We start from the raw sequence: 576,716 nt of genomic DNA on the forward strand, positions 1-576,716 counted from the left end.
GACTTTGCCAAGAAAAATTCTAAGTTACTAGAATCTTGTCTCAATTTTCCCCACGCTTTACTAGCATTACACAGAGAGATGTACCATGTAGTTAACACTGGCATGGCTTCCACAGACGTGAACTGGTCCAAACCAAAGAACAGAAGGACAGCATTTGTTTGCCATCACATGCAATACACCTCTGAAGGCAAAAAGATCTGGGTAAAGCTTAATCTGATTATCACACACAACTTGCTACTCTCTTCACAACAGATTAATATACCTTTTTTCTTTTTATCTAGTTGAGAGTTTTAACTGGAGCTAGAGGTAAACTTACATAATTCACCAGTAAACTGTCCTTGACTGTTTGATCCCACATAGCCTATATCGAGAAGGTCACTGGCATTGCGTTGGTGACCTCCTCGCAAGACTTCACCTTTTCTAGGTCCAGTCGATCCTTTAGAAGAAGATGTTCCTGAAGAGCTGTGGCCACCAGGGGATGGGAAGTTGGGTTTACTATATGGTACGAGTGCCTCTTCTAGAAAAGCAAAACAAAGCAAAATAAATACCAATAAAGTCCTCGAAATAGGAATAAACAAGCTATTAATTTATGCACATCATACTCATTTGTATCTGTCTTTTGTCTTGCTTTATAGCATGACAATTTTACCTAAGAAAAAACTAAGAGTTGTATCCCAAGGACAGAGAAGCCAGTATGAATTTAAATCTTGCTTCCTTGTAAACTCCTAAGTCAGTTTGTATTAATTATAAAAAGTCTAGATTCATTATGAATAAGAGATCATGAATCATAGATACTTTAATAAAAATAGGTGAACACACAATTTCCAAAACAATGAAGCTATGATTAGATTTTTGCTTCAAGCCTACATAAATGTGCTTTTTCCTTTTCTTTAGATTAAATCATGGCAACATTACCTCAATCAGTTCAGATGAAGAACTACAATATCAGCTAATTTAATTAGCTTCCAGCAATTCAGTAATTTCTAACGATGCAAAGTACACTGAAAATTTTTTTTTAACTGGTGTTGAATTACATTGGAAAATATTATATTATACATTGCAGTTGTAATATTTGGGGTGGATAAATAGTCCTGCATCTTTTTCATGTTCCATTATGAACAAAAGGCTTACTTTTGCTCGCTTGGATTATTTTTCTGTGAAGACCTGTAATAATGAACTGCTTGCAAGAGCAGGATTAATAGCAATAAGGCATAAGACTGTATGTCTTCATACAGCATGAAGTAAAACAAGACATCACTTCTGATTAGAGTTTCCTGGAGATATTGTTGTAATAATCCAAATCTAAGAAGCATAACAGCAGCACTGATTTAACACTGAAATAGAAGAACTATTCTATTTCTTTGCTGTGTGTGATCCACTTTTGCCATCTCAGAAGCTGAAGAAAGAGATCTTGCTAAATATAGTTTGATTCAAGAAAGAGTATGAGTATATACGCCTAAACTCAAACAGAGCAACTGCCCCTTCTGAAATCAGTGGGATTTCTACTGCTTATTCTTGCCTTTTTTCAAAGTGAATCTAGGCCAAAAGGGTTTTCTTTAATTTGCTTTTCCAATTGTCTTCACTCTTAAACAACCTTATGAGGAGAAATGGACTTTCTTTGATGGAGGGCAAGGAACACAGAAGAAAAAGTAGGTGGGGATGTTTGGAAAGAAAGAGGAGATAAAAAATGCTTTTATTCACAAGCTTGAAGCCTTTGCAAAGACTGCAGCCGAGGCATAATTAACTTAGAGAAGTGCTAAACGAGAACAAATTTGTGGAAAAAACTTTTCAGGATTTTTCTTTTCAGGATTTCATTCTTTGTGCCTCTTGCCACAAGTGAGTAGGATGCAGGGATTCCCCATGTGAGCTGCTGTTGAACAGCCTGTTTGTAAGGTAAAACTGCTGCAGAAGAGGGCAGGCAGCTGACTTCTTTCCCTGCCAAAGTATCTCCCTCTGGTCGTGCCCAAGGGACCAGAATATTTGTGCTGCAGGACGGAAGGGCATTCCAGTGTTTTGTGCTGTGACCATGTGCTGTCCTTGAGGAAATAAAAAGAAATGCTTGAAAGACACAGTAAAAAGGCATTTAACAGCCACAGTCTCTCCTAAATTATGTTACTTGTTTTTTATATATCAAGACCTAACAATAGAGTTAGATGCAAACCTGGTTTACAAAGGCTGGCTAAAATATGGAACAGTTTGCATTAAGGCAGCAATAAAGCAAGTGGCATAAATCAGTTTAGCAGAAAGCTGGATACATTTTTAAAGGATGAAAACAAAACTCACTAGCATTGCAAAAGAGTGGGAAAATGACATATATAGTCAATTGATTTGTTTTTCTAGCTTGTGGACTCAGGATAAGGCCTCCTTCGGGTTCAATGAAATATTGAGGAAAAACGGCCATGAATAAATATAAAGTGCATTATCATTATAGAGCATATGGTATGTTGAATTATCTGTTGTGCCCTCAAAAATAAACATAATCCATAAAATAAGTAATTGTGACATAAAATAAAGGCTAGATTTTACACAACATTCTAGCACACGAAAAGTAGTTGTCTCCAGTCCTGAGAATGGGCTCACATTTATTAAACACTCCAAACAGTGCCCCATGGCCAGGCCTGCAAAGAATATGGGGAAGCTTTGTTGGTGCCTTTCTCTTTGAAATACTGAGCCTTTAATTTGAAGATATAATTCTAGCCCCTGTGAAACCAGGATATGTGTGTGCAACAATGCTTCTATACCCCAGAAAATAACCAAAAGGCTTTTCCTATTATCAAAACTATTGTAACCTGATCTAGCACCACTTTCTTCAGAGGGGGAGCTGAGAATGTCATATTTGATGTGCTTTAACTGCAGTTCTACAATGAAGCCACTGCTAGGAACTCAGTGATCTTGTTTATACTGAAAGCCACCAGTGGAAACACAGATCTCAGACTTAGGTATTTTTATTCTATTCAACTTCAAACTAAAGGTCTTGCTTTCAAAATTTCACTCACAGCTTGGCAACGTCTGAATGAAACCCCCTAAGTTGCAAATTAGCTATTTTCTGGAAGCTGATAGCTAATAATAACTCTTTTTGGAAATGTATTGAAAACTGGGACAGAATAGATTTCCAAAGAACTATGCCAGTAATAAAGGAAAAGGGAAGCACAATTAATATTATTAAAACACTCAAATTTAATGGTATAAACCAGCATTAGGCACAAGAGCAGCCTTTTTTAAATCTACCAGAGACAAGAATGCAGAGCAAGAAAGCTGCAGTGCAAGAGGCTGGAATGAGAATGCAGACAGACAGATATGAAGCTCTGGCCCATCTTGTGCACAAACTTTATGAACTCCTCACGCCAGGGTAAACTCATAACATCTCCTAGAGGTGTCCTTTTTTATACATAAAAAAGGATACGCGCTTGCTCTCAGCATCCTGAATTTGACAAGAAGAGGATACCTATAACCACTTCAATCCTAAATTAAATGCTTGTGTAGGGCACTGGAAGTGTCATGATCAAGTTCTCTTTATTTATGGACAGATAAATGCATGCCCTGCAGGATGGGAATTTTACTACTGTGTAAGCTCTGCATCACAGAATAAATGACAACTTCTATTTGTACACTTGTGAGACAAAGGAAAAAGAAGGGACTTCATTCTGAGCAGGTCAAAGAAGCATTCTTAATAATAATAATTTCCAGGGAAATGAGAAGTGCAGAGTATATTTGGGCTATTTTCTATATGTTTGTACATCTTGTACATTGCAATTAAAATTGCCATTTCACCAAGCAGCATGAATTTCACACACTATTTTTAAACTGTGACTTCACATCATGATTTCAGAACATGAACAGCCACTCACTTGTTTATGCAGCCAACATATTAGGGGGTTTTTAACTGTGCCATTATTGCTACATTTTAAAATATGGATTGTATTTAAAATATTTACAACTTAAATACAGGTAGCATTATTTTCCCTAGGAGGACTTTATTCAGTAAATCCTGTCCCCACGGCAGATTTGTCAGCACACTATTTTTTTGTTATTATGTCAATGGTATTAATGTGTTAGATTAACAAGGAGCATTAAGAGTTGAATAAAATCAAGAAAAAGATGGATGATAAGAGTACCTCTAGTGTGACTGTGGGAGCTACTTACTTAAGTGAAGAAACAGTGTAACCCTACAGAAAACTTTACATGCAGTATAATTTTTTGTTTAAATCCTCTTAATTGTCCTCTTGTATCACTCTAATCAGCACTGCACTGGAATTAGGTGATTATTGGGTTAAAGAAAATGCCCTAGGATGGAACAGCAGCTTTTACTTGAGGTCAGGCTGACAGAAGGAAGCTGTGAATGTTGTAGAAATACAACTCCAGAGCCCAGCATCACCTCCTGTGCACATTTGTGCAGACTTGAAATCCGTTTAGGTGCTAAAGTCAGCTTGGGGCAAGGTGCAGGTCCTGTATGAAGGTGAAAACCTGCGCTGTCATCTTTCTGGGCTTAAGAGATGAATGCTACTTGGTCATATCCTTTAATAAAGAGAAGAGAGGGTTTTTAATACAGCTGAAAGGAATGTCAGTAGCTCAGAAGGATCAGTCTTCTTGCAGACATGGAAAAGCAACAGCTGCCAACTTGGAAGCAGGTTGAAAGAATTGGAAAATATGGCCCTATATGTATAAATAAGTACATCTAACAAAAGATACTCGAAAAACTCTCCTTCCTTGCTGGCCTGAAACTGTTCCTATTGTCTCCATCGCTATGCTTGAGAACATTATTAATTTCCACAACACTGTAAAGAGTGCACCAAATCAGGTGCTAATGAGATTTCACTGCTGCAGGAGGGAAGATAGCTGGATCACAAGCTCTCGTTTCACTTGGCCTTTTCTTATTTTCCAGCTTGACCCTCGCCAGTGCTCTCCCAGAGAGAGAGCTGTGAAGTGATCCTAGAGTCCTGCCAGGCACAGAACCCCTCAGCAGAGGGTGGGGTGTCGAGCTGCTGGTGCAGCACACACACACCTGATCCGAAGGCTTGTTTGTGTTGGGCTTTCCTGAAATCCTCTTGGCGGTCTGTAGAGCTTATCCACTCCTGGGCTTGCCGCTGCCACTCTAGTGATGTCCTAGCGGGCCGGTCCAGGGAGCTCTTTGTGTCATCTACGTTGGCTGCGTGCTGCCTCTCCAGAGAGCTCCCCTTCCTCTCGGCAGAGCCTCCGCGCTGGCCGGGCACTATGGGCTGCCTTAAACCCTGACCGGGGGGCGGGTCGGGTGGTGGTGGAAGATCTAAAAAATGTGAATAAGATTCAGGTGAACTGATTTTTTTAATTGAAACAGAAGGTCTGTTTTCGATGCTGAAAAGAAAAGTGCCTTGCAAACAGTACGAGTCACTCAATCGGTTGATTTTAAAAGGGGGAAATTTCACATTAATCAGAAAAGCGGTTTTGACCTCTGCTAGCTCTTTATTCTGCTTGCTGTGTTGCTAGCTCTTTCTAACTTCCACAAAAATCCATAGACTCTGAGCCCTGACTTACACTTCCATGCATGGGATTTATTTTCTGCAGGGTGTACTCCAGCTGTTTTGTTCAGTAACAGCAAGAAATTAAGAAAGGCTGGGGAAAACTGACCGGTGTCAGTTGGCAATTTCCCCCCACAATACTGGGCTTGCTACATCCTATCTTTGGGCTACACTTCCAGCTTGAGCTGTAAACTCAAAACCTAATATAGAACTTCATCAAAATGAATAAAAAGCCACAAAAATTGGGAAAAATTAATCGCGAAACCTACTGCCATTGAAAAAGCATCAGTACATGTCTGACAAACGTGTTTAAATGGAACCACCAAACAGTGGGAGAGCACTTTAGTCAAGTAAATGAAGAGCTAGAATCTTCAGAGACTAGAGGATGGCCACTCTCCAGTTTAGCAGTCTTGCAAATATAGCCTATTAAAACACAATTTCAGCTAACAGAAAGACACTTGCCTGGTCTCTGACAACTTCTGTCCTTTTCAAGTTTGGGACTTGGACTACTAAGATGCTTGTAGAATTGAAGGTCAACCTTCTAATCACATTTGTGGGGGCAAAGGTGCACATTTTTATTAGTCCAAGATCCAAGGTAATTACAGGGTAATTTTATATAATTTTATATCAGGGTAATTTTAATTCTAAATGCAACTTTTTCATGTAAATGATATGATAGACTTACAATAGTCCAGATTATTTAAAAGAAAAAAAAAAAAACAAACCAGAAAATGGAAGCACCTTTAGTAGCATAATGAAAATTCTTCCATATGATATACTCATTTTATACAAGGAACACTTTTTGATAATTCTATTTTGGGGCAATGAATAGCCCAAATAAATCTCTGCAGCCACACCAACTTCACAAAAACCTTCGTTAGCTTACAGGAGATTTGGGTCTGACCTGTTTTCTAGTCCTTTGTATCTTACAGTGTTGTGAAGGTTTATCAAGGAACTGAACTTGGCTCAGTAACAGGCATGGAAAAGTAAACCTCTGTTTTGCCTGCAGGGAAGTCTGGTGTTTATAACTCTAGTGAAACTGAAATTCATTTTTTAAATTTGTCAGGAGGCCTTTGGAAGGAGTTTATTTCAAAGTCTATAATCCAGCTTCATATAATGCTTTATATAATGCTACACAGATTTTTTTTTCATGTCCTTGCTGTTAGAGGTGATACTTACACCTCACACATGGAGCAGAAATGCTTCCCAAGTTGCTGCAATGTCATTCCAGACAACACTGTCTCTTACAGGAAGGTGAGGATGTGCAGGTTATTTGTGTTTGCAAGAGAAAGAAGTTGTGTCCAGTGACGCTCCTGCCCCTCTGCTCACAGCTAAAGGGCTGTGCCCCAGATTAAGATAATGCTGGCTCTCTGGCAAGAGCAGCCTTTTAATAATCTGTCAGTGAGCTTGGTGCATGTTTTATGTTCAGCACTAATTTATTTGAGAAATTTTTCGTTATGAATATAGATGTGACCTTTCATGACAATGACTATACTTGAGTTACTGTAGGTGGAAGCAGGAGGGTATGGGAGCTTGCCAATGTTAAAATTGCTTTATAGTGCTGGCTTCCAAAATGGAATTTCTTATAATTGATTTTATTGCGATCATAACCAGTTAATGTACAGAACCACAACACTGGCATCTGCTTATGCAATCTGAAATAGAGATTACTGAAGTTGTGATTTATAAGCACTTTGTGGAGATGCATTGAATCCAATAAACACAGCCATAACATGACATTGGACTATGCAATTTTCCCAGATAAAATATTTACTGTTCAATATAAACAAAATTTTCAAGTTGTAGCATAGAAAAAAAAATGCATTGAAATTACTGCAGTACTAAACTTTAAATAGACTACCCTACTTCAGAAATTGCTGTCTAATAGTTGTTATTAATTAGATACTTAAAAGGAAAGAAGGCTTGTATTTAAACTATACTGCATGTTCTAGAGCTGGCTGCGACTCCTGGAATTACTGTAGAGTTATGGTGTTGATCTACTGTTAACCTGATTATTGCTTTTATCCATCCACAAAATAAGCATAGAGACTGACTTATGCATAGAAGTGAAATGAAACAGCATATCTCTAAATTTCCTTGGGTGCTTTAAACCTGTGGATGAGTTGAAGAGAAAAACAAAATGTATCTTGTAATTAAGCTTCACAGAATTCTAGAAGAACTACAGGTACTTTGGAATTAACATAAACTGGCTCTGGCCTGAGTACAGACTGACTGACCTGTGACAAACGTGTCTGAGAAGATCTGTAAGAACAGTTACTAATTGTAGCCAAACATCACCTGATTAAACTGTTTGCTTCTTCACTTCCTTACTCAGGTTGACAGTCACAGTAACACCTACCTGTCCTTTTTAATAAAAGAAGCTGGAAGAAAGCTTCATTTGAAAATGTGGCTTTTTATTTGCTCTGCAACTTACATCCTGTATTGCAAATCTTGTGCCATAGTAAAGAATTAAATATTTTCTGCTATCTTGCCTCGGTATACAGAAAGATCCCATGTATCTGGAGTCATTAATTTCTTACTCCAACACACTGAGAATAGTCTTGCCTTGCCTTCCCTACCCCTACTAAATGTGCAACAGATGTCAGCTGAGTTAGAAGTCTCACATCCTCAGAGGAAGACTTATTACCACATAGAAGCAATCCAACTCGTTCCATCATGACAATCACTTCAGAGAAGTTCTGAATTTAGAAATTTAGGGACTTCAGCGGGATTTTCAGTGAGCATACCCAGAGTGGTAACACTGATTCACCCTACTTCCATCTAAATCCCATTTATCGTTCAGATGCTAGGGAAAATATCTGAAAGCCTGCCCTGAGCCAGTAACTTTCCAGGTCAGTAGGATGTCACCCAGACTTTCATTTTGAAGCCTCTAATGGCAGGATTATCAAACCTGCAAGGCAATTCATAAGTGCATTGGTGGGCAGGTGATGGTCTTATTGATTTAGTAATGGAGGGATTGTGATTGAGGAGCTGTAGGACATCAGAGTGCCTGATAAGGGGAAAATGGATATTCAGTTTGGGATTACTCCAGCCCTTCCTTAGAAGGCAGAGCATTGGCTAAATGATTCAGGCACCAGTCAAGGTTTGGCACAGCCTCTCATTATTAACTGGAAAAAGCATCAAGTTAAAGAACCTACAACTGTAAGGACACACTTTTCTACCTGTGTCAGTGATTTCTTTTCCTATGGGTGATAATTACTGTGACATTTAATAAGCCTCTGAAACATCTTCTAGCATCAGGAAGAAGTATTTTCTCTACAGTGATCTACCTTAGAAAAAATTATTTTTAATACACAGTAGGAAGTTAGTGGCAAGGCATGGTAACATAAGTCTTATATTCCAGTTCTCCTTTTCAAACCCTAAGCACATTTCCCTTCTGCCTCCCCTTTTTTTTTTTTTGCATATCATGCTCAGCTAAGGAAGGGCTTTTAACTTCAGTCACACAATTACCATGCTGCAAACTATATGACAGATTCCACTGTTTTGCAATTCATGACTACATTGTTTCAAGGAAAACAAATTATTCCTTGAGCACTAACACTAAAAACCTCCTTTTTTTTTTTTTTTTTTATGGTGGACTGTGAGCTCAGAATGAAAGTTTTGATCATCTGAGGGATTTATAACAGATTCTTCCTCTGTGGATTTGCTGTTGTCTCCACAGTCTTTCAGGATGGGGAAGTGAGAGAACAAGTTGTACAGCAAGACAAATAAGAAGACTCCATCTAGAGTCAGTCTCTAGAGGCTTCTGACCTGCAGCTGAAGGAAATGAAGAAGCAGGGTTTTAGGGGATTTGTGTGGATTGCTGTCAAAACTAAGCATGAAGTTGAACCCTCAAATGCTTACACGGTCTGAGATGTGTGTGCTATGTGTTAAATATTACAGTTTCTTAGGCCTTTTGCACTGTCCCACATGGTTACAGTTAACAAGGAGGAAACACTCAGGATGTGTATGGGAATGGCAGAGAAAGCTGGAGCTTTCTTAGTCAATGAAAATTTAAAATGACAGACATCCAGTATGTGATGAGACTTAAACACAGGATACCAGGAGTCATCCAACCTGGGAATTCGAAAACAACTGGCAAACCAAGTATATTCTCACATGACAAATCCAAGAGGAAGTAGTTATAAGGGAATGGATTTGAAAAACCAGAGAAAATGTACAGTGATGCTTTTCACAGAAATCAGGATGACCCCAGGCTGAATGGACTGGCCTGGATTAGGGCTTGGAATTGCTGACCATATATGAAGTTCTCCTACTTGCTTTTTCTAGCTATAGCTTAAGCAGAGTGGTATTGTCTGTCTTTGTAAAGTTCATTGCAGTATTTCACAGAAAGCACCCAGTTACCATTTTTAATTTCTGTAAACCAGAGATTCCTAAATTCAATTGTTTACATACATGCAGGTGGCAGCAGCAACCTTTAGCTTCCTTAATTGACAAATGATCTTTTGCAAATTTAACTATGACTCAGACTTGACATTACACTTTAATGACTCATATTCAGTAGGAGTTGAAGCGGAAAACGGTACCATTTGTGTTTGTTTGTTTGTTCCTGTGTTAATACAGGATGGGAACAGTTCCCCTATTGCTCCAGGACATTATACATTTTTGCAACATATAGCAAGGACTTTAGCTAGGTTTATAAAAGACAAATACTAATCTAATGCATCCGAAAGCTGTTATGGTTAATGCCTGTGTCTGAGAGGTTGAAGGAAACAGTATATCATTGTTACTCTGATTTAAATATATGAAAGAAACTTCATTAAGATTAGCATTTTATAAATAAAATACAGTACGAGTTTCCTCTTTTAAAATAGATCTTAAAATCTTATCTCTTTCACTAATGTAAAACAATTCCAAATTTTATGATGGAGTCACTCTCTGAGGAGCCCCACTTCCATCTGTCTCATAACCTGAATGGATTCCCATTAATTTTCTGGTACCCACACTACCGTAAAACATTTCTGTAGCAACAGTATTCAGAAGCAGAAAGATTAGTGTCCACCATATTGAGTGCACTATAAGCTCACATGTACACAGAAACTGTGGCCCAAGATGCTCACAGTTCAGGGCAACAGGATACCCACTCAGAAGGGTTAACAAAACATGCACAGAAAGAGTATGGCCAGCACCACAAGCGACTTCCATGATTTCCAGTTACTGTTCTCATAGACACATCTATTCAACAGATCTGTGTAACAGACAGGCCACTGGAATATATCCACAAGGGGAGGGAATTAATGTTTAAAGAAACTCGGATCCATATGAGCAGAATCTAAGCTACTTTAAGTTGTTTCCACAAATAATATGGCAGTGAGAATGAGCCACGGAGCAGGAGATGTAACAATAACCTCTTTGGTGAATACTCTGACCATTTCAACACCTACAGATGCAAGGCCAGGGATCAGAAGAAATGAGGGGGAGGTAGCCAGCTGGCCACCTTCCTATCCAGTCTTCCTCAAAAACTAACAGGCAGTAATTGTGTCTTTTGCCAGACTCAACAAGGGTAGACAGAGAAAATGGAAGACAGAGCTTATCTTAATTATTAGAAGAGCAGAACAGACATGCCAGAAATTTCCAGATGTGAAGTAGTCATAAGTGAGAAGTGGAGATGTAAAAGAGGAAGACACAGTCACTGAGGTCAGTGGATGTCAGGACTGAAGCAGCATGGACAAGATGTGAGGCAGAATCATGGGAAAAGAATGGCACGTGTTGCTGTAGCTCTTGGGCGTCTGTCAAAACCAGCACAGACCAAACAGAGTCCTGTGGGAGCAGCTCTCTGCTTCTCCTTAGGAATTCATGACATACAGCTACTGCTAGTGGTGGCTACTTTCATAAAATGTAAAATTACAGGCCATTTTTCAATGTCAGCTCATGTGCAATGAAGTCATTTTGGGGTAAGATTTATACTGAGATCAGAGAAACCCTAAGAGATGATGACATGTTCAGAGCAGAAATGAAGAAAAGCTCCTCAAACACTCGCCCAAGCCCCACGCTGCTAGAGCTGCGATATTGCTCATGTGGCAACCTGGGGACCCCACTCCACCAAAGCATTAATTGACTGTAACCACTACTCCTGAGAAGGTGGCTCTGCCTTCTCCTGCTGTGCACACCTGGCTGTTGCAGGTTTTCCTCCCCAACACTCACCGTCCGTGATTCCCTCCCGGCGATGAGGCAAAGGGGGCTGCTCCAAACGTCCGCCCTTGTGTTTTTTCGTGGGCCTCGGCCTCTGACCCTGATTGACAGCTGCACTGGTGCTGCTGTCAGTAGAAAAAGGACTGCCTGGCCGAGGTCTCTGAGAGGAAGTATATGCTTTGCCTAAAGAAGAAAAAAAAAAAAAAAAAAAAAAAGAGAAACCAGATGAAAAAATGTTACTGCCTTGAAATGGGCTGTTCTGCTAATGTCTGCTCTGAAACATTAAATCAGGTCTAATTCTCAGAGGCAGGCAAGTGTCCCCTCAAGGTACCCACTGATAGCAGCTGCTTTAAGACACACCACAAAAAGTAGAGAAACTTGGCATTCTTTTGTCTTTAACTTTTATAATTAAAATTATTCCATCTGTTGTGATAGAACTACTGTATGCCATGTAACTCCTACCTGCTCTGTGTGCTGAACAGATGTGTCATAACAACTCCTCAGCCTTGAACAGGGAAGGAAAACAGTTCTGCAATCATATCAAATTTATCTCCTCCTGCCTTCCACTTTCATGTTTGCTGAGCCAGATTCTCATTTTAGGGGCTCCCATATGCACTGTATATCTGGAGTAACTCCAGCGAGATAAACATAACTGATTTTGCAAGCTATGTAGCAGTGTAGGTCTGTATACTTAAGGGCTCTCTCTTCTCAAGAAATAAAAATGGGGGTATATTTGAATGCTAAAATTTTCCAGTTAATTTTCAGAACCTTTATTGGTTAAAAATATATATTCTGACCTCAGATTTATATATGTTGTGTGTGTGTGTGTATATATATATATATATATATATACACTATTCAAGCTACATGATTTCTCCTAAAGAAGTATCTGTGATGCTGTTGTATGGAGCAGATGATTAAAAGCCTCAGAATGTAAAGAGCACAGTTCATTTACTACATTTGCTTCCTCTTGTTCTGATATTTTTACTCTGTTAACTTAACTAGACTTAATGTTTAATGATAACTGATGAAAACTAAAAATCACCATCTTTTACTTTCTTTTGTTCATGTGTATGTCATTCTTGCCAAATTTTGGAGATATTAACTTCTTAACTCATTTAGAATTGGTAACTAAAATTCTTACATGTTTTAATACTATCTGAAAGGGAAAATGCATAAGCCAGTCAGAACTTCAGCTCTTTCAGTGCTGCTCCAGGCCCAAATGGAGTAACAGTTGATAGAAAGTGGCAAAATGGGTGTTTGCTATTGTTTTGGTCAACTGGGCCCATGATAGTAAGGAGGTTTTTTTATCCTCTGGTTAACTTAGATCATGGTCGACCCTGCAGTGAGTTATGTTTTCTAGTAAAACCTTCCAACAGATGTGCTTACTTCCAACATTCTGTCACATATTACCTGAACTAGAAAAGCTTAATTGGGAGTAATATGCAGCTCAGCATCCCATTTGAAATATTCTCAGTGCCAAGAGGGCAAAGTGAAAAAGTAGCTGTAATCTCTCTAACATGTTTCACATTAGCACATACATGTTAGGATAATATTTCACTATTTGACTTCAGAGATTTCGTGACTGTCTCAGGTTTGATCTTCTACCTTCTGACTGCTGTGCCCTGCTCTCAGGCAGGCTTGTCCCCAGCTGCACATCTCTGCCAGCTATCAGAGGTTACCACGTTTGAACACCTCATTTGGACATTCCCTAACCCTCCTCTACAAAAAAAACCCAAAAACCAAAACAAAGCCCAACTGAACATATATATAGTCTGAAAACAATGCCTTTGCCAACCTAGCTCATTATAACTGAAATTGGGTTACAGCACACCCGCCTAAGCAGCTAATTCTGGAGCTGGGAGAAAGCAGGAATAAGCTTTTGGGAACATTAACCTCTATAGCTGGCACAGCTGCAGCCAGACAAAGACAAGTGATCAAGCCCTTGTTTCATGGATAAGGATAACACAACAGATGAACATAGACAAAATATTAAAATTTCATTTAAAAATAAAAATTAAAAAAAGACTACTAATGCAGAGAAATTCAGATGTGAGCCTGAAATTCCATCCCAGCTCTTAGCACGTTGCACAGATGTTTTGCAAAAATAAATTCACAACATGCAAGTGCAACTAGTGAGTGCAGGACGCAGATTCTTCACTTATTCTTTTGACTAAAGCAATGTGATTATTCATTCAGAATGCTGGTTTTAAGAAGAAAAAGGCACCAAACATTCTCTTTTATCCCTTCATGAAAATGAGGCAAAAGAAATAGCACTGACCTAAATCTCACATGGGGCAAACACAAATGATGTGCAGACTCCCATAACACATTTTTCAATGCACTTAATAACTGATTACAGCATCTTGTATTTGTATGCAGCCTTTCCAGTAAGAACTGCTGAGCAGTGTCAGACTTTCTGTAGCAGATTTAGTGTGTTTAAGTGGAGACAAGGATGAATCCACTAATTCTTGATTTAATTTCCCAAGGGTGTTAAAAAGGAAAGCTGTTTGAACTTCATGGCAAATCACATGACGGCTTCTGGAAACTGGAATCAAAGTGTCTGGCAGGAGAGACACATTGCATCTGGATTCACCAGTGCCTCTTATGCTTGGCAATCAAACATTCCCATGTGAGGCTATCAAACTGGACATCTCCTTTAGTATCTACCGCTGAGAATACTTCACAGCTGCTCTAAATGGGTGAAAATAACTGTCCAGACTGCAGAGGAATAAAGAGTCAGGACCTTCAGGCTCCCTTCAGAGCAATGGACAGGATAACACTGCTGCTTCTGCACTGCCAGACACCGTGTTGCACTCTGGGGGGCTGCTGTGGGGCAGCGGGGCTGTAACAGGGATGTCGGACCGAGCCACCCTGCCCTGCAAGGTGACACATCCTAATGAAACTGCAGTGAGCAGGGGCAGTGCTTCCATTTGCTGAGGTTTCTGTGAGGAAAAGAAGGGAGGGCTGTTTGTTTGCATGTGGGTTTTTATTTTATTTCCATTTTGCCTGCTGGATCATTAAGAGAATAAGAGGGTAATAATCATAAAGTCTCTACCACAACTGCTGGATCCTTTTTTGTACCCTGTACTCTAATGGTCTGTCTGAGGAATTACACACATACTCACTTTACGTGCATTTGTAACCTAATTAAGCTAGGAAAATACAACTGACTAGGGGGCTCTCATCCTTCCCTTGTATTTTCCATTCACATAGGTATAAAAAAAATCATATTTATTCTAAGTGTCTGTGTTTTTGTGTCCATTTACTTCTGTTATGAGTAGGTGGCAGAAACTGCACTTCTCAAACGTTTGATACAAGTGACAGTAACTTTGGGTGAATATTTGCATTAGCTTTTACTGGAGCAAATACCACCAAAGAAAAGGATGGAAAGGATTTGCTCCTTTCATTCAGAAGCAGTGAGACTATTCAAGGAAAACAGTATCTTTTAAGTCATAGTTTGGCCAAATGTTTCTGTAGTAGATAAGTCAAGGTCTACATGAGTTTTCTTCTTTTGTTTTGCTTTCCTTCTTTAATTTTTTTTTTAAGTGATAAGACAGATTTACTCGATTCTCCATTAGTATAAGGAAACAATTGAGGTCTTCAGCTATGCCAAAATAACAATCTTTTAAGGATTGATGACTATGACTATGTCTGACCAAAGGCAGTGGCAAAAGTCCCAGTGATTTGAGGAAAGCTGGATCTTAGGATTTTGCCATCAACTCTTTCCTTTATTCCTAACGTTCCTAAAAGGCAGTGCTTGCCATGAAGTTATTGCATGCAGAAAGCCTACAGTACTCAGCCCCCAACACGTGAGATATTTCTCCTAAGTGCACATGAAGGAGAGACTTCATACCAGACTAGTAGTCTAAAAAATTTAAATGTGAGGAGTATTATGGGACCTATCACTAGGAATCAGCTGAGGAAGCATAACAAAAAATGACCCAAGTTCATACTTTGCTAATAGATTTGTGGATTTAAATAATTAGTTGTTGTTGCCATTTTGACAAGACTAAGAAAATGTAAATTTATTCTTTTTTTTAACAGAATATTTAAAGACAATTTTTCTTTTTATTTTTAATAGAAATAAAACATATGGAGCTTTAAAAATAAGAGCTAAAATATATTTAGTTTTCCTTAATTAATTTCAGAAGATTGGCTGTTTTCAAATGCACTATCCACTTTACCTTTGTTAGATTTTACTTGGCAGATTCAATTGGCATAACCAAAATTAAATGTTAACAAAATATATTAACTTATTGAATTAATTATTTTTAAATCAGCTATCAACACAGCTTTAAACAGTTTGTATTGTTAACAATAAAAGCACACCAAGTCACCCCATGCTTAGGAAAACTTTGGAGAAAAACACACTTTTGCAAGAAATGCAACAGAAGAGCAGGGATGGAGATAATAGTTTAAAGATGATGTTCATCACTGGAAATGTGAATGATTGTGAGGAGATTATTCAGAAAATGAAATCATCAAAGGCTGCAAGGCAGAATTAGCAATCTCTTCAGCGAAATATTAAATGAGCATATGTCAGTAAATCTACAGCAGAGTCAGCACTGAGGGGAACCGCAGCAGACCGAAGTGCAGATTAAAAGCTTGTGCTATTCACTACTTCAAATCTCTAAAAATGAAACATAATGCAAGGTTTCATTTAAAATACACCAGTAAGAGTATCTCCATCCACCTTACTCCATGCATGTTAGACAAGTGTGAGACGCACGTTCACTGAGAGAAGGATAGGCAGAGACACCCTTCATGCAGAAAGCATCAACTTTGAGTCTACAAACCTGTTCTTGTCAGGCTGGTTCCATCCAGCCTAAACCCAGCTTTATCTGCTGCTGCAACCAGTGCTTGTGCAAAAGTGCCGCTGGTAAAGATCGAGTCATCTGAGGAGCTACCTACACTAGATCTATGACTAGAAAAGTTACGGTCCTCATCAGACGCAGAACCCCATCCATTTACCATTGAACCTAAAAACAAATGTAGGGGGCTAGTGAGTGGTGCACATTGATATTCTTTGTTCATCTAAAGCTTAAAGACCCACTTAATATGTCCTTTCTTAACAGGAAACCCCAAATTCATTTGACAGAGCTTGGTATGAAACAGCAATATTCATCTAAAGCTTAAAGACCCAGTTATTGTGTCCTTTAACAACACAAACCCCAAAGTTTATCTGACAGAGTTTGGTACAACAGAGTACTATCAGAGCTAGGTGGGATCTCATTCCTAGTTTGCTCCATGTAGCCTGGAAACAAAATAATGGTCCTGTAAACAAAATAATACATGTTCTTTACACATGCAAAGGCTCCACAGTAAAATTTTTTAAAAATTAATGGCTTTTTCCTGTGATTGAATTCAGTGTGACTGTTTTTACTATTTTTGTTTTACTTGGCTTGTTACAAATCAGTATCTAGTTTACTATTTGCCAAACCGAGTCTTAATTTTGGACTGCACACGTGTAAGTCTCAGTAGATACAGCTGAAGTCAGACCTGGGCTTCAAGAGCTATTCTGAACAAGACTGGAACCATGTAATTTTGTCAATCAAAACCTTAAAGTAAATGAGCAGTTTTAATGGCCTGAAAATAGCTGATCCAAAGTAGTTCATTCCAGTGGATTAAAATAACTTTTTTTTAAAAGGTTTGAAATAATTAGGATTCAAGAGCAGACCAAATATATGCTCAAATTTAATACTGAGTCAGTCACTAGACCAGTGTTGGTCCCATGGTACCTTCTAACAATGGATTACCACCACTGCAGGAGAGGAAAGTGATAACATCATAAAAATGCAGTCAGAAAACCAGATACCAGAAAAAACACATGAAAGGAATATAGAAATCTTGACATAACTGAAATATAGAGCAATAGAGAAGGAAGGATTCATCTTATTTGCTTTTCTTTTTTTTATTATTTTTTCTGATGCATGAATCAAGCATCAGTTACCCAGCATGGCAGTTTCAAAAGCTATCACTCAATTAATTTTTTTTTTCCCAAATACTGTAATTCTGTTTCTTTCAGGGTTTCAGATGGAGATGGTGGCGTTCTGTACTTCTAAAATGTCCCAGGGTCATTCTGCACTGTGCAGTGGAGTGGGAGGCAAAAGGAAGAGCCAGCAGCAAGTACTTTTCTCCAGGAACAGGGCAGCCCTGCTAATGAGCTACCAAGTCCAGGTGAGGTGCAGAGCAACCAGACTGCTTTGGGACCTGAGCTGCTGCATGGCATTGCATGGTGCTGTGTAGACACAGCGTGCTGTTCTGAGATAGTACAGGCACCACCCCCACACTGAAATACCTGAAATGTGCTTTTTAACAGCATTTATATGCTGGGAAAAAAAAAAAAAAAAGCCCAGTGAACCTGTGTGAATGAGCACAGAACTGGTTTTCAAAGACATGAAGACAGGAGAGGAGGGATGCATCACGGCCCTGACTTTTACTCAGTCAGCAGAGCTGAATTTCTGTAAATGTACATAAAATGCGTAGCAGTACAGTAGCCTTTTCCTAATCCATGTCCAAGAAAGCATTGCTGTGTTTAAAATTGTTAAGTAGTAAATCAATAATGACCTGCTTACTGGTTAATTGATAGGCTAATTAACTAATGGTGGTGTCAAATATTAAAAATGTCCTGCAAAAATAGCTCATGAATACAATAAATGAATCCTGGAATTCAGTAGCACACTGCACCACAAAGCCCAAGAACAATAGATTATTTTGTGATGCTGCAGTGACCAAACCTTTTAATGTCAGAGAAGTGGCAGGCTATAATAACAAAAACCTGTGAACTCCTCAGACACAGGAAAAGAAACCAAAGAGGTCTGTGGAGGTCTGACAGGCAGAAAGTGAGTTAAGTGCAACAGAGAGTGACAAGAGTTTGATTCTGCTTGCCAAAAGCACACATAAAATTGTTATTTTCCAAACAGACTCGACCTGATGCAGACAGATGTAAGGGAGCCCAGATAACAGCAAGGGAAAGCTAAAACTGAATTTCCTCTGAGAGGATAGCTTCTGAACGAACAATCAAAGTGTGATAGGACATCATAGCGAATGGAGAGCAAAGACACTTAGCAACAGTTATTGATGATGTATGAAAAGAGATACTACAGATAAAACACTTCATAAAGATGTAAGAAATGAAATGCTGTGACTGAGGACATTTTCAAACATCACTTATACACACATTCCACAAAATATGTGAGCACAAGCTGAAACACAAAAATATAACTAGAGCTACAGATATCAAAGGATGATACTTAGATGCTAAAATTTAACACATGTGCCAATAATTTCAGGGCCCAAGGGTTTTCTGTTCATAGACATATATTCTATTGTCTGTGTAGAGACATATAAAACCATATACTGTACAGAGCACTTTCTGTTTTCAGTATCATAGTCCATGAGACTATGGATGTTTTAGAAGAACTTTTAATTTCCACTTGCTCACAGTGCTCTGTCCATTTGCTAACCACAGCTGTTACACAACATACAGTGCACATGGTAATTTGGGTGGGACATTTTCAGGGTATGTGTAGTAGCTGTTTTTCATTTGCTCTGTTAGTCAGTAAAAAAAAAAAACAAACCTCATTTTAGGTATGAAATATACTGAAAATCTGCAAAAGCACATAGTGTGTGAATACAGCTATTGTTCTACACTCTCACAGACATGCCAGTTTTTCTAAAACTACCTACATTTTTATTATCAGACTGCCAGTTTTCTAGGCTAGTACTATAAAAATCTCTGTTCTTATGCTCCTCCACATTCCCACAGGCAGGAAGTGTTAGCAAGTCTAGGAACAGTGTGCTCTGGCTATGGATCATTCCTTCTTCCCCTCTCCTCCAGCAGCTGTTCTAGGAGAGACCTGTCAGGCTGGAAGCATAGCTCTGTTCTCGCAGGGACATGAGTTTTACTGGGATGTCATGACTCCACCTGGAGTTCTGCATCCAGTTCTGAGGTCTGGGGCACAAGGCAGACATGGACCTGTCCAAGTGTATCCAGAGAGGAGCCACAACAATGATTAGAGTGCTGGGACCCCTCTTCTGTGAAGACAGGCTGGGACAACTGGGGTTGTTCATCCTGGAGAAGAGAGGGCTCTGGGGAGATCTTCCTGCAGCATTTCAATATACAATGGAGGGTTATAACAAAGACAGAAAGAGGCTTTCTGATAAGGCCTGTAGTGACAGGACAAGAAGAAATATTTTCAAACTGAGAGAAGGTTTAGCTTATGTATAAGGAAGAAATTCTCTCCTGTGAAGGTGGTGAGGCACTGGAACAGGCTGCCCAGAGAAGCTGTGGATGTCCCAAACCTGGGAGTGTTCAAGGCCAGGCTGGATGGGGCTCTGAGCAACCTGGTCAAGTAGAAAGTGTCCCTGTCCATGGCAGGGGGGTTGGAACCAGATGACCTTTAAAAGTCCCTTCTAGTCCAAACCATTCTATGTTATTTCTGGTTGCTGGCAGCAACTTTTTATATAGAAACTTTTTGTAACTGCTGAAGTCAGCAAGATACCCTGAGACACATTCAGCACCCACAGCTGTGTGTGACCAGGGAGCTAAAGGCAAAATCTCTACATTATTTCTACTGATTCCTGAGCTATTCAGTTTCACTGCATAAACAATTTCTTTTCCCCACCAAAACCTGCAGCAGTAAATCCCATTTTGCTCTGACCTGCAGAGGTGTAGACATTGCCCAGAAGGCATGGGAGTGCTGGAGCCCAGCCCGGGCACCTCAGGCCACCACACAGCTGTGTTAACATAGCACACGTGGTGACTGCTTGTTTAAAGGCATCCACTGGCCTCTTGCTTTCCAAATCAGATGCACATTTGTTTTGCTCTGAATAAAGGCAGAATAAGAGATGCTGACGTTCCTTTCAGATCAACTGTGCATTTTGAAATGGGATGAAACAGGCTTTTAGTGTCTCCTTTACATGCAGCTCACTATGTTTTATCCAAGAGCACATTTGAGTTTTTACGCTTTCTGGGAACTGTAAATTTTACTCTTGCTGACAGCAGCAGTAAATGCTTTATGCAGAACAAAATCAGCTCTGTGAAAAGTTGAACTCTGTTTCCTTGCTCCATAAAATATCTCTTGGTGCTAATGCAAACAGAAAGCTTGTCTGCTCTCAGGGAAAGGTGAGGGGAACAGAGGTGCCAGCTCCCAGCAAACTGCATGCTACTGCTTTTAGTGGCATTTTGCTGGCAATAAAAATGCTCTTTTTCTTTGTAAAGTGTACTGTTGCTTTACTTAAAAATAATAATAAAAAAAGTCTAATGCACCTATGAAATAAATGCTGCTCACAACAAACCTGACACTTCTTAGAATTCCATTAGATACCTTCCTGCATCTAACAACCTCTATGTGCTTACCTCATGTGTTTTCCTTTACAAGACCATCCAACACGTATTAATATAAAGCCCCTGCTCCTCTGCAGTTTTTTAATGGAACAGGGATACTATCTTCTCTTGGGTATGTCTGACCACTGTCATGATTACACAGCAAGAATGCCCACTGATTTTGGTGGAAGTGATGGAATAGAAGGGGCAATAGTCATTGTACCATCAAAATAAGAAAGAATAACAGAAGTGTTTGAATGCGGAATATAAATATGATCACATTTCCAAAAACTAGACTTTGTTTTGTACTTTCCTCCACCATAAATATCCATACATTTAAATGTATACACCTGGAATAAACCCTTAAGTTTTAAATATTTTATTTCTGGGCAGAAAACACTAAAAAAAAAGGAGGTAAAAACCATACGTAGATATTTGGCACTTCACAGGTCCAATGATAATTAATGACCTTCATAAACATCTAATGAAAAATGAATTTATGTCACTTAGCTCAATTTATTTCTGTTTGCATTCCATCTTTCTAGATTTTTTTGGTTTCCATATTGCTGAAAGGCACAAAAAAATCTCAAATTTATTCAAGCTGTTAGAAAAGAAATGCACACAGAACATTAAGTAGTTGCTCAAATGTTGCTGAGCAGTAAAATACTATGATAAAGTGGCATCTTGCTGTGTCTCTATTACTTCTTCAGCACTAAAATTAATTTATGATCAGTCATCAATTCATTTACATGTCATTTTATGCTAAATCTATCGTTGCTGATGAATGCATATCCCTAGATCCATTAAGCTAGAGTAAAGTCTGTGCTTTATAATATGACCCTGCTAATTGTTGCATTACCATTTTTATGAGATACAAAAAGTAGCAGTTTCCTATTTTCTGAGCACATATTTAATCCATGAAACACATTCTTCCTATTAAATGCAATCTGTCTAACTGCTTATAAAATAGAATCTTTTGCAATAGGTATCCCTAAGCAAATCAATATAAATATTGAGCTCTGCCGTGGTAAAAAATGGCTCATGAAAATGATATTGTGCAGTTTTCAAGAATTATTCCATTTGTGCTCAGACACAGTGAATGAACAACTTTTTCCATACAGACAGTGATCAGTGAGTCTTTTAATCAAGACCAAAACATGTCAGATAAGGGATATTCTTCCTTGCTGAGCTACACAATCTACAGAGATTTTTATAATTTAGATCTATATAATTCTATTGAAAAAAAAAAAATTGCAATCCATTTGCTGTGGCACTGATTGCAAGAATATCTCTCTGTTTATATCCATTTGTATCAGTTAGGTGGAAGAGGCCTTGTTCTAATTTCTGTGCTAGTTAATGAGTCAAATTCTTCCCTCAGTCAAAATGCACCAGGACTGAAGATACACAGCTCTCACTACCAGCTGCACTGGTGCTGCAGGAGGAGGAGATAAGGACAGGGCAAAGAAAACCCCCAAACCATAATACTTTGACCTGAAAAACCTTAGGCTTTTTCTTACTGATTTCAGTGAGAAGCAAATTAATTTCTTCTACAGTCATCATATGCAGTTAATTAAGTCTGTTAAAGTAGAATAACATAACAGACTCTTTGTGGCCATCCATGCCACAACTCTGCACAGCAATTCATTATAAAAGCAAACATTAAACATAAGAGAAAGAAAAAAAAATATTTCAATGTGTCTCTGAGAGCAAAAAATAACCCTAAATAATTATGAATTAAAAGTCAAGTGAGCAAAAGTTTTACCAGTGTATTTTGGTTCTTTCTTTCTATTATTTTTTAAAGCAGATTCAGTGACTCAGTATCCTAACAAACCATACTGGGAATGAAAGCAAATCCAAGCAAAACCTTGGATTTAATTTCATATTACAACCCACAAGCTCTCAAATCCAAATCTCCCTCTCTAAGTTCTCTTTGTGATATCTGGAGAATGTTAAGATACAGTTCCTGTGCGCTCCTCCTTTTGTTCACTTTATTATACACATCAACATTATGTCTCTGCCACCTGCAAAGAGAAAAGCTTAATAGTGCAGATTAAATCCTTGTCTGAATCTTCAGTTAGCTGTGACTAAAACTCAAGGGCCTGGAAGACAACTTGACTTTTAAACAGTTTAAAGGAGCAGCACTGTGGTGTCAGAGGGATTCAGCAATTTGTGCTTTGGCTCATGCAGTGCCAGTGCTTCCCCTCAGAGAATCCCACATTTGGCACTGCAGGAAATCCTTGTTCTCAGCTCAGCCATAAAGAACAAAGCCCCATTTCAGTCCAAGAGTGGGTATCTTTGAGGCACTGCTGAGGCATGCTAACACTACAGGGTGAGGAACCTCACCCTGCTCCCTCCACAGCAACTCTGTTTGGAGGAAGTCTGGACCAAGGGATGTCAATTTACATTTCTCACAAACACTGAACTCCCAGGGCACTTCAGAATGAACAGAAATATTGCTTCATCTGGGTCAGCTGTTCTCATTTGCCTCCATTTTCAAATACATTTAGAGAAGTGAAAATGTGATCTATAAATTCCTAGCAAAATGCTGGTTGAAGTCACCAAAGGCTCTGTGAAAAGAAGCAGCTTATATATTCTCAGCACAAGAAAGAACGATTTAGTTGTTCTACAGTACTTTAAAAGCAATCAAATTGAAGAATGAGAAACAGCTTGGGAACAACTGAAGCAATTTGCTATACACCCCTTAAAACCAACAAGCACAGCCCAGAAGAGTTAACAGAAACAGATAAAAAAAAATTAAAATTCTCTTTTGAAAAAAAAATCGCCCAAGTATAATAGGCAATTTCTTTCCACCCTTAGAAAAAAACAAGCCCAAAACAAGCCCAAAACAAGATCTCCTAAAATCAAGGTTTTACCCATACAGCAACTGAGGAAAACAGAATAGTTTTGTTATTTGGAGATTTTGCCATCTTACAGACCCTTTAGACTAACACTCTGGGTGCACTTCTGTAAGGCTGTTGTTCCTTTATTAAGTCAGTCTAAATGTTGTCTATATGCTATAGGGGCAATCTATAATTTTGCTTCCTTTCCAGCTGCACATTCCCTTCCTGCAGTGCCAGCACACACCTTGTCACGTGAACCAGAGCTAGTAATTAAACAAGCAAAAGAAAAAGCAAATGAAAAACTTTAATTTTCAGCTTGATGAGGCCACATGAAGTTAGTGGTGGTGATGAGTGGGAGTATATTTAGATCAACTTAAGTACACTCTCAGCCTACGCTATCAAGTTCTGACCAATTTCTTCCAAAATATTGGGAAGCTTTTAACACTCCAGTAATTAGATATTTAACACTCCAAAAATGAAAGAAGATTTATAAATATTGTAAGAAGCTTGAAGGTTATTCATAAAAGTATGAAATGTAGTAAGCACTAAAGTTTCTAGCTGAAGCAGGAATACAACTATTCCTTATTTGTTCTAGGGAGGGTGGTCCAAACTATTAGGTGAAGATGCAAATGTGGAAACATTAATTTTCTGATTTACTGATATGTAAGCATTGGCATATTAATATATACCAAATGAAAAATTTATACCAGGCTGTTTTTTAAAAAATTTATTTATTTATTGCTGTTTTACCAGTGCAAAACTTGTAGTGAATTGCTAACAGAAAGGCTGCTGAGCCATTAGTGAGATATGCAAAAATATGCAGAATTATTGCCTGAAGGAGATTACACTAGAAATTCAAGCAAAGTGAGTTAACATACTTATGCACTAATAAGTTAACCTTCTCAATTCAGGGATTTAAACTTTAACTCTACGGCCTTCAGTTGCATCTGGATTTCAAATGGCAGCAGCAGAGATGCAATTCTTAAATCTTAATTAGATTGGCAAGCAGTCTGGCTCTAGGGTGAAGGAAAACCTGGAAAGTGGGATTAAGCTACACACTATTTCATTCAGCAAAGGAAAAGGAAGAAAATTATAGGTGTTGATGCTCCACCACTGTCATATTCTCACAGTGTTTTCAGAATAGCAACCTTTCAGTGTGGGTGCAAAAGCCTTGGAATTTCAGAGGTCCGGACAAAGATGGAATTCAGCGGTGCCATGGTAGGAGGTTGTTCTGATCAAGTCTCCCTTAAGGTACAACCAACAATCAGGGTTCATCTGCTGAGATCAAAACCTGAAGCAGCACCCACTACCACTGTGACATTGGGGATATTTGGGTCTCCAGCACACCTGCACATTATGGACACAGTACATTCTACAGAGGCCCAGGTTCAACCTAAAAAGAAGGACACTGATGCTTACCAAAAGTACATTACTTCCATACAAAATCTGTGTTTTTAAAAAACAGCATCTTTCACTGCCTACATTTCACCACCAGCAATTTAATTCATTCAGATTCTGTGCATTAGTTTATAGCAGGCCTTTCTAGGTCCCCTTTGATGATGCTGTAGCTTTCCAAGGCATGCAAAGGACAAGAAGAAGTGAGGGAAGGAGGGTCAGAATTATTAAACAGATTTTCTAAAAGGGAACAATTACTAAATTCAGCAATATAAAGTACGTTCAAAATACATATTTTCCTACATAAATGTTGTATTTACTCTAGAAATAAACATTGTGCTGATCTAACTACACTCACTCTGAAGTCTTTTAACTTCCTTGTGTTCATCTGGGAAAGCATTTACCCAGCAAAATATCTAAAAGTGCTTTAAGATAGCATTTTTATGCTGCTCCTGATTTATGAAATATATATTGCTAAGCTGAGGTCTTCCCCCTCCTTTTTATGTAACTGCCTTGCTTTTCTAGTAGAATGAACCTTTCATGAAAGCTAGGATATAACTGAATTTTCTTTCAAGTCTTTAAAGCTTTTTAAAATTCATGAATTCTCTTATCATTTTGCAGCAAAGCAAAGTATTTCCAAATCCTTCTTTAACTTTAGTGTTTAGTATTAACACATTTTAAATGTTACAGAAATCGAGTGGAATAAATTTTCACTTAGAAAGTGTCTAAATGGTGATGTATTTTACTGGTAGGAACAAGTTGGTGTCACTGTGTTTGGTTACCTGTCACAGAGCTGTCTAGATTGTCCATACTGGAGCCTGGAGTATGCTCTAGACCTCTTAGTGGCCTACTGATTTCTACAGTTTCTTCTTCCATATCATCCTCATCATCCTCATCATCTGGAACATCTGTTTCCAAATCTGAAATAAGGTTTCCAGATACGTATCCTAGGGGAGGAACTGGAGCCTGAGGAGGTTGTGTATTGCTTTGGATGTGCCTACACAAACAAACAGGAAAAGTTATCAGAATGGATGAGGCTTTGCAGCCCATGGTCAATAAAACACAAGCCTTTCAACAAGTCCTGAAGTTTTGATTTACAAAACGTGCTTGGTTAGGTCAAACTCGAGAAAAGTCAGTTCAGTTATTCACCTCAGCTTCTAATACCAGAGCGCCTGAACACTTTCCAGTCTTAAATAAAAATAATGAAGATAAAATCCTCTAGGATGGGGAAGGTCAGGATTATCTTCTCATAGATGAAGAGCAATGGGCACAGAAGCTACATAAATCAGGTAGGAAACCCATGGAAAAGCACAATTCTGAATCCCAGCCTAGCACGTAAGTGTCTCTCCCAATATTCCCCCTTGCAAATCACACATTGAACCAAAGTTAAATCTCACTCCTTCCACTTAAACAGATGCAGTGCCTGAAGCAAAAGTCACCCTAAAGAAGAGGAAATGGCCAGTAGGACAGAAGAAATTTTCAAGTCCAATGAATGCATAATCAGTGAGGCCTTTTCATTTTGCTTTATTCCAAGAAGTTTAATTGATTTAATTGCAGCAGTATTAGGGCATGCATGTGTGAAATTACTGCATGCAGCAATCACATTCAAAAAAAAAAAAGGAAAAAAGAAGACAAAAAAGCACCCACAGGATAGCTAAATGGCCAAAGGCAAGCATGGCATTTGGAGTTTGATGTTCCTGGTCTCCGAGAGAAAAGAACACCATCAGCTTTCAAAGCAGCATTCCCCACAGCACAACGGGTACACAGAAAGCTGTGCCAGGGGAGCCAGGCAGGACTGGCCTTGGTACAAGAGCATGTACCATGCTTGAAATTGCTAACACAGGCACGTGGGAATCCTTGGGTGGCTGTACATGAGGTGCCATGACCTGATTTGAATCGGCAGCACTCTGGATGGAACTCAGGATTCTGCCGGTCTTTTGCTTGGACATAAGTAAAACTGAAAGAATTACAATTGTCATCTGTTTGGCTCCCAGCTCTAATACATTTTCAGTGAAAACCTGTGCTGTATTATTGCCTACATGAATGAATTCTCTTAATTCAACGAGCCTTTCTTTTTTTTATTTTCATAATGTAAATCTATCAGATATGAGAATGTCATGGTAAATGTTACGTACCACTGGTAACTTTCTCCACCTCAGTGTTAGCTTTAACTTACTGCTTATTCTGAATCTAATTTCCAGAACAAGTGCTTCCTTTCTGACATACAACCTCCTTCTGATTAACAGTTATTGAATACTTTTCTGCCTGGACACCAGGTTTTTGGTGTTCTACGCAGTGTTCAAAACACTGGGGCACTAAAGGGCACTACCAGCTAACTAACCCTCAACAAACAGTGTGATTAGATCCCAATCAAGCAAAATGCTTAAGTATATGTTTAATATTAAGCTTGTGATAGAACAATTGAAATCAATTTCTCATGTACTCATACTTAAGCATACACTTAAGTGATTTGCTGGATGAAGGCCATAATGATTATGTACTTTTCCAGTAATCTCTAATGGGCTCTTTCTTAAATTCCTAGTTGGCTATCTCTGTATTTCTCTGTTGCCAATCCCACAGTAACCTATCTGACAGGTCTCATTCTGCTGTTTAGTTTTCCCCTGTCTCTACATTGGACAGGTTAACTTTGTGAAAAGAAAACTAAGACATCTTCCTTTCCAGTAAAAACAATGGAGGGACTTTCTACTGATTTTGACTAGCATGATACGTGTCCAGCCAAACAACACAAAAATACTAAAAAATTCCACGTCATAAAAATCACTTCTACTTGCAACCCTCAGCATGTAGCCCAATACCCAAAAGTTATGAAAAAAAGGTTATGTCCTTGTTATTTATTTTTAACATTTCAGGCTCAATTACTGTGACTTTACACAAGAGCAACATTAAAATCTGTATAATCCTAAGCCCATTATGAAACTTCCGAATCAATTTTCATCTCTCCAAAAAGGGAGCAAGACCTTTCCTGCCAGCTGCACGAAGCTTTGGTGCAGTGTCCTGCTCCATTATCTGTGCCTGGACTGGTTTGGAGGTTTGGAGGGCGTAGGAAGGGTAACAGCTGCAAAATGCAGCAGCGACTGCCTGTGCTGGCAGGGTGTGCATCTGTGTGCTGGCTCAGAAGCCAGTACCTTCAATAGGCCAGGTCTAGCTGCTGCCTGGGATTTGGGTCTGTCCCACAGGCAGGCTGGGGTCGGTGCTTGGCAGCGCGGCGCTGCAGCGGGACCGAGGTACCCTGTTGATTGAGTGCAGATTGCAGACAAGCCCCGAGGCCTCCACGGTGTCCAGGGAAAACAGCTGGCTTTGGTTTGGCACCGCCTGCCTACCTGCCTGATGTATTTATGGGAGCTCAAGCTGAAGAACTCCGTGGCTTTATTTACCAGAGAAGAAAGGCTGCTCCTCTGCTGGCAGAGTGCCATTCAGTAACTAGCTCTGCTCTGCTCCGCCGAGAGTCGCGGGCTTTGTCTGGGTAGGAGAGCTGTGAAAGGACAACTGCTGCTCAGGGAACATCCAGGAAGCAACTGACCTTCACCGTATCCCCAGCCTGGTGCAGTTGACAAGTTCTTTTTCAGTCCCTGAAGAGATTGCTTCTGTTTGTTTTGCAGAGGAAATGTTACTGTGGTATTTGCTTGCTCTTCCTTTAAATAGGCATAAAGCACTCTAAAACACTAGATCCATTCTGTAAATACTAGTAACTTTCTGTTGTTCCTGGGTCTTTCCTATGAATCAAAAATTCTCATGGTATTTCAAAGTACAGAGATGCAAATGCTTCATTCTCATGTGACATGGTGTAAAAGCTGCCACGTTGCTATTTCAAGAGACTATCATTATTTTTAATCAGGAATTTAGAATCCTATTATTTTCGAAAATCCTAAAGAATTCCCATCTTTTGCTAGCCTGAAAAGAGAGTACTCTCAACTGTAAAAAGGTATCAGGAGGTGGGTGTTAACTACTTAGCTGAACACGTGCAAAATTTCAGAGGAATATTGTTTTAACATGTTTTTAGACAAGATTTAACATATCACCAAGTATTATGATTTAAAAAGCACATACTAGTGTCTAAGGTCTTCACAATGTAGATAGAGTTTTGCTATTTCTTCTTCCATTTTACTTTGGAAACATAATTGAAACGCTGTTGAACACAGTATTTATGTCATAAAGAAATATATTGTTGCTATTATTATTATTATTTCATTTCCCTGATCACAGGTGACCCCTTCAAACATTTACCATGTCTGCTTTGCTATATCAAACTGGTAAGCCCTTGTTAACTCATCCAGGTGAGCTTGAAGCATTGGCTGCATCTCCTCTCGTGGGGAAGGCGTGAGGGTTGCAGTCGACTGTTGCCCAAAGGAGATGGCAGGAGATGAAGCTACTCCCCGGACAGGAGGTGTGGGGACACGATCATCATCTTCTTCAAGCTCATCCTCCATGCCCTGATGCAGGTAGGTTTGAACTGGCAAAGGTGGACACCAACCATCACTGTCATATCTAAAATAAAAACCAAATAAACTTAGTGTATATCAGATCTCATCTCTGTCACACAGTAGAGGGTGTAGAGGGTATACAGGATTCCTGCTACAGTTGGAAACCTTGCACACAGTGTGAGTTCTAAAATTTAATGAAAATAGGGCCATAATTGCTTAAATTGTCCTTACTGAGTCAGTTTAATTTTTCCCACAACAGCTAAGCAACTTGAACAAGATATGCAACAAAAAAATTACTGACCCGTTATCACATTCATTAATGGTGATTAGATAATGTTACACCACAATCAACAACAAAAATGGACTAACTCACTTCTAGGATCATTAATGTAGGACAATCAATATTGACCTAGACATGAAAATAGCAGCATTCTTAAAAGCTTTATGTAGTAGCACTTATCCACAGAGCAAGCTGAGTTGAAAGGAACCCACAAGGATCACCAAGTCCAACTCCTGGCCCTGCACAGCACCATCCCCAAGAGTCACACCAGGAGCCCAAGACATTATCCACTTATTTCCATCCTCCCCTTTATCCATCTATAAATTTACCATTTGTTTCTGGTTTGTAGCTTAAATAAAAAGCTGCACTTCCCTCATAAATTCTGGCCTTCCCACTCCGCACACAGGTATCTCCTCTGGTGTGTAATACATTCATGTCACAGCAGCACTGACCCTAAGCATATGCTGTGTCACAGCACCAGCTGATAAGGTACATTAGCACACATGTTGACAGCCCTGCCAGCACCCCACCTCCTAACCAATCTGTCCTGGGACTTACCTAGACAGTGCTACATTTCTGAACACTTTCAACACACCTGCCCAAAGTAAATGGAAGGATTAACCACTAGCAGTGTTCTTGAATACCAAATTCTTCTCTCTTCATACATAAGGGGTGTCCTGGTAGGAGTTTGTGGTTCATTTGTTGCCTTATACCAAAGATGTAAGGGGTGATGCTGTTATCTGATCAAGGCTAGGAACAGAAGCTTTATATTTTATTACCACTTCTTATGCAAGCTTTGCCAGCAAGTCAATTCTTTTAGGTCTCTGTACTCATCACAGGACCTTTCAATTCAGTGTTGTATTACACTATCATCCTGGGATGCTGTCCCTTAGAGATTCTGGCATCATTCCAGGTGGACAGTCCTTAGTGACTGTGGTCATTCCCTATGCATTACCTCCCCAGAGTAATTCCCTAATCTGAACACAACTTCAGTTGTACACAGCTTTGCTGACAATCACACCACTCAAATCTCAACTGTCTACTCTTCCCATCTTCAAAACATTCAGTCAGGCATCAGTCCCTGGAGCATCAGTACACATTTCTTCTTAACTCCTGGTGTATTCCAAAATAACTCAGGATACACAGCATTTTTTTTTTTTTTCAAAAGGCAACCAGACAACCACAAGCTCTCACAGCTCCTTCACTGTCAAACCATCACACACTCTAAAGGACATTTCCCAAGCATCATATAAGACACTTTATCTTCTTTCCACCTTCAAGGACTGCTGACAAGGTCCTTTTTTCTGCAGTGCAGGCAGGCAATGCATTGTGCTAAACAGTTAACTTCTCAAACCAGCTTAAAAATACACCTTTAAAGCTTCTGATTTGGAAGGAAGGATTTACCAGTTTCCCAGAGAAAAATGAATTACTGTCAATTTTCTCAGGTGTGAAGCCAGGTTACAAAAAGGCTGGGAACACTGAGATGGAGAAGTTGCAAAACCTGTATTATGAACAGAACACTTAGTTTCAGCAAAACCCAAAGATTTCTTAAATTAACTAAACTACTTTTTCATTATTCAGAAGTCTGTAGTCTGTATTTAAACGCACAGATTCAGAATAGTTAAACCAACCTGACTTAATCACCCGAAAGTCCGTGGAAGACATGTCTGGTAATTCACGCTGGTATAAATTTAGATCTCTGTATATGTAGATATGATCATATATAGCTATACAAACATACATATGTGCACAGAAGTGAAAATAAAGGCTGCTTCTCAACACCTGGCCTCTAGGAGAGGTTGAGTGATTGATCGTTACCATTTTCATAACACAGAGATTTAAGAAAATGTTACATGATACATATTCACCCTTAGCAGACAATTAAGATATGAACAGCTGTAATTTGTTTTTCCAAACAATATTCACTCATGACATTTGCACCCAAGGCTGAAGGGACCATCCTAACCCACGCTGCTGCAAATGTACAGTGCAACAGTTCTCTCGCTTCCTTTTGCTCTCTCAACCTCACGCTTTGCTATAATGGCTTCTTCTTTAAAAGGGACAGGGCAAAAAGACACTCCCTGGTGACTTTGCAGTGATGAATAAACGAGCTTTGGATGTGCTCGCCTTCTGACCCTACTCGCTTCAAATCCCCAAATGTTCAGCTTGATAGTAAAAGAGATTTCTCAGTGAAAAGATTCTGCACAAGCACCGTATCTTTACCCAGATTTTGTTCGGAATGGAAAGCAACCTAAACCTGAAGTTCAGGACATTGAGATTCAAGATTTCAGGTACAAGAACCTTTGTGTTCTTCATGCAAGGCGTCCTAAAAGCCACAAGTTCTAACCTGCATCAAAAAAACAACAAAGAAAAAAAAAAAAAAAAAAGAAAAAACCAAACCTAACAGACTACATAGTAACTATATGTCACATAAATGCTACAGTTATAGAAACAACTGGTACCAAAATATTGTTACTGATCACATCCTTGTTCTCTTTTGTTTTCTGAGTAAATCCAATGTGGTGAAAATGCAACTTTTTCAAGTACACTTATTAAAATCTAAGTGCTTTAACTTCATTAGGGACCTCAGATTGTAATTTCTTTATAATTAAGACCCTAATAAGTGCTGGTTAACAAACAAGAGTCTCTATTTTTCTAATAAGTTTTATTGTATTGTCAGCACTTTTATTCTACCGTGATCTTTTACTATTCAAGAGCCTGATTCATTACATTGATAGATTTGTTCCTTCAAAATATAAAATAAAGGTGATAGATAAAGGGCACATTTCTAATGAAACTGTGTTTCATTACACACATAGTTGCAACAAATGAAGCTTCCCTCCCTGGAACTCACCAGAAAGGACTGTTTGAAGTAAAAAGTACTACTCCCTTAACTTTCCCTAAGGACAGAAAACAAGTATTGAATACACTGACACTCAGCAGCTAATATTCCAGTTTAGGGTGTAGCAAGAACTAGAAATAACCAAATAACAGTATGCAGCCTGCCTTTACTGGGGTTGGCTCAAGATCATGCATATTACTGGTGAAAAATGGAAGTAAATGATAATGAGTAAGAAATGAGCATTTCCTTACTGTCACGTTTAGATAAAATCAAGCAAAATCATCTGCTCTGAAAATGGTGGGAAAGGGAACATGTCAATTTGGGAGATACTATAGGAAAAGAGAAACTTAATTGACACAAACAGGCTCTTTGCTGAGGTTAAACAGGAATTTAAGAGATCCCCAAAGCCACCACATCATATAACAGGGCTCGTTGGAGTAAAATGTTCACTTTTCCTTCTGCAGTTTATGGAAAAATGGAGGCAAATGCAAATCCTAGTGCGTCTGGGAGGAAGATGGTCGAGAAAACTGAGTATTTTTTCTGTGACAGGTTAAGTTACGTGGCGCTTTTTTTATATCATTTGCTATGGTGGATTATCTTTTGCAACTCAGAAGTCCACTAGTGCTCATAAGGCCACTAGTCTTAATCTCCAGTAAGCAAAACTAGGTGTCAAATTTTTGGCGTTTTTTGGTGATAATCATGCCAATGAAACTTACGCTTGAATTCAAGCGTTATAGGAGGACATACAGAAAAACAAGTTTCTGTTTAGATGTCACCTTCCTTGTTTTATTGGTCTAAACATTCACTTTTTGTATCACATTGTGAGAACTTTATTAGTGTTCGGTTTTTCTGACTGGAAGTTCATTTTTCAATTGTAACTACCAATATAATTACATCTGCATGCAACTAATTCTAAAATTAAAACACTTTGAACTTGTCACAGATAGAGTACATCAAAACCAACCAAAAAGAACAAAACTGTTTAAAAAAATGTGGCTTTTTTTTTTTTCTAACCCAATACGTCCATATTAAAGGCAACATAAGGAACGCAGCCTATGATTCTTTCCCTTTCAGCATGTTGAAAATCACAGAAACGAGATCAACCCCCAGATACAGAAGGACCATTAGTATTGGAAGTATCCTGGGGAAGTATGGGCATTGCAGATTCAGTCTTCATCAAAGGTGGTTGCAAATTACTGTAGGTCCAGACTGAGACTCTAAGTCCAACCTTCAGATTTTTTCTGTGTTTGGTAAAATGCGTATTACAAGGTCTTGCTATCACCACTGCTAATGGGACATTACAAAAAACAGAGAAGAGTAATTCAAAACATAATCACAGGAAAACTAAGTCTGAATTGTTGTGAACCTGGAAGTTGGTAATTACCTTCTCCTTAAATAACCAATGTTGTCTTGGTGACCAACATCATTCCTTCCAGCTAAATTACAGATGCATTATGCAACTGAGGAGTCAAGCCCTGTGTCACAAGGGATTTCTCTATAAGGTATTTCCATTTGCCTCTTATGCTATTTCATTGTTCTGAAGCAAATATAAGTGGTTTGCCTTCTATTGTATAATTGTTTTAGTGAAATGGCTGCACATGCATCTTAAGGATATAAACTGATAAAGACAAAATTATTATATGGTGAAACAATTTGAAATTTATTTTAGCCTCTTATAACAGAATACAGAACAAAATGATTATATGAACTTTTTGCCTTGAGATTTAAACAACACTCACAATCATTAAGGTTATTTGTTTTCCATTACTTTGAAATTCTAATTCTAATACAGCCTGAATGAGCCTTTATTTTAAAAAGAACTTCACTGACTAACACATTTATTGCTCATTTTAAGAGTCAAAGGACTTGGTATAAACTGAAATAATGTGGAATTTTTCTAGCTTTAATTATAAAAGTAGTAATGATCAATTCATGCTTACAATTGAGATAACACTTGAAATACTTTTATTCAGTAAAGCTATTACAATGAATTCTCAAAAATGTTTCATCCTTAGGAAATATTGATTAATCCATGTATTGAAACAGACAGAAATTTGTCCCTAACAGAACAATTATTCTCAAAGGCTCAAACAGAGCTAACCACAGTAAACTATGTTTTCATATACTCTTATTTTCCTCCAGAGTTTGATAACCTGGTATTTCACATAATTACACTTTATAAAAAGCATTTTGTAATTGTTGTCTGTGTAGAAAATGTCTCTTTCCTCTCATTTAGCACTTCTTGTGTGATTTTGTGTCCTTGAGAACAAGTTTGAGCTATGCAAAAATATGTGGAAGGTTCCAGAAACTTGAAAGTTGTTTGATTAATAACAAAAAAAGCTTATAATTAGCATGCCTTCCTCAACTGTGAAATTTCTTCTAAAAGCCGATGAGAAGATTATTATCCATTGGTTGATCTTCAAAAAATTAATCCAATTTGGTGGGGGTTTTTTGTTTTGTTCTGTTGGCTCTAATATTTTTAAACATCAAAGCAGTGCAAAAATACAAAGAACCAGATTATGTCATCCTTACTCACTCTGAGTCCCATCAGCTGCACGCAGTCCCAACAGAATTCAATTATGCTACCTGTGAAGTGAGATACTTCTCAGCATGAGAAAGCACTGAAGCCCTACGTGATGATGAAGCAAGGTCACTTCTGTTTCCACCTTCAGTCACTATCCAGGAGCTATTCAAACATTCCTCCTCCACAGCCTTGAATAAGTCTACAGGATAAGGCGCTCTCTCTTTATTTTTTTTTTTTTTTTAAACAAAACAGAATAATATTGTCACTTAGCAAAATTAAAAAAAAAAAATAAAAAAAGGACCCATTTCTGCAAATCACAGATTTTTTTCTTCAAAAGAAAAAGAAAAAAAAAAATTTACCCTGCTTCTTGCTGATCCACCCCATAGTGCTCCAGCTCTGTGCCTGGAAGTGGCTGCACAGGAGGGGGTGGGAGGGGAACACTGGCCCAGTTTGAACCATTATTTTTCTGGGGCTTGGCAGTATTTTTGTTTTTCTTCTTTTTCCCTCCTTTGCCACCTGCAAATCCAAAAAGAAAAATAAAATGTTAGAGATATAATGTGGGGAAAAAAAGCCAGCTATTTACATTTCTTTGAAAGAATTCTGATTCCAGATGGCATGCCCCAAAAAAGAAGACGTATTTATATCTCAGCAGAATCAGCATCAACGTGCTAATGCTGTCACACGGTTATAAGTAATAATAGAATGGAATGGGAAAATATTCTGAATATTTGCTGAAAATCACTTCTTTTTAAACCTCTGTACATTTGCACCACAAATTTTGCTCCAAAAGTGCAGAAACAAGGAAAGACAGGTTTTCCTGACTCAGAAATATATTCCCTGATTTATTCATGTGTACTTTGTGACTTCTTGAATTCATTCTTAGATAAAATTATAATAAAACATAGTGAATTATTTTAAATGTTAGAATCCGGTGTGATTATAACACAGTTTTGCATAATCACTTTCTGTGGAAAATACAGATTTAAGGACACCATCTAAAAAAACTGTCATTTAGACTCAGTATCTTTTAGCCAGAATAGCATGAGTAACTTGTCAAAACAAAAGAAGCAGGGTTGTGTTGAACTTAGGAATTTCCCAAGTTCTTTTTCTTTAAAAGATCAGGAGGTCATGTGCAATGTTTTAGGACTGTCTGTTTCACAGGATTCAAATATCTTGTGCCACTGTGGAGAAGAGGTTCTATTTCTGATACACAGCTCCAATGGATGAGGTAGAAATGAAGTGAGAATGCATTTTGGTTAAACCCTCTGCTCTTCTCTGACTGTCCTTGTATCCATTTCTCCAGCTGAGACATTTCCATTTGTGGGAGAGTGATCCTACAGAGAAAGCTCTCATCCCACTTGCTCTGCTTCTTTTATTTTGCCATGACTTCTTTTTCTTGTCAGGAATTCATTAAGAAGAAGAATGGGTCAACATTTCAAATCCTTTGACTGCTTAGGGACCCATCTATTTTTTTGAGTTTTGTTGTGCCTTCAAACTCTTTGGCTTGTTGGGTGGAGGATTGGTTTGTCAGATGCCTTTTCAGTGGGGTAGCCAGCTGCTGTCACTCATCCCTGGCCTGCTGCAGAAAGCAGTCTAATCCCTCTCACCCACTGACATCTCTTGCTGATTCATAAGGATCAGCCAAAAAAAAACCCCTCAGGTAAAAATGAATCAATGAATCAAGAAAACCACAACTGACTTAGGGGGGGTGGCTCGCTGTGCACTGGCAGGCACCACCCTCTTTGCCATGGCTCTAACTTTAGGCATGGAGAAACACAGAAGGAGGTACAATCCTAGCAATAGAGACAAGCCCATGTCATGGGACTTTTTGTCTGTGAGGCAGTAGCTTTCTTCTGCTACCTCCAAATGTTAGCTGGATGAAAACAGGAACAAATAGAGAGGGAAGAAAAAGGTGATTCTGTGGCTCAGAAGTAGCCAAGACTTCTCTTTTCACCTCCTGTTGTGGTTGCTAGAGACAGGCAACAAGCCCAGCAACGCTTCTAATCGACCTGGCTGGCAGCACATTGCAAGCGAGACTTTGCTTTTCACTACTCAATTCCAGACCAGAGCTCTTCCTCCCTTGTTTTGGAGTATTTATAGTAAGTCCAGCCAAGATCCTCTCATTCACTATGAACTGAGCTGATACTACTTCTATTAGGATGGAAACAGGCTCTTCCTTCCGTTTGTAGTCTGGCAGAGACGACAGCTTTCTTGAAAAGGGAAAGAACATTTCAACCACTGAAAAGAAACCCCAGTGATAGTGGAGATAGAGGAACAAATACTCAAACCTTCTGGAGGGAAAATGAAGCTTTCAAAGCACAGGTAAGGTAAAAGAAGTGGAGTTAGAAATAGGGTCAGTGAACAGTCCAAAGGAAGTGGGTTAATTTTAATTTGTGGGATGTGGGGAAATTTCTGAAAAGTCAGCAGGAGTAGGAGCCAACAACAACTAAGGCAGGAGGGGCTGCTTTAGGAGAAAAGCACATGCATGTGTCTGTGTGTTGCAGGAGGATTTACACTAGGAATACACAGAGAAGGAAAATGCAGAGGACAATTTCAGTTTAGAGATTAGTTGAGGTGGAGAGGAAGATTTTGAACGTGTAGCATCTTGATAATCTTAGGAGACTGGTAAAATGTAGGCTGGATTTGTGGAGTGCTAGTATGGGCATCACTTGGATTTTGGGGGTTTCAAAAAGAGAAATTAGAGATAATGGAGATATTAGAAGGAGTAAAGCAGAGAGACAAAGGACTTGTTTAGATGAGGAAATGACAGAAAAGGACTCCAAGGTCAGTGCTGGTAGGAAAGCAGCCTACATTGTACAGTCAGGCAGGAGATTTCTGTCCCCATGGGCAGTTACCCCACTGTCAGACTGGTGGGACAGACACCTAAAACAAAAAGCCTGATTTGTGTTTGAAAACTGATGCACAGAAGCCTTGTTTCCCCATAGCAACAATGCTTGATGCTTCAATGTCTCCTCACACTGAAATTCAATTATATTGTTTAAATCTCTAGGCAAATCAGATCCTTGAGAAAGAATTTGCCGGTTGGGCTGCTGATCCTAGTACAGACATAATCTGTGCAAAGTGAAGCTACAAAATTTCCCTGCCTCAAAAAAGCAAGTTGAAGTTTTAGCTATTTTCGATTCCACAGTAGGAAAGGAATTCTCCTGGTATTCATGTAAGAGAGAAGAAACTTAGTCAGAATAATGAGTAGTACTTAAAGTACTAACCAAGGAAGTGAGAGGAACAAATCCCTGCTCACCCTGATGGGGACTACGTAATCAAAGCTGGTCTCTGACTCCAGTGATGCTCTAATTATCAGACAATTTGAAGGTCTCCCCCCCAGTTTCTTGTGTATTACAGACATAATTATTCTGTATCAAAGGCATAATTAGTGGGCAAGGGAGAGCAAAATACTGACTCTGCAGTCCAATAATCTGACACTCATCTGAGCATTGGGTCATCCAGTTGTGAGCTGCCTTGGTCACAACAAGAGTGCCCTGGCCATAGAAAGACTGACAAACCCAAAGTTTCCTCATGTCATCAGAAAATTTACTTCAGACTGAGAAACACTACACAAAATATGTTGCACTTGAAATATTTGATTGAAGTCCAGCGTTTGATCAATGCGCATTTTCCAGTGACACCTGCTATTTTCTGAGAAAATTCTTAGGCAGTTGTAGCCGTCAACGTCCCTAAAGCGTGATACTGCTCTCTGATATCTGACACATATGTACCTCAGCACGTCAATTTATGCATTTTAATGAAGCCTGGGGAGCAAGCTGATTTCCTAAGCTACTTGTGAAAATATCTCACATGCAAGGAACATGAACCTTTTTTGAAGTATTGCATGAACTCAGCTCCCAGACACCTCTCCGACAATGCCATAAGCCTGTTTTTTGGTCTCACTCAAATCAGCTAATGCTCCCCCTTGAGAACACAAGACTTGCAAACACATTTGGCTATTTGAATCATGGGCCAATGATTAGAGGCTTCTTATCTCAAGATTCAATTTGAATAGTCATTTAAATTGACATAAAGAAGACATTGCTAGGTTTGGTCCGTTACTGTGATGACTGCTCCAGCTTAAAGCGGAAATTCAAAAGGCTGTGGATATAGTTTGAATATCAAAATTAAGTCCCTTCAGCTCTTTCATATTTCAGCTAGGTGAAATCACAGATTTTCATTTTAATTGCTGCCTTTTCAGTTTTTTTCTTAACAAAAAAAAAAAAAAAAAAAGACAGCTATACATAACATAAGCAACAAGTAAGCAAAATTAAAGAAATCAAGAGAAAAGGTGTGTTCAAATATAATACACAACCACATGTACTATGATCATTTTCATCTGATGAAAATGCATCATGTTTCCAATAGAACATGCAGCACACACATAAATACATCCTGCTTGTATGCAGACTTGGAACAATTTGTTGAAACCCCAGTGAACTTTCAGGGCCCTACAATTATTTCCAAGCTGCTTCACTGAAGAACAGCATTTAGAAACAGCTCGTGAGAGTGGGAGATCTGTTAACGACTCAATAAAAATATTAATCTCCTCATGAAGTTCAGTGTGGGGAGACCTATAAACTGAGGATGGATGAAGAAATACGTTTGCTCCATAGACTGTGTCAGGGAAAGGATGTGACAGGGAGAGGCTGGCAGTTGTGCTGACAAGCACCACATGGAAGGACTCTCCAGTTATCCCCAAGTAGGTTCTGCAAAAGGTTTTCGGCTTCAGTAGAGTCCCATGTGACATTGTTTGCTGATGGGCAGGAAGTCTCATGATTATCCTCAACTGGTGCCTGGGAGGTCTTCTGCCTCCCTGGCGAGCCGCTCACCAACACCCCTCCGTCCCTCACTCCCCTACGCACGGCGATGGAACCAACCTGAGAGGCTGCCACTCCTTTCGGAGCTGTTGTGGGAGCTGGTGGTGCTGAAATCCTGTGACTGGTTGTGTGGCAATCTATTAGCCAGTCCCTCAGCCACCCGGTAGTCAGGGATGTAAAGCAAGGCTAAGGGTTAAACGGCAGAGGTCACAGTGGCATCGTGGGATTAGTCGACAGCACAAGCACATGTGACACATGCAGTTAGCAAGTCAAGGGCAGATGGGGTGGGGTGGCAGGTTTTAACTTGGTTATTTTTAAAGGTACACCTACCCTAGCCTAATGGAAGGCAGATGGCTTGGTGACTAGCACAGGACAAAGAGCATTAAAAGCACAGTGCAATGTATTTTGTGATCAGGTGAGGTTCAGCACGCATGCAAGGTGTGCAAGCACTAGTTCAGGTCAATATGAACAGCGTCTCACAGAGCTAAAAAGAATTTTCTAATTCATGCATAGATGATACAGTACATAAAACCAAGGGCTCTGGAAAATAAAAGCTGCAATTACCATTGTTGCCTTTGCCTTGGTCTGGGAGAGAGTAACCAAATCCCATGAGGTCATTTTTTTGCTGAATTGAGCTTTTCCACTGCGGATCTGGTAAATCGACAGCCAGCTCGTGGATGCTGTTGGAATGCAGGATCTGGGTGGTGGCATACGGCGTAGCCTGAGTTATTTGACTGGAGCTGTTGTAACTGGTTTTGGTGGTGAAGTCGATGCTGCTGTAAATGGCTCCATCGGAAAGCATGGTAGCAGTTTTGTCCCCTTGCCCTGGCACTGGTGGCAGCACATCTGTGGTGAACACAGGGGAATGAAACAAATTGTTGATGCACAGGAAGCCTGAAAGTAGCAAGGTTTAAGCTGAGAAATAAACGTGTCATTTTGCACGTTTGCATTTCAGCCCAGACAGGTCCATGAGCCAACGAAGGGGAGATGATGTACAACCATCGCCAAGCTATCAGCAGCTGTGACAGGCCTACCACTTGTCCTTCACGTCTCACTGCCTAAAACCATCTTTTTTTTTTCCCCCCATACCTTCAGCTGTGAAAGTGAAGTTTGGAATATTTCTCTACTGAAGAATGTTTTCAATTGTTCACTCTATGTCAGAACCAATGAAACTGTCTGGGCTTCAGGGAAATGATGAAAGGAGAGAATTTACAAATCACAGAGGGAACTTGCCCAGCAAATACGTAGAAGAACTCCCAAAGCAATTTTTTAAGGGCATCACCTTGATTTCCTTGAAGTTTTTTGCATTAGTTTATCTAATTTTCCCTTTGACACTAGCCAGTACATTTCTTCTTTTCCACAAAAGAAAAACCTGACAAAAACAAGTTGTTCCTGATATGTGAAAGAAATTCTGTTATTCTGAATGGATTTAGGTGATCAGTCCCTCAAAATGGCAAAGCAATGTTGATAATGAAGAACAACTTGTTCAAAAACTCCAGTACATCTACCTGAAAAACCATTACAGCATATTAACTAAATATCTGCTGAATTTTCACCATATTTTGAATCCTATCCCACACTGCAATTTTTATCTTTCATCAGTTAGATTGGCAGTCTCTCTCCTTACTAAAGTGACCTTTTATAGTGGAATACTAGATCTAGAAACTGAGACTAGTGAAGTGTGAAGAACCTAATGATGACTGGCATGATGTCCCAAGGAGAACCACAGCTCAGCAGATAACCCTCCTTCCTGCTCTCTCAGAGGGCAATATATCAAATGGTACTATCTTCACAATTTATTTAGACTCTGAAAAGTTGAATCAACTCCAGAATGTGCTTCTTAAAAAATCGCTTCATTTACATGCCATTTTCTTTCTACAGCCAGATGGCAGATACGGGTTCCAACTGTTAGATCATACTTGAGATCATGCGTACTCCTACAGTGAGGATGTTCAGATCCCATTCTAGGGATCACAGACATTTTTATGTACCTTAAGCCCCAGAAAGAAAAGATGATTCTTGCACCTAGTCAAGGGTTTAAGCTCAGCTCCAGACTCAGATGTGGGTTTTGTGCAACCTCAGTGAATACAGTTGTTCTCTCACTGTCTCAAAGCCTTATCCAGCAATGAGATGTGACACCATGGATTCCTCACACTATCTGATTTTTTGTTTGTTTTTCTTGGTTTGTTTGGGGTTTAGGTTTTTTTTGGTTCCTGGGATGAACATTTAGATCACAGAATTATTTTCTTTTGCATTCAGGTGTGTAACTGAACATTTCAACATGGACCCTAATAATATCTTCAGTCTCAGGGCAGCAACATAATATTAACAATAAATATGGCATTAGCAAATGCTCAGCAGAGACACTGCAGAAAGAGAGATTAAATTTGGGTCTATTGGCATGATCTGGTTTTGCACAAAGCAGGGAAATGGGCACAATCAAGCATTTGAAAGATCTTAATTGTATTAACTTATATCTGCAGATAAATTGGAAGTGCAAAAAACCTACAATTAATGCAAACTACAGCCCGTATTTCAAAATCAGGTTGTTACTATCTATCTGCACACATGCAGTGTGCTTTCCAGGGGCAGTACACAAACAAAAATGCATCTATGTGCAAAAGAGATGTGAGAGACAAGTGCAGTCCTATCTTTCTTGCATTTCATCCACAATATCAACATTTCTCCTTTCCACAATCGGTTTCGTCAGAGTATAATGGCTCGAAGTTTAGTAAATAAATTCTGTTGTTGATGTATAAAGTGAAGTAAATCCAGCTCAACCTGTCTGTGTTGGATTTGAAGACTCAAGGAAGTAAAAACTAGCAAAATGCTCATCTCTGAATTACTCAGACATACATCTGTCTTTTAGAGCATATTTCTGGCAACTGAAGAGGTATCATCTCTACACAGCCATTTTAAAATGGAGAACTATTCATGTGCACACACTTGAAAGGGAAGTTGCATAGCTTCCCACAAGCCAAGGACTTTCAGTCATTCTTACTGATAAGCTGAGGTTCTCCAGACATTCTGGGAATTTTCAGTACAAGCACAGATTACTTTTTTGACCCCAGTGAGATGTACACATTAAGCACTCAAAGAGCCATTAAGTAGAGATTTTACAAAGTGCCACAGTCAAACAGTAGAAGTCAAGTGTGATTTTCCCAGCAAGTTGTCATAGCAAAAACACCACACTGTACATTTCAGACCGAAGATGAAGACACACTTCCCAATGGAGACTTTCCCTCAAACCCTCCAAAATCCAACTTTTGTTTGTAACTCTTGAGATAAATTAAATATCTCAAATTTTTGTGCAGGGAAGCTCCTTCTTGCTGCCTTGGAGATGCAATACCATTTTGTGGCCTTACATGACTCCAAACCTAACCTGTGCTTCCCACTTACAGCCTTGCTCTCAAATGCCTATCTAGGACAGTGGATCTCACTCTTAAGGGAAATGTTAGGACTGCCTGCCTCAGTTTCTGAGTTTCCAGGGTGACTGATTGTCACCCTACTCTTTTTAAAATTCTTACAGAATGTTTATATTATCACAGACCTTTTAACCAGTAAAAGAGGCCCAAATTCTATCTATATAGTTAATATTCCATCTCTACATGTTAAAATATTTCTAATTCATCTTTAATGTGGAAACATCTAATCTCAGCTGCTGAAACTGATAGGGATAAGTGATCCCAAGCCAGCCAGGATAAAAGTTTTAGCTCAACTGTAAAGATCATGGGTGGAATTAAGCTGCTGAATTTCAAAACGTAACTGTTGTTATCTCTTGCATGAATTTGGACCTATGCCTCATCCACACTTAGGCCAAAAATTTTAAAAAATGCTTCCAATTCCAGTCATATAGAGCCAAATGCCAGAAGAAAATGGTAATTTTTCTGTATTATGTGAGCTTAAGAAAAGATGGAAAAGTACTGAAGGGTTTTATTTTCAAGATATTCACAACAAAGAAGCTGGCAGAAATTCAGTTGCCTTGTAAATATTATCAAAATTTTTGCTTACTTTTGAATATTTTTGACAAGAACTTTATAACATTTTAATACAGAATATAAATCTAGTGTATTTTGTTGTAATTTTAAGTCACAGTAGTCAAACCACAGGCAAGAGTTTTTTCCTGGGAATGAATAACCAATATGAGGGACGGTCGTAAAAGCAGATTCTGGTCCAAAGCTGAATTCTTTTCACATTTATCAGTTTGATGGTTTTATAGATTTTTTCTTGAATTTTAATGCGATTTTGATGTAGAGTGTTGTCTTGATTTTTGTTTATCTATTTATGTCTTAAAAATATTTATATACTCATTTACATTAGGAAGTCTTCTCCTGGACACCAGTATGCAGAATTAGCTGTGTTTTCACAGAAACCAAGGAAGTAACAGAGAGATGTGAATTTTACTATGACTTTTAAAAATCCCAATTCTACATCTTAAAATTCCCATTTGAGTTAAATGTTTGAAAGGAAATAACGCCTCTAAAGATTCATCATTGTAACAATACACCTTTACCTCATTCCCCCAAAGGTGCTTTCTCAAGTCAAAATGGCAACAAACCCCTAAAAGATCTAAATAGCTCCCTTTTATGTATCCTTTCTTCCAATGAAAAAGAAATTTGCTTAAGACCTTTGAGGTTTTCTTCACAGGTTATGGTTGAGACCAAGAGCAGGCCCTCAGCAGGAAGAGGACAGGGAAGGTGACAGCAACAAAGTTCTCATGTCCTTCTGTTGAAGCAACATCCTTCCTGCATCCCCTGTGTTCTCCTCTGCTCTTAGGGACATACTCCATCCCTGGCTATACTGCCCTGCACAGCACATTGCTCACCTCCACACGAAAGGGAATGAGGTTGAGACACAAATACATTTCTCTTGACATCGTAAGCAGACCCTGCCTCACCACTGCAGGGCAAATTACAAACTAGACCTACATTTTAAAGTAAGAAGAGATAAAGCAAAAGGAACATTTTAAAGTCAATTTTCAATCAAATCTAGAAAGAAACACATAGAAAGAACTATAATGATAAAAACATTATACAGTATTCATCATAGATGTTAATTAATGGAAGCCTATTTTATAATATTGGGTGACTTAATTAAAGGAAACCTACCTCCACGACCAAAATTCCCAAGGTCATTGGGTCCACTAGTGCTGTTATTTACTGGCAGACTTGTGGCAGGCCAAGAGTCTGCAAGCCAAGGATAACTGGGGTCACTGGCATTCAACAGACCTGGTCGACTGAAGCAGAATAAGGAAAAGAGATATACACACAAATATATATACACATGTATATATCTAAAATTGCAATATCTGTGAGACAAGTAGTGAAGGAAGAGGGTATATTACTGTTCTTCTAACACCACAGGTAACTAACAGTTTAGGAGACTTTAATTTATTTCAAATTACAATTGTATAGCCTTTGATGATTTAAAGACCTTGAGCAGTTAATTAAGGTTATATACAAATCAACTTTGTCAGTAGAAGTGGGACTAGGCATCCATCGTGACTCTGCCAGAATCCAAATGAACTCCGTTGTCTGTGTGAAACAGGAGTTAGGCAGCACCATTATGGGATCCTATGCCAGGGCTGAATGATAAATTACCACCTCAAGGGAGCCATCACTCAAACTGATTGCTCCATATCAGCCATTTCCAGGACTTTGGGCCACTATTTCTTCCTTCCCTTGCATCCCAAATGCATGCCTGTCATCTACAGGCTGGTAACTCTTTCTTTGAGCACTCTTGGATGGTTTAGAGGCAAACAGGTTTGAGAAGGATTAATGGGAAGTCCACAGCTATCTCTATGTGCCACTACTGCATGGCTTTTATATCCCTGTATTTCCCAGCTTTCAGAGCAGCCTTAAACAGGGAGCATGGTGAAAGAGAAGGCACACTCAGGCCATAAGGCACTGTGTCTCTCCCACCCCAGGAAAAACAGAAATTTAGCAAGGCAGGTGGATTTGTTTGTATTTGTATTTAGCACGGAAAACAAATCATTTGCTGCAGACCCCCTCTTCTCCCAAATGAAAACAAAAAGGCGTCCACAGTTCTGCAGTTTTCCTAGGTTATTAAAGCACTCCTGAAGTTGGAGCAACATCTCCGATCATTGAACATTATAGACCCCTGCCTGGAACAATCCCTAAGAGAAACATCGGTTTCTATGGAAACCGCAATAAGACGACCCAGCCGCATTCTCGCCACATCTACTTGCTCTCATTAGGCCTAATCTCTTTTTTGCTAAAATATTGATTAAACAGGAGATTGGAAGTTATTACCAGGGCCTAATTACAATCTCCATATTGGCAAAGGGAAAATAGATGAGGATATATGGGCCCGTTATCAGCTTTTATCAATTTCAATTGAGTAGCCAAAGTTGTGGAATCCAGTCCTATCAATCTACAGCCTATTCATCATCCATGAATCATTTATTTCGTGATCGATTAAGTGTAATTGTTCACTCACAGCAATTTAGGGGGAGCCAATAAGGAGTCTTAAACAACAGCAACTTCATTTGCTAATGTCTAATTAATGCAATAAACATCCCAGTAACAAATGAACACATTCTTTGTGATATTTACTACTCATTTCTTCCAGGACATCTGGGAGATATGAAACATCTGGGCTTGCTTCTTCCAAAGTGCACAACAGATAGGTCATTAAACCTTGCGGTAAGGTAGTTAACTCCTCCTAGCACTATCAGTCTTCCCAATGATGGGATATGACCCAAGTGCATCACCTATAGCATTTTTCAGATCCCTTATTTTAAAAATAAACACAGGGGAAAGACCTTTACACAAAGAAACATACCTTCCATTGCTCATTAGTCCTCCATCTCCTCTTTGGAAAGTGACTGTGTTTTGGTTGGAAAAAAAAAAACAAACGAACATACACACACACACGCACACACATATAAGACAGGGAAAAATCAGTTAGTAATAATTAAAAGTAACAATTCAAACTGCTCAGTGTCCGAGGTTAGGGGTCTCTTGGCATCATCCCATAACTAAGTACAGAAATGATAAGAAGAGGCTCAAGCACATCAGGGCTACAGTTCACTTAGGATTTCACTGCACATTACTGATTGACACCACCTTGCTCTGTACCTTGCAAGGCAAAGCAGCCACCTGGGCAAAAGGCCTGAATTCACCACAGGCCCCTTCATATGACTTTGTGTTGCAAGTCTGAGCCATGTGATGAAATTGTTTTCTTGGCATGCTTCTGCTTCAGTACATAATGACATTGCAGCAGTGAGTTAATAACATCATGTCGTAATGCAGTAATATAATGTCACCACACAAATATGCCATTTCCCAGGACAAACACAAAGAGGTGGCAGCTCTATTACAGCTGAAGAGATGGAAAAAAGCATCCAGCCGCACCTTTTCCATTAGAAGTACAGTTTAAGAACTAGCACCCACACATAAATGCATACATGCCAGTGTGTCTGGGATGAAAAAGTGTTTCCAGCCTTCCATCCATGGGGGATGCCAAAGACATAATCAGAGGGAGACAGTTGGTTTTATGTCTCCATTCACAGGTGTTTGACAAAACCAGCCTCTCCCTTATCTACCTTATTAACAGGATTACATTTCAGGGCAATATGGGTAAACCCATGTTACTGGTGAGATGCTAATTGACAACATTTGATGGTCCTTTTTGAAACACTGAAAAAATATTTTGAATCAAGGCCAACAGACTACTCTGGTTCTCAGTGACAATATCCCATTATTTATTGTCAGGCATAGATAAGGCAGATTATTAAATTATACCAATGTCCTGGACACCTGCCTCCTTACAGGCCCCTGACTGGATGAGGGCTTGAATTTCAGTGAGGAATGGAAGAGTTTGTTAATTTAAGATAGCTTAATTTAAGATAGACCTTCATTTGGAAATACTATTTACCTTTGTAAGACAGGTGTTCCCATCATTAAAATATAACTCCCACAGTATTTGCAAGAGTTTCCAAGTGTTAGTCCAAATTACACTAACTCAGGATTAGGCTTCCTATTATACACTATTCTAATCAGTTACTGCACGCAATAGGAATTCTGTGTTCATTTAAAAAAATAAGCAATGACATAAAGCCACTGGGAAAACCCTTCTGATACCTTATAGAATCCTGGTTACTTTATTAACTCCTAGGATAATTTCACAGTGTACACTCAGCAAAGGGGACAAAACTGGCCCCTCTGGAAGCTCTGCTGGAAGAATAGCAGGGTGATTAATTATCCTTCACTGCACAGCAGACTAATACCAATATCAGAAAATCACTGCAGTCATATGTCACATCAAAATGGTTAATAGCTGAATTTTGAAAGGGTGTAATCAAACCAATTAATGAAAAGATAATCAAAATGCAAGTATGGAAAGTACTAAATAAAGGTCTGCTTTGAAAAACAAGACGTGGTAAAACATTGTGGGTAATTAATTTTAGAGGCAATGCTACTTTCATTCACGTGGTACCTAACAGGCTGTCAAATGACTGTACCACTCATTGCTTAAAAGTGAACAATCTGAAGTGCTGTGCATATCATATGTGGATATGCGAAGATGCAGGTATTGCCTGGCTTTGTTTCCAAGTATCTTGGTCAAAAGTACATTAGATCCTGTTTCCTTTCTCCTCCTCTCCTCCAAATTTAATACTTGATTTCTCCAACTTTCTGCATTTGTCAAAGTGACAAGAAATAAGGAAAATGAGAAAAAAAGGCTTGTTCAGTAGCAACCTTTATAAATAAAGTTTACAGATCTAAGGGAACTGCAGCAAAACATATTTTCTGAAAACTGCTTGGATTAATGCTCTTGTTTAGACTGTCATCCACAAGAAATTATTTTGAAGTAATTTGTTGCCACTCGTATAGCACATACAGGTGTGTGAGTTCTAAAAGTGCACGTCCTACGGAGGAAAAAAACCCCAACAATATTTGCGGTCTACAAAATATTTCTATCCCTGTGTACCTTTATAAAACAAAGCTAATACAGAGGAGCTGGCTGGATTTCAGCAGTATTTGCCTGACACATTTTATTTTCTGTGTAGGCAGGTATGGAAAAACTCCCAGGCATGCTGTGAGAAATGTATCAAGAAGACATGACATAGAGACCTCTTTGCTAGAGCCATAATTGCTGCAGGTTTGCTGTGGCATAGGAGATTGCTGAGGAAAAACAAGAATCACAGAATTTGCTCCTTTTTCTTCCTTGTGTCCTGATGGTATGAACTGTTGCCTTTTTTGTTTTTTTTATTAATTTCCTGTGTTAAAAAATCTTACACCCTCCCAATATAAGCATCATCTTTAGAAGAAAGGTTGAGCTTGCAGTGACATTGTTTTTCCTAGGGAAGACTGAGTCTGGTTTATGTGATGTGCATGGAGCTAGGAAGGAAAACAGGTTTTTTCATTTACCCTTCACCCTGTACACCAGTGTACACATGGTTATAATCTCAATGAGAAAATAAACAAGAAAGCATTTTACTTATTTATTTCTTGGTGTAAAAGGCTTTGGAATATCAACTAAAATTGACAAAATTCCTCTAGAAGTGTGGCCATGTCACCGGGATGCTACAAAACCCCCCCATATTCCTGATGCCACCCATAAATGGGCTACCTGAGGTTGGATAGAGAAGGTGCCTTTCTTTTAGTATCAATGTTGTGAAAGGCAAGACAGCTAACAACGGAAGATATGGTCAGGCTGCCAACACAAGCACTATGTTTATCATTCCTGCCATACATTTTGTCAGCATTTTTGCCTGCAGTTTGATTTCTGCAATTACAAAACAAGTCTAAACGCCTGAATAGGAGCATACTTAATGCAATGCAGGCTTGTAGATGTCACTGTAAAAATAAAACACACAGACAGCTGGCTTTATTCATCCTGTCTCCACTTCAGAAAGCAGCAGAGCAATTTCAAGGGGCAATGTAAGAGGAGGAAGGGAAGGATGCCCCTATCGCTGACCCACCCATCTCCCTTGCTTTTTATCACCAAGGAAGCAAAAAAGCTCTTTCAGCAGTCTTTGCATCTGATACATGTTCTTAGAAAGGCTGAAGACCTGCAGGGATGAGATTGGTTTTCAAAAGAAGATGAAAAAGTAACCTCTGCATAGAGAGGTTTTGAAGGAATCCCCACTAGCTTATACTTCAAGGACTGCAAAAATGCAGAAATATAATTCAAAGTGCATTTTAACTGCATAAATATTTCAGGAAATTATATTGTATATATATGTATGAAAAACAGCATATGTTAAGGAGCTTTTCACATGCTTTTTATTAAATATATAAGGAGGTACCAAAACCATTTACTAATATTATCTGACAAGGTTAAACTTAATCTTCATGCCTGCTAGAACTGGAAAAATATGAATGTATAGTAAGTCGACATTCTGAGGCAAGGAAGCTTTAGAAAGCTTTAGAAAGCTTTCTGTACGCCTATCTCTAGTAGGCCACATTTTCCTAGTGCAAATGAAAACTTTAATGTTGCCAGCCAAGTCTCATTCCTTTTACTGATAAGCTGTTCCTCAAATATGAATGTAGATTAATCCTCTTTAAATAAGCATTAACTCAGAGCAGATAATCAGCACATAAAAATTCCATCAAATCTTCTGTCTACCTTTGGATGATTCTGTCATATAGTTTATCCTCATTTAACAGTTTCGGGAGTTGCACATAAAATGTGTAGTGTTCCATGATTCTCTATCTATTTTTAATTTGTTTTCTATTTACTGAGTTTCATAAAATCTTTAATCCCAAGGAGCACTAGTCACTAAATAAGCTTACCTACTCATAAGTTAAAATACGTATTTACTTTTTTTGCATGACTGATGGCCTAGACACTTGAAAACACCTGAATATTCTGGTGAGTGGGTACTGGCACAACAAGCTTGAGGGCAGAGGAAAGATAAGCAGATAAATTAAATTTCTTTTTTTTTCCCTACAAATGGATTCCATCCCTTTTCACAGAAACTTGAAAAAAGAATTGCAACCTCCAATATAAAATACACAAATTATGTTCTGTTGCTGTAATACAATATTGAAATAATCCATGTGTTATACAAGAAGTGGTCAGATATGTCTTTTGTGCCAGGTATCTTTGTATCACATAGAAGCCCACCTTGCATGTTTATTTCCAGGCAAATGGAGTAAAGGGTAACCATAAAAATACAACAAACAAAAAAATCCCAGTGCAGCAGTTCACACAAACTCACAAAAGTAAGACCAACCCATCCTTTATATTACAGGAGAGATGGCTGAAAAGGGGCAACAGTTGTGTTTAGTGTCTCTGTGCCAAATTTGGTTTTGCTGAGAGTATGTCACAGTCACAAAAATGCGTAGTCCTTGTACAGCTGCAGATGATGACACTACTGCTTACCAACAGAACCTAACAAACGTATTAGCTGAATTTTATGTTTTGCAGCACTGGTATTACTGAGAACCAAGGCCTGGCGAGTCATGGTGGAAAGGGAAGTGGAAGAACAGTGATGTACAGAATCGTGGCTCAATAACTACTGGAGTCAGTTCAACTGAAAATAACAAGAGATTTGGCTATGATTATCAATGTCACTTTATTTGTGACCCCCTCAGCCATTGATCAGTGCTTATGAAAATGTTCACAAAGACAGAAAGCTAAAAGTATTTAACTCAATCAGTTATTCTTCCCTGACACAAATCGTTATGAACTGCCTGACATTTGCTGTTTGCTCTTCTCTCACATGTTAACAGTGGTTTAGTCACAAAGCAGAAATTGTACATCTTAGGAGCCTATTAACGGAATACAAACAACAAATGGTCCTAGTGAATGACCCATAATCTGAAAATGACCTGAAAGAACATTTTTAGCAAGTAATTATAAAACTGCAAGATTTGGACTTTTAAATGACTATTTTTAGTGTTCTAAATTCTACACATAGGCAAATACAGATGAAGAAAAATAAAACAAAAAATATTCACATCAGAAATAACGGGATTTTTTTCTGTGTGTGAAATAAAGTAAGTATATGACTGTTCCACTAGTAGATTTGATTCTCTACCACACAGTTAAATCTGTACATTCTGCAACAGTCTGGAGGAAGAATTTAAAGCATATGTCTGAACAAAAAGTGTGTGTCTTCTAAAATCTGAGTCTATTAGGATAAATTCATCTCTAGTAAAAATTCATTGACAGCTGTCTCTGAGGAGATTCTGAAAGCTACATACCACTGTCTAAATAACTGCATCTAAACCCAAAGTGTTTCTGAATCATAACTTTGAGGGAACAACATACAGTTGTGAGTGTCAAACCTCCACAAGCATAGGTATGTCTTTCTAAACGATATTATCAAGTGAAAATTCAAATATTAGAGAATTAACAAAGTTTCCTATGGAACTCTGGGTCTAAAGATAAGAAACACGCACTCTGTTCTGTCATAAGGAAAACCTTTTTTTAAATTAAAAAATGTTTTTTGGACCTGACTACTGGAGGACTTAGGTTCTCAATTCCTCCAAAGGTTATTATAAGCCAGGAAACAGAATAGTTCTACAAAGTCTGCAAGATGTCAAAACTGCTTCTAAAAAAGAATGTTTTTGGCAGTACCTCCAATATATCCCAGTTGCCCAGCACATGTGGATCAACAGCACTAAATCATGCTCAGAACCTGTGGCTCCAGCCCAACCCCGTGTCATGCCAGTGCGTGCTACAAACACAACGGTGAAAATGCACCACAGCTCAAGACAGCTGACAGTCATAGGCACCAAATGCAAAGATGTATCGTTGAATTTTGGAAAAAATCCTATGTTGTGTCTCAAAGAAAAGGCAGTTGAGTGTTTAGGGTGGGATGTGTTGTGCCATAGCTTACAGTAACCTGACCAAATCTGCCTGGAAGGTAGGGGAGCAATCCTGAGCCCCCAGAGCTTTTCCACAAGGATATTTCTCCCTCAGAATGTCATGGGCTTCTGGGGCACACACCACCACCTTTGGTCATCTGCTCTTTCCTGCTAAGCTGAAGACCTGCTGTGGCTGAAGACAAGCAAGAGTCAGGGAGCAGCTACTGAGCATGAGGAGACAGCTCTGGTAAAGGCAACTGGGGCGCCAAACGATACCCCAAAAACTTGACAGGCTTCTGCTGGAAAATGCCAAGATTTATCAGCCTTTTACACTGTAACACTGAGGTACAATTAGTTTTGAGTTTCTAAATCTCGAGCTTAAGTATGAGAGCAGAAGCTAACTGTTTGTATTAATTATTACTATTAGTTGTATACTCTATTTTTCCTGGCTATCCATATATTGAATAAGCTGTTTGCAACCCGCTGTTTCAGCCACATTTCATTTATGCTTCACATCTCTTTAATTATGCTTATGATAAAAGTCTACCATACGCTATCTTTGTTAGAGATAAGAAAAATAGGGTACCAGCTCTGAGCTGGGTAGTAAGAAAAAACCCCAAATGTTTCAATTTCAAAAACCCTGTAAAGGCAATGAATGCATCAGTTAGTGACTAGATTGCTTGAAGGTCTGAACACCTCACAGTAAGGCAAACATCTACTAAACTAAGAGCTAAAGTAGAAGAAAGTTCCATTTCTCCTTTTGGATCTGCTAAACTGAGCAGTTTTAAAATCAAAATTCAGTTATATATGAATAATGCTTGTTTATGCTAAGTTGGTTCAAGCATCTGGTCCTGCAAATTACTTTCAAAACTGTATTTCAGAGAGTTAGATAAGTACGTATGCAGAATTATAGTGACAGAGACATTAACGGTGATAGATTTTACTTTTCCCTGGAATCAGAAGGAGAATTTATGCTACATTTTGATCACAGATAAGCAGCCAGAGTATTTCTCTTTGTACTTGGGTTTGGTTCTGCATATCTCACATGTTCATAAACACTTCGGTAGCTAATGCTTGCAATGATGTGTTGGTAAGAGACAGACTAATGGACAGTACCTGCAGGGGTGAAGGTGAAGGACTGAACTGCAAAACAAGAAAGCAAACACATTGTGAGTTACACACCCTGACAAAAAGCGCTAATTGCAGGGCACAGGTTTCCTCTGGAAATCACTCAGTGGGGGTCGAATATCATAAGCAGGACATAACAGCTGAGCTTAAAGCACTGACCAGCCAGCAGCCAATGAGAAATGATGATTGGAAAGATGAGCAGTGAATTTTGACAGTCACATTTGAAGGCTCTCTGTGTGGACATGCTGTTCTCCAAGTTGTAAACATTAGGATGAACTTTGAAGCATGATCTGTTATCTACTTTCCTTGCTGAAAGCATACACAATTTCATGATGCAATCAATGTTCACATCACACTTAGATGCAGCAAATGCCATGAGAAGGAATGAGTTGCACGAGACACGCTGTTTATAATTACTTACAGGTATGCTCTTCAAGTAATAGAAGACTGCTCTCAATTCTCCCTCACCTTAAAATGCCAACTCACACACAGGATTAATAATTCTCCTTTTTAAGAAAAATCTAATCTCAGCTTGTGTCCAAAGCTTTAGATAGGACTATTTCCTAAGATGAATAACAGAGCAGCTGTCTCTAGGATAAGAAATCTTGGGATCTAGAATGATATTTCATATAAGCACATGTGTAAGTGTGTGAGATACACATTAATTTCTCAACACTACTTCCACCTCTCGGAGAGTAGAAGTCACTGCTATTAAAGGAAAGAAAAAAAATCACCTTGGGACAAAGCACAGCCCATGAATGACAGAGGTCATGTGGTGACACAAAGTGAGGTTCCACAAAAGCCAAGAAGATCCAAAAGCCACTGGTCTCTCCATCCTCTCTTTCCACTGCTCATCTGACATCTTCTTGTCCCTTTACTAAGCCAGTAGAAAACAAATCCAGCAGGAAGGATTGAAAACCAACATGGAATAGTTTCCTGCTGGTTTAGTGAGCCCAGTCAGGACCCTGAGGACTCTGACAATGGCTAAGCTGAACTAAGGACATTTTGGCTGTGACTGATTGTGGGTTTTCAGCAAGTTGTTGCTCAGCCATTTAGGGAACCTGAGTCCTTGGTCTCGCATTTGATAACTTGTAAATAGAAGAGCACTTGTGTAACTTTAGCATAATATAATGTCAACACTAAATATGTTGTGTCCTCAACTGAGCAAATGTTTTCTCTTTTTAAGTGTTAATAAGAACTACAAGAGAACCTACTGCAATATTTGAAGAATTGGGGTATTTTTTGTGTTAAATTAGGCTTCAGAGTAGACCATTTTATGACAGTTGACCTGACTTCCCAAAAATTCGTAAGAATCCTGAAAACAGAATAATCCACAAAACAAACAGGTTGGGGATAGATGAAAATATTTTCATCTGGCAAGTGTATTTAATTTTCCAAACGTAGTTTTCAAAACCTAATTTATAACTGGAGCAAGCATTTAATGAAAGAGAACATTCCAAGACGTTCTACCTCCAAGACAAAGCTATTTAGGGCTTCTGCCTTAGGTAACTTTTGATCACACTTCTCTGTTTAATACATCATTCTTCTCTTCCAGCTACAGGTATGAAGTCACTGATTAAGTACCTTCATTTATTTGCCATGCACATGGCTCCAGAGACATGGAAATGCACAGGAATGAAGGAGAAGACAAATACTCTTTAACTTTCAATGATGCTGCACTGCAAACAGAGTGCCTCCTCAGCAAGGGGAAAGAGGAACAGTTAATCCCCTTTTTTACTCTTTTAATGCTAGATGTGCTGGAGATGTAAAAATACTGCCTTATGATAATGATGAAATGTGGTACCGAGCAATGCATTTAAAGCTTCTCATACACCAGCAATTTCACAGCATACATTTAAAACAAGCATACAGAAGTCACCCAGGACACTTTTGCCGTAAGTTCAATGTGGGTTTTAGGTAAGTTTAGTAGCCCCTGTTCCTTTCATGATAGCACCTGGTGAGATGGTAATAAAGTCACTGCTCTTACCAGCATAATTGCTGAGCCCCTTCCTCTTCTTTCTTCGCCAGTACAGCCAGATGCTGAAACCCATGAGAATGACCCAACATGCACCACCAATGCCAGCTATAAAGGCAGGCTGCTTGACCACATCAGTGATTTGCTCAGTTATGCTGTTGTTATTTTCGGTGATGACAACTTCATTACGACCTCCTGCATGAGAGAAATTGAACAGAATACGGTAATTCCGGATTCTGTAACACACAGATGAACCAGTACTACAAATTAAAATTTAAAAAAAACCAGTAATGGGTCTCAAAAGAATTACCGACAGTAGAAGAACTTTAAGAAGTAGAAATGCACACCAGTGTTTCTAGACAGTAAATCTATAGCCATTTTGCAGATATATATTTGCAAAGATAGACCTATAGCACACTCCCAAGTAATCTAACAGATGCCAATCCAGAGCTTTTTTTTAACAATATACATATTTGGTAGTTTGTTTTTCCATAATTATACAAAGAATACAATAATGAGAAAATGAATCACAGGAAACTAAAAAAAAAATAAATCAAGTAATCAATAAATAGCTTTTTCCAAATGAGTAATCCAAAACCAAAATATGCTACAACATCAGAAGGCCAAAAATTCTTACTTAACCCATTTGTTTTCCTTGAATACTGGTTTCCAAATTCAAAATAAACAAAAAAATAAATGCACTTTCCGCTGGGGCAAAGATGCATTTTCCAGCAATTATTTCAAGGGGAAAATGGTTCATACAACTTCTAAGTGTACCATCTTTGACACAAAGCATAAAATTGCAGTTAACTGTAAGCACTGAACAATCACAGCAACAGATGATATTTTTTTTCACCTAGAATATGCATGACAAATTCTTAACATCAACCTGCAAGAAATAATTATTACTTGGAATACCAATTAAAGTGACATGCATCAAAGAATCACTATATAGGGCCTTAGATTGTATATTACAGTAGAAAACTGTAAATTCCAGTAGATGCTCTCATTGGTTTTCTGCCCCTCTTTCTGTAAAAGGGAACTCTTCTAAAAGAAAAAGCTTGGTGTTTGGCTTGAAAACCAATACTCAGAAAAATTTGAATGGAAATCCAGGAAATGCTAAGGATATAGTTCTATATCCTATATAGGGCCAGCATTTTCAAATTGTCAAAAATAGTTTAGTTTTTAAATTAGGAAATGCAGGACATATTTTTCTAAAAAAACCCCAAAATTTGATTCTATGTATACTTTATATAAACTGCCCAAATCTGCAGTTTTGAAATTTGTGAAAGATTACCCATCATTTCCAGTAAAAGCATTTATATAGCTCAATCCTTGAAATGTTTAGGCAATATTACCAGATGCCTGTATGCACGCTGAAGAGCTGCAAGAGTAGCTACTCTACTGAGACAAAGAAGATGCAAACACTATGATTCTCAATTATGAGAGTCTATCACACACATAAAAGTAGTTGAACATTGCAATAAAACACTGAAATGGTTGCCTAGAGGAAATTATTAAAAGTACTGTATCATTATGCTGTGCTGTGAAAATGGACTTATTCCTTTTCTATAATTCAGCAATGGTTAGATTTACTCCTTCCAAAAGAGCAGCTCGCTGGCTTCAGCCTAAAGCCAGCACTCAGGGTCTCTGGCTAAAGCAGAGCCAAAAGCCGGACACTTCCAGTGCTGTTTCCACGGACACCTTTTTGCAGGTGACCCCGAGTTCACACCAGACATGTTTTGTAGAAAGGGATCCTGTGCAGAATGTCCCTTTGGGACTGGCTCTGCCCAGCACCACCCCTGCCAGGGTGCAGCTTGAGGCCCTCAGCGGTGTTCAGATCCAGGCTGGGTTAATCGGGAAGAAATGCAGTGCCATTGCTATCACGCTGCTGATGACCCCAGTGAGTTTGTTAGGCTTCCTCTCTTTCAGCACCACGTCAATATTTAGTACTGCTGACTGTCTGCTCTTGCAATCAGACTGTGGAAGCTGTGCTAGAGCTTGGCTTGCTTTCAGTCGTTCTGGGCAAGAAACAAAAACCAGGCTTCCAACAAGCAGAACATGTTCCACAGAAAGATGCTGCCAGACTATGCCTGCTAATGTACAAAAAGGCACTACACCAGTACTGGTGTCAGTCGATACTGGCCATGCTGGGAAGCTTCACTAGCATCAGGTTTGGGGAGCTGCAGCTGTCCTTTCCCATACTTGCATCTTTTGTCTTGTCACTGTCGAAGGCCCAATGGTTTCCAGGCCTGATGCAGTATGTGAGAATGAAACTGAGTGAGCAGCTGTGGCAAGGAAAGAAAGGAGGCAGCAGTGGCTGCTTTATCTGATTTTCTATGGTTTTTTCTGCCCATGGAACCAATCCATAGGTGCACCCCAGTGCTGAAAGAAGAAGTGCTGACAGTAAAACTAATAGAAAGGGGCTCTCTATGGCATGCTCTTCCAGACACAAAATCGATTTTCTAGTAGAAATCAGCATGGGAGTTGGAGTTGCTCTAATTACCATTAACTTGCAGTTAATTTCTGTGCCCTTTGGAGGAGAGGCCAAAGCAGTGGGACAGTGAGGAAACAGGTAGTGTTGGCACTGCTTCAGACACAGCCGTGCTACCAAAGAGAAGAGCAGGCAGGGAAGTACTCTGGAGACACCAGCTTTGGGAGTGGATGCTCCTCGATTCAAGAATGAGTTCTTCTCACAGAAGCCTCCAAAAACATCTGGTGATCCTGTCTTCTCTTAAGAGCAGAAAACAGTCTTTTGAAAACAGAGGATGTGGGAACAAACTGCAAAGAACCTGGGGAGAGGTTTCAGTGGGCTGTATGCTCTGCCTCTCTCCTAGGGGAAGATACATTCTGTCTCCAAAGTAACTTCTAAAGTTTGCAGTCTGGCTGTTTGCGCTTACCCTTCTGTGCCTAGCAATTACAACTGCCAAAGTAATAATTCATTTAAATGTCAAAATAACATATGCTTTGTGGATTTGATGATGGAAAAATAAATGGAGACAGATGAATGTTATCCACTGACTTTTGATAAAATTAATATAATTGTTGGGGGTTGGGGAAACAAACAGCATTAGTCTTGTACTTCTTAATATAATATTTAAGCAGAAGTAATAAATATGTCATCCAAGGTAGCAGTGTACTATTTCATATACTGCAGGTGGTTCTGTAACAATGCTGTCAGTTCAACTAATTAGAACATAGACAAGGGAAGTGTGTGACCTGTAACGCTCCATTGTTCCTGAAGACAAAAACATAATGAAATATAATGTCTTCCTCTCATTGGAGAGTAATGAAGAACAAAACTAATTTGTCGGACCAAAAATTAATTAGACACATCAGATTCGATTGTACCTATTACTGTGAAAGTTTGCAGCTGTTCCTCATATTATTATGCCAATGATGGAATGTAAGAGGGAGCAGGCCAACTGATGAAGAGAAATAATAGCTATAGCATTAACCAGCATTTCCCTTATCTCCAATTTTATTTCTAGTTTTCCAAGGGAATGTGTTTTAGCGTGTCATTAGTGATCATAAAAGTTTTATTCTTGATTCTCTTTGAGTCTTCCATAAAAATTTTCAACATCCTGCACAAGATTCCTGTAACAGTGAGACAATTTCTAAATAAAGGAATAATATACTTTGTACTGCTCCCTATTTTCCTGTTTTTACTTTGTGGATTGTCACAGGTCTGTTATCTAAAATTATTCTGGGAGGCCAGTAGCTGATTATCCACCATGAAAACTAGTTATTTTCAGAAAAAAAACCCAAACCAGCTTTTTAGAAGAATGAATCCTGTATTTAAAAATAACATCTTTCTTTTTATACACTGTACTCTGTATTTCGTGACTATTAAGGTTTTACCGCTTAGAAATACAGCTTAGCTCTTCTGCACCACTGACCTGTTCTCTCCGTAATTCAGCATTTCTGGAGTTTGCAAGTTGTTAAATTGTATAGCTAAGCACCAGACCATATAGAACTCTATTATAATATAGTAACTCAATAATGTTTTCCCATTCATTATGATGTTTTGAGGTTTATTCATTAGCTCATTTTAAATCCATGCAAGTAGTTTCTTTTTAAATTTACTTAAAACAATAATTTTCATATTTTGTGATTTTGATTCCTATTCAAACATTGAATGGTACCAACTCAAGTTTTCCAGAAATGCTATCACTTAAAACACTGTTGCATTTATCAAGCAAATTTATAGTCTGAGAAGTAACTGCCAGCAATTCATAATCAATAGCAAAATAGGACCTAAACAAAAGGGAGATACAGATTACATATATGTAATTAACACATCCAGCTTCAGGCTCCAAAAAAGGAAACAGAAATGAGAACAGAAACATAACCCAAACAGAAACTACTCTCCTTTACTTTTCATGCAAAGGACTCTCAAATGTGCAAAGATGTCAGCAGATGAACTTGTTGAAGCAGACATTTTGGGATCATTTAAGGAACAACTAAGTACCACTAAGAACTCTGGGAACCATCCAGCAAAGACCTTTGGTGCAAGTATAACTCACAACACATTAAGTGACACAAGGCTACCCATGTACTTAAAATGCAACACACTTATTTTGCTTTGCTGGACTAAGTGCAGTGTATTTCGTGCCTACTTAGATGGACCCCTTAGTGAAATAAGGAAAAGAGGCCCAGGGTTTCTTGCATTTTTGGAAATCAATTTCTTGCTTTTACTTCTAGAATTTTTTTTCACCTCTTTTCTATGTCTGTTTCGTGGCTGCCTTTTCCAAAACAAGTGCTACCCTCACTTCCACTCTTGTATTTCTGTCTCCAGTGAGACTTCAAAGCTGAAGTATCCTAGCTTCTGTTTTGATGAATGGGGGTACCTGAGTATCATTAAACATTTAAGCAATGCTTATGGGATGGCCTTTTCTAAGGGTCTACATGTAATAGACTAGCCCATGTTTGGGACAGTGTATTGACAACATTTTCTAGAAAGAAAATATTTAATAACAACAGAAGTCCCACAAACAAACAAACAAAAAGTCCATTTAAGTAATAACTAAATTAGATCACATGGATAAAGGCAACAAAATCCCTGTATTCTGCACTCAGAAGAGGCACTGCTTTGCACAGCTCGTTTCAGGTTTGCTAAACGCAGTTACTTCTAGTCTTCCCTATTTTTCCTGCCTTTATATTTTATACTCAGGAAAAATTTTGGAAGAAACAAAACCTGTGTTACCCTCAGGTCTGGAAATTAATTCTGTGTGGAAACCACTGTTAACAAACAATTATGTCAAAGGCTGGGATGATAATGCTACCTTTGCTCTCTGGTCTAGAGACGACTTTTTCTTTGACAGAGGAGGCTTGCCAGCTTGGGATACCTGAGAAACACTGACTTTGGACATTCAGCAAACAATGGTAAATAGTGCCTTAGACACCAATGGAATGAGTAAGGCAATTATACAGTCATCTTAACAGAAGGAAAAGGGAGCCCGGGCTGTTTGTTCCACAAATCTGCCAACCTGCAGAAGTGGTAAATTAATTTAAAAAAACCCCAAAACATTAAATCATTTTCACTACACAATCTGCATTTTCTCAAATGTCTTGGCAACATACTTCCCTTCGTTGTCTGCAAGAACTCTGCAGGAAGAGAAGACAAAACATCATCAGGCAGTGGGACATAAAAGCTAACTAACCAGCTCTAGTCAAATCTCGTCTTTTGCTCCACGGATTTTTATGCTTCCAGAAGTGATGTATGAAAACATTTCTGAGAGGAAATAAAAGAAACAGGCAAAACAAAACAACAGAACAGACAATCACTTACCAATTATTATGGGTTGTGGGTCACTTTTTACTCCTACACCTGCACTGGTGCTTGCAGCAACTTCCACGCGGTACTGGATACCTGGATATAGGCCACCTATTACTACAGACCGAATGGCTGCATCTACTGTTTTGTTGATATGAAATCGAGTCTCATTACCTAGGCACCAGATCTGGGACAAAAGTTTATGTGTTAAAAAAGATGAAATTCTTCACACTCACACAATTGCGCACAGATATGACATATCAAGGTATTTTATGGCAATCACTTATCTGGGAGCTCTTGACAATTTTAATGTCCAGGAATAGATGAAACTGGGATGATTTAGCACAGCAAGCTATCCCAGATTAGCCAGCTGCAAAGTCTGCTTGCAAATACCTCTCTGGACTCCGGCTTTCCATGGAGTGCAAACTCTGTGCTTACACTTCTTAGAAGCACAGACCAGATTATCCAAGTGGAAAAGAGGTGTTACACATTAATCAAAATCTTGTTCATCAAACCTTTTATTAAAAAAAACCCACATTTTTTCTTTCTAAACTTCCTGCTGAATAGCAAAAGGATACCAAATAATAAGCACAGGTTGAAACACTTCTTAAAGCACTAAAGAACAAACAATTTTCAAAATTCTTTTCAACTTCCTTACTCAGCACAAGAGGGGTATTAGAAATTTCTGAAATGGAGTAAGCACAGACTCACATTTACCACTGCCTTTGTGATTATTTACATTGTTTAGGAATCCAGATATCAGTTTGTCACTCAATTATTATCTGATTAAACAGGAAATCCACCCTATAATGACAACTGGCATTTTGTGATGGGAACAGTCCATGAGTTCAGAATGTTATGTCTCTCTCTTGCACTTTTTTATAGTCTTCTCCAAAGCGGTTTCAAAACTAACTTCTAGGCATGTTTCTTCAGTTAATGTTATCTGCAAATACAGCTTCTGTATTACTACAGAAAGCATTTACTACCACTCAAGAAAATCAATGCATAAATATATCACACGTACACTTACATAAAAATAACAGCAGAAGAAAGCACTATTGGTGGAACCACTATCAGTGACCAACTAATGCCCCTAAGCAACAGCAATAATATCTTTACACTTACTTTTGACCCTGCTCAGTGTTTCATTACCCCTTATCTTTTTTTTCTGTGCAATGCGCGGAAAGACTTGAGCAAGAAAAAAAAATCTCTTGTTTTCCTAAACCCGAGGAAACCTTATTTTCCAGCCAGAATGCATTAGGGTGAGAAGCTATTGCATTCATTCCTTCACTCCTTGTCTGTCCTGGTCTTAGGTTACAGCAGCTACGAGATGCCCCTAATTAAAAGCAGTTAATTCATGAATGAATTTACAGGCGTTCTGATGCTTGAAGTGGAATTAACAGATCTACTCTCAATTTGTTAGAAAATGCACTGTGGAACTTCAGCAATTATTTTATACTCAAGGAAATATTAGACTCTCTGCAGCATTAACTGTAGCCAGCTCACTACTCAGGCAGCCACCTAACCTAACCTAACACAAGGAGGGCTGTAATAGGCAGTGACTCCAGCTGGTTTTATACACAGCCCAGGGGCCTGAGCACTCACCTGGAACATGGCTTTTATTAGCCATCAGCCAACTTTGTTTCATAGCTACATGTTTTGTGGTTTAGGAGGGTGCTTTACTCATTTGACTATAAGCCCTGGATGGTTTATATTGACTTATACTGGAGTCAGGATCAAGATTAATTAAGCCAAAGGATAATTATTAATTGATATGAAAATTAGATCAATAAAATACTGGGATTAATTAATCTTGATATTGACTAAAAGCAAAACAAAAGAAGTGCTATGCTAAACATAAATATTGCGAGCATTTACTGCATCCCTCTGACCAAGAGAAAAGCTGGAAGAGGTTGAACCATTAGGTGATTTAGAAACCAAGCACTGTCTCTCTTCTTCATGCTGTGTTCCCTCAAGATACAGCAGGGGGAAAAAAGGTATCATTTTGTGTGAAGTAAGTTGCAGCCACCACTTCCACCCTTTGTGGGACTGTGAAGAATGCTGCCCTGCTCCATTTCAATTGAACATTTCACACCTGGTGTATAAGGCCAGCCACAGCAAGGTTAATTTGCCAAACTGTGCTCCATCCTCTAACAATGCTGAACCTTGCCCAATCATCTTCTCCACCCGAATAACACAATGCATTTTTTTTTCATGTTGTGAAAATAAACTTGTGGAAAAGTCATCTTAGTATGGAATTACAGACTACAACAACATTTAACATATGAGGAGTGGATACTTTGAGCCACCATAGCAACAAAGAGGAGGAAAATACAATCAATGCAAGCAACTCTCACGTTAACAAATTTTGTATATACCAGTTGTGTTCAACCTGCTTTTCAGAGCAAACAACCTGGCACTTTAAGTTGTGAAGCTTGACAGAGATAGTACTTGGAAAAAGCCTTGTATTCTCTCAGAGCCACGGTACTTGACTTTGACCTTGAACTGTTAGGATTAGCATTTTTGCAGAGGAAATAAGAAGCAACTTTCCTGCCAGCTTTGCTGCCAGACTGAAGATACTCCAAGGGACTTCTCTGCCTGTCTTTAGAGTGCAGAAGCCCCTTAAAAAAACTACAACAACCCTCTTCTTCTTGTTCCACAGCAGGTAAAAGCTAGAAAGAGAAGAACTGTAAACTGGCTAGAAATTACAGCTCTCTTCCATATCATGCTCATGGTATTTTTGCTTTTTAATATAGCAGTAGTATTGCTTAAAATAATAATAATAATAATAATAATAATAATAATAATAATAATAATTAAAAAAACCATAAGCAGCCAGTCCTCTTTCTCCATATAATTATATGGCAGCTGTAAATGCTGTCAGAATCAAAATCCCTAAATAGTGCTATTGTTCTGTAATTCAAGCAGGCTGTTTCCCATAACACACAACCCTCCCATCAGACATTGTGTGTACCTTGTACTCCTGGATGACTCCATTTTGGTGATCTGGAGGGGGAGGATCCCAGGAGATGCTGATGCTCGTGCTGTTGTGGTTTCCAACTGTCAGGACAGTGACAGACTGAGGAGGGGCACTTGGAGCTACACCGAGGAGAGGGAGCAAACAGGAGCAAGGCATTAATCCACTCGCTAGAGCACGGATTTTGCTGAAGCAGTGCAAGAGCAAGCAGACAGTATAGAAAACTCACACTCCCTGCAGGCCTAGGGATGCACTTTTTGTCAGGCACTGACATTGAAAAATGCCCTTCTGAAGAGAAGCATAGGGCAGAATGACAATGTGGAGAATTTGTGGCAATGAAGAATCAATACAAATCACTCCTCATTTATTTATATTCGGCATTTTTTACGTTTGCACTGGAATTGTTCTCACGCTTGCCTTTGTTTTCCATAATATGCATGGATAACTATAGATATATCAATTAAGCCACATGTGGGGCTGCTTCACCAGGCCTGAAAACTGTTTTGGTTTTTCTATTTCTACATGATCTAATAATGATGTGAGCAGCAAACATTTAATGATCTGTTTTCTATTTGCTCTCCAGGAAGACAATACCAGGTTTAAACACAGAACTTGCAACTCCAAACTGGAAAAGGGTTGAAATATTTATGGTTTTACGTCAAATACCGGTGAATAGGGCAGGTGCTAAGTTAGGTCAAATATATACTTATGTCCTGTTTTTCCCCTAGGCAAATTGTTTTCTCTTCAGAGTCCTGTTCAGTTCAACCATTCACAGCTGTTTGGCGGGCCACTGCACATCAAGGCCAATTCTACAATACAACTGCCTGCCAGCCCTGCTAGTTGTCTAGAAACATTTTTTTTGTGGGAAAAAACCAAACAAAAATCCAGCATAGTTATTAGTGACCAGAGCTATGCTGGCAAAGCCCCTCTTGCAGCTACACCAGCAGCAGGGTGCTTCTCTTGGCTCAGGACACACTGCTTGGGAAGTGGTGCAGGAGCTCTGCTATGGAAAAGTCCCCTCTATGTGCATCTGCTATATCCATATAGGGCTCTCCCACCACGGCTGGGGCTGCCATGGCAGAGGACTGTCACCATGGCCCTGCTCAGTCACCTAAAACTTCTTGCAGCTCCCCCTCATCCTTCTCTTGCTCCCAGACAAGTGTTGAAACTCCACCACAGTGGCAAGCTAGGCCACCAAGGTAGACTGTGTTATATTAAGGTATAGTCCCTGGGGGGAAAAGCTGATTGATAGCAGCTGCTTGGAACTGGTCCTAGAATTTATTTATTCCATCTCTCCCAGTCCATCTACCCAGTCTTCAACAAAACTAATAGAAAGAGGCCGGGAAAATGTGAACTAATAAAGCAAGCATAGACTGATACCTCTCCAGGACAATTTCTCAGTTCACAGAAGCCTGTTGCTCAGACACCTTCTGTTCTAGGGAGGTGTCTTTATGTTTAATAAATACTTATGGAATTTGTCTTCCCCGTATCTTTCATTGCTTTTAATCTGATCTTAAAGCATTTCATATGAAATATGAAAGCTGATTTTGAAAGCATATGGTAGACATCATACCAGAACCTAAAATCACTCTCCTGCCCCAAATCTAGATAATAACCTGGGTTTGGGCATCTCACATCATGTGTCAAGGCTCCCTTACTCCAGCCCCTTGGTCAGAGTGACTCCTTCACTGCTAAACTTTATGGAAACAGTACTCTAGTCTTATCTTTCACATATTTCCCTGAGTCCATGCCCATCCTTGGACCATGCTTCTGAGAAGTCGAGAGCCCCTGGCATCTTTGTATTCAAGCCTGGCAGGTTTAACACAAATAAGCACAGCTACAGATATCAGAAGTGCTTGTCTCCTGAGTCAATTCAGATATTCCTATTGTTCTCCACGGCCTCTTTGAGACTGGCTGTGTTCCCACATCGGAAGCTCCTCAGCACTTGACCTGGCAGAGGCTCATGGAGCCGAGCTCAAATCTTTACCCTGATAGCCCTGAAAAACTGGAGTGCTCTGCTGCAAGAACCACACAACTTCAAACTAGGGTATCAGAGGTGAGGAGAAGGAACCATACAAGATTACAGCAGAAAAAAAATATTTTAGATGAAAAATGAAACACATATTACAGTCCTGGGAGGCTGCACATTTTGACAACTACATTTTCAGATGCTGGTTCAGCTGCAAAGCTAATAGTGCTTGGTAGAGTCCTTGTGACCTTGCCTGATCCAGAGAAACAGTGAACTGGAGGGAAGAAATGGAGCTGTATTGTGGACAGCTTGACTCTTAGCCAGCTCGAGTGAAGCATGGGAAGATGGCCTTGGGCTACTCCTTGCAATCGTGCAAAGCATAAAATTGGTGAAGGAAAGAGTTGCATTGTGTATTTTATAGCAAGTGAAATAATTTGCCACACAGTAAAAAAAAAATAGCATTTTGAAAGTCTTCAAGTTTTCAATAACAACAAAACTGTGAATAAACGTATGTATGTGATATCAATTAGAATATTTTATGTGAAAATAATAATCATAAAAATGGCAAAGCTTAACACTGTATAACTCATTTTTGGTTTTAAGTACAATGGAACAACTTGCTCAAACATATTTACTTTCATTACTGAAACAAAAAGGGCATTCAGAAATATAATGTCTTATATACACATACCTGGGGGAACAGGGGAGTGTGAATGCAAAAGAAATTTAAAATGAATGCCATACTCTAAAATTTAAAAAAAACCCACACTGTATTCATTTGTCTTTACATTTAAACTGCATGAACATTCTAGTTAATATTCTACCAGCATGTATTGGTTTTGTGGGGGTTTTTGAGGACATATGAGAACTTTGAAGCAAAATTAAAATTGCAGCTGATGAATGCAGCTGTGAAAATATCATTTTAAGAGCTGCACTAAGGTGAGGAGAAACTGACAGAGAGCAGCTGATAAAAGTTAAGGAGACTTCCATTCCCGACTGTCATATTTTTCTGGTGACAAACAAGATGCAGGACAAGTACAACTCCACAATGTTATTCCAAAGGAGATTTAAAACAGTGGATGCAATTGAAAAAAAAAAAAAAAAAAATCATCTGTCTCTAGAGAAAGTATGAAAGAAATAGTGAAAAATATAAAATAAAGTCTTTAATTCAGCTCCCATTGCAGGTGTGCACACATGTACGTATGTAACAGTTCGGCTCCTTCTCTCTGATAGTATCACTCTGTGAGCTGGCACCGTGTTATAAATTAAGCCACTCGTCTGACACTGCTGCAGTTATTAAATGGATCACACTGAAAAATAACATTTTTAAAACCATTTTCTCATTTCCCTTGCTGCTAGCTTGTGGGGAACACCTTGCCTGCTTCTTGACAGGTCAATTATTCCAGTGCTCAGCTTCTTCTTACAGATATGAAAGAACCCAAATCGCTGCTCATCTTTTCCAGAGGCAGCCAAACAGAATTCCATTTGTTACCTTCACAAGGCCAAAGAGGCTGGAGATGGATGGATGCTGAACTGTGACAAATGTCTGATCTAGAGGAAAAGTCTAACTGCAGCAAAATTGATTTTTAGAGGTAAGACTCAGAAGTAACATTGCATGTAAAATCCAATCCAGCAGAAAGCTGCCACTACCTTTTCATTGTACTTTGCCTTTACCAGGGATATTTGCTTTGATGTCGCAAAAAACTTCCAACGCTGGTATCACTCTTCCAAATTATTTTCTAAAAATAGTATAGCTGACATTTTTTAAAAGTCAAGTCTAAAAAAAGCTCATTTTCGAAATGGAATCACAGGCAGCACAGCACCTTTAAATAGACTGCCATCTTTCTTCAGTGGAAGAGAAGCAAACCACTGTCATTAAACATTTAGTTGATGCTATTTTTGAAATACATGAACACCAATATAATTACAAAGATAATATGAAGAATTAAAGGAAATATCTGTAGGACTGCGTCTACTGAATGTCTTAATTTTCTCATGGAAGTACCTAATTTTATCACCCAAGGAAGAGGAATAATTTTTTACAGGAGCTTACATTTATCTGGTGATAATACTACGGGTCCTACGCTGACTTTTTTTGAGAGATGACACTTGTAAACTGACTCCTTGGAGGTTATATTAATCTACCAAGCAGATTCTAGGCTATGAGTTAGACATTTCTGTAGGTACAAACATTTTTTTTTAAATCTTCACTATGTGAAAAGCTATTCCACATGAACAAAGTGTCCTTTAAGGTAGGAAATTACCTGACAGGCTCTGCTGGGAGCTAAGGTTTATAAAAGAGAATGTCATTCCTCAAGTATCTTATAGAAATAGACAGGAAGTATAAGACCTTCTCTCTCTCTCTGAGTATTTCTTATTTACCTTGAGCAAGAGACAGTTAGATGAACTAAACAAACACCAAAATCAATTTAAAGTGGACAAGAACAAAATCTGCTAGTGAGAGGACAAAATCCTACATTTTAACTCCAGAAAAGGAATTTCACCTGTAGAAAGACTTTTTAAAATTTCCTTTTTTATAAATAAGAAAGCTTTGTTCAGACTGCTGCAAACATATTCTTCACTAACTGATTTAGGCTTACTGGTTTAAACAAAGAACTGGGAACCATAAAATCCCAAATTCCAAATCAGACTTGAACACTGTCTTCCTGCACACTCTTCTCCATGTTGCAGGACACTGAATTTCCTCATCTATAAGGTGCAAAGTGCAACCAAGTTATCTCCAGTTTTACTTACATGTTGGGTAATAATCACAACAAATCAAAGAGAAAAGTGAGTCATAAGCAAGTCTGTTCTAGAATTAAAGAGTACTTGGCAATCAGCACTAAATTAAACCTCAGGAGACTACTGTAAATGATTAAGATGCACTTTCAATAGGAAGGAAAGAGTGCCCTCAAAACCCATTGAAACCATACTAACATTTTAAAACTTCACCAGTATTGCTTTCTCCTTCAAAAAAAAAATTTAAAAATCAGTGACACAGAGAGAAGATGAACCCTCACTGTTAGGACCATCCTACTTTTACGGGAGAGATTCTCCAGGCAAAGACTGCATTACATAGGTAGAAAGGTAGGTTTCTAACAGCAAATGATTAAAATTACTTACATCTCATCTCACTGCCTTTACTTTTCAACAAAATCCAGCAGTCCTGAAGTGCATATTCTTCAGCACAACTACATACAAGGCTACATGCTTTAGATATAAAAGCTTAACTTCTTCAGTAGTGCAAACTGAATCCTGTTTCAGAGAGGCTTGAAAGGTGCTCAGGGAAATCCTCTGCAGGAATGAACAGGGCAGTTTCATGAACACTGTGCTAACAGAAACTGTGAAGTGGTGTGCCCTTGAGACTGGGGTTTCTCCAGACTGGTTAAATACGTGTCCTTCACTACTCCTCATTTCCCAACCAACTGTTCATCTACATTATTACCCATTCAGAAAGATGTGCTGAGTATCAAACACTCCTCTGCGAGAGCTTGCATTTATTTTATTTTCAAAGTGCAGATCGAAGTCTTTTATTGCAGCAGCAGTGGTTACAAAAGAAGGGCTGCAGTGCACACTTTTTGGAAGACCAAAAGCCACCTGTACCTTAGAAGGATGTATCAGCTACAAGAATGTAAGACCAGTACACTGCTTTCTCAGGGGATATTTACAGAACAAAGCTCAACATTAAATTTTAACGTCACCTAGGTATGTAACAAACAGAAATCATGTGGAAGAAATCGAGACGAACACATGCACACACAGAATAACCAAAATGGCCACTCTTAGTTTCACTTCCAGTGCCAGGTATGAAAGCCCATTGCTTTTCTGCCCCTTTTACTAACCTTCCTCTGTGGTACGAGCAGTCTTTGATTCACTGTCCATTCCTTGGAATTCATTGAAATAAGGGCGAACCTTAATTTCGTAAGTGACGCCCTTTTTCAAGCTGACGAGGACGGCGCTGCGCTCAGTCGGGACTTTGACCTCCAGGTTCTGCCACACAGCTGGAGCAGGCAGCCCAGATGTTTGGCGATACAGGACTCGGTAGCCCTGGATAAACTGGGACTGGCGGTCAACCTAGAAATGACATTAAATAATGCATCAATAAACATATTAAAGTAAACCAAAAAAAAAGCTGTGTAAAAAAGAAAGCGAAACATTTGCCTAGAATAATTTTGCCCTCATCAGAAAGAGAAAATTAACAGTTAAGATGTTGAATTTAATAATCAAACTGCCTTCTTGTAAGTCACTGTTGATTAATTGTCTATAAAGAACATTTGTCTCATGTTACTTGTTATAGAATATTTCTTTCTGTTTTGCTTTCTCCAGCTCTATATATCATGAAAAATACCACCTTAAGTCATAAAGCAAGGCCCCACCCCTGAAATAAATCATGAAAAGAAAACTTTGGCATAAGGCTTGCAGCATGTAAACTTACTAAGCACATCTTGGCTACTGATGTGCTGAAATAGGAGAAGAAAAGAAAAACAAAGTCTTTTCAGAAAAGGACAAATCTTTGAAGATACCCTATATGCTTACAATTAGTCCATTACTTGGCTCACAGCTCATGAGATGCACAGCAAAGTAAAATAAACATAAGACAGATGCAGAGAAAACAACTTCCAAAGACATGTGCTGTTTCTCGTATTCACAGCCTGAGCAGTCCCTTTGCATCCTGGGGTTGTGATGCTCTCAGGCCATCAGATGGAGATGGAATGTTGGTTTTGGTTTATATTTTATTTGTTGCTAGGCAAGCAGAATTCAAGACTGGACCACAGAAGTTTAACAATTTTATCCTATAAATATGACATTTATTTGAAGAAAAACTTTAGATGTGTTTCATCTTGGAGAGGTTGCATGCATTTATTTATCTTCCAAAAAAAAACCCAAAAAACCAACGCATTATGATTCTTGCACAAATTTTTGCTGGAAAAAACCACCAGAAAACCAAAACCAATTTGATTGCTAAAAGTAAACCAAACCCAGCTGCTTCTGTAGCCACCAAATAAGGAGGAAAGAAAGTGCAGCACGCTTAATGAGACTATACAGCTGGCTGTTTGGTAAATCTGTGTTACAACTAAGATTCAACAAGTAGGATATTTCTTACGTTCTTGTCAATTTGCCTGCTCAAAGATATTCCAGAATTAGGGAAACATTTGTTTGACTTCTCTTAAGAACACATTAATTTAAGGCTGAAAACACAAACCACGTTCTATTACACTTCTCCTAAAATCTTGTTACAGTTTGTTGATGCATTCAGAGGGGACACAGATTCTTAGACATTAAAAAGCAAGGCAAGCAAGAAGAAAGGTTTATTTATGAAAGCAAGGCAGAAATGTCTTTCATCAAAACTGTCACTGTTAAAAACCTTGCAACATATGTTACAACAACATTAAGCTTGCATTTTATAAACTTCGCTGCATTCACTTTAAGTGAATTTATGCACTGAAAGAGGGATATAACTCACAATAATAGCTTGTTAATACTGAAAGAATCAAGCTGTGTTTTTAAGAAGAACATTAAGCAGCTGTTTCCAGATGAAGGGAGTCTGTAAATCAGAGCAAATTGTTTTTATCCATGTTTGACTTTGATTAACTAAATGTTTTATGGACATAAAGACTTTATGAACCTCATGTTTACTACAAAATTCAGCAAAAATAATGCTTTCATCCACGTTTTAATACAGATTTCTAACCTAAATTACAATATAAGGTTATGGTTTAATAATCAAACACTGAGTTTGATTCTTGCCTTACTTCTGAGTTAGAAGCTACATTGAAAGACAGCATAACTTTGTTAGAACTTTCCATTTTGTCTTTGCTCTGTGGTTAAGCTCTACTGACTGCTGCCTAGTGGAGAAAACTGAAAATTCAGAATTGACTCAACTGAACAGGAGCATTGTGCTGCTACAACACAGTATGGAAAGTGTTTTGTACAGCATGGCACAAACACAAATGCACCCCCCAAACCCACGGAGAAGAGCTGGACCCCTACAGAATACCCATAGAATACCAATTTCCAGTCCATCATACTTTTGTATCTACTTCCACAGAGGTAATATACAAATGGTCCATACACATCTTTTCCTGCTAGACTTCTAAGTCACTAAGCTGAAAGATTAAACAACAGAAGGAATACGAAAGCAGAATGAAGTAGTACCACAAGGCTGTCACATTTATCAGTGCTATAAACTAGCTGGATTTGGGGCTCGCTTGAGTTTCACAGCGCTTTCAATGTGTAGCTTCATTACAGCAGGGCAGAGTGATCTACCCAAATATCACATTATTGACAGTGATTCCATCATTCAGGGCCTGGGAGGGTACTGACAAAAGAAAATATTATGCATTTTTAATGTTTTCTATTAACATCTAGTCACATTCAGCATCAAGGAGAGGATACAAGGCTATCTCTCATGCCCAATTAAAGCTAGTCTGAATCAACAGGGCCTTCTGTAAGGTCAAAATGTTGGGAAACTGCTCAGTGGGCACTTTACTTACTGAGAATGGTGGATTTTTTTGTTTTATTCAGAGTTCTCAAATTAATAAAAAATTACTCTTGGATAATTACATGGGTTAACCAGAAATATTTGTGAGGGGTAGGACAGGTATATTTCACATATAGATACACACACACGTGCATACATATGTGTGTATGTCTATATGCACTTGTACACATGGCTATATATAATACAAAGTGACTGTGACTTTTCAATTTTCTCCACTTCTGTGGTAATTATGTGTCTTGCCAAGAGGAGACTGCTAAAAATACCCTTATATGCTTAGCATTAAAGAAATTAATTCACCTATGCAGCTCTTAGGTTTGGCACACATTCACACATAGGCAAGAGTTGCAGAAACATGCACTGTGACTTGATGAAAGAATAAAGAACGTAAATGGTTGCCACTTCCTCACACAAATTACTCGGTTTTTTACTCATTATTTCAGCAATTGCAGGAACTCTCCGTGCTGAATACTGGGATCAGAGAATATTTCCAGTCGGTGATATCAACTCAAAAGATCTGCAACAGTTGTTGATCTAAAGACACACTTTCTCCCTCAAAGGACAGATGGCAGAAAATGCAGATGCTCCTTTAAAAGGCAGGAGAAAGCAGTTCCTGGGTAGGTGCTGTTCAGCACTGACCTAACGTGACCTACAAGCAGAATTGGTTCTGGGTGCTCCTTCTCACCCCCTTTTATGATGAGTCCATAGTGCAGGAGGCATCTGCAAAACCATTTCTGCAGAACAGGAAACTAATTTTCCCTGCACGTTCAAACCTGCACATGCCACAGCTGAGCACGAGACAGGTTCAATGGCTATTAGGTTGTCAAAATGATGGCAAGAAACTCATAATGCAGCTTAGGCTGCAGATATAAGCTCCTTTCAGGCAAACCTGCTAATCTGCACCCTAAAGACATTTTGCAATATGCTCTGTAGCATGTAAATGTCAATCCCAAAATATCCTAAGAAATCCTCTGCTCCCACAGCAATACCCACAGCAATTCTCCAGCTGGGCAGAATAGCTCAGAGGCTGTGAACTCCCTGGCATGGACTCACAGGAGTCTCTGGAAACTGGAACTGCACTAGCATTTATGGATCCTACAGGAACAAGGCAAATGGGGACAATACTCTGGAAGACTGTCTAAAGGACTTGGCTCTTGAAGCTTCCAGTGAACTACATTCACTTAAAATCTACATCAAGTTAAAGAAAAGAGGTAAATAAATTATCCTTCTGCCTGGTAACCTCCTAGAAGGCAGTCAGGACTTCAAAGGAGCAATTCTTTCGCCATGTTGAAGAACTGATTTTTATTCCTCTTTGTGCCACAGGGCGCCTTTATAATGCTGGGGACATCTCATATTTGGTCACTAATGAAACTTTCAGTTTAATGCCCACTGAGGCTAGAAGTTCTGACCCATAGCTGAGGTCAGAAATAAAAGCTCTTGGAGTAAAGAATATGCTCTTGCAATGTGAAATGTTTTAATAAAAGTAAAAATAAATCATGTCCCAGGCTTAAAATTAGCCATTTGATAACAGTGGGTATATCTGACTCCACAAGTCTCATCAGCAATAACTATATCCGCACCTCACCTCTCTATGTGTAAAGTTAGGATAATGACATTTTTATCATTGTGATGTTAAATTCAGTATTATTTGTGAAGCACACAAATGTTACATGGTTGAGAGCATGACAGATAAGCAAGCATGTGAGACAAAATAATAATTTTTTATTCAATGCAAGGTTTCAATGGTATGAATTTAATAAGACCTGGCACCACACAGAGAATAAAGACGATAAAAAGAAATGTTTAATAGCTCCATGAAGAAGAGATCCTCTATGTGACCAGATAATTACAGCTATATTTTAATATCTATACACAAAGAGGAATGAATTTAAGCAGCAATGAAAACCTAATTTTGACATGCCTCTTCCTATTTTTTAGCACTGACTTTGTAAGCCTGACCTTCTTTTCAAAATATGTACGCATTTTAAAATTGCAACACAGCCACAGGCAACTATTTCTGAAAATTTAAACTCAAACTTGAAAAAAATAAAGAGAAAGCAAAACCAAAACAATCTCATAAAGGAGGGAGAAAATGGTGTTAACTTGCTGTGTGTCAGGATGCTAGAAACTCAGCAACCAAGGACATTCCTTGGCATTCACCCTTTGAACTGCATAAAGCCAGCACAAAGAGTCTTATGACTCTCGTGGCACTTCTGTCCTTTTATATGATAGCTACACTATCTATCCATTTTACAGTAATAGTGTGGACTTTATTCTCTGGATAGAGTGGGTTTTTTCCTAGAGACTATGGTTAATTAATTGGTTTTGTTCTGGTTGCTGGATAGTTTCTAATTAGCTGCTTCAGAGATCTTTCTTTGTGTCTTTCTTCCCTTGGGCAATTCCAAAATACCTCTACAGAGGCCTGTGTGCTTGTCAGGTGGCATAGGGTCACTGCTTTGAGGGATCTTTCCAATAAGCTGGTATCCACAGCATTTCCAACAATTTGCCTTTACCTTACCATTTCTTCACTCATTGCTTGTTCAGTAGGGGCACCAAGAAACTCTTTTAGAGGAATATATGTATCACATACATATACACACACACACACACACACAAATACATAAACATATATATTTAATTACAATATAATGACATTGGTTATATGATATAAAACTGAATTCTGTTTATGTTGGAGCTTCCTTTTACAGTATATGTTAAAGCCTATGAATCTGTCTTTCTGATAGCTGTCACACCTAAGAAAGGACTCGAAGGAGCACCACATGGCTGTGATATAGGTTTACGATTACTCTCTGCTAACGTGCAAAGTTTCTGAACTACTGATCCATCTGCTTGGGCAAAAGGGCTTGCTACAAAGGTTAGTCAGCCTGTCCTGGAGGTATTGTAGCTGAAACATGCCGCATTTTAAGAAAGCCAGCCTGCATGTTGACATCATCGATGGCAAAATGCAGTGACACATAATCTAAATAATCTTCCATGAAAGACAAATTTGTGGGTTTCTCTATTTATTCCAATCTTTACCCTGACCACAGAAATCTGTCAGAACATGGATGGTGCATAAGCCCCTATAAATATGGCTGAGTTGTGCAAAAACAACAGTAATCCTTATAATACACAATCTATCTCCACACTTCTTATCTCCTCTTGTGTAATCCCCTGCACACATTAAGCTCTTAGCAATACGACGTGTAGAAGAAAAACCCTGAGCATTGTGAATGCCCCTTAGCAGAATTCATCCTACAGAATACAACTGTTTTGGTGCTGTGCAGGGCAGTTTTTCTCTCACTCTTCTACTCACGGCTCTCCTTCCTCTGGGCTGATACCCCAAGAGCAAAGCACTCTCTTCTGGTGTGCAGTGCCCTGAGAATTCTCTTCTACTCTTACAAATCCTTTCCATCAAGCCTCAGGAAGGGAAACAGAACAATTTGAAAGCCAAACACTATATTAGAAATTCTACCCAGTAGTTTGACCCCTCAAATAGAAATGTTGTTAAGCACTGCCCAAAAGACTCTGGTCTTCTCTAATGAAAGGATTTCCACTCATTGTGGGTAAGGCTTGTGCTGGAAAACCAGATGATACACAGTGGATCAGGCACTAGCACCACGTGCTTCTGACTTCACTACAAGTGCCCTATAGGAAAGAGATTTTTGGGTCACTAAATAACAGGGTATTGTCAGAGGTTACCATGATTTGAAGCAGAAAGTACTTTTTCACACAGCAATTTCTTGCTGACGTTTAACTTCGATTATTTTTTGATATGCAGCATAATGAATCCACAGATCAATTATTCTTTAAGCATACTCATTTTTATAATGTTTTTCTAGCTGAACAGCTAACTTGCTTTGAGCAGAAGACTGAAGACATTGAACCTGCCTGACTTGAAAGAGAAAATAAAATGGCAATTTCATTGCCATTTTCACACACACACACACACACACACACACACACACACACACACACACACACACACTGCTGTATGTTAGATTGTCAGAGCATTCATATTGGGGTCAGGACTGGATCTTTTCTGGGTGGTAAAACACTAAAGGAATAAACAGGCAAAATAGGCAGACTGAAAGTACTGTTAAGGTAACAACAGCAGAAGCTTTACCGTCCAGGTGACTTGCACTGTCGTGGGTGTCAGCACAACAGGATTATGCAGCCGTACAATGACATCTCCCAGTTCTTTCTGGACTTGCCTGTGATCCACACCTTGTGCTGGAGGGCTGATATCTGCCAGGCACATACAAGAAAGCATTACTTTAATGAGAAGAACTATATATATGGCATCAATGAAAATTACTGAGTAGCCTAATGACCTGATTTGAACATCCTTTATAGCACTGTTTTTAAAAAAAAATACTGCACTAAGGTTTAAACACAAACTCAAACGAATACCAAATAATGCAAACAAACCATTCACCTCTAGCCACTTAGGAAATAATGAAATATAAATATGTTTAAAGGAGTATTCTGACTAGATGGCAAAGTTTTCTCAGCTCTGGTAAGTGATGAGAGCGATGCAATGTTCACCAGTTTCAAAGTACTCAGATAATAATAATAATAATAATGCTGCCCAGATGTCTGGAACCAAATTGGCTAGTACAATTGAAGAAAATGAACAGTGTTTTTTTATTTTGTTAGAGTACACATGACATTAAGTCATTATATGTTTCCAAACTTTCACCAAGCTTCCCCTTCCCACATGCCATGCATACAAGAAACCAAAGACTAAAACCAGCATTTTCCTCTGCAAAGCAAATTTTCAATTTACAGACATAACTAATGAAATCTAGTGCAAACACGAAAAAAAAAAAAGAAAAGGATTTAATTTAGGAAGCCAAACTGATTCTCATCTAGTACAAGGCCAACAAAAACAATCTACCACAAAAATTTTCTCTTCAAGATTATGTGCCCTTCAAAGTGTGTGGGGGAATTGTTTCTTCTCGTCAGAATCCGATTATAGAGATATTCAGGAAGGCCAGATAAATGATGGTCATGCCTGTCTAGGCATCTCTGAATTCTGGTTGGTTTTCCCTTGGGATTCAATAGTCAAAGACAGTTCCTCATTTTTTGGATCCACATCATGTCTTTGCGAAAAAAATACATACATCATAGTTTTTTCCCCTTCTGATGGACTTAGATATGGGAATAGGCATCATGTGATTTTTTTTTGTCTTCTAAATGCTATTTAAAAGAAATAATAGTTGTCTTAAAAATAAAACATTTCAATACAATAACTGAGTTTTGATCACGTGTCTCCAGATCTTGAAAGTAGTTTTTGATGATCAATAATTCGCATTTATAGTTCTGAATTGTTATGGGTTCTGAGTCACCAATAAACAATATTACCACAGGCTTCTATTGATATCCAAGTTAAAATGGCTCCATGGATCTCCAAAGGGAATATAATCCAAATATGAGGGTCAGTGAAGGTACTTGTCTAGCAAATTATGTTTATTTGAAGCAGCCAGGAAACGGAGATATTATAAAATAAAACTGCAACTCAGGCTGGTCTAAAGGATGATCATTTATGCTTCTATCCACAAAAAGCTATGATCCTTGGTACAATAAACATACAGTTATCCATGGCTGCATTTTAAGTTATTCTGTGGTATACAACCAACAAAGTACCTGTATTCCCTCAGAGGAAAAGACATTTCCACATAGTAGTTTGTGTGAACAGCATTTCATCATTTTAAGGGGACATATGTCTAGAAGTAACAGAATAACATGGACTAATAACAAGAAATGAATGCCAAGATGTACGTGTGGAATTTGATTTTCTGGTATATACTCTTGAAAACATACACATGTGTGATGCTGCTAGTGTAATGCCATTTTCACATGATTAGGAGGCTGCTGGTGGAAAAGCAGTTGAGCTATCTCTAAGGTAGTTAAGTATTAAGTATTGGAATAATAGAATCATAAATCAAGCAAAACTGGTTCAAGAAGCTACATCCTGATCACAATTGAATTGGTTAGATATTTTCTCTAACCCCTTTTTTTTCAACTTTCAGTGAATATACTATTATTTGTTATTAATTTAGATTTCAGGGATAGAAATATATATACAGTTTTTTGAAAGTGTTTTTTCAGTATATGGTTTCATCTATAAATAATCCAAGAAGAAATGACCCCTTCATTAGAGTAGTTACTGATTTCTCTGTCCTTATTTCACATAAGACATATTAGGTAAACCTTTTGAAAGTACCTGATTATCTACTTGCAGTTCACTGGTGAAAATTTACATGAAATCTTATTACTTCTATTTGCTATACTGAATACCAGGACGTTAAAATGTTCAGCTATTAAAGCTACCACAGACACCTGTTGCAAATTATTATTATATATTATTATATATATTATATAGCACTGCTTTGTTACTTCTCCATGGCCACTCTGAATAGGCTTTACACCGTGTGTCAGTTTCTTCTGTGAGCCTGAATTGAATTCAGGCATAATTAGAAATCACATCAAAACATTATGTTAATTTTCAATTGATTTTATGATTTAATTCTATTAAACTGCAGGCTTGCAAAGAAGCTATAAATCCTGTACATGTCTCAGTGTGCTTGACTGCTAAACAGCTTCTGGAAATGGAAGCTGCAACACATGCTGTAGCTAATTAAAAGACATGTTTTTACTGAAATCAAATTGCTTGTCAGTATGTCAGATAAAAAGTCTATACTTGACACTCAAATGACAAACAAAGTTGTTTTTTTTAGCTAGGTGATAAGTTATGCAGACTAAAAGGCTGTTGCAATGAAAAGCACGAGTCACCCTATAATAATGGGAAAATAAGAAAGAAGGAAACTTGTGATACTCCATGGATAGTCAGGCCATGAAATCCTGCACAACTCGCTCCTCCAGCTTTTGAGAAGGTAGTTCTGTTTTTCATTTTCCAGCCATGATTACTACTTTGAGGGTGTAACTATTCAGGACAGGTTTATTCAGGACTAGGCTGGGATGAGGGAGACTGCACAGTTAAGCGATAAAGAAATACCACCCTACTCTAGTTTATCTCTTTCTAGAGAAAGAGTCCAGCAAAGGACCCAAACAACTTCCAACACACATGCTGGAAACTGACTCAGGATGTCCTCCCTGGGCACCTTTAGATCTTCAGAGACAGAAGTCTCTGAATAAGAATAGACAAAGATAGAGGATTTAATTTTAAATTAACTGTGACAGGAGCTATTACTTTGGATTAAAAAAATTATGATTCTAGAGAATTATGAATTCCTGTATTATGACATGTGTAACACAGAACTACACTCTTGAATTAAGTATTCAAACAATGTCTTGTCAAAGCCAAAAAAATCCATGCTGTGAAGGGAAATCTGCTTGTGGCAGTCATATTCAGTTAGAGCTTGATGCAGTAACTGATTCAATAGCAATGGAGGATCACAGCTACCAAACCTATCACCACCCTACAAATGAGGGATTTCATTTCAGCCTTCCTTCTTGGTTTATGCAATGGATTAATATAAAGAACTCAGAAATGCAGGTAAATAAATAGAAGGCCCGTACCCATCTCAGGATAACTTCAATATATTCTTAGCATGCACATGCCTTAATTTACATGAATTCTCTGCCTAAATGTTGGCTCAGATTAATCACCGCTCTATGGATACATTGTGCATTTCTTTTGATTAAAACTCATTCTAAACATGTTGTCTGCCTATTATAAACAGTTTTTATCACAGTATATCCCTACTACACAAATGGAGAGGAAGAAAGGACATGGAGAGAAAAGATACTGAGGAGAGGAGGGTATTCAGAGTGCTTTTCAGAAAAGCTTGGCTAACTCACATTGCTTTCAATAGAAACCAGGAGCAAATCGAGCCTAAGTGAACTGCAAACCAAAAGGTCTACACTGTAAAAAGGATTAAGGACATAACCTTTCTCTCCTAAGCCCCAGACTGATGCAGCAAACATTGGACTACTTTTATTTTTATTGGTTAAGCTCAAATAATGATTCCTTCAGGGAATGTGCTAAAGCCAAATGGCCGGACTGACCTATCAGTCAACACTCAGTTCCTTCTTTCTGTTTCAGCTGAAGCACACAAGCCTTAAAACTCCCCCTCACCTTGAGTTCGGACAGGATCTGACATAGGGCTGGGGTCACTCAGCCCCTGAGAGTTGATGGCTCTGACCATGAACAGGTAGATGGTGTTGGGGCGCAGGCCTCTCACAGTGTACAGGGTGCTCTTCACGTGGTTGGCCACCGTCTGCCAGCTATTGCTCACAGACTGACTGCAACGAGAAGAGTGTGGAAGTTTATGAACTAATGCAGAGAAAAATAAAGAAGTGAAAGGACCTATTTTGTAACCTTGGATTGACTCTAAATACAGAAAAAAGTAGTAAAAGCAGGGTGAAATTAAAACTATTTGTTTCAGTTAACTCATTGAGATGGGCTAAAAAACGTAAGGCAGCTGTCAAAAGTATTTCTCTTTGCAATATAAGTAAAACTTTTTGCTATTTCTCTAAAATAAATACCTGCAAAAGGAAAGGGGAGGAAACTGTACAGTAAATTTGAATTATAAACAGGCTACTCTTGAACAAAACCCTTAGAAAGGAAAGTTTTCTTAAAAGAGTAATTTTCTATACTGCTAAGTAAACTATGCCAGTAAACTGTCATTGGAAGCAAAGTATTCTCCTTGAACTAAATGCACACTCAAAAAAATTTTTGAAAACATACTTTGAAATAGAGGAAAGTATATGAATATTTTTTCTGTCATTACATTTTCAATTCAACATTATTATAATTAAACTACCATCCACCATATGAAAAGATATCATATGTGATTGCTAAAACAGCTTTTAATGAAAATGTCTAGCTTTTGTAAAAGTTTTTGATGGGATGCCATTAAAGCTTATCTAGGGTGAAACATCAGAGAAGTTTAAAGAGAAAATTTTATTTTACTGTGGTTTGTTGTATAGCATTGATAAAAAAATCTTTAAATATATTAAAAGGAAAAAGGAAAGCTACAAGGTTTATGTTGTTTCAAATGCTTCACTCCTACAATGCATAAAGAATAAGTTCTAGAACAAAACCAACAAACTGCAAATACAGTAGTGTTCCTTACATACAGCATTTGAGCTAAAATTTGCACGCATATGATTATGACAAATTCTTGCATGAATTTTAACTTAGAGATGAATTGAAGTATTTGTCATTTTTTCAATATCTGGATTAAGGAACACATTTAAGAAGGTGCAGATTTTTAAGCTGAAATGTGTTCTAGAGATACATGTCAGAGTATGGCCCATACACAAACAAACTTGCTAAACTGGAGCCCAAAAGTTCTTTTGTACCCCTACTGTGTGGAAGGGTGCACCTGGAATGTTTTCAGCCTCCTGAAAATTTATCCTGCAGGTTGCGAGATAAAATCTTAAATGAACACTGGTCTTCTCAGTTAGAAGTTTTCAGCTATCTAAAACACTGAAAAATAGAAATTTAAAGCACTTTGACTCCTTAATAGGTACCTCTTTAACAAGAGCAGGAATTAAAGTTTGCAAAGAGGCCTCAGGATTACCCATTTATTTTCATATTATCTGTACTACGATAGTCAAGAACCTGCAGCATTCCCACAGGAAACGCTCACTGATCATCAATGTTAAGAGAAAAGTAACAAATAATTACTGAATTGTTCTGTTATATTCCTGTTGACCTGAAGAAATAGTTAGATATGCTACAATTAATCACTTCAAAAAAAAGTGATAAATTACAAAAAAATCAATGTAAAGAATGTGAATCAATGCCTTCTGTGGAGTTGAGTCATTTAATGAGCTTCTAATGATATGTGTAGAGTCCAAAAGAACACCACAAAACCCTGGTACCAGGGCTTAAGCAAAATCAGAAAGAAAGGAGCTGGAAAGTGGTATAATTCACATACCTAAAAGCCTCAATGATATATGCACTAGCTGGTAGGCTTCCAGGAGTCCCTGGCTGCCAGGACAGGGTGACACTGTTCTTAGTAACATCAGTGACCTGAGGTTTGGATGGTGGCCCAGGGAGGTCATTTATATCATAATTTTTACTGACTGTTGCTCCACCAGATTCTGTGAAGGGCAAATACAAAACAATTACTTTTTATCCTTGGTTATATAATTTGATCAAAGTAGAAGATTAAAATGAAAAACATGGCAAACAGCTGCAAAATCAGCATAACGGATGTTCTTAATCTGTAAAGAACTAAGTCAACAATTGCATTACTACCACGTGTTTTTGGATGAAGAGCTATCATCCTTTAAGTACATCAGGAAAGAAAAAAAATGCAAAACTCAAAAGACTATCTAGAAATATAAAAAAATCAAACCAAACCAAAAAAATGAAAAGAAAGAATAACAAAAAAGCCCAGCCTGCTAAAATGTACATAAAACACCAAAAAACTCCACTGTTGAGAAAGTTCCTGTATCCAAATTGACTGCATAGAGTCTCACAGAGTACTCACAGAGAGCACTTTGAATTTTCTTGCCAGCCAGCTACTGGATAAATCCACATTTTATTAATAGTCCTGTTAGAAGAATTAAAGCATACTGCTGTCACTGGACACAAACATGAATATTTTTGTGATGTCAATGGGCAGTATAACACAATGGCAATGAAACGCAAGGTATGTGAAGGAACGCTGCCTTCTCACCCAAAACTTCTCCATGTCAAGCCTAGAAGAAGTTCTAGAACAGATGACTTGACTCAGAGTGCTGTCATATGGGCTGCACTTTCCTCATGCACCAAGTGGAACACATCCCTGGACATTGCTTACCTGTCACCTCCAGCACAGCACTCCAGGACGTCTCCCCACTGGAACTTGTAGCAACACAAGTGTAAGTCCCAGTATCAGACAGCTGGACAGAAAAAGGGCATAAGGGCAGCTTTAACAACCTTTTAGAAGCAGCTAAGTTTACTCAAATTTTCTTTTTCTAAATGTTCCTTGCTAAGAAGGACTTAGCCTACATTTTACACCAGATCAGAAGGCACCAGACATTTTCAATCAATCATTTAATGGGGGCTTGCTTTTAGAGAACTATAATGAGATTATTTGCTTCTAATACTTTACTAATTCTAATTTTCATATTGTTAATGGAACTTTAAATGCTCCACAATGGAGGTTCTTGACAGTTTCAGTGTTTGCATTGGTTACAGCAAATGCAGGTGAAATCAGGTAACAATATAACAATTAACCTCTTAGAAGGTAAAATCTCAGCATTCATTATCCCATGATGAGCCAGAGGTCCAGTTTCCAGTGCCAGGAAGGATGTAACATCACCTCAAACTCTTATGACAGATGAAGTAATTTCTATACACACCACATAGAAATGCTGCTGAGACTTAACAGTGGTTCTCTCTACACAGACAGTCCTCCAAGTAATTTCCAAACAGCAACATTAAATTAGATCCTGCACCATGCTTACCTTTCTCCTGTTTCACATGGGATTTTAGTTCAGGCTTGCAAGGCCCTTTGGTAGAAAAAAAAATGCACTTGTATAGAACTATTGTGATTCCCTTGTCCAATTTCAAATTTTTCAATTTATTTTAAATTGATATTCAAACAATTTAAATATTCAATATTTTAAATTTATTTGGGGAAACTGCTTTGAATTAGATTGCCAATAATCTCATCGCTGTATAAACTGTTCTACTAGCAAATTTGCCAAGTCTCTTCCTATTCCCTATTTAAATTTAAAATAAAGATTCCTGAGTCAGGAACCAGTGAAGACTACAGTGATGGATGGAAAATGGTAACTTTACAAAGCACAAAATATACAGAGGGGCTCTCCTTCCACTACGCATAAAGCATGGTAATCTGGAAATGGAAGCAGAAAAGGGAGAGTGCTGACTCTGGAGATCAAGAAGAATTTCATTCACCATCACATGACTTGATGGAAAGAGAATTGCATCCAAGAAGCTTTATTGGACTTTAAGGAATTGTAATGGGTTTTCTGTTAAATGCAGATTGGCACTATAGCATATGTCCTTATACGTCACTCTTCAAGGAGAATGTCAAGGCAAAAAAGCAAAATGTTCTTTAAATTACTCATTGATATATACTTTAATTGATTTTTAGGTTTGCCATGTAGGAATTTTGTTGCTATTTTCCTTCAGATACAGAGACTGCAGTGTACCATTCTTAAGGGAGGAAGCAACTCATTAATGCCAGCTCAATTTTCTGAATGAGCATAACTTGCATTTCAGGAGATGGTTTTTTGTGTGAAATACAAGCAATAATGAAAACCCCTCTGACAATGGCTCAAAGACTCGAAATATAGCAGTGCTGCTAATGAAATGAGAAAGACTCCTGAAAGGAGAGATTTTCCAGAGGAGAGAGCCTTGTAGCATTCTGAAGCAGTGTTTTATTTTGCTTCCTCCGAGATTTTATTAAATATATAATTCTTCATTACGTGATAATGGGGAATATTTCTCAAGGCTATGGTTCTCAACTTCATTTGTGTACTACTGTGACAGATGGTGTATGGCATATTCAATGAGGTATCTGGTGTACACAACAGAGTAACTTGCAGAAGGCAAACAGCATACAAAGCAAGCTGGAGATGCACTGCTTCTTGCAAGTTATGGCAAATTACCTAACATCCAGGCTGTGGATGGATTAGATACAGACTTAGTGTGTTGGTAATTCAATCATTTTTACTTTTTTTTGTGCTACGGAAAAAAAAAACTACAGGGGAGGTAAAAGGAAAAATCTTTACTATTCAGTAAAATAAAGTTTTGTTCCTTAGTTAATTCAGGTGTCTAATCCTGGTGTGGCACATTTCTACAGCAGAAGGGAGTTTTCCATCAGTGTTGATCTGTCTGAAGGGGTACTGAGTGACATAGGTGAGTTTTTAGTTGTCTTCCTCAGGGCAACTGAGAGATTGGCTCATCAGAAAAATCTCTGTGTTCATGTTATGACTATGTCCATGTTATGTGACTGTTGAAGGCTCATGAATCATTTGATTGTGCTGTCACAGAAAGAGCAGCAAAGGATCAGAGAATGGTTTGTGTTGGAAAGGACCTTAAGAATCCTCTCATTCCAACCCCTCTGCCATGGTTGCTCAAAGTTCCAGCCAACCTGCCTTTAACAGGGATGGGGAATCCACAAATTCTCTGGGAACCCTGTTCCAGTGCCTCACCACCCTCACAGTAAAGATTTCTTCCTGATACCTTATCTAAATCTACCCTCAGCCAGAAAGCAGTGGACATGTGGGTGGCAATTATTAATTATTTTGAACTTGGGTGTATAAGCGTACTTGGACATCTTTGTGGCCCTTCTTTCCCTTAGGAAGTGGTGCTAGTCCTTGTTTACATAGACCTGAGAGAAAAGTTAAACATTCCTCCTTTAAACCTATATTCAATTCATAAAATTTGCAAGACACAGGAGGAAACTGGTGTTTATGGCTCTGTATAGTTTTTATTCTTAAATCGGAGTCAAACAAACAGTGCACATCACTGCTATAGAGGCGTTTCTAAAAAATGCCTTTCTGAGCCTTTAAGGAAAATTGGTTACCAGTGAATGAGCCACTTAAGGATCAATAAAAGCCTCATGTCTCTCAGAACCACACTCACTACTAATACTGTTTTCTTCTCCTCTTGCAAGCAATTTTTTTTCCTTTAGTTTACAGACACAGCCTCTAATGGTGAGATTAATGCGCTGGCACGATTCAGAACCAATTTCATTGTTTGCATAGCAGCATGCGGACAGGTATCCCAAGAGCTTCTGCCTCGTGGACACTCCACAGAAGCCCATCATCAATGCCTGAAAGTTTGTTTGAAATCACTAAGCTTCCACCTTTAATTGCTGCTTTCTAACACTACTGGGGAATCTTGACTATTCAAGCACACTCTTTAATCCAGCTCTACAGGAAAAATGCATTAACCTTCATGGCCTAAACCTGCCTTCAGCCCAGGAAGGAAGGATAAATTGTTTACTCAAGGAAAGCTAGCATAAATTTTTTAATAAATACCATTTTGTTCCAAGGAAGTTCACAATTCATCTACAATCACTTATGAGATGGTATCAAAAATAAAACTGCTCTTTACATCTTGTCATTAGTAGCTATGTTTATTGACATTTTTTTTGATGGCAAAATTAAGTGCAGACATTTCTGCTGACTAAATTAAACAGTTTCTGAAATGATCTTCAAGTTCTTGACAAATAAGTACATATAACTTACTATTTTTCCATATGCACGCTTGGCCAAATATACACAAACAAATACACATTTATCTTTGAACAGGGAAAAATTAAAAGCCAAAAAAGAGATTAGTGATGCAATATTTATCAACAACATATGACATTATCCTATTTGGAGTATTATAGGATACTGTATTATCTCATGTGTAAAAATGTAAATATTACAATAGGTATTTCATTTTTAATAGAAATCCTTCCGCACATGACTGCATGTATGCTACAGTATTCGTTGTCTTTTCCCATTTGCAGCCTGGTGGAACATTTCCAGGAAGCATAACACTGGAATAAATCAGCCAGCTCAGCACTGATGAATTGTTGATGGAGAAAGCACACGGTCAAACCCTAATGAGCTCCACATCACGTGCTAGCACAAGTACTTGGAAAATTATGACCAGGTGTTGCCCAGGAACTGCTCTTAAGTTTTGACAGAGAGGCCAATGGCTTCAGGGTAAGACTAACAGAAAAGATAAGGAAGGACTGCCCTTTATACTTCTATCTACCCCCAACACATGTTGTATTGCAACATACATAAGCTTTTAAATATCAATTCTGTTTTTAGGGAATTCTCATAGACATATGTGAAGTCAGTTTTGCTCTTCTTTCCCCTGCCCTTTCCCACACAATGTCAAAGAATGGATGGTGATTTGATGAGAATTGCATAGGAAAAAAGACAACTTTGAAGACAACAGGAGGTGGCAGAGCTGCCTGAGGCACACACCAAGAGCTCCAAACCGGCCCGTAGAACCCGTCACGCTCGCTGTGCTGCCATTACTCACCCGCAGCGCTTTGATCTGGAGCGTCCCCTGGTCCTGGATGGATGTTCGAGGGTCCCGGCCCAGGAAGGTGAATCCCTCCTTTAGCCAGCTGATGACAGGGAGGGGGTCTCCGGTGGCCTTGCACTTGAGCAGAGCTGTGCCATCCACTGCCAGGGTCTGGTTGATGGGGCCCTGGAGGATGATGGGCGGAGGCCGATCTGTCAGGACTAAAAAGTGGCACAGGCATTGGGATCCACACCTTTAACATCCTCTGCTGCTGCTGTGAGCCCTATTCTGCCACACAGGACCAATTTTGAGAGGCTGCTTGAAGTCAGCCTGTAAGAGGCTAAAAAACATTTTTTTCGGAGGAGCCATAGATAGAGGTTAACAATTACCTGGCATATATGAAAAGCATTTTAGTAAGAGTTTTATTTCACCACTGCGAGATAACATGTAGATAGAAAAATATCTGTTAGCAAAGGTCATCAGACAGGATGAAAATTAAGACCTTGATTCAGAAAAGAATTGAAGTTCATCACCCTTTTCTTCCAGTTTGGGAAAGCACTTAAAGCACACCTTTGATGTCACATCAAAATGTGCTCAATTGCTTACCCAATTTATGGTCTAAAAAAGAAAATCTGATGAGTTAAAAGTGAAACACTATAGCTGTTCTAGCCTGAGTACCAGCCACATCCTCCATTCCTACTCTACCTGCAAGTTTTCATCAGCAAAAAATATCTAGGAGTATAGAAAACATTTTCATAATCTGAGGGATCTAAATGACTGTACCACTCTTTCCAGCGGAGAAAAGCTCAAACTCAATCACACCATTTAACAGCTTACTTATCAAATCATTTCATCACCTTCTAAAGCCATGAACTCCTAATTTTTTTCCCTGATAATTTACATTTGCATGCTTGTAATACTGATTAAAGAACCCTGCAACCAGTGAGCGAGTGCATGGCTGCGTATAAGCCTCATTCCCTGACCAGTGGGATATCTTGAAGATGAGGTAAAATGCTCAGGTTCATTTTTCTTGAAAGACAATTTTTTTCCTAAATAATTCTGTTGTTGAACCTATTCTCTGAGCCATCTGTTAAGCAACAAAATATAACCTTTATTTCTAAAGAATGTTTTTATACACATTGAATGTGAAATACTTGAATATAAACAAGACTAGGACTCCTGCATAAAATTTGTATAACAGAACTGAGAACTCTTTTTTCTTTTAATGTAATTTTATATATCTACCAGCCACACTGCTGCTGTTTTAAATCTTTGAACAACTGAGCTATTGTGTGATTGGTGTTAAATATTGTAGCAGGCAGGATTACCTTCTAAACTGGTGCAAGTTAGACTGCCTCTGCTGATGTCAATTGAGTTTGAATCATTTATTCTAGCAGAGAATCTGTTTCCTATAGTCCATACACAACACCTGACACTAACAGTGAAGTGAAAACAAATTATTATGAAGCAATATGGTTTCTGTTGTACTTGAGCTGTTTGAGATGCAAACCTCTGGAACCGTCAACAGATGCAAAGTGCTTCCCTTATGCTATTTAATAAATAAAATAAAACACGGATATGTTAGTGGTACATTTTATGCCTAAAATAATTGTTTCTGAAATTTTAATGTTGCAAAAATACTACTACCTTTCTTTTGTTAACAAGACTCAGAAAGAACAGAATCATTAATATCAGAATCACACCTTGGAGTGTGAGCTCATCACATTCATTGAAACTGAAACTGAAAATAAAAAGCCAATACATATTTTGAAACTGAAAATAGAAAGCCAATGCAGATTATTTCTCAACACCAAAAGTGAAAGCTATTTTGGAAATTCTGAAATATCACCCACCTAACCCAGAGATAGGACAGGAAACACTATATAACAAGAAAAATGTAATATGTTTTCACCTTGATGCAAAATTTTTGATCTCATTAAGGTTCCTTACGACTACACAGTTCAGTCATTTGGTGAAATAAAAATTGATCTCAGCTCACATGTACTATCAGGGTAGCTGCAGCCTGAGTATATTCAAATTAAAACTTAGCTGTGCAAGTTATCCTTTAGACTTAATGTAAAACAGCAAATTCCAGTATTCTAGGTTGCTAGCTATTCCACTGCAATTATTTGCTTCACCTAAGTGTCTCATATGTGTAGCAATGTAGCTTTTTCAAAACCTACTGCATTACAGGTATTGTTCTTTGGCATGTAATTAGTTTTTTTTTACAGCCCAAATGAGGAGCTCATAATCCTTTAAATAGCTCTGATCAATAGTGTAATTGAAAGCCTCCTGGCCAGAAGGAATCTTCCTTTTCAAGGATGTTATGGGTGAAAGACCACTACAGGTTTCCATGACACTAAGGCTAAAGGTTAAATGAACACTTAGGGTTTTCACTGATCTGTGAACGGCTGTATTGTCTTCACAACTACGACTTGTAAATCTCCTCGAAAATCTGTGTGCTTGTATTCCTACTGCTTAGGTCTCCTCATTAGTAAGGATCCAAAACTTGGTTAGAGTTTAAAACAATATATCTATTAGAAGCATTCTGAAGAAGAGAGTGCTAGTGAAAAACAGCCACAAAATGGTGTGGGGATTATTAGTTGCTTTTAAAACATTTTAATTACTTTTTTTTTTTTCCCCATTTACATAGTTTTCTCCTAGCTGGAAACTTCTACATCTCTTCCATAAAAACATTTTGTGTACCTACAAACATATTTGCATGGTAAAACAGAAGTTGATGTCAAAATTAATTTAATTTTAAAAAAGGTTTTGAAACTATTTGCCAGTATCCATATACCTGTACATTCTGGTAACTGAAAAATTAACAGATTCCTTTTGTGTTAAAATGCATCTTAATTTTGGAGTGGATTATAGGAAAACAACAAATTATATTTGTTCATGAACATTTTATTCACTAAAAATGCAATTTGGATCAACTGAAACTGTATTTAAATTTGGGGGGATTGTGGTAAAGTTACAATGGAAATTAAAATAAGAGAAAGACAAAATGAAGTCTTTACTTTGGCACTTACAAAATCAAAATTTCAAAAAAATTGTCCTGGTGAATTAATAGGTAAAATCAGACACAAGTAAGGAAATTCACATGATAAACACTCATGATAGGGCAGGGTGCTCTCTGAAAGGTGGAAAAGCAGAGACCAATCCCTTGTCCATCTTTATTTTTGGTGGAAGAGCTTCACAGGAAGTTGTGAAGTTGTTCTGGGTTTCTCCTGTTTGAAACTGTCACACTTGCTAAAGAACATGTAATATATGTTGGATGAGGGATAAGAGTCATGGTGGCCAGATTTGCAGACAAGTAAACTGTGAAACATTTATTAATACATTTTAATACTTATTGAGAAGAAATTAAAATCTTCTCCAAAATATTCTGCACATGATTGACAAATACTAACACAATACTAATTGGAAACTATTCCTTATATGTTGAGAACAGACAGAGATGGAAGCACTTGGTTTATTTGCATGATCTGTCATTTTAAGATTGTGAGCTGCATATTCATTTCTTGGGTTTGAAAGGATTGCTAAGATTGTTCAATTTTTAAAATGATTTTGCTTTTCCAGATGTGCATTAGACAGTGAATTACATGATAGCCTTTCAAGAAAATACAAGATTTGAATTTCAAATATGCTGAAGGCTCTTAGCACAGTCCATAATCAGCAAAATTATCACTCAACTCAGCACATTTCATCACAGCTAGTAATCTCTTCTCATGTGAACACTTGAATTAAAAATATTTCCAGTAAAGACTTGTAAGTGCAAAGATGTAACAACTGAAACACTGCTATATATGGTATAATTAAGCACTTGTTTTTCTGCACATGACATGTTTTCATTCTGTATTGGAACTTCAATTGGATCTAAATTACTCTGGATCAAACAAAAATGTGTTCAAAATGAAAAAGATGGCTCGCCACTATTATTAAATCATTAACCAAACAGAAAAATTCTGGGCTAGGAAGTAAAACTGAAATCACCAGCCAAAAACTAGAACACTAATGCTTAAGCATATAGCTAGCATGCACAGTGTTTATCTTTTATTATATTCTTAAAACTATTAAATTAGATTTCCCTACTGATAAAAGTCATTAGCTCCCATAACTTCTGCTCAGCATCAACCAAAAAACAGATTATTTTGACATTTATGGTTAACTTCCTAACTAAAAGCAATTAAAAAAATATCTGTGATCTAATGGTTCATTTATTCACATAATCTCAGCTCCACACTGTTGTTTTGGCACTTTTCTCCTGACCTCACCTGCCCTTTGACTCCGGGATGAAATGGTATTTCTATAAAGCAATCTTGTATTATTTCATAATGATTGTGCTGACAGTGGGTTCTGGAAAGCATTTGAGGAAGGCAGGCCTTGCACTCCTTGAGCAGCAGAGCCACCAGCTAATGCTTTCTCGAGCAATGTGCAATGCACGCTGCCTTTAATCAGAATTAACCAGAGATGAGCCTGCATTTCAGCAGGGACACTCTCCCTTGGCTTTTTAAACAAACTAATGAAAATTCCAAAGAGATCAATTAGGATTTATTTTTTCCCCCCACACAAGAAATAGATAAAGATGGACCAAAGCCCTTGGCTGTCAAAAGGAAGAATTTCTCATCACTAGCATCCTTGAACCTGATTTGATCCACTCGGTGCCTGTTGCTGTAAATCTGTGCAGCATCAGCAGGTGCGACCATTTAACAGCTCAATGTCCTCCCAGGCAATGTTTGTGTGTTCTATTTATTCCAATCACAGTCATGGCCCTGAATCAGGCAGCGCTATGGACAGATATTAAAAAATATTGCCTTTCCATTCCTTTTAAATGACCTTTTAATCTACATTTAAATTTGAATTGAATGAAAATTCATCATTTTGTCATAGACCATGAGAGAAAGGACTTAAAGACACTGCAGAGCAAAGCCAAGTCTTTAGCCTCCAGAAACTACAGAAAAGCAATGTGTTTGAAAAGATGCAAGGGTAAGGCAGAAATTATTTCCCCTTGTCATAAAAATATAGGCAGCTTTTGGAAAACAAAGAAAAGGCATCAAATTAATGCTCAAACCTCTATAACATGAGCCTGAACCTCTCTACCTGTCACTTGTGATGAATATGCTCTTGTGAAAAGGCAGATTATTCAAAATTAGACATCTTTTCAAACTTTCATGGTGCAGGCAGGTCTCTAAGGGAACAGTAAAAGTAGACCTCTGCATATAACAACAGTTTTAATGGCAAAAATTCATCAAAGTCTGTCAGGAGATATTTAATGTGTCAGTTAAGATAAGGAATAATGATGCTGGGGAATGCCACAGTCTCTGAGTATAAGAGGAATTCTCTTGTTTTCTTCACTAACATTAAAGGATGCAAACTGCCTTCCATCCACAATAGGATGAAGAGGGATATCAACAGGATTCCTGACACATGAAAAGGATTCATGTTTGTAGATGGGAAACCTCAAGGCAGGATGAATTTCAAACCCAAAAATTTGAAATGAAAAGCACCAAGACAGACCACGTAGGGCTTTTCCCTTCCTGAAAACTCTTCTCTACCTATGGATTTTCATGACTTTTTTCACACTTACCTCTACTGAGGCATTCTTAGAACACAGCTCTGATGTAGGTGCCTTATTCATGGAGGGACTAGAGGGCTACACGTTTTAGGCATTCTAAACTAACAGTACTCCACCACCTTCAGAGCAACTCTTGATTTAATTGAGCTAAGGACACATCCCCTACTTGTCTAAGATAGGACTGAAGACTGCTGGGAATGGAGATACATGTTTTTTGCACTCCAATTCACTGCTTTAATCACAAACCTATTAATTCTCCTTTTTTTTTTTTCCCAGTCCTATCTTAGCTCTAGCAAACCAAGCAGCTTCATTTCTCATCGAAATTACTCTGAGCTGGTTTGTCCTTTTTTTTTCCATTGTTAACAAACCTCCAGAAAGCAAGCAAGAGGCAAACTAGACTTTGATGCCTTTTTTACTCCATAGACAAATACAGAGATCTTTTCTCACTTTACTTCCTATAGAAAATTGTCCATTTACTTGTATGATTTATGTGGTCTCATATGCTTTTTTTTTACACTGTTTTTAAAGTACTTTTGACAGGAAAAAACAGTAGGAATTTCTAATAGCTCACCATCAGTAACCTCCAGCTGAGCCTTTGCTAAAATGCTTCCAGCAACCGTCAGTGCTTGACAAATGTAGTAGCCTGCATCAGACCTCTGAATGTTGGTAATGGTGAGGTCTCCGGTGGGTGACACGGAATATCTGCTGTTGGGCTGCAGAGGCTGGTTTGGAAAGAGTAGGTTCTGCAAAGACAATTCATCTCACATCAATTCAAAACACAAAAGCACCACTTTTCCTTCAGCTACAGAGACAATGATTTTTCCTTAAAAGTACTATAAATAATCGAGGAGAAAAAGTAAGTGTGGTTCTGACTTTATGAACACATAGAGCTGCTTTTCCTGCCTTGGGCAACTCAGAGTTTAAATTAGAAACAGCCTTTTGACAGCACACAGTGCTGTGTTCTGACTGGGGTGCAGGCAAGGAGACATTTTCCACAATCACACTTGAGCGATTTATATTTATGACACATTCATCTTCATTCTGAATGTAATTGCAATAATATACTTGGCTATCAAACCAGAAGGACAAAACACTACACTAAACACTAGAAAACTAGCAGAAAGCATTGAATCCTGAAGACCTGAGGGAGCAGAGCACTGTTGTTTGGCTGTGAACATGTTCTGAGAAAAGGAGAAAGTAAGAGCATGGCATGTAAGTAAAGCTGGGAAGAAGACAGGAGCATGTCATAAAGTAGGAGAAGCTGGCAGAGCATGAGAGTTTAAAGGAGAAGTAAAAGGAAATTAAAACTGTGATACACTGAAGGAGAAGTGCAGTGTAGAGCCTGGAGGGTGAAGAGAAAGGGTATTAATCTGATGTGGAAATCATCAGAGAGAAAAAAATAATTGCACGTAGGATAAGATATCACTTAGCACAAAACAGGGAGATTACTTTTTGCCTTTGGGCTGGATTAGAGAAAAGAGAGATGTCAATAATAATAAGGGGAATGGCTCTAGCAGCCATTGCATATGATGAAGGACTGAATGAATCAATACTACAGACCCAAAAAGGTTTTAGTGGTGAGAGCTGTTTTTCCAAGGAAAAAGTTACACCCTCTGGCACAGCTCTTGTGAATAGATAAGAATAGGAATAGGAAGGCAATGTGAAGAGAAAGGTCAGCAGCATTCCCCAATGAGACAGAAACCAGAACAGCTTGAAAAATAATTAAACAACAGTAATTCCAGTAAAATAGGGTCTGGATTTTATGTCTACTCAACAAGCCTCTATGAAAAATACAGTTGTTTGCATCAGGAATTCCCCGAAACACTGTTACCATGCTGTGATAAGCTCTCATTCATTACTGCAGCTCTGTCTAGCTCTGCTGTGCTTTCTAATGATGACTCCTTATTAACTTTTAAGCTTGTCTGTATGGACTAAAAATAAAATCTAAAAGTGTAGAGTAGGGTATTAAATGAATTTTCTGCAGATATGTTTCTTCTAAAGCAGACCTTGATGGTTTGCAAAAATTATTTGGAACTGATAAGCAACAAACTGCTTAAGAAACAAGTAACAATTCAAATAAGAAACAAATTCTACTCTTAAGTGGATTAAAACACCTTTATCTCTATGGTTTTGACAGCTAAAGGAAAGAGATATGCTTTAAATAGGATCCAACATTCCAAGTATCCTTACAATTATATTAACCTATTGGGTTACTTGTCACACTAGGCTTTTCTCTTATCCACTTTCAATGGAAATGTTTAAGAAATTTATAACAGCAAATTTTTCCTCAAAAATCAATATGCACCCAGTAAACATGTCAGATCCAATAGGAAAAAAAAAGTGTTAAAATTCTGAAACAATTTTAGGCTACAGGACTAAGCGGGTCTCAAATAATTGCCCTGTTTTCTGAACTGCCTTGAAACTTTCAGAATACTTCTGCCTGGCACAGATACCTACTGGATGAGGGTATTATGAAAACTTCAGTAAATATTATGAAAAAGAGGAGAAATTTGACATGGCTGATCTTGGCTTCATTTATCACTCATTATGTAAAGTACAAAAAGAAGCACAGTGTAAAAGGCAGTGCAAGGATTAAGCTCTTAATTCTTAAAATAGTCCAGAACCATCTTTATCACTGCATTAGAAAGGGGAATCCATCCTTCTTTTTATCTTCAGCATGGGCTTCTCTGTTCTGGAAGGGTACCATGTCCCAGTGAATATTCCACACATCAGGAGGAGTTCACCAGTCTTATGACTCCTCCCTTCAAAGACCAGATAACTACGAAGTATAACTTGTCCTAAATTACAGTACAACCCATTTTTCAACGCTTGTCGCAATTTCAGTGGTTTTAGTTAGCTGTCGGGTTGCTCATTTGGGTGCAATGGTGGCATGCTGGGTTGCAAACAGAGGGACCAGAGCCATCCCTGCTACAGTACCACTGAATTTATCTCAAGGAAGAATTTAATCCACAGAGTCTAAAGGTTACACAGGCCCTGCCCTTGTGCATGTCATTGGTGGGTGGCTGCTGGGCTCTGGGGAAAAGGCCACCAAGCACAAAGGACCAGCTGTTTACACACAAGCTGGTACAAAAAAATTACTCAGGAGGGAACTGCTCCCCTCCCTTCCAGCTGGTTGTGCTCAAAAACACAGGATCGAGAAATGAACTCACAACCAAAAATGCCCTACAATTACTGGAGTGGGATAACACGATTATATAACATTACTTTAAACACTGAAAGTGGTGCTGCAAACAGTACCCCTAAAAGCAGAAACAGCATTGTAGAGACAAGCACAAATTATAGCTGGAATGCAAAGGTGAAAAGTCATGTAATTTGGCAAAAATACCACCCTCCATTGCTATGATGATATACACTGTGTGGAAACTCACTCACTCTGTGTCATCTCACTGCAAAATCTGCCAAGTTATACATTGAGATGGCAACCCCAACTGGTGTTACTTCACTGATGATCGATTTAACATGAGGATGTTGTAAACCACATTGAGCCATGTTTCAAGGTTTGATTATAAACCATGCAAGTATCAATTTTTATGTTGCATTTATTTGCCAAAAAAGACTATTCTAACCCTCAGGGATCTGGTTCTCAATATGGTAATTAATTTTCCAGGTTTGTAATTAAGCAGCTTCAACATAGTACAATCAGTAGGTAATAACATTCAATTAAAGACACAAGATGCATTTTCACCTTAAAATGTTTTTACCCTTGAAGTGATACCAATGAAGAGGATAAAATAGAGTATTAACACTTTTCAATTACGCTAAATGACTTTAATCCTGAAAATGATGTCCTACTTTAATTAGAAGCTCTTCTCTTTATTACAGCATGATGGATGTCCACTTTATTAGATTCAAGTGTGACACTATAAGCTCACTTTACATAAACATTACCATGTTATTAAAATGCTCTACAAGGAAGGGGTTTGAAATGTTTGCTACCACATCAGTATTTCCTACTTTAATTTCAATATGCTATTCTACTTTCCCCTTGGAAAAATTGTCACCTTAGTGAGACTCACAATACTGTGTTTTTCCAGGATGTGATCTTTGGAGGCTAGATCTAAGTTTCTCTAAATACTACGCTGAGGGGTATACATGGCTAAGGTTAAGCTTACACTCAGACAAGCTTACATGCATAAAGTAATTGTGTTGTGTCTTTGTAAGACACCAAGACAGCAGAGCACAAAATGCTGTCAGCCTGGTCCTGTCATTCTGGACCAGTTTTCTGATCTCCTAAGAAGGTGGAGCACAAGCAGGTGGGGCAGAGCAGGAGATCTGTGGTTCAGCTCTTATTTCATAACCTGGGACACACAATGCCTCCAGTAAAGAAATGTTGTGTCATCCCATTCAAATATTAAGCTATAGAAGTTAGTGTGGGCTGATGGCAATGCCGACTGCTACCTCACAAAGTCTGCCTTCGAAGATGATCAGGGAAATATTTCCAAAACCAGATCTGGAAATTTCTTGAGACAATTTTACTGAAGAAAGCATCTGTGTGTTCAAAACTTGTATCTGTATGCCAGTGCAAATCAGCTTGCTGGATACATTCTGCTTGATCATGTCTAGACAGGTTGTGAACTGTAATTACTGGCTCTGATTAGCTCAAAATTGAGTCATACCTTTTTTTATCTACTGTGCCTGCCTCATCCACCTGTTTGTTGGGGGCTTCAGAACAAAAAGCCTTTAAGATATATACTGTTGCTTTCTACTCATCTATACAGCGCCTAGCCCAGGTTTCAACAACTTAAATGGCCTTTGTGTTCTTCAAAATATTAAAAAAAAAAAAAAAGCAACACAAATTTCAGTAGAGAATAGTGATAGTTTAAAAAGACAAATTTCTTTCGAAATTTTGAAAGATTAAAAGAATCTATGAAAGAGAATGTAAATAATTTTCCTTAAAATTTAACAATATAACTATTTAGAAAGACTCGAAAGACTTACAGGGTGATTGCAACTTACCTGACTTCCTTCTTTTTGCCAGAAAACAGCTGGCTGGGGGTTTCCTTTAGTTTCACAAGGAAAAGTCACAGTTCGACCCTGGGCTACAATCTGGTCTCGTGGTCTCACCACAAACTGTGGGGGAGCTACAAGGTAAGAAAAACCATGGTGTAAGCTTAGGATATTTTGCAAGGGAGAGATAGGGAATATTGAAAGAAAGAGACAACATTATGGAGATTTGTTTTATGTCAGAGGACATGACACCAGAAACATTCATTAGTATAGACAGAATTAATATATAAACAGAAACAACAACAGCGACAAAGAGAGCAGCAATATATGTATGTGACATCCCCAGTTATTAAAAAAAAAATTAAAAAAGGAAAGAAACATTACAACCATACATGCTAGAGTCAATTCTGATGACATTAAATGCTAAAGTGCAGGAGTCAGGTGTTTATGTTGCTGACTCTGGATGTATTCTACCTTTGCTCTGGAAAGGTATCAGCACCCTCATATCCCCTCACACTTCACAGAGCTGCTGGACCTATCATGTATTGCAGGGTATGAATTAGGATAAACAGACTGCCTTTCTCAATCTGCCCCTCTGGACTTTTAAAAATGATTGAGAAAGGAGAGAAAGATCTGGATCACCAGTTCAAGAGCTCCCTTACTCCTCTTAGAAGCAGTGTGGTCAAGAATGGATTGGGGAGGAGGACTTGCTGTAAAAAGAATGGTTGTTAAAAGAACACAAACTTGGTAAACCCAGGTTTCAGCTAGTTTAAAGATTAGAGAGAAGCAAAAGTTGAAGAGTTAGTGGGCAGAGGTGAGTGCTGAGTAAGAAGGAATAGGTATTTCAGGAGATAATGAAGACACAAGGAAAAGAAAAAAGGAGACTGGAGTCAAAACAAGAAAGAAGAAGGACTGGCTATGTTTTCAAGCAGCTGGCATTAAGAATGTTCAGTCACAGGGGACCAGGAAGCACAGTCAGAAGTGAACAGTTTCTAAGAGAGGGGCATAGGTTGACTTGTCTGGGGGGTAATGGTGGAGAATAGAGAGTCAGTGCTTGGTGGGAATGTGAAGATAGAGAAAAGGTGCTAATGAGTAGAAAGAAGTGTGGGGAAGAAGTGTTAGAGGATTTGGGATAAAAAGCTTGAACTCAGTAACTATGTTGAGCATGATGTTGTAGTGAAGCAAATGACTTTTCTATGGGTGACATGGAAACTCTCCAGTCTTGGTTCATCACTGGAATTCACTGAAACTGGATTTGTACTCTCTTGCATATTTTAAAAATGTAAGCAGCATCTCCAAATATTCTTAACAGAGGACTAGCTAGCTTTTGGGGCAGGCTGAAGAAAGGGAAAAAAAGTAAGAGAAAAAACCCCATACCCCTCACCCCACCCTTGTCTACCGTTCCACAATTGATTTTGTGGTTGTGCAGAGGGATGGTTTAGGAACACTAAGCTTTTAGGTAAACAGAATTTAAGTGTTTTAGAAAACCGTATTTTCAGCATTATAATTACAAACTATTTAATTAGGCACAAAGAGCAATCAAGACCCAGCTTCCGATTACACCTGCTGACAGCACAGACACAAACCTGCTAACTGCATAGAAACATGAGCAAACCTGATTTTCTTGAAACACACTTTGCAGTTATCTCATGAGGTACTTCCCAAGGCTTTACAGATCAGAAGGAGTCTAAAGAGCATCAGTTGAATAGTGCTGGCACTCTTAAAACACGAACTGCAAAGCACTTAAACATCAATTTAGAATCACAATCAATTTAGAAGTTGAAGGGTATTTTCTTCTGCCTCACATTCCTAAAGAGAGGTCTGGGCCTCACTGGAGAGAAGTGTCCACCTCTTTCTGCACCTTAGCAGGTGTTAACCTTATGAACAGACAGGACTCCAGGTGAGGTGCCCTCTTGCTGCCTGTTTATAGCCATGTGTTTTGAGGTTTCTATAAGGTATTGCTATACATACTCTAGGAACTGAGCTCATGCTGTACTACACCTCAAGTGCTGAGCTGCAGCAAGTTACTTGGGTTTCCCTCACCTTGTTTTACCCAGTATATTTGCGTGCAACCCCCACAGGTGCCAGGCAATGGCAGTGTGGAAATCAGTGCATGTGATTGTTCAGTGGTACAGGAAGGGAAAGAGGAAAAGAGCTGTAAGCTGTGAAGCAGAAACCTCCCTTCCTATAGACACACCTTACACCAAAGTATCTCTACAGTTCTGACCACCTGCTTAATAAAGGTCACTGAATCAGCCCAGTGTTTGCTGCTCAGCTATAGAAGTTCATTGCTCAGGACATTAATATAGAATCGACAGTGACCTCAGGCACAGCAGAGAGAAGAAACCCCCTAATCTCTTCAGGTACTACACCTGCACTTGACAGGAGCTAGACATGCCTGACTCCTGTCTATGCAGCATTGTGGGTGGCCTCAAGAGTACAATCTTCCTATGGTGACTAAAAACCTGGTGTCAGGAGACCATCCCATAGATCAAACCTAAGCACGATGGATGCTTAAATTCACTTCTTAGGCTTGCTTGGTGCACTGGGGGGTGCACAGACAGCGCTCACAGGCAGCTCAACAGAAGCAAGAAGGGCATGGCATTTCCATGAGCCTGTCCTTCAAATCATGTAAGAAAGTAAATGCAAGGCAGGCAAGTTAAAAGGTTCATCTGAAACATTCTCACACACACAGGTCTGTACTGTAAATCAATAATTCAGAGATCTAAACAGATACAACACAACTGAGTTTGTTGCTGTAGCAGACCTTCCAAGAATCAAATTAAGGTAATTTGGTAGTCAAGGAACAATGAGAGATATACGCCCTGGTTTCTACCTAGTTTCCAGTTTTTGACCTATCCCTAATTTTGAACATCTCTCACTTTCCTAAGAGCAGAGAAAGGTTCATTTAAAAAAAAAAAAAAATTAATTTTTTTTTTTTAATTTTCCCCCCAACAGACAAGGAAAATAAATCTGTAGCTCAGACATTGACAGACCCTGTGGCTCTGTTCTCTCTCTGCCACACACCAAGTCCCCTCCACCATTTGACATACTACACGAGCAGATCTTTGGCCTCATCATTACTAGGACAAGATTTCTAAAGATTCCAGCAAACAATGATGTAGAGTTCCACAACACTATCTTTTCTAGCTTTGCTCTGCAGCCATAATTACTAGAAATTCACTATAAAAATAAATGAATCAGAGCTTTTACTCACATTAAATCAAGCACAAAACCAGTTTCTTCGGCCAAACTATTTAGTACCATAATTTTAGAGGACATGAAAAACATAATTTTTGAAAAATAAAACTTTGCATGCATTTTTTTAATTTATTCAAAGATGGGGTTCTATAATGAAGGAAATCTTCATTTTGTCGTAGTTTGTTGTCATATTCAGCTATAGCTCTGTTTACAGACAGCCTCTGATAAAAATACCATTGTTTACAGCATTTAAACAATGTTTTCATCATATCAAAATGTACCTGTCAGTTTCTAGTTGAACTTGAAAACTGAAAGTAACAGTAAATAATTGTAGGAGTAATTCTTGGTTAAATGTAACTACCCAAACACTATGACTGTCATTATCCCCAAAGAACGCAGTGTGACCCTGCACAGAGACAGCAAGGCTTTCTTTTTGGTTCTTCAATTGAAGAATTGGGTTCTTCAGTTTTCCTAAAAAGAGAGCTCATTATGTTCACATATGGATGCTGTTTATAAAGACAGATAAATATTATTACTTCCATTCTGCAGAAGGGTTAAGTGAGATCATGACTCTCCCAAAGCGCAGCTTCAGTTGAACATTGGGCAAAATTTATTCAAGCCATTACTGCTGCTCTCAAAGTAGGTGAATTTCTAAAACATTCTGAAAAGGTACAGTTAGAGAAGTAACAGCAGGCTTGATATGCTTCAGCTGTTAAAGTTAGGTGGCACTTTAATGCTTAATTCAAGCTAACCATTAAGATCATTAGAAGGATCTGTTCAAAAAACTTAGGAAGGAGCAAATGGAGTGTTGTGCCTATCAGACTATTACCTTTTACTATTGGAAGAAGCAGAGTGGAAAACCTCTTGCCTAACTGACATCTGAAAGTCAAAGACAGTGGCTCTAAAATGAAATGTATTGCTTGAATTTCAGCAGACTAGCCAAAAATATGGGAAAAAAAACCCCATTAAGATTACAGACCCAATATACTTCTATTGAAACTTCTTCTCCCCTTTTTTTTTTTTTTTTTGAGAAATTTAAATAGTACACAGTAAATTAGATTTGATTTCTGGCAAATTATGCTTTGATACTGCATTCAGCAAGCGCTGGCTTCAATCAATGTCACACTAAAGCTCTGTTATGCTAATAAATTATATGGAAATCAGATGGTTGAACATGAATAGAAAGCATAGGCCATGTACGAGGGGGCTTTGAGATGAGGGGATGGGGGGACCCTAAGGTTAATCACATCATGTTCAGAACTGTTTTTACAGCACAGAACAGTATTCGACTACAGGAATTAAAATGGAGATAGAAAAGCATTGAGCAGTAGTGAGCATTAGTTATGTTGTTCATAATGGGAAAGAGTGCATTCTGTTGCACTCTTTTAGGATGTTGGTGGTTTATGCATGAGTGAATGGATCTTTTATGCTGTTAATAAATGTATATGAAGGTAGTCCCTGCTCCACTGTTAAAAAGCTTTAGAAAAAAAATACAAAAAAAAAAATGTTGCATATTATTTCAAAGGGATTTTTCAACTCTACTCCAATCCTAATAGTTAGCAGAATCTCTAATCTGATAGGATGGATTTCATGCATTTCTTCCTTGTACTGCTGCTGAATACTAAAGGCTACACTGAGTCAACAGGAGCTGATAAAGCTGCTGATGCAGAGAAGCTTGACTGAGAGTTCATCCCTTGTAGGTGAACTCTGGTCATCTGATGAGAAATTTAGCAGAAGACTCAGAAGGGGAGGGGAAACTTAATACATAAAAATATGAATTCATGGCAAAAAAGGGCATTGATCCCACAACAGCTACTAGCAACATTTTTTCCCAGTGACACAGTTTTCTCAGCTGATCTTGTGATTTGTAGTTGATATTGAATTTAATGATCCTACGTGAATTTTATTATCATAACTTGCTCACAGTACATTCCCCAGACCAGGTGCCCTGGTGGTTTTAATTAACACTAGATACTGTAGCAAGTTTTGTTTCTAGTACTTCTACTGCAACTGAATCAATGGACTAAGGCAAATTGTATGAGGTACAACAAGGCCAAGCGCTGGGTCCTGTACTTGAGTCACAACGACCCCAGGAGTGCTACAGGCTTAGGGAAGTGTAGCTGGAAATCTGCCTAGTGGAAAAGGACCTGGAGGTTCTGGTTGACAGCAGCTGAACACGAGCCAACTGTGCCCAGGTGGCCAAGAGGGCCAATGGCACCTGGCCTGTATCAGCAACAGTGTGGCAGCAGGACCAGGGCAGCGACCTGTGCTGTGCTGCCCTGTGCTGGGCACTGGTGAGGGCACACCTCAAATCCCGTGCTCATTCAGTTTTGGGGCCCTCACTACAAGAAGGACATTGAAGGGCTGGAGCATGTCCAGAGAAGGGCAACAGAGCTGAGGAAGGGTCTGGAGCACAAGTCCTGTGAGGAGTAGCCAAGGGAGCTGGGGGTGTTTAGCTTTGGGAAAAGAGGCTTGGGGGAGACCTTACTGTTCTCTACAAAGCCCTGCCAGGAGGGTGTGGGCAGGTGTGGCTCGGTCTCTTCTCCCAGGTAACAAATGATAGGACAAGAGGAAATGGCCTCAAGTCATGCTAGAAGATGTTTAGATTGGGTTTTAGGAAAAACTTCTTCACCAAAAAGATTGTCAAGCACTAAGGCAGGCTGCCCAGGGAGGTGGTGGAATCACTATCCCTAGAAGAATTTAAAAGACCTTAAAGGTCTTTTCAAACCTAAATGATTCTATGATTCTACCATGGAATATGAGACTTTATTCAAGCCTCACTGAAGCTGGTAGAAATGTTCCTATTGGCTTATGTGGACTTTGGATCAAATCCACTGTAAAAAAAATGTATTACAGGAAATGAGTGACAGTAACAAATTTCAAGGGCTTAAATTACAGGTTTGACAACCTTTAATTACAACTAATTTCAATTGATAGTGAACTGCACATGAAATTTATCATGAAGATTACTTAGGCAAGCTAAAGTGATAAAGATGAGTGCTTCATTTTAAACTGGAATTGTTTGTTATCCATCAATATATTTCTATGACTGGTTCAAAGGGGGCAAGAGGAAAGATGCTGACTTGTAAATATTCTAAGCAAAACTCAGATAATGGTAGGAGAAAAGGCCCTGAGGAACATGTAGAAACACACTGGCTGGTAAAGTAGCAAGATTCTGTAATACTCAGTTCTGCTTCCACCAGGGAAGAGACAGCAGACCAGCCTAAGATTTCCACCTACAGTCTTTTTCTGTACATCTGCAGCAATCAATTAATTTCATTTGAACAATCAACATTACACCTGGTACTGTCTGGAGCTTAAGAGAGTCAGATGGGTGACAAGATAATGTTGCCTTCCCTAAACTGCTTTTTGACTTTTGAAATCCTATCAACATCACAGTCGTCTTTTGCAAAGCCCTCAAAGACTTGGAGCTGGTATCCAGTGCTCCTTTCAAATCCTTACTGCAGTGACAATATTCATGTGCCCCCTCAGCTGCCTTTGACACACATGGATATTTTAAGAGATCAAACTCAAATCCACTCTTACAAGTACAAATCAAGACTTGCCTCTAAGACATTTACACAGAGGACAGGAAAAGCCCGCAGAGCTCCATGTGAAGTAATACATATTTTGAAAAGGGAGGTAACCCTTGACACCATCTATGGAATAGAACTACTTATCTGTAGGATTGCTTTGCTAGTTCCTGATACAGGCTTAGATGACAATTGAGGGCAGTACAGGAACTCTTTAAAGAAAATAATGATCCTCGACCTTTGTGTGTCATTGGTTAAATTCGTCTGGCAGATATTGGAATTTTAGATTATTTTTTGATAGAAATACAAAATAACCCTGTAAGATTCTATTTATACACCTGGTAATAATGTTTAGCATCAGCTGCCAAGAAGTGCAGATAAAAAAGTCTAGAAATTTTGAAAGATCTTTTGCAAGGCTATTATTGCTGATGGAGTAAATAGAGGAAAACAAAATAGATGCAGCCTCAAACTCTAGAAACCTGGGCTGATTCAGCAGTTCTTCCCTCAGAAGTTCAGATCTTAATGGGTACTGAAAGTGATGTGTGGTTGTTAGGACACTAAGTTATTAGTGCACCATTAGCTGTGACTAATGAGAAATCAAGGGTGTAGCCTCTGACACAGGAGTCATTACAGAAGACTGAGATGATGACATCTTAGGCCTATTACTAATACAGATCTTTCTTATCAGGGATAAACTAATGGAAGCTAAGGATAATAATTCTCTTTAAAGAGAAAAGACATCTCAATCTTATGGTGTGCTCCAATGATTAGGTGTGTTCAAACACAGGGAAGGCAGTAACTTTTTAGCACTTGAATTACAACTGAGTTACCTGGAAAATGTGTTTCTTCTCTTATTCTGCCATTCCCAAGGTTGTATGAGTGCAGCAGCCTTTGAAACAAATGCATATATCTCATTTTGTGGATGTTTTTGTTTTGGTTTATTTTTTTTAACTATGTCGTCTTGCTTGTCCATTTTTATTGTTCTCTGTCTTTCATGATTTCTTCTTTAGGTGAATAGTTGTGCCACAAAATTAAAGAATGGGTAGGTTGTGGGGATAACAAGTGATTCATGAAGCCCTTCACTAGACCCATGATATTATTTTAAAATTACATGGGTGGAGGTGGCAAAACAGGTGCTTGGTTTGGAGTCTTCTGGAAAGCAGTTTCCCATAACCTAGGGAAGCATGGATAATCCATGGCTTGGATACCACCTTTAACACTGACACTGCTTCAAAATTAGTTCTCAGATATCCTGCCACAACAGGTCAAATACACAAAAGCAGAAGCACATGGTAAAAGTGGGGAGAACTTTTGGCAAGCTGAACGAGAGGAAACACTGGGGAAGGAGAATCAGAGCAAGAGGTAGAGAGCAGGGGGAATTATTACCAGGACCAGTTCTCCTGTAAGTGTCCTTCACACTGCTCTTGTCTCATGGAAAGTGAGAAACTCCTTTTGTTTTGGTTTGTTGGTGTTTTCAGATGAACCACGGGTAAACACAACACGGTGAAAAGAGCACACTTTGATCATTTGAGAATGCTAAACTTTCTCTCATACTAATTGTTCTAATTTTCAATTTAAATCCAAGTTCTGAATTTCGCGTATAACAATACTTTTATCCTTCAGTTGCTCTGAAACACTGAAGCAGATAATCTTTTAAAGCATGGAAGCATAAGCATTTTTTCCTTCTTTGCAAGAGGTGAAAGAAGTCTAGAGAATCAATAAATAAAAAGTGCTAACTGTCCTATCTATTTTGACACATAGACTCTCTCTTTCATCCCTGGATGACTCAAAAGAATGAAGTGGAATAAATCTGCATGGAAGAAAAAATGATTTTTTCTTCATTCTTCCCTAGGACTAATGTCAATAAAAAAATACACTGAGAATAATTATTTTAAAAAATTCAAGTCTGCCTCCTACACAGCCAAAAAGAAAGGCATCTACTTTCCACTCCCCCATCCCATTCTCCAGTGCTCTGACTTCAGCAGCAGCACTTTTCCTGGGCTCCTCCTCTTCTTTGTTTAGTTTAAATACAGGTCTTAATTTCACCCCAGCTTTAGACTGTAGCCAGTTCTCATTTAGTCATACATGTCTATTTTATTATACCTTATCTCTTCTAAGCAGCCCCTGAACTTTACAGATGCTGCTGGAAAACCCCATCTTGAAAGTTTTTCATTTAGTTTTGATGTATATAAAGAAAAGGACCACTGGTTTTGTCTGCCCAGTAACTTCCATTATTCAGAACTTTCTCTACTTTAGACAATGCTTTGTAATTTTTTTCTTTTTCTTCAAGTGGCTGAGATTCAGGATATACCTTTGGCTCAGATCACATAGAAAAGATGTCCCCTCCTAAAATCTTAGCACTTTAGCCTCATTCCTTACGTAAACTGTACCCTTAGGGGATGGCTTGTGCCACTCCTACCTTCTGTGAGTTTACCAAACAAAACAAATTGTGCCAACAAAAAGATGTAATATGCCTTGATTCCTTTTTTCAGGGGAGATAGCAGGATGGTTTGTTGGCAATATGTTTAAAAAGGAAAAGCACAGCCCTTGCTGATACAGTAGGATTTCATCAAAATAATGAGTGTAATCTGGTTACCTCCTTCAAAAAGACATGAATTCACATGCTGAAGAGAAGAGCTAAGGAGATAATGAGAAGGGTAAAGAGCCTGGATAGCCTGTTGGGGATTTGGGACACTGTTAAATGAAGAGAGAAAAAGGAGAGAGGAAGAAAAATGACTATTTATTCTGACTGACAATGTTAACATTCAAGGAATAGGGCACAAAGTAGTTTTGCTGTGGAGTAACACTGAGATCATATCCAAGCTGTAAATTGGCTGGCAGCAATAGAGCAAAGAAAGTAAAGGGAAAAGTGAAGAGATTAATGTATTGATTTCCACATTTCTCTTGAAGGAAAGGTAACCAATTACTCCATTTACTGAAAGGAACGGAAAAGCTTGGGAAGAGCAACACATCAACAGACCCTTTTTATACACTCATCTTCAAAGACTTACGGAAATACTCAGAACTCAGAAGCCACTGAAATAGGAAAACAATTCCCACTCATTTGAGCATGCTTTGAGAAACTTTGAAAGTTAAAAAATAAAAGTTATGCATTAAACTTCTTAAAACTTTCCCAAGCTAGAGTTCAGCAATTAAAAAAAAAAATTAAAATAATGGGACTCTTGATCACTTCCTGCACTTCAGCGACTGAGCTTTAGGCAAAGTAGACATGCTAAGATTTTTAGAGTGGCATTTAGAAGCTATGAAAAATCATAACAAGTCAGCTCCATATTTTAATCTCTTACTGGCATACAAAGCAATCCGAATTTCATTCTACAGCAACCTTCTATCTTTAAATCTTTAAATCTTCTATCTTTAAATTTCTATTCTGCACAGGGAATTCTCTATCTTTAAATCTTCTATCTTTAAATCTTCTATCTTTAAATCTGCTGATCTTTTAAAAAATAATGATGTCTTCTCTTTCATTTAACAAATCCAAAAAGCCTAATGTCCACTGTCGTTCTTACCCTCTTCTGAAAATTCCTATAAGTGGTAACAGACAGGCAAGATAGCACATTTTGATAGAAATTTGAGATTTCTGCCACTGAAAGATGGCACCACAGTGCCAAGCATGATCTCATCTCTCCTGTCACACACCAATCCATGCTACTAATATTTTATAAATCCTCAGGGTCTCAAGTGAAGGTGATATGTACATGAATGCAATAAAAAATAAAAGCATTCATCATATAGCCTTTCCCTGCAAGAGTCAGAATGAAGAAGAATAAAGAGAATTCTTTCTCACCAATCTGAACCATCTGAGCAATGTAATTTCTAGATACAAAACCTAATACCACTTTCTATATAATACAGCCTTTTCTATTGTTTTTCATGCTGCACCACTCTTAACAGACCATGAAGTCATGCCAGGCTGATTTATGTCATAAAAACTTCCCAGTGCAGATTGAAATGCATCATACAGTCACACCACACTTAAATGCCCATAGACTGCATTTAATTAATAGGAAATCCAGAAAATTCATGGCAGGTGTCTTATCGTTTGTCTCTTCACCACCATGATAGGGAAGTTAAGTTTTTGTAACTTGGTCTCCCTTTAGCCCTTTAGCTAATTTCAAATACTTGACTTCTACCCTGGAGGTAAAAGTATCCAGGTATCTGGCTGCAAGACTCTTCTTTTTGGGAAGATTAACCACAGCACGTGACAACAAAACTAAGTAAACTTGACTTACTGCAAAGCAACTGACATGCAAAGAAATGTATTTTCACTTGGACTTAATTGAAATTAATTTGCAGTACCCTGTCATCATTTTTGTATTATTAATAAAAAAGTAACTGGGACATCAGACAGATCTTCATAGATCTTCATAGATCTTCCATTTGAAGGTCCTCCATCTCAAAGCAGTACAGCAACTGCCTTTGAAAAGTGTCAGAGTTACTGAAAATTTTGGGCTTTTCCCAACTATTGTGCTTCTTTCAGCAGCTACAATCCTGCCCAAACTGCCATGAGAAATACAGCAGAATGCAAAAATGAGAAAATTCTAACTTGCTCATCTGGAAAATCTATTTAATGAGTGAAATAACTGTAGAAATGGTCTAAATAGGGATAAATACCTTGTTTTCTAAACCCATCTGTTGTAAATCCTGTCAGAAATCTTTTCAAAAGGTTATAAATAATCTATTTTAGAAACAGGCAACATATTTATTCCTAGCAGCAAATTCAAACATGATGAGTAATCTGGCACAGAGCTTTTAAATTCACCAGCTGCCACCCACCTCGGGCAGCACCATACCTCATTTTATCTGTGTAGTATGAACCATTTGCTAATAACTGCTTGATGATCATTGGTAGTTCCCAATCCTGAATTTTCCACTCAAGCTGAAATTTAAAAAAAATACCACACCTAACAGAAGTATTTGAAACAGCCAAAAACTGACTAGAAAATGAAAATTATTCTGTTCGCAACAAGAAATACAAATCTGGACCATTAAAATATATTTCTCTATTCTTCAATGGAAGAAAAAATTGTCTGGTCTTGTTTAAAACCTAATAAAGACAAAACATGTCTGCTTTAAATTGGACACAGCGATGGAAGATAGAAGTACCCAGATAATTCTCTGGTGTCATGAAAGAATACAAACTTTTAAGCGCTCCCCTGCACTTTAACATATACATAAATATAAAAATATACTTCTGTTAAAATGCCATCCTCCTAGAAAGCTGTGAGCTTAACTACATGAAGTAGTGTTTGCTTTAGCTTCCTTTAGGTAAGGAGAGGTATTTTTGCTCCGCATTCCAGTTAACTTCCCGAACAAAAAAATGCTACAAGATTTGACTCACCATTCTTGTTAAATGACAATTTTAACAGAAGATCACTTGGGTTTCTTGGTAGAGAGGGAAGTTACTTTGGTTTGTCTTACCAGACTTTAGGTAAGGATGGGTAGCCACCTTCTTTGCCTACTCTTGAGTGAAATAATTATGAACTGCAGAAATTAGTTTTTATTTCAGCTACTTAAGCAAAAAAGCCAATACAGGTACACACTATCGCTGCCTTTTTGATAGGTACAGGATCAGACAGAAGTGACTGACAGACTCTGATCTGCTATTACACAGCAATCACTACATACACTTGTATGGGAGTTCTATATGTCAAATACCTTCAGGGTTAGCCTTATTTACTCAGCAATCTTTCCACAAGTCACAAAGATAATCACTAAATTAAATAATTTGATAAAGACCAGATGCCCCTACAGTACTTAGTTCAAGATCAACCACTCTAAATTCAGTTTCCTGAATAAATCATGTAAAAGAAGAAATTTCTTTGTCACAGATGTTCTCTCTCAACAAAATAAAATAGCCTAGGCAGGGAATATGTGAATTGACCACAGCATGATCACACAATCATATACCTGGACATAAAGTAACTTGAGACCAAGACCTGCTGTACAAGCTTTAGAGATGGAATCAGGGATCACTCAATGGCCTGAAAAATCTTAAAAAAGAATCAGTGCTGTGAAATGAGACACCATCAACCCTCTGAAACCTATCATTTTCTTGTGAATCTCCAGCCATTTATTTTATGTCGTTTTCACAGAGCTTGAAACAGTCTCTACTTGCTGATTCTTTTTCTTGCCTGTCGTTTAAGCGTCAGCAAAGTGAAAAAAAAAAATCTACAAGTAAAATACTTTTAATCTTGTGGCATTTCTTAGTGAACGAAGAAGCACTCTAAATTCACACTACGTTTCCTAAGCAAAGGAAAATTTTCTCCCGAGTTTACTGCAGTTTTACGCTTCTGCAGCTCCTGGGAACGAATTACTCGAGAACCAGTGCTTAATGCCATAGTAATGCAGTAGTGATTTCGGTTTAAAGCTTGCTATCAAAATCCCAGAAGGAGAAGAGTAAATTTCTATTCTGCACAGGGAATTCTCCAGGTGTGTATAAGCCATGCTGAGACTGCAGAGGTATTTGGCTTGGCTCCATGGATGCTAGTTCAAGCAAGTTAATAAGATGGGATCCCCCTAGTTCTGGAAACAGAGGCCTTACCTGGATTTTACCTTTAAATTACTCCAATCTTTCTTCCTCCAAACTTAGAACAGTGAAGAGACAAGATGAATTCAAACTCACAAACTTTAGTCAAACACATATCTAACAAAAATTCTGACTAAGTAAATAAAGACGAAACTCCTCAGCAATCTCCATAAACACCAGTACTGACTTTCTACACTAATCCAAAAAAATCAGAGTAATCATATTATTATTCTAAAAGACACATTTAAATACAAACTACAAATATCAGAGGAGCAATGCAGCTCATTAAACTAAATCCATGTAGGCACAGAGTAAATATTCATGAAAGAAGATTGAATCATATGTTCTGGATATTTCTGAACACCAGAAGTGAATTTCAGCTACCGACAGTTGCAAACTTTCCATTATCCTCAGTAAGATTTTTATGCATTTACAGAATTTCAAAGGCACAGGAAATAATAAAATTCTCAGTGTGGGAATTAAAAAACCTAGAGGTTGTTTTCCTCGGGACTTGTTATTCAAAACAGGCTGCATCCTATACAGTGCATTCCAAACTGCACTCCAAGATGACCCAAGGGCAACAACCAGTGATGAACTTCATTAGCAAGCACAGAAATCTACTCCATCCCCTCTTCAATTTCAGGACTTCTTCATTTCAGAACTCTTTGAACGATACAAGAAAGACAGGACATGCAAAGCTTTTACTGCTGTGCAGGAAAAGCAGGATGAGCTGATCGTTTAGGGCCTGGTAGAAGCTCACCAAAGCCAACACAATCCTTTCTGCTGATTTCAATGGCTTTTACACCAGGCCCATAAACAGAGCAATAAAAACATCTAAATGAGTGGGTTTTGGCTCGGTATCACCACACCCACCCCGTTTCAGCGATTGGTACTTGTTGGGGATTCGGCAAATGCGCTTGTACATGACACAGCAGGAAATAGAACGTTTGGAAATAGCACTTTGTCAGACAAAACCGCTTGCCTGGTGTTAGACAGTTACAACTATTAAGCGCTGGCTGCTTATTCCAGCCAGTGAAATGGTGTTGCAAATGAAAGATGAAGCATTGCATGAAGCCATGCTAAAATGGATAGAAGGATGGTTACTTACCAACGGGGCGAGCTGTTGACATTACAATGGTGTAGTGAGAACATAAAAAGGAAATTAAAAAAAGAAAAGAATATCTGTCAGAATGCATGACGTGTAATGTTACTTTCCACTATGGATACTACCATGGTAGCCAACCCCTCAAATGGCAGCCTAAGTCAAATGTTCACTGCTGTTATTGTTTAGTCACGTGCCACTATCATCCCATTTACTTGAGCATAGCATCTGAACAAGCTGACTGGAACCATTCTCTGAGAAACATTTTTATTATCTTCGCAGACCATCACCAAGTATCATTGTTAATGCCTGATAAAAGAAAAATTGCATTGCATTAGCACAAACTTTTAGATCTCAATGAACACATCAATTTAAGCCTCACACTGCCTAATGTCATGCAAGGCATTTGCTTTCTGAGTCAAATACCAATTGAATTTTAAGCATGACCAGTCAGTACAGCAGTAAGGGCTACAGAAAGCCCAGGATGGTTTCTCTCTTTCAATCATGGGCATGAAAGCTTACAGCAAAGTGCTTTTTCCTCACTGACAGTGCTGATGAAAATATAACAAATGGGCTGAAATGGCCACAGGGACTTCAACCCAGAACCTCCCAAATCACTGCTTAGATAACTTCTACTTCCTAAAAAGTTGCTGTTAAATGATGGACAGGTTAATTCTGTTTCAGGCTGATAGAGAGATTGAAAGTTGCCGCTGCAACAAGTGATTCCTTGGTTACAGAAACAGCCCTTCATTATATTTGTGCTGGGGAAGAGGGCTGTCAGTCCCTCTGCTAATAAAATAGAGACATCTCTTTCAGAAGACTTGAAAATTTGGACATAAAATTGACTCCAGCCTGCATCTGTGTAGGCAAAGCTTCCCTTTTTTATCAGCAGCAATAGTCACACATTTCTGAGCAGTAGCACAATTTTTTTTTTTTTTTTTTAATTTTTAAGGAGATTACCAGCCCTGTGTGCTTATGTGCAGGCTAGGGCCAAGTGTAAGACATGCAAATTCAGGGGTAACAGAGCTTGCAAGGGCCTTCTTAGTTCTCAACCTTTCTGTGGCTCTGTCCCCATTTCATTTAACTGTGTGTAGCCTGCTGCCATTCTCACCTATCATCTATTGGAACATTTTTTGGCTTCCAGCATAAAGGATATACTCCTTCTTCTGCAGAAAGATGAGGTGTAAGAGTGATATGCATCTTTCCAAGAGAGAGCATGGAGTCTGGGTCACAGAACTCAGATTCTGCTATTGTTTGTGACAGTGTAATGCAACTTTCCTGACTGCATCCCCATCCTCTGGTTTAAGAAGATAGAGCAGTGAATGAGGGAGCTAAGGATTACATGGTTGCTGTCAGGTATGCAGATGGAACTACGTGACACCTGCAAGGTCCAAGGCATGCTCAAGGTAAATTTTGAAATGCTAAGTGGTTTTGCTCCTTTTCATGACATGGTAAAACCAGTGTCAGACAACACTGTTAATTAAGAATTCAGAATTAAGGCTTTCTTTAATTAAAAAGTCCATTGTCCATCATACCTTTAAAGTCAGTGGGAGATTTCCCAGTCCTTTGTTTTCACAAAATTCAGAGTTACAGCTCTCTACAATGAATTTCTTGGTTTTTCTCATTTTCTGTCATATCGTGAACATGAAATATGTTTCTAATATCACAGCTTCGAGTTGAATAAACATTATGTATTTGACTGTAAATGACAAACCCAGGGGGAAAAATACACAAGATAATGAAAACATGCTTTTACTGGGGGAAAATTGATTAAATTACATATTTCCTTGAGTTTTTTTCCCTTTAATTCCATTGGTTTCAAGCTTCGGTGATTTCAAAGGATATTTTTTCCTGGGTTCTAGCTATTGTTTACATGACAAGTCAGGGTAGCAAATCTGAAATTTGGAGTAATGCTCCAGTAATGTATACAGTGGACACTGTTCTAGGAGTGTTTAAAGGCCAGGGAATTGGTTACCAGAATTACTGGATACTGTGACCCTGCCTGTGACAAAGGGTGAGACTGTTTCTGGGAGTTCGCTGTGGTGACTAATTTCCCCATGTTACAAAAGGGAAGAACAATCTCTTACACACCTATTTCTCCACCTTAAAATGGGAAGAGCCATATTGTCACTCACAGTCTAAAGTGAACACTGAGGTAATATTTCAACAGACAGATAATAACAACGCTCTCTTTTCTTTGTTACATACTAACATCTCTCCCCCTACAAAGCCACTCAGTGGCTTTTTTTTTTTCCCTTTGAATTCAGCAAATTAACCTGAACTGTGTCCATGCATTAAATGGATGGAAATGGAAGCTGGCCTCTTGGGTCAGTTGACCCCAGTTCTAATAAAGCAATCCATTGAGACATTTGATTTAATGTGTATGAAAAGAGGAGGACAGATAAAGCTAAAAATGTTTTTATTAACCTTTCACAGCTCTACTGAAAACCGTCAGCATGCACCACTAAACTGTGAAATAGTGTCTGCATGATATCCATTGTGCCAAATTGCTGCTTATCTTTTGGAATGAAGTAATAACTATTACATTCTATTTATTCATATAGAAATATTAGCTTACAAACTTTTTCTCTCCCCGTAATCTTTAGCATGTCTATATCTACTGTCATGAAAGATATTTTGGTAACTCGTTATTCCGCCAGCCTTAAAACCTCCTTACCAAATTGAAGAGCAGCACATAAACCGTGAGTGGATACTAGAGACCACAAATATTTTAGGAGAGAATACGTCAGTCTTTACCTTGTAATACTTGCAAAATTTAATTAGGATTTTTTCTTTCCTTTGGCTATGGTTTATTTTTTGGATAAAGGGTAGTGGTAGAGAGTTTAATTATGGCAGAGCTAATCACAGAATAATATTACCTGTATTATGTTTGTCATTCATAAATATAGTTACTCTACTCCTTATACTTCTTAGAGAAAGAAATGTGACTAATAGCCTGAACTGATGGCTCCCATATTAATGTCAATGCCCATGTAGTGCTTGCTTATGCATATATATGCATCTGCTCTTCAATAAAAACACACTGGGACAGAACTTTAACCGCAGGGAGATCCTGTCCCACTGAAATCAATTACAATTTTGCCTGAGATATCAACAGGACCAGGATTTCCCCTACGCTGTGAATCAGTGCAGCAGCCACCATTGCAAAGGGTGTCTGGGACCCAAACAATGGCAGGGAAGGATGTGGCCCATCTCACCAGAAGGCAATTATCCGTGTGGGACACGGGCCCTGCCTCCCTGGGAACACTCACCTCGCACAGTGAGCGTAGCAGAGGCTTCCACTTTTCCAACTCGATTCTCAGCAATGCAGGTGTAGGTTCCTTCATCTGTGCTCATGGCTTTCTTAATGCGCAGCGTGTAGTCGTCTTTGATGTCATACCTGTGTCACAGCAAAACAATGAAAACTCTTTTGGTGGGCAACAGAAATGGACAAAAACTATCACCAGGAAAATGCCAGTCTGAATCTATCTTGGAGCCAAGTTTGGAAGATAAATTATTATCTAGCATTAGATAATTCCACCAAGCATTAATCTTCATGACATTTTTATTGCACTCTGCATTAGTTAGAAACTTTACATAAAATTAGTATTGCTATGTTCAGTATTAGGGCTTTATTAATAATATCATTCACTTTGTCCTTGATCTAGAGCAATAAGATAAAATTAAGGTATCAGACATCAGTTATCAATACATGACAGCTCAGGTTTATCATGCCTTTAACTATGCGAGCTACACGTTTTACTTTTTGCTGATTTGGAAATTTCCTTTTATATACAGTTCTTCCCTAGAGCAGCAATTCCTTAGGGAGCTGTAAGCATGTTGGTAGGATCTCACACCATGCAATTGCAAACAATAAAAAATATATTCAAGCTCTGGAAGGTGACATTTATTGAAGAGGCACATTAAAGCAGATTTACCAATTTCACAGAAATACAACAAAATGATTCATTAAGGGTGGACAAAAACATTTTCTCTTTCTTAAAAGAAATTAGAAACAATTTAATTGTGCTTTGTCCATTTCTTTGTTTCTACTGTTGAAATAATTCTAAAACTATGAGGATGTATAAAACTTAATACAATGTACTCCAACATGCAGTGAACATCTATTCTCAAGGCATTTAGATTGATTATACCCAGAAAAGCATTTTCAGTTAAATTGTTATTATCCTGCAGAAGTCATGCCTAACAAAGTATTTTAGGCTCTGATCCAAAGCTCACTAGGGTACAACAGGAGACTTCATGTTGTATAAAATATCTTTGGTTCCCAAATCAGGAAAACACTGTTTTTCAGTATAGATACTTTACCCATTTTTTTTTTTTTTTTAATTGTTTTCAACACCATTTCTTTTCAATATAATACATTAAGTCACCTTGAATCTAGACTTGGCTTCCAATTCACGTGTATCAGCGAAATAGGAACATGAAACTAAAGCCAGGTCTAGACTTTAGGAGGTTTCAGTACTATTTCTCACTGTATACACAGTCATGATGTAATTTTAGGACTCATTTACTGTCTCTTTGTCATGCAGTAAAGGCCTTGTATTCTTGTACAGGAAACTCATTGAAATCTTATGAAAAGCACCTTTAAATGTCTGGATGAATAAGGATGTAATGCAAAAAATCAGAGGAATGTTGTCAGGCTCTATGAGCATTTTTAGATACTTTGGGAATGCGAAATATAACTTTTTTGTGTACATAATGTACATTGCTATTGGTCCCTTTATAAGGCTAGGTTTGTAGCAAGTTAGGTTTGTAGAGAGATCACTGTGTGCTAAGAGACTTCAAAGCATCTTAATTCAAAGATCCCATATGTCGAAATATTTAAACTTCTGTTCGGTCTAACTAAAGCTCACAACATCAATTAGAGCATTACTAGCAATTCCAAGAACAAAGAGCAGTCATGACATCTTTTCACACTCACCACAATACAACTTCTTTCTATATTTAGCAGGTCCAGTCTATTAATCAGCAAGAAATAATTTTAAAAAGATGAATTTGAGGCTTACCATTCTGTTAGAGTTAACATAAACACATATAATACCCATTTCCTTAGGAGTTACACTTAATTGTATGTATATGCCATACCTCAGGTTTAACTGATTAATAAGTGATATGCCAAGGGGAAGAGTAAGTAGATGCCATGGTAAACTTTAGAAACTTGTAGGGATAATTTTTTTGCCAGAATAGTGCCATTGGTGGTGGGGGCACGTATTTATGATGTTAGAGAACTTAATATGCACTTTCTGGAGAACTACAGATCTATTAAAACTACATTCAACAGCCCCATGCAGCTGAAGAACATTTCTTCTAGAAATTGCTCACAAATTATGTCATTTTGCATGCTGTGCTACATTAGTCAGTGGCAAACAAAAATCACTGTTTTCATAAGACAGAAAAGGCAAATTGTCCCCCTTAAAAATCTCAAGAATATGACAACATTATCCCACAATGATGGAGCAGTTATTTGTCTTTGGCGACCACAGAGTTGCAGACAAGAGCAAATGCTTATTTTCCTGACATGAGGCCAGCTCTAGGAGACTGAAAATATAAATTTGTATTCAGCTCCTGTATGATGAGAAAACTAAGATCAGTTGTAAAATAAATACGAATTGGATATCGAAATCAGGGCTATAAAGCTGGGCAACAATTAGCCATCTATGTAATTGATTTTTTTTTTTTCCATACAACAGATAACATCCCTGTGTTTCACTTAATGCTGCCGAGAGCAAAACAGACAGGCAGCAGGACTGTATGTGAGTGAGGGGCTGCTTGAACTGGGATGCAGGCAGGCTGGGACAGGGAGCTCCTGCGTGCTGTGGGCTGCAGCTGACTCACTCTGTTTCCTGTCACGGATGTGCTGGTGCCGGCATGCCAGCCAGCTGCCTCGGAGGCTCCGGCAGCCTTTATCCCTGCACCTGCCAATCACACACATTGTGCCAAGGCTGCTGGGCAGAGGAGCCAGCTGCATGGCATGCCAGGACGCAGGGCGGTGGGTACAGCCAGCAGCTCCCACTTGGGTCACCAAACGGAGGCTGGCGTAAACATGGCACTGTCATGGTCCACTTAACAATTACTTCAAGGACAGGTTCATCTCTCCCAGTCTGCTTCTCCATACTTTTGGACCACCCTGACAGAATGTGCCATCTAGCAATTAGATTCATACATAGATGGACCCGTGGGGCGTTGCAACCATCTGCTGTCCGGCAGTATTGATACGCTGCCCCTCAGTCATCTGTTCCACCCGCACTGTCCCCAGAAGTCACCACGGTTCAGTGAAGAGCTTTGGCAGATGAAGAAGACAGGAAGGAGAAAAGGAGGAAAACTGGCTTCTAGCCTGACCTACAGCAGCACAAACAAACTGACAAGGAGTGAAGAGTGAACATCTTTTCAATTTCTCAAGCATCCACCTGCTCAGCCTTCAACAGTGCCTTGTCTCCTCTCTGTCCTACAGCCTCATATCCCCATAGCAAGATGCTTTCACCTCATTTTCTGTGGAAGCTCACTCTCATCTGGATTAGTGCTACTGAACACTTGGGAATGAGGATCAGGGTCCCTTCTGCTAATACCAATCACAGAGAATGTTTACCAGGCTCATGGATTGATGATGGAATGGCAGAAAACCAGGGTGCAGTGGCTGAATTGCTCCTTAACATTGCGAGTGCATGAAGAAGGCAATGTCTTCAAAACATGTGCAGTGTCAAGAAACAATCTGTGACATATTGCCCCAATATTGCTGACTCCTAGCCAATTAATGCAACATTGAGCTAAAATCACAGGGCGTCAGACATCAGTTTCACATGTTTATGGATATCTAATTGATTTTAAGTATTTCTCTTTGTTAAACATTCGGAGGTGCTTAACCTTTCAGTTCAGCTTAGACTTCAGCCATCAGACTGAACGGGGAGAGCTCTTTAAAACAGCCAGTCAGTCTGTGCCAGAAATAAACCAGCCACTTTTGGGCACCACGTTACATAATTTCTGTTCTACAAGTAATAGAGCAGTTCTGCCTCTAATTAAGTGAAAAGGAAGGGGCTGGCAGGGGACTGGCAAGGAAAAAAGAAAGAGAGAAACAAGAGGCACATGAGAAAACACTGCTGGTGAGGAAATTCTAATAGAAATTGGGTGATTTTGAGTGAAATCTGGCAGTCTCTGGCACATATGAATGCATTCATTGTTGCTAGTTTTGATTAATGACAGTTGTACAATAGTGTGCTGACAGTCACTGCCATACAGACACAATTTTTTTTGATATGAAACACTGCTGAAAATGCAACCCAATCAGATTTGGCCCCTGAACAACATGTGCTATCATCACTGTACCGTGAATTGAGATTGATTGGTAACCAGCTGTGACAAAGTGGGAAAAAGAGCCTTGTCTTTTTCAAGAAAAGAAAAGAAGAAAAATAAAAAACTGAATTGTGTCAAAACCATTACCATCTGCTCAGCCAAATAGCAAATAAAACAAAACACGTTAACTGTTTTTAAGTATCACAAGTTAATGTACTGAGGTTGAATTAATGTATTAACTTAAGCATCTAAGAATAAACTTGAATTGAACTGGTTTTGTCACAGTTGGAATTTTTCTCCCCACATTCAAAAGTCTATTTGTTCACACTCAGCCATCAATCTTCCTCATGACTATCAAATTAAAAAAATGAAAAGTAAACAAAAATTTACTGAAGCTAGAGAGATTTAACTTTTTTTTTTTTTTTGCATTTAATATAAATTTTCCACAGTGTTTCCCAGAACCCCTAGTTTCCACATTTTCAAAACTGTGCGTGCAGCTATGCATAAAAATAAATGCACCTCTTTTGTTTTTAACATGCACAGATAGCAAAAATGCATCTGCAGCTGGAGTCATTAAATTCCTAAATATCCAAGTAGGCCTAACTGGTAATATAAGGATGTACTTGCTTTAGCAGTGTATTTTCAACTTCACAGAATGCACTGCTGAACTCAACAAATTCAACTGAAAAAGTATTATTTCTTGCTAAAGGGATATTGCAAAAGGAAAAAGTCACATCTGAACTGTTAAAGACTGATGCCAATGGCCTCAAAACATTTTTACTCATTTATACCAGGTATATATTTTCATTTAAAACATTCTCATAAATAAAGAATATTACATAATAAATTAGAATCTTTGTATGTACACATTGTAGGGTTGCTTTTTTTTTTTTAGAGATGGCACAAAAATGACTTTGCTCTATTTTCCTTTGCCTGTTTGCCAGACTGTTTTGCAGAACACGCACAAAGCTTCAAGATTGCTCACAACATCGATGATTAGGAAGCCCAAATAGAGAGATGCTACTGGCCAAAACCCGGGTAAACAGGAGATAGTTAAGGAGGCTTAAGCTTCTGTCTCCACTTCTCTTTTGTGGTGCTGGCTCTTCAGCTCTCAGCGTAGTGCCACAGCTTTTCTCTGGCTCCTGCACTCCCTGTGCCAGATGGAGGGAGCCAGAGGGAAGCTGCAGTGAGATGGGAAGAGTGAGCTGTTACCTGCTTCAGGCTGGTGTGATCCAGCAGCAGAAGGGAGAGCCTCCATGCCCGCTGGCAATGCATATCTGACACAAGCTGCGTTTTTTTCATTTCCATCCCATGCATTGATATGTGGAAGAAGAGAGAAGCCCAAACCCATATGAGTAACAGCTTTCTGGGGGAAAGATAAAGGAGTGTCAGGTTTTCCTTCTCTAGCAAAACCTGGATCAGTGGCAGCTATGGATATATTTGTGTACACTGGTCTCAAACTCTGTTGTGACCCCGAAATCAAGGCTGCTTTTTGCTGTATGGCTCTAAGACAGTGCATACAGCCATGATAAATTGAGCTACTAGGGAGCTATCTCCAAGGTGCTGACAGAATGGCTACTCCTCACATCTATATGTCCAGATTCCCATTTATTTTTTGGCTCTGCCATTGATGCCAGAGAAAGGTAGAAGACAATGTGACATTACCTTGAACTTCTTTGTGTGAGATATATATGCAAGCAGTCATATAAAAGGGTTTCTATATTGGGTATTTCCTTATTCTGTACAACAAACCAGGAAAAGAGCTGTGTGACACAGGCCACTATTCACTATTGTGATTTTTCTTCAATTATGCTGATGCAGGTTCTGCTTTAGTCCAAAACCTCTTGTGGGTTGTGATCAGCAGATTATTTGTATCGGTTAGAGTAGACACTCTCAACTGCAATAATATAAAACAGAAACCCACACTGCACCATGTTTGAAAGCAAGGCATTCAATAAAATGTTCTAAATCTTATAAAATATGTGTACAGCTGTTACAGTTACTGGGCCAACATCGGGAAACCATACCTATGTCCAAGGAAACGGTGTTTTCCAAATTATCTGGAAGTATTACACTCCACAGCACTGCTCTTACATGCAAGCAGACAGGTACGATTACACATAAAAATGTGTAGTCTCTTACAAAATCAGGTGCCATGTGCTCAGAAGAGAATCAAGACAGAAAACTGAGACTAGTTTTTGATTCTCTTTGAAATAATTTGGAAACAAACAGCGGTTAAGAACAAAACATAAGTCTGGGAATCAACGACTTGATAAATCCTATCTAAACTTATGCAGGTTCCATCCTTTACCTCTACATCTCTGTTTGCACATGGAAGTGTACTCATAGGGAATTACCACATGATAATTACCCAAAATGGGCTTCTGATTTGATTTTAGTTCCAGACAGAGCTCCACATTTCAGAAACTGGAGCATCAGTGGAAGTATGATCTAAGAGACCGTGTAATGACTTGGCGTTACGACCTATCCCCCCATCACCAGGAGTAGTCTTCTCCCTCACAGATGAGACACATTTGTCAGGCACTGGGGGAGACTTATGTTATCAATGCCTGTGTCATAAATTCATCCCTCAGAAAGGTACCCTTGATGCTCAGACTTATCTGGTTTTGTCCATTTCAGTTTATGAAAAAATGAAACATTAATGCAAGGACTGGAACAAAACAAGAAGATCTGAGCCCAGATTCATGCACTCACTAAACTTGGCTTATTGCATTTTTTTAACATGAGCATGCAGATCATGAGTAGTTTGAAATAAACAGAATTTGTGTTTGCTTGTTTATTACTATTTGCCTTAAGCACATAAGAGATTACTATAAACTTGTCAGAGAAATGAAATATTTCCTAATCTGTATTTTGAATCAGTAACCAACCTTGAAGTGGTAATTAAAGATGAAGTCATGTTAATGTTTTAATGAAAGTGCCTTCAACACTGCAGTTGGGCCAGAAGTCATATTCTTAAAAAGTACATTTTGCCAGTTAAGCAATTATCAACATCAAACTTACTGATAAGAACTTGAAATAATTTTTAGGCTTAAAACTTTACCACTGAAGTGTTTTCACTGACAGTGTAAGTTAATTTGTTTTTAACTGAGATGACAACTTCTGTATCCCATGAAGAGATGGAATGAGTTAAAGCAGAAGACATCCTTGCAGGCCAGACATTCCAGTAGCATCAGTGGTTAGAGCTCTTGAATCTTACTCCTACTTGAATATAACTACCAGCTTCCTCCTCCCTGCTTTTCTGAGGGTTTCACGCAAAAAAAAAAAAAAAAAAAAAACAAAACTTAATGATCTTTACTTTTTAATTCTATGGTTTTAGTAGTCAATAAACTGATAATAGTGAGCTTAAACTGTTTGATATCCATATACTTTACAAGAAAGAAGGCTACCTTAATATTCTAAAATTTATAAATACAGTATACAAACCACGTGATTACTAAGCTTTTACTTAGTGTACTTTGCTTTTTTTGATACTAAAGAAATATTTAAGCACTAGAAGGAGTTTTTTTTGAGTGAAATTCTACGTTAAATTTTACTGTGTCCCCTTCCTGCAAGACTATTTTTTCACTGCAGCCTTCTGTGAGTGGAAAATTCAGATAAACGCATGTTTGAGGCTGCTACAACTGGCATTAAATATTGTTTCTGAACTCTTCTAGTGACTTCATTAATTCTCTGAAATTTAACTGTTTCAGGATGCAGAATAAGAAAGAATGAAAAGAAATAAGAACATTCTCCTGTGACAATACTATTTCTAGTACACTGTCAGTGATCTCTTCATAGATCACCAATAGTTCACACAGCATAAAGAGAAAACATGCAGGCAGGAGTGCTAGTTGACACAATTCCTTTATGGTTGCTGTCCATGGAGTTGTAAAGCTATTTTTCCAACCCTGACCCTTATGTAAGCAACTGGAGACTGTTTTCATGAATCTGCAAACAGACTGGCTGAAACAATAGCTCTTCTTCAGCTCTGTGGTGAGAACTGACACTTAACATGAAGCCAATTTAAATGTCAATGTTATTAACTGTTTCTCTGCTGATCAGTCTAGCAGAGCCACACATCTACCACTTTTGCTCACAGCATTTAATATTTCAGACAAATGGAATGGCAGGCAACTCCTGGGTTAGACTATAAACCTCTGGGGTAACTGCGGGACGATGCAATTATAGGACTTTATTCAATGTCAGGTTTTGAGGGATTTAAAATGTAGAAAATGCTCTCATTTACACATTCACTTGGGCATGTACTCCTCATACAACTGTAAGGAATATGTTTCCACTTACAGAGCAAGAAGGGATCAGTAAAAGGCAAAACAGCAATCAGAGAAAAGGGATACTCAACCAGAAGTGCAACAGGAGGGGGTACCCCACCACCACTGAGGTACATCATCTTGATCCCATATACACAAAAATTAACCAATCCCTGCATCCATTTAACCCCTCATCACCTCTCTATCTCTAAATGACATCTCTGTTTTACAGAAGTTTCCTCAAATGGTTCAACATAACAGCTGAAAAGATGCTTATGCTGCACTTGGCTTGAGATCTGCGGGTGGTCACTTGTGCCCCATGGACTCTGCAAGTTACAGAGCAGCTCTCTATGTGTCAGACATCTACAACAACATCCTCTGCAAACCTCCTCTGCTGCCTCCAGATGTATGTAAGGATACAAATACCACATTAAACCTCTTTCTTTCACTGTCTCCTTTTGACAAGCTATTAAGAACATCCAATCTTCTCCCCTATGCTCCTCATAAAGGGACTTAATCTCTCCTTAATGCTTTAGCTTCAGGAAAAAAAAGATGGGCATGTGAATCATACAGGATCTAACCAGAAATGACAAATAGCACATGTAATATAGCTAATATGAAAAACATCCTTTCCCCCCGACTCTTTATTTAAAACTGTTAATTGTTATTAATTGCAATAGAAATTTGCTGATGTAACCAAAGATTATATTCATTACATTACTAAAACACACTCTTTAATTAATTTTCAATACACATTAGACTGCATTTTGTTACAATCTGCACAGATATTAACTCGAACAAAGCACATAGCACTGTAATGTTATTAACTCATATTTCATTGAAAGGTCATTCTCCCCTTGGTTGTATCTAGAGGGGGCTGGAGTTAAATACCTCACTATCCTATCCACAGAATATAAATGGAATTACGGAGCACCACTCTCTATTCTTAAAAATTACTGTCTCTCTTGCTTACAGAGCCTTATCTTGTGGTCATGATGTGGTGGGTAGGTACAAGGTGCCCACCAAAGCTCTCATGAGAGAGCAACAGCTCTGCAGACATGAAGGTCAGTGAAGAAGGAGGGGAGGAGGTACTCCAGGCACAGGAGCAGACTCTTCTCCCTGAGGAGGAAGCAGTGGCAGAGACAAGGTGTGATGAACTGACCACAACCCCTGTTCTCTGTCCCCTTGCACCCCACGAGGGAGCAGGTGAAGAAAATTGGGGGGAAACTCGAGCCCAGGAAGAAGGAGGGGGGGAGGGTGTTTATAAGATTTGGTTCTGTTTCTCATTATCCTATTTCGATTAGATTGATAATAAACTGAACTAATTTTTCACCAAATTGAGTCTGTTTTGCCCATGACAGTAACTGGTGAATGACGTCTCCCCATTCCTGTCTTGATCCGTGAGCCATTCATTAAATTTTCTGCCCCCTGTCCAGCTGAGGAGGGAATAACAGAAAGGCTTTGGGGGACACTTGACATCCAGCCAGGGTCAGCCCACCACAGTGAAGAAATACAAATGCAAAGCTTCTCTGGCTATCAAGCTCTTTCTGGTCTCCTCTTAAAAAATCCAGCTTTTCTTAGTTCATTAGGTTTGCTCTCGGTTGTGTTTAAAGCCATTTCCAAGACTTGCATCTGGAACACAGTAAGATATTTTTAAAATGTCATGTTATACTCTTAGTTTTGAGCTCACAAGAAGCCATGGGGGAAAGCAGAGAAATTACAGGTGAGCTTTTCCAGTAAGTTCTAGCAGAAGTGTGACAGACAGCATTTCTGCCCAGACTATGCATATGCATTAAAAAAAAAAGCGGCCAGTTTTAAAAACATAGCAAAACTAACACCTACAGAAGCTTGTACTGTTGCAGCTAACACATATCTTAGAATACATTAACTCTGAGCTCTAAGAATGCTTATTCCCAAATAATTTTTAATGAACGTTCCTAATCTTCAGCAAATAAGAAAGCTTACTGTGCTGTTTATGGTTTTCATTGCTGTGTGTCACTGCTCTGCTTCATTTAATAACCTACAATCTCTTAACACTTAGCAATATACCTTGTGTAAACTACACACCACTTTCCTTCTGAGGCATCACTCTTGGTTTTTCTGCCCACACTCCCATTGTGTGGGTGGCGCATAAAACAAACACCTCTTCCTGCTGGTGCAGTTGCCACTTTTCATCTCTAGTACAATATCCATCTAATCAGACAGTGCCTGTAAATGCAACTTAAAAGAGCAGGTTGTAATTTCATTAAAGATGTATTTACTGAGCTAAACCAGCTGTTCTGGGCTGGAATGCAAAAAAAGGCCTATGTGATTGCTACTCAGTCATTTTTAAGGCAACTGAAAAATATATTTGCTGAGCTAACCTCACTCTCCCAAAGAGCTGGCACTGCTAACTTCTTCTGTATAAAAGGTTTAAACAGTTATTATAGTGTGTCATAAATTTTGACTTGTAATTGAAAATCTCTTCACTTCCTAAAAAAAAAAAAAGTACTTATTACTTGCTATATAATTACAGACCATGCAGCTGCTCTCCTCGGCTCCGCTAGAAAATTTGAAGACATGAAACACTGTACAAACCTTATTCAAAGGTTATTAAATTGCTAGTCATAGATCTGCCACTCTCATACTGTAGGCTCTCAATAATGTCATTTTCTTCCTGTTACCAGGACTAAAAAGTAGATGAATAAAAAGTTGATCCAGGCCATATTGAGTTCCCTACCACACAGCAGACCATCAGATCTGTGGAAGGAAAGTATAATCTCTATTTTGGCTGAGAAGGCATCAAAGGGAAAGATACTCAAACCTGTGTCTGGAAAAAAATTTCAACGCAAAAAGACAAATTTTATTTTATTTTCAGTACGCCCTAATCATTATGCATGGCTACACTTGTCTGAGCCACTTTAGCACAATCTTTGTGCCATTTCCTTGTGTCACTTATAATGAAGAAACTCTACTCATGAAATAGTGAACCTCATACTGCAGCCAAAGGCATAGGACTGGTGACCCCACAACATCCTGTTCACCTCCAGTAGTTTGACATGAGTCATACTTGATTAACTATTCCCCAGCCTTTGTGTACTGGGGAGGCTGTGGTGTGAAGCTGAATTTTTTTTAGCAATTAAAATAAAATACACACCATGTGCCTCTACCTTTGATTCACAATACATTTCAGTCTTGGGTCACTGGTTTGAAGTGGACAGCTTCTGGAAAAAGGCTTTACATACCACTGACTTGACACTGGATTTTGATTCTCCCTGCTGGTGTAGTATCAACATTTAAATCAGCAACGTATCAATTCGCTGAGACCAATTTAGGCTCTAACAAGAATTTTAAAGACTGCAGAGTATCATAAATTTATTATCACAGTGGTGCAAAAGAACTGTAAAAACAGTTATCGTACATAAGTCACACTACTGTTTTCACCTAGTATTTATCATTTTTAAATTCCAGCCCAGTCACACACAGAGGAGCTCCATGGTATATACGGCAGTCTGAAAAGTCAGATCCACAGGATGCTGGACAAGTAACTTCCTTTGACTACTAGTGAGGACAATGTTTCCCAGGCATTTTAAAAACTGCTACTCAAAGAACCACTTTAAGGTTTTAAATTCAAAATACAGACTATCCCAGTTGGTTTAGATCATCAGTTCAAAACAACTGAAATCGGGAATGAAGTTTTGCACCTTCAGAACAAACTACCTATTTTCAGATTTAAAGCATGGTTATTCATATACTCCTGGGTAATTACACAGACAATTTGGCAAATAGCCAAATTATTTTCTTATAAAGAGTCATGTTGTCAAACATAATGCTTTCTTTAGAAGTTGGGGTTTTTTTTCATTTAATCCAATTGCAACTGGAGTTGCTTAGAGTCCATCAGGGACCTTTATAATTAGGACTTCGCCCGAAATTATTTTCCAATTATTACTCAACACACCAGTCAGTGCAGCAATACAGTTCATATTTGCCACCAGAAATCACTGTGATTACTTTTCTCTTTGCTTTAAAATGGGCCACTAAAAAAACTAAAAGTAAGTAAGATGGAAAAACAGACAAGTATTTCTTAAAGACTATCGATCCACTACCACTGATTCTGGCATTCACCAGAAGCAAATTACAGAAACAAAATGCACACAAAAATTCAGTTTGTTCTACATTGCTGTCACTGAACTAGACACTTTTGAAAGCTGAATTAACAATAGACACATTTAAAAATCTGCAGTAATTGTTGAAACAGGTATGTACTATAAATTGTCTGGCAACCTAGGGATGAAGCCAAAATGAAATTATTGAAAAAACGAAAACAGACAGTTGTGCAAAGAACATTCTTAGCTGTAGAAGCAGAAAATTGATATTGAAAGTTTTAAGACAAATAGCTCACAGATTTGCTCAGAAGTATTTATTCATGTAGGAAGAATAACAAAGGGAAATCCTTGAGGGCTTTATATTTCACTGTAGATGTTAAAATGCTTAAAATATATGAGCTCAGAGGATGAAAGCTAATTTGTCTTTTACCTCAAAAAAAAAAAAAACAACAACTCTCATTTCAATAAGGAGGAACCATTTTGACATTCTTTTCTTAATTTTCCTATCCATCCATTCATTCAGACTGTACCTGGGCAAATTTCTTTGCTGGTATTAAAAAATACAGACAAAAACCCAATAGCTCTTGTTTTTCAGGTTCCAAGTTTATCTTCCTTGATTAAGCATCATGCAGCATGGCTTGGAAATTTCCACTTTTTGAACAGTGACAATATGCTCACATATTGTGCTATATAAATAAAAAATTATAGAATAGAAAGCATACAGTGCTGACTATCAGAGGCGTTTGCCTCTGAAGTGCAGATGTTGGAGAAAAGAAGGGATAAAGTCACAAAAAATGTCTAACAGAAGAGCAATCTAACCAAAGATATGTGGGTTCATCATCTACTGCTTCTGCTTATGAGACCTAGAAGCAGACATGATTTAAAACAACAGAAGTAGCACAGAAGCAAGAATAAATCACAGAAATGCAATGTATTTACTGTGGACTACTCTACAATGCATAGTTAAAGAGCACACAAATAGAAAAATCCACCCTGACATCCAGAAGTCTTCTCTTGAAAATAATATTTTATGTGTTACATTCATACACATCTGTCACTATAATTAGCAAAACAGCTATGTCACCTTTTAATTTGTTTTAAATTGCAAGAAAATTAATTTTTTTTAAAAAGTACATATATATACACACACACACACATAGGTATCTAACTTACATAGAAATCTATTTTTCTATTAGTATATTCAACTGATGGAAAAGATCAGCTGTGGTTGCGGGGGTGGGGGGAAGAAGAGGTACTATTCATGTCTACTGCTAAAATTAAAACTGTCCAAAAATAAATCAGAACTCATAGTGCCAGAAGGATTTGTTGGGTTATGGAGACCTGGGCTCTAATTCTTGTTTCCAGAGCTATTTCCATGTTGAGATTTTTAATGAAATAATGATTCAGCATCAAAACAAGAAAGAGTTCCAGAAAATGAGGACCAAACACCGCTCTGTTAGCTGAAAGGAGCCAAACTAATTTAAAACCCTTTTGCAGAAGAGACTCCCTTCCCCTGCTCACTAAAATTTTCTCCTTGTTGGTTCCAGACTAAATTAATCTTTCTTGAACACAGGGGGCCTGTTCCAGATTTCAGCTCTGCTTTACACTTCTGCTAGTCTGGCTTTTTGTTTCCTCAAGAGGAAGGTTTCTCTCCAAGACTTAATAGACATGAACCAAGGAGCCAGCAAAGCCCACCATGCTCTGCTTGTAATTCACCTTGCCAGTGCAACAGAGCAACTTTCCTGCCAAGTTTTCTCCCTCTTGGTATCAGCACATCATTCTGAAGGCTACTATCACTATTACAGTCCTAAAACATCTTTACTGTCTCCAATAAATTCACTGAATACCCATGTGTTCACAACAGCTACACATCACCTTTCTTCCCTCCACAGGAATCCATTATCTGGACAATTCACCCAGGCTGGGTTCGCCTGCACAGCGGCCTCTGGAACAAGATTTGTAGCGCCAAAAGAGCAGCAATATGGGACATAAATCTTGGATACAATGTCAAAGAACAAACTCTTAGCAGTAGGGATGCATTCCAGCATTGTGCAACAATTGAAATTTGAAAGTGAATGTGACTGTTGCTCTCACCTTCCCCTTGGTAAGTCTGCATCATCTTTCTTCCACCGGACTGTGGGTGTGGGATCCCCCTGCACCTGGCATCGGAAATCCACAGCCTCCTCCTCCAGCACCACTTGGTTAATCGGTCGCCTGAGAAACGTGGGCCGCTCTTGAAAGAGACATTAAAATTCCACAGTGAGTCAGAGGCCTGAAATGAACACTTTTTGACTTTTCAGCATCTTGTCGCTTACCCATCCATCAAACAGAAAGGAGGCTGAGCTCCACAAATTCAGACAAGTGGAACTGATGATGTGCATAAAAAGCCAGGGAGAGGGCTGCCAGGCTGGAGAGGGCTGCCAGGCTGGAGAGGCAGGGGCTCTCCCATCCCGCCCTCCAGCAAGAGCCACCAGAAGGCAGCCTGTGCCAGGACTGACCGGCCACCTGCTGGACAGCAGAGAGGCCTCCAAGGCCATGCCCTTCCCTGGAAACGCTGTGGCTCTGCAGTGCTACACATATGGAGACTGGGCTGGGAGCTCCTGCTGCAGCAATGTATGAGCTGCCAATGGAGCCAGCGTGCCTTCAGCAGTGATCAATACCTTGGTGCTTCGGAGGAAAACTTAAACTCCGTGTTAAGCATCTCAGGCAGTCGCGAACTGTCATATACAGGACAGAGCTTCCCTGATCCCCATCGCCAACTTCACCATGGAAAACCAAATTAAGGGCTGAGTAATAACTTCTGTTTACCCTTGTTATGTTAGGCTGCACGGCTACAAATAGTACTAATCACCATAATGTTGTACAGGCCTGCTTGAAATCCAGACGCAGAGCCACAATCTGATCTCAGTTACACTGGTACAAAATCCAAGTACCGGTAATTGCATTTGAAAGGATGTCACTGGGGTTAGCTTCCAAGTTGCCTTTGGACTGCACAAATTTTGTTCTGTCCTCTCAGCCACACCACACTTTTATTGTCATAAATTATTTATGATAGTCAAACCATTGTAAGACTGGGTTTATAGGGAACAGTATTTCCACTCAAGACAGGAATTTATCATAAAGACATTTAAAACTGGTTACACACTATGTTTCACATTTCACTCTCAGCAAGTTAAGGGATTTGATGTCACTTAAAAAAAATTTCTCAAAATCCACACAGATGCAAGCAATACCAGATTCTGACTCAGGCAGTTTGTCTTGATAACTACAAGGCTAATTTTATACGTTTGTTATGCATGATTATTACATGCAAATAATTTTTTAAGAAAAAGTTAGAAGAACATTAATAAGGTTGCAAAATCAAGCAGGCCACACTTACTGACAGAATTAAGGCTGCCTGAATGTCTTTTAATCACTTTCTTTCTGGTTTTGATGCCTTATGGGACTGGTTGCAATTATATGATCACACACTATTTTTTCCCAAAACATCTCCAGATTGTTGGTATTCATTTAGAAAGCAGGTGTTTAGTGTTTTGCTTTAGTTGTATCATCTGGAGGGTGCCCCCCAGTCTTACTACTCAAACATCACTTCAAAGACAGAATTATTAATTTCCTCATGACCTCAATTACACCTATCTTAATGCTTTATAATCAACTCACTTATTTTCATAGCTCCTCTCTGAGGTATGATAGACATCTTAGAAAGCAAGGTAAAAAGTACCTGCTAAATTTTGATGCTCAACCTGAGCCACAAAACTGGCAATTTTTTTTTTTTTGGGGGGGGGAGGGGATGTGTTGGGTGGAAATTAAGCATTAATTTTGTGTGTTCAAAGTTCAGCTTCCATTAATTCAACTGCAGACAAAAAAAGTGTTCACCTCTTTTACAAATCAGAATATCAGTCAGAAAATGAGGAACACAAAACCACCTGTTAGTAATTATGTAAATGAGTGACAGCATCACACAGGAATTCCATATTAGCAGGGAAACCTATTGGCAGGGGAAAACATATTTTGTCAGCAGAAGAATAGACATGCTCAAGTATCTATAGCACTCCTCCAGATGCTAGAGATAAAAGCATGTCCAACGGGCACAGATTCTTCTCCCCAAGCCATTGCTTTTGTCCTATTCCTATTCCTGCCCCAGATCTGCAGATTCCAGCAATGTTTGGGCAAGTAAATTCATTTCTAGCCTCTCCGCACACACTGAAATCTTTATAATTTCCTGTTTTAAGTCTGTGTACAAGCCATATCCAGCTGCTGTTTCCTTGTCAATTTGTCCTTTTTAGCCCAGAAATACCACTTTTCACACCTGGAACCCAGAAAGTTCACATGTCCAGCTCCTCTTCCAACCATCCCTGCCTCTTCCTTCTTCCTACCTCACAGCAAACGGACTCTTCTGCCCTGAGTGTTTGGTCTACACTTGGACTGGAGCTCCTTTTCCCCAGGTCGCCCAAACAGAGCCTATCCACAAACTTGACACAAGAAAAATCAGCTGAAGTACCCAAGGACCCTCCCAGGAGAGTGACAGCAGCAGGAACACAGTGCAGATACAGGAAAATGCTGCCCAGATCTGCATTCGTGGGTTCTCTGGTGTATGAATTAATAACTCTACTACTTTTTTTCTTAGACAGGTGTATATTTGGCATTTGTTTTTCAAGACGTGATCCTAAACTAAGAAATTCAGATCCAGATTAGCATTCTAACTGGTGATTTAGGGGCCCTGGTTCAGCCCCATTGAATTTAAATAACTCTGTGTGTGTCTGTACACTGGCTTGGTCCACATACGAAAATCATTTTAGACCATGTTTGCAAAAGCTGCATGTAAACAGCTAAGAAATTAGCATGTGCAGGCTTATGAAATTGCTACTTGTGGCTGTAAATTCTCCCATACAGGAGATGAGAAAATAAATTCCTGTCTCATTTTGAGGAGAAGCCAGCTGAGGGGAAAGTAAATGGCCCTGAGGTCACTAGGTAAATCACTGGATTCCACATCAAGGCAATTTAGGAGAAGACACACGTATTTGTTTCATATCAGCTTCTAAAACTGTGTATTTTCAAAAACATTTCCAAAGTTGCTAGAAAATAACTAACTGCATAAGGACAGAGCCCTGTTAGCAAGAACATGCAAATACCAACAACCACTGGTTCCATTTTTCCATCATCTCTGCATTTTGCACAGTGTGAATCAGGAAAGAACAAGTTACCTCTCATGTTGTTTCCTGTATTTGTATCGCTCAGAAAACCCCTTGAATATGTCCAACAGCTAATTATACAGCTATAAAGTGATCAGAGTGAATGCCATTGCCAATGCAATTAACATTCTTTATGTGAGATTAACTGGATTTGAGTCACCTGCATAACTTGCTTACAATGTTAATCTCTCAGGAGACAGAGCACTGCTTGCCCAAGCATGCTAAATAAAGAAGGTTTCTTCACACAGCCAGGTCAAATTTAGTTTCAGAGCTAATCTTGAGGGAAAAAAAAAAAATCTTTTTCATATTTTTTCTTCTGAAATGGTTTGCCCATAAATAAAGCCTTGCAATATAATTAAACATTGTTACTCTGTCAACAGCATCCAGAACACAATATATTTGAGAAATAACAAGAAAAGGTGATAAATTAAAATCATAGGCATATATAAAAATTTTAATATAGCTATTTTATAAGCTTTCACTGAGTAAATAAAGTACCCACTTCCCAGACTTTCTCTGATGAATATTAAAAATCTTTGAAGAGAACTATAAAATAGGTCATGGTTATATGTCATGTCAACCAGTCATGCTATTACTAGGGTGACCTTTATAACTTCAGAATAAACTTTGCTTGCAGTTATAAAAGGGGATTGTTAATGCAATCTGGACACACACCTACAATCTGTTGCAGTGCTTGAGGTAAGTGCTGTAGGGAAACCTACAGATCTTAGCCAGAAACAGCAAAATGCTTTCCTTGCTTTGGGTGATGACACAAGTTAACCTCAGAACTCAATTTTTCCCATATTTAACAATTGGTTTGAGTATCACAGTCAATTAGAGAGACTCAGATGACCTTCAGATGTATTACTGCCCTTTCTCTGTTCCTCAAAAAGTTAGACAGCCATACACGGGGCCTCAATCTAATTAAAATGATCCTAACTACCTTAATATATTTTCTCTGCTGAGGCAACTGCTAGAGTGAAGGATTTGATGGTCCCCATAATGTAGAGTCTCAATCTGATTTAGAATTATTCTTGTTTTCTCTGTCTTTGATGGAGAGAAGACATCATTTTTCTAAAAGGTTTTTGTGTTCTAAAAAGAGCATTAAAACACAAATTAAAAGGCTTTGGGGAGAGATTTAATAGCAAATAGTTACAAATAAAAGCTTTTTTCATTTCAGCATTCTGATTCAAAAGGAAAAAAAAGAAACATTAGATGGTTGCAAGTTTCACTTCAGAACGCTGTCAGTAGCATACATATTTCATTAAATGCAACATGCTCTGAATGAAGTAAACCTCTCTGCCAAAAAAGAACATGTGGAAGAAGACAGGATATTACAATCTCACTAAATTTACCTATGTTGGCCAAATAAATGAAAGTAAAATTGCAAAAGCAGGCCATTTTATAGTTAAAGACATTCTTCCACTGCATCTTTTTAGGCACTTTTCCCTTTTTCATCGGAGAAATAAGCACTTGTGTAGACATTGCAAACTCCTACAATCTAAGCAGCGCCCAAGGCGTGATGAGCTTGCACAGTAAAGCCATGGAACACCAGGAAGAGGCAACTGCAGTGAAATGAATGTTATCAGTTGCTAGTGGTTCTCTCCTTTTATCTACATCTACAGTCAAGTTAATTACAGTTTTTATTAACTGTTACATACAAACTTTGGGGACCAAATCAGACACATTTTCAGAGCTGTATCATTATCCTATTACAACTTCTTGGTATCTGTGGACAACAAATATTCTAAAGCTGACCTGGCTTTTTGCAAACTGCCACAAATAGACTGCAAGTGGAAAATACAGGGATTTGAATAAAACCAGGAGGAGCTTTGATCTGAAGGACAAAATACACACTGCTGATTCCTTTGTCTTGACCTATGAATGTATGCCTGGTTTTGGTAGATTTTTCCATGTGACTGGGAAAGCTTTCCAGGATACAATTGGTCAGGACTCCGCTAGGGCCTTCTACATAGGCAGAGCTCAAGAAAGTAAAATGGGGCACAATGTCTTCATTAAAGGGATTTTGAGGATTTTTTTTCCTCTAACACCATGTCATCACAGTATACTCTTCCTGAAACTCGGGTTTCTCTTTCAGCCTGACAATACCTACAGAACATCAAACACAAATACTTCCTCAAGCATCGGACAAAAATACCTCTTCATCCCACAGGACCTTATTAGCTGAAAAAAGGTTCAGATACCAAAGCTCAAATCAAAGATTAATCCAAAACAATCTTTAATATGTCCAAATTGACATATCTTTTTAAAGACATTTTTGTACTCTTCTTATGCTTTATATTCTTTTGAGGCTCTTCTAAATATATCTTTTTCCATTGCTTGATGCCAGTCTCTTGAAGTTGATATACTAAGGCTTTCATTGATTTCACTGAGCTTTAGAATCAATATACAAGATATACCTTTGTACATTCTCTTCAAACATACTATTTTAAGTGCTAAGGAAAATACAAGAGTCTGAAACAGTTAAACAAACTTGAAAACTTATCTCAGAATGGTGAAGTAGTATGACAAAATGATAAAGGGTACCTTAAGGAGCAATTCCTTCTTTATTTAATTTCTGGCTCCATATTATGTATTTACAAACAAAGCTTTCTTACAAATTGGAATTAAACTGTTTCTGTTTTGCATCTTGCTTTAATTCTGTTCAGCCAAGGGCTACGAGCCCAAACACAAGCAATGCAGCCTAATTTGTATCACTTACACTTTGGAAATTGGCCTTTAGAATAGTGTGCACACAATAATCAAGTCCCATGCTGCCTCTTTTTGTGAACTTTAGGACTGAGGTTATTAACTTTCTTTAAAGGCCAACTTAAGACTCTGTGACATAGCCTGTCTTTCTGCTTTACTCCAAGATTACACCTTGGAGCCTCACAAAGGCAAAAACTAGCAGTAATGCCTGAAAAAGAAGCCTAACAAATTGTAGTGCATCTTTGCCACTATTCAAAACACAGTTTTGGATAGCACTCTTATATGATCTTTATGGTATTTTACTGTGAAAGTTTGCCAATTTTTTGCTAACGGAAGAATCATGATTTGGGAACAAAAGTAATGCAATCTGCATTGACACTACCACTATACTGTTAGTAGTGCCTAGTGCCTAAATGTTGAAAACAGTATTTCCAATGCAGATAAGCTTGGAAAAGAAAGGTGAAAGTTCTACATGTATTATTCATAACTATCTCTCAGTAGTAAAGGTTATTGAATGGGTACCCAGCCAAGTGGACATACTGTACATGGGAAAATTTTATTTTCTCCCCCTACCACTTCCCAAGGTTCTTATGGCCCATTTTATTATATAGTTTTTAAACTCAGGAAAAGGTGTAATCTTTCAGGCTAAGCTTCCATGGTGTTCCCCTTGGGCCACCAGGTCCCACCACACTGACTCAGTTTTTCCAGAGGCAATGCCTCAAGCTAGATTTACTGTACAGGGAGCCAGAGATCTGTCACAAGTCACATGCAGAAGTTAACTTCGGTATTACAGAATAACTTGCAAAGCCAAAAGTAACAAGTAGCTGCTTTCTGGAAAGGTTTGAGAACTAGTATGAAACAGTTCCTTCTCCTACATAGAGTGTTTACTAAGGCTCCCTTCACACTGTGGAAAGGGTTTGGAGAGCTGTTATTTGGGAAAGGAATGAAGACATGACTAATCAGCTAATTAATATACATTCCTTTCCCAAATCAGCACCAGCTATAGACCTGCCAGTCACCTAATAAAAATCTCTTTCAGTCAAGGTCTCATTATTTTTATTGTGAGGTCCATTTTCAAGTATGTTCAAAGCAGTTAAAGTTTGGCACATTAATTGCATAGGAGTATTTTTAGCATATTTTTCCTCAACATTTGCAATATTCCCATGTTCCTCGGACCTGTGAGTCATATTAGGGGAAGGCTGTGGACCTAACGTGTGATCCTGGTGGTTTTGTCTGTGCTCAGTGAAGCCAATTTGAACACTCAGAGCCAATCTGACATTTCCCAGAGTCGCTGGATTTATTGTGCATGCTTAGAGTGATTGGACTGTCCAGTAGATACTTTGCCTCCTGGAAACACCATGGATAACGCTCTCCAGTCACTGGGCACATCCCTGCTCACACAAGGGCTGCTGGGATGCTGCCTGGAGTCCAGGAATGGAATACAACTGCTGGAAAGCACAGGCAAGTCCCCTCCTTTTGTATGGAGCAGACCAGGATTACCCTGGACACGATGTTACAGAGAGCCCAGTGCACCAACGCAGAGCTGCAGGGCCAGGAGACAACCAGGAAATGGGCACAGGACAGCCAAACCATCTCGTGAGACAGCAGATCATAACCTGAGCACCTGCTTCCTGCACGCTCCTCTTGCACAGCAAAAAGGAAGGTGGGAAGGTATCTGGGAACACCCAGATAGAAGGGGAATTGTAGATAGGAAGATACCAAGACAGGGAATTTTAAATACAATTTTCTTTAGGCAGTCTAACACAATTAAGAAGAATTAAAATATCTAATTTCATTTATTGCTGATTTTGTTCAGTATTCACCAAATAGTTTTAGATTGTATTTTGCAAGCTGATTGCTATGATTATACCCTGTAAAAAAATCAGAATATTGTAATTGGCTATGTATTATTTTACATATCAAGACAAAACTAATATGTTTCATAGCTCTGCAGGATATGAAATTACATGCACATTTCAGTTTTCATTCCTACAGTTCAATGCTTTTTAACAAATTATTTTCTTAAGGATTTCTTAAGGCTTTGTAGTTTAGGACTGCAATCTGCTTGCTATCCACAGGGAGTATTACCAGAGATTAGCAGTACTTAAACTGATGAAGGAGATATGTCATGTCTCTTTTGCATCTGTATAAAGCTACAACTTTAACAGATTGGCTGCAAAGGGCATAATAAATTGATAGAGATTCTTTCTCTGGCTTTTTTTTTTTTTTTTTTTAAGGTGTAATAGTTCTGTCTTTAAAAGCCACATGTTTCCATGAATCCACAACAAACAAGTTGGAGTGGAAACCTTTACAGTCTTGTAAAGCTGGAAAGCAGCGTATCCTCAGAAATTGATGGATCTTGTCTAGGAAAAATCCTTCCCTGCCTTTGGTGAATCCCATAATATATATATATTCTTTTAAAGTGGATAAACAAATGTTGAATTGCACATACATGCAAACACAGAAATGGCAATAAGGACTGGGTTTTCCAGTGCACAGTATTAGGCAGAGGTGAAAAAATCAGGAGCATGTGCTTCACAAAGGACCTTAGGATTTCTATTAAAAGTCTCTCTGGGGTTACAAACGGTCGAGTTTGGAATTTCAGTACTGTATCAAGGATATCAAAGGGGTGCCACAGGAGGGAACATTAACACTATTTCTCTTTCTCTTTTGTCAGCATGGACATGTTTTCCTTAGCAGCAAGGGTTTTTTCCTTATTGATCTTCCTTTGTTTGCTCAGAAACTCTCGACTAATTCCTACAAACCCATGACTGTAGGATGCACCACAGCATGATTTTGTGGCTTTGCTTCTTATCCAGTTGTTAGCAGGATGGATCCAGCTTTAGGTTTGGTTATTACTCTGTTCTTGCTCTGGACCCTAACCATGGGGCAAGTGCTCCTAACAATTAACTCCTTGCCCTGCCCATCAGGTCTAGAAGCTCTTTCACACAGGAAACTTACTCAGTTTTGATTCATTCGGCAGCACCAAAAATCTAAATGGTGTTCTGGTTTACAGGATGGAAAGCTGTTTCAGGTCCTCTAAAAAAAGAATGATGAAAGTTATCTCTATATATTCAAAACTTTGATTTTGGAATTGTCTCCAATGACTTTTTACTGATCAAGTGAGGTTTTTTGTGCTTTCCTACAAAGGTTTGATTTCACAACCCCTTGGGAATATAGAATTATTTAAATAGGCAATCCTGGTCTTAATCTCTGGTAAGCAGGCATTGTCAACTGCATTAGAAGTAGCTTAATTACATTTGGCCGTTCTGTGAGGGAGAGCATCGTCCTGCATTACCATCTCTGGTTATGAACATCACTGTGGGTCTCCAGTTAGACTGAAACTATGTGCTTAGAAGGAAAACGTTGAGCCATCACAGCTCCATCATTATAAACTGCAGCTTTTAAAACCTGGTCTCTTCCTGAATCTGTGAAATGCATCTTGAGCAGCACTGTTGTGTTTTGTTAACCTTGCTTTATCTCATGTTTTGATGAGCCACCCAGGGTAATTTAGCCTATGACATTTGTAGGGGAAAAGCAATAAAAGCAGGGGTCTCTTTACCAAAGACAGTCAGCTCTGCAGGGTCGCTGTCGCGCTCCCCCACCATGTTGGTCCCAACACAGGTGTACATTCCTGCATCACTTTTTCTGGTGTTGGAGATCATCAGCTTCCCACCACGGATCTGTTTCAAAACAAGGAACATATTTTTAACTTCAGGTAAACAAAATACATCAGAAAAGGTGCTACCTTCTCAGGCAACAAGTTCCACAACCAAGGCATCCTAAAGTTTTGTCTGTAAATGTATGTATAGCTTTAAAATTATATACTTATATATTTAAGTATCTTTAAATACTGTTCTAGAATACATTTTTATCCCACTGACTAATTTCAACTCACAACTAATTTCAATTGTATTTCATTTTGCTCCTTTGGCTTTCATTAGATCCTTTACATTTCCAAGGTTACACTTCTTGCTGCCTCTTGGCAGCACACAGTACTTTTATTTCTTGCATGGCGATATGTAAAGCACTCTTGACATCTTTAGCGAAAGAAAGTTAGTTTTATTAGTTTTATTTCGTTAATTTTATTTTACTGGTGTCTGAACAGTTTCCTTGATCACTAATGAAGACAGGTTTTCTCTTTTTGTTGAGGCAAACAAACTGAATCTGTCCCAAACTGGGAATTCACCTGACACTTAAATATTTTCTTGGCTATAAAGGGTACTTACACAGTGGAAGACTGCGGTAGTTGAAAGAAGTAAAGTAAAAATCTGTGGCTAGTGAAGTCACAGTGTCAAAGGTTAGACAATGGGGTGCTCCCAAATAAGCTGGGAATTTAGCCAAACAAACTTGAGGGTCAGGGAATGATAGCCAGTTCTCTGCCACTCTTCACTCTTCTACTCTTGAGTAGACCCTAGCACAGACAAGCAGCAACAGCTCTGATTCTTTGGCTTGGAATAATTTCTTAAGCATCCAGAGCCACTAACAAGTTTCCTGATAGCACTTCCATGTTGAATAAGGTCAGCACTGAATCATTCCATACAACATAAAACTTTATTGAAGAAATATAAATTATGAAAAGCTAAGCATTTAAAAATTAGGAATGAAACATGTTCTCACCCACTTAATTTGTCCCATTTGCTTGCACAGATCATGATTTATCTCTAATCACTTGGTAAGTTAAATATTTCTGCTGGATCCTTTTTCATTCAGTACAAGAAATGAACGGCCACAGAATTCAACCAGTGTTACTCATTTGCTTAACATTTTTTCCTTTTCAGGAACCATAATTCTTTAGAGCATGACTTCAGCCTTCATTTAGACACATCCAAATTGCTGCAATAACTAAAACATTACCAGTATCATTCTAAGCTATTGGGGTTTTTTTTCCCAGGGATTATTTGTGCATCTCATAGATATAACTGAATTTCCTTATAAAACACCTCCCTGATATTCTCAGTTTAGAGAACTGAGATGTAGAAAAAGTAAGACCAAACTGGTCAGAGACCTTCCATGACCAAATCTCCAGCTCTAATGGATCTCCATTAGACTGGATTTACAAACCAACCCTCAAAGATGTTCAAGCTGGTGACCCAGACAAGGAGCAATAAACAGCCTTCCCCCTCATCTGGGAAAGCTCGGAGGCGCAAACTGCCAAGAACAACGACGAGTCTCTGTGGGAATGAAGGCTATAAAGCTGTGTAAGCTCTGCTGCACTCAGCTGTGGGCCCTGTGTCTACAGACAAAAAACCACCTGAGCTGTACTCACACTGATCCGCTCCTCCCTGTCATCAATACGGACTTTGTCCTTCTTCCAGTAGATGGTAGGCTCAGGGTGCCCTCGAGGTGGCTGGCACTCCAGTATTGCAGGCTCTCCAGCTGCCACCACCACATCTGTAGGGTTTTGGCGGAAGTCATCCCGTAGCACTACAGCGATAAATGAGGGAGAGAGGAAAAAAAATTAATAGAAGTGATGACATTGGAAATGGAGTGGGAAAAAAAAGGTAGAAACACATAATATTGACCACAAAAGTCTCAAACATCATTAGGTGATGACTTTGCATCTTATATTGACTGTAAAAGATGTCATAAATGAAGCTGGGCAGATATGCCCTTTTGTCCAGTGGAGGCAGATTTCACATACATGGCTTTTGTTTTGCCTTTTTTTTTTTTCTTTGCAGATAAGAACACTGCTCTGTATTTAACTTAGAAAGACTTGTAGCACCCGTTACTCCTCTTAACCTTGACAGGGTCTCTTTCCAGCATTGCAAAAGTAGCATTGCAGGTTGGATGTTAAGCTCTTTTCATGACAGAAAACAACCTGCTCAATATCTGCCTTGCCTGGGTCTCCAACTCCAGCACAAGCTAGGTAAAGAATTAATACTGAATTGCAGAGTTACAACTCGATTAAGGACACTGCCATTATTACTGTTATTATTGTAATTTTGGCACATACATGCCAAAATGGTCACCAGTTCTGAAAGGTGATAGTAATGTACTTCCAGCATATTTATTGCTTCCTTCTCAATTTTTAGCTCTAATATTTTTGCCACCTTGACTAGCCCTGTACCTACACTGAAAAAAAAAGAGCATTTAAATCACCAAGCTGTTTGAGAACTAAATTAGGCAACACAGGCCAGCTTCTTATGTAAATCAAGCTTCTGGAAAGGATTAGGTCCAACTAGCTGGCTTCAGTGTGTTAGAATGATATCCACTTCATCCTTATTCTTCCATGTGTGTCCTAGTCTCTAGGTTAATTGACATTCTTATAAACATAAAACTGAAAATAGCTCTAGATGAGCTACCGAAATAGAATTTAGGGCACTGCCCCTCCTTGAATTTCAGCTACGCATGGCTTTCATTACAGCTTTAAAACAGTTCTCGCCCTTAATGGAACCAGGGCCCTCTGAGAAATTAGAAAACACTGTATCCTAGTGAAGGGGCAAGTCAGGAAGAGTTCAGCAGAAATTGCTCAGTCTCATTTCATAAGCAGAGATAATTTACTGCTTTCAATGTTAATAAAACGTGCCCCATTTTAACATTTGGAACTGAGTATTTTTCTCTTCTGTAATAAGCCAGAAGAAAAATATGATTAATAGATAGAAGAATTGGTCTCTGAATAGTCTGAGGTGAGTGGGCTGTATATATATGGCACTCAAAATGACATGGAGGTAACTTTTATTGTTCTCCATTTTGGAATACACAGGTAGATCCCAGAGGAAGGAAGGAATTAATTGGAAGTTAATTCCTTTTCTAACACACACACACACAAAAGAAGTGACTATTTAGGTCTTGCTCTTGAAGCATAAAATAAAAGTGACAGGAGGCAGCTGGCAACAAATGCAGCTCTGGCAAGAACCCATAGTCTTCTTAGGTGACACACCCAATAGATAACAAAAAACTCAATCCCAAAATATTTCTGAATAATACAAACCACTCAAACGCTTCTGATTCACAACAATCAAATTGGCAGAAATGGAATGTATAGAACTTCAAGATCAAATGGAAGAAATAACCTAGGCAATGCAGAGCACAGAATTAGTAGGATGAAGATCATGGGCTGCTACTATTTGGCAGTACAACACTTTGCAAAGCCAAGAAAGTCAATTCCATGGGAATGTCAGAGAAAGAACCAGAAAAAAGGTCTTTAAAAAATCATGGTTTTTAGGAAAGTATCTTCATATGTCTCTGTGATCCCCATGATACACAGGAAGCAAAAGTAATTCTAGACAATGCTATGCCCACTTTTGTATAACTGGCAAATAGATAAAAATTCACTTCTTCCATTATTATTAGACACAAAATACATATTATTTTTATTGGCTTGATTCTACTTGCAATTACAGAATTTCAGTGCAAATCCCTTAGTGGAAAATCCCCAGAAAATCAGCAGATCCCACCACATAATGGCTTTATATTCCTGACTCCTAACTCCTGGCAGCAATATTAAGGAAAGCATTTTCCTTGAACATTTCACACTGCTATATGAACCTGAGAAACACAGTTTCTTGGAGTGATACACAGTAAATTACATTAAATTTCTCTGAATCATCCCAGCAACTGTGTAAGGTTCCAATCAGCCTCAGAAAATGAGGCTAAGAGGTGATTTGATTTTATCATGTTCCTTTACCTAAAGTCTCACTGCAAAACTGGCTTGAATAGAAGACAAAATTGATGCTACAGGCTTTGCTTAATCTTGCTCTGCACCTCAGCACATATGTGAATCTTGAATAGATATATCTCACCATTTCCATCTAAAGCATTCTGTGTTTTAGAGGGAAAAAAATGGTTGGAGAAAAAAGAAATAGGGAAAAAATAAAGTAGTGACAGAAAAGCAAAGATAAGAGAAAAATGTGTGAAACAGAAATTAAAATGAGAGAATAACTCAGAGGGGAAGAGGGGGAAACACTAACTTTGGGGAGACTAAAAAGAAAAATCCAGGTAAAGGAAGGGAAGAAAAGAATAAAAGCAGAGAGAAAAACAAGGTAAAGAGCAAAGGGTACAGGCTGCCATTCCTGTGATTCAGTATTTTAATGCAATCTAACAACAATGAAATAAAGCACAGACATTAATCTGATCAGCCCAGCCACCCCAGAACATCCGAGTATCGCCCGGGGAGGGAGGGAGCAGGGAAGAGGAGGCCAGAGCATGAGCTGGCGAGCTTGGCTTTCCTCCTGGAGTGGGCACAGGAAGCCACAGAAGGAAGGAGCATCAACTGGAAGTTGAGTTCACACATATTAGCACAGTAAATGGAAAAGTTGCAGCACAGCTTAGTGCACTCACCATATCTAATGGTACAGTCATCTGTGAAAACAGAAAAATGATTGAGAGCTGCAGAATATTCCTCAGCCAATTATCCACGATTGCTGGGTACTTCCAAATAACTATTAGCATGCCTGAGCAGACCACCCTCTCCACACCCAGGCAAAAGGCTTTTGTTCACGTGAGAAGCCAGCCATCCTCAGGGCCCTTTTGGCAGGGCACAAATACTAATGTTTTAAAAATTCAACACCAGCAGAAAAATGTTGCCACCAGCCTCCTCTTCCTCATCCTGTGTTCTTGCTTTGCTTTATTCCAATTTTGCACACAGCTCCCTTGGTGCTTGCATGGGTGCTCCCCTACATTCTTGAGTGTTACCTTACATTCTTTACTGTGAGGATGGTGAGGCACTGACACAGATTGCCCAGAGAAACTGTGGCTGCCCAGTCCCTGGAAGTGTTCAAGGCCAGTCTGGGTGGAACTCTGAGCAATCTGGTCTAGTGAAAGGTGTCCCTACCTATGGGTCACTGGATGATCTTTAAGTCTCTTCCAAGCTAAACCTTTCTGTGACGTTATGATTAAACAAGGGGTGCCAAAGAGGAAGATTCCCCACCCTGCCTGTCCACCCTGGGACTGCAGCACAGCTGGCCCCAGGGGCTGCTCCCCCCAAGCACAAACACCCTCCGTTTCAAAAGGCAAAGCCTTGCAAGGGCAAAAGCTTCTGGATGGCTGGGCCTTGCTGTCTGAAAAGGCACCGAGGGACTGGAGAGCTACAAAGAACCGCTAAAGTGCACACACAGCCTACAGTGGTGCTGCGGACAAAAGTTAATTAAAGTTTGATCGGTCTCTTTGTGGCTCAAACAAGCCGATGCTGCTCAAACAAGGTAGATGTCTGTGAGCAGTCACGGCAGTCTTTAAGGCCCCGTAGTGCCATTTGCAGGCAGCCAGGAGTGTAACCAGGGAAAGGGAGCACATCCAGCCGCAGCAGTGCCGGGATAAACATGTGGAACATGCACCTGCCAGAGCGAGGGATGAGGGGGAAAGGAGCAAAAAGGAGCCCCTGCTCCCAAGGCAGCTGCTAACCAGCACCTGCCAGCTTAGGCCCAAATCCAGGCCCCGGTCAATCTGATGCTCATAAACTCAGGGAATTACATGGAAACTGAATTAATTTCCTCAGCTGAGGTTCCAGCAATTTGTTTAAAGGAAGTGGAGATAAACTACGATGTTTATGGGGTAGGAGGGAAGGTGGTGGGGTCAAAATTATTCTAAGCTAGATATCCATGCCTTAATCCTTCTTTCCAGCTTTCAGGCCCTTAGAAAGAAAACATTTTTATAGGATTTACATTTACATGATGATTACAAATAACCATCTGTCTGCTTCCACTTTTTCAATCTGGTCCATGTCCCATGAGCCCCCAGCCTGTGGTCAGAGCAGCTAAGCTGGAAGGAAGAAGTGGATGCCCGTCAGGAGGCTTTGGGATAATTGCATTCTTCTCCCACCAGCACTTGTCTCTCTGCCTCCTCCCCCCTGCGTGCATGGCAAACATCTGAAATTACCAGGGACAGAAGGGAGGGAAAGAGTATCTCTGTTGCCTTTTTCAATGAATTAGAATGTCTTAAAACACAGCTACATCTGTTGTGCTGACTAGAGGGTATAAAGAGATATTGAGTAAATATTAATGCGCTTCTGTAACTTGGGTCCTGGTAGTTCATCTTCCCCCTCCTGCTCTGTTTTGTGCTTATCTCAGGATAATATCATTCTCACATAAAGATTTTACACACTTTGGTCATCTGCCACACCACAAGTAGGTCTCCCCTGATCCAAGGCACTTCCCCACAGGCACTTTCCTAAACCCACTGCTTTGGCACTTCCCTCCTCTGATACATACTGGTATGAACAATCCACATGAGTTATTAAGTCAAATAACTGCCCAGATGTCATGCAGTGGACAGATTAAAGGATTATTATACTTTAGGTAGCATATGGTGCAGGGAGGTATTTTAGATCTTAACTAATGTGTATGATCTGCTGAAATGGTCCCTGAGCAAGCCAGCACTACCTGCTGAAACAGGGTGACAGAAAAAAACCTCAAGGGGTCACGGACAACCTTCCTTGTGAAGAATAATAATACACTTTGTTTGAAGATGCTGCTGCCCGACCTCTTTGTTTTAGCAACTGCCTCTGTCTCATTTTGTAAGGAAAATTGTAACAAAAACACACAACCTAGGCAACAGTCCTAGGCAAGACTCTCAGGGAGTTCTTGAGCTCCCTCTGCATGTGCAGAGGAAAAAGCTGCAGCCAGGAAAAAGCCGCTACCTTTAAAAAATATACATTATAAGGAGCTATTTTTTCCTCCTGTTTTTTCCATCTTTTGCCTATCTCCTGATACTCCCTCGCAGACACGAATGCTAGCCAATTTACCATGAGCCCCAAGCCTATGAGAATAATTTTCAGAGGTGTTAGGATATTTTCAGAGTCTAGTAGCTTCAACCATGTTTGATTAGTAGGGTACCTAGAAATCAAAGTAATGAAGAGAGCAGCACCTGCATCAAGAAACAAAAGGAGAATCTTCTTCCTTGCCAATTCAGAAACTTTCTTTGGCTTCTTCCCCTTTTCTCGCTATATCATGTGCTTCTGAACTTAGTAACTTACCTGGTACTTAAAGCTCAAGGAAGCTTGCTCTTTATTCTTAGGCCTCAGTAAAGACAAAAATGTGGAAAAAACCCTGACATATCCTCTAAAACTTTTAACTGTTCATATACAGTGTTGAGGTGGGTGAAGCAACAGTGATGAGTAAGGACACAGATTCCAAACGGAGTCAGTGGGAGATAGCTGGCTTTTTGCCTCTCCTCTAAATTGCAGTCTGAGGTGTACCCCAACTAGCTGACTGTACAAAGGTCAGGAAAGAAGACAGACTTTTTCCTTTCTTATTTACAGCACACACTGCAAGAGTCAGACTTTGAAATTTTCTAGCCCAGTTAAGGGCACTGCCAATCTATTTTCCCTTTTGCACAATTACACAGGTATACAAGTGATAGTTATTGCAGACTTTAGCTTATGATTTCTTCCTGATTTTTTAAAGACTGCTATTTGGGCTGAAGTAAGCATATGCAATACAGCCTGAATATACTTACTGAAAAATTGTATAATCTCCCTGCCTTTCTTGTGATTCATTGTGATCATTTGAATGCAATCTGACATCTCTGTATCTTTTTTTCTGAAAGATTTTTACATGACTACTAGATAACATGAAGAGTGGAGATTTTTCTAATTTAGAACATAACATATTTATGTTTAAGCCTCCTGATTGAAAACGAAGTTCTATCACCTGCCTTCCTTGCAATGAATCCCCAATAACCTTCTCCCTGTTTTAAAATCCCACCTCCTTCCACCAGCAAATTCTGAATGCTGCAGTTAACAGTCAGCAATCTCATTACCCATCTGCTATAAATCTTAAAAAGCATCACTGTGTTTTGACAGTCAAGAAAGGCAAAGGGAAGCAATAAGCATAACCAAGTATTCTTTATGAATGCAAATATCCTGAAGACCACATTTAAGTAATTTCAGAAATCTAAAGCTATACAACATAATACGTTGAAAAATTTTCTCTAGGATACAGAGCAGATTTCTTTTTTCTTATTCTTAAAGCATAATCAGTCTTGATGAATGCACTGCACAGATTGCTAATGTGAACAAGAGACACATTACTAGGAGTTTTATTTCACTGAAACTGAAAACCCAATGACTTGCTTAAAGTTCAGAGACTTTCTAAAAGAACTGATACCGTAATTGTAGACAACAAACTTTAAAGAAGTGCATGGTCCGCTGTAAGCCTTCAAATTCCACAAGGATCAGACTTTTAGCAGTTTAACTTAGATCTGAAGGTAGCTTTTACACGATCTTCACTTTTAATGTACTACATATTCAGAAAATCATGGGCATTACACAAGTAAATAAATTACTTATTTATTTTTTTACCAACTAATGTGAGTATCAGATGTGGAAGTGAGCACAGCTTAAGGAAACACCACATGAAAACTGAAGTGACACTTCTTCTGTCAGTTTTATGCCAGAATGTCTTCTTTGCAGCAGGAATATGGGACTACTTTCACCGAAAGCACTACAGACTCTTCAAACCCCATCACCTATGCTCCCTCCCAACAATGCAGTAGGGAGGATCGTGTTTAGGGAAAGAGGAAATACTCCACAATGTCTCCTTGGCTACTGTCATAAAAGGATAGATTGGAGTTTGCCTGTTTGCCTTTGGTTGCCAACGAAGCAAAGAAGAAACTTAAAAGAACAAAGAATCCATAAAAATTTTTCAAAAGCACTGGCATCCAAAAAACCTCAGACGCTACTGATATACAAACAAAATTCTGGTGGGAGCTTTTCATCGTGTACAAGAAACTGTACACTATGAATCTATGTGTACAGTAGAGAGATTCCTCAGAAGGTACAGATTTAACTAGTAAAGTTCAGAAACTACAGTATATTAACACGCAGGTTTGCTGTTGTGAGTACAAAAGTAGCAGTGCCAAGTACCTGCAGCACTGTGATTAACCTACTGAAAGCTACCTGGAGTTTGAGACAGCATTGCGCAACTGAATTTTTCTGTTTCTAAACTGAAGCTGCTTCTCCTACAACTACTTTAATTCCATCAGTCCCCTGGGTTTCCAGTTCAAGCCCAGCCAAAACACCTAAAATGTACACGTGCCCTCGGTAAAACAAAAGAATAAGAGCAGATGAGAATCATGAAAATGAATACAAATGAATGAATATTTCTCATATGAGAAATATAGAATGTTACATGCTTCATTTAGCCAATATAATACAGACTGCAATCTCAGAGCTCCACTGAAGTGTGAATAGCCTCTAATAAACTTCTTGTGTACACATACACAACACATACACAACAGCTGGGATGCTTTCCCGTCTTGGCAGGGGGCACTGCCACATTACTGCTATACTTCAGCCACATTAGGCAAAACATCAAACAAAATAGGCTCTTGCCCAACATAGGAATCCTCTTCCATCCATCCCCCATTTCTCCATGCCCAACCATGGTCTCTATCTGTTAACTGTAACATAAAACTCATCTAGTCAATTTTTTGTGAGCAGGATTTTTTTTTTTTTTTTGGTCCTGCTGCTCCCTTCAGAAGTCAGGATAGAAAATGAGATATTGGAGCAGACACAGCAAGGCACATATTCCACAATAAGCTTTTGTAACCATCACAAGGGGACTATGCAGCCACACTTCATCAGACACGGAGCGTGAGATGCATCCACAGCTGGTACACAAAACCAGTGGGAGTCCCCTGCTGCTTCTCAAATACCTCCCTTCCCATCCTACAAACTGTCCCCATGTCAAAGGGCCATTTTGGGGTGCTTGCCAGATGCCATTTCAACAGGCTCCATAAGCTTGGCTGGCCTCACATGCTCTGTCCCAGAAACGGGCATGTCATGGCAGACAGGCTCACCAGCAGCACCTCCTTCTGGACCTGACCTTTAGTCATCAACCTTCTGAAAGGCTCAACTGTTTCCACTCTTTGTAGAATTTGCCCCAGCAAATACAGAATGGAAACTGGAAAAGCATAAAATGTGCTTGCGTGGCTGCCACTGAGGCATGTCCTGGCATCCCATCTGAAAGAATTTACAACAAAGCCCCACCTCCTAAAATTCCTCCATCACTTATGTTTGCATATTATCTAATTCAATATTACTTAAATATTTATTATTCAATAAATTAAAGAAGTAAGGCTGCATGGCCAAGAGAAACTGTTCTTCATAACTTCTACTCTATCATCTCTGAGGACAAGAAAAACTTCTTTTTTCTTCCGATGTTTGGGTCATTTTTGAAGTTTTGTGATTGGGTTCCTCCTTCAGAAAAGGAATTTCAAATTCTTTCAAATTTAACAGTGGACAAAAAATGTTACAGAACATATTTTCTGGATTATCTTGAAAAATGCAAAAGAATTTATCTGTCACTTTCTATCACATCATTCTGCATAATAAATTTAAGCTTCCAGAGCTCTAAAAAGAGAAGGAGCAATGTGATATGTAGAACCTATAACAAAGTGTTCTTGGGATGAAGTAGTTTGAGTTCTGTCAACATATACCAACCAGGAAATAATTCACAAACATCTAGATAGAACAGCAGTTTGCTGTGGTCTAAACATGAAAAGAAAGCCTTCATTTTGAGATTTTATGCAAAACAAAGAAGAAACTGGTGCAATTTGCCAGTAACCTTTTGCAGTTTTGATCTATTCAAATAGCACAAGGAATTACTTCTATTCAGTATAAAATAGAACTCTCCCAGTTATTTTCAAAAGTAAAAAAGAACGTAAGAGTTCACACTGCCCTTATTATTATTCACTACATGATGCAAGAGGAAAGAAAAGAAAAAAATTAAAGAAGCAGGAGCAAAGACCAACCGTAATAGCCTGAAGCAACAATTTTGAATGGGGAGCTTAAGCACCCAGAGAGAGACCAGAACCTGGATGCCCATCTCCACCCTCGAGTCACACTGTGCTGTGCCTGAGACTCCAAGTGACCTTCAGTTAAGGGGTTACACCCAGACACACTGCTGAAAATATAGTAGCATAATGTTGTGAATTGTAGTAAATGTGAGACAATATTTTTTTCTGTTTTTAACTAGTACTGCTGTCCCAAAGCGTCACTTCCTGTACAACAAATTTTATATAATAAAAAAGTGATGAGTACAAAAAACTAGAATAATAAAATAAAACCTTCACATGCCACATGTCTTTCAAAACCCCTGGTGCTGAATATTTCTCTGGCAGTTCAGTACGAGAGAAAATCGGGGTAACTACATATCTGCTGACTCCTTTAAAATAAGAGAAAATTGACAATGAGCACACCACAACTGTATACCCCAGACTACAGAAATGCAGCAATCTGAGATGTGCCTGTGAAACAGCCTTTAAGTTACTCAACAGCTGGAACAGCCCTTCCTATGAAGGGCTCACATTCCTCTGAAGGGTCTGAAAGACCTCCATGAATCCCACATTAGAATACAAAATCCATTTTACAATCTTCCCTCTTCCTCTTACCTCCCTTCCAACTGCAACAAAGACTCTATTCCAGCTCAGGCAACATTTCATAACTAAATGTTAAACAGGTTTAAACAGAAACCTTCCAGCACATTGAAGTCACTAATTTCCCTCCTTCTCAGCATGGAGTTTAAGTAGACACACAGTACCTGTGTCTGTAGTTTCCATAAACCAGGAAATTTGTGTACACTTATAGAGATACTGTCATTCTTTGATTGCATTGGAAAGCAAGAGGCTATACCAACTAGATAAAATATTCAAGTACCATATGATAGACAAAGCAGAACATTGAAAGAGGCAGATTAGATTATTAGACTCGACAGGATTGGATGGAGGGAATTTTCAGCTTCCACCACAGTATTCACCTGGGATAGATTTTAGGCCAAGTACTACAAACATTTCCTTCCATGCCAATTAGGGGAGAAAAAAAAAAAGCAACAACTCCTGTTGCTGAGGATCTTTAACCCAGATCACTCTACTGACCCAGTTCACAGCCCAGATTCATAAACAACTGAGAGAATGACAAGCTATTACAAGCAGAGGAAATAAGTGGCCAGGAGAGAATAGTACTACTTAAAGCAGATTTTCCAGCAAGGAAAATGTGTCGTTGAACTATGCAGTATGCTTCCCTGTATTTAGACTGAGGAACTTAGAATAAGGAATATATAAAATGCAATAGCTTATATAACCAGTGCACGCTGTGGGATTTCTCTAAGACCAGGAGAACTGGAAACATTCTGTAGTTCGCTTCTGCAGCTTCAATTAAGGAAAATTGAATTAAACTCTCCCTTGAGGAGGACCTCTGTAGCTCTGCTCCTCCTTTTCTGAACAATTCCAGATGTAGGTGTAGAACATTTTCAGTTTCTCTCTGAATTATTCCACATGTCTGGCTGTGCTCACATTCATACAAAGAGGTGAGCTTTTGGGGGAGAAAGCATGGGGCACTAAACAATGCTCAGCCAATAGTTGGTACATGTCTGATTTTACAGCTTAATTCTGTTCACAGGGGCTTCCTTCCTTCCTTAGGAACAGAAAGGTCTGCTGGAAACAGCTCAGAAGAAATGGAAACATTCCTGCTGCTGAACACACGGAAGTCTAGTACTCTCTGGCTCATATTCACACAGCCAGTAGCACTTTGTTTTCTTTCTCTCATATCCAGAATTTATTACCTGCTTCCTAGTTCTTTGCTCTTCCTTTTGAGCATCTATTCAATCCAAGGTACTAATCAGGCCTCCTTTTCAAATGCCACCAGCACCCTGACTTCTGTTGCAAGGAATCATCCTTCCAGTGCAGGTCTGCAGGTTCACCTTAACATTCTGAAGCTCCAAGATGAAAACTGCCACTCTGAGGACACACCTTTGGGTCTGGCTCAAGCAGGAGTGACAGAAATCCTGCAGGTTGAATTGCTGGCCACAGATCATAATTTTTCTCCTTCAAGCAGACATCTGCTAGAATGCTCTTTCCCCCACAACAGCAGGGTTTAGGAGATCAGCCCCATTTTACTGAAACTCATGAAAGCTTTCAACACCTGCAGAGGCTTTCCTCACTCCACCAAAAGGCCGTGACATCAGTGAAATTATTTATTTAATTTTAAAAATAGCAGATCACAGAGCTATCCTATGAACAAGAGACTGCACTAAATCACCACAACTAATACTTTGCTTAAGATTTTAAGATTTTTTTTTCTCGTTCTTTTCTAATCAAATATCTCAGGGCACTGAGCTACAACCCCTCTTTGTCAAATGGCTGAACAGAAATGCCAACTTTGGCAGAGGCGAAGCAGTAAATTCAATGTGTAACTGAAATTACTGAGCATGAGCACTTTAAATCCACATCATGCAGGATCTGAACAACATCTGAATGTACATTTGAATTTAAATGCAGGCAGCGTAGAGCTGTTATGTGGGAATTTACCTGTGATTTCTGGGCATCCAGGAGCCTGAACTGCAGACATTCATCACTGTTACAGTGGCCATGTCAGGAGAGCTGGCAGGCTGGATTCAAATCTCTACCAGTCCTCTTTAAAATAATAAATCCAAGACATTTATTCAGAACCTGCCTTCAGATCCTACTGGCAATGGTAAATCCATTAAACTTTGCTTTCACTGTTCATGATGTTTATAAAAAAAGTAGGTGGAATTACAAACCAGCAATACAAAGCTTGGTATTTTTTCTCCTCAGATGTAATAATGAGCTGGATAAGAACAAAGTTGACCCAGGGATTTCAATACAGAAACTTTCATTGGAAGCCTGAGCAGCAGTGTGCAAACCCATGTTTTTATGTCAATATAATAATGGCATTTCTACACCTATTAATAAGTATAGATCTACTGCCGAATTCATGGTTGAAGTGACATCATAAAATGAGTTATATTTCTTCTTAAACTATATAATTAACTCTTAATGAACCCTTTCCTTTTCCCCAGTAAATTCAATTTTGTCTAATCCTTGGGTTTATGGTAATGTTCAGCTCATTAAAATGTTACTTAAAACTCATTAAAATGCACACTGAGAGGTAACAGCTTCATTGCAGTAATATGTTGTAAAAGAAAAAAGAATGCTTTATTATCATTTAATTGTTTCCAAAACTGAATACATTTGCATAGTGATGAGGTTCACAGGATATTTTCAGTAGTACTCAATAATTAAGCAGCTCAGTAATTAAAAAAGCATTTTCTAAAAATAATTTTATGTTCCTGCTTACTCCCTGTTGTTTTTTTCAATTGGGAGAAGTGTTTATGTTGATACAGTTTACAGAACCGAGCAACAGTGATACCTGAATTGACATTAAAAAAAGGTAACAGTTAAAGCCCTTGGTAAATTTCTGTTTCCAAATAATAAGGTAAAATTGCCACCAATATATATTACAAGTCAGACTTCTTAAGTCATATAATATCCCTCCAATCACTTTTTCAACACCAGGGACAAGCAGGAATTATGCAGAGGCCTTTCAGTTGCAAAGCCTTCCTCTCATTTCCATAATTAATTGCTACCATACGTTTGCACGTGATAGAATCCCTAAGCAGAGGCTGGCTGGGCCCTGGACTTGGCCAGTAATAAAATTCTGGCCAAAAGTGTGCCTCAGGAGCAGAATTTGCCTGTACTGTAATGGTGGATATTATTATGGTTAGGTATGTGGTTCGTAGATTTATACTAAACATGGAAGTTCAATCACATTTATTTTACCCTTCTACTAGAATAAATTGCTGTGCTGGTTTGTAAAAACTGATTGTGGTAATTCATACTAATGAGTAAAAATGGAGTGACAAAACAGCCAAAAGCTAGGGATAGAAGTTATATCTTCTCAGGAAGCACTGAGAGTGTCTGGGGTCCATTATTTGCCATGTGACATTAGGGTAGAAGATATTTTGCTAACTTTCACTTTAACTCCTGCAGAAGGGTTGATAGAAAAGCTGACACACCTTGCCAGGGTACACACCCCAGACTCTCAGATGGGAAAAACAGAACTTGGAAGCCTTGAGTCATTCAAGGAACTGTCTAATGCAACACCATTTAAGATGTCTTGAATTATTAATTTAATGCCAATCACTGTTCTTTTCTACGGCTTTCAAATATTAATTCCACTTCTATAAAACAGCTACTCTACAGATACAACAATGAACTCAATATGGATTCTTCCAACTTGTGAAAGTTGATTAGCATGCCAAAGACACTCCATTTTTACTCATTAGTGTGAATTACCACATTCAATTTTTACAAACCAGCACAGCAATTTATTCTAGTAGAAGGGTAAAATAAATGTGATTGGACTTCCATGTTTAGTATAAATCTACGAACCACATACCTAACCATAATAATATCCACCATTACAGTACAGGCAAATTCTGCTCCTGAGGCACACTTTTGGCCAGAATTTTATTACTGGCCAAGTCCAGGGCCCAGCCAACCTCTGCTTGGGGATTCTATCACGTGCAAACATATGGTAGCAATTAATTATGAAAATGAGAGGAAGGCTTCGCAACTGAAAGGCCTCTGCATAATTCCTGCTTGTCCCTGGTGTTGAAAAAGTGATTGGAGGGGTATGCAGCAGGTTAGACACGTCAGTGTAAGGGGAACAAAAGAGATATATATATACCATTAGTAGGGAATAACAGACTAGAACAAAAATAATCTAAAGAAAAAAAGAAGTGAAGTACTAACCAGGTTTAGCAACAACAGCTGAAATTACTGTATGTAATAGGACAGCATTTCTGGGGCAATACCATGCTGGAATGTACCAAATGAAAAGCAGTCATCTGCTTTACCATAGATTTCCTGGGTGAGTCTGGACAATTAACTGATCTCAGATCCCAGATGCAGACAGGTGATCAGACTTCTCTGGCTCCTTTCCTTGACCATTTGAACAGATCGGCCTCATCGATCTTTACAATCTCCTCTATGTACTTTCTGTAACTCCTCACAAAGTGGTCCAAATGACAATTCTATAATGCCTAACTTAATAAAATTTATAAAAATAAATCCAGGGCACTTGTTTGGTGAGATAGCAGCATGTGGGCTGAAAATTGTTATTTAATACCGTAAGTCAGATCATATTTCCTAATTTTGCTTTTGATACTCCTTTATAAATATAACTCTTCTGATGGAGATGCACATTACTATTTCTACACTAATTTACATCTCATGTTCTCAGTTGCTTCAAAAGAAAACAAATAACGTGTCTTTTTAGATGAGTAAACAACCTCTCATTTTATCTTTATTGCACACACTAGCAGATAAGTTAAGTCATTTCTCCCAAACACTCAGCAAGATGGAAATAAATAATTCTGAAAATAAGTAACAGGCATAATAAGAATTAATGTTGAAATCCCTCTCCATTGTATTCTCTTCTATTAAGTAAAAGTAAATGATACACCATAAATATAAACCAGAAGATGGATGGTACACTGAGAAAAGAAGTAATTACGTATTTTATTTACTAGTTTTCCTCAACATAAGTACTGCGCAAACTAAAAATTCAGTAACGAAAGTTGTTCAAAACAAAAATGTACTAAAGCCTTGGTTTTCAGTTGCTATAGATGGAGGGACAACTAGACAGCAGAAATATGTACATACAGCTGATATTAATGCAAGATTTGTGAAATCATGGCTACGCATATCCAAACCTCTCAAGCAGAAACTCTTCTGTTAATTTTATGAACACAAAAGCAACCACTTTGTTTCAGAGGTGAGGTAATAGTTTTAAAAAGAGGAACACAGAGAAACAGTTCTTTCTTGCTGCCTGAGTCATTTTGTTCACTGCATCCCTCTGCTGCTGTGGCATGAAGCTGGAGCGAGGTGAGGTGAGATGTGCTCACCAGCAGGACAGGATGGGAACTCTAACACGAGTGATGTGCTCCTGGGAGCTCAAAGTGCTTGAAGAATTTCAACTAACCATTTCAGGTTATTTTTTAACTTATAGCAAGGTAACTGCCAGATACAAACAGTGTTTTGTACTATCTCATGGTATGATATGGTGATCATTTAAAGGCATCAGATCTTGTTAAAACACTGTACAATGCATTCTTATATAGTGCTTCCCTACTGGGGCTGTGCTGCATGTGGCTCTTTCCAAACACATCATGGCTTTTAGCTGAAGAACTTATCTCAAAAAGACCACTAAACACCTTGTGGGTCACATAATGAAAATGGAAGACTTGAATGAGGATTTCAAAGTTTTGTTTCCACTTTTACTCTGTATCAAGACTAAAGACACTTGAGTCACAAAACCTCCATGCTAATGAAAAACATTTGTTCAAAAACATTGGGAGTCCTTCCATTGCCTGCTTGGAATGAATCTCAATCATCATGATGGTTCCTAGAGTGGAAATACATATCCTGACTCAGTTCAAGACTCAGATTTTCACTGTCTTTACTCAAAGCAAAACATTGGAAAAGGCAAGCTGAACTGTATACTCCCATATCCCACTGGAATATCGATAAAGTAATAAGGGAAAAAATGGAGAGGAGAGGGGAGGGGAGGGGAGGAGAGGAGAGGCGAGGCGAGGCGAGGCGAGGCCCTCCAAAAAAAGCCAAACCCAAATAGCAGAAAGAATCACAAACTGGATCTCTTACTGATTTTACATTTCTTTTTTCCTAATATTTTCTGCAATACTCAAAAAATGAGGTTCATTGGTGAGTAACAATAACAACCCTCAGGTTCTAAAACACATCCAGAAGTATGAAATGTGTTTCGAATTTTTTAACTACCACAGCTTCTATGTAGCTTAGTCTGTATTTTACATTTCGTTTATGAAACACCAATTCTTCCATCTCAGGAGTTAACTGTCAGTGGTATTTAGCATTCACCACCAAAACCATGTCTGCTCAAGGCCACACCCCAGTCTCACTGGTGTCATCCCCAGCAGTATATTCTTTCACAGCTGCCAGAGACTTGTATAAAAACACAGGGACAATCATGTCCCATTCTGCTTAATTCTTTAAATTTCTTTATATTCCTGAATATTTAGAAGTTCTCAAGCTTCCCAACCTATGCAGTACTAGAAATTTCTATAAAAGGGAGAGTGTCCTCAATTCAGGCCAAATCATGACTAGAGGGGCTGCCTGTGATCAGAGGATGCTCTGAAAAATGACTACCAAAGGATTTCCTTTAACTTTTGCAATACTAATTTGACTTCTGTTGTCTTTATTATTTGTCTAGATTTCTTCTGTTGAGATTTGTACTTGCTGCTGCTTTCAGACTTTGTAAAATGGCGTATCTGTCAGAGATTTTAGAAATGTTTATAGAAATAGGGGGAAAAATTTAAAAAGGGAAGGAAATAGAACAGAATTAATGGTGAAAAAAAAAAAAGGGAGAAAGCTAGTCTGGGTATTTTCCCATTTCTTATTTAAAATGCTAAAAATCACCTGTTCAAACTCCCCATTCTCCACCCCCTAATGAGAGTTGTTAGTAAAAAGAAGCGGCCTAGCCCACCCCCTGACATCTTTAATTGACTTCCTAGCGAGTGTTATCAAGAGGCACTGAAGCAGTGCTAATGGTGCCTGCAGATTGCTCACACATGGCATGGCTGGCATTCCTTGGACCTTAAAAGGGCTAATAGGAGAGTGTAATCTCCACTCAGCATGGAAGCAAAGACCACGAGTGATCTGGAAAACACAAGTAATTAGAAAGTATTCTTCCCCAGATGGAAGGGAGGTGGGAAATGAAGATAAAGCTGGTACCCACCCATGGAATCTCCTATTATGGAATTTCTAAGCACAACAGAGTGTTATTTCAAAGTGTGTGACATTCAATACTGAAAGGAATAAGGCCATCTCACATAGAAATGTGAGCTTCTAGTTTTTACCTGTGACTGAACACTTCACAGGGAGATATACAATGGGAGTTACAGAGAGAGGAAGCTTTTAAGACTTTTTTTTCTATCAGCATTTCTCCAATAACTTCAGCAAGACCTTTGAACGTCGTATTTTTTACTAACATTGGCAACCTTTTAAAATCTAAAATATTTTCATACTTGAGACTCTGAAGCACTTCATAAACTCTGAACAAGCCTCACTGACGACTAAAAGGAATGAAGAAATATGCAAATGTTGCTTCACTAAAATAAAATCATACAAATCATATTTAAAGCATTCAGAAATACTACTTGGGAGTCTAAAACAGGAATTGCAATGCTGCTAATTCAGGTTGCAGAGGGAAATTTGATGTTTAGTGCAAAAAACCTAGAAAATCTCTTTATATTAATTTTTACTATGCAACAGGCATATTTTTATCCTCTGGGTATTCCTAAAATACATTTAATAATTAAAGTACTTTTAAAACAACATTTCAAAAGTATTTTCAAGGAAGATTAGGAAAAATGGAAAATCAGCTGTGATTTCAACTTGATTGCCCCACTGTGAAGGTAGTGATTCATGAATGTTAAAGAGTGCATCCAAATATAAAAGCAGGATGCTGTCACAGATATCTATTTAAACATTTACAAAAAAAAAAAAAAAAGCCAAGAAAGCAGCATAAAGTTGACCTTTATGAAAAAGAAACTGAAGATACAGTGGGCTCGATGTCTCCATTTAGCTGCAGAGTAGCTGATAGCATAGAAACACACATTGATAAAGCTGGACCTCCCTGATGGGAAACACTGCCCCTGCCTTATTTGAATTGTTGGACATTGTTAATGAAACGGGAAGAATGGTGGAGATTTGGTAGGTATAACTTACTTGGTTTGACAAAAGTCTGTGATAAGATACTTGGCAAGGAACTATTAAGGAAAATATATAACCACAGGGTAAGAGGTAAATTCTTGTTGTGGATTAAAAATTAGCTAAGTGAGAGGAAACAAAGAGTGGTAATTAATGGCTGCTCCTCCAAGTAGAGAGAAGAGCTGGGTACCTCAGGGATCTGAAACAGGACAGGTGCTCAATACATACAATTAATGGGTTCAAAGTGGAAATACACTGAAAGTAAAAGCGAAGCAGTGAACAACTCAAAACTGTACTCCAAAGGATAAATATTGTGGAGATCCAAGGATCTCAGAATCCATACAAGGATCCATTGAATTTGTGATACAATACTGAAACAGCAGGCAGCATCTAATTTGATACAAAGATGAAGGTATATACATTTGGGAGGGTTACTGAAGGTCACCTACGTGCTCCAAATACTTTTGGAATAGCAATCTAACTGGAGATAAAGGGGCGAAAAAATCAGGAAAGATAAAAGCAATGAACTGCAGCAGTGTGACTTGCAGTCAATTTAGATTATTTCTGAACTCCAAAATAGTATTTTACAATTGACACACAAAATTTCAATTGTTTTTTTTTTGTTCAAATACTTCTGCATTTCCCAGCCTAATCACTATACTAAAATGAGGACTTTTCACAGCATTTTATTTTCAATAAATACAGTTCAACCAGCTGTGTTCATCCTTTTGTCTAGCAGTGCCAAAACTGCCATACAATTATCAACATCTGTTAGAAGTGCTTTCCAAATTTGATTCCAAAAACATGTACTTCTGTCTCCTGCCTTGAATCCAAATATAGAAAGAATAAAAAGCAGAGCAAACAAAGAATCTATCAAATACCAGCTGCAATTGCAGGGCACAGCTACAGAGACACATTAAAACTGTGATCCACCCCACGTATTTACATCAGTCTAATCCAGCTGGCCCAAGCAACTCTACAGTCAAGATAAACGACGTGAGTTTTAGCACTCAGTAGCAGCCCTGGAGTATTTTCCAGGAATCTTGGGAGAGTTTACATCATGTTGCCACCATCGACTAATGCCTTTGTCATGCAGACATACCCAAAGAGGACAGATGGACTGAGGCTGCCTGTTTAAAAATTACTGTAGACAGTTAATGAAGTTAGAGTATCAAATGCACAGAACATCCAACTGGCAGTGCTAACAACTTTTTTGATTAACATTTCAATTTTATGGCTACTTGGAGTGATGACCAAAGCTTAATCTGAGCAGATTTTCATCTACCCTTCTCCCAAAACACATTACTAAATATTCACTCATTAAAAAAATGGTACTATACTATTCTTTAAACCATAATATATGAATAATTTCTCTACTGCACCTCTCTATAGTCATACGAGTAATTCTGACAGTACTCCTACCCATCCAGTAATCTCAAAATAAGAGCTTGAAAAGACTGAGTTAGGCTGGCTGCATTGATCAGATGTGGTCATGCAAAAAACCTGCTTGTTGAAAGTGCCCAAGGAAGGTATATAAAAGGGCAGAGCTCTCCCTAAAGCAAGAGTGCCAGTGCTCCCCAGCTGTCTCCTTGACATAAAGTACTGAAGAAAGACTTGATTTAAAACATATGTAAAAAAATATATATTTCTATTTAGTTCTTTCCAAAGAAAGCTTCTCCTTCTGAAATTATATATCCAGTTATACATGTGTTGGGGCCCTCCCCCCCCTGCCGTGGGGTCCTGGGAGAGGGGCCCTGAGGGGACAGGCACGGGGTTTCCTAGCCCCTGGTCAGCCTCGTTCCCCGTTGGTTGTTTTGTGTTTCCCTGCGCGGGCAAGGACCCTCGGGTGCCGTGACTGTAAGAGTTCCTCGGCAGAGCTCCGGCCATGCGGCTGGAGAAATAACCATCTCTGAAACATCTACCAAGAAGCTGTCCATATATATTTCTTTTCCACAGGCCTCGTTGTTTGATACGTGTGTTGCAGTATCTGCACTGTAACAAATGGTGGATAATGCTGGCAAGACACCAATCCCTAAGGACAGAAAATTCGTGAGTAAGGACCACTCTAGATCTCTCTCTTCTCACCTTGGTTTGGATATTCTCTCTGGATTATGGAGGAACCATGGAAGGACTCTTGGCTCTCAGAGCCGCATATGGACATTTATCTTAAACTTGAAAAGACTCTTGAACAACGATTTGTAAATTTTAGCTTGATTCAAGCTCAAAAGGAACTGAAACATTTCCTTTCATGGTTATTTAAGAACTTTTTCTATGTTTCTTGGGATTTAATTCTTAACAAACACTTTTGGAACACCGTTTGGATACAGTTAATTTTTGAGTCAAAATATATGCCGATGGAAGAATATTTTCATGAATATTATTTAATTACCGAGACTGTTGAGCAATGTCAGCTGTGTCCTGGTGAAGGGAAGACTGGCTCAGGGACCGTGCGGCCCAGGCCATGTGCACCGAGTGCTCTGCGAGCAGCAGCGAGGCAGTTCCCGCGTGCGGGCGGAGCCGTGCGAGCCGCAGTGTCAGCAGTGGAGCGAGGCGCGGCGGTGCCCACCCAGCCCCATGCAGCGCGTGGTGGAGCGACCCCCATGAGAGGGGCAGCATGCGGGTGGCAGCCGGCAGCAGCGGCGGTGGAGCGGAGCCGCTCCCAGCTGAAATGCGCTCTGGAGCGGGGCGTGGGGGGCCGCTGCTCAGGGGCCCGGCCGAGACGTGGCTGCAGCGCCTGGCAGCGGCAGCGAAGCTGCGACCAGAGGAGGCGGCGCATGGGGAGCTGAGCGGCGCGGCCCGGCCCGGCCCGTGCGGCTCCGAATGCGACCCCGGGAAGAGCGCGCAGGCACCAGCAGCCCCGACAGCCCCAGCAGCACTGACAACCCTGGCAATTCCAACATGGGAGTGAGCGAAAGAGAAAGTAAAAACGCAGCGAGACAGAAAACAGCAACCACTCGGAAAAAGGAAAAAATCACCAAAGCTAAGGTTTTAGGAATAGTAAAATGGTAGAATGTTAAACAAAATTATGGTTTTATAACAAGATGTGACAACCAGCAAGACATATTCATTCACAGAACTGCTATTAAAAAGAATAACCCTGAAAAACGCATCCCAAGCTTGGGAGATGAAGAGGTGGTGGAATTCAAAATTGTGCTAGGGAGAAAAGGGTTACAAGCATCGCAGGTCACTGGGCCTGATGGTGTTCCTGTAAAAGGCAGTATATATGCTAAAAATCATAGTTACATTAGACAATGTCTCCATTATAAGCCCCCCCTACCGTCTCCCTTTCCTAATCCCACCTTTCTCTTTTATCCTATATCCTATTACCCCCAGTGTATTCCCAATCCATTTTTTCACCCATGGTTTCCCTCACAAAACCATGCCTTTGCCAATTGTTTCCCCAAAAATCCCTTTCCAATGCCGAGTGGGAGATGAAGAGGGGGAGGGAAGAAATTAACTACTGTTGTTTAGAATTCCAACAGGTACAAATGGAAGAAACCCCATCCTGCCTGTTTCCTCACAAAGTACACCCAGAGAGTCCTGTCTCTCTTCTGTCAGCCTTAAGGTGTTCCAGAAAATCTGTTTGGACATTTAAAGAATCAGGAGGGTGGCTTGTTTTGTTTTGAAACTGTTCTTGTTATGTTTATCCAGTTGTCTTCAATGTTAAGTTTAAATCTCTTTTTGTTAAAAATAAACAGGTGAAATGTTGGGGTCCCTCCCCCTGCCATGTAGCCCTGGGAGAGGGGCCCTGAGGGGACAGGCACGGGGTTTCCTAGCCCCTGGTCAGCCTCGTTCCCCGTTGGTTGTTTTGTGTTTCCCTGCGCGGGCAAGGACCCTCGGGTGCCGTGACTGTAAGAGTTCCTCGGCAGAGCTCCGGCCACGCGGCTGGAGAAATAACCATCTCTGAAACATCTACCAAGAATCCATCCATCCATATATATTTCTTTCCACGGGCCTCATCTGCAGCATGTTGCAGTATCTGCACTGTAACACATATGTTTCAAAAAAAACGAAAATTCATCAGTTCTCCATCCATTTATGTTACCCTAATTGCTTCTGGTAGCTCAGTGCTCATACACACTCTGCCTTCCCACTGCTCCCTTTCCATGCCTGATGACACAACTCCATGCTCCAACCTGCATTGCAGGTTAACTCTACTACTCTTCTGCTCTCTATTAAATCTGTGCACCCAAAATTCCAGTGAAATGGGTCTCAGCCTCACCCTCCATCACACCTTGGATCTTAGGCCAGTGCCTGCTTGCATGTAGCAAGCTCATCTGTTTTTTCCAGGAGGTCAAACTGCTCTGGCAGTGCTGTGCCATCTCCACTTGCTGTTGCCTACAGATGTTGGATATGCTCAGGAAGAGGCAGCCACAGGGTAGAGATTCAGGTTTGGATCTACTTTGTTCTTGTACTGCACCCCCAAGGGCTCAGAGTGGATGCTGCACTCTGTTCATGCAGATAGCACAAAGAAGGAAGAATGGGGAAGGAGAACAGAGAGAGAAAACTGGGTGAGGAGAGAAGCAAAGGAGGCAGAGATAGACTCTTCAAGATGGTATGATCTTCAACCTTTCTTGAAAAGGCTGATTTAATGAGCAAGTGACAATGTGAAAGTGGAGAAAATCAATCCTGGTTTTGTCTAGGTTCACATGTGAACACAGTGGGAACAGTAACTGCTGCCCTGGGGTGATCTATTTATACAAGAATGAAGAACCAACATGTATGTCTGTACAAAATATTTCCAATTAGCTTAACACATCACTTCCCTAGTATCTTCTTAATGTTTTAAAAAGTATTGAAATGAAATATTTAAATACCTTTTTTTTTCTTGTATGGTTCAGCAAATACCATTTTTGGAATTTCCAATGGAGCTTGAAACTAATATTTTTTTCTTTCTGATATCTAACTTTCAGTTGAATGAATGGCTCTGTGTATGCTATTTTTTAAATTGTATATTATTCCTGATCACTTTAAAGAAACACATAATTTTTTGTATCTTACCTTTTATTTCACAAGGGCCTTTGACCACAGACTACAGATTGTCTCTTGTACTTTCTGAGAATTAATTACTTTCTCCATATTTAGGATAATAATTCAAATACCATCATATCCACTTCACCCTTGAAGAAATCTCATGGGGAAATAAAAGAAAAAACATCAAATAAAAAGATAGAAAACTGTTGTAGTTTTTTGGGGTAGGAAACACCTGTTCCAAAACTTGACATATAGAGAAAAAAAACCCTTAACTTTGCTTTAGATCGACATTTAGATTTTTTCATCTACTTGTAATGACCTATTTAATTAAATGTTTTGCTGTAAACAAATAGCTTTCTGCATGATGAGCCAGTACAGTGAAATTCTATGAGAGAGGCATTCAGTCTCTCCCTTAGGGAAGTCATAAACAGTAAAAATTACTTTATTAAAAAAAATCCCACCATAATTTAAAGTTACAAACTCATTAACTTTTGCATTTAATTTCAAGCATCTTGCCACTACTTAAAAGATTTTAAGCCTGCCTAAAAAGGTAGTCTCAGATGCTTTGTATTAAGCAGCTGAGTCAGCAATTACCATGCTCACAAAATATGACAGAACAATTGATTACTGACTCTTTTTTTGTGCCTTCCAGATAACTGTTTTCCTTTGAAGTCAGAGGCCAAGAGATAAAACATCTGTTATCCTCCAAAGCACTCTTTTTAACTGGGGGTGTTCCCATGGCCAAGGAAACAGTGGTGTAATTACTATTTTGTTCCTAATAATTAGAAAATTGTTGAATAGAAGATGTAAGTATAGAAAAGCTTTTTAGCATGTACAGATATGTGGAAGTATACTGGATTTATTCACTTTTGTGCTCATTTTGCAGGAGTGAACAGCAGTGAGCTAAACCCAATCAAACATACACTGATGTGTGTTGATGTTAACGCTGGAAGGTGTTGTTCAACTAGGTAAAATGATGCACAGTGGACCAACAACACTTTATTTATCAGAGAAGGCGTACAAGTTTCCTCTTACTAAAGTGAAATACAATAGTGTTGTACTGAAATCTGAGGAATAATCCTTTGTAAAAGGGACACAAGTTCAAAGGAGAACAGGGCACAGGAGCTTTGCGTGTGTGCTTTGTTCTGTTATGTGGTACTGCAGCAACACTCAGGAATGTTCTGCATATTAGGCCACATGTGTCATGAAGTTTTGTTGCTCATGGAAAAAAAGTGTAATCTCCATTGCACAAAACCCCTTGAAAACGTGTCTTCTTTAGTCATCAGTGCACACAAAAAGAGAGCATTAAAAACACAGAACACATAGGAAGAAAAAAAAAAAAACTTAATGGACTAAACACATCCAGAGAAACATTAAAAATTTATTCTTTGCCAACTGTCACCCCACTGAGGGATTTGAGAAGTTTGAGTTTTCTCCATCTGTATAAAAGATGCTCCCCTGCACCCATGTCACAGCTCCTGAGACATTGAGCCTGTAGGTGTATATGCATCTTAAAATCAGGCCTGACAGCCTCCAGAGAAAGTTACTTATTAAATAAATATGGATTCTCCTTCCTTCTTTCTTTCTCTCACTCTCTTTCTTCTCCCCTTCTTTCCACCCTTTTTCTCAGCATTCAATTCTCCCTAGAGATCCTAGGTAGGATGGAAGCAGTGTGCAAACTGCTATAGTGCTCCCTTCGTTTCATCCCTTCACCTTCTAACTTGAACACAGCTGGCTGGATGTGCAGACATGTAATGGGGGCCAGAAAAACTCTGCTAGGAAGTGCTCAGGTCCCCACTTTAACCCATATTATCCCTGTGAGTGAGACAATGGGAGAACAAGACAATGAAGGAATGGAAAATGATCAAAAGTGGGAGTGAGGAAGGTGAGAACTGAAAGAAGAATAGGCAGGTTCAGTAGCTGAGCAAGTGCATGTCCCGTAGGTTCCAGTGACTCTTAAGTAGCAAGGCTATGTCTGGAGAAGGGGCAAGCTGCTTCTGTGGGATAAAAGGCATATCAAACATACAGCAGAAACTCTACAACTGCTAGTCCAGGGCATTCTTACCCACAAAATGTAACGAAAGACATTGTCTTGTTAACAAGAGAGCTATATCAACCTTCCTTTTTCCCACCAAGTCATATATTTCCTTTACAGAAAATTCATTAATTTACAGGATCTTAACTTTGGACTTTTGTGTGTACTCACTCGACATCAGCAGACCTAAATTTACCATGTGTAGATCTTTACCTACTCTGGAAAATTTGTGAAGACTTGCCATTAAAAAGAAGTTTAGAAACACTTATTGTAGGATTCTTTCAATAGTGAAGAACTGCTTTTCATCCAGTTATATTTTCTTAAAGTTCATCATTCTTTCTCACATTTCAAGCACCCAAATCTTTTGCAAGATTATTATTTCCCCCCACTCCTCTTCCTCCTTCCCAGTTCTTTAATATATATGTTAAACATTGTTGGAAGTAGTATGCAACTCAAGACAATTTATATTTTATCTTGTCATCGTGATGAAAAATAATTCCTGATTTCTAATCTTATTTCCTAGCTGTGGTTCTTTTTTCTAGTTTGTAATGCAGGACAGTATTTTGTTTTTTCACACATATATTTAAAGCCTGACACAAAATTTAAATTAAAAAATTTCTCCTGCCACTTAATAGTAGATTAGAGAGGCAGGACTCTCCTCAAGAAAAGTTATGACTATGCTGTCATTTACAGATGCTTCTTTGAATGTTATCTTTTGTTTACTATTAAATTTACTTTTTTAGTACTGAGTTAAGGACCACTGTTACCCAAGACTGTTCCAAAAACAGTAATACTGACAGTCACAGGATCTCACGTTTTCTTCTAAATACCCCAGCTGGGCTAAAATGTTGCAGGTGCATGACAGAACATACCCCAGATATCCCAGGGCATGGCAGCATTTCAGAAAGCTTTCCAAATTCTGAAACTCATCCCTTTTTTTTCCTCAGCTCTCACCTTAATATCTCACTTGCAGCTTGCACCTGAAATCTGTTCCTGTATGTTATCCAGAAGTGCTGGCACATATATATGGTGAGCCATTGAGAAACTATAATCACATCATAATTAGAATGCAGTTATCTTCTTACAACTTTAATGACAGACACACTACTCAACTTCCACGTAATCTTTAAGCAATATACGTACTAAACAGGTAGAGCTTTAATCTATATTTGAATCAGTAACATATCCAACGTGGCAGGCATAAAATAGCCACTGCTTTTCTCCCATTTTCATTATATACGGTGGGAAAACGGGCATGTAAAACAGTTTCCACTGAAAATAAGGTCTTTAAATTAAAGTACTCCTTTGAGATTTGTTGTTTAAACTATCTGTTGTGCATCCACAAGGAGGAGCTGAAGAAGGAAATCTAGAACTGCTGCAAACCACTATTTAGATAATAGCATTCTGGCAGACAAGCCCCTCCAGATTTTGTATTGCTCTAAGACACAAAGAGATTTATCAGACACTGTAGAAGACTTTTATAGTATGATGTTAAAGAAGAAGAAAATGAAAAAGATCATAAGAAAGCTTACTAAAAATATTGGAAAAAGAGTGATTTTCCGCAATTGGAAAATAAAAGAAACCCTCCCACATCTCCATTAGCAGAAACAACCAAGACAAATAAACTTAATGGTTTCAAAAAACATTGATCAGAAGAGACACAAGAAGATAGAGCAGTTACAGAAGTATTTTGATGACTTCAAGATTCAGCTAGACATATACCCCTGAGTAACTTGACCTATTTAGTCCTGCTTTGAGCAGCAGACTGGACTAGAGAGCTCTGAAGGTCCCCTAAAGCCTCAGTTAGGCTGTGATTCTCTGTTGGAAGAACTGACTTACATGAGGACAGGCAAATCAGAATAACCATGTTTGATGAGCGTCAAGGAAAATATATGTCATGACAATCCATGGCTACTTCAAAGGAATAAGCATTCTGTGTGGACATTGATACCCTAAAGAGCCTGTAAGCCAAGAAGAGAACAAATGGAGGAAAAATGGATGTGGAGGAACAAGGCCAGCCTAAACACTTCCAGCCATTCCCACAGCAGCATCCTCACTGAACACAGAAGGAATTGATCCCTCCGCTCTTTATACTGGAAGCATAAGCCAAGTTCTATATTCCTTAGTGCCCCTAATAAACACATTGGGAATTCTTTTGTGTGGATAGCTATGAAACAGCCACCTCTACAGCAGGTAAAATGAAGAGGAGGAGAAGAGGAAGGACTGATTAAAAAAGAAGTTTCCTGTGCTTAACTGGGAAATCTGCTTAAACGGGATGTCTCCCAGGGAACTAATTTAAACCCGATGATACTTAATAGCTATGATTGGTGCTTAGTAAGTAGGGTAATTATGTTTAATGGGGATGCCTTAAGGCAATTGAGTGGCACTTAAGTCTTTTGTACGTCTCAATCTCATGGTACTTCTATCCATTTTCTCTTCCATAACAGCTATAAATGTGGAAGAAATATATCCACCACCACCTGTTCCTCTGAGTTTGTCCCTTCTGTGCTAAATGCAGGGTCAACCACACGAGGCAAATATTTGTTGCCTCCTCTGCTCCTATCACTGCATGAGCCACAGCACCTAGCCAAAATATTGGCTTCTCTTATCATTACTGACTTATCTAATAACATGATGCTTCATACTGCCTCACTGAAGCTAATGGAAGTTTTCCAGAAGCAGAATCAGATTCAAGCTGAGTTTAGCTCAACCCCTTGCAGCAATGCTGTGCTCTGCAGCAGGACTTCCTTTCAGCAAAATGGAACAGGAATATTCTACAGTTCTTTAAAAAATTTCTTCAGAAATGTAGTAAGGACATGAAACTCGTGGACATTTTTCTCCTGGATTTAAACTAACTGTAGATCTTGCTTTATTATATGAGGTGGTCTTTGACACATAATGTGGAATGTTGTGTTTTTTCTAATACATAATCTGTAACTATGCATGTAAAAATAAAAGTAAGGGGGGAAAAAAGCTACTTAAACCAGGACTTACAGCAAGGGGGGAAAAAAGCCACAGGTTGCCCATAAATAAGTTTATGTTAGAGAACTAGAAAGCCCCTTACTATTACAGCTACCAGATCCTCAAATGACTTTCTAACAAGCATAGTGGAGGCATAAAACAGATTTTCAGATGGAGCTCCTTTAACAACTTTATGAAAGAGATGATATAATGCCATGTGCAGAATAGCTGGAGAATAGATTTATTGATCCAGAACGTGGGTCTCAATCCTATTTTCCTAAAACCAATTTCAATACAAGGGTGAAGACATCAGACAAAGCAAAATCAACCATCTTTAATTCAACTTAGTGACACCACTGTCTCAAGGAACCCGACAGCATCCTTTAAATACTAAATTATTTCTAGATTACCAGCAGTCTTACTTTTTTTGTCCAAGAGTCTAGCTAGTCAGCGGAATACAAAAACTCATCATTTTTTCCACAGCAATAGCTTGATACAAATAAACTGGAACGTTGCAAGCTAAGCACGGGAGTGCTGTACTAAACACTTGCAACCACGGGGTATAAGCATTTGAAATTTAATACAACAAAAAAAGAAGTTACAAAGCTGTTAGTGTTAAAAGGTACCAGCAAAGTGGTTTTATGAGGCTTCTCACTGAGCTGTGATAGACATGTGATTAAACCACAATTTTAATAAAAGTTACAGACCTACCATTAAAGAGAATTAAAAAAAAATACACACATATTTTACAATTTTCAAGATACCTTTTCCAGATGGATAAAATACCCAATTTTCCACTCCAGACCTGAACTGCAGAAAGGTCAGTTCCCAACTGGGGGGTAAAAATACCCTTTATAAATTAATTTGCAGACCATACCTTGAGCCTACACAAACAGACCTCCTAGCCAGTACATTATTTTTCTTACTACAAGTATTTCAGTACTTTTAACATATGGATATTCCTTACCAAATTTGTCTCTCTAAAACATTTATCAATAAGCACCTACAGACATCATCTGTTACTGTATTCAGTTCCTATTGATTACAACACTCCTAAGGGTTGGATTTTATAAGGATCTCTCAGCTTCCCACTGTGCCATGCCTTAGAATCAAACATCCTTTTGGTAAAGTTACTATGCTTTCAAAGAACCATTAAAAAGAAAATAATTCTATTTTGAAATACTTTAAAATCCATAGTTGTATTTCATCCTGAAACCCTAAAAGACTAACTTAGCACTAGTCTGTTCTCAAAGCTCCTATGGAAATCAGCATAAGTTTGTGCAAAGGACATCACTCAAATGATGAGAATTCTCCTACTGGATTGTTAGATTTATTCTTGAGCAATATTCCAAAGTAAACTGGTTAAGTCAAAAAGCAGTCCATTTTTGGATAGGGATTGGTAAAATTGGTTATCGTTGTTGTCAGCTAATAAAATTAGTAATCAACATTAATGTTGATATCATTACCAGTATCCTCTTCACATGGAAGCCCAAGTAACTTAAAGTGTTTAATGTCTCTGAGTTGACTCTTAGTGCTTTTCTGTGTAAGAAAATTAGACTCACTAAAAGACTAAATCACCTGTCTATGGTTGTACATCATGTGAGTGGCAGAGATATCCCCAGAGCATCCTGTTCTACCTTCTCTACTGTTTTTCCCCAATATGCTTTAAAGGTATCAAGCAGACTGAATCCTCAGCTTTTAGACATATTCAGAAATGTTTTCCTTACAAGCAGTACAATTATTTCAATGGAAATAATGAGTAAAATACAATTTAACATGGTGGTTCTGTCAAGTCCTCAGTTAAAATCAAAGTTCAGAATGCTAAAGAAAAGATATACTTGAATCATTCCTTATAGGGGCATCTGTATGATGATTTTATACTTTGCTGTTATACCCTACTTTTCCATGCTTGTAAAATTTTTGAGTCATAGGTTAGATTTTAAAAAACTAAAATATGAATGAGGGGAGAAAACTTAGGTGAGAGGAAATATAACAATTTTTAAATATAAAACTTGCTGTTTCTGTGCTTGGGATTTTGCAGGGTTTTTTGTTTGTTTTAAGTTTGCATGCACACATACCGCTCATCAGTAATGACTCCACAAGAAACAAAAGTAGCAGTTGCTCGGAGCAGATAGTGCAGAGGAGAATGGTATCAGACAGAGCTGGATTTGGATGCTGCTTCCTCCATCCTCTGTTAGTAAAAAAGTGCATCTAGAGCTACCAAGAAGTGTCTATCAGTTTAAAAGATGGTGTGCCCTCAGAAAAGTTCAAAGCATGCTGAAAACTTTGTTGACAACTATAAATATACATGAAATCAACAATATGAAGACACTTACCTTAAACCCACAAAGTATTAAGATATAAATTTGGGGAAGAGTTCTGTATATAAACACTGTCTGTATCCTCCCCTAATGCACTTTAATTTATGTTGTGTTAATCTATGAGGGGGAAGGGATTAGAAAAGAAAAACATTCACAAAATTTGGTGAAACTCTTTTCTATACTCAAGTCAGAGGTAAATCACATTATACTGATTGACTCTCAGCTCCACTGTGAGTTATGGATAGTCAACAACAAGTAAGTCACAGGTTCTGCTGAGTGACATTTTAATTCCTTTAGAAGACAAACAACCTTGTAAATGCCCCAATATCTGACTCGTTTCCTGGCCAATGTCCCCCAAAATATAAACTACGACATGGGCAAAAACATACCATGTAAAGATAAAATGGATCTACCATCCACTAAAGCTCTTTCCCCACCATTTCCTTCAAAACAAAGAGGAGTGCTACTGCATAAGGAATCAATACCCTAAAGATAAAGAAAGGTCATCAATTACTGCAAACTGCTAGAGTTTACTAAACAGTGCTATGTGTGTTCTTATTTGTGGCTTTTCTGGCACTTTCAGCTACACTGCAGTCAAATTGTGTACGAACAAAAACCAATACAAACATCATTCCTAAGCATCGAAAGCCTAAATATACATGATGAGCTCCTGACATGCATGCAGCAAGCTGGTGTGCCAACAGAGGACAACAACAATTTTTAGAGTATACATAAAAGGCCTCCACTAACAGACCAGTCTCTAGTGACAACAGTAAAGAACCTCACTGGTTGCACTGCCTATTAAAAATAAAAAAAAAAGAAATTGAGAGAACCAGCTCCAAGCCAGACATAATTTAAACAGCCTTGTTCTTTAAGGTGGAAAACCTATATTCAGTGCAGTAAATACAACTTTGTGCACAAAGACTTAATACAGTCAGACCTGCAAAAAATGCCAGTGTGATCCAAGAAAGTAAATGACATCTGACTGCCTTGTTTACACATCCTCATTTCCCCAAACCATTTTGCTTCATTTACTACGCTTTGTCACTGTGCGAGTGTTTGGGGGATTTCAAATGGACTCATTCTGTTCTAACAGATGTCAAAGAAGAGGTACATTGGTTTTAATACTTATTTGGGGACATATGGGAATAGGTTTTTCCCTGTATAAAAAGTCCACAGCAGTCATCCAGCAAGATCTGTTTCCATTCTTTCCCATATTTATATCCTCCTAAATTTTTGCAGAGTTATTGAGTCACTGCTGTTTACTAAAGCACTGCTGCTCATGTATTATTTTCTGAAAGCACTTCATTGTGGCAATATCAGTCAGACTGCAGGAGTGAAACTGTCACAGCTTTATAACCACCACAACTCTGGAAAGCCAAAGATGTTTGTCAACAGCAACCACTTCTGTTTCTCAAGTGGAACACGTTAAAAACCAAAGTGAAACTCAAATGCACATATACATATATATATGACTTTCCACCTCATATGTTAAAAAAAGCTCAACTACAAATGAAAGTCATTGCTACAATTACCCAAAAAGCTAAAACTCTTGAAAAGTTGAAATTAGTGTAGCTTTTTAGGGCAAATTCTTAAATGAATTAGTAAGTAACATATCCCACTGCTACAGAAACACATTATACTGTGTGTATATTACGTATTCTTAAGAGGCTCTCACCTTCAATTTTTTCCCAAAGAAATGTGGAAATGGCTTAAATTTCTAGGCCACAAGCTAAAATTTCCCTTAGATGTAAGACTAAAAAAATTACAATAAATTTTATAAGCACATAGAGTGCATGTAAGAGATGAATTTGTCTCCAGTTTAGGCTATTACCTAAATATATTATATATTACTTCCTCCCTCACAGCCCTTTACAAGATAAAGCACAAGCCATGAAAACATACAGTCTGCCAGTTGTGTGTCACCATAGGATGGTTGGGGTTTTTTCCCCTTTTTTTTGGCTTTTACTCACACTTTTTTTTTCCTTCTGTTCTTCCCAAGAGATTCTCCAGCACATAATGCTGCTGAGAAATAGCTAGCAGCCTACTCTCAGACACAGGCACACACACAAAACCAATACAGATTTTTCTCACAATTAGCAAATAATTCAGTGATCTCTTTTTGGTCTTCAGAAAGAAAGGTTACAATATCTTTCAGTTGAGGCAAAGAACCTTTAGACCTACTTTAATAAAAAGCTTATCTCACCAACTTGACAAATTCAAGACAGACCTCCAAAAAAGACAATACTTTGAGGTAACTAAGATACAGACCTGATTATCCTAAGTCATACTCAGTAATTCTGTAAACTACATAGATGTTATACTCTTCAGATGACATCCTCTCTTTTTTTGTTATTCAAGAACTGTCCTGATCCTGCAGATTTTATCTGTTCCTTGGCAGTGTAATATCAAGCTGTTTACTAAAGCAGTAGTGCCCAGTTACTTAAGCTGGTGAAAGAAAGTCTGTGAAAGACCTTCAGCAAGCCAATAACAGGGGCAGTATCTTCTGCTGTGTTCACTGGAGCATTAGGTCTTATTTGCACTCACTAAATCTTTCCAGTGTTTCAGTGGCTGCGTGCAGAAATGAAAACAGGCAAGACTGGATGTGAGCAATCATCTTAAGCTGCATGGCATGTAAGATTACCCAAAAATCAAATTATGTGGGGTTTCTCTTAATGTGAGGATGAAAATAGTAACTGCTTAGCAGTGTCCTTGGCAAGAAGCAGCCCAGCCATTGACAGAATTTCAGATGATTAGGAATTCAGTATCCTGTAGAAGGGAACAGGACACTGTGTTCCCTTAAAACCTTTTTTAACCGAACTATAAAGTTCTAAACATCATTATGGAGCTGCAGTGGGGAGGAGGAAGGTCAAATTGCAGGCCATACTTCTTTCTTTGCAATGTTGTCTGAGAATTATGGCACTGGCATAAAATGCTACATTTCCTTTGAACATTACCATTTCATCTTCAGAATTTGTTATGCGACTCATATTTGTACTCCACTTCTCATTTCTTTTATAACAAATTATTCTGTGCCTTTTTATGATCTTGTAGGAAGTCAAGGTTGAATCAAAGCCATTGTGACTGCCAAAGTGCATGTATAAAATTATACCACTAAGCGTTAACCTTGCTTTGTAGGTTCACTTACACTTTTCAATTAAAAGCTATCTTTAGTATTGAAGCAAAGTACTTTATAGTTTTTCAGTTAAAAGTCACCTTTAGTATTTAGGCAAAACCACTTTCATGGTAATTCACACTTGCACTCTCAAAAAACTCTTCTGCCTAAAATGGCTGTACAGTGACCTTGTTCCATCCAAAGTTTGAAAAGAACACAGAAGAATTAGTGACATTTTACTTGTATTTACTTAGCCCATTTAGTAAATGTGGGAAAAGGTAAAAATCAATACATAAAAAACCCTTCCCATCTCCCCAAGGAAATTATATAAATATTGTACATGTGGGCATGTGTGCCAGTGTGTGATTGTATACCTGGGTGTATCTGTATAGTTTTAAATCCAAATTCAGTAACTATATGGCATTAATTTTTTCTCTCTCAAAAAGCCAGTTAAGCCATCAGGGGCTGCCTGTTTTTTCACGTGAAGGCTAACATCACATGTCAATTGATACATCCACATCTGCAAAATAAATATTCTCTTAACTATTTAAAAGAATACCCAACCAACCCAACAAAAAACAACTGCTGAAACTGGAAACAAAAATGGCTGTGCTCCTCCATTGTTCTGAACCCCCAAATAAGGAGGATAAATTATCTTCTCCAAAATAAACCTTGAAATGCTCCATCATAAACAGGGAAAACTCTACAGAACTGGATACCACAAAGATTTATGCACTTGTTTAACTACATTCATTGTCAGTAGTCCCACTGAAGTCAATAGGAAAACTCACAGTGCATAAAGCTACACATGCACATAAGACTCCAGTCTCATGGGCTGACATTCCAACAGTTACTTTGCTGGAGTAATACCCTGAGGATCTGACTCCTTAAAAGCTGTCCAGTTGTTTAACTGGTTCTCAATGACCTCTCTATAGAGAATAGTTACCACTCACAACTCCCTTCTGTTGAAGTTACCACTCACGACTCCCAAACCTCTTACTTTTGACCAAGAAATCCTTTCCCTGATGTTTTGTTTCAGTTAAATTATCCTGAATTACTCCTTGAAACAGCTGACCAGCAAGCCTCAGTACACAGAAACAGACAACCACTGGATGATGGAGAAGAGAAACAGTGGAAATGATGAGGTAGGAAAACAAGATACTGCGTGTCTAATACAGTATGGGGTTTTCATTTACAGAGTAATAGGGATGGTATTAAGACTAAATCACCAGAGTGTCAGAATGTGCATAGTGATGATAAAAGATTATGTGCTTTATACATGACTGATGATGACACATTTAGAAAATATCTGGAAGGGAAAAGACAAAGTGATGTCTCATGCAACTTCTGAAACTGCAACATTTACAACATGTCACCCTCAAATTAGTGAACAACAGGAAAAAAATGACCCCTTCAGTATCAATGCCCCCAGCTCTTCTGTTACAATGGCCTTGACAAGAAACCCATTTGTTTTCTCCAGAGAAATTGTTCCGAGGTGGTTGTTAGGCACAGTGGAGGCTTGACTCCTTAGACCTAGGCTGGATTAGACTGCCCAGATGAGATAAAACAGAAAACAATGTTGTGTGTTTGTCTTACACCTCAGAAAGGTTATGTATCTTCTCTGGGAAAGGTGTTCTTAATTTAATTTGCATTGTAGGGATTTTGAATCCCAAGACCGTGGCAGAAGGTAGAAATTATGCCAAGATTGATAACATTTTCTTAATACTGTAGTGGGAGTCTATCATAGGAAGGCCAAACTAATTAAAAAGTTATAACAAAACAAACATTTTAATACAAGACACAGCATATAGTAATTCTCCATGCAAAAATAAGCTTAGCTGCTCCTTGGCTTCCACAAAAGAGATCTATTTCAACTTTATCTTCGCAAGCATAATTTGGAAAAGATTCACTTATATCTACTGCTGTTTTTTAAATTTTCTTCATTAAATAACTAAATAAAGAGACATTATTCCTTAAACAAACTCATTTTGCATCATACACATTCATTTCACCACTCAGTAATTAACTTATAATAGTAGCTTCTTTTAAATGTAATTTTGTGCAGAAGGAGGTCTAGTTTTTTGATACACAAGATTGTACAAACCAGGAGTTTAGAGGAGTCTAGATGTAATTCACTAAATACATCCTCATGACACATCTAAATAAATGCTTGAATACTTTGCACTGTTAACTAGCACTTTTTAAACTCACCCAACTAAGGGAGATGTAGCAGCTTTCTTTTAGGTAAGAAGCTGTGAAAACCTTTTATCAACAATGCTATTTTCTCTTATGCAACACAAACTATAGTCCAGGTCTGTATGTAAAAATATCATACTCTATTAGTAGCCTGTCTGCTGCAGATGCTTTTTAGACTGGTATAAAATGAAGTACAAAGTCTAGTTGTCCTCCCTGCCTGGAAATACACTGTACTGGCCAAATGCACTGCATTGATTGTACAGCTCCCACTGAAGTTGCACAAATTAATTTGTACCAACAGACTTGCATTTGAGACCGACTTCAGCAACAGTTCTAGAGTCTCTCAGCAGCAGGTGAAAAAGCCAATTCCTGCATCAGTCTCCTTTCCCAAGACACCTGTGACATACCAAAGCCCTTTATCACATTCTGCCATCTAACAGAGTCAGCTGCTTTGGGAGGCAGATAAAGCTTCCAGGCTGTTAGGATGATAAGAACAGCTCCGTCTGCTGAAACTCTAGATAGAAAGTTAATTGCTTGTTAATGATTTACAAGGTTTGACTAATTTGTCATTATTAAAGTAAATGGTTCTCAGCCAGCTGTAGACAGTGTAAGGTATTCTTCTTCATTTACACTTACCGGGTGTACTATTCCTAAATGTCTTTTTCTACCCAAACCACTTGACAGCATTCCCTGAGGGAGTAACAACAATAGCCAGAGTAAAGCCAGAAGAATCTTGTTGTTTTGTTGTTGTTTTTTTGGTTTGTTTGTTTTTGTAACATTTATCATATAAGCTGATAAATTGCATCAGGATAATATGAGGGCTTGGGAATTTGTTTACCAGCTTACAGTTTCAGCAGGACATTGTTTGGAGTAACTGTTCCCACACTGTCTAATTTCCATCCTCTAAAAAGAACAATTAATTCTGCAGATTTCTGTGCGGAGACTGGACCCCTCCTCTCCCTCTTTTGCATAGAATATATCTTCAATCTGGGATTTACTCTCAAAAAGTAAACTCAGTACCTGAATACTACGAAAATTTTTCTACCTCCGTCAAATTTAACTGAAATTATGAGAATCAGAGAGCAAAAAGGTCTGTAAGCACACACACACAGTGACTAACACTGAATACACAAGCCTCATTTCCATAAGAAACCAGGATCAAAACTCTCACCTAATAACTGTGTTTTTTTTAATACGTTGGTCAACTATGAAAAGATATTAAATACAAAAAAGCCATCAACTTCAGTAAGAACATTACCTCATTTTAGGTACAAAGGTACACGTTTAGTAATTCTGGAGATTATCAAGCTGAATGTATCTGTAATGTTAATATTTATCAATAAGAAAACGCTCTTGGCAAAGACTATGAAATTATTTGGAAGTATGTTCTGTTTCCTGAAGCCAGCATGAGTTAGCTTTGGTCCACTCACGCTTTCCATATGAAAGTAACTGCTTAGGGAAATTTGGTATTTTGAATTCGAGTTGTCAAAAGCGCTCAGAAACCTTCACAGGCGCACAGAAGTGCAAGACCTACAGAAACATCAGTGTGGCACGAGGCTCAGAGCTGTGTCAGAGTGTGTCACTAGGTCATGCTCATCCAACATTTACCACTTAGCACCTCCAGTGCACATTCACAGCAAAGTCCCTCTTCTTTCTTTCTCTTACAGTCTTGGAAATATTGCTGTGAATCTTTAAGGCAAAAACTCCAGAAGTGCTTTCACCTCACAGGAAGAGACACAAGTATTATTTTAAATAGATGTCTGTTACATAGGGTAGATCAGATTTTTTGAGCTGTCCCTCAAAAACAACATTAAAAATGTAGCACTATTTTGAGGAATGCTGTTTAGTAAACTTTTATCTCAGGGGATTAAAACCTGAAAGTAATCAAATCTCCCTGTCAAATGAGTGAGACCATGAACTCCTAAAGCAGTGATTTTTAGGAGAGTCAGTACCTTGCAACATGGAATTCAGTTAATATTGTCATTTATGACTGCAACAAAATGAAAGAGAAAATTACAAATGGAAACACAGAAATTTTGACTGTGATGTTTTAAATCAAAATCTTAATTTTTATGAAAATTTCCTAGTAACTTGCAATACTGAACACTTAATGTGCCATAGTTTCATTAATCATTTAACTCAGTGTGTATAAATCCAAACCCCTGGGGAAACAGATTTTGAAATTATCATTTCAGACAGTGTGTACCTCTAATGAATGCATTATTTGGGATATTTCCAACATGGTTAATAAGGTAATGTTCATAAAAGAGAAAACTGAATGGATATTTCTAGCCTACCTTATATGCTTGGACAAATTGTGATGAACACCATGCATACAAATGACAAAAGGATTAACCACACCAAAAACCTGAAATCCTCTCTTTATTCCAAAGGCAGATAGAGCACATCAGTAAAACAAAGACTAGGCACCACGCCTGACTTTTCACAGGCAGTGAACTTCCAAACTGACTGATGGTCAAAGCTGCAATTTCAATATCCTTGTCTCCTTTCCTGAAAACCTTGCAGGATTTTTAAAGAATAAGAACTGATTTTCCAATTATGACTAGGATGAAAAACTCAAGGCAGAACTAATGTCTCTTTGAAGAACTGACCTATTTGTTCCATATCTATTTCTTTAGGGGAGAGGTAGAACACATTCTAAGAACAGAATTTTCTTTTCCAGAAAGATCTGCATTATATTAAGCAATTTTTAATTTAGATAGATTGTCACTGTTGCTACCTAGCACTATCCCAGGAAGTATTTTCCATTAAAACTTGAACATCTTCTTTACGCTCTCTTGACACCACATCTGACCACCTTAAAGACCTGAAGTCCCCAGGGTATTCTACTGTGAATAATTCACATCATGAACAATTTTATTTTCAAAAGCAGTTGTACTAAATGCTGGTGTAGAACATATTCCATAAAAACTATCTTGTCCCAAGAGGCAGAAAAGAAGGATTGAGATAAAAGATGCAGATATTGTTTCCCTTGCTGCAAAGCCACTCGGAACCAAACCCTCAAACACTCTGAAGAGATACAGTGACTGTGCATCTATAACTCTAAACTGGGCTAAATCTGATTCCTTAGAGGGGAGGCCAAAGTGGCACTGTGGTGAATTGTTCCTCTGTGATTATATTAGAAGAACACGTACCCTCAACCTTTCATCACCCAGTGTTAGGCAATTAGCCACAAAATATGGTAAAACCTAGGGAAATCATAGCAGGGATGCAAAAATGTGGATTAGAAAGCTCTGGAAGCAATTTTTTTGAATGACACCTATTCATCAGCTCTTAAAACAAGGCAGCAGTGCAGATTAAACATTAATTTTTGGGATTAAGTCCTAAATTATAATACTTGTGTGGAACAGACATCCCCCTCACCGTAAAAGTTAAATTTCTAAAGCAGAACGAGGAAGGATTTAGAAGGCATGAAAGCTGTAAGGGATTAATCATATTATAGCAGTGTTTCTCCTTATTTAAAATATAAAGCCCTTCATCTCAGAGGACACTGAGGACACAAGAAACCCGTGAATGAATAACACATTTTGGTACAAGTACACTTCAGGGCTGTTGTCAAATTAAACCAGAACATACCTACTTACTTCTTCAGTGTGCAAAGCTGAAATGTAATAGAATTACAATCTCTGTGCACTGCAAAACACAAATTACAACCATTGAAATAAAGAGCTGAAGTTTTTAAGGGATTAAGAATTTTTGAATATTTGAATTTAAAAATGTTCTATTACATTGGACAAAGACTAATGTCTCTCAGAAGTTTAGCTTTCACTTTTTACAAACATGTAGAGCTGTAAGCAGTTTGTTATATCAACCTTTCAAGACTTTTTGCAATCAGCAAGTTACGAAGCAGACACTGAATCTCCTTCAAATCTCTTAAGAGAGGGCTAAATCTTACTGTAAAATAGAATATGTTCTTCCTCTCTAACATGAGAGAACCTGTTACTGGTGGATTCCTTTACAAATGCCAATCAGGTCTACTTTATGATATGTTCATTTCATTGTCTCCAATAATCTGGGACACCCTGTTCTTTTGCTGACCTTTGATGACCCTGTCTCATTCTTCTGGTCTATACCACACATCTCCATTGATCTGTAGACAAAGCACTGTCAGATGGAATCAATACATCATTCCTTCAGCAACAAGACTGGCTTTTGCTCAGTTTACTTTCATTTTTTTTAACAGATCAATAGTGCTAAACTGATATATTGTAAACTGGGGTGTAATTAGTACCTGTATGCAGGCCTGTTAACAAGCTGCTAAAATACTATGCAGACTTTTTTAGTTAAACTGACCAGTTCAAACTCTCTTCCACTGTGAGTAGGGGGCTATTTTAAAGGAAAGCAGGGGACAATAGGCTCCATAAAAAACATACCCCCAATGTTTTTTACACAGAAAGTTTTCACTCTGTATTGATAACGAAAAGACACAATGATTAAAATGAAACACATAATAAAATTAAATCATCAAACCTGAATGTCACCAGCGAGTACAGCTAAAACTCTCCCTTCCTTCTATTTAAGATAATTTTGAGTAACAATTTTATGCCAGTATTTCATTATATTGTTAAGCCTATATAATACTCCTAGTTTCTGACAACATCACCACTTAGCAGTTAAGAATCGGGTATGACTGGTACCATCCAGTGCAAAATTTTAACTGCAATACACTAATTCTAACTCAGTCAAAATAGAATTAAGATGATCTACCAGTACAGACATTTACAGCAAAGCAGATTTGCTAAAAATCTATAAGCATCACTACATCAGGGACACAGAAGATGCTGAGCAGTATTTCTGTCTTTCTAAAAAAAGAACATCAGAAAAACAAAAAAACCTGTCTTCTTTCTGGACTATCACTTTTCCTGATCAAGTTCCTCATTGAAAAAGCAGAGACTCTGCAGAACCACAAACTCTTTGCAACAGCTCTCAGTTATGAGTGTTGTGTTCAAAACCTCTAGGCCTGTTGATGGAGATTATTGTTAATGAACTTTTATTCACGCAAAACCTGATTTCAATGAGACAGAAATGTTACATATTATTCTCCATTCCTTCTTTTCTTCCACCTTGGCTTGTCTGTTTCTTTCTATTTCCCTCTCTCACCTGGCCAAAGCTATTCTGCTGACTGCTCCCCTGGTGTCCTGCTCCTGTGCTTACCCAAGAACATCCTTTAAACATGCCCTGAGACCGCTCATTTCCTTACCTCTGAGTATGTTATTCCTCTACACTGTTCTTTCATAGGTTCCTTTAATAAGACCATGGAATTGCTCTCTGGAAACCACTGGTTTCCAACTCGAAATACTTTATGGAGAGAGGCCAGGCTCAGCAGCACCACACGGACAGACTCAAACCAACATGTTCAGCCCCCAGAAGAAGATTTGCACCACACCACCACTCACTGCTGAAATTCCCAAGCAAACTCATGTTCTAGTTTAGTGTGAGTGCACAGATGAAACAAGAGGTGTCTTAAATGGGTTGTCTGTCCTTTTCTACTACCCATCATTATGAACTCATCTCCCAGTATGACATTAATTCAGGTCCTAAGCCCACAGGGTTCTCTGAAGTCTAGGAAAGGCTAAGCAAGCAGCACAGGTAATGTAGTAAAATGCTAATCTGGGAGTCCTGCAATTACATCAGACTCTTCACTCACACTGAAAGCTTAACTCTTCAATAACTGTTGAGGAAGGAAGAAAAACATAAGTTTGAGTCTGAAAGCCACCTGAATAGAGAGGACAAGAGTACTGTAAAAAAAGAAAAAAGAAAAAAATCCGAGGTAGAGCAGTGACACTGCTTTTTATTTTTCTTTAAATAAAACATGACTTGAAGGGAAAAGTGCAAAGGTTGCCTCTTTCCATCAGATAATGGGTATACATGAGAGAGTTGAGCACCAATTTTTCATTAGGTTTGCCTACACAAACTCCAAGTGACCAACATCTCACTTCATGAGTATTCCTACCGGCTTGGTGGGAAAGCAGCCATGTGGCCGGGCTGCCCGTGCTGGAACGAGGATGCTGGATCCTGCAGGGGAAGCGACAGATGTCTGAAGGTGAGCAGGCAGCAGCACAGGTCCCGCTGTGCCCGTGCAGCTCGGGGTGGCATCTGCTGCTCTCACACAGATGGCCAGGGCCAGCAGCCCTGGGAGCAGCAGAGCTGTGAATTGCTGTCCCTGTGCGAAGCCGCAGGGCTGCGGTCGTGCCCATACCTGGAAAGTCACAGGATCAGCTCCATAACCAGGAGCAGCAGTGGCCCTGGCAGGCAGGTGCCAGCCCAAGGAGCCAGGACATGGCTCTTACCACCACAGCTATGCCGAGTTTGAAATTCAAAGCAATTTGTTAAACCCACCTATTGTTTTTTATCAAGAAGAGTTCTTTCTCCCGATGCTCCCGGAGCTCTCACCCCAGGGGTGGAAGAGTGCCGAAGCTCCATTAACACAGGAACTTCAGGATTTTGGGTTGGGGTTGTTCATCTCTCTGAGATTTTGTGGGGCACAAGGGCGGGCAGGCTCACTGTCATTTCAAAGGATCTTGGCTGTGCAAGCTCCACGGGGGATAAAGCAAGATGAGGGGAGAAGAAGAGAGAGATCAGCAGAACCAGCGAAAAGTGCATTTGATTGAGTACATTGTTCTATCAAACAATCTGAACATTTTGAGTACCCTGCCAAGTCTTTTTCACACTGGAACCTTAAACATTTAAGGTTACTTTTATTTGTTTCAATGTATTTCTAAGTCTAAGAATTATTAATTTAAAAAAATCACTTCTAAAGCATGATTAAAATATATGGGGTTTTCGAATTCTTTTTTTTTGTTTTTCACAGCATTAGCAAAAATGACACATTTCTCAGTTACTCTTCCTCTTCTTTTAGTTATAGGCAGTCTATCACTCCAGGAATAGATCACAGATAGACAATCTGCTTTTTTCATTCAGTGTTATGCTTTGAAAGTTCCATGCATCAGTGGAAATGACACCATTGGTTATATCTCTAATCTTTTCATCGTGGGAGTCAAAAAAAAAAAACAACCAAAAAACAAAGCAAAATCCAAAATGAGGTAAGACTACAACCTTATGCATCTGTGCATTAAAAAAATGATGATCTGAATTTTTTATCTTGTATCTCTGTCCAGAAGCACACTTCTCTGCACAGTATTCTGAGACCTTTTTTCCTTTAGTTCTAATTACTTTCTGTCAGAAATTGCAAAAGGCAATTTAATGGTTTGACTTTTACTTCAAAATTTAGATTTGGAAGTAACAGACATGAGATAAGATTCTTAAACGTGCCACATGTGAAATACTCTTGGTTTCATTTAATCCTGCAGGGGAACTACTTTTCATACTGCAAGAGAACTTGAAAGACATTGAGAGCTAGATGCCCCTGAAAGCTGTTAATTTTAAATTCTTTTTTGTGAAAATGACAAGGAATGTAGGAGCACGTACCCACAACATGTGTGTCAAGTCCTAGGTTCAAAGAAAGGCACGGCAGCACAGTACAGCAACCCTTCCCTTTCATTCTAAATCAAAAAACTCTGACTCTGTCAATGTAAGAATGTTTATTCCCTGTATAACCCCATCTTTTCTCATCCTCTCTCTGTGTCTAATCAACAGTCAGTCTCACCTGTCAACAAAAGGAAAATCTTAACTGCATATGCTACTTTATGCATTACATATATGCACTTCCACAGCACAATTCTCCTGTGAAGCATTAACTCTAATCCAGTCAAATGCAGCATGTATTTTTTTAGCAAAACACAAAGCCAAGGCCTCACCACTGCCTGGTGTTCTGTGCTACTTTTTGCATCCTCCTCTACCTTTATCTGTCACCCTGTTCCCTTGGTAGGGACTACGCCATGCCCATGGGGTGGCTCTGCATGGAGCAAGAAGCTCCAGGACGAATAGAGTCTGAGACAAGGGCAGCTCCACACAGCCCTCTCTCCCTCACAGCAGTGTTTGGTGACAAGTGGGCAATTAACGTGTTCTTTCCACTCTTCCTCCTCACTTCGCATTTCCTCCCCTGTATTTAACACCACTTAGTTCAGAACAGTCAGGTACAGAGCTGCCTAAATAACCACAAGGTGGTTTTGGCCAACCACAGGCAATGAAATAGCACAGCACAATAATGTAATTTGCCTTACAGAGTATTTGAGGGCAGGCTGTATCTCGCCTGTCCTCAGCAGGAATGAGCACACAGCCACTGAGCTTGGTTTAATAAAGGACATGAGTAACAGAGCTCATGTACGCATGCAACTCTGTCTTCACCACTCCTCCTTTTACTATGTTTATTCCTACTGGACTGACCTCTAATATTATCAAACTGAAAAAAGTCAAGCTTCTGCCCATTAAAAGCAAACACAAAATGAAATTTTAAAAAGAGAAAAAGCCAATACATATTTTTCTCCTTAAATCTTACAGATTAAATCATCCTCCTTTATGTGTTATTCTCTCTTATAATGGACTGTACAGATCTTCCATTGTTATGACAGTAGTCCACATAACCCTGCATAACAACCATTCTTGAGAAATATAAGGCACAAACACCAAAAAGAATAGTTTAAGCAATTTGTATTTTTTTCATAATTCTATAAGCTGTCTAATGGAGTTAAAGGTGTTAAAAAGTTGTCTGCCCAAATGTAAACACTGATAACCAAAAAACTGATAAAATCCAAAACTCATAGTTCAAGTTTGTTAAACAGAGAAAGCAAATTAATTTCTGCCTATTAAAATGACGAATTTGGTGCAGTACAGATGTATTGGGGTAAAGGATTTCATGTTCTGTGTTCAAACTGAAAACTTAAACAGACATAAGCCGGCTGGTTGATTCAGGTGAAATGAGTCAACACAACACCAGATGCAGAGACTGCGAGTGTGACAGTTGGGGAGCAAATGTTTTATGGATCCAAAACCCTGCTGTGCTTTTTTGTCTATTCTTCTTTCTGCCAGTACTCACCATCCAGCTTTTATCTGCAGGAAATGTCCATGGTTTCAGCCTTGGGTAGCTGCTTTCCCTCACGTGCAGCCAACCGTCAACAAGCAACATTTCCTCCTGCGGGGAGGATGCTACATACAACATATTTCATGACTGCCAGCAATGGGGGTTCATTAATCAGCCTTTAGGAGGTGCTGAAACAGGCACAGGCAGACACAAAACGAAAAGAATAGCAGGAGAACTGAAAATTTAGAGTAACCCAAGGTCTTCTCTCCAGAAAGTAATCTCACTAGGTTTGGTTTAATACATCAGTTAAAGCTCAAATACCTCAGTGTTATTTCCAGAGTTAGACTTCAAATGAAGCTTTTAGTAACTCTGCTCAGGACTCAGGCTTCCAAAAATGCTTTCTCCCTTAAAATGATGATTGGAAAGGACTATTCAGGACCAGAGACAACACCAAAGAGACACTCCAAAATTATTATTAAAAAGAAATCATCACAAATTGCTACCAAAATAATTAGCTACCTAGTTACTAAAAAGAACATAACTCCAGGTATTGCAGAGCTGAAAGCTTTCTGTGGTAAGGCTGAGAAATATTGGTTGACACGCTGACCTGTCTTATTGCCTGTCCATGATGACAGTGATTGCCCAGGATAGGCAGGATGTGAACAGGCTGTGTTACCTTCAAATACATGTGTTAGCAGTACAGCTTAATCATTCACTTCTTGAGCATTTTACTTGGGTTCATGTCCAAGTGGAACTTTGCTCCAGCATTCAAAACACTCTGGGCTTGCTTCAGGTGTATAAACCCCAAACCAATCCTTCTCTAGCACAGTAACACTGAAAAATTTTGCCTGTGCTCCTGTATTACCCAGGCCCAAGGAATATCCCTGATCACTGGAAATCAACTAACTATAACGCTGCTTTTTTTTTTTTTTTTTTTGGAATGGTTCAAAAACTTCTGCTGTCTGCCATTTACACTTTCAATTCTTTAAGACATACTTTTTATATTTAAATAAAATGGAACAGGCTCGCTTGAATCTAAATTTTTCTCAGAAACCTAACATTAAAAAACCCTTGCATTCATACATTCATTCCCTTTTCTCTCAAATTTGGGATTCTGCTGTATTTAAAGTCATAGATGACAATTTTTTTTTAAAGCAACACTGATGCAGCCATCCCACCAAGTAAACACTCCCATCCTCACTGAACAATTTAAAATCATAAACAAATTTAATAAAACTACACTTTCTTTTGTCTACCATTTTTAAGGTTAAGTAGCACAAGATTAATTTCATATATTAGCAGAAATTATGAGTGAGAGCAAAGCCAGAACCTTAATTAGAGAGAATATAAACATAAGATTCTCATACCAGCTATAACTCAGCATAGCTTAATTACGCTCCTTTTTTATATTTTCATCAGGCATTAATAAAATCCCTGTCACAGTACAGATACATACATGGCTCTGAAAATTAAAACATCTTCAGATAATCAAGACTGTGAGAGATATTGAGAAAGAAACAGGAAGATAAGTTGCTTCAGGTATAACCGCTCTTTGGTTTAGTTTCCCAGTGGACAAGAAGGAAATGCTCTAACTGGCTGTATGAGGGCAGGAAGGCTCTGCAGAGGGAATCTGGATCCATGGGTTGAGGTCACTTGTATGAAGTTCAACAAGGCCAAGTGCTGGGTCCTGCCCCTGGGTCACAACAACCCCACACAGCTCAGCAGGATGGGGCAGAGTGGCTGGAAATCTGCTCAGCAGGAAAGGACCTGAGGGTGATGGTTTGACAGTGGCTAAACATGAGCCAGCTGTGGCCAAAACAACAGTGGCACCTGGCCTGGATCAACAACAGTGTGGCCAGCAGGACCAGGGCAGTGACTGTCCCCCTGCATTCGTCACTGGTGAGGCCACACCTCGAATCCTGCGCTCAGTTCTGGGCCCCTCACTACAATAAAGACCTTGGTGCTGGAGTGTGTCCAGAGAAGGGCAGGCGAGCTTGGGAAAGGTCTGGAGCACAAGTCCTGTGAGAAGCAGCTGAGGGAGATGGGGCTGTGGACTTGGCAGTGCTGGGTTAATGGCTGGACTCGATCTTAAAGGTCTTTTCCAACCTAAAGGATTTTATGATCCAATGATCTGGAAAAACAATTTCACTGTCCATCCCGATTAACAAACTGGTATGGGCATTTTGTCAGGAGCACTGTGAGCCATTTTTCATTAACAATACCAAAGAACTTTGAGATCCTCCAATACCTGGTAACTTTAAAATATTATTAATATATTTTACCTTTTTGTACATAAAGAGAGGACACAGGTAGACTGTGAATGAGGAACTATGGATGTTAACTTGTTTCTGCCAGCTCACCTGATCATTGGGCACTGGAAAGATTACGTACCAGTGTTTCATGACTCCTATTAATAAAGTAGAAAAAAAGACACTAACTTCTTGAAAAGTGTTTGAAGGGTCACTGTTTGGGAATGAAAAAAAAAATATATATACATGTATATATATTGTCCAACAGCATTTTCAAAGTACAATTGGAAGGAATGCCTTGTTAAAGAAATGCACAGCCTTTGATAACAATTCCATCTGCATAGCAACCAGCTGTACTTTTATTCTGAAAATTTAACATTCTTGTTAATTTTTTTTAGAGACAGGTTAAAATACTCTTAAACAGAGTTCCTAATCCACAAGGCAGCTGGCTGGCTTGAAAGAGAACACATTCTTTCTATATAACAATTGCTAATAATGAATAATCCTCTCCTTTGCTTCCTGCAGCTCATCTTTCTGGGGGTTTGTTTTGCTGAAGGCTGGCAGTGAGAAAGAGGTGGAGCACTCACGGTGAGGAATAATAAAGGCAACACGCAGCAAATTTCTGACTAATTAAGTGATATCTCCACAGGAGCACTGGCTATACAAGAGGAATACTTGAACAGAAGAGTAAACAAGATACATTTTCCTTCAAATTCACAACAAAAATTCCTCTCTACTACCATTTAGTTGCCAGACATAATTCCACCTACTGATGTTCCACATGCGACTATTATTTCTGAGACTAAATAAAGGGTGACCTAAACTGGCCATACAAAGCAGAAAGAAAAGCTGGTTTGGCTGCAAAAAGGAGGCGTGTTTTCCACTCATGAAAAACCTTTCAGAGTAAGAATATTAACACCTACAAGTCTCTCAAACAATGTGACCACTCCAAGAATCACAAGTAACTCTGACTTGGATGACTAATTCAGGAAATGAAAGCCTACCTCCCTGTTTCTTCTTATTCATACTATGGCACCTCCTGGGATCATCACAGAATGGGTGACTACATCAGGGTTCAGAAAAAGTTTGTATACCCTTGTGTTCCAGCAAGAGGACAGATCCTACTTGCTGAAGGCTTCGTTTGTAACGACCTTGATGCTGAATTGGATTTAAGCAGAAAACCTGGAAGTGAAAAACTACTTGAGTAAGCTGCTTTCACCTTATCTTATTTTGGTATCATAAATAAATTTTACCACAAACAGTACAGCCAAGCTTGGGAGCAACTCTACTTATACAGAAAACTGTGATTCACCTGATGTATCCTTTTCTGTAAGTTCTCAGAGCAATTAATTTCTCCATGCATATTCAATGAGAACAACAAAAAGGAAGGTGAATTTAGACGCTGTCTTTTATTCTGGAAGCATGGCAAGAACTTCCAATTTAAATATGTATGCACACGATGAGGCCAGTGCAGTACTTCCCACAGAAACAGATGCCTTTTATTGTTATTTGTTATGGTAGCATCCATTCACAATTTTACACGGGCTTCCATAAAGCCTTTTTGTACTTGATGTCTCAATGTTTAATATTAAAGTACTCCACAGCTCTGCATGGGTATCAGAGACCCTAGAGATCATACAAAATAAGAAACAGTGTAATAGCTCTGTGCTAGCTAGCTAAGCAGTTGGCACCTTTATAAACACACAGTGTAAAGTACACTTACCCTGGACTTCAGATGTTTTGGGAATCAACAGATATACCAAGCAGACATAGCCTAGGCTGTACCAAAAAAAATCATGTCCACTGTCCTTTGTGTGGCTAGCAACCATATTATTAGCACAATCACCAGTTTACTAGCATTGCATATACAGAAAAAATAAACAATCAAAAATAAAAAATCACCTGCCCAACAACTACTGTGGCATTACCAGCAAATAAAAATAATGGCTATCCCTAGTAGATTAAACAAGAAAAATTAATGCCATCACATTTATATCAATAACTCCCTGAAGAACAAATCTCACTGTAAGTGTAAAGACTCAAAGCTGGTATTTTCACACTAGGGTATCACCCACACAGAACAGTACCTCCAGCAACTCTCAGTGAAATACCACAAAAATAATTTCAGGCTACCAGGTGGAAGTGCTGCATGCTGAAGTTGAGTCTCCTCCTTTTCTTGCTTAAACATTGCTCGGCACAATGAACCTCAATTATGATTTATTCTTGTAACACTTTCCCACACCCCACTAATGAAACGCATCCCAAGCCTCATATATGTAACATTAACAAAACACTAAAACATTTGGAGCTGTAAAGTGGGAAGCAGTCTAGATCAATGCAAGTGCATGAACATTTTCAGATGCCACTTGAAAGTATTAACAACTAGCAATCATTTGCTGACGATATGTCGATTCCTTCTCCGTCGAAAATTACTGGCCATAAATCAGGCAAACATTTACAGGAATCTGCAAATGAAACAGCTAAATCCATGATGACAGGGAGCCTCATAAAAGCAGCCCATTTATTCCCTCTGAGCACTCATCCCCACCAGAGGGATCAATAGCAAACCTCATACAATATACTTCTAAATGTCATGCTGCAAATCCTCTTTGCATTTATGCAGACGGAAAAGACCCTCCTCTAGTTTTAGAAGCTGAAATCAAGTAAAAAGCATATTAAATGTCTAAAAAACAATAAATCTAAGGGAGAACCTTTTATTCTTAGGCCTGTGACTTTAACACCTATTCTTCTAAACTATAAGGATTATAACACTTAGGAAGAAAAAGATTCCAACTAGAGAAAAAACAAACAAAAAAAGGATGACTAGGAATTAAGGAAATGTATCTATCCACTGCCACTGTCTGGCAATTAAAAAAGCCCAGCAGGCAGGGAAGTGATATCAAATTGAAGACTGACAGTCGCAGCTTCCCTGGCATCTGAAAACTGAGGAAGGCAGTAATAAGAACAAAACAAACAAGTTGTTAATACAGAGTCTAAGAGGGGCAGCTCTTTGGCTTGTTAAAATGCTCTATCAGACACCTGGAACTTTATGGCAGAGTTAAGCAAAATACTATTCCTGGAAAAGCAGGGATGAGGGACCAAAGAGTAATCATCAACACCTAAATTAACAAAATACCCGTCAAATGAGAGCAAAAGTAGCCTTCCCTAAATTCTGAATGTTACATTCTTTTTAAATTTATTTTTTAATTTGGGAGTTGCACAGGACCAAGCCTATTGAACATGACTCCAGTAGAGGTGTACAAGGATACATTCTTCTTAAATTCTTCCCTGGCATAAGATACCAGTCGGAAGCACTGGATCAGGCCACTACATTCACGGAGTACAAAAGGAACAAGGGTCATTGGTTGACAATGTACTCGTGCTAACTTGCAGCTAATTAGAAAAACTAAGTCATTTTATCTGATACACGACTCAAGATCACACAGCAAAGGTAAAAATTTAAAAGCCTAATAAAATGCCTTCTGGGATGCATACTTACTTTATTATTGGTTAAAATAAATCTGTTGTATTTCCTATTAAAAGGGTGAGCCTTTCTGTGTAGTTATATATATCTAATGAGCAGTTAAACCCATTCTTTCAATAATACAATAGTCTCAAGCATCTGAAATATTCCTTATGCAAAGAGAAAATGTATCCTGAAGGACAGAGATCAGACATAACTCAGCAGGGCCTTACTGCTTCATGAAGGCCAAACTGTTTCTGAGGAAAAGCATGTTTTTTTTCTGAGGCAAACAAAGCCATGTTTTTTGAGGCAGCTCTTTCAGGTACCACCATACATCTTTTAATTTATATCACACTGGCATGTCTGTGCACGAACTCATCTTCCAGGAGTGTGCATCCCTCTTCTGTGTTGACAAATGCAACGCATTAAAAGGAAAAAAGAAGCTTCACACAAGCAGTTGGAAACAAGTGTAGAGCACAAATTTAATCCCCCTAATCCCTTGTCAATTACAAGGAATGTCCTAGAGTAAAGTTGTATCAACAGTGCAGTTTTCAAACCCATAGAAAAATAAATGAAGCCATCCTTTGCCTCTTTCCACTTGGATCGTGTTCGCTGTAGCTCCCTTAAAGGATTAGGAACACTGTCTGCAATAAACATGGACATCAATTTTTAAAATCTGCTCTGAAAATGGCAACATTTCACAAGCTGTGAAAATGCTTTGGTTTAGGGCACGGCCTGAGAGGCAGTAGGCCAGCAGGATAGCAGTGGGATTAGCCCTAATTACCTCATGTTTCACCTTAATTAACTACTGATACAGAAGGTAAACTCCGCAGGATCTGTGGCGAGACCTTAGGCCAGTAGGCAAGATATCTAAGCCGTCATTGTTTACACATGATAATCTCTCTTTTGAATTTGCTTTAATTGCTCAAAAAGATTAGCTGAAGGATATGCATTATGTATTGATTAGCAATGCTAACTAGATGCTATATAGTTTTCCTGTGTGCTCCACAAACGCAGTCTAGCAGTTTTAGAGGCACATTCTTTATCAGGCGATTGTCAAAGGATCAACATTTAACTTTGGTTATGACAACATCAATCACGAAGCAGAAGCAGAAGAAAAGCCCCAGCCTTTGGTAACATGAATGGAGGGACAAAAATACACAAAAAAGGATCCTTGCTCAGTTCTAGAGATACCATTGTGCTCCTCCATTGTGAGAGGTAATCCCCTCCCACATGCATCCCTGCTCAGAGCACAGGCAAATTGGGAGCAGAGGGGGAGCAGCAATAAAGCAGACAGAACATAGCATCTATTTTAAAAATAGATCACAAGGTTGCCTTGTTTCTTGCCTCATTCACTCTTCATTACTCAGACTCTCCTTTCTTTTTGTGTTTTATCAGCTCTCATCTGCTCTTGGCAGGCCTTGAAAACTACTGGGCAGTCAGATTTTGTACAAATATAAGCACAAAGTGAAAACAGAATCTGCATAAAATTTAACACTCAGAGGAAAAAAGTTCTCTGCGACGTCCTATTGCTCTGTCTGCTGGCAGACAACAATTAAAAATACACCTTTTCAGTTTTCTGTGCTTTATCCACAAAAAAAAAAAAAAAAAACAACAAAATACAGGCATCCAAAGCGCCTCTGACCTGAAACACTTTGAAAAATTAGGAATATATTTCCTTAGTAAGGTAACCCTGATTTAATGTACGACATAAACTGATCAAAACAAAACTTGGCAACGAATTATAGTGCAGCATAAAGGATTAGATAAAATATCTAAGCCAAAACTCTGGAAATTTAAATCAAATGCATCCACTGAGGCCTTAATTCATCTTTAAAGTTCAAGACCTGAGATTTTATCTCTATTGCAAGTGTCACTGAAATTTACAAAATAAAGGTTTCAATGTAAGAATTTTATGTCACCTTAAGGACAGAAGGGCATTTAATTAAAAAAACCCAATTTCTGTGGAACTACTTTCTGTCATAGCCTTTTTTCTACACAGCACTTTACAATATTTGCATCCCTAACTAACATCCAAGGTTGCTCTAGCTTCTTAAGAGACATCCCAGAGAGTTTTCATAATTCCTTGATCTACTTTTTTATTTGCTGCTTCATTTAAGGCTTACAGTGGCAAGGAAATGCTCACAGCACGTTTGAAAATGCTCACAGACCACTCGCTACTCATTGGAGGTGGCTGAAGAACTGAGAACTTTCCCTGGGATCTCACTTTCTTTGCACGGATGAAAAGCTGCCATTGAGGTCAGGACAGTGTAATTTCACTGGTGACTGGTGCCTATTCCAGATCACTGCTTCATTTCACTTGAGGTGTCATCTCATGCTCTGAGCAAAAATTTCTAACTGCCTACTTGACCAATAAGGTTTTGGAAAACTTTCAAATAAAAAAAAATGGATATATAATAGAAGTTTGTCAAAGGCTGTTTGACAATCCCCTTCACTTTTGCAGAAGGCTAATACTGAGATAAAGACAGCAAACCATTGCTTTTACTTGTTGGTTTTAAAAAATGTATTTAAGCTGCAATTGCTCTGAGGGACTTTCCAGACTTCAGAAACATTTGTGTTTGCTGGTCAGAGACAGAAGACGAAGGCAAAAAAGTTGAATCCATTCATATAGGGTGTCCTACTGTAATTGATTTCACAACCAAACCATAAATAAGAGTCTTAAAAAAATTTATACTGTGAGACATGCAGGGAATGAAAGTAAAGTCCTTGTCTTTCTATTGCAAATGAACACAGTGGAAGATTTTGCTTTCCCCAAATGACAACCTCAAGACGCTTTCAATCTATATGTTAAAACCACCATACATAACTCTCTAAAATACTGCATTTTCCCTCTGTGCTTTGGTTTGTTTGTTCACATGTCAGAAAATACAACAACTTTTCAGATTCTGTAAATCTGAATGCAAGTCTCCTATTTTGTATAAAAGGACAGAAGGGCTGTATTTATGCACATATATTTATTCACAGCCTAATCAGGTCTTTATGATGGTCTGCTCTCTGAATATTTATTATTTGACTAATTACTGAGCTTAATTATAATCTACTTCTAACACGTTAAAAACTTGTTTGAAAATGCTGAAGCAAAGTTTCACCAGCAAGCAGGGAAAACCAAGTACCTTTTCAAATAAAGCAACCTTTCTTTTTTGTAATAGATCTTGACAGTGAATTGATTACTTACATACCTATAAGGTGAAACCTTGCCTTCACTGGATTTAGAGAAGCCGGGCTTTCTTCCAGCGACCTATATAGCTGGGTTATTTATCTTCTTAAGAGAATATTTGGCCTGCAGTTATCTGATATCAAGCTGTGATCTCATCAACTCTCACACACTCAGCAGGGAGGGGCTAAGAAAATACTTCAATGTGAAATCTCTCAAAGCACCCTGAGGGCACTGCAGCTACGGAAGGGGGTGTTTTAGCTGCTGAATATTTTCCTTTGGCAGGAAGACTGACCCAGTGCCCCACAACGATGCCCATATGCCACCAGAGGGTCATTTGTACAAATGAAAGACAAACTAATGATCTCACTATGTGGATTTGGAGAAATTAAGTATTTCCTAAATTGAACACCCCGGCATTTCTTGTGTTCTTGCAGAGATGTGAGGTAACTGCTTTGGTAGAAACCTCTTTGAAGTTCTAATCTAAGACAAGCAGATCTGTGTATTTTGTGCGTCAACTACTATTTGCAAAATGTGATATTTGTAAGAAAATAAAACACTTGATAATTCAGCGTATGCCTAAACCAACACAAAGAGCACATCTTAGAAATTCAATTGTATTTTTGGAAAGACTAAGGGGTTTGTTTAGCATTATTTTCCTTCTCTTGCCCCATGCACTGCTTTACTATTTCAGTGAAAATACTTTAACATAGGGGAAGGAAAAGGAAAACAACCAAACAAGCCCTCAACTATTTAAACTGCTGTTTTACTAAAAACTGCCTGACTGTTTTACAAAAAAGCTGACTGATAAGCTGCCTGCCCGTGTTTCTCAGTCACCTGGAAACAAGTGGAACATTTGTAAAATATCTACCAGTTCTCAATGGAACATTTTTAATGAATCCAGGATCTTCACATAGCACAATGACATTTGGAAAGGATCAGCTCAGAGTTAAAAAACAAAATAAGGAAATTCACAGAGGGGAAAAAAAAAAGTTATTTTCATTAGCCAAAGGATAGAAATTCACCTTTAAGTATGAAACTTGGAGTAACTTTGGCACAATGATTTAGATTCTCTAGCCTGTACAGTCAGTGACACAGATATGTACAGGGTATCTACATTAACAGATCCAGAGAAATTAATACCTGACTTTTACCAGGACAGGTGTGAAGAAATAGGCAGAACCCAAACGCCAAATTGCACTAGCAAATTTAATCAAGCCATTGAAAATCTGAATGCCTTTTATAAGCCTCTAGTGAATTCAAATGAAGGTTTTATGGTCTCTTTTACTCCCACTGAAGTCAATGGCAGAACTCTACACGGAACCTTTATTGCGCCTTTCAGCTTTTGGTATTCTAGTCTCACTTTTGAGAGGTGGAACTTTGCTATTTAATCACAGAAAATAAGGAGAAAATAAGCAAAAGCGAGTTGAAATAGCAGTAAGACAGACGTATTCCTCCAGGTGCTCCCTTGGATTTTTTTTTTTCCTAAAATGAGCTATTTTTGTACAAGTAGCGTGTTCTGAAAGACCTGGATAAAAATAACTTTGGCAATATGGGGCAGATATTGTGTATTTTGTTACTTTGCTTTCAATCTTTACAAATGTTCTTACTTTGCCAGTATCTTGGCTTGTAAGGAAAGCATAATTTGTATCTCTGTTCGAAACACAAATTACTCCTCTATGCACAATTAGGCTTGTTCCTCCATGAGATTATGTTTACACGATACACCATTGGAAATACATTTTCTCCGTGCCAGTGAGTGGTCCCAGGCATCCAAGCATGGATTTTTCATCACCTCATTGGCCACAGGCATGCCCATAGGGCTCTTCTCTCCTCTAGCAAGAGCTAGAGAAGAAGTCTAAATAGGTCCAACGAAATATTTAGATGATAGGAGAATATTAACTATAGAGCCATATAACTAGACTGAATTATTTTGTCCAGTTCTTCCTTCTTTACATTAAATTAGGTTTAGGAAAATCAGATCTTGTGTTTCCTTTTCTGTGGATAGCAGATGCAATATTTAAGCATGTGTCATTTGCACAAACAACTTCATGACTATTGGAATTTTGTCTTCCTGGCTGTTAACTGATGCGAAACCTGCACTGCTCAGATTATAAACAACTTGAAAGGTGTATGCAATAATGGATTTTTGGAAAATGGACAGGATTTGCATCAGGCAATATCCAGCCAATACGGTGGAGATGTATGGCTTCAAATTGGTTTCTGGAGTAAAAATCCCCTAGCATTACTGACAGCATAATACTACTACCACTACATATATAGTTATAAATATAAATGGATGAAGCATGAGAAATGGAAATCTAAGTCCTGCTGATAAATTTTTAACTGTAAAACTTTATAACAACTAAACCCATACACCCTAAAGACCAAAACAGGGCTTCTTTTATGTTGATAAACAAAAGGGCTTGCTTATTGATCACTCTAACTTGGTGACTAGGTTAAGAATTAATACCACCACTTTGCCGCTACTCCTATAGTAGAAATACTTTGTAAAACCTAATCTTTCTAGTCCCTGCATTATTACACAAGCAATTTTAAATGCCTCTCCATTTACAACTTTACTTATTCAACAATAAGAGACTTATATTTTTTTAAATTTCTTTAACAGCAAATTCAAAGGAAAGTCACAGAAATCAGAAATTCTTTGAAAATTTGGCTTGGTCCCTTAGGATAGAAGAAATAATCAAACAGTGAATGTTTTCTGGAAATACAAGGCAAAAAAAAAAAAAGTTTTAATAGTGAATAACATACTGCAGGGGATATAATCTAAAACCAATAGGCATAAGAATGAAAAACCATCTAAACCACATTAATACACAAAAAGCTAGATATATATTTGAAGAAATGTCAACAGAAAGTCTAAAACAGTTTGTGTTACATCAAGATGTGTCAAGAGGCAAATCCAGATGGTTATAAATCCTCTTTGTGCTCCTGTGCTGTGACATCACTAGTAAACCTACATCATTTTCTTAATTGTTTTTAGGGAAAAACCATACTGTTAAAACTTGATAACCTTGATAAATAAGATGCCCAATATTATATGGGACCTGTAAAATAATTATGAAAATATTTTTTAAATCCTGGTTGAGAAGCTGCAAATGCAGATAAAGCTACAAATATAAGCTATAAATGAAAAGCTCATTATAAAGCATGTTCAAATAGTAATTACATCTATTATAACATAACTGAGGGCAACAGGGGATAGAAAAAAAAGGAAAGGAAAAAAGAGTCTTAAGAGGAAGAAAGAAGACCGATCAAAATTCCTGACAGGAAGATACATTAGACCAGTCTCTCAAGGGATGTAGTAGAAACCCAGGCCCTGAAACTTTTAAGAGCAGAATGGACAAATCACTGGAAAATATACAATAGGGAACAATCTTTCACAGGTAATGAGATGGGGAGAAAACCAACAGAGGTTTTCCAGTTCTGCCCTGACTTCCTAGCATTGATTCCATACCACTTAGTGTTGTCCCCAGAAACTGATCTAAATCATTACTTAGCTAGGAATGCCAGAGAGGGGGATGGGGACAGATACCAAAAAGATTACATTTGCACAGCAGTGCTTATCTACACAGAGATTAGCCAGCTTTTGCGTCCGTGGCAAGATTTTTCTTGCACATCTCTCCACAGAGGAAACATTTTTATCTTTGGTCAATAATGCCTTTCTAAAGATCAATACAGGTCAGATGCCCATGTGTTTATGAGAGCTATCAGTTTCTGAGGCAAGCACTTGTGAGCTATTGCTGACTCACGGGAGAGGGACCGGGTGGACTCAGCTGCCAAAGAATCGCCCAGGCTCTCACAGGGTCTCCCAAGGCAGCATCCCCCTTTAAGCCAAGGCTTAAAGGACACAGTGAAGGCTGGGAAGAGTTTAGATTAAAAACACATTAAATTGACAGAAAACAAGCCCATGTTCTTTATTGGCAGCTCTGATACGGACCATCCTATAACGCCACAGTAGGTGGCAAGACAAAGACTTCACGCTACATAGAAATGTAGCTCCAGATTCCAGAATTGCCTCAAGAGAGGATTGGCAGACTTTTCCAGTAATTAGCCAAGAAACACACGTGAATGGAACAAATTTGAAGCCCAGAAAACAGAGAACAGATGTTGTTCAAAAACGGCGGCAGGAAACTCACTGTAGTTTAAAATGTTGCCTTCATCTGCTCTTTCCAAAGAAACACTACATTTTCTTTGGTGATAGAATCTAATCAAAGCAAATTCAGACTTCTCTCAGCTCAAATACTCTATGCTGCAGTACAGTCTTTTCAAAATTGCCTTTCAAGTTCATTCAGAAGCTTATCATGAACAAGGCTGTGGACAAAAACTGCTAAAAACTATTCAGGTCTTACTGCATCTACAGGTGAACTGCATTATCATCTCATTTGCTTTTGGGATGGATGCCAGGATAATTATAAAATAATTTAAGGCCAGCATCATTTATAGAATGTTTCCATAGATATTTTCACTTGGGAGTTAGGCAGCTCTTTGAATAGCTAAACACTGTATTTCCTCTTCCAAAATGTCTAATAAAATCAGCCTGCAGAAAATATACACAAATACCTTCTTCTTAGCTATCTCTATGTATATCAACTCAGAAATGACCAAGTTCAAATTTGTGTATCCCTGAAAAAATACAATCTATGCAATTAACACCAGTGTTATGAAAAAAATTATAACACATAAAAAACATGGACCCTCTCTCAAACTGTATACAAATAACACCAAATTATGATTTTTCCCATTTACAATTTCCAGGCTGCATTTAGGTGAATATGACTGACACATAAACATGTTTCTTGTTTTCATCCCTTTAAAACCTGATGGTTGAGATCTGCTGTCATTATGCTGAACCAATTACCACTCACAGAACAGAAAAGAAAATCCTCATCATTTATCTCCCACGGCATTGCAACATGGCTTTGACCAGAAAAGCACTTCCATTTCCCTTCTTTGCCTCACAACATGAAATGAAGTTGGCAAGATGAAGACAAATGGCACAATAGCCTACTGCTGATTGGCTAAAGTATTTTGTACATGTTGGAAAATTCAGGACATCCATCCTAATAGGCAGTGGCCAGAACACCTTAGCAACTGTGACTGTGCAGGACAGCAATTTATCCCTCGTGGGGTCAAAGGGTGAGGTCAACAGGACAGGACGGCCACGTTATTGTCTGACATATGGGTTGTCTTCTGTACACTCTGTCTATGAGACACATGGCATGTGGTGAACTCTGAGACAGATATCAAAATCTGGAGTTCAACACGCCGAGTGAGTTGAACAAGAGAGCAAAGAGTTACTTACAGCATAATTAAGTGCCTGTCTGGTAAAAAAATTGATGTGAACACAGTGGTAGAGAGAGAATTAGTAACATCAGAATCAAGGTTTGATACCAATATAAACAGAGGGTGGACAACTGACAAAATGAGAAAAAAAACCCAATTAGCAACACTTCCTATGAATATATAATGCTTTACCTTTAATAAAAAGTACATTAAAATCAGACTAAAGACAGACAGCTATGAATAACTTTGGTATCCTTTGGAATTTCTAAATGATATTATCATTAAACTCCTTTCAGTTGCTCTCCAATTAAAAAAAATGTAGGTATAAATCTGAAAGCACTAATTCACACTTGTTGGTTCTAAGCTCCCCAGTTATGTTCAGCTGGTACATAACCATTAAAGGTACCACGGTGTCCAAAATGTTTAAGGTACGTTGAATCATTTTAGAAGCAATTCACATGGGAACTTATCTACACAGCAACGAGGAAATAACTGTAACTACCTACAAACACACAGAGCTGAAAAATAAATATATGTACAGGAACAAAACAGGTTTTGTCAGTCCATGAGAAAGATTACTAATCAAAGAATTGGGTTAAAAATAGGATGCTTAGACTTTTACCACTGCCATTCTCATAACCAAGAATGATTTGCAGTTACTGAGGTGGAAAGCCAGTCTTGAGAAGTATTACTGAAATAATATCGAACATTATGGTTATATGACTTAGGTAAGAAAGTCTTTTTTACTAACCAGCACTTCACTGTCAATGTGAGCATTCCAAAATCATATAACTACCGGCAAAGTCATAGAATTTGTTTGCAAATTATGTATAAAAGTTCCATACATGTCTTTTCTATGCTTTTGAGTTCCCATTTCAAGCCTTTCTCCACAGCTTTGGGTGTTTGGGTTTTTGTTTGTTCGTTTTTAAAGACTTTAAAGACTTTAAAACATTAAACAACAAAAGGAGGTCAAACTACTTTGGAGGAAGTAAATTCAATACTCTACTACTTGCCCTAATAGACAAACATTGAACTACAGTTTCTTAGTGCCAACTAGTAAAGAGAGATGAAAAATATATTTACATAAAGGCAAAGACTGTCATAAATACCTTTACTTCAAAGATTTGAGTAAGTAATTAAAAAAATAATCTGTTTCTTGACAGTAGAAATAATTTTTGGAGTATTTCTGGAATGTTAAGGAATTGATTGGACTAACTTGCTACCATGTTATTTGTTGCATTCCAAAATGAAAGGACAAGTGTGAGAGATGTGCAGAGGCAAAAAAAGCTAATTTGAAAACTTGGCCAAAACTTTGCTGGAGCCAACGTGAAATTGCCGTAACGTGGATCTCAGCAGATTGTTCCTGCACAGCGAAGGCTATCTTTGACTTCTCCATTTCTAAAACTGCTGAAGAGCTTCTTCAGCTTCACCTGATCTTATTTCTAATGTTTCACAGAGCACATGCAGCTTCATACATCCTTCTTGTATTTAAAGTGAACAGCACTGAACCTAATTAGTGAAACAAAAATATTCATTATTTCTGCCATGAGATGCCACCTCTATTATAAAAACATTGCTACTTCACTTCCAAAGACATGAAATATATTAATTAACAAATTAAAAATCCTACTACTTTATGGAGCAATGCACATTTTCGGTTCAAAATCTATTTAAAGAGTTTTTACCATCCATGCAAAGCACCACTGTAGTAATTTCCCACAAGTCACATCTCTGAAGGACAAAAAAAAAAAAAAAAAAAAAAAAAAAGAAGAGATAATTGATAGCAAGAGGCCTATAGCAAATTTCCCCTTACTGGTGACAAAGGCTAAGAGTAGAGCTGTCACAGAGTGATTTTTTATTGTAAGATCTGGAGAAGGATGTCTATTCCTCCAACCCTCCTGTCTCCGACAACTCATCACACGGAGCGGGTTCCCCGGGGGCCACGGCAGCATCTGGCTCTTCAGCTCTCTGGTGGCAGCTGCAATCATTTTCAGGATAATCTCCTAAAGGCGGCGTCTTTATTCAGCTACAGATGTCTTCATCTTACATCCTGTTGGATTCCTCAGGCCTAACACTGCCTCTGTATTCTGGCTTTACCCCTTTGGGTCAGTTTCTCAGTCATTGCCTTACTTGAAAGGTACTGACAAGCATTCAAAAGATGTGCTAGGGAAGACTTTTTTTTTTTTTTTTGCAGACATTCATCTGTTGGTTTCCAGTTTCTTTTCGAAGATATAAATGAAATCTTGAAAAACCATCTAAAGATCCAATACTTAAGTGGACTTCCAAATACAGAGCAATAGCAGAAATGTTCTATTTTGTGGAGTGTTCCCTCGTTTGTTTTCTACTCGCCACAACAATTTAATTGGTTTCTCTGGCTTCTCTCTTGATACAGTGATTACTTTGTTCTGTACAGAGTCAGGCAGATTATTTATGAGGAACCCCAGTGGCAGGAAAGGAGAGTATTTCATATTTCATATAGTAATACATAGCTTATCATTAGTCATTTTTTCAAAAGTTACTTATTTCTGATGTCTTCCACATGCACCACTGTAGATTCAGTCTTGCATATTTAGAGGTGATTGGGGAGGAAATCATAGATCAAAACTAGCTTTCCCAGGGACACGAATGCAATAATCTCCTAATCCAGACCACATTGATACCTGCATGAAGGCCTGTTTTAACAAAAAAAAAAAAACTGAAAAGGCTTTGTAGATCATCAATATATAAAAGGAAACCAAATATTGCCAGTTTCAAAACGGCTGTCTTACAATGAATGCTTTATCTTATTGAAAAACACCAAAATTACTATATTTAGCAAGGGGAAGATGGAAAAGTAACAGGTATTTTGTTTTGTCTAAGAAACAGCATTATGGTTGATAGTTTTGGTTTGTTTTTTTTTTTTTTTTCTTTTGTCTTAAATATCAGATAAAAAAGGATCTATTACAGGTACATATTTTGGATTATTTTACTGATGGTTTCCTTACCACAAGACTATTTTTTATACCACCTTTTTTCCAGATAGCTGAAAGATACACCTTTCATTAGCACTCCTCCTCCTCCCTTATTGATGGTAACAAGCAGTCAAAAACCAGCCAATGTATGTTTCAATTTCAATTAATTGATTTCACCATGTTGAAGGAAAACTTGGGCTTAATTTAAAAGTCCACATAGAGTGACATTCATCAACTAACATTATTTGTTATTAAAAACAAATATTAGTTCTACAATATTCTTTTAAATTTTTTTTTAAATAGGACACCTGATGTTATTTTGATGCTGTCTTTGTAAACAGAGACACCTTTTGAAGATTATTATTATTATTATTACTATTTTTTTTTTTTTTTTTTGACTAGGACTTCCATCCATCACCCTTCTTTAACTGACATTTTACCCCGTTATTATCCCTAATATATTCCACTGAGGATTTTCTCTCCCTGCAAAGAGGGGGAGGAGATCAGCCAAAGGCATGCCCCCAACAACTACTGCCTTCTAAGCCTGCTCACTAGTCAGAAGTGGGTCAAATGGTCCTCACATGAAAGCATCTAACAAGGTCCCAGAGGAGGCTTCCCTTTAGTGGCAGCAGTGAAAAACACTATTTTTCTTCAGAGAAGATGGATACCGTCTTCCTGTGCACAACTGAGGGACTGACACTTGCCACTTTGAACTTCTTATATTCATGGATGCTTTCTGAAATGCTTATATCATTTTGGGAATTAAGTCCCCAAGATCAGGGGCGCTGAGCAGTTGAAAAGGGTCTGTTCAAGGGCTAAAAATTATGGAAAAAAATGGAGTAAAGCTTGGCACTGATTTCCAGAATAGCACTGAGGACAACTTCAAATTACATATTTTGAAATTAATACAGTGTGAAGATTTTTAGCCTCTGTGTTTGCTCAATTTTATGCACACACCACCACCCTGCCTCCTCTTCCATTGAAACTGCTTTAGCTTGAATTCAGAGCTCACAGAAGAGACTTCTTATGGTAATACAAAATGAGGGAGTCTGAGGTGAAACAAAACTAAACTGATAAAGGAGTAAAACAAATTATTTGACTCCTGTAGGGTGGATGGATGTCAGGTTTGAGTAATTAGGGTCATAAGTAAAGAAAAAGGAGGATCAAATCAATTAAAGAAATAAACTGAGATAAAATTGCATCAAACCACCAATCTGCAGCTGAGCCAGAGGCGTTAGTGAAAGGAGTTCTTCACACAAAAGGGACAGTCTGACACTAATCATAGGATAAACCTCACACACACACGTGCATTAACACAGCACACAAGTCCTGCATTATCTTATGCACTTTTATGTGTGCATAAGATTCACAGGTTTGTTTATTAGTTACACCACTTACTCATCTCAGTAGCAAAGCTTGCTGCACCACAGGTCTACTTTCATCACCTGTGCAGTCACATAAACTGTGCAGATTAAACGGAGCAATAACCTTCTCTTGAAGGTTTTTTTCAAGCTACTCTATTTTTACTTATTTTCGTCATCACAAAATTATACCTTTCAAATATGTGTTTGCATATGAGAAAATGGAAAAAGCTAAAAGAAAAGGTCATAGAAGGAAAAAAAGAGGAAGTGTCCTCCCCCCCACCTTCCCCCACACGCTTTAAATCCCATGAAATGAATGTTTAGCTCAAGGATTTGCTGTTCATCTCAGTGCCCCTCAAGCCTGAGGCAGGATTAGGCCAGACTTATGTTTGAACAACTGGAGAAAATCAATGGATTTCACCATATTAATAATTAAAAGACTTTCAAGTGATTAAAACTGTGTACAAAATGTATAAATTATTGTAACTGGAAATGCACATGTGCAAGAGACACTCTGAAACAAGTGAAAAACTAAAGGAAAAGAACAATTTTCAAGGTATACTACAGTATTCAGAAGAGAAATAAACCATTTAGCATAGTGCTAATTAGGTGTTTACATGTAGCTACACAAATACTTTACATGAACTTTAATTGAAACCTTAACTAACTCCTCGGTGATGCTACAACACGCAGGGTAATTGAAGGCTGAATCAGTCTCTGAACAGCCTATTTTCTGATAGCCTCTTCTGTCATTAAACAGAACAAGGAAAGCATGAGAGAGGAACATTACAATTTGCTGAACTAATGGGAATTTTTTAAATAGTAGTAGGCATCAATACAATAGTAGTAGGCATGTATTGAAGCAACTATGTTTTTCTTTCTCCCCCTATGCACAGGAGTAACAACAGCCAGTGGTTTTGCATTGTGAGAATCTTGCCTATTCAGACACTATAGCAGAATGTGCCATGACATCTGAAAGCAATGCTGAAGCTTAAAATAAACATTCAATTTTATCACTGAAATAAATAGCTGCCCTACCTGCTGTCTCAATAAGCAAGGTTTGGAACAACAACTTTGAAAGTTCAATACCCTGGTTTGATTTAATTTTTACTTGCTTTACACTTTGCTAGTGGCTATCTATAAAAACGACTATCTGTGAAAGGGACTTCTGCTATGCCATTTAGTTTGGCCTTCTTTATATCATAGGACAGGAAAAAAATCCTCCTGTACTGCCCAGACTTAAAAATGTTACTTTAAATATTTCAGCTATTGAAGCATTCCAAGTGTGTGTTACAGACAGACAAACAGCAAAAAGCAGGAGTATATGTGGGCACATGAAAAGTAAACTTATTAGTTAAAAAGCACCTTGATGAGACCATGAAAACAAACCCATGTCCACACAGCCAAGGGAACCAGAAACTTCCCTTTTGCTGTAGCAAAAAATCCTTTTAAACCCCAAGCATGAGAACAAGACACAAACTCAGCCCTGAGAGGTTTCTTTGTACCCTTTGAAAATACACATCCACTGTGCATCATGCACACAGCATGTCATAAAGCACGTGGAAGGAACAGCAGACTGGAAGTGAGAAGTGTGGGTTTCATTGACGTGCACTATAATATGCACATATACACTATATGTATATAAAAACACACACACACACGCATTTATGTAACTCCAAACAAACTACAAAAGCTGGAGCTGTTGCCACAATTTACCTTACATAGTGCCTGCTCTGTGACATCACACTACGCTCCCACCAAGTTTCCATCCAGCCAGCTTTGTGCCATAGATCTCTCCCATATAAATCACCCTGATATAGGGAGGCAAACGATCCCATCAAGCAGGCTGCCAAAAGGAGCACAAACCTCTCCTGGTGCAGGAAGCCCCGTTCCAAGCTCTGCCCAAGCCCTCTCCCCGTGCCAGCTGAACCGGCAGCTTCCCTGCCCATATCTCATTAGATCAGGATGTTTGAGCAGCTGCTTGAAGAGATTTTAAAAACACACAATTTTGGCTTGATAAAATCCAAATTTACTTCCCACATCAGCATCCCACATTGCTCTGGACAAAATCTATCCTCGCTGCACGGAGGTCACGCTTAGCCCTTCTGCTCTTTTCCTAGAGAAAGCCACACTTGTCACTTGTCTTTCTGGCAAGAGTTAACGAGCCACTCCTGCCATAATGAATCAGCAGGAACCAGTAAGCATCTCCACAGAGAAGTGTAACACTTGCTAACAAGACAGATCTACAGAAGAAACCTCTGCCCTGATAGACGATGGATTTTTTTATTTATTATTCCAATTTAATTTGGAGTGCACAGATGACAAGAATCTAGGAAAATGGGAAGACTTGAGAGTCTTTATATCCCTCAGGAAAAGATTTGTTTTTCCTCTTGTACACATCACTGGTGTTTTTTTAGCTGTACTATATCACGTTAAGAAACAAAACCAGAGAGATTTGTGCATTTGAATTAAAGCTAAACTAAAGGCATAGAAACTTCTTGTCACAAGATCCTGCTTTCCTCCATTTCCCTGCCAATCCCAATAGCATTTTTCAAATCCCTTCTCACTCTGCACGCTACCTACTTCTCCTGCCTTCCCCAAAGTATTACCATCTAGCCTATAATTACCCATCTGGAATTATAAAAACAATTGTGGTGTAGGGGAAATTCCATCAAAGAGACAGTCAAGTGAAATTAAAGTTGGCAATTCACAGAATACGTGTAGAAATTACATCTGAGATGCTGCAAAAGTGCTCCTCACTTGACAAAAAAAAAAAAAAAAAGGAAATTGGAAAATTAGTATGAAGGAAATGAAACGCATCACTGAGGGATTTGACTGCGAGAAAGCCCAAGTTAATGACAAATGCAGACAAGTTCCAGGGGTAGTGGACTTTAAACCCTTCAAGGAATAATTCTGCCAAGAGCAACTCTTTGGCGGCTTTCTAAACATGGCAGTGTCAATCCACGTGCTTCCATGGTTTTAATGGAGCCCTAAAACTGCTGAATCCCCTTTCCATTTAAGAGTTACTCTTCAGGAATTTTATTCCTTCATGAAGAGTTTTACAGTTTCCATTTGGTACAATGTGAGAGGTTTTTCCTGATTTACAGTCAATTTACTGTAAAGGGCTAGCTGTAAAAGGACATAAACTGAAGAGCTGTGGTAACATCCCAGCTCAAACTGGAATTTGGCATTTATGCTCAACACAGTAAGAAAGATTATCCAAAGGCAAGTATCTTCCACAAAACTAAAAGGAACCCAGCTTTCCTCCTGCAGTTTTGAAAAATAGTCCTGTTTGTTCTTTATAAAATATAAAACATAAGGAAAGCCCATGCTGCAGACAGTTACACTGTTGCTTTGAATTGGTTTATCTTACCGCTGTCTTCGCTAGCTGGTTACCAGAAAATAATATAATTTAGGAAACAAAATGAACATTCAGCACATACCACAAGCTGCTGAATGATTACACTTGATCTTCAAAAGTATTAAAAACATTAGGATCTTCAAAAGTATTAAAAAAATTACATTAGTGGAGGTTAATTCCTGTGCTTAGAGAGTGTCCAAACATACAGTAGGTCATTATAAACAGTAGAAACCTGACCCTACTGAATTAAACAACTGAACTTCCACTGACTCCAACAGGGTTGAATTTCACCCGCTGTAAGTGAACAGTGCTTCTTATTCCTTTAACTTTCCATGTTTAAAAAGGCTCTACCAACCTGTAAAGCCTTTCATACAGTAAGACAAAGAGAACATAAATATTTAACAATGTTTTAACACTGTTTAATTATAGTTATCTTTTTTCTGTTCTGATGTCTTTCTTATTGTTCTTTAAGAGCATAGATATACCTGAAAAACCCTGGCTCTTGCTGATTTTGCTTCAGCTTTGATCTCCTTTGCTTTAGCACAAATCAGGATTGATTCTAGTGAAGAATATCAGAACTTTTGTTCACACTTGGTAGCCAAGTTACGGCTTGGGCTGGATTTAGTGCAAGAGGACCTCATCATACAATTAACTGTCCTTTTCCTTAGTGGCAAAACCCCTCATCTGACAAAATCTGTGGCTGCTACTCTGGAGATTTCCAAAATCACACCAGCAGTCTCGTGCATGCCCTTCAGAGGCTTCCTGCTGAATGCTGGGTCATAGTCAAGGCATTTATGCCTTGATTTTAACAGCAAGTACAGACTTATCCTGGTGAAGTGTCTGCAGTGAGGCTCACAAGAAAAAGAAATGAACCTTTCTAAGAAATGGTGGGAATCAATTCAGGGAATACTGGAACAACTTAACTCACTGCCTCCTAAGTGCTTTTAGAAAGGGAGCCGAACAGGAAAAAATAAGAACAACGTCTATGGATGCATTCAGATTTCAGATCTCTTATACACCATATGGCCGCAGCAGGCTGCAAAGGCAGCACGAGAAGCATCCAAAACACATCAGGAAGAAGCTGTCAGGGCCTGGTGGCCAGGCTGAGCCCCCTGCTGCCTCTGGCCAGGCCAGGCTGCAGGTGCCAATCCCTGCAATGCCATAGCAGCCCTGGGCCCTGCTGCCCACAAGCCCAGGCTTGAACAGAGGCCCTAGCATGGCAGAAGGAATGAGGCAGGAGAGGGACAGCAAGTGATGGAAGAGGTTAATTTTTGTCTTTGTGCATCTCTGCTTGCTCCTACAACCAGACCTTGTGCCAAAGGGCATCCAACAGTAAGCCTGACAATCTGCTGTGACTGAAACTTACAAGGATTTTGGAAATAGTGCATAATATGAAATTCTGACCGCTTCAGGCCATCCTGACACTGAAGTACCAAATATCTACACTTCAGCCCAACAGCTGCAGAGCTTGTGCCACAAGTGCTGCTTCCCCTGATGCCTGCTTTCACTGCTACCACAGTCGTGCCAGTGCAGTAGTTTGTGGAACCACACCGTGACACAGCTCAGGAAACCTGATCTAACAAATCTTCTCTGGTGTCCTTCCTGAAAAATATGCTGAGTGACTGCTAGGTGGAACTGAACCATGGTGCTCAGCGTGGGGCCACAAACACGTCTGCCAGCACACCTGAGAGAGCCAGTGTGCCATAGCCTGGCAAGAAACGATGGATCCATCAATATTTTCAGGGGGTATGGCTGCCAAACATGGAAACTGGCTCATAATTACAGGCTGCCTAGCATAGCCTTTCCATATTTCATGACAAATTGCTTTTGTCATAGCTCTTTCTCTAGTAGCATCACCCCAAACCGCAATTTGCCTGCTCTTCCAGAAGTAAAATCTCTACTGTCTAGTCCTACAGTTACAGAATCTAATCATCTCTTCCTTACGCTCTGGTCTCCCGCATTCTTTTATTTGCTATGTTTTATCCTCCTCTTAAATTTTAAATGAACATTTTAAATGGAATAAGCAGAGCAATTACATTTGTGCACAGAAACTATGCCATGCTTTAGCACTGCGTAACAATCAAGCAACTTAATAGTAGCTCAACTTGCAACTCACAGGGGAACACTTGAAATACATGCTGCAGAAAAGGAGTCTTAAAAACAAAACTTTCCAGTAATTACATTCAAAGATGGTGTGTTAAAACAAAAAGAAAAAAAGAAAAAAAAGAAAAAAGCATTGGCATTACAGTACATAGCCTTTTCTGCCCTCAGGTCCAAAGCCTGTTTCCACTAAAAAAAGTGGCACAAGTTCTGCCTAAAACATGCCCACGTTTTGTCTTCATGCACAGCAAGAGAGCAGAGATGTCAGACCACTACTCAGTGGTCCTGGTAGCCTGGATGCTGCACTGAAGAGACTCCAGACAAGTTGAGGAAAAGGTTAGGAGAGGTGGGTTTGAAAAAAGCTATCTAAAAAACCAAAGATGTGGAAACAGAAGTTTTGGAAAGATATTCTTTATGTAAAGTGACTGTATAGCTACCCTCCCTCTGATGCTCAGTGCACTCAGTCCAAGAACACTTCACTTTTTTTTTCTTTAAAAAGATTTCACTTTAAGCAGTCACAAGTCCAGGCTTGTGATTATGTAGCTGTGGGTGTTGTAGATGCTGTAGTACTTGCCTCAAGGGAATGACATTTGTCAGTAAGCAGCAAAAAATAGACCCAGTGTGAAATCAAAGGAATACAGGAAGTTTAGAGGGTATCATTTAAGAGCTCCTCATGCAGAGTTGCTCAACTGAAAACAGCTACGCAATATCCTCAGAAGATCTAAGTGAGACACAAGAGACTGAAAATCTGAAAATGGCTTTAAGGACTGGCAGAGCACCCTGGAATACTTTAAACCTCCTATAGATTCCATGGAAACAGGAAATGTAACGACACTGTCTTAAGTATTTTAAAAGTCTGATTTATGAAGAATTCAGGAGAAAACACCGGTGTCTTTTCAGGGAAAAAAATTACCCTGTGATCTCAGAGTCTTTGAGTTGAAGGGAAAAAAGGGGCATCAAAAGACCAGGGTTTATCACACTTGCCATTTGGGACTGTGCTAATCAACAGAGGGAAACAGAAGCACATTCATCTTTGCACAGACTCGCCACTGAAATAATCTCTGCAACACCCACTGCTCTGATAAAAAGGACACTTTAGCCTAACAAAGCTTTAAGGCCAAGCAGTACATGAAAACAAAGCATGGTTATTTCTGTAACTTCTTTGGTTTCCCCAGAATCCCATCTGCTGCTTTTTCTTTATCATTTTTTTCTTTCAACTCTTACTTCCTTTGTGTTCCTTTATTTTTTCAGTTCCTCAATTTTATGCATTACTGAAACCATTTTCCCTTATTTTCTCTTTACTTCTGCAGCTCTGATCACTAAAACGATACCTCTTCCTCCTCTGAAAGAACCCAAACATCTCAATCCTGACATATATAATTAGCTGTTTTCCCCCAAAGTGATATATTCAAGAAAAATTATGTCTTATAGCTGTAATTTCATGACATGTTCAAGGACACAGATTCAAATCAGGACTTTACTTCACTCAAACTGAAAATCTAATCTCAGAAATTATTTCACTATACTGAGTACTATGATAAAATGGTACAGAACCTGAAAACCACCCCTAAAAAGGGGGACGGGGAGAAGGTCCAAGTTTGGTAAAGAAAACTTCTCACAAGAAAAATGCAAAATAGCAAACATATGTATTTCATCTGAGTTAGACAACAAACCCAAATGTAATTGTCCTTGCTGTTGCCAAAATGCAAACTTTCCCATTCACTTCTGCCTGCTAAGCAGGACACTAAGATGAGCCATAAAGCTACATGTTAAATACTGCAAGGTGTTGACAAAATGAAAAAAAAAAAAAAAAAAAAAAAAAGTTACTATTTCCTCACAACAGTTATAGCCATTTTAAGTCATTTACATTTTCATTTGCAATTATCCAGGAGTTTCAAATTATTCAGAATTGCTTCTTTAAAAAAAACCCAACAAAACAAACAAAACAAAACAAACAAAAGAAAACTTGTTCTAGATAAAGTGCTGAAAATGCTGTTACACAGACTTAAGATGATCACACTTTTCATCTTGTTGAACCACTAATAATCCTTGCAGTATCTTTTAGGCCTTAATTCAGACTAGTAAAAATGAATGTAGTATAGATAGAAAGGACATGAAGAGACTGTACATGTCATTTTTTAATATGCTTTGGTGGTCCATGGACATGTCACCCATGCACAGGGGACCTATCCAGGACCTATTAGTGTGTGACACAGACTGGCACCTCCCAAGGCAGTGCAGGCAACTGCTTAATTCTCTGACCACACAAAGCTGCCAGGGCTTCAAGGCAAGGCTCACAGCTATTTCTGCATGCACAACCCACAGGTGGGGAGAGGCCATGGAGCAGACAGGACAAGATCATGCTCTTACAGTCCTTCCTTTTATCCAGAGATTCAATGCTGAATTCGTGTCAGTTGCCACCAGCAGAAATTAATCTGGAGCCAAAAATGAATCAAACTCCAAAGTTTCTTTGCAGCTTTGAGTTTCTTTACAGAAAAAATAATCTCCATCCCAAAGTTAATTATCTGTATATCCACTTCATTATATGCTGAATGGTCTCAAGCACCATCCTCTGCTAGGGCAGCGGAATCAGGAAAATCTGGTTGGCATTCTATGGAAGATCTGAGCAGGTCTGAAGAAGCTTGTTAACATCACCAGACTGAGAGCTGGGAGCAGGCAGAGCTGGCAGGCAGCACCAGGCAGGTGAACTGCTGGGTGTCTCAGAGGGAGCCGGCACAGATGGGAGCACACCCTGCCCTCTGTGCGGCTGCAGTCGGTGCTGGTCAGTGGCACAGTGACAAAACTGGCTTAAACAGGGCTCTGATCTGATCTGTTCTGACACTGGCTGCAGTCTTAAGATCAAGTGTTAAAGGAACAGCATCAAATCCAAATTACCCCCAAATAAATTTTTTGAAAAAGTTACCCTTCCTAGAGTAATAGGAGGAGGAAGTACCAAAAAACCCCAACCCTAAGCATATCAAAACTCATCACCATCAAAATCGGCATAAGTGCCTAACATAACACTTTTTATTTAAAGTCATTGTTACTTTTTAAGTATTAGTTTTTAAAGCTTTTACTCAAAACAAACTGTATTTGATAGTGACAAAATTTTAATGACACAGTGTCACTCAACAACTTTTAAATGAACTGCTGCAGGTTTTGTCTTGCTTAGTTTCATTTACTACCTGACAGAATGCTCTGCTACCCATCTCACTAAATAACTGAATAAACACCTAATACTTGTCGTTTTATTGCCAAATTACAGCAGTGTGAATGGCAAAAGACTAGCAAGAGAAGCATGATGTGTTAAAAGTGAAATCTCTTTGTTTCTGTTTTGAAGAAGGATATGCAAACATGAATCATACATCTTGCTTCTGCTACAGTAACTCAATATCCTCTGCTTGGTTAAATAACAGACACTTGGCACATACAAAATTGACATTCTTGCCAAGAACTGAAATTTGCAGCAACTCTGAGCTCTGTTGAAACCCCACTGTTGATACTTAAGTTGTACGCAGCACTCCACCAGGATCAGCTGCAACATGTTAAATGAGTATTCAGCATCAGAATGACTATTTAAATCTCTCTCCATCTCTGAAACGCTTATACTAAAGCTGAAATGAAGAGTTTTGAAAAGATCTTCAGGAGAACAGAAGGTTCTTTATGCATTGTACTGCATTAAAAAACACCAGAAAAAGTATACAGAAATGCCAGAAGCTGTGCATGTTCTAAAAGTTTGGCTAATAGCTGCATCAATCCATGTGGTGCTCCAGAAAAAGGTGAAAAGTCAGAGGTGTTACAAGCATGTCTTAAAAATTAAAACCTCCAGTTGTCTTGTACTTTTAATCAACCTATGTCAATGTAAGCGAAATATATGAAGACTGTCTAGACATCTAACCCTGTCGCTGTCAAGCTGCTACAGGAGCCCAAGCAGTTGGCAGTAGTTTCTTCCTGACTGCTACAGAATCTGACTTCTGAATTCCTATTACCCTTTGAGAAGGAGGAAAAAAGGCTTCCATGTAACTGATTCAGCGCTCAGATACCTCCTTGCTCTGGTTTAGCTCAAACAGAACTGACACAAATGACTTTAAGATCCCTTTTTACATATCTATTCACTGTGAATAAATACATCTGTAGCCTCTTCCCATTCAAACACACTGTGAGCTTAGAGCTTCAACCTTCAGCAGATCTCAGTCCCTGTATATATGAGGAAATGCACTTATTTCTATACCTCTCCTGCAAACATTTTCCTGATTTGAGTTTCTTTATAGCTCTGAGTTGTTCAGAGCTGCCTGTATGCACTGAGCAGGGCTGTATGTAATAGTGATGTACTGCCTACTGCCCATTTAGAGGCACAGCCAGCTTTGCCTTTACTTTGAGTTAGGAACTATCCACATGAAGACAGAAGTAGGATTAACATACCATTTGGGGCAGCTACTAGTTGGAGAGGGAAACCTACTCTAATTCTTCCTGTTGTCTTGATTATCACACTTTACGAGTTAGCCTAGGATGCCATGAATCTTTTGTTAGGAGAAATTATGACTGTAGCCTTTTCATTGCAGATTAATGATGCTGAAGGAAAATCTAGGTAGATAATGCTGCTCTCGTTTCTCAGATGCTTGCTCCCAACTAGGTAGATTAAGAGTAGTTGTGTGTTGGAGCAATTCCAGTTAGAAGAATAAATATTTCCTTTTTTTTTTTTTTTTTTTTTTTTTTTTAATTCATAGGCCTACAATTATCTGTCTTATATAAAAGACCGTGTAACTTCAGTAAAAGAACAAAGCTGGACCTGAATTTGTAACTTTGAAAAAAGGAAATGACCAATTAGGTTTTACTTTGCTATGACTTTGTTGCCACCACTGCTAAAAGAATAAGACTGCCACACAAGTCCCTAAAATAGGGGTGCCTTGTATCATTTTAGATGCCTGGGTGTACCTAAGACATCTGCACAGGGCTGGCAGATATGATTTAAGGGAAATCTACTCCTGGATAAGAGAAAGTTGTGGAAGAGAAGAATATGTGATGGCTTCCAAAACAGAATACTACCAATGAATGTTAGCCTGTGCTGAGGTGACTAAGATGTTAAAGTCAGATGTTAGGATTCAGTGCAAAATATGTGCAGTAAAAGTTGAGGGCAACATGCAAGATCAATGTCCCAGTCAACCAAGATCTAGTCAATATAGTCAAACAGGTCTAGGAGGATTCTGTAAGCAAGCCAAGGGTGCCTGCTTTAAGATATTTTCTTGGCTCTGTTGGCTTTATTGGCTGTAAAGGGAATTCACATCCATAGTTCACCTTAACCTGAGCCTCCCCAGCTGTCTCTCTGCATACAGCCCATGTCTGGGCCTCAGAAAGCCACCACCCAGCCCTTGCCTTGATGAAATGTGTGCTTTCCCTCCTCACTGTGCCATTGATAAGGGCGTTATCGCTACAGCTGCAGGTGATACACGGGGCTGTTCTGGAGCATCCCCTCTCTGCTCCCAGCCCTGCCAGCCTGGCTCTGCCTGGTCTGCACTGGCTCCTCCTGGAGGGGAGGGGGCTTCCCGAGGCCCTGGGGGGGTCCAGCTGGCCAGGGGTGACTCAGATCACCTCTGCTTCTGCCCTGCCTGCCAATTTGTCTCTGCAGTGGCACTGCTCGAAGCTGTAATTTCTGCAGCTTACTCCATGAAAACATACATCTCTGATACTCCCTTTCTCCAGGCTCAGCTGAACAGGAGGGATGTAATTCATTTGCAAAATGCCCTTTATAATTCCCTGCAATTTTGCTCTTAAACCTGTCAGTAAAGAAAGTAACTGTCACTGTTTAATACCTATTAAACTATAGCTCTAATTAAGAATTCTGTAATCGAATTATAAAGTTCCATAATGATGATGTCTCACATGACTATTATTTCTGTTGCAAGAGGAGCAATTTCTGTAATATAAAAGCATAAAACAAAGAATTAAAGAAATAAGTCAGTAGTTTGTACATGTTTATTTAAAAATAAAAAATTGTCAAAGAGCATTGGAAAGGTCTATTAAGAGAGTTCACTGTGTTCATTTCTTTCTTCTTATAATTAAGACAAATCTGTGGATTATTATTTTTTCCACTGAAAAAGTCATAGGTTTATTACATATTGCACTTTAATTATGCACTTACTCCAATGAAATGCCACATCTGACTCATGATTTAGATACTGTGCAATAACTAGATAGAATTACTGCAGAAAAATCTCAACTGTGTTTTAAGCATCAAGGAGGTGTAACAATCTTTCTTAATTCATCCAGTTTCTAAATATATATGGTATTTATCCAGGACACTAACGAAAACTTGGAGAGCTTTCACCTCTTTTCTAATAAATTTCTTTGTCAGTTGAACTATGGAAAATCTAGGGAGACACCTTGCCTTACTTCTAACCTTTGAAGAAAACTAAGCCCAGACCTTCTAGCCCACCATTTCTTCCCCTTTCTTTCTCAGAACACTACGACAAATTATGAACTCCTTCAAGATGTGTGGGGTGTTTTTGGGTTTTTTTTTGGTTTTTTTTTGAAAGGCTCTTTTCTTCATGGGATAAAAAGTATCCACTTATCTGGCTACAGAAAAAGAAAAACGTAGCTGAAGTGTCCTTAAAGCAAAGTCTACAATGCCAGGATAGAAGGCAGTGGTAAAATAATAAAATGCTCTCTTCCATTTAGACATTTTAAATCAACTTCTAAAAAACAAGCTTCTGTAGTTAGGATTATTGACTAAATGTTGTACCTTGTTTTCCTCACCTCTAAACCCTAACAGGAAAGGCTCATCGACAAAGGCTGGTCACATACACTACTGAGGGCTGAAAAATAAGGAATTAAGGAGGGCTTAATTCTTTCCTTTCCAGACACTGTGATGTTAATGAGCATTTTCAACTGGGGTAAGTGACTTCAAAATGGTTATAGGGTGCCATTGTCTTTTTCTTCTGCATTTTACTGAGACAAACTCATCTGAAGCAAAACCAAGAATCAAGACCAAGACAAGCATATCACTATTTTAGAGCAGCATGTCCAGCAGTGGAATGAGTACCCTAAAGGAAAGCAAATTATGGCTGTGCCATATTACAATAATGATTAAACCAGACCAGGAACTGGTTAAACTCTACGTATTCTGCTTTAAAGACTCCATCCCTACTTTTGTTTCTGTCTGCTTCAGGTTATATTTTTAACTTATTCATAACCAATTTAAGTAAAAAGCTTTCACTGACAAAATGACAGAATCAGAAGCACTTAACTGAGACTATGATTTTGCAATTCTCACAAGTGTGTCCTTAGCTAAGATTGCCTTAAGCAACTGGCCTCAGGGAAACTGACCTACAAGCATATATTTTAGCTGAGTTTAATGAGATTTGGATGATGCTCCAAAAATAAGGAGTGTAATTTGCAGTCCTTGAGAGATGTCAATAATGCATTTCCGTAATTCCACAGGCAATACACCTTTCAAAATGTTTACAAAAGAGGCTGCTCCAATTGTAAAATACTATCCCAGTAAACTCACCTTAAAAATGCGTGACACTAAACCCCCATGCAAGTTATTTCTAACAACATTTCAGAAAAGAAATAAAACTAGAGAGGATATGTATGAAAGTAAAGGGAAAAAACTGCAAGGGAAAGACACAAGCATGAATTGTTGATAAAGGTATTCATTTTTTCTCAAAATTAAATCATTATTTTCACATTTTAGACAGCTTGGTACTGAATTATCTCCAATTATGTTATCTTACACAAAGCAGGCAAAGCCAAGGAGAACATACCCCTATCAACTAGATTGCAGCCGTAATGTTCTGTGTCCTTGATGTCACCTGTGCTGGATTCCTGCTTTTCTGTCAATATGGTAGGCTGAAATTTGTGTGGACCTATTAGAAATAGTTCGGGTACACAAACAAAAATTGTAAGTGGAGTACTATTTTCTGGCACAGACAGTGAGATTGAGTGCAAGTTTGTCAAAAACACCAAGTGGTGTGGTGTGGTGAACACTCTGGGGGGAAGGAATGCCATCCAGAGGGACCTGGACAGGCTGGAGAAGTGGGTCTGTGCAACCCTCATGAAGTCCTGTTGGAGAGAGTTCAGAGGAGCCACAGAGATGCTCAGAGGGCTGGAGCACCTCTGCTATGAAGACAAACAGAGCTGGGGTTGTTCAGCCTGGAAAAGAGAAAGCTCAGGGGAGATCTAGCAGCATTCTAGTACCTGAAGGTACTAGGGACCCACAAAGACCTGGAGAGGGACTTTTTCCATGGGCATGTAGGACAAGAAGGAATGACTTTAAACTTAGGGATTAAAGTTTAGATTTAGATTGGCTATTAGGAAGAATTCTTCACTGTGAGGGTGGTGAGATAATGGAACAGGTTTCCTAGAGATGTTGTGCATGTCCCATCCCTGGAAGTGCTCAAGAAAATGTTGGAGGGGCTTTCAGCAACCTGGTCTAGTAGAAGATGTCCCTGTGCATGTCTGGGGAGTAGAGGCCAGATGATTTTTAAGGTCTCTTCCAAGCCAAAGCATTCTATGACGTTCATATGACTCTTTAACACATGTACACACAAGAAGCATTCTACTACTCTAATGATTTAATAGTCTCATTAACAAATTACTGGAGAGAAAAATACATTGGTTAACACATATATTAAGGCTGTTCTGCGTTGTAAGGTGTTCATCAGATTATCATTCAACTTTACAGATAAGAAACAATTCTCCCTCCCCATCCCTGCTCTCAGAAAAATCCTGCAGAGATAAACACATACACAGAAATGCAGAGATGATGTATTCTAACAGCTGTCGAGCACTGGTGAACTCTGGAAGTCCAAGGGTTAACTGGAATGTTGCATTCCTTTGAGAGGATAGAAAGAATAAAGTTCTGGAAGCCCGAGGTAATATTTCAGCCTCAGATTTTATTAGACTCTGTTTCATTCCGAAGCACAGAATGTCCCATAGAGCTGGAGAAATTACTATCTCCAGTTCTCAAAGACTGAAATCCTTCATCTTTCTCATAATCCCTCAGTAGGAAACAGAAAATCACTTTCAACATCTCCATAACACCTTTAATTTTTCCTGTTGAATGTTCTTTCTATTGCTCATCTAAGAAAGGTGCCAAAGTCTCAGTTATCCCTTATTAGTCCACACCAGTTTATTACTTCTTTTAAAATATACTGCTTCCATTCTCCAACTATTTGCCTGACACACTACTATATACATATCAGCCCATCACTCTTTTCTTCCAAAAAGGGTTTGGAGAAGGAGCTGAAAGAGATGTGTGACACAGGATCACATCAGTCCAAGAGCCTATATATGCACCTAATTTGGTGTGATCAAATTGGATGCAAATGTCAAGCTCCCCTTCTAAAAAAATCAGTGAGATGAAAACACCCATTAAAATCACTGATGACATTCTCAGTAACTTCCATAGATGGTGAAAGATAAGAATATTTTAATGGGAAAAATAATGAGTGGAAGGATGATGTTAATGTAAGAGTTCAGTTCCCACTGAATGCAAAAAACCAGAAAAATCTAAAAGCTAATGGTTTTACAGGGGAAAAAAAAAACCTGATAAAATACATAACACATTATTTTATGGAATAACATATTCCATGGAAGTCCCCTGTTGTGAAAGGGCAAACAGGCCCTTGGATCACTATCAGGTAGTTCAGAAACCCAGATTTTCCTGCATTTTAAACAGCAGAGGGCAGGGGAAAGAAACCAAACCAAAACAAAATTAATTTAGCCCCGAGAGGCACACAGTCACACAAACAAGGCAGAACTATGCTGTTCTTCCATGCTACAGCCTCTGCTGCTGAGCTGAGCACTGTAATGCCTAGAAATGCAATAAAGAAAATAGTTCATCATATTGGCACCTCTCTCCCTAATATTTAAACAGAAGAACATCCCAAAACTGATGCAATGGTGCTCACGGTTTTGGGTTTGTTTTGTTTCTTTTTAGGTTTTTAAGCCTAAATCTATTATCTTGGTATGCTTTTGCATGCCTTATGCAACCAGTGGTTCCCCTCCATACCAATGTCACTGTCACCAAAGAAATCAAATTACTTATTCTTCAGGAGACAGACACAAACTCATTTCCTGCTATTTCTATTTTTCAGATTTTTGAAACAGACTTCATCCTTTATGGCTCTCTGTATCTGACTTTCACCATAATGTAACTGTTCTCAAAAAAACCTGACATGCAAAAGTATTTCTCTTTCAAATTCACATCCTGAGTTAGTCAAAACTTTCCAGATCTTTTCTTTTTTTCATTCCCTGTTCATTTTCTTTAAATAGAATGAAAGCTACATAGAATAGACTGAAATTCCGATTCTGTTTATACATTTTGAGACACTCCAATATTCCTTCCAATATTTAGTAGTCTTACTATGCAGATGCATCAAGTCTTTCCTAAATTTCACCTTACCTAGTATCAAAAATACAATTTCATTTCTTTTCTGAAAGAAAATATTTCAGAAAAGTCAGCTTCCATTCCTGACAACTTTAACCAGACACTTAAGCCCACTGTAACAGCTTAATAAAATGTCTGAGCTTTAATTCATTTGCTTTTAAAGACATGCACTGTTGAAAAGAAACAGAATGAAAAGCAATGTAGAGAGAGCAAAACAACAGCAACATCTGCATCTTCAAGTCTATTTTAGATCAACATAAGTTAGTAGCTTAGTTTTAATGGCACTGAGCTGCTTTATGTTGATGGCCTGCTGTTACTGATCCTGAGAGCATAATGAAGAGCATTAAGTGTTTAAACATAGATGTCAATAAAATACACAGCAAACAATGGTCGATAGTGGGGGTTTGCAGAGATCTGCCATGCTGATACAAGTTGTAATAGACCATTAATGAGAAACAGAGCAGAGGAAATTCTGATAGGAGGGATTGATCAAAATAACTCATATAGCCTCCCCATTTCTGATAAAGGGCTTTTCTAAATGAAGACATTATAGCCCAGAGGACTTGGCTGTGAATTTACAGCACGCCAGTGACTCCCCACAGACTCCAGGCCTGCGCATGCTACACTCAGGCTGGTGACACTGAGTAAGCTTCCCCATGTCACGTGTTTGGAATTGCATGAGGGTCAGAGACAGGTATTGTGTGGATTAGTTGGAATGATATAAATGCCAGTACAGCTTATTGCAAACCAATATTGCCTTAATTAGAAATTAAAGTCTATACAGCCCTTGTGACAGCTCTTTGCTATGATGAACACAGATGTGCACACAGACAGGATTGAAGGGAAAGGGTGGGAAACCATCTTTATGTAGATGCACATACGTATCAAACCCTGAAAACTAATCCATTATTTACTGCTTTTTCTATTTTTCTGACTTTCCAGGTAACCATGATGTATTTAAAGTGCTGATCCAGATGAAATCCCTCATATTAAGCACTCAGTCTCAGCATCATAACTTCTCACCTGAGGACAGGAAATGTTCTTCACTGTCTTCACAAGTTACAACATTGCTCAAACATTTAAAAATCTGATGCTTATTGAAGGGTATAATTACATGTTCCTCACTGAATTTTCATGGTATTAATCATATATGCCTCTGGAAAGAAACATCACCTTAGACTGCTGCAGGAAGCCAATGGGTTTCAATGCATTTACTCATAACTATTTTGGCTTCTCATAAATTATTTATTAAGACTGCAGGTACCAAGCAGCAAGCAGCCAGACTGCTCAGTAGTAACATACCTAAAATGCTATTTGGAAGACAAAATAATATGATGTGTGCAGAAAAGAAGAGAGAGGGGACTCAGCTGTAAGGTAAAAACAACAGGTGATCTCCCGGCATTCAGTGGCACATCACTTAATGTTTCAGCATCTCTCTGCAACACATCCCTGATGTAAAGTGTAAAACACTTTGCTACTAAAGCAAACATATATATGTGCACACACACACACACACACCCCTCTATGTACATACACGCCTATAAATAAAAGCAGTGAATTACAGAATTTCCAGTGTATAAGACCACATCCAATACAACTTCAAGCCACAGGAAAGGAGAGAAATAACCAGGAATAAATGGTATCTCATCTGAAGTTTAATCACACAGGAATCAAACAGCAGCACATGAATACTATTAGCTCATAAGCTCTGCTCTAGCTACAGTGTTGTTACGGGATTGAACTGCTGGGCCTTGACATGAGCTAGAATGCACTATGAAGAGAAAGATGGAAATCATCAGACACTCCTACTTGAAGTAGTAGTAGGCATAAGAATAATAATAAATCCTTTAATATGTTTTGTGCACTGAATGGAAGGAAACTGGAGGAATACAGAAGGTAAAAATGTCTGTTTGAAAAGAACCTTGTCAATAAACATCAAGCATCTTGAACACTTTCCAAGCTTTCTCCAGGAACATTTAATGGGCTCCACAAATTCTCTCCAAACACAATTATTCCTGACAACACTTCTGACTTGATGTCCCTGACTGTTTAACCAATTTCTCAAGACTAAGAGAAACAGTCCTCTTGTAACATTGGAAAGATAAATAATCTATTCATAACCTGATTAATATATGAATTCTATTTTTTTCCCAATTTTCTAGTTCTCCCCTATTTATTATATTCTCAGAATGATGCCTCCAATCACCAATGAACAAATAAAGGTTCTTCTTGCAAATATCTGTTGCAGAGTAACTTCCCTTTTGAATGGATTACGTATTTCAGCTCTGTTTTATGCACACTTCTAAAGTACAGCCTCATTTTTGTTTGCCTAACCATTACTCACAATCCTACATTTTCTGCAAAAGCATATCTTAAATATGATTCTAAGATGTAGAAAGATAACAGCACATTCTTGCTCTTGTTAAACTTTTCTCTAGTTAAACAGCTGATTTGTTGTGTTGATAGGAATTATAGCCAATTTTGGAAATTACACTATTTAATGCATTCTGAACTCCAGTGGAAGTCATTGATTTCTCCTGAAATATTCACCTTACCACAACTTGTCGTAACAGCCTGTGTCATCATCTTGCTCAAAACCACTCATAATTAGTCTGACTCCTTTCTCCTCCATAATGTGTATGTAGTCTTTCAGAACTACTAGACTCAAAAGAAGACCACATCAATTCTCTCTCTCTCTCTCTCTTTTTGAGCCACACAGTTCAGCAAACATCATGGTGAGGGTGGAACTGTGCAAACTCAGGATCTGTAACATGCACTGCATTATAAAAAATGTGAAAATGCAAAAATTCAAAATAGCAAGCCCAGAGGAATCTCTCTATAACCTTTTGAGATGAAATCACATATTTTTCTAATTCCATTTTTTACTAGTATTAATATACAGTGTGTAGAAGAAAAGATATTCAAAATGCATACAAAAGGTGTTTTCTACAGTTGCCTACTTTCCTTTTTCAGTACCAGAAGTACAATGCCCAAGACAATATGGCTGAGCATCATTTAAATAGAAACTAAGTGGAAACTTAATGCACAACATCTGAAGTGTGGAAAACAGTCTGGTTTTGTTTGCTAAGTGGCCTCACACTAAGCTTTTGATCCAGGTGTTGTGGGAATGGAACTGACACATACTACACTTGCAAGATTTTAATGATGCCCAGAGCTTTCATTTTCTTTTACGCTCTGACAATGGGAAACATGGTCTCCTTATGTACGACATAAAATCTAATAAAGAAGCCAGCTGTTCCTTCCCTGGTGAACCCTGCAACTCCAGTCTCAATACAGGTTTCCTGAGAAAAAAAAGGGGAGTAATTGCACTGTACCTGGGCGAGTACAATACACTTGACTCTTTTTCCTGTCTATATATATCAAGCACACAGAAAAAATTGCAGAGTAGACAGGTATAAACCTGCAAAATAATCACCTGCTTAACAGCTAGCAGGTTTTACATAGTTTCTTGGCTTTCCCTATCACAGTATCCTACAGCATATCCGCTCCTTCCCAACATCTCTCAAACATCTATTGCAATAATGCAAACTGACATATCTGTTCTGCCAAATGCTGGCTGCCTACTGAAAACAGCCAAAGCAAATATTATACAGTAAGTGTGCTAATTGAGAGATCCTCCACATCACAGGCCAACTTTTGCTCTTGGCAACAACAGCAAGTACTGGTATTTTTGAGACCACAATCTCAGGACTGCTCCATTTTCCCATCTTCCTTCTTGCTGTGGTCTAAAAAATTCAAGAGACTGTTACGATATCTGTATTGCAGAGGAATGTTTTCCAGCTGCAGAAATGTTGCTCAGTCCTGTTGCTCTAAGTGCCATCATGGGGACATATCTACACTCCATGTTTGAAGAACAAACAAATGTGGGAACCACCAGAGCTGTTGCTCCCGTATTTGCACTGCAATCCTTACTCTCAGCTATGAAGTGGTAGCAACAGTGAAGAAATGTCAAAGAAATACAGTTTAAACAATCAGTTAAGCTCAGTTTTAACTAAGCATGCACATGCTCTTCTGGCAGATCACCCTTTCAGTACGTGCCAGGGTTCTGTCCCCATCTTTCTTGCCCAGGCACAGTCAGGTGCAAGTCAGATGGCAAGGATGGATAGAGCCTGGGCTTGAGGGTGAGGATTCCTGGACAAATTTAGGTTCAAATGCCCACTGAAATGGATAGATAGTGCCAACACTCTTTCCCTTCCTCTACAAGAGCCAAGATAAAACTACACAAATTCACAGGAATTCCATATTTAGGGGGGGAAAAAAAACCCAACTTCGAACTTTCCCTTGGCTGGCTGTGGCATGAAGTGCAGCACTGCTATTTTTAATCTATATCTTCTCATCCTTCTGCTATAGACGTTAGAAATGTGACCCCAATAATTGTCTTGATCTGGACTAATCTTAGGGGGTGTCTACATACTCAGGTAGAGCAATTTGCTGTTATCTGTACTGCCATATTTACTACTGTAAGTAACAGTCAGTAGACACTGACAATATGGTATCCAGTGGATACTCACCCACTGGATAGACTGATCTCAGAAAACAGTTTTTCACATCCCTGTGCCTTGCTTTGCTGCCCCTTCCCAATCATCTTCATCATCAAGAGTTTCCTACCTCAGTATATACAAACATCATTGATATTGAAAAGGTCCAATAATTTAGTGGCTTAAAATTTTTCCTCCAAATTCCTGAGTATGAAATTTGTTCTCAAAGACTTCCTTTTCCACTGTAACTCTTTCTTCACGTTTACCCATGAAGATTAAATAGATTCTATAATGCAAGTAGTTGAGCAGGTACTAAATTTATCCTAATACTGAGGCCAAAATATGGCAAAATACATTTTCCCTTGGGAAAAGGAAAAATCAGGCCGATTCCAATCTTTATCAGCCCTGTTTGCTGGACTCAATACCAAATACGTTTTTATTGTTGCTTTGGAAATTACTTAAGATTCTATTACATTCTAAATGCAAAAAAAAAATATTTTTCAGCTAAAGTACTGAAGTAATTGGGGATCATTCACTTACCTATTGAAGTTATAGGAAATCCAAGCCATTTGCACAGCAGTTCAGTAATCCATGTTAGGAATCCATCACCACGTGGAAAAGACATGAAAGAAAAGTAAGAAAAAAGAAAACAGTAAACTATCGTGTTCCTTTTCTCAAATGAAAAAAGCATTAAAACAAACCTATAAATAACTATCAGTGTTACCCTCTGCCATGAACATGGAATATATTCATTTAAGCAGGTACCTGCTAATGCTTTTTCCTGTTACCATTCATTACAGCAAGTGGGTTGTTAGAGTAGCTGTTAAAAGAAAATGTTGAATGGTACTTGCATCACACATAAACAAAAATTGAACAATCCTGTTATGCTTGATAGCAGGCTACAGTCAAACAGTTTCACAGCATTTTTGTAAATGACTTGAATGCACTCTTTATCTGAATATCAGCAGGCAGAAGGCCAAGATGGAAATTATGGAATGAGAAGGAAATTGAACAATTCAGATATGTTTATGGAAAGCGCACAAATCAGGGCATCTCATTTGGCACCAAATAAAGCTGTTATTCATGATGTGCAGCAACAAAAAGGAAAGCTGTTCTCTGGTATAAAGGACAGCCACAGTAGTGCGAGCTAAAGGAAATGGTTTCTCAGTAGAAAAAATAAAGGTCGACATTCTTGGGGTGTCCAGTGCAGGGCCAGGAGCTGGACGTGATGATCCTGATAGGTCCCTCCCAACTCAGCATGTTCTGTGCTTCTATGATTGTCATAAAAATATGGGAATAACCACTGGACCACAAGCATGACCACGAGTATCCACGACCGCTATGTCAGCTGAAATCAAACCAAGAAATTTTACCGGCACCCCTTTTCCTTTAACAACATTTCTTGCATACAGTGCAATGATCCCAATCAACAAACTTCATCTCTGAGTCATCCTTTTCTATGCATCCATAAATACACGAGTTCCACATCACACCTGAAGACGCTGACTGGCAAAGAGCATCTCTTCATAGGAACTTCTAGGATAATTTGCCAGGCTACTTGAAGGCTACAGTGACTACACTGTAGTTCCCCTGGTTGGACTCTGATCTATTCTAAGGTGTGGCCTGCTCTTTAGATTTGCCAACTTAGATTTTATCTTGTAGATCTACATGCTAAAAAGCCATTTTAGATGGTTTATATAAGTTGTCATTAGAACCCTAAAATTTTGAATGAACTTTGGTACTTACCAAATAGCTGACTTTATCAGCCTATATACGAAAGAGAAAGCACCTGCTTTGTTGTCATTCTTCCTACAGCAAGTGCTTTTTAAAAGATATCAAAATCAGCACTGAATAAATTTTATTATTGATTCACGCAGGTCGAAATTTATTTACCAGACTGGAGGAACAAATACTCAAATACTGGCAAGTGAGAAGGAAGACTATTTGAGTTTATTCTGCATTAAAGATGGACCTTAAAACAACACCTGTGATAAAAGGTTACTTCCCTTCTCAAAGATTCCTTTTACTTAACAGTGTTTTAGCTCCTCTGCAGCTTATGTATTTCAAACACTCAGCCTACCCAGAGGCCTCTAAGCTGAGATGTGTGGTGATCTCTTTAGATGTGTCATACAGATATGGGCTGTTTCAATTCACTTAATTGAGGAGATCAAGGGAGAGCCCTTGTATTCATATTGTTCCATTGTTTGAGTTCAGTTCAGTCTTTGCTATCAGGAACAATACAAACAAAAGGCATTATTAAGTGAAATGTGCTTTGCTCTTCCGTGCCTAATAATGTGCCAAATATGAGCCTGCAACCTTGAAGCTGAGAGATCAACCGCTGGAAGCACCAGAAAAAGAGAATTTCCTGCAGTTATCTCATCATTCAGGTATAGTACTGAAGTAGGGAAGGGGAAATGTTATATTCTATTAGTTTTATTAATTGTGAACTTTTCTATTCTAATGTATGCACATCACGATTCATCAGTGCATATATTCACGTGTTTTACAAAAAGCAAAGAATCACTATGAGCATGCTGATGTTCAGAAAACAGTTTGAATAAACTTCCTTTTCTTAAGAATAAAATAACAAGCCAAAGAAACAAAACATGCTTTCATAACCTCCCACTTCTTTTAAAATCACAAAGACAAAAAGACAACAATGACATAAATGGGAAAACACTGTTGTTACAAAACAACAAAAAAACCCCAACACTTTAATAAGAAAACACTTATCTTTCACAGAAAGTCTTAACATTCCATGTCTCTCATGGTTTGAGTGATATTTCTAATTATTTTTTTTTTATTAATTCCTGTGACAGGCTAAAAATAATAAAATAAATCAACCTTTTCCATAGAATCCTTTAGCAGCATTTTTTCCTCTCTCTCTCTTCCCACAATGGTCACAAACACCTAGAAAAGCACCAAATATTGTGGACTTTTGATTTTTTTGGCAGTCACAGATCAGTTCCTTGGTTTGTGTAAAAAGCCACAGCTCAGCTGAAGTCAGTGGTGAGGCTTCAGCTTCTCTCATGTGCATGACACTGGAAATGTTTGTTATGGAAATTATTCTGCCTATCACAGCCCAGATATTCAGGAAACTGTGGCTGCTTTCCTTAGGACTAGAAGATATATGAAACCACCATCTTGCTGGCTATTGTGTGCACATTTAAAGTGTAATAAAGGGCATTCATTGCCAAAGAACACTGCATTTGTACATCCATTTCTCTGATAACCTGCATAATAACTCAGTGAGGATTAAGTAGCAGAGAAACCAATGGTGCTGTCATTGTTTCCCAGGTAAAAATTGTATTCTCTTTTCCAGTTTTTGACAGAAAATTACTGTCTTAAACATTTTTGCAAGTTTATCTGCCTTAACGGGGTCATTCAGAGGTCTCTACTGTTCTCTTTCATATTCTTATGACAGTTGACTGAACCCTTGATCTTTGACCTGAATAGAAATTAACCCTCCACATTCCACCTTCCAATGAGACATTAATACTCCTAATAATGAGAGGTTATTAAAATCTTAAAAGTTCAGTGGAGCATTTCAAGGACAGAGGAATAGATTTCAGCAAATACCTATAGATTTATTGCATAATTCAAACCATTTGATTTGTTTGGATATATGCTCCAAGGCTATGGTTCAGCCAGCCTTTTCTGGCTGGAAAACAGCCACTTGACTAATTTGACTTGATCTGTGAAAGAGGGAAAATCCTTTTTATGGGCATGTGCAGCTATACATTATTCCTTTCACCCCTTTCCACCCTTAACTTTAGAAGGAATATTATTTGTTAAGTAAACTTAAAATACACTGGCCACTGAGAGATGTGATGTCCAAGTGCTACGCCAGGCACAGGGATACATGGAAAAAAGGCACAACTGAGGTTCCTAATTCATTAGATTAATCTCAAGGTTATTGCATCCCCTTCTGTATCTTATACACTCAAGCCTTTAATTTTTGGAACAGTCCTTCTGCTATCCTGTGGCTGGCCAGCTTTTCTATTTCACTCAACTGAAATTCCCTGGTTGGTCCATGGTAACGTGTCTACCTATATATAAAATACCTATGTATTTTCCACGACTAAAAAATTATCAGGAACAAGAGGAATTACACTTAATAGAGCAAACTGAGACCCAAGTAAAAAAAAAAAAAAAAAAAAGAAACTAAAGTGAAACTAAAATAAAAATTACCATGGAAAGAGAAAATGGGAAAAAGAACCAGGATCCTCTAGAATTTAAAGCTATGAGATCAGAAGGATCAGCAAATATACTTATGGAGGGAACAAGAAAACCTATAGCAATAATTATTTTGAGGTTGTGTCCTCCTGCCATCTTAACCAAAAGTGAAGCTATAAACTGTAATTAACCATGCCAAACCACTTTTGGTTTATTTTCATATGTGACACAAGACTGGAGCCATCTCTACTTTAGGGTAAATAGGTCCAGTAGGTCAGCCCCGGATTCAAAATCAAGTGTCCATTTAGTTACAACTGCAGGTGGTAATAATTGGCAAGTTATATTTGGACACACAGTGCACTTAACACATGACTGGAATCCTCAATTAGCTCCCAGGTTGGCTAAAAGCAATCTTACTGAAATGGGGCTTGATGCAGGACTCCATCTTCCAATGAGAAAATTTGTACTCTGTTACAGAACTTGGGGATCTGGAAATGCACCTGGTGCAATACATGGAGTTTACAAGTGCTGTTATTTTTACTGACTACTTAGTTTGTCTGAAGATGCTGACAAAATTCTTTGTCAGATTCCCTTTAACATATGCAAGCATGAGATAAATATTGCATACCAGTGCAACATAAAGAGCAATATAAAGGTTTTGATTCTTTCCTTCCTTCCTTTCTCATACACTTATAGTTTTCATAAGCAAATTAAAACATGTGCATATTTCTTTTAAACCTGTTACTCTACATTCAGCTATAATATGGAGGTTATGCTAGCACTCTTCACAACTAGCTCCTCATTAATGCATTTGTGATATCATACATTTATGACATGCTTTTACATTCTGTATCTTATGTGAAATCCCAGCTCGCACCTCCCTGCCATAGGCTGCTAGTCTGCAACAGAGCTGTTTCCAAAATATCAGACTTTGCAAAAGATGGAAACTCTAAGAACAAAAATGTGCTCAATACATCCATCAATATTCTCCATAACCTTGCCAAAATGCTCTAGTTTAACAGCTGCACCAGGGTTAAAGAAGAAAGCAGTGCCTCTGCACTGGCTGCTGCCATTTTCCTTCCAGAGGTCCCAGGACACAGTGGAGCAAAGAGCAGCTCCTGAAGAAGAGCACAAACCCAGGGGCAGCTGCCAGCTACTGAAACTCTGTTGTGATACAGAACATTACCAGGGGTTGCAACCAAATGTACAAACTAAACAAGACAAAACATTAACTATTAACAAGTACTGTAGTGATAATTACACAAAATTTCAAACATTACTTGGTTTGCCATATCAGTCCTAACTAATTCATCATGTATTAAGTTGGAAAAGCAAGGGTAGAAGAGCATCAAGATTTGCTAAACCATTATGGAGACCATAATTCCAAGCAGAAATCATCTAATTTACTGTCACTGACTCTGGGAATCATTGGCTTTGGCAAAGGTAAATTAGAAAATTTGAAAGAAAACAGTTTTACTAGTGGGAGCATACTTTTTTCATTAAATTGCTTTATGACTTCATTAAGGATATTTTTTTATATTTTCTTTTCGGACCAGAATTCATGTTTAGGACAGCAGAATATTTATACCTGCCTAATTAAAAATAACAAATACCTAGCAGCTGAGAAGGTTACCAGAGGTAAGTTTTGATACCTATTTGTAACCTTTATTAACACAAATAGGTTTTGGCCAAGTAGTCAATGACTGTATTGAATGGATTCTACGTTAATCTCGGTTCTGGTGATTAAGTGTCACTGTTGTGAATGAGTCAGAAAAAGCTGGAAAATCCTCCTCCAGTAGTTGTCTACTGCCACCATCAGATCCTGATCACACTAAGACCAGAAAAAACATTTTGGTTTCATTCTCCTTTTCTACCTATCACAAAGAATGAGAAAATTCTTTGGAACAGACACTGGCAAGTCTGCTATAATAGAAGCCCAAATGGGAGGCAACTGAAACTGTAGGTAAAGTAACATGATACAAAAGAATTTAAAAAGAGCAGGACTGTCCAAATAGTTTTTGAACATATCATATGATATAGCAGGGGTGGTAGGACCCAAATGTGATCACAAGAGTTAATTTACTCAGTATCTGTCAGAATTTTTACTGTATTTCTGTTAAAACTCTATCTACAGATAATCTAAATATATTATCCTGTGATGATTCATGCATAGAAAATTATGTGTACTTGAATATACACACACTCGCCCATATATTTAATCTGTGCTCCCATTTCTTCATTACGGAGACAATAAAAGCACTTCCCTTTTCAGAGACTGAGACACACAAATGACATGACTGAGAAGCAAGTCCTGAGGAAATGCAGACTAGCTGAGAATACAACAGCACCCTTCCAAGGCACTTGGGATCCTTGTCCCTTGACCAAGCAAATATGCCAAGTTCAAGATCTCTGTCTGTACTCTGCAGGCCTTCACTAACCTGAGGGTTGAGTGCATCTAGGACTAATCGGAGCTACAAGCCAGGATCACTGCATAAGTGACACTGCAGCTTTCTAATACATAAATAAACATATATATATGTATACATGATACAGGTAACTTGGAAACAGTAAGATATCTTAAAGATCAGAAAATACAAAATATAGGCTATAAACAGGAATAAAATTTAAAAAAATAAATAATATCAGTAATAAAATAATACTTTATTATTAAAATGAACTTCTAGTGTGAGGTTACTACCAGTTTATTGTCACACAGCTAACATGATCCTCCTTAATAAAGACCTTTTTTTTTCTACCTTCAGGGAAAATAATATACAGCAGCCTTTTACTTCTGTTTGCTAGAACTTGGAGGGCATATAAACCACATCCAGGAACATACCCCAGCTTTATTGTTCTTTGTTCTACGAACTGTGTGTGTCCTCAAAATGTCATCAGCGATAAACTGTAAAAGGCATCACATCAAGTCATTAAAAGACACTCCCTAAGGCAAGAGGCCACAAACTGAAATTGCCCACTACCTCATTTACACATTTGGCCCACCTAGGTATGGCAACTTGGCAGTCTTTTTATTAAACACATATCCCCACGCATTACAAGTGTATTTAATTCCCGGCCAGTCGAGAACAGTGGAGGGAATGATATCTATTTAATCACTGGGTCAGGTTTTCCAGCGCTGAGCGATCACCCTCGCACCGTGACGGGCGGGCGGCTCGGCCGAGGTCCCCGGGCAGTCACCTGTCACTCGTGGCAGCCAGGAGCAGAGTGACAGCCACTGCTCGGTCCGACAGCGGCCCGGCTCAGACACACCTGCCTTGGCCCTTCCTTCTCCGCCCCAAAGAGATTGTGCGCTGTCTGCTGAGAACTCTGCGCTGTGCAAGGCAGGGAAGAAAACAAAATCGCCACCTAACTAAGAAGAACCTGGCAAACAAAGGGCGGCTTCTACCCAATAACCTGAAATTTGTTCTGGCTTTCTCTGGAGTAAACTAGGATAAGGATCCAGGTGAGAAGGCAAAAAACCACAATACTTGAAACAGTATCATCACAAGTCTTCTTTTTTTAATACAAATTCTCATTTAAAAATGACTTTCATTGCTTTTATTTTTTTTTATTTTAAGACTATGTTTATATCTCAAAACCAACTGTAAAGGCTCCAACCAACTTCAGGCTACCTAATCAATTGACAAGTGATTACAGAGTAGATGCAGTTTTCAATGTTAAGCCAATTTGCTGCACCAAGGCAATGAGCTGGAGTTCCAGGTACGGGAGTATCACATGGCACTGTTATTTCCTACCACAACCCCCTATAGCAAAGCCAGCACAGTCTCAGGGCCTAATGCAGCCCCTGATCCAAAGCAAGTAATATCTCTAATTTTGATACTTCAAATGCACACACAAACGTTCTACAGGAGGATGTACTTGCTACTGAAAACTCCATTAATTTGAGACCTTAGGTTGCTTGATAAAGCACTGGTGTTTTCTATCTGAATTTATATTACACTGCTGTTTATTTTTCTGAAGCCTTTGGGCACTAATCACCAAATTATCACACGTTATGAACCTCAGCGTTGAAAATTATTTCTACACTTCCAAAGACAACTAGTCTTACTATATAATGCCTTTCTTTCATTGTTTCTTTCATTGTTGTTTTCTGTTGTTTGGTTTTTTGCTGGTGGTTTTTTTAAGATATAACCTTAACTAGTCCACTTCATGTCTATGTTTAACTAGTCTACCATAACTTGGCCAAAAATCCAAAATTGCAGCTTAAGTATAGATCACAGGACACAGGGATGACATGTGGAAGGTGATCTCTGCAGAGATTTCAGTAGCAAGATCATCTGCCATAATTCCTTCCATCAGTGCAGGTAAACCTAATGATATACATCAGTTATCCAAGAAACCTACTTTTTGAGTCCAATGAAGGGAGGCAAATGATGACTGTCTAACAGATTCTCCAAAAGAGAAGTATCTTACTCTTTTTTCTATCATCTTTTCCTAAAAAGTCCCCATGAACAAGTTTGGGATAATGTTACCGACGCATTAAATCCATCAAAAATAATCACAGAGTTATGGCTGCATTTAAAAATGTTCTTCAAATGAAACACTTAAATGGAATGGGATAGCCAACAACAGCAGAAAACAAAACATTCAGAAAGAGGAGCATTTCTGAATATTTCAGCCACATTTCATTTGTGTGATTTACCTACTAAATGAAGTTGGCACTGAGACCCTAGTGCTAGAAAAGTTATAAATTATATTTATTTAAAAATATTTATAAAATATTTCTCTTATCTAAAAAATATTATTACTGACATTTTACTAGAAGAACAAAGAACTGTGCCCATGGTCACAGTTTAAATGTGGATCATCCTTCCTACTGGAACATTCCTTTCTCCAAAATTAATAATTAGATCACACATATATGAACATGTATCAGTTACACAGACTTTTAAATTTGCCTGTTTCCCTGGCAGGTTTTTTTGACCTTAGGTAATTTGCTGTTTGTAGTATGACTAAGTCAGACAGTATCTTTTAGGGTCTCTACCTGAAGGGTTTTCAAATACGCAGACGTTTCCTTTAGGAGCAGCTATGAAAATGTACATGTGCCATGAGTGTTTTCAACATATTTTTTCTTTCCATTGGTATTTTGTGACTACTTTTTTTTTCATTATTACATGCCAGTTAAGAGAAGGGCAAAGTGTCTGTGAAACTTTCCCCTCACAACCACCCACAGAGATACCTATCACCCCAGCTACCAGCCAGAAACAGCATGATATCTACAGCTTCCAGAGAAAGATTAGGCTTAGAAATTCTGGAGAGATCTGTCAGGTCCTGTTTTGCTGGAGGATGATTCTTAAGTAAAACGATCAGAAATAACCTGCTTTAGGGGATAAAATTCCCCATTCCCTAACCCAACCCTGCAAAAGCAAATGATAAAGATTTTGTTGACTTCAGCAGAGTCAAAGTTTGAGAATATGAAGTGACTTCTGCAAAACCTTCCAAGTGATATCATCCAAAATGAGACAAGGGAGATAGGAGTACAAGGCACCCTGTGTCAGTCCTTTAATAATACAAAAAGCAGAGCGTGGCACACCGACCAAGGATAGAGAACAGAGACATTTCCTCATGATCAGCATTGCAGAAATTGAAATTGGGCATGCCAATGTGACATTGGAGAAAACACTCTTTATGCCTAAAGCAAAAGAAAAACTCTTGAGGAACATTTTATTCAGGTGAAAGTATGGTTTATGTAATCCTGCCAAGGTCACTAATGCACAGACTATGCTAGTGCTGAACTGTTGCCACGAAAGTTAAAGCTGCCCAAGGCCTTCCGCTACTTACACAATTACTAAAAGATTTAAAAGAAATAGGAAGCAAATATGAGTAGAACATGACAGTCTGTACTGTTCACTACTCTTCTACAGATTTCTCCTTCCTCCTTTAGGATATGCACAGCATGTGGTATTGTCCCTGATGCGTTTCCATGAATGTGCCCTAATATCCTGGAGGGAAATGAAAGAGCCCTATCATGCTGCTTTTTCATTTAAATTAGAGAAAATTCTCTATCCTGAATGATCAGAACAGTCTCCTTAATATGTAGAGCAATGAACTGGCTGCCAGTGAAGGCAGGAGTCCTGATTTCATGGACCAATGGTCTAATCTACTAAGGCAAATTCTTCTTCCTACATATGACAACTGTGAGCTTTAGCCATAACATTCAAAACAATGAGATCATGAAAATTCATTTTTGAGAGACAGATGGATGATATCCATTATTAATGGAGCCCCAAACAGAACCTCTCTCTAAACAATGCATGTAGAGCCTTTATCAAGATCTGTCAGGCAAAAAAACTTGACACAATAAAAACAATAATAAAAAAGTTCAGTTTTACAAGGATAGATACTACAGGTAAATGCATGTAATATTACAGTGTGCTTATTGACAACAATTCAATGAGCAGTTACCTAGTGACATTCAGTAGCTTCACCTAATTAAACTCCCACAACTGTAACTCTCTTTCCATATATTACATTAAAAAAATTGTGGTGATGGAAGAGAGAGGTTCTTTCCTTTGCATTTCCCATTGTCAAAACAAAATGCCACCTTAAAAAGCCAAGAAGGTGATACAACCACACCTCAGTACAGACACCTAAACAAAATAATTATCTTCCAGAAGCCCAGTTATAACCAGTGGAATAAGAGCAGGGCCAGGAGAGGCTGGTTGAAGGCCTAAAGCTGGATTACTTCAACACATGGTACTTCATCAGAGGGCAACACAAACACTTAAAAACAAAAGGAAGCCAACCACTGTGCCCCCCAGTCAAACTGACTGTGTTCATGTATCCCGTGGGACTAAGAACAGTACCAGATTCCTCCTACAAAGTGAAGTGCTCTCAGCTTGGACATAGCAGTGTAATTTTTCTAGATGCATTATATGAAAGTGATTGACTCCTGATCTCTGCCTCATCTTCCTGTAGTCTTGAAATGATAACAAACCTGAAAGATTTATGAGTTCTGTCCTCAAGCTGAGTCAAACGTCAGTGATTCTGTCTCTCAAGAAAATAACAATCAGTATTTCTGGTTTTCCTCCTTTCCAGAGTATCTTGACTACATGAAGAGATAAAATATAGACACAAAAAAAGAAGGAATTTTTGTAAGGTAACCTTATTTCTCTAAGACTTTGAAGGTGTTCTTGCTTGTTATAGATGAATGGTCCATGTGTGTAGGATTAATTCCTTGCCCAAACATGCACCAAATTCAGCATGCCCAGGCCAAGAATAGACAACTCTTAGGCAATCTGGTAACAGATTACAAAAATTAAATTTAAAAAAAAAAAAAAAAAAGTAAAGCACATTAGTATTTTGCTGCTAAAAGCAAGACTTTCAAAGCCCAAAGACAAGTATGAAAGTGTCATACACAGAGTTACATGGATAACTGATTCCTGTCCAGACAAGTGCTGTCCTTCTCTTTTGTCTGCCCATTCCCATTCTCAGTCCTCCCAGTATTTTATCTCCTGCTCCATTCATCTGCTCATCTGACCTATGATAATCTTATTGATAAATTCCAATGTGTAAGTGTTAATTTCTTTGAAACAGTGACCATTGTCAGTCAAACTTGGTTAGTCCTGATAATTCCAAGTGACAAGTAATCCCATTCTGTAATGGCTCTACAATTTATCAAAGATAAAGACAGAGAACTGGTACTGCTTTTTAAGCAAAAAGGAGAGAAATGGTTTAAAACAGCCATTCCCACATTCCTTTCTCACAACTAGTTCAGCCATGTAATGGGAATTATTATCCTGTTTACATCAGTGATATAGCAAAGGTACTTCTCCTTTTCAAATAATACTTTTCCATCTCTTATACATTCTTTCTGCTTCCCACATTTGTCTCAAAACCATGAAGTACAGAGTTTTGTACTGAGTCAGAGCTGACTTCAAGTTACGACAAAATTTTCAGGAATAACGAATATTTCCTATGACCGAATCTTGAAAAGTCAGGTTTGATCAATTGGCTACAACTGTTCTGCTTCTTCTATCTTCACTCATCATTGAAAGAAAGAAAGTTTGGCCTCAGTTGTGACTCTTCCCTTTCCTGTTGTAAAAGAGCTTGGTATCAGTCAAATCTCAACATCTCCTTCCCTCCTTGGCAATTTTTTTTTTTTTTTTTTTTTTTCCATATGCGACACAAGACTGGAGCCATCTCTACTTTAGGGTAAATAGGTCCAGTAGGTCATCCCCAAAATCAAGTGTCCATTTAGTTACAACTGCAGGTGGTAATAATTGGCAAGTTATATTTGGACACACAGTGCACTTAACACATGACTGGAATCCTCAATTAGCTCCCAGGTTGGCTAAAAGCAATGTGCTCAGGCACATCAAAGTCTCTTCACTTTCAGTAACAACTTTTAAAGTTAATCCCTTGTTTCTCCTTTGTTGGTAAACAACAGAAAAATGTAGCAGAATTTCCTCAGCAGTAATGCATTAGTTTTCCTTCTGTAGAAAGACTGAGGTAGGTGGCACTTAGCCAGGATATTTATGATCTCCCACATGTGCAAGTTGTCCCAGATTCAGCAACCACCTCTCTGCTCTCAGGCTGGGGACTGAGCTGAGCTAACACAATGTAGGAACTGCCAGCTGGGCATGTGCCAAGGATCTTTCCAATTGCTTCGGATTTTAGCTTGTAATTTTTCCCCAATCCAAATTTAGCACAGCAGAGTAGTTCTTGATGGAGACTATGTGGAGATCATGTTTCAGATTTCAATCACAGATATTTTTGCCACTGCAGAATAATTTCAAAAATATATATATAATTACCAGAATGGCTGAGATTTTTATTCAGCACTCAGAAACCTGGATGTGTTGAAAACAGCTCGTACTGTCACCTTGTTTCTCCTTTTTCAGGTACATGCCACCTTAGTCCATGTCATGTCCCTGGTTTTAAGAACTGTAGTATAACAAGAGTAGATCTTTAGTATAACAGGTGTGTAGCTCTGTAGAACGGACTGAATTTGGTTCACACATATCAAAAGAAGTTCATATTTTCAAACTTTTTAATTCTGAGCCTGTCCTCCACAATGAACAGTAGAGGACAGCAATCACATCACTTTCCACTGTAGCGTCATGGCTAGCACATGAGCAGCAGAATCAGACCACCTGTCGATCCTGGCAAATAAAGCCCCTTCCAAAAATTAAAAGGTGACATGAAAAAAAACCAGCACTTTCCTATCTACAGAAGTTGTAGATCTCAATGTTTAGGTCCCCTTTAATAATACATTTGAGGGAAGGAATTTAAATATAAACAAATAACAACTGCTATAACCTTAACTGAAAACAATTACTGGAAAAAGCTGTCAACATTACAACATTCTCAACTCCAGCTGCACTTACAAGGCCTCAGCTTCAAAATCTTGGCTACCACTCCACTTGGAAAAAGTGCAAAGTGTTAAACATGAGGCCAGGCAGCAGGGCTTGGAGAGTGTGATACTGTCTAACCAAAGCATTATACTGCTAAAAGTAAAGCAATCCTATTTCCCATGCTTTGCATATTATTACCCTTCCTCTGCAGGTCACCACTCAATGCATCACTGCTTCCATTAGAAATATCTGCTTCCACTTCTAACATAGAAATATTCATATTACTGCACAGTTTAAAGAAGTCTAATCTGTACAGTTCCATGCTGTATGACACCTGAAATTTACATAAAAATTCAGTTCTAGACCAAAAAGAAATTCTAATGGGATCTAGTAAGCAAAACGAGTAAGTAGTGTGCCTAACGTATCACATGGGAGATGCCACAGGAATTAGCTTGTGTTGAGTTAGTTCATGTCCCCAAAGAATTGTGTTTGAGCTTTTTGAAGCTGCTCACTCAGAGGGATTATCTCATTCAATCTGCTTTAATCACAACTAAATGCTTTCAATTGGTATATACTGGGACAGAATTAGAGAATCAGAAGCTCCCAAAATCCATGTGATGGGCTTAGGGCAGTGGGATAGAAAAGAAAAAAAGAAACACTATAGAGATTTAAAAAAAAAAAAATGTTACTCCACAGTTGCAGCTTACATGTTTGATTCACTGTACGGTAATGGAGTTACACCAGAATAAATCTAAGAAATTTAAGTAGGACATAGGTAAAAAAAAACTGATACAGCTTTGGGGGTTGGAATGCTGTATGCTTCATAAATATTCACTGTGAGCATAACAGCCATATTATCTTCCTACTTCAAGAGCCTCATCTCAACACAAAATTTTCAAGAAGGATGTAAGCGAATACAGATGTAATTGTGATTACATGTGCAACAAGCAAATGCTACCATTATCAAATTTACCATATGAAAAGTTCAGTGGGAACACAATGAAAATTGCAGTGCAGTGTTTTCCTAGAAAACCTGGTGGGTAGTAACAGCAGCAGTTCTACCAGGATATTAAAAGACTGAATCATCCACATGGATTTCAGAGTGAAGGCACGGATGGGTTACAGTCACATTTTCTGCCCATGTAAGTGTATGCAAACCATTCTGTTGTCAATTTTCTCCCAATTGAAGGGTCCAACAATTTGACTGTTTGCTTATTGCTGTCAATAGATTCATACTTTACTCATGATTTAGAGCTATCAAATAATTTTATGCTGACATCAGTTGCCTCCCTGACAGCTCTAAAATACGAAATAACAAGCAGTTGGTGTCAGCACTCTTAAATCAAGCCCAAGGGCCCCCATGGCACCACACTATGGCAGCTTGTTACCGCTAAGCAAATGTCAGTCCAGTCAATGTGTGTAGGAGGTTGTCAACTCCCTGGCTGCATCTGCCCTAATAACTAGTCCCCTGTAAGGTGAAATACATAAAGCTACCACCGCATCGCCTGAAACCCAAGGTGACAGAGGCTGGAACAGATAGCACGGCTCTCCAAGCTCAAGGAATGGTTGCCAGTCTGGCAAAGTGGGCTCTACGGCTGTGCTTTAGAGAGGCTCTTATTCTGCTGCTGTTTTGCTAGACAGTACAGAGAATACACAGTCATTAACATGTAGGGATACGCTGGTTTTTAATCCTCGCTTTCTATATTCCATTGTAAACAGCAGGCCACTTTTATCACTGCAATCTAGCCAGGGGCGTAGCTAGGAATTTGGAAAGTATACACACACATTGGCCTCCCTGTTGGTCCCCTGCCCTCACCATTCCCATAATCTCCCAAGGTAGACATACCATTACACATATCCCCATCACTAGCACAGCAGGTGCTATTAGACAGGGGATCTAGCAGCATGCTCATAAAAGGCCTGGCAAAGAACAAAAAAAACCCATTGCCCTCCATGAAATTAAAATTGTATGCTGTGGCGTGCACAGCACATGCCTGCTTCCACTTGAATAACTTTTGAAACATCTTGCAACGCAAACAAATCAGAAAATCTAACAAAGAAAAGAGGAGTCAGATTTGAGTTCAGTCATACTACAGCAAAATTTAAGTTCTCAAAATTCTAGTACATGGAGGAAGACCTGAAGACTCTAAGAATTATAAGGTTTCTTTTTATTTAGCTTGAAAAAGAGGTTACATCTGCAGGCAGGATTTTCGCTATAATTAAGTTTATGAAAACATCTACCGCAACTTCATTTTAAATGCAGCCAGTAACTCTCCAAGTCCTGGGTTATATAAAGTAAGAAAAGGACAATTAGACAGCACTGTATTTTCCAACAGATATATACAGTTCAGTAGATGCAATTTATTTACCTTCTTCCACATAGTTTTGTCACATGCAATATTCACTATTAGGAATTTATGACTATCCACCATAGCACTGTACACTGATCAAAATAGTTTGTGTTTATGTGATCACTCCCTAAAAACCACAAAAGACCATAAAAGCAGGCTTTATTTCCCAACCAAGATAAGAGTACACCAAGACAGAGAGCACTGACCCTGAAATGACAGAACTATTCCCATTTTCCCAAGATCCTCTCCAGGACACACTGCAGCTCACTATTAGAGTTAATCCAATAATAGTCCATGAGCAATGGAGAACGCGCAAGCTGCTCCCTTCAACAGTGAATTTCACAAATACACAGGCAAATCCAGTTTAGGCTTCCCCATGTCTGAGTCCAGTAATGATGGGCAGCTAAGGAGGAGAGGGATCAAAGGGAGAATGCTTTGAAGGCAAAAGGCACAGGGGTTTGAAGAGGCAATTAATCTTTGTAAAGACACTGAGAAGAGAAGGAAGATGTCTGTCACCTCAGCAAGACTGGAGACAATACAGTATTCCCTGTACAGCATTTTTATTTTGAATAAATAAAAAGAAATCTGGCCTTTAGTACTGGGCAAACTAGAGAGAAACAAATGTGATTAGGTTTAAAATGATAAACAGCACAAACATTTGTGACATTGTACGTGTGCTTCTACATTATCCTGGTATGTCCTAGTAGTTTTTTCAACATGTACTGGAATTTACGGAACTATTACTGGGTGGCATTCTCGTGCTAAATCCTGGGATTTTGAGCTCTTTACAGTGTCTTGAGAAAAATCTCACACATTGTGACTGACATAAAAAGCTGAAGTTTTACCTTACTAACCAGGAGAAAAAAAGAAAAAGGTTGCAAATAATATAGCTTAATACCTCTTCTATATCTTCCCTTTCCCCCCTCCAATCTCAAAAAAATGTTTTTTCCTAATTTTCTGCCTTTTTTTCCCAGATGAAAATTTATCTGAGATTTGCTTTGCTTTTTTAAGCATAACACTATTTTTTTCACAGATTTAATGACAATGACGTGCCATTGCTGTTTGTACTGGATAAATATGGAGGATATATTGATCATACAAATTAGAAAAATATTTCTGTAAGTAATCTCAGCCCTTTAGAGGCCAGAATTAAAATGCCACTTTTCTCCATCAGAGCATGTCTAATTAAAAATAAGTCCAGGAAAGCAGCTGAAGAATGCTTTAGCTCAACTGTAACATGCTCTTCTACAAAGCTGTGTCTTTAGGCTTCAATACTCTCAATGCATTACCTTTTACAAGAAGGAAAAAGAGAAGTCCAATTGTAAAAAAAGAAAAATATAATTGTTTTCTATTTGACAAAGGGAAGCATGAGAGTTTATTCTTACAAGTAGTCTGAAGTGCTGCATAAGTAACTACTGTAATTTGTGCCTCTCCAGGGGCAGATGCATGGGAATCCAACATCAGCACTGAAATAAGAGGAAAGAAGGCAAGAGAAAGACAGAGATAGAGCGGGTAGCAGTGTCCCAGAGCAATTCTGTTCCTCTACCATCTGTCACAATCACCACCAGTCCCAAAAGACCTGGTTTAGAAAGGCCACTACGACTAATGAGCACTGGAGAAAGGTGGAATCCTGAATCAAGCTACATATAAACATAAAAAGCCAAATAAACCAGGCAAAGCTCTTAATAAACCCTCAATACAGCATGACAAAGGTCTATCACTATTGGTCCCAGTGGTAGTTTGTTGGAGCTCATACTAAACCCTTAAGAGATGCACAAGGAGTTAAGGAGAAAGACTCTCGTCCTGGCGTTTGATTAGTTCCGCTTTTTTTATTTTACACTTTCTTTTGTTTTTTTTGATGAATGAAGTCTTCTATAGCCTGTAGCACTGAAAAAATAAACCCAAACTACAGCATATAGCAACAGAAGTAATGTGCTTTAATTGCCTGCAATCATAACTTACCTAGTCCGCATTTTAAGATCTTTTTTTTTAAATAGAAATTTCAGTATTTCTGACTTCAGAACATTAACTTACGGATTTCTTTTTTTTCTCTGCTTGTAAGAGGAAAAATGACAAGTATCAGATAGCTGTTGTGCTCTTTTTGAGATTATATTAAGAAAAAATGAAATGCTATTTTTGGACCACTATCAAAAGGTTATGGAAATTAGCATCATCATCGAAACAGAACATGATGCTCAGATCTTAATTCAGGAATACCTGGTTCAGATGTAAATATGGAAAGGGAATATTACTTGAGACCTCTCTCTTTTCTTCCAGGAACTGCATTACTTTCTGCTATGATGAACATCTCTAACTATGAAAATCTGATCTAAAGCCCACTAAATGTGACAGAAAGATTTGAACGGACTTTGTATCATCCAGTGATGACAGTACTGTAATCCTCACATTCCTAGATTAAAAAGAACTTCAAGTAAATTATATTTTTTATCTCAAGAACTGCAATTCAGGCTTGCTTTCCTAGTGTGCTTGTCCCCAGCTTAGAGATTAAATTATTGCAACACATTCCTGAGAAAATTTATTTACCTCATTTAGACCTTCCTACCAGTGAGAGGCTTTCAAAAAACTACCACAGCTCAGAGCCAACGAAGGTCCAAGAAGGAAGCTGAAACTATCTGAAAACAAAACATCATCACAGAAAAAAAGCTCTGAATTCCAACCAGAGCAAGACTTTGGACACAAGCAGATACCTTTACGAGTTCTTAATACCCAATGCATGTGAAAAGTCACTAAGGTAAAAGTGCGGTGGACCACAGCTTGAAGTCAACAGAAAGTCAGCAGAAAATTAAATATTTGACAGAAATAGAAAGAAGAAAGGAGATCTTGCATTTTAAATACTGACAGAAGGCTCAAGCCAATTTTATTTCAAAGTTGCATCTTTCTCTGCTTATAGTTCCATATGGCTGCATGATGTCTATTGGAAATATATGGCAGTTGCTCTCCTGTAAAGCATTTGTTCCTGAATCCTCCTCCTGCTCAAGTGGCTCCCATGTTATTCCAAGTCAGCAACTGACCCACAGCAAAGCCATTCTGACTGGCATTAATGCAAGCTCAGGGTCAAAAGAGAAGCATTTTTCATGGTGTATGGGGAAACCCTGCAGAAACCTGCCAGCTCCTAACAGCTAAAAAAGTGAGAAACTCCAAGGAACGGTGTGTATGAGCCACAGAAACAGGGGCAGGAGAAGACAGAAGGCTGGCTCTACAGGAACAGCCACCTCTTTCCCCTCGCACTCTTCCCAAGATCTGTAAAACCCCAAAAGATCCATCTATGAAAGGCTGCCTTGGCCAACTGAAGTTGTAACTTCAGTAATGTAGCGCTTCCCACAGCAATTCCACTTGCAAAGCCGCAGAACAGTAAATACCACACCTAGCAACAGTAAGATTTATAAATACCATATATATACATCATGTATATGTGCATGCATATGCACATGTTACATATATATGTATACAGATACTTAAAAGCATATTTAACCATAGAAAATATTATTGTTGCTATTGTTATTATATTTAGAATAAGACTAGATATTGAAGCAATTTTAAGGACCTGGAAAATTTCTCCCTGTATAAAATGATCCCACAAACAATATGTTGGCCTTTAAGAAATTCTTACTGATTTTTTTAAATTCATGTTTTACTCTACATAATCTGTAACATCTCCTTTGTTTAGATAAATAGATGTATTTTGCAAAACATATCAAGTTTAAAAAAACCCCATCTCATTTCTATCCTTTACATTTTTCAAATTAATTGTAATGCCTGAAGAAGAAACTAAGATTTTATCTTAACATAGGGTATTGCATAGACAGACACAGAGCAGCTTCTCCCTTCTCTCTGTCCTAGTTTTATATCCCCAAAAGCTTACTGCTTAAATGTCATAACCCAAAAGACTATTGTGAGATGAAATGCTCCACATCCTCTGACAGATTCGCATGTCTGGAGAGACCCCAGCTAAACATGGAGACTTAAAATCAGAATTAAGTTCTGACATAGTTACAAAGCATACAGGCAGTGAGAGACAAACTCATACCTCCACTGCTGATAAAAGACATAAATATAAATGTCTTTATCTCTTGTAATATGTCTTCAATATTGGGCGCCAAAATAGAATATATAAAATAAGCGTGCAAGTAGATTCAAATCTGAATGTTGTCCAATAAAAGTTTGATAAATTCACTCAAAAAATTCCTTGGCAACTAAGTGAATGCACCCCAGGGAATAAACTCAGTAAGCAGTCCAACCTGTCATGTGACCATTTTACTGTAAAAACTTGTGCAGTTTCTTTACATGAACACTTGTTTTTGCAATTCTGTAATGATTCAGTACATGATGCCTGGCCTTTACAATTTACTTGGCAGGACACCAAGATGTATGTTGGTACATTTTAGTACCCAAATAAAATTCCCCATCTCAGACTGCTATCCTAATCTAAAGTGCCAGAAGCATCTCAGCAGAGGCAACATCTATCCTAAATATGTGTGTGCCTGAAAATTTAAAAATACCTGTTAAACATGCTCCTTAGAATTTAATGAATAATTGTAATAATATCTGAAACCACTGCCTTAGGAATAAATATGTACTTAACTATAATAATAACGATAACAGGAATCTGAACACTGATAATTCTTAAAAGTAAAATTCTCTGTCCACAGAAGAGATGTGATACACGTGGCAAATGTGCTCCCCTTCCCTGACTTTGAAAAGATCACCTTGCTGTTATCTTTAGAAGCAGTTTAACATACATAATGGTTGCTTCCTTAACACTCCATTCTTCTCTTTTGAACTTCAGTCAGCATTTTGGACAGCTAGCACACATAAAATTCACAGTGCCATTTAAAGAAACCTATTCTTCCACTGGACTCTATACATAGAAATTGCAGATGGTTATTTAAATGGAAAAGAACTTCCCAGTGGATTGAAATGAAGACCTGATCTTGCCCAGTAATAAGTAGTTGTGGAGTTTAGGCATTACAATCTGATGTTAGTCACTTTTTCAACCTAAAAATTTTCCACTCCACTAAATAGGATTATCATCCAAACAGAAGAAATGTTCTTTCTTTCCTGTTTGTTTGATGGGCAAAGGATGGTATGTACTGCTTGTGAAAAGATATTACAGTGAGTCTGATGTAGCGTCAAACCAACAATCACAAACAAACGCCTTCTTCAGGGACAGTATCTTACATTCCTTCTGTTCAGGAAAAAACAGTTTCCATACTGGCTGATACACTCACAATGAGTCTGTTCCAACAAAGACTTATGTCTATGTGCAATGCTTTCTATCAAGAGAAATCATTATTTTACATACAACTGAGTGCTGGGTATTATTCTTTGTTTCCTAGTACGAAATTAAAATCTGCAGGTCTTTCTACTACGATTGCCCAGCAGTAATTGCTCACTCAAGGAGAGAAAATATGGTGTCTAAACAAAACACAGTGATTTATTTACAACAGCAGCTCTTCTATTCCTGCTCAACCCAGCACCTTAATGACCAATTGTACTTCCTCCTTTACAACTCATCTGTCAGCACCACCTCGGAGATGTCACGTACATCACGACTTCTGAATTTCTGGCTCAGAATGCTTGGATGAGCTCTCCTATCAAGTTGGTCTGTGCTGCTACTTTTTTTCTGGCAACCTGCTGAGACATGGGCAAGCACTTCATCATTATAAACCGTGAAGTATTTCACTGCTGCTTTCCTACAGCTGGGAGGAGGACACAGAGCAGCCTGCAGTGCTGTGCAGCCTCACCATCCTGCTGCCTAACTCTTCTCTTTGCCCTTGGCCTACACAATTCACAACTGCTTTATAAAGTTTCTGGAACTAAAGCTTGGTTGACATTATCACTCACTGCCTATAGTTTAAAGGCATATTTTGAAAGTTCAGCATTCAAAAGAAGCTTGTAAACTCTAAAAAAGCACTGTTTTATTTTTGTCTAAAGGTGAATTTTCATTTAAAAGAGTTTATGCAGTAAGACTGCCTGATCCTGCCCTAATAATACACACCACCTGCACCTGAAGGGAGAAGCCATGACCATTTTCCAGACAAAGTTTAGGTGGTCAAGTATTACAGTTAGGCTTTCTATGAATTTTATCTTCTTTCAGCTAAAGCATGCCAGAATTTTTCATGGCTTTCCTTCACCCTGCTGTTTCTCTTTGCCAGTAAGGCCCATTTAAAATCCCCTGGTTGCATATAAAAGAAGGAACAGAGCCCTGTAACAGAACCCGTCACTTGGCTGTGCCAGAAGTTGGATTTTTTTCTTTCATTTTCTTTATCAATTCAAGCACATACTGTATTTTATAGGAGTTTTTCCTCAGGCCCATTAGACAAATGTGATATTTTGCTATCTTGCCCTAGTCTTGACAAGAGAAAAGAGTTCAAAGAAACTATTTCATAACAGCTTGACATTTTTCAAATCCATTCATGAATAATTTATAATTAGAACATATTTTATATTTACTGGTTTAGATAGTGTTGTATTAAAATATATTTAACATATGTACGAATGCCATTAGGTTGCATCATGTGACCCAATTTTTGTAGCTTGAAAACACAGCAGTAACATCAATGCACTGACTACAAACAGTGAATGAGGTAATTATGAGAGTTTACTGGAACTTTCCAAAAGTAACTCAGCCAAGATTGCAAAAAGACTTGAAGCCCTCTTCATGTGCTCAGCAAATTTAGAGCAGAAAAAGAGACTACATGGGGAGCTATGTAAAGCAACTGAAATCTGATGGGCTTTACAGCTGTGAAACTCACATTTTAGAGTTCCAGAGAGAAATGTACTACTATGCAGAAAATGTTAACTGTTCTTGGAATCTTATCCTTTTAGTGGAGAAAAAAATAAATAAATGCATCAAACAGAGCATATTGCTTCTGATTTAAGATGTTTTGTATTTTGGTGGATTTCACACTCTCTGCCTCCTAATGCAGGACTTCTGCATTACTCTGAATTTATCTGTAAAAGCCTTGCATGCCAGAGTCAAGCACATGGGAGCTGAGTGCAGGTAGCAGCTGAATCACAGCAACTTAACAAAATACAGTTCACCTGCTGATAGTTTTTAAGTGTCCCCAGCCATTCTGCCATGTCCCCAACAGAAAGCATGCTTTCCTCTTGCTTCTTACAACCTTCCAAGCTTCTTTTGCAAGCTCTAATTTGATACAGGCACATGAAAAGCAGCACAGAAAGAGTTACAGAGGCAGAAATGAGAAAAAGCAACAAATGAGGCATTGACATTTACAGAAGTGGAAGACAAGGCAAGCAAGCAGGGGTATGGAAGCTAAAGGTACCGTACATATCCTAGGTAACTTTGGCACCCATTTTCTCCCTGTTGAAAGGGTTTTACAAACCTAAGTCCCCGTGGTCAGATGTTCAGAGTCAGGATCTAGGTTAGAGATGCACAAGGCAGGCACTGAAAGCAAAAGCAGGAAGATGGAAGTGTTTCATATTAGGGGTGTCAGAAAGACAGTGGATGTATTTCCAAGGAAGGTTACCATGCTAACCTGGCAGTCATCTTTTGTGACAGCCTGGAAGTGAAAATATGAGCTTAAGTAGAGGCAGAGAACATAAGCAATTAGGACATGAGAAGTGTATGACCTAACTTGTCCATTTATTCTCTCTATCCTATAGGTGCACTTTACTTCCAGTTCCTCCAGGCTAACTACTCCCTCCTTTTTGGCAAAAGGCACAGTTACAGACAGTTATCAGATCCCTCTTAGTTATCACTTCATCAAACTTTTCAAATTCAACATTCTTAGTAAATTGGACCCTTTAGCCCTTTAACTTGTTCTATTTTTAGCTGAGCTCTTTCCAGTGTCAGTATCTTTCTGGAATTTCCCCCCCCCCCCCCCCCCCCCAATAGTCACTCTAAACCCAAAAGATTTTCTCTGGACCACTGTAAAACGTTTCCAGTACATCTATAAACAAAAAACCATCAGGCTTCTCTGTAGTCCTTTCTCATGTTTACAATTCCAAAATAACTCTAAAGCCTAAGCTGAACTAAAAGCTGCACACAAAAATGCCAATGGATATTCCATATCGATATTTACCTCTCTACCTCACAGTGTCAGTGCAGAAGACAATACATTGCCTCCTAATGATTAGTTATTCAAATTTCATTTGAAATCTGAAAGTTGTCCTTATATTTTTCCCTTTTCTCATCTCACTCACCATTCATGGCAAGAGCTTTCCTAAACCAGTTGAGATTCCCTGATACAGCTGTGTTCATTTCCACTCCGCCCAAAGGAACTGAAATAAAGTAATTAAGGGTGTTAAAGTTCCCATTATGGCCACCTAAATAGAGGGGTCCAAATGCAGGTGGCAGCACATGAGTTGAATCTTCTTGGTCAAGCAAGGTACTTCCAGAGAACAAGGCTGGCTGAAAAAGAGGATCTGCTCAAGACCCTTGTGCTGCTGGATCAGCAACTGGAGAACAACATCCTGGGACATTCAAAATGTCAGTAGGTCCCTCCATTCAGGAAACTGAATCCTACCCTGCCTGTCTTTTCAGAGACAGAGAAACGCACTAGAATGCAGCCCTACTTTAAGGAACGATGGATACACCCACAGAAGCCATCACACATTGATCTCCTACTGAGGTCCCTGATCACAGAGATGTCAGACATCTAGAAACTCTCAGGACTAACCTATTCTCATCTGTTTTGTTGCTTATAGGGATTCTTGACAGCAATTTCTATTTCTTTCTTTAGAGGCAACTTATAAATTAAAGATGTTACAGAACTGATTTATTGCACTGACCACTAAACAAACATTGTGGTGCTATAGAAACCAGGGACCTGAGTTGAAGGGGCAAGAAGTCTCAACAAACATCCTCACCATGAACTTGGTGTGGTGGGGATTCATGATGAGAGTTAAAATGCCAAGCTCAGCTGGAGCTGGTCAGAGTTTTGTGATTTCTTTCAGTGGAATCAGCATATCACCATAGTTTGGTTTGTCTTTTCTTTTCAAATGAGCTAAAAGAACACATTAAAAAAAAAATCCCAGATGTATAGATAAAAACAAGCACAAAAATGGATTTCAAAAAGAAAGAACACACCAGCAATACAGTTTAGTTTTATTTGCAAAAGTGGGTGCTAAACAAACATGCCAAGCAATAAATGTTACCAGTCTTTGTAGAAGAATCTAACCCTTGAAGCCATTGACCATACAGAGTTCCCTAACTATAATATTTCTGAAGTCTACTCCAGCTAAAAGGGGTTGACAAATCCAATTAAAAACAAAGGAAAAGCTGACAAAGAAATTCCTCTTTATTGCTCCTGTTGTGGCAGTACCCAAGGGTTTCAACTGGTGTCAGGCTCCAGTATCATGCAAACAGCTACAAGCCACTCAGATTAGGTGTTCATATAAAATGACAAACTACAGGTACCAGGAAACTTTTTTCCTTAAATGTATTAAATAGACCCTGTTGGATCTTCCTCCATATCCAAGCACTTGAACCTGACTGCTCTACCTTCCTTTCCTTTACTCACATAAAAATTCAAGAGAATCCCTCGTCCCCCCATCCAAAACCAAACACATACCAGAAAAATATCAGATAGATTCCAATTTAGTGCCACTATCTAAAATGCAACAAGATACTTCATGCCATGTTCTTGTACTTAATTTCATTATTTTTCCTTCCAGTGGAATTGCACAGAAAGATTATCCCAAGAGGGCTCGTGAAATCTCTGCACAGTCTGCATCACTACCACTGAGGTAACCCTGCTGCTCTATCCCTTAATTTGGGAGAATGATTTGGTGTTTCTCACAAGTTAATTTGGGAATATGAAGCAAGGATAAATCATTAAGGGTCAGGGTTGTTTGTTTTTTTCCTTAACTGTTTGCATAAACTACTCTTTTTCTTTTTTTTAATCAATATGCAAGTTTTCATTAAACATGGTTGCTCTATAAAAAAAAAAACCAACAACAAAAACCTAAGAATTCTCCTCACTTAAAATCAGTATGAACTAGTTTTATAAATCAGGTGGTTTTTGCTCTTTTCCCAGAGAAAAATTCATAAGAGATCTCTTGGCCTTCTGAGAATATTTAAACTATTTATTCAGTGCTTTCCCTTGAAACAAGAAGATGCTTAACTGTAAGGTTCAGAAAATACATCCACTTATAAATTAGTAAAGCTAAACAACACTAGACATCCATCTTTATGAAAAGTATTTCTTTTTATTCTTCAGACATAGTATCTCTCTTGAACTCACATGAGGGCCCTATGTTTTTAAAGACAGTTATAATCTGCATGATTTCTTATGGTTCAACAGCATCCTGAGGATCAGGATTCCTGGGCTCCTTCCCATGCTCTGCCACAAAACACAACTGGCACTTTCCTATTTTGTCTTGCTATCACAGTTTGTGGAGCTGAAATCTTATTTACAAGACAAAAGAGTTCACATGGGGATGTTTACAATGCACTTTGAAATAGTCAGGTAAAAAGTGATACACAAGTGCAAAAATATCGTTGTTATTCAACTGGTTATGTCCTCTCCACCCAAGCAAAATGAAGCAGGCAATTTTGACTTAGCAAGGAATCTTTTAAATAGATTTCCATGTTTATGCCTCTAGAATTAGACACCAATGGAGCAAGGTCAAATACAGCATTCCTGTGGTCCTAATGTCTGTTCATCTTGCTAGTTTACGTCTTCATATCAAGTTCTAACAAGAATTAAGTACATGGATTTTTTCCCTCAGACTGACACCCTGGAAAATGTAAAACATTGTGTTCATAATGAAAACATACTTCTCTCCACAAGTCTGAAATATTAAAAACCTGAAATATACTTTTAATAACTTTTGTAGGAAAACGTTGATGGGAAAGATCAATTGTTACTCTTCTTTAAATTAACTGTTACTCTTTCTTACTTCTATGGGCAATGTGGTGATTTTTCTTGTTTCTTTCAAGATTGCTTCCTTTCTAACTTAGGCATTCTGCCCACAGCTACATGAAGATTCTCAAACTTCCAGTGACAGATGAAGACAACAGACGTGCTGATTTTGGAACGATTCAGCGCTGCTTTTCATGCAGACATTCAGCAATAAGTTTTCTCCAAATGTTTTAATTTAATCTTGATATGTATACATATACCACCTGTATGAATCCAGAGTATTAAATTGAATGCTCTAGGGCTAAGACAAAAGAAAAAAAATCAGCATTAGCTGACTATCAAAGACTAAAACCTACTACCCCAAACTCCAGCAAATGCCATCATTCTTCACAAGCTCCAATGCACTATTGTACTTGGAGTCAGCCAAAGATTAGAAGCTAGAAATACTGGATTTTACAGATTTATACAAATAAATAAAAACTTCTATTCACTGTGGAAATTGGGGTGATTTGTACATGTGTGAAGCAAGTCTAGAGAAGTCATTACTATTTTAGAGAAACTGAAATAAGAGCCTTCAGAACAAGAAAGGAGAAAATGAGAAGGTTTCCTTTAAAATATCCAGATCACACAAAACAGCTTTTGCTCCATATTGCAATGGACCCTAGGTGGGTAAAAAATTGAAGTAAGAATGGTTTGTATTGTGTAATTTAGGAACTCTGCTGGAAGCCACAGAATAACTAGGTATAAACCAGCCAGTACTTAATAAGTTTCAATTTTAATTCTAATTGGGAAGCAAAATATGATACCAGGGTAGCTAATACTGAAACAACTGCCTGAAATTATGTCTGGCTATAAAATACAATTAAACATACTGCCCCACAGACGTCCCTGTTAAGCTATAAAAGAATACCCAGGGGGTATAAAATGAAAAAAACTTTTTTTCCCGCTCGGTTTTGTTTTAAAAACCAGTTACAATAAAACCTTCATATGATTTACTGAAACAGAGATAAATGTACCTAAGTTTCTGGTTTTATATAGTCCCACTCTTTAGAGTGTATTGGGAAAGCACATATTGTGTTTAAAACATATCACTCCAATTTCACAGTAATTAAGGATGCCCTTTACATAATATACAAATACGGTCAGTTTAAAAGACAAGTCTTCGAATTCTCAATATCTGATTTACACACAATATCACAATTTTTTGTGATCAGAAGAGACACATTTTCTAATACAAATAAATTGAAAATGGATTTTTTTCAATCTGAGTGCCATAAAACACTTATTAAAGAGAAAAGCAGGTTATTTGGCTATATTGGACTCTTGCTAGATGCAGTAGGTGCAAGAGAATGAAATAGAAATTTCAGTGGTGTAAAATCATCCTCTGTCTCTCTTGATAGTATAATAACCTTTTAAATCATGTTTGACATTTGTAAGCTGAGTGAGCTGGCAACCCTGTAAAATCTATGTGTTAATACATGTAGTAAAAACCCTTTCTGGAGCAGTAATCTCATTGCTTTGTCTAATGTTTCTCACTTCATGTGGCCTACTTGTGCCCAAGAGACTTATTTGACTCTGCCTTTCCTGAGCCACTGGTTGCTAATCTTCCTTATCGCGAGGAAAGTGCCCGAAGGCAAGGGCTACTCTGCTAGTGGTACAACCACCAGCAACCTTCTGCTGAGGCCTTTTTTCCCTCCCCTTGCTAAAAAAAAAAAAAAAAGAAAGAAAGAAAAAAAAAGCCCCCATAAAATATGCACATGTGTTATAAAGGCATTGCTTTGTGCCTTGAGAAAAAAAAAAAGGAAAGGAAAAGAAAAGAAAAAAAAAACCAATATGACAGTGCTCTTTACACTGCTCCAATTGCTAATCTGACAAGCTCCATCTGGTAGGCAGACCTTTTATCTTTTCATCACTCTAAATCTCTGAAGGAAAGTGGACACTAGTGGCATATGTGCGTTGTTGGTTCCTGTGCCTAATGAGGTACACAATTTATGGGTCTAACTGGAGAAACGTTATTTAAACTTGGATAAGGAAGGAGTGTGAGGGAATATTTTTTTCCCTCTTTCAGCAATCATTCACCTGAACAAATATTGTAACATAAGGAAGACCAAACTGTATTATAAAACCTCATTTAATTAATACATCTATACTTGAATTGTCAAAGGAACTGAAAGCAGATTTACCTAAATGTTTTATTGGCAGTGACCCAACTACCTTACATAGCTGACCATTTCATACATTTATTAACTGTTCTGTGCCATGAACTGGGGAAGCTTGTTTTGTTTTGTTTTTAAATTAAGCTTGAGGTCCCACATTGAATGGCATCTCAAGAAGTTTGTAAGACACACTGCTGTAAAATCTGAGATGCACTCAAGGTGAGATGGTTATATTACTACCTACCTAGATAGCATTTCAATTAAATTCAAATGAGGTTTTCTTCATTTGGGGCAAGATTTAAACACATGCTCCTGCTTCACTGAAGTGCATATAATGTGTGATATCTTTCAAATTTAGCATTTTAATATCTAAAAAAAATTTTTTTCAGACCATCAACCTTTCTTTTTTTTTTTTTTAATTTACCAATATCAGGATATTCTATGATTTTATGAAAATCAATTTTCTATTGTTATCACAACTGGATAAACATTTCCCACGTGCCATAGTCCTACACTTTACAAATGTTTAAGTGAAAAGCATACCTGAATGCTTTTGACCATCCACACTTATACCCAAAGTACTGAATACATGTTAAGGGCTAAAATGACATTTCTGAAGCTACTCCTTTTTAACTGGTATAAAACACAGTATCAAAACACACACTCTGAAAACACCACGCAGCCTAATCTCCAGGAAGTTCAAATTCTTATTGTGCTCCAAGCACAGAAAGGAGTTTCAGTTTTTAATAAGTGCAGCTGCTCAGTGCTGAGATCTGGCTCCAGTCTACTGTTATTTGGAAACAGGAATGAGCTGGTGCCCACATCAATTCTCTAACAGAACTGATGGGAGTCTTCCTTTCAGTGCTAATAATCTGATAAAGTTTTAACTTCAAGAATATTTTTCACTCACAATGAGTGACACTCATTGCATGACTATTTTCCTTCCTTGAAAACTTCCCTTATCTGCGTCCTGTAATGCCTGGTACAATCATCATCACTTTTAGACAATGAATCTCACAAAATTAATATTCCCAACTGCAAAGACAGTACTGTTTAAGTATTTTCTCCACTACTAAGCAGCAATGCCCACTGCATATACTCTTGGAGGAACTCCAGCAGGATCCCAAACCCTGTGCAATCACCAGCTGGTTTGTACAGGATCATTCTCTAAAAATGAAAAATTCATACTATAGGTCAGTTCCTACAGTTCACCCTGCAGAAAAGTCCTTAGTAGCCACCCAAAGTCTCTGGTGAGCCCTCTCCTCCCCCAGAGCTCACACATTTCAGGTCTCCACATCCTACTTCTCCAAAGGCTGTGGGAACCTCCTCTCTCTGCAGTCACAGACCAAAAGAAAAAGGAGGCTTAACTGCTCACTGAAGACAGAAGGAATTGGCTTCTTGGTACTGCCCTTGTAATTTTTCCCTTCTTAATATTCCCCCTTCCCTTTTTATTTCATTTTCTCCCTCTTTATATTCCCTCCTACCCTAAATTTTGCTCTCTACTGCTCTTTCTTCTTTTCCTGCTCTCTCATTTTCCTCTGCTTATCCTCACCTTGATCTCTATCGTTTACCTCACAGTCTCCGTTACCACTGTGCTTACTTCCCTCCTTCTCCAGCTGCCTCCTGTGCATAGGCTATTCTTGAATTACCTGCACCCATCCATTTCATTATTTGAAATTATTTTAAAATCTCTTCTCTTGGTTGTCACTGTGTTGTTTTTCCTCAAACACTTAGTAGTTTTCCATTTCTTATACTTTGTTTCCTCTGCAGATAGTTTTTGTAATTCCCAAACTATCTGACTTTGATCATTTCTCACACAAAGAACCTAATATCAGTTTCCCAAAAAAAAAAAAGAAAGAGTTAGATGTTGATGTTAATGTCAGTTTCAGATTAGGGAAACAACTAATAGCTTGCAGCCATTGCCCAGATTCATTTCTCCCAGAAACTATGAAGAATCTGGAAAGGTCATTCAAAAACATAAAGGACCTGTCTCAAAGCACCTCAAGGCTCATGAGAGCACAAGATCAGGTAACACAGCTAGCACAGCACAATCATATGATACAAGGCAAAGCTCACCTTTTTCTAGAAGTTTTAATACCTTAAGCTCCTACTGGCATTAAATCAAAATATTTTCATTTTCCCAGAAGAAAGTTGCCAATGTTTCTGTTGCCCAAGACAGGGGATGCCTTGCCATTGCCCTCTGCCTCTGAACATTAAGTCAAGGCTCCAGAAGTACAGAGTGCCCCAGCCTCAGCCTGGATTTTGGAACATGTATGAGCTCTCTGCTGCAAACTGTGAGCCTTGGTAGTGTCTGTCACGAGGACTTCCAGGCTTCTACTTTTTTTTCAGCCACAGAAGCTGATAACTTCTGATATGCAAGCTAGCTGTGCAGCAGAGGTTCCTCAGGGAATCTCCAGAAGAAAAAATGTTCTGCCAGAATATTCCAAACTAATTCTACTTCCAGTTTAAGGAGAGAAGTCAAGAGAGAAGATGGAAGAGCAAAGAAAGTTGTCATCACCTGCATTTTACACTTCCTCTGTTATTCTTCCAGAAGAGAAGACACATTAAAGAATTTCTTCTCCTCCCTAATTACACACACTATAAACTACCTAGGGTTTCATATGCCAAAGATACAGCACTCTGAGTGATCCATGATCCTTCCCAATAAAGGTGTTTCTAAGGATAACATCCTCATCCTCTGGTTGTTTCTCATACATTATTCATAATAGTGTCCTTTGCCAGAGACCTGGCACTTACCAACTGACTAAAAAGTAAAATAAAGACAGGTAACTTCCATCTTGACATATTTGTCTCTAATGCAAACAAGAGTAATGAAGAAAGGCAGTACATGAGGCAAATAAGATCCTAATATAATGCGTCTTTTGTTCTCTGTCAGAACCATTCATTATCTTTTGCCTTTGCAGGAATTCAAATGAAAATTTGTTTTCAAGACCTAATATATTCAATTTGATACTGGCCATAAAACTGGCAAACTATCTGTCATGAGCAACAGGCAGTACACTACCCTGCCTGGGAAATGCTTCACACATCTGAGAGCTTCTGCCCCTGGACATCGGCACAATTATCCATCATCTGACTATGCCACGGCTGAGTCACACCACCTGTCCCTTCCTTGGACTCTGGCCTCAGCAAACATGTGATCCCATCAAACTCTTGGCATGGAAAAAACCAAAAAATTGTACAATGTTTACCAAAACACAGTTCTGTCTCATTAAATGTACAAATACATAATACTGGAGAATAATTATTCAAACTTTGTCCATCTACCTGCTCTATTCATTCATCTCATTTTCATCCCCCAAGCCTTTAACATGGTCTTCCTTCCAGACCTTTACAAGCTGTAAAAGTGTTACGTTACCAAGGATTCATTAGAGGAGAACTACAGCACAGTCTGGCCATAGCTCACTGGGACAGTTTTATGACTCCCGAGGTCCCAATTCCACACTGGAAGTAACAAGTCCCAAAACAGGAAAATCAGTTTCTTTTTGACTTGAGACAAAGCATTTAGTTTAACAGCACTTTTCTTGCAGTCTGAAGAGGAGATGGGGGAGTCTATGGCTTGGAAAGCTTGCTTAGCTCACCAAGCAACCCTAATTATATACGGAATCATATACATATAATTCAGTCTGATCATTTTAACTTGTCTTTGTAGACTGAAATGCAACAAATTATTATGGGTGTGAACAAGTTCAAGATTATTCCTTTAGCACTCCTATGCATGTACTGCTGTTCTTTCCCAGGAGCTCCTTCCAAAGCCTGATCCTGCTTATCCCAAGTGCAGGAAGAGAGGATCACATCCACTTCGAATGCATTTTGTACAGATTCTACTGCAGCTAGCAATTCCTCAGCTGATTATCCACTGAGGCCATCGGGCCTGTGGCTGTCACACGGTCAAACAAGGAAAAAAGCACAGCAGAATGTTAATTAGTACAGCATAAGCACCGTCATCATGGACTCTAATTGCTTGTCAGTGGCAGTTGCCATAAGGTGCAAGATCTACACCACTTCTTGCACTTGTGGCTGTGACTACAGGTATTGCCAAAGCTAAACACGGGCCCCAATTAGAGAGTGTTTATTAACATTAACAGTTTATCAAGCGAGCGTCTCACGTATTAATATGTGTTATCCTTACCACTTAGTGCTCTTAAGTTTCTGAGCATCATTTGAAAAAAAAAAAATCTTCAGAATTCTCCTGATTTTGGGCCCATTTGAACCATCACTCACAATAGTGAGAAACAATTTCATGCTTGACCAGGTTTTTAGCCACATATTTGATCTCAGTATTATAAGGAAAAAATAAGTAGGAAAACCAAAGTTTGTTCTAAGCACTGAACTACAACTGAATTCAAGAGATGCTAATGGTTAGTTACAAAATGTAGCCGAACACCAAAATAGCAACAGTACTTTTAATCTCATTCTGATAAACCATTGAGATGACAATATCTTTCCTCAAAACTTAACATTCTTGCAAGCAAGCCTTTGAAATAAATGCCAAATGAAAAGATCAGACATTGCTTAAGCAGATTCCATTACATTTATGATATCACCCAGACTCTTCTAAACAGTGCATATAAATTCTGCTGTATAACATCACAGTCTGAGGTGATCTGAGGAGGAAAACGGATTATGATGTGCAAAGGATGAAGAGAGACATCAAAGCACTTAGTTACCACATCTGAACTGCAGTCATCTTTTAGGATGACACTCCAAAGTACTGACAGGATAGTGAAATCTGGGCAAGTCGCTATCTGAAAGACTGCAAATCCCTCTTTCTCAAGAGGAAAATAACACGCTCTGCCACCCCCACACCCTGCATTCTGTGCCTTCCAACCTTTCCAATCACATCTGCATCACAAAGGGATTCTGTTGGTGTTTAGAATCTCAGATTTCCTACCACTGCATAGAGGCATGCTTTAATTTGTATTATTATTTCAGGTACTAAGAATCATGGGATAGTAAAAGTACGATCCTATGTAGAGATGGTTATTTCACAAATTCTTTGTAGCTCAGGTATTTAAAAAACACACATCACCTTAAAATAAACTTTGACCTACACTGAATAATACTAATGAAACCCAGCCAAATGCAGATGACAAATTTTACACATTATAAAAGCAACCAAGTACTCAGTGATAACATCTCTATCATTTTTCACATAAAGAAAGAGCAAAGACAGTAACAGCTCAACAAAGCTTATTTTACCTTCACATCCTTAAGAAAAAGGAGGGAAAACAGTAAGGGAGGTTGTAGCTTCTAGAAGAGAGTTGTACAATGGTAAATATTTCCCATTAAAGTAGAAATGCACTATTTTACTACAGTTACCATTCCATCTAGTGTCCTAGAAGGATGAGTAGTTCATGCTAGAAAAAAGGAATCACATCTGAGGCTACAATTATGTCAGAGATTGATGCAGCCAGAGTATGGCTAAACACCAGGTGCAAACACTTTGTTGCAAATCTACAGTCTAACAGTCCCACCAGACTCTCGAGGACAAGGATTGCTCTGGACAGAGACATCCTACAAACAGTTCTGTATTTCATGAAATAAATGGTTTTCTGTCTTCTTCATTTGTAGATGTTTTGTTTTCTTTTCCAGTAAGGGTGCAAATCCTTGCTTAGCAAATGTTAACCAAATGAAACTGACTTGCTTTATTTTTGCTTTTAAAGGTCTCTTTAAGCTATTACAGTTTTATTCCTTATTTCATTTCCCCCCTCTCATCACCCAAACAGAGCTATAAAATGTAAAACAATGAATAAACCTCAAAAAAGAAAAAAAGGACATTTTCTCTGACATTTCCGACACTGCTTTTTATATACACTGTCAGTATTTAGCATACGATTTATTCTGCTTTGGAATTCCTATTCTTTGGTATTGCAAGGAAAAAAAAAACCAGCATTGTTCAAATACTTATCACTGAAAACTTCAGTAAATATTTAGTCTATTATGCTTAGTGTTCCATGAAACCACTTGGAAGGACACACTGAAATCACACATTTAAAACTTTGGAGAACTCAAATCTGACACAACACGGCTGTATTTCCATTTTCCTCATCTTTGAATCTTTGTCTTTCATTTTTCCCTTTCTTCCTAAAGCAAGTAAGTGACTCAGTCTGTAGACTAAATTGCCCTGTTATCCACAGAGACATCAATCCTTTTACATCTGAATGTTCTTTCCCAAAGTGGAGATCTAAATGAGAATACCACTACCTGATTGCAAAAAAAAAAAAAAAAAAAAGGAAGACTGATTGATGTTCCTAAAGCATCTCACACTAAATATTAATAAAGATTTAAATTTAAGTGCTGGGTCTTTTACGCCCCTTCTCTGCTGTTTTTTCTTCCCTTGATATCCATTTTCAAAAGTTCCAAGCATCTGCACAGAAAATATTATACTATTTATTATAAAATTTTATTATGTTTTCCCTAATTTCCTTTTCAACTTTTTGTTCGTTCTACTAGATTTAGGTAATTTTTACTATTTTTCACATTCAGATATTTTAAGAAATATGCTTACCTCTGCTTACTTTTAACTGAAGTTCAGATATTCAATCACTCTCCCTTTACAAGTAAAGGTAACTTTGTGAAGCAATCAACATCTAATCAAGCCTCAGAATTAGAATTTTTTTTTAAATTGAGAATGTGCATCTCACTTTTTCTCTCAAAAGAGCTCATCTAGCAGGCAGTATAAGTTGATACCAAAAAAGATTTAAAAATTAGCAGAATTTTGCTGTTTATAATGGTTTCAGGAAATGAAGATGACAAAAGTGAAATTTACACTATGAATAGGTCCAAAAGTAACTTCGTAACAAATTTCTGATAGAACCCGTGTTTAGCCATGGAAAGTTTTGATGAGTCGATCTGTTCTAGAAGAAACAGAACACATAGCAATGCCAGCACTCAAAAGAGGGTGAACATTTTACTATTTTTCCTTTGCTTTGTCCCTATAACCTGATATTTAGTTCTGAGCAATAACATCTCCCCACCATATAGAAATAGTAACACTTTTACTATTGGAATGACTGGACTTAGGATGCCAACCATAACTCTGCAGTACGTTTACTTTGGTTCAAGAGTTGTTTCCTGGGTCCTGGGATGAGTAAGAACTTACTAATCATAAAGCCACTCACTGAGGCAGAGATTTGCATCCTTTCTGTTGAAAAGAGAATACAAAGGTTCTTGTAAAACTGTCAGAGTACATTATTATATTATCTATGCTTATACTGTATCCTATTGTCTCAGTCCAGTCAGTTTACTCAAGAGGAGTAACCTCTGTGAGCTCCAGACCCATGCAGCCAAATTAAAAAACTATTGACCTGCCCTCAGTTATTAGACATGCATTACACACCAGAGATTGTTTCAAATCTATTCCATATGAAACACAGCATCTCTGAACCCCACTCCCAAAGACAAAGATACGCTTTTGAAAGTATGCGGAATACAAGGAAAAAAGAGCAGTGACATTTTTATAAGTTGTGTGCTTTGATTGTCAATGACTTAGGAAGCAGTTTATTTTTAAAACAAACATTCTCAAAATCTTTGATGGCATATTCATCAATCCATCTGCTTCACTGTAAATTCTTTGAAGTGCAGGTGGCTTGTAATGCCATGCTACAGCAATTAATGAACTTCTTGAATCTCTCTTGCTCTTTCACACCCTTTTGAATGGTTTAAAAAGGTTATCATCTTTAATTTTCCATACAAAAAGTATTCACATATATTTTCCTATGTTTTCGTATTTCTTTCAATAAATACATGCATTAAGTGTTTTAGTACAAAGCTGCTGAAGAAAATCCAACTACATCTTAAAATGGTCAGGATGACAGTTCAAAAAAAAAAAAAAAGTAGATGCTGCTTTATCCTAGAAATAAATAAACAAATAAGAAAAAAGCCATTACCTTAACCACATAACAGATAAACTACAAAACTTGGTAACTTCCTGAAAGAACCTTTATGTTTCACACTGTTCTATAATAAGCTATTGGATATGGGGTAGACTCCTCTCTCAGCTGGAATTAGACCTGCCTAACTCTTCTTGCAGGCTTTATGCAACTAATAAGGATTCTCCAGGAGCTCAAGTGACAGAAATTTCTTCAAGAGCAAGTTCAGAGCTCTGCCACCCATGAGGTTCCTAGAAGATAGCATCCCAAAAACTGTGAAACCTTTGTGGCTGTGCATATATTGAGTGAGTAATTCTGTATGTTCATCCTGACATTAATTGACCAGCAGGTTTGGGGTTTTTAAATACATGCTGGAGCATCTTACCACAATCAAAAGTAAATTTTGTAACTCGAAGGAGAGGCCAAGGATAACTGAAAGGTTTTAGAAGCTTCTGAATGCCTGTGTTTGTGCTCTGTGCAGATTTAAGACAATTCAGTGAGTACTCCATAGTGAAACCATTGTCTTTGATTTGGTGGTGGGGAGGGGAAGGATGAAAAGAATAGCATCCCTGCATTCTTCCCACTGTAAATTCCACAATAACTCCTCTTTAAAAATAACTGGAGATCTCTGGGTGGCCTGGAGCAAAGCACCAAATGGGAATATGCTCTTTAGCGTGACAGTTGTGAAATCCAAATTCTAGACAGATGGATTTTAAGTGTCTAAATTACAAAGAATAAACTTGCTGTTCATGGTTGCCTCATAGTGTCAGTACATTTTAAATTTTAAAATTTTATTTCACTGCTTTAGTCTTTTGGTTCTAGTGGTTTCCTTAACCTCTAGTGTTTTTTCAACTATGACTGGATACAGAAGAGGGCCTCTGTGCACAAAAGTGCAGTGTGTAAACCCATCCTTAACCCAAATCAGAAAAACATAAATGACAAATACAGGGCACTGAAATAAGCAAAGGGATTCCCAAACGTGGGTCAGGGTTTTCAAGGCAATACTTCCACACTGATACTGAACCACAAGTGGAATTTAGTTAAATTTATAGGCACTCAAGGAAGTTTTAGGCAGCTGCGTTGAATATATACTCTTTACATTCTACAGTCCTTTTCCTGCAACAAAACATTTACCTTTTAGCAGACACAAAGCCTACAGCCAAATAGGAAAAAAGTGCCAAAGACAGTGAAATTTTGCAGTTTGAAAATCTGGTTTTTTATCTAAAGAGAATTTAATTGACAAAACTGAATCACAGTATTAATTGTGTGCAAAATCATAGCAATCTCTTTCTCATGCTTGTGGAATCTGATTTACAATTTTGTCAAGAATGAAGTACCAATTTTGTCAGAATGTGTGAGTTATTGGATTAAGAATAAGTTAAGTAATTTAATCATAGTGCATCTTGATTTGCAGGAAATGTGGGCATACATGTTATGGTTCAACCAGAGAGCAGAGCCACATGCTACCCTTTGCTATGCACATATTATAATATATGGTATTATATACATTATAAGAATATGATGTATTAAATATTGGATCTTGTTAAATATAGTGGTTGTGCATATTAATTACCTGGTTTATAAACTTACACTTAATCTTGCGTATCCTGTTTGAACTCCAATTTTTTTTATGCAGGCTAGATGTTAAAAAAATTTGAAGGCAAAGCACAGAAAACAAGACCCAGTGAGCCACCAGCGTGATAATCTGTCACAGGTAGAGTGAGGGGAAAAAAAGAAAGAAAACAAGCCCAGAAAAGAAGCACTGCACAGATACAATCGTTTCAGATGGCTCATAACACTGCTAACAATAAACCCCAATTTTCTTTTCACAGGCAATGAATCTTTTGATGCTCTTTATTTGACTTATCCAACTCTTTTTTCCTTTTTTCGCCAAGTATTTCTTGTCTTCTTCGTGCAGGGGATTATAAATTTCCTTTTAAACGAAGAATTATTTTTCTTTTAACAAAAGAAGATACTGGGTGTTTTGTAACCACAAAAATGAAATGCTTAAGTATGTTTAGTACATGCCAATTAGTTGGATGTGCTGCTTCCTGATTTAGCATTGTCTCCTTTCCCAACCCAATATTATTGTATATTAAACTTCCTATTTCATTCTTTGGTTTGTTTTACAGTTCAGGAATAAAGTCCCACTCTACTGAAACAGTGTTTTTCCTTTTCATTGCCTTTTTTCTTCAGCTGTCCTTGAGGTTATTCTCATGAAAAATCCTGACCCCTCTGATTTCAGGCGGGCTCAGAATGACAGAGCAAGTTTTCAAATCAGGAGCAGTACAGCCTCTGTGGAGTGCAGTGCTGATTGCTACTACTGCAAGAAATTATGTCATAACACATCTGGACACCAAAACTGCTCCTGTTAACCCATCACACAATACAGCAGACACAAATTCTGGATATTTCCACCAGAGTCCACATCAAAATCAGTGTTTCTCTGAAGCCTTTTGGTAGTTCTCCAAGTAGTCCCAAAGGATTTAACTTCATTCTTACCAGCCTATAATAGTTCTGTGCATGGGTTTTCTTTTTTTTTTCCAATTGCAGCTTTATTGTATGTTTCAGCTTATTCAACTCTTCACATTTTCTTTACTGAGCAACTGCATATTCTATGACACACTCTGAGAAGCAAGTATGCACAAGAATAGCTCTACCAAATCAACATGGAATCATAGAATTGTTAGGGTTGGAAGGAACCTTAAAAATCATAATTCCAACCCCCTGCCATGGGCAAGGACCCTTCCCACTAGACCAGGTTGCTCAGAGCCCCATCCAGCCTGGCCTTGGACACTGCCATGGATGGAGTACCCACATCTCTGGGCAACCTGTGCCAGTGCCTCACCACCCAGAAAAGTGATCCAATTAATTCTTGCAACATTTTGATCAGCACTGATGGGGGCTTTTCTTTTTTTTTTTTTTTAACAAATTAAATTAGAACATTTACTGTAACTTTTTAGAACAGTATGTTCTCCAAATGTTAAAACTCTAAACAGGAAGAGGCAATAAACTTCCATTTCTTCAAAATCAAGATGGCAATGCCCTACCTTAGAAGTTCATTCACATACAAATAAGATCTGTGGTTTGATGTTTGGGCTCTATAAATATACTCCACAAACAATAGAACATGAGGATAGACTTTACTAGACCTGCACAGAACTGGCAATTTTGTTTGGTATCAGCAAGAAGGTGGAGTAAAACGAACAAACAAACAAAAACCAAACAAAAAGATATTTTCTCTTAGAGAACAAAATACTTGACAAGATGCCAAAAGTGGATGAATTTTTTTTCTTTTTCCATTCAGTTTTAATTCTATTTTGGTACAACCTAAATTCTTTGCATTACACAAGGCATTTACTCTGAAGAACTCTGAACTTAATAGCAGGTTACACCTGATCAATTATATTAGAGATGGAGAAACATCTTGAGTTTTTATGCATCAAGCTATAGACTTCCTATGGCAGTGACAGTCCCTCTCAAACTGAACACAGCAACTTTATTTCTTTAGTTTCTCTACCTGCCACTAACACTGATCAACTTCTTAAAGGGAAGAAAGCAAGAATCTCAATCATAAATCACTACAGAAGTTTCTAATAGTTACAGAAAGAAGTGATGCTTCTGTCTTCTTTGATTGATTTTTACACATTTCTTCAGAAACTAAAGACTGGCGGTATGCATACATCCTCCTAAAAAAATCCCAATAAACCCAAAAAAAGTGTTTTTCTTCCCAGAAGAACAAAAAGAACATGTTCTGTCACAAACACACGGAAACTTTTTCAGGAGCAGCAGAAGGTAGTTATTGTAGTCTATTTGATTTTCTTCCCCAAATACTTCTCTTTACTTCCAGGACCAGACTGGCACTAGGTCTTTCCCACTAACAGTCCATCTTTCCAGAGGCCCTGAAACAAACACAGTGCCTGATTCAGCCTCAGCATGCCTGAGATCCCTGTATTGCCATGGCTTCCTACCAGGAGCTGTCCAACCTCCTAGATAAGTCAAGCTCCAAATCTCTTGACAGCAATAAAACACATTTTTTCAGACTTTCATATACCTTTATGTCTGAAAATGGAGTTAGTGGAGTGCTATTAAATAGTTTTCGACTCTTGGTTGCTGTTCACAAAAATTAAAGCTTCACTAGTTGGCTTTCCACTGAAACCTTGCAACTTCTCCAGGTAACATGACTTGCAAGTTATTCCTTAGTACATTTAGGGATGCTAAAAATACACTTTTATTCTGTGGACCTGACAACATATTTTCAAAGACAAGATTAAATCAGTCAAATTAAAAAGGTGAGCAAGAGAATAATGCAGTCTTAATAAATTTACATTATCCATAGAATGACCATAAAGCTCAAGTTCAACAGTTTCCACGGTTTTCCCTAGCTTAGCATACAAACGTTTTTATCTCTTCATTATAAAGACTTTCTAATATGCATATGCTGAAGTCTGGGAAAATCCACAGAGATGATCTGTAAGAAATTACTGTTTCTAAAATAAAATATTTTACCTGAAAAAAAAAAGAAAAAAAAAAATCAGGGGGAAAAAATAAAATGTAGCTTCTCAAAGAATCCTAAGACACACATTTATTCAATACAAAATTGCACTTTTGCCATCTTCACTGCCAAGAGCTATTATCACACTGGTACTCATGAAACAGAAGAGACAATTTATTTGGAAAGAGGTAAAAGATTTTACAGTTACATGCACTGTAAAATTGGCTCACATTAAGACATAATGTGACTCCCATTAAAAATTTGCCATTTACCAAGTGTTATGACATAATTGATATTCATGATACCATGATACTTCTCTTTTCTCAGGACAGCAGATGATATATTTGATGTAATTGTGTGGTTTTGTTACTGAAAAGCAACCACTGTTCACTGCTTTATTTAGAATAAGGAACTACTGGCAATTTCCAGAGAAGAAATGATAAATTGGGTACAAAGCATTAGGAACCTGTTATTAAAGACCACATTCAGCAAGAGAATGTTGCAATTTGGAAAGAGAGTCATAAAGGAATATGCAGAATTACAATGCCACAATAGGTGTGTTATTTGATTTTAAATTCACGTGACTGATGAAAAATTCAAAATCAATGCTCCTCTTAGACTCAGATGCCCTCCTGCTTTCCCTAATGCTATTTTTCTCTTTCAGTCCTTTCCAGGAAGCCTGCTTTAATTTAGCTCCTTTGATCCAGACATGCAATGGGATCTCCACAAGCCTCCTGAATGGACTGATGCTGTGATAGTTAGTGAATCAATTGCCGTTTTCTGATTCTGCTTTCTCAGCTGAAACACCATCCAAAGTGGCTGCTTTTTCCTCCATCAAGCTGTTTTAGCTTTCTTCTGAGCTGCTAAAGTGTATCTCATTTCCCCCAGTTCAGTACAATTTCAGACATGGTCCCACTGCTTTCTTTGCTCACTAAAGATTAATTAGATGGCTGAGTTACAAGAACAACGGACTTCCAGGAATGAACCATTTATATAATTTACACTTTTAGTTAATTGGGAAGTATAAAGTTTTAAATGTTAAGTGGCAGTCAGGTGCTTACAACACCAATAGCACAGAGAAACTTGAGTATAACATTGAGGGAGCACCTCCCGAATCACACATGAAATATGAGACTAAGCTGCTCAATTTTGAGGTGCAATTTGGCAGGGATTGCTTTCTGCTGAGTACTCTTTGCAAGGTAACTTTTGGGATTTTGTTGAGGAAGGCAAATTTTTTGCTTTCACCAGTAATCCTGTGGTTAGTAAAACCCTTTGTATTGCATTAGTATCAATGCAAAAATATCATTGTCTATGGATTATTCTAAATGCAAATAAGATTTTTTTTTTTTTTTTTTTTTTTGCAGCACCACAAAAATAAGGCAGAATTCCCTTTCCAGATCCCATTTAGAAATAAATGTCTTCAGCTGAAATGAAAGCTTTACTTTTAGGGCTACACTAGCATGGTAATTACAAAATTCTGTTTTAACTTCACAACTCCCACATAAAACCCAGACATGGAGAAAAGAGTGATTCTATGCAACACGATAGTCAGCTCATTGTGAATGTAAATTAAATCGGAAATACCCACAGAGAAGTTTATTCTTCTGAGATTTCCAACTTAATCTCAAAACAAAATGGTTATGGATATGTGCTTAGGTAAGCAAACAGACTTGGAAACTGATGGCTGAGTATCTTGAAACTTTTTTTTGTTTGGTAAATTAAAAAGGATTATTTTAAGGACAGCAAGCAAACTGTCAACAAACAACTTATCTGAATCACATTACTATACACAAACTGCACAGCCATTCTTAATGCAGGGATTTAGAAATTTTTAATCTTTCAGCAAACATGGCCTATCAACTGCTTACCCAGAGGAGGCAGCGAGTAGAGATTCCATACTCTTAATTCTTATATGAGGCTTTTTTCCCCAGCTGAAAAACTGGCAGGTGAATTTCTCTGTGCCTCAGTTTACCTTTATGGGAAAGGGAATTTGTAACAAACTTGGATATGCACTCCTTTGCTCATTCCAAGAGAGTGAACACACATAAAGTCAGCATCATTTCAGCACCTTAGAGCAAAACTTTCATAGCTTCCTCAAGGTCACTTCAAGTAAAATATCCAGAATGGCCCCATCTTCTATCAGCCAAGTCATAAGGCAAACAACAACACCGGCAAGGGAATGTTCTGTTTTATTTTATTGTGAGGTTGTATGTTGCCTCTAGCTATGACTTTCAAATAATTTTACAGGTCATTCTTTTGAGGTCTTGAAAAGACAGCACAATAAAAATAATTGCAGAACCACAATTTAAACCTTCATGTCTTTTCCCAAAGCACAGATCATCTGGGTACCAACCCAACAGAAACAGTAAGTGGTTTTCCTACTTTTCCTTTCATCATTTCTACACATTAGCAAAGACAATGCCTCTTGTTCTTTGTTATTGTAACACTTTAATCCTCTGAAGAAAATATCATAATATTCTGGAGGAGGAAACAAAACACCTCTTGTCAACAGTTGTTCTTCCTTTCCTCCCTCCATCCTCAGAAGTTATTTAAAAGTATTTATATTATAGCCTAACCTGAAAATGCAGAACAGTTTGCAGAATTGGAACATTTTCACTTGGAATAAAATCATAGTTACCTACTCCTTCTCCTGTATCAGTGCTATTATTAATCAAAAAATGCTAAAAATTAAATGCTCCCATAAGCTATCTGTAGGGGAATGTATGAGTTCATTAAATGAGGGGGGAAAAAAATAAAAAAAAGGAACTGAAGCCCGGAACTACATACTTAGAAAGGTCATAGAAAATAATACTGTAGCATTGCATTACAGTAGCTAATAAAAGCATTCAGAAGGCAAAACAGGTGTCCCCCAAACCTGGGTAGAAGATTGCATGAATATATTCATTCTATGAAGAATCAATGAGAAAACTGTACTGGGAAAGAAATGGGGAAAACCTCATTTTTTCTCTGATATTATCCTATGTTCCTGAGCTTCCACTACTTGATACAGAAACCATGCACATCCATGAGACAGCTCCTGATATATAGATAATGAATTCCCTACTCTGCTTTCCTATTGTGTTGGTTTCCACTATTTATTAAAGTCACCAGCTTTTCACAGGAACACTAAAATCAGAATAATAAAACATAGGAAGATAATGTGTAGATTTCTGGGGCAAACATACTGTTTAAGAATAGCCTAAATCAAGCAGTGATTTAATCACAGAGAGTTCCTTTGTTTGCTTTACACAACTCTGCTGTTCCCTTAATTCTTCAGCTGCTTCTTATAAATACTCTTCTGGGTAATGCCTGACACATTAATTTCTGTCTAGGGATAAGGCTCTGTTTTGAAACCGGCACACAAACAAATACACATAGGACTCTTCTTTTATATTTCACCCAAGAAAAATATACTGGGAAGTGACTTAATCATGAAGGAAAACAAACTTCTCCGTACTTACTCTGTCACAAGTAGCACAGCATTGATGAGGACAGCAGTAGGTGGTTTATGTGCTATCAGTATTTTAACCAAAAAGCGAGTTGTAGCACAAGTTAAAGCATATGCAGCAACAAGTAACAATTTTGCAGAACCTGCTCAGTCCCCCAGAGCTTCCTCTATTCCACTGAGATGGCTCTGGCTGTTGCAAATAAAATTGAAGATTAAAATCTCTGCCACTAATCAGCAAAAAGGGGACGCTGAAATCAGAGGAAAAGATGATGATGGGTCTCAGTCATATTCTTCTTGAAATAAATGGCAAGGAGGATCAGGCTGTGTGTACTGAATTAAAATAGAGTTTAAATACAAAAGTATTAACACAACCCTAGTGCCCTAGCAGTGGCCATATTAGTGTCACCCCATTAAGTGCACTTAATAGCTCATGAATCAGCAAATACAGCACAGGTGATGGCCCTGGTAATTTGTCCATAAATGTGAAGATGCCTTTTGAGGAAGGAACCACAGGGTATCATTACTGGAGTTAGAATAACCCCAAACAATCCTTACCATCTCTCAGCAAAGGAAGCAAATACTTGGTTTTTCCTAGCTTACTTTACCAACACAGAAGTCTTATTTTCATTGTGTGTATGTCAAGTGTACTAAATTGTGTACTAAATTTCATGGAGGGAGAGAAAATACAATACAATAAAGTGCTTCATGCTATAATGGTAAAATACTCTGATTTATTTGGTATTACTTAGCTATTCTGCCTGTATCATAAACAAAGATTATGGTACAATAAATTAATCTTGAAGGAAGTAGCTGAAATTTACTATTAGTGTCTTTAGAGCCTTCGGCCACAATGAAAATGCATCTGAAATATATAGAGATCTAAGCTGTCTTTTTTTTGTTATTTATGTGTGTCAACTTTCTCTTCAACACCAATTCAATTACTGTATCTTCAAGATAAAAGCTTACCATGAATAAACTATAACGGGAGATGAAGAAAAACAAAAATAAATCATAGTTTTGCAAGACTGAGATATTTTTACTATTCTTGGTTTACCAGTTTTACTAGAAGACCCTGTTTCATACAGTAGGTTTCTACTCTGACTGAAAAAATCCCTTAAAACAAAAGGGTCTGCTGCAGCTTTTGATTTTATGATCTGTCTTCTACAGCTCCAAAATCTGTTCACATAGTCCCTTTCCCCTAAAACTCATAAAATTTGATGATAGCTACATCAGCTTTTAGACAGTATGATTTAGACATTGATGATGGCATCAATGAAATTACTCTAAATCTAAAACCACATAACTGAAAATTCCCTTATCTGACTAGTGGATTTTCTTTCCCAATCATTCAGCTGATCTGATTGTAAAAGTGGTTTAAGCTGCAGGATAAAACAGCTTGACCTATTCTCCTTTACCTTCCAAAGACAAATAAACCCCAGCAAAACATAAAACTGTTAAGTGAAGCTTTATTATATCAGCAACAACAAACTTTTACTTCTATCAGACTGTGTTTCAAGATACTCCTAGCAATAAGCTTCATTTCTAGACCTACACTTTGCTATGCCAGAATTACCTGGGGATTTTCTTGTTCATTTGTATGTCTGCTTAGGAGATGAGAAGCAGATAGAAAACTTCACCAATCAAGGAAATAAAACTATTTCACATTAAAAACTGAGGCATTCCCCAAGAACAGTAAATTGCTCAGGATTATACACTATACTGGGGCATAAGTAGAAAGAGAATTCAGAATTTCCAGTAACTACTTTGGTGCAAACCACTTTTTTTAAATTTTTGTCCCCCTCAGATCAGTACAAATGGCACAATTCCAGACTGTGGTGCACTTGGCTGGTGTGTATCAATTCAAATGCTGCATGCAACACCCAAGCTGGAAAAGCTGAGCAGTAGCTACTGAAAACTGCACCACCTTGAACTGGAATTTGTTTCATCTTTTTTGTTCTCTTAATTTACATTCACCTGGGAAGAGTATGCAATAAACGTATCTAGTCTAAATAAAGCTTCTAAAAATCAAAAAAAAAAAAAAAAGGAAAAATCATTAATTTCCAACCAGTATTTCTAAAGCCCAGCCCAAAGCTCAGAAAACTGAGCAGTTGCCAGAACTGTGGTTGACAGAAAAGATAATCTGTTACTGCCTCTCAAAACCCCAAACTCATCAAGGACAGCGCATTTCAGTACATGTAGCACAGCAGTGATAATATCCAAACTGACACCTGGAACTCACGAGGGTAATGGCTTTCAGCAGTGTGCCTGCTCACTAACACAATTTCTTCCAGGCAGCTTTCTACAGCTTCTTTTATGATCAGTGGGAACAAATGTCTTTCTCTACCTTCTAATATTTCACATCAGCCAGTTCCAGACTTATGTTGACACTCACATTTTTCAGAAATACTACTGTAATATGATAGACAATCTATCTGCATGATACCAGAACACTTTCCTACGGTTTTGCCAGTTTGTTTTAGCTGTAAAACATTAAATCATTTCTTTATATTGTTCTGCTTCTCTCTTTTGAATGGAGTCTGTCTGATTTGAGTGGGGACACTCAGGAAACAAAGCCCACTCAATCTGAACGTAAGTGGCCACTACAGAAACAGAACTGGCTGCAATATATAATCACACCTGGGATAATGGAGTTGAAATGCAGATGAAATTCTGACTGAAGCTCAATAAAATGCACATTAAATTATAGACTTGGCCAACTTATTCAGAATACATACTGAAACCCATATACAGCCCTTACATGGGGACTAATGCATGCAGGAAATTTTAAAACTGAGATTTTCAACTGCTTCTGGTATTCTAGGCAATGGTAAAGACCTCTGCCCTTGTAAATCCCACTGCCATCAATGTTTTCAATATCATCACTTTAATTGTGAAATAATAACCTCAGGAGGGAACGCTTATCACTGGCTTCTGGTTACATGGAATACTTCAAGCCTGAAGACCTGTAATAAAATGATGGTGCAGAGGCTACAGTACAGAAATAGGATCCAAATGAATAAAACTGGCAAGCCTACAGGCCTTAATACATGTGACTGAAAACAACAATGTGCGTGATTAATGCGCATGATTTGTGCTGAAATAACCTCGTTCTCTGACTACCTCATATCACAAACTGCTAAGGAAGCAGTTCTAAGAAAGGAAGTTATGAATTTGTTCATTTGCATCAGCTTGCCATGAGCTCACTTTTTTTCATACCATAATAACTAGCTCAGATTGACTGAAGAACTCAAAATTGTTCTGGTACTTTTTTCATTCTCTCCCTCCAAACAATATCAACTAAACAAAAGCATCACCTATACACAGATTCTAAACTACAGAGCAATGAATACCTAAACGAACCACAGTTTTTTATACATTTTCTAAGTATAAAAGTATGTAATAACTGAGCACTGTCACACTTCTTATTCACACAAAACCCCATTCTTAGTAAGTTTTGCCAGAATAAACTTGGGAGAATCACAAAAACTTTCTTGCATTAAACTACTATACAAAGCTACACCACAGTAAAAGAATTTTTTAAAAATAATGTGAAATGCCTCAGCTCTCTCTAGAAAAGTCACGACCTTGTACCCAAAGCTAAAAGTTTCTCCCAGCTAAACCACCACCTCACACAACTTTGTGGAGAAAGAGAAATAGTCATTATTACCGGGAATGGTTTTCTTCCTTTTTGAATTTTTTAAATTTAATGAAAAATGTCAGCCTTTCCAATTTCAAGTCAGCCTTTTAAAGTTCATAGCTACATTACCAGGTGTTTGGGGTTAATATTTAAAAGAGCTGCATCAGTACTAGTCCCACACAGACTTTACCACTTTCTTGCTTTGTGTAGTTTGTTCAGCTTCTTAGACAGAAATAGTTTAATGGTAGTTAAGTGACTGTCTCACAGGGCTGCTCTGCTGTCTAGCAGCCTACAATTCATACCGCAGCCATCAACGTAGAACCCCTTGCCAGCCCGGCTGAAGAGCAACTTGCAGCAGTGAACACTTTAAGGAGGGTATATGAAATGCAGCTGTAATTTTACTGCACATGAATACATTAATGAATACATACAGGGGTTTCTATGAGAGAACCTGTTCATCCATTTTATTAGATTGTGGGAAGATTATTGACTTGGACAACTGTCTGCCAAACTGCTATGCAACTGAAGACACGCCTAGGTCATGAAGAACTTGCTGTTAACTCTGTGAGAAGTTCTCTACAAGAATAGTAGCAGACAAGGTAAGACATTAGGTACATGAGGTGCTTTACTGTGTTTCACTTGTGGTATTTGAGAAATACAACAGTAATTTGTACCACCCACGTGTGCATTTAGGGCACAGCTCTCAATAACGTCACGCACGCATAAGAGAATGCTCCAAGTGAACTTGGTTTATGCAGACAATGACAAGCCTGCAGGTGGTCCTATTTTGTGACATCCTGGTCCTTGATAACTAGACTAGTTCATGTATTATTTATTTCAATGAGTGTGAAAAATGCAATGCAAAATGATGGGCTCTTTTGTATGCAAAGGGTTAAGTTATGGCCTTCGTGAGCCATTAGCTGGAGATTTATTGGGGGAGTTAGGAAGTCTATAGTTCAATATGTGGTGATTGAACAAGGACCATAGGTGCAGAGACAGAGAGAGGAAAAGAACTCAGTCAAATGATGCCTCTGGGGCTTTGCAACATATGGCCCATCAGTCAAGGGTCAAGCCCCCTCACAAATTGCATGCACTTTACATAGCCATCTGCATCAATAAATTACTAGTCTGCTGAAGCACAAGCACTAATGCATGAGCTGAAGGGACCACCCCACTTACAAAGAAACTTCTTCCTTATTATTATTATCATCATATTATTATTGTTCACTTCATCCATGTACACTGGCCTAGCCCTTCCCACAACGGGATTTTGTTGCAGACAGATGTACAAACATGATGTACTAACAAACACACCTCAGTTTGGTCTGCCTGCCTCATTTTCTTCCCAAGCATATACAATCTCCTACCAGGATGAGACACAGCAAGTCACAAGGTGAAAATATGTCTCAGAAGTGGGCTTTAACAGTCTTATTTTTCTGTGTGTGCACTTATACAAATGCCCAATCCTATATTGTCAGCTAATGATGTTCAAACTGCTGCCTGCAGAAGGACCTCGCCAATTATAACTTTCACACTTCCACTCACATCACAGCCTGACTTTGGATATGTTAACTTATCCAAACAATGGAATGACAACACTTATATCAACAGACTTTTAGGTGTCATCAGCTGTACAAAGGAATTTATTTTGAATCACCAGTGTTATCCCATTACTGCTGATATGCCACTTCCTCAACTACCTACAGGTCAAAGGTAATTACGAGTAACTATCTAACAGGCATTGTGTACCTCATTCCTAAACCAGACTATGTTTAAAATCAGTGTTGCACTTCCTCAGGTTTACTAATTTGTTTCAGTTTCCATGAATCTTAGTGGATCAAAATTTAACATGCTGTTTCATTTATTTTCAGATGACTTTATTTCCTATCAGTACAAAGAGAGATGGATTTAATCACTGAACAGAGAGCTATGAACTTTCACATCTTTCATCTAAACACATTAGATAAGTAAAGCTTTTAATAACCGCTGCTAGGTCAACTGTATGTAATTTGTATTTTCAAGCAGATTCTCACAAGCAGCTCTCTACAGGACAAAACATTCTCCATGATACTTGGTATTAATCACCACACTGTACCAAGAAGAATGCTAAAGACTGGATGAACCTAGAAAAAACATTCGTGGACAGTTTGAGACTGTATTAAACCAACACCAAGAATAAGCAAAATACTTAATTTTCCTACAGTATGTTCTTTAATTGTAAAGAAAATTCAATTACTTCAACCATTAACCAACTAAAGCAGAAAAACAAACACTTTACAACATAACTACTCAAAAGCCACACTTTCAAAAGTTATCTTGCTGCAAGTATTTTTTTCTGTCCTTTCTTTGCTGCAGTCTCTGTCTTGCATACAGAAGACAATGAAAAGGTAAGTGCACTATCCTCATGCAGTAGTTTTCAGCATTCTGTAATTTACAGACATCTAACTTTTCCCTGTGAAATGGGCCTGCAGACCTCTCCTTAGCAAATATGACTGATGACAACAGATTTAACTTTCTAAAATAGTCATGTGAACTGCTGCTATTCCATACACAGTCTTCAAAAAACAAGCAATATCATTTTAATGTTCATTTTAACTGCAGATAGTGCCCCACATAATAAAAAAATGGAAGTCATTTATTTAACCCCCCCTAGCTAAAGCAGACAATATGAGTATGTGAATTGAAATAGGCAGTGTTTCTAAATAGAAATGAACTTCATCTTCACCAGCGAGGTGACAATGAGGAGCCAGAAGACAAACCTTTTTACCTTTTATTGCCTTCAAGCTCCCAGACAAAAGGCTTATTTTTTTTAGTGAGAGACTCAGCATGTTGCAAAACTTGCTAATGTCCTTCAAGGTGCAGCCATAAACCCATATATAATCTGGGCCAATGACTTCAAATAAGAGAGAAGCGAGGTGATGAGTGAGCATCTGAAGCATCCGGGCATGTAAGTCTCTTTTTGTTAGGATTATGGGTGTAATTTCTAATTTCTTAATGTCCTTACCTGCAGATAGAGACATATACATCCACATACACAGAAAATGCTTTCTGGATGATATTACACCCTCCACAGCTCTTCCCTTTTAGTCCTAAACATGGGTACTCTGGAAGGCTGAAGCAGTCATGAAAAGGTCACCTGTTTGTCGTCATTCCTACTTATGCAAGACTTGTTTCCATGGCAGAGCTGCTCTGTGCATTACAAAAGTTAGTGAATGTACCTGTAAAAGGTGTTCAGTGACATATATTGTTTCCAGCTAAAGACATACTGTACAAAATTGAAGCAATGAAAACTACCACATAGGGCAGCCTCAAGGCATTATATTGCAGTAGGGCTGAGATGAATCCAGTCAGACAAATAGTATTTTACTGAACACCAGTAAACTCTTTGCAAATCTTGCTCATATAGAAGATGAAGTCTGAAATGTGTTCTTTGGCATCCGAGCAACATAAAGGAGCTGCTACACTTTATAGGGTTTCCTACAGATGAGGTAATAAGTACTTTTACTTACTACTTTTTTTTTATGTGTGTGGTTGCCAAGTTCCAAAAAGAAGCACTTCGAGGTTTCTACTCAAGCTATGTTGCTGTAGAGACTAAAACAAGTCTGATGATCCAGTTCTCTTCACTCATTGAGAAAACAGGCAGGTTTGAGATAGTGTACTTCTTTCTTAAATCAAGGATCCTTTTGAAAAAGGAACACCTTCAGACTGTTCCAAAGATTTTAAAAAATCTTTTGAAATCTGAAATGCAAAGGTTTCAGAAAAATCTCAGTCATTAGATTTAGGTGCCTTTTTATACATCAGACTTTCCAGTTCTTCGCACAGGAAATGATAAAATAATTCCATCTTAGAGAAGGGAGCCAGTAGAAGAAGCCTGTCCACAGCAGCTTCCTAAAACATGACCCACACAGACTTTGTCTTAAGGATGGGAGAGTAACTCAGCTTACAGCCTTTGCCCTGTCTTCCAAGCATGAACATAACTTCAGATATTTTAACTGTGGTCTCAGTCTGTCAATAGGATTTGAACCCAATTATTGGCTGAGCTCACATTTCAAAAAATATGTTCAGAACTTTTTAACTAAAGTACTTCCTCATGCTTTACTGTGATTCATACAGGATTACCAGTTTCTTCCTTAGTCTAGCCTGTTTTCACATCCTCTTAGGTAATGAGCAAGCCCTGGCTAGAGAAGATGATCTTGAACGCTGTGCTGAAGTACCACAACCAGCACTGAGTGGGAGGGAACGTAACAGAATGGAAATAAACAGAGAAAGGAGGGAAAAAGCAAACAAACCACCAAAAGGTGATTGAGACAATAAAAATAAATTAATCATCCAGAAAGCATGTTTCTGGTCTCCTTTGTAATTTTTTGCTTCCACGTGGCAGGAGAGGGCTGTCTGGGTCCAGCTCCCAGCTGTCCACATCCCAACCCCACCAGTCCAGCTGCTGCTAATTGGCACCCCCGGCACCACCTGTGGATTGAATGGCTTGTTGAGTTTGCAGAATGAAGTGACCTCCTCCTCACCCCGAGGAAGTGTCCTGCAGGTCAGGCTGGGAGCAGGCTGGGGAGAGCCTGGCTCAGCTGCTCCCTGTCCTCACAAAGCACAGCTGCCTTTGTCCGCATCTCTGCGAGAGGTGGATTTGGCCTTCCTGTCACTGAGGCTCGGGGCAGGGTCCAAGCAGGACCCAGGCTCTACTCACAGCCAGTTTCTGGCATTTTTCTATAGGGCAGCATAAAGTTTCCAAAAGGGCCTGGTTTTGCACAGCTCACCGACGCATAACTTTGTATTAACTCATGTTACACAGGCAGGTTTCCAGTGCTGTAAAAGAGATCTCTCCTCTGAGACAAGTCCTCAATCACTTTTAATTGTCAAACTGGTCCAACCTTCCCAATTATGTATTTTCTTGACAGAGTACACTTGCACTATAATGCTGAATTTTTGGACATCTTACAATTCCACGTCATAGAAGCCCGTTTAATTTTGAAGCAATTTATGTACATTACAACTACATGCCCCAAAATAGTAGGGGAAAAAACAGAAAGCAATTAAAACTACAGAAAATCCTACTATACCTTTGCTGTTTGTTCTTTGTTCTTAGCTTTTTTTTTTTTAAGAACCTTATTAATGAAAAAACTGATGAGTATTTATTTTTATTATATTAGAAGAAAGTTTTTATACACCACTTAACTTTTCATTAACAATCCAGTATACCTTTATTCTTCTGACCTAACACTTGGTGCTAAGGAAACACTGCCACCTGCTCTGGGAAAAGCTTTAGAGATACTATCAAATCATAAAGAGATAAAATAATACAATTATGTGAAATGCTTTGAGGAAAGAAGATAGTAACTTTATTTCTGACCTATAAATGATCTTCAGAGCAAAAAATCTACAGCAGACTGCGTTTATGTAATATTTAACATACCCAGTGGCCTTCCCAAATTTCAAGACCAACTGTTCTGTTTCTTTCAAATGAAGCATAAATGGAGTTAAATCACTCTCACTTAGAAGTGATTCAATGGAAACAGCATAAAGGATGACAAGGGACTGTCTCAGATGGTTTGGCCCAGCAAACATCCCATGGGCTGCTGCCCTGTCTGCCAAAGCCAGAAGTGAAGACACCGAAGACACAAAAAAGAAGAAAATGTCTGAAGACCCAGATGGCACAGCTGGAAAAACGTGTTCCTGACACCTGCACCTGGATTTTGAAGCCACCAGCTGTTATTCCACATGTGGCTGTAAGTGCTCGCTCTGGAAGGTCAGAGGGAGAGGTCAAACAAGAGTCTTTTTGGCACTCAAAAGACTGATGCCAAAGCTAAGCATGGAATATCAGATTTCCATGAAGAGAGTGCTGTCCAATTTATTAACATTAGGTACATACTTTCACCTACTCGCTTTTAACCCCAGGATCCTATTTTTGCAGAGTAAGACTCTTCCTTTCTAAGAGCAAGTACCACTGGGGGAAAAAAAAAGAAAACAAATTACACTTATAGTTTTGTACGTGCTTTCAAAGCAGGAAGTCACAACCTCCAGCTCTTTAAATAAATGACAGTACTGTCCCAGTTTTGCCTGCCAATAGCCAGTAGGCTAGTGACCCCTTCTCAATTTGAAAAATACACTTTTTTCCCAAGTCTTGTGACTTTCATCTATGTCACAAAGGAAAATGTATGGCAGAGAGAAAAGTTCACACATGACCCGACTGAACAGGTGACAGCCACACCCTAGAGCTGCTTAAGAGCAGAACTCTGGAAGGCAAAAGCAAAGGGGAATGAACCAAAGATTCAGTCTTTTTGACATGATCAAACATCATGAGTTTTTATAGATAAAAACACTCACAACCCATCTATATCTAAGTGTGCATTTCTACTTGCTATGCACAACAGATAGCACCAAATTTATCTCACAAAATATTTGCAGACCTTAAGAGCTGGAAATTGGGCTCATTTTTTTTAAAGATGGAAAATACTTGGACACCCTCCATGTTGATCAAGAATATTTTCAGCTTTTTCACCACCTCCCATTTTATTCTGTTATAATCCAAAATCTACAGTCATCCTTCCTAGTGTGTGAAAAGTGAACCACATTAGGCAGGAGAAAACAGAAAAAAATTACACAGATTTTTGCAGTTACAAATAACTGTTTCAAAATTCTTTATAGAATGATAGAAAAATGCTGAATCAATTATCAGATCATGTTCCATACCTGAAATTACACTGGCACTGCAAGAGTAAATTATTGTAAATTGACTTGAACTTCAATTTGACACTTTGCATTATTACAAGTGCTGCTCCAGAAGAATTGTACATTAAAAAGAAAAAAAATTAAAGAAAAAAAAAATTAATGAGATAGAAATTAAAAATTCAGCAGTGGCCACAGCTGTTACTGGGAAGGCTCAGGTTTCTGGAGATTTCAGTCTACTCTCACTATGATACTACATTTTATTTTATGATTGAAGCTTTGTCTACTGAAACTACCTCCCATTTAAAAAAAAAAAAAATCAAACTCAAAAAGAAATTTGAAAACAGTGGCCACTGAAGTCAGCTGACAGATTTTAAAAGGCTCGTGTCCTGTTGTGCAGACAGAAATACCTGCAGCTTCCAGCAGATCCCCTCATTCCAATACAATCACTTCTACAATGCTCAGGAAACTGGATGCGTTCTTTAGCGGATCCTATCTTCTCAGTGGATTACATTTATTCCTTCTTGCAATATATGCATTATTGCTGCCCAGCTCTGGGCAATTATGGGATACATTTAATCTGTGAAAACCCAATGTGACCGTTAAGATGAAGAATCGGAAGGGGAACACAGGTTTGGGTTCTAAAACTGGACAAATCAGAGAAGCAAGTAAACTTTCTTATACTGAAGAAGATAAGACATCTTTCTATTTCAGGTGATTTGTTATCCCTTTTAATCACTGAAATTGTTAGTTTTATAAAAATTCAGTAAAGCTTATTTCCTATTTTCCCTAGCTGAGTGGTGTATTTACTTTTTGCTTACAAATTTAAGTAATATCAGGATATTATTACTTAAGTGCCATGACATTAAATATAATAAATTTTTGAGGCCTTTTTTTATTTAGATATAAATCACTGTCATGCCAGAAAAAGTTAAAAACTGGCTTGACTAGAAAAAGTTCTTCATTAGGTGTTGCAGGACGTGGTACTTCAAAAAGGACAGACTAGTTTTGGAATGCTACTCAGAAACATATGAATGCAGCAGAACTTCACAGGACAGTGATTTCATATGGTGTATAGTATAAAAGAGACAAAACTTTTACTAAATTGTATTCATATGCCTCATATCTATGAGGTGTTCACCCTGATGCATTTAAACAAAGGTATAACACCATGCTGACATAACTAAGTTAGTAACACTACTCTTCTTCCTGACAGCATCAGGATTTTAATGGAAAAGGCATTAACTTTTTGAGGTGTTATGAAAATCTCTTTGTAATATTTCTATCCCTTAACTTTAGTCCTAATGTAGAAAATACAGCCAAAAGTTGTTGGAGCATCACTTGCTCATGGCAAAAAAAGGCCATGAACACATCAACATTAGAGGTAACACCCCTTATATCAATGACATCCCTGAGTCCACAGAGACTACTCTGGAAATATTTCCTGTGGAGAGAACTGAGCCTTGAGGCACCAGTGCAACTTCAGCTTCCCTGGTGTACATGCCAATCGGTTTGTCTTGTCAAATATTTGTCTTTTCAGGGCCTTTCCATTTATTTCCCATCCACTTACAGAAAGGGAAAAGTTGTGGTTTGATTTGCAGATCAATGAAGTTACACAACTGGAATTTAAAAAACAAATGGAACTGCGGGGGAAAAGAAAAAAGAAAAAGGAGAAAAAGACACATGTCACTAGAATTGTTATCCTTAAAGAATTCCATCTTTCAGCACTTAGAGAAAAGAAAACAAGCAAATTGTTGGCAGCAGTGTCTGATAAGTGCATCTGGTTAGTCTGCCTGCTTCACCCAGAGAGACATTGCACTTCAGCAAGAACATTTTTTACACAGCTTTCTTAGCATCTTGAGCAGTCTTTATTTATTCAGTGCACCCTTTCCAGTACTAATATGCAGCTTACTACTTCTAACAATCATCTGTCCTTTTGCATCCTAAGGGGAAAAAGGAGGGAATCAAACTTACTCATTGAAGCCAAACTGCTGCTTTTTGTGTAAGTCATTACACACAAGACAGTTCTTTCTGCTGTGTCCAAACACAAACTAACATTCATCTAGATGCTTCCAAATCCAAATGGTCTGGATGTTTCATCCCACAAACTGTAGGAGCAGTCATGCCAAACTTTAAAGCCTGCATCATTTCCTTGCTGTTCTTATGAAATTTTGTTTCTTGTGCAATTCCTCTACTTCATGCAAGTTGTTTCACTATGCAGCAGAGAGCTGCACAAGGAATTCCTCTGGAACCTGCTGCTCCATTTAAGGGGCACTCTGTCCCTTCTCCTGTAATCCCTTTACAATGCCACGATTACCTTTGGACTATAGCAGATCTTTTTTCTGCCTCTCTTCATGCATATTTGTACCCTCTGACACCATCATAATGCCCTACCAAGTGAGGGATACAAAACTTGAGCAGCAGAGCTAATGGTTTGTTGATTTTTTTGTTGCAGAAACACCAGGTTTTAAGCTATTCTCAAGATTTTTTTCGAAGTTCAAGATCATAAAAGATACATGGTTGAAAAGGGAAGGAAGCATCCTTCACTTTCAGCTGAAAATGCTGAAAAAAACAGACACAAACAAATGGATAGTCCTGGCCCGATGAAAATAGTTTTAAAACCCTTAATATACTTGATATGATTGCAGTACTACTGCTTCAACTATTAATATCATAAAATTGTTAGTTCTTGCATTAACCTGCTGACGTCCATAGAAGGATTTCTGCTAACTCAGACATGCTCTCTTCTGATCAAAGGAAAATGTATTCCTCCTTCTATTTCTCTGGCCCTTTATCCTCCTCGGAATCAGTGTTCTTTTGAAGATCTGGCCTCAGCCAGCTGCTGGTGCTGTATACTCACAGAGAAAATAAGCAGGCAGTGGAAAACAAGGGAGAGGGGGGAAAGGAAGAGGAAGGCACGCACTTTAAACTTTTTTCCTTCGGGAAAGTAATTTTTCTCTTGCTCTTAATTCCAATTGCAGAACTCTAGGGCTGCACCTAATCTACCCTTCTGTTTCTACAAGTATCAAAAAGATGTCCAGAACCAACTACTTCTTTCACAAGGTGGGAGGAAAAAGCAAGAAATCATTCCATCAGCAAACGTGGGGTTTTTTTCTTCCCTTTAAATGGAAGACTCAGGCAAACAAGAGTGTCATGGTTTTTCACACATGAACAGCAGCTAGGGATTAAAAAAACCTTATGGCTTTACAGAGGCTTCCCTGTAAAGAACAACAACATTCACCCCAATGTTCTGCAAACCTGAAACAATCAGAGCCTTGAGAGGTGGACGAGTAAATGAACAGGAAATAGCTGAAAATGAACAACAACAACAAAAAGTCTCAGGTTTGCTTAGGGTTTACACTAATATTTAAATTACAGTTCCTGTTGTGACAGTCATCTAGTATTTTGCTAAATTTACATACTGACAGACTCCTATTCAGGCCCCACAGACCTTTATGTGGGAAAACAAGCAAGGAACAAAAAAGCAAGCCAAAAAACAAAACAAAAAAAAAACAAACCACCATTTCCACAAGCCTCCAGCCATGGGTTAATTTGCTCTTAGAAGAGAAAGAGCCTGTCTCTGAAGGCTGAGCAGCACAACCATCTGCTCAGGTTGGGAGTGAGCTGGCTGAGCACAGCAGCAGGCAGCCACACGCTTATTTAACTCTGTCTGCACCACCAGCAGGAGGGCCAGCTCACCACCGAGGGGCAGAGGTGACAGGAGGACCAACACCTGGACAGGGCAGTCAGCTGGAAAAATCGCCACTTGAGAAGGGCAATGAAAGAAAGGGTTAGAAACCAAATACCTCCGAAGGAGCAAACTGCATTTGAGCAAGCCCCTTCTGCCTTACACCATCTCCCAGCTATCCAGTGCTTTCCTGTGGCTGGTTTCACTTGAGGGAGCGAGGGAGCCATGCCAGAGGGGAAAAGGAGATCATATGGCAGCCAGGGGCGGATCAAGTGGGTGCTTACCAGGGTCCCCGATGAGAAAAGCTGCTGGAAGGCCTGGCCCAGGTGAGGCTGAAGGAAGGGTCAGCAGGCAGGTACACATGAAAGTGACACATGACCAGGGCACTTGCCTGCTGTGAAAATGCTCCCAAAACAGTCCTTTCTCAAAAGGTCAAAAAATTACTTCTTTCATGACTCCCATTAAGAAAGTATTTTTTTTCTCCCCCTCTCACTAGCATATGACTCCCAAGCCAGGTGTAGGCTATCATCAGTTCTTCACCAAATGATTTGCTGAGCCAAATAACACTTGTAAGTATTCATGTTACTAAACCAGACAATAAAGAAGTATTGCAGTGTAACAGAAGGACGGAAAAACACTGCAGAATATCAGAGAATTAACACACTTCCCTCCTCCAGAAGGTTGAGAAATCTGTCTGAAAACTCCTTATAAATTTTCTGTAAAAATGCTGATAAGACTTTTATAGTCTGTTTCTAAATAATAAACCTCTCCAATCACTATAAAACACAAGAGATTACTTTTTAAAAAATGGTCTTAATACTTTATATAGAATGTTTGTAATCTAAAATCATCTGACTTGATGAAATAGCTAATCAAATCATCTCTAGAGACATTAAAGGGTAACTCACCTGGTTTGCATTAAGCTGTTCTTAAGTATTTTGATGATCAGCAGCATAATGCTATGCAATCTGCCTGATCTGTTTTCTCAAGGCAGTTGATCCTTCAGCTGCTCCGCTTAGATACCATGTCCCCAGTCATCTGAGGTGATATCCTCATATGCTATGATAGAGTAAATCTGGTCTTAGTAGGCTTCCTGCTGCACCTGCAATACTCTGTGTACAGCATTTTAGCTATAGGCTGAAGGAAACATCTCTTCTAGTTAGGTACATAGACTTGGCACTAACCCCTTATCACGTGCTACAACAAATTCAGGAGAACTTGTGCTCAGCCTTGATTCAAATCAAATAGGCACTGCAAAATAATCTAGGTTAACAGAGATGAGTATTGATGAACACTGAGCCACAACCCCTCTCTTACTGTGTTTCAGTAAGTCTCTCCTCTTTCACCAAGATTGTCAGTGGAAGTGCCACCACCTGCCAGGGTGCACTTGTAGGGGCTTGAAAAGCTATGGTAAAATTACTTGTTCCTGCCAGGTCACCTGAAAGTCATTCTGAAGTGGAGAAGGATACATGCAGATCTGACGTGCCTAAGAACAGGAAAAGATGCTGGATAAAATGCCAAGTACAATTGAGGGGTTCTCCTTCAGGAATCTGAGTTAATTTCTTAGAGAAGATTTTTTTTTTTCCCCTACTGTTTAGCTAATGAGAAATAAAGTTAACCAAGATGAAAGAATGTTACAATAAATATTGAAAAAAGACTTTGGTGAATAGAAACATTTTTTTCTCCCATTGATTCAAGAGGTTGATGGAGTATTTTATTAGATCTTCTCTTGCAAAGTGGGTGGGCTTTTTAAAATGCTTGCCTAGGTTGCAGCATTTCTACTATTACTGTATCCTACGCACTTTTCCAGTGACCATTTAGGAATGGCACCATCAGACTGCACTTCACAAAGGCTGCTGAGCCTGCTGCCATCCAGCCACTGAGGTGCATTTGCTTATTACTTTGAAGAGCTAGTAATCATCACAGAGACATAGATCTTCAGAGATTTAAGCTAAGTGAGTCAGTGTGTTAATTATATGCTAAGGGAGTACACACAAGAAATGGGAAGTAGTAGTTTATTGCTTTCCCAAGTTTCTCAGGTAATTAGAGCAGCTTCTGGAGATACATGGCACCGTACCAGAATCTATCATCACAATGGGCTTCACTGTAAAATGCACAGAATTAATTTTTTAATGAAAATCCTCTACTGAGTGTCAGAGCCAAATTCACCTGATAAATGTCACTGAGCAACGTCATTACTGGCTCATCAACACAGGGTGTTTAAAGCAGATGGTAGAGCAGTGCATCTTCAGCACTACAGCCTGTTAATATCAGCCACCTCCCATAAAAAAATTAAAATTGTCCCCCTGTCAGTCAAACATGACAGTACTTTGGATTTCTCCCTCATGATATTCTTTAGCCTTGAGGCAGATATGACAGGCGCCTTATTAAATTCCAAAAATAAAATGTAGCACAAGAAGGCAGTGCATTCCAATGAGACAGCAGACTTGTTAAAATGCAACATGCATAAAACTTACTTCATTTCATTTCAGCTATCATCAGTTTCATCTTTTAAAAAACCCAAATAGCAACTTTAGAAACGTGGTGTTTGTTGTATATAAATTAAAACAACATGTCATGCCTTATACTTCAAAGTCGTTAAAAGCCTTTACAGGCGTTGCACAGATATTTTGGTTATTTTTATGAAAATAAAAGCTGGGATTCCTATTCACTGTTCTATGTTCAGTGCTTGTGTTGCATCATTATTGATCCCAGTCTGTACAGAAGGCATGGAAGCCAACTATGCTGTTATACAGGAGCATCATTAAATCAGGAAAACTTTTGCACAACCATGAGGACTGGCCTATATGTATCGTGTTCTCCAATTCGTTAGAACAGCAAAGCAAAGCTAATCCAATTTAAAAATCTTATAAGATGAATGGAAAGACAGTTGAGAAAGCACAGCTTTCCACACTACAATTCAGACCTGTAAATCACATAGGTTGGTTTAAAATTCCCCAGCGTAAGGTGGAATCCTGGGTGTTGTGAAGTCAATCAGATTTGGTCTCCAAGGCAAACTATACATATATTTCTTAAATAACACATAAGACCATAAAAATTTCTCCTACCCTCTTCTGTACAAGGCAACTGCCTGCACGGTCACAGCAAACACATGAGCAGTGGGACAATTCCACCAGAAATTTGGCATGTTGTCAAGTAGCCCAAGTCATGCATCTGTTAAAATTTTGTAGGATTCAGGATGAGGCTGATTTTGTTTCCTTCCCAGGGCTTATTAAAGGTTATTGCATTCTCTGCAAATCTCCAAAGAAAGCTCAGTCATGCCTAACTAAACCTCCTGCACTGATATTTTCTGTGTCTCAGTATTCCACATCCTTCAAACACACAAAAATACACTTCATGCCAAAGTCACATCTTGCTTCCTCTTTCCAAAACTGTAGACAAGTGGATGACTGCAATGAACACAGTCTCTGTTCTAGTTTGTGCCACACTTAATTTTTAAACTCAAGTGAGTATTAGATGGTCATGCACTTACTGACAAGAGACTCTCTATTCATTCCCAGGCTTTTATATGTATTGTACAAACAGCTTCTTCATGTCTGTGACACACTATGCCCCCATTTTTCCACTGCTTTGCCTCCTAGACATAAACTTCTATAGCTTTGCAAAATACATGCCAAAAATCTTCTTTCACTTTTGAAATAAAATGGGACTGATTTAAAACAAATGCTTTCATTTTGACAACACATTTGCACAAACAAACTGTGTAAATGTTGATGTGGCAAGAACAGAGCAAGACAACTGAGTGCTGTACTTCTCAGGAGCTGCCCCCAAAATGTCAGCAACTGCAACTCTTGCCAACATGCTCTGAAAATTAAACAGGAATGGGTTCATCTTTTTCAGCACAAGTCTTTTATGTCTGCTCTCCATGTACAGTAGTTGGGTTTCAAATGCTGACTGTACCCTCAGCTGAATCCTATTTTAGGAAATGTAACCAAAGTGTTGCATGATGCATAGAATGACATTTTCTGCTGCCAAAAGCATGCTCTAGAAGCAAAACAGAGCAGGAGGAGGGGGAAAAGGAATCTATTCCCACAAGGCCTAAATGTTGTTATCTCTTAACTGCCAAACACATGACACCTCACTGCCACTTCAAAGCATTTCTTGTATGATGCTACTTATATTTTTTCCTGAAGCAAAATGGCACTTCTTCCAAATTCTACTTAACCTGTGTGTTTAACACCTTGAAAGGCTGTGCCAATAGCAAACCATAGGGCAATATGTTCTCCATCACTTTTATGTATGTGTGTATATATATACTATATATATATATATATATATATATATATAATCTCACAGAATCGCAGAAAAAATTGTGTTGTAAGGCCTTGTGGAGGTGACCTGGTGAGACCTTCTTCCCAAAGCAGGGATAGTTTCAAAGTAGGAGTCATTTTGCTCACAATCTTTTCCAGATGGATTTTGACTAACCCGGGAACAGTGACTCTAACATCCCTCTGGGCATCAGTGTCCACGCCACAAACCACACTTCTCACCATGAAGGATTTTTTCCCTTATCTAGCTGAAACATTCCTTGCTGCAACCTATGGCCACTGCCTCCAGCCCTGCTGCTGCATACCTCAAAGGAGAGTGGGACTGCCTTATGTTTAGAATATTAAGTAAATATTCTAAACAAAATATTCTAAATAAAACAGCTCTACAAATTACTCACCAGTGTATCACAGGGCTTTGTAAAATATATTTATCATAAGATCTCCTGGTAATAATGGAAGGTAACCTAGCAGTATGTGAAGGCTTTAGAGGAATGCACCTGTAGTTAAAAACAGAGTTCCAACCTGCATTCAGATCAGAGCAAACAACTAAATGTACAGCCTCTTCCCAACACTACTTTTACATGGCTGTTAATATTAATAGTGGGGTTAAAGAAGCCTTAGATAAAAACTAGACATTACATTTTTTCATATGCAAGTGTGAATGACGCTACAGTTTTCTGATGAGGCTAAAAAGAACTTTGAAGGGCTTACTCAATGGATCAGGTTGAAGGATCATCTGTGTAAAGGAATTTGGGGAGAATCTGACTGATCTAAAATACTCGTTTTGTTGGTATCTAGTACTGTAAGCTGAAAAATCACCTATAGTTGCTTTGCAGCTATAGAAAGTCTTCCAGCACCAAGGCAACAATGGTTTGTCATTTGGGAACCATAATAATACAGCTTTCATCCAGAAATCATTCATATTCCTTTGTACTCCATAAATCTTTTGAGCTGTCTGTTGAACAAGCCTTCTGCAATTCTGTTCTGCCTTCATAACACTTTGGTTTCCAGTAACATTAAAGATTTTTGTTTCTCAGTATTAAAGTACCAGGTTTTAATTAGCTGTCACATCAGCATTGTCTTTGCATGCTTTTATGCACCCACATCACACTACCAATGGGTTTTTTTCTAACATAGGTAAAAATAAGTAGGATAGATTTCCCTAATGGGAAAAAAAGAAAGGCACAACTCTGACATAAACTGTCACCAAAAAAAAATCATTTGACGTTCACCATCTTCAGAAGAAAAGGACAAAAGCTGAAATCATTAAGTCTCCTGTATAAGTACAAGCAAAAGAAATTTTAGATGTTAAGATATGTTGTTATTGAGGGAGTGACATACCAATGAGATGCTGTAACTTCAGTGTGAAACCAGCAGTACCAACAGCTGTTAAAGCTCTGACTGTACTCAAAATTACAATTACCACCGTCCTGAAGAGACAGATATGTGAGCTGAGAGATCAGCTTGGGAAGAGCTTCTCAGATCCTTTTTCTCCTCAGTAGGTTACAATATTTTAAAACAACATATGAGCTTCATGTAACATCTGTCTGCTTGATCTTTCTAAAATATACGGAAAATCCTAGAGTAGAACCTGATGTCTACATCTGTGTTGATGGAGCCAGCTTGTTTACACCCATGCTCACACCCACCAGGTAGAGGAGACAGAAATGCCCATTTCATAAAGACAGGCACAGAGAAGGGGATTTATGCCAAATTCATGTTGAAGATAAGAACTGAAATTAGACCTCTTGAAAATACTCCAGTATCCTAAACTCAAGATCCTCATTCTTTTCTAAATGGATTCTCTAGCTATTAAACCTCCCAGCAGCTAACTGGATTACCACATCAGCAATCAATCACATTTATAAGGTATTAAATTTATTTGGAAACCTGATGGCTGACTTCAATCTAGATGGACAAGATCAAATTAAAATTCCTACTACATTGTGTGGAGTACTGTATTTGGGGTTTTGTAGGGTGAAATTGGTAAACTGCATTTGATTTCTTGTTTTGACATGTCACTTGGCATATTAATAAAATAGAAGCATTATGCTGCTTAAAGTCATGATCTCATTTTCCCCAAATTTATCTTGATGCATGTTTTGAGAAGAAAATAGGCTATTCTTGTTCACTCACTAATTTTGGGGTTTTTTTTCCTTACTTGAACGGAATTTACTAAAATAATCCACCAGATCTAAACCACTACTAAGACAACTTTATCATACCCATTTCTTATTCCAATTTGTAATCTCAAATGTCACCATGGGTTAATATTGCTGTTCAGTTTCATAACTCACAAGGGTTACATGTAATTAACTACAAGCTTGCTCAAGATGAGGGCACTGATATTTCAACTGCACATCACAAGCAAATATGAATAAGTAATGAGAAATTAAGCAGAAGGGCATATTGGGAAGCCACCACCATTTGGAAAACCAGACATTTGAATAGAACAAATATTCTATTTGATAGCTGCCCAGTAAAAGTTCAGCAGCTGGTAAAACCAACTTCTGTGCCCACAGAGTTTCTAGGAATAAAGGTGAGGGCTGCCCTGGCTGGAAAAACTGCTGTAGAAGATTGGGAGCACCACTGAGAGCATTCCTTCCAACCCTCTGCTGCCATCTGCCCAGGTTTCTGGGCCCCTGAGAAAGGTTGTACCCCTACAGCCAAGTCTCGTAGACCTTGGACATGTTTCCACTGAATGTATCACTCCGTATCAACTGACTGGTGCTCATCACCAGCTACTGAAGACATCATAATTGTAAAATGTTGTATGAGAACAGCAGCAGCCATACTAAACTTATTAAAAATACTATCTTTCAAGAGCAGGATTTAGGTACCTAAGCAGCTGGCACTAGCAATACTAAGCTTTAGCACACCATAAAACACTTTCATTCTCACAGGAGGACAAAACAAAGATTCCACCTTCAAGAGCAACTGCTGAGGGTGTTTCTGAATCAATTTAACTTTTTCTTGTTGTTGTTAAAGAGGTGTCATGCAAAACAGATAAAATTTTCAACCACGGAGAAAACATGCAATGCCTAAGAAGTTAAAATCTCCAAGCAGGCTTTACACCTTGTGCCTGAGACACAAAAGGTAGGGCAGGATGAGTAGATGGATAATGCAGAGAGGGCTTTTTCCTGAAATGGTGAAAACACTGCAGGGACACAAGTGGAAGATTCTGTGACATTAATAAAAATTGTAGCCTGTGCTTCCACTCTCCAGTTTTTGCTAGTGAGCACAGAAGTCAGAGAGGCCCTAGGCTGCACTCTGGCCATCCCCAGAGGGCACGAGAAGTGTTCAGTCCTTGTGGTACCTCTATCATCAAGGAAAGTTTTCCCTTGTACTGAATATAGGAAAAGGAAGAAATCTCCTGGCACCTTTCAGCTACTGTTTCCAGCCCTGGATATGACCATGCTGTAGCCCTTCCTCTTTTATTTCTAGTAAAGGATAATGAAAATACTTTGAAAGAAAACTTATCCTTCCACTATTAAATACTGACTTAATTTTACATGAAATGTATGTCCTGATGAACCAGTAAAATGAACACAAAAAATCCAGTTTTAACGATGTAGAGATGTAAAATAAATGAACTTAAAAATAGAAACAAGCAAACAACGTAACACCTTGAAAATATTCCCACCCTCTTAAACAACAATAGCACTCATCACACAGTAACTCAGGGGCGGCTGAACTAAACTGTAACCACAGAAGTGCAAAGTGTCCACCTCTGATCACACAGCATCACCTCCTTGTTTCCCAGGAGTGCCTTAAGTCATATAAAATATTTGCTAAAACCTCATTATGAGGTTTGAAAAAAGTAATAGCATTATATCAGTATGCACTTGTCTAAAGTTAGAGGAAAAAAGAAGTTCCTTCATATTTGTTTCATGGAACACAGAAGATGATGTCGTCAGCAGTCTTAGTTTCTGCAATTAAACTTAATAAAACAATCACAGAATTCTTTTAGAACAAAATTGAAAGAAAGTTCTACTTTGTTGCTATTTTTGTCTTCTACTCTAAAACATTCACATACACACTTATTGAATGGATACAATGGCACTTTTCAACTAATGAAGCAAAAAAAAACCCCTAAATCTAATGTTATTTTATTTAATAAGTTACAACAAGGCCTCATAAAATGTAAGAATCTGTCTAGAGATATGTAACCTGTACTTTTAAAATCTCTGAACAAGACTTGAGCAAGATGAAACACCTAAAAACTGCAACAACTGCCTTTATAGCAATGCTGATACCACACAACTAAACATTTGGAGAGCCTGTTCAAAGCATTCTCAATTTACAGCACTACAGTTTACAAGGAAGGTGTGCTCAGTGTTCACATGAACTGAATCTTTACCATATTATGTGCACACTGTCCACTGACCATGCATCTTTTGAAATAAATTCATCCCAGGAAAGATGCTTCATGCCCAAAGCACTCAGGAAGGTCACCATAAAAACAGAGAGAGGAAAAGAAAAAAAGATTGCAAAAAATGTAACTGAAAATACAATTAAAAAGGCACTTATCTTGCCTATGCCACATCATATTCTTCTTGGAAGAAACATGTTCTTAGCTGGGCAAAATAAACTCTGTGTATGTGCATTGTTCATTTCAAGCAAAGATCATAAGAAAAATGAGTCCTATATATTTAGTTCGATTGACTCACATTTTCTATGGCTTTTAGTCATACACAAATACTCATCCTCCAGTGTTTGTTCAAGCAAGAAAGATCTCCCCACCATCAAACTGGGTCTTTATTACTACCTGGGGTATCAGCCTGCTTTCTACCAGGGCCCTAATCTTCCTTCATTTCATCACGATCAACCCCAAGGGTTCCTGAGATGGCAACAGAGACACAACCCCTGACGGCAGAAGGAGAAGGAGAGGGTCAAGGTTTGTTTCCATCTGGCAACATCAGCTGTTGTTTCCCAACGAGTTCTGATATGGTGCCCAAATGAAGGATGCATGCTTTTCAAAGTAAGCATAGACAAAGCAATATTAAGTATTTAATTTCACAAGGCAAAGGGCAAAGTCCCAGAGCTCTAGGAAGCTAATGGACCTCAAGCTAGATAAGATGATTTTAAGTAGTAAATACCCATGCAGAATCTACAGCAAACTCAAAAGTTATATTAGAGAAGGGGGAAAGATATTTTACTGAGAAATTCTATCCATGCACAGCTCTTTGAGATTATACACAACAAACAAAAATAAAAATTAGTCTTAATTCTCCCCTGACACAGCCCTCCTTCTGTCTCTCAAGTTGGGGTGGATTAACAGTTAGCACTAAGCTTACAGGAACAATTTCAGCACACTCTGGATCATTATTAGCCATTGCTATTCATTTCAAACAGAAGCAATGTTTTACAAATACTTCACCATTTTAACAAAGCCAGTGACATCAATAGGTTTTATTCAAAAGCTTCCACAGGAACAGTGAAAGAGGAATTTCAGTCTTCCATCAGTGAATTTCCTTTGGACTGGTGGCCATTCCCCTATTTTCTCCTGTTCAACATGTGCACACACACTCACCAAGATTTTTTTCTCCTTTTTCTTATCAAATAAATAGTCATAACAGCAAATGTTTGGAGGCCTAGCAACAACACCATCATTCATCAGGGCTTTGGTTCAACTTGTGATGTGCTTTGCACAATGCCTAACACCCAACACCAGCTTCAGAATTTCAACTCAGATTTGAAGAGTTTTGTCAGGTCACATCTCTGGATGAAACTGGATGCTCAGGGTATTTCTATTCGACCTGACAGCGAATAAGAGTCAGGCTCTGTGATGCAAGGGGCTGGTAGAAGCTCTCCCATCAGACACAGATTATAAATTCTAATAATGAAACAGAGCTCTGCTTAGACGCACTTCCCATAAACAAAACTGTAAGAGCAAACTGAATACTTTCTTCCAATGCTAAATTTTCACCTCACCCCTGCCCTTACTTCCCAGTTTTCCTTAAAAAACCATTTGGATGAAACCTTTTGATTCAGAGATATCACCACAGTGTTTAAGGGTAAAACATGTTGCCTTCACTGTCCAGTAGAGACAGCACAGCTGAGAAAGCACCTCACTGTCTCCAGATTAATCATGTGTGATATTCAGAAACTGAAGGCAGATGCTACTTTTATCCAGCTGAGGATTGCTGAGGTAACTATTATTTATCATGTTTTGATATTTATACTTTACCCAATAATTATTTCCCTGTTATGGCAGGTGCTAACTCATCATTTTCCATATGGCCAGAAAGGTGTTAGACCTTCCCTAATTACAGATAAAGCTATATTAATGGCTGCTGAGCAACAGCATCATCTGTGATGCTGAAAAAAAGCCTTTGAAGTCTCCCTTCCCACAGCAGGGGTATAAATACAAACTTAACAACAAACAAGTTTCTGTGCATTAAAGAACCCAAATTTCTTTAGAGAGAATTAAAATCCTCATGGTTCCTGGTTCAGAGAGCTGATAGTATTTGCTTATTTTATGGCTATAAAGCTTATATGTTTGTCCCAGGCATATCAGACATTCTACTTAAATCTACTGCCCACTTTACAAAACTTTCTTCTATTCTACAACATCACAGCTAGAACGGCAGATCTCTGTATTCTTATAACAACAAAGGCAATGCTACAGCTGGCCCATAACATCATGGGATGGCCTGGTCATCCTTTGCATCAGAAGAAGAAATACTGAAGCATAAATATTAAGATGACTGCAGACCCTTTGGTATACACACAAAAAGGACACACAGCTGCTGAGGGAGAGGCAGGCTGTTTGCATTTCTGCATATGCCTTGCAAGAACACTTTTTCAGGCCTTTTCTACCTCCCTCTCCATTTCTTCCTTGCAGGCTTTGTCCTGTGGTCACACTCCTTACTGCCAGAGTCCAGACAGGCATTTCTCCAAATCCCATTAATTCTCCTTAGCAAGCCTGAGAACACAACATCACCCAAGGTGAGGATTCCCCCCACCACCTCCAGGAACCCCGTACACCAGTGACCTGTGTGCTGATCCTGATTGTCCAGAAGCTGGAAACGTGGGGAAGGGCTGCATGATGGAAACCACTGGAATTTACAGGCATTTGTTTTAAATCATCCTTGGGCAACAACTACCCGGTAGACTGGAAACTGATTGCACTGCTAAAAGGATGATCCTGTTTCTTAAAGCATTTGCTTTGCAAGATAACGGGCAAAATGCATGCAAGTAGCCTGCTTTTATACTGGGGCCCACTCCACTAGACACAGTAGCTGTCATTAAAGTCTTCAGCCAAATAAAAAGAAGTTTGGCAATAAAAGAAAAAAAAATTCTCCATTTTCTTCCTTTTCCTGCAGGCTGCTCCTACCAAATAATATTCAGTTACTCTGTGTGAAATGTGGCATTTGCTAACACCTGACTAAAAACTCTGCACTGTGTTGTATTCTGGAAATTGTTCTGGAATTGCCTTGATGTTTTCCTTCCCAAAAGATTTAAAATGTTCTCCATACTTGGATTTAGGAAATCATTATTTCAGCATGTTTACCTGCTACCTGCAAGAGACGCCAGGATTTTCTTGACATCAACAGTAACTCAGGCAAATAGGACTCGGAGGTTTGGTGTCACGGGAGTGGGGGGTGGTCATGTCTTCTTCCATGGGCCTGGATCAGGGCACCATGGATGGGAGGGCTGAGTATTCAGGCTCCCTTTCACTTTCTGAGTGGATGCAGATATAGGAGTAGGAGAGAGGGAGAGCTACAGCTTTTCTCCAAATTGAACCTGTTTTATGTGTCACCAGCTGATCAGCAGAGGAGCCAAGTCAGCTCTTCTGACAAAGAGAAAGCATCAAGGCAAAAATTATTTCCCCAAAGCCTAACTATTTCCAAAAACCTAATCCCAACTGCCACTGCTAGATTTGGCTTTATCATCTGAACAACCCATCACTCACCTCTGACTTTGAATCACTAGACCTAAAGAAACTTCACTGGATCCCACATAGCTACATCAAGTGCAGGATTTTTTTCTTATTTAGAACAACACGAAATGAGTTTTCTTTTCCGAGGATTGAGAATGAACAGGGGTCATAGAAATACTGAATATTTACCATTATTAAGTTATTCTTTAGATGTTACCTTTGAGCTCAAGTAAATTACCAAATCTACAGAGAAAAATCTATTTTCTAAGGCATACTGCAGCCATAATAGCTCCCTCTCTCTCTTGCAAAACATTTTCCATGATAGTTTCAAAATGCATGCATTTAAACATATTTTCTATTCAGAATTAAAGTTTTGTTGTATTTTTTTTTAAAGTACTCATGCACAATGTAATGAGGTATAGATTTTTGGGCACCTTTGTATAACAGGGACCCCACACTCAAAGCCCCTGCAGAGAATTGAAGCCCCAAGTACTCTGAGCACCAGATCCCATTCAAGCTGCAATGCAACTGAGCACAAGTTGCATAATTGCACATGAATAGATGTTCATGAAACAGATACTGATGCACTCCCTCCTTCCCACCAGTACTCTATCCCAACATCTCTCCAGATGTGTACATTTATTCCACTACAGCAGCAAATATATGTCCAGATTGCAGCCATTTAGCTGCAGTGAAAGCAGCTTCCCTGCTGAATAGGATGGTTTGCTAGGCATACAGTGCATTTCGGCATTTGCATCTGTAATTTCAGCCTACGTACAGTACTATGGAAAAATCCAGCTGTGTCTTCGGGCGTTCCTAGTTGTTCCATGTCAAAAAACTGCAGGTCCTGGCAGTTCACATCAGGATTTAAATTAGAAAGGGAGATTTTCATTGCACCAGAACTCCTGCTTCTTTCCTTTTTTTTCACTGGACATGGCCAGTTTGGCTGGCCATAGCGCTGGTCAAGTACAGACCAGAAACAATGCAAAGAGATGTGTAAGCCTGCTCTATAATGATCCTGATGCTTTTCTTTTCCCAAGAGTTCTTCCTCTTTGGCATACAACCATTTTTCTAACCCAGAAACACATTAATGCGAATTTATATCTGCTATGGAAAATACAGTAGTATTCAAGTATTTAAAAAATCTGTTAAGATTTGCTTTAAGGAGTTCTAGAGAAATGTAAACTGATATAAAATTCATACACCCCAATGTGCACCTTTCAGCTTTGTACAGTCCCATGCATCCAATTCTATCTCTAATAACCTTTTAATATCATTTCCTTCTCTGCCTTTGGCAAGCCCTATAGCATTCACCTTTGTCCTCAGAGAAATCTAGGTTAACATTACATTTGTGTAGCAAGTTCTACATTTTTTATTTTATTGGAAAAGCAGTCTAGCATGAAAGAGTGAAGGCACAACCTTAGAATTACCTGAATCAGTGGAGAGAGATACTTCCAATCACCAGGGGAAAATCACTTAATACAGTTCAGTCCTCTTTTGAGACAATCTATTTGCCAGACAAAGCAATTATTTCATTTGGATAGTCCCTGCATTGCACTATGAACCTCGAGGCTGAAGCGAGGTTAAATATTCACATATTTTCTTGATTATCAGGTACCAAGTAACCTACAAAATTTGTCATTAATTTATCTTATAAGGAAATAAACAACATAAATATGTAACACAGAAAATGCAAATTATTTTTTAAATTGTCCTGTATATTGACAATAAATAAATAAACCACATCATGCTTAAGAAAATGAAAGAAAATTAACCTGAAACCCTAATATACTTTTTCACAGTATGAAGCCTTTGGCAGACTGTTATATTCCTCTTTGCATAAATTTGTCCCAATCCTAAGAAAAAATATCAAAAGCCATTTACAACTAGATGCACAGCCAGTGTTTATCTGTATTTAAAATACAAGCACAGTTATAATGGTACCTGCAGACATCTATTTTTCTGAAAAAGCACAATATCTAAAGCCATACATGTTTCTCTGGTTTAGAAATAATACACCAGTGAATTTATGCTTCACCTGCTTGTTTCAGAGAACTGAAAGGCTAAATTTCTTTAGAGATGAGAAATAAATCAGTCTTCATGCTAGCTCAGCTCTGTGTCCCTCACGGGTGTAACGAAAGTGCTTAAGTAATTCTCAGAGGTTTCTGCAAACATCCTACATGTCAACCTGCATTACACACACACTTTCAGAACAACAAATTCAGGCAAACTCCAAAGGCTGAAAGGATTGTTCTTGCAATTCTGGAGACTCTGGTATGAACACCAGACACCGTAAAACTTTAGAGAAGATGCTCACTACCTGCTTCCCAAGTCAAAAAAAATCATCATCCATTGCTTGTGCCTCTTCACCTGATGTTTTACAAACATACAAGCTCAGCTCTTCCACTGGGAGCAACCCCAGATCAATGCTGACAGAAAGAAAAGCGCTGCTTTAAACTGATCTGCTTCAGATACGAACAGCTTCTTGTTACAAATTTATGCACGAGGGTGCAGGGAGGTGCTCATTCACAGAACCAGCTTAGTACACAATGGAAGCAAATATAGTCTATAAAACAAAAAAAGAGCTCAACACCAGTCCCAGTACTTATACTCCATGAAATAAAATACACTACAACTTTAAAACTTTCAAACTCTGCAGATTGCATTGCTTGGTGTGTTTCCCATAGAACCTCTCATTTCATTTCAGTATACTGAAAACACAGAAGTACAAATGTAAGTAAAACTGAAATGAAAGCCGCAGTTTCAGCTCCTTTTGAATTTTTCCCATAAAAATTAATTAGCTGAATTTGAAGTAAGCAAATCCCACTAAAGACAGTATTAGTCCCTGCAGTGGAATGCTATAGGGGCAGAGAACTCCACTGCATCCCGTTTTTGAGTGCTACCATGGGAGTACCCAGACGTAAGTGTGCTGCTTGTGAATTTAGGGCACAGATGCATCCAGGTCACTAAGGCCAGGGTGAATCCTTGCAGGTGGTTCCTGGTGAGAACTGAGACCTTCTGCAGGCTCTGGGGGACAGGAAGAAGGTGGCTCCCTGATGGATGACAGGGTCTGTGCCAAGCTGCAAGCATGGGCACAGCCTTCCTTTCCAGCCCATCAAGAACTGGCAGCCTGTTCGATTGCTCCCTGCCTCTGCTCCCTCACAAGGAAAAGAGAGGTTACAGGCTTCATGGCAGAGGGGTTGGGTAGGGCAGAATTAGGATGTGCCCCAGTACAAATTTAGCAATGGGTATTATATATATTTTTATATGTGTGTATACATGCACAAATACATACAGACACTACTTTCAGTTCAAAATGAACTCAACTTTTACAGTCCAGTGGTGCTGATTTCTCCTTGTAATTATGGGCTTATAAATAGAAGCGTCCACCCAATCTTACCTTTAGCACGGTGAACATCTTGCTGCAATAATGAAATGAGCACAACATAAAGACTTATCTGGATATTACAATTCTAGCTGTATACACTTAGCCTACAATAAGGGATTGAATTTAAATGTTTATAGCTTTCCAAACACTATTATGCGCTTGCAAATGTTAATTCAGTTTCAATGAAAGAGTCAATTTTTTTTAACAATATAGAATGCATTTTAATACACTATTACACACAATGGCCAACAGTGAATGGACTCATAATTGATTTAGAAGCATGTTCTACCATCCTGCTACCTCTATCTCTTTAGTAAATCACTTTTTAATCGGGCTAGTCTAAGCTGACCCATACAGAGCTTTATTTAATTTATTATGGAATTTATATATAAGGTTGACTAGTAATGCATGGCTACAGCAGCATTAAACAAATTGTACAGTGAATAACAAAGAGGGAAAAGAGAACAAGAATTCAAATAGCCTAAGCATACTGCCGAGGTTAAGACAGGTTCCAAATGAGCAATGTTATTCAAATGTTTGAGAACGGGAAAGACGAAAAGGGCTCTGACACCATTATGGTTTGTACTAAAAGAAAAAATGTCTGGGTTTGAGTCAATTATTAAAGAAAAGATAAGGGAGAGAAAAATCTCACAAAATCCATTAGTTGGCTCTGATTCCTCCTAATGTAAAGGGGGATAATTATAATAAAACAAGAAATAGAGGCCTAATAATCACTCCAAAGCTATCTTTTTCTGTGTGCCTACAAACTTTACTGAAAATACTAACAAGGACAAGGCACTGAATTAATGCTGCAGTGAGAGTTTTTTTTCTGTTACCTAGCAAGTGTAGGATAAAGCCTAGCAAGGATTCAGAATAGAGCCTATCAATCTACAGTGAGCATTTAATAAATTATTTGCAGAATGCTTTAATTCAAGATGTCTAAACATGTATGCTTCTTTAGAATACACATGCATGCACATGCATTTAGTTGCATAATAACAAATAAATATTTTCCCCATTTTTTAAAAAATTAAGATCTCCAATGTTTTCCTTGGCAGAGATGGGAAGCATCGGCTTGGGCATCAGTTTGTGCATGACCTGGTACTGAATGGGGAGAGCTACCACTGCCATCATTGGCACATCCATGCACACATTTTCCCCTTCCTTGTGGAAGCTCACTGTTCACAAGCACAGCTCAGCAAGAAAAAAAAAAAAAAATCTCTGGTGTATCTGTCATAGTTAAATACAGTTCTCTTGATACATTTTTTTTCACATACATGTTAAATTTGCAACTCCTGACATAAAAGCAATCCCAACAATTTCTTTTTTTTCCCCAGATATTTAAAAACAAAGCATTGAAGACCTTATGAAAATGAATGGACAAAGAATAAGGACAAAGAAAGTCCCTTCTGATAACAAGAGCACCTTCCCCATAAGCTAGATGACTCAGAAGATCTGTAATAGGATGGGAGCATTTCCTCAGTGACCACTGGCTTGAAACCACCTCCAGGTCATTATCGAGTTGCTATCAGTCACAACTGGTTTGGTAGTCAACTTGAAATGAGCAGGTCCTCTCAGCCCAAGGTCCACATCATAAATTGGCAACACCGAGAGAGTCTTGGCAGGGAGGTCAAGGATTGAATGGGCACAGAGACTCATCTCTAAAGGTGATCTGTCTAGGTCAGGGTTCAGACATATTTGTGAGAGAAGCATGCCTTGCCATTGTCTCCTGCGGTACAACTGCAGAAAAATACAGGAATTCATCTTCAAGTGCTGTCACAACCCAGCACCTTTCACAAGGATTAAGTGTCCATTAAAAAAATACATTCATCTGCAGCAGGACAAGGCTGTACCTTTTAAATCACACTTATCATTACAGCAGTACTTTACATTGTAAAGTTAAGAACAAGCAAAAAAACAACAGAACAACTAGTCGATTTTATTTCAGCCTTAGAAAACCAAACTGCAAAGCTTATATGCAATTCTGAGTTTTACATATTCTGCAAGCAGTTGTCCTCCTGCAACTGTGGCAGAGAAATCCATAAACATATCAAGACTAGTCAAGGCCAGTTCTGCTAACGCAAAATACTCACAGTGACTGATTCAGCTGAAGGCCCTTTAGAAACCACTTTCCACTTTAGCTTGTCCCCAAGAAAAAAAAAATCAGCTCAAAGGACATGATTAATTTTATTTGACACAGACTGTAATTTCCACCAAAAGGGGTATGTTTACATGGCAGGTAAACTGCTATGGCTTGACTATAAACCCAAAGCCTGTTTTCCTTGAAATACAAATTGTGTGCAATGCCATCCCAAGAAGCTTCTGTTCCATGGGACTCCAGAAGCAATTCAATCACTAAACTTCTTTATCTGCCTGACAGAGGAGTGACCACTTGCCACACACTTGCAGACCCTCTTGGCTGGGGAGAAAGTATGAAGGCTGAAGTGCTGCTCTGATTATCACAGTTAAAATGACCTCCAGGGTGATGCTAAGCTTGCTTCCTTCAAGACCAAAAGCCAAATTACAACTACAGAGATTTCAGGCTCTGCAGCCCTCCAGTTTGAAGATCAGGAAGAGGACAGGTACATTCATGGTATGTTTTACACAAGCTGCAGAGTAAGGCCTGCAGCTTGCCAAGTTACCTCATTACATTCCTTTATCCCTAAGAGCAAGATTGTGTTTTAAAAGATGAATGTCATATCCTGTTTAGGGCTAAATGAATAAAACGTATGAATAAATGAATCTACCTATTACAAATATTACATCCTCTATAATCTTCACATTTCCAGAGATTGAATGTATAAGAAGTGCAACACAGCCACTGTAGCTGCCAAGCAAGTAACTTCTCCAGTCCTCTATGCAATACAAAAGAGAAGGTCAGTAATATATTACACTTAATGCTATTTTGACAGGGTGGATTACCTAAACAACAGTTCATGCACATTTAAATAGAAATAACAGAGTTGTCAGGGATGTGCAGCTTTAAGTGCCCGAAACACCAGATGTCCACAGTGCAATAGACCTTCATATTCAGAAAAGAAAATAAATTGGGACTCAACTGTCTTATCACTGAGATCAGTGTCAATTCTCCAACAGATTAATCTTTGATCATTGTATGCTTGAGTTCTGCAAAACCCAACTAAATAAAGAAACAGATTAAAAAAATTAAACAAGAGGAACACCAGTGACAATAGCAAAATAATGTTGATCAACTATGTTATGGAAATAGATTAACTAATCCATATTAGTTTATCTAATTAAAAAAAAAAAAAAAAAAACACAAAAAACAACTTCTCCAAACCACTTGAACAAAAGCTGAGCCACATACAGTTGGTGTGCAGAAGGAAAGCCTGAGACCAAGGATCTCAGCAAGAGACAAGATACTAACTATATAATCCTAGTCACATGAATCCCTCCAGACCTAATCCAGGATCCTGTGTAATCCCCTCATCCCCACTGTCACGGAGAATGTTAGATCCAGGTGGGCCCTCCCACTTTCCCCAGCTCACAGCAATTCATGTTTCTATAGCATCTGCTGGAACAACTTTACTACTACTGTGGCAAAAACTTGCAGGCATCTATGAAGGATCAAGATCCTCCATGCAAGAGACTACACACATAGATGAAATATAAAGCTCACTCTCACTCCAACTTTACATTTACTCAGCTACGACATCTCTGAAGAGTGCAACCCCTTAATACTATCCCTTGTAACAAAATTCTGATGGAAGACATGCCATTTAGGAGCCAGAGATGGCAAAAGATCCAGCAACCCTGAGTGAAGAAACCTTGGACAAGCACACATCTCATTTCTGGTATAGCAGTTCAGCATTTCATACCAGGGTGGCAATAGATACAGAAACAGATAAAACCCACAGAATGCAAATGAAACTCCCCAAAGCATAACTTGAAAAAAGATTTGTCCTTGCTCCCCTTTTTTCAAGCCAGAAGCACAGGTAGTCTGCTGTTCTGAATGTGACTCAAGACATTTATTAATCAAAATCTGCTAAGAACTTCCTCATTGCCCAGTTGCAGAGTTATTTATACTTCAACAGGATTATGCCCCTCAGCCATTTAGAATAAAAATGCTGCTTTTTAAACAAGTATTCTCATTATAGATGTAATAAAACTCTGAAGCACTATTGAAAGTTATGCAATAATTTGTCTCTTAGGAAAGATGAATGGCAAAGTTGGGTGCCCAGGACTTAAAATTCATTAATGTCTTAATAGTGAAACAGATATTAATCTCTTTTCATTAGCTCACCAAAATGAACCAAGGCAAGTTAGAAAATGTTCTGAGACATTATTTGATTTCAAATGAATATGCCTCAAGTACTGCTCTTCCAAAAAGCCATTATAAACAACACAGAAAGGGGAAAATCATTTGAAAAATTACTTTGACATTGTCCTTTAATCATGCATTGTGTTCAGAAAAATTATTCTAATGCATCTCTTACATGACTAAATGGTTGCAGCATATAAATAGCATGCTCTCCAGAATACCATGCAAAATAGCTGATGATATAATGCATTACACAGGAACTGGATTATATTTAAAGGAACATGATGATGGACTGAGATGCTTTTAAAACATAATACAGGTAAAGAAAAACAAAAATCCCATAGGGTTAGGTTATTCTCTATAGTGTTAAAATACTACCCCGTTTAAGTAATGATTATATTAAAAATATCTCTATCATTTTATTGTTGTTTACTAATTCAAATAGGTTTTTTTCCGACTGATTCAGCTTTCACTGTAATGTTTGAAGGGAACAGAACGAAAATTTTAGTCCCTTATCAGAATTATAATCATCTTCTAGAAATAAAAGAATGCAAAATTTTGAAAGGTGTAAGAATGTATCCTATTATCAAGTACCCTAAGCACAACTAACTGAACAGATTCTATTTCTGTATGCAATAAAATAATATAGAATTAAATAATTCTTCTAAAATAACAAAGATTTAGGATTTCATGACCACTAAATAATCCTCATTCTTTCTTTCTATTAGGCTGTTATGAGATTGAACAAGAGATAATGTCCTCTTGCATGTAGATTGCAAAGAGGCCGTCATGATGGGAATTTCAGGTGGAGGAGAGTCAGCTTCCATTAGCATTTTGGAGCTCAAGAAGTTCTAACTTCTACTCTTGACATGAAATGTAAAAGATAATTATTAGAAAACAACAATGTGCACATTAGATATTGTTCACACAATTGTTATACATTAGGAATTGGTTGTACAACACGGCCAGAATGGCAAAAGAGTCTAATTTATTTCTTTTCTTGGCTTGCTACTGCATGGTTTCTCAGTTCTCCAGTTCTTGTTCAAAACTATATATTTGATTATTTATCTAATGTATCGGGCACTAACCACAAACCTCCCAAGTGTATGAGGAAGACTCAAGTGACTGTCCCAAACCAGGAGATGAAGAAAACTGCCCCAACATGACATCCCTAGCTCACAGCAGTACTTCTAGATGACTTTGCTGCCAAACTTCAGGCATGCCAGAACTGGAAAAAATGAGCAGGCTTTTTTACCCTAGTATTTCTTTTCAATGTTGTTTCAAACTTCTCTATAGTGCTAAAATTATGTACTGGCAAGCACAGCAGGTGTTTATTTTTAAATATAGCAGCAATTCCAGAAGACTAAAGATACTGACACAGGGCAAGGAACAAAACGATGAGGTCTGCGCCACTCACAAGCCACCGTAAGATTGATGGCCCGTTTAAACCTGAATTATAAGTAGCTTCAGTACATTAATATTAATTAGGTCAAGACTAATAGGCTCTCATGAGTGGACTGTTTAGCAGGTCAGAGGCAATGAAAAGGTGGTAAACAATTTACTGCATAATGAAGTTTGCAGGCACATGGCACACGTCTCTACCGCTGTAACTATGCACCTCACTCAAGGTCAGATTGCTGAAAGCTGGTCAGACTACTTGCCTACTCAGATAACGTGTGAAACACCAAAATCCTAATTTAAATAAAACAGTTTCACTAAAAATGCTCCAAATTCCAGCCAGGGAGCACTTTCAGTGTATCTGAGAACACAAGGCTGGGGGTTTTGTGGCAGGAGGAACTGGGGAGCATCCATCAGTGGCCATGTCCTTTCACATCCCTTCAGGCAGAACACTCCAGCTCCTCCTACAAAGTGCTCCCTCATAGGAAGATAGACACTCATAGCTCACCTTTCACATGGATTCATTCATTGGTTGGCCTGTCAGTAGTTACCACATTAGATGTTCCCTGGGCGCTACAACTTGTAACATGGACATGCATCCAATTAAGAAGATCACTTATTGCATGAAGATCAAGGTCAACATTTTCCTAACTTGATGGTAACGCATTCTGACCAATAAAAATAAACCCCAGAAATTTAAAGAGAAGTCATACAAAGTACATGGACTTTATTTGTGACAAATATCTTGACACAAGTATGCAGGAATGTAGATGTGCGTTAAAAATAATTTTATTACTTTATTCTCATAAGTGGAGTCAATTTAAATATCTCATTTAATAATTTTCATCACAGGACATTTGCACTTGTCTGAATGTAACAGTATTTAGAAACGCATTCTACATTTATATTCCTTTTCTTATTCTTTGTAATCCTCACAAAGACAACACAGGCTCCTACCATGGACTAATTTCTATCCTTGTTCTGTGTTATGAAACTCTTCCCATTGCCACTATTAAATTCAAAACTGTGCAGGAGGACTGCCCAATGCATCCCTCCCACTTAAGTTCCACTTGAAATCTCAAAATAGCATTCAAGTGGAAGGAAAGTACAGCAGAGGCCAAGGGTGGGCTCTTTACAGAGGGATCAATTTCAACCATTGGCAAAAATAACAGGGCAAGTCTGTAACAATATGGCTCATATTGGGAGTCTTTATTATTTTTAATTTACCTGTGATTTTGAATGTTTTTACTTCAGGATCCTCCACCTGCTATTCTCCCCTTTTTCTCAAAGAGCATAATTTTCCAGTACCGATCATCTCCCTTTGTAAAGCAAGTACTTTAGATATGCCTCAATTCAGACACAAAAGAATTGATTCCTCAAAAAAATCTGACCATTCTGAAAGTCTTGCCCACATAGTTTTACTTTAAGCTGATTTTATTTTTTCATAATGCATTAATTCTAAAGGAAATATTTTATTTTATTATTGCCCATATAAAACTGACTAAATCCTCCCTTTCACCCCATGCCACAACTTGCCTGCCTTCAAGTTACCTATCAATGCTTGGCACAGATCAAGGGCAGGAAGGATGTGAAGGTGCAGGTGCTGGTTCTCAGGCTCACACGCACAAACTGAGCTCCCTGGAACATGATACATTTAAGTCAACTGAATAATGCAAAGAGACAAAACAGTTTTGAAAATCTAATCCTTAGCAGAAAAGCAGTGGGAATGGACAGTGAGTAACAGAAAGATTAATTGTGCAGATCTTGCAAGATGCTGAGCCTCTCTGTGTCAAAAGTTTCCAAGCACATGTGGTCACGAATCAAAGCCACAGTGTAAGAGCAGTCATTCAAAAAAGGCAACTTGTACAGCACACAACCTGACACAAGTCCTGGCGTGTTCCTGCTCAATGTGAAAACAGGCCAGAGAGCATGGGGAATCCTCTCACGAGGTGTGGGAACTGTACTACCTCCTCACCTCAGAGGTTTGTGCACCAGTGCTCTGCACTTCCACCTGCAGAATGCACTGTTCATCACACATCCTAAATGTACCACTGTTGCATGACAATCTTAACAAAATGTCCTCTCTAGCACTGATGCTTTGGGTCAGCAGCCACACTATATGCCTCCCAAAAAGCTGCAAGTATGTGTTGACCTTCCAAACTTCACAGCCATGCCCAGACACACATAAGCTTTACAAGACATATGGCCTTGGGCCTGCATGCAGCTACTGAGAGTTGTGGTGATGTAAAGACACAACTTGAAAGATAACACTTTTAACACAGCCAATATCTACCTAGTGAACATCTAAAAATGTAATTAAAACATCCATTGTAACAAAATGGAAGATTATGGTACCCTATCACTCATTCCACTAGGAATCACTGCTATCCATTACCAGCTTTTGATGCTTTACTGGAAACACACCAGAATAGATTAAAACAACAAATTCACATGACACATTAACATGTTATGCACAAAGGGCACTTCTCAGAACCCAAGCATCAGCATGTTGATGATATAGGAGGGAAAAAAGGTAATACTTTTTTCTTTTTTCCTCCTGTTTCTTTGGTGCTAAATTTATCTAGGTCCCTGAAAAGTAACTTTCTGAGAAAACCTATCAGTTCCAAATATCATCGAATGTGATGTATATCTACAGCCAGAGGGAAATCTGCCATTTCCTCTGGAGTCACAGAGCATCCTTCTGTCTGCCCCTGACAGACAGGAAAAATGCTTCCTCTAATCATGCAGATTATGAAGCTGGTTTAAGACCACATGAGGCAATAACTGCTGGCATGACAACCTGGCACAAGGTCCTGGCACATCCCCACCTCCACGCACATTGATCTGACGAATTAGACTACCTAGATGTTACATTTTCTCTCCTGAATAGATAGTTTCAGCTGGACACTGTGGCTGATGTGGCCTCAATACTTTAAAACACTTGTAATAGGCCTCGAGTCCTGCTTATGCAAAGGAATGAAAGCTGTAATTCCCACAGGCAAAACACACATGACAAAAGCTATACTCTCGGTCTTCTATAGGAAAAAAAGTTATTTTCTTTACCTCAAAATATTGATATTTTAGAAAAAAATAATGCAAAAGAAATTTTCTGTAATATCCAACACTTCTGCTGCACTGAACGGTGTTTAAGGATTACTTCAGCAGCAGTTCTTGTATCCTTTCCTGCCAATGGCTCTGTGGGCCAAAAGACAGAACTGTGAACAGCTTAGACCTTGCTATACAGCTCCAACTTCCTCATTCTAGAGGCACTGACTCTGCCATGGTTCTCTAAGAAATTTCAGTCAAATTGAGCCACTCTATCAAAGGCAGCTCATTTTACCTCAGACACAGCTACAGAATCAGCAGCACCAGGAGATCCAAGCAAATGCACAGCTCATGAAGAGATGCCATGGAGCAATTTGGGCAACAAGAGTCTGACACAGCCTCTAAGTGTCACTGGGGAGCTGTGAAATCACACCTCAACTCCTCAGCAACAGTATGGTCCACCAGCATCACAGAAGAGACACAGATGCTTTATGTAAGCACACAAGTATCCTTGGTGTTTGTACAATCTCCCTTTATCCATGCAAAACAAATAATGAGTGCAAAATACTGCAGAGAGCCTAGGGAGAACCTGCTGCATGTCACAGAACTGGAAAAAAAGCAAGAAAGATGAGGCTTGCTTAAGGAGATTATAATACATTAAACTACGTATCATTTAACCCAATTTAACTTAAAAATCTAATCTAAACATGCTCCAAAACAAACACACTTCAGTCACCAGTTCCTTACTGTTTCAAGCAGCAACATGTACAAAGTGACTCAATACAGGCTCCAGATAGCAAAATATTTGATCCCAGTCTTATCTTGAAGTGTACCAGAGTGCAATTTGATGTTGTATTTTTCTCACAGTGCCAGTTTCCAAAGTTCCCACTATACCTTGTCCCAGCAGAATCCTCCTGTCACCTGTTCTGCCATTTTCTGGCTTCCCCAGTTTTGCCAGTGGAGCTGTTTGGGGCCATGATAAGGCTGTGCTCTGTGCTCTGATCTGCTGGATCAGCAGCAAAGCAATCAACCAACCCAACCCCACATTTTGCTCTCTCAGCCATCAGCAGCAGGGGATTTTTAAAGCAGCTTTCCCACTAAGAACACAGCTCAGTCGCCACGTACTATGGAGGCAGTTTCCCACCTATAAAATGGTAATGTTCTCTTAAGGGAAGTGTTTTGGGTGTTTTTTAAGGGCCGTGCAAACTGAGATCACAGACAGTATCTCACCCATTTTATTATAAATATACTACTCTCCCTCTAAAATTAGCCTTGAAGTATTTGTTGTCACAGGGTCAGTGATATTTTGATAAACTTCCCTTTCACCATATACACAGTCAATCACCCTTTGCATATGCAATGCAGGGCACATAAAACCTGCCACAAGCATAAGACAGGTTGGTCTTGAGGCTCCCTTACTTATGACTTCCTGAAGCCTGACTCCTTTAAGACAGGCTGAGCTCTGCTCATCTGATAGAGGACCAGGGCTGCACACTTTGTTCAGTGACTGAACTCATTACTTCCCAAGCAGCAACTGAAGTTAAGGTCTAATAAATGGAGTGTACTCCCAAATACTCAACAAAAGATTGTTTCATTTCATTTTACACTGCAAAAGGATTATTACACATCAAGTTATTTTACATTGTCTCTTGCATTAAAACACTATGAAGAAAGACTGTTTCCATTTTTAGAAGGGAAATTTCTCCTCAGAGTATTTTTCTTAAGGACATTAAGGGCAAATGCACATTAATAAGACTTTTCTTCCCTTCCCAGCCCTATATAACCTCTTCTGAAGGTTCACTAGAAAATAAGCTACAAACCATCCAGTACACTACTTCTGCTCTAGTAAGATGGACACGTAATCAAAAGAAGCAAATTGGTATAAACTACTATAAGGTAGAAGTGCTGTATACTGCAGAAAATGCATTTATTCCAGTTCACTATATGCAGTTAAAACTGGAAGGAAAATCCAGATGATCAGTAATTTCACAGCTGGCTGCCTTCTCGCCTCTTTGATATTATTTGTAAAATCTTTCCTTGGCCTCAGAATGTGTGAGCAAAGTAATAATTCATTCATTTACTTGTGGGTAGGAGAAATTAAAATTGCTCACTTTATTGAAGACGCTGAATAGACAAGAAATACTTATAACATTCTCTGAATCAACCAAGATGTCACAAATTATGTTAAAAAATACTCAACCATCTACAATGCTATGATAATATAAACAAGAAGCAAAACTTGAGAGTGGTTTGAAAAACCTAATATTGAAGAACATGAATATTCTTTGTTCTGGACAATATCTGGATTTGACAGAGGAAAATTAAATAAAATCTTGGAAAATCTGGGCAAGTGTTTATATAGTTTAGCTTTTATGCAAACAAATATTTGCATAAAAGGTAGGTCTGATATTCCAAAAGAAAATGGATGACTGAAATCGATATCTAACACACAATTATTTTCACCTTTTTCATTCAAACGTGAGGTTCCCCGAATGGCCACGGCAAAACTAAATGACCCTAAGAAGTTCAGAAGAAAGTACTTTCACTTTTAAAAAATATGAATGGTCCCATAAGTAATTGAACTATGCTGCATTTTCCTGGATAAAATCCACAATTGTGGCAAAGCCTTTGCAGAGGGTATTTTCACCCTGTACCCCTTCAGGTCTGGGAAAGACAGTTCCCACAGCAGCAGCGGCACAGGTAAAGGCACGAGCTTAATTTAATGGTTGGCAGAAAAAGTTGGCATCCTAGATGAGTTCAGTGGGACCTAGCTGCCTAAGTCCATCTTATCCCTACAAAACTGTGACCTTAGGCTGCATCTATATTCATGTTTCGCTTTAGAGCAGGAGGACATTTGTGAAGCAAATTCCCGGCTGGCTCCTCCCCAGCATGCCCTGATTCCAGTCACAAAGCCGGTTTGGAGCTCCTCAATTAGCTTGCTTTCAATGAGATTGTTTGAGAGGCTAAGAAAGTCTGCAGCAGGGAATTTCCTCTCACTCCTCAGTTCCAAACAACAGCTGTCCAGTTTTTTTGAGGAAACCAGCCCTGTTTTGTTTTGTGTTGGGGTTTTTTTGTTTTTTGGGGGTTTTTTTGGGGGGGGGAGGGGTGGGGACCTTTTTGTTGTTTGGGTTCTTTTTTAGTAGACCACTTCATCAATGTATTATGTTTAAATGAATGGCCAAGACTGGCACTCTCAGCAATTCTTTCCAACATAAAGTGGTTACTCCTGTAGCATAAACAGCTTTCTAAGAAAACATGACCTGGAAGTTGAACTTGCTTACAAGAGGACTAAATCAATGCTCAAAAAGAGCAACAGCTTCACATTCTGAAAAGTTGCCACTAGGCATCATTTGCACTTCTTGTAATAAAACCAGAGTAGAATGCTGTGTGATGTATTTACTAACCTTTTACTGTGGGTAAGGCATTTCACAATGAGAGAGTTTTATGAGCTACCAATTAAACATTCTGGCTTTCTCCAACATGCACTCTCAGTAGGAGAGCCCCAGAAAACAATTCCAGGAGGGGTGGAGGACAACCCCCGCCCCAGTAATGCAGACTCTTGGAAAGCCTCCTGCCAACAATGGGTACATTCTTGAAAAGGGCTCTCTTCCCATCAGTGTTAAACTCCTCCAAGGGGAACCTCTAGTGACAGGAACTTTTAGAAGAGGGACACCCTCAGTGAGGTGAAGAAGAAAAACCACAGGGGACAATTTGCTTACAAACACATTAACTCAGTAATTTCTATAATTTCTGTAAAATCTGTAATTTCACTTGAGGCTATGATTTCCACAGATCTTCAGCCTTTGCTTCTCAGCTGGACTCATTCCATACAAGCAAATTATAACTACTCAAAGATGAACACTGAATTAGGCATCAAGCCGGGACTATGCATTACTTTTAAACAAAAGAAATAAAGCCTTTAGATAAATAGATATATAAGTAGCTAAACAGAATAAAAGACAGGCAGATGACTTCGATAGGCAGACAAAGATTGCTGCAGAGGGAGTTCTTTTCTCTTTGTAGCATGACCATTTAGTCTGATCATGACTTGACAGGTTGGGTGTTACATTACAGTGCCAAATTCACCCCGCTTTTGGGCTTTTTTTTTCTTGACAAACAACCAGGAAAAAAAATGCAAAAAGAGATAGAAGAATTTCTCCTAACAGCATTTGACTCAGTAATAGCTATGATAACACGGCATGCTGTCAAAGGAAACCATCGCATTCCTATGCAAAGGCCCGCAAGTGCCTGGAGGGATCTGCCCACATGTCTGCATCTTCCCTATTAGTGCCCTAGAGCAATCCAAGCAAGCTGCCAGCAAAGGCTCTAACTATATTTGATTAGTTTCAGGCCTTCGTTTTTAGCGAGTCATCACCCTCTTAACAGCAGATGATGCCCTCTAGTTGGAATCAATGTGAGTGACCAGCTCACAATAGGCCGGATTAATGATGAAAAATGTGTAGTCAGCCTGGAGGGCTTTGGACATTTATCACCCACTGGGTCTGCCAAGGGGTGGGCTGCCCCCGACTCATCAGGACAACACCCACCCTGCCTTAGAGCGGGCGCTGGCGCTGGGATCCGGCTTAATGAGCCTCGGATGAGACAAGAGGCGGAGCGCCACGGCTTAGGCATTTCCATTCTGCACTCAAACACAGCCGGGATTGCCCTCCCTTCTTATCACTATCTTGCAGACAGGGTACAGCAACTACAGCAAATCTTTCCAAATTCAATGTAAAGTCGCATTGGAAAGTGGAGAGTTTCTTATTCCGAGAGAAAACCCGGAGAAGCTGCGCTGCAAAATTTCTCTTTGCTAATCCATCCCAGGGAAGCAACTTTTTGACAGGCGAGTGAAACCTCATTACAATTTAATCAACATAATGAAAGGTGGGCAAGTAGATTTTGTGCCTGGGTCATAAATATTCATGTAGATTTTACATACCAGAGGAGTAGTATCTCATTAAAGTAGCGGAACCTGCATCATACATTATAAACGTCTTCCTCTAAACTTCCGATGTCACGAAGGGCTGTCTACAATAGGCAGTGGCATAACACACATTAAAATAAAGATGCACCAGCCACTAGGTGAATGCTACCCCAAAAGTTATCCATCCAGTTGTCATAAAAAGGGTGATGAGATGTATGAACATGGTAAACAGAAACTGTAGAGGTGTTGGCAAAATGTTCATTTTCATGAACAGCAGCACAGGGAAAATGAAGCACTGCCAAAATACATACATCAGAAGCTTCTGCTAGAGACACAATTAGGAACAATAACCATACACTGAATTTAAAAAAAAATTTAAAACATAGACCTGAAATTAGGCATAGGGTGGATGGGAGATGTTTTAGTATGTAAAAAAGACATAATCATGTGGTTAAATGCTTTTCTGTTGAGGCCTGATACCTCTCTATCCATTCTGTATTGATCTATTTTCACCATCTTCAAAGACTGTCCTGTCACGAATAAAGAATTAACAAAATAGACTTGTTAGTACAACTAACAAGCTTGCTCAAGGCTCATCTCATTTTTACAAGGAAATGAGGGCTTTGTCCTTCATTAAAAAACTGTAAGTGCAACCATACTGGTTTTTTGGTTTTTTTTTTTAATTTGTAACTTTAAGGGTTCATACAGCCTTGGAAAAAGAAAGAAAGGTTTCCTTATGAAGATTTTACCATCCATTCAAACAGTTTTCAGGGCTTGACAAGGAAACAAATTATTATCTCAATTGACTTTTTAATTTAAAAAGTATATTCAAAATTATACTAAAGCCTGCCCATTTAATATGAAATGTCTGTGATCTTGCTTTCCATGGCAAACAGATCTGATAAAGAGCTTTGGTTTGGCAAATGTCCTAAAGACCCTAGAGAAACAATTGTTATGTTTTGAACATTTCAAGAAGATCTCTTCATATTTAAAGAAGTTACTTGCTCTCCTACGCTACAAGAGATACAGCAAATTCCTAAATCATAAATTAAGGTTCAAATTACTAATCATGCTTATTTAAAAAAAAAAAAAAACAAAAAACAAAATTACAAGATTAGTAACATTACTAAATTACAAAAGAGTTTATTCAACCTAACAGCATCAAAATCTTTAATAGCTACTATCTTAAACCTCCTCTACTATTCTCAGCAGTCCTTCTCCTGACAGCCACTCCCAACGCAAAAACAAGGGAGGCATGCCCATGGTTTTGGTTTAAATTGCAGCCTCACCTCACGCCAAACAAGAAGCAACAACCCACCACACTACAATGGGATCAGACCTGGGATCAGATTGGGCTCTCATAGGCCTCCCCTTCCAGGACAGCCACAACTGATGCGCAAATACAAGAAGGGTCTCGTGTGAGCCCACCCTACCATCTAAAGCACATGTGGAGTGAAGACACTCTGGTAGATTCAATATTGTAGAATATCATTCTTTGCAAAGTGATCCATCATCTCCCATCCAGCAGTCCTGACAAATGGTGCTTTTTGTTTAGCTCACTGCACACTTCAAAATGAAGAATAACCATCTGCAGAATTAGTGCAGCCATTCATTTTGCATGTAACATATAATACTTTGAAATTATTATTTCATGAAAAAAGGGAAACAATAAATTTTATGCAAAATTAAATTAATCACCTAAAATTTTCTCTCTTCTGTTCATTGTTCATTTCATACTATAAAAATTGTTCTCAGATAAGCCTTACACAATAGACTTTGTTACTTTGCTAAATTCATGTAATTTGTGAAAATTCCCAAATCTTTCGTTCAGCTCATTGCTAAGGGCATTAGCACCATCTCCATTTAAGCAGAATCTTAGTCATGTGCACAGCTGTGCTTTGAATCATCAGGTCACCATCTTTCAAAGAGGAAAATATAATTTTACTGCCTTTGTTCAGCACATTTTAGCAGCCACTTTTGCTGGTATCACACTGGAAGAAATTGAAAGATTCACTGGAATTCTTACTAACAGCAACAAGGATTCTTAAAAGAAATTTTGCTTGGTTGCTTTCTTTATGATTGTTAACCATAAAAGGACATGGTCATTTTCTGGATCTCCTTAGATTCATCTGAGTACGTGGAATTGTGAGAAACAGACAAGTGTCATGTGTTTCCATAACTGAGCTTTATAAATTTTCCTTATTCCCTGCATCAATTGTTTCAGTCCACATTTTCTTATTTTTCTTTGCCATGTGGCTATTCTGTATTCACACCTATCAAATATTAAAACCCACAAAGCACTGAAAATCCTTGATTTTACTGAAAATGAGACCACAATGGGGAGATGGCAGTAGTGGGGTTGTGTATTAGCCTTTCATCTCTGGAGGCTGATGTTCCTGTGTGTCTGAGGTCACAAGTTAACAGATTCATGATCTCGCCTTAATCCCTAGTGGACATTTACCAGCATCATGAACCAACTCTACAATTAGCAATTTCCACTCAAGTTGAGACCCAGGACTGAAACATGGTAGTTTACAAGTCAGGGTGAAGGTTTATGAGCTCAGCCATTTTGCAGTAGTTTATATGCTTTTCCTTCATATCAGCTTGTTATGTTTGTCAAATACGTGTGTAGAGAAAAATGAACTAGTAAGCTGTCTCAAAAAACATCTTCTCCAAAGGTGTGAAATTATATTCCAACTCTATTCCTATATCCAGAAATCCACAAAGAAAAGTTGCATTGCAAAGGCTCTAATTTTCTTGATTTCATTCTTTTTTTTTCCAAGTACTGTTGGATGAAATACTCATTGATACCATCGTCGATCAGTGTATGCTTTTTTTCTTTCAAGAAGAAAAATAATAGTATATTTTAGATAGCAAAATGCCAAGTGCCATGCCCAATGCTGAAGACAGGACGACTGCAGATGAAAAGTACAGCTTAGCTTTATGGCAAAGTACAACGGGTCTGATCAAAAACTGCCTTTTGATTTTGGCTATTACAATTTCCCCTAGCTAAGTTTGTTCCAATGTAAACTTGATTATTTCTTCCCAGCAAAAGAACGTTTTTGTCAGCACTCTCATTCCCTGGTTGAATGGTAACAAGTTTGGGTTAGTGGTTATGTTTCTCTCCAGTAAAACTCCAAAGTATATTAGCACTATGTAAAGAGCATCCTTAATTAACATTACTACAAGAAAACAACTGCTAAGTCTTGAACCTAAAATGAAAAGCATCAAGGCTTTGGCTGAAAGAACACTGGGGAAGAGACCTAGGAAAGCACAAACCTAGTTCTGTAGTTTCTCTTCACAAATGGATGAGGCCTCCGAACACTCCAACAGAGTCTCAGCCCAGGACGTGACCAGGCTCAGCCAACTAAAAGACTCAGGATGTGCAGGGCAGGCAGAATCTGAACATACAAGTCAGTTCTGTTAAGAGACCTGAAAAGGAGTTGTGGCCACAGAACTAGACAGGAGATGCTGAGAGAACAGAGGAGCAATAAGGCAAAGCCTACACTTTTTCCGAGATGAAAGGCAATGCTTTCTCTGATACTAAAGAAAAAAAAAATCTCATCCAGTTTAGCACAAGGGACCGTGAATCCAGATTATGTTCCACACTACTGCTTTTGTTCTAATTCTTTCTTTTCCCTGGTTTTTTTTTCTTCCTTTATACATATTCTAATTATTAAGGTTACAATGTTACGAACAGTGTCAAGCTGACATGCACAAAAAAGAACACTGTGCTTCCTAGAAAGGAATTCTGAAGGTTATGTGAGGTGGTAACTCTGCACCTCGCCTATACTTGTGCCAAGCATCTCACTCACGCCTACGAAGGAGGTAAGGGATGAGCACTATTGTCGCACAGCTCTACAAAGAATACCTCCTTGGCTTCCAACATGAAATGGAATCTTTAATCAGAGCTCCATTTTTTTTTTTTACTGCCCTTCACAAAAGGAGTGAAACATTTCTATAATTAACTTTACCCTGGAGCAGGCAAGGAAGAGCTGTCCATCATTCACAATAAGAGCTGGGGGTTTTCTGTTTGTTTTTTCCAGATCAATGTATCTGAGAGGCATGAAGGATTACTGTTTTTACAGTAAATACCATCCACCTCTAGGCAGGAGGTGGGCAGGACCGCCTTACTGCTTTCAGATACTTTTCAGAAGGATGGATACTCCAGGGAAGGTGGTAAAACAAAATTATTTTCTTGGTGTCTGTGGTCTGTTCCCTTTCCTCAACTTATCCTGCACAGTGCACAGTGTGTACATAACTGCAAGAAAAGGACAAAAGCAGGAACTGACCAGCAATTGTCTCCTTTGTCTCCCTTTCTCATGATGCCTTTCCTGGTAGGTTTCAAGCAGGGCAAAGACCAAAGGCACATCTGGCAATAACACTCTTTTTTTCTATGCAGGTTTGTACCCCTTGAGGATGGGCTTGTGTGCTATAGCAAACGTGGCAGTGTATCCCGGCTGAACTCCGAGCAGAAATTATGACAGTCTGTCTGAGAAGTAGATAGAATTTTCTCCCTCCCACTCCCCAGATGAATTGTGAGATAAAAGCTTAAAGAAGAGGCTAGTAGGTCAGGTTTTGTGTACTCTGCTTTCAGAATGATTATCCTTGTCTTAGGAAATTTCTGGTTGAATAAGCTACAAATCACAGCTCTTTAAGGGAACATTGTATGGCTGGGTAGTCACGCTCCTTAACGTGTTACTTCACCTGCTGCAAATGAAACATAAAGTAGCTTTCAAAGCTGCACATTACATACAACTTCAGTTTCTAGGATGCTTCATTCCATTTCGAGTTCCTCATAAAAGTGCATTTGTGTTCAATTACTAACCTTTTGCATTTATACTACTACCCTAGAAACGTGTAAAGTGTTTTCTGTAATAGAAATGGAAGATAATAGCTTGGACCTCATTTACACAAGTTTTGTATTACATGGTCTGGTTTAGTTATAAAACTATTTTGAAAAGATTGTGGGGAACAGTTGGTGAAATTGGTTGAACTAATTATAACTTCAATCCCATATTGTTATATTCAAAACACATGAAATCACCGGTGCTTGAAAACACATTGTACTTGAAAAACACACTTGAGCTATTAATTTTATTTATTACAGACAAGTAAGTAAATCAAGAAATGGAGAAGAAAAACCCTGAAAAAGTCACACTGCACAGAAGAATTTTGCATTTTCTTATGACAGTTATTGGCTTTCTGAAACAATTTGCACATCCAGGAAGAAATAACAGTGACAAGCAGCCCTGAAGCCTTGTAGTGAGAGACAAAAACAGTCTGTGAGCAACCTTTTTCTGTGTATAAGGTCACTTGCTAATCTAACAGCAAAGATCATGGAATTACTTGCAGCAACAGTAATACCAGTACCTCTTTTTGCTGTTGGTCTATGGGAGCTAGAAAAATAATATTTTTTTATGAGAGGGGGGAAAAAAAGAAAGAGAAAATGCCTATAGCTAAGGTAGATTTTTAAAGACATGAAAATGAGAAAATGCAAAGCCCAAGGCTTGCAATACAGCCACATTTCCCTTTTCACAGCTCCTCAAAAAACTAGTAACGTGAATTATATGGGAAAGGTTTTTAATTCTTTAAAAAATACATTGTTGATAAGATCAAATATGTGAAAAGCCCTTTTGCAATGTGACCCGTGTCTGCCAAGAACTGCCTGCATTTGTTACGTTTTTTCTTAGAGAAAACTCCCTGAAAATACGAAGAGGGCTCACAAAGGATTTGCTACCAGAACAAGTAATTTTTAAAACCCAGCAAAATTTAACTTGGATGACTAAATAAGCAAACTAGACATAAAAGGACATTTCAAACAATGACCCCTATTAACTGTGTCTCCAAGAGCAGGTAAATTTCTTCAGACCTGCTTAATGTTGCCATGAACAGCCATGGATGGCTCTTTTGCCAGGACAAAGGAAAAGAGGAATCTTCTGCCACATCACTCACTCACCAGATATTAAAACTCATCATATCTATCGCAGCTTTGTTCAGAAGGGTTTCAATTTTATCCTAACCAGGAGCCCTCACAGAAGTGTGAGCGCAGCAGATCCTGACCACATGCTTGAGAGCCCAACGAGGGTGGCAGTCTAGGCAGGAGAGGTGTCCTGGCAGCTCCTGCCAGCTGTGTCATTTTCAGTCTCTTGCCTCCACCCACACAACATCAGCCTGGTTAAAATAAAGGTAAGGGCACTTGTGGCTATGTTGTCTTTTAAGGAGGGAAAGTGAAACATCATCATCACCAAAGGAGGAAGTTTTACATCACATCACTTGCCACAATATTAAACCAACAACAACTAAATGTGAAATCCAAGCTCCACTGGCAAAAAACACTACATATTTCAGGGGGCACAAGATTTTGTCTAGACAGAAAAATTAATAAATGTACTACTACTACTACTACTATTAAAAATAAACACTATCAACTTTTTATGGTCAAAGATGATAAAACCAGCCAGCAACATGGAGAGAGGGCAGAGCAAGGAATGTTTAGTACTGCTACCTAATCTGACTTCTTGAATATCCAGACAGATGAACTATATCTTCTTTTTCTTCTCTTAACTGAAGTATCCAAAGGTATGTTAAGTTATTTTAGTTAAGAGTTAAAAAGCTCCTGTGGACACACTTAAATCACTCTGAATGGAGTTTATTTGGACTTGACAGAAGTAATTACATATAAATTAATCTAAATCTACACATGAGAACTGAACCTCAGAGGATCCACACTGAGATGCACCACTTTATATAAAATCACTGAGAAATTCTGTGGGTAAACAAAGTAATTGTTTGGACCCACAAGAATTTGTGAGAAAGGTACATGTTAGACTACTTTAATTCTTAAGGCATTAATCATGGTTTTAAACTTTTGCAACAGTAAAGTAATTTGCACTATTTTAAATTGTTATAGTCTGATATATTCTTATACTAAAAAGAGTTTAAAACATCTGCAATCTTTTATTGTAGCTTAGGACAAGTAATCTAGCCCACAATTTTACCAAACTCTTGTATTCTAAATATACTATTATCTTCATTTTGGCTTAATTTAAGTCATTGAAAATCTACAATATTGTTATTCTTTGTTTTTCATTAAAACAAGTTCTTTGTCATTATTTTAAATTCTACAAACCTCTTCTCCAACGAAGTCTCACAGATAACCTGTAAGAATTAATTCTGCAACAATGTACTACAATTGGCACAGAGCAGCCTTTTTCTTTCCAGGCAAACCAAGTCAATGATGCAGTTTCATCTTCGTCACTATATTGCCTCACATTTGGGCATGTCCACACATAGGCACGATTCAGAACACATTTTGTAATTCCAACATGTCATTTTGCATAGAAAAGAAAATTATATCACACATTATGGATCGGGGAAGTCAGAATAATGTTTCAAACACCAGTGGCTCTACCTGCTCATTATTAATCCCATAACTGAACTCAAAAGGGGAAGAAAAATCTGGTACAGTTTTGATGATTAATCTTCAGTTGGTTTTTGGTCTTCCCAGTAAATTATAAAAGAATACAGTTATATTTCAGTTTCAATTTTAGTCCTTTTCACACTCATTACAGATAGGAACTATTGCCATGCCAGAGGTTTTGCTGTTGGAACTATGAATTTAATTGCTAGTTGAAGTAAACGCTATTAAAGTTGTAAGCACAAAGTCACTCTCCTCTGCAGGCTCACCTAAAAACTGTAAGGGTCTGCAGTTTAGGGATGTCAGATGCACTTTTTCCAGGTGAACTATCTAGCAGATACTCTCTGCACAAAATGCCCAAAATGGTAGAAGTCTTCATTTGTGGGTCATATTCTCAAACAGATTTTAAACCGTTCATGTGCTCCTAACTTTGTACTCATGAGACACTACCGTCATGCACTGTAAACAAAACAAATCATTATATAAACCTCTTAAATAAAGCAGTGCCCTGGAGGAATTAAGAAAAAAAGAAAACCTTAGAAACACTGTACTATTGCACAGTTCCAGTTTTATGCTTTAGTACTGTAACCAACATTATGAACATCTCTGATAGCATTTTTGTACTCTTTCACATGAAAATACCCACAATAGAGAAGGTGATGATGACATAGGTCATTTTTCCCCTTCTGTATCAAAAGGCTGATACAGAGTTTTATCGGTGAACAAAATGCAACAGTTCCGTATTTACTGACAAAAATATTCCAAGTTAATACATTATGAGATCTGATGGACAGTAAAACGAGTATGCCATCTGGTATGAATAATGCAAACTCATCACAAAAATAATATAGGGTGTACACAGGACAAGAAGAAGCTATCTTCAGTGAACATGCTGCTTCCACACTTCACTAGATTTAGAGTGATCATTGATGGCTGCTTTTTGGGGGTTTTTTTAGCCCTTTCAGGAAATTAAAATCCTCATGCTTTCCAAGCACTGAAAGAAAGCTAAATTACTTGCTGATTTTTAGATTTTGCAAAGCAGGCTGATGTAAGCTGTGCAGGAAGTTAAAAATACACACTTGACAATTAATGCCATTGTCTCTTGAGATGCAGGTGTGTTGTCCAGTAATATGGATGCCTCTAGAGTAATTATTCCTGACACCAACCTTAACGAACAGGATGGCAATTACCTATAGGCATTCTGGGCACAGGGTTGTTCAGACAGATTTAATACAGTTCACTATCACAAGTCTGCAAAAAGTAACCCTCTATAACAGCAGTTAGCCTTAGATCACAAGTTAAGCCACAGTCATAAAGGATTGAAAGAAAATTGACAGGATCTCTGCTAGAGATTGCATAGCCAATCATGGTTACTAGATTTCAACATTTGTTCTATATAAATTGGAAATCCTAGCAAGGTTCCTTAATCTGCAATTACTTGTGGAAGGTAACTAATCCTACACCACAAAAAAAACCCCAAATAAAACAAAAAACTCTCTCAGAGTTTCAGAAGTACCGATTTACATGGGAGACAGGAAAGCGAGGGAAGTGTGAAGGCTGTCCTTTCTGGTACCACTGCCAACCCAGCCCAGTCTGCAAGATTCTGGTTTTGCAAGCCAAGGGTCACAAACACAGATGTGCATCCTTTCCCCCAAGAACAGCACAGTTCCATCCAGCCCAGCATCACTTTGAGTTCTTTCCTCAGCTGTGGTTTTCCTCGTGGCCATCACCTCTGGAGGACTGATGAGGTTTCCCATAGCAAACCCCGGTGCACAGCCACTGCACTGTGGCTGGTTCTGTTCAGCTCCTGCCTCCAGAGCCATGCTGCCCTGGGTGTTGATCTCAGATCTCACAGTTTTGAGCGAGACCATGTTTGCATGGGAGTCCTCCAAGGAAAACACAGGTGCACCAGGAAGCGGTTTCAAGGTTCAAAGCCGACACCATTCCCTCTCAGGGACAGATCTGAAGCCTGTTAAAAGCAGGGGATTTCTTTCCCCCATAAACTTCAACAGAGCCTGAACCAGAGCCAACGTGGTGTTCAGTCTGTACCTCAGGGCTGGAGTGAGGTAGCACTGCACTCCGATAAGCCCTGGGGGTTTTGGTAAAGTTCTCTTGTTATTGTAGCATTTATTCTCAGGATCCAAATTCCAATTTATCTAACTACCATCTATCTTCCTAAGAAAGAATCTCCTATAGGTTCAATTTATTACGTACACATATTTACTTCCTGTGAGATGTTGGTGCTATTAAAGAGTTATCTTTCACTCTGAAGACATAAAACTTCATTGTGAAAGACAGTTGAAGTTTCTTCCAGATAAAAAGCAGGACACTGACCAGAGCACAGTATGGCAACAAAAGCAAAAGCAGGAAATCTCAAAAGCAGAATAAGGACACTAGGTTTAAAGTGTTTATGACAAAAACCAAGCTTCAATCCATTTCAAGAAAAATAGGAATACTTCTTACAATACTTCAACTCCTCCTCTTTCCTACAGGCCCTACCAAGATACATTTAATCAACTGTGCACATAATTAATGCTTACACATTCAATTAAGTCTTTTTACAAGCATCAACTGTCATAAAGCACACAAAATGATCCATTTTATAAAATGAAACATCCTATACCAGCAAAGTCCAGCAAACTGGAAGCAGAAGCGTCATCTAAACTGATGTTTCAGTCTGGGACTTTTGAGCCTCAAGAAAATCCATCACACATCACTCATGTTGGCAGTGGCCTGAAAAGGTTAACAAAGACCAGTCATCCCTGCCCCCCACCCTCAGTGGCACTCCTGATGTTGCCAATCTTCTCAGTGTACTACAGCAAATGTTCCCTTACTTTCTGCCCTAGACCACAGGGGGTTCTGAATACAGCTCTGTGTATCACTTATGAGAAATCTCAGCCTGGGCAGGCTCCCCACCCCCCTGGGCAGTGTCACATCTCTTCACAAACATTCTCCTTACACATTTACTGCCTAGAAGCCTGCCTCTAAATTCTGTGCCATATTACATGCACTGAGCAGAGATTCCTATAGAGTCCACCTCAGCTGCTTTCAGGACTTTTGTCCGGGGCCTGCCTGTTTACAGAGGATGATCACAGCACAACAAAGTTGCCCGTACGCCAGACAAAATCTGGAGAGACATACTGTTTTGATTCTCCCCTTAAATCTATTTTGATAAATTATTCAGTGCTCAAGTACTGTTCTGGCTTAATTAATTTAATTAAATCATTACACTGAACAGCTATAAGAGCCTGAATACATCTGCATGAGTTTAATATCCCCTACACTAGCTTGGGGATATTCTGTTCAGAGGAAATCATTGCCCTCCAGCAAAAGGAAGAACACTATTACTTAATCTCAGCAGCAGCATGGTGGTGCTGGTTTAGTCCATGGCTTCTCTGGTGTATTGCTGTGCATAAGCCCTCTCTTAATTAGAGCCAACCATCGACAGAAATAAACGCATACAACCCACCCACCCAGCTCCCAGAAACTTTAGAGGTGATATCCAAACTATGATGAACCCCTACAGTAAGTGGGAAAATTAAATGTACTTTCTCCCAGGACTCCCACCTCTGGGTGGGCTTTGTCAGGGCCAGGTTGCAGTTTATACTCTCTTATGCAAGGAACACAGATATGGGGAATTAAAAAAACCCCACACTAATGTTCTTGCCTTCACATCAGGACATATTCCCACAAGCAGATAATATAAGACCAGTGTGTATTTCCTTAAAACAATTTCCTTTCTTTTTCCCACAAAGCATTCCTTTTTTCTACATCAGCACCTCCAGGGTAGTTCAGGACTTTTGTTCTCAAGTTTCTGGACTTTAAAATACGTCCTTTCCCATTTTCCACCTCTGATGAATGTTCAACAACCTAAACAAGCCTCCTAAACTCATGTCATTTTGCTCTTTGCATTCTGCCCTATTGAGAGCTTCTGGGATCCTCTCCTGGTTTACACATCTCTTTGAAAGTAACTCTATTAGTCACAATTCACACAAAACATGAAAACAAGCACCATTCTTCATGAAACATGACTGTCACTGTGTTAGAATGGTTCCAGCATATACAAAAATGACAGACCAAAGGCTCATGTGATGCACAAACTTCCTTTTTTCAAGTTTCATACATTAAGAAGTTATGCCACTGGAATGGACAGAGCATGACTGTTTTCCCATGCTGAAAGGACTGGAGAATTTCTAAAGACAGAGGCTATCAGCAGATTTACAGCAGGGCTGGCAAAACTGACCTCCTAGTGAACGACCTCACTGGATGGACAGGGTAGTAGTTTAAGCCTGAAGAGAACCCTAAGAGCAGCTACATAATGTTACAAATACTTTCAAATGCAGATTGACCTTAGCTAGAGCAGTATAAAACACAAAGCCCATAGTGCCAAACAGTATGTACAGTTAGTCAGAATTCACAGGTTGTACACAGATTGCTCAAGTTTCCTATGGAACAGGAACAGAGACTCAACTGATTTTCATGCAACAGGAGTTACAAAATGAGAAGAAGCATCTCCTCACACACCTAATGCTAAGGGAGGATATCTTTAGGGAGACTGGCCAGCTGTAATGAAACTGGTAAGGTTCCTAAACAGATGTGACTTGACCTCTTCTGAAGGATTTAAACCACAGCTAGGGTTGGTGATAATTTGGGAAACTCTGTTTTCTTTGTCTGTGGTATAACTCTTTCCTACTGTAATTATTTGAAGTTAGCATATTTCATTGCACAGAGGATCCAAATCACTACTGGATAGGAAAAGCACATGTTGTGAATGCATGAAAAGCCAAGGAGTGAAAAACCTCATACCCCAAATCTCCTAAACTAACTTAATTTCTGCACTAAATTTCTTTACTGTGTTTAGTTCCTGCGACCAAGATTTCTCTTTTAGGCACCTGAACTAACTAATTTCTTGGAAACAGAACTACGCTGAAATCTCACAAATGCATTCCTGAAAGATGTTTAAAAATTATTTCAGCTACTGTTCTCTCTTTCCTCTCCTGCATTTTTTTCTTTCTCATTCGCTGGCTTACACTTGAAGCTGTATTTCAGCTAAACACTATTAGCCTGTAGTCCTGGTGCAAGGCAAATCACATATCCCCTGTACGTGCTCAGTAACTTCCTAGACACAACAACAAAAAAGAAGTCAAATTAATTCACTGCATGAATAAATCTAAAAATCAAACAGCATTGATAAAGCACTATTGATAAGAAATCTGTCAAAGCGAAGAGGAGGAGGCTGGCAAAAGAGCTCAGCAAACTGCTTGCCCAGCAGTGACACTATACAAGTGAATAAATGTCCCTTTCCATTTAGAGGACGTTGAAGAATTGGGACTGCTGTAATTTGGAAAAAGGATACTGTGGTTTAGTCACCAGGTAAACATCACACATACCTTGAAGGGGAAAAGAAAAAAAAAAAAGTCACACATCAAAGGTTTAACAGATAGCCCTGAGCTACAGCTTACAGAGTGAACAATCCTTCTCAAGTTGCAGCTTTGAACTGGGTTACTGCTAAAACAAAGCTCTACTGCTGGAAAGCCATCAGAGAGTTACCCTTTTGTGGTGCTGCATCCTCCTTACAAGTGGCTTGCTACTAAACATAAGATTTAAATGTTCACTCTAGATCTCATCAACACTAAACACAAGGCTGAAATGCCCGTGGCTCACTTCCAGGCAGCAAATTAGGGAGTAATCGGTGGTGTAACTCCAAACAAGGCCTGATGCTTTTATCGACTGCATCACCATCTCATGCAAAACCTAATGTTCAGTCAATAGCTCTCGTTGGAGGGGAGCCACTAACTCAGTGTTCCTGTCAGTTTCCCTTATCTCATTACAAATGGACTGCAGTTAGAACAGCTCTATCTCCTCAGCGCAGTCGCCCCAGCTGCAACTTTCAGCACGGTCTGACCTACACAGGCTGCTGTTCTGCAGCTGTCAGAGCCTGCTCCTTCTAAAAATTCCCCTTCTACTACTCTTTCTACTCTATTTTTGTGCAAAATATACAGTCATTCAAAACCACCACTTCATAACACCAAGGGAAAATTACAGTTTCAAAACCTCTGCAAATATCCAGTTTGGATGGACAATTCATACAAATTAGAAGCAAAGTAGCTACTGACCCAGTTTGCAGAAGCTGAAATAGGGAAAATTAGCAAAGTATGCATTTTGGTTTGCTTTGTAACTGCATGGTACATGGTATATATGGTATGAGTAAAGCCAACCACACAGAACTGCTGTATGTAAAATGCCATACACTTTTAGCTGCATCCCAGCCACAGAAGCATGTCTCAAATAGCGTAGGCTAAATGTGATTTCAAATAAGGATGAGATTCAAAGGTGAAAATACGTATCACAGTGTTGAGCATTTCTTTGCCTGATGTTTGATATTCCCCACGTGTAGAAGCTATCGCCCTGCTTTAGGGGAAGGTGTGCCCTTAAACTAAGTGAAGGAAAACAGGAGTTAGAGTGCCTGGGACAAAGTTTAAGCACAAAGCTCTTTAAAACAACCCTTTGTCCACTCTCCACGTGACTTTTTTTTTTTTTCCCCTCCCTTTTCTTTTTGTTTTACCACTACTGGAATCCATTTCCCTCCACTGAGAAGATAACACAAAACTGCCTCACAAAGACTGGCACTTAGGTCTTTTCTTTCAACAAATAAACAGGAGTTGCAAATTCCTTTCAAAACAGAAAGAGAAGCAAACGTGTTTACAAAAGTGAGATGAGTAACTTAACCCAGCTTAAGCCAAGAGAGCTCAGCGTTTGGAGTTCTCACATGGGAAGCAAGAGTCCTCTGTGGTGCCCCTGAGAGGAGAGATTTCAAACCTGCAGCTGAGCTGCAGAGGTGATGTAGGAACCTGCCTATTCTCCCTCCCCCCCACCCCAAATGGATGATTCAAAAATCACTAATGCGAAAAGACCAAAAACTAGTGATGAAGCTAAGAAGCTTCAAGAAGCTTTAAACAGCTAAAAATTCCCAAAGTGTTGAAGGTACCTTGAAAGTTTTAACTGTGTGTTTTATTGTGTAATCAGAGGGCTTTGAGAACGAAAATGTAATTGAGCGACTAACAGCTTTACTGTTCTTTTTCTACCTGTAATGGTGACAGGTACAAAGGAAAGTGCTCGTATTAGAGCACCCTAGTGAAGAAACAGACAAAACAGGGATAAAACAGGAGAAGAAAAAGTATGATGAGTCTCTTACAATCAATGAGTATTTTTCACTAATCCTACTGGGGCTTATGAATACTCACTGCTGGGAAAGTAAAATCATGGTGAATCATCAGAGAATCAAAAGCTACTGAGTTTGTTGTACAGAGCCCTATTTTTGCAATATGTGTAATTACACCACATTACTGGGTCATCAGGAAGAAAAAAATAAATTTTAAAAAGACACAAGAATTAATTTGGAAAATTCCATACCATCTCTGCCTTTTTAAACATTACTGAAAATTAGAGATTAGTCAGTGAAAAGGCTAAATAGAAATGACTACCTAAATATTATGAACTAGTATTTTAACAAAGAAAGAAAGCAGTCTTGACTGTGGAAATTTCCTAATAAACTCAGTGAACCTGGAAAGTGAAGTTCATTTGCTGAATTATGATTTCAGTTCAGGCCAAAGATAGAGTGGCTGGCCTCTCTTCTCCTAAAGCTGACCAGAAACAAAGGCAGAAGAACACAAGACTTTGATTAACCAATTGAGAAAGCATAACAGACCCAATTCCTGCCCTTTCCCAATGTTTGTGTGCTGTCAGATTACTTTTTCACTTAATGCAATGTTCCCCTCAGGTGCATTCTGTACCACTATACTGGCAACATGAATAAGAAAGGAAGATAACAAACTTATCAGACTTCCAACTCACCAGGACATTTATTTAGAAACAAAAGATGAGAGGCAAGAGCAAAGCAAAGGGAAATCAGAGATGGCAAAGTCAGGTACCGAGCCCAAGCTTCCAGAACTGATATCCACAGAGTTTATGACATGCTCAGTCAGCCTCACACTGAGGTGTCTGTGGGAAACCACCACTTAATAAAGTGAATTAATGTGAAATATTTTGTGATACTGATAGCAAAGTAACTGTATAACTTACCTTTCTACATTTATACTATTGCTTTCTGCTTTAATGGCTAAGATTTCACATCAGCCCAGTTTGGATAACCAAGATTTAAAAAAGGATATGGTTCATTATCCTAATTCTCACTTGTTTACCCACAAAATTTCTGGAAAAAAGATGAAAAGAGATGCTTTCTGCATGACACAGTCTAATATAGTCCCCTTGTCCTCTACTCATTAGATAGTGAAAAATTACAATCTCTATTCTACCATTATGTAATCAGAATACAAGAGGGAAAAGTTAAAGCCTGAGAATTATGAAAAGGTCTGAAATAAGTAAAGGAACTGACATTTGAACTACCTTGTTACCTGATATATACAAGCTGGTGATCTTGAGACACTAATAGCAGTGCAAAGTACCTTGAGAGCAAGACAGACATGTATTTTAGGGTAGCTAAGCAAAACATTTCCTCCACCAGGCCTAGTGCAAATACACCTATTTTGCTGCATAATGCATGTACAGTTTTCATCATGCTGTTACTTATATTAAAAAAAAGCTTGCTTTTCCATTTGATGACAAATTTCTAATCTGCAAAGCATTAAAATATCTTGCTGTAAAGGACAAGGCTATGGGCATTCAGATTTCTCTGACATAAATCTCTATTAGACCTGGCTAATCAACAGAACAATAGAAAATCTAAAGGCCATTTTCAGAAACCTAACCAAGTCACAGTCAGGAATACTTGGCATGTTATCTACATATGAATACACTGCTCTGTTGAGTATAGGGGTTTGTAGAAAGCTAAGCACAAGGCTGCTGCAGAAAATTTAAGGATTTCAAAATTCAGTTTAAAAGGCCTGCAACATCCATACCATATAGTGTCTAAACCACTACCAATTAAACAACAACAAGAAGCCAAGAAAAGTTTATCTCCAAATACTTTGAAAACTACACATGCAAAACAAAGGAGTTTTTTTTCAGTCTACTGATGTCTGCTTCTACCACAATATAAACCATCAAAAAAAAATTAAATAAAAGAGCATCATAATGAGTACATCTTGTAATTATTTTACTTGAAGGTTTTTTGATGAAAAATAATCTGGTGTTAAAAAATGGAAAAAAAAAAAAGTAAATGTCATTCTCTTCTTTTAATACCAGTGTGCTAACACTGTGTTAGAATACGTAATATTTGATCTCCCTGGCTGGATAGAACAAAACTCAAATCCTTCCCAAAGACAACATGCCAGAGAGCCCAAAATACCTCCATCATGAGTCTTCTGGCCACTCATCTGCAAACTTATCTTTTCGAGGTCAGTTTTCTGACAGTTGTCTTATTGAGGAGCTTCTTATACACATTCTGTGGCCTTGGCTGTATCTACCCAAATTATTTATTAGCTCCCACACACTGTGAAGAAAAACAACTTTACAACAAAACAGCATTATGAAAACCATTGGAGGCACCATTTCACTCCAAAGCAATACTTCCAATATTACATGAACATACTTGTTGAACTCACAGGTATCCTGTGTTTGAAAGCAGGTATTGAAGACAGGTTTCGCATTCTGAAACTCTGTTAAGAACCTGGCTAGCTCACAGAAAACTGAAATCTGAAGGGTCACCATTAATTTTGGAGTCATACTGCTGACTAAAAATGAACTGTATGTTATTATAAATGACTGTTGAGATTTGCTGTGATCACAAGAGATAGGGGAAAGCATCTAGATTTGAGAATAATTCCTCTCACTTTCACTCTCTGTGGGTTTTCTTTTCTATATACAGGCAGACTGAAAAACTGAAAGATCTTCTGTGACCTACAAAAACCAGCAAGAGAACTTAAGGCAAGTACATTATTAAACAACAGTTAACTTAAAAAAAAAAAACCCAGAACAAACAAAAGCCACCTTTGAGCAGCTATCCCAGAGGATGTAGATGGAAAAAATACTTTTATTGCGTTTTTGTTGCCTTGTTTCTAAACCCCTCAAACTTACTTTTACTATATATGCATAGATTAGGAACCTTTCATGCTCAGGGATTTCTTTCTCATGAAGCCTCTATTTTCAATTTTCAAGAGAATTAGAATTGTAGGAATAAAAGCTTTCTCCTGTGGAGATATTCACCTGCAGCACAATTTCCAGCAGTAGTAAAATGATGCTCCCTAACACATAAGATGGGTTACAATATAAATGTTTTAGAGACAGAGATGATCTTTGGCTGGTAACATAACGGAGGAGGGTTCTTTGAAACAAATAAATAAAAAAACCCCAACAATCCTGTACAAAACTGTCTCGTTCCTTTTCAAACCAAAGAAAGAAAATCATGCACATGGCTGCCAGGAAAAAAAAACCTCCTTTCTGAAACTGGAATAACGGCAGCGAGGGCACATTTAAACCAAAGTCACACCAGGTAATATGCATCTGCAATGAACAAGCAATAAACAAGTTACCAGTAATCTTTTCCTTTGAAACCTATTACTTGTGGGAAAGCATTACCTTTTTTCTTAAGGTGCTTGTCTCAAGTCCTGCTAATGAACTGAACAAATGTTAATTCAAAATTAAGGATTTAAAGGATTTCAAGAGCCAAGGGAAGCACTGAGATGAACAGTAACACAGATGATCTTAGAAACTAAAGGCGTTCCTTTGAGAGCCTGCAAATTCATTCGTAGAAGCTGTACTGTGCTGAATGAGTGAAGATGAAAATGTCTTGAATGTTCTGATTACTTCAAAAACTTGCAACTGTATGTGTAATCTGTCTTAGAAAAAAACTCATTCAAGGAAAAAGGTGCAGATCTGTTTCTTCAAGCAGTGTTTCGTGACACCCGAAGGCTAAGAGCATGTCTGACGTAGAGATCGTACTGAGGGACTAAACAATTGATGTACAATTTGTAAGGATGGCAATTTTGCCTGTCAGTTAAGAAGAAAAGTTTTACAAGCCCTATTTCAGTTCGCGAAATCTTACAGAATCCCTACATATCTTACTTTTCAAATTATTTATAAGCTTACACCAAAACTCATTAGGACTAATTCTTTTGAGACACCAACTGCCCAGTTTTCAATAGCTTGATCACTTAAAGCTTCCCTAGACTATTTAGTAATTCTAGAATGATGCTCAAATTAAGCACCCACAAATGGCAATTATGAAACTCTGCCCTTATTTTCAGTTGTGTTTACAAGTATGGCCATTAAAGCACACACCCAATCTTTAACAAAATTGCCTGGATAATAACAGAGTAGCATTCCCCCACCGTTTTGAGAAAAACACTTATTTACACTGTAAATGCTGGAAAGAAGTCTACTTAATGTAACAGAAATTAATATTTAAGAAACACTGTCAATCAGAAATCTGAACTTTCACCTGAAGATGTATTGAGATCATTAAGTCTGAACAAATATATGCCTTGTATAATTTGGTAATAATAGGGCATTCTGTACCTTGTCTGTAAAATCCTCTTTTTTTTCCTGTATCACATCTAGCTGCAAGAGTGCTGCAGATCTAATTGAGGTGAAAGACTGCATAATGCTACCATTTTGAAAACTAGAAACTGCTGGCTGCCTCATGTCTTCTGTCTTCTTCTACTTTAACCTTGGAAGCCTCTTGCAAAGGCAGCACAAAAGCTTTCAGAACAGCTAACAGTCATTTCCACATGGCTCAGTCTACAATGTCAGTTTACTCTGTCTCGTTACCTGACATCTCCACTCTATTCAGGGTTCATCAAACACAGCCACTCTCCTGATTAATGGCTAATTTATTATTTGCCTTGCAAATGTTTATCTGCTGGGACATGAAGTAAATATACTTCAGCTCTGACAAGCACCATGACCACTCTCTCCCTGCCTGATGGAATGGTCAGTTGATGGTGTCCCAGAGGAGTCGTGCCCTGCCTTAGGTTTCCCAGACAGCCCTCTGAAAGGCAAAGTATCTATTTTTAATGAGCACAGTGCAAAGTCAATTAGCTGGTGACTTAGACAAAAAGAAATTAATAATCATACTTATTTGGCATTTTTATGAGAACCATCAAAAAGAAACTTTTGTATTAATTGCATGCATTGGTATTTTTATGCAGGATGATGAACCATTTGTTTAAAATAAAAATACAAAAAACGTCCCTATATTGCTACATCATAGTCTTTCACAGCACCAACCTGAAAAATGCCACAGCGAAGCCAAAAAAGAAAGCACTCAAGGAAAATATAATTTCAGAAAAAAACAGAAAAAGGGAAGGTAAGCGTATGATGTAATTCTCTAATGCCATTCAGCTGGGTGACAGCCAACTTCATATGTCATACTGTATCTCTACTGCACCAGGCAATTCTAGGTGCAACTTGTTATGAAATTTTCCTTGTACCTGGAAACTAACATGTCGCAAATCATGACCTCTACTTGTAGAGATTTTTTTTAAGTTCCACAATACAACCTTATCTTGGTGGGGAGGAACGCTAAATATTCAAGAATCAAGAAAACAAAAGAAACTTGAACTTCCACAAACAGCAGTGTCATTAGATAGTGCTAAAAGTAGTAGATAAGAAAAATACAGAGAGCAAATAAATACACTATACAGAAAACTACAAAGAGCCCACATGTATATAAAATGCGTAGAAAAGAAAAGGAACAGAAAATAGAAAGGAACTAATATATCAAAGCAATTTAGTTACCACATGAAAAGAGGTCAAAAAGTGAAAATAAGAGAAAAAGGAACCTAAACTGAGGAAAATTAGCATGTGCATCCTTCATACCATACACTACCTACATCTCTGTAAATATGTGTTGTACAAGGTAAAGAAAGTAACCAGCACTGGAATTTCAGCAGGTGTGGAAGGTGCAAACACTACAGCAATGGGGTTCGAGTAACTGTGCCACTGCCTGAAAAGCATTCAGACTGCCAATTCCTTATTGCAAAGGCTCTCTGCACCATTTTTTCCACTGATTACATGTGAAGATCATATGTCTGGGAGGCATTATTCACATTATATTAGTGTACTCAAACACTTGTCTTTGGAGAGGCACAATTTGGTTGAACTACTGACCACTGCTTCATTTTATTCTTAATCCATTAGAGGCAGGACCAGAGATAGAGGCCTGTGGGAAAGAACAGGGTGGTTCTGAAAACCACTGCCTCCATTTGCTCTCCTTGTTTCAGAGTTAGTGGCATGCAGGGAACTGAGTGCTCTGCCCTCTCCTGTGCTTGCTGCAGGAGATCTTGGGAAACACACCAGAGAAAAGTCTCAGCAGGATGTATATTCCAGGTAAAAGTTTGAAGTAAATGTAAGTGTACTGTCAAAACAATAATTGAGGTTTGAAGAGAGTACCTCTAAAACACTCTTTGAAAAGGTCTGCTCAATCTAGAGCTTCTAGGAGGAGTGGCAAGAAAAGCAGTAAAGAGGAGAATACAGATGATTGCAGATAAGCCAGATGTGCTCTGCGCTGTAAATCTAACGCTTAAGTAATTTCTTGGATCTCTTCTTTCCTGATAGGCCCATTCTCACCTCAGCTTCCAGAAAAAAGAGGAAGTGACAGCTGTTAATGTACTGCACAACTGGATTCACTAGTTCCCAGCATACAACACTGAAATCTTAAGTTTTATTTTATGATTTCGGATGAGCAGGTCAAAGTCTTTAGCATAATGATTTGTAACTGTCACAAAATATAAATTCACAAGAAGTACATTATGTACACATCCTGGAGATCTATATAGTGTAAAGTAAGGCTTTCAAAATGTAAAGTTTAACTTAGTCTGTGTGTTCTGGCCTGGCAGGTTAAATATGTAACACAAACACAAAGTCCACATTCACAGCTGCCATCCAATTAACTGTTGGGGTAGTCAAAAGGAATTCCAACAGGACTCCTGAAAGAGCTCAGCATACACTTCAGAACATTGCTCCCCTCTCTGTGTTGAAGTTCTGCAGAAAAGCTCACTTAGTTTGAGGGAAAACCACATGGAAGTCCCTCGATGCTTAATTCCCAATTACATGGCAACAGTCAGTAACTTTCCCAGAGCTAATTTTTGTGTGGACTGAGGAATACACAGTACAGTTTATGTCTGAGGCAGGACACTCTGGCCTTGTTATTCAGACATCATATATGTAACTAGTCCTGACAACTGCTGATTATATCTTTTTCAAAGTGCTGCTGCCTTTTTCTGTTTGCCAGTTATCCTCTGGTGTATATGCCAATGCAGACAATGTCCCATCACTGTAATTGTCACTCAACTGTCTGTCAGTGATGAGAAGAAGAGGGTGACAGCCTTGACATCCCACCAATCATCCCTCTGGAAAATTGATATCGTCCTCCCCAGTAAACAACAGCTAAAGAATCGACCAGCCTTGCCGGTACGTCCCTGAACAATCAGCTTCCATTAAGAGCAGAAGCCACACATTTATCCCCCCGTACTCCAATCAATAGTGCGCTGACTTGTTCTGCCTCCGAGCATGCGGCTGCTCAAGGTCTCCATTTAGCACAGGCTACCTTTCAAACACTTTCCAGGTCTTTCAAACTTAAATGTAGGAAGCAGCTTTTGGGGTCTTTGTAAAGTCCTCTATTTCAATTTTAAAACATCTTACTCCCATCAATTTCACTTACTTACTTCAGTTCACAGAAGGTTTATTTTCTCGATTAGATTCTTTTTCTTTAACCACAGTATACAAAATCACTACATCTTTTTACTACTTATCCCTTATAAGCCGGTATTTATATATAGCTGTGCTTTAGGGGAAATAGATACATATTGTACAAAAACTGACCTTATTTAAAATGAACTACCACGTGTATATGCACTAAAAATGCTGTCTGGCAATCAGAACAATTTGTTAAACATGAAGTCCACAAACATTTATACATCACCTAGTAACCTAAAACTGTAGACAATTAGTCCGGTAAAACAGTAAAATGATCAGAAGCTGGCACATACAGTCTTTCAAGACAAGAAAACTCACAACTCACAGGACATGAATCTTCTGAGACAAAAGTCCTGAACACATCAGGAAGAAAATACTGATGTGGAAGTTCACTTCACAAATCACAAAAAATTAAAAATCTTCAAGCGCAGTTGTAAATTATTACTTCACTTTACTACCTGGAATGAGGAGCTAAGGCAGCAGCTGTTATTGTTTCTCTCATAAACAACTCTTCTATACACAAGTCACATAGAAGTCACCTGGGGCTGGTACAGTATCAAATCTCATACACAAAGCACTGTCCACTACCTTAACATTCCTAATGCCCTCCATTTCTAACTTTGTAACCTGACTGTCCCTTGTGACCTTGTGACTTTTCATCAGCACACACCCCAAGGATACTGAGGCAGTGCTTCTCCTACTACCCCAAGTGTTCTTCTACTCACAGCCCTGCACTGGCAGATTCTGACCACTGTCACAGTGGTTCTGTGACACAAGCTGGTACAGATGCCTGGATCACTCTTTGCCCCTTGGCTTTTATCTTGCAAGTCCAGGCAAAGGGATCTTCACCAAGAAGTGCTTGGGGAAACCACCTGGTGCAGGGCAGAGGACACTTGTTCAAGGACATACTTTACTATTCACTGGCAGCCAACAGGAAAAGGTCTTTTTTTGTCCTCAGTTTATTGGATTTTTGGGGGGAATTGTTTGTTTTTTCCCCAAGATAACTTCAGAGTTTTCAGATATCATCAGCTCCAGACTCCACCAATACAGCTTTGTGCACCGTGATCTGATGATGTGCCTGAACACCCGTTGTGAACCACCACCACCAACTACTGATGGAAGATAAAATCACAGCTGTTGGTAACCAATGCAGAAATAAAATTTTCTGAAAGTACGAGGAGCAGAATTTGAATTTCCAAACTATAATCTTGATCACAACATTATGTCTCCAGATAAAGTTACTATAAAACTAAAGCAATCATTTATGTGATGGGACACCTTAGTTGTTATTTGGAGTGCTAAGACCCTCCACCATTATTTCAACTTGGGAACATCAAATTTTTCATAGATATCAATAAACACAAAAGGCTGCTTATTCTGCCTGCAATCGCTTTTGGTCTTTGAAAGAAGCATTCTGGCATGAATAACTACATTGTTAAATTCAATTTTTAAGGAAATTTAAGGCTTATCAATGGGTTTCCTTTGTTTGGGGGACTAGACACTACTGGTGTAATGTGTAAACCATTAGGGAGTTCACTGTCCCCTTCACTTTGCTAAGTGGACACAATCAATACCTTAATGGGAATGTTTGGAAGCATCCATAGGCAGACCAATTTGGCACATTACAACACTTTTTACAGCTTGTGCATTAAGTTCATTAACTTTTCTAATTTGAATTACAAATTTCATTTCTCTGATCAAGATGAAGACATGGGTCTCATTTACAAGATCAGATTTTTGCTGTGTTAATGTTTTACAGGGAACGATAAAGTTAATGCAGCAAAGAGACATCATGTCACCCCTATTGGTAGACAATTATAGATAAGGTTCCAAATTCCAATAATCCTGATGGGAGGCACACAGGAACTTCCATAGAAGAATGACAAAAATATTAAGCAGAGAGGCCAAAAGGCTAATCAACCCTCTCAGAAACATATTCACGCTTGTCACAACACGAGCACACTCTACAAAACCAAAATGTGTTATTTAATTTAATTTCCTTTAATTTAATGGACAAACACAGTGCCATTCTCCTTTGCATTGATCATTAAATTGCTAATTAAAACCTTTCAGAAAAGTTTAAAGTTTAAATGAAACACTTCTCTAATTTTATGATACTGTACTTAGGAGAGTTAATAAAGCTTTGGAAGGAAATTATGTCTTACCAAAACTTCCTTCTAACTTCATCAGTTCAGATAAAATATAGGGTTCTGCACCAAGGCACAGCACAGTTCTTCCAAGAAAGTTTAAACAGTCTTTTGAGAACGTTTTAAGTTATTTCAGTTAAGAATCAAAATACTCAAACTTGTATGTTTTTCACCTTGAATTCCCTTATTCAAGAAATAAGCCTGGGCAAACTCTATGCACAGAATCATTTAGGAATTCAGGAATTATTAAAAGAAGAATACATATTAAACTACTACTAAGACTATGTCGGTGACTTAGAAATAATGATGTAAGTGACATCCAGGCACTTACCTCAGAGTTACATTTCAGGTTTTCCTTCAGAGGCAAATTAAATTCCAACTTTCATTTCTCATTTCAGAAAGCATGTTCCTCCTCATGACCATGCCGTAACAAGATGGCATTCAATTATATTAAACTAATGGCAGTCCCAACAGTTATCTCCCAAAAATTCCTCAATAATTCTCTTTCAAGACTGGCACTGAGGCTACAATTCCATAATTACTGACAGCAGATGCATGTTCCTGCTCACAGTTGCTCCCAATCAGCACAGACACACAGGCAGATTGCTGCAAACTCCACTGCAGCACACAATATGAAGTCAGTGCTGGCCATGTGGGAAGACTGACAGTATGGCATAGTGCCTGCTGCTGTCACGGTCATCTATCAAAAATGTTTGGAGGAATTAGAATTAGCAGCATAAATTTATAACTAACCTGTGCTTTTATGTCATGTGGCACTGGGATTTTTGAAGCAATAAGAGGATCCTCTTACAATTGAACTCGTAGCTCTCTTCTTCTTGGTGCCTCGTACATCCAAAGACCATATGTAAAACCTGTTTGCCAGACATCAGTGGAGAATCTGCTACTGCATTCTCCTGAAGTTAAGCACTGTGAATTTCAGGCAGACTATGATAAGGCCTGATACGAAGTAGATCCTTTTTCACATATGTCCATGTATGTAAAAGGTCAGTCACAACCTAGCCTAGTGTCAGTAACTACCAAGTACTGCATACAGCAGTATCACAGAAGGATAATTTTTTTCAGAAAAATCTCACTTGACTGCTCTCTCACACTCTCTTTCCCAATCAAGGGTGCTAATTTTGAATTTAATTTTAATTTCAAAGTAGCTAGACTGGCCCCATTTAAATTCAAAGCAAGAGGTATTTAAGATCATCTCCTCTTGTGACTAATAAACTTTGGCTCCCTTAGCACAGATGCATGGAGGCAAAGGTGGGGGGAGACAAATGTCAGTGGAAATTAATGTACATGGGACTGCATACTGTTCAAAATCAGAATTTCAGTAGGGATAAATGACCTTTGTTAACTGATTGTAGATTTTTTTTTTTTAATAAATGGCATTATAAAATACAAAGCATAGGGCCTTATACTGCAATATAACTTCACTGTTACACTGTGTCTATTTTAAGCTGGGAGTTTAATAAGTGATGAAAATCCCTCTGCTTGAGACCTCAGCTGTTTTTATTATATTTTCTGACTACTGGGAATGGTCAATTCTCACTCATATAATATTCATGGGGGTTTGATTTTTAATGGGGAGTTGCATTTACAGGCTTCTGTGCAGGTTCTTCATTCCCTTGCAGACAGAGAAAAACCTCTGGATGCCTTCAAAACAACTAAGATGAAGGTAACACGTATAACAGAAATAAAGGGAATGGGGAAGCCAAGGACTAAAAGGATATTCAGTGTAAATTTGAGTAGTTACCTACCTATAACATTACCAGTGTTTTCCTACCCAGTTACAGCTAGGCACATATATTGAAGGAGGGCTGCTTAGGCAAGTACCTTGTTTTTCAAATGGAACAATACAAAATACCAGACATACCCTGGCATCAAAGTTATAACTAGAAAGATGAAGAAGTAATATTTCCACTCTTCCTTTCCAAATCCTCTTTCTTTCCATTACAGATACAATAAAAATTATCACCTTCACTACACAAAGTCTAAATTAATACAATTATGTAAATACTTACAGGTATATCATATGAAGGATTTTTTTCACTAAAATAAATTACTGAAAATCCTTAATAATAAAGAACTTGCATCAGAGATTTTTTTCAAAAGGATTTAGAAAATATTTAAACCTCAAGAGAAGAACTATAGGAGCTGACTACGAGTGCTTGTTGTTTTTTTATCTGGAATCCATTAAAAATATCTGCAACAAAAGCCACATGAGCAAAATATTATACCAATCACAGAATATCCTGAGTTGGAAAGGACACACAAGGACCATCAAAGACCAGCTCCTGGCCCTGCACAGGATAGTCCCAACAATCCTCCTGTGCCTGGCAGCAGTGTCCAAATGCTTCCTGAGCTCTGTCACGTTGGTGCTGTGATCACTTCCCTGTGAGCCTGTTCCAGTGCCCAACCACCCTCTGGATGAAGAGCCTTTTCCTGATATGCACCCTAACTCAGTTTCACCCCTTACTCAGCTTCAGGCCATTCCCTTAGGTCCTGTCACTGGTCACCAGAGAGAAGAGATTGGTGCCTGCCCCTCCTGTTCCCCTCTTGAGGAAGCTGCACTGTGGTGAAGCCTCCTTTCAGTCTCCTCTTTTCTTCATGAAGATGTACATGAAACTATTTTCAGAAATGAGGAAATATTTCATTATTCTGAAGGTATAGTAATTTTCTTTTTCTGTTAAACAAAGAAGACTACCACAAACCAGAAACAGTAACCCTTTTGAATTGTTTGCGGCTTCTTTTTGAAATTTGCAAAGACTTTTTGCACTATTGCTCCTAACTCCCTGTGAAAAGGCCAAAGCTTCCAGGAATAAAACCCTTTAGTAATTATCAGTTAAGTTAGAAACACTGGGAAGGAAAAATTCATAGTAGCATGTAACCTACTCAACAAGTGGGTCCCACAAAGTGAAATGCATGGTCCTTTTCACTGCCAGTACAGAGCAGTATGCACTAGCAATTTACCTGAGGTACATGGCAAAACATATTAGCATTTTTTCTGGCCCACTTGAGCCTTTAAAATAGAGTTCAGGGCCAGGACTGGACAACAACCCAGATATTGTTTTGCAGAAAAATGATCCAAGCTTACTCTGGAGAAAAGAGAAAAATACTGACTTTTAAATCATCCTCAAATCATCAGATACCTGTATTGTGTCAATTGAGATCAAGGGGAGGTAAGTCATGGAACAGTGTAACTAATGTAACTAATAAGCAATGTAAAACTGCATTCATAAGCTTAACATGTTTGATAAATGAGCTGTAATAGCACTGCTTGTCGATTGTGTGTCTGTATCTCAGCTGGTTTACATTGCTCCATTAGCAAATGAAGCATTACAAAATTATGCTGGGTTTGCATTTTCACACATAGAATGACTGTGTGATATGGATACAAACATCCAATTCAAAATACATTATTATTATTATTATTATTACCATCATGTGTTGTGTTTGAGTTTTTTTTCTCAAATCCTAAATAAATGGCTTAAAGCCTCTGGGACCTTCATGCCCTAGACAGTCCTTTCTGAATCCAGCCTCCTTCAAAGACCACAAGCTACAGTGCTGAAGTAGACTTGCAATTGCCAGGCTTCCCCAGTCCAGAGTATCTTTAACTTGTGTAATCTGATAACCATTCAATCATATAAGATGCTTTAATAATATTTTACATGGCCATAATTCTTTGTGGAACTGAGAAATCCATACATTTCATCATCTGTTGAGAAAAAATATATACAGTGGTGATTTCAGCCCCGAGGAGAGTTCTAATTTGCACTTTTTAGCTGTTTCCAACATGCTACTGCTGTGCAACTCCATCATAAATACCTGCCAGGAGTATTCATTTCACATTTCTGAAGATTAATTCTTCTCTACACATTCATTTCTTAGAATTTCTGCCCTTGATGCCCCTTGAATGGGAATATCGGAAGATTTACTCCGGGAGAAGGAGTCTTACACAGAAATTCTCATGAATTTATGTTGATGGACTACACACTGCACACAAGCTGGAGTTGTAGTTAGGAAGACAAAGGATCCCATGTTTCACTTTCAATATACATCTACCACTCTCTAACCAGAAAGCCACTTTCTCTGCATCCTGCCATCACCTACCCAGCAGCCCCAAACTTCCTTTGTATCACCTTTTTCTCTCACCACTGATAAACTGCTGATGCCTTAACTTTGACCATTTTTCTCCTGAAGGCAATGCTAAAGATGCCTAATGAGGTCAAAAATGTAAGAGTATACTGGAGTTTGGTTTCTCATGCTCACAGACACATCCATTAGCTCTGTTCGTGAACTGATAAATCATTATCTTAAATCTAGTGACATTTTCCAGCCCACTACTCATATTAGAAGGACGCTCCAGAGCAGAACACTGCCGGGGATTATGATCAAAACACGACAGAAAACTACCAGAAAGTTTTTAATGAAAGCAGTTACTAAACCCACACTGAAAAGAATACCACAGTTTCCTGTGTTCCTCTAACTGATGTGTAAATGAGCTCTTAGGCAGAGAAGAATGGAAAAAATCCTGATCACACCTCACCAGACATCAATGAAAAATTACTCAACCAATGAAAAATTACCTGTCCTGCTGTGACATTTTATGATTAATGTATGCTCTGTGTGTGGGGATCTACATGTGTTGGTATATACAAATGTAATATGCATGGAAATTATGATTATACAGGTATATGTGTATAATTGTTTTTAAAACTAATTAATAATGGTCTTATGTTGGTTATACTCATATTATGCTAATTTATACATTTCTAGAGAGAGAATCTTGCTGGATACTATCATCTTTGTCACAGGAATAGTTCAACTACTGTGCCTTCCAGACTATCCTGAACAGATTTTTTTTTTGCATTTCTCCTGTGATTTGGCTGAAGAAAATAGATGGACATTGTGGAAAACTGTGTTATTCAACTGACCTTTCCGTCAGGTGGGCTGAAAGATTGGAATATGAAGCAACAAAACAAATAATAACAAAAACATCTACTGCAAACTATTACCATTATGCCAATTAAATTACTACCAAACTGTACTTTAGAAGCTTTTTATCCTTTAAGACCACATAAAGGCTGTTCCCTAGAACAACTTCTGTGAGGTTGTCTCTGAGCTTCTTCTTAGCTACTATGGACAAAGAGGGATTCAACAAAAATTTATTTCTGCCTTTCCTTCCAACAGACCCTGGAGAACACATTTCACACAGAAGAATTTGTCAGGACCCCTTGAACTCAGGGGATGAAAGCAGATTTTAATAGAAAATTAGACCACATCCCAAGTAGTGAGTACAGATTGATACTTTCTCTTACTCAAAACCTCACACAAGCTGGGGTGAGCAATTTTCACATGAACTACAATATTGGCCCTCCTTTCTTTAAGTAGACAGTAAAGAGGAATTTTGTTGGAAGTAGGTGATGTTTAAGGAACCCAAACCATTAATAGGCATTAGCCCATTAATTCAGGCACCCAAAGTCATACTGTGTGGAACTTTTGTAGTATTTCCCATTAGAAAATCTGCCCAACTCCCGTAACATTGGTCAACCTCTACTTTTCAAAAGAGAAGCCCCTTATGTGTCAAGCTTTTACTTGGTTTTCCTCATGCCTGTCTTCCTCCTCCCCCCTTTTCTAACAATTTCACATCAGATCCTAAACTGTCAAAATCCCACAATAATTAAAACTAATTCTTGGATATTTTAAAACTTAAAGCCACACACCACTCTCCCATGTTAGCAATGAAAACACATCCAGTATCTTTATTTACATTCCAGTCACATTGTGCCAGCCAGAAATACCCAGAACTTCTTGAGAACTCATGGTTTGTTAGTGCCAATATCCTTCTGAACCAGAAACATTTTATTACCACTAAATAATGTCAAATCATGCATTTGCCTGCTATAGGTGATAGCAAGTGCTCTGTGAGTAAATTAGATTTTAATCACTTCTGAGTTTTATTAAACCAATTCTTCTTCCTTCTTAGAATGACTGTAATTTGACAAAAATACAGAATTTAAGAGCAAGAGAAAAAGCTGCATTAATGGCACTTTGAAGGAGTGTGAAACTTCTGTAGTAGAAAGAATGTAAATGCATAGTTCTGGTTTTCTCATTCATTAACTAAATAATATCCCTATTTTCTAAGTCCTGCTTCCAAGAAATAGCCATGCAACTTGCAAAATACTAAACAAGTACTTGGATGAACCTACCCAAAATCTCTGACAATTTGGGTAGCATCAAAGTAGGCAGGAAAGGAATAAAATACTACACTGTCCAATGCATTGTTGCAAGTTATTTATTCCCATTCTGATGCTGCATGCATGAACTGCCCCTGTTTGATGAATCACTGAGGAAAATGGGCTCTGACAAACCACCCCTCTTTCAGCAGCTGTGTACTATGACAGCATCAATAGAAAAACACATCATTGGTCCTAAAATGCCACATTTTTTCCATTTACACTGAATAAGACATGAAACTCCTTCAGGGAAGTGGCACTATGTTATCATTAAGGCCTGTTGACACTATGGAGGGTGTGCTTTGAACTCTATTCTGTCATCCCTCTTAATCTCCAACTGATCACATTCTACTCTGAAGAGAGAGAAGGGCCTTCTGCACATTGACAGTATTGCCAGTGATGAAATATTGCACCCTTTAAAATCTCATTTGCAGATTGGTTTCATTACCACCCACAACTGGCTGGGATCCATGAGGGAACACACCTGCTCTCATTAGGGCCACGTGATGTCTGCTGTTAGCAGTATTTCCATGCAAATAGGGGGACAGGGAGATGAAAGCTCTGGGAAGTGTCTTTATCTTTCTGCTGATTGGCTTTTCCACCTTCATTTGGGAGGTAACACATGCACAATCTGTTGATTACTCTAAGAGGCTTCTGATGGACTTTACTGGCAGTTTGCAGGTATGGACTTTTACTGCATGCTTTGGCTTCCCTTTTCCATCATGCAGCATTTCCAATCATCATCTAATGCACATGTTTGTCATTTTCAACTACAGGATGAGTCCCTTAGGCTAAGCAGTCCTCACTGGCTGAAAAAGTGAATTCCAAACTAAGAGTATTTAGATATATAGAGAACAACTATATTTTCCTATGGAGTTTTTGGGTATTTAGCATTATGGATCCATAATGTCATACAGGGATGGTTGTTTTGTGCAATTATAGAACAGCTTGAGTTGGAAGGGTCCTTAAAAACATCACCTAGTTCCAACCTCCCTGCCATGGGCACGGACACCTTCCACTGGATCGTGTGTGTCAGCAAAAAAATCTCTAGTTTAGAGCTGGGTTTATGTTTTAATATGTAATCCTCTTGGCAAAATCAAGACTAGCATAAATGTTAAGATTTATATTACTTTTCCACCCCTCCCCCCTGAATGAATATGGTTCCTTTTCTGTATTACCTCAGTAAGTGAGAGAATGTATTTATCAATTCAGATAAAGAGGCTTACTGTAGTTGTTTTCAGTCTATCAGGCACGAAGATAAGCCAAATAAAATGTTCTTAAGTCTAGATGGTAATGTCTACTTAGGTTAAATTACTTCTGAAACTGTTTTAAGTTAAACCAACATACCTTTGCTATATATTTAAGGCCTGTATGAGTCCACATAAACCAACAGGAAAAAGGGGAAAGACATAATAGAAAAGAATCACCGTTAAGAAAGTCAACTTCTTTGTTGCTTTGAGTTTAATACTGTACAAGTGTTAGTTAATCCTTAAAAAGATTTAAACTCATTCTATACTTAAATTAAGATTCAACGGAGTTTTGCTTATAAATAATCTGACTTTCTTTACATTTTTTCATAAACTGAAATAAAAAGCTAAAAATCAGCATCACTATTGGAACTCTTGCAGATTTCCTGGGAATGTTACCCAGATAGTTGCACTAAAAACCCATCAAGAAAGCTACTTTTCGTATTAAACCACTGAGACCAAATAGATTGAGATTAGACTGAGCCCAGAACCAAAAATGAAAAATACACCTTCTCTGTCCCGTCCAAGAAAGGGTGGAAATTACCAAAATTCTCAGTGGGTATTCAAGTGTCTCCATTTTAACCAGCTCAGCCCTTGGATACAATAATGCATTTTACTGGATCCAAACATAGCCTGGCTTTCAGTACAACAGCAGAAGGACTAAGAGTGAGTCAACACTTTATTTATGATACAGAGCTGTAGAGAACCAAGGCTCTGAAAGAGGTGTTGCTAAACAAACAAGGATACAGCATCTGCTTCCAACATCTGCTCTCTTAACAATGCTCTTCACTTGTCCACAGACTCTTCTAAAGCCCTGACATTAAAGTTCACATGACATTTAAACCACAAACAACTTCTTTAAAAGTTAACTTTTCACATAGGAAACATTCCTGCTCCTTAATTAGTTCTTATCCAAGATCGGTAACACTGATATTATAGCCAGATATGGAGGATGAAGGGAAAGCAAGCAATGAACGGGAACATTGTGAGTGTAGACAGGTTATAGCAATGTCATCCTACTTCATCAGGCCTTATTTACAAGGGTCACTTTTAAAGCATATTTCTGTTAAGGCATTGAAGCAACAATTAATAAATAAGAAAATAATACAGCAGACAGTTTTATGGGAACTCAGAGGAACATTCTGATCTAACTATATGCAAATCTGACATTATTTTGTTGGTTTTGCCTTATGAAGTGTTTATAAGAGCATATTAAAAACTTACTGTCCCCAGTAAAATAGATCAAAACGAGTCTACAAAACCATCAGAATATAAGATGATGCAGTGGACTTGGATGAATGTCAGTATTTTCTGTGTTTGGGTTTTTTATTTGCTTCTTTAAGTAGCTAAGTCTCCGTAGCCACTTGCTATAAATGAAAGAGAAGGGATGTAGTGCCTACAAGAATATTCCATACCCAGCCTAGTGTGGTAAGAAATGGGCCAAGTGTGAAATGGCAGTTCTAGATACATTCTGGTTCCTTCCCCTGCTCCTTTTCTGGGCCTAATGCTGTCCTGCTACAGTGGATTACAGGGCACCTCTTCTTTTCCCATTCCCCTCCTTTCCATGGGAGGCACACTAGGAAAACCATACTCCTCAGCCCTCTGCATTTAAAGCCAGATGCTTTTAAGAGCTCAAAGGCATTAGCACTCAACCTCTTATTTTTAAGGAAGTTCCCCCTATTCCCCTCCTCTAAGCTGCTCTAAAACTCCTACCTCTACCATTGCATGTTGTGTTAATTCTAATTATTTTTTTGGCAGGAAATGAAGCAGTTTCAGGCTTAGGGTTGTAAAATGCAACTCTCTTTCCAAGAGAAGTAAAACAGACAGTCTCATTCACACTTTTGCCCTTTACGAGTCACACAATCTTCAATCATTTATACATCTTGCACTCACCGCTTCTGTGAAATATAAACAGATGGGTTCTAAATGATTCTTCACAGAAATAGAACTTTCATTCTCAGATGACTACCTGCAATATATTCTTTAGAATGCTGCTCCTGAGAGCTTAAGAGAAAAGGAGCTTGCTATATCCCCCACATACTTTTTCTTATTCAAACTCTCCCTTAAAATCAACTGCTATCTTTAGCTCCACATTAGGGTCTCTCCAGTGTTATCTAAACAGTCCCTCCTTTCTCTAACATGTTTTTAAAAATTATATAAACATAAACACTGTAAAATAATACCACAAATTAAAATGTAGTACATATTGTAGAATATAATATTTTATGCAAAATACTGTATGAGCTTTTTAATGTTTTGGTAAGCATTATTTATATTTATGCCGCTATCTGAATAGCACCTGTAATACACCAAGTAAGTGTGGGTGTTTTGAAGGTAATAATTATTCTGAGATTCAAAAGAAGTGAAGAATATAATAACATTAAAGAATAGAGAGCACAGTTTTCATTAGTACTCTGTTTGAGCAGTACACAGGAGATTATTATTTTTGTAGGTATAGCAGACCTGTGGGTATTACCACAACATAAACAAAGAAACTTAAGATTAACATTAAAAGGGAGATTTATTGCATATCAACACCAACAACTTTGTGGCAGAACACATTCCTGCAACCACTATCACCAACAGTAGTCTGGGGAAAAACTCTGGTGTAATTATTCTGTAGGGTTTCACGTGACATCGGAACATCTTATTTTGGTATCTAAGCAATTACATCCAAAAACTCCTGCTGACCCAGTCTTGATTTCATCACCAACGGAGAGGCTGAGACTTCAGTGCTGGCAGTTCCCAGAATGCTCCCCATTTGCCAACAGGCTGGGTAAAAGACAGGGCTGCCCTTCCACAGTACAGTCATTAGAATGACCACTAAGGGATGATTAACAGCAAAAGCAATGGGAAGCAGAAGAAAATTCAAACAAATGAATGAAAATGCAAAGATGACTGGGAAGGAGAGAAGAAAGGGCCTCACAGTAATACCTGCTGCCATTCTCTGGCATTTGAAAGGCTTAACAGGGAAGTTGATGAATTCATGACATGTATAGGACTCAACAAATGGTAAGCTGTGAATAAGCAGCAGGTGGAAAACGATGATGAACCAGCACTAAACCTTTGATTAGATATAGAAATAATTTGTAATGCATTTCCGAATGTCATTCTTCCCCTGTCCCTGTAATACAGTTCTTCCATAAAATACTTATTATTACTTTATCTTCTTTTAATAACCTAAGTCATATTTAGCATTACAGCATCATTTGTGTCTCCAACCCTCAGGCCATACTGGGCACTTTTTTATGCTAGGAGACTCCTCTCTGAGTGCCTTTTTGTACATTTCTGCCTAAGGAGAGGGTTTTATCAAGCCCTGTGTTAAATTTACTGCCAAATGCAGGTCTCACTCATCCCAGTCCTAGCTGAGTTTCTCTGCCCTGCATTCTCCAGTTTCTCAGCTCCACATCCTCCTGTGTACTGGACCACTACAAGCAGTCTACTACACACTACAAGTGTGACCTGTCCAGAACTGGCCCAGGGAGTAATCCAGTTTAAAAGGGATCTGGACAAACTTCTAAATTTGCATTTGCACATGCACTAACCCATCACAGAGGATTGTTTTAACCTAGATTAGATCCCCCATCTGGAGGAACTCTCTGGCTATACAACTCCTTCTAACATGAGAAGGGATCACTGGGGAGACCTGGCAGGGAACAAGGAAGAGACAAGTTGAGACACCTTTAGCTGTTTATGCTTGTTTACAGACTTGGAGAAAAATAAGGTTTAAATCTCTTCAAACCAAAATATTTTAGAAGATATATAAATGTTACATATCAATAAAACTTTCAAAATTAGCACAGTTTCACCAGTGTAGCTCACACCAGTGACTACACAATTCTAAATTCCACCTTCCTCCAAACATCCACAAATCCTCCCTGTGGGAACTAATCTTGCTTGTTATTATTATTTTAATCAGTATGTTAAGATTTTTGATGCAAATTCCAGTAGTGGCTCCGTAACAGGAGTACATTTGGTACGAGGGCACAGAATCATGAAGCAAGACATAGATAACATTTACACAACGTTAGTGCTGAACCGGTAACAACTCATTAAATTGATACCATCTGCCTCCCCCCAAACAGCACAGAGCTCTCATCTTAGACTCTGAATACAGATCTAGTAATAATAAATGCTAAACCATAGCCTTGAGGCAGCTCATCTACAAACACTCAGATATAATGCACTTAGTGTATCATCCTTCTGGAGAATGCTTCAAAGGTCTGGGAAAGTTTTCCATGTGAAGTACAAAACATCCTCCCTTAAAGTATTCTGCAGCATGGAACCTCCTAGTATAGCACGGTGCCAAAATTAAAGCAAAGGAAGGGAGAACAGATTGTGGAATAAAAAAGACACATGGTAGAGTTATTCCAGGTTGCTAGATGGGCTCAGTGAAAGTGCCTGCAAGTTCCACAAATCTCAGGGTTAACACTTTATTAGGAACTCTGCTGAGACCCATGGGGTACATGCTCCATGTCCAGCTCCTCCAAGCCTTTTATGCACGGAACTCGGAATCAAGGCATCAGTATTTACATCTTGATAAAGCACTAACTGCTGACAAAATTTATAAAAGTAAGAGCAAATGGTGATAAATAATGATATTCATAATAAAGTACATCTTCACCAGTCTGAAAAATCACAACAGCTGTGTAGGGGTAAGTTGCAGATAGGCTTGATAGGATAGTTACAAAGCAGGAGGGGGATGTGTATATGAGAAAAGGCAGAAAATGTTACTTAGCAGTGAGATTAAAGTGTGTGAACCAGCCCTGTGAGCATAGAGGTGAGAAGAGAGAGGGGAAAAGCAAATTCATGGTCAAGGTAACTGTGAAAAATTCTGAGAAATTCTTCATACCTGAAATGACACACTCTGATAAAAGTACACTGAACTACAACCCCTTCATCACTTTACCTGAATGTCTTATACTTACCATCATAACTTCCACACATTTCTAGCTGTGTATGTAGCATAAAATTACAGAAGATAATGTTTTCCATGGTTTCCAATAAGTTAAAACTAGAGTTACTGTGGAGAGAATAGTATATACCCTTCCTAATAGGTTATTGTACAGATTTGTATCCAGGGAAAAAAAAAGTCAAGACTGGTAAGAATAAAATATAAATGAAAATCTGTGTGCTAGCACCAAAAATAAAAGCACAACAAAGATTTAAAAGAATGGCCTATATTGATAATGAATGATGTTATTCCCAGGAATAAGGTTGCAGGATGTAATGTTTATGTTAAGACCAATATCTGTCCTGTTATTGTCAGTCAAGAGGAACTTTCATCCCTTGTCTCCTGTGTCTTGCACAAGTGATCTGGATCTGACCATGCAGACTCAAACATCTTCAGCATCTTAGCTTTGAAGTGTGAGCGCATGCAAACAACTTGCTTCAACATTTGATAAGTAAATATCACCTTCCCGTTCCGTAAGATCTTGCACTGAGTTTAATGATACTATTTTTCCTACATTATCTTAATATGTTCTTTGCATTTAAAACCATATGTGAAAGTAAAAGCAGCCTAAATCAGATCCCTAAGGGGATCTCTATACAAGCATGCCTTCCTTCCAAGACCCTAATTACTGTGAGACCAGACCTTTCATTTGTATAAACATGATGTATTCAAACCTTATGACGTGATATTAATAACGTTAAGATCCATCAAAAAAGCAGCTGACACTGAGAGAAACCAGAAATAACAGTAGAAACCATGACAGAGAAGACATTTGGACAAAATGCTTCAAACTATGGCTTGCAGTGAAGTTCTTGTTCTCACTATGACTGCCGATGTTACTGACTTTGGCTGGTTTTGGATACCTAAGTCCATCGTATCTAACAAGCCCATTACGGGCTCTGTAGCCCAAACCAAGAGTCCCACAAGAACAAGTGGAAAAGACTCAGCATCCAAAACCTGCTGCTAACCAGCAAGTTCACTGCACTCCAGTAAACTCCTCAGCTTTTCTGAAGCCACCAGAGTCATGGCAAGCATCCTGTATTCTATTTTAGAACAGCTGGGCTCTCTCTCTTGTTTTTGGTCTGATATTGTTTATTTACAGAAGATACCCGGGCAGCATTTGCTGCATTATTTTGGAGATAGAATCCACCAAGTACAAGCAGATGTAACAGCTGAAGCAGCATTGTTGTCTTGTGAGGTACACACACCTCAAAGGTCTTAAATTGTTATTTTAATCCCAATAAAGACTAACTGGAAAGTGTCATTTGGATTTTAAATATACAAAATGATCATATAAAATAATTTTTAGCGCTTGAAATAGCCTTACTATGGGGACAGGAAAATAACCTGGATATTCCTGAACTAGACAATCTGGAAAGCCAGCCAAGCAGGAATCTCCTCTGTGGTCAACATCCCTCCTCCTGAAATATGAATCTATTCCCTACTGAGTCAGGCAGACAATATCCTGGTAGGCAACATGCTAAGCACAGCAATTAAGGGTGACTTCACTTAAAACAATCAAACTCTGAAGTAGAAATACTTTTATACATACATGGTTTATTCTGGTGTAATCTACTCCAGGTATTTTATTTTACGCTCCTTCTTCACTATAAGTTTACTGAATGAAACAGGTACATGAAGCTGTGAGATTCTTCAGGTATTTTTCCTGGATTCCAGACCCATCAATCATTGGTGATCTTAGTGGTCTTTTCCAACCTAAGCAATTCTGTGTTTTCCAGGTACACAACAGCAAACTCTGGGGTCACAGGCATGAACCTATAGAAATTACCTTGGTCTCTTCCCCCAGAAAGGCTGCACACTGTCCATAAGGGTGTACATTAACTGTATGCACACTATAACTCAAAAAAAGCAGTTAATATTTAGTGTCCATGTGATGCTGGGAAAAGTTAATGTCTTCATCTTACAAATTGGTTACTCAAGCACAAAAAGGGTACAGAAGCCCTGCTCAAGGTCAGGGGAACAGCTGGGGAACTGGAATTGTGGCCATTTCAAATTCAGATCTAGCCAAAGTGTGATGAGACAGATCTTCATAAAGACCCTGAGAAAACCTGAACATTTGCAGGTTTAGAGAAGTTGATTTACACCCTGATGTTCTCAATGTACATGCCTGCACTGAGCATCCGAAGACAGAAAAACCATAACCTTTGTTTGTTTGCATGATTTTAATTAAAATAAATGCAGTAAATCTTCCTCTTTTGACTTAGTCTCTCTAGAAAACAGCTTATAATAGCTCAGATCACCATTTTAAACATTATAAACATTATTTTCAAAAAAACCATGAGGAGGGCTTAAAAAAAAATCCACAGAATAAATGTATACAGACACATTGCTGTAATCAGGTTGTTGTGCCATTAGCTACCCTTGTTAAAATGTTAATGAGTAGCTTGCCATAGGCTTGCTGAATTGCAGTTTATTTCTGAACAGGTCAGCATTTTACAGTCCCTACCCCTCTGACCCCGTTTTAGAGTACTTTGTTCAATAGTTAAAACTCCCTTAATGAATACTGCTTCTTTCATGTGAAATAGGATCACAGAGCATGCTGCACAAGGGCACATTTTTAAATGTCACCACTGGAAACAAAACAAATGTTTTGGGTTTGTTTTTTGTTTTTTTTTTTTTTTTTGAGTGGGTATTAAAATTAAGATGTTAAGAATCAATTTACATGCATTCTCACACAGAAAGATACCAAAAGTAGCCATATCCCAAATGCCCAATTAATTTTAAGATTTCAACCATTAACCTTTAGAGAGAATTCCCTCTATAACAGAGTTTGGAAGTATGTCTTATTTTGCAACCAAGTGTACTAGAAAGACACTCCCATGCCCCTACTCCCACTCTCCCCACAGCATTTAAGGGTACCAAGTTCCAGATGTGGCCTTGAACGTTATTGAGGTACACAGCAAGAGGTGCATCTGAATAACAAAATTATGATAATACAATTTGATTATAGTGGGGAAAAATAAGAATAATACTGAAATACAATTATCTGGGCAGCTCTAACTGGGAGCTACCGTGACTTGGTAGCATAGACTCATAAAGCATAACTTAAAATAAAAAAAAAAAAAAATCATGTGGTAAACTGACCAATATTTCTCAAAGTGTTTTCTTTGCAGGTAATTTCTTTTCTTAAAGGCCCATTCCTGAGGTTATTTATTCCTGTTATAGTGTTTCACAATGGGCTGCATCCTCACATGATCCTTGAATAAAATCTGCTCCCATTCAACCCATATATCAGCTCAGTCTGAGAAGACACTGAAGGAGCCAAAAACATCTTCCAAAAGAGAAACACTTCTAAAATGAAGTGTACGGATTAACAGCACACATCTCAGCCTTTTCTGTTTTGGCCAATATTGTACAGAGTAAGGAAAAGTCACTAGTTTTCATGGATCCCATTCAAACAAGCCTACAGATGTTTTTGAATTCTGTAAAAAGAAAACTCAAAAACATTAATCAGGAAGTTACTTCTCATCAGCCACAAGATCTTTTAAGCTACCTCTTTCAGACACACGTGTGTATATAGACAAAGGTATAGGTTTACACATAGAAACAGAATACTAACTTATTTTTTCCTCCTTTTCTATATGGCAATCTTCTAAATTTTCTTTTGTTCTCAATGCAAATGGTCATTGGTTCATCTTCTTTCACCCAGGACGGTTATGTCACATCACTTGACTAATATGCATGCATTTGCCACTAAAAGACATTTTAACTGAGAGCTGTCACATCCGTCATCTCCACTCGGGCTGGTTAAAATTTTTATCTGCCTTCTTGAATTAATTTCAGCTTGCCTGAGCCCAGCAGGGGACTTTAGAGTGGTTTAGTTAAATTCTTCATTTTGAAAACGCATTTTAGAGTCCTTCTATTTAGATTTCCCTCTTGCATCTAATTTTTGTTTCACATTACTGAAACAATGAGGTAATTATACATCCAGTGAAGGGGGAGAAAAAAAAAAAAGCAGACAGATGAGAGAGAGAAAAGAAATTATCCAATTTTGACATTTTCCTGGAAAAGCATTTTCCCCTTGCTTTTCTGCTTTTTATGTGGTTCCCTGTTATTTCACAAATTATCTGTAGCCATAGTTAGAAAGTGATTAAGCTGAAAAGAAAATATGCAAAATGTAAAGAAAAAAATTGAGAGAAGAGAACACTAATTGAGAGTCAAAACAACAAAAGAATGGAAAAGATAAACTAGAAATGAAATATTATGTCATCAAAATATTTTATACTGATCATGTCTGTGACAAAGCTGTGTGCAACCAAGCCAGCATTCTATTCCTCCTAAAGCACTCCTTCAAAAGTATGTTTTTCAGGCAGCAAGGACATGTATTAGTAGGATAGGAGGTTCAAGCTGTGAATTGGATGACAGAAACATTAGAGACTGAGTAATGACAGTAAAGGACCAAAATCTACTGAAAGATGTAGAAAACAACAGTGACCTGTGGGAATGTATCCCCATGACTAGTACTGGACTCTTGATAAATATGCTGGAGATCATCAGTGCATTGCTGTATTTTCTGCACATGTTCATAAATACTAAAAATCTCACAGGAAAAGTAATCCACCACGGCACAATGGCTACCCTGTAATAAATACTAATATCAACACAAAAACGTTCATAAGATCTGTAAAATACATAGGGCTCCCAAACACCTCATTTGCATGTTTGGCTTCTTTATGATTTTATGTTCTTGAGATAACAAGCCTGCAGATACACTGTAGCTGAACAGGTGAAATCCATCTACAAATATAGATGTGATGGTTTAAAGAAGTTTACAAAATCAAACGGACACACAGATTTCCAGTGTCAAAGGAGGAAAATGAGCTTACTATCATTTAAAAAGCTTCAAGGAAAACCCCAAAACACACAGAAAAATAATTTTTTTCATGATCAGTCCCTACAGAAGAGTCCAACAGAATTATTTTATTGCTTAACTTGAAATTCCTGTGTAGCTGCAGTATCTTTTGAAGTTGAAACTTCCCTTGCAATTTTGCCCCTGAAGTAGAGGAACAGATAGGACAGGGATATAGTGACTCTTCTCCAACTCCGACACTGAACTCAACTCTGTTCAGAATAGCAGAAACTCATGGGTGTCTTCATAGTCAAGCTATCAGCAACAGGTCCCAGAGTCTGCAGCCCTGGCAAGGGTGCCCCAGAGCACAAACCCATGGCCCTCTGAGGTACATGTTCAGAAAAGCTGCAGAGAAGGCAAAAGTTACCTCTGGAAATTTTAAACCTGCCAAGATTTAAACAGGGCATGAACTCCTAAAGGCAAGTAAATGGTTTTGTGTGTAGTGGTTCCACTGAGGAGCCACAATATGGATAAATTCCCATTACTCCCACTGAATTCAAAAGGAGTTCTATACCCACGTCTTTGAGCTATCACATTGCTGTTCCTTAGGTACACAGTCAATCTGATCAAAATAGCTGTAAAAGAAAAAAAATCTACTGAAAGGCAGATGCATTACAATACATGAGTTAGTGTGAGGAATAAAAAATATCTAAATGTGTTTATGCTCAAGGAAGACAGGCAGTATTAAAAAAAAAACAATCTAAATATTTTTAAGCTTAGTGCCCTTAAAACTTACCAGTCTAACCATCTGGAAACTTTACAGCTATTATTATAAATTCTTATTTAAATGGCAGTAAAACCCATTGCTGACATGAAATTAGTCATGCAAGGGCCTGCAGATTTACATCCTTCTGCCCAAGCACTGAAACTCTGAATGCAAAGTCCAAAAGTGTTCATTTGTTCAGGCTGTGTGGGGCACAGAGAGACAACAGCTCCAAGACTTCGTTGTACAACACAAGAGGTGGAGTCTTCCCCGAATTTATTACACACATTCAATTGCAAATGGTTCTCTACTTGCTACAGGACTGACCATGTTTTTTCTGAATGTGCAAAATAGACCTCAGGAATGTGTCTTGCTCTTTCTTTTCATTTCTCCTTTTGTCAGATAACAGCTGTATGGGACAACAGACTAGAGGTGAAACACTGGAAGAAGGTTATTAAAAACACTGGTTCACTTGCACTAGAAAAAAAGCACAGGAACTTCTCTGATGCATTAATGAATCATATAAAATAAATCCACTGTAATATGCTAAAATACTTACTGAAATTACATTTTATAGCATGCAAATTTTACCTTATGAAAAGGTTTTACAAGAATACTTGAAGCAACAATATGAATTTAATAACAGGAGTTCATTTTGAAAATCACATTTAAGACTCTTCTCCATATAAAAGAAGCCAACATTCCTATTGCAGAGGAACATAAAACTTTCTGCCATCTTAAATTTTTGTTGGTTCTCATCAAGATATAAAGATAGCACTAAAAAGGATAGGGAGAAAAGAGTGATCAGTGTAGTGCTTACAATTAGGTGTGTATTTGGCAGAAAATTCCATTGTCAAGGCAAGTAAGACTCATATTGATATCTAAGATATCAAAATTTGGCAACTTGTTATTTCATTTATTCTCCTGTAATTCTGTGTATGAAAGCATCTCTTGAGTTAGAGTTGCAATACTGCAAGAGTATCCTTGGATCCTTCGATATCCCAAACCCCACTTTCAAAGGCAACAATCACACAGGGTCCACATTCTCAAAGGTATTCAGATGCTTATCTCCCTCTATCTCCCTCTGAAGGACTACACATAAAAGACCCAAGCTTTGGGAATTTAAATCCAGTTGGCATTAATAATGCCTACATATCAATGGAAAATGCATCATTTGGGAACCAAAATTGTTCAGGCATTTTCTGAACAATGGCAAAGATTACTTGACATATCCATATAGTACAAGGCTAGACATTACTTAACAAAGTAAGAACAAAAAAAAAAACACATGGAAGAACCAAAAAAGTTGGACCTGAGTGAAGGTATTTGATCTCTGTGCTCAGAGGACAATAATCAATCCTCTCTGGGCAGGTACAAACGGTACAAACAAGAAATCAAGAACATGGCCCTGCACCTACTTTTACTGGGTCGACCTGGAATAAGCTTTTCCTGTACTTCACTCAAAACACTGAAAGACAAGAAATACACAGTAGCACATGGAATCTGTTTCCTTATGCTTCCACTCCCACACACTCACATTGGAGATTCAGTATGAGAAATGCCTAACAAAAAATTAAAAAGCCTTTGATGAACAAGGTTAAATGCAGCTCCCACGCATAGTAGGGAAAAATCAGAGGACCCTCCTTGATAACAATTGTAAACATATGCCACCAAGACCCAGCAGGCGGGATAGATTCGATTTGTTAGCCGATATCAGGGTGGATTCTGTCATCCTTACTCATGCTGAATAGCACTTTTATCAGCTTTCATTCTAAATAAGGTGCTGTTCAAGAAAAGATTCCCCCATCGCCCACAAAGGATGCAGTCTTTTTGCATCAAGGATCAAAGCCAAGAATTAAAATAAATAGAAAAATCAGATGCCTTTCATGTGCCATGATCAACTGTCCACATCTGTTAAAATTCCCAATCTGATAACACAGTAGCGGACTCTGCCAGAGCCTCTGCTCTGCCTCCACAGCATCACTGTGCCTTGGCTCCTCCAAGCAGCTTCATGAAAAGCGCCTGGCGGTGACTTCCCTCCCTCCCTCCTTCCCTCCCCCTTTTCCCTGCCTCTCTGTCAGCTCTTTGGATTCAAACATGCCCAGCTCATGCATAAGCAAACAGGTGCAAGGCACGGCTCTGCCAAAGCCCGAGCAAGCACGAGGTACACATGTAGCTCGCTGATTGTGGCATGCTACTGATAGAAGGCGACAAGGCCAGACAATAGGTGGGGTCAGTAGGTGGCTCTTTGATTTCCCTGGCTCTCCACAGAAAAGCAGCCTGGGAGTTTGCCTGTGGGGGACGAACGGTGCCTTTCCACGGAAAACATGAAAGCACTGGGGCTACAAAACCAACAAGCGTCTGGAACGCGGACTTTGTTTCTTATCAGGAAAATTGCTAATGCAAATCAAGATGTATTCACCCACCAGCCTTGTCTGCTTGGGAGGAGATAATTAACTGTGAAAACTTCGTAATAAAACAAATAGCTCTGTGTGTATTATGAGTTTCACATACAAAATGAAATACTCCAGTAACCAAAATGTAAAAAGGGACTCTTTTCCATCAGAAGGACGTTCCAACTATAATCTTGCCTCATCAAGACGTGCTGTTACTCCTTTTAGATTCTTTTTGTTTTGTTTTTTGGGGTTTTTTTTCATCCTACTAGATTTGGACTTAAGACATTACAAACAACTTCAACAAACACTCAAGATTCTGCTGTCTCAGAAGTATTGATTGTGTTTCAATGCTGTTGGTCAGTGAGCTAACATTATCCTCATCTCAAAGCACATGACCACTTTCAGAGAATTTTTGTAGCAAGATGACAAGTTCGTTAAGATTTAAAACAAAAAAAAAAGCAACCAAGCAAGACAGTTGGTTTGGTATACTAACAAGGAAAACTGATGAAATGCCTGAACTAAATAACTAGAATAACTGCACCAAGCCCACCAGCTTAAATGCCTCAACACCAATCTAAAACAGCAAGAAGAACTACCTTTTTTTTTTTTTTTTTTGCACACCTGCTTGTTTTTCATCTAACCTTTCAATTAGTCACACAGAATGGAACAGCCACTTTTAACTCATTGCTCTGAATCATTATGAAATAGTTACCAAAGTTTACATGGTATCATAGCACATATTCCAGTTATATTCTAAAATACTGGTTTAAGAAGAACAGCAGAGATGCAGAGTTGAACTATCTGGGTAGAGAAGGACATTCCTCGACTACTGCACTCCATTATTTCAAACTGTTCACCCTCAGAAACTGTGAAAACCTGGATCACTTAAAATCATTTAAAATGTTCAAAACTTTAAAATGCAAAATAAACACCTGTACCTCACACAACAAAAAACCCCCCCATATACTGGTATTTAGCTTAATGCAAAAGCACCCAGATCCACCAGATCTCAAATCCTCCATGTGCCCCAGAATTGGGACATTGAATTTAGCAGCAGCAAAGAATTTGTGAAAATCAAGTAGGTAAGACCTTAAATTTAAGTGGTGAACCTTATTTAACCTTAAGTAATTGTATTTGACAATTCTGCTTTCAGAAAGTACAACATTTGTTCACATGTTGAACAGTTGTTACCTCACCTGTAACACAAGCCCTAAATTACCTGCCACATGGCCTGAAATGGCATGGAGACACTATTAAAACACACACATAGGGGGGCTGCTGCTGGTTCTAGGAACGTTTTCAGCCCTGGGTCTCTCAAAAGCAGTTTGTCTCAACTGACTTCTGAAGTGCAGGCACTCAAATCTGGACTGATCAATGGGCATTTGTGCTGGCAAGTTTTGCTAACAGTGGGAACTCCTCCCCTTTTCAACCTTTCTCTAAAATGCTTGTACGAGACTAACCAAAATATGGCCTTTCACCTGAAAAACTTTTCTGCCAAACTTCAGCTGTCAAATTATTAAGGCAAATCATATTTAATTTTCTATCTCCTTTTAGGTATCTCCAAGAGGCAGACTATTAATATTTAAATGACAACTACGGCCTGTAAACTCTGACAGTTTCTTCACTATGACCTATTTTCTAAATGTTTCAAGACAGATTAGTGTAAAACAAAACAAACTATCAGGAGATAGAGACAGCTCATTTTATCAGCATGCTCCAATAAACCAAGGCATTAATAAATAATTACATCCCTCTCTCACAAGTATCACCAGTACCAGGGGATTTCATTTAAATATGTTTGTCATAAGATTAAGTGTCAAAATACAAAATCGGTTTTTATTTCCCATATGGCTAAATTTACAAACTTAAATAAAACTACAAATCCCTGTTTACAACTCCAGTAACCTCTATGATACTCAGTTACCCAGAACCTTATTTACATTCATAACATCTTTCTCCCTTCACTTCCATTTTACTTCAAAGGCTAAAGCTAATGACCATTTGAATTCTCCACTTTGGAGGCCGGACAGCAATGGCTTACACAAAGCCTTAAAAACAGGTTATTCATAATTATGTTTACTGCAGTGACAAATACTCCTCCCTTCAGTTTGGTGATCTCAGATTCCATATAGCAGAGCAAGAATTTCACCCAAATTAAAGAGTGACTTGAAACAGTATTTTTGTCACAATGCAAAAACTGTACTAAGAAGAATAGTAACAACAGCCCTTTATCTGCATATGTATAAAACAGGAAAATTCAAGATACAAATTGATATGTTGCTTTTTTATCATCAAGTGTTCTCCACAAATACAGTGTGGAAATAATTATTGCAGATATAAAAAAAAATCTAAAATATAGTTTAAATTTCATCCAGAAATAAATGTGTCTCAATACAAGAAGCACCTGGTGACTCTTTTGGATAACTGGCAAGGTAACCAAGCTATGAAACTTTTACTGAAGTGAACTTTGAATATGTTTTTACAACTTTTTTTTTTTTCAGTTTTCATTTCCAGTGCATTCCTACATTATCTGAAGTGTCTAAGCACATATATAGAACAAGTTCTGTAACTCAACTTCATATTTATCTTGTTTTCAACGGAAATAGAAAAGATGTGTGCAGAGTCAAGTTGATCGATTTTAGTTTCAATTTGTAAGGTATTTAATCCCACACTGGATGAAGATGATCACTTTTACGAAAATAGTTCAATTAGAGCAGAAAGCAGAAGCAGCAAGCAGAAGGAAGCTATTACCAAGTAGTTAAATGAGGACAACAAATATAGGACTCCCCTACCACACGAGGGGACAGTATCACTGAGATGTGTAATGCTCAGCAGGCTCTCCTTGGTGTCTCCTGAAACTTTCTATGTTGTATTATTTCATAGCATGCATAATCAGTAAACACTGAATATGGGGGAAATATGGCACCATCGGTGTTACTCATGGGATTTTACCCAAGGATGCAGCAGAAATGAGCAATCACTCAGCAAGCCTGCTTGGCCTGCCTCTAATTTATCATGGCTTACATCTCATGCCTGCCAGCAGAGCAGAATTCATATGTTATTGTCCCAAACCTGTCACTTTCTGGACTGCTTTTTAATCTTCCTCCTAGGATTACATTCAGAAAGGTCACTGCTATCCAATTAGAACCTTATCAAAGATGCACATGCAGGCTGGATTCGCGCTTATCGAGAAAGGGTCATAAATCCAGAAACTGCACATCACACAGTACCATTACTGTAATGAATAACTCACATGGAAAAAAGTGTCAAAAAATACCTGTGTATTGCCAGGCAAGTGTCTGATTATTTCTCCATACTCTAGAGCAGGTGAATGAGTGAAAGAGTTATTTATAATTACAGGAATGATGGAAATCAAAGACCATCGAATCCAGTAACACGTTGAATTTTATACAAAACCTGATATTGTGTATGTTTCTACACATGCACACTTCTCTGCTCTTTTCCCTTAAGCCTCCAAATGCGTGGTTTCAAGATGATTTGTGAGGACTGCTATCGTTAATATATCAATACCTATTGCCTTTTCTTCTATCTCAATGTCTTTGGAACTTACGAAGAATCACATGTGTAGTCTTTTATCAATTAATTTAATCAAGCTCAGAACTTGAAAGCAGAATTTGCTTTCAGTCTTCTGATTCAGGAACATCAATCCATAAATACAACCCATACACACATCCATACATTTCTAATATTGACCTTTGTAAAATAAGTTTTTTCCATATGTCACGGATAGCTTGAGAAACACTGCAGTGTACGACCCAGTTGAAAAAGGAATTATTTAGTAAATACAGCCTAGGAACATTAAGAGTGAAAGGCATTAAATAAACCCCACATTTTTACATTGCTTGTGCTTCCAAGATTTCACTCAATTCTCTATTTTGACAAAGTGCATTTTCAGTGTTGTCCATTCCAGAACCAGGAAAGCATCACATCTTTGTCACTAAAAGCTCCACTTGTTGAATAATCACCTGGAAACACCAAACATTTTCAGTCCCTCACACTTGTTTACAGGGATTATACTAATTTACAAACAGGATCAAAGCAATTCTCTCAAGAGGATAAGCAGATGAAAGAACTGAGTAGGTTTAAGCACTCCTGTAAAAACCATTCCCTCTTTCTCCCACCACACTGCCAACTTCATTGGTCAATATCTGGGAGGCATGCAAGTAGTGGAAGAGGAATATGGAATAAAGTCTCAAGTCCTACTGCATTACCCACTTCCAGAATCTCTCTAACATAGCTTCAATATCTAACCATAACAGAAAACTTAAAATTTACAATCCTTTCATCTTTTTATCTTTTTTTCCCCCCATTCATCATTTTATTCTTTCTCTCCTTCCTTTGATTGAGGTGGGATTTTTTTTTTTTTTTTAATTACTATGCAGCTGTTGAGGACTCCAGGTGCTCAGATCAACGGATCACACAAAGTAAAGTCTGACTCTGGAGATGAGCTTCCAAAACAAGGTGGGAGATACACTGATAGACCTCCTTTTCCAATACGGCAACATCCATTGTATTCCAAAATCAGTAACAGCCATAATTGACTTTTCACACCTACTCTGATTAATCCTATCTATGCACTAGGAACATACATTACCCACAGTTACTGAGCAAGCCCATGCAGACAACAGAGATATTTTTGCACTAAGCTACATCACATAACAGACCTGAATATATTCCTGCATGTGGATTTATTGCTAGCTCAAGCTGGATCTCAGCAGCTCATAAAGAAAAGTAGACGTGGTATTTAACAAAGCCAAAAAAAGTGTGCAAACCAGCACACTTCAGCATGAAACCCTTTGCCTCAGCCTTTTTCATAACAAATCCTATGTGTTTTCAGGTCTGATATGTTTATGCAGCAGCAACACAATGGTGCTGACTTCTCCCTTGGAATGAAAACTAAGATGCAGGTTATTTTTAATGATTTTTTTTTAAATAATTTTTTTCTACTTTTTTAAAATCAGAACTAGCCTCTAAATTAAGTATACATTTTATTTAACACTATTCAAGCAACAGATCTCTGTAAGGATTTGTTTTAACTGGGGCATTTGAGCTCTTAAGAGAATAAAAAATGCACTGAAAGTACGTTTTTAATAGCCTGGATATTAATGCTCATTCCTGGAACTTGAACTGTGAAATATTTCACAACATAACATATATATTGCTGACAAAAGCAATGTGCCTGAATCACTCCTCCGTTCCCAATTCTTTTCTGTTTGGTTTGGAATTCCATATGGCCACAAAGAAGTGAAGATGTGCCCTTTTTTTTTTTTAATTTTATTATTAAATTTTGACCTGTAGCTTTATTTACTCACATAAGAGGCTGTCAGAATGTGCCTTGATTGGAAAGTAATTGTACTTAGTTCCAAAAAAAATGATTTGAGAAAGGCTGGTGCTCCTATTAAACTTTCTGATAAAGTAGGAAAACCACAACGATTTTTAAACTCACCAGAGCAAGAGGAATGCTTAAGAATGCCTTGCCCTGTGGTTTCACATGTAGACTACTGGGCTACAGATTTTTGTATTTACAGTATATTGGTGACTTGCTGTGCAGCAACAATTTGAACTGAAATGTAAAACCTGCTTTAAAAAGAGGAAAAAAAAAATCATAAAACTCACACGAACCAGAGCACCCAAGTGCTCAAACAATTCAACCCACAATAACCTGAGTGCTTCACGTGGAAGTCTGATGGACAGTCCATCTGTAAGAGTGCCAGGGTTCACAACCTCAGAGTTCAAATGTAAGTTCTCTGGGACAGAGATGGTCTTTTTGTTGTGCCTTGACATTGTTTATAACACTGGGAAGCCATTTCTCCAGGCCTCAGTGTAGTATAAATTACAGTTAATACTAATAAAATCCAGCTTTGAGGAGAGAGTAATGGATCTCCTTATTGGCGATCGTAACAGAAAGGTCACAAATTACAGGGCATGGAGCAAGAATTCCCCAATCCTGCCCAGAGATGTCTACTCCAGGTCAAGGTTAGAGTGTAGTGGAAGCACTGCAGCATTTTTTTTTTTTCCTGTCAACAAAGTCCTGCTCCTGTGATAAATTAAGGACTCAAGGCTGCAGGTCACTTTTGAATGCTTCATCAGTTATAAATTCCCCTTAATAATAAGCAGAATTCTGTTAGCAAACCTAGTGATTTACAGTAATAAGGATGCTTGTACCATTTTTCCAGAATGTCTGTCAGTTTATTTTATAATAGCTAGTATTTACAGAGCACTTTACTAACATAAACTAATTAATTATATCCTCAACTGTTTCTATTCAAAATTCTAATGATGTAGTACCATGAGCTATCATCAGATGCCCACTGAGACTTCTATGCTTGACTTACAGTATCAGATGAGCTCATAGAAAGCAGCCAGCAGAGGCTGGTTCCAAAAAGGATCTTTGTTTATTTGTATCACCCAATTACGTTCTTCCACCATTTCTTCAACTCCACTTTGTTATTCTGTTGTGCACATGACTAATTTCCATAGCAGCATTTTTTACATTGGACTGAAGAGTGCATTAGTACTCTGAAGTCATTTTTCAAGAGCTTGTAACTCAAACATAGTGTTTTACTTAGGACCATCAAGTAGTAAAGAAATGCTCAACCTTGATTCAAATCAGACTCAAGATTAAAAAAAACCACAAAACAACAAACCAAAAAAACAAACCACAGAACCCCCTGTAAGAGTCAAGGATATTCTAGAGTTACTGCTTTTGTAATCTATACTGATTATAATTTTTGGCATATGTATGTGGGAAATTGTTTCCTGACATAAATACAACTTTCTACAAAAGAAGCTTTGCAGGGGTACAAAAATGGAGGCATTCGCTACTCTTTAGCATACCCTGGAGCTCTGGAGGATTAGAGCATTCTCTCTCTCAAAGCTAAGTCAGTGTCTCCTAGCTATTTCTCCTATGATGCTTATGCTATTGTCCTCCCAGTGGAAATTCCAAGAGGAGAGGGAGGAATGTTAACTGCGGATACTCATTCTAGCTGGCTACTGGATTTCTGAGGAAAAGGGAAAAAATTGTCAGTGAACTGTTAGACTCTACAATATAAAACCACCACTAAGCATTAAGAGAGCAACTGAAGACCAATTTTATCAAAATACATTGGAACTTTCACTCCGAGATGAATATTACATTTTAGTTAACATTTTCAGGAAAAAAAGTACTTATTTGAGCAGGGTATTAGTAATACAATCATCTCTATATTATCAGGTGCTGTTAACCCTACATTATTACAGAAATTCTAGCAAGTAAATCATATGTCAATTCTCTTTATATCAGAAACCCTTAAGTTTCAAGCGAGGATGAGAAGCAGAGAAATATAATAAATGCATAAAGATTATAATTTATAAAAAGTAGGTGACAACTGAGTTCATGCAGATTTCCTAGATGGAAAACAGTGTGGCCCAGGGACATTCTGTGTCCTCTGAGTAGTGTTCAGAGAGAGATTCAGCCAAGGACAGAACAAGAGCCCCCTCTGTTACTCTAACCTTGGGCTCCCCAGGGTCCTAAGTGCATTCCAACATCTCCAAATCACACAAGCCTAAACAATGTCCAGAGGACCTGAACGAGAACATTTTATAGCTTTAAAGAGAAAGGACGTGCACATAAGAAAGTTTTATTCAAGCAGGTCATTTTAGGGTCAATACAGTAATTTAAATATCAAGCCTTTTTTGTCAGCATCCATTGCTGCTAAAATAACAAAATAAATACAAACTGATAGATGAAGCCATAAGAAAGAAGTTGCTGAAGAATTTCCTTCTGTTATAAATTGGGCAACATTGTCACAGCAGATTATTCCACCTTCTAGTCCACAACAGCCAGGTTTTAAATGCATTTAAGGCAGTTTCATCAAGTAAACAGCACCAGTACACTTCAGTGTCTCTCACAGCATAAGCAGCACTGCATGCTCAAAAGCAACACCAACATGGAACACCTTTTAAACCAAAGCTGCACCACACAGCCAAGACTGCTTTTACAAAACAGAAATCAAATAATCCAGAATAAAAGCTCTAAACCTGCTGTTCAGAAGGAGGCTGATGACTGTATCACATCTCACTATATTATGATCAACACATTCACAGAAAAGAGGTCATATACTCAGTGAAGCATCTGACCACATGATATTTGCATTAGGAAATTAGCATCCCACAAATTAAACTTGGCACATACTAAGTGGATTTGAAACTGGTAATTGATAAATCCAGAAAAAGAGATATCACCAGGGAATCACCAATGAAAAAGCAAGTTCCTAGTGGAGACAGGATGGTACTGGTTCACACCCTCAAAACAATTCAATACCTGCCAGTAATCGAGAAGAAAATATAATAATCACTATAATATAATCACTACTAATCCAATTTTCAGACAACACACATTGCTGGATAATGAAGTGGCAAGCAATCTATACAAATAAACATTGCTTTGTACACTGGGCACAGTTCAAGATCTATGGTAAGATCATATTTCAAAACAAAACAACCAAAACCACAAGAACAGAATAGAATAGTATATTCGAGAGAAAAAGGGAAATAACCCAAGGAACACAAACTTCTGATTTAACAAAGCAGATAAAAATTACCAAAATGATATCTGGATATAAGAAAATAGCAGCAAAGATATTTACCCAGTGAGCAACTGCCAGTGATTGGCTATTCCTATGATATTCTGCCAAATATTGCTGTCCACACTTTTTAAAAGTACTCTAAAAACCCCACAGTTTTCAAATTATTCTTATGTCCCTTTCATAAAGTTTTAAAATCCCAATTTATAATTTGATACTCAAAAAATTCAAGGCGCTAGAACTATCTAAGGTGGTAAATATTCATGCAAGTTGCATTTTTCCAAGGCTTCTTCCTTAGGGTGACATTCCCACTCCAGGATTTGTGTATTTTATCGCTAGCAGCTGGGACTAGAAAAATTCAAATTGCAAGTAAAGTTCATGGATTGAAGGTTTGGGTTTTTTGGGGGATTCTTTTTGTGTAAATGAAGCACACTTTTCAAAGTATTCTGAAACCTGAAAAAATTTAATCACTATCTTACTTCCTTCAAAACTACCTCTGGGTCCAAAGACTGTAGATTTCAGGCACTCCAAAACCATCAGACGGCCATCTAATCAGTGCTTGAAAGCTGTACTTATGAGACAGCACCTGGTGATGTGAATCCCATTTTACAGCCATTCCACACAGCTATGCAGGGAAAGTAAATGTCAACTGCATGAAACAGCTGCAGTATTTAAGACATATGACTTCTCAGAAATACTACGTGGTGTGGGCAGCAAAACTTTTTCCTCTGCAGAATATTCAGTTTGTATAATTTAAAAGGAAACATGACCTGAAGCCTAACAGGAACAGAACAACTAAAATTCATGAAGTAGTAGTTTTACCTTTGGGTTGTCTCAATATTGAAGGAGATGAGATTTCCCTCACTTGAAATCTTTACAGAGGCATTTCAATATTTATTCAAAACAACATGTAACAAATTCAAGCCCTAAAAAAAGCATGTATCTTTCCAGCCACACATTATTGATCCTGTTACAGAAGTTGTGGTTTGGGTTATGCAGCATGTCAAACTACATGATTTTGAAAACTGTGACTTAATTTATTCAGATTATATAATTCAACACCAAAATGGCAATTCAATTTCCCTTGCTCAGCAAGAAGGTAATTAAATAGTTTTGAAAATAAAGCCTCTTAAGTAGACTCCCACATGCGGGTTAGGCAATAGTTCTGGAAAATAATAATAATAATAATTTAAAAGTGTGCTATGTTTTAACTTCTACTGCAGTTTGAGAGATAAATATAAATTTGAAAGAGTCGAATCATGTGACTGCTCATTTCTTTCCGAAGCTCACCTGCACTTGCTATGTTGTCTACAGCTTGAAGACATCCAGAAGAAAAGTTGTCCAGGCATAGGCTACTACTCCCATGATGAGGAAAAAATTCCCAGACATTTATACTGTCTTGTTTTTCTGTTTGACTGCACTCATGGTAAGTTAAACATGTATAAACAAACATTTATGTGTCTTTGCATGACCATTCCCAAAACTATCTCGAATGGCACTGAAACTTGGTTAATTCCCCTCTCTACTCCTCTTTTCCTTCCCCCAAAGTTAAATTCATTCAAGGCAATTAAGTTTTTTGCCAATAAATTGTGGAAAGCAAACAAATAGGTAACATCATCTAAACATGTTTCCACCATTATCCTCTGACTGAAGAGGAGTCAATATTGCTTTATTCTTGAAATATGAGAGCTACCTTTCCCCCTCTCCCAGCTGCTGTAGTGTTAGTTAACCTCTAAATTATGGTCAATATGCTACCACCCCACCACCACCAGTCGCAAGTTGCTCTCCTAGTCACAATTGCAAATGACTGTCCCATAATTTCCTGCTTTTGAGGCTGTTGGCAGAGTTGTCAAAAGTACAGAACTGCTGTGTGAGACCCTCACAACCGGCTTCTCCTCTGATCTATGGGACACCTCAATTCCACAGCTGTCACAGTGCTGACACCAGCTCCAGTTAATGACACCGTGTCATCTTCCCTGACTCGTTTACCTGCCGACCCTCCAAACAAATGGACACTAGAAGGGAAGATGGGGAAGTGAGCAGCAGATACCATATTCATCATAATCACTATGATACACAGTAGAAGAAAATCAATTCCTCTTAATCGAATAGAGTGACTTATTAAGGGTTATAAGTCCTGGCTGGAGAGCTGTACTGATTGGATTATGCTGGGAGAGAAATTAGCAAGGAGCTCTTGAACTCTTTCCTTTTGTCTTCTGGCTCAGAGTTGCTATTAAATGATTATCTTATGAGAATCTTAGTAAACAAGTCATGCTCTGATCGGGGAGAGCAGCAGGAAAAAGGGGACTGAAAAGGTTCCTAAGTGTTGACAGACAGTGATGTGAACAAACAAAATATGCCCATCGCAGCATTTCTGACTCTTGATTGAAAGTGCACAGCAATGGTACCTGAGACAAACACTCGAGACTTCCCAGAACAACCCTCTTCAATTCAGTACAGCCTCAGCCACTTGACAGATTGATAAGGAATGGCTTCAATTGTGACATACTGCAACTGCAAATTAAAACTGTCTCAAAATCCAGTTTACAACATTTTTTTCTTCATTTAGAAAATTTTTTCCAGATTGTAGAATTGGTGAATCAAACATAAACCTATACAAATGCTACTTAAGAGATTAGGAGGCAAAGCAAAGGTAGACTAGAGATAGAAAATAAACATATAAGATGAGAGAACTGGCAAAACAGAGTTTCTCTTTCTCATTAAAATAGCAGATGGTTATCCTGCATTTGGGAGTCAACTGCAGGCTTTTAAGTGTTAGAATAAGAGTAAGATCTAACAAATCCTATTAGGAAACCTGGGACTAGGGAGTTTGTGTGTTTAAATTGGAGAAAAACATGCTGTCCTAGTTTTGGGCAGGACAGAGCTCATTTCTTGTACAGCAGTCAGGTGCAGTGGTGCCCATCTGTTAGCCGCAGCTGCTGGGAGGCTGAGCCCACTGGATTGCTTGAGCCCAGGAATTCTGGGCTGCCATGCGCTCGGCTGAGTGAGCATGGCCACGTCAGAATGTTATTCAGTACCATCTTACGCCAGGGACTGGACAAAAGGACTCTCACTTCCCAAAATAAAGTTTTTGTGCCATTGTTTCTTACCATTGTGATTGGAGTGTGTTTTCCATTTTTATCATCCTCTCTTTTGTCTGCTTTTGTTAGTATTATTTTTTGCTGTTACTCTTTGTTTTCTTATCTCATTGCTGTTTCCAGTATATTGTTCTTATCTTAACCCTTCATTTTTACCTTTGTGTCTCCAATTCTCAACTTCCCCCCAGCGCAGGAAGGGGTGGGGGAAGCAAGTGAGCAACATCAGGTTTGGGAGAATCTCAGCTGAGGCACTGAATTGGGGAGTACTATTCCTAAATCATGACACATGAAATGATTCTTCCTCTGACTATTCAAAGCAAGAATCACTGGAATTAATGGAAGCTGTGTGCCCACACCCTCCAGGATCATCCTGACTGCTACAGATGGAGTGAAGGTGCACCACTGCTTTTATTACCAGCAGTAGGTCAGAACATTCACAATGCATTCCTACAGCAAAATTCTAGGGAAGCAAATGATACAGAGTCCACGCACATCAGCTAATGATCTGCTTCAGTAACCTTAAAGCTCTTTCAACAGCCTTCCTGACACATTACAACCAAAGTATTTAAAAGAGTTCAGCTATTTATTCCACATTATTCTAATTCTGTGCTTTAATACAAATTCCAAAGGGGAAAAGCCTTGGGAAATATAAAATTTCATTACTGAAGTTCTTAGAACAGTCTATCTGGAGTGTTAAGTTTTGTGCAGTGGTCACATTCCAGTGGAATAAAAGTTAACTGAAAAGAGATGACAAGCTCCCATACCACAACCGCTTGTGCCTAAAATTAGTATGCCTAAACCAGTTCTAACATCTTCCAAAAAGCTGTACTGGTAGTTTTAATCACAATGATTTTGCTACTTACGATTAAAGAAATATTCTTAAATAAGGATTCACAGGTTAAAAATAGAAGTTCTGCCAGTTCCCAAAATGTCCTTACACTTGTCCCCTAGGAACCCCAGAAATAGCAGTAATATCCATGTTATGAATTATATTTATCATGCACCTTTGACCACCTCAACTGCTCTCTGCATGCTAATCTATCACTTTGGGAATTATTCAACCATTCCAGGCCCCTGAGCTTCAAATGACCACCATGAGAAAGAAGTTAAAATTGCTGGGAATAGCTTGTTCACCAGGGATTGAACACAAGTAACACTGATGAAATCTTCCGGGTATGTAGCTGCTTAGAGCCCAGAGTAGTTCCCCCCTGCCCCGTAAACAGTGATGTGTTGAATGGATTTTGACAGCAAAGTGAAAGGGAACTTTGTGATCCCAAATATCTGGATACTTTAATCTGCCCCAAAATCCTTTCTTAGGAAGGACTTGGCTCATAAAAAGCTCATGTTGACAAAGGGGAAAAGTTTCTGCCTTGTTTCCTACCTTTGCTTTCCCCATCACAGCACTTCCAAGAAACCATCCTGAAGGCAGAGCCAACCTTGGCTCTTCAAATGAAGAGATCACAACTTAGTCACGTGATAGGAAACAGAAACTACTCTTTTTTTCCAATATAAGAGTAGACAGTCTTAAGATGACAATACTACTTTATCTGAAATACAAGAGATACATATGTACCACACACATACATACAAAAATTTATCAATACAGACAAACACTTCACAATTTTTCCTCTTTGGTATTTCCTACTATTTTAATACAGTTACTAGTCAAAAAGAACAGAAAATTAAACAATATTGTAACTTGCCAAAGAATTCCATGTTTTAAAAATTTAATAATCCATTCATTGATCATATTTACAGTTCACTCTCTGTTTTTAGATGTTACAGTAAATTAGTGTTTCCTCCTATTACATTACAAAAAAAGTTTGTTAAATTATTGCCAGCAAGTGTACCATTCAGTAAGGAGTAAGTGTACTTTTTCTGTCAGGTTGGAACCATAAGAATCATTTAACTCTCAATACAAAACTAGTTCTGTCAATATAGTTCTCTTTGACAGCTGTAATGACTGTGTCTATTTTGATTATGACTTCAAATCTAACATAAATTGACAAACTACAGAAAAAGTTCTGTATTAATCAGAAGGGCCAAGACCAACACTCGCCAGTAAGCCTGAACTTGGATCATTTTAGTGCTTTATTGTGCCAAAGTCTTCAAGTGTACTGAAGTTAAGAGCAAGAACTGATTTGCAAAACACATTATAATAATATTATTCCAAAACTTGATATATTTTATTTCTGATTGTACAAACCTGTATCCTTGTCACCAATTAATCCTGTTTACGATAAATAGGTCAAACAAATTGAATACAAAACTGGATTAATTCTCACTTGTATAACAATTTGAAGGGTGTAATTTTAAGAATACATATATTAAAGAAGGCATGAAAACGATGTCCAATTTTTTAGATTATAAATCTAGGAACGTGGACCAGACTAGCAACTAGCTTCCTTCTCTTTGTAGCATCTACAAAACTATTATTTGGCTCCAGTAAATCTAAATTCCCCCTCAACTAAAATTACACAGGTATACATGAATAAAGGCCCTGCTTTTACATTTTTCAAGGGTATAGGAAAGATCCATATAAGAAGGATTTCCACAGAGCTTGCTCATCAAATCCAAAAGAACAAACTCCTTAATAGCATTTCTGTTAACTGAATTATGACTATTTTTCCAAACATGACATATTAAATACAAAATGAATGAAATTATATTGAAAAGTGTGTTTCAATTGAATTTCTTCTAAATCCATCTGCAAAATCAAGTTACAAATTAAAACTTAGGTAAAGAAAGACCTGCCAGTCATTTTGGCACTTTCTTTGGGCCAACTTATCTGAGGCAGCTGCAAAACTACATTTAAGGGTCATATATTTTCTTCCAAATCAGCTTCCAAATGCATCTCAGAGAATGGGCCATGACAATGGTTTAAAGCTTTATTCCCCTCTGCAGTTACAAGTCATCACAATGCTGACTCTAATCAGGTTACTCTGCATCTGTCTGTCACAAATAACCTAGTAACAACTAAATGGATTGCCATAAATCTTTCAATTAGAATTTATAACTTTATTAGCACAATATTTTTGAACTGATTGCATTACTTTGAAGAGCAGCTTTCATTTATTTTGTCATTTGGGGGTCAAATGTGTACAATGGCTGGAAGCTGAATACACAATAGGAAGCCTTACTTCAGCTTCATGGTGGTCTCCAGAATTTCCCTTCTCCAGAGACCACAGCCAATTTTTTAAAGGAACACTTTGTTTGCTGTGCTGAGGTTGAACCACTTGGCTGAATGTGACCAAATTTCTTCAAGACACACTGGAGTCACACTGCCAGTTTTACAGCCCTGATAAGGCTTCATAAGAGTAATTTGCAGTTGGGAAAGTTTTCAAAGGATTTTATGTCTTTTTTCATTTTGTTTGGAGCTGTTGAAATCCATGCCAAGGATCATATCTCTACACAGGGGATGAGGATCAAGTGATACTCAATGATCCTAACAAATGTGTTTTGATACATCTCTATCTTAAGGTAGGGGGGAAAAAAGCAAAAGGCATTAGTTTCCTAAAAAAATTTAAGTGTTTATTTCATTGTTATATAAGTAATCTGTGTTTTCTTTGCTGAACTATAACAATTCCAAACAGCATACATTATGGTTAAGAAAACTAAGTAACCTAACCAGCTGATGTAGATGAATGTACTTCAGCATTTTGATTACACTGCTATACAAACACAAATGAATTTATGTTAAATACACAGGCACACATATACTTACACCTCCAAAAATCAAGGTACAGTTTAATTGGATTTTTGTTTTAAGGGATTAACTTCTATAAATTTTAGACATAACAGACAAAATTTGAAATTTGGAGAAAAATCTAACTTTAAAATTCAGTAATGAAACTATATTCGGGTAACTGAACTTAAAGGCACTTTCCCACCTGAAGACTAAAAACGATCAGGAGTTTCCGTGGAAAAGGGAACCTTCATAAGATGAAGGCTCAGAAATAGCCATGCATTCCTTTGTGTTTTGATCATTATTAAATGGGAGTTCGCTGAATTCTGCAAGGCTGTTAACGTGCATTGGATCCTCTGGCAAGATCGAAGGCTAATTTATCAGCTTTTACTGGCTGCTTGGGTGAAACTGTGAGCACAGACACAAGTAACAGGTCATTCACTGCTGTTTACACTTCGAGATGTAGGTGAAAGGTGCGAAACAGGTGAAAAGTGCAGGTACAGAGACACCACGTCTAACAGGGTACTTCAGATCGTACTTAGATGCTACAGAAAAAACCAACTCAAGTAGCCCACTTGCTAGAAAGATGTGGAGTCATCAGTTTTGATTTTTTTTCCTTGCAGACACAAAATTTTGTACAAAAAGGGAAAGAAACTTTGCTGAGTAAATTATTATAGAAAGGAACAGGTTTATTACAATGATGCCCCTGCCACACCCAAATTAAGAACAGATCTACATTGTAACATAGGAAGTGAATCTGCCCTGATTTTGTTCTGCTAATTTAGACAATTCAAATGGGGGCTCGCAGCCTAAGATTTGACGTCCGAACATGCTCAGGCACCCCAGAAAATGAGTCAATACTTGATATTCTATCTTGATTTCTATGAGCAGTCTGGATCTGGCATGACAGGAATGACGAGTGCCTCTCACACATGCATGGCAACCAAAAGCCACTACAAACCAGAAAAAGAAGGTCAGAAGCACAAATCACCCTCCTTCCTGCTTCCACGCACCTCTATCCTTTAACTAACCTTTCACCCACAAGAAAATTTGTTCAAGACAGCCCAGGAATCTTGAACTAGCTCATTTCAAAGATGCTATGGAAAGAAGTTTTCAAACAGACGTGCCATAAGGAGCCAAAATAACTTCTGGTGTGTCCTTACACACCTTTCTCTGTTACGAAGTTTAGGAAAAAGACTTCGAAAATGTTTAACAGTTTAAAAAAGTAAGAAAATCTTACCCACTAACAAAAATGTGTACCAGCAAGGTAATTATCTTCTACACTAGAACACTCTTAAATCTCTAAAGAAAACAGGCAAGTGTACTTAACATAATATAATAAATGCTCATGTATTGTCTAAAAACTACAATCTTTTGTAGTAAAACTACTCTTCTGTTCAAAAGCATCTCCACAGGGATTCTTAAGGAAACAGAGCGGTAAAATTTCCTAAAAACTAGGTAAAATAAATAGAATAGGCCAGTTTATTCATCAAACTGCTCAGTTTACATTTAAGGAGACATGGCTTGATTCTCCATGCCTTGTTCCTCTTCAGGTTTAATTACACTCGAAGTCCCACCATTTCTGAGTGCACACTTTCCTGTGGCTCCTGGCTGGCCACCACCACATTTGTCTATGTTCTCTATACAGAATACAGGCAGTGCAGGCTCAGCCCAGCCTCTGAGCCTGTAACAGGGAGCAGAGTTAGGAAAAAGGAAACACAGGCCACCTGTGTTCAGCTTTAAACCTGTCAGACATGGTTTGTGACATTATTTCACCAGAGCATTGTGCTGTCAGGATAAGAGATCACAAGAATTTCTTTTGAATCTACTTTAAGGCTTGCAGTGTTAATAAAACACAGTATAGTGAACAAAACCAAGAGTTAGACCATAAAGTTTTCACACTCTTGGCATAAATTTGAGGTGTCTGTTTTTTCAGCTCTGAATCTAACAATGTAAGCACTGCATGTTTTTAGAAAGCTTTCTGAATTTTCTTCTCAGTATTTAGTTAGGAAAATAAATTAATGAACCTAGATATTAGAGCAATGAGCATCATCCACCCCAATAAATAACTATTACAGATAATTCTCTTTTGAAAAACAGCTTTCATTCTTAAGCCCACCTAAGGCCACCTAAAAACTTGCTCAAAACAAATTCTACATATTTATAAAGATTTTAAAACTATTTCTCAATACAAAGAGCATGTTCAGTTTTAAAAAAAATCAGACAAAACTTACGTACCTGATTTCCTTCCTGTTTAAATTCCCTTTTTATTTAAAACTAAAAGTTATCAGTTATGACTGTATGTTTTAAAAAGCTTATTTTTAACTCAAGACCATACTGCTGTAAAAGCAAGAAGTATTTAGTGTACCTAAAACCTCATTAGATTGATCTGTATTATCCTTAACCACTGAAATGGAAAGCTAAGAATATTAATATGGCAGCTTTGACATCACAACAATTGATGCAAATTCTAGGGTCTAACTTGATAATTCCTGCATGCTTCCCCCGGTGAAAGAGCAGAACTATTGTCACATTCTGAGCATATGTGTAGTTTTACCTTCGTTCTTGTAATAGGGAATTATGACAAAGAACTGGAATTCATTTTCTACAATAACTCATCTTCTGTGTCAATAAAAAGAAACAAGAGAAGTCACAAGAATTAATGAAGTTGATTGTAAGTCAGAAATCTCAAAAGGATATTATCAACTCTAAAGCAAGTCAAATGTCAAACGTGGGTTAAAAGTCATTTCAAGTACTGCATATATTCTTCCACACTTTGGATAATCCCCTCTAGATTATTATCTTCTTATCATTTTTTCCCTCTCAATTTATGCAAAATACTTCTCAAAAGAAAAAATCAAGTAGGCAATAAAAGCCAAGGTACTTTTGCAGTAAGAAAATAAGCAGCCATAGCACGTGAAGTCTCTCAGGGCTAAAAGAACAACTTGTGTATAAAGCTGTGCCTGTGGATAAACAGTGATCAGTTCCAGTGGGCAAACACAGCTCTTGTATCAACAGGAGCACAGTGTCCCACAGGTACGAGCATTATTGGGGCATTTCACACCAGCAGCACACCGAGCTCACAAACTCTTCTGGGATAAAGAGGTACTGCCCAACAGTTGGTGAAATAAGGGTGGTAACACCTAAAATCTGTAGCAGAGGGAAGAACTGAAACCACAGCACTTTTCTTTTCCATTCTAATCAAAACCTGGAAGGAATATTAGCTAAAAGGAGAAAATAAAAATATGTACTAGTGAATACTTCATACAATGTACATTGCAGATTGAATAAAATGAAAAAAAAAGTTTCTACAGTTTGTTGATACACAATTTTAACTCAGATTTATTTTCATTATGACAATATTTTTAAACCCATGAAAAAAAAGTTAGATCTTGAAACAAGATCCATCCATTGGTTAACTGATACAAGCACTGAATGTAAGGTTTGGGTCTGACTTTTATTTCAGTACTAGTAATAAAACTGTAGTTTAATCCTCTGGAAAAAAAAAAATCAATCAATTTACCTCCTCTCAAAGCATCTTTTCCCCTTGGCTGAACATGACATTAAAGGTTTCAAATGTCATACTTGTAGACTATTTGGAACTAAAAGATGTCTCTATGGAACTGCTATATTAAATGGATCCTAAAGTTGTTTATGATTCAAAAAAATGATAGGAATGAGGTACTTGAAAAACCTAAAAAGTAAAAAAGGGAAAGAAACAGCCTCTTAAGCTTTCCAGAAATAAAACTCACTAAACTAAGTACTTTAAGAATTAAGGATTACGACTCCCTGAACCTTAAACATTAAGCCCACTACAGAAGCAAAACATTAACAATTTACTTCCATCAAGACATTTGTTACAAGCTGGTATAATGCCAACATGGAAGCTTTACTGGACTTTAATTGATGAAAGCAACACTTCCCTCAAAGCTCTCTCATCACATTTTGTGATGTCCAATAGGTTATAGATTAAAAGTCATATTTGCTCAAATCTGCACACAGTGAGCTCCCATTCTTGTTTTAGACTTCAAAAATCATTGCATATTTTCCATCCTGTAAGTGTCCTGTAGCACTAAAGCAAAAGCTGTTTTCCTTCTGAAAAGCACTTTTATTTCTTGAAATGCTCCACGAGAAGACAAATATCAGTGCATTACAGCTTTGGACTTACTAAGCTTGCCACTGGCACTAGAACACTCTTCAGTAGTTTTTTTAATAAGTGTGTTTATCACCAAAAGAGATGATGCCCTTCTAATTCCTGTGACATCTGTCCTATCAATCCTGAGCACAACACTGCCAGTACCTAGGCCCATGATCACACAGGTAGCCGAGCATGTTACTGCTCAGGCAAATGTGTTATGAATTCTCAGATGATGAACTATGGCAAGGCTGGATGTCAGAGGTGATGAAACTGATAATCCATCAGTAATTTTCTAACCACCCCAACATCTCTGACCCATTGAACTAAATAAATGTATTTAATCACTGACTAGTCAACTGATCAGAAGGTGCCACAGGGTGAAATGAGTGTCTTGACAAAGAGAAGACAGGCACTACCTAAACCACTGTCACAACAAGCGTATCTTATCTCAGCCACTTACCCACAGACACAGATTCAACCTCAAACCATACTATAGAATAAAATTTTTGTTTACAATGAAATACAAAATTGATCTCATGAGATTATTCTTAAGAAAATAATTCTGTAAACATGTTCCAGACTCTTTTCTTGTAAACAGATTAGGTTAAAACCACAAAAAAAACCAACACTCCAACCAGTTCTCATGAATCATAGCCCAAATAACACAATGTAAGCAAAGCAAAGGATGCAGCTTCCATAGAAGGTTTTTCAGCACCCTTTTGGATAATGTTGATGCTTTTTCCTGGTCTTAAATACTAAGAGCCAGACACAGGTAAGGGAAAAAAGGGTTTTTACCTTGGTATTTAATAAGGATCCTCATGGTGTACCACTTCGCCAAGGTGGAATGCGCCGAAATGCACAGACATGATAGATCACGTATACAATTTATAGACCTTGCAAATTAGCACATCTATCAAAGACTCCCCAATGAGAAGCCTGAATGATTAGTGTGATATCCCACCACCTGAGGAATTCCCCCCTGGATGGGCCTATCTTAGTTTCCAGGATGTGTTCTAGAAAGGACCTTGGTTTCTCAGGATAGCATAGGGCTTTTCTGGCCTCCAACTGCGAGGCCTCCAGAACGTTTGATCTCCTGGCTTAGCAGAGTAAGAGGGCTATGCTAAGTTATCGGACTTCAGGAATTACAAGTATGCATGCTAAAAACACTGAGAATACATAAAAGAATAAGGTATATAAAGTATATAAAAGAAAAGGCAAAAAATCATCATGGCATCAATGTATTTTACCTCTGGTCTGACTGCCAGCTTTGTGACTAAGAAGAATGGCAGGACAAATCTCACACCCTTCACAGAAGTCTTAAGCAAACTTTTCTTGGCATGCAAAAACCTGATTGCATAGGAAGTGGTACTTTCCCCAGGTGTTCCTGTGGCAAAACAACATGCCTGCCCAGTACTGGGTTATTAATGTCTCACTCTCCTGATGTTCCGTGTTGGCAGCCATGACAGAAAGCTCTGAACTTGTTTATTCACACTTGTTTAATCCTGTCTCCACACAGCACATCACAGCCTGTGGGGCTTGGAAGATGGATGAGTGAAACCAAGGCCACGAGGGGGTCAGGGTCAGGGTTGTCGCTGAATCTCAATAACTCCATCACTCACTGTAGCCGGCACTGCAGAGGTCACCTCAACCGAGGAGTTTGGGATAGATGTGGAAAAACAGCTGGCACAAGGGTACATATATTCCCTGCAGTTGATGCTACACATGGAAACAAGTATAAATTGTTACTTTCACTGTGCCTTGAGCTGGCTTTAGTCTGCTTGGTAGTAAAAAGAAAAAAGAAAAAAAAGTTTCTTTAAAAATAGCTGGTATGTATCAAGCAGCAGCAGGAAGGCAAAAGAGAAAAGCACTAAAAATCAGAACATAAATATGCCAATTTAATATTTCTCCTGTAACTAAGGGAAAGGAGCAAAAAGAGCACGATGTTGCAGATTGGCTCTAGTACACAGTGACAGTGGAGGGCAATACATTTCATCCCACTTGTATTGTGCACACTGTGTGCCTGACAAAGAAGCTTCTTTGAAGCACAGACAGATGACACAAACTCCTTCTCTGTCCATTACGTAGGAATTTTAATGTGCATCCATGAAAAATCCTAATTTTTAAAAGCTTTATGTTTAGAATATGTATTTTTCATATACATACATATTTCATGCATATATATACACACACTATATATATATAATTATATATCTAAAACATGTAATAGTTAAATAGCCGTATACTGCTCAGGTCCTAAACAATACTGACAATATTCAGTATAATTTAAGAGCTTTTATTCCCATAACTTTAGCAAATAATTATGTTTTTAATAACTATATTGCACATTGTATCCTGATTGTTCACCTGTTCTGTATGACACTGGCAGAAACTTGATCACATGCTGATACAAAACTGTTCCTTTCCTATAGCTCTTAACTTGTGCTTTCTACATCCACCTCATAATAAACCACTCTGCAAAAATGAAGTTATTTCCAAGAGATGGAAATTAGTATTATTAGCTATCTTTAAGCACATGTGCAGCACTGGAATTAAAAGCATAAATCTGATCCCACCAAGTTCTCATTTGTTCAGAATACAGATGCATAATGAGAAAAGTGACATATAAACTTAGATCTGCACATATGCACAGTGTATTTATGATAGACAGTCAAAATATTTTGATGAACAGGAAAATTAGCAGGTGAATTATATAAAGAATAGTCAAAGACAAGCTTTTATTCCAGCAAGAAAAAAGAAATCCTTAAAAATCTGACCAAGCAATTTGAGAAGAAAATCCAAATAAAATGAAAGACAAAAACAGGGGTCTGACCCAATCTCCCCAATAAACATAAAAGCATAGGCTTCAGTGTAGACATCATTTAGACTAATGACTGGCAGGGAAAGAAGTTATTCTACAACAATTTGCACATCCAATTTTTATGACATTCTTTTTTTCCCTTGGAGGGAGGGCAGTGCAGGGGTAGTGACTGGGGGTTTGATTTTTTTTTCAGATGGTTAGTTTGCTTTTTGAAATATTTTTGTAAGGTATCAATTTCCTAAAGACAAAGGAAACTTGTTTGGATTGCCGCAACTTCTTTCCCTATGGCCCATTTTCTGAAAAGTTGATTTATATTAAGTACTCCTGGGGGGGGGGAAGGGGATCGTATTTCCACAATTTTCAATAAGACTGATACAATCAGTTTATACAACACATATAAAAATCCATTAAGAAGTCCAAAACTTGCAGTAACTAAGACATTCAGAATCAGATGCTGCTCAAATGGGGACACAAAAAAAGCATGAAGAAAGTCACCTGTCTTTTTATAGTAGGCAGAGGAAGGCAAATAAAATGAAAAATATCCCTCATATTTTTAAGGTATCATACTACCAGTCAAACTATTTGGCTTCTGCCTGTGGTTCTGCAATCAACATGATACATGGCTTTGAACAGATGGCTCTGTATCTCAAAGAAAACATGACTGATGTTCAGTATTGCCACCACTGACTTTCAGACATGCATCTGTAGGAGAGGAATTTCCAGGTCTCAAGCAGGTAATTAAGTTGCTTCTATAGTACAAGAAGAATTGTATATATGCTAAGGGAGGGACTAGGGGCTCTAAGGTACAGATCTTCAGCATCCGGAGTGGCTTCAATTACTTTGCCCAGCTGAGTGTCCAGACTGCAGGCTACTTAACTCCCAACAGTCTGAATAAACAACATTTAATCAACCCAAGAATTAGACTACTCGAGGAAAATATGACTTCTAGTTGCTAATTCTAAGTTTGAAACATAAAAGAAATACATGAAAATGAGAAGACAGAATTAGAAACAATGCAGGTGGAACACAAAAGCAAATACTTTCCAAAAACTATTCCACATTAATTTTTTTGCCATTTACTCTTTAGTAACCAAGATGCTTTGCTAAATGAAAAAGCCATCCTGACAAACCTTGAAAAGTTTTAATGTTCCAGTTTGCTTCAATAACCCCAAATTTACACCCAGACCATGCTTTCCTATGGGCTTTGTTATCAGTTTTAAAGCATTCTAAATATTAGATACTTCAAGAAAAAAGCAAGACACACAAAAACAAAGAAAACTTGACTCTATGCAAGCATCTTTTTCATAAAGACAATCTTTCAGTAAAGATAACAAACATCTCAGTGGTTAAGGTGACAGTGTTTCACCCAGATGCTTTCAGCTACCACAGGTTTTCCACTACTTGTACCTTTTTTGAATTCTAACCAAGAAAAACAATTGTACTTGTCCAGAGACCATGAGGAGAATGAGCCACTTGAAGTGTTTAAACTTCTAACACACAAGCTTTAACACCTCATATGTTCTCTAATTCAGTGGTTTTTACTATCAACGACAGACCATTGCACTAGATGGACCAACTGGTGAGACCCAGTGGGTCATTATGCCACTGCTTCCCATGTGAAATAAAAGTCATGATATATCAATTACCTCAATAGTGCTGCTCTGGAGAAAACACGGAAATTCTTACATGCTAAACACACCCAATGTTCCATTTGGCATTCATCATTGCTAAAATACAAAATGATTGTCCTATTATCTGGCAGCTTTATGGGATTGTAACAGTCAGCAGATAGGGAATTTTTGTATACGTTATGACCTGAAAGACATTTCCAAGGCTAGCCAGTGTAATTTCTTTTGCAATATTGTTGCTCAGTTTATCCCCTTAAACTGGAGGTATTTTTCCTCAGGTTCTTATGTATGGTTTGTTTTGAGATTATAACAGAAAGAAACTACTTTCTTCCCACAAGCAATGTTTATATGGCTCAGCCTTGCTGAGTTGGTAATCTCTTCATAGGCTGACAGAAACTTGTTTCCTTCTCATTTATTTCATCAAACGATTTTGCATGCTAAGCGAGCAACAGGCAGATTTGAGTCCAATTAGTAGAAGAAAAGTCCTCCAGCAAGATGCGGGTGGTTTAAGAAACTGCCAATTTTGAACACCAAAGCCAACATCTACTTTGGCATACAAGATTAAGCAATGAACCCAGCAGGACCCAACAGGAGGATCATTAGATAAGAAGAATGGGATGATGCTGAAAATTAGTATAGGAGACACTAATTGAAGTGGAATAATAGAAAGTGCAAGGCCATATTCTTTCAAACCCATCACAGGGAAGTTCATGGCGAAGTAGCATCCATATGTTACAAATTACAGAGGAAGAGAAAGATCTATGTCTGATTAGTATAGAATGACTATGAGTTACCAAATGCTTATAAAAAGTTAAACATGATCACAGGACTGATAGATCAGGGGACAGTGAAGATAGTTATTAACATTAGTTCATCATGCACAGCATGCAAGTCTTGAAATATTACATGCGATCTACCCACTCATGTCTCAGAAAACATATGCAGGCTACAACAGGTGATGAATGACTACTAGGATCAAGCAAGTATTTTCCAAGGGAGCACATGAGCTTTTCTTGTTTAACTTCGCAATAGTGGAAATGAGAAATGGTCTGTAAATACAAAGGAGAGAAAACAACTACAGAAAAAACAGATCATAGAACCATAGAATAGTTTGAGTACAAATGAACCTTTTAAATGTCATTTAGTCCAACCACCCTGCAATGAGCAGGGATTTCTCCAACTAGACCAGGTTGCTCAGAGCTCCATCCAACCTGACCTTGAACGTTTCCTGGGATGGGGCAGCCATCACCTCTCTGAGCAGCCTGTTCCAGTGTTTTACCACCTCCACAGTAAAAAACTTCTTCCTTAGATATACTCTTGATCAACCCTCCTGCAGTTTAAAACCATTACACTTTGTCCTAATGGAACAGGTCCTGCTAAAGTCGTTCCCCCTCTTGCTTTTAAGTCCCTTTCAAGCGCTGAAAGGCCACTATAAGATCTTCCCAGAGCTTTCTCTTCCCCAGGCTGAACAATCCTTATTTTCTCAACCTTTCCTCATACAAGAGATGCTCCAAAATCACAAGAACTAGCATAAATCAAACATGCTTATGTTTACACTGGAAGCATGAAAATTATTTTTCCCACCATTAGAATACGTAAGTTCCAAGACAGGCTTTCAACAGAAAGGGAAAGGAGCGAGCTTGAGGATGAAGGGAAGGCAATCAAACTGCTTTTCAGAGTGCAGCTTGAAATGTTTCTGAACGGAATTACAACGTACAGCTGTGTAGAATACAGAAACTCAGCGATCCAGGACTCCCAGTTCTTTACAACTCTGCATCCCTTTGTACAGTGGCAAACAGATCCATGAGACAGCAGAAAGTGACTGTGTACGCCTCCCTTCTCTACCACAGTGAAGCCATTTCCCAACTATCAGTACACATTCGCATCACTGCCACTAGAAAAATTAAAGCAAGAGGAGTGGAACAAAACCACCACTTCATTTCCCACATAAATTCCACATATTAGAAACTTACATGAAGTATAAAATCTGTGGGAACATTTGAAGTACCACCAAAGCCATGATTAAATTTTAGTCCTCTAAGAGCAGGAGCAAGGGAGGTATATGTCTGAACAAAGATAGGAAAAAGAAAAAAGGGTTTGGAGTCCTCAAACAAATAGAGTGATTATCAAAATAAAAATCTGTATTTTTATATATATATATATATAGAGAGAGAGAGAGAGAGAGAGTGTATATGTAAAAATCCACCAATCTCATCCTAATAATACTGTTAATTACCACAGTAATGAACCTTGTTAGAATTGAGATCATGAAAAATTTGCAAAGGCATCGTCTGAACATTGCTTAAAATGTTTTTTAAGCCTGATACTGCAGAATAATACATGAATGAAGCATATGCCAATAGCTAATATTTCAATTAACATTCAAATAGTGCTTACTGGCTCCTGAGCAAAGAGAACAGAGTTGTAAAAATGCAATGTTATCTTGCTCTCCTTCATTTCCCATATGAACTAAAAATCACAGAAATGTCAACCATAAAAAAAAAACAAAAACAAAAAAAACCCAGTACATGATGATGCACCCACTAACAGATCAATCAGGAGCTGATTTCTTTCAAGGTTTCTGTGAAGTCATCAGTTGTCCCTCAGCTGTCAACATTTTATCAGGCAGAGCATTCAGAGTGATGTAAACAGCACATTTGGTTTTAAAAAAATCAAATCAAATCAAAGGCAAGCGCAAGAAAGAAGATGATAAAAATCAAGTGAGGAATATGCAAGAAATTATTAGAAGCAAAACCAGATCAGCTGCAAATACCTCCTAAAAATGTAACACAAAGTTCTCTTTTAGGTGGGGAAAAAGGGTAGATCCTGGGCAGAAGAATTCAATGGATAAATAAGATATCCTACGAAAAGCTTCTCTAATCATTTCTGGCTGTCAGAACTATTTCTACTGCAGGGATGCCAGGAATGATACTGGACTGTGTGAACACAGAGTGCATGAGAGCACATTGCAGAGACTTATTAACCTGTTCTCAGGTATTAATTCACATAGTGGAAACACCTTCCAGCTGTCAAGGAAATTTTTCACTGGGCACACAAAACCAACTGAATTTAAGCACTCACAACACACACTCTTCTGGCACCTGAGCCTGCTTGTTTTGTGTGAACACATATATCTATCTTTCTTTAGTGTTCACTGTGAATTTCTACCAAAAAAAAAAAAATATTGATTGTAAGAAGATCACAGTATGAAAAGGAGAAGAAAAAGGAGAACAAAAACAAGGCCTGGAGAAACCTACAGGCATTGTACAGCTTGATAGTATGAGTAATAGAATTTTAAGTATCTTTGGATTTACTTAAAATGTAAGGAGTCCTTAGCTCTTTTAACCTTGGAAACATTAAATGTCCAGGTGGAGTTCAAAGGCTAAAAAATGAAGATAGACAATGTGATACTTGTCTAAATCCTAGTGGATGAGATGGTGGGAAATACGGCTTCTGCCCACATGGAAGGCATCAACGCTGAAGCACAAACAACAGAAGCAACAGAAGATACAATTGATGGTTATCCTGATTAAGAGCACCTCTCATAAAAATTCTAGTTCATTCTGGCTATTGGTACAAAAATCACACTCTCTCAAATATGTATGTTTCTTGTCTCAGGTGAATTCAGAAGAAATAAAAACACTCAACTAAAAGCTAGATTAATAAAGTAAATAATCAGAACTATGTTTCTGGCTCAAAAGGAAACTTTGCAGTGAGATATCAAGTCAGGTTTTGGTTTATGTGATGTATCTTCACTCATTTATATTCAGTAACCTCTTTAATTTCTAATAGTGACTGAGAATTACTGACCTATAAAGAAATGCCGTTTCATGTAATGTTTTCAAACAATGGTGTTCCCACTGGCTTCATCCTAATCCACAGAAAAGTCCAAAGAAATTGCTCATTGCAAGCTTCAAGAGTACAGAGGAGGTTTAAGGTATTTACACCATCTTATGAAACCTGCCTTTTCCCAGATTAGATAATCAGATACAATTTTATTTGTTCTCTTCTACAAGGGGAATTTAATTTTCATTAAGCATGCTGTGATAACAGCCATGATTTGTTAAATTTCTTCTTAGAGAAAAAGCATGATGAGGAAAAGCATTATGCTTTTCAGTGTCCTGATATTGCTCAAAGACCAGATCACCATCCCCAGCATTCCAATTTCTACAATAATTACTCTGTATTGATGAGAGCAGAAGAGTGCCAACTCAGACAGAAAGCCTTTCACACTCTCTTTAGAAGGATGAGGGTGAGAGAGACGTAAGTAACAGGACATGCTCTCCACACATGAAAGTAACCTCAAAGCAAATCACACTTTGAAATTACCAGTAACAAAATTAATAATGATGTTACTATCATATATTAAACAGAAACTAGATGGAAAAATCATCCACCCATTTTACAGTCACATACATTGGGCTCTTCTTTCACTCTGAATATCTCAAATGAAATTATTAACTCCATTATTATAAACATATTGCAGCCTTTTGCACATGCTCCAGCAAATAGCCATTAGCATTATGATGCAGAGGTGATTGCATAGCATATATTTTATATCTCTCAGCCTTTATTCACTGAACATTTCAATATATCTGGTTTATTTGTAAAATTACTGTCTCCCGTGTTTAAGATCTGGCTTAGGCTTGCTTTGCAGAACACCTATGACTTCACACTAAACTCAGTGTAGTACTATAACCTCTTGTTACAGATAAAAACATAATTCAGCTTTGAATCTAACACAAACAGGATCATTATGTTTAGAGAGTGTTCCAAAGCCTGCTATCCAAGCAATCTGTGGCATATAAATAATGCAAGACCTCTTCTTTCTCCAAATGACTTCAGTTCAAGCAGACTCAGAAAGATGGAAGCCCAAATTTATACTGCCATTACAAAATTCAATCTATTTCTGGTTCTCCAATTGAATTATGACTCAGAGGCTTCCACTATTTTCTGCACCAACCCACATGCTCCCAGTCTTTGCCAGCCCATGCAGAAAAGAATCCTATTTGTGAATATTCCTGAGCTTTATTATTATTATTATATCAAAATAGCAGCAAATCCCAACTTATCTGAAAAGATTCATGTTTTCTTTTAAAGGAAAGTAAGGTAGAAAATGGGTCTTATTTCCCCTCCCCCCCTGACCTCTGAACCACAACCTCCTTGCCACTAAAGCGTTCAACACCTCATTTAATCTCTCCTCGCTGCATTGGCACAGCACTGCAAAAGGAAAAGGGAAAAAAATAATCTGGGGACTTCATCAATTTTTCATGAATTTTCATTTAGGCCAAAGCCCCCTGTAACAGTGGTCGATAGATCAAGCTGCTGTCACATATTTAACACCTGGGGCTACAGCTGCTCTCCCTGGGGGCTGCCGCTGACTCCGGCTGGATCAGAGGCAGCCCCAGCCAGCGCGGGGACCCTGCCGCTCCCTCCCTTGCTCACATGTGGCGACAGCCACTACTGCAAGTGTGTTTCCTGATATTCCCACTGGAAAACTCCACCACGTAGCTTCGATTGCTTCAACTGGTGCATTGTGAAAAAAATGTGCTTTTAGTTTAAGACTTCTGGCATTTGAAAGCAGTTTGGTGAAAGATCCAACTACTGCAAGTCTACTTCCCTTTCTAAATTCTCCCAAGAAAATCTGAGCATCAACATATATATATCATAATGCCAACCCTTGTTCAATTTCCATTAAAAAAATTCTAATGGACAAAATCAAAAGAAAAATGTCTTACTCTTTTGAATACAATTTTTTGTAGAGGTTTTAAGACTAGAACATCTGTTTTTAATAAAACAAAAATACTGCATGAGAATTTGCCATGTAAAATTTGGAATACTGGTTTGGGTGGGAGCATTAGCATTATTTTTTCCTTCTGAGGAAGCTCCTACTGAAAAATCAATCTGCATGAAGCACACCATGAATTAATGTATTAAAATAAATAGAGTAAGTCATATCAATCCTAAACTGTGCTTTCAAGTAACAACTTTTTCTTCTAAATATCAGCTATTTATTCTTAAATGTCTTCTGGAATGAAAATATTCTAAATTAAAGGCAAAAATATTCTAAAAGCATCTTCAGTATATTAATGATATTTTTTTAAGTAACTTTCCACAACTCACAGTTCTTCACAGTTTTACTGGCATGGACAAATTTTTCTGAGGATATACATCAGCAGAAAAATATCTGCCCTAGACTGTATGCATGTGCTCTGAACACACATGGATTTAAAAGCAGACCTTATGCACCTTGGGGGGGCTGGTACCTAAATCATCATTTTTGGGAAAGGTGTAAACTGTTACTCCACCAAAAAGAGCTTAGGGATTTCAGCAACTTGAAAAAGCTCACTCCAAAAAAAGCTAGGGGCAAAATGACTGTGTTAAAGACGGCCCACACCATGGTTTGAACCACTTTCTGTCCCAGCTGAATTTAACTTCTGTCTTTACACATAACCATGGATACACATCAGAAGACTTTCAATCCCACTGCTTTTGTGGCAGATGCCCATGGAAGGGGTAAAAAAAAAAAAAAAAAAGGTAATAGAAGAAAATTAATCACAATTAACACTGTTTATCATATTAATACATGAACACATCTAACAGATATACAAACCCAATAAATATTTCTTCATAAATCATTCAAAAGTTGCAAGAGCACATTATTAGCAACTGCCAATTTAATAAGTAAAACAATTACAGATTCTTACTCTGATACAGCACACTCAAGCATCTTAAACCTGTGAAAACCAGAAGTATTTCTCTAATGGCATGATTTGAGGCCACCTACAGTCAGATAATAATCCAGAACCCTGCTGTCAGCAAAGGACAACCATCCTTTTTTTCTGGCGATGAAAACACTTTGGCTTGGTGTGGAAAGTGGAGTTTTCAACACCATGACAGAGAGCACAAGTCAGACTGGATCACGCGCCCCATGGACAGGGCTGCAGTATCCAGGCAACTCAACAGTTTTCCAGCAGGAGCTGAGGACAGGTGAATGGGGACTCACTGCTGACAACAGCCTGTCACCAGCAACTCATTTCCTGAGCATGCAAACGGGCTGCTACAGACCTGCCCACCCTCTTCAGCCCAGAAAGGCTGACACTAGAAAAACAAGGTTCTAACTGTTCCCTGAAAGTCACCTGAAAACTTGATTTATGACCAAAATTTATCTCAAACCCAAGCAAAAACTGTAGTTTTGCTATCATCTTCCAAAGGATGCCTTTGATACACACCAAGAAGTACCATGTGCTTTTAAAAATCACAGCAGAATCTCTAAAATTAAGTAAACAAGCAATGGATGTATTTACATTTTTCTTCTTTGATGAAGACCTTTCTGTAATCACAGCCATGGTACTGCTCAAGGAAAGATAAAGCAGCACTGTTGAAGGGAAATAGGAGACTGCTTTAGACTGCTAAACCCTTTAATTGGGGGATTCAGGCAGTTAAATTTCAAAGCTATGAAAACAGTGGAAGCACAATGTTATCAGCAAAACCTTCGGCCACGGTTTCAGGTTCAGTTTCACGTTCATGTTGCTTCTGACCTAAAATACCTGACAAAGGAGCACAACTTTATTATTTTTAAAGTTTTTTACTATCTCCCAAATGATTCATGCCTGACCTGCCAGCAGCTGCAGTGGTTAAACAAACTCCAGAGACTGGAGATGTTATAACAAGAGTCTCTCAGCAGCCATTGAAGTAGGGATCAGTGAAAACTTACAAGACATAGAGCAAATTTAAATTTCCAAATAATCAGTCACTTCAATTTGATGACTCAGGGTACAACTGGAACAATCTTTTGAACTTCAACAAGAGATCCTGAATGTCAACAGGATTACAATGAAGATTTCAAGTGTTTACATCTCTTAGGCCTTCTCAACAGACAGTTAAAACACATGTACAAAGACTCAAGTAATCCAGTAAATTTATCTATTAATACTCACCCAGATTTCAGCCTTCCTTAAACTGGTTTCTCCTCAATTCCCAAGCATCTACCAAAACTGAAAAATTTTCTGTGATGCATTTACTGGCACATTTACTTGTGCTTTGATAGCGTGCCAAAACTGTTTTCATTTTTTGTTTGACAGAGTTTTGAATCTAGGTCACAACAGCTGAAATGTAGTGAGCAAGTGTGTTCTACCTGGCTTATTCCACCACTTAAGTATTTCAAAAATGGCATTTTCTGCAATTTCTAAGAAAACAGAAACCTCAAGATCACACTGTATTAGCTATGAAAGTCTGAAGACTGCATTAGGAACAAAGATTTCTCTTCTGTGCTTCCCTCCTTTAAACATATCATCTACTGTGGACTTAAATCCATTCTTTATCAACAAAGCAATACAAGTTTGTTCTAAAGCCCTACTTCAAATACATTTTAGTGAAACTACCATCAGATGAAGAGCTGTGGGCGAAAGAATCAAACCCAGCAAGACGAGAGCACTCATAAATCTACTAAAACACAATTCTATGTGAAGCAATTCTATGCACATTCTGAATAAAAAAAGATCAGTGTTGATTCAACCCATGTAACTAGGCAGCAAAAAACCATGTGCAACTGATTATATTTAATGCCTGATGAGCTTGTTTGCTGTGAATATAATGAATATATCTGCTAAGTCTACTGGGAAACAGATTACTCAATGCCAGGTGGGCTATGAAAGAGCCCTGTTGACTTCTCTGTTACGACAAAGAGAATCGATAAAGACCAAGACTGCTCTGGATGATATGAGAAATGGCCAACAATTTCATTTGCCATTCACATAATGAATGAGGCCTGGGTCAAATTTATGATAGAGGAGCATATATTGAGGTTTCCAGCAGTACAGAACATGAGTCACCAAGATGCTGTCTGCTTCTGTTGAGGTAACAGATGATGAGATAAAGAGAAACAGACAGTGCACCTTAGATTAAATGATAGGTATTTTTCCACATTAGTTCCAGTATAACCAACTCTAGACATAATTTAAAAATTAGATTATTCTTCAGCAGAAGATTCTCCTCTGTCCATGTTTGTGCCAATCATTATTATACTCTGGCTAGAACCTCATTTCAGTATAAATCACCTGTTCTGTACGGTCACTGCTACTGAACAAACACATGTGAAAATGCCTTGACTAAGAGCAACAGCTAATGACAAAATGCTGTACTTATCCCCATTTGTTATCTCCCAGGATGCTGCTGTGTGCAAATGCTGGGTGACATAAAAGCCACTATGTAGTTTTACAGAATACTAAACAAATAAAACTACTCACATGCCACTTCCAGAGATGCATTGCGACTCACAGCTTCTCCAAGGTAGTTCCTTGCTACGCAGACGTAGCTTCCCTCGTCGGGTTTACTCCTGCGCCCGTGCACGATGCGTAAGAAAAATAAAGATCCGCTGGGCAGCAGCATCCGGTGGGAGCGCGGATCATCCTTGTCCGTTTCCACCCGCTCGCCATCCTTGTACCACTCGATGGTGGGGGTCGGCCTTCCCTCTGCTTTGCAGTTCAGAGTAGTTGGCTCTCCTTTAGACACTATCACATCTGAAGGATGCTCAACAATCCGTGGAGGAAAGTCCTCTTGGCGGAGACGGGATCCTAAAAAAAAGGAAAGAGGGAAGGCCTCACAAAGAGTTCTCACAAGTTACGCTGTTAATGTCACAAAAACTTAAAAACAACCCCAAAACCAAAAAACCTGTACACATATGAAATTTCTTTGTCTGATATCAGAGACTGTATCAGACACTCCCCTACCTAAAGACCTGAGATGGATGACAGATATAACCTTCTATAGCATCATCAAACCCATACCAGATGCAGACTGCACTTAGAGGAGGATCCCTTACACATACACGCATGACAATCTATTTTTTTTCCTGGTAATCTTATTTACAGTTACTCTAGATCACTATGTGCTTCCAGGTTCCCCTTATAGCTACTTTCTTCTCATCCTTTCATCTACCAGATTCAGTAGGAGGACATGCAAACCCACTGTATCTTACCCTCCCCATTAGTTAACAGTTCTTTGCAGTTTTATTTGTATGCTTTGTATACCTTTTCCACAAACAGTCCCGCTACAGAAAGAGAAGGAGAAAAAAGAAAGCCAAAAGGGAAATCTCAAATATCAATTCACTTTAGAAATTTTCAGTTTCAGGATTGCGTGTATGTACACACACACACACACACATATAAATACAATATAGGTAGACAATCATAGAATGGCCTGGGTTGGAAGGGACCTTAAAGATCATCTCATTCCAACCCCCTACCATGGGCAGGGACACCTTCCACTAGACCAGGTTGCTTAGAGTCCCATCCAACCTGGCCCTGAACACTTCCTTCAGTATGAATGGTACAGACACTCTCCACTCCTGCATAGCTAATTAGACCACATGAGCCTGGCAAAATATTTCTGCAACAGTCACAGCAGTTTGTGCCTCTTCACTGGGTCTCAAGAATAAATTTTTCTAGCATGGATCCTGAAAATCCTTTGAGTGGAGCTGCCATACTGCTACAATTGATCTGCACTTCTTAAATACAAGGTAAACCAGCTTCTGCAGGTTATGAAACATTTGTCTCAATTTTCTGATCAGCAGTTTTGCTGAGTCGTAGAAAAGCAATTTAACATCAATGTCTTAATTATATTCTAGGCCCTACATACTTTAAAATATTTTCAACGCCTCATTTATTGCAAAAGTTATGAGGAAGGCATAAGGATCCGTTCAACAGAGTGAATCCACCTTTGGAATTCTGTTTTACTAACACTCAGGTCATGAAACTAAGGCTTGCCATAGTAGTTAAGTGTTACATTGCTGTTGCACAAATTGGCTGTTTCAGTGGCTTCCAGATTCTATTACCAGAACAGCACAGAAATGCATAATCTGCAATGCCTGCACATGAAAAAAACAATCTATAGCTAAGCACAGATGAACCTATGGCACATTTGGAAGATATATTTTATTCTCCCTTCTATTGAAAAAAAAAGATATTTAAAATCTAACAGGAAAATCTGCAGTTAAAAAATAACCCTAGTCCACAACCCCATACACAATATTGAGAAATACTGAAATCACCATTAAAGATAAACATCTGACAGTACATGGGACTAAAAAATCAACTTCATACACTGGTTATATTTATAGTACTCCAGACACAATTCTACCAATTTAATTCATGGCTTACTCCCAAAAAACTAACAAAACCCCACTAGTTGCGTTAAGAAATTTCTATTAACAGTATCAGGAAGAAAAGGAAAGCTGAGGTTTTTCTGAGACATGAGAGGGAGTGAACAGATAACCATTTATCAAAATTCAGTTGTAACACAGGGTAACAAAATTAGTAGCAAGAAATGCAAAATACAAATCCAAAATATTAGTTTTCTTGTACACAAAGGTTTGTTGATAGTGTTCAGAACTCCTAGAGGTATATCCTATACAGACTTACAGGCCATGTTCAAAGCTGTGCAAAAGGCTTTCTCCCATAAAAAGTTCAACCTTGTACTTTATACAACCTAATTAAAAACTCCTCCTCAGGTCACAATAAGGCTGATTCCTCCTCTTCAGTACTGATGTTTATCACAAAACTGGTGCTTACTCACTCTATCCTAATTAAACAATTGTGCACAAGAGAAGGTTGAGATTGGAGCACCAGGGACGATGCCAATGTGCAAGGAGAAAGGCTCAGGAGGTGTTTGAAGGGGGGATCAGACCACACATTCCTGGCTGAGTGTACCTTCAGCTGTTCAAGGCTGCAAGGAATGCCCCTCATCGTGCACTTGGAGGAGAGGGGAAGCAAAACACACACAGGATCGATCGATCACAGAGCACACCAAACTCCCTCCATCCAAAGTGCACTGAGCACCAACAGGTATTCCCAAAGGTTGTGCTGATGTAGAAATAACAAAGGAAGGAAACAAAAAACTTTGACTCCATTGCCTGTCTCTAGGCACTGAGTGTCAGAAAGTGACAGATGCAAGTGGCATTTGATTCTAGTTTTGATTCTTTCACTATGGTCCCCCCTAATACTCTTACGAGTACAACCTCACTTGGAATGAACAGAAATTCTATTAACCCCTTGAGCTGTCTGGGAAGAAGATACTTTTACTGCAGAGCAAGATGCACCATGACCTTCTTGAGCAGACAGCTGTGGTGTTTCCTGGGGTACCCATACAGCTTCCTTCTCCATTCCTCCCTCCAGGATTCCCATTTTGTGCATGCACAGAGCATGTGAGCCAACCCCTGAATTTAAGAGTCCTTAAGTCTTTACTGTGATAAACTGCAATGACTTCACATGAGCTACAACATGCTGGTGGGCAAAACCAAAATTCCTACAATATTAGAATTGTTGGAGTGAGTCCGGAGGAGGGTTCCAATGCCTCATCACCCTCACAGACAAGAATTTCTTCCTAATATCTAATCTAAATCTACTCTCAGTTTAAGTCATACCCCCTTGTCCTGTCACTGCAAGCCCTTGTAAAATGTCCCTCTCAATCCTTCCTGTAGGCTCCCTTCAGGTACTGAAAGGCCACAATTAGATCACCCTGAAGCCTTCTCTTTCCCAGGCTGAACAATCCCAATTCTCTCAGCCTTTCCTCATGGCAGAGCTGCTCCAGCCCTCTGATCACCTTGGTGCCTCCTCTGGGCTGGCTCCAACAGGTCCCTGTGCTTCCTGTGCTGGGACCCCAGAGCTGGATGCAGCACTGCAGGTGGGGTCTCAGCAGAGCGGGGCAGAGGGGCAGAATCCCCTCCCTGCCCTACTGCCCACGGGGCTTGGGATGCTGGAAGCACCCCCAGGTCCCTCAGCTGCTCCTCATATGAGTTATTAGTTGTTTCATGCTTCTGATAGCATTTTGAACACATTCCCTCCAAGAGTTTGCCAACAACACATGTTCTCCCTGATACAGTGCAAAAGGACTGTTTATCAAGAAGCAAAACTGTGATAGGAAAAAATAAATCTCCTACAACAGAAAGCTATACATGCAGGAAGGAAAGGGTCTGTGTACATTTGATTCTACATAGAGAACAGCTCCAAAGTTATATTTAATGCCAAAGAACCTTCTTTTATGCTAGAATCTTGGCTTATTTTCACTGCATTAATTAGGAAAAAATGAAACAAATTAAGGTATTAAAATCCCAATTAAAAGAATAATGTGCTTTAAATGTATGGACAGCTATAGAAGCAGTTGTAGAATCTCTTTTGGCTTCATCAGATCTGTCACATGACCAGGCACCAGTTCTTTTTTGACTTATGCAGACTCTACAAAGACAATCCCACAGCTACTTAGTTAAATCTACTGAAGGACAGTCACTGTTCATTTTCCCACTTCTTCGTATGCCTCGTTCCACATGAGAAGTACTTATCAGAAACACTTACGGCACACATTTGTTTGATGTAATGAATAAGTCTGTTGCTTTCACCACCCTTTTAGGCACAGAATTGACTGAAGGCAAGCAGAGATCGCAAGTAGAAATCCAGTCAGTCCCATCTTAGTTTGAACAAAAGATAACATGCAAAAAAGTCAAGATAATGAGAAAACTCAACTGGCATAGAGGCTGATGCACTGGCACCAGGCTGATTATCCGACATGCACTCCTCTAGGCAAAGTGACATGGCAAAGACGGCATTTTGAGAATTTACACTTTACAGTCTCTCCCCCTCCTCTGAGATTTGGCAGATGGGAAAGGACTTCAGTGATACGACTGTTTCCAACGTAAGGTTTTTGTTCAAAAACCTGTGTCAGCTATGACAAGGTCCTCTGAAAGCTTTTCCTTGAGCAAAATTAATCCATTAAGCAACATATCCTAACTTCCCGAGGACATGTGCCTGCAGATAAGTCACCTTTCCTATAGAATGTGTCTGCCAAGAAGGAAGAGCAGGAAATGCTGACAAGAAGGATCAATAACTGTCATTAAAAACATTGACCAAATCTTATTGGAAGGTGATTTCATTAAGTTTCTCTTCTATGAAACTGAGACTTTGCTAAGCAAGGTGTAATCAACTTTACTATTGAAGAAACACTGCAAACATAAAATTCCTTTTTTTTTTTTTAATGTGGACAACAATCCAGTGTCACAGTATAAGCACCCTATTCCTTGTATAAAATTATTTCAGGGGAAGCATTCCAAATTTGACATAAAGGCTTAATGCAATTTTACTCAGATTCACTTTTCTTCAATTGTTTTCTCCTCACATACCAGCATTCTAGCATCACATTTCACTTTTTTGCAGAGTCTTACCACACCTCAAAATTTATTTCCAGCACACTGCCTGGGAAGGAATAGCATGTTAGAGATGCAGTCAAGACAGGAGGAGTGAGCACAATAGCCCTGAAAACTGGAATATAGATTCACAGGCGAATGATTAATCTTTTTTTCCCCCTGGTGAAAAGTGATGTTATAAATACAAGTCACTGCTTCAATGAGAAAGTTACATCGATTTGTTTATTGCAAAGCAGTATGGTTTAGAGTTCAAGTCGAGAAGTAAAATAATTACCAGAGCTATGCTCCCTGAAAGAAGATAGCAGACAATTATTTGCTTAATAACACACCAACACACACACACAAACACCCCAGCAAACCCAAACCACCGTCACTTGTAGGCTCTCTCCCAAAAAAGCTCTGGCTTTTTAAACTAGAATAGCTGCTCCAGTTCAAGTGTGGGTTTCATGAATGTTCACTGACTCTAGATAATGAGATTATAAAAATTACTCTTAGAAATCAAGAAAACAGGGAGGCAAGAGGAACACTTCCAGCTATGAAAAGCAAAAAGGAAAATGTTTATGTGTATATGTGTGCATATGTCTCCAGAGGTCCCTTCTAATCCAAATTATTCTATGATACATACACAGCATGTAACAAAAGCATCAAAGAGAAGAAAAAAAAAAAAAAACAAAAACAAAAACCAAACAATCTTTCTCTTTTTATCCAGAAGAACTCAAGCACAACAGCTCTTCCCTTGGGAGCCTTTCCAAATCACTCTGGAATTTAACAAACCAAAGCGTAAGTGTATGCCTGGCTCTAACAAACATCTTTCAGCTCGTTTTCAGGTCAAGGATGGAAGGTAAAAAAGCAGACATTGCTTATGACAGCACAGTAATTTATTCTACAAGGGGAATGTTATCATAGCACTGGGGAACTGGCAATGGCTCCTTAGAAGCCGGGCAAAGAGAAACTTTGCAGCTTCCCTGATACCACTGGAGAAACCAATGGCTAATTAGGATCAAGTAAACTCTGCTTTTGCATGGAAGGGTTGATAACCACAAGCTATCCAAAGTCTAAAACTTGATATTGATAGATGATGTCGACCATCCAAGGCAACATTAAAAGATACATCTAAAAGCTTTAAAAATGAGCAATTAGAAAAACACATCAATTTTAACAGTGTTAAGGTAAAACAACACCTATAAAAAAGCCTTTAAATGACAACCTAGTGCAGATCCCTTCGAGAACCATGAGTCAGATAGTTCTCAGATTAGAATAAAATTGCTACAATCGGTGAAATCAGACTACATTTGTAAATAAATTCATCCATCTGAAGCAGTCTTAAAATAATATTTTGAGGAAGGGAGGGATTCCTACTATAAGCACAGCAGGCATTTTAAGTTTTAGGTTCTGAATTTTACCCTACAGCCACTATGTTCTCTGCTGACACTGGTCACAAAGACTCCATACCAGTTGTGAATGTCTAGGGAACTAAAAGTACACAATATCAATACTTGACTTAAAACTTGACCTAAACATCCTGAAGTAACCTTTTGTAAAGTTCCCAGTAACTATCAGTCAATGAATATTAATTTTGCAGCAAAGCTTGCAATAAAATTTAAAGTAGTATGACAAATATCAAAAACTCATTGTAATATCTTGGTTTAGAAATCTACAGACTACATCTTTGTGATTTGTCAAAGACTCTATGGAAGCTTCAACTAGTTTGGAAAACTTTTTCCAAATATCCATGGATGAAAATATAGATCAAGCTCTGTGAAGAAAGCTTCTAATCCTACTTTTTCTCACCCCACATTGAGTAAATAAGCCTTCATATGCTCAAAAGTGGAAGGTTTTTGGAGTAAGTATGAACTTCCTCACAGCTGTATCTCTGCTACCTATGTCAGTGAAAAAGAATCAGGTGAGTAAGTACAGGCATTACAAGACTTAGGGGTATGTTTGTAATTGCTCCTTCATTTCACCTTTTGCTAGCTGGTATTTTAAAAACTCATTCAGACACCCAGTGCTTGAAAAAAAAAACAACTTCTACAGAAAATTCAGTCACATGCTATTTCTGCCTATATAGGTCAGGTTTATAAACACCTCATACACCCCAAGCACAAAAGATCACAACTTTTATACTGGTGCTTTACAGTATGCATTTGTCTTTTTATATATTTAGAAGTTGGTGTTTGGCTTTTTTGTGTGGTTGGTTTTCCCATGTGTAGAAAGTAAACATACTTTACTGCACTTTTTTTTTTTTGTTTGATCACCAAAATGTCACAAGTTTTTCAATGGTTATCACAGATATCTGAGGTCATATTATTGACTCTCTTTGTATCTATAAGGAAGTTCTCACCACTAAAAATGAGAAACAACACATAATTCAAATTTGTGCAAAACCATCTAAGTGCCCTAACTTTAGTTTCTCCTGATGCATTTGTAGCACAATTATACATACTTTCATATAAAAAATATATATATTTTATATATTAAAAAAAAAAAAATATATATATATATATGTGTGTGTATCTATATCATCTGAGACAGCATTTTCTGTTAAGGGAGTATTTGGAGATCCTCTGCCCCAAAACCCTTTCCAATGTGTGTGTCCCTCCCTCCCCCCAGGAAAAACAAAACACAAAAAACACCACCTTTTCCTTGTCCCTTTCCTTTTTTTTTTTCTCTCTCCACGGATGTTTCCCAATGCCTTACCTACCTCATAATCTGTATTTTAATGCCATTTTTCTACCTTGTTACTATTACACCTGTAGCTAATGACTTTGTTTTTAATCCAAAACAGTTCATCAACTCTATTTACAAGGTGAATCTTTTCTCTTTTCATTCTCCTGCCATTCAGTTATCTGTCCCATTAGATAACAAAACAATTCTGCAACTTCTGCAGCCAAAATGGGATTTAACATTTTTGGGCCTGGTGACAGAACACAAACACTCCAAGTATCTCTGCCAATTTATGGATTTTTTTTTTTTTTTAAGCAGCCCTCAGTGATTTTTCTCTCACCTTTTCTGTTCCACATATTTACACCCAAAGCTGGCACACATTAAGAAAGTCTTTCCTAGTACTTTAGGCTGAAGGCCTAAGTCCAGGGAGAGGTTTTCTTGGACCTTGCTGTTGCTAGTGGAAGAATCTTGCCTTTCAAGGAATATGCATTTCACAAGGATCTTTCTGCACTATTATTTTACCCTTTCTATATTAAAAAAAGGGAGATATTTATAAACAGTAAAGTTGCAGACACTGATTCAGAAACCTCTGTTGTCTATCCTGTTTTTATAGGGATCTCTGTGAATTCTACCAATGGAGCATGGATTACTGATAAACAACCACCTCTCAGAGGTGTGGAATGGCAAGGGGACTGCTGTGACCTTCTAAGAGCTTCTTTCCAGCATATAATTTATTTACTCCATGTTTTTCTAGATCAAACAGCAGTATGCAGAAGCACAGAAATAAGAGTGTCTGGCAGCACAGTAGGTGAAACAAACAAAAACTCCCAGGCGGTTCTCAAAAGTGCTCACTGTAAGCAAGTAAATTTGTGAAAATAGCAGTAGATGAAGTAAGCAGATAATACAGAGGAAGTAGATTCCACCTTTTCAGGCTGTAACCTTAGACTTCTAAATCATTATCTTAGTAAATATAACAAATGCTATCTAGATAAACTACGGAAATAAAATTCTGTCTTTACAGTGGTAGGTTGACCCCACATGACAGCCAAATCCAGATGCTCACTCACCACCCTCTCCCATGGGATAGGGAGAAACTAGAAGGAAAGCAAGAGACTTGTGGATTGAGATAATGGCAGCTAAAAGGGAAGGGGAAAGCTGTGAATACAAGCAGAGCAAAAAAAGAGGAATTCATTTACTACTTCTCATCAGCAAACAGATGTCCAGGCACTTCCTGGCAAGCAGGGCCTCAGCATGCAGGACTGTTGCTTGAGAACACAAATGCCACAACCATCAATGTCCCTCTTTTATCATCCTTTCCATGAGTTTTTATTGCTGAGCATATGATGACATATGGCACAGAGTATCCCTTTGATCATCTTGATTCAGCTGTCCCAGTTCTGCTCCATTCCAACCTCTTGCCTTCCCATGCCTACTACACTCTCTGCTTAGACGTACAAATCATAGATTTTTCAGGAGACAGGTTCTTTTTTTTTAATGACTTATTTTCAACAGATAAAAACCCCTCAAACATGATAAAAGAACCCTTTCTTCTGCAAAACTAGTTTGCAGTGAATCTATTTCCCCCAGACCATATAAACATAATGTGAGACACATTCTTGTAGATATCTTTGACATTTTAGGTTCCAGAAGCAGAACAGTAACATGTTTTTATATCTAATATTTACCTGAGTAATAACTAAAGGACTGCAGCTACAGTTAGCTTTCTAAGTGAAGAAGAATCAAAGCTTCCTTGCCATGAAGGAAAACAAATCAAATATTTATGGGAAAATACAAGAAAAAGTTTAAGGTTGGCACTACAGTGGTGCTCACATGGAGACCAGCATTTGCCAGTGTTTGCACTCTATGTGAGTATCATAACACAGCCCTGCTCTGCCTCACACCTCTGTGTGCACCTGGGGGAGGAAAGAGTGAAAAGTCCTCTTGACTTTTGCTAAGTATCCTTCTGATTTATTACCTCATATTCATTAGCAGAAGACCGTGGCTCAAAAAAGAATTTAACTCCTGTTCCTTCACGATCCTGGTATATTTGTTAACCATTTTACAGGCTTTTTTTTTTTTTCCTTTTCTATTTTTTTCCCATCCAGTGAAAAAACTCAAGTTATGATTTTGGGTCACCTTTCAGAGTCAAAAAAAACCCCAAATATTTATCTTCTAGAGTAAGAGAAATGTATTTAAAATCCAACAGTTCTGTCATCAGCCAGTTTTGCACACCTGAGGACAAGCCCCATGTCAGGTGCTTCAGGTACAGCACTTTTCTTCCACACACATTTCTCTACCCAAGACCTTTGAAGTGCACAAACAAACTTTCTTAGATTTCTCCCACTATTAATGTCATAGCTAAAGTTTGATCATTAGCCACAATGCTGTGCAACTACATGAAATAAAAACATTGTACCTTATTAAATATGTGAGAAGGAGGCTTATTAGTGGTAGCCAGCTGTAGGGATCAAGGCACGATTTCAGGAACTATGCTGCTAGATTTATCAAGACCAGTTTATTGCAAAACAAAGCCCAACAAATTTTTTTTAGGGCAAAAGCAGCTTTTGAAGAAAATGACACAGGTCTAGTGTTAACAGTCAACTGTAACTAGCTTGGCTAAAGGGAGATTTGCATTTCTTGGCACAGTAACAAATCCTCAAGCAGAGAAGGGCTAGGGGTGAGATTTTTTCCTCTGTAAGTAACTTAATGAATGAAGTACTAATTAACATTATGGCATTGATAAATGGAGAGAGAGATTAGGGATGTACTCGATATTCAGGCCTTCCCAGATGGACCGTCAAAGCCACATTAATTCCTATCTCATTGGAGCATCTGCTTCTCCCATAATCCATTGCCCCTTGGTACAAACAACACAAACTGTTGTGACTCAATTCGATTTATATCAATCTAATTTCTTTTAATCCAATTTGTATTCCAATCTACTACCTTCTAATCACTTAAATCTTCAGCCTCCATCTGGTAAATTTTCTCTCAAAATTAACCGAGCAGATGCCTCTGCAATTGTCTTCCACAGTCAGGCTAATCATGCCCTGGCAGTGGCCTACAGAGCTTGCTGAATAGGTACGTGACTTACAGCATTGCCCTTCTTATTACAAGCATGGCGATGCAGGAAGGCCATTTTGTCTGTCATTAATTGGTTAATTTGCATAACACTGCCAGGGAAAGATGCCTGGGAAACAAAAGCCAAGAGTGGAACGCTTCAAGAAGGCAGCATGACATGCTCCTCATTAGTCACATGGCCATTACACTTTGAACCATCTATTGTTTGCGGTAACAAACCCCAAACTGCATTACAGCTAAATACATAACAAACATCTACACACGATATTGGACTGCCTGAGTTTTGGCACTGCTGACATTGAATATGCAGAGAACATGGGGGCTGTCCAAACAAAATTCCAAGAAAGTGCAGGATGCTGAGAATATTAGAAAGCATATTGTTTTGCCAAAACTACACATCCTCTCTCAAGTAAATTAACTTTCACAGTGCTACAACTACAAACAAAGCCAAACTTTCTGACTATGGAAAACTTCTTCCCCAAAACTGTCCCCAGGACAGTACAGTCCACAGGTCATCCCATACACATCATAAGTAGGAGGAGAAAACGATGAAGCTAACCTTCTCAGCCAAGGATAGGTAAAACTCAGCCCCATACAATATACAGAAAAATAAGTGCTACTGCTTTAAAACTGGGTGCCTCACTAAGAACACAATGTTGATTTTTCCCCTTGATCAATGCTATGCCATCTCCAAAAGGCTGATGATATATTCAGCAAAAAGTGGGTTTCATCATTCAGGTGTTCATGTCATCATGGATGGCCAAAGTTAGAAAGTTTTTTCAAGTCTGTTACTCAGAATCCTGGGAAGACAGAAAGGAAAACATTCAATGTGCCACTTGTGCTCCCCAGGCAATGTTAAGTGAAGAGAAATGATGAAAACATAACAGGCACTTAATGGATAGTGAGGGAAGCACAAGAAAGAACAAGATGGGCCAGTGGAGAAGAAACAAGAGTAGCTTCTATCACACATAAGCAGGAACAAAAGGAGGAAATAAAACTTTCACTTGGCACTCAGTCCATTGCATCATGAGCTACGTTCTTGTTGGCCCACAACCACTAACACAAGATCAGCTATTAGCAGTCCTCAGAGGGAGGCATAATGCCCTTTTGCCATTACAGATTATATAAAAAATTTGTTGCTTCACATTTTTAAGGACAATATAAAAGACTAACATGGACGGGTCAGCCTGCAACCCTCACCTTAAAAAAGTAAAAAAAAATTACTTGTGTCATTGAAATTTTCAGTAGCTGAAAAAATGAGCTTACCAGGATCATTTGCCTGGAGCTCACTACTCCTTCCTCCCCTCCTCTCAGTTTTTCGCATCTACACCTGAATAAGAGGTTTCACTTATCAGCTAATAGGTACCTAGTAAATTTTTTATAACCTAGGGATAGCAAACAGTATAAATACAATGGATCCAAGCCAGAGGATGCTGAAGAAGGAAAGAGAGGGTGTGCTTGGTTAAGGAGGGGGTGGAGTGGGCACTCTTTCTTCCCCTCCCACAAGCTGTCAAGTCCTTCTGTGCACACCCCCTCGCTCACCCCTGCTAAAAACCTTCCTCTCTCTGCCTGCCATGACAGGTGGTCCAGATTTTCACTTAGAAAATCTGGCCACCCTATGTTTGCAACACCTCCCCGCTTAGTATCATCTGTGAATTTAATTAGCATGCAGTTTACCCACTCGTTCAGATTATTAACGAAGATGTTAAACAAGACATAATCCAAATAAAAAGATCCCTGTGGTAAACCAGTTGATGCCTTTCTTTAAATCAGTTTATTGCTATCTATGGTGTCCCTTTATTTACAGATGTCAACCAATGATTCATCTACATGATAGCATGGACAACCAAGCAAATTTGCCTTTTGTTTTCCCAGCTAACAGGCTGTGATACACTATATATAGTAGAATTACACATAATAATCCCCATTTCCTAAATCCTGTGTCTCATCCACTACACAATATTTCATCACACTAAAATATGCAGCCCCTTGCTTCTCCTGTTTTATCGCCACTCCTTAGCCACGTACACAGAATCAGAAAAGATGGTCAGGGAAAATCATACCATTTGTGATCATTTTTAGTGTCAATCTAAAACCACTCCATGGAAATCTGGCAGAGGGAGACAGTCATTAGAAAAAGTACGATTGTAAAATACATTGAATCTCTCCTAGTTTTATAAACTGGATTTGAAATGAAAGTTTAGCAGCAGTGGGAACTTTGCAAGGAATATGTAAAGCAAAAATAGAATTATTCTTTTTTTATGAAAAGGAATGCAAGGGCACTGCTTTGAGTCAGTAGCTTCAATAAGGGCATTATTACAATTTTACTCATCAGATGAGCAAACTACAGTGTAGTGTCTGAGTAATGATATTTAGGTTTTGAAATTAAAATAAATGCAATGGAATTTTACCTATAAAGCAAATCATATTTGGGGAGAAAGACAAACAAGAATGGCAAAGAACCCTCCATACCACTGAAGACTTACAATTTGAGAAAACTTCACAGCACATATCACTGGATTTATACACAAAGATATAGATACATATGTAATACAGACATACATAGATACCTACAGTTTTGTTCATAAACCACACCCATTTATAGCTTAAAACATTAAGTAGAACCCTCTTCACCTTGAAAAAATACTGTGATACAAGAAACAAGTGAACATTTGAACATCCAAAGCCAAATGCAAATTCTCTCTAAAGTAGGTGGCCAAACATACCGGAGTCATGAAAGCTCTCTCTGAGCTTGTCTGTGAAGTACTTGTTTTTCTTACAGACCTTGTTGCCCAGAGGAGGTGTGGATGCCCCATCTATGGAAGTGCTCAAAGCCAGGTTGGATGGAGTTCCGAGCCACCTGGTCTGATGGAAGGTGTCCCTGTCCATGGCAGGGACATTGGAACTGGATGACCTTTAGTGTCCCTTCCCACCCAAACCCTTCTGTGATTCTTCTTCCAACCCAGAACATTCTATGATTCTTTTCTGTCTGAGTAGTCCCAAACAAATTGCCTCAAAGCAGTTCCAGTAAACTTAGTTAACATATTAGAGCCTCCCTATGCTTGTTTCAAAGAGCAAACAGGAGAGCTCTGGCCCTTCCATTGCAACTTCCAATTGTCAGCACAAAGCAAGACATTCTGATCTTCCCAGGTAGTACCACATTAAATAGTGGTACTATTAGAAGAAAATAATACAAGAAGAACAACAGGTTTCCAAAGCTATCTTGTGACAGAATGTAAATAGCCTAAGCAGAGACTAAAATAAATTCACAGGTCTATAAATTCAGTTTACACTGAACTAAAATCGAAACTCTCAAGCAGATGTCTACAACCTCCTCTTACTGACCAGCAGCACTCCTTAGCAGCTCCAAAACAAAACACCCCATACCATGCTATCATACACTGTACTTTTACTAACTCATGAATAGGAACATAATCTACTTGAAAGACATATTTCAAGCAATATAGTAGTAAATAGAAACCTAGCAGAAGGGTGAATACATTACACTGTGAAAATGCTTAGAAAAAAACTAAACTAAATTACTAAATACAGTAATTTTTGCATGCTAATGTAATTCTCGAGTCAGTTTGCTCACAGACCTACACTTAATACCCATGTCTGCAGAAGAACCTTATTTTACATGGCCTGTCTCAAGAGACCTAACCCACTCTACAATGAGCGAAGCACAAGCAGAAATTATTTTCTTTCATATTACTTAAACAATGCAAACTGACACTTGTTTTCAGAACTCAGGTGTGTTTGCTTGATCAGTTTTCAAATAAGTCATATGTAATTTCCACTGAGTGAAAGTTATCGCACTTTTAAACACTTTGTTGTTTACCATAAACAGGAAGAATCCCAGACACTGGTGACCTATGGCCATATTGTGAGAGTCTTCCATTCTCCAGAACAGACACCACTACACTAAGCCAGCTCAATCTGAAGATATTGCAGATATTCATAAAAGAAGAAAAGGGCCACTGTGTCTAACCATTAACAGGAGTCAAAGAACCTACAAAGAACCAGTGCCACATCTGCTGCCTCCTCCACACCAAAGAAACAGTTGGTGCTAATGCACGATTAGGAGCTGAGAGGAATGCAACAAAAGTGTATGCAGGTGGCAGAGGTCACTGAGGGACAGTATAAAGGAAAGAGAGGGTCAAGTTATTATCTGGAATGCATCCACAGGGCACAGCCATCTTTTAAATCAGTTTTTATAATAGCCATCCCTGTATTGATTTAATAGTATCTTTATGCTACGGATTTACTGAGCACACCATGAAGAACGACGTCAAAGACTGAGTTGTGAAACTAGGGCTTGTTTCTTTTCTTTATACAAGGTAAGGAGAATATGCCCTACCTTTAAAACCTCAATTTTATCTATTTTTAATGTTTTATTTGCCTTGTTTCCTATGAAAAGGCAAAAATCTGTCATCCAAATAAAGTCTTTCAATTACAAGTCTTTGGGTAAAATAACACAAACATGACAAAAATTAAATTTGATTTTTAAATTGAAGTGACTGATATGCCTCTGTGTATACGGCAACTAAAATATTACCTTTAAGCCTATATTATTATTTACATAAAGGTGAAATGGAATAGAGAGAGAACATCATCTTAGAAGTATGGTTGCACCACACTGGGCAATACAGCACTTTGGAGTATCAGGCCTATAAAGACAAGTTTTCAAGAATAAGTAGGCACTGTAAATCATACAGACATGGCAAATGAAATACTCATAGAAACTCTTGTAAAAAAATAGAGAAAACCAGCCTAAGGCTAATGCTTAACTTAAAAGAAGATGAGAGCAGGTCGACGCTGGCAATAGGGAACCATTCCCAAGTCAAGCCTCTTTGGCACCTGAAAAGCAGCTGACAAAAACCTACTCCTGGTGTATCAGTAATTGCCACTGACTGCTTGTTCCACCGCTTGCCTCCCTCCTCCAGAAGGAGAGGAGTAAGAGCAAGAGTTCAAAGAGGCAGAAACAAACAATAAGGGTCATCTTAGGCCCTAAGGTCAGGCTTTATGGTTCAGGGTAGGGGAACCCAAAATAAAACAGTTACAACTTCCCAGTGACCCTGGAAAGGAAGTTACTTAATATTCATGTAGACAGAAAAGAAGAAAGGATTAATCATGTGGAATTAGCATTTTCATTGAGGAGCTTGGTTGAATTTTGTGTTCTACTTTGAGAGAAAGACAACTGCTTTACACCAGCATTTTACATTTCTCATTTATCAAAACATTGCAGCTTGCTCCTGTCATTAAGTGATGAAAAATGAAAGACTTCCTTATTTTTACCTTAAATTAATCATGCAGCCCCCTCCATCTTTCCACGCCTGAATGTGTGTTCTGAACATTTTTTTAAAATTTTATTAATTTTTAATTCATGTGGAATAAAGAAAACTGTTTAATTAGATTTCAATTCTACTGGGAAAAAATTGTCTCAATTGAAAGGGCATCACCTAAGTATTTTCACCTCACAGCTTTAAAGTGCCACTGTGCACCATCATTTCTCAAATTGTGTCACACCTGTGATAATTTCAATCCATCTCTTAAACCACAAATAAATAGTTAAAAAAAAATCACCCCTCCAGTTACCTAACATAGAGAAAAATGGTGTAACAATTAATTGAAACAAGTACAACATGTAGGCTTTATAATTACTATCATAAAGTAAAAATACCAAACATTGTACAAGTAATACAATAATGTCTCTCAAAATATCAGGCCAAGCCTAAGCAATGCTTTGCAAATCTCCTCCCATTTCTTCATGGCCTTTTCATGATCTCCATCTTCATATATATCAATTATAACAAATCAAAGTATAGCAATCATTACAGTACAATACAACTTTGTTCTCAGTATTAAATGCCTAAAATGTTGGTCCTGAAATAATGTTTCAAGCTACAGTGGATTTTCCTTCACATAACCAACTGAAGAGGTAATCAGCTTGTTTTCTTTTACTATTAATCATCTTGATCCATCACCTGCAGAGTGATCTCCAGCTTTATTCATCTGACTTTACAATTACTTAAATGGCAGGTACTTCCCATTATTGTACTAGAAAGAGGGTTCCACACTGGATAACATCATGCACATAATGCCAGAGCATCACACCCAGTTGGGCCACATCCTCTTACTCTTCTCAAAGATTTGTAATCACTACAGCTCCACATTTTAACATTTAACTATGCATTTTCTTACTGTGTTACCTCCAGTTTTAAATTTCAAGGTTTAGTTAAGTTACTCGCAACACTCAATCATTATTTTTGTAAGATACAGATAAATTTTAAATTTTATCCATCATCTAAATTATTCTGACTGAAAAAAAAGGATGAACCCTGTAAAAAATGAGTAAAAACTGTTCAAAATACCAACAGTCCTCCTGATTCTTTTTTTATCTCCTCTGGCATATTTCATTTCAATTGCTCATAAAACTTCTTCCAAATTGTCACTAATCTCTTGTCATCACCTTTAAGTTGCGTCTACTTTGCTGAGACGGTTTTAAATCATGAGACCTAGAACTGCACACAATAAAAAGCTAACTGCCCCCATCTGCAGAAAGCTGGCACAAACTTTCCATTCCACTGAAGTTTCACAGAGTCACTCTGTTCTCTTGCAAAGCTGATATAATGGCTTGTCATTCCCAAAAATCCTTTGTTAAGCCACATCACAAATCTCTCATATTGTGTATCCTCAGTGGCTAACTTCATGCATATACCCTGAAAATATGTAGAGTACACTTTACTAAAAAAAAAAAAATTAAAAAAAAAAATAAAAAAAAAAGCCTTTCAGAGTTCTCTGGCAATCAATTTATTCCTTGTTAATATGATTTGATTATTGATTTTGGTTTTTATTGCAACTCATTTTCTTTCTTAACCTTATTACAAACTTCCTGAAGTCCTTGTGTATTGGTAACTGTGTAACTTCCCTCTCTTCAGATCTGAGAGCCCAAATCATAATTTTCTTGGTTATTTTAAAATTTTCCATTTAACATTATCTTTACCAAGAACATTTCCATCCGGACTAAATCCACATGTAACTACCATTACTCTTTGCTTCTTCCTGCTGCTGGTCCCTAAAGGAAGGGGTATTATCACAGTCTGCAGAATGTGCTCTTTCAAAGCAAAACTGGTAACTCTGATGATTTTCAAAGGCTACATTAAAATGTAATAAAACAAGTAAAATTGCGCCCCAAAATTGAACATGTGATTCTCTTCCTAACAGAAAACAAAGCAAGATGCATTTACTGAGCAACATGAACTGGATCTTTATTCTTCTGCTGTAACTCCCTTGACCATCACATACATCATTTTCCTTTAAAGTTCTCCCCTGGAAGTATTTTCAAACTTAAACTGGCATTAGATACTATTTTCATTAATCTTACTGGTGTTCAAGTAAGCTGGACACTTCCTCACAGAAAGAGTGTGAAACTAGAATAGCACCAAATGTTGATATTTGTTACACAGCACCATACACACAGATTTGCTATCCTACAGATCAAAGAAACAAGAAATTCTGTCACTTTGAGACAGGATATCATCTATTAGGACAGCTAAACACAGTGGGAGCTACAAAACAGCGTTCTCTATTTCTGTCACCCCTTTGTTCTCCCTGTGGATGACAACACATTTATTTGCTTGGATTCTATGCTCATATATTCTTTCCAAGCCACATTTATTTTGTCAGGGTACAGATACCACTCCAGCACCCATGTGTGCTCCTGAACACAAGACATGAGCTCAACTCCAAATTCTACCATCATAATGATACCTGGCAGATATTTCACTCACCCCAATTTTTCTATTTTTAAAATACAGATGTGGCCACAACTCCTTTGTGAAGCATTTTGAGATCCACTGATGAAAATCCCATGTAACGAATAGCACTGTCAGCTTCCCAAGGTGTCTTCCTGACCTGTACCCTGCATGCACAGATGGCTTACAATATGTGTGACCAATGTCACTGTCCTCCTGCTATGTCACTGAACATCCATAGGCAAGATTCACCTGCAACTTCTTGGCCTGCTCTGTTTGAGTTTTGCCCTCTGTCCTCCTGGAACGTCAGGAAGCTCTAGGTTTCTAGAGCTATTGAGGGGCAATTTTGGTTTGTCTAGCTTTACTAGTTTTACTTCAGTCATAAAGCAAAACTCTTTCATAACTTCAAACTAATATTACATGCATCACATGGAAATTCCCAGAGTATTAGTTTTTAATACTACAATATCTTAAACAATTTATACCTTTGGAGATGCAAAGAGCTCATTTAACAACTGTATCTATTCATTATTTTTTACATTATATATGCACATTATATATATAGAAACACAAATTTCATCACTAGATAAACAAGATTTTTTTCCCCTAAAATGCAAAAAGAAAAAGCAGTTTATTTCCTTTAAGGTATTAATTACATGGTAAGTCTGGAAGAATACTGAGAATATTGATGCACATATAGGCTGACTGAGAAATTAAGGTCCATGACATTTCAGAGAAGGGTTTACACCAAAAAATGAACCTAGAACTCAACCAGGATCTGTATGTTACATCCCGCCCATATAGGGATAATGCCCCAATTTTTATCACATGCAATAAGCAAGACACTGACAGTACCACTAGTTATTTACTGATACAGTTTCTCTGGAAATAACTGCTCTCTTCTTAAACTTGAACAACTGTTTTCACTAGGAATAGATTACCAAGCAGTAGCACTTCTCTTTGCATTGTATGTTGGTGAAAAACTAGCAATCTAAGAAGCTTTCCACACTTTGTCAGAGAAGCCTTAACTTCAGCAGGGCTATTGCTATGTGTTGCCTCCCACCACAACACCTCAGATTGTAGGAGGAACTAGAAAGATCAACAGAACCTTCCATAATGAAGCACCTACGGAGACTCTGTAATTTATATTTGCTTACAGGATTGCACATTTGTGTTCCTGTCACCTTTAACAGAAAAGTCAAATGTTGCTTTACTGCCTGCAGTCTCTCAAAACAAAAATAGCCATCTAGCTACATTTCAAGCATCCTCGATATTAAACAAATTGATTAAAAAATGACAAACAGAACCTGCTGCCATCTGAGACGACCCCCCCAAAGTCCAGCAAACCCTATGCACTGAAAGACTGCTCTCCTAAACAGTGCTTCCTCCAGTCTCCTCCTCATACCAGACTGCAGGTCCTAGCACAGTCTCCCAGGCACTCAGCAGCTATAACCCATCCATGTACCTTGTAGTCTGCTTTCATCCCTTCTTTCAAAACTTCCATGTTGTTCTACCACACCCCATAGAAGTTTATGACCAGCACTGCCCACCTGTTGAAACCCTTCTTAAGAGTAAAATGAAGATAATAATTTGAGAGAATGTTACAGCCAACAGAAAGGTGGATACAAGTTGAAATACATTTTAGGTAGGATGCTGTTTTTCACCAAAACTCAAGATTGGATTTTTGTCAAAATGAACCATCACCAATTCTTATCCTAGATAATAAAGGTAATGAAGAAAGGTTCACACCAAGAGTGATACCAAGATCCGCATTTAACACAAGATGGTCTCACACAGCACTCTCTCCCCCCACTGCCCATCTGTACTCTTCAGCAGCTCTGCAGCTCCCAGGCTATTCCCCCACATCAGTATCAAGCTTTTGCTTTGAAGCTTGTTTAGTTGGTGAGTTATTCTCACTCAAAAAGCTCAGAGTGATTTTTCTAACTTTGATAAAAATGACTCACTTCCTTAAGAGATTTTGTGCATCTGAGATGAGACCTTATTAGTAGGCACAAGAGGTATGTAAAGCCTCTCCCAGAGCCCACTCCATTAGTCCTAATCAATATTAATTTAAAATTGCATAAAGGCAGCTTTTCAACTAGAAATTATTTCATCCTTTCTCCCCCAGCCCTGCTCCCCAACAAAATCCCCATGGCTTTCATTATATTTGAGATACCAGGACACCGTGTCTCTATCCAAAAGGAATTTACAGATTATCTTCATATCCAGAATGGCTTACCAAGTAGAGATGGTATTAAACAGAACAGCTTGGTGAACCTTGCCTTTCACTGCTTACCTTGTAAGCATGTGAAATATGTCTAAGCATGAGGGATAAACTGCTTTTAAGAATCAACAAATCAGGACTAGAAAAATGTAATTGCTGTAATGGTCAAATGGGAACAACTGACACGGCTCAGGGTGAGTTTCAACCACTTTCCCTCACTGATTGCCTCAAGGAACTTCAGCTGCTGCTGCACCTACAAGATCAATGCTGCTAATTGTGAGGAAAATTATTCAGGACAGCACAGAGCCTCCTATTAATGATGCCTGCCAGCAGAAAGTCAGTTTATCAGCTATGCTAAAGGTTAACATCAATATCAAATGCAACAACCTCAAATGATTATATCACTGAATTGTTAGGGAAAATCACTATGGTGGTGCAATAAACTTCAGAATCAGCTGCACTTTAAAACCATTTTGGTTCCCTGCTCATCAGGTACCCAGCTTATGGCTTGTTTAATATTACTTCATTTGACTGTAGCCAGACAAAAACATGCCTCTAGTGATTTCTTAAAATCTGTCAGTATTCTTTAATAACACTGGGCACAAGAACTGATGTAGGGACAGATATCAGCTCATAATACAGGAAATGGTTTGCTGGAATGCTTCTGTTACTTCTCTTCAGAGAAACCTCAAAAAGCAAAGAGTAAATAAGTGGTGGGTTAAAAAAAACACCCAAACAACTGGCTATATTCACAGAAGTTAACCACAAAGACAGCACCTCAGGAAGTCAATAAGCCACAAACACTTAGAAGTTGGGAAGACTCAAAGTGCTTATCCCATTTTTTTATTTTCCAAAATGCATTGTTTATCTACAATGAGACAAAAAACAAGTCCTATTTGGTGTGACCCAAGCCACATCTTAATGATTTTTTAAAAAATTAATCATATACAGTAATGGCTGAGAACTTTCATTAAGTTGAAGTAATAACAATAATCTACAAAACACAATCTACAGTAATAATATATAAAATAAATCACATCCAGTGTATTGGGGAAAGTGCCTAACACCACCATTAATAACTTGCAAGACCAAAGTCATTTGATATACTGGAAAACTTGAACAAGCTTCTTTTTTAATGCCACACTCTTAATAGTTTACACAGATTTACAGAACTGGTTGCCAGAGCAATAGCCTTACCTTTCTGTATTTAAAAACTGCTTCTTAAATGACTCTCCACTTTTATACTGAGTCTCCTCAAAACAGAATTCTTTGTCACAACATTTTTATCTTTTCCTACATGTAAAATAGAACACCTATAGCACAGCAGCTCATTTAATAATTACAATTATATACATGCATGTGCATAACCATATACTAAAACAAGTAACATAACCAGTGTATTTTAAAGAGCACAAAAAGTTACCTCGTGCTCTATTAGCCAAAATCTGGTCTAAAATAGCTTAGAATCTGCTTCAACCCTCTGTAGCAAAGATGCATGTGAAATACAGCTCTAGGAAGGTTGTCCCAGTACAGACCCTGCAGCTGATAATGGTAAAAAGGCAAGGGAAGGAATCAGAGGCAAACAGGCACATTCCTTAACTTTTTGATACCTGCTTAATCTCAGACTACAAATTTAGTAGATCACAAATCCTTCAGGAAAAAAACCCACAACTTAATGAAGGGGGCTACCCATCCATGTGCACCTCCTTCTGCCCTTCCTAAATAATAATGACACAACTCAGCATTCAAAGACAGACTGACCAAGAAAGAAGTTATCGCCACATCTTCTCACATTTCAGTGGAGAGTCTTCTTGTTCCTGCTTGGGCTTTGACTTCTTGTTCCCTTTTTAAACCTTGATCATGTTCACCTGGCCTCCAGCAACAAAGCTAATGGGGTTGTTTACAGAATAGATGCAAAACAGGGGCATCCAATTAAAGACTTTCATTTTTTTCTCCAAACCAATGCCAGAGAAGATTAAAATCACCTGCATCAGCCTTTGAAAATAAATTATATACTGGCTCCAGTAGTGGGATCTAGCCCTAAGCATATGAAAATGATGTATCAGACCAAAAACTGCACAGGTTGCCATCACAGCCTACAGTTTGACTGCCATGTCTCTGTGTCCATAGACTGACTGCCAACTACTGTGAAACTACTACAAGAGCATGGACACACCACAGGAAAATAAGATCCAATCACCCTTATACAACAAACTAAATTTAGAAGTAGAATGAAAGGAAAAGAAAAGCATTTAGAACAACTAGATAGAATAATTTCTGGATCAACAATTCACTTTCCTTTCCTTCTGAGTGTCTAAGGGTGATGTCTTCATTAGTAAATCCTCTGTGTAAGGTTAATCCCTTTCAGCTACTTAAGGCTTAGAACAGCTCACATCTCCCATTCCTGCCAGTAAGTTCCACACATGATACAGCAAAAGATGCTGTAACTGAGATGCCTATTTTATTCAAACTGCACACTTAAGGCATTTTACCACAAATTTCTATCCATCTCCTATCCTAAGAAATCACAGTAACTAAACAGCATGAATATTATGATAAGACAGTTCATTCCATGTTTTGGAGGGGATTTTGATAATGGGAGAAAAGTGTTTTGTTTTCTTTTTTTCTTCCCACTCCTCTCTCCTCCACTCCTGTTAACCCAGACACCTATTATTGAAACAAAACGTGCACACTTTGAAACATGTATTAAATTTGACTTAATATGGAGCCCAAACTTTACTGATTTAAGACATCTACTCTAACTTCTTATGTAGGATCCTGCTATGGACACATACAAGGCAGTTTCTCTGATTCCTTTACAATTGTATGTCTCTATATTTTATAAACATTAACCAAATACTACTATGTAAAGCAATTTTCAAATTCTTCATATAAAGAGATACCTGACAAGCTAGAAATGCTTCGGAAATATTTTTTCAAAATCTTTTTCTTTTACTATACAAAACAAATGAGATTGGTGTTCTACTTTCAAACAGGAACATAAGCAAATCTGCACGAGAAAAATGCTGTAATGTTCCCTTACTTTTAGAAAACTGTTCCCTCCCTAGCTCAGAGAGGTATATAAATATATGCAATTTGACAGCATTCCACTTGGAAGTTGCTTCTCTTTCTGGAAACACAAGACAACAAGCAGAACTCAGTGCATACCCATTGTCTTCTTGGAAGTTTTTCCCCAATTCCTGTACAACATAAATCTATTTTGCAATCCTTTTCTCATCTAAATCTAAAGATTTTGGGAAAACACGTCCTCCAAGTATGCAAAGACAACACTTAGCACACTGACCTGGAGCTCTGCTTTGAATAACACCACACAAAATATTGGTCAATATGTAGACACATCTTCCTTCACTGCCTCCCAACACTTCCTATCCCAGTTGGGGTTAAAAAGGAGGCACTGAGTAAAAGCTGTGTATTTGATCCTTCACTCCTCCAAACTCTCTGACAGCTAAGAAAATGAGGTACAGGACTCTGTAGCTCCAAAGGTTCAGCCCAGAAGATATATCAGAGCAAGAGCAGGAAAACAACAAAAACTCTCCAGCCAACAGCAGTAAGACACAAATTGCTTTTCCTTTGAAGGAAGAATCCCAGAATCATTTAGGTTGAAAAAGTCCTTTTAGATCATTGAGTCCAATTGCAAACCTAACACTGTGAAGTCAACCACTAAACCATGTCCATGCATGCCACATCTACACGTAATAGATTCATGGAATGGTGTGGATTTGAAGGAACTTTAAACATCGAGTTCCAACCCCCTGCCATGGGCAGGGAAACCTTTCACTGGACCACGTTGCTCAGAGCTCCATCCAGCCTGGCCTTGAACACTTCCAGGGATGGGGCACCCACAGCTTCTCTGGGCAGCCTGTGCCACTACCTCACCACCCTCATAATAATAGAAAAGAGAATGCACTGGAATTCCTACAGATCCTCCAGGAAAATGGGAAACGAAAGCCAAATGCTTTCTTTCACTCAAGTTCAACCTAGTCCTTAGTAAGTAATAATGTATTCTATGTTAATTTATCTTCCTCTCCACATGCCCATCTTTCATAAAGTTCAAGACCATATTGAGGGCTGTCATAAGCAAATGGTAAGTTAGGCAATTTTAATATCTCTGAGCATCTGGATTCCTACCAAATGTGAGAAAATAAGGTCCAGTCTCCTACTGATTTACTTTCTTTACACAAAAGGTTTTTTTTTACTTTATTTAAAAGAACAGCTATAACACTAAAAACACTTCTGACAAATCTGTCAGCTATGGATTATTAAGAGAGGCAGGAGGAGATTTCCTTCACAGACCCAACAATGACATTTACCCTGACCTAGAGGGAACACCTTCCTAAGCAATAAGAAATAGTCCACTCTCAATGACAACTCAGTCCTAAGAGAATGCCAATTATACCAAGTTTGCACAAACAGATGTATGGCAATTTTGTAATATGGACTACTTTACACCAGGGACAAAGCTAAAACCATTTATCTCAATTAACTTAGGATCTAAGGATTAATTTAAGCTGTTGCCTTAGAGGTGAAAGGCCACTACTTGATCCAACAATCCACCCATACCTCTTACTTACAATAAAAAGAAATCTCACTCTTTCCGTTTTAAAATTGTATCTTTCAGATTACATTTTTACCCTCAAAACTCTATGCCTTCTATGTTTTGTACAAAATAAAAAGGTTAGTGTCATTTTTTCAGTGGCTGAGTTTCAACAGTCCTATTATGGTTTGAAAAGATGGCCAATTGCCCTAAAATGACAAAGCCTAATCAATAGGAGGCATGATGATAATTGAAATTCCTCAAATTAGGAGATCACTTCTAGCTTACAAGTAACACGAATAAGTGACATCAGATTTCCACTCACCCAAGAGCTGCTTGAATTAAAAAGCATTTCAAAACACACACACAAAATAGAATGATATAGTAAGTGAAAGAACATAGATTAGTGAATGAAAGACTTAATTCCTCAAAAGGATATTCCCACAGACAAGAGCTGTCTGTAATATAAAGGTTCATAAATCCACCCAAATTTATGGACTTGGCATTCCGGCTGTTTCAACCCTACCAATGTGTCATTTAACATTCAGGCAAACCCTGTGCAAGAACATCACACAGTTCTGTCAGTTTAGAGCCCGTGATACTCCTCATGGTTTTGAGCAAGATCTACTAATTAAGACTGCAAAAGGAGACGGTCTGACCCATCTTGTGCCACACAGCCACCACAAACTCCCTCCACTGCAGAAGTGGACAACCACCTCCTTCACGTATGGCATCCTCACGCCACACGAGAACTGGTGCAGTTCTTTACCTACCAATCTTCGCACAAAGCAAATGGATGTGACAAGGTATGCCTAGAGGAGTACTGGCCTATGAACTCCAACGTATGACATCAATACATGGGCCCTGATAAACCAACTTAATTAGACTTTATCAGTATTTTATCATAACTGGGGTCCACCAATTCGTGGAGTATACAGAGTTAAGACATCAAGTAGTTACCTACAGCTCTATTTTCAGAGGCCTCTCAATGGACAGAGTGCAAGCAGAGCAAAGATTTAACTCCTTTTATTTGGTGTTTTAAGTAGTGGTTTTGAGATACAACAGTGATTCTTCTTTAAAGCACTCTAAGTTTTAACATTACATGAACGTCCAGCTAGTGAACAGGCTATAATCATGTGCCTAGACACAAGTCCAGTTTTGCTACAACTGTCAAGACTTGCACTGTCTCATTTTCAATATAAAAACAGATAAATATTCAGTGAATTTTAATTTTATATTGTTCAAGTAACTAGTTTATCTACGGTCCAAAAGATTATTTGCCTTGTTTATGTAATAGCTCTCAGAACTGCAGTTAAGATTTATAATACATAAACTCCATTTCATTCACTGTAAGTTTTTAACAAAATCCAAGGTCTACTATTTGCAGGCATGAAAATCTCTCAATATTTCTGAAAGGCATTTTGAAATCTATTCTCTGAGGAAATTTTTATTTTCGGTCTCTGGTTTTTTTTGGATCTCTAAGCATGAAATTGTATCTTATACTGTAAAATTGGTGTTGGAGATAAATACATAAAAAAATAACTTCTCTCCTTGAAAGGAGAAGCTTTATATACCTAGTTCTACCTAAGCTGAGATGAAACTTAACTTTGCAGACAGACTTTTTTCATTAATCCTTCCCACCAGGTAGTTTGGAGGTATTCTGCAGTTTCTATGGCAAGGCTAGTTTGATTGCTCCAATTACTTGGAAGACTAAAAATAAATATAGATTGTAAGGCACACTGTGAATCTCTGCTTCTATAAACAAAAGTTAAAACTCTATAGCAAAAAATACAGCAACTCTACCGCTCTGGTTACTACTTTTATTAATAACTTTTATATATAGTAACATATATATATATAAAAATAACATTTTCATATAATACTTTATTATTATATAATAAAGGAATCTCACTAAGTCTCCATATTCTGAATTCTGAAGTGTCATCTCACTCACCCCCAAAGTGTCTCACCAGAGTGAGCAAGAAGTACCAGGTGTCAGGAACACTATGTTTTAACAATATTTTCTCAAAAAGTTCTGGATCTTTGGTTTATCAAAGAGACAGCCACGGTGCCAGAGAGCCAGCTCTATCATCAATGTCCACCTCATTTTATCAACATGAAATGTTCTGAAGCACAGGTATCAATTTTCCTCCATGAGCAGGAAGGGGAACAAGAGCCAGTGACATCTACAGTGTATTAGGTATATATTCCATGAACACTCAAACACTTTGTGGACTGACCTATCCTATTTTTGCCATATTTACTGGCAGTGAGCAAAGCTTCCAAAAATCATTATAAAGCAAAAGCTCTTCCATTTACTGGAAGAGTAAAGCAAAACCAGCAAGACCTACTTTTTAAAGAAGACGTTACTGAAACTACAGCAGTATTTTTGCTGATTTTGACATATTTGGAAAGGAGCGAAAGAAGGTAATGATACGTCTGTAAGACAGTATTTATTTTTCTATTATGTTTGTTTTACTTCGTTACTTTTTGAAACTGCTACTGTGATTTTTTTTTCCCCCTCTTGGGTATTTCTTTTTTCACTAAAAAATAACTCACAGTATAGGCACTTGGAAAAGTGCTTACAAACCCTCTACAAAATTTCTTTCTTGAAGACATGAAAAAAAAAGTCTTTAGCCATTTGTACTGACAATTTATCTACTTGTCCCAAAGGTCAGACACTATTAACAAATACTTAAACAAGGACATCCATTCTTTTCCTCAAAATGATCTAAGTAAATACCCTCCAAGCAATTTTGAGGTCTGTTAACAATAGTTGCATTTGCCATGTAAAGCAAAAATAAATGCAAAGTGAAAATAATAAGCAATATCTATTTTTAGCTCTCCAAGACAGTTGTACCAAGAATACAACATGCAATAGAATCACTGCTGATTTATTTCTTTGGCTTATAACATCCACTTAGGTTTTATTTATATCACACATATGCAACCAATTCATACCGATTTATAAAAAACTTATACATAGGAAAGTAAACTGTGATTTGAGAAGTCTTCTGACACAGCACAGAATATTAAAGAATCTGTTTTCTCTCCTGATACTCAGTGTACAGGCTGAGCAATTTCTTCACTGAAAAGATTCATAAACATTGGAAGGGGCTGTCCAGGGAAGAGGCGGAATGACTATTCCTAAAAGCGTTCAAGAAATGACTGGAGACGGTACTGAGTGCTATGGTTTAGTTGACAAGGTGGTGATCAGTTAAAGGTTGGACTTTTTGACCTTAGAGCTCTTTTCTAATCTTAATAATTCTATTCAAGTGTCTGATAACTCCTGTATTCAGGAGAATTATAACCTATAATAATGTAATTATTCACAAGATTTATAACTTCTCATCCAAAGAGTGTCAGAATTTATTCCACCTTCATCCCTGTTTTGGGAATACCGAGCAGTCTAGTAAGACACCTGGACACAAGTGCTAAGAGGCATGAAAGGAATTTGTTGTCAAATAATGCACCTGCCTTTCTAATTTGCAAAATTTATTACAAATCAAGATATTTAATTTAGATTTAAGATATTAAAATAGATCTTTAATATGAAAATAATTAAAATATAGTAAAAAATTTTAGTCCTCAGGGCAGATGCAACTAAAGGTGGTTACCATAAGTCAACAGCCAGCCTCTACTTGAAGATGAAATAAATGTAGCTTTCGTGGTGTTACAGACTTCTTTCTCAAGCTGCTGACTACACTTACGGCTTCATCTTTTGTGCATCATTGTCTTGGCTTCCCACTAGTTTTCTAATGGAGCACAGGTGAAGCTTCTGGCATCTGTTAACCTGCTGATTACAACTTTATATTTAGTTTTAAGTCATTCTCTTAAGTTTTGTGTAACCATAAAAAAACCCCCAAAACCAACAAAAAAAACCTTCCTTCCCAGCATTAACCTCCCACATTGCCAACCACACTAAAAGAAAAACTGTGGCCCCACTGATGCTGATGACAAAATTCCCAGCATCTTCCACTGAGTCAGGGTTTCATACACATTGCACTACAAAAAGTAAAATTTCTTCTTCAATAAGACTAAGAGCAACTGTGAATTAAAAAAAAAAGCCAAAACAAACAAACTGAAACCCAGGAAGTATTTCATCCAGCTTACCTAGTAAATTAAGAGAATTCTCCTACAAGATATTTTGTATAGTACATATTTAGTACTTAATGCATTATCATAGAATATTCTGAGTTGGAAGGGACCCACAAGGATTATCAAAGTCCATCACAGTTTACTTTCCTATACAGAATAGCAATTTATTAAAAAGCTTATACGTAAGAAAGTAAACTACGCACAGGACAGCTCCAAATATCCCACCATCTATGTACCTGAGGGTGTTTTCCAAACGCTTCTTGAGCTCCTTCCAGCTGGTGCTGTGACCACTTCCCTGCAGAGCCTGTTCCAGTGGCCAACCACCCTCTGGGTGAAGAACCTTTTCCTAATATCCAATCTAAACCTCCCCTGACACAGCTTCAGGCCATTCCTTTGGGTCCTGTCACTGGTCACAGAGAGCAGAGATCAGTGTCTGCCCCTCCACTTCCTCTCGTGAGGATGTTGAAGACCACAATGAGGTCTCTCCTCAGTCTCCTCTTCTCTTACACACGTGTATCATGCATACACTATAAAAACGTAACAGAAATCAAGTCCTCAAATAATATAAATTATTTCAAGAGTAGTATCAGCAGAATAATTTCCTTGAATGTTGTTACTAATCAGTTTATGCCTATCTAGTATCTCTTACCTTTTAATGTTATTTTTTTGTTTACAACTTTGTAGAATATTAAAAAAAACAGCCATTGGTAATTAAAAGTTTATTATCCTTCTATGTCTCAATATTTCATAAATTGAGAAAAGTTCAACCATTTATAAGAATAGGAAACTCAACAAATCATGTATAAACACAGTTATCTGTAGTTCTCACTAGACTGAAAAAGACAATTCTCCACAACAGAGGGGAAACTTGTATGTTTCAAAACTGAAAGGAAGACATAAATGGTTTAATGTTCAGGAAGGTACCTCTTTCCAACTTCACACAAAATTTGGCTTGCACACATACGTTTTTTAAGCTTATTTTAATTTCCTCAAGGCTAGTCAAGCCTGGCAGAAGATTATGCCTCCACAGAACTTTATCTATGCACAGAGAATTCACCAAGTAACCCTGCCAAAGGACAAAGTTTCTTATAAAAGTACTTTCCTCACCAACACTGCCTTACCTCCTCCCTTGCTGTCCTTTAATTCCTCATATTCAAGCAACACTGTTAGAAAACAGCAGCCAAAGGAGAATGAACTGAACAGAAAAGGAGCTGGAAAATAAACTAAATCAATTGTTAAGAAAACAAGACAGAACAAACTCTTCAACTAAGTAATATAAGGAGGCAAGTGACGTGAATGAACCACAGAAGATGGAGAAGATTAAGAGCACAGGAAATAAAAATCTGTAAACACATGAGCACATTTTTCTCCCTGGCCTAGAATGAATCTAGAAGTTTCAAATCCACTGATTTCTGTGTGTGAGCTAAGGCATTTCTCATTTTCTGGCCCATGCAGAGGAGAATATTCTACAATTAGAAATGTAAAGCACTGACAGTGAGGAAACTTCGTATCTGAAACTTGGCAAGAAAGCCACGCATCTTTCATCATAGCAAAACTCTAGGAAATAGACTTATCAGGAGGGGAGAAAGCAAGTGTAAGAAATGGTCACAGATTTGTCTCATATGACAGGAAAAGTGTATGCAAACCTGCCTTCTTTACTTGCTTTTCCACTTCAATATCATAGCTATAAACTGCTCCTGATTTAAATAGAGGTATGCTACTTAATCTGAAAGTTTATTCTACAAATGCATTGGGCTCTAGGAACAGATGAGTTCTCTGGAGAATGGTCCTTCCTTCAGCGTGTTGAGCTGCATGAAGAAGAAAATGCAACAGGAAAGACATTCAGCTAAATGCTATCATTTACAAGAGGCTTCCTCTAATTTCAGACAAGTCCACAGCTACCACTTCTTTTCAGCCTCCTTCCCTAGCACGTTTAGACTCCCAGAAACGCATACCTTAGGGCTGAGGGGAAGGATGAGGAAGGACAGGCATTGCTCAGTGTTTCACCACAGCAGTGCCTGCTCCCCCCACAACCCCTGTCCCAAACCAGCAGTGCTGAATCTCCCTCTATCTCTTTTCTCTTTCATAATTCAGTGTGGCAGGACTATCGGGTTAACAGGAATGAAAACTATTACTAGAAGACATATTTAATGGTCTGCAGTTCTTCCATTCTGATCCTCCCGTACCTCAAAAGTCGCCTCATTTTAAATGTCAGGCAAACAAATGCAGCAGCAGCAGAAACAGTTCAAGTCACCCTTATTCCCCCACTATAAACAACTGCACACATCTCCCACCATCAGCTGTGATCTTGGAGACCAAATCTCACTATTCCTTCTGCCATGGAGTTTCTAAGTGATACTGGGCACATCCTTTATATTAACATATTAATATCTAATCCAAATTCATTAACCAATATCCACGTGCAGTGACAAAACGTGTCTGCTTCCCCATGCAGTTCTCAGCAGGAGGAAGGACTCAGCAGGAAGAAAGACAACTGTGCTTTGGGGTAACACTGAAGAATGACTGAGGCAACATCTGCTGTGATTTATGGAGAGAAAATTCTTGGTCTCAGCACTTGCAGCTTCCATGGAAGTAACTGAAAACTCAGCTGTACTGTGGATGGTATTTAAACTACTCCTAAAGTCTGTGGGGATCAGGAAGAAAAGTAAAAAATCCCACCACACACAGAAGAACCACACACACTCCCACCCCCATTAGCAGCCTGTAAGACAGAGCCAGTTCCCTGTAATTTAACTTACAACTCTTCAATCTTCATCTTTCCCTGGGGGAAAATTCAGCCCTGACCTAAACAGACACAAATTCCATTAAATTACACTGGGACTCAATCCAGTACTGCCAGGTCACCCAATAGCCTTGAAAATATGGGTGAAACCTATTTTGTCCCTATGGGAATAACAAATCGTTACAAGTTGCTGCACTGTTTTTCCAAGTACATCATCATTGAATTTCTCTATTATCCGCATGTCACTAAATTAAGTCAACACAACATTTTAAATTGGTAATGAGACCCTTGGCCAATCACTTACTCCTGGTAAGGAATGATACAGAGGCCTGCTCTGTCCACAGGCACTCAGCTGTTTCCACAGCCCAAATCACAGATCTCTGCAGCCACATGTTCAGTTTCCTCATTCACAGGACTCACACACGACCTCTTCAGCAATCTTTCTTGAGAGATATAATTATTGCTTTAAGACTGCTCTCCAGGCTAAGTTTCATTAAGCACTTGAGGAAAGAATATATTGTCTATACATTCATCCTGCAATCAATTTCAAGTGAAATCTGCCGTAACTCTCATGATTTTGATAGTCTATTAATATAGACAATATTGCCAAATAATTTATACCCATTACATCATCACATACAACCATTTCTAACTGACAAGGTTTAAAAGTAACCAATGACATTCGTAGAAGGCCACTTTTAGATCACTGTAGGAGGTGATGGTCAAGTGATTCTTGCCACAGCACACAATTATTTGAAAAAGCATGATTTAGAAAGTGAATCAAGAGTTTCACAAACTAGAACAAAAGTACCACAACTATTAACAAACTTTTCTGATTTTAACACACATCATGCACACATAATGCAACATTACTACTTGAATGCTTCAAGAACACCGAATATTCTGCTGTTTGAAATAGTTTGTAAACAACTTCAATATCTTGCATTAAAACTGGCAGGACCACTATGAAGACTTTTTGCACACTTTTCTAGCTCTGGAAAAAAACAGAAGGTATCAATCACCCAAGTTTAACAGCAGCTGACTGAAGCCATTCACTGAGTAGCACATTGCCACCAATGTGGCCCCACAAATAAGTCTCAAAGTCTCCCCCTCCTTTTTGTTCCTCTGAGTGGACTCTTAACAGCACAGTTGTTTTTTTTGTTTTTTTTTTTTTTAGCTTTCTGAATGTCTTTGAGAGATCAGCTGGAAAGAAACACCATTAGTAAAAACAAAAGTTTTCAAAGAAAAAGTGGGAACAAAGTGGACATATTAGAGACAACATGTGATTCATGGCCTACAGTGTGCTTTGCCCCTCTCTTTACCTCAATACACTTTTCAGTTTTACTGCTGGATAAGGGCAGGGCCTACCATTGCACTTCTCCTAGCAACCAAAAATCACTTAAGGGGAGAAAAGGCATGTTGTCGGCTGAAAGGGAGAACAGAAATATTTGGGGTCATACAAAGACAGACATATGTTCTTCTGCATTTCATTCTAAATTGAGCAGTTGTCAAAAAAGAGTCAGTAAATGATAACAATAATAAGCAGTTCTGGTTTACACTGATTCATATTTCATTAAAATTTTGTTTGCCTACTTGTCATGTTTCATTTTCCTTTAATTCAGTGTTCTAAGAGTTCCCACTCCTCTTTAGAGTTTTGCTTTCAGGGACATGAATTACACCCCTGACCGTTTCTAAAGTTATTTTCTTTACTTATATCCATATACACTTCCACAAAGAATTTTTTTTTTTTTTTAATCTGGATGTACATAGAGAAAACTATTCTTAGGGATTTAAACACAACAGCACTAAAGGACAATTTTATCATAAGATACTCCTATTCTAAATGCTGAGATTTTACCCCGTAGATAGGATTTACATGTTACAGAACACATTGTCTGATCTCATTAGGTAAAGACCACACTGCACAGTTTAATATGAAGAAACAAATTCAAGCAGAAGAAAAAAAAAAAAGCCACAGTATTTTGTAATTCAGACATAACATCTGAATAGCCAAATCACATCGACTAGCTAAAAAGAAAGCATTATAATTTAAAATCCAGTCTGGTAACAGATGCATAGATCAAGGACAAAATGCTGCCTGCAGTATTTCTGATAGGGTTTTGGGGTTTTTTTCCACTAACAGTCCTTTGTTTAATAGCTGTTGCCTTGACATAAACCAACTATTTTAGTTAGCCCACTGAATTCTTCTTACATATCATAAAAACATATATATAAAAAAGCCCTAGCCAATTTATCACAGCACTTCTGCAGTGCATCAGGTTAAAGCCAGCACAGGCCTTAGTTCAGTGCATCAAACTACAAATTAGCATTTTCTTGCAACCACTCCAAACAAAACTGGTCTAAAACAATTTAACATTAAAACTTATTTACTTCATGGGTAAGTGATGTACAAATGATGGAGCAACAATAAAAGCCTAAACACAGTGAGTAGGAAACAACCCTGAAGTGTTCAGGGATCAGTACTCAGTGGTGCTTTGCTCCCTGCTAATTCCCTACACTGTTTAACCCAGCTCCTCTGCTGGCTGTCTCTCCCCATCAAGCCACGGACCTGGGATCAGGCTATCCCACCCTTTCTCCCAGCTTACAGTGTAATTTCTCTCTCCAAAAAACTGTCAGAGCAGGGCAGTGCTACTGTACACACAGGTAAAATAAGCATCTCTAGGCCTCCAAGGTGACATAATACACACTGGAAAGTGAGAAGGAGGATGCACCCACAGATCCTTTTCCTGCAAGCTCTACTATGGAGTGACAATCCCGAAGAGATCAAGTTCTCTAGGGAAAGGCAGTCCAGGTGCAGAAAACACTTTTTCCAACAGCTTAGTCCAACAGCTTTGCTATGCCATTAGGATTTTTCATAATACTGAAAGAAACTACTGTCCATCCTTTAGTTACAGAATTCTCTTTAGGATAAAGCGAACAGTTAAAACTGACCATTCCTTTTGCTAGGAGAAAGTAATCCGGACTACAGGACATGTGGACCTTGAAAACCACACAGAATGACAGCCTGAGAACCCATGATTATAGGCCTCCTGCAGCATTAAAATACTTTTCATAACTGCTTTTTAACTCTTGACATTTTCACAGCAGTGAAAAAGTACCTCTGGTACCCTGGCATGAACTGTCCCTCCATTCACTATGAATGAGGAACAAGTTGACTGATGTTAGTTACCTGACATTTTGGTTTCAAAAGGTTAGATTTTTTTTCCACTCAGCTTCTCTTGCAATCAATGGAAAGTGATTAATAGAAGTGAACCACAGCTCACTGTGTTTTACAACTTGCTTCTGGCCATTTATTCCTTACTTATTTGTCCAATCTGCATTTATGACAGGCACATCACAGAGATGCTCTTCTCTCCTTGGCACACTGCACTGAAGCTATAGAAGCAATGCCTAAATACAAATGAAAGACCATATGCTGCAACAGACAGGGCGGAACAACCATCTAGGTAGTCTCTAATGAGTGAGACCATACTTAGCTCCTGGCATCCCCACTCATCCTACCAGTTCATTTCCATGTATCAGACCAAATAGACTGTTCTTCGAACTAATCTGAGAAAAAGTGAGGAGAGAAAGTAAAAGATATAACAAAGTATAAATTAGCACAATGGCAGGTCCTTCACTGTCATCAGACTGAAGAATTCTGCTAGAACTGAAGTGGTACAATGAAGACTCACTGACAAGGGTAATTCTGCAAGCAAATAACCATGTATCATTAAGGCTGCTCCAAATCAAGCTTGGAAGACTGTCTTGTGCATTCAGCACCTGAAAATGATGAGGAATGAATCCGAAGATATTTTGTGTTCTTCCAGTCATCACTCAGGGAGGGAGAACTGAAGGAGTATCCCCATAGCCACCACAGATAATAGCACTGAAAATCTGCAATAGCACCTGCATGCACACAGTCTCGATGGGTTACAAAATACACGCTGGAATCACTAGATAAGGGTGACCTCCAGTTATCAGCAAGCCAGAGACACGATGGTTCCTGGTAGAAACAGCAAGGCAAACAAGCAACTAGGAATGATGTTTGCCAAGCTATCTAATACATAAGCAGAAAGCAGTTAAACAGATGTATTAACTCAGGGATCTGCAGATAATAACCATTATTTAGTCAGTTTACAAAAAAAGAAAATTTGCTAAGGAAAGAAAAAAGAAAAAAAATTAAAAATGACTGGAGGAGAGTGATAAGGAGCTGCAAGTTCAATGCACATGCACAAGATACTTCTGCCAGAACAGTGTTTAGATGAATAACCTCACTTCACATTTGTCCATAACCCAGAGATTAATCTCAATGAGCCCTGGCCACCAGAGTACAGTGGCTAAATATAAGTATCAGCAGGTTATTACATGGGTACTACTGGTTAGTTTGTCCATTGTTGTTCATGTATTTATTGATTACAGCTATTATTTTAATAAAATTAAGAGAATATCTTGGATCTCTTCCATGCCAGCAATGCCAAGATAAGCTGCAGAGATTGAATTAAAAAGCCATTCTTTACTTCATGAACTTTTGGCTTGAAAAAACATTAAGAATGCATATCTTTACATACACAATGCAGCACAAGAATCAGCTCTTTGGTTTCAAAGGGAAACTCTGCTCTAGTAAAGAGAGCACTGTAGGAATGAGAAAAGAGTGAACAGAACTGAAACATCAATACACACTTGTACCCTCTAGTATTTATGTAGTTGTGGCAGTGTTGCATGCAACAACAACCCAGCTTCATCTTGTAGCAAGATTGTGATGACAGTAAGCCAAGATAACCTCGCCTGCTTTCACAGTGTTCTGTGAATTCAACAGCAAAACTCTTACAGATTTCAGTGGTGTGGATCAGAACCTGAATTAACGGCCCTTATTTAATTATCCACCATAAGAACAAAAGTTATTAACCATGGGTGATTAGCAGTTATTTTGTTAAGGAAACAGTTTGAGGTGAGGACAACACGAAACTCAATCTTGTATCTGTCCATATAGCTTCAAGAGCACAGAGTCCACAAGCTACAGTACAAATCAGGTGTTAGAGTCAAAATGGTGGCACTAAATATACACCTGCAAATCTCTATTTCTATACAATATTTTGCATTCAAAGATCTTATAACTAACAGTCCACACGACTATCCTGCATAAAAGGTATCCTCAACATTTTCTCTGAAGTAGTGATTTAAGATGGGATCCTGTACCCAGCCACAAAACAAATTGTTTTGAACAGACAAGGCACATGTACTGTCAAAACGTTAAGTGCAAGAATCCTCATGTAACAATAACAGAGTATTGTAAAAAGTCAGTTACATGTAAGAAACCAAAAAGCCAAAACATTTTATTTATTTATTTGGCAAGAGCAAACACTTGCTTTCTTTGGCCTTCTTGCAAAATAAAGAGATTCCTATAGAAATGTAGAAAAGCACACCAGTAACAGAGCCTCTTGGCAACAAACAGCATCAACATGACCACTAAGTATCCTCCCCAAGGTTGGTGTGAGAGGTGTGAGCCAGATGGCAGCCACAGGAAGAGCAACCTCTGCCATGCCAGCTGAGATAACAGATAAAACCTGACAGCAGCGTCCTCTTAGGTGGCTGAAACAGAATGCACAGAACCTGTCAGCAATCTATTAAGCCCAGATCAATATTTAAATAGCAATTCAAGGGTAACAAACAGCTAAAAAGGCGTTGCATACTCTTTAGTAATTTCCACTAAATGGTTCAGCAGTGGACAGAGCACGACTCGAATTTAGGGCTATGAGCCCACGTAGCATTGCTATGGAAAAGTGACTCCTGGAAATGGAACTGACTGGACAGACCAGCCAAAGCCTCCTTTTCCTCTCATAACACTTTTTGGCACATTTCCTTGGTACTTTTTATGCATCCTTAAAAATGTACTTAAATTCTTTTGTCTACTTTTAAGGTTGCATATCTTTAGCCTGCAATTGCTAAAACTTAATCTCCCCGAGCAACATTAATCTCATCATTCCAGAGAGTTCCTAATGGAAAGATTAATGTAGTCAGTGCAACTCACATGAAGGCTTAAAACCCCCCAATTTCAATTTTTCAGAAAGATTTGTGGAGTATCAGACCTTTTGCAGAGCTCCAAATTAGCAAAGACACAAACCAAAGTACCTGGATTATCATACTACTCTTCAAGCAAATCCACCTCGCTGAAGTACAATGGCAGGGTTCCCTCATTGCTTATCTTCTGCACATAAAAACATATTGTTGCAATGACAACTTATGAGATAAGAAGTAAAGAAAGCAAAATCTTAAGACTAATTCAGCAAAATCTGTCATCGCAGGCACAATTCATCCTTACTCAGCAAAGTTTTAAAGCACATGATTGGAACACTTTTAAATTCTTATTAACTTCAGCAAGACTGTGGCTAAGAGATGGAAGCACTTAAATGCCCTGCAGAATTGGGTCCTATGGAAGAACAAGGTAAAAGAAACAAAACTGCAAACTCTCCAGAATTTTACTCTTAAAGCATTAAAATGTACACATTCCACAGAAGCAAAGGTTATCCATCAACAGCAAAACTCACATGAGAGATCAAGACCCTGTCAACTCAAATACTCACTGGACGAATATACTCCAGCTTTATATGTAAGCCATGTTCTCCAACAGGCAACAGGGACCTGCACAAGGCCACAGACGTGTAGTTCATCAGCATGAATAAATAAAAAGAATTAAAAAAAATAAAAAGGAAAAGAAATACAGAATGTTTCTGCCACCACACATTTCAGATGCACACTTTTCAAAGTGCCTTTGAAATATATTAATATGGTGCTAAAATGCTCTTTTTACAGAATTATTCTCATATACCTTTAACACCTTCACCCATTCAACAGCATCATACTTGCAGTTTTCAAGGGACTAAAAGCCAGCTCTGACATAAAAGGTTGTCATTTTCATTGAAAGTACTTATGTGTCCTGCCAGGCCAGGGTCTGGCCCACCAAAACCTGTGTTCATGCCAGTTGTTACCTTTTCTGGTAATATTTGTTATTTTAAACTTTATTAATTATTGGAAAAAAGAGAACAAAACACATAACAATGAAAGACCAATCAACTGAACACTATTAAAAACCCACATGTAACTCTTTTAACTCCAGTAGCTAGTGGCTTACTTTATGGTGCAGTCTCTGTCTAGTGGGATGTTTTGTTGTTTGTATGGGGGAGTTGTGTGTGTATGTATGTGTGTTTTGGTATTTGGGATTTTTTGTGTTTGATTTTTTCTTTGTTTGCTTTGTGTCAAGAACAATAACCAAGATTGATAGCTAAAGAAAAAGAGAATTGAAGTTATTCCCTTATCAGAGTGCAAGAACATGGGCAGTGTTACAGGAAAAACAAAAGCACAGTAATAAAAACCCTAAAAATCTACATATGTGTATGTAGCACATGTTTTCTACCACCTTCATTGAGCTGTGCAATTTTCAGGTGTCCTAAAACCATGGACAGGTAAAAAAATAACTTTCGAAGAAAAAGAATATCATTTTGATCTATACCGCTTTTGAATCACTAAATAAAAGTAAGCTCAGAGAGGAAAGGATGGTTAACATGCCTCAAATGCTACAGTTCTATGTCTGGACCTCTTGCCAAGAGAACAAACAAAAACACCCAGCCAAACCCAACAACAAAACCCCCTTAAACGCAGAAACGCACTAAGAGGTAACTTTCAAACACAGAAAACAGACCAAGGACCTATGAAACAAGAAGTCTGTTGGGTTTTGCCTTTTATTCTTAAAATAAAGCATTACAAATGGTGCTGACGTTGATAGAGATCTTTACAAAGCAACTAGTGGTACATGTCAGCCTAAGATGTGATCGTAATTACTATGCTTCTAAAGAGACAAAAGCACTGTGTGCCAAGCTTGCCTGCCAGTACTTCTTCAAAGCTACTTGTTAGTCATTTCGACAATAACAGCTTATATCTACTTGGTCATGATGTGCTATCCACAAAGCTCTTTATTTATTTCAGAGAGTTGTTAATGTAGGCAAACTTGACAGTCTCTGCAGTATCTTCCCACAAAAGGGAAGCATCACACATATTCCAGGCAGCTCCTTGGCCATTTTTTCTAATGGTCCGGCTCTAACTAAGCTGTGTGCTTCACCTGCACTGCCCCACCCTCATAAGGCTAAACCAGAACAAAGGTTCTACATGTGTTCCCCATGACAAAACTCGAATAAATTATGTCATGCTCCTGTCGTTCCAGCAAGCTGGTTAATTGCATTTGTTTCATATATCTCCAAACAGCCTGGTACTTTAATTACATTCTGTAACACCAAGCTCCTCTGATTCACTCTGTCACTTCCACTGAGCACTTTAATTGTTCTCCTTCTAGCTACATACAATTTTAAACACTTACTAGTAAGTACATTTCTATGACCTGATGTTTGCAGTTTGCACACAAAGATACCTCCAATATCAGTGGTCTTAAAGTTAAGGATCTTTTGTTACAGCAAGAAAAATAGAGCAAAACACAAAACAAAATCCCTGCAAAACTATGATTGCACTGACAGACATAAATGTTCTACTAAACCCTTTTACAGTTAAAACTTCTCCTGTCTAGTTGAGCACAGTATGTAGAAATTTTCTTACTGACCAAACTGAACATTAAACTGCAGAGCATATTATGCACCCAAGGTAAAACTGTACTTGAATCTTTCCCTCTTCTATTTTGCCTCCTTCATTGCTAGGGGGTGGTGGAGAAACACTCAAAGCAGCCTGTGACTGCAAACAATAAACCTCGAGCCCTTGCCTCGGGACTGATACAGTAAATGCTGTGAGCAGCTTCTTGGAACAAAGTTTGCTCTGACACACAGGCAAAACCATTCAGGATCCCAGACACTGCATTCACCCCAAGCCTAAAGGACTTTCAGAGCTGCAAATACCCAATGCTAGCTGGGCTGGCGAGCATTTGGTGCCAGCACACCCTCTGTAGAGCCGGATGCTCGCTCCTAGTCGTGTGCTTGAGCTGCTCTAGTGCATCCACCGCCTGTGCAGCAGCACAGCGCCCACCCCTACGTTGAAAGGCAATTTACCCTTACACTGAAGTTCTCGCCCTGCTAAATCGTACTTCCCCAAGATGATAATTTACAGCTCCCCATCCAGTACTTAAACTCGAAACCACAAGAAACGTTACAGAGCACACCCAAAGGAGGCGGGGGGGGGGACGGTGCTCATAAGGAAACCCACCCTTTCCCCAGACGTCGTTAAGCTTCATGAAAACCCTCCCTCCGGGAAGCTCGGAATGAGGCTGGAGCTGATGGGGAGCCGCTGCCGCCCCACCTGCGCGGCTCGGCGGAGATGGGCGGGGGCGGAGCGGGGTGGTCGGGGCCGCGCTGCCGCCGCCCCGCGCTCCCAGCCCGCCTCCCTCCCTCCCTTCCTGCCGCTCGCCAGCGCCGAGCGAGGCGTTGAGGGACTCTGGAAATCCGCCAGTCCCCCTCACCTGGAGCCGAGGCAGGGCTAACCTATTTATTTCATCAGCTGGCTCTCCCGGTGGAAAGTTTAACAATAGAAGGCGGCAAAGTAATACCAGCTACAACAGCGCTCTGCTTTTCCTTTCCCCTTCCCACTCCCCACTCCCAAATAAAAGATTTATCACGGTATTTTTTTTACTCTTTGCTCGCCACCTCAAGCTGACATTCTTCCATTCATAAGCTGCTTTTCCATTAAGTTAGGAGACGGGAAGGGCTGCTTACGGGAAACATATATTCTCCCTCTTCCGATCCCTCCCTCCCCAAATACCATTTTTATACCAGGAACAAACTTAGGGCTCTGTAACGTTAAAGCTTATAATGCCATCCATGTGCTGTCCCAAATCAAATTCAGATGAAGGGGATTTCTGCACAGAAATGACATATCTAAAATAAGCGAACTTACCATAGACTTGAAAAAATGCAAATCCGAAGAGCAGGAGTGGCGTCAGCAGACTCATTTTGACATATTAAAACCAATCCCGATGGCTTGCGAGACCAATTCCACAGAGACTTTTTTAAAAAAGCGGGGGGGGAAGAGAAAATAAAAGAAAAAGAGAGGAAAAAAAGAAAAAAGTATCCAAAGCCAGTAAGAGGTAGGTCCAAAAGTTTTCACTTTCCTAGCAGCTACTTAAAGTGGAAAGGGAAATCTTCAATTCAAAAGCTGGAAATGCAAAGGTCTTGAATGTGACACTTTTAGATCCATACAGATTAGAGCAGCAGCGAGTGAGCTCCGAAGGCTTCTGCTTTGCACACACGCTCCTTTCTAAATTCCCACCAATCCAGCCCAAGCAGAGGAATTATTCAAGTGTGTCTAAGACTCTCTTTAGGATCCATGGCAATCCAAAAGCAAGCTCTTTCTTCGGAAGACAAGGAGAGACTCTGAGAAAGGACCTGATTCCTAGAAAGTGCTCCACAAACTTCCCGGCACTTTGCAGGAAAACCATTGGCTTGGTTCGGCTATTTTGCCTTCCTGTCGCCCTCCCCCTACCCCTTTCTCTCTCCCTTTCTCTCTCCAAATCAGTTCAAGCTGCAGAGTTTCTCACTTAACTTCCATAATAGGAACGCCCAGGCAATGTGCTACACGGGAGGGAAACGGCTTGCTTTCTCAAAATTCCCTCAAAAGAAAAATAATTATAATGGAAAAAGAAAAAAAAAATAAATAAAGCGGTGTCCCCTACACTTCCCTCCTCACTGGCAGCGGAGCGGGAACTGTTGGCAGGACCCCGGCGCGGTGCCGCGGCTGCTGCCGAGCGGTGGCGGCGGCGGGGGCTGCGCGGAGTTCGGGGGTCTCCCGCCGCCGCAGCTCACCCGGGCGGCCCCGGAGCCGCCGCTCCTCTCCTCGCTCCGCTCCTCTCTCCCCTCCTCTCCCGCCGCCTCCGCCTCCCGCCGCCACGGACACACCGGCTGGCAGGGAGAGGGAGGAGAATGAGCGCGGCTCCCGAGGCTGCCTGGGGAAGGGAGGCTGCGGGGTGTGGACTAAACCACTGCGCTCCACACCCACGCGTCCCTCTCTCTCTCCTCCCGGGGTAGGGAGATAGGGACGGCGATGCCAGCAGGCAGCCGCAGGGCTGGGAATCAGGCTCGATTCTTCCCCTCTACAGTTGGGTGTAGGTAGGGTTTACATGACTGCTCCTCACAGCTTCCCCTTTAATGGGCAGCTAATTTTTCGGTAAGTGATTTCATGGAACTGTTCTCTAATTATTCATTTTCCCTCTCGCGCGCACACGCAGGCGCTCGGGAGTGAGACCCTCGAAAGGATGTTCCCCAGGGATTTCTCTGCTGGCCCGCTCTGTGGAAAAGGAAGGGAATGTGATAAAACACAAAACAAAAGATCGCACGTGCCCCACAGAGCCTCCGGGGCCGACGGGCTCCGCCGAAACCCAGGAGCCTCCAGCCTCCCTTGGGCTCCTTGGATGCAGCGCCGCTGCCGCCAGCGGGAAAGTTTCGAGGTCCCCGGAGGCAGCAGTGCGGAGACGGGAGAACGAGCCGCCTCACCCCCCAGGAACCGGGAGAACAGCCCCGCTCCCACAGACGCTCAGAACAAACCCCGAAGCACCACAGCAGAAAGAGGGAGGGAAACGAGGGAAGGAGCCACGCGGAGGAAAGCGGGATGTAAGCGGCTCCCGGTGCCGGAGCGGGCCAGAGACCCCGAGAGGGGGCACGGATATCCCATGAGGGAGCTGAGACACCCTGTGAGGGAGACAAAAAGATACCCAGTGAAGGGGGAGCACTGACACCCCGCGATGAGAGCTCAGGCACCCCGTGATGGGGACACACGCTGTGAGGGGTCACAGCCCGTGATGGGGGCACCGACAGCCCGTGATGGGGGCACAGACGCCCCTAAGGGGTCACACACACCCACTGTGGGGTCACGCACACGCCGGAGGGGGAACAGACCCCCCGTTGAGGAGGCGCAGACACCCCGGAGGGGCACAGACATCCAGTGAAGGGTCACAGGCAGCCCATTAAAGGGACACAGGCACCCCGTTAGGAAGGAACAGACACCCTGTTAAGGGGCCGCACACACCCCGGGGGCACAGACACCCCGCTCAGAGGTCGCACAAGGCCTGTTAAGGAGTCGCACACACGCCAGCGGGGCACATACAGCCCGCGATGGGGACACGGACACCCGCTCAGGGGTCACGCCGCCCCGCTCAGCGGCCGCACGCGCCCGGCGCGTCCCCGTTGTCCCGCCCGGCGCGGGCCGGCGGCGGCGCCTCACGGTGAAGCCCGAGCGCCCCCTACTGTCGGGCTGCGGGCAGGGCCGCCCCCCGCGCCCGCCGCTGCCTTTTGTCGCCGCGCCTTTGGGGTCCCAAAGGTTTGTTGATCTCGCCTTGCTTTCTTGCTTGCTTTTTTTTTTTTTTTTTTTTTTCCCCCGCCTCCCTTTATTTTGCGTCTACTAGAGATTTATTGATTTAATAAGTTCTTTCACGTAAAGGATCCGAACCGTATCTCTGCATAATGTACACTGCCCACACATACTCCCGTAAAAGGTCTGCAAGTTAATTCTTCCTTAATTCGTGTGTGCAATCAGTGACAGCTATTTTACCATCTCCAAACGTTACAGTGTCAGGGTTTTTTAAGTGGCTGAGGTTATTACAGCTATTCCGTACAAAGTCAGATAACAACTCCAAAGCCTCTTGATGCAAATCAGGAATAGTGTCCCCCTATACTCACAATATACCCTGTAGATAAATACCATAGAATCACAGAATGCTTTGGGTTGGAAGGGACTTTAAAGGTCATCTAGTTCTAAACCACCCCCCCCCCCCCCCCCATGGGCAGGGACACTTTCCTCTAGACCAGGTTGCTCAGAGCTCCATCCAGCCTGGCCTTGAACACTTCCAGGGATGGGGCATCCACAGCTTCTCTGGGCGACCTGTGCCAGGGCCTCACCACTCTCACAGTAAAGAATTTTTTCCTAATGTCTAATATAAACCTCAGTTTGAAGCCATTCCCCCTTGTCCTGTCACTCAATCCTCTTGTCAAAAGTCCCTCCCCCTCTTTCTTGTCTACATACTGGAAGGCCACAATTAGGTCACCCCAGAGCCTTCCCTTTTTCAGCCTGAACAATCCCAGTTCTCTCAGCCTTTCCTCATGGCAGAGCTGCTCCATCCCTCTGATCACCTTGGTGGTCTCCTCTGGGCTGGTCCAATAGCTCCATGTCCTTCCCGTGCTGGGGACTCCAGAGCAGCACTGCAGGTGGGGTCTCACCAAAGCAGACCAGAGGGGCAGGGTCTGCTCCCTCCCCTGCTAGTCATGTATTACTACACCTGGAGATTACCTCATGAAGAAGGCTATAAGTAAGGCTAATTAGGCTAAAGTGATCAAAAAGGTGTTCTTTGTCATTGTGCTTGTGAATTGGCAAAGCAAGAGGACCATAACTACCCGATGGCAGTCTCTATAACATACATGAAATATTAAAGATATTTCCCTTTGTACTGGACATTTCAAATACATGGTGTTAGTGAAAATGCTGACTTGTTTAAAGCAAAAATACAAAAATATATTGTAAATAGCTTTACAGTGTACAGTTCTTTTCCCGCTTCTCAAATAAATTTAAGATAAATTTAATAATAGCTGATGTAGGCCACAACACTTTGTAGATATATACAGTCTTCAAAACCCTAAGGTACAGAGCTACCTGTAAAAGACTGTAATGACTCATACGAATGTTCCCAGTGAAATCAGTGGATTATCCATTATAGCTGCTATTTTATTCATTCACTTCCAAAGAACACCACTTTTCAACTATTAAACACTTTGCAAAACTTTGAAAGGTTTCAGCCAGATTTAACCAAGCGTTTTCATGCACAGATTTTGCTCATGTGTGTATCACTGATTTTTTTTTCCTTTGAGAAGATTAGCAGTTCCCCCAAAAAAAATGAAAGGTCATCCAAAGATGTGCAGGATCAATACAGCAGAGGTTCAAATGTGTTATGGTTTACAAGCACAGGACAAGTCCCAGATTAGAGTCGCTGGCCTGTGAGCAGGGTTTGCTGGGAACAGTGTTTGCTTCCATTCGAAGATGCGGTCCAGATACTGGAATAAAAAAACATATGCTTGTCTCTCCGGTCTTTCAATAACCTCCAGTGAACACGGCCAACAGGACAGATGTTCTCTGCTTGAATAGCAAAGTCTGTACAGAGGAACTGAATGTGCCAACTATTTGTTTGGCTATGAGCAATATGCCACCTGATTGAAGACTTGTGTCAGCAGGATGAGGAAAAGACGTGTCAGGAGTGGTGCACATAAAGCTTCAGTTCAAAGGGTGTTGTTGAGGGGGAACTTTAGAACAGGGAAATGGCACAGTAAGACTGCACTAATTCGTACTCAGGTCGGTCATCAAATGAGGCAGGACTAATTTCGTAAAGCAGCGGTGATATCAGATGTGTCAGTGCTACAAGTAAAAGTTTCATTGCTTTCCCAGTCTGATATGTCATATCATTGGTTCCTAGCTTATATATCTGCATTAAAATATATATTTAGTGTATGAAAGATTGGATCCAGTGTTTAAAGAACCAGTGTTCTAAGCATAGCCCTCTCTACCATTCATAGCATTTTTCTTCAACATTACCATTTCTGGTGTTACATGTGTATATAAAATACTCTGATTTATGGTTGCCATAAAACCTTCTTGTTATCTTCTCAAAGAAGAAAGGTTTAAGTTGCAGTGGATCACACAGAATTTCTTGTGGATACCAGAGCTATTCACCCAGGCAATTGCTGAAAGTGAATAGAGATCTTTAATATCAAAAAATGTACACATGATGTGATGAGTGTGTAATTTAACTGTAGGCAACTAAGTTAAGAGGCTGGTCCTTCTAGACTCTGGAGTAGAGCAAAAGGCAGATCCAGTGGCTAATTCAGAGCATGTAATGTTAGGCAGCATCAGAAACACAAAAAGAGAAAGGAAGAAAAATGACACAGTGAGCATGGACCTTCCCAGAGAACAGACTTTTGTCTTCCTATGTGCCTTTCTGTTCCAGGTCACTGGGTTCTGATGCCATCTGACTATTGAATACATTATGAGAGAAGAGAATTTATAGATTTTAATCCTTGTAAATGCTGAAGCATGATTATTATTCCTGCTACAATCAATAGGGTCTTCCACAGGAAGATTGGTCATGAGAGGTAAATCAGGAACTGGGTCCAGGAAAAGAAGACATGTTGGTAGAAACAGTGTAAGTACTGTGGCTAGATCTATCTCACAAAGCTGCCTGAAAAGTAGTTTTCCTGCTGTCCCTGGATACCATAACTCTGACTAATCTACTTTTCTAAAACCACGCTTGTGGATTAAAAAAAAAAATTAAAAAAAAGTGCCAGAAGCATTTGCTTCTTTCTCTGTCTCTCAGGTGTCTCTTGCAGCACAGAGTGTCACCTTCTGCTACAGTATTAAAAAATTCCCGAGTTGTGGCATCTGACTTCAGAGCTTTTCACTGGAAATACCAATCAAGCAACACTAAGTACCCTATTTTGAAATATCCTTACTTTGCTAGACTGAGGTAGTGTGTCTGCACTATTTTTAGTTACTAGTACAGCTAGAGTGCTTGCCACAATTGTAAGAATGATCTATACCATTGGTAAGATAAATATTTGGAAAATTAAATTATTGCAAGTTTTTCATATACATCATATGCTCAATTTAGGGTTTACATCCACAGCTCATTAAATGTGCAAAAACTGGTAAAAGAAAGATGGTACAGTTTCTTGACAATCATTAAAACAGCCTCACCTAAAATAAACGCTACTTGATTTTTTTTTTTTTTTTGAGTGAGATTCAGAGCAGGCAATAAGCACAAATTCAGATAGTAGACATAATGTGATTTCATAAAGATTTTGTAGATCCTACTTTCCCTTTGTTCTATGGATATATATTTACATCCATAAAAAAGATACAGTGTGTTTTTCACTTTGCAGCTTGGTCAAAAACTCAAGAAAGCAGAAAAATAATTGGTAGTTAAGAGAAAAATTTGAAAATGGATTATGCATAAAACCAGCATCAGATTATTTTCTTTCTGGGGCAGAATAAGGAGGTAAAAGAAAGCTTCTAGTTGTGGCATTCACAAAAAAATGGGTAAGTTTCCTGCTATGTGAAACACAGGTCTGTGTTTTCCTGTGGAGTAAAAGAATGCAGCACCCCATCCATTGAGATACCTGGAGCTGGCACTGTAGAGAGCAACAGCATCTTTGTTCTAAAGGGATGAGAACAGCAGAAAACAGATCTGTGACCCGCTGCAGGAGTGGCTGGAACTCAAAACACATAGTGAGGAGTACAGTGCCTGTCACAGCTCTGTCAGAAGCACTGAGGTTGTCCCAGAGCTGCTGGGTTTTGTATCGACTTGCAAAGAGCAGGTGGAAGTGGGCTTTTTCCGAGGTGCTCAGGGATGGGACTAGAGGCAATGGACACCAACTGCAGTGTGGAAGGGTTCTAGTCAGGTGTCAGGATACAGGATTTACAAATATGTGCCCGAGGGGACTGTGGAATTGCTGTTCCTGGAGATATTCAGAGCTTAATTAGACAATGTTCTAGACATTGAAGGTAAACCTGCTTTGAATTGGACTAGAGGATCTCCAGGAGTCTCTTCTGACCCACATTTTTCCGTGGTTCCATGATTCTGTGACTGGCAATACTAACAAAGCTCCTATCATGCAAGTGTATTTTGTTTGACACCAAGCACCAAGGTTTCTTAGTAGAGAATTATGTACTCAAGTGTTCAGTAGCACTCACTTCTATAATAAATTACATAAAACTCCACATACAAGCTATAAATAAAAGAATTGCTTGATTTTCCTCAAATTTAAGCCTGTTGCATTAATAGGAGCCTTTGCTGAGAGACTCCTATGCAGACTGAACAGTGAACATTACAGGAGTAGAAGAGCATTCCTTGCTCTTTTGTGACTGGCAACACTTTCCTTTGGAACTGCGGTATTTAGAAGTAATAGCCTTTCTACCAAGTGCAGTAAGTTGCACATCAGTCTTGGGGCTGTCTCCACACTAGACTGCAGCATGAATTCATTATTTGCAACAGGTCACACTGCATCCCTTCCAGTCCTTCCCCTGACTACATCTAGCTGGCCTTTGCCGTGTCAAGAATTTCCTCTTACACACTAATATTTTCATATTGGTATGTCTTACAACATCTCCCATTTGTAAGAGATGTGAGTGTTCCTGTCTGCTACACCAGGAACTCCTATTTGCTCTCTTATATCCAGAATTCTGTGTAGGTTATGCGTTTCTTGTCTAATGAAGTAAAAGTCAATTACTTAATAAGATGAAGGCACCAATTATGGAATAAAGAGCTAATCTATGTAAATAAGGACATCAAAGACATATTCTATCAACTACAAATAAGACTCCAAGAGTAATTTAGTTTATTCTTTTGATAATGTTGTCCTCTATCTGGACATCCATTTTAATTAAAAAATAACAAATGTGCACTCTGCACATCCTAATTCACACAAAAAACCCCAAAACCATTCCTCAAGTGACAAAGTAAACTGAATTTCCAAAGATGATTTAGCTTTCTGGGGAGCATAAGGTGGTCATTGTGTCATTCAGTAAAAGAATGAGTGTTTAAAATGAATAACTGGAAGGTGATAAAATCTTACCCTGTCTACAGGAGAGATGTGAAAGTGAAATTCTCCCTAGAAAAATATATTTTTTCATAGTGTGATCAGATGGATTCACATGAAATTAAGTGTAGCTACTACATCCTGATTTCCAAGGATCAGAAAATCAGGCTATACTTCAACACATTTATAACTGTGCACAATGATACCCAAATAAGTCTTATGCTGAGCTCCATCTTCCTACATAACTATATTAGAAATAGCATGTTATGCTTTCTTATTAAGTGGCATATGTCACACTTCCCATAACAAGTGCATATTGACAGCCAACTACATTAGCCAACAATATTTACACTTTAATTGCAGCTTTTAAAATGGAAATATGTAACTATAATATGTACATAAGTTAACAGTTGGACTTGATATCTTAGAGGTCTATTCCAACCTTAAAAATACTGTGATTTTATGATATGATATATTAATAGGGCCAAAATTCATAAAAGTAGATCCCTGTGTAAATGTCCATTATGTAGATAACATTTGTAGATGGGCAAATATTCTTATAATAGGCAGTATTTAATTTAATAATGTAGGAAACAAGATTTATTATGTCATTAACAAGTCAATTTACATGGCAATTCTAATAGACACATCCAGTATTGTTGTTCAATCTTAAATGGCTTTTGAATTTAGCTGGTTTTCATAGTGATTGTTCTGTAGAAGAAGACAGACTTAGCATGTTCTCTTTGTTACCTCTAGCCTCCAAAGTGTCATCAGCACAGATAGGTTACACTTCGCATAATTTCTGCTTTATTACAGTCCTCAACTGTAATCATATATTAGTCAAAGCAAGGACCAGTTGTGGTACCAGAGAGCTTCTGATTTATGAAGATGTCAGCTTCCAAGAATCTGGCCCATCACTGTGGTGGCACCCCTAACAGCATTAGAGGGTCGTGCTTGTTTCTTCCAGTGGGTTTGTAATGTTCCCAGCAGGCTATGATTCTTTTTTTGCAATATGGTGCTGTCAACACTGTTCTCATCAGTTATACATATCAGTGGATTATTAATAATATTTGTCTGACTTCTATATTAGTTTTGTCCCACAACAGCCTTGCCTCACTTCTGCAATAGAATTACATTTTACATTGTCTCAAGAAGTGCTTTTAAATTAGAATTGATGTTTCAGTTGTATGATTTTTCACTGCTGATGTAATTTAGTTTTCTATCTAAATTTTTATATGAGTATATGACTTATTTTTTAGAAGTGTGATCCTATTAAGGACAGCTGAAACACAGAGTTCCCACAGCAGAATTTGGGCTAATACCTCTCCCACGCATGGCAGACTAGAAGAGTGATCAAGACTCATATAAATTTCAAAAGTAAATGGAAAAGGAACATAAAGCAAGGAAAAAACTTGAGGCCTCAGAGCAAGACTTCTTAAAATGTATTCATTTAATCAAAATGTTGAATATGTACAAATGTAAACACCAAGTATCTTGTATAATCACTAGAGGAGCTATCATATATTGTATATTTTTCAGCTAAAGCTAGTATAGGATTTGATTGCTTAAATTGTATATAAAATCACCCAACTTTTACCAGGAAAATACGTGGGAATGTTTTCCTCTATGCTGCATATCCCATTATACTGGGAGCAGCTGTGCCAGTGCACAGCCCCTTTAAAACCAATAAAACTGAACATGCAAAGGGGCCAGCTCAGAACACAGAAGCAGAAGCCAATGATTCATTTGAACGTCTGTCTCTGAACTGAAACACAAAATAGCAATTACCTCAAAGCTGCTTGCTGCCACAGCTAGGAAGACTCTCACATTTAAAGCATACTACGCACACAACAGAAAATAGGATTTTTTTCTTTTGTTCTATTCATTGTGCAGTTTGCAACACTGGGTTGGTGGTGGAATTTAGCACATTTCAATCTCAGGCACCAGTTCAAACCTTGCCCGTGGTGATGGTGACCAAAAGTTATTACTTGATTCCCCCTTAAATTATCTTATAGTCAGCTCCTTGTAGGCAAGAGAAACACATTGTAAGCTTATCTTACCCAGACAATCAGCAATAGCTCAGCCTTCGAGGACAACCTAGAGAAGAATAAGGCATTTCACACTGCCATGGCCCAGAAGGTTCTTATCTCGAGAATGAAGAAAGAATTGGGTTTCAACAGCATCTACCACAATGAGATCCTGTTACCAGGACTGTGTATCTATGGACTTCTGTAATATAAATAGTAATTAAATCCCACTGCCCCATTACCTGCTGAAAGATTTTCTAAAAGAAATGTGTCTTCCATGATTCTGGCAAAAAAGTTATGTAAAAAATTTACTTTAAATCATTTCCCAAGGTGGGGGGAGGCGGGAAACATGCTCTTTAATCTGTAAGTGGCGTATCTATTAAAATGTCAGATTTAAAGTATATAAGCCAATAAGTGAAGCCACAAGATTATTTTTAAGTAAAAAAGGGTAAATACCACTATACATGAAATTCAGAATTTTGTTATAATGCCTATAGATATGTAGGCGGCATGAAATAATGAAGATATGTGCAGGATTGATTATTTTGCTATTTAAAAAGAAACAACAGTCCAACCTGAAGAGTAGAAGGAAAGAGATATTCTCATCTAAATTTGCCCAGAATTCACTTGAAACACTTCCACGAGTGCTTACAGGACTTGAATTCTCATATAACAAAAAACACTGTAAGTCTTTTCCAGTATCCTTTGGAAGAAATAGCACAGCTGATCTCAAATAATTTAAATAATGCAACAGGCCACCTGGGAAATTTTTCCTCTGGGAATTTTAGAGAACGTTTTAAGTGATCTATATTTCAAATAAAATTGGCTTAAAATCCAATGCTCTTTTACTGTTGACCACCACTGTTCTTTAGTGCTTCTGCAGGTATAGGATAGAGCTGGTTATGTAATCATATAGTACTGACATACAAATCTGAGTACCACTTGTAATTTTCTTTTTTTTACCTCTGTAAATCCTTTGTTACTCTTCATCAGGAACTGTAGTGGTAGAACAAGGGGGAATGGCTTCAAACAGAAAAAGGGCAGGTTTAGATTAGATATTAAGAAGAAATTCTTTACTGTGAGGGTGGTGAGGCACTGGAACAGGTTTCGCAGAGAAATTGTAGATGCCCCATCTCTGTTCCAGGCGAGGCTGGATGGAGATCTGAGCAACCTGGTCTAGTGGAAGGTGTCCCTTTCAACCCAAACCATTCTGTGATTCTACTTAATTTTCTTAACACGTGACCTGGAAGTTGGTCAGTGATTCCACGTATGCTCTGGTAGAAGTTTGAATCTATTAATTTACAAGTGGACATAAGTCCACATTGCCCAAATGAAATGTACAACATCTTCTGAGTCAAGAAGGAGCTTGAATTTTAGCCATCAACAATTAGCAGTGTCTACCCTTAAACTACTTAACATGAAAATAAAAAGGACTATATTTCTAAAATTTTGTGGAGGACAGAACGTATCAGTGATCAGAATATTTGCAGGAAAGCTTGCAGTTGCTTAAGTCATGTCTTGGACAAGGAATATAAGCCTTCCATAACACCAACACAACATAAAGAAGAGAGCTGGTGTCTGATACACACAGAGATGTCTCTTCCACCAGAAATAAGATTATAGATGCAAGAGTGTCACAAGAAGGCTACAGCATCTGAAGCACTAAATCCTGGATTTGTAAGAAGTGACTTAATCCAAAGACTGCCAAGTGAAATCACAGTGGTGGACCAAACAACTGAGGAAAGTACTCCTTAAAAGAGTGTCAAGATGAGCAAAAAAAATGAAATGAGTGCTGAGTGACAGCAAGTAAATGTGAAGAACACCTGGCATCTTACATAGACATCTTGAAACATCTTAAAGTACATTGGAAATTTTGGATTTGAATTCTTTAAGTCCCTAGAATCAAAGCTGTAATAATTAATAACCACATTTCATAATCAAGGCAAATAGCAGATGATAGATGGTTCTTTTATATAGGAAAAGTGTCCCTTATTACATTTTCCAAAGTCTTGCTTACCATTAACAATTTAGATATACATCATATTTAAGATGCTTAAATCAAACTGTTTGATATTCTAAACTGACAGGCTCATTAAGCTGAACAGTAGGATTGCTGTCATATGCACTTCAGGCACTTACAGTAGGAAATTTTCTATTTTTAATTCCAAATGTTTAAAGGGAAATTTTTATTGTTAGAAATGTAACTGTATTTCTTGGTTTTGGAGGCTTTACTGTATGTTTGGCATCTCTATTTTGGTGGTGTCTTGCATTCTGAACTATTTAAGCAGAAAGAGTAGTGACAGAAACATCTTTGGTGTAGTAGTTACCCATTTTTTTTAATCCGTTCATAATCTCTAGTAATTCCTGCCTGTCAATATTAAAGAATCATCTACTGTAGCTATAGGTGCTCAGATTGATACCATTGTATACAAACTCCCATTTGGTCTTCTATATAATTTTAATGCATTAAAAATAGCTACCAAATTTTATTCAATATTAAGAGCAAAATAATTTTGCAGAAAAAATGTTTTTCCGAGGCCAAGTTTATCAAAATCGTATAGAGGTGCTTCACAGTACTGAAAGCATCTGTGTGGAAGCCTCATTAGTGTGCTGCAAGTCAGTGTGAATTAAGTTTCTGGCTGTTAGCTTCTTTTGAAGGTTCTTAACACATACCTATCTAAACATCTTTATTCTGGCAGTGTATAGAAACTTCCCTCATCAAGATCATCCTTGATCTGGAGATGTAGATAATAAGTCAAAGACTTTTTAAAGGGAGTTTGGAGTGCTAAGTACTCGTCTTTCAGATGAAATAAGTGCAAGTAAAACTATTTGAGTAGTAAGATACCTGGTGTTAAATAGGAATTAACACAGGATTCCTCAAGCAGCATGGCTAGGCTGGGTCAGAAACTGTTTTGTGATTACTGGTGAAGAAAGCAAAGACAAAGGCCAGGCAACAGGGAATAAAAATGTAATGGATAAAAACTGACATAAACAGGAGCAGAAAGGAAATTCAGGAGAAAAGTAGGAACACAAAGGTAGCTTAGCAGACATCTGAGGAAAGAAATTACTCCTACTTTCATTATTTCCACTGAAAAGGGATCTCATATACTCTTTGAAGAAGTGAGGAAGGATTCATTTTAATGAGTGTACTTAGTCTAGACTTTCTCCTGTGGAGTTTGTTTCACCACTCCCATACTTTTTATGACTCCACTCAAAGTATTAATGCCTACTTTGGGCATTCCTATATTTGTCTCCTCTAGAACATTAAATGATAAAGGTGATTGCTATTTCCTGATTCAGTCTAGTTTTGAAAAAGAAAGTGGTGGCAACCACATTTGCTGAGGGATCTTGTCTCACTGGGAAGTGATGTCTGTTTGAAACTCCTGGGTCAGGTACTTTCAGGGATAAGAAGGTTTCTGGTTCCAGATAGTGTGTGCATGGGAAAGAGGTCTTGCTGATTGCCTGTCACCCCCTAAAGAAAAAAGCCACAAAATGCATGTAGAGAAATTCAAGTATTGGCCACACATTGTTCCTTCATATTTTCAACAAGGCAAGAAAAGAATACGGATTTTAGCAAGTACTTAATCAGAATATCAGATGTCTACTCCTAAGTTACAAGAGCAGCTGATAAAACCATTTTGTTTTTTCTGCTGTCTTCTCAGGAAGTGTCATTATAAAGTCTGTTCAAAGAGTCTATTTGTAGATCAGTACCTTCACCATTTTTTCCCTAATTATACAGAAGCCAAAATTGTAATATGAATAGTAGCTAAATATCACTGCCACATTAAATCTCAGTGCCATGACATATTCTTATTCCTAACACTGAGCTGTTTTTTCTGTCTCTTTCTCCCTTTCTTTGTTGAGATCCAGTGAGAGAAAGAGTTTATCTGAATGACCGTACTGCTTTGGAGATTTGACCATATGGTTTGCTGAGACTACTAAGGAACTTCACGACAAAAGATCCTACTATTTTTCTATTCTTGTCAAGTCAAAACTTGTTTCCTTGAATATTGCATCTAAAAAGGGTAGTGGTGCCATTTTTATTCATGCAAGTATGCAAAATTTTGTGGGTTTACTCCTGTGTATGATTTGGAGTTGCTGCCATTTCTCCTATATCAGATTTCTGAATTGAGACTCAGAGCCACACCTGATTAATTTAGGTTCATTGAACTTTTTTTTTTGCAATAAAAGCAGTCTAAAATTCCTCTAATTGGTGATTTGGAATTGTTTTTATAAGACACACAGGCTGTAAAATAAAAAAATGTTCTGTTAAAAAATCCATTGGCAATCTCAATAATATTGTTCTTTTTCCTTATTTCGTCTCTTTCCTCAGTCTAAGGTTTCATACTGAAGGCATTTCCTCTTAACGTTAAAAAGTGAGGTCACTGAAATAATTGTGATAAGATATTCTTTCTATCTGAAATTAGATACATCTGTCTTATCTCTGTTTGATTAATTCCACTGCAATAGAGTCATCTCTTGTTTTCATATAAGCTCCTTTTAGCTGCCATTTAACTCCTTCCTTTTTAGTTTACAGAAAAGATACATATTTTAAAAGAATAATCAAAACAAAGCAAGATTTTAATGGAGATGTTGACACACTAAAAAACAAATTTCCAATTTTACTCTTGAAGAGGGACAGCTACCTGGTAGATCAGTTTTAATTTTCCTTCCTGGTCTTCTCAAGGTGAAAACTGATGACTAAGAAAATATCTATGTAATTTAATAATCACAGAATCATAGAATGGCCTGGGTTGGAAGGGATCTTCAAGACCATCTCATTCCAGTCGCATGGGCAGGGACACCTTCCACTAGACCAGGCTTGCTCAGAGCTCCGTCCAATTTGACCTTGAACACTTCCAGGGATGGGGCAGCCACAGCTTCTCCAGGAAATCTGTGCCAGGGCTTCACCACCCTCACAGGGAAGAATTTCTGCCTAATATCCAATATAAAGCTTCCTTTGTTCATATTGAGGATATTCCCCCTTGTCCTGTCACTCTAGGCTCTTTTCAAAAGTCCCTCTCCAGCTCTCTTGTAGGCTCCCTCCAGGTACTGTAAAGGTCGCAATGAGGTCTCCCTGAAGCTTTCTCTTTTCCAGGCTGAACAATCCCAGTTATCCCACCCTTTCCTCATGGCAGAGCTGCTCCATCCCTCTGATCACCTTGGTGCCTCCTCTGGGCTGGCTCCAGCAGGTCCCTGTCCTTCCTGTGCTGGGACCCCAGAGCTGGATGCAGCACTGCAGGTGGGGTCTCAGCAGAGCGGGGCAGAATCCCCTCCCTGCCCTGCTGCCCACGGGGCTTTGGATGCAGCCCAGCACACGGGGGTTTCTGGGCTCCCAGAGCACACGGCCAGGGCATGTCCAGCCTCTCACCCACCAGCAGCCCCAAATCCTTCTCCCAGGGCTGCTCTGGATCTGTTCATCCCCAGCCTGGATTGGTACCAAAGGTTGCTCCAACCCAGGTGCAGCACCTTGCACTTGGCCCTGTTAGGTCCTAAAAGAAGTCAAGCATTTACTTTTAATAGATACAAACTCTAAGACCACCAGGTATGATTCATCTTGTTTTCAACAAGAAGCAACTACCTTGAGATAACTAAGCACAATAACTCTTGGCTAGGATAGTCTGTATAAAGCAAAGCACTCATTCTATATTAACAAAATGCTGTAAAACATAAAACTTCTACCAGACTGCAGATAGCAGCCCTAAAATACGTCTCAAAACTCCTTTTACTCCCATTTCATATTAAAAGGAAGATACATCGTTGTTAAGCCATGTGTTACATCTCACAGAAAGCAGTGGGGAAGTCCAAACATTGACTGTAATATGAATTAAAACATAGTCATCATGGAATCATAGAATTATAGAATATCCTGAGTTGAAAAGGACCACAAGAAACACCAAAGTCCCAGCTCCTGGTGTCACACAGGACAGCCCCAAGAGTCACACCATGTACCCAAAAGCATTGCCCAGTCACTTCTTGAGCTCTGTCAGGCTTGGGGCTGTGACCACTTCCCTGCGGAGCCTGTTCCAGTACCCAAACACCCTCTGGGTGAAAAACCTTTATTTAATATCCAGACTAAAACTCCCTGACACAGCTTCAGGCTGTTCCCTCAGGTCCTGTCACTGGGCACCAGAGAGAAGGATGTCCTTGATGTTCTAGACTGCAGTGAGGTCACCCCTAAGTCATGAGGCAATGATAAAGGTTTGAACACAAGTAATTTTCCTTTTTGCACCATTACTCTAATTGAATTTAAATTATTCCAAGTCCGACTTTTAAATAAAAATTAAAATCTACTTAAGAACTTCTAGCTTAGTCTAAACATGTGAGACAAGTCTGCTTAGCAAGAAGGAAAAGTTGTGGGAAAATTGTGACTTGGGATTCAAAGTTTTGAATAGTACCCTCTAACTTCAGTGTGCTTTGTTCTCTATAATACATAAACATGAAAAATGCAGCTAAAAATAGATCTTACATTTCATAAATATATTATAATCTGACTATGGGATGGACCTGAAAAACAAAATTTGCATAGTCTGGCTTTGATTCATGGATAGAAAGAAAACTTTAATATTTAATGATCCTACATCAACCCTTGAGAGGTTCCAAGGAGACCATGAATGAAAATGGAGTGTACTTTTAATATATCACTCACAGACAATGAAGAGATGTAATCTCTAATATATTGTTATTTTTGGGGTGTGCATCTTGTAACTTTGAGACAAACATACAAAGGTCCCAACATTAGAAATTAGTTACACGTTATTACTGGTGTTGTTATCCCCTCACTCTCTGCATACCTACATGTATTTAAACACCTCGCTTAAAGAGAATTAACCATGGCTAAACTAAAAAGCACATGGCTATGGTAAAATAATAGTCACAGCTTGCAAATTGATTTTGGATTTCCTGATTCACTTCTTTTAAGAGTTATTTGCTCAATGCCTTCACGGTCAGCTGAACTGGAAGCGAAAAGAAGGGCACACCTTGGCTGTTTTCTCCACGTACTTAAAAAGGTCATTCATTTTTCTTGTATAGTCTTATGACAAGTCACTTTTTTAAAAAAGCTATCCTGCTAAAAATGAAGTGAAATTAAAATACTAACCCAGTTGAAAGCAAAAGTAATGTTTTACCTACATATTTTGAACTATTCCAAAGCTCCTCTCCATCTTTAGCTGCCCCAGGCTGTTTGTCAAGTAGTTCATACAAAGAAATGACCAGTGAAAACGATATTTTTAAGACAGCTATGGTGATATGGGCTGATTTCATTAGAGGTGCACCTAATACTTTTTTTTTCCCTATTACTTGTTCTTTATGCTGTGTTTTCTGAGAACCCTGCAAAAAAGGTGTTCTATGTGACCTAAAAAACAAGTTACAATGTATAGCAAATATATAAGAACTCACAAAAGTTGTTCCAAAAGATTGTTGCTGTCACATAATGTAGTAAATTCTAGTCATTACCCCAGATACTGGTCTTAAATTATTTTATTTTACATCTGTGGGATAATTAGTTTGTTTCAGGATAGTTCTCAGAATCTATGGATACTCACCCTTCACCATTCCCTAAATGGAGTTAGGAGACTGTGAAGTCAAGTTCTTCACAGACAGTAGTCACTCTGTCACCATCGAAGGAGTTTTTCTTTTATATAAGAAGATTGCTGCTCTAAAGATCAACATCAAAACTTTTTTTTTTTTTTTTTTTAAATAGTCACATATCATTTCTTAAGGGCAAAACACTTCCTTAGTATGGAGAAATCGCTCTGTGTCTACTAGGAATCAGTATGGTGCAGTCTCTGCTTGGAGTGATAAAGTAAATGAATGTAGACAAATTTTCTTTGTTGAAAGTGAATGCTAATGACATTTATCCTGCACTTCATGATAAATCCATTTAAAAGACCAAAATGCTGGGGGGAAAAAATCCTGCATTTTAGGAAATGGGCATAAACTGTCCTTTACTTGCTCAGTTACAAACTGCTAAGAGTAGCAGCAGTATATATTTAAACTGTTTTTTAAATCCTTGTGTATATCTGTTATATGTCTAAAAAGGTTTTTCATGAAAGTGTCCTGGCTTGCATTTTCAGGCTGAAGAACAGTTAACAGTTCATGGTATATGAATAACTCATTTTACAAAAAAAAAAAATAGATTGGAGAATATAAATATTAATGCACAATGCAATGGTCTCATGCTCAGGGCTATTCAACTAAGAGTCTGTTTGTCTCTATTTAGAATTTCTTTGTCACTTTGAGGGTGATGTTACATGTGAAGGAGCTGATCTGCCTCCTCACTGCTACTGCAAGTGAAGGATCTCCCTCCTTTTTCCCAGGCTTTTGTCTTCCCTGAACATGATCCTGATCACGCAGTCCTCAGCTTTTCTTACCTAGCTCTAAGGCATGTATTTTTAGTCTGGATTATTTTTTTGCCAATTTAGCATGCTGAACAAATGGCTGCCCGTGGGAAGCAGTGAATCAATTCTTTGTTTTGCTTTGCTTGTGCGTGTGGCTTTTGCTCTCCCCATTCAACTGCCTTTATCTCAGCCCAGGAGTTTTCTCACTTTTACTCTTCCAATTCTCTCCTGGATCCTGCTGGTGACGAAGTGAGTGAGAAGCTTTGTGGGACTCAGTTGCTGGCTGGGGTTAAACCATAACAAGCGCATTTGCTTGAGCTTAAGTTCGCATCACCTTATCCACCCTGAGCCCACCATCCACAGGACAATGAGCTGATTAACATCTTGTTGCTACAGAAAAAAAGTCTAGCAACATTTCTTTCCCCTTCCCAGCACTTAATTCCTCATCACTTCTCCCTTTCCTTCTTCTAGCTACACAGCCTTGCTTCCCCTCCTTCATTGAACAAATATAAATCACTAAAATCAGAAGGGAAAAAGTAAAAAACAAGCAACTTTTGTTTCTTTATGGCTGGGTAATTTTCTGTGATTTTAGTGAATTAAGAAAGCTTGCAGATGGTACAGAAAATTAGCAGCAAAGGGAAAGGGAAGATGGATTAGGATTCCTAGCCCAAGCTGCCCTGTAGAGCTGTCACTCACAAACACCTCAAACCAGGTTCAGCTTCACCCCATCCTTATCCTGATTTCTCACTTCACTGGCATCAGTGTTTCTGTTTATGCATCATAAACAACTGATACAACAATTTTTTTCCCTTGTGGGGCTTTTTGGTTTGTTGAGTTGTTTTTTTCAGATTTGTTTGGGGTCTTTTTCCCTTTGCTTTACCTCAGATAAGTCTTTTCTTTAACTTATATTTTGGGGAACAACTTTTTTTTTTTTTTTCAGAGAACTTGTTTGTTGAACCTTCCAAGTTATTGAGTAAGTGCAATGAAAATGCATAATATCTACATTTTCTCTCAGTCAGAAACTTAAAAGGTTTTATGAATTTCCTTTTCTTTTGCCTTTTTAAAACTCTTCCAGGATTAGAAGTATATAACAAGTTTTATATGTTGTGGTTTAATTTTATAACTGGCACTTCTCCAAAATTTTCAAGTTTGAGAAAGACAGAGTGACAGAAAAAAAAAAAAAAAAACAACAGAAACCAAAACCAAACCAAACCAAAAAAAACCAAACAACAACAACAACAAAAAAAAAACAAACCTGGAGGATTTCTAGGATCATCCATTCCATTCTGTTGGGTTCAGTATAAAAGGCAAGATAGAAGGGGAAATATTAATTTAAAAAAAAATTACAGGTGTCTATGTTCACATGATAATCTTAGATTTTATATTATAAATATGAGTTCTTAAAAAAGTGCATGTGCATGGAAGAAAATCAAATAGCTTTTATTGCCTATAGATGTTTTCAAGAATAGATGAGTTTTGGCATGCTGAAGAAAGAATTAATTTCACCTAGCTCTGTGATGTGTTTAGTGGATAACAGTAGTTTTTTGGAGGAGGAAAAAAAAACATTGAACAGATCCTTCACTAGTAGTGAAACAATTTAACAGGAATGTGGGTTTAGATCCATGATAGTACTGAGCTCCAAAGAGATCCTGGGAAAACAGCTTTGCCAGTGGTCTTGTAGTTTATCAGAATGACCTGAAATTCTTCTGTGGAGGTTCTAAGAAAACTACTCCACAATTAATAAATACCTCTTGCCTTCCCATGCCAGCTCCTCTCCTTTTCAGATTCCATTGTGCCTCAGTTTTCCTAGACTCTCGCTGAGTTTGTTACTTTATGTGTCTGAAAGTATTTCTGCATTAAAATGCCTTAAAGAACTAATTTCTAAAAGGTAGTATTTACTTGAGAAACTACTTTAAATATACCAGTGAGATAATTAGTACGATTTTCAAATGTGAGCCTTTATTTTGAGGGCAGAAACTGTAAGAAACAACACACCAACCAAAAGTTGATTATTAAGTGTGGCAGGTACGTCTACTCATCCCTCTTTCTTTTGAAGAACCTGACCCTCTCCCACAAGGCAGTTTTCCAGGTTTTGATGGATAGAACATATTTCCCTAGAAGTCTTGTAAGCTGAATGAACAGGCAGTTCTCTTCACTGCACAAATCACGCACACACAAAATAGAAACTGAGGAAATCTGAGCTCATAGTCCTGCATAAAGGCTGAGTTTGTTGTGCCTGTTATGGTGGAGGTAACAGGTAATTCTTTGTTGGCAATGTGTGTAACCTATTGCGGGAGATAAGAGGTTTGTTGACCGCTTGAAAAATTATGTGGGATACAAACAGCAAATGGTAATGGTCTGTGTTCTGGAATTTGTTTGGATTACTTTACTGGCATCTTTTCAGAAGTGCCACAAACCTCCTATTGCAGCTTTACCCACTGTAATGGGAGTAGAGAGTGTGACCCTGAGCACTGGCAAATCCTGGCTGCAGAACAGTCTCTTGCCTCCATGGAGAATATCAGAGGGTCAGTCCTGCTTCTGTAATGAATTCCCAGAACTGGCATGGCATATGACTAACTATCCATCTAAAAATGAGAAAGAGAACCTTAAAGAAGTTAGTCCTAGATGTCTGCTGAGAGAATAGAAACTACAATTACATTCTAGTTTGAGCTAGATGATCTTACCAGCTTTTTCTATTATTTCAGCTATGCATTTATAGACATACTTCAATAAAAGCTGAGGTTTTAGTGTTACTGCTATGAATAACAGTACTATGTATTAAAAGCCACTAAGTGCAGTATGACAAGTCAAAACAAACCATTTACATCTGATGCATAATAAGCTATTTATTGACTTATTTAGAAAGCAATAGTAGGTATAGACCACTTGATACACTTGGTTGTACCACGTATGGTGTCAAGATGGTGTTAAAAACATCCAAAACACAGAAAGGATGCCTTTCCATTTTTCTCACAGTATTAAAAAAGAAAAGTCAAAGCAAAGACATAAGATTTCTTTAATTAGTTTGATTTCTGGTTTCAAAAATAGTTTTTGTTTTATCTCCAAACTCCATACAGCTTTTTGAAATAAAAGAGCTGTAGTTTTTGGGTAATAACACTACATATGGTCAGCTACATATGCAAGGCTGGAAGCTGAGGGCTGAGATGTGGAAGTAAAGTGAGAGGAAAACGAATGAGGTGTCAGCTACATGCTCAGTGGCTTTTCAAGCAGCATGTTTGGATGAACAGAACAATACTACCATACACTGAATTATTATTTGTTACATGATACCAAGGCAAGGATTCAGGCAATTGTTTACTATTACAATCTGTCCTGTCTAATACACTTCCAGAAAAGGAGCTTTTGCTAATATGTGGCAGTATATTTGAAGGACCTGGTAAATTGCCTGGATTTAATTTGTTGGGCACTATTACATGCCTGGCGTGTCTGTCTGCCTATTGTTGACCTGTACCAACAGCTTTGCCAAGACATACTCTGCACCTGTGTTTTTCAACACCCTCCCTCTAGCTGAACTTGTTGAGTTCAATGCCAATTATTAGATTTTAATGAGATTTCTTTCACTATCAAGATGCTGTCAGATATGCTAATACTTTTGATGATTTCAGGTCTTTGTCAAAGCCATACTATCATTACTACTGTGTACCAAACCAATTTGTTTGGTTACACTACAGTGTAACCAAACAAATTAAACTATTAAAAATGTTAAAAATGTCCAATTATGTTAGACCATTTTCATTTTTATTATCTTGTTATATAATTTTTCATTACGTATCACCTAATAATTCTTCACATATATAATGCCTTAGGTGGTCCATGTGATCAATTCTTATATTTTAAAAAAACAGTTAAACTGGCAAATCACAACATTGCAGAAGGAGGAAATTACAGAGGAGTTGGGATTTTTTTTCTATATGAGGCCTGAGATTCACAACATTAGTGATCACTCATAAAGATCATGGATGCTTGTAAAGACACAGAAGGAAAGATCAGAGCGCTCTTTCATCTCATGTCAGACAGTAGACTTCTGCATCAGGCTTTAGCTTCTGCATTCCTAACTAGGAATGATTCAGTGGAAACTTGTGAAGTAGTTTTTTCAGGACATAATTTAGAAAACTTGAATGGAAAGATTATAATAAAGACATAAATATTAGTATTCATTTATAAATCTTTGCTCATAAGAGCTGAGGAAAAGTTGTTGTGGTAGACTTCTACTGCATTTGTTAAAAAGTCAGTCCCAAACACTCAGCTATTACCCAAAAGTGTATGTTATTCCCCACTATTTAGAACTGAGATTGAATGTTCTTCTATGGGACATCTCATCAGATCAGAAAAAAAGCCCCATAGAAACTGACTATAGAGATTATTGAAGGATGCATAATATCTGGGTCATTACAGGAAATCAGAATAGACAATGTTATTTGGGCTTCAATCCTTGAGTTTATGGCAGAGTCCCATTAGTTGAAAGGAAATTTGAACTGTGTTATTCCACTTCACACAGGAAGTTTTAATTAGATACATCAGCTTCTTAGAATAGATCTTGATTGCAAATATGTACAATCTCACATTTGTATCCTGCTGTATCTCATGAAAAGTCCAAGTAAAAGCAGGAGGTCTGCTATGGAACAAATCTCAGCCACTGTGATCTTGCCTCTTATTGGTTGCATATGGTCACAGTTATCCCAAGCCTGTAGTGGAGCTCTCTGAATGGAGATGCGTAAGGATAGGATGGAATTTGCATGTTTATACAGACAACTCTCCCTTTACTCCAGACTGGAAAACTTAGCTTCTTTTTTTGTAATCTTTTTGGGGACAGTTTTGTTGCTTGTATACCTTAGGTGGACCTCTTAAAAGTAGAAAAAAAGCATGTTCATTCATATGAAGTTACTTACTGAACAGCAACAAAAACTGTATTACCTCATATCATATGCAGTCAATGAGGTAGAATCTCTCTATCACAAACACAGCTTTCTACAAAGGCAGGTATTTGTTGTTAATTGTCCACCACTTTACACATAAAATAAGAGCAATTGCATTATACATCAGTTATCTGTCTTTGGTTTTATTCTCTCTTTGTTGTCTCCCTTCTCACTACAAATTTATTGGGTTTATTGCTGTTGTTGTTATTATTATTTCCATTATTAAACGGTTCTTATCTCAACCCACAGGTTTAATTTTGTTTCTGATTCTCCTCCCTACCCCACTGGTGGTGAGGGTCAGGGAGTGAGCAAAGGGCTGAGAGGGACTTATTTTCTGAATAAGTTTATACCGTGCCAAGTGTCATGTCTGCAAATAAAATGACTATTATTCCTTTTTAACTGCATCAAGTCAAATCAAATTTAAACTGGACAGCCAAAATAAATGCTTTCAACTGAGACATAACATATACTTTTATATATAGGGGTCTACTGTCAGCTACATTTGATGCTACTCTAAAAATTGCTGAAGACACTACCAGCCAAGGAGTGTTGCAAAAGGGAGTCATCAAGACAAGTTCACAGGAAGAGAAGAAAGAAGGAGATTCTGTTTCTGTGGTCAACAATTTCCATATCACATTTCTGATGAAAAGAGAAAGTAAAAGCTCACATTATGGAATTTATTTGCTTCTTGTGTTAATTGTTGAGCTGTTTTCGTATATTTCACTACATTTATAAAAGAGAACAGAAATATCACAGTAGTTAGTTCAGTCCATTAATTCACTTCCTTATCAATATGTACTTATGCCAGACTTTTAAAACTTGTGTGTCAAAGTCTAATTCCCTTACTCAAACTAAATACCACGATTCAGCATGAGTAAAATCAATCTGGCAGTAACAGATATACCAGATCCTATTTAATACTAGATAAAATGGTGCTTATGTCTTAACTCCATTTTGTACTGAAAAGATCTATAATCATCACATTTGTTTATCAGTATCCTGGGAATGCCTTTTCACTGATTCCATTTGTGATACACCATACTGAAAAACAGTATATTTCATCCACACCTCTAGAATTATGTTTATGATCAGAAATTGCTTTTAGATTCTGGGAGAAAAAAGTGTTCTTGAAGGCTTTCACTGAGTTGCTGGATTGTTTCAGTGAGTTCAGTGAGGTCATGAATCATGTGAAGCTTGTCTGCCACAATTTGCAATTCTTTTATTTAAGATCAGAATTCCACTGTGGTTTGAAACACATTCATTGTAATGATCACAAAACTATTTTTAATATTTATGGTATGGTACTGCAGATCCCACTATAAATTCAGAGCATATGTTTACCAGTGACAAGAAACAGAGGAATGCGCTAAATTTTATGAACTGTTAATGAGTCAATAAATTGACTGCTTTGCAGCCAGAACACTGTTACTACTGACATTGTCCAACATTCCAATCTGGATTTCTTATGGAGAAAGAAGTTCTGTTCCAAATTTTGGTCCTATTTCTTTCTTTATTTTTCTTCATACTAGGATCTTGTGTCTTAAGAAGAAATATACGATCGAACGAGAACCCCGAGGTATGTTTATCCCTACTGTAGAGATAGGAGGTAATGAGAATGTAAGTTGATTCAGCATCACTTATTCAATATCACAATCACATCAAATAATCCTCTTCATAGGTTTTACAAGCTCCAGTTTAGATGTAGTTGGACTGTAAGAGTCCCCAAAATTTCAGGGTTCTAATGTTTAGGGATATTCTTCCTATATTCCCAGCCATATAAAAATATGCATGAGCTCTGCCAATGTTTAAAGACCTTAAACAGCTCTTTACTCTTTTTTGAGTTTTACCCCTGACACTTAGTTCCTTGGTACTTCTCACTGCAATTTGCTATTTATCCATTTCCTCATCTAGCCACAAGTGTTTTGTCTACTAACTCTGAATTTCTCTAGTTAGGTATTTTTAACTGAAATTCATTAATTCCATTACAACCAAATTCCCATCTCCTCAGTTAAAGCCAGGATTCTTTCAGGTACCAGTAGGATGAGCACAGCTAGAGGCCCATGAAGGCCTGGAAATAAATATATATACAAGACAGAACTGTGAGAGGAAATATAAGATGACAAATCCAAAGTACTGCTGTAATATTCTGTTTGTTAATGTTTTTCTGTAACTGCTATAAACAGAATAATGACTTTAATTCTGTTTCTAAAATTCAACCAGTTACAAACTATGCTATCAGAACTATACTAGCAGCAGTAGTGCTGCCTGTTCCTCTGGCAGTAGGAGTCAAGTGGAAAAGCTTATACAGCTCTTCAATTTTACTTGCATTTCCTTGTGTGCTGTTTCTTTCAGGCCTTACTTTCCTGCAGCCCATCCACTGTATTTTTAAAATGCATCTAAAGCATTACTCTAGCACTGCTGCATGCTTGTCAGAGAATTCAACAATGTCCCATTGCAACATTTGTCATTAAGTTAAGATGCTTGACCAAGGAGCTAATCTTCTCACTGCCATTTAAAACCACCAGTCACAAAGATATTTCCAATATGTTCCTAATTAATTGCATCATATACTTTTATGTCAACTGCACACTAAAGGCATGTTAGCCAGCATATTCCTTATGATCCAGTTGTGTGACTTACAGTGAAGTGTCACTGAATAGAGAGACATATTTATAGTGTAGTTGGATTAAATCTAAAATATGTAGAACACGCATGGTGCAAAAAACACAGGAAATAATGGACTTCTCAATCTAAAAAGAATGTGCTACTCTAAGAGAGAAAGTGCAACTGGAAAAGTGGAAGATAAGAATAAAATAATAAAACCATCCAGAAAACCATATGTTTCTAGAAAAGGCAAGTTTTTTAGCTTATAGTAGAAAATATGAAGACTCACCTGTCTGCACAAAACTATTTATCTCATCTTTGCCATGGCAAGAAGATATTACAATATTTTTTTCTTACCACTTCGCAGGACAACTCCCAGCTTATAGACATAGAAATTTTCAAACCTGCCTTACTGTATTGGGTAGAGTGTTAGGAAATTATTTTGACCCGTCACACTAGGAGAGCACAGAGGTGTACATTAAGTAAAATAAACACTATTTCAGTATGAACCAGGAAGTTAAAACATTTTATTGGCCCTGGATCAGAGAGATAAAAGAGAATTGTACAAACCAAAAAACTGTGAAGACACCAAAACTGACAGGAACATGTCAAATGAGGTGGTGAAACAGTGTGTGACCTTCTGGGGCAGAAGTTAACTGTTGAAACAATCTGCAGCTGATAAACAAGCAGCACCTCACAGAATGCTCATGCCAGTAGTTCAAATTATTCTACTGGCATTCACTTTTGTATAAACTGAACAATTAAATGGCAACAGCTTGGGATGCTACGATTCAATGAGAAATGATTTACATCACTTTCACAATCATATGCCAAGGCCATCTGCATATCCAGGCTGGCCACAAAACTGCCTCAGTTAAAGTTATGATTCATATCATTAAATCTACTGGACCAGCGGTTGTCTTTTAATTGCTAGAGGGAGGAAAGTTCCCTCTTACCTCTAAGAGCTTTGTTTAAATGTAGAGACTATTTATGCCCAAAGTACAGACTAGAACAAGAAGAGTAGAATTTTATTTATTCACTATTTTATCCAGCTTTTCCTTCTTATTCTGGTCAGGGAAGGGCATATGTACACACACCTCATGTGTTACATTAGTCAATATCTCCATAGCAAAGCATGAGCCAACATGAGCAACCTGATCTAGTGAAAGATTCCCTTGCCCATGGCAGAGGGATTGCTCTAGATGATCTTTGAAGGTGCCTTCTAACTCAAACCTTTCTATGATATTTAACAAATTCAGTCCTTAATACATTTGCTGAGCAGACCAGGGTTCCTCCAGGGCAAAGATATATTTTCCAAGACAAGTAAAACTGTAGATACACAGAATATACTACTCAGGTTTTTGTTATGAGAGTGGTTTGCAATTTAGAGCAGTTAAATAGGTAGATTTTTAAGTTTCCACTCACTAAATGTTGCAGTTGCACTCCATTGTGAAAACTGCACTAGGAGCCTGATGGCAGCAGGTGTTGATATGCCATTGCTAGAGTTTCTATATGTCTCATGCTGGAGGGAAAAACCTTTTTTTTAGACTGCAACATATGACCATGCACTAGTCTTCTAAGAGCTAAACTTCTAAATTCCTTTTAACGTGTGGTATTGAATATTAAAATCTACATTGGCACTTCAGAGCAGCAAATTGTTGGTTATAAGTCTAATATTTCTCAAATAAAAATGTCACTTATTTGGTGGCCATGCCTATTTGGGTTTCTTTTCTTAAGAAGGTGCTAGATTTACTTTCTAAGAAATCTATTAGTTGTGATATCTTATTGAGAATCTTATTTTATATAAGTGCTCACTGCCTAATAAAAAGCTGGCCACCTAACATTAATCTTCTACTAAAAGTACAGGAGAAGCCAGAAAGATGACAGATTTCATGATTCCTCACTTAGATTTAATTTATTTGCAGCCAGAATTGGCAGAAAAAGAAAAGGTAGTGCTCTGCTGGAGAGCAGACAGTCTGTAATAAATACTGCAAAGCTCTGCTTTGAGGACACTGGTGAATACATTTCTCCTGAGGGTTAAAATTAACATCCGTGGTGGCAAACACCAAGATGTAATCCTGTCCCCACTGACATCAAAGGAAGCTTTTCTCTTAATTTCAGTAGAGCCAGAATTTCTTCTGACAAGTCCTGCAGCAATGGCAGGAGAGTATTTCCTACTGAGCAAGCAAGACAATAATTTCAGCAGTAAAATGGATTTGCACTCATTGTGTTTATCTTTTCCTAATGCTTTTAGTTCATTGAAAAGGCTTAAGCCAGGACTTTATCCTGCTAAACTTAAGAAAAAAAATTGTGAATGATGGCAATGGAAAGGTAATTTATTTTCAGATTTCGATTGCAGTGATAGCTTTGGTAAAAATTCCACAAATACCGTTCTATATGCATCCTGTCCATCTCTTCTTAACATACAAATGAAAAGATTATGTAAGAGCTTCTGTTTAATCTCTTTCACTGTCTGTTAAACATTCCAGAAAAAGAAGCCATTTTTCTTGAAACAAGGAGGTTATTGACCCAGATGGCATAAACCTCACATCTACAATGTCAACAGAAAAAATTACTGCTGAAGACTTGAAAGTACTATTTGCCCATGTAAATTCAAAGGCATGGCCCCTTTTTATCTGTATGTTTTTCATGTTCACTGCTATGTGAAAGTCCGATTAAAAGCTTTTCAAAATAACCTGAGTGTGTAATTAGGGGGCACACAACTCCCATCCTGAGGTTAATATCCTCACAAACATGCAAAGTGCAAATCTAGCAGAGAACCAATCTGTTTCATAATTCAGCTGCAGTGTCTCTCCCCTGCACTTAAAGGCTTACAGTGTTTTACAGAATGATACACTCATTGTTGGTTTATCAACTTAAAGAATGAGTAGTTGTTGAGATATTCATGTTATACATACTAAGAGGCTAGTATTAATATTAATAAGTTGCCGTGTTCATTTTCATCTAGATTTGAAGACTAATATTTCACCCAAAAGTCAAGGGAATTTTTTTTCTCCCTTAAGAGTAAAGACAGCCCTGTGCCATGATGTAAAAGGATGTTAGTACACAATACCCTTCAGTAAGTCATAAAGCAAATGATAGTTCTGAAGAAATTAACAGACATTAAGATGCCCCAGAAGTGATGGGTTTGAATCCTGTGGAAACAATTTGAGGAAAAAGACTGGTCCTGAAAAGACTCACAAAAGGAAATACCAAATATTGATATGATTTGAATAATCTATGCATATTCACAATAAAGCCAGTATTCAAGGAGGCAATTCTTTATTACTTTTTAACTGAAAAAATAAAGATTAAAAGCTCCATCAAAAATGTCTGCAGTCACGAAATGGCAACATTAAATAGATCTAAGTTCTGGCTGAAAGGAATAGATATGTAGCTTTGATCGCTGCATTTATGTCCACAAGATGTAGAGACTTAAACCTCTCCTCAAGATGTAGTCATGAATACTCATTTTACAAATACAGACAAAGGTTAGTGTGAAAAATAAGATTCACACAATGACCTGTACTGAACCATGAAAGATGGGACTGTGGCTTCAGATCATTTGGCAAGAGATCATTTAATGTCATTTAGCTGCCTCTGCACTTTTCTGTACTTCCTTGTCTATCAGCCTGATCACAATATTTGTGTGTTTATAGAAGGTTTCTTCAATCTAATTTATTCTTACTATGTCTTAAAATTAATTCTCTGCTTAAAACATCAAAGGTTTTAAAAAACAATGAAGTTCTGTACATACTAAAATGAGAGTACAACATATCCCACTGAGGAAGATGTAACAATAAGAAAAGGCAAATGTAAAATTATATTTTAAAAGTTACATTTAAAAAAAATAGAAAGGTAAATGTAGAGGAGAAATGCTGACCTTGCTGCATAGAAGCAAGAAGGAAGATTATCTCGGTATAAGCATTTTCTGTACTGTTATTTCTCCCCCATAACTTTCCAAGTTAAGTAGTTTATGTTAGAGTTTCTTTTTTTTTCTTTTGGAGGGTTGGGGGTAGTGTTTCTTTATGCGCTTGTCATTTATTTTAACTTCTATAAGTGATTGGCTTGCGTTTATGAGAAGGAGAAAGAAATGGCAGCAAGTGATACGCATCTTGAACCAAGAGGTGGTGAGTTCAGTTAGCAATAATAAATAATATGCTATTTAAGTAAGAAGATATGGCAGAGCAGACAAATAATTCTGCCAGAGAGATCAAAACCCTTCCATCATGTTTATTCTGCTTTGTCTTTCCCAAACAGAGGTATCGGGTTTTACATTATGCTGATAGAGTAGGAGAGATTCTGTTAGAAGTGAGTTTTCTGGGAGAGCATCCAAGACTTGAAAGCAAGCCAGTGGATCAGAGAGTGCTCCCTGGGCGGTGCAGTAGGTGAGCTGCTGGAGCTGATTGTACAGCTCCTGCCTTATCAGCCACAGGTAGGAGTGGAGCAAGAGCGTAGTGGGGGAGGCAAAGCGTTATTAAAAGCTCTGTCTCAAAGAAATGAGAGCAATCAAGAAAAGATACACTTGACAATGGGATTCAAGATGAGCTTTGGGGTCTCTCCTGCAGGAGAGGGGTGTAAAAACTGCTCCACTCTGCCTTCACGTGTACAAAATATTCTTCCCAACTGCTCAAAGCAGTGATAAGATATTGATAGGGAAGTGTCAATGCAGGCACACGAATGAAGACTTTTTCGTGCCACTGATAAGGAAGCAAATGACAAGGAGAAAGTGAAGATCTGCCTGAAGGCAAGAAAGTCATATCACAACTAATGAAATAGTTCAATCAAGACGAAAAGGCAGACAAAACCTGGCTCCCTTCCTGCCCTTTGTCCTGTTGCTCTGGGTACAGGAGCAATGTTTATCAACAGGAATAGTATAAATAATTCTATGAACACATGTTCTTCATAAGTGGCAAAGATCTCTAGAGGACAGTGCATTAAATTGTGGACATTATCTATCCAAACCAAAAATCAGAAAAGCATGAAATTAGTAATTGACTCAATTTACCTCATTTATTAGCAGCCTAGACCTCTGTTTGAATTAATATTGCCCAATGGAATTTCAAGTGGTAGTGACATGGTGTAGCATGACACAAATTAATGCCTGTTCCCCCTACCGTACTGCAAACCACCCATATCTCCAATTAGGTTTGTTCTAATCTAATCTGCATGCTTTCACCACTCCTATTGACAATAAAATATGACTGTTTCACCCTTCCTTCTCTGATGCCAGACTTGTTTTACCAAGTAGCTGATTTTCCTAATAGCATTTGCATATAGGGCACTGATTGCATTCTCTTTCTGACTATGATACACTTGGTTGCTGCGGGCCGTACTGTGGAGCACATCCAGTCACAATTAAAATTGACATTTTGTACACAAGGTACACTAATGGCCTGAACAGACACCTGACTGTAACACTGCCTATCATTTTACAACATGAATGATACAATTTAATGCTTCTTACTTTTCTACTCTTTTCCCAACCAATAGTGGGGTTTGTCGTTTTTCTTCCTAACTAGCTTAAAATAGAAGTTTGTTTGTTTCTTGGTATGAATTAACCTTGACAATGTACTAGATATTCAATAGTCATTCTGATTGCTGCCTGTAAACAGGGCCTGATCCACAGGAAAAAATAGGAGGCTTTTTGTTGATACTGAGGGGTTTTTAGGTCCCTAGAAATGTCCAAATACCAGTGTCATTGAATTCATATTACATGCAGCATTTAAAAGTAAATCCTTGAAAAGGATGAAATAAAGCAAAGCAAGGCTTTTTAAAAATTTTATTTTAGAAAAAAAGGATTGTAATAGCAATGGTGACCTTAGCATTGAGAATTTCCTGGTGATTTAATAACCAGCCAGGGGGTAATGGCCCTTGGCTTTGCCTCAGGCCATCAGCTCTCCCAGCTGGTTATTAATCCCTAGAAAATGCGCTGTATGTCAATTATTAATGTCTTAAGTTTTGTGTAGGCAAATTCTTGCTTTTCTCCACAATTTTTAAGCAAATAGGAGTATAGATTCAACATATGTAAAGTGCAACATTGGAAATAATAGTGGTAAATTATATTTCTATATTGCTAAATAAACTCACAATATTTTATGTTTAAACCGAATTCACTCATGGTGGCTCTATTTAATCCGGTCAGCTTTTGATCAGGCCCAAGAAATACTTCTATTACTATAGATTTTATTATGTCATAATTGAAGTTTCTTGCATACAGATATCCTACAATAGTAGAAGTGATTACCAGTTTATGTGTTTCCTTCAGGATTCAGTGCTTTTTCTTTCTTTCCTCCCTAACACTGAATTTTGATGATAATCTTATCCTCAGAATGAAGAAACCCAACAGCAAGACTATCATACCTATGACTACATAAACCTTTTTTTTTTCCCTTTAAGAGAATGAGTTTGGATCTCAGTTCTGAAAAAAAATAGAAGGAATAGCAGTGAATTTCATGTACCTGTTCTGAATCAGATTTAAGCCTTGCTATATGGAGAAAAAAAGTCTTTCAGGAAGACCATAGGTTATTGATTGAACTGCTTTACATTAACATGAAAAGCTTCTAGTAACACAGGAAGAAAGTAGTAAAAAAGAGAAAAGGTGTATTTTTATGTGATATAATGATCTTTCTGTCTTGTGTGGCTTCAAAATAAGTTGATCTATGATTGCAATTGATTACTTGCTTATTTTGTTATAAAATTGAAGATGATGGTTTGGCAAAATAAAGAGTTGTACTTTACACTTTATTTTATAATGTAATACCTGAGGGTTTTATAGCATCGGTTCCATTTCCTATCTCCAGAATATTTATTCTGTACATTTTATAATTAAGCAATGAGATGAGACAAGCAATACACTTCTGTAAGATTACAATATGCCTCTGGCAGTGTTATATGGGACAAGGTCATATCTAGAATTACTTTAATCACCCAAGTATAATAATTGCTTGGAAATACACTCCCTGCAGTGTCTTATTGATAATAGAATTATAGCTGAGTCACACAATGCGAGCTATAGTTAAGCCTGGATAAGTAATTCCAATGTAAAGGCTCTTGTTTTTTCAGCTGCTTGCAACTTTTAGTCTTTCCTTTGACTGGTAGAAGCTTTGTGGTGTTGACGTGTTCAAGGCCACCCCACTGAATTCATTTTTATTGATAACCACACCCATTATTTGAAAAAAAACCCCAATAAACTAAATTAAATTTAGTTCAGGAACATTTGTGATGGCTTGATAGGGAAAAGAAAAGGCAAAACAGTAAGTCTAAACCACCTGATCCCAAAGCTAAGGAGAATTCATGGGCATCACAGAGACTTCCCCAAACCTCCATTTCCTCGATCTACAGACTGTCACCCTGCTGCTGAGATCCTGCCAAAAGTGCCTTTTATTGCTGTAGCCTGGCCAACTTTGTCCAAGTGTAACTTAAGAGTCAGCTTCTCCAACGGGAAGAGCCAAGGAGAAAATACTGGCAAAATAAAGACACTGGCATTGTGAAAACATGGCTTACATTTCTGGAAAAAAACAGGTTACATCTGCTTGACATTGATGCACACAGCTCCCTAGAAGCCAAGAGCCACAACTTTTCAAATTTGTATAACTCAAGTCTGAAGAAATGTTGCTGAGGTTTTGAAATATGTCTGAAGATGAAATGAACACCCATGCACAGGTATAAGAAAATGAATCTCTTTTAGAGATAAAGACAATAACTGCTTAGAAGAATTGTAGTGACATTTCTGATCATGAAGACCCAGAGTAGGTTGAGCCTACACTAAAAAGTGACCAAGGCTGAGGATGACAATTAAAATCTCCTATTAAAGAATGGATAAATTATAAAAACTAATCTGACCATCCATGAAAAAAAACCAAAAAACACCATCCTAACCAAAAAAGTCTCTCTTTTTCTAAATAGCAAATAGGTACAATAATAAAACTAGTATTGTCTGATCAGTATAAAACTAATTATATGAGACATGTCAGTTATGATTGCAGCAGAGGAGCTACTAGGTGTGCTGTACATTTGCAAGGAAAACCATGGCATCTTTGACTAAGTCATAGCCCGCTGATGTTCATGCATTTTGCCTTAAACCTGTGTTTCACCAAGGATGACGAGATCATGGACTACGAACTGGTCGAAAAATAGCCAAGTAACAGATACTCAGTGGCAATTCCAGCACCAGCAGTACTGTGTGGCCCAGAGATACTCCTAGGAGAAAGGGTGAAGATTAACAATCAATAAAGGGTTTTTTTGGATATTTTTTCCCTTTTTACCAAAAGCTCCTATTTATAACTTCATTATCTATGACTTCCTTTTGAAGAAGCTCCTATGAGGCGAGAAAGAGGCCAGTGTGGTATTTTATTGTCTAGCTAATCTTTATGTCATAATCTTAATGCTCCAGCTATTCATGTCAGGTAGAATTATTATTTCTCCTACTTTAACTTCAAAGGGTTTTTTTTTTTTAATATGCCTGTAATGAAGGGAACATAGTCACATACTTGGAAATTTTACATGTCAAAATCTATTATACTTTGCATTTTCTCAGGAAACAATTAGATTCAAGCCGCTGGGCTGACTGAATACAGATAACCTGCACTTCTGTAGCATTATATATATTTGAGAACATTTCCTGAGGTATTTATGTCATGCGTGTTCTTGTGCCTGTATTCCATTCTGTGAGCAAGGAACTACTGTTATCCCTATTTTGCAGGTAGGGGTATAGGAGAGTTTATGACTTGATCAACAAGAAGTAATCAAATTTAGGCCTCCTAATTCCCAACAGCTATTCTTTTCCACACTCATTCAGCCTCATTTAATATTGCTTAAAGGTGTGCCTGGGACAGATAGATGATGCGAATATGGAGGACAGAAAAGCAATTTTATATTTACCAGCAGGAGTTAAAGTTCATCTGGAAACTTTTTTAAATCAGGTATTTAGGGAGAGATCACGGACTTGGAGAAAAATGGTAAGAATGATCATGAATCTGGAAGACATGTCAAGATTGAAAAGGTGTGAGATTGTTTACTGCTGAGGAAAGAGGAATAACAGCTGTCACAGTAATCGTGTATGAAATAATGATGACACAAAGTTTCTCACATGGTAGCATGAGAATAAAAAAGAAAAACAAAAAATGTTTTTTCATAAAGACATATTATCTGACTGAAGAACTGATTACTGCTGACATCAGGAATACAATATTTAGAGACATCTCTACAGAAAATATTTTGTTATGATAAATATTTGTAAAAAAAAAAAAAAGTGGAAATAAATTACACTTCCGGGTTTAAAACAACCTTTAAGTATAAGCGATCAGTGTCAGATTATCCTACACAAGCCATCTGTTAGGTTATTATAATCTTCCTTAAAAGCATTTTACATAGGGTATTGCCAGAAGAAAAGGAGCTTGGATCTGAGCCAGTATTCCTATTCCTACACTCTCGTGCAGAGCTATCTGAAGAAGTGAAGCCGTCGCTTCTTACCATGGACCCCGAGAGAACACAACCACACATTTCTGGGAGAGATGAAATTCCTGGAAAGATACTGTGTTCCTAAAATAGTAACAGAATGTAGAAGCCCCACTTGCAAAAGTAAATAGAACCATCTACAAGGATGGATCTGTAAGGATCACACTAGGAGAGGTCACCATTTGAGCAATGCAAACTTATTTTAGAGGGAATTGATAAATACAAGAAATATGATCTATCCCAGCTGAAAATAAAAATTCATCTATTCCAGGTTCTGTTTCCTTATACCTTAGCACAGTAGAGAAATACTGGTATTTAAGCTTGACAATATCTAGGGATACCATCTCAAACTTTTCACAGAAATTTCCTTAGAATTAAACAAATTAAATTTTGCTGAAATCTATGGAAGCACACCAGCCTTAAGCAGCAGGGATTGTTGCTTCTCATGGGTTTAAAATTATTTAAAGAAGTAAATAAAAAGCAACAGGGTGAAGCCTAAGGTGTACACATCAGCAAACAATTGAGTTGTGATTTTTTTCCCTGGATCAGAAATATTAAGTTTAGATATTAGTTTTGCTGTACTTCAGCATACACCACCATATGTTATCTAGAGTAGCCTCACATAGGTATGGCTACACACCTTTATAGACCAACAAAGGCATGATCATAAACCAAAATAATCCCTGGGAGTGGCATAACATAAACAGCAATCCTGACTGATCTGTAGGATATACTGCTATTTTAAGATCATCCATTACAGGCTTGATTCTCCTCTTTTCTAGGTAACAGTTTCTCTTATGCCACCTTTTCAAGCTGAAAGAAAAGGAAGTTTAGAGAGTAATTCTGTAAAGCCCCTGCATGATAAGTAAGTCCTCAGAACTACACTCCTGAAATACAGGCAAGAAAATGCTATGTACTAATGGGCTTTGCAAGTGGTGATTTAAGATGTCTGCTTCAGAAAAAATGTTCATGTCTAATAGCCATCACCCTCTCCTTGTTGTGGTTATCTGTCCCATTCACTTCATTCCATACACTTTATTCCATTCCATTCATCTGCCTGAGAAAATAACTAGCAGAAAGATGCCAAAGCATGCAGATGATACAAAATTATTCATCATGGTCAAAAATTATAAAACACCCCCTGAAGAGTCCAGAAAGATCAAATGTGTTCAGGGAGTGATAGTTTAAATAGCAATTACAATTCACTATCAATAAATATGAATGAAGGCTAATAAAAAAACCCAAACATACACAATGCTGGATTTGATTTAGCTGTTACCCCTAGCAGTCAGGATGGCAAACAGATTGTTGGGAGTTATTGGGAAAGGAGTCTGGGTATAAACAGAGACATATTAAACTGCTTGTAGATCTTTGGTGTACCCACACTGTAATTACTGTATGCAGTTCTGGCTATGCTGTCTGAAAAAATCATATGGTCCAAGTAATAAAAACATAGAAGGCTGACAAGTGTGAGCAGGGGGTGCAGAACAAGTTCTGCAAAGAAAAAAGACTTGATAGTCTCCAATGAATAAAGGGGCAACTGGAAGGGTATTTGAAGTTAAGGAAAAGGAAGTCATAAATTTTGTGAAGCTGCTCAGTCAAGAAGCATTATTCACGATGCAAAAATTGAGGCCAGTTTAAAAAATGAGCTAATAGTTTTAAAGCAAATGAAAGAAAACTTTTTTTTTTTTTTTGCACAGCATTGTCAAACTAATGGCCTTATAATATTCAAAATGAGAAAAAATACAACACAGATGAATTAATCAAGAAAAGATAAACTAATGGCACTTAAACATGACTATCTGGATTATGATCCAAAGCCGGAAGTTCTGATGCTGCTGGACTGGGAGGGTGTGCTAGCAAAAGATGTAATTATGACTTAATTTTAAAGCCTCTCTGGAAGTACCTTGATTAGTTACTGCAGAGATGGGACACTGGGCTAAACAAGTCTGCTCACTCAGAGAGGAGCTGGACTGAATGCCCCATTCCTATTTTCTTAATATTCAAAACCTGAGCAAACACAGTTCTAAGTTAATATTGTCATAATATTTTAAATAATTATTTACCTTATTATCCTCATGAATTGCCATAAAATATTAGTTTTGCCTGTTTCTAAGTGGGTTGTATATAATTCATTATAGCATCCAAAAATTTCTATGTACCCAAAATTGGGGTGGGCTTGGTCATTCATATGCTAAAATTATTCATCTCAAAATCATAGAATCTTTACACCAGATTATTTAAGGTATGAAGCATTCTTCTAAGTCAGGATATCTTTTCTGGCTTCTACCTTGGCTTTTATTCATCTTTGCTTCTATCTAGGGCTTTTCCCAGCTTGTCTTCCTAGAAGCTTTCACAGAATTGTTTCCAGTGAAAATCTCTCCCATGCTGCAGGACTCGCTATCCCACACTGAGGTTATTTATAACATGCACAAGGTTGTCAGGGTAATGGAGGTTGAACTGACATACGTGGAGTTGGCAGATACATTCTAGGCACCCCTACACTCCTCTGCCACTTAATTTAGACTGTGTTCAAAGTGGGCATAGTCCCTGTAGCCCAATCCAAGTGTGCCATATTCCGTGGTAATTTCATGCCCTGGCTAAGAACATTACCAAATCCAGCCCGTGAGTTGTATGTACAGCAAAATGTTGGGCAAACTTCAGAAAATTAATTATAAGTGATTTTGATCAGGGAGGTACAGACACAAGGAGAGGCACACACATGTCAGGGCTTATTCCCATGGGATTCTTTGAAAAGGAATCAGGCAACAACTTCAGAGGCAGCATATTGAAAACTAGCCTGGAAAATTAAGACCTCTAAAATATTTCCAGCTCAAGAATAGAAATTGTAAATTATTTCTTAACTTTTGTTTGCAACTTATTTCTTGGAAAAATTTAGGGCAATTCGAGTGACACTAAAAACACAAAGTTGTCTGACACTGGAGAAATGAGGCCTATAGAATACGGTCTGCCAGAAAGTGGCAAATTAATGTTATTGTTTTATAAAGGCTCCATAGAAAGTGGAGAGTTTGGAAGTAAAAGGGAAATCACAGCGGTCTGAGGATACATACAACTGAATAATTATGAACTCCACTGAAAACTATTCCATTGAAAACCAATTAACAGCCTTGTCTATACATATCTTTCAAAAGCCTGGTAGTAGAAATGTCTCTTTTGGTATTGATTTCCATTGACTCTCATACACTTGCCTGCCATGTAAGCTATTTAAGTAAATGATTTTTTTTTCCCAGGATCTACTTTTGAACAATATTGAAGTGTTAAAACATAGCAGCATTGTCTATTAAACCAAAATACCCCATTAATAACATTGAGTACTACACCTATATAAAACAGAAAAAAATGTGTGTGTTTCCATGTGATTTTACACACATTATTTTTCCTGACTACTTGAACTGCCATCCACCTGGGATACACTAGCCACAAGAAAAAAATTTTCAGTATGAATAAACATATATATCCGAACACAGCAAAGCAAAGAAACAACCCCACCTGTATAATTAAGGCATTTTAAAAGTGAAAAGCAAGAGTGAAGACATGGACTTTTAAAAGAGAAAATTATACATAGAAAACTTTACTTTTTTCCCAATAATTCCAATAATACATTTCTGAAGAAAATGTGCTGAACTTTCACCCTGTAAAGCTTATCTATAAGGTGTCCAGATATCAACTCCCTTTCCTTCCTGTCTTTAAACAGGTAACACCTCTTTTTGATCCTTCAAAAGACCCACAGGGTGCATTTGAAGCTGCTTTTCAACCTCTTAATTAAAACCTCAGCACGGTAATTGCAAGTGTTAGCAAAGGTAAGAATGGAAGGGCTGGCTTTGGGGTGATGGTTGCTGGGGCAGCACCAGAGGCACTGCTCTTCCCAAAACAAAGGGAAGCACTGCCAGGAGACTGGCACACCATCTCCCTGCCATGGCAGCTACTTTGACACCCACCTCAGGAACTAAAGCGTAGAAAATAAAAAACCAGAATAATCAGTGCCCCACATAGATAAAATTAGATATTATGCACATGGTCTTTAAAGGGGGGCAGGAAAACATGGATCTTTTCTGCTAAGAGAGAAGGCTTTTCCAAACAGCTCTTTTGTTTTTATTTTGTTACCCAGAGCAGCTGCTAAAGTGAAGGCGAGCTTTGAAGAATATTGCATATATTTTAGAGATTATGATATCATAAAGTGAAAGAGTTTTAAAGCTGGAGAAAAGAAAGGACAGAATTTTTATCCATATTGCCCCAAATCTTTTCTGTTTGAATTTTTTAACTCAAACTCTTGGCATACACTTAGAAGAGAGATCTGTGGGCTTGTTGCCAGAGCTTTTATGTGCAGAATCAAGGTCTCTTGGATTTTCAAAAGAGGACAAAAAAGCTAAACTGTTCCTGTTAGTTGCAAAATACACACAGTGCGCCAAGCTGACAAGTGCTTTTGCTTCATCTGGGTTTGCAGTGACAACTTCTAGAGAAAACAGCAAAACAATTGTATTCCACATCCCGTGAGCTAATCAGGGACAGCCTTTTGAGAGATAAAATACTCAAAAAATACCCTCCAAGAGAAGAAAAAATGCTCTTGAATATCAGTTTGCTTAGATAATAAAGAATATACAATAGTGAACTAAGCCAAAGGAAAGGGCACGGGCAGAGAAACCTGAGCTGCCAGTGCATGGCTAAACTGTAGCTGTTCAATAAAATGCCAGTTCAGCCTAGGAAGGGAACATTAGTGTGGGAAGCAATTTGTGAACACTTCTAGTGCTGCTGCCTGGCTCCTGAGATAGATGCAGTCCTATCCCACCTACCATAAGAGGAATCTTTTCACATGAAAAGAAAGGAAGAGAAGACAAATTCTTTTGCCTGTGTGTTTGGCATCTACTGTGACTGTGGCTTGCCCTTCACTGGTCCTTCTCCACACACTTTCAGAACATAAAGGGCAATTTCCACTGATATTTCGGATTTTCCCTAATGACCTCAACTGATTGATCATGGTCCAGCCCTGAAAAATTTGTCTTCTTTCACAAGGAGTGTCTGCTGAGAAAGGTACTACTCTACCAAGTGGTAAATAACAGGAAGATGTGAGAGGATTTGATACCCTTTAGCCTAACCCCCTATTTATCTGAGTGAATATTCGGTCTCTACATCACAAAGCAGGCACTGTTCCTTAACCGTAGAACTGTAGAAACTTTGCTCCTCTACATTGGGTCATTAATTTCCAGCATTTTTCAGACTGTGATTAATTTCAGAAGTGAAAATGCAGATGTTTGTCTAGCCAAATATTTGTGTGCACTGAATATTATATCGCATCACATTACATAGAAACCCTCACCCTAATTAAACTGAGGTATGAGCAATGTCTGGATACACTTGAAGCAAGGGGTATAAGGTTAGTTTACACAAGTGCTGAGTAATCCAGTTTATGTGGAACAAGATACTCCATTCTTCTACAAAAGATCTGACTGGAACTGATGAGGTATTTTTGAGCACCCATCTTGCTTCTTGCTTTTCCTCAGTCTCTGTTGTCTTTTCTTTGCTGCTTGTAAGCATTGGAGGAAGGTGATAATAAAGCCTTGGAGAAATTAACTAAGTAGAGGCCCCCTAAAACACCATAGGAAAAAAAATTAAAAGATTGACTTTCCAAAGTCTGAGGAATCCTAGTGGACTCGATTTGAATGAAATCACAAAAGCTTGCTGATTAATATGCTTAACAGTATTTATAAAACATTATAAATCTGAATACCTCCAATGTATAGATTATAAATATATTAGTTCAAGAAGCTACCACAAGAGGATTTCTGAAGTTAGAAAGCTGTGAAGAATTTTTATATTTATTCATAAAGCTTTAATCTTTTATGCTGATAAACAAGAGTCCAAAAATATTCTGAATCACTTACAGCAATTGTCTGCCTTTCAAATGTGAAATACAGGATAAACACTTCTTTGTGAAATGCAGAATAAAAAGAGCTAAAAAATATGAGCAGTTTTCCCTTTCCTATATACAAAATTTAAGAACCATATTTATTGCATTAGCTATGCATCTGCTGCACAAGACCCAATATCAACTTGCTTCCTTGGAGGCAGATTGACTGCCAGTTTGCATTTAGTTCTCCTGGTTTGGTCAAGTGGGTTTAAGTGAGCAAAAATGCCAACTGGACATTTAGCTACTGCAAACAGCCCTGCCATTGACATGTTTTCAGAGAGAACAGGAGAGAGCCAGTAGTGGCTAAAGTTGTCCTCATCATGTTTATCACACAGCAAATGTTGTCACCCAGCTTTCAGTCCTCTGGAGTGCATCAATAGCTCCATATCTTTTAATATGAATTTATTCCAGTTCTTAAGATTGATGGCAGATCATGAAACACAGGCTGGGCAGTGAGTACTTTGATTTCTTACAGCTTCATTTACCACTAATGCAAATCACATAGGTTTATTTGTTCAGTGCTCCTACTGCTAACAGAGAACATTTCCAAGACTGCCAAGCTTGTATTTCTATAACCTCCTGAAAAATATATTACCTAAATACTACCTACCACTGCAAAGGATGTATGTGGTCAAACCTAGAATGGATTTTTAAGAATCTGTATTTTCGAAGAGGTATGAAAAACAAAGAAAACCTAAGCATCCTTAGCTTTCACAGACTGTCATAAGGGAAGCAAATTAAGCATTTAAAAGATGAAATTTTAAGAACATCTTGAATCACTTTTAGCACACATATAGACTAGAAGAAGCCTCCTGTAGTCGTCTTCAGCATAAGGAAAGGGTAAACAACGTTTTAACATAAAATACTTATTTTAAACAATTCTGAAGCATCTGATTTTCTGGTTACACATTATGAGACCCAGCTGACAATAAACACCAGAGAAGTGTCCAGGGGAGAAGTGGAAAACTACAGAAGAGGAGTTACATAAAGACGGAACTGACTGCAAACACCACGGAAGAATGAGGAAATGCTCTTACAGACCTGTAGCTAAGAGCTAAAAAGGTCAGAAAATCCACTCTGAAACACAATCAGAGCTAGCACCCAAGCAATCATCAAATTACTTACACACTTTACTTGTACTGATTTTACAATGCGGAGGATACACAACAGATAAAGTGCTTATCATCTTTCTGGGGAATTTTTATGCTTGAATTTTCAACGTGTATGGGTAAAAAATGTGTCCTGGTTCAAACGGGTATTCAGCATTTAAGTGTGATTGCACTGCAGGCTTAAGTTGGTGAACTTGTGTTCTGTTGTCTTTCATAAAAGTGCAATTAGTCATGCTATTTGACCCTTTCCTGTGCCTGAAATTCTAGCTGACCTTGCATGCCGTGACAGTGATGTTCTAAGGGAGAAGTGGGGTCAAAGTTTTGCATAAATGCAATAAAAGATTACTTCAAAAATAAACTAAACATGTATGTATTTGTACTATGATTTGTTTGAAAATTATGGGATGGATATGGTTTTTATTTGTGTACCAGAGTGAAACAGGATTGAGTCTGGACTTAGATTCTACTTTTTCCTTCAGACTGATGGCTGAGTACATGTCCTCAGCTTTCATCTCCTGTTTCTGAGTTTACTCAAGTGTAATCTGTGGGAAGAGCACCAACTACAGGCAAGTATACCCAGAACTCCCTGTCTTGCCCTTCTGCCCCTTCCAAGGAGGAGTTGTTTGGTTTGTGAAGACAGCTGATGAGAGCCCAGAGAAGCATGTTGTGCCCAGGTGCCTGAGGGACATTTGAACAAGGGGGTCAGAAATCCAGCGGGTCTCAGAAGGAGGAGGAAAGCACTGCCAAGCCCAAATAAACCACGTCCCTCAGTGCACATCCACGTCAACGTCTTTTACACACCTCCAGGGAGGGTGACTCCATCACATCACTTCCCTCAGCAGCCTGTTCTAATACTTGATAACACTTTTTATGAAGAAATATTTCTAAATCTCCAACCTAAATCTCCTCTTACGCAACTTGAGGCCGTTTCCTCTTGTCCTGTCATTTGCTACCTGGGAGAAGAGGCTGATCCCCACCTGGCTGCACCCTCCTGTCAGGGAGTTGTAGAGAGTTATCAGGTCCCTCCAAGCCTCCTTTTCTCCACACTAAACATCCCCAGCTCCCTCAGCTGCTCCCCATAAGACTTGTGCTCCAGACCCTTCCCCAGCTCTGTTGCCCTACTCTGGACTTGCTCCAGCTCCTCAATTTTTCATGTAGTGAGGGACCCAAAACTGGACACAGGATTTAAGTTGCTGAGTGCAGGGAGATGATCACATCCCTAGTCCCGCTGGCCACACTTTTTCAGACACCTAGGTATTGCTAGAATATTCTAGATATGCTTTTATTCTCTATCAAGCAATGTTTGTCAGACCAAACTAAAGTGTTTCTTTTCAAACAGCAAACATTCAGCATCAGTAAAATCCCTTAAGAGTAAGTACTGATTAAGTAAATCTTGTTGCTCTTCAGTTCTTCTTCTAAAAATACAAGCAATAAAGCATTCAGACTCTGGCAGAAAAACATGTGACGTAGGCTTTAGTAGTTTTTTTGGGAGAGCAATTGATTTTGTTATTGTATTTAAGGAAATACTCATAATCTATTCAAATTTTAGTGATACCCTTAGTGGTGGCATGGACACCTTCTCTGTAGAAATCCTAGCTGGTAACTTCTGTGCTCAGTAATCAGCCATATGTTCTGTGTCAACTCGATATAGTGTAAGAAACAGCAAACTATTAGCAGAGGCAAGAATATGAAGATTTGAGATAGTAGGATTGAGCTATGACACCAAGATTAAAAGGGACAAGAACAGAAATTGTGAGAAAGAACCAGATGAGACCAGAAATTAAGTTCTTTCCAGATAGAAAGATAAAGACTTATTTTCCATTTATCTTGCACAGTAGCAGTTGCCCATCCATATACTTACTATGTACCCATTTATATGTTTATATACATTTATATCTATGTTTACATGGGGGGGGTTTCACCCCAAGGGAAAGCTATGACTCAAACACTGCAGGCAGAACAGGTACTGAGAGTTTGCCTTCCCTAAAACATTGAATTAGAGGTTTGGCAGAGCTCACTGGAACCTGAGAGGCCTCTGTGACCAAGACATCATTCTGATATCCTCCACAGGCATTTCTTTTCTTTTTCTAACATATCATGGTGACAGCCACTGCTGCTTGTGCAAACAATACAGAACAACACAGAACAGTATTTCCATTTTTACCCTGGATAAAAGACTCCTTTGGTTAAAGCCTGGCCTCCCTCAACACACAAGTATAGAAATCATTCTGCACAGTTGCAAGGAAAAAGTAGATATTAGCTCCCCAAACTGTATAACACTTTTGAAATCTTGAAGACAAACCTAAAATAAATTATTTCTTAGATTAATAAAATATTTAGATGAGAATTATTTTGTATATAGCAGGCATTTAAAATCAGTCACAAGCTAAAACTTTAAAAGCTAAGCAAAACAAGATTGCTGAACTTTTATTTTTTCCCCATAGAAACCCAAGAAGTGTATTGTAGTGGGAATTTTGAATGGAAGAGATGTTATTGTTTTTAATACTCTCATGTTTGAACAATCTTTTGGGTTGAAATAGCAAGCTGTTCGTTATTTTCTAGAAAAGGAGCTGTATCTTCATGCCTTAGGCTAAACAGCACAACTTAAGAAGTCAGAACAACTCAGAGCACTGAGAACCTTCCAGATTTTCATAATGTAGTTTTCTCAAGCAGGAATCATCTGTTCCTTGAAGTTTGGCTATGACACAGGAGGCACTGCCTCACAATGCCATTATGAGGCATATAAACATTTCAGTCAGCTTCATCTTGAGCCTGCCTTGGTTTTAATTTTGAATTCGCTGTGCATTCCAATGCTCGAAAATGTAAAAAATAAAGAGAAAAATATCCAGGAAATGGAAGACTGAGCTGTGAAACCCTGGTCATGCAAGAGAAAGCAAACAAGCAGATGCATCCACCTACTCCTTAACTTATGTGGCTGTGGCATCAGTCCAGGAACCCTTTGATTCCAGGAAATGGGCCTTTATTGTTGCTGGACTATTAGTGATATCAAATCAGCTACAACATTTATTTTCATATTGATAAGTTCCTTTTTTTTTCTACTTGAAGAATCATCAGACTCGCCAGCTGTTTCAACTGTCCTTTCAAAACACTGGAGATGAATCAGCAAGATTCAAATCACAGTGATTGTCTCCATTCAGCACGAGAAGCATCTGATATGCTACATATTCCAGTAGTTTTACTGGGTATTTCTTTAGCTAAAACATAAGACATGTTTTATAACCAGGCCTAACTGGCTGAAAAACAGCCTCCTGTCTGTATCAGGTAATCAAACTGTATTACCTTTCCTATTTAAGCACATCTCCAGTTGCTATAATATAAAAATATTGAATGTACTCATAGCTGAGCTGCCAAGATGTGCTGGAGCCATTTTAAGAATTTACAAATTTAAGAATTTAAATGCATTAAACAGCTTCCATGAAGACTGTTTGTACATTTACAGTTAAGGTTCTGAAATATCACTTGGTTCAGAATTACAAACAGAGTTTTATCTCCCTGCTGATGGCAAAACAAGAGGAAAGATAATCTACATGACAGTCAGAAACTGTGGGATATAGAAAACAACTAGGCAGTGCATTTGGAGGGCAGTGAACTGCCAAGCATCACACCAGGAGTCATGATATGCTCAACAGGGTGCAAAATAATTTGTGATAATCTCTCTAGGAAGGATATTATGCACATCATGTATTATTATTTATTGTCTTCTGGACAGCAGTGGCTGACTCAAGGCCATTGGAAGAATATTTGCTTGAGAACTGTGAAGTAAAAATTTGAAATAAAAGTGGCACAAAACCACTGACAAACAGGTTAAAATAAAGTACATTCTCCAAAAAAGGGATTCAGTTATCCTGAAACACAACCTCAGCTTCAGAGACCTCATCATATTTATTCTTTGCTTTATTTCTTCTGCCTCTAAATCAAAAGTTTTAATGCTGACATCTTTACAGTGCAGCACCTCAGGTGTGGCCACAAATCCACATTTAGTTACTTAGTGAAAAACAGCTCAGTTGGGAGTGGTGTTATTAAAAATTCCCTTTTTCTTCCACTCCTTACATTAAAGAAGTTTGTATCTTTATTTTTAATGATTTAATCTTGATATTCAATTATGCCTCATTTCTTTGGGTCAAGCTCACCAATGACAAATGCAAGAGCAACTACAGAATACAACCAGATCTTCAGTGTCCAAAGTGAATTTAACTTAGGAAACAGGAAGATTAACCTTCTTTTTTTCACATACGCTTCAGACCAAATGTAGTCTTTTTCTAGATTTTAATTTGAAACTTACAATGTTGTTTATGTTTTGGTTTGTAGGTTTGAGGGGGAAGGCGATGGGTTGTGTGTTTTTGGTGGTGGTGATTGATTAGTGTTTTTTTAATTCATTCATTCTTCACAGTCCCTAGAGGTTAGGATTCGTAAAGGATGAGACCACAAGAGTTAATCAGGGACCCAGTCTCTAAAGCTGTGGGAAAGAACTAGAAAAAGAGCTGGACTAGAAATTCATTTCTTTCATGCTTCAGGATGTAGCCAACATTTATGTATGGTTTATAGTTCATACACTTGCTTATGCCAACACGAAAAGGGCCATTTCTGATTTGAAGAACACTGAGGTGAAGTCTAAAGGACAAAGTTTCCAAGCAGTTAGCTCCTGCTGCATGGCCATCAGCTAAAAAGTAAAAGGAATAAAAAAAAGAAAGGAAAGAAAAAATACAGATAAAGTATTCTTAATGCATCCAGGGTCAAAAGGAAGTGCTTATTCACATAACACATAATTAAATTGTGGAATTCATGGCTACAGGATGTTGCGAAGGCCAAAAGGATAAATGAGTTAAAAAAATAATTAGGCAAATGATTAGAAAAAAAAAATCCATTAAGGGCCATTAAGCAGAAAGATGTGCATGCAGCCTCTGGCTCAGAAAAATCTCAGTGCCACAGATTGTCTGAAAATGGGGGAATATACTAAGAAAACGCTCAATGCTTAGCCTTTTATGAAACTCTTTTCCTAAGCACCTTTCTGACTACTCCCCAAGGAGGACAGTGACTATATAACTTAACTAGTACAGCTGTTCTTATATCATGAGGCACTAGCTGGGTATGCGTAGCATCTAAATAACTCCAGCAGCAAAAAATGTCCTCCTACACACTAAATTTTTAGTACCAGAATAATATTAACTTTTTTATTATTTTACAGGGCAAGACTTATGACTTACTTTCAATGTGCAATTTGCATGTAAGGATATTAAAAAATATATACAGTACATGTAGACAGGGGAGAAGTTAATTGCACCATGATACAGATGTTGTTACAAAATTAGATATTCTGCACCCAACATAAGTCACAATTTCTGTCAGAATGACAGCAAGAAGTCAGTGTAACAGATTTCTGCTATAGATGTATGCTCTTTGTATCTGTATGTGTGTCAGTATGACTGCATGTGCAGAGACAGAACGGGATTTATGTACATATATATGTTTATAAAAGACACAAGTCTTTTCAGTAACATACTAAAATACCTTTTGTTTGGAATGATCAATCTTTTCTAGCATCCTATAATCATGCTGCACGTTAATTGAGTATGTAAATGTCAGTGGCCAGATTGTTGAGGTATATTGTATTTAGATTGCAATTAATTCCCTATCATCCATTTCTATTCTGAAAAGCCAAATCTGTGAGGTATTGTGTGCTCTTTTGTTTCGAGCCAAGGAGCACCAGGAAAGGATTCTGGGTACTTGGCTTATTCAGTTTTCTTCTCAGCATCTTTTCCTGGGTACTTTCAAAGGCAGACGCCTGACTGTGTAATCTAACCTGATATTTCCATCCTTCCATTATCCGTTCAATGAAGATTTACATGTCTTACTGCCCACCACACATCTACATTAATGTAACCATTCCTCCTCGCTCATAGTCCTCCTCATTACAGAGCTTCCATTTGCTCTTCTATTATTTAAATTTTAGCCTGTGGTTCAGTGGATATTCAGGTTGGAGCCCCATTTTGCAATGCACAGTGAAGTCATGGCTGCTCCCTGAGAGTGCGTACGTTTGACATAACGTGACAGATGGATCAGGCAGGCATATGAGATGTGAAGCTGGTAGTGAAAAAGGCTAATGGAGTGTCTGCAGTTGTTAAATGAACCAAATACTCTGCTTTGAACTTCAATGGCAGTGTATAAGCAAACCTGAATATTTTCAATGGTAGGAATCAAGTGCTGCACGATACCAACCTGCTTAACACCATTTGGATTTTTTTTTTTAATTTCAGTAGTTCTTGGGATGGATTTAAGCTGGGTTGCACATGTTAACTTCTTCACTTTTTACTGGAAGAAAATCTACAGAAACGAAAATAGTGCTACGCTAAAGGAGCAACAGTGTTTTTACCCTGATCAGCCATAAAAGCTTTGGTGCAATTGTGCTTGGATCAAGTCTAAAAGAGGATGAATTCCTTCTGTACTGAAAATCCCCATCTCCAATTTAAAACCCAAACCAGCTATCAGTAGTGAAGGCCATCACCACTCCTGCATGAGGATAGCTTGTGCATTGCTAAGCAGCTTCAAATGGTCCCCAAATTCTGTCATATTGCATTTCACAGATGATAAATTCACTTACATAAGACAATAAATCTGTAGTAATTTGGTTAGCCTTATTAGCAGTTACTGATTAAAATGAAAAAAACCCAAAACCAACCCACAAACAACTGAAAGCACTCAAAATCACAGTGACTTGTTCTCCTGAGATTTTACATCTGTAACTTATCTTGCTGTTGAATGATAAACATGCTCTGAGTGTGGGAACAGAGATGTCATGTTTTCAATTAATTCCATATAAGTTATAATATTAAATTAATCTTAATTTGTGGCACCAAAGATAGATGGAAATTATATTAAACAGTTTATTGTTGACTTTTTTCTTTCCTTACAACTCAGTAGCACTGGAGATGTAGCTGTAATCACAGCTGGTGGCCTATTTAGCAATCCAACTCAAAGGGAGGATGTAGATGCACTAACTAATTTTGCTTACTTCTTTTAAGATCATGTTAATCTCAGAATTCTCAGTGCCTCTCAGCAGGCTGAATATGGCATAAAAAATAAGCTTAAAAAATTTTCAAACCAGTACTCAAGCTTCAAAAGTCTTAAATACCTGAACCAGGTATCTCTTTTTCCATTAACAGATATTAACTATTTATCAAGTGTTGGCATATGAGATAACCAAAATATCAAACAAGATTTCTATTATGAAAACATAAACCCCTATGAAATTACCATAATTTTCATAAGAAAAAAAACAATTAAAAGACATTGAAACGTTTTCAGTTGGCATACAGCCACACAAAGTTGCTGAGAAAAATCTTGGAAGTAAATTAGTTCCAAAATGCATCAGAACTAGATACAAATCTAAAGCTTACTCCATTTTAGCATAGGGTTGTTCGGTGTAACAACATCTCGGTGACACAAGTAATTATCTTTTAATGTGTTTCCAAAATTTTATTAATTTTATTTTACCTCAGTACTGGCTTCCAGTATACCAGTAGTACACCTTGACTTCTGAATTTTTCACAGCTTGAATTTTACCACCTCTTTCTTAATTAAACCTCATTAAAATACATCTTAAATTTCATATGATTGTTTCTTTGAAAAATGTATCTTGAGTACAAACCCTTAAATTTCCATTTTAATATATATATTTTTTAGTTGCTCAGTCCTATCTTTGAGTGTACCAAAACATTTTTAAACACATTGTTTTTCAGTTTAGTTTTAGTTGAATAAAAATCTAGGGCAAAATATGGTTGTGTTAACTCTAGTGGAACCATTCACTCCAGAACTGAAAGCAGAGAAATTGCAGGAAGACAGAGCATGCTCGAATAAAAAAGTAATATGGTTTTTAATTTCATTAATTCCCTTGAGGATAGAGCATTTAAATGACCTAGATAGGCTAGAAATGGAGGTCTAAAATATTTTATTGATTTACTTGTATTTATAGATCAATTGTTTACAAGTTCTTTGTTCAGTGACTGCTTCACTGAAACAAGTAAATGTTGGGGGTTTTTTTAGACTTGGGTGCCCATCTTCAAATTAAATTGAATACACATTTAATTCATCCATATCTCTTACGATACTTTTTTGATTTGTAGATACAATTGGATTTTAAATCAGAATTGTTTCAGGTCCATCCATTCAGGAATGTAGGTGACTAAGGAGTGTTCGGTTCAAAGTCTGTGCTAACCACAGAAGGCTTTAGTTCAGATTTTGTAGTGAAATGTATGATTTTTATGCTACCTCTTAATAAGTTGAGAGGTAGAAGTGAGAACGATGTTTTAACGCCCTGCCTTCATTCAAGAACTGTGGAAAACAAGCAGCGTGTTTCAAATTCATCACAGCGTAACAGAAACTAATGGTGAAATACACAGGTGACTCCACTGTCTCATAAGTTCTTCTCTAAGATTCAATTCCCATTATACACAGGATTTGTACTCGTTGCCTACTCCAGCTCTTGTTGAGTTTTATGGAAATTTTAAGCGTATAGGAATGTAGGGTCAAACTTTCAACTTAAAATGAACCTTGTAATAAAACTCTTAGTAATTTCTAATTTGCATCAATACAAATAAAAAAGTTTTGCTTTGGTAGTTTGTGTGCATGTGTATCATTCAAACAGGGAACATAATCACAGACCACCAACTATTTATTGAGGTTCCAGCTTTTCTGTGCATCAAAAATAGACCACACCATGAAAGTCTCAAAACTCAGGCAAAGCCAAGGGCCTGATGTGTGTTTTTTTCATGAATCAGAAATAGAGTCCAGATTCATAAACCTTTTGGGAAGTTTGGGCCAAGTTTTGAGTGAATTTTGGAAAATTACAGTTTTTAATGAAAAATCCATGCAAATAATGTTTTTGATATTCTCATTTTTTGGACACTTTCAAAATGCTAACCTTGAAATAAAATTCAAGGAACTCATAATAAAAGACTTACAGAATATATTAAATTAATTTGGAAATATATATTTATACACACACACACTTGGCAGATACTCTGTATACTGTTTCAACTGTGACATGTGTAAAAGATTGAGGTTTTTTTCAGCACAAAGCCTAAGAATAATAATGTCTAAGAAAGAAGAAACATTTCTAGTATGGTTTTTTGTATCATAAATAATGAAATTGTTGCAACTGGATGGGAGTAGACTATTTTTAAAAATACTTTGGACATTTTCAATATGCTTGCATGGACTACAAGTTTTCCTAAAGGGACTAGAAAATGCATTCTTGCAGCTGAACCTATATAGGAATCTCTTTTCTCAGAAAAATAATTAGGTTTCAAAATTTTTATAGGTCCACCTGGGGATGAAATTTAGAACCTTGAAACCTAGTGTTGATGTACTTCCATTCAAGTAAGAAACAACTTGGGCATGGGCCTTCCACCCCTAGGAAAATGCTGTCTTACTGGTTATACCTTTGTCTCAGTGTTTTAGAGGGAAATCTTTCCACTTACAATTTCTTGCATCTGATAAGTTCCCATTAAAACCAAAGGGATGGCAATAACAATCACTGGAAAGGTTTTATGTAGCTCTATTGTACAATGGATAATGGCAGCACATTGTTAGTCACAAAAACATAAATCTGAAACTCAAGTACTTATTATTTGAAAATCTTAGTGACTGAAACAAATAAAAAATACAACTGAAACAAATAAAAAAACCCTAAACAAACTCAGCACCCCAAATTACCTCAGATTAAGTAACAGTATTATTTTCCAGTAACAGTGCTCATACGTGTGTTCTCTCTCAGATAAACTCTCCACAGTAGATAGTAAGAAATAGATGTGTACTCTAAGAGAGGAATAGTCTTGAATTTCTTTACGTCACCTTTCTCACAAAAAAAAAGCTCTTTCATTTGCCAGTGCATTTGTACTTGTCTTGTACCTCCTTATATTAGATTATTATATATGTACGTGGTCCTGAATATGTTGTTTGTTTTCACTTCTATGCAGCTCACACAAAGAGTGGCACTGCTGATACTCAATGAACCAGCCACTAAATTTGTCCTCCACAATGAGCCTGAGATCAATAACTAATTTTGAAAACTGATTAGTTTGCAGCAGGGAAGTAGACACAGTCCAAATCTTGCCAGAGGATATAATCAGCCAGTAAATAGCAATATTAGTGCTGTAGGTAATAGTCTGGGAACAGCAGAGGAAAGGAGTCTGGCCCAACTCTAAAATAAAGGCCTTGACACAAGGGCCAATTCAAATTCTCTCTTTTTTTTTAAAGTCACATGACTTTGAAACTGAACTCTTTTTTTTTTTTTTCCTTCTTCTTTTGGCGTTGGAGTAAAGCTTATTTTTTTCACATTCCCTTCTTGGAGACTAAAGAGTGTTTGTAATGCATCCTAATAAAGCTTGCTAGTGCAGCCTTGGTGATTATTAAAGAGCTACAGACATTTTTACACATCTTTGCTGGTTGTGAACTCCAGATGTTTCCAACATGAAAAATGTTATGTTCTAACAGTTAATGTTGTATCACCAGCCATTCAGAAGATGTATCTTCTTATTATAGCTGGAATGTTGCTATGGTGATAATTGTAAAACTGTGACCTAGAAGGAGGAAAACAAATGTATTTGGCACAAAAGAGTATAGGTAGTGTATCAATTAGGCCAATGAATGGGAAGATAACAAAAAAGGGGTAGGAAATTAAAAAACTATGCATGAATCTTGGATACCATATGATATACCGTATAATTAGCACTTTTATTTTCATTTGGAATGCATCCTCAGCTTTGGGGACAGACAGCACCCTGTCTACATCCAAAATTACAGTCCTTTGCCTTTTCCACAAAGCCCATCTATAAAAAGCATCCCTATGCAAGACTTGCTCACATAAGGGTTTGTATAATTAATTAATGTTTTGTATCTCATACTTTGGTACCAAAGACTGAAGTAGACCATGTCAGCAAATACAATTAACTATAGGTTTTGAACTATCAAACCCTAAGGATCAGAAAAGAAATAAACTTCATGCAAGTCTAGCCATGGATTATTTGGGGAACAGCAGATATTGGGATCACCACAATTCTGAATTTCTGCCGAGTCTAGCAGGGGAAAATCAGCTCAGGGGAGTCATACAGTCCCTAGGGCCCGAACTACGGAAGGACCCGAGTCCTCTGCCAGCTCTGCCAGCCGTCTGCTCGTCGCCTTGAGCAAGTTTCTCTCTGTCTGCTCATCCCTTTCATCATTTGCTTGATGGGAACCCTTTTTACAAAGAGCTTTTTCAGATCGATGGATGAAACATGCTCTTAATTTCTAAGCTCATAAGCAGATGCATATGTGGGAAACAGCGACTCCCATTACGAGGGTAATGATCAAATATCCCATCTTCAGTCAACTGCTATTGCTGCTGCAAACTGCAAATGCTTTCCAGCTCACAAGCAAAGAAAATTTCTGGTATGTGCTAAAGACATCACCATTACCATTCATCCCAATCAGCTTGATTAGGCCAAAAACAAACAACAGGAAACCATCTATCTGTACGCACATCAACCCTGTTTCAGGAGTCCCTGTCACTGGAACAGAGAGTGAAGCCCTGCCACTTGTCCTTAAATGTATATCCTCCACGGTTCTTTCCTACACATCAGGAAAGGAAGGAAACAGAGTAGATTACATTTCTTATTAAATTTATGTGTTATAACAGTGTGCAATGTGCTTGGAAATAAATCACAGAACAAAGGACAAAATTACAGAAAGAACTGGCACACTGTAAATCTCTTGATGTTTTCAGATGGAAACTAAATGCCTTTCTGCAAGTTATGCATCAGTCAAAACACTAGTGAGATAAAGGCTTTCAAGTGATATCTTCAAGCCATATTAGTTGTCCTGTAGCTCTGCACTTCACTCAGACTGGAAAGTAGCCAACAAGCATGGCTTGAAATCTGTTAGTTTATGTCTTGAGGGATTTTTTCCAGCTGTATTAAAGAATTAAGACTGAGCTCCCCATCTCTTACTGCACTGCCTGCATGCTGATCTGGGGCAGGAAAAGAAACAGAGGCATGGTGAGGTAAAAGGATTAATCCAAGGTCAGATTGAAAGTTAAATGTAGGATTTAGACATAGATGCTTGCTGCTTGATTATGTTGAAGTCAGAGAAAACAGTGAAGCACTTTTATTTTAACTTCAAAGAAATACAACTGTTTTGCACGTGGCAATGGAACAGCATGGTATTGGGGAAGGTTTTACATCAAGGCAAACCACAACTATGACTCAGAGCAGAAAAATCTCACATTAAAGTTCTCCTAAACTTTGTTTCTCCACACATATATACCTGGTTAAATACACGTCAAGTGAGGAAAAAAAAAATCTGGAAAAGAAATAGAAAACCCCAGCTGAAAACGTAAAAATAAACAGAACAAAATCAAGCATAGCTGGAACAAACAGAAGCTTACAGGGCCTAACAATTTGAATAAGTCTGTAGTTTTTGTCTTTTTATCATTTTTTCCTCCTTCTTACTAGCTGAACCAGGGCTAGTGACAGGCACAAAGAGAAACTGTATGAGGGAGACAAAGGTCAAGATAATGGTATTACTGTGCTGGTGCAAGGAACATTTGACTAGATGGCAAAAACTAAAGGTCATTTATAAATGTGTTTTTCATTTTCTCTATGGAAAAGCTAGAGAAATGTAAAGAATCTGCTGGAACTAGATTAGTTTGATTTTTTTTCATGATAATGAAGAAGAACTACCCAAGAATATTCTTGTTTGGATGTATCAGGCCAAAACAACTACATCTCAAAACATTTATATTCAAGCAGTCTCTGACAGAATAAAAACAAACCTCTTCAATATATATATGTAGATATATTCAAACCCACCTGCCTTGCTCCTCTAGGTCTCTCTCTCTCATCCCTCTCCCCTTCACCCCCCACAGCTGTTAGTGAAGGTGCCTTGTGCTGATTCTACACCTGCACCCAATGACCAGCCCTTTCTTTCTGTACCTGGGTCTTCTGAGAGGGCAGGGGTGAAATAACTCTCATATGTGTAACTAGCCAGAGACTAAAACTCACAGAATTCAGGATTCAACATTCTTTCTAAAAAATTAGAAGGAATAAAGTGAGCAACAACCTGCCAGTACAGTTCCACTGGACACATGATTTGTGAGAGCTAGAATATGCCAGCATGTGGTGGATGCTTCTTTTAAGTATTGTTCTTTGTGTTAAATGCAATGGAAAAAAACCTACCACCATTTTCCAACTTCATTCAATGGCAACCCCCCCTTAATATTCTTTTTGACATTCTTAAATTCCCAATCAGGCCACCCTTAATAGATGCCTCAGTTATAGTTTTACAGACCCCCAAAGGAAACAAACAAACAAAGCAATGCATAACCAGGACAGTGCACTAAAACTCAGCTTTGTGGAGGGCAGTGGTGGTGAGGACCTGCTGTCAGCCAATATCCTAACCTTATCTGGTTTTGTGATGTCCAAGGCTAGCAGTGAGTTCTAGCTCTGTCTGAGGAGAAATGAGTGATTTAACAGCTAGCAGAGCAAAGAATAAAAAGAGAGAGACTAGACAACTAAAAAAGGAAATAATGACCTGTTTCAAGACTGCCTTCATTTCCCTCTTGAAATATTTGATATTTGCTAGATTATGGAATAGCAAGTGTACCACTGTGGTGCTATAGCCAGATGTGCTGGGATGTCTTTGTATTATTTCATGTTGTCCACACAGAGGAAATAACTTCACTGTCATGCAACAAAATAATACTACATTAAAATAATTTCTATAGTTACGATAAAAACATGCAGATTGAATGACTTTATTGCTGTAAAGTTTTGTCCCTTGGCACAGGGTTCATCTAAGGAAATTCAGCCTCCCAGCCTCTCAAGCCTATACCTTGCTTTTCTGGTCTGGCAGCTCCCTTTCTTCCTCTTTTCCTTCAAGTGTCTCTGGGTATTTACTATATATGACAAAGTGACACTCCAATCAATAGTTGGGTCACAAATTTGTTTCTCAGGCCCCTTCAAGTCACTGGCTATGACTCAGCAATAGCTTGTTTTTTTTTTTTGTGTAAAGGAACGTTCCTTGGGATAATCTATACCAGAATTATGGCAAAACTGAGTTTCTCAGGCTGTGTTTTACTCCAGCAGACACTTAAGCATTTGCATGCAGGAAGCAAAAGTACTTGAGAATAAGAACCGTGTACCCAGGCAGCCTGCAGGGACTGATGCTCCACAGAGTGTGTACACAGCAAGCAGCAAAAACGTGCCTCAGTATCAAATACTCAGTGAGATTCTTGAATAGAAGTTATTCATGTCATGACTATGGTGAAACAGAGCAGGAAGAAAGAGAAGCAGAATAAAATAGGCAAGAAGGAGAACAACAGCACAGGGAAAGAAAAAACAGAGGAGAAAATGGGAGAAAAAAGAACTGTCAGGCACACAAACTAGCTAAGTGTAAGAGGAAGAGTGAGAAAATCTTGTCATGCTGTGGTTAAAACAAAATATAAAAGGGAAATGTGGTGCTCAAGCATGCAGTAATCTTATTTTATCCAGTATATAGGAAACAGTCAACCAATTAAGGTGCACTGAAATATTTTACCTATTTTACACTTGAGAAAGCAGAAACAGTGGGCTTATATAACTTGTCCAGGTCACATATTAAGTCAGCAATGATCCAGACAAGGCTCTCTGACCTGTCTCCATGAAATACTTCTTCTCCAGGGGAAGTAAACGACATGTTTTCACTCCAACTTTTCCACTATGTGCAGCACTTAGGGGCCTGTAAGGAACCATAAATCTCAGCAGTTCCTCGTTTAAAGTTTGCTTGCAAGGAGATTAAACCAGTTTGCAAATAAAGCAGCTGCCCTGGGTTTCACGGTCAGGAAAGCCCCACCACATCTCACTTTTTCTGTGGTTTGACATTCAGTGCACGCTGCTCCAGGTCGTTGGCATTGAAGAACTGGTGCAAAGGGTGAAGTGAACACATTTCCCAGTGTTACCTTTGGAACAAGCTTTGTGCAGCACAAAACTTTTGCAATTACTAGAGGCCAACATAGTATCAAATGCCCAATAAACACACAAATTAGCTTCCTCTCAAGGTGCATCCACTTATTCTTTGATTTTTATCAGTTAATTAAATCGCTTGTCAGAAGAGTGTAAGGTAGTCAATCCACATATGTGTTGTGTGTTGTGTACTTTCAGAAATCACTGAAGCACGATCTTGGCAGGAATGACAGCTATTATTAAACATCAGCTGGCAGAGGCAGATTGCACCAATTTTAGTCAACTAGTAATGACCTGTAAAATTGGTAAAAACCGTAGGAGGAAAACAGTTTTCCACCACACAAATTAAAATAGCAAGTTACAACCCAATGGAACACTGGGTTGCATTTGCTGAAGAACTCAGCAGAGAAACAAAACCTTGTGATCACTAACAGAGAGCACTTTGGTATGTATGAAGTCTATGATATATGGCATAGTATACATGATATATGGTATGGAAATCCTTAGTACCTGGAAAGTGAGGGTACACTTCGCAGCTAGGACTTGGGAATGAGCTAAATGTCAGTACCAGCGAGTTCTTTAAGATGTCACATTACATACTTTACAGAGAAGAAACTGACCACAACAAAGGAGCAATCCTATATCTGACCTTCTAGCCCCCAAATGTCAACGTCTTACAGAAAATTTATATTCCATCTGACAGAACTGGGTAACCTTCACCCAGAGGAAAAAGAGATATTGGATTAGGTAGGCATATGAGTACGGACTTCCTGCTTTCTTTGAGAGCTTACAAATGACTGAAGGAGAAAATAAGTGGTTTTCTGAAGCTGCACAGTCAGACTTTCTCACTTGTTAAGGCTGCTTTCTGCTAACGTCAGTGAGCAGCACACTCTGTGCAAAAGGATACTGTAGTTTCCTCAAGTTTTCCATAATGCCTTTTCCTGCCAGTGAAACCAGATCCTGCACTGTTTGGTCTTGAGTGAATTATTTGACCATGATTTGTGTGCAACTTAAACATAGACTGAAAACTACACATAACACTGGAATTGTGGATGGCCCAGGGATTAAGTCAGTGGACTCGGCTTACTGGATATTTTGGCATGCAGTGGGAATGCAGATGTGCTGTTGGGCATTGTAATGGTATGAATAAATTTTATTCTGTAAAGGTGTCCATTCTAACTGCATAAGTGTGTCCCAACCCCAAATCGAAGTTAAGGACAAATATCTCAAAACTGCCAGCAAAGTCTATTACTGCATCCTTCCTAAGATGATTTGAAGTGACAAGGGACTTAAACAACAAAAGAATATCAACAGATTGGTAAAGTCCTTTCACACACTAGTACTTTTTTTAAAAAAAACCCAACCCTACATACTACACTATTATAGACTGCTCCTTGCTCCTTTTTTTTCAGAATATACCAGGTTTTGGTAAAGCCAGGAAGCTTGCTGCTTGCTGACAGACAGTGCAGTAAGTAATAGTGAGAATTAAAAGGACAAGATGATTGACGTTTCTAACTGTAAACACAGATGTTTTCCAACCAGAGAGTGGTGCTTCTTGCTGGAGGTGCTGATAAAGCTTCTGCCACATGCAGAGATGAGTGGTGTGCAATGTCACCTCGAGATAAGGAGGTTACAACATTGTGCAGTGGAATCCCCTGCATATGGACCCTGTGGCAGCAAAGTGAAGCTTTGCAGTACAGACCTCACTGACTTCCTGGTGACTAAATAGCAGAGAATAGATTTAATAAGTTATTGACAGAATATGTTAAAAAAAAAAGGCAGCCTAAAGCCATGCTTACCACTTACATTTAAATTTCTGCCTCTGTTGAGAATAGTTTGGATACAGGATTTGCTCTTTAGTGTAGAGTAGCAGTGGGAAAGCTTACTGTTACTTTGGTCTTCTGGTCTTTGTATAGACAGATTAAAAAAAAAAAGAGAAAAGCTACTGACAAATCTGTAGTTCTGTCAGTGCACTAAAACCAACTTCATCTATAGGAGAAGCTGCTATTGTCTGTCCTTTTTGTACACCAGTCAATAGGTAATTGGGATACATCTACTTCAGTCACAAGCTGCTATGCCAAAACCAAATCACCACTTCTTGTACTTGTAAGGTGCAGTAATAGGGGGCAGGAAGACATGACCTCTGCTACAGCCCTACACCAAAAGGACCCCTTAGACAAGACCCCTTCTGGCCACCAACTCACACCTGGGGCCTCTCTCCTTTGTATGCTCCAAGGAATCCACCACAAGAGCCTGCATGGATGACCAGCACCTACTCAAAAATAAGTCTTGTGTATCAGGGACAAAGGAAGTTAAGGTGACTGGCCATGACCACTGCTGTGGAATCTACTTTGCACCTGGAAGAGACATTTTTCTTGAGGGTTTAACCAGTGCACACCTTCAGAATCCTTCCCTTAAATTACTGGAATGCAGGCCTACAACAAACTTAGGATCAACAGGGTTGCACTCTGGATTGAAAATATATGGCTGGATGCAAAGAATAACTTTCTGCAAGAAAAAACCAGAAACACTTTGAGTGTGGCATGTGCTAATATTAACCTCAGTTAGTGGCACTGACTGTGGAAACTTTCTAAAAAATTAAACACTGTATGTTGTTATAGTTGAAATCTTATTGTGGTTCTTTGTTATGCAAATTGTCATTTAGTCTTCTACCCAAAATGTTCATATGTTTGAGGAATATTTCATCAACTTACATGTAAATAAAGATACAGACTATACAAAAGACTGACAATTACAAAAGTGGACTGTGGAGTTATATAGAAAAGTTTAAAATAAGTCTTAAGGATCTTAACAATTGCTCATGGTTTCACTCTAAATGTTTTCTTTTACAAAAAAAACCAAACCCAAACCAAACCAACCAAACAAAACAAACCAACCTACCTTCCTTCCTCTGAATTCACATTGATTTGTGCATCAGCTTATCTAAGTTACAGAGCTTCTGGTCTCCCATCTCTTAATTCATTAATATTACTGCCTTTTTTGTGAGAGTTTAAGTACTAATGCTCCCTGTTATAAGCAGAACATGTGCAAGATTTGCCCAAAGATTGTAGAAGTAGAAAAGTCATGATTTCTGTTCCCTGGTGGTTTTTTACTTCCCTCACCATCTGAATTTGAATTGCATCAGTTTCAACATGAGCACATTTTTGTTCTTTTCAGATTTTCAGAGGAATTTCAAGGCCTTATGTCCATTGCAGTCACACAGCAGTTAGCTGTTAACTACCTAGGTCAATTGCTTTTTGAAAACTTAGAATTTAGACTCATATATCCAGAAAATACCTGTTTCTTGTCAATCTAACCTCAAAATGCTGTCCTCCTTGCTTCTAGTTTCACTTTTTGCATTCAATATGTTGCCTAATCTAGAGCAGATGCAGCAGCTGACCAAAAGAATTCAGATATAAACCTCATTTTAACCAAGAGACTTCCACAGTGAAAATTCATAGCATTTTGGTGACATGCATAAACATATCAAGGGCTGGCTTGCTGAAAAAAACCACATTAACCTACCTCTTTCTCTTGAAAAGGATGTCAGTTGTCATGTCTTAATAAAAGAACATGTGGGAGTGATTGGTGAGGGGTGGAGGAGGGTGAGTTCCCCTATTTTATGGGAGTCTGATGATGATTCACATTTTTACCAGGGCAGGATGATAGGAACTGTTTCACTTTCTGAACCTCCTTTCTCTTCCTTTCTTGAGTGCATGAGCTTTTCTGTGCTGTCACTATTTAATGGTAAGAATAAGAAGATGTGGTAGTAGGAAGAAATTGTGGGATTTTGCATCACTTGTGCATCCCTCCAGCCCTGGTGAAGGCAGCAGGTGGACTGTGTTAGCATTCTCCCATTTAGTTTCAGTTTCCCAGTTAGACCCAAGGCAGTGCAGAGACACAGCATCAAGCAAAAAACAAGGCTAAACCAAAAAATTAATATTCTGTTGTTTTGCACTACATTTCCACAGAGCTACCATGCAATCCCTGTCCTCAGGGGAATCATAGAATGGTCTGGGTTTAAAGGGACCTTAAAGATCATCTACATCCAGCCCCCTCCTAGACCAGACTCTTCCATCCAGCCTGGCCTGGAATGTTCCCCAGGATGGGGAATCCACAGCTTCTCTGGGCAATTTTTTCAGGTGCCTCACCACCCTCACAGTAAATAATTTCTTCCTAACTCTTCTCTTTTAGTTTAAAAATGCTTCCTTTTGCCAGTAAGAGAGTAAGTATGACTTGGGGAAAGGATATGTATATATATATATAATGTCTGGGATTATGTAGGAAATTACATTACTATATAAAAATAGTAATTTACAAAGACAAAACCACTGGATTTATGACATTACCAACAAAACACTAAACAAAACAAACAAAAAATAACATTTTACCATTACTTTTATTGACCTTTTTTTTGGTACAAACATTTTTCCTGACTATTGCCATGACTTTCTGGTGTACCTATCGTGTGAACATGCCTTTTTTACCTCAGGGAGATAAAAGCAAAGTACTTGTAAGTAAAGGATTTAAGCACTAATGAAACTGCAAATGGAAGGATTAAGAGTAGAGAAGAATCTAACAAGTAGGCATGTCATTCTTTCATAGTGTTTGCAAGAGGAAAAATATCCTATCTAATAAATTTTGCTTTCCAGTTACTTTTTCAGTGTAAATTTTGGGTGTAGTTCAAGTTGTGAAAGTTATCCACATTCAGCTTAGAGGATACATGCAAACCTGCAGGTATGAGGATGTACTGGTCTGGTTCATGCTCTCTTTTAAACCTAAGTGCAGCCTGAAGTGAGTTTAGATTTTGCAATATTTTATAGATTCTTAGAGTAGATATGATAAATTCCTTACTTTCAAAGTTGCTCTCAAGCAAATGAGCTCCTTCCAGTCAGTCCCACACTTGTCTGAGGGCCAGACTTTGTTCAGGTCAACAATTTCATCCTGACTTCCACTGACTTAAAACACCACCTTCCTCTTATGTATTGGAAATAAAATGCCCCAAGACAAAATTTACCACCCTATAATCCTGTTTTTCACTTGGGGGTATTTTTATCATGTTGCTTTCCTGAATATATTTCTAAAGTTAAATTTGGAACCTGTGAAAATAAATATTTTTAGTAGAAATATTCTAATCTCAAATATAGTGGCACAAGTGAAACTGCTGTAATTCAGTAATATTTTTGTGATAAAACTAGCTTGTAGATCTGTGTAACTCTGGCACTTAATGTTTTCTGATGTCTGGAAGGTATTAGACTGTGGTTGTAATAATCTCTATAATTGTAACAGTTCATGCTAGCTAGAGTGCACATCTATTCTTCATCTGTCCTTAAACTAATTTGTTCTACGTATGAATATATCACAGTCATCAATTTAAAGTGCCATCCTTTGGCTATGCAGGTGATTAAGGAGTATACATTATGTATGAGGCAAACACACCAAACTTACACAAATGCTTTTTAGGAGTGTGCAAAGTAGCTGCTTTCTGTTAGAGTTTGTAAGTTATTATTCTAATAGAAACACAAGTCACAGCTACAACTAACCAGCAATCAATTACTTCTCTCCATACATAATGCCTCGGATGATGAGAATTATACTGGGGCTCTGTGCTGAATTCTAAAAATATTTATTAAAAAACAAAACAAGCAAACAAAACAAAAAACCCAAACAGAACAAAAAAAAACCACACCCACCCCCCTCACCCACCCAAAATAAAGGAAAAACCAAACTTGAAAATCAGGTGTTAATGAATTTTCCCACTCATTGCTGCCTATAAAGTTTTCATTGCAATTAGAGCAGTGCTGAGCTCTTAAAATTCTTCTTTTCCTGGAAGGGTGGTTTTGCTCTACAATGAAGCTAAAGATTCAGGGAGCATCTATTAGAACATCTAGTACAAGTATTTCTCTGGTTGTAGGTGTGACAAAGAAACAAAGAAACTCTGAGGTAATGATCTCTTGCAGGACACAAGTCCAAGTCTCAAGGGTGTACTTGGCAAAAACATTCAATTCCAGTCTCCTGACTGAGCATGGTGGAGAAGGCCAAGTGGCACTGGGCAGAGGGCTCACAGCGTTAATCTGTATCAGGAGGGTGGCTCAGATAGCAACATTTGATTACTACCTGATGGATATCTTACAGCTGACAGGAAATCAAATTCTTTTCTCAGTTATATTCCCAGCAGATGGAGAGTTAACACCAGAGAAACATACAAACAGCGCAGAAATCAGTCCTCTGAGGAGCTCCAGAGTACAAGAGCAATGTAAAATGAACCCCTTATTTTCAGTCTTTGCTTGGGAGCCCTTGAAAATTTTACATGCAATGTTGCTGAAGCTTCCTTTGTTCTGGATCAGATTTGTGTTCACTTGCAAAATACACTCCCTCTTCCAGACTGATTATGGAGATGAGCAACCCAAACTACCTATGGAGAAGATACAGTGAACCATTTCCTGCCAGTCCAAGATGAGCATCTCTTTGGGGACAACATCTCCAGGAGTGATTAAGTGCCAATCACTTCATTCCCACAGTTAGGTACAAAGAGCAAAACCCAGCCCTTGGTAAATTAAAAAGGTTGACAGCACAGAATTCATTTTGCGTCTAGAAGCTGTTAAAAGGAAGAGAGAGAATATAAGATGTGAATGCATTTACATGGGAAGGGGAGGTTATCCATGGGATGAGACAAGCATACCCCTTACTCCTACAGACAGGTAGTGTATATTTTATTTTTTCAGTGTTTTACAACCACACTAGACAAACACTCACAGAAACCCATTAATAATGCTCTAGGACTGTGACTAAGATTTCAAAAAAGCCAAACTAGATGTTACTACGAAAACCCGTTAAAAATTGTGTCAAGAGTCAGTTGCCAAAATATACAAACTTAGTGTTTTTATCACCAAAAATATACTTTGCCATATATAGGATAATAAGGTAATGAGTCATACAGATTTCATATATACTTGCCTTCATAATTGGCATATATATAGTGTTCATTTCTTTTTATTGCTACTTCCATAATGCCATTGGCTTTTTTTTTGTCTTGTCTCAGAGAACAAAAGGAAAGAAAGAAACAAAACTAACTGTACTTAATGAATGATTACCTACTGCTCAGACTATTTTCCCCTACTTTGTCATGTCATAATCATCACTGAAAAGTTAAATCTTTGAGTCTCTCGTTCAGTGGGACGGTCATTACATATCTAACATCAGGAGATATGGAGAACCAGGAGTCTGGGAAAACAAGTTGGAAACGCAATCGTTTCACTTTCTTTTGCACAGGTGCCAGGTTCTCCCTGCAGAATAAGAAACAGCTAAGAAATTAGCACAGGTGCTGCTATCAAGGAAGTTATCTGAAGAGTGAAGGAGACCTTTTTCTACCTAGAAAAACAGTAAATTAAAAGTGGAAGATTTTCATGCTTTACTTAATGCAATTGGTTCATATAAACTTTGATAGTTAAAAACAGCTACAGAACTTGCTCAGGTATTTCTCTTAGATAAACGGAGGCCATAAATTGTTTCAGCCCTGGCTGAAATGGGAGATAAATTTGGGTGTTTTCAGGCACCATGTCCTTTCTGAGAAGACCCTGATGTTTTTCTTAGAAATTTGGATTAGGTTCTCTGGCCCAGGTTTCTTAGGATTCATTTTGCTTTTACAAAGGTGATGTCAGGTCTGATTTAATAGAGCATAAGAGAACATATTAAAAGTATATTCAGATTATTTTCTTCAGCCTTCCCCATCCCAGCCAATTTCATAGTAATTTGCTAATTTGGAGACAAGGACTGCATATCAAAGGAAGGCTGCAGGCAATAATGAAGGCTGCAAATATTTGCTGTTTCAGTATTTACTGTTTGGATTTCTGAAATAGATGGCAACTGTCACTATTAACAAACAGTAGAAGAAATTATATGAATAAAGGAAAAAGGGAGATAAACAGGGCAAGGCTCATTCTTTGAGAAATAAATCTGTGTATAAATGCTGAGTAGAGAACCTCACCCAGTATGAAATGAAGCATCCTGCAAATCTAACATTAGAATCAGATGCTCGCTTTCCTACTTGAGAAATATTTGCTACAAAGTATTTGTGATACAGTATTTGTGATACTGTACATAGTTAGTACAATACTTTTTTCCCTATACCTATGATCTGATTAAGAGAGTGCCACACATATTCTGAAATACAGGAAGGCCAAACCATCTATGGCTTTCTCCATCTTCCTTTTCTGCACAGTGTTATCAGATACCAAGAAATGGTAAAAATTTACTCCAGAAATGACTGCTTTTCATCAATATATGATTAAATAACCCAATGCATTCCATCAAAAGAAAGAAAAAAGTCCAAACAAATATATTTTTAAGCTAAGGGCTTAACACAAAGCTTAGATAAAGCCTCAGGTATTTCCAAACCTTTAAATGTAATCCCAAGTCTGAGCAAAGACTCATTTGTGCAAACACTTTTAAGACTGAAAATGGCCTCTATTATTCCACTGTAGAATAGACTGATATGATTTGTTTTCAGTGTTCATGTGGGATGCATTTGGTTTGGAAAGAAGTCCCTCAAGCTGAAAGATATGTTTCCTGATGTCATGATACTGTTAATGTGCCATAAAAATGATTTAGCAGTTGGGATCAATGTACTGCATTCTAACAAGCCAATAAAATAGTCCCTACGGTATCCCATCCTTATTATAGGGTCCTGTTAAGAAAATGGAAAAAAAAAATTGTTCATAGATAAACTATTTGGACTGTCTATATAGGAAATATATATTTCAACAGGCAGGTACATTTTAACAGGCTAGAAAGAAAAAATTTGATGCCACAGCCCTTCTAGTTTTAAGTTAGATGTCAGCACAGAGTTTTTGCAGTGTACATGAACCCTGGATGTGAATATATGAGGTATGATTTTCTGGGTGCCATGGTAGATTTTTAGGTTTTTATCTGCAGAAAGGTTAAAAAAACTAAAGAAAACAGAAGAAGCCTACACATGCAATAACAAGAGGCATTTAGAGAGTAAAAAGGATAATTTCAGAATATTTGAGAGTAAAATTAGTAGTTCTAACAGGATAGATTAATAAGAAATAATTCAAAGTGAAGTGTCAATATATAAGAGCATTAATGCCTTTTCTGCAAAACCTTACTCATAAGATATTTTCAAATACTTGTTTTAATAAAGGAAATACTTAACATCTTTCTGTTTAGTAACAGTCCTTCTTTGCCCACTCATGTCAGTTATTTTCAATACTCCAGCATCATGCTTTTCAGAAGCTCACTTCTCCAAAGAGATAAGGGGCTTATTTTAGATGCTAGAGCACATTTTGGCACCAGATACAGTCTCAGGTTTCAGAAACTTGCTGCCACACCCAGGTGCAATGCCTTGGCTTTCCCCTTGCCATTATTCCAGCCCCTGGAATAAAGTTACTGGCAGGTAATCTGCAAAATAAAACTCAGGTGTGAATTCAGTCACACATATGTGGGTGCTACTCCCTGGCATCCCTGGAACAGGCTGCTATTTCTTTATTACAAACAGAGATCAGGTTTGAGATATGGCTTAGAAGCAAAATTAGCAGAGAAGGTTAAATGAAGCAATTCTGGGTGCACCTCAACTGTATACACCTAAACAGTGTAGAACACTTGGCAATTTCTCATCCCAAATATCTGGGAAATGTTTTCCAGGAACTTCATTTTCAACCTGTTAACCTAAGCAACTGGCATTTCCTTGGAAACTGGAAATTGCAAGAGTATCCAAAGTCTCCAAAAAGTAATGTGAAAGGATGCAAAATAACCATGGAAATAGTTGACTCACATAAAATTAAAGAATAGAAATTGTATTATATAAACACATGGTAAAAAATTTAAAATTTAAAATGTTTACTGAGTTTTCATGGCAAAGTTTTTGTAGGGGGAGCGTGAAGGAGCAGGGGGAAGGAGCAGCAGAGACAACACATGGTGAAAACTTGAAGTGAAGTTGAGCTTGAAAAGAAGGGAGGTGAAAGGTTTTAAGATTTAGTGTATTTCTCACTATCCTACTGTGATTTGATTGATAATATATTAAATTCATTTTGCCTCAAGTAAAGTCTGTTTTACCTGTGATAGGTGAGCGATCTCTCTATCCACAAGCCTTTCATTGTATTTTCTTTCCTCTGTCCAGCTGAGAAGGGGACAGTTTTGGCGGACACTTGGTGTCCAGCCATGGTCAACCGCCCTCAAAATGTTTAGTGTAATCATTAGTCTCATTTTTAATGTATGATAGTTTCATTTTCTAAGAAAATACATTCTAATATGGTTTCTAAGGGTGCCTAAAGGACATTTTCTTTTAAATTAACTATATTTTTAATTGTGTATATGCATAGAGGCAGTTTAGTCTTTCATTTGATCATTTATCTCTTTGATGTGTGTAAAAATGAGAGGTTGACAAATGGAAAAAGATCACATTGATTTTAAAACTCAGTCAAAATTCAGTGACTTCTCATGTTGATGTTGCTATAGAAAAAATAACCCTTATTCCTAAGAAAAGCATGGCTGAAACAAATGAAATACCATTTTTCTTAGAGTTTCTTATCAAACATCTGTGACATATACAAGGACAACTTTCAAAGGAATTAAATTAATGCCATTGAAATTTACATACAGATTCTTCCCATTTTTCCACTGGAAATGTGTATGATAATGCATTTTTACCTGTAATTTTACCCCTGAAGTTGGTTTTCATCCTGTGGGTTTTTTTTTTTTTTTTAATCTGTCTGATCATTTTCAGTCACTTTGGGAGCTCTGGTCAATCACCACCACCCCCAGAACCAACCAGACCAACTGAAACTGAGTTTTAGGTTTCTGGGAGTTAATGATGGCTGAGAGGCGAATATTTACTGTGTGTGAGAAATTACCAGTCTCCCCCAGGTCTCTTTTTAAAACGAAAATCAAAACCTACTGAAGATTGAATAAAATTAAGAAACCTGGGTGCCTAGGAAGCTTCCATTAGGTTCTTCCAGTTGCTCCCCACTAGCACAGTGCAGAGCGGAAACATGGAAAAGTCATTGTCGTTGCACTCTGAAGGGCTCCTGTTTCTTTGGCTCCCAGAAGACTACTTATAGAAAGAATATACCAGAACTGTAATACAATGAGCTATAATGTGAAACAACTGTAAGCTCTTGAAGACTTTTAATACAGATGACACACTGGTCTTTTAAAGAATGAAACCATAATTTATACAAGAAGTTGTCAGATACACAGGACCTAAATGGCATTTGAGCACACAGCTTGCTTGCTTACTTGTAGGGATATCAATCAATTTATTAAGAATTAATCTGCACCCCAGTGTTCTCCTAAAACTGCCTAATGTCTTGGCAAGCTACTTGAAAGGGTTCAGTAAGAATTTATAAGGGCAGCTTGGAAACAGGATTTTTTTTCTTGCTCAACAAAGGGGATACTGTTTCCCCTCTGAACATATCTCTGTTATAGTTTAACACAGTAATGGATAGGTTTGCCAAAAATCACAGTTTTTAATGGCCTTCAGCGAAACAGTAGATTTGTCTTTGCCTTCATACTGTGTCCTGCATTTATGCTGTTAGAATGGCTCTTAATCTGCCTGGAAGTATCAAATGCTCTTGGCCTTGAGAACACAAACTTGTGCACACACTAAAAAGTACAGTTTGTAGAGTAACCACATTTTCCATGCATGCAGAAGAGTAAGCAGGACTGAAACTAAAGGATCTAATTTCAAGTACTTTCCAGCTCTTGACATAAAAATGGCAAGAAGGCCTGGGCAAATTTAAAATGTGGTATTCATATTGCCTACATAAAATGTGCTAAAATGGCTTGAATGATGTCACTTGAGCAACAAATCCAAGCTACAGATATTTTTGAACTCTGAGAACACTGCATGCTTGGCACTCACCAGGCACATAGGGTGTGTGAGGCTGCACACATAAAATCATCTTATGGCTATCAAGCCATTAGTAAACAATGCATGTTTTTGCCTACAAATAGCAGAAAGTGGTATCACACACATTATGCAAAGTTATTGCATCTTTCTGGTTCCTGGTTTTCAAACATTTCACTTCGACAAAAGCAGTCAATGAAACATCAAAGGGATGTGTGAAAAACATGAACCCTTACTTGTTTGGCCTTAAGTTCAAGGAAAAATTAAACAGATAATGGTTATCAATGGTCTGTCAGCTCTCAGGACTGTTTTTTCTTTTCAGAGATAATGTCTGTGTGTGCACACACAGACACACATCTCCATTTTAGAGCATTATAGGAATAGACTTGATAGAAACAGCTTATTTTGGACTCCACTCACGAGTAAGCTGTTTGGTATGGAACATGAATTTTTTCTCCATTTTGTGAAAATCTCAGAGCTTGGCCATTTGCACAACCAGTTACATTGTTTTTCACTCCAGTGGCAATGACCTCTAACACATCAAATGGAAATGGTGGACTTGCATTTCTAGATAAACCTTCCACTCATAAAAAAATCCATTTTCCCTCTTAGAATTCATCACCCGGGTGAGTAGTCCACTGCCTCCAGAAGGATTGTTTCCAAGGCTAGGGACTTACCCTTTGCAGAAGGATTTTTGGTGCCATGACAAAATTTCTGAAAAGGAAGATTGTTTTATATCCACATTTTTCTTTAAAAAATGGAACATATTTTACCTTATCTGTTTAAATCCTACAGCTGCTATGTTATTTAAATAATTACAGCATTCAACATGTTTTAAAGCTAAACAAAGAAAATGCACTTTAAAATTACTGATATTTGTAGGAGAAAACAAATTGACTACTTAGTTGCATGATGCTAGACAGATAAATTGACCTACTATAAAACAAACCTGCCACCGTTTCTGACTACTGAAATATAAGGCCACAATAACTATTAAATCCTACCTAAAACCAGTTTGATTCTAATGTCAACAAAATCAGAATTGCTTTTTTTTTGACAATGTGTTTCAACCAACGTATCTTTTGTGAAACAATTCTTATGGCTTCTTCTAAATTCAAGAGCAAGGAAAGGTTTGTAAAGATGAAGCTGTGCCCTTGAAGAGAAGTGCACACTCTCTATTCCCTTATTCTTCTACCTTATTAATTCAGAACTTTGCATGAACAAAGTGGCAGTAATTAGCCTTGACATGGACCAGTGCCAGGCTTTTCTATCAAGTTTCTTTCCTGTTTATGTTTGAATTACTCCGGGGCTGCCTCTGTGCGCCCTTTGGTCTCAACAAATGTGGTTTTTTCCTTTACTCTCATGGTACAAAGAATGTAATCTTAGTTGACTGTAGACTGCTGAACATCACATTGTTTCCTTGACTCAGTTAAAGATTCACGAGCTGGAGTGAAGAAAAATGCTTTTGTTGCAACAGTAAGAGGATATGCTCTCCAGAGAACAGTTGCTTTGCCTGAAAGTCTTTTGCTCCGTATTGCTCCAAAATTTTGTCTAAAAAAATCAGTAAAATTTTGTCTAAAGTAATCAGTATAGATAGAAGTTGGATGATGAGGCTTCAAGTTAGTGGTTCTCCCCTTGCAAATTTGGCATATAAGAGATATCTAATCCTCAGTGAGAACCACAACCCCCCTTCTCTGCTGTCTTATTTCCATCTCCTGCCATATGCTTATGACCAGACACGGGCTGATCTCATGAGAGCTTTACCTGTTTTACTATAATCAAAACCTGCTATGATTACACATCTAATTAAAAAAGCAGGCTGGGCACTGGGCATTTGATTCAGAAAGAATATGGAGTTAGTTTAGTGAAGGAATTAACTTTTGGATCTGCAACAACTCAATGTCCATTTGAGTAGTTATTTGCTGTCACCTGACAATCAAAAATTATGATGATAATATAAAGAACATCACAAGGAAATGAAAAAATGAGCACTATTTTAAATTAAAAAACCTGCAGGTGAAATGATTTTCATAAGCAGCTATCATAATGTTCTTCAAGGTAAGTGTCATATACAAAGGTTACAAGACTTCCTTCCCTAGAAAAGGAACTTATCCATAGGGATTATGATGGCAGTAACTGGAAACATTTCAGGAAACAAGAAGACTCATTTTTTAGGTTACTTCTAAATAAAACCTCAAAAAATTCTGAAATTAAACCTCTCCCTTATTCATTTTAGCACTGGACATTTTGATCTTTTAAAATTATTTGCTTTTCCAAGAACCTGGACCTACCAGGTTATCAGAATTTTCATGTAATGTATAAATATTACTTGTCCAAATACCAGCTTTTTCACAAGACAGAATTAAGATTTTAAAATTGTTTCTGAAATGTATAACAATGGCTAGTTATCCTGAAATGTTTTTAGTGTCACCAAACCCCCCAAATACCCTTGAAATGTAATTGAGAACTATAAATTCTTGGTTTTGGGGATTTGGTTTGCCCACGTCATGACATCTAACTTTGGAAGCACTTCCTGAAAATACTTCTAGAATTAGATTCTGGCCTAAAAATTAAACCAAAAAGTTAAGCTATGGAGAAAGGAATAATTTGTGTTACACTGTTTCAATAACTCTTTATACTCATTGGGTTGTAAATAAACTTAATCTCAACAAAGGCTTGAAACATAACATCAATATGAGCATATATTTATAACTGAGTGATGTTTTAGTGCAATCTCAAGCTGTTGGTGTAGCAGTGGTCTCATCTTTATTTTATTCCTGGTGTAGTTGTCTGAAATTTATTTGTGGGACACAGAAAGGGCAGGAGTTGAGACATCCTGCAACTCATCTGGTTAGTTATGCTCCTAAACACGTTTTGATCGGATGACCTAATTGAGGATTGAACTAAAGTCCCCTGGCTTCTGTCTCAGTACTGTCATAGGTGACTTAATGGGTCAACAACATGGTCTGAACTGTCTATTCCCTGAGCAGACATAGTTTTTCTCTGTCTAATTCTTCCAGCCTCCAGCTATTTACATAGGATCCTATAGATTTTTTTTGTGTATGAACTCCAAAACTATCCCTCAGCTATCATTCTGTTTGTAAGGTTCACTGCTCTCAAATCTATTCAATATGAAGGCTATTCTGGAGAACATTATGTGTGGAGTTTTCTATACATACAAATGCATTCAATGCACAGGCATTTCCAGAGACAGGAAAAGCACATTTGAGTATTTTCCTGGCCATACAGGAAACAATTTTCCATTTCAGATAACTGGTTATGGCTAACTGAATTCTAAGCATGAATTTCAAATCACAGATTGTGAAGGTTAAAACATTAATAATAATAAAGAAACATAATAAGAAATTATCTTTCCAAGCTGAAACATCCAGAGGCTAGATCTTCCTATTACTAGGATACAATTGTCAGACTTTGTAAGAACAGATTCAAGACAGAATGAGCCTGATGATTACACATTAGCTATTATTATTATTCTCTATTATTATTTTAAATATTATAGTGTATTGTGGTTATAATGGAAGATAATGTGCCTTGGGAATGGAGCATCCCTGAAACTCATTAGAAATAAAATATATAGAATGAAAGTGTGAGAGATAAAATTGCTTTTCTGCCTGCCAGTATAAATGGAATGGTGTATGACAGGGGTGGAATAATGGGATGCTCTCAGCTCAGTCCATGCAGGAACATCTCCACTACCTGCCAAGGAAAATAAAATTTAACCTCATACATAGGCACATACACCAAGAAAGCAAATGCTAAACTGGAGAAGGAGAGATGGCTAGAATTCAAATTTTGACTTGGAAAAGATGGTGAATGTCTGGACTAGTTTTTTTACCTTTGGGATCTTGGCATAAATCCAATCAGAGGTTCTAATTAAAATGAGTTTGATGGTCTCAGCCTGGTTCCTAATTGATGGCAGTTCACACTACAGAACACATAAGAACTCATTAGAGTGCTCATCTGGCAATTTCTGCTCAGAGAGAGCAAGAGGAGGCAACTAAAATGGATTCCAGCAACTATCCTGCATCTTAGGTAGCATGGTCCTTTCTGGGCAATCGAAAAAGGGTCATCAATAGAGCATAAGGGATCAAAAATCAAAGCATTCCTCTAGAATTAACTCAGATGTAGAATTGCAAATGTACTTCCTAGTCATTTATTTTAAGACTCAAAGCATGGATATAGGAATTATGACATGTTCCAAGAAGAAATCTGCACAGTATTTCTTGGCATTAAATTGTATGTCTTGTTGTCAAAATGCAAGTTACTTCAAAGAGAATTTTCTACTTATACGTTGCTAAAAAATTTTTACCCAAACTCACAAGAAATAGAACTATTTTTTTTTAATCCAAAAAGGTAATTTGGTGTTTTGTGTTGAGGTGGTCACTAGTTCTGTACAGATAATAAATAGCAAAATATTCATGTTGTACTAAATATGCTGACGAGAAAAAGTATTTGCGAGTTCTAAGGCCAGCCAGTACAGAGACTTCAGTGTATAGTGACCCACACCATTCATCACTTGGTGAAAAACAAACCAATCTTTATGTTTGAGGTTGTTTTCCTGACCTAATCAGCTCTTTTTCTAAGCCTCTTGAAACTTCGGGGTGTTTGTTCAAGGTGGCTTGCTCTGTATTTAAAAAGTTTGTCACTGCTAATGACTGATATACTCACTACTGAAGATTTTGGATAGATCTAAAGGGAACTTCTACCTATATGGGGAACGTTTTGCCTTATCTTCAGCAGACCCATAGTGTGCATTTGCTTTTCATTTGAGGGAGTCTTATCTAATCACCCTGGGGGAGCAATGAGCATGGCGTCATTGGCCTCAATGGCCTCCAAATAACAGACTAAAATTACAAGGTCTAAGTTTAGTTTCCAGTTTAGGTGAAGATTATACCCAGGTCTTCGCTGCTGTGCCTCAGCTTTTTTTGTCTCACAGAGCTAATGAACCTTGTCTATAAAGGAATAAATCTTCCAGAAAAGGGCAGCAGAGAAACAGCCCAGCAAATACACCATAATAATCTGAATGTGAGCAATGCAGGCAACACAGTGACAAAATACAAAGTATGAAGATAAGGAATCTTGAGCACAACACAAACTCTGCTGCTACCAACACACAATAACAGCAAATTATGGCCAATAATTTTGTCTGGACTAATTACAAATCTGTAACATACTTGTGCTCTTTTATCTTAACACCATGGCAATATGACTTCATGTCATGTTTCTGAAAACCTAGAAGGCCCTGGGATGGGCTTTCTGAAGCATAAACATCCCTCACTCCTCTTGATTTCTAATCAACTGCCAGAATTCGTGTGCTGAATTACCAACAAAAATCCAGGATATTCATTGAGGCACTTAATTTGCCCAAAAGAAAAGAAGCCATTACTTTGTGGCAGGTGCACTTTTTCTCCTTGGTGAGTGGTGCTACCTGCAGGATATAATTTTTCCAGGAACAGCGCTCACTTCCTAGTTGTTTCTGGACACAGTTCAAGCTGTTGACAAGGTTCCCATGTAGTCATTCATCTTGGCAAAAGGAAAAGCGAAGGGGAACATTCCTGATGCTAAAATTATTTTTCTTTTGTAGTCGAATTAATTCTATGACATCAGAGCTTTAGAAATAGTTTTTCCAAGACTCTTTCTAACATTAAAAGGAATGGATGTGCAACCATCAACAAAACAAGTTTTTGCAGGAAACATTGCTTTTTGGGTTTTCAACCTCCTGCCCCTCAGTTTCAATTGATAAAAAATTTCTGCTACTGGAGGTGACATTCTTCTCAGAGCTGTGTTATTCTTAGACAAAATATTCTTTGTGCTGTTTTGAAAACAATATTCTAAAATGTAAAATTTAAAGTTACAATAAATCCCTTATTGTATAGATGAAGAGAAGAGAAGAGAAGAGAAGAGAAGAGAAGAGAAGAGAAGAGAAGAGAAGAGAAGAGAAGAGAAGAGAAGAGAAGAGAAGAGAAGAGAAGAAAAGGCTCTGGGGTGGCCTTATTGAAGCCTTTCAGTGTTTAAAGAGGGTCTATAAGAAAGATGGGTGCAAACTTTTTAGTAGGGCCTGCTGCAACAGGACAAGAGGTAATGGTTTTAAATTAAAGATGGCACATTTACACCAGATATAAGGAAGAAATTTTTTATGATGAGGGTTGTGAGACACTGGAATGGGTGTCCCAGAAAGGTAATGGATGCCCCATTCCCGGTAACATTCAAGGCCAGGTTGGACAGCTCCAAGTAACCCGGTGTAATTGAAGGTGTCCCTGCTCATTGCAGGGGGCTTGGACTAGACAGCCTTTAAAAGATCCCTTCCAACCCAAATCATTCTATAATTCTGTGATTCTATAAATAAAATAAGCTTCATTTTGTCTTTAAAGACCACCTTATTGCCCTCTCCATGCATATGTATGAATCAGGTCTATATTTGCAAATTTCATGCATTTTGAGAGATAAATTGTGTCTATACAGTACATGCCATTTAAAAATGGCTTGACATTTTCAAAACATTATTTTGTCTAGCACTTGTGTTAACAAAAATAATATTTCAGTGCACTTGAATCACAAGCCATCTATTCAGAATGTCATCGAGTGGCAGATGATAATAAAACAAAAAATGAAGCAACATTTCTTGTTGCATTATCCCACTGCCCTGGAGCTATGCAGGGTCTATCTCCCAGTACCTCCCCGCCAGCCTCCAACAGCTCCATTTTATTACAGCATTACCTTCAACATACATTTCCTTTTAGTTCATATCTTTTTTCAAAACACTCATTCCTTGCTTGCTAATCACCACTGACTACTTTTGCTTCAGCTTTTACCTACATATTGCTCCTCACTCCACAGACTGCAAGCATTTCTATTCCTGGAATATAATTTTTCTTGCTACAGAAGTTTAGCATCACCCCTGAGGCTGTTCAGAGACCTGTACTAAAAAATATTCATATTATCCACTGGTTTTTTTCAGGTGATGGTAGAGTACTGTCTACAGTCTGTTAACAGGGAAAAAACCTAGTGGGGCTCATGCTAGCTCACATATATGAATCTGAGAGTTTCCTATTTCCCATCATGTGTTTGGTATCTGTTGCAAAAGTCTTGTAATAATATTGGACTACTTCACTAATTTCACAGCACAACAGGATTTTTGCTTCTGCAGATGAAGAAGAAAGGCACATGGTGAGATTAAATAATTTTTGTAGAGTCACTGGATTGGTAGATAGAGATGCTGTGTTCCAGCTCAGTGAGTTTCTTAAAAGACAATAGTTTCTAAAAGTATATTTTAAAGAAATTAAAGCATTTCACTAATTTTTAATAATTTAAATATTAAATTTATTTTAAAGTTTCATGAAATACTGTTTTAAAAAAACAAAAACAAAAGGGCCTTTTCTTTCTCCTTTGAGTCCAACGAAATCCTTTACTCAAAACAATCTGAATTAAATATGATTCTATGGTTCTCTTTGCAACCGTTTCCATTTTGAGCAAAGTCAAAAGTAAGCTTTGATTTTCACATGCTGAGCAAAAGCATCCAGTCAAACAACACCTCCCAATGTAAAAACTACCCAATACTGAAATTTGAGCCATAATCCAATCCTCACAAGCCACATACAAAGAATGAGCTGTATAAACTTTTAAGTACACATCTAAAACCGCACGCAGTCTCTAAATTTCTCATGAAAAGCTTTGGCTTTTTATTCCATGTTCAAAATTAAAACAATCCCTCATCTGTAACCATCAATTGACTAAACGCATTAATTTAAGAGGTATGGTTATCAAAGCTAAAAAAACCTTCCTGGCTTTACTCCCAGTGCTCTCTGTCTGCACGGAGATGGGGAAAGCTGAGGGGGTTTGGGCTGGGTGGGTTTTTTTCTTTTGGGGATAGGGAGGCCATTTGTAGCATATGTCCTACATCTGGCAGTAGCTCACTGATAAACACGTGGAGCAGCAGGAACCCAATTATCCCTGTTGCCCTTTTTAGAATTACTATGAGTTGTGCTCTTCTAGGCAGCGGAAATAACACATGAAGGAAAAAGGCACTGTTTTAAAGTTTCCACGGTACATTTCCTGGCACTACTCCACAAATTACATGCAGTAACACTCTCCCGAAGAATCTTTTGCTACTTAAAGTGTGGTAGGGCCTGCATCACATTTCAGCTGTGTACCTTACAAACATTGCATGTAATTGTCAGTGCAGAGAAAGCAATTATGCAAAATTCAAGACAAACTTTTAATTCACTGTAAAAAAACTCCTATTTAATTTGAAAGGGGATCTTTCTCTTTTTTCTTCATTTTAGGTGCTTTTCATTTTTAGATCTTACATCCCTCCTTCCCTTCTGTCCCTGATCTTGAGCTGTTTCTAGGCCACTGGGATCACACTGCTCTGTGCTGCAGATGAGCCACATCAGCATGCTCAGACATTCAGAGTAGGGGATAGAAAGAACTGAGGTCTTTGTCTTTCCTACTCTCATGTTGTTGCTTGTAAAACATTATAAACAACAGCCTATGAGTGTTCCAGAGACTCTGCTTCTATACTGGATAGTTTGAAAAAATTACATATTAAATATAAAATTACAATATTTTTATTAAATTGTATTCAGAAATGAATTGTATTTGTGCACATTTTCATCTAAATCCTTTCTGAAGCCTCCTCAGATTCAAAAGGATTAATTTATTGAGATTATTTTCCAGGCTCATATATATTTATAATACTAAAAAGGATTCAAAATAATAAAACGCCATATTCCAGACATTTATTGCACAATTAGCAACTGTTTTTTTCAGTTTAACAAGTATTATTTTGTTCTATGTCATTGTGCTCTGTTTTGGATTGAGCCAAAATGAGCCAGCACTATGTTACTATATTCAAGGGAAATGTTCCCCCTAATGAGTACCTTACTATGAGAACACCTATCTTATTTTTATAAAATGAATGTCTGTATTTGCTATTTACCTTACTGCTAAGATGAATAAATTGTGAGAGCAGAATTAAAATTTTTCTCATTGTTAAACTGGCATAACAAGTTTATTTCCTTGTCAGCATTTTGGTTGATTTTCTTCAGCACAACAAGAATCTAAGGAAGTAACCATTTGTAATAGCTTTTTACTGACTGCTTCTATGTGACCTTCGGAAAAAATGGGGAAGATGAGAATTGTTTTGAGCTTTGGAGCAAAAGTATATTAATTACCTTCATCTTCTTTGCTCTGATCATCCTCCTATATATCTCTACTTTGGAAGTTCGTTTATGTTCAGCATCTGGGGTGTTTGGGACCAAGGGAAGCATTTCTCCACATAAGGCCAGGAGGGAACGATCCAGGCTGTTTAGGTATGCACTTTGAAAAGATAAAGCAACTCAGAATCCCCCCTGGTTAACTTAGAGGAATGATTCTTAAACAGTGTACACATACATATGTTACCGTAACTACTCAGAAAGTCCCAAGTGCAGCCACAATTGAAAATCATTATTCTTGGACATAGGAAGACTTGCACTGGTTTTCATGCTAGAGTTCCATATCTGAGCAATTTCAAAGTTTGAAATAAGAAGGGGGGGGAAAAAGTATAATTATATTTATTCTATTTATTTTAAAGGTGTTAAACCCAAAGGTTTAGCTAAATAACCCATGCCATGGCATAGCATTGCCAGGAAGATCTGCTGGAGCTGGGATGAGGACGTGAACCCACTCTCTCCCAGCCCCAGATGCTCACGGGCTGCAGTGCAGCTGCAGGCTCCAGCCTTTGATCCAGAAGCCTACAAACACACGAATGGTGGAAATGTGCATCCTCTGGAACTTAAACAGACCACTGGTCTCCGAGGGAACATGACAGAACCCACACACCACTGGAAACATGATGCATTCTCTTCTGTACCTCCCAACCTGTACGGTCCTTGTGTCTGGAAAAACCTGACACTGGGCACTCTCTGGTGGGATGTAGCAAAAATCCCATGTTTCATGAAGATGTTCATTCCTGTCAGATAGCTTGGATGTAGCCTGAATCTTAGATTTTTCTCCCAAGAAATCTTAATGAGTAGTTCATTCCTGGTGTCACTGTCCATGCTGGTGGTAGTATTTCCAGGGAATCCACATAGGTAGCTGCTCCTCCATGAAATATAATCTTAGAATGGTTTAGTTTGGAAGGGACCTTAGAGATCATCTCATCCAAACCCTCCTGCCATGGGCAGGGACACCTCCCACTAGTCCAGGTGGCTCAGGGCCCCATCCAACCTGGCTTTGAACACTTCCAGGGATGGGCAGCCACAGTTTCTCTGGGCAACCTGTGCCAAGGCCTCACCACACTCACAGTAAAGAATTTTTTCCTAACATCTAATCCAAATTTACTCTCTTTCAGTTTAAAACCATTGCCCCTATCCTGTCACTATTTGCCCATATAAAAAGTCTCTTTTTCATCTTTTTAGAATCCCCCTTAAGGTACTGGAAGGCTGTAATGAGGTCTCCCAAAAACCTCTTCTCCAGGCTGAACAACCCCAGTAATCACAGACAATAAAAGACCTTATCTCCTTTTTCAATTCTCTTTGTTCCTTTGCACAACAGTTTAACCAGATGCAAAGAACTTGCCAAAGGAGACAGAAATGTCTTAATTCCTTAAATACACTTGCATATTCTGCACCTTCACAGAAGTTTAGACTGCAATCATGACGCATGAAAGCACTGGTGAAACACAGCAACTATACTGGAATGGTGCCACTAGGGAAAGGAATAATATTTAAATGAAATTAGACAGAGATCTCAGGCACACAGAACATAAATATTTAATTTGGAATTTCACCAAGACACTGGGGCTAACACCTTTTACTTGGCACATGCAAGATTTTTAAATGACCACAAATTTTATGAGGACCTCAGATTTCACCTCCCCTTTAAAGGACTGGCTCCCCAGTGGAAAAGATCTGGTGAGAAGCTGATTCTTTATTAGTTCAGGTGGGAATTTGGCCTTTGGTTCTTATTTCATTAACGTAACAGAATCACAACACTCATGCATAGAATTTGGTGGTAAACAAAATTGGTTCCTGAAGGCTTTACTGGGAATTCATTGCAAGAACCAATTAAGCCAAGCATATCTTACCTATGAAGTGAATTCAAAAGCAAATGACCCAAATCTTACAAAGGCTTATTAATTTTTGCAGGAAAAATAAAAGTAATCTGCTCTTTGCTTGTTTTTTTTTTTTTTAATCTTCTCCAGAACTTGAAAATAAAATAAAAAAAAAATCACAAAAACTTCAAAGGGAAGAAAGTGAATTAATAGTTTAAATACAGTAATCATCCTGTATAAAGTCTTAGCTTAGTAATTAGATCTAATTTATAGGGGTTTTTTATCTTTTTTTTTTTTTTTGTAGAAAATGTTGGTGTGTCTTGTATTTTTTTGGTGGGAATACTGCAATTAGAAGAAGTCAGAATAAAAAAAAGTAGGTGCTAAAAATTCTCCCAGATACAAAAATCTTTAACACTGTGGCACATTATCAATTTAGGCACAGTGGGTTTTAGACAGATAATTAGCAAGTCTTGGCTGACCAACTTCCATACTCATGCAATGAAGACTAAGAGACTGTTTTTCAACCAGTAATGTAACTTCTGTCAAATAAAGTTTTGCAGGCACTAATACAAGAATTTAATATGTGTTCAGTATCTCATTTGTGTAGAGAAATGAGGCAAGAAGTAAGATGTATACAATTAATTTTATAGTGTATGGTCTACAAGTGGTTTTAGGAGGAAATTCACATTTTTCTCATTAAAGCTGGTTGGGAATGTATCTTCCAATTAAAGTGACTGTTTTTTGAGTAGTGTAAATAGTTGAATATTGGGAAAAATGAGCTTGAAGAGTTTCAAAAATCAGGAATGGCAAGATTTTCAACATGCCACATGTACACGTGTGAACATCCAGACTAGACAAGTAAATAATAAATCCACATCTTCCTCTATTTATGGCCCTGATTAAAGCTTGGAGCCAAGTTTTTTCCAGCAACACGAGATAAAGCCATTTTTCTAGGGGTGCATCCAGATGGTGATTTATAAACTATAGGAAGCTTGATGTCATTTGGAAAACTCAGCTGCATCCTGGCTGATGCAGCTGTTCTGGTATGCAAAGATAACTGCAAGAACGAGCTCTAGTCAACTTCACACATAATTATTTTGCATGATTATGCAACAGAGATGACATAAGAAGTAATGACCTGAACCTCATTTGCATATATTCCTGGTTCCTCTGGCAGTAGTTGTGTGCCACGATGCCAGAGCACAGTTACAGTTTGAGATCCTGACCAAGAACATCGAGACTGGCCCAGTGCCAGGCTCAGGAGGAGGAGGAGGAAGAGGAGAAGTTGTCCATCACTACACCAGCCATGGACTGTACTGAAAAAAGGCCAGAGATTGCTTTGCTTATTTCTACTTCCTCTCTTCTTATCCCACATATCCCCAAACATCCTCTGATCTACTTTGTTTTTCTCTACATTTGAATTCAGAAGATGGTTTTCAGAAGCTGTAGAAGGTTTTATTAGGTTAAAGCAATGGTGAAGAACTCAACAACATACAGCATGTGTATTTCAACACAATATTTCCTTGTTCAATAAAAATTACACAATATACTGACAGGAAAAGAAATATTTAAACAAATTACTGAGAAGAAATGTACAAGACCAGCCAGAAAAGAGAAAGATAGATGATATATTTTCTAATATCTCAGCAAAGTTGGAAGGACTTTCTGTTGACTTCTTATTTTTCCTCTCAAACTGGGGACTAGCATCTGGTGAATACAAAAAGATACTGGAGATGGGGAAGGCTAGAGTAAGGAAATACCACAGCAGTGAACAAATTCCAGTAGCCCAATTTGAGAGCATTGCATATTTAATGGTTACATGTACTTTATCCTTAGAGTCTAATGACCAACTTCCCTGGCACCAAAATCTGACTAAATTAGCCACAACGAGTGAAACTTGATGTCAAAAGTCACTTAAATGGGACAAGAACTGTGTTCTGTATGTGCAGAACAGGTGGCAAAACAGGGCCAGCCTCTCTCCCTAATCCTCCTTAAGATGTGATACCGATTAAGCAGATATTTTTCTAATTTCAGTGTAGCATACCTGATCCTTAAAATGAGACTTTAGCTCTTGGGGAAGTTGATGGCATATAATTTCCTCTCATTTAGACAGATTGCTGGAGAAGCATGCTAGCAATAAAGATAAGCTTTATTTATCATAATTATAGTGACTTGTTCTTTTAATTAATTTTCCAATTCACACTAATGTTTATATATTAAACAATTTACATTACTGCTTAGTGGAGGTAATATTGATATTACTCTTATTTTAAAAAATGTATCTCCATTTATGGCATAAACATACACAATTGTGTAGCACAATTTAGGAAATCTGCTTTGTGTGCCATAGCAGAAATTAGCTTATTAAATATGTTGTATTTGGTAGAGACTGAAGGCCATTAGAAGCATCATGTCTCTTTCCCATCAATTTATCAAATTGTTGTCTGACTGGCATTTCCTGATTGCACACTATCTTCTTTATGCATTTTCTTACACTTCAGTACCCAGCTCTGTCAAAAAATGACGGCATCTTTAAATTAACATCCATCCATCTTTAAATTACTTCCATTCATAACTCCTTTAAGCCAGAGCCAAATTAAATTCCAAGGAGCCTAGAAGGGGAAGATCTTATAAGCAAAGTGAGGATTAATGTTGTTTAAATGCACATTTTCTTAATATCTCAAAGCTCCTTGCCAATCTTGCTTAGATTTTTACTGTTGTTCTGCCAAGTTGCTGACAATTGTGACTTTTAAACTGATTTCATTGTTAGAACAGCCAGATGAATGAAAATTAGATTTAGTTACTATATAATCAGTATGACCATCAGAAATAATGGTGTCTGCTTTCCCTCAGCACATACTTTGTACCATGACTCAGTTTGTGGTGTTTGCAGGCAGGATGGGAATTGTGCTGGGGAGCAGCCACGGAGTTTGCAGGGGAGCACCCCAGTCTTTGGTTTTTTGTTTGTTTGGGTATTTTTTGTTGTTGTTGTTGTTTTGGCTGGTTGGTTGGTTGCTTTTTGATGCTTTCTTTGGTGAGTTGGCTGTCTCTTGTCCCTCCAAAATGTGGGCTGACAATGTTATGCTGACTATTCTAACACCCAGAAATAAATGGAGTATAAACTCGTGAGAGACGGGTGGTTCCTCTTTGTCTTTTGCTCTCTCTGTATAGTGGATGCAAACATGTGCAGTTCATTTTAATAAATATTTCTCTGTTTACAGATTATTTTCCAAGTAACATCCTTCTGACTGTGAAATTGACTAACCACACCAAAATTCACTTTGATATTGAACACTTGTCTGGTTTTAATACTTTATCTTCTCTCAATTTCTGAGAGATAAAGAGTATTCAAAATATATCCTGCCCTGAAAAAAAAAGTAAATACCTTAAAATAGACTTCACCGTTACTATGTTTTTCCCAGCCTCTCCTAATCCTTGATCTTACAAGCTGTATTTGTACTTCCCATTCCACCTTCCCACTAACTAACATTGCTCCTGGTGAAAATATTTTTAAATTTTGAAAATCACATCAAGTTCAGGGAAACTAAAATATCATCAAAAGGTGTTTTTTAGCAGTAGAATCTAAGCTCTGTTAAGGACACCTGTCTGGAATAAACCTGACTTAGCAGGGATCAATCTTCATGCATTGCAAGTCCTGTCCTAAAGTATCTTACTTGACTACTAGAGTAAAGATACATATATATACAGACATATATATATATATATATATATATATTTATATACACACACATACACACTCTTGAGACAGTTCTTCCCTCCATGTCTGCTTTTTCCGATAAACTCCACTGCAAGTTTGGTCTCCATTTTCTCTTTTCTCTGAGAAAGTGCATTGTGCTCTTAATTGCATACCCAAAATCCAATGACTTACGCAGTGTCCTTAATTTCTTCTTCCATGCGAAACAGAATATTTCAGGAATGAGTATTATTCAGTTTCTGTTGGCAAATTAGCAAACAAGAAATAGTGTTCCAAAGAGGCTTTTCATTGTGTTTAAAGAGAATAATGTTCTTTAGCTTTAAATTTTCTCTATTGTAACATAATATCAAGGGCTAGAAAAATAATACCTCAAAAATCCAAAATACTAATTTTATCATGAGACATATCAAACAGCTAGTAACAACAAGCCGCTCTCTTCCAATATCAAACCTAAGAAAAGGAAAGAATAAGTACTCATTTTCTCTTAGAAGAAAGGGAAAATTTACTATTGTGAAAAATATATTTTTGTTTCCACCAAAAATGAAAACTTTTATATTTTTCAATTTTATCTGTCACAGCACTTTAAAAAATGTGGTAACAATCATATGCTGCTTGTAGAGTATAGAAAGTATTGGGGATATTTCCAACAGGTAAAAATAACATGTTTTATTCAAGCACTTTGAGGCCATTGGGGTGTCATGCACAAAAATTGTGTTCTGTGTTAGCACCTGAGTGAGAGGAAAAATGAAGTATAATGCAGTACTAGATTAAAAGTTTAATTTTGCATCAGTATGCATCTTCTTTAAAAATTAATAATAGCAGCACCTCATGCTTCTCAGCATTTAAAGAAGGAATATTTATTTGTATGCAGTGTGCCAGCTTCATAATCAACAAAACCTTTTATTTAAACGGTGCTCATTCACTTCTGAAACACCTTAGGCTGTCAAAATCTCATGCTCTAAAATACAGTCAGGGCTCGTGCTTTTCAGGAGGGAGAGCAGAATAACCAGACCCAGATCCTTTGTTTCTACCCAGCCTTGGTTGCTAATCAATTTTTCTCGGCCTCCAAATCTGTAATTATGGTGTCGCTTTCAGGCTGCAATAGAATACCAGGTTTACACAGCACAGGGAGAGATAAACAAGTACTCAGTGCAATTTGAAAGGTTTTGACCTTTAAAAGCTGTTAATCTAGACGTGAATTATAATTAATCAATTAAAGGAGATTCAGTCTAGTACCAACATAATTAGATACAATTTTACTGCTGAATAAGCCATGATAACCCCATACAAATGAAGACAGAGTCCACTGCTCCTTACATTTTCAAATATCCCAGCTTGGCAGTTTTAGCAAAACTATGTAGGTTTCCCAAGTGAGATTTTTATGGCTTTGGAAAGCAGAAGTGTTGAATGGCGAGACTGCTTTCCAAGTTCAATAATATGGAATAGTGTTTGGAAAACTCTTCTCGCTGTAGCCTACATCCTGTCTTCAAATATTTCCCTGAGAAAGAAGGCAAGGAGGAAAACGAGATCCAAGGCACTGCAGGAGTGGAAAGAAGTGATTGCTGATGACTGTTTTCTGACATCTTCGAGGCCAAATTCAGGGATAAAACAGTAAACAAAGCCCATATTATGTGTGTTGTATTTAACCACCACAGCTAATAGCCCTCAACCTGACTCCAATGGGAATACGCAGTGATTAGAGACACCTGCAGGTTAATAATTGGAGGCATCTAAGCACAGAGGCAATTAATATAGGAAAACTCTCCTGAGGCTGGAAAGGCAGCACTGTTTAAATAAATAAATAAATGAATATGTATGCCTACATAAAAGGGAATACTTTTTATTCCTCTGAATAGACAACCTTTCTGCAGGGACTAGAGACGAAGACATCACTGAGGCATCCTTCAAGATCAGTAGAAGTCTTGTCCCAGAAAAATGGCTGGAATAAAGATTTTGATCTGCTTTCAAAACTTTAGTAGCCTAAAATGTTAAAAGTGTTCGATTTGGAAACATATTTTGGAATTTAGTTTTGGTCCTAACTTTGAAGTTTCTCTGTAGAAACTCCACATTAATTTCAAAGGCATTTTTATGCCTTTGACATAGCATAGGAAATAAGTCAAAATTCAGTCATGGGAGAGGCTACTGAAGGATAGTTTTACATGCCTGAATCCACAGATCTATGAATGATCTGGGATGTATTGCTTACTGAACTTTGTTTTTAATACAGAAAGTTAACAGAGTTGGCATTTTAAGAAATTACGTGTAAACCAAAGAGATAATATTTTTCCCTGGACATTTTCAATCTTTCAGGTAAAATTTCTCCCCCTATTATGTATGATGCAACTAATATTTCACTACTCATTTTCTCTTCAAAGCCTGCTGCTAAAGTAGATGTTTCAAGGGTAAGTAGCAAAGGCTAATGTATTCCTCAGCAAAATGGAAAAATGATAAAGTGAAAAAAATACATTAAAGGACATTAAAGGATAACTCTGACCATGTGACCCGGTCATAAAAAAAAGCATTTTCAGAGAAAGAAATCAAAACCGTGCAAGGGCATGAATTATTTATAGACATAAGGGTCCCCAGGAAACATACAAAATTTGCCCTTAAATGATTCAGTTTAAGAACTATTCCTGTTGCTTTTCCTTGACTTCTAATGAATAAATAACTTGCTTCAATCTTGCTACATTTTCCTCAGTTGATTTTGGCCTGAAAACAAGCATTCAAGTTATCTAATGCTTCCTCAATATTCTGGTCAGAAAAGGACTTTGTAGAGTTCGTACGTATTTGGAGCTGAGGAGGGTCTGAATTAATGAGAGAAACATGGTAAGAAAAAATATAAAAAATAAGGAAAAAAAAAATAAAGCAGCCTCACAACCCCAAACCAAACACAATACAACCACTGATTCTTCCTACCAAGCTAGGGTACTCTTCCCACCCTCTCTTGTTAGTGGAAAGGCATGAGGAAACCTCATCTTTGCCTCCCCTCCTGCAGTCTTAGGGCAGCAAGGCTGCAACTTCAGGCACAGCAGCCACCCTGCTCACTTACTGGGCTGTACTTTAGCTTCAAAATAAGTCAGGATAAGGCATGCAGCAGATGTCTATACAAAAAAAACACTTTTCCAGAGCAGGAGGAAGTCCTGCCAAGTCTCCCTGGACAGCCAGGCCACGGACAACCATATACATCTTTGTTGCTTCTTACAAAATATGCCCCACCAGCCTGCATTCTTCTAACTTCATGCATATTTTCTTGATTAAAATTAATTGAATTAGAGATGTATTTTAATATACTGAAAGAAGGGAGGAGACTTGTTTCCAGCTTTCTGTTTAATCCTGTTAATTGACAGTAAACCTATCCCAGTTTTCTTGCACTAAATTTCCAGAACATTTTAGCTAACATTTAGTATAATGACATGTTCAAATTTAATCAGGACATGGCAGAAAGGTCTCTCTGAGAAGAAGGGCAAGTCATTTATTTCATGTAACTTGCTCGTTTTTGTTCTATATATTGTTGGATTAAGTGGGCCACACTGAATTTAAAGGAGAAGATAAGCTATTATTACATTGTGTTCCAAAATCTTCAGAGAAATACCAGAGATAATTGCCTTTAATGTCAATTTATTAAGCAACATTCTTATGTGATGCATCTGTATGGTGTATTCAGGAGTGGAATTTCTAATTCTAGTTGTAACTTTTGTCTTTACAGAAAGCCAGAACTCAAGCAGCATAATTTATGTATAAATGTCCCCTAGGGTAAGCATTTTTCTTGTAAAAATAAGTTATAAAGAAAGAGAAAAAAGACATATGAATTCACCCAGAGACATGGGAGATGTGTAACAGAAATGGCAGTCAGGGCCCATTTGTATTCTTTCCTAAGAGTTCTCTTGGCAAAATGACTTTTCTCCACTAATTTCTTCATTGTGTTTGTTGGTAAACGATATAATTCTTATTTACAATGTTTAGCAGAGAGAGAAGCAATAGTTTAAAAAAAAAAAAAAAAAAAGACAATTAGCCTGTTCTCTAGTCTATAAATTTTAGGGTTTATAAAGGCAAATGTAATTCTCACTGAAATGTAGACATTACTGACAATGCGAAACACTACATATATATATAGCTACCTAATAAAATGAATGTGAATGTATGAATAATTTGACTCAAAAGGTAGGAATAGTGATCTTTTGAGCCCAGAAATCTGAATTGTATTAGGGCCATGAGGCTGGGGCAAGTTAACCGAGGCCAGTGGCCTGCGTAAGTGCTTTCACATGCCCCCACCCTGCCAATGGGATGGAAGGATAAGGAAAGATGTGGTAACATTTGTGGGGGTGAGATTTATTCTACCCCTCTTAGGGATGATGGATGAGTACAGAGCATAGCAGAGATTTTTTTCCATTCAGCTGAGCTCTGCTATTTGGCTTTGTTTAAAAAGACAAAGGAGCTGCATGATACAAATCAGTGCAGTGGTGGAATGGTGAAGTTTTCCATCAAATGCTTGTATGTGTTTATTTTCCTGAAACCTTTAGCACCCAAGTTCTTTATTTCCAGGCCTCTTACAATTCTAACTTCCTGAGAAGTTGAGTTACAGGTGACAAGTAGAGACTAACTGGTTTGTTCAGGATGATGCACATAGAGCAAGATTTGAATGAGGTATTAGTCCTTAGCTCCAGGTAGCACTGTAAGGTTAGGATTTTCCTTTGATTTTGGGATAAATGTAATAGTAAAAACACTAAACATAAAACATAGCTAAACATAACTAAAAAAACCCCACTAAGAATAACACTAAAAATGAAACACTAAGAAATGTGAGAAAAATCTTGTTGCTTTCTCAAAGGAAATCTCTAAAGCGCTGCTCATCTAAGTGATTTGATTGGAAATTGCTCATGTTCAGGACATCTCTCTCTGATTTATTGTTTTTCATGTTAATATTGTTCTATAGTTTAGGACTTACATAAATGCTGGGGTAACTTATGTGACTTGAGATATTTAAAGCAAATGCTTTTTCAAGAATTCTCCCTGTCATGGCCACCAATATTAGTTGATTTATACATCCATCTCTGAGATCAGTCTCCTCAGGACCCGTAGCTCAGTCTGAACCATAAAGATCTCAATGAAAAGAATGGAAAGTGCAGAGCCTCTGCCCTGTGAACATCAATAAAAATCTAGGAGGAACCTACCTCTCCCTTAGAAGCCTCCTGCCCATGCAATCAGTAAATTAGGACATAAGCACACTAAGTGAGCTTTTAGACAGGATGCAACGTAGCAGTCCACAAACAGGGAGAAACTGTATTTTGAGAGCTACGCCCAACTAGCCAAAACTCAATTAAACAGCAGGTATTAGACAAATACTATCTCAGCCTGACAATACTTCACATGCCATTTTACTAAAGATTTTTCAGTACAATACTACACATGTTTGCAGAGGGAACACCAAACCAGATCTCTCTTACTCTCTACAAAGGATATACAGACACCCGCCTTACTGTTTTAACATGGCTTTGTTTTGCTGTTCTACAGCAAGTCCAGCTTAATAAAAAAACCAAAAATAACAAATTTGGAGACTGATCTTAACATCATTAAACATTTAAAAATACTATTTCAATCACTTTCAATCAATATTTTTGCCAAGAAATCAAAATCTGTGAAGAAATTATAACCCAGACATCTTGAACTTGAAAGAATAGGCTACTTACTGCTAATAACAGGATCTGGAGTTAGAGCTTTAAAAATCAAAATTTATAGAGCCCTAAAAACTGATGTTGGCAAGCAAAATAACTTTAAAGTACAAATATCTTCTTGGATAACCTATATATTTCTCAATAAGCCAGTATCACAGGTCTCTAGAGAATGCATCCAAATTCTAAAGTAAACTTTATTACACATTTTCTCTTCCAACTTTGAAAATGACAGGAAGACTTGGTAAAGTAAAAATACAATACCCTTTTGCTTGAAACCTAGAAATTCTGTAGCTTGGAGCAAGCCTTTAAGAAAAATAAAATATTTATAAAGTGTTTTTCATCATCCTGGGAAACACAAACTTAATCTCAGCATATGTTTTAATGTTTATTAAGTGACCCATCACCAATGGATATTAGCTAGAGTTTGTAGCACTCAATGTGGGCCAAAGGTAATTTTTTCTAGTACCACACTTCTGTAAGCATTTCTGGATTGCAGAATCACAGAATGTCCTGAGTTGGAATGGACACACAAGGATCATCAAAGTCTGTCCCCTGGTCCTTTACAGAACATCCCAAGAATATCCCACCCTGTGCCTGAGAGCATTGTCCAAACACTTCTTGAGCTCTGTCAGGTTGGTGCCGTGACCATTTCCCTGGGGAGCCTGTTCCAGTACCCCGCCACCCTCTGGGTGAAAAACCTTTTCCTGATATCCAGCCTAAATGCCCCCTACATTTTTGTAGTCAACTGCAGAATATCTGCTGAATATTGGAGACAATACCAAACTGAGGCCATAAAATGTGGATTTACGACATGAGTTTACTCTCATGTATTATTTACAAAGAGTTCTCAGAGTAAAAATGTTGATCATTTACACACTCATTAAACCAGCTAGGTGCTAGTTTTTTAAGTAACCTGTTAATCTGAACCTGCAACCTGAAGGAAAAAAAATATAAATCTTCTTTTGCTTTGCGGGATGCTGATAGGGATGCAATGCCTAGAATAAAAATATAAAACTAGTACTGCAATCTTGTTATGTTGAACGAACGACTGAAATTCAGTTACTAAACAATTAACTTTCAAAACTGCAGTATATGGCTGGGTTATGGACTTTTCATCATTCTTATCCTCATTGATATACATTTCTAGCTTGTGACAATATTCACTTAACTCTTCTTAGATTTAAAATCAAGATAATTTTGAAACAGATGTTTTTTCAAGTCATTGTTATAATTTTGAAAGTTAACACATGTATCTTAAATTCAACACAAGTTGAATTTAACATGGAAATTCACTTTTCATGTACCCATCATGCCTCACCAAGAAGTTGAATGTCATGTCAAGCTTCATGAACAAATTTCTTCTGTGTATCAATTTTTCTGTAATGAATATGACCAGGCTAGGTTCCTACAGTCATTATAGCTGGATTTTCTTTTGTTTTTCTAATCTCTTAAGATTACATATTTCAAAACTCTTTTCCCTCTGTTACCATATTCCAAGGTATTGTCAAATTATAGTCTTTATATATGGAACATCTGTAAAATCAACTTGTGCTCCGGTTTTGTGCAGATTATTTTTCAGATGAAATGAAAATACCTTTGGGATTAAAAAAAAAAAAAAAAAAAAGAAAAAAAAAAAGAAAAAGAAGTATGTAAATATAACATTATTTTATATGTGTCAGCCCTGGGAATAGTTCTGTCTTTTAGAGGAGTATTTAACATTCCTGTCAAAATACACAGATATTTCTTAGACTTTATAGTTAATCAGTTGTGTGAAAAAAACATGTATTTGAGCTCTACTTTCACATGTTGTGATGGAAAATGACTGTCAGATATGCCACTACTCACAAACATTTTCACTGGGAGAGATTATCACCACTGGGATAACAAAAGCAATTCCAAGCAATATATCTGACTAAATGCAATTAAGTAAACCAGGTTAAGCACCAAAAGTGTATTGAATACAATGTGTGATCAATCTGTGTAGCTAATTATAACAACAATATAATCCTCATAGACTGAAAGGTTTTCAATAAAATCAAAAGTAAATGCATTCTGTGAGGTAAGATGAAGATCAAATTTATCTTAATCGACACATGAATCTTTTATCAGGAGTTGTTCTACAAACTGCACATTGCAGTCCCTTGAAAATATCTCTGTCATGGCTCATACTGCACAGTGTCTCCTCCTCATTCAGGTTTTCAGTGCTGGAAATGTTTGCTGCTAGCTGAAACTCTGACCACACTATTTCCCTCCTAATCCTGTCTCCAGGTATCACTATTTCCCAGGAAGGTCTGCCATGTCCAGTCCTCTGGACCTGCATCCATCTACTGCTGTTTTCTAAGAATAGTTTGCCATTCTTACCTGCACTAACCTAACATTCCAAAATTATAGCCTCCTAAATGTCCTAAATTGAACCTTCTATGAAACAAAAGGGGTTACAGCTTGAAAAGAGAAGGAGAAGATAGGTTAACATTTAAAGTAAGCTTAAAGCTTATATGATATATGAAGATATATGAAGAAGCCTGTATAGACACACACTGTTTCTTTAGAACACAAAACTTTGCTCAGGAGATCAAAATAAAGGAATCAAAGAAAGTACCATAAAGACTTGACACTGGCTTGGCTAATTAGGTACAGAAAAAAGATGAAACTGGAAAGATAATACTTCATGGTAATCAAATGCATAATGATTATAAGAAGGTGTGTAGTTTGATAAAATAATGTATTGCATCAGCTTGTGGAACACCCCTCCTGTCACCCTAACTCTAATTACAATGCGTTTTTTGTATATGAGAGAATTTATTATTAGTGTAGGTCAGAACATTTGAATGAGATATTGGGATCTGAGTTTGGGAGAACAAGCAGACCTGCACAGCCTCAGAGATTGCTGGTTGAGTCCCACAGTGATGCTGGGAGTAGTTGCTTGAATTGCTGCACAGCAGCAGGGTTGGAGAGTTAAGTGATTTCACAACTTGTTTACTCATAGTGGTATAAAACATTTGCCACAATTCCGTGGTCCAAAATGTTTTCTAAGTCCCTGGACTTAGCCCAGCAGAGATGGTCTAATGGAGAAACTATGAACAAAATCTCACCGAAACTACCAAAGACCCTGCTGACCTTACTGATCTTTAGATTGGACTGTGAGAGTACATCTGCTTTCATTTAACATGAGACTGAAGTGTGATAAAGAGAGAGATATTACCTTTCATATTTTTGAAATCCAATATTATCTTTTTTTTTTTTCTTTTAACCTTTAAAGCTTTTTGGTATATGGTTACTTCAGTAAAGAGTCTGCCGTAACACATAGCAAGCTGATGGAACTATTGGAAAACAGAGATCAAGAAAGGTATCCTGGATACCATTAAAAAAAAAAAACAACACTATTTTTATTTCAGTGTTCATATTTTGTGTGAGGTAGGGGGAAGAAGCAAATTACTTAGTCTATTATGCCAGGAAAAATTTCCAGCAGCATTTTATTTTAAGTCAGGCCTACAAAGAACTAATACTGAAGCTCATTTCATGGCCCCCAAGAAATTTAACACCTTGAAGAAGGTCACTTAGAGCATCTATGAAAAAACCTGAAGCTCAGTTGATAGTATCTATGAAGTATTTAAACCTGAACATTGAGCTGAGCACTTTAACATCTGCTTACATACCTTATGGGGGCATTTTATCTTGTACAAATGTCCAGCAAATAGGTAACACAGTTTTCAAGTATGTAAATGGGTATGTACTGACCCAAGAGGAGTAGAGATACACGAAACTAGAAAAACACAAGGGCAGATTTTATCTGAATTCCATGCCTGGATTAGAGGCTACCTTGTGTCTACACATTACATGGTACCATAGCTGCAGTTCAGAGCAAGTGGACCAAGATGAAGTGGGAGAGAGTGAAGCATAGAATTTTTTTTTCTGGTAAATAATTTTATTGAACTATATTTTTCTTATGGTTGCTCAGCAGCAGTTTTTAATTCCTAGAGAATTCAGAGTGTTGGAATGATGGATTAAAAGGAAGCAAAGGGAACACATTTCACAAAGAAACAAGTTGCTAATGAGCTTTTGCTCTAGCTACATAGCTGAGGTCAGTTAAGTCACCCTCTCTTATAAAACGAGGAGGAATCGCTGAGTGATTAACTCATTTGCTAAATGACTGAACTAGATCAGACTCTCAAGAAATTCATGGGATGAGGAGTAGTTGTTCAGATGTGCAGGTGCTACTACTCAGTTTCTGGAAATTATCCTCTTCTGACAGCTATTTAATTCAGTCTAATTACAAATGCAAAATTCTGTTACTTTTCTTATATACCACTCATTTTCCAAAGTAAACTGTTCTAAGGGTTATGCTGCATGTCTAGCCCACATACCTGTTGAATAGAAATAGGTTAAACCCAGACAGGAAACACACCACACAGCTCAAAGTAACTGTCTCAGAGATGCACTTTTGCAAATGCTCAAAGAAAAAACATTAAAAATTCAGCAGCTATTTCAAACTGATTTAAATGAAAAACTATTGATGATTACAACATAGTATTAATATTTCCTTGACCCTTATGATAAAAACCTATTGGATATTAAATTTTCCTAAAAGCTACTGGTCAGTTTTGATCTTATGTAGTTTAAACAACCAAAAAATACTTCATGATACAGTAACTGTAAAAGGTCAAGCAAATGTACTCAAAGAACAGCAGATATAATTGAGCTCAAACTATATTAGATCATGCAGGTCATCTTTCTGACAAAGTAGAGCTGTTTAAAGGAGTTTAATTTCTCATGATTTGTTTGGGTTTTTGAAGGACAATATTGTTGGCTGAACTTTTCAGCAGACAGTTACAGTTTGAAATGTTGCTTTAATCTAAAAATCACCATAGCTGCTTACCACTGAAAATTCACCTATTAAATCTAAGCATTTCTTAGAAGGTTGGAGTGAAACAGAGGGAAGACCATTTTCTAATGTTCTTCTCTCAGGCAGCTTAAAGCTTCTCATCGCAAAAATGATATTGGGTTAAAAAGGCTCTTTCAGATTCAAACACCACGGTTCCTAGAACTGTCACAGTTGTTACAGCTTTACCAAGGTTGATTTTTAAAGATGGATAGGCACCAGAGTAAAGAGAGTAAATGCTACTGCTTCTACTGCTAGTGCAAAGCAGTCTTACGTGATAATACTCAAGCTGGACTTTTACTGTACTGAGACTCACAATCCTCTCAAATTAACAGCATCAGGCAGAAAGCACATCATGAACACATCTTCCACTCACTGAAGGCTGTTTCTTCCCTAGGAAAAAATTGTGCATAAACCCAGGATGTAATTAAAATCAAACCTATATTTATATGAACCTTGTTAAACATCTACAGAGTTTAATAGTGAGCTGTCTGCACCAAATTTATAACTCTTCTACTTCGGAAAGACAATCATTGACTGCTAAATGGAACAGTGTGGTGACTAATGGGGTTCACACTAAATCTGCACTGCTTGTTCTGGATGGTTGAAATCAAAAGAACACTTTTCACCACTTGGAGTCTGGATGTGCTTTGAAAACCCTAGACTTCCCTCTCTTTGATCCAATGAAATGAAGTGAAACATGTAGCCTCTAGGCAGTTTTTAGGTACTGAAAGATCAAATAGACGCTATTACAGTGCAATTTGCTTGGTGACGCCTAACAGAACGGGTCTGCTCAAAACTTACCTTGTATTTTGCAGACCACATAGAAGAGGGAAAGGTAACTAAACTGAAATTACAGTACACTTGAAGTGTTGATTCAAATGCTACTGAAAAAAATACATTCTAGCACTGGTAAGGTTCAAGATCCATACACTTGGCTAAGAAGCTGCTCTGGAATTCCATCTAGCTTTGCATTGTGCATAACATCACCTTGGGTTTGACTCAAAATTTTTGGATGCCCTTTTTGGTTTTTTTATTAAAGGAATAGACCTTTTTAAATGGTTCATCACAATAGAATTCTGTGTTCAATCTATATCCTGTATTAGTCAATAAACAAGTCCTGCCTTCTCTGAATGTATCCTTATGAATTAAGTATCGCCATGACTTTGATCTCTCTCCTCTAATTTCATTTTTGTCTTGTCTCTGATTTCCTAGAGTTTTGCTGCTCTACATGGGTAATCATTCAATAAGCTTTTAGGAGGCACAAACATTTTCTTGAACGAAATGGCAGAGTTCCATATAGCTACACAAGAGAAAAACCCTAGAAACTTATTTATACAAATATTCCCTCATCATACTTTGTTTGCCATGCTTGGCTTATTTTGTTACAGAAAAATGGAGTTAATATAAGACTAGTAATTATCCAATCAAGAGTGCCATCCCAAATTTTCGTATAAGAATTTAATATAGGACAGAAGAGCTGCATTTGGAATTCACTGGAATTTGGCACTCTGTACAAGTTTGAATTGGAAATTACAGTATTTTTCCCTGGTCTCCCATAGACTTTTAATTATCTATGTATAATAATCTGAATAGTTCTAAGAAATCAACTTTTACAGTGTGATATAGAAAGTATTAATATGGTCCATTGCTCCTGAAAAATTAATGACTTATCAATAATCAATACTGTTACTCTTTCACAGTGTTAATATGAGAGTCAACAAAACATGCTATAATTCTATAGAAAATGCTAATAACTTGGGGGAGATTCTATGAATCTCAGGTTTTAACTGGGTCTACTAGAGCATAATAGGACAGGAAGATCCAGGTTTGAGATTCTCACAGGCTAATTGGAAAAACAGAATTGATTGCTAAGACACGCTGACCCAAACTATTCTCTGGGTGTAACTCCTTTTGTTCATGATTATTTAAAAATACAATTCCATCCTGCTGATGGTAAAAAACCAATTTAACAAAATACAAACCAAAACCAATCAAAAAAACCAACAAAAACAAAAACAAACAAAAACCCCCTCCAACATACTCACTAATAAAAACCAGTCTTATTTTACTAAGAAAACACACACCTCCAATTGCCTTGAAAAGTTTTATGGAACTACACAAAGATCATATCCCTCCTAAAACACCACCTTCCACCAGATTACCTCAGAAAAATCCTTCTGCAGAGAATAACTTTGTCGCCAGCAAGTAGTGCTCAGCTGGGGTCAAGTTACATTTATTTGTAAATCTACCCTCAAACCTTGAAATCTATGTCATGCAGATAAACTTTTCTGAAACATCTTGACTTCCTTCTGATTTTTGACATTGGTGCATAAGTAGCAGCACTGGAAACATGACTGAACAGAAGTGATTGATCAAATCAGATGCTGGCGTCAGTGTTTCCTCTAACCCGGTGTTTCCTGTCCTGTTAAGTTTAATATTCCCCACTCTAGGCATGAGGTTTCGCATTCATTCATAAACCTGTTTCTAGAAAACGTCGCTTCTCTTCATGACTGAAACTGGAAATCTAATGCATGCACATGTGTGTTCCCAGGTAAGTTATGCAGAACTGCTACCAAGCATTCATGCAACATCAGCTGGATTGATTTGCCTCTTCCAGATGCTGGAAGCTTTCGAATCCCATTTTCTTGTTTCATAGACGTAGCTTTGATTTTACAGATTTAATTTTAGATCTAATTTTCAGTGATGCCTAACTGACCCAGTAGCTATAATTCTGTTTTTAAAACTGACTTAGCCTTCCAAACAGCTAATGAATAGCATTAGTTTCATTCGCCAGCTGCCACGTTCTTCAAGATGATGAGGACCTGTCCATGAGGCAGAAAGAAAATTGCTTTTTTTTTAAATTTCACACTTATTTAGAGTTAAGTGTTGTTACTTGTATTGAGGTGAATTCAATAAATGATTCACAATCTCTACATTACCTGTGATTGATAAATTCTGAGATTTGGCCCGTGATACTCAATATTCAAGGTGTAAGTCATGTCACACCTCTTTAACTAGAACTAACACATCCTGCAGCACAGCTGGAAGACTTCCTTGAAAAACACAGCCATAAACTTGAATTGCATCAACTTCAGAGTCAAAATACTTTCATGGTTTTGCAATAATAACTCACAACTGAAGATCTCAGTAGGTTGCCAACCATTTCTAGGTACAGTTACTATTAAAAGACTAATTTGTACCCTTCGTCAGTGATGTAAACCCCACGGCCTGGGCTACACAATGTTTCCTCTGTGAGGGACTCAAACCACACTCAAATACAATTAATTGCCTACAAACTGTGTCTTTCATTCAAGTGTATCGAAGCATTAATTTTGATCTTATCTCTCCACAGATTAATGGCACTGCATATTTTTATGGTGATTTCACAGGACTGCTTGAAGGAAAACAGCACTGGAATATTTTTCTTGCCTACTCTTACAGTAACTTTGGTTTTTTGCCTAATTAAGAGAAAGTATGGGTGCTTAGATTTCCAAAGACACCTACTGGAAGGTAAGTGTTCAAATATTGATTTTTAGGGGATGTAAAAATCCAGCTTCTCTAAAATGCTCCCTTGACTCCTACCATGAAGTCTGATTAGGAAAAAAGTGGAAGTGGCATTAATGTTTAAACTGTGCAGAGAGGAAAGGGCAAAAAAATGATGAAGATTCTTACTTCCTTCTAAGTAAGCACAGATTAGGGACTGGAGCTGGGAGAAGGAAATTAAAAAAAAAAAAAAAAAGTAAGAAATGACACACTATTTTCTTGTCATATGTAGCTGAGCTCATAGAAAGGAGCACAACAAATTTTAAGGACAAAAGAGCTAATCTGTAAAAACAGCAGCCAAAACATTGGTTTATAAGGAGCTACTACAAGCCCTCACTTTTCTTCTGATGACCGAATAACAAAGCCAGTAGTGAATAAAAAAAATGCTGGAGTGATAGTTGAGACAAACTGAAGAGAAATATTTGACTGCCTCTCTTCTTCCATGTTACAGTTAAACAATCCAATAATTGGGCAGTATTGTGACAGAACAGTAGGAGCTTTTGGCTTTAAAAGATCCCAGTTATTTGCCAACCTAGAAAAAAATGTGAGTAACAGTTTGTAGCTCCCATAGTCAGGCATTTTATTCTTAAACCATTTCATGTATACTTATATTCCAAATTAGTAGTTTAGGGTTACTAATTACATTAACTTACTCAACATTACAATGCTGAGGTATCAGCCAGGATACATTAGGAAATAAGAAGCACGTCTAAGTTTGCTCTCCCACTAGAATCAAATAAAAATGTCACAGTACCGCAGTCAGACAGTTCAGATATGAATATTCATTGGCAACTGTTTGTGACAGATTTATGAATGCTTTCACCTGCTGGTGGAAAAACATTAAGTTGCAAAATAAAGCTATTAAAGTAAGTGAAAAGAAAAAATAAAGGATATACACAGATGGATGATGATCTTGGAATTATGCAATCTTGAGAGAAAAGAATGGTCTTAATTTTCATATTATGAAAACATTTGTTTTATATATGCAGATTGTCAAGGTCTTAGCATTTAACTCACTGTCATCACACAATGTTCACCAAACATGTGGAATGATGGGCTCAGCTATCCCATCACTACCTTGTGGCAGAAACACATACAATGGCAATTCTTTAAGGATTTTCACTGCTATTTTCCTAAACTGTCTTAACAAAAGAGGAAATCTCCATTAAGAGAAGAGCATTTTGGAGCCCAGGATAAAAGGTTTGATTACAAATATTGTAATAATAAAAATGCATAGCACTGCTAGAGTGCTTTCAGCCTGAGGATCTGAAATTGCTTTTAATAAATTAAGTCTCGAGATTTTTAAGAGGAAAGCATTAGCCCCACTTTAGGGATGGGGAAAATGATGAACACAGAGGATAACTGATTAGTTCAATTTAAAAACAAAGCATAACACACAGGTTAGAGGCAAATAAACTAATTCAGTATTTTATTGATGGATTAAACAATTTCTGTGAGTTAAAGCACTTTTTAAATGATTTATGCTGGAGAAACATCAGGATCTGAAGCTTGTTAAAAGGCATGTAAAAAAAGTATGGGCTTGTTTCACCATTTGTATCATAGGAGACTTTGCTGTGCATTCTTTGCATTCCTCTCTTAAATTTTGTAAATTTGACTCCACAGTCCTCTTTAGTTTTTTTTTTTTTATTGCGAACACAAGTGAAATATGCCAAAATTCAGATTATTTTAATAAGCTGGTGGAGGCAGTTAAGTGTTTGTATCAATGCCTATAAATACCAGGCTAATCTGAGTGGATTTGTGTGATACTACCTGACATGGCTTCATAAAGAGAAAATCAAAAGAAACAAAGTAGAAGAGATAAGGGATCATAACAGGAGTTCTTAATGAAGGAACAAACAAGCTACTAAACGGGGAAGAATCAAGTCCTGCTGCAGTGGCCAGGTTTACTCATCCCTAAAATAGATAGAAATGTAATAATTAGAAATAGATTAGCTTAATCAAGAAGGAAGTTTCGGTGGGTGCTTTAACAAAAATTGTTTCTGAGACTGCCATAGAAATGCGGACCAATAGCGAAGCAGGGATGACAAGAATGCAAGATTCAAAAAGGAAGGTTCTTTTTTTCCTTGCTTCAAAAATTTATCTGTATCTGTGTGTGAAAGGAAAGACTGCATTGCCTTTCACAAACTCATATTATTAACATGTTTTAGTAGCTTGCTGGTCTTCTGTTCTCTGGGAAGAAAAAAACCACCCAAAGCTGTCAAAAAGAGGGAGGCCAGACAAGTTAACCTGCCTGGCTAACAGAGAAGGATGGTGAAGGACAGTTCCTCTTGCCCTGAATGATCTATTTAACCTCCTGGAAGAAAAATATGACATTTGCTGGAAAGATGTACTCAGAGGGACTAAAAAGGGACCAAAATGTGCTGCCCAGCTGTTAAACTGTGGAAACTACATGTGATCTTGAGTAGTGTTCATACAAGCCAAATCTGGTGCAATCCTAAATTATTCTTTGCAATTTTTGACAATCAGAAATCTGAGCTGTATTCTAAGGGGAACCTTCCACTAGTTTGTGGGATTTTTGTGGGGTTTTTTTCCCCCTAATCCTTTTTTGAGCCCATGTATTCAGCATCAACGACATCCTCCAGCAATAGTTTACATATTTCAAGTAACAGAAGTAAAAGAAGAAAGTGCACTTCCTTGTGGTTTAAATAAGCTACTCAGTTATTTAACCAGGTGTCAGCAAGATGTTATGGGTAAGACCAACTCTTCATTCTGTATTTTTTCCCTACTGATCTTCCATGCTGCCTTCTAGGAGGGACCCTTGCTCCCAGGTGGCTTCCCACTGCACTCAGAGGGGCTCATTATGGCCCTATCAATCCAGGAACATACAGGACTTTACAAGATTTTGAAACTACAGAAAGTACAGTATCCTTCTAAAACTACATTTGTCATTCTGACGAAGCCAGAAATGGTGTCTGTAATTACATTTTTTTTTCAGCTACAAAATTAGAAAATACTGAAGAGCTTGACCACCTGAACTTGGCCAAATATTGCCAAAGGACTTAAAGCCTGGATGACCGTTCTTATTTCATTTGCCATTCCTTAATTTTATGTCAATATTTAATTAAATCTTACTGCAATATTATGAGAAATTCACTGAGTTGGCTTTTGAAAGAAAAACCAGGATGAAACCAAAGAAGTCACAAAATCCCTTGAGAGATGAATTGGGAGAGGGAAATTGGGGTGTTATTTTGGTTTTAATTTTATTTCTTTAGGCATATTAACAAATTGCTGTGGCAGAATTCTGTCTTATCCATATTCTCCACACTTGTTTCCTGCAGGCAATATGAAGACAGGCTTTTAAAAAGGAGAAACAGAAATAAAAACACTTGCTCCCTCTCTAATTAGGAATTAATGTACATATTACTTCATACTGAAGAGGTAAAGGAACACCATGGTAACCTAAAAAGAAAATTTATTTAGGGTGTGTAAAATGCATTCTTAATGCATTCTAAACTTTCTTAATAGTATGCCAGCTCTAAAACTTCTTCACAGACTGCATGAAAATTACTTCTTTTTTCAACAAATTGTTTATGAATGATTCCTTTGCCATATTCTATGTATTTCAGCTTGGGACTTCTCCCTTTCACTCATTAATGCTGTCATGAAACCTGTTTTCCATTTTATTGAATACAGTTTGACTGTATGCTCCAATCCACTATAATTGAAAACATTTAGTCCCAGATGTTGTAATTTTTTTTCCCTCACAACAAAAAGCAGTTGTGGTAAATACCTTCATGTTCATACTTGGTTTCTCCAAATTAACATGTTAATGTTCTCTTTCTTCTTTCATGTTAATTTGAAGAAGGACAGAGGGATACTAGTTAATTCAGGTCATGATCTTATATTTTGTCTTTGGAGTTTTAATCAAGAAACCATTGCAGACGGGAAATATTTTCTTTGTTTCTTAAAGAAATTTTAAGCAGTGTGTATGGAAAATAGAGATAAATCTTTTAGATGTCTTGAGAATAACAAAGAAATATTAGTTCTGGAAAACAAAGAAAAGAGAAGTTTTCATTTGCTTTGTGACCAAAATTTAAATGCAAAGGCGTATTCTGCATTCACACTGCGGTTTTGCGGTAGCCAGTATGCTGCTTTTGTTATTAAGTTTTGACCCTGAAGGAGCACTAGTTTTCTAAAACTTTTAAATTCTGTTCTGAGGGAAACCCCAGAGATTTCCATCATTTCATTCACGGAATAAAAGATTTTGGTAACCTGATCTGATTGTTGAATCTCTCAGTCATAACCAGGTACCTATTACATATCTTCTTAGTAATAACTTGACCCACATTATTTTTACTGTAATGTTTTCATTCCTATTACTCCCATGTGAGACTGGTGAGCGCTGTTATATCTTCATTTTGTGAAAGGGAAGCAGACTGAATTCTGATCCCATTATAATCACTGGAAATATTTTCATTGACTTTAGGTTCTCGTTCTAATTATCTTTCCCATTATTATTCAAGACTGTCAAAAAGCCAGAAATTAAACTCAGTTCTTGCACATCCCAGTATATCCCTGGCTCTCTCTAAAAAAAAATAATTAAATAAAAATGATTTGTAGAATAATTTCGAACTGTATTACATTTATTAAGAGTCCACAGTTTATTAAAATAGACAATAGCTTTTAACACAAAATGTGTTCTGTATTATAGTAGAGAACTTTGTACATGTTTAGGCCTTTTTGTTTAATAGAGCTAAATGAACTTCAGAAACATCTCATTAACAAGACTTTTTTCTTTTAGCTCTTCTGCCTTTTCCCAAAATACACCAAACATCCACTTGACAGATTTAAAAAAGAAACAGGATACCATTCCTGGCCTTTTTTTTTTCCCAGCCAGAGCACTCTCATGCAGAGACATGTGGATAAAGTATTACTGCAGAACAATATGGTGTGTAATTGTATGTATGCTGAATGTGCTCATTTTCTAACCAGGCTATGTGATAGCAGCTCTGACACATCTCATTAAGGCTCTATTTGCCATACCATTCACAGTCTTGATGATTTTCAGATGTGTCATGCTATAGATGGATATATGAATTAAAAAAATATGCTTGAGACAGTGCTGATTCAAGATATGATAGATGATCCACCTCTCCCAAATAAGTTAGCTGTCTAGTGATAAGCAGCATTACAGACAAACAAACAAAACCACATTTACTTCTATTACTTAGAGCTGTTTTGGTATGACAGCTATAACAACTCAGGAATTTCAAAGTTAATATTCTCACCCTTTTCAACAGCAGTTTCAACTGTTCAGAAATTGTTCAGTGAGCTATGATTTACATAATTGTTTTACACCAGGTTCCTGCTTTCTTTAATCATGATATGTAATAAAAATATTCCCCAGTAATGGTCAGCTTGACTGCTTGGCCTTACACACACCGTGCATAAGGGCAAGGATCGGACTACAGAGCCCAGAAACTGAGGACCACACTGAAGTCCAACACACTCAGTCCAAATATTCCTTAACCCTATTCCTGCTTTGAGGCAGCTGAGAGGGAATGAGTGGGCATGATGCACTTTTTCATAAGCCAATAGCCACCTTCACACAAAAAGGACAGGATCTGGATGAAAGGAAATCACCCAGCTTTCAATATTTTGCACTGGAGAAGTGATTGCTGAAAAGGGAGAAGGCAATGGGTTAGGGTGAAAGCTGCTAAATATTTCAGCAAAGAAATCAAATTGGGAGTTGGCCTTTGTAAAGGAAAATTAATATTGACAAAAGCTGTTCAATGTGCTCTTGAAAATGAGCAAGGCTATTTTCATTTAATTAAGATGGAGGAAAAACAGTAAACAAAACAGAACAGAATCTGTAGCAACTTAAGCACACAGAAGTGTTGGATTTGAGTTCATCATGCTGCTGAACCAAGGCCCATAAAACCCAACTGAGCTGCTTCTGGATAAGTTTCCATGGCCCTCATAAACCCCTGTTACTCAGTAGCCATGTAATCAATTTATTTATATATACTGTGAAATAATCATCACTTACGAAGCTTTTAAACCTGCAACTCATTTCCAACTTTTCCATTAATTTCTTTGGATAAACTATTTCAGCATTCTTTTGCTCCATGCCATTTACCAAACTCAAAAATGACAACCAGGGGTTCAAAAGAAACACTAACTCTAAAACACATATTCCATCATAAAAATTCTAGACAAACTCGCCCTTTTCCTTCCATTGACAGTAATAATTCTACCTCATGAGTTTTCAGTACCTCCATCATGCATAATGATAGGGATAGAGAGATCAAAGGAGAGATTAAAAATATTTTCTTGACCTCACTAAGGGGGATTAGCTGTAAAATGGGAGGTCAAGCTTGAGGTTGTTCAGAGAGTGACAGAGGTCCTATTTTGAGGACAGTAGTAGAAATTAAATGATGCAATTTTATTTTCCCAGCGTCTTCAGAGGTGGGAGTAGCAACAGCCTTTTGTTGCTACATTTCAGTTAATGCTCATGTGTATGGAATAGAAATTAAAACAGAGTTACTGTGTCAGCTCCTGCTTCACATCCCAAAACTTAGTTGGCTCACTTGTGCTGGACAGTCCCAGGCTCACAGAATATCAGAAAAGCTTCACATTTAAAGTGAGGCTGAATGAGGAATCCCAAGTGAATCTAGAGTTGCCAAAAGGTACTTGCTGGTTAGTTGTGAGAACTGATCTCTTGTAGCCACAAAAGATAGGCTGTACAGATAGCAGCTTCCTCATGCTGTTCTACTGATATGTTGAATCTGCTATGGATGAACAATTTCAGAGAGAACAAAGATCAATTATTATAGTCATTTACAGTCCTGACCTAGTTTGAACTTGGGTTTTGCAATGGCTACGTGGAAACTGAAATTTTCTGCTCAGGTGAACATGAAAGCTTCTTGAACTGAGGGTGCTCTCTTTCACTGTCTCTTCTCCAGGTTATGACCCAACACCTCAACAAGACTTGCGAATGGTCCAGATTGCAGGGCTTTCTTATTCCAGTAGTAAAACTACAGCCATAATTTCTGCCTGAACTGCCTGATTTAACAAAAAGAATTTAAAATTTAATAGGAAACCATCTTTGACTTCAAAAGACTTATTTTAAAAATTGCTCTTAGCTCAAAGAATATTATACTTTAGACGATTATTTGTGTTAGGATGAGTAACCTAGGTATGCACACTGTTCTCTGGCCTTTTGTTAACTACTTCTAATAGAGGGTTTATCTTCCAATCTTCATTCATAACCATTTAAAAACCTAATACTGGTAAAAGTATGATGGCCAGAAAAATATTTTATATCTCTGAGATTCAGAAGTTGTCTCCTACCTTAAGATCATTTAAGCAAATGATTATTAAATTACAGATAGAGTAAGCATAGTATTTAAATCTGAAACAGCACGTTTTTCTGATTGCAGCATAAAAATGACATAACAAAGCTCTAATTTTAATGGGCTGAAATATCTCCCTTCTTTCCTGTCTGTTCTGGACATTTCTGTGCTTTCTTTCATCCCAACCATGCCAAGCCACTGCACATTATGCTTGGGAGACAGGAAGAAACAACAGCTGGACTTCACCTCCTTAAGGAAAATATTGCTGCTGCTGGGCATTTGTTTTTTTCTATCTCATCAAATATTTATATTGATTCAACATAGCTGGACATCTAGGAAGATTGATGCTGCCTGACTGTTTCATATTTGTCACTCATTTTAGTTTGATATGTCTTGACTTTTGGCCTTATTTCATCCATGTACTGTTCTTCGTTTATTGTGTGTGCATCTAAAAGTAAATCTGGAGCATCTTGAGGTCATTAAAGAATGTAAATCACAATGACAAATTTGCATAATGTGTCAGTGTGTATCTGGCAAGCCCTCGTGGCAAGAGGATTACTAAAAACTCTAACACTACCCACATTTTCTTCGAGTTTACTTTTAGAAGTCAAAGCACTTCACATTCTTACGAGTTTCTATGGTTGTATAGTTTTCAGAAACTTCAAAATGTATTTTATTAGTAATAAAAGAGATCCATACATAAACAATCAAATTTATATCAAGGCTATTTTAGGATTTTTACCTTATGAAGCAATGAAACAGCCATAGATAAAAAATTAGTAAGTTTGTATCTTTGCTCAGTAAAATAAGTGCATTAAAGAACCCCTTGCTCACAGAATACATTATGGTTTAAAGAAATTAGGAAAGAACAGTCACTGAATGATGAGAACAGATTGGTCACATTCATTCTATCCAGCTATAGAAACTGGTTCCAGTTTTCTTTGTTTCCATGAGAAACTTAGATGAAAATTTGTCTTCCTATTTTCTGAAAACAAAAGCAAACTTATCTTCCTTCCCACCCCCCTCCCAAATGTCATTGATTCACAAAAAGAGTACCTTAGCATCCTGTCCTTAAAGGGTTTTCCTTACTACATATATATATATATCTATCTAAAAGAAGTGATTTTTTTTTTCCACAAGAAATCTACATTTAAAATGGAATTTATTTAGAAGGGCAGAAATTTTCTTGCAAGTTCAGAGCAACTTGAAAAGAATCAGGACAGGGAAAAGGAACAGTTATTTGTGCTGAATGATGACCTACTTAATTACAGAAAAGAAGAAAGATTACAGTGAAGGCAAGAACACATGCAGAGATATCTTGGTCATCAAGGAAAGTATTTGCAGATGTAGGTAAAGTTGGGGAATATAAAACATAGAGCAAAAGGCTCCAGGGAAATTGTTCTAAATGAACATGTTCAGTGTCACTCTTATTTCTACAGCAGTTAATCAGTGAACAATAAATATAAAGGGGTGGAGAGGCATTATTCTCTTCCCAAGGGTAGTGAAAACATCTGAGTATGATGCTATATACACCCAGAAATTCCCGAAGTATCTACAGACAAGAGAAAACTGTCCTTTTGTGTCTTCTCCACAATCCAGATGAATAAACCTGATATTCATGATTTATATATTTCTTTATAGACACACAGTAGTGCTAATCTATTTAGGGTGAATATTTAATCATGTAATGAGGAAGAAATAAAGCAAATATTTGTTATTAGCTTTTAAAATGAAATATTTTCCCTTTTTCTTTTAAGATACTTCAGTGCCACTAACATTCATGTCAGAGGTAAAAGAATTTTAATCACATAGCCAAATTCAGCTCTTACACAAAATCAGTATAACTTCTTTTGAGACTGTTTTCTGTCCAAATATTTATCTGGTAAGCAAATGACCCCATCACTTTCTTAAGTCAGAAATACCACACAGCAACGTTTCAGTACTTGTTAGGAGGCACATGAGAGAAAACTTTAAAATGCATATTCAGTCAAGAGCAATGTATCATGAGCAACCAAGTTGGTGTGAATACTTGCAGAGATGATAATAATGAATATATTTCTATTGAAGCAGGATACTATTGTAAAGAGTGGGCACTCAAAAGGCCCAGGATCTACTCTCACCTTTGATACAATCTCCTTGTCTCATGGTTTCTATTGTGGCAAACGAAGAAAGCTGCAGAAATCCCATATCTATGAGAGGTCTAGCAGAGCACTGGTTACATCTGTTTAGAGTATTAGTCAACAACAATATAGTTTGAACACATCTCTGTTCCCCTCAGTCTTAAGCAATAAGCTAAAATAAATATTAAAAAGTTCTTCTAAGGAGGACACCATCCCACCATCCCACTTTTGAGTCAGCAAAGATATTCCATTGTACTACTGTTCACAAAATATATTAAGCTGTAATAGCATATATTCAAAATAAAACCCTTCCTTTGCTGTAAAATCATTATGTGTCTTGCATTATATGCATATCTTGCCTCCAACTGTGAAATAATAAAAGACATTAATTCTTATAGTGATAACGAAAGATTAGAGAATTGTCATTACACTAATAAAGAGACATTCTGGAGAGCTGCTGTAAGGAGCTGTGGGCTTGATTGGACTAGCTAGTTCTAAGAGTTACAGAGTCTGTGCAGAACCTGTTTGAGAGGGAGGTGGCCAGACACAGTGATGACATATTTGGAAAAGTCAAGGGTCACACCAACAAGCTGTTCAGAGCAACAGCAGCCTTGATGCACCATGGTCCTCTCAGCTGCTGCCATCGGATTAATTTGGAGGATTCAAGAGAGAATGCACATACAGAAGGAGAATTGATGTCTGTAGTCCAAGAATAACATTATTATATACATAAATACTCGCAGTGTAACTGAGCTTTCTGCCAAAGGGATCATGTTGCTATAAGGGTGATGGATTTGAACTTCTGCTTTGTTACCTTAACACACCAAATACCCAGCTGCCTACTTCTCAAAAAAAGTCATTTTGGTTTGTCAAACGGTGTTCTGCCTGCATCAGTTCTTTAAATTTATGACATGCACCAGCTGTGATCAAGGTAGGCCATGTGACACCACAGCATCCAGGTATCTTTCCCTGAACCATGGGATGTAGGTATTGATTAGGAAAAGGCTTTCAAACTTTTACACATGCACATCACCTTTGCTGGAGTCTGATCCTGTCTTCAACATGGAAAACATTAATCCTTGAGCTACTGACATGATTTACATGAGCAAAAATTGTGAGACTCTCTCTCTCCTATAAGCTGGATCCTAACTGCTGCTGCTGCTGAGTGCACAAACACAAGAGAGTCAGAAGGCATACAAAACTAAGATGTAGGGGAGAGGGGCAAGGACTGCTTTCATTTGTTCAAGGAATTGTCTGGAGATATTTAGGCTGCAGAAGGTTGGAGCTAGTAACTCTGCTGGGCTTTTTTAAATCACTTACTGTATTTTTTTACTTACCAGGGGAAGCATGTGCCCAAAGTCCACTTGAAAACCTAGGGCTGCCATTTTCTAATGAATAGTTCCTTTCAGAGGTGTATCCTGCACATATAAACAAGAAGGCCTCTATAGAAGAAATATGTTTCTATACCTACAGAGACTCTTGAGGGGATCAGTAGATGGGGCTCAGGACACCATGGAGCTGTACCAGGGCTACTTGGACCCAATGAAACCTGTACTGAAAACCATAGAATGGTTTGGGTTGGAAGGGACCTTAGAGATCACTTTGTTCCAACCCCTCTGCCAGAGGCAGGGACACCTTTCATTGAACCAGATTGCTCAGAGCCCCATCCAGCCTGGCTTTGAACATTTTAAGGGATGGGGCATCCACAGCTTCTCTGGGCATCCTGTTCCAGTGCCTCACCACTCTCACAATAAAGAATTCCTTCTTAATATGTAATCTAAACCTGTCCTGTTTCAGTTTAAAGCCATTCACCCTTGACTTATCACTACATGCTCTTGTAAAAAATCGATCTCCAGCTCTCGTGTAACATCAGTTTAGGTACTGGAAGGCCTCAATAAGCTCACCCCACAAGCACCAGCTCTGGTCAACCCCAATGCCCACACAGGGTACAAGTGTTACAGGATTAGTGAAAAATTGCTCTTGGGAAGGATGATTGAGGAGGCTTCCTGGGATGGTCCCTTTGGATGCATTGCAATGGATACTTCTGGGTAATGGCTTCCAGAGGTTCTGGTATATGTTGCTATCATTTTCTACTCCTGGTAGTGAGTAAAGTGCAAAATCAGCCTTGGAAACACCGGCCATCTCCAGAAGACTCCCACCAGGGTCAATCTGAATTGCATGAATAAATACCCACATTAATCTCTAAAACAATGGTGTTCCTTGGGTGGTAAAGAACAATATTTAGCATTGCAAAAGGTAAAGGCTGTGGCAATAAATGTCTGAATAAATGCAACTATCATATGAAAACATCACTCGAGAGCTTTCATAACAAAACCAGCAGCTGTAGATGCAGATTTGCATTTAGAACTTACACCCTACCGTGGATGTGCCAAACTAACAAACTAGAGTTGTTTAGGAAGCACGAATAATCTCTTAAGAACCACAGATTCCTACAAGCTTCTTCCACATCTTCCTCCCCCCAGCTCTGCCTTGGCTGTGTGATGGGATGCATGACCTAAGTGAGAGGAGGCTGGAGGCTGGTGGGGAGAGCCACTGCTGCTGTCACTAATTGCAGTGTGAGGGGACGTGCAGCAATTAGCTGCTCCGCTTTGGCTGCACTTTGATGATGTGACTGTTTTGATCTTACCCATCCTCGGTCTTTTCTATCAGATGCTGGAGTTGTATACCTTTGAGCTGTGCAGGATACCACTGGGCAAAGAATGCTCAGTATCTTTTTTTTTTTCTCCTCTGTAATCTCTCCATGAACCAGCCTTGGCAATATCCTTTTTGTTTGTGCAAAGATAGAAGCACAAGAAATATGTTAATTAGCTTGGAATATGAATATGAATTTTGTGCTGTGGCATTGTTAAGTTTTTTCACACCTAGTAAAGAGCATTAAATTTATATTTTAAAAAAGGGGGCTTAATAGAAATAGGCATTTGCCACAATTCATTTTTATCTGTCGTTTCTAAATGTGTGCACTTTTGAATGACAAAGCTGCCTATTAACACTTCCAAATTTTGTCTCAGCTTCCATGTATCATGGTATGATCAGCATCATTAAGCATTATTTTTTGATTTTCAGTAACTGGAGTTACTTCCCTACAGTGACTCTAATGTTAAAAGACAAGCAGTCAGATGGAGTGAAAATTCACAGTATTGTGGTACCATTGCCTTCATGCAGGTTTTCAATAAGGGGGACAAAAAATGTTGCTGATATTGTTTAAGAAACATGTATGATGTCATTCTTAAAGGGTAAAGAACTGAATTTAAAAGTATGCAGGGCCCAGACTTGTCCGCCATACCTCATACAGCAGTTACATTTAAAAATTCTGTTTCCAGTGTTAAAATGGCAACATCTATTTCTGAGCTCAAGGCATTGTAAAAATAGGTAACATTTGGAGGAAAGGAGAAGCTCTGCATGGAAACAGAAAAGGTGCTCTTAGGGACTGAAAGTCTGAGTCTGGATGAAGCAAAATAGTTATTTCCTATTTTAGACAGAAAATGCTTTTTTTCAGCCTTTCTTAAGTTTATTTTATTGTGACTCAAGCATAGAATTAGATACGGTGTGCACAAATTGTCTCTGTATGAAGCCATGAATAGAACCTTCCCATACTAACTTAAAATTTTTTTTACAGTTTTGTATTATGCATTTAGTTGTGTGCTAAGACCAGAGAACCATCAATCTCATTCTCAAATGCAATCATTTTCATTTCATGTGAGCAATCAATTTGATTAGTTGACTGAAGAATTTAATGATAGTTCCTATGAAATCCAGTCAAAACAACACAGAGTGTCCCAGAGATCCAGATAACACAGATGAAGGGCAAGATGTGATTTTCTGAATAGGAACAATACAGGAGAGAGGATGTGTGTCCTACCTATGGAAAGTACATACTGCTTGTATGTATTTTTAAATCTTATATCAAAGGCAGGCACAGATTCTAAAATGGAATCATAAAAATAATTTTTAAATGGTATTCATGAAAAAAGAAAAAATAAAACAATGTTAGAGCATCTCAGATCATACAGCTTGTACCATGTACAGGAATAGCAGAATCATCTTCATAGCAGATTCAATTACTGACTGTTGGACAAAAGTCATTCAGAGACCCTGAAAACCTTTTGACAGAGGAAAAGTTAAGGAAAAAAATGGATTTTTCAAGGCAGTTTTGAAGCATTGAGATACTTGAAGTAATAGATGAAAATTCAAGTATTCTTGGTACTTTAAAGCAAGACACTTAAAAGAAGACACTTAAACTATGTCAGCATTTTCTATCCGGTCATTATAATCCATCACTTTCTTTTTCTCCTTTTTGGTCTTGAATAAAGCCTTTTGAAAGAGTCTAGAGAATAAATATGCTCATTAAATGGCCGAAGTTTTTTGACATATAAGCAAAAGACCCTTAAAATTATTAAATGGAAAAAAAAAAAAGTAAATTATTGTAATCTAAATGGTCTTTCCATTTTTATATCCAGGATGAAATCCAGATGATTTACATTTTGTATACCACAAAAGAAATGGAAAAGAGTATTTTAGGCTGGAAATAGAATTGATTGCTCTGATAGCACTATCTTGCTTGTTCATGTTGGATGGTGTTTTGCAGCAGTTTTATAAGGTACCTTAATCAGTCAACACTATTTTAAGTGGTATCCTTCTGAAGTGCAGAGATCAAATTGGTGTTACCAGGTGTAAACCATTTCAGTGTTTTTTCTGGCTTAAGTAATATTTTTCTTCAATGAAGAAGAGAGCTAAAATATTTTGTTAATTTTTTTTTTCCAAGTGCTTTTGAGAGTGAAAACTTGCTCAAAATTTTGCTTTTTACCTTTTTTTGCTTTATATAGATTTCAAATTTAGCAGGCCATAGAAGAAAAATGGTTTGAGAGAGGTATAATAGTCTCTCTCTAAACAATAAATGCAAGCTCATTCCTAAGGTTCATAAAGCAGTGAGTAGTTAATGTACAGGAACAGAAAACTTATAAGAGTCAGATTAAATGAACACTAGATGAACAACAGGTTCATCATGTAACCACTGAGAAACCATTCATCCTGTGGTGCCAGGACTCCCCTTCTACTACTAACCTTAACCCCATCTCACAACCATTTTATACAGACACAGTTAATCATTTGGGAAAAGAAGAAGAGGAATGTGAAAATCCCTTTCTGTGTGTTTTCAGAATTCAGAAGTTTGGAAACATGCAGAATGTATTTCACAGTGTGCATTATCCAAGGCTACTCTACCATGATACACACCTTGAATATCAGTCCCGTGATATCCACTATGGCATGCCACACTTTAATGCTTATTCTGCTTGCCTCAAGCATGCATCTGACTATAAAAGGTGCCTATATTTCAAAGGCCTGATACATGGATTTTAGAAGTCTTTAAAGCTTTTCAAGCTAGGATATTTTTGCCACGGCAGGTGTGGCCTGGCTTCCTAGGCTAAAGCCAAGTAATACAGAATGAATAGAATATATAAAAGATCTGTGTATTCTGGGGAACACGATTTCCTCATCCTACATCCCTATGCATGAAAGAGAAATCCATCTCCAAAGAAGGACAAAGTTTTTTTTCAATTTATGCAAAAATAATCCAATTACTAGTACAGGTTCCACTTAGCTCTAGAAAACTGGTTAAATATGAACAAATTCAGAAATTTTTATTAGACATATGTATTAATGGTTTCATATGTTAGAATGAATAGGATTTATTACATTTGTGTCCTTTGCTGAACTTCTGAATTCAGTTTCAATTACTGCAAGACTATATAAAAGTTTTGATACAAATCAACTGAAATACATGAAACCATCTTTGTTTCAGACTCTATGTCTGCATCATTAGGGGCTTTCTTTAACTGTATTTTAACTGAACAGTAAATACATCCTAAAATATTTTGCTGTTTGTACTAGTTTTTGAGGATCGGGGCGCTAATGTTTCTGGGTTCCTTAGCAGTAGATCAAATTTGACAAGTTGCATTCTTCTCCTAAGTTCATGAAAGCGCTGAAAAAATCCTTATAACATTGGAAGAATTTGCCAAGTTCACCAGAAGTCATTTTCACCCAGTTTTACAGCTTGAATAAGACCTCACTGAGTAAAGCAGTCTAGATCAGGGAAAATAAACCCCTGTTCTTTTGTTCACAGATTGTGTCCCTGTTTGGCTCTGCTTGGAAATTATTTACTACATTTACCCAGCTGAGAAGCTGAGGCACAGTCTTTGTCACTACTCCATCTGACACAGGTTTCTCCCTGTTCCACATTCATCTATTTCAGTAAGAACACACTTCTTGGGTTGTGTCAAATATTCTGGCAAAAAGGTCCCAGGCAGCAGTCAAACTTTCTAAAATTCCCTCACTTCTCCCCAGGAAATGGCTTCATGTGCTTCTTTGTACATCGCAACCTGCACTTTTAATTTCTCTCCCTTTTTGCATCCCATTCCCTATTTACCACTGGGGGGTACCTTCTCAATAAATACAAGAATATAAGTGGAGTAAGTTTGCCTAACTACGCACAACTGTGACAAATTTAAGTTAGTTAAGAGAAAATTAAAGTATTTAACTCTGCAATTATCTAGGTGTATTACTAACCTGGATAAAATCAACAATATGTAACAAAAATGCATTTCTGGATACAACTCTCCCTGTAGAGCTTGTGCTGGCACTCTGGATACTGCTGGATAATTTTTTTTTTTTTTTTTTTTAGGAAACCAGGAATGAAAGACAAAAGATCTTAAAATAACCCTCTTTTCAGGGTGACAGTTAATTCCCCAGAGATGAATATGAAAATATTTTCAGTTAATATTTATAAACACTAACACATACACACACTACACGTGAAGAAAATGAGGATAATTGCAATAATCTCAGGGATGCACTCGGGATACTGAGTTAAAAACATTTCAGAAATGTCTAGAATGCAAAAACACAAAATAAATAATCTGAGTAAAGAAGGGCAAAGGTATAGCATTCTTGCAATGATTAATGGTAAAGATAATAAAGTATTAAACAAAAAAAGGATGTCTGATGATTTTTATGCCACATTATTTAAGACAAACAGCAAGAGAAAGAAAAGTATATACTATTTTATTTTATTTTTCTTATACTCAGGAATATCAAAATAGGATAAAAAGAAACCCATCAACACATATAAAGCTCATACTTCAGGCATGGCAGACAGGATGTAGCAATACCCTGTTCAAAATACAAAATAATCTAAGAACTGTACTTTCTCTTTGGCTAATCTTGCCCATTTCCCCCACTACCTTACACAAAACACTTAATACGACCTCAATTTCTCATTTACCAAAAGAGGATAGCAATTCCCAACCCTCAAAGAGAGATGGGTTGCACAAAAAACTATGAGCTGAGCTGCCACCATCAGCTAGGAAGAGATCATTGAACCTGTGAAGGCTCTGAAAGGATCAAAACCCTGCTGCAAACAGGCCCAAGGCTTGTTGCAGCTTGTGCCACAGTCAGACTGAGCCAGCAGCCGAAAACAATGAATAAATGCACTGAAACATGGTGGGACCAGGGTGCTTTTTTCCTTTTATGAATTTTCATTATTCAATGATAAGAGCTATACAGAAATGTACAAGAAATCTTGTTTATAAACAAGTCACTGATCATGGCAGATACAAGCCTTTGATGGGTATTCTAGACCATCAACACAAGTATTTCCCTTGTTAAAAGAAACTTAAATTCCATAAGGCATCATCGTGGAAGGAAAAATAACTAACATCAATAACAAAAGCACAAATTATAATTTAGCTTGGTCAACAAACTGCTGATTGCCTTTCTCATTATCTGGGAAAGGTCTGATGTTAGGGCACTTCCAGAGAGGGTACATTTGAAGTCTGTCAAAAATCAAACCCCACGCACAGTAGGTCTGAAGCATTCCTCTCACAAAGGATGCCTTTGACCTCTGCATGAGCCAGTATCTCTTGAGGGAGGGAAGTTCTGCAGCTAAGTCAAACTAAGCTTAAGAGAAACACTGGGTAGCACAGGCATGGAGAAGATATGAAATTGTTCGAATCGATCCACAAACACCTTTAGAGAGGGTGTTCAAGCCCTTTCATTAGATGCATTTGCTTCCCAGGCTTCAAAGAGGCACCTGTCACAGCTGCCACCACTGCTGCGTGCAGTTGCAATGAGGCTGGAACGAGAACACAGACAAAAACAATAATTATAAGGGGAAAAAGGGAAGGAAAAGGTTCCCTTGTGACTAGGTGAACAAAGCCTGAAAATTTAAGCTGTATAGCTGGAGAAAGGAGGAGGAAGGGGATTGACAATATGATAATATACAGCAACAGAAAACCTGGCTCTTTGACATTTTTAGACAAAGAAACTCTGTTATTGTATAACAAAACATTTTAGATTTCAAAGTAAATCTTCTGCAACACAGATGAGTCAGGTACAAAGGAAATGGTGTGAAGACATAATGGACAAGTGAACATGACCACAGACTGGCAAGAAACCTAATGATGGACATACAAACCTCCACTAGATTACTTCCATAAATAATTCTGGCCAGAGAAAACTAAAAAAATAAACTGTGAGTAAAAGCCATATTTTTAACAACAGGGTTAACATTCTTCTGGGCAAAAATTCTGTCAGAAATAAAAAAAAAGTGTTTCTGTTTGTGGCCTTTTTAATTACAAAACAATTCTACATGCTGATACAATGCCAATATGATACATCAGTAAAAAAAATGCTATTTCATAAACAGCGGTCTACAAACTAGCTTTTAAATATTGGAAGACTGATAAAAACTTAAAAGAGATTTCAAGACATAATTTTAAGACTGGCTTCTGGTCTTTGTACGTATTCTTGAGCATGAACTACTACATGAAGAAACGGAGGGAGAATTTGAATCCCTATGTAGTTTTTGGTTTTTTGTTTTGTTTGAGAAAGACCCCTCAATAACCACCATACATATTCATAATCAGAGAGAAGTCCAAGTGAGAGTGACATCAACTGGATGGCATAAAAGCTGTTCTGACTGGACAAAGAATAACCAGCTCAATATTTATGATGATTTTAGATGAGGATATCCCACTGTTTCCCACTGTGACACATTAAAGGAATGGGATTGGGAATAGAAAGACAAAGTAGGAAGAATAAAATGGAAAATATTCAGTTTTCAGTGCTAACTGCTTTAATTCCTTCCCTTCTGCAGTTGCTTAAGACACATTTACACAGTTCAGCAATAAGACTCTTAAGCTTGTTTGCATCTTGCCTGAAAACATGCAGTTCCACACACAAATTTCCTTCTAGTCTGAATACATAACATGACTTGATTCCAGCAATGATGCTTTCCTCATCTGTAAACTAGTGCTATGTGTAAGTTCATATCCATTCTCATGTCTAGTTTCAAGTTCTGCTTGAGCCTCAGTGGACTCCTACTGCTGATGGGTTTTGCACTCTAGATTTTGAGCTTCTGTAACAAAATGACTGATATTTGCAAGCAAAGAGGGGAGGCAGTAGCTTGTGTTTGCATTGCAGTACACCTATAAGGCCATTTGCTTGTAAGAGAGGAAAGATTGCTGGTGGATTTCCCTGTTGCTCAGTGTTACCAATAAAAAAAAAATCAATTATTTCTTTGGGCAGAGCAAAAATGATCACTCAAAGGAGAAAAGGCTTTTGCATAATATCAAATACAACATCAGTAGAGCAACACTGAAGGATGGATCACCTTTCAGAGGCAAGTGAGAGAATGACATGGCTGCACCAATTGCACATATTAATGAAAGAGGTGGGGTGTCATTCCTACTGCTCACACCGAATTTCTCAAGTGTACAGGGCCCTGATTGCTCCTATGCATTAAAACCAGAATAGATTCAGACCTCTGTTGTCTTTGCTTATTTTCTTGTTTTAGATACAGATACCCATCTTATAGCTGAGGTCTACATGTTTATTAATTTTATTTGAACGTTTACAAATAAATTCTTCTTTATTGCAAAAGGCACTACTGCCATAAGTCATGCTATTCAAATAAAATATTTCAAACACTCCTGATTAAAAAACCCCAAACTCATCTGGAGATTACATGCTGTACAGCCTGATGCTTTCATTCACTATCACAATACTTTTGAAATCCATGAGAATGAAGGAGAGACAACAGAAGAGGTGTTGTCCAAGCAAAGATAGAGACCTGAGGCACTCGTTGAGTTTAGGACTTGATAAGAAACATTTGTGGAAATAAATTATAATGTTAGCCAACAGATCCTTGGATCAAAGAATCTTACTCACCATAGGCTACATCCTTTTATTTAAAAATCATTTTAGTACCAAAAGATAGAAAAAAATCACAAAAATGAAAAACTACCTCACACAGCAAACATAGGTTTGTGTTTTTCATTCATCCACTTTCATGTCTTGCAATCTATCAAATTTAGGTAATATTTCAAGAAACTATCATCAAAGAAAAATAACTCAGCAGCTGTGAAAAGTAGGGCAGAGAACCTGCCCAACTCAGCGAAGAATTAAGGTCTCTGGAAGGATCTGCCTAAAGGAAAAAATAAATAACTAAACAGGGACAGATTCCTGGTGGACTTAAACAAAGCCTGTGTCTAAAATGATTGCAGGAGGTGACCAATATAAAATCTCCCTGCCTGAATCCAAGCACACCTAGGATGGAATTTTTAAATCCAAATGCACTGATTCTGGCTCATTGAGAAAAATGGCTCTACTTTGGTGTTAACCATAATTGCCAAACTGCATACTGAGTGTTCCTAAAATTCTGAGAATGCTGTTAGTTTGTATAAATCATTCCTACAGCTGGATATGAAACATCTTTGAAAGAACAGCATAAAATATTATTTATAGCTAACGACATAACCTGAGAAAGAGATTGCCTGCACCAGTAAAAAGATGACCTGCAAATTAAGAAAAGAAATAAAGTGAGCAACAGCCAACAGGTATTTGTCAAGAATAAATTTTGCCAAACACAATCCCTTTTCCTTTTATGACTCCATAATATGCTTTCCTTGGGGAAGGAGCAGTAAATGCCATATGCTTGCAGCTTAGTAAAGCAGTATCTGACATGCCCATCTCATAAACAAGTTACAGAACTTTGTCTAGAGGAAACCTCTGTGAAATAGCTGCACAACAAAACAAGTCAACAAAAAATGGGAACTAGACCAGCTTTCTGGTAAGCATCTACTCAAGTGAGTGATTGTGAAGGTTTCACTTTGACTTAGAAACATTATCAATATGGGTTTCTTTGTGTTCTACCTCAATCTCACATTGTTTGATATTTTACAGAAGACAGAAGGATTAAAAGGAAAACTGGCTTCAAATTTGCATCAGGCTGCAAAAGGTTAATAAACTCGTTGAAAAACAGGTTTAAAAATCAAGAGGATGTTTATACTGGTTTTAAGATTTACAGCCGACAATATAAGAAGCAGTAAAGTTAAACTGAAGTGTGGTGAATTTAAGGCAGATAAAACGTTTAAGGTAGGAAAACCTTTCTAATTGAAAGAAGAGTAAGCACTGGAATAAATTTCCTGGAGAAGTTTTTAAGAGTGGATCTGACAAACAGCCATGACTGCTTTGAGTCAAGGGAAGGACTAGCAAACTCCTTACATTTGAGGTCCTATTTTCTATGCATCCTAAAATACAGCCTCCTAAATATTACTTCAAAATAGCCCTTGCATTATAGTAATAGAAATGATCTAAGAACAAGAAATGAAAATGTTTCCTACTCAATGATATATTTGAGTTTGATTCAAATAAAAGGAAAAGAAGTATGCCACTATCTTTTATTTCATTGTCTCCAATCAGAAAACTGAATTGTTTTGAAGATAATCTGGGTACATGGTTACTAACACAAACATATGTCATCTGCTCATAACAGTGATCTTTACTGAAGTTTCTTGCTCTATCATACCAAGAATCATTTGATTTGCAGAATATATAAACAACAATAAACTTGGATTGAATTCTCCTGCATATCTTGCATTTGATTGTCAATTTACTTCTTTGACAAGATGTTTAAGGAGTTCACTGCAGAGAGAAATTATATTCTCCTTGCAGATATTAATTGGCATTTAGTATCCCATGGAAACAAAATCTTGAAAGCTTTGTCAAAAAACACTGCTAAGCTGAAAGTCTGAAAGTTCAGCATTTGATTTACATATAAAAATCAATGTGCATTCCTTGTCTTTTTAAAGTATCCATCATTCAATCCACTTATTAGCACACACTACAGTCCTTTGCATTATGTTACTCCTGGTAGGAAATGGGTATTTATTTTGTCTGGTATCAATATGAATCAACATAGAGCAACCCACGGGATTCTTAAAAAAAAAAAAAAAGAAAAAATCCCTTTCACCGAAACTTCACAGAAACCAGTGAAAATTCAACTCCATTTAAAATGACAAAAACGGTTAAAAATTCTTGTGTTTCTCCTCAGCCTGAGAACAGACTATAGAACTCTGTGATGCAGAGTATATTTGAGGCAAGATGTAAATATTTATAAAACTGTGTTTGGATACCAAGTGCCCGATCTGTAGTACTCGTAGTACAAATGTAGAGTTTAAATTAAATTGCATGTTCTAAGTCTTAGGCCAGCTTCTAGTAAACACAGAAGAAGACCAGACACATCTCACATCTGCTTGTTGTGACAATCTCACATTTCTCTGAACTGGATTATTGGCTCTGCCAAGCCCAGGGTGCCAGAGCTGACCTGGAGCAGTGTTCCTGGTGCCGGTGGCCAGAGCCACCTCTGCCATTGGATGGAGCTCCTGGGCAGAAACACTGGTCCAGGAGCAGGCAGTGACTCTATGGGATGCAGAAATCTACAGCAGCAAAAGGAAAGTCATTTAAGCCAAAATCCTTGGTCCTGGAAGTCTAACCAAACCTGATATTTAATACTGCAAGTTTAAACTATTAGCCTGTGCATTTTCTTACATTTCTTGGCTTGTTTTCTTAACCTCCCTCTGCTACCATTAAAGGTATGTTATCTGTAAAAGAAAGGTAAACACACCCAATTAGCTCACAGCAGGTTGGTAAAACATGATATCCTTCAAAAGGCTAACTGAAAACCTAAAGTAAAAACAAAAGAACTATTTTCTTAGTAAATATATAGCTTCTTATTCCAAACCCAGAGAGAAGAAGAACTGATTTCTGATAGAAAAATTTACTCCTGAAGTCTATCTTCAGTTTACTTGACATTTATGAAGAACCATCCCATCTGGGTGCAGGTTGATGTCCTGTCCTTGGGGTCATTTCAACACCCCTTTTGTACAGCCTTGCAGCAAATTAAGAAAATCTAAAGAGAGTGGAACACATTTCAAAAAAAGTACAATAATGAATCTTGTTTCTTTTTCAGCATCATGAGTACTGTAACTCAAAAGAATTGTGACAGGAGAAATCAATAATTCATTAACAGCTGAAAGTGGCACATAGTGAAAAGGGCATATGTACATAAAAGTGGAAATTTGTGTGCTCGTAAAGAAAGTCTGAAAGGTAGATGGGTGGACTGCTGATAAAATTACTTCAGAAACAACAACTAAAGCAGCTCTTTGATAACTGCTCTGTTGCACACCCCTTACATTCCGATTAATTTATTACTTTTATTACACCCATAACACAGCATGTAGATTACTGTGGATATTCAGGCCCTTTATGGAAAGAACTATATGTGATAACTAAGGTTGATCTTGAGAGAATTAAAAATCTACAAATCAGAGTTTGCAAAGCTTTTGGTTGTTAGAAACTAAGACTTCACAGTGAACAGAAGAGGAATTATTTTTGTATTCAGGGAGACATGACTCCAGACAAATTCACACTCCTAAAAATTCAACAAGATATTTCACAATCATCCATATGGTCTTTGTGCTAATGTCACTTCACAAGCTGGCTTATAGATCTCTTATGATTATTAAAATGTGTTACTAAGCTCGTGAAATTGTGAAGACAAAAAGATCAGTTACTGAACTCGGTGCACTATGAAGGCACATTTTCATTCCTTACCCTAACTTTCTGATTCTCAACTTTGTCACGTAACTTAAGCAAGCAAAAGATGCTACCTTACAGTTTGAAAAAATACGTTAGTGCCACATGGGACGAGCTTTGTGTGGCCTCCTTCAGTAAAGAAAACAGCCTTTCAAGTGTTCACTGAAGCAACAGGAATTAAGAGGGGCCAAAACAAAATCAGCAGGAAAAGTGTTAAAAATCAGGAATTAAGAGGGGCCAAAACAAAATCAGCAGGAAAAGTGTTAAAAATAGGAAAGTAACAGAGCACTTTCAGCTAGGGAATGAAATGGAGGTGATGGCATGGCCATTCCAGTGATTGCAAACATCAGGAGGTAAACCACACACTACCCACAAGTAGTGGAACAAGGACAGTGAATTTATATGCTCTGAAACAACAGCTCTACTTCTCCCGTCACAGGAATCCCATCTCATGGGTGAGAGGAAAAGTGTGTACTCAAGCACAGCCCTAGGGATTAATGCAGCAACCTGCAAGGTTCAGAGAGATGAGATACGTGTCTATCACTTACCTAGCAGTAGCTGCTGCAAGTAGCAGCAAACACAGCACCAGTACAGACGCTTCTTGTGTTGTTTAGTCCTAACAAGGATCACAGGGCGCTATTAAATTTACTTTGTATTTCCTAGATAATTAGTGCACTGACATTATTTAGCTTTGTAATTTCCAAATGGAAATGCAGCTTTTACATGGAATAAGATTTTGTGTTCTTTAAAGACATTTACTGGTAACTAGCTCCAAAGCAAGACTCAGATGGTCAGACTGCCATGCATGAAAATAGAAGTATCATTCACTCATACACTGACTTTCTCCAATCTGGGGCTATGTTTTAAGCCTCTAGAACACTGCCTAATATAAACTAATTTATATAGGATGCAAGTATTCTGTATGTTCTGTAAAATATTTTTTTTTGTACTGTGCCATGAATGCTCACAATTATTATGCTGAACAACTTGATTAAATCAAAATGAGCACAGCTGCACACAATGGAAGTCAGTCTCCTAAGAGGATGTGTGCAAATGGGCAGCAAGAAAGAGTGCAGAAGTGGATGGAAGAGGCAACAAAACCCTGTCAACATCAGACATAAGCATCCTGGAGAATATTTCCATCACCCAAAACACCAGCTTTGTCTTTTCACTGGAGCAGTAGTAGCTAGAAAACCAGGAGAAAGCACTCCTAGCTAGAGGAAATCATTCTGCAACTACATGATACATGCTTTTGTTAGAGTCATTCCTTGTTTCCTGGGATATGCAGCCATTCTCCCCATCAGCATCACTAGCTGTTGTCTTAGTGGTGTTTTACAGTGCAATTGTGTGCTATATTGACAGTCTAATTGCACCATGCTTGCATCCTGAGTGATGGAGGTGGAGGAGAGATGCACTTAAAAATATGGTCACACACCATTTTATGGTTTTCAAAACCCTTCTTTCTCTTTCTTCAAGCAGAAACCAACAACACAACAAAATTGAGGCAATGCAATTATGATAGAAAGTATTTAAGAAGGAGGCAAGAAGTTTCAAAGGGTTTTAGACACAAGTGTTTTACAGATGTTCAGCGAATGAAACCACAAAGTCTAATCAAACAAACATTTTCAGGCAGTTTATAGTCATGGGAAGAAAGTGGAAGGAGATGGGAATTCTAGCTTTGATCATGAAGCTAGTATCAAGGAAACAGCTATTTTCAATTTATATTTGAAAAGTGTTGTTTAGTAGATGTACCACCACCCTTCAAGGCCTCCACCCTTTATGCAAGGCAGACTGTGGTGCACTCAGATAGAGGAGACCAGAGGAGATCATTCTGGGTCTCAAAAATAAGTGCTTAGTTGACTTTTGTTTCAGCAGTATCCTAAAAGGTCTGAAGTTCACTGTGGAAAACCAAAGCACACAACCAGGATGGTCTTTAAGTGGTTACCAAGAGCAGTGCCATCATCTATTTCAGATTTTTTTTCATTTCAAAAGCCTTGCAGAGAGGAAAATATTATACAGAGGCACACAAAAGTGTTAAACTTCAGTAAAATCAACTGTTTTCAGTTTGTATGTATTTGTTCAGAAGGCTGATAACCAGTGTGAATTGATCAAAACCAGCGTGTGTAAGTAAAGTGAAATGGTAAGCAGAGTATTGCATTCTTTTGCATTACATGTAAGAGATTTTAGTGTTATATTTACCTAGTACTCTTATTTAAAAAATAGTTTGCACTTGACTTTTTAAATCTGAGTGGACCTACAGGACATTTTTTCTATACCACACCTAAGCAAAGCCAAATAACAACATAGCTGAAGTTCTTGAACTCAACATCTGAACCATCTACATATACTGAGCATTGCACTTACATTTCCACAACATTCTTATATCTAAGTGGTGCTGTGAGTCTGTAAATGCATTTTTTTTAAATCAAAAGGCTGCTCGCACACTTGATCTAAGAATGCACGTGAATTGATGCCGAGCTGGAGTTCCCCAGAATTGTAGACACTTGGGATCTACAGTAACAAGAATCTCCTGTCCTTTCCTCACAGAGAGCCTAAGCAGTCTGCAGGTCTGCAGTGATAGTTGTATCTTCCATGATCCTAAAACTTGTTAGTACAATTAATTGTGGGTCATATGCAGCTAAGCAGACTATAAATAATTTGCTCCTTCATAAGTAATCATGTAACAATGCCTTTTGCTATTTCCTAATAAATAACGGGTATTTTCAAACTGTCATCTAAAAAGGTTGTGTGAATTCTTTATTCTGCTGATGCTAACAAGTGCAAAAACTGAGTTTCTTTTCGCTTAAGAGGCAATGACATCCATCTTTTTTCCCTTAGTTTTGATATCAGAGAGGGTAATCTCAAATATTAACCAATGATTTTCAATTTGTCTTTTTTATGCTAAAGAACATAGACTGGAAAGTTCTGCAGCAAAATTACACTAGCTCATAAAGTAGAATGCAAGCAATGGGGATTGATTTAAATATCTTTCGTAAGTTTGTGAGATTTTTTTTCAGTTTAGAGAAAAGCCAAATTTAGTGCTGGCTTAGGAAATCTTCTATGCATATGAGTCATAACTATGCAGCTGATCAGTAAGAGAATCCTGAATGGAAAGGTGAACAAGAGTTCACACATCAAGTTTTTGCACCCTAAGCAGAAATAATTTCGGAAGAATATTATCTCTGACTGAGGTTGTTTGCATCCCTTCTCTAACACTTTTCTTCTTAATGCCACACGTGCAGCCTAGAGATTGGAATCAGCTCTGGGACTCTAAATTGCTACTTCAAATGCTGGAAAATACTGAAAAGAACTCTGTGATTGCTTATGCCTAGAGGGGTATTTTAGTTTTCCTTGTCTAATCAACTTTTCTGGCTTCTTAGTACACATAAGTTGTTTCTTCACTCAGATAGTTTGCAAGAATATTAACAAGAGGACAGGAATGTATGGCAGAAGTTCTTTGTAAGACTAGAAGAAATAAATTATTTTAACTTACATAGTTTGAGGAACACACGGTTGAAATGCAGCCCATATGCATGGTGATTATTTATAGGCATACAAATTATATTCAAAAAAGAGCCAGATGGCTTTAGCAACACATCTGCTGTCTTCAAGGCAGAACTTCTGAAGCAAACTTGGGACATTAACTCCTATTATAGAGCAGTCAAGAACCAGTAGGGCTACATTTGCTTTGTAGTCTGTAAGAGTTGTATCCTCCTACACAGAAGTCGAAATTATTCTGAAGTCAGCATCAAAGACAGGCTGCAATATTTTGCGTTTTAACAGGGTTATCATGCTGTTACTAACTAAATGCAAGGCTGGGAAGGTAGGTCACCACTAAGGCAGAAGCCAACCCTCACACATGCTAAGACAAGTGGTGGTTACATAAATCTTTATGTCAGCTAGCAATTCTGTATATTTTGCACTAATCTTCGGCAAAGTCACCATCCCTGAAAATCACTCAAAATCTCATTCACACTCCACATTATAATTTTATTTGTTTTGTTTTCCTTAAGAGAAGGTTCTCATTTAAGATAATATTGAGAAATGATTGAAAGACATCTTAGACATAAACATCATAACTATGTGACTGTAAAACACTGATTTGTATTAACAAGGGCAGGGTGGGGGTGAAGCCAGACATCCATTAACTACACGCAAAATATGCATTGGAAAATGAGAAGACAAATTGTGAAAGGGCCTTGGGAGCCTGTGCTCCATGGTTTCTAATCTCCACCTGGATAGGCACAACCTGTCACAAGTGCTTGAGTTTGCACCTACTGCCTCCTGTGGCACTGAGTGCTACTCCGAGTAGTATTATTTTTCATTTCCATTTATATTCACTTTTTTAGAAACTTTAGCAGGAACAAAACCCCTTTCTTCCCTTCCTTATCCTCCTTTTTACAAAAAGCAGCCTTAAAACAAACAAACAGAACATCTTAATCAAAAAAAACCCCCTGAATTTGCCTTTTCTGCTAGAATGGATTCACTCCTTAGAGTGCAGCTTTGCCCAAGGCACTTTTGGATCCCATCTGTTTTTCTGGCAGCACAGATAAAACTGGAAGCTTGATCCACTGCACCACGTGGATGTCCCAGTGCTGGCAGCTTCTAGCTGATGTCTTGCTAGAAGGAGGAAGGGCGACCTCTCTGGGCTCTGGTGCTGCTCGTATTCCCAGCTGGGATTTGGAGGGCAGACGGCTGCAGTGCAAGTTGTGCATCCTCTGTGAGCATGTGCCAGGGGACATTCCACTGCATCTGCAGCTCTCTCCCAGGATAGTTAATTCCAGCAGCACCCTGTTTTACCGGCCTCCTGCCCAGCCTGCACTCTGGATACTCCTTATCAGTAGGGCGGCAAAAGGCTGGAAAGGTTGTTTGGAATAAACAGCAGGACCATGTTTTTCCTTTGTTCATGGCAAATTTAGCTCTCCTAATAAATGCACTGCAAATAAAATTCTAATTATAAGCAGTAGCATAGAAGTTAAAGCATATACAGATATTTTTCCAAGTTCAAAAGTTTTCCTAAAATCTGAAAATTCTAGATACTAATGCATTTGCTTACCTCCCTTAGGGAAGGTACTACTCCTGATATATATGACTACTCTGTTCCCCAAATTTTTAAAAGCTTCTGGAATGTTTTTTGTATTAGATAAAAATAAAACATCACCCTTTCTTTCCTTATGTATTCTTTTAACTTTGTTAGGCTGTCTAATTTCATCGAAGCTCCCAATCATCCCAAATAAGCTAATAAGAACTTCCTAGGAGCGGGAGTGAGTCTGACACCTTTGAAATGCTAATTGAATTCCTTATCTGCAAAACCAATATTTGTGTTGTACATCTCAATGATGGAGGAAAAAAACAATCCATAAGCCTGATGAAATGATAAAATGCATTTGTTTAACTAAGTCATTAAAATTAAACAGTGCTTATTCTAGGTTCTTATTTCAATTGGCATGAGATATGAAAAAAAACACAAAAAAAATACTAGAGATCACAGGTCTCTGCAAAAATTCCACTGCATTGCCCTTTCAGTTGAACAAAATCAACCCAAAATTTAGGTATTCGACTCTCATGTGCATCTTATTCTCAACAGTGATATCACCAGCATGACTCAGACTATACAGAGTGAGTTACCCTAGCAGAACTTTGTCCTTTAAATAGTGGGTTTTATCATCCTTTACTATTAAAATGCTCTGTAACAAACACACTCAAAGTGTGTTTTCTTCCTGCTACTGTTGGAAAGGGGAAAGGCATTTTTGCATCACTGGTAACAGCAATTCTGAAAGTTAATAGAAGTTTCAGAACTACTGAGGTTTCCACATAGTGCATGTCAAGCTCCTTTCTCTATGGACTGGAGGAAGGGAACCTCTCTGCTGTTACTTGCTGTCCATTACAGCTTGATCTTGCAATGGTAATTGGGGATGGGATAAACTCTCCTTAAACATTTGACTGCTTTTCCTTTGGCAGACTATGGAAACATGCCAGAAGGAGTGATTCTTCAGAGTACTTGTGCTCATCTCTAGGCCTGCTTCCATCAACTGCATGTGCCAAGCCTCTTTATCCCTCTGGGAGAGGAGTTTCCATAGGGCTGATGCTTCTCTTTTAACATGTAAAGACTGGGTCTTAGTGGTGTTGGCTTCTTCCACCACCCATGAAAGCAAAGGTGAGAATGCTGGGATTAGTTTGTGTTAAATCAATGGAAGCACAGGCCAGAATTGCAGCTTTATAAAGCCATTAGCAGGAGTTAGCAGTGAGTGCTCTACTCTTCTTAATACCATTATATATATATATATATATACCATTATAAATCACGTGTGCTCAGGCATTCCTTCACTTCCTCACAAGTGTGTGTGCAGGAAGAAAAACCGGCGTTGGAGAGGGTTCGTCCCCAAAGAACCTTGACCCTCTGAAACTGCCTGCTCTAGGCAAGGTCTTGCTGGTTAGGCCAAACCACTGTTCCATGCACTTTAAGTATGTTCAAACCAATTTCTAGCTAGTTCTTTCTTAACTCCCAATGACGTACTTGAAAAGTAAAAACAATGTGCTTATTAAGGCGAGGACTACAAGAAAAGTGATTTCCTCAGAAAATTACTGTGTTATATTTGGATGGCATAATACATATTTGGGAAAGGAATGAAGATGACTTGGATACTTGCTAGGCTTCCTGTTCAAGAAATACCTAATATATCATGTGAGAGATTATTTTCCTGAGAAAATATTGTATTAACTAGAAGTCAGTGGAAAATCTTGCTGTTAAAGCCATCTGTTTCCCTCCCTCATGCTCACAGAAACTCCACATGCATGTGCCTGCATGAAAAGAGGAGAATGGATTAGATACAGATAAGCATTCAGAACTAGAGGATTGATTGAGTTGAAATTAATTTTAGATGCAGTGAGATGGTGTCAGCCAGGACCAGATCTTTGCAAGTCACACAGTGAACAGCACCATGTGTGGAAGAACACAAGTGAATTTTCCTTTTGACCTTAGGCTAAGGTTAGCAAATTCCTGAACAATGATTGAAATCTCTTAAAAGATTTCTAACTGATGTAAATTCTAAATATTCGGCCAATCTCGTATTTATCACTGTCAAACATGAAGTACATGGACCAGCAAAATACATACTTCAGGGGCTCTGTATTAATTGTAAAATTAAATTATAAAAGTGATTGCAGAAGGCTGTAATAGAGTCATCTGTATCTATGTAAAGCATTCAAATACAAATGAGCAAAAACACATCTGTGGTCATAATCATGAAAAGATTAAATCATGGGATTTTTAGCACAAAAATGTAAATTTACCACATGGCAATAAGTCACACCGTACATGGGTTGTTTTTTCTGGGCACAAATGTAGCTATTCCCTGGCAATATTAATTACATAATCATTTAACTAATAGGGTGGAAGATTAAAAGGAGGGCGGGGTGGGGGAAAAAAGCTGTTTTCCTGTTGCTCCTGTCCAGTTGTTACGAGAACTGAAAATTCTTAGCACAAAACTCTCTTGAAATAAGAAGTAACCTACTAAAGAACTTTACTACTAAAATTATCTTGAAATCTTGTGCTGTAGACAGTCAATCTGGTCACAGAAGAATGAATAGATGTACATAAATAGTCACATTAAAATTAAAATCCATTACAAACTCAGGATATTTCCATTTCAAATAGAGATATCAACCAATAGTCCTTGCCATGGGCAAAGGGAGAATCATCTCATTTTAGAACAAGTGTTTGCTGAAAGCTTCTGAGCTTCAGGAGTTACTCCAGCTCAGAGGAAGGTTCTCAACTTGATGTGTGAGGTATGCCTAAGTCCCCAGGTGCAATTTAGGTGTTGCAAATGTGCTTATTCCCAAAGTACTCAAAGAAGTAGCATGATCCCCTGCTAGGAAAAACCACAGATATGTAACCCCACTTGACTTCAGGTCAAATCAAAAAGGGTCATGGGCAATATTTTGGCTGTTGGTGTAATTTGAATAAGATGGGTTACAGATGTGAGAGAGTTGGGGGAGAAGCAAAGAGAGGCAGGCTGAAGCAGAAGCTCTTTGGTTCCCCCCCAGACATGACACTGATTGCCCAAGGGAGTTTTTACCTCCTGCTGATTATCTACCAGTCCTCCCCTACCTTGTATAAATTGGAACAGTATCTCTGTACCCATGGACAAACGTAAGTTTCATCTATTGACTTCATATTCTTCAGTTTCCAGAATAGGCTTAATATTTCACACTCTCTTTTTATATTTTTCAGTTTCTATTGTTGTGAAATGTGTTGTGCATTATAAGGCATTAAATATTACAAAATACAGCATGTTTTGCTCAGAAAGATTTCATTATTAAAATAACCACCAGGTTAAAGCAGATATCACACAACTGTTACTGCCTAAAGTCTAACTTCTAGTTTTGTTTAACCTCTACAATGCTATTCAAGAATCACAGTAATATAAAATCTAATTAAATCATTCCAGAAGGGATAATATTCCATGCAAAGAGTTCAAGATGGAGAGCAAGAATAATAATACTGAGCATAATTTGTCTTTCCTAAAGACAGATTAAAGATCAGTAGTAACTGTTCAGCGATAAGAAACTGTAGTTAAACTCGTTTACAATACAGATCTTCACTGAATACAAGCTATCATGCATAATAAGTTTACTATCCTTTCATAAATATGTAAAGCTGATATAATGTTGTGACAGTTTTATGCTTTCTTTCAGTTCTCTTTAATAGCAGACATTAAAAAGACCCCATCAATTTTAATAAGTTTTGGAGAAAGTCCAAAGTGAGTGTAAGAGAAAGTACTGGTGAGGTTCTTGGGGAAGAAATAAATTCACAAAATATAGCTAAAAAATTTGCCTCACACAAAATCAAAAGGCAAAATTCAGCTTGAAATTAATACTGAAGCTAAACAAAATCCCCAAGTAAGCCTTGCAACAAGTTTTTATGTTGGAAGGCTGGTGAAATAGGAAAGTAAAATGCCTCTACAAACTCACAAACCCACTCAACTATTTCTGTTACAAGTTTATAACCTGTGGATTTCCATCAAAATTAGTTACTCATCCCTTACCATCCCAAACTGTAAGATAGATGGATTTATTTTGCTCTGTCAGTTGTGAAGCCAAGTTTAAAGCCTCAGATCTCACTGTCTTCCAGTTTGGAAAGCTAACCATTAATACCACACATTGTTATTACTTCCTTCTTTTCTTCACAATGAATGCAGAATTAACCTCTATAAATGGTTTATCTCCAACATCAAATCTGAAGTGAATAATTTACAGTATTTTACCAAAACATTTCTATTAACAAGCAGACCACAAAGCACATTTCTCATGCACAGTTTTCCTCAAGAAGCTTTTAATTCAATAAGAGTCCTGTGAGAGAAAAGTTATGGGATAAAACACTGTTTAGGAACTCTTCAGGGAATAGTCACAATATAAGCCAGTCTCCAAGCACTTCAGGTTGCCTTCCCCTGAATATACTTTCAAGGCCGATTACTCGTCTTTTTTTCTACTGTTGTTTAAATGTAGCTGCACAAACCTGATAAAATTAATAATGGAGTCCAGATGCATTACTGCTACTTTCTGATATTGTAAAGCTTCCTTCAGCCTTTAAGGCTTTATGATGTTCTGGACTCATCCATCTCACTTTGTGAGGAGATTACTCGTATTAAAACAAAACTAACAAAACCCCCCACCCCCTTTGGCAGTTCTGTATCTGTCCAGAAGGCTTTTGAACTTCCATAATCACACATACACACAAAAGTCACACACAGAGAAACTGCAGCATTCTCATTACGTATTTGCAAACAATGCACGTCATTGGGGCCCACCTTCCACACTGCCAAAAAGAGAAAAATTGCAAAGGGCAGACCCTGAGTTCCTGTGGGCTGATGATGTCCCATGAAACAGGTACAGCAAAGCTCTTAAAATTCCCAAGTGTTCCCTCCCTTCTTGTGCCATAACACAGGCAAACCACAGATTGATGAGATTTCACTAAAGACTTCCCCCTCCCCTCACAAACTCCTTGGATTTAGTTATTTACCTTAATGTCTAGTGTGCACCAGGATGTTGCTTTCCCTTCAGTTTGAGGCAGATTTTCACTGAAAACTGGGGCACTATTTCCAAATATCTTTCTTATTAAGCACCATGCCTTTGGTGGAATATGTGGAATATGGAATCCCACCATCATGAAGAGAAAAGGCAAGTATCTGCTGGCAGCACAGCTACAAGTCCATTCTGTAAAGGACAGTGTGTCTCTTGGTTTGTAAAGCAGGCAGGCAGACCAACCCTGGAGTTTGGGCTGAGGTAATTGTGCTTCCAAGGAAGCTCTCCGAGGGCAAAAAGAGCGGCTTGGGGCAGGCAGAGAGGGAAAATGAAAAGGATCAGAATACTTGAAAACAGAGCAAAACACCAGAGCTTATTTAAAACTCTCAGCTGATTTTTAAAAGCTCCTAGTTCCTTAATGCCTCTCTCTTGCTCCCAACTTATGAGAAAAACATTGAATTGAAAATAGTTTAATATATTTTAAGAAAAAATTCCATATTTTTTCCACTCTAAGGTGAGCTACAAATCATCTAGCTGTTCCAGAAGATTTCAAGGAGAAATTACCAACACTAAGCATCACTAGGGGAGAACAGAAATCTGTACCTTGATTCCAAAGGGATAAAAAAAAAAAATATCTGTACGTCCGTTGAGAAAAGGAGACTTAGCATCTGCATTCCTTTTAAATCAAAGCTGACATTTTCAGGGCAGTGATTTTACAAAGAACCATCAAATGAAGGTGGAGGGAAGTAATCATAGTCCTTGCTCAAAAAAGCAAATGAAAAAAGGAATTATTTTTGTAGTCTCAGTCACTAAGAGAACTCATTAACTTATATAATTTAATTGTACCCAGATGAAATGGTAAATATCATGATAGATTTTTTTCTTATGGGTCATTACTTTTGTGGTTAAGTGATTACAAAGAGATATATGAAGCCTGTGGTGGTATTTAGCTTTTAAATATTGAATTTCTTTGCACCTCTAATGCAAAGTGGAAAAAGCTGATGCAGATTGGTTTTTTGGCTTTCAGTACAACACAGTTAAAATACCCCTTGCAGATATTTCCCAGACACAATTCTGCAACATAAGTATCAAATAAATATGTTTTCCTGGAGGACTTATAACCCATTGAGCACCATTTTTTTCTTTTGTTTTTGCTGAACAGATAGCAAAATTCTTCTGCAAGAGGAGTGGTAGGTAATTTTGACTACAAAGGACAAAATATAATGCTGGACACAAAGAATGACAAGATGTAAACAACAAAAAAGAGCCTATATAGGTAGAGCTCTTGCTGTCCACAGTCCCTGTTTTAATTGAATATTTATCAAAACCAAAGAGTAATACTCAATCAATCTTTTTTCATCTGCCCTCTGAGACATCACACCGCTAAAAGCCCTGTGAGGGTGTTCCAGCTACATTGCAGCAGCAGCTACAGCCCAGCAAATTCAGCCCTGGCCATTCTGCAATAAAGGCTCATAATAAGATGTATTATTGAGGAACGTACATTTCCATATAGAGAAAACAGTAACATTGTACAGAAAACTGCATTTTTCTACTGTTAAACCAGAACCTCGAAGTGGTAACACTGAAAGAGTAACAAATCCTGCTTACATGTGATCTGCCTTTCTGTTTCTTTTTAGCTGTTGTGGGGCATTGAGTTTCTGAAAAGAACCAAACTTCTATGGGAGAAAGAAGGCAGCAATCAGCTAAACTGTAGCTCCCATCACTTCTCAGAGAACTAACTTCAAATTTTTTTTTTTCTTCAAAAATTGTGATGTTATTTTCAATTATGCATGTTCAATTCTTGAAAACAATGTATAGGAGATGAATCCTAGAAGAATATCAATGTAATTAAAAGAAGCAACAAAACAAACAAAAACCCCTCAACCAACCAAACAAAATAAACTCCAAATTCTCAACTTGTTTTCTAAAAGATAGCCCTTAACAAAAGTTTCTACTTGTAACATTAGAGAGAATTGTACTAAGGGGTAATTATTTCAAACTGAAAAAGAATAGGTTTCAAATAGATCTTAGGAAGAAATTCTTTACCGAAAGGGTGGTGAAGCCCTGGCACAGGTTGTCCAGAGAAGCTGTGGCTGCCCAATCCCTGGAAGTGTTCAAGGTCAGGTTGGATGGGGCTCTGAGCAACCTGGTCTAGAGGAAGGTGTCCCTGCCCATGGCAGGGGAGTTGGAACAAGATGATCTCTAAGGTTCCTTCTGACCCAAACCATTCTCTGACTCCTTACAATTTGCAAGAACTACTCAGCCCAGCAAGAATTACTGCTTACAAAGCAGCTTTTGTGGAAGCAGCTAGGATCAGTTTGTGGAAAAAAGTTGAAATCTTGTCTCTTAAAATAAACTATACGACAAAACCATCAAAAGTAGTTTTTAATGAGTATCCTTCACAGTGATTTGTTTGAGCCTGCACTTCCAACTGTTGGACAAAGTCAATGAAAATTCAGTACTTTTTTTCTGACAAAAGAGTAGCTGCTAGATTTACAGCACTAAAATGAGAGTCTCCTAGGAACAAGTCCTCCCTGACTCCATTTTCAGCCTCTTTTCACAGTATGATTTGGAAGAGTCTTATGGATACTCAACAGTGCCAATAAAGACTTTCTCTCATACTTGTTAAACTCAGTCCAGTGAAAGCTTGTGCCTGTCAAGCTGTTTCTTCTAAAATCATATAATTTAGGTATTCTCTCTCTCACTTCCTCAATCTGGTGTTTTCTTTTCTTAGAACCTGATATTTTACTAGATATTGTCCTGCTTCTCTAGCCTCTCCTGCTTCACAGAAGTAGTTTAGCAATTTATCATGTTTGTTTTGGCTTTTTTGTTGTTTGTTTTGCTTTAGGGTTTTTTTAGTTGCTTTATTTTTTTCTTTTGTTTTTTACTATGTTGATATTTACCATTCTTTCACTAGCAGATATTTCCATATGTAACTACACATCTTTCCTTATCTCAAAATGTTACAAAGTTTTAATTCATTATGGGCTTTTCTAACACCTCCAGCGAGCTGCAAATTATGTTGTAGCCAGTTGAAACAAAAGAATGGAGCTAAAGCCAAAGCTATTCTCTTGCTGCTGTATCACATTCCACCATCAAGAGGATATGAAGTGTTTTATGTTCCTTGATCTTGTCAACGCTCTTGGGTTGAGATAGGAGGTTAAAGGGAGGTGACAAGGTTAAATGATTTGACTAACATCCCAAACAAGGCTCAATGTGATTATGAGCCTGCCTCAGCTTTCTAATAACACACGTAATGAGGGAGAATTGGAAGCTTCCCACACCAACAGCTCATGCAGAAGTGATTTGTTTCTCTCTATACCCCGGCCACAAAAGGCATCCATATATTTCTTTTAAGAATATTGTCATGGCCCACTAAATTACCCCTGGGCAGTGCTATCAGTGGTGTTCCACTTTGCCCCTTTATTTCTTTCTGTGACATTACTCTGCGCAGGGGTTACCAGAAAGACAGATGAAGTAGGAGTAGATGGGTCTCTAAGGGGTAATATATAGTAGGTACATAATAGAAAAAAGCAAGGATGGTGTTGTAACAGGAATTTTCATTTCTTTCTCCTCATTTCCAGAAGAAATTCCAGACATTGGAAATTTATTGTGCTGTGGTTATCAGGTTTATATTTTTTTAGACTGTAGCTTCTTTTCAGGGAACTTGCCTCCTAATGGCCCTATACTTTTTTCTCTTCCATTTTATTTTCTCTCTCACAATGGCAAATCAAAATTCTCAGTGGAGGAGAGAACTCCTCATAAATTCTCTTTTCATCATATCAGATAGTATTTTTATTGAGATCAAAGTCAGAAAATGAAAAACATGTCAAAAATTGTGCAGGAGCATAGTTTGTGAATGGTGCAGTTTGACTAGCAGAAAAAGCAGCTCTTCTGGCAGACAGGATGTTGGAGAAATGTCTGGAAGCTTTTAATGTGGGTGTAAAAGTTGTCATGTGAAGTTGCTTTCGACCTGATGGATTTAATTGTTCCTCAGAGCCATCATGGTCTATCACCTCTATGAGTATTAAGGGACTCCTAAATCCATGGATAGATAATTTGGCTGCCACACTTGCACCATAAATCCACATCCTTAAAGCCTTCATTAAATTTGTACAGACCATTTCTTAAGTGCAATTAACTGTGCGTTTCTTAAGAAAAGAAGCTGATTTGTTTCCATCTCCCATAGACCCCATTATTTCCCATTGTCCTTGTGGAAATGAGAATATATCTCCTGAAACTTGTTTAAAAGCATATCTGATTGCTGGGAATTGGAAATTGTTTATGACTTTTGCACTCCACCTGTATCACTACAGAGCACCAAACAAAGAAAATTTCCCCAGCTGGGTCCTAGTTTGGTTGAGCTTGGCAAGGTTTATGAAATACTAACATAGCTGTTGGAGACATCAGTTTGTGGACACACTTGTCCCATTGATCTATTAAATTTTGCACTGGATTAATTTGTTTCAACTGTGACAACATAATCAATCCACTTTATCCACCGTTACTACTGGGCAGCCAAGCTAAAAATTACAATAAAATATTAAAAAGTATGGAAATCTGTGCATTTTGATTCATCACATTCTATAAACAAAGCTTAGCAGACTGCTCAAAAATCATTCCAAAATCATTATTTCTAAAAGTTACTGAATAATCACTTGAAAAATATTACTAAATTTCTACTTTGGCAAAAAAAATTCTGAAGTTAAGCTACCATTTGAGTTAATACCCGGTAATGTATCTTTTCAACTAGTTTAAACCTGCACACAACACAAATTCATGATTAAAACAGCATTAACAAGATGTTCATTGCTTTATAATAGGAAATAGTGTTTTCAAGAAAACATTATTTGCAGAAATACTTTTCATTAAAGTGGTTTAAGCTTGCATAACTTGCAATACCTAATGAAATGAACTTAGATATTCTAAATTCTCACTGCTTGGGAAACACTGCGCACCTTCAGAATCAAGTACTTACACAGCATGTATGACTATCTCATGTTGGTTTTGTGGAAGGAAGTTAATTTGACTGCATGAATAAAATAACTTACTTTGTTAATTAGACATTTTAATCAGAGATCCATTAGCTAATCAGAGCTAATCAGTGTTTCATCAAGACTGTAAATAGGCAACTTGGGATAAGATGGTCAGGACTCACAGGCTTGCATGCATAATTGGAAGCTGAGGATATTCTTTTTGAAGGTTTATCATTGAAGAAGGACCTACAAGATTGTCATCATTTTGATACAGAGAAAAAAATCAAGGACAAGAGAAGGTATTCCTTCTCACCAGCAGCTCATTACAGTAATATTGGAAAGTGTTTGTGAGAAAGAAAATTTGGATTCTTTTCATAGTAATGCCTGGCCAGCTAAAAGTTAGCTTTAGATTTCAAACTAAGGTGGCGCTGGGAGGTCAGTCAGCAATATTACATTGGCATTTATGTTTAATCTGGGATTTTTAACGTTCAAGCCCTAAGTGAATCTCTGCAAATGCCAACATTCACATTATGCTTTTCAAAGCTGGGCTTTCACTCGCTGCCTCCTCATATTTCGCATCTAAGGTGATGGCTAATGTTTTCGAGAAATTAGTAAAGTCAAAAAAGAATCTAGGGTAATAATAAGAAAATTTACTAGTTTGCTTTACGTATTGCCAGATGAGATATTTACAACTACTTCTGCACCAAAGTATGTATTTTTCACAAGGAATACCTTAATAACAGTGGCATTAACTGTACTATTAACTGTGTAGTTGTCTGGCAAACACAGTTCTCTCCTCCTCTGATACCTTGGGCTATCCAGGAACAGGAAAAAGGAGATAGCATAAAAATTAGGCAATCAACCATATGTAAGAAAAGACCTACTGCAACTGTTTCATGTTCAACTATCTCTTAGAAACTCACCTAAAATCTGAATTTGTTAATTTGACCTGCTTTTTGTTTTAAATTTAAAATAAAAATTAAAATTTATTCCACAAACAAATCAAATAGGATACAAATTTCCAGAAAACTGGAACTTCTTTTGATGGGAAAGAGGGAAAAGCCAGCCAGGTCAATCTGCTCCCCAGCTAGGGACAAACTGAGCAAAGCTTTTACTGTTTTTCCAGCCTCCTCAGGATCAAAAGGAATCCTTTAATGCAGAAGGTGGAATTTTAATATTTTCCTCATCACCAAAGTACTGTTGCATTAGAAAAAAAGCTGGCATTTAGTACTCAAGTTAGTATTTGCAAACTAAAACAAATCTAGTTACTTCAACAAGATGCCATATGGTCTGTGAATTTACACTGTGCCAAGTTGGAAGAGTATTTTTTTTATTTCAATGGATGCCAAAAACCTATACTGAGTAGCTCAGTGTATGTATTGTTGCCACCCTTCGCAGAAGTTCGGATTCACCAGATGAAATTAATGGAAGATAAAGGAAGTTATACAGAAGGGGAAATGGGAGATGGTCCCAGCAGAAAGTCCTCATTAGTTAGACTTCTGACAATGAAAGAAAATGGTCCTACCAGAGTCTGGCTTCAAGTTGCCCCTGAAGACCACAGAAAGTGGCACAAAAGACCATGTCTGAGCTTCCTTGGTACTCCACAGGCAAGTTCCTTCTTCTGCCATAGAATTTTGCTCACCCTTTGAACTGCTCGATACAGGTAACCATGTGTGACAGTGATTCTAAGCAGATACTGGGCATTTTCTTCACTGGTTGGGATGCTGGGAGCAACACCTATTTCCTATTTTACATAGCACAGATATGGTATAAATAACAAAACAGTGAAAACCCCAAACCCACACCAAACAAAACCCACAAACTACTTTTTCTCCACCTCATTCTCAGAAATTTCACCTTTAAAATGAGTAGGATAATTTCTGATAATCTTAAAGTCTATCAATTGTTTTTTTCTTTTTCTTTAAGTTATAGCTGACATTCTTACTGAGCTTTACTGAAAGGTAAAGCACTATACTACCACAAAGCATTTCAACACTACAGCCTTACTATGTACTGCTCTGGAAGACAGAAAGAATACCAAAAAATTACTCAAACAGCAACGAGGAGGCTGACAGAGGGAGGGAATGACACTGAAAATTGACGTCTGAGTTTAAAGGCTCATTGAATTTTCCTCAGCAAACAACATTAAACATTTTGTTGGGTTTATTTTTTTCTTTTTGGTGATATGAGCAGTTTTTCCAGTAGGAACTACATAAACTACTACTTCATTTAATCTAACACAGCCAAAAAGGGCTTTAAGAGGACAACATGAATCAGATTTAATCTAATGGCCTAGATAAATCTCACTAATCACTGGAGCCACCTAGTTTCAGCAGTCTCATTGAGAAGAAGCTGCTTGCCGTCTTGTCTGAGAATCTTCCTGGACAGCTGGAAAGCATCAAGCTTTATCTGCAAGTCTCAAAAAGTGCACAGCATATTTGTATTTACAGGACATCAGCACTGCTGTTAATCAGACTCTGTGGCCTTGCTCTTTGAAGAAATCCCTGAAACTGCTCCTACTCTCCTTGCCTGTTGTATGAGAAATGTTTGGTTTCTTAAAGATAAGGTGGGAAAAGATATAATGCAATAAATGGGGGAAAAGTACCTATTTCTATCTATTCAGATAGACTTTGCTAGTTCACCTGAGAGTGACACAAAAGTAATCGAGATTTGATAGGTTTTCATAACCAAAGCATATGAAACATAAGTATGCAGAGAAGAAAAGGCAACTTAACTGCAAAACCTAATGTAAGAAAATAAAATTCCTCTTCTCTCACTCTTTTCCAGTGAAAATAGATAGATCAGTAATTTAATATATGAAATGCTCTTTTCTCTTCCAGCTCCAGCAGTACCTCTTACCTTCAATCTTTCTACTTTCTTAGCAAATGGGGAAATGTAGCACTCACATGAAGTGATCACCCTTTTGATCCTTGAAGGTGATCAAATTAAGGTCTGGCTAAGAGGATTTTTAAGATGAACAACACTAAATACCTCACACGGATTATCCATTGTTCTTCCATCTGCTAATGGCCAAGGGAATATGCACTTCTCTAATGACTGTGGACCCAGTCAATCTAATCCATGTACTTACCCTCCCTGTACTCGGGGACTGCATTATAACACATGAGAAGATGAAAGGAGACTTAGAAACAGCTCGAGTTTGTTCCACCCCATTACTTAGAAGCACACAGCGTTCCTATCTCACCACCTGATGACAGCAGACACTATATTGCCTCCCCAATAAGCACTAAATCAATAAAGGCTCACTAGAGCTGGCCCATTCCGCCTTCAGGATCCTCTCTGACTGAGACACATGCGCCCTAAGCTGCAATCCCCAGAAATAAAATAACAATAAATAACCCAAGATGTAGGAACAAGATGCAGAAATTCCTTGGCAGCAGGGACTGCTACAAGCTCCACTGGTATTTATGGTTCCAAACCCACAAAAGCCTGGGCATATTCCAGCATCCCTGCTTCAGTAGGACTCCTCTGAGCTCAGGGGGAGTGCCATTATGCAATCAATTTCATGGCTGGAATCTCAATACATATCATTTAAACAAAACAAAATTAAACTGATGGGTCACAAGGTCATTTGGAAAGAATGCTTTTCTGACAATCAGTCCAGCCTGCCTTTTCTTTTCTACTTGTAATCTCCACCCTGTAAAGCAAAGGAGTTAGAGTCATTATCTGTGTTTGTATTTTATTATGTATGGTCCTGAGTTACCAGTGAATTCCCTTCCTGGGTTATCATAAAATATTACAGTGCTGTCTGGTCTTGCTACTGCAGTGAAGCGTCTTATCATGTTCATTCTTAGTCCCTGATTTCATGGGTTTTAAACTAAAAGTAAAAATGAGATTAAATGTTAGCAAACCAAACCAGAGCCTAAGAGATGTATTTTAAGCTGAGATGATAAAGTATGATTTTCCCCTTTACATATTCAGCCCTCTTGTGTATGCATCTATAGATATGTAGATGAGATGGACCCTTTTTGCCCAGACCCCTTTAGTCATGTTATTTTTGGAAGACTGGTTTGCTTTTTGAAAACAAACTGGAAGTGAGATTAGTTTAAAATATGTTAGCTAGTTTCAAATGAAAATTAAACTAAGGCACACAGAAGAGATATCAAGGATGTTTTAACAAAAGTACTCTCAAGATATTCTACCCAATATATCCATGTGTCTGAATTTGTGGCCCTCAGACTCCATATGAAATCTTAGTGACTACAGATTTTTATATCCAAGTCTTAAAAAACCCCTGTTCAAATATGAAAAAAAGATTATTTCAAAGAAAAGTTTGAGAACACACCACGCTGCCAAGTTCCCTGTATGCTTTTATGCAGCACCTAATATTCATGTCATTGTTTTCTAAGTGACATGAGGTACCTTCCTGTGTTCCCCACCAGCTTATTATCACACATTTCAGGATATTTTAGCAGTAATTCATTTCAAGTGTGCTTCCCTCCCCTTGCAAAGAAATACCACGTCAGAGGAAATAATTTTCAAAGAATCGATTTTAAGAACAACGTGTTGAGATTAGGCCAAACATCTCTTATGCATAATGCAATTGAGATTAGAATTTTACATAAATGATGCCAAATAATATACATGGTTAATAAGTAAGTATTTTTATACATCTAGAAAGAAAACAGCAGGTAATAAACAACTGTCTCTTTCTCTTTTTGGTGTGATACATGTTTCTCCTGTTGGAGAACAGTTGCTCCAAATCATAATGACAGTTTAATATTTCAACATTGAATTCCTACCCACCTACAGTCTAAGGAGGTAAATTTTCCTGTTTCTCTAACTGACAGCAAGAGGTCTGAACAGACTGAAGTTCAGATTCAACACCTGTCCAAGTAAAGAGAAGAGCCTTCCGATTCCAGCCCTTTCAGCCCCCCAAAGCTGCCTGAGTGTATTCAGTTCTCGTTTTCCACAGGAACAGGGAATGAAATGGCAAATATTCTTGGCAATACAGCCTAACCACTAATTCAAATCTGAGAAATCATACAAACTATGAAACATTCCAGATAAGCCAAGACCATTAACTACAATGTCTTATCCAGCTCAGTTTCATTTCTATGAATGGCCAAGTCTGACACTGCTATTGCCTTTATGCCCACGCATGGGAGAGAAAATTGGTCTGAAATGAGAAATGATTCATGTGAAGCAATGATGATTGAGTAGTGAACAGTTTCTAGGTTTTTCTGAACTCCTCAATCCTGGGCTAACTATATCCTCAAAAGACTTTAAACAAAACTAATACTAGGATAAAACTACTTGCAGAAGGCTGAGTGTTCAGGCCTCAAGAAGGGGTTTGTCCAAGCAGACTTGGACAAGGTGCCACACATCAATAATCACCAAAAGCAGCAGTGAAAGCAGCATCAGCAGGAACTAAGAGAACAGTTTAAAATACACATTTTATAACCTTTTGCAATCTAACTATTTTAATTATTCAATAAGAATTCAAAGTGGGAGGTTAATAAAATTTATCACTAGGTGTTCTTATCAATGAGCAGAGCTGTGAAGCCTGCATGATGATCTATCAATAAACCAAGAGGGCTGAAATCTTTCATTAACTTGTAAGAAAAAATGTATGTATTTCAATCCAAAATACTTGTATACACTAGGCTGATTTCAAGGGCGAACACAGTTGGGGCTGAAAACATTACAAGTGAGAACTAATTTTCAGCAGAAGCCTGTGGTGCAAAGAGAGCCAAAAGTAGAAATTAATCAGTTTTCATGGCAGATTAAAGGTGTCTTTCCAGTCTTCACTAGAGAAATAAGCTAGATGACTCAAAAAACTAGCTTTATTGGCCCAACTGCGTACCTACCACACAAAGGAAATTAATTTTGCAATGCTTTTAGCTCTCACATACTTCTGTATGCTTACACATTTGTCACTCTGATAAAAGTTCTTGCAATATGATATAAATTATGTGAATGTACATATCAAGCTTGTAGATAGGTGAGTTTTAGTTCACAGTGTATTCAGAGACCAAATACATTTCAGTACAAATTCTAGATGCTTATTAAGCTACAAGTATTCCTCCACGGAAGAGTGAATGTACCTTATTTTTTAATTTTTTCTTTTTGCCTCACTATTTTGTTATAGCATATATTGTATATACCATTTTGTAAATGTGATTGCCACCTTGGATAGGGAGTTCATTCAAAATTACAATTTTTTTTAGTTAGCATTTCAAATTAGAAATAAGCTCAAAGGCACATTCGAGTGTTTGGAGTCAGGGTAGAGGAAACATAGTAAAAAGATTCGTGTGTTTTTAGCCTTCAGACCTTTTAGGTTATATTAATAATTCCCATTACTAAACCATGATTCGAAGAGACATTAAATGCTTGAGGAAACTAGGAAAGACACTTTACTTCATTCTCAGGAGCCAAATACAGTATGAAAAAGTGCACTAAGACTTCTCATCATTCATTCCTAGAAATCACAATAGGAAAGAAATTAACTGAAAACATCCAAGTAACGAAGCTGAAATTAGTACTTTGAGAAAGAGCGGAAACATTCTTTATTGTTCTCTCACCCTCCCCACTTGTGGTTTTTTTTTTTTTAGGGCTGTTCTTGCTTGTGCCTGCAACTAAGAGTTAACATATATGCCATGAGAGAGCTATATCAAAATATTGCATTAGGATGACATTTCAGATTGCTGTACAGCTCTTCTAAAATGATTAAAGCTAATTCTAAGAAATCAGAGTAATAGCTGCTATTAAAAACCAAACTCAACTCCTGGGCTTCCTGGAAAGTTTGACATGACAGATATCTGCAAGACATTAATAATACAGAATAGAAATTAAGAGACCTTGGATCTGTTCCTGGCTGTGATATAAATTATTTGTGTTCTCTTGGGAGCAGGACTAAACTTCCGTGTATTGGGGCAGACCTACATGGAAGGATCCAGACTTCTGTGAAAGCCTGGGCAAGGCAAATGTCTAAACATATTACCCTGCCAAGGTAGGTATACACTGGTTCATCGTCTGTAAAAATGAGGAAAAGCACTTGCTTCCATGTAACCCATGAAGTCTTCCAAAAACATATGTTTATGCCTACATTCAGGCTGCTGAGGATATGTACTCCTGTGAATGCTGCAGCAGGGCTTTCCTTTAAAGAGCTCACTGCTCCAGTCTGGGAAGAAAGCCAAACCTGGAGTAAATATGAACAGTTCAGTGCTGAAAACCAGCTCGTGAGAGAAGTGGAGGAGTGGCTGCCTGCAGCCATCCTTGCAAGATCCACT

The 576,716-nt window shown here is 38.1% G+C and overlaps 1 protein-coding gene across 1 annotated transcript; it reads right to left on the reverse strand.

Annotated features, from left to right (window-relative positions):
- Positions 1-290: 290 nt before the first annotated feature.
- On the reverse strand, positions 291-433,329 carry ROBO2 (roundabout guidance receptor 2; the record flags this gene model as incomplete). Its single annotated transcript, XM_082279021.1, has 30 exons — positions 291-517; positions 5,003-5,263; positions 11,661-11,831; positions 16,448-16,630; positions 25,997-26,211; positions 29,460-29,720; positions 35,662-35,818; positions 40,186-40,311; positions 40,690-40,971; positions 45,234-45,361; positions 46,930-46,972; positions 54,024-54,050; positions 56,023-56,205; positions 61,802-61,973; positions 64,761-64,885; positions 70,575-70,806; positions 77,358-77,479; positions 81,336-81,502; positions 83,146-83,311; positions 84,016-84,097; positions 88,218-88,423; positions 94,355-94,526; positions 98,761-98,885; positions 113,141-113,152; positions 116,407-116,534; positions 130,893-131,031; positions 140,262-140,382; positions 141,969-142,126; positions 391,319-391,645; positions 433,275-433,329. 30 exons carry the CDS (start codon positions 433,327-433,329, stop codon positions 291-293), a joined length of 4,773 nt encoding a protein of 1,590 aa, XP_082135147.1.
- Between the last annotated feature and the right edge of the window lie 143,387 nt (positions 433,330-576,716).

Source organism: Coloeus monedula, assembly GCF_965178545.1.
Source record: "Coloeus monedula genome assembly, chromosome: 3".
NCBI classification, from domain to species: Eukaryota; Metazoa; Chordata; class Aves; order Passeriformes; family Corvidae; genus Coloeus; species Coloeus monedula.